We start from the raw sequence: 491979 nt of genomic DNA on the forward strand, positions 1-491979 counted from the left end.
CTCCTTTTAGACAAAATTTATTCACAAATCGACTCATTATTCGGATCTGCCTTTCCCGCCATTTATGTTTACAAGCGACTTTGAGGTTAGTTTTTATAAAGATATCACTTTTTGTTAAAATTTTTTGACATGATGAGCAAAAAGGTAAATAAAAAAAACTTTTTAAGTTAAATTTTGACAAAATTTGATAAAAAAGAGGTCTAATTAATGAAAATATTTATTTCGAAAAAAATTTGAGGTTAGTTTTTTTGTAAATATCTTTTTTAAAACTTTAAAAATTGAATTTTGTTTAAGAAAATTTTCATATTTTACTTAAAATTTCATAATTAATTGACGTTTCACGACCTTTCTCTCCTTTCAGACAAAATTATCTCACAAATTGACCAACAAAGGCAGTTAAACTCCTTTCCTCTTGATTGTTTATGATTATATCATTGTCATCCGACACCGCAAACATACTCTCGGATATCAATTGCAGTAATCTTGCTGAAAGCTCATTATACGACGGTAAGTGTCCTTTGCAATAAATATCCAATTTCACTCTATATCTTATTATTGAATTCCTGACCAGCAGCATGAAAATTTAATTGAATCACTTTCGGAGAATCTCTCCATCTTCTCGCTAAAATGTCATTTGCATATAATTATCGTCATCGCACCCCGAAACATCTTGATTTCGATCGACATGAAATAATTATTGCAGTTTAGGCCATAAATTTTGCAAAATTCATCACATGCACGAGATTTGACGCATCACTGAAGACTTAACAAACAATCCGCCGTCATTTACCGCAACGTTCAGTCGCACGGAGTTGTCGTCAAAACTTTACGCCGCACATACCGAGCTGCATGTGCCATTTTATTATTAATGCTTCAAATTAGTTTTGTAAAGTCAATAGGGAAATTCATACATATTGTGAAATTTAATATTAGAAGTGTGTGTGTGTGTTCGGCGGTTGGATACCGAACAGCATTCCGAGCAAGGATGTAAAAAGAGGAAACTTTATAAAAGGCAATTCGATGGTGAGTTATTTGCATATTTAATTTAATTAATTTTTTTTTCAGGAGAAATTTCAAAAAATTCCAATTAATCCAAACCAAGCAATTTTTTTTTAATTTTTAAAAAAGTACATTATTTTTTAAATTTTTAAAATATAAAAAATTCTCATTAATTTTCAAAAAAAAATTTTTTTTTCTAATTTTTGATATTAAAAAAAATTTTATTAATTAAACAAAAATTATTAAAGAATAAATTTTTTTAATTTTTTTAAAAAATTTTTATTTGTTTAAAAATTTTCGAAATTCAAAAAATTTTGATCATTTCAAGCCAAGCGAAATTTATGAATTTTCAAAAAATAAAAAGAAATAAATTTTTTAAAATTTTATTAATTCAAATTAAGCAATATTATTATTGAATTTCCAAAGAAAATTTTTTTTTGATTTTCGAAAATAAATTTTTTTTTAAAGTAGAATTTTTTTTAAATTTTTTTTTTTATTAATTCAAATTAAGCAAAATTTATAAATTTTCATAAAAGTCGATTTTTTTTTATTTTTTAAATTTAATTTTTTTTTAAATTACAAAAAAAATATTTAAACTAATTATTTAATAAATTTTCATAATTTTTTAAATTTTTTTTATATTTTTTTTAATCCAAATCAAGCTAAATTAAAAAAAAAAATTAAATTTTTAAATAAAAATTTTTAAAATAATTTTTAAAAAATTTTTTTTTAATTTTTAAAATTTAAAAAAAAATTATTTTTTTTTAATTTCAATTAATTCAAAAATTATTTTTTTTGTCACAAAAATTTCAAAATCGCCCTTCAATGGTACATTCCTGTTACTTTTTCATCGCAATAGAGAGCTCAGTCGCTTGCACCAACGATACAGTTGTTGATTTAATTAGTTTTAGCTGATTTCACGTACACCGATCGCGCAGCAAGTACATTTTATTGAGGTGTTAATTCCATCCTCGAACTGCCTCGAAAAAGGTATAAATCCGAAAATTATATTTATTTTAATGCGAAATGCACAAAAGAAATACACACACAGCAGCAGCATAAAATATTATTATCGAAAATCTATTTTATTTGATTTGGTGCGCCTCACACACTCGCACACACAAATTTTTGAAAAGGAGCAACTTTCGTCTCTATATTTAGTTTACTAATACAGAAATTTTTGGTGTTTTTCATTGAATTTTCGCAAAAATAATTTCATTTTATCGCACAAACGTACGCCGAAAGATGCGAAATGCAAAACATAATGAAACAAAAATAAACCTTTTTTGCATGCGAAACTTTTGTTATACGACGAATTGCGAGAGAAATTGAAAATTTATACAATTTCAGAGTTTTATAATGCCTCAAAATCATTTTATTTGATTCGGAATTTGTCTACAGGGCACAAATATAGTTAAAACCATAAACTACTTTTTGTTGAAATAAATATATATAAATTTCATCATCAGCATGACGACTCGGTGCAGTTGATGCGAGCGACGGCAGTATAAAAGGTAATAAAATAATAATGATGACTGAATAAATAAATAAGTAAATTCAATTGGGAAAAATAAGTTCAATTCTATTGTGCTTCAATGTTATTTTTTGTAGTTTTAGAGAGTACCAAATTTCGATATTTATTGCAATATTTTAAGTTTTGACGCCTCGAAGCGTTAATTCGATCATTAAAATGTGAGAGAAATTAGGTCAGATATTTTTTTAAATGATAAAAGAAGTTTTTGGGTGAAGTGAAGAAAAAAATATATTTTTATTAAGGAAATTTTGAAGTTTAAATTTTTTTTTAATAAATTTCATTGGGAGTTTTCAATTCACTTAAAAATTTATTAAAAAAGAAAAAAAAAATTAAATTCAAGTAAAATTTATTTTTTTTACTTTAGAAAGAAAATTTAAATGTTTGACCCTCTAAAAATATTTGCAAGTTTTATTTATTAAATATTATTTTTTTTTTGTTTATCTTAATTTTTTTTTTGAATTTTCAATCAAATTATTAATTAAATATTAAATTAATTATTTTTACCAACTGCCATCGATATTTTGTTTTTTTTTAATTTTAATTTTTTTTATTTTTTTAAACAAAATTTTTTAAAAATATTTTTAATTTTTTTTTAAATAATATTAAGCCTTTTTTTCATCTCTAAATTTAAAAAAAAAAATAAATAAAGAAGTAAAATTTTTCTACTTTTAAAATTTGTATTTTTTTATTTATTATTATTAAATTTATTAAAATCATTTATTTATCAAGGTCAAAATGGGATTTTTTTTGATATTTTATAAAAAAATAATTTTTTTTTGTCATTTTGTTCATTTATTTTTTTTTTAATTTTTATTTATAAATCAATGGTTTTTATCAATTATTATCAATTTTTTGTTTTTTATTTCAAAAAATTATTTTTTTTTTAAATATTTATTTTTAATTTTTTTTAATATTATTTTTAATGTTTATTATTTTTTTATTTTCGACTTTCCAAATAGTTTAAAAAAGAATTTTTTATTTCAATGAAAATTATTATTCATTCATATTTTCTATTGAACTTGAATTAATTGGAATTAATTCTACCATCGCACAAGTTTTTCCACAAAAATCATTAACAAAAGATTTTTTTAAATAATTTCACAGATTTCTCGGAATTCTAAACAAAAAACTGTCTGAGCGCCATTCAAATTCCCATGAACTCCAATGACTTTCAATATTTTTTTAAAAAATAATATCGACTGAATTCCCTCATTAATCGGATCTCCCTTCCCCGTCATTTCAATCAATTGCTGATTGACAATTGTGCCGGGTATTTATTTTACATTTAAAATAAAAAAAAAAATAGAAAAGTTGTCATCGCGGGTGAATCGAAACATCGCGACATACCGCATCACACAATGGAATGGCAGCAAAAATGTTCATAAAAATTAAACACAAACTACATGCAATCTCTGATGTTTTGTTATGACAGACGGATTTACAGGTTGCAAAGAGAGTGCAGTTAATGGACATGGATTGTCATGTACAGCCGACGACGAAATGAACGAAAAAGGACTTGCATGAACTCGAAACAGGGGAAATTTCGTGTGCAACATGTGTACTCGGGTCGGAACTTGCGAAACACCCTTCGACGTTCATTTACGAGGACGAAAGTCGAACGAATCACAACTGGAAACGAGTCTGCGCCCCTTTTGCACTCGCATCTTTTATTATTATTATTTTTGGAGGTTCGCGTACCGAGAGATCCGATGTTGATGTACACATTTTGATAACCGGGACTTTAATGTGAAATGATTTTCAGTTATTATTTAACTATAAACGTGACAGGTCGTGTCGTTTTTACGTGTGTATTTGTTCTATATGTACTGCACATTTGGAGAATTTGATAAAAATTAAAAAAAAAATATTCCGAAAAATGCAGGAAAAAAATATTTAACGAAAAAAAATTAAAAAAAAAATAATTCAAGAAAGTGAAAAAAAAAAAATAAAAACAAAAAATTCGTGGAAAAAAATAATTTTTTTTGGCACTAAAAAAGTCATTTGACCTCGTTTGACTGCGAAAAAAATAAATAAAGAAAAAGGAAAACAATTGAAAGAAAATGCTAATCGTTCTGTGTAGAAACAAAATTAAAAAAAAAAATAAATTAAAATAACAACAACGAAGAAAAAAATTATAAAAAAAAACAAAAGAAACGTTTCGCATAGAAACCAAAAAGAAAAAGGAGTCACAAATAATTTAAAATAATTATCAAGCAATTAAAAAAAAGTATTGCAGCTTATGTTACAACTTGCTGCCGTTATTCTTGCACGTCCAACGTGCATTTTTAATGATAAAAAATTAACTATCACAACATCACGGATCTGTGCGGTTTTGAGTTCGGAGTGAAAAAAATAAAAAAAAATGATAAATGAGTAGAGACTAGAAATATCTGTTCACTCATTCATAAAAAAAATAAAAAAAAAATTCCGAGAAAAAAAAATCAGTGCTCAATAGCGAAAAAAAAATAAAAAAATAAAACGTGAAGAAGGAAGAAGAGCGAAAAAAAAATAAATGAAAGAAGTTTACTAACATAATAAAGTGCTTATTAATTGAAATTAAATTGCGTGAAAAAAAACCTAACGCTCTTTTTTATTTCATAAAATTATATTTAAAAAGAAAAAAAATATAAATTTAATAAACTTGAAGCAAAAAAGGATATAACCGGCGAGACAAGGTAACAAAAAAATTTACAAAAGAAAATATTTTTTGAGAGATAGCGAACGTGTGTTTAAAAGGCTTACAAAGGGATTTGCATGAACATAACTTGCCGTTTTTTTTTTTGTTGAAGGAATATTTACGGAACAAATGTTGTTTATTATATGAAAAAATGCAGTGCGTTTATGGAATTTATGAGATTTTTCACATATTATAGTGAATCAGTTGTTATCTTGCATTTATTTATGAATGCAAGAATTTTATGAAGAGAAATTGCTCATAAATATTTTTGTATAACATTTTTTTTGCGTTTTTCGAGGAATTATTTTATTTTTTAAAGGGTAATTGTTGGAAATCGAAAAATAAAAATAATTCGTGAAAAAGATAAATAAATAAATTAAAAAAAATTTTTGACTTTTCTTAAAAATTTTAAAAAAATAATAATAAAAATAAAATAATAAAAATAATTTTTTTATAACAAAAATTAAATAAAATTTTAAACTAAATTCAAACAATTAAAAAAAATTAAATGGAATAAAATTTTATTATTAAAAAATAATAAATAAAAAATTTTAAAATAATAGAAATTAATAAAATTAATTTTTTTTTTGATAAAAATGATTTTGATTAAAATATTTATTATGAAGCACTAATATTTAAAGATCAGAAATTTATTTTAATTATTTTAATAGGAAAATTTTTCTTAAAAATGTCACAAAAAAAATTTTTACTTTTTTTACTATAAATTTATATCAAATAATTTAAAAAATCATATAAAAATTGAAAAAATAATTTTTATTATAAAAAAATAATTTTTTATTAAATAAAATTTAAAATTAAAATTAATTTTGAATTAAATAAAATTTTATTATTGGAAAATTATTTAAAAAAATTTTTATTTTATATTTTATTATAAAAAATTATCATAAAAAAATTTATGAAATATTTGAAGTTAAAAAAATTAAAAATTTAATTTTTGATAATTAAATATTTAATAATAAAATTTTATTTAATTTTTTAAATTAAAATTAATTTTAATTAAAAATTTTATTTAATTTGAAATTTTATAACAAATTTTTATTTTTTATAACAAAAATTATTTTTATTATTTTTTTAAATTTTATATGATTTTTGTTTTCAATAATTTTATTAACATTTTCAAAAATATTTTTTTTTCCTTATTTATAAAAATTATATTGGCAAAAATTTATCATATTGGAGAAAAAATCTCTTAAAAAAATTCACAAAATTTAAATTTTTGTATGAAAAATTCTATAAAACGAAAATAATTTCTTTTAAACTAAAACTTTCATTAAATTAACTCCCAAAATAATCCAATATCTCAAATATGCAAGATACAATTCCATCTCATTTATGGCAAAAATGCACCTAAAAATATCTCTGAAATGCACACAACGAAAATTTAAACGTAAAATTTCCTCCATTCAATCGAAATATTCAAATTATTCTAAAACTCCCCCATTAAAGCGGCTTAGCTTTCATATCAATTTCCAATAAAATAAAAATTTTCCATAAAATAACTGCACGAAGTAATCATCTCCATTTCCGATAATCCCTCAAAATTGCCGTTTTTGTGATTTTACTACCTCGAGTTAACTCGTCTCGACAATAAATGGGTCAAGTTCTCACCATTACGGAGTAATTTTGCAAAAAAAAAATGTCTCCTACAACGAGATACGAAAATTGGCATCTTATTACGAGCGCAACAACAGAAAACTACTTTCTTGCATCCTTCTTCATAACTCGTTCTCGAGAAAAATAAAAAAAAAAAATAAGGAGAAGAATTAAATACGAATATAATATCAAGAAGACTTGCACAGAGAAAGGCAAATTACATTTGTAAAGTACTTTTACTGTTTATTTGCTTCTCTTTTTATTTTTTTCTTCTCTCAAATGCAAGCGAAATGATAAACTTTTGTTATTCTGTTTTATTACTGCACGAAGAGAATTTTCAACTTCGTTTTTTAATGCAATACAATTGCGGATCAACTTATTTCTTTCACTTCTTTCATATTATTTTAATATATAAAGCGAAGTAGAGAAGCGATTTGTATCGAGGATAAAAGAGGAAACAATTGCATATCGTCTCGTTTTCGTTCAGATAAACTGTATTTATTTCGCAAAAAAACGACGAAAAAAACTGCAAAAGATGATTGAAAATTGCTCCGTTCGTATTTTGCCTCATGTAACCAACAAGATTTTTATTTTATTCATTTTATTGGAAATTGAGCTCAGATCCGAGATATGGTCTATGGCACGATTTGGTGCATGCATATTTAGCTCTTATTTATTTTTTCGATTTTTCCTCATTGCAAAAAGGCAGGAAACGAATAATCATCTAAAAGCATAAAATAAAAAAAAGGAATTGCTTATCAAGCAAATTGTACGAGGAATTCAGGAAGAAACTGGACATGGAAAGACAATTTACTTTACATTTTTTTGTTGGTTCTAAATAAAAGTACCATTAATTTTAAGGATGGAGCGATGAAGAAAAATGTTTCATGTTTAAAAAAAAATTCTAAATTAAATTTTTTAAGAGATTTTTAATGAACTTAAAAAAATTTTTTAACCTTAAAAAAATTTTAATTTTATTAACTTTAATAAAAATTTATTTATTAAATTAAATTTATTTATTTTAATAAAAATTTATTAATTTTATTTTATTTTTTTTAAATTTTAATTAAATTAATTCATTAATTTAATTAAATATTTTTTTTTCAATTTTAAATTTAATTAAAAATTAATTAACATTAATTAACAAATTAAAAAAAATAATTTTCAAATTAAAATTTTTAAGAAACTTTTTATTTTTTATGCATTAAAAATCTCAAAGTCAAGTAAAAATCGTAAATTTTTCGATTTTGAATCAATTTTTAAAAAAAATGGAAATTTTCGATCAAAAGATTAATTTTATTAATAAAAACTTATTATTTTTATTTTTTTTTAAAATTAATTTCAATTTTAATTTAATTCAATAATTTTTAAAAAATTATTTAAATTTAAAAAAAAAATATTTTTTTTTTATTTTGTTAAAAAATAATTTTTAAATTTTACTAAAATTAAAAAAAAAAATTATTTAATTCAAAAATTTTTTTAATGATAATTTTGATTAAAAATTAATTTATTTCTTATATTGATAAAAAAAATTGAAATAATTTTTGTATTGAATTAAAATAAAAATAAAAATTAAATTAATTTTTTAAAAATAATTAAAATCAGTGAGAAAATTTAAAACTATAAAAATTTTAAAATAAAAATTCTAATTAAATAAAATTAACTTAAAAATTTTTTTAAATTTAAAATTTTTAAATGAAAAAAAATTAAATTTTCATAAAAACTAAAACATCTTCATTAATCGCTCTGTCCATTTTTCATTCATGTCGATTTTGATTTACGAATCCATTTCCAGCCATTACGTGATGGAAAGTAACGAGTAAGAGCGAAGCAACAAAAGCTCACAAAATCCGTTTAGCCTTTGTCAGCATTTTTGAGCTGAACTTTTGTCATCATCATCGTCGTCGTCGTCGCACGAGAGACGAACGAGAGAAGCAAACGCTTGACGAACTTTCAATCACTCTCTGTCATGCTTGTCATCCCTTGTCGACTGCGAGCACAAAAGCATTACTTTAACTACTCCGCTTTTGATATTTTCCCCAAATTCAGTGCCATTCAATGCTATTGATGTTGCCAATTTTTTATTTTTATTTCGGAAAAAAGCAACGTTTTTCTATCAATTTTTTTTTATTCCTCGTCTAAAAATTTTATCCATTCAATCAAAGTTTTTTTATTTTGTGTTATTTAAAAGTTAGAAATTTTTTTTTGATTGATTGTGTTCGTCAAAGCTGGATATAGAGAGATAGAAAAAATATTGAATTTATGACCAGTCGATTATAATTTTTATTTTTTTTTTTTTTTTGTAAGTGAATCCAATTGAGACGAGATTTTTATTGGTTTCTTTTTTTCCTTAACATGCTTCATTAATTTTTTTTAAGTTCTTTAAAAAATTTTTCATCACTTAATTAATCATTTTTTTTTTCTTTAAATTACAAAAAAAAATGTTACATGGGCACCTGATTCCCTTCTTTTTCTGGCAGGTTTCCTCAAAAATTTTCGTTAAAAAAATCCATTAAAAATTAAGAAATTCGTGCCAAGGTTGTGCGGATAATTTTTAATTAAAACGGAGAATTAAACGCCTCGAAATTTATGGTTTTTATTGATTTTTCTCACGCCCTCTTCTTCGCCAAAAAATTCCTTTGCACACATTTTTCGGCGCTCTAATTGAACTGAAGGGCATTTACATGGACAATGAATTGCGATTCTTGTCGAAAGCAAAAAAAAAAAAATAAAGTAAAATCATCGGATATTATAAATAAATTCAAAAATGAGGAAATTAACGAATTTATTTCACTTAACGAGGAAATTCGAGTAACGTTAATGATGAAAGCACGAAGCAACGAGGTAATGACGCGATAATTTATGGCTGAGTTGTTGCGCATTATTCGAGTTTATGGAAAAATTTTACTCATTTGATGTTTTTTTTTTTCGTGAATTCGACGGAATTTGAGAAAATGGCGAATTGAAAAAAATTAATAAAAAATTAATTTAAGAAAAATTTTAGACATTAACTAAATTTTAAATCAAATAATGCAATATTGAAGTTTTTTTTTAAATTTGGGGAAAAAATTAATTTTAATTATTTTTATGAATTCGACTGAAAACAAATTTTGAGTCGAATTCAATTTTATTAATTTTTCATAATTTTAATTTTTTTTTGTTCATGTTAATTTTTGAAAAATGATTTTTTTTTCTTTTTTTTGTAATTTTAAGTTTTTTTTTATTAAAAAAATAAATTTTAATTATTTTTATGAATTCGACTGAAAACAAATTTTGAGTCGAATTCAATTTTATTAGTTTTTCATAATTTTTAAAAAAAAATTTGTTCATTTAATTCAAAAAATTATTTTTTTAATTTTTTTTTTTTCTAATTAAAAACACAAATTTTAATTATTTTTATGAATTCGACTGAAAACAAATTTTGCGTCGAATTCAATTTTATTAATTTTTAATAATTTTTTAAAACTTTTTCTATTAAATTTTATTCAAATTATGAAAATTTTTCACAAAATTTTTTGAATTTCAAAGCTTTTATTGTCAAAAAAATTTTTAAAAAATTTAACTGAATTCGCCTCAACCTTAAATTTGCGTCGAATTCACTTTAAAACTTTAAATTTTTTATCAATTCCTTCCATTTTCAAAGAAAACAATACCTGTCTTTATCAACATTTGCAATTTCCATCAAATCGAGCAAGAAAATTGACGTCCTTTTATCAATCAGGATCAAAATCAGGTAAAAGGACCCAAGAAAGAGAAAAAAAAGGGACAAGCACATTATAATTGTCAAAACAACGCAAATTGAAGGTATCAAATAAATCCGGTGATTGTCAAAATTCAATCAAATCAAAGCACTTCGAGTCGAGAAAAGGAGATGGAGAAAACGAAAAAATTTGTCTGATTAATTCAATTCCCTTTTTTTTTGCTGTTTCAAACTCCTTTTTTTTACCCAAGGCAAGACAAAAATGGGACGAGAATGTTTTTGTTACAAAGTTGATGAGAGAGAGAAAAAAACCAAAATCTGTTAACGGAACGAAAGACAATGGACATCAGCTGCGTGAAATGCTCTTACGTTATTGGCATTGTTATTGATAAACGGTCCAGACTCGATTTTCCGATGAATTTGCACAAAAAAGTGCTATCTCTTCCCTTTTCCTGTTCACTTTTCGACACATATTTGCCTCAAAACTGACGTGATAATATCTCTTATCTCTGTCCAATCCTCTTTCGTCGCTCCGCTCTTCTTCGTTTTCTTTGTTCTTTTATCATTCCAAGCTTTTTTGTCGTTTATTTCGATGCCAACAGAGACAAAAAGAGCCACTCAAATCTATCATAGCAGACATTCACCGAAAAACCAACAAAAGTTAAATAATACTCAATTCTCGTACGAGTTACAGCCGAACAATGAACTGCCGGAAAATCCAACAAAAATCATCATAGTCCTAATAACGAACTTTTCTCGTTTTTTTTTACTCGATTTCTATGGGGAATTGAACTATCGACCACAAAAAAACACACAGAGACATGTTCATAAAAAAACTGCTGAATTTTTATTATTTTTTGGTCAAGAACGAGGTTTCGAGTGGATTTTTTTTTCTTCGAGATTTTTTTATAAATTTATCGACAAGACACGATTTCCGATGATTGAATGTTCGCGGGCGATTTTAATTTTAAACTGTTTTTGTTTTTCGGAAAAATGTTCTGCTGCAAGGGTTTTCTGACTAACCGAACAAAAATATATTTTGTTACAAGTTGTTATTTGTTATTATTTTGCAACGAACAAAACAATGTTTTGATGGAAAATTGATTTCCATGAAAAAAATTTTTTTTTTTTAGGAAAAAATGAGAAAATTGAGTCCTTATGTAAAATAATAACAATCTATGTTAAATTTAATAATACAGACACGCGTTTCCCTTTCTATTTTTTTCCTTTTTTCTTGTCGAGCGTCGCTGCGACGAGACATGAAATGGTTCAGGGATGTATTTGAAATTTTTTTGTTTAAAGTTTGCTGAATTAATTAAAATTTCTTAAAAGATTTTTGGATTGAATTAGCTGAATAATAAGTTGCTGAATCAATTTCTGAAAAATTTGCTGAATATAAAGTTGCTGAATAAAAATTTGTTAAACGATTTTTTTTTTGCTGAATGAAATGCTTAAAAACAAATTTCAGAAAAATTTATTTTAAAAAAAATTTCTGAAGAATTATTAAAAATTTGCTAATTTTTTTCTGAACAAATTTGCTGAATAAAAAAAATTAAAAAGTTTGCTGAATAAAAATTTCAATATAAATTTTTGAAAATTTTTTTGAAGAATTTTTGACAAATTTGCTAAATAAAAAGTTCTTGAACGACTTTCAAATGAAATTTGCTTGAACGATTTTCTAAACAAACTTGCTGAACAAATTTGCTGAGTAAATAACTAAAAAATTTGCTGAATGAAAATTTGTTAAACAATTTTTTGCTTAAAAAAATGCTGAATAAAAATTTGTTAAAAAATTGCAAAATAAAAAGCTTAAAACAAATTTTAGAAAACTTTATTGAAAAAAAATTTCTGAAAAATTCTTAAGGAATTCTTAAAGATTTGCTAAATTCAAAAGTTTTCAGGTAATTGTTAAAAAATTATTCAATAATAAAATTTCTTCAAAGATTTTCTAAATAAACTTACTGAATAAAAAAATGAAAAGTTTGCTGAATAAAATGTTTTTGAAAAAATTTCTCACAAATTTGCTGAATAAAAAGTCCTTGAACGACCTTTTGATGATATTTGCTTGAAAAGAATTTTTTTCAATTAAAAGTTTACTGAATAAAAAAAAATTAAAATAAATTTTTAAAAAATTTTCTGAAAAACTTTTGACAAACTTGCTGAATACATTTTTTTTTATTTTAAAAAAATTGCTAAATGAAATTTAACAAATAAATTACTTTGAAAAATATTAAACTTCAGAAAAAAATTCAAATAAAAAAAATCATTTTCTCCCCTTCAACGCCGCACTTCTGTCGGCATGAAAACAACAACCAGAAGCCTCCATCTGATCAATAATGCATAAAATGTTCCCCACATACTTGAAATTTTATTCAATTATTTAGGTCATTAGTACCTGAAACATCATCGGCAACGCGATGAATATTGATAAAAAAAATGTGTGTAAAGCAAAAAAGAAAAAAAAAGTTTGAGTACGAAGCAATAAAAAGTCGTTATCATACATCACGACTTTTTTTCTTCTTCTTCCTCGCTTTATGCGAAATACGGAAAAAAATGAGAAAAGACGGAAGAAGCAACTGAACTCCAACTCAAGAAATTCAGTATTTATTATTATTATGGAATGGCATAAAATTTATTTTAATGATTATTCAATTTTTGCCTTCGTTCTGTACGAAAAAACGACGTATTGAGTCTAAGCCAGCAAAAATGTATAGAAAGTCACTTATTTCTTTATTTATATTCAAATTTGTGCGACTCGAGAGTAAAAATTTTCTCTCTGTTTGTGTGTCATGTCGCACCGTGACTCAACTTGTGCTGCTGCGGTAATGCGGGAAATTACGTGAGTGTCATAAAAGACTTTTATTTTTCTGATATTTATATAATTTTTCTTGTCTAATATTGAATTTGTGTCTTTTTCGTCTTTTTTTTTCGTTTTTCTCGTGAAATCATGAAGTAAAGAAGCAATAAAAAAGAGAGAAAAAGAACCAAATGTCAATGAAAAATAAATAAAAATAAAAAATGAAGGTTGAAAAAAATTGATAAAAATATTTCAATAAATATTTGTTTAGGAGTGAGAGATCAATACATGTTTTTTTTATTTTACTGAAAATGACATTTTTAGCTTCCTGCAAAAAAATGTTCTTTTTTCGGAGGAAAAAGGAAAAATTTTAATGTTTTAAGCAAATTGTCGGGCAAATTATTTGTTTAGCTGTCTGAGTGCTCTCTCGGTATATGGAAATTAAGGTCGTGACAGGGAAAATTTATTACGGGGACAGTTATGATTGTTATCGAAGACCAATTTAAAGTCGTTAATGGATGTTGGACATTTGTGATAAGAGGAGAAAATTGTATTTAATGGTCATTAAGAGTTCATTAAAAACGCAAATTTGGTATATTAGCAAAATTAATGAGAGAAAATGGGTTTGATTTTCGATTTTTAGCCTTATGAAAATGAAATTTGAATACATTTTGATGAAAAATTTTTGGTTTAAGTAAAATTTGATTTTTAAAGTTCATAAAAATGCTCACAAAATATTTTTTTAAAGAAATTTTTTTTTTTTTTTGTTTGAAATTTAAAAAAAAAATTATGGAAAAAGCTTAAATGAAATAATTATTTCTTAAAAAAAAATTAAAAAAATCGAAAAAAATTAAAAATAAATTAATTAAAATTTATACAAAAATTTAATTTAAAATTAAAAAAAATTAAATAAATAAAATTTTCTAAAAAAACAAATTTTCGACTATTTTTTTTTAATTTGTTAAATTTTTATTAACAAAAAATTTTGTTTAAATAGAAAAATTTCAAAGAAATAAATTTTCCTTATTAAAAAAAAATGTGTGAAAATTTCGATTTTTTAAAGTTCATAAAAATGGTCATAAATTAAATTTTTTTAAATATTTTTTTTTTATTTTAATTTAAATTTATTTAAAAAAATTTTTGTTAAAAAAAAAATTATTTAAAATTTTTTTATTTAATTTTTTTTTTATTTTAAAAAATTTTATTTTAATAAATTGTTAATTTTTTATTAATAAAAAAAATTTTAACATAAAATTTTAAAAGAAAATATTTTTTTTTATAAAAAAAAATAATTATTTATGTGAAAAAAAAAAATTTACGAAAATTCGAACAAAAACTTCATTAACGAGCACAAGAAAAAATTTTCTTTTAAGCTTTTTTCATCAATTTTTTTTTCAAGTTCAAAACTTCCATCTTTAAAGATTTTCACGCGTCATCAACTCCATGACCTTTGAAAAAATCGACAGGTGATGATTTTTTTTTTGCGTCTTTTATCTCCTATCTCGGTTTATATTCCGCTTATATGAATAAAATTTGAATAAATTTCCTTCGATTTTTCTCCCTTCAATGCTCTTTCGACGTTTTTTCTTAAAAAATTTTCGCTCGCACGCATCGTCATCGATTCACAGACAATTAATTTTGTTTTGAAAGAGATCTTTAATGAAAGACATAGATAATCCTTTTATTTTACGATTTTTTTGTCCATTTTGTCCCTTGAAAGATTTTCGATGCGCGATGAAATTCTGATGATTAAAAAAAAATGAAAATTGTCGAGAAAAAAGAGTGAGAGTTACATTCAAATAACAAACAAGAAAATTTATTTTCCTCGTTTCTCGTGCATAAATATTGGATTAGCAAAGTTAATCCGCTTAAATCCATTCGAGATTAAAATTTATATTTTTCCGAGAGTGCTCGAGTCGTTCTCTATCACTTACTTACGGGTTTTTATGCTTTTTTGAATTAAATTGAATTGAGTTCTCATCTACTACTTATAAAATATTAAAAACTCCGATTTTGACTGTGATTGGTCGAAAAAAATCACACAAAAAAATTGTTTATTCATCGTCGCCATTTAACATTTTTAATGAAATAATTCGAGCATGACAAATTTTATTCAACAACTTTGCCATTATTTTTATTGCGATTTATTAAATACAAAAAAAATTCATAAAAAAATAAATTTCTAAGTGAATGACAAACAATAAGGACAAAAAAAAACTTCTAAGAGGACTCTTGTTTCCTGTTTACAAATATTTACATCTTGTTTTTTGCCTTTTTTGCATTGTTTTGAAAAATCCTTTTATTTCATAATTTTTATGAAAAGAAAAAAAAATCGTTAACAAGACGTAATATGATCGAATCGCAACTGACCGAGGCAGTAGACAAAACAAAAAAAAAATACAAAAGAAGTAAGTGCTATTAAAAGAAGGAACGAAGGACACGGAGGAAAAAAAGAGAAGTTTTAACAAGCAAACTACTTGATGAATTCTTGAGAAAATAAGAAAAAATGTATGAAAAAGTCTCTCATGATACACCTTTTAGATGTGAAACTAGACGAAATGAGAGACATACGAAGTTTTTGTGAAAAATTTGCTTCTCTCATTAGAACAAATTTGCGATGTTTAAAAAAAAGTTGAAAAAAAATTTTTAAAATCTTATTTTTTAAAAATTATTTCTAATTTGTATAAATTTTAGATAATTCATAATTTTCTTTAAATTAAAAAATTATTTTTAAAAAAAGCGAAAACTATGGTCAAATTATTTTTTTAAAATATTTTTAAAATTATTAATTTTTTAATTATTAAAAATTTATTAAATTTTTATTTATTTTTTTATTTTTATTTATTTTTTAATTTAATTTATTTTTTTTATTTGATTTAAAATTATTAATTCTTTAAAATTTTTTCAAAATTATTTTTTTTCTTAAAATTTAATTAACATTAATAATTTAAAAAAAAAAAATCGTCAAAAAATTATTGTAATTTTTTTTTTCTAAATAAATTAATTTTGTAAAATTTTCAAGTACCAAAACATGCTTGAAATTTAAAAAAAATAAAATTAATTAAAAAAAAAAAAAATAATTTTATTAAAGTTTTATTTTTTTTTTAAATAATTTAAAAAAAATTTAACTATGAATAATTTTTATGAATTGTCTAAATTTTTACAAATCAAAAATAATTTCGTAAAAATATTTTTGTAAAAATTTTTTTTCTTACAAAAAACATTTTTTTTTATTATCAAACATTACTTGAAAATGTTTAAGAAAAATTGAAAAAAAAAATTTATGGAAAATTTAAAAAAAAAACTTGCAAATCGCAAATTTCTCACAACACAAGTTAACAGTTTAACATCAACAGACAGAAACACAGACACAAGAAAAAAAACGTAAGAACATGAAAGAATCTCGCCATTGTCCTCTCCTTGTTAAGCCTTTATTATTATATTTTTTTTACATTTCTTACCAACTTCTTTCAAGCAAAAAAAAAAAACTGAAGGGAATTGCTCCGTTCCTTCATACTTCTTTCTTTATGTGTTTGTTGTCTATCCAATAGTGCTCTTGTAAAATAAAAAATAAACAACTTTTTTTCTCTTCACGAGAAGAAGACACAAGTATGTAGGACAAGTGTTTGTGTTTGTGTCAAAAGCGCTCTTTTAAAGAGATAAAGTTGCTTCATTCTTCATGATGATGAGCAGCAGCAACAACGAAAAAAGAGCAATAAGACATTCTTTCAAAGGAACGTCGTCGTCGTCGTTGATCAACAGATAATATTTTCCAATAGAGCACCGGAGAGAGAGAGACAAGACAAGACAAGCAACAGAACAAGGACAAGACTTTGCATGTTGTTCTCTTGTCAGCCAACTTAACATGAATCGTCGACGCTATTTCGTTTGGTTCTTTATTGAACAAAAAAAAAATAACGAAAATTATTTGTAAAAAGTTTCGTTGAAAGAACGAATAAGTCGCATTTATGAATTTAAAGCATTGGGCCCAATGCACATTTCAAAATTTCTGCCTTAAGAAAAAGTTAAATTTTTTGCCCATTGCACATTCAGAGTTGATGTTAGAAGACAAATTTGAACTTTTCATCCCAATGCACAAAGAATTTTTGTCGCAATTCACATTTTTAATTTTTGACCCAATGCACATTTTAAGTTTTTCCCAAAAAATATTTTAAAATGTTTGACCCATTGTACATTTCAATTTTTTTTTTCAATAGATTTTTAAAAAAATAAGAATTGCATATTTGTATTGAAGTTTTCATATAAAAATTTCGCCCCAATGCACAATTTAAAATGTCTACCTAATGCATATTTCGAGTTTTTGTTGAATTTCACATTTAAAATTTCCTTCTTAATGCATATTTTGACTTTTCAACCCATTAAGCTTTTACTTTTTGTCCCAATTTACATTTGAAAATTTCAACCCAATGCACATTTGATACCTTTTTAACCAAAAAACGCCAAATTTTTCAATTTTCTTTGAAATGCCTTAACAAACAAAGAAAAAGAAGGAAAATTTTTGCTATAAATAATGAAATGAAAGGAAACAACTTTCAGTTTATTTAAATTTTTATACAATTTTCCGATATCTCGACGAATCTATACACGAAAAAAATGTTTTTTTTTCTGTCTTTCAAGGGTCTTATCCTTTCTTGTTCTATTTTGTTGTTGTTTTTATGTGTTTGTATAAATACCGAAGTGCAATGCAGAAAAGTGACATCTCTTAGATATAATCAAGACAAAACTTTCTTGTTCTTGATAATATTTAACAATCCTTCTATTATTTTGAATCGTAGGTACGTAAAGTAGACATAATAAAATGTTTTTTTTTTGTTCAACTGAAAATTCAAGTGAAAAACAAGAAATAACTAAAATAAAGTACATGACAAAAGTATTTGTTCAAATATTGATGCAGTTGTACTTTTATGCTCCTTCTGCTGTTTCGACTACGATTTTTATTTTTTTTAAGAAATTTCCTCATGGGAGATTGTCGAAGGAAAATTTATGTAAAAGTAAGGCGAAGTTGCAAGGAGTGTGTCAATAAGAGAGACGACCTTCAACATTTCAAACGCAATAAAAAATAAAGAATTTAACATTTTTCTTTAAATTTTTCGTATGAAATTTGTATGAAAAATTGATTTTTTTTTAAATTTAAAAAAAAAATTAATGAAAAAAAAATTAAAAATTTTACTGAATATATTTTTCGGAATTTTTCAGATGATTTAAAATTTTACAAAAATAATTTTTTTACAATTATTTTTAATTTGTAAAAATTTAGACAATTTATAATTTTTTTTATCAAAAAAAATTTTTTAAATTTATTTAATTTAAAAATTTTCAAAAAAATTTAAAAATTAATTTTTTTTTAAAATTAATAATTTTTTTTTTAAATAAATTTTAATTTTTTTTTAAATTTAATTAACATTAAAAATAATTTCTTAAAAAAATTATTTTAATTTTTTTTTTCTAAAAAAATAATTTTTGTATTAAAAATTTATTTAATTTGATAAATTATTGAAAATCCGAAAGTTATGGTAGAATCAATTAATTTTTTAAAAATTGAATTAACATTTTTTTAAAATTTAATTAACATTAAAAGTTACAAAAAAAAAGTTAAAATTTAATTTCTTGTAATAATATTTTGAAATAAAAATTATGATTTAAATTCAAATTTTTTATTTTAATTTTTTTTTAAATTTTGTTTTTAAATTTGCTTTTAAGCTAATAAATTTTTTTAAAAAATTTTACTAAATATATTTTTCAGTAAATTTAAAAAAAAATCTTTAATTATCTTAAAAGAAAATTAAAAAAATTTTTTTTTACATTTTTAATCATCTTCATCAAACAAAATCATCAAAAATCTTAAAATTTTCCGGAATCTTCTTCCTTAAAAAATTAATCTGACATAAAAAAGTTCCTCATTTTCTCCGAATTCAACATTTTAACTCTTCAACACGTTTTCTCGATCTTAATTCATTGTTATTTCTCACACTTTTCCTTCAGCTTTTCGCCTTTAATCACTTACGCAAACAAAAACAATCCTCAGTTAACGTTTAGGTAAGAAATCTATTGTCTCATTATCCTGTCGCGTCGCTTGTTCACACTTTGTCCTTTCTTTTCATCGCAAAAAACAATGTTTTACAAGGGTTCCAAAGTAATTAACCAGAATAAGTAATTCATTAATGCGAAATTTTCTGCCGAATCAATTTTTAATACGCACTTGAATATTTAATTTCTCCCTCATTCACTCGAAAATTGTAGAAAAAAAATTAAAAACATTGAAAAGTAATCAAAAATTCCAACTTGAGAGTTAATCAAGGTTAAAATTACAATTTTCTCTCTTTTATTTTGTTTTTTTTTATCCAAAAAATGCGAAAATCTGAGGTAAAAAGGTAAAATAAATGCAAATAACCGAGAAACCTGTTGATATTGTCTGTCTGTAAACACGAGTGTTTGTTTTAACTCGCCGACCTTCGGCACCTTTAAAAAAACAAAAACCATGCCAAAAAATTTCCGCAAAACACGAAAACACACAAAAAAAGCGTACTTGATATCGATTTCCGCCTTTTTAATTTAAAAGCAATCACTTTTTTTCTGTTTTCGCAGCATTTTCTCCCTTTTTTCGCATTCGAGTGATGTCTGTTCGTCAAAATCGCGCGTGTCAATGATCCAAGATACGACAGGAGCTCCGAAACACTCGAAATAGTGTCAAAACGATGACACTTTCCTCATGAAGAATTTTTTTTATCTTTAATCTTCTTGACCTTCTTTTTTTTCATTCCTCAAACGATCACTTGACGAGTTGAAAAACGAGTGGCGGTCAAGAATTTGATTCAATTTGAAAAAAAAGTGTTCCGGTTTTTCTTTCCAGATAGCGTCAAATTAATAACAAAGGTCATGATTCCATTTTTTATGCTTTTCCTTTTTTTTTTGAATGAAATCCATACGAAGCACGTCAAAGTTGTTTTTGTTTAGGTTTTCAATTTTTCCGTTTAAATCGTAATAAATAACGTTGAACGTGCAGACCAGTGTCAAACCTACCTCAAAAAAAAAGGAGAGAAATAAAGCAAAAAAGGGATCAAGAACGTGTGTGTCTGTATGTCATCATAAAAAACTTTGCTGAGCTTCAACTTTTTTTTTCGTTTTTACTTTTTTTTTTTTTGAAGGAAAATAATTTTCTTCTCTTCGTTTTCTACTTTCATGAGGTGAAATTTAATCCCTTTGTTCCAGTTTTGCTTGTTTTTGATTTAAATCCTTCGGGTTGAAGATATAAAAGAAAATTTTTTGACAGCTCTTAAGATGAGAAAAGTCTTTAATTTTTTTTTCTTTTTATTTAAATTTTTCTTTTATTTTTTCAATTTTTATTTTTTATTAATTTTTTAAAATTTTAATTTAATTTTTTTTAATTTTTTAATTTTTTTATAATTTTTTTTTTAATTTTAATAATTATTTAAAATTTATTCATTTAATTTTTTTAATTATTTAAAATTTTATTTTTTTAAATTTTTTTTTTATTAATTTTTTAAAATTAAATTTATTATTATTTTTTTTAATTTTATTTTTTTTTTTTTTTTTAAATTAATTTTTTTAATTATTCAAATTTAATTTTTTTTTTTAAATTTTATTTTCTCTCAAAAATTATATTCGAATGAAAAATATTAAATGTAAGATTTCAAAGACTTGCAAAAAAAAAAATTTATAGGCTTGTTCGTTTAAAATCTCATCAAATTTTTTATACAATTTATCGCCATGACAAAAAATACGCAAAAATTCCATTTTATAAAAATGTAATTGATTTCAATATTTCTAAAAATAATTTTTTTCCTTATTTCTCTTTCATTACAGACGCCATCAACATCAACAATCCGCAGAAAAAAATTTAATAAAAAAAGAAAACAAGAAGCGATTTCATCAATTTCGACGATTCTCGACTTTCTTTATTAATAAGAGTGAAAAAGAAAGGAAACAAAAAATTACAAAGTAAATAAACAAATATAAACAAAATAATAAAAAAAAGTAGAAATAAATAGATTTGAAAGTCTCGTTGCTGAGTTCGTAAAGCCTGCATGTCGTAAAAGAAGCACGAATATACGAAAAAAAACTGAGTCAAAATGAGTTGCTTGAAAAAATTCAATTTTAAAAGTTATTTATTTATAACTTCACTTGTTTATTTAATAAATTATACTTCAACAACAGAAGCTGCTATAGCATCTAATCGAGGTAAGTTTTTTTTCTCTCGTTTTTTTTTTTTTTGCCTTCATCGACAAACTGACGTAAGATTTTAATACAATTTGAAGCGAAAGTAACTTTTTTCTTTTTTGCAATTTGTATAATCTGAGAATAGTGAGGATTACGAAGTGCAACGGAATGGAGGTTAATGCACTTTGATAGTTGGAAATTTTTCAAGACTTAAGGAAATTTTAAAAAATAAATATAAATATAAAAAAAATATTAACAAATAATTTAAAAAATCTGGCATGAAAAATATTAAGAAATATTATTTTTTTATTAAGAATTAAAAAAGTCAATTTATTTATATTTTTTTTAAATAATTAAAAATTTAAATAAATTATAATATAATTAAATTTATTTTAATTGAATTTTTATAAAAATATTTTTACAAAAAAAAAAAACAATATAAAAAATTTAAAATCATAGAAATTTAAAAAAAAAAATTAACAAAATTTCGCTTGAAAATAGTTACAAATTTAAAAATATCTTTAACTAAAAATAAAATAAATAAATTAATTTTTAAAATTTTTTAAATTAATTATACCTAAATAATTAATTTTATTAATTTAATTCAATAAATAATTAAATGATTTAAATTTAATTTTTATGAAAAATATTTTTTTAATACATATAAAAAAATTAAATAATGAAAAAATATTTAAAAAAATATAATTATGGAAATTTCGCTTGAAAATTATTTTTTGACGAATTAAATTATTTAAATATTTTAGATAACCTCAATCAATTCAAAAAAAAAAAAAAATAAAATAAAAAAAATTCCCAATTGAAAAATCAATTTCATTAAAAAATTTTTAAAAAAATTAATTAATAAATAAAAATAAATTTTAATTCAAAAAATTAAATTGAATTTTTATAAAAAATAAATTTCTCTTAATTTATATTTTTTTTTTTCAAAATATTAAAAAAATATCTATTTAAATATAAAATTAAAAAAAAATCGAATTTCATAATTAAAAAAAAAAATAGATTTTCTCTTAAAATTTTATAAAATTGAAAAAAATCAACTAAAAATCAATTCACTTTAGAAACTACCATCCTCATGATGTCAAGTGCAGTTTTTCCCGCGCAACAAAAGAATCGACAGACAGCTTGTCGAACAACTTCTCAAACGATTTGAAATCACGCCAGAAAAGGGCCGACAGCTAAACGCTCTTTTTGAAATATCCTCGTAACTGACGTAACAATAACTTGCGTCAGAGTAAAAAAAAAAAAACGTCGAATGTAGGTCGATCTGAACCACAAAATCCGTGAGTGTGTGTGTGGGAAGGTTGCTCGAATAACACGACGACGCAATGCCAAGGGAGAACAAAACATGTCGTTTTCCTTAAATTATGTTCGAAACTCTTATTATTTTAATGACTTCGATAAGGCGCATTGTTTCTCCAAAAATACAAAAAAAAAATGTTTTTCGTTCTCCGGATGATGAGGATGACGATGAAAGAAATATATAAGCAAGGAGGAAAAACTTTTTAAACGATTATTGTCATGTTGTGGTTTATGTATGGATAATGCACAGTTCATTTAAGTTTTACTGACTTCTTTAATACTTTTAGTTCTTAAAAAAAAAAGTTTGTGCTTGTCTTCGTTCGCGTCGCTCGTCATCGAATGAGTTATGGAGTTGTATAAACATAATCAGGATGAGATTGACGGCGCACGCTGTCAATTTTGAACGGCAAATGTGCGGTTGGTTAAAGAAAGATAAATTGCTGATCGTTTAAAGTTTTGAAATTTCGAAGGATTTTTTTTTTGTTTTTGATGAGTTTTTGAAGATTTGACAGTGACAGGTTTTTTTTTTCGGGCCTTTTTGAATTTTTGCTTGGTTTGAATTAATTGGAATATTTTTTTAAATGCTTGGTTTGGAATTAATTTATAACATCCATTGAAATAATTTTTAAAGTTAAATTTTTCATACTTACACTTTTTGGGCCCATTTTGAAGATTTTTCGCCATTAAATAAATTTTCAGTAAATCAAAATGCCATTAAAGGATACGAGACGAGATCTCTTGATAATTAAATTTTAAATTGTTGTAAAAGAAAGGCGCGTGTTTATTTCATTGTTGTTCGCGTTCATTAAATTGTCCTCCCATAAATATTGCAAAAACACAACAAAAACCTTCCTCTCCACGGTACATTAAACAGCTTTTACTCATCATAAAGGAAAAATTTGTGATTTTTGTCGAAAAACCGTCAAATATTTGTCTTTCTTTCATGTTATTTCAATTTATTTCGCGCTCTTGCTATTAATATCTCTCTCCTTTTTTATTAAATTATTTGATTTATTTACAAAAGAAAGTGATAATTATGCTTTTATCGTGCAGAATAAATTTTTCTCGTGTAAAAATCGTTCGAAAGCTATTTTAATTTAAATATTTGTCAGAAAATAGTCTTTGATGGTCGCTTTGATGATTGATGATGTTGAAGTTGCGATAAGCAACAGCAAATATTGGTTTTTCATATCTCGGGGAAAATTTTAAATATAACTTGGTTGGAATGCGAGATTTGGATTGCGATTCGCGGAACTATTAATAAATCAACAAAATTATGGAAAATTATAAATTTTTGGATTTCTTGTGAAATTTTTTTTTCTTTTTGTTAAAAAAATTATTTTACCAAAAATTTTAACTTGAATAAAATTTTAAGTTTTGTAACTTTTTTTTTTAAATAAAATTTTGGTTCAAGAATTTTAAGCAAAATTTAGAAGTTTTAACGAGTTTTAATATTTTTTTTTTAACTTTTATATAAAAAAAATTATTCAAAGTTTAGACCTTTAAAAAAAATTTAAAAATTTGAAAAAATAAAAAAAATATAAATTTTTTATTTAAAATAAAATAATAAAATAAAATAATTAAATTAAATTTAAAATAAAAAATCTTTAAAAATATGAAAATTTTTTAAAAATAATTTGAAACAGTTTTTAATTAATTAAAAAAGGATTTTAAAAATATTTTAATTAAAAAATCTAATATTTAAAAATAAATTAAAATAAAGTAATTAATTTTCTTTTAAAACTTAATTTTTATTAAATAAAAATTCATTCGTTTCTTACTAAAATTAATTATTTCTATCTCAAATAGCAAAATTTTGCTTAAAATATGATCAAATTTGGAAATTTTTAGCAAAATTTCAGAAATTTTAGTAAAAATTTCTTAATTTTTATACGAAAAAATTCAATTTAAAGAATTTTAAGTTCTTTGAAAATCCAAAATTAACTTTTTTTATGAAAAATTACAAAAATTAAAAAAATTGAGTTCTTCGAAGTTAAAGTTTATTTATTTTTTTTAACAAATTTCATTATCTTCGATCATCTAAAGTCCCAAAAAATGTCTCTAAAAGCAAAACTTTGGTTAAAAAATGAAAAATTAGAAAAATTTCATAAAAGAAAAAAATTAAATTTAAGAAATTCAAGTTCTTTGAAGATCCAAAATTGAAAATTTCATTAAAAAAATTAAATTTTTATTAAAAAAGTTAAATATTTTGTGTTGAAAAAAGATCGAATTAGGAAAATTTTGTAAGAAAAAAATTCAAATTAACAAATTTTAAGTTTACCGAATATCAAAAATTGAGAATTTTTATTCAAAAAAAACAAAAATTGAAAATTTTTAATTTCTTGGAAACTAAAAGAAATTCATTTCTTAACAAAAATGAGAATCTCCAATCATCAAACGCCTCAAATGATGTCAATTTCCATTCCTCACAATCAAACGACACTAAAATCACTGCTTTTTTAACGACCTCTTTGCCACTTTATTTCCCATCCACACGCCGATCAACGACTATGGCAGAAAATCTGTTATGATTTACGTTTTTCTTCTTCTCTCCTCATACAATTTTTTTTTCCTCTCTGTTCATTCCTTTTTATGATGATTATTCTTATTTATATTTCGTTTCTATTGTTTGCGTTGTCAAGACAAGTAAGAAAAAAAACTAAAATCCGCAGAATCGTAAAAACGAAGCAGGGCAACGAGAAACAACAACATAAAGATTAGGCACGTAAAAGTCGTATGTGTGGCCAAGAACACACATTTCATTGTGATGTGACGGCAATAAGTGCCAGATTGACTTCTTTTTTTTCTGTTCGTACTTTTTGCGAGGAGAAAGGACCATTTGTATGCTTCGCCATGCTACAACGAGCTCTCGTTCTCGCACAAAATGATTTCTAATGTGGATGTTTGCACGCAATAAATTATATTGTGGATCGTGTACGCATCAAGGCATCAAACGAAAAAAAAAGCGAAAAGAAGAACAAACATTTCTTTTTATTTTATTATATAAATATATATTTTTTTTAAGAGCATAAAAAGGTAGCCTCTGCATATCATGAAAATTTTGTGTTTCGAACTTTAGGAAAATTTTTTTTCGAAAAATTGAAAATTTCATAAAAATAAATTATTTAATATGATAAAAAAAAAAATAATTATAAAAATAATAAAATATTTAAAAAATAATAAAAATAAAATAAAAAGCTAAATTTTTTGACAAAAAAAAATTATAAAAATAAATTAATTAGGTAAATTACATAAAATTAAAAAATAATAAATTAAATAATAAAAATAATACAAAATAATAGAAAAAAAATAAATTTTAAAATTATTTATAAGATTAATATTAATTAAATTAAATTTTTCTCACTTTTTTTTTATTATAAAAGTAAACATTTCAGTAATTTTTCACTTTTTTAAATTTTAAGATTTTTTACATAAAAAAAATTTTTTTCTTCGATTTAAAATTTTTAATTATAAAAATAATACTCAATTAAAATAATTTTGAAATATATTTGAAAATTTTATTAAATAATTAAAAAATAATTTCTTTTTAAATAGAAGATAAAATAATTGAAAATTTAAAAAAAAAATTTAAATCGAAAAAATTCAAAAATTAAATTAAATTAATTAAATAATTATTTATAATTAAAAATAATAAATTAAAATAAAATTTGAAAAATAAAAATTATTTTAGTACATTTTTTTATTGAAATTTTTAAATGAATTATTTTATGTTAAAAATAATTTCTGCTTAATTTTTTTTTTGTACTATTTTGTTAGATAAGAAATTATAAAATTAAAATTTTTTAATTTATAAATACCTAATAAAAAAATTAAGAAAAATAATTTAAAAATAAATTAATTAAATTTCAAATAAGAAAATTAAAAAAATAAAGTAATTAAATTTTAAAAAAAAATTTATGAATTTTTAAATAATTTTTTTTGCCCTGTGCAAGTTTGCGAAACGAAAATTTCTCACAGCCAAAAAAAAAAAACGAAGGAAAGCCCAAACGGACACTTTTATGTTTGATTTTTTTTTGTTCGTCAGTCATGTGTGACTTATTGTATTATGGCGTATTTTCGTTCGTCGTTATTATTAGAAAGAACAGTCTTCTAATAGCCTGCAGTAAAGTTCGTGATGTGCAAAGGTAAATAAATAAGGAAATATTACGTGTGTGTGTGTGTGTTTCCTTCGCTGCTCACTGGGCAAAAAATAAAACATATATCATAAATTTTTTGATAGAGTCTCGCTCTTTTATTCCTTTGTGCTTGCCTAATAATATTAGACCGCATAAAAAAAAGCACAACGACGCCGTTCGCTGGTCGGCTTTGTGAAATGATGTAACTAATGCCGCCTTTGGGAATTTTATTTGACTTGCTTCAAGGGATTACTTATTAACGTTGCTGCCGCTGCTGTGCCTTGATAATGGAAAATTTTCGGATTACCGCAGAAAAATTACTGCAATAAGTAAAGATAAACGTTCCTTTAAACGAGAGCGACATCTTATCCCTTTCTCCTCCTTTCATTTTCGCACAAAGACAAAAGCCGAGAACCATAAATTATTTTTCGGGGGACAAATATTACAACAAATTTTCATCATTAAAATTCCATTCGTTTTCCATGCGGAAGACGAGAGACGAAATATGTCATTAAAAATACAGTTCAACTATAATGACTTAACTTTTCCTCTCTCTTCGTCTCATTCGTGTCGATTTTGCGAAATAAGACGTGAGTTGGTACGAAAAAAAAATAAATCAAAAAGTTCGTTTGAATAGAAAAATGTGTGAGAAAACCCTTTTTTTAATTCCACGATACGGAGCGGAGGCGAGACACATAACTTTTAATGTAAAAATGAGGCAAGATGTGAAAAAAAAGAGAGCAAGCAAGAAATTCACATATCTAAAGGCATGTCATTAAAAATATGCCACACAAAAGTAATTCAAGTGCGCTCTACTGAAGTTCTTATTGAATGAGCGCTTTTAACTTTTTAATTAAAAAAAGGAAAAAAGTGTTCTTGAACACCTAACTTAATCGTATTTGTTCAGTTTTTCAATAAAATTTAAAAAAAAATTTTTTTTCGAACAACTTTATGATTTTTTTATTTTTAAAAAATTTAAATATTTTTTATTTGTCACGATTTTTTAATTAATTTTTATTTTTATATTATTTTAAAAAAAATTCCTTATTTTTTCTTGATAATTTTTTTTTATTTTTTTTAAGATTTTTCCAAGTAAATAAATTCAAAAATAATAAAATTATAAATAATTTTTTTTAATTAATAAAAAAAATAATTTTATTTTTTTAAATGATATTTTTTTATTTTTAAATTTAATCATAAAAATTTTAAGAAAAAAATTCCAAATGAATAAATTTAAAAATAATTTTAAAATAATAAAGAATTTTAATTTTCTTTTAAATTTTTAAAAATTTAATTTTTAATTTAAATATAAAAATTTTTTTCTTGATTTTACCTTGAGAAATTTTCAAAAACTGTCTAAAAATTTTTTAAAATAAATTTTAATTAAAAAAACTAAAGAATTTATTTTTCTTTTTAATTTCAAAATAATTTTTTTTTTTTTTGAAAATTAATTTGAATTAAATTATTTTAATTTATTTAACTATTAAATTTTTTTTCTTGAGATTAAAATTTTTTAAGAAATTTTTTTTTGTAATACAATTAAATTACAAAATAAATTCTAAATAAAAAAAATTAAAAAAAATTAATTTTTTTCTCTACTGACTTTTTTTTAAAAATTTTTAAATTTAATAATTAAAAATATTAATTTTTAAATTTTTGATTTTAAAATAATTTTTTTTATAAATTTGATTTTTAAAAATTTTTCTTTTTTTTTAATTTTTAAGAAAATTCATTTAATTTTTAAATGATTTTTTTTTTTGAAATTTATTTTTCATGGCATAACTTAAGAAGACGTCATTTTTGCTAAAAATGATATTTTCAAAAAATAATTCAAAATGCAGAACAAAACAAGTCCTTTACAATTCACTCATGCAAAAACAAAGAAAAAACAACAACAACAACTGCCGAGAATAATCAGACAACAATTTCAACGATTTTTTCATGGAAATTGTCAATTTTCTACTTTCGTCTGATGCCTTCAGTCCATTCATTGTTAACGAAAACAATAAAAATGATAAATAAATAACAGAATTTTACGACGATGAACATCAAAATGACATCATAATGTTGCTAATAGGAGTGAGAATCGCTCTCAGCTGCTCTCAGCAAATCAAAGTTTATAATTTTCTTCTTGTTAAAATTTATTGCTCTGAGCTACGTTGCTTTATATTTCCAACAAAACAGCTTGATGATGGCTACTTTCGCCATATTCTACACTTTATTTACCTATTTTGCTTTTAAATTTTTGTGTCTGAATGAAAAAGTGCTAAAGTATCTATTTAATCACAATTCAACACAACCCGAGTCAGTCACAGAATTCGAGAGTGAGAAAGAGAAAAACTTTTATTTCTTCAGGGAATATCTTTTCTTTCTACACTCCGCTCTTCGGTACGTCTCCAAAAGTAATTCCGTTTCATTTTTTTTTGTTCTGAAAAAGAAAAATCATTAACAACACTCCTTAAAACTTTTTCCATCCATACACGACAGTTGCACGATAATGACGAAATTCGACTTTTTTTTCGATGTCTGTCATAAAATTGAATGGCTTGAAGTGAAGGCTTTTAAAAGTAATGGTCGAGCTTCAATCAGTTAAGATCCAAGAAAAAAAGCGATGGACAGAAAATGTCACTGAAGGCAAGAAAAGCAAAAAAAAGGAGTATAAAATAACGGAAACGGTGAAATATGTTTCAAGTACTATTACTTTTTTTTCTGCTCTTTGATGGCTTTTTGTTTTTCTTTCGAACTCTTCAGGAACACGAGAAGAGCAAGGAAAAAAAGTTTGTCATAAAAGTCGATGTGCTGTCAATAATGTGCAAATGGATTTTCTGTGTCTGCAGGAAAAATCGGAAGAAGAAAAGAATTCTAGTTAATTTTGCTTGGTTTGGAAAAATTGGAAAAAATGCTCTTTTTTACCGCATTTCAATGAAAAAATGCGATAAATTGCAGTAATTGACGTCTGTCAATTTGTTAAATGGTTTAATTTGAAAATGTTCATTAAGATAAAAATTTAGAATATGTTTGACGTAAAAAATTAGGTCAAAAGTTCACATTTTAAATGAAAAAAAAAATTTAATTAATTTAAAATGTGCATTGGGTCAAAAAATTTAAAATTATTTTAAATTATGATAAAAAAATTAAAATGTGTATTGGGTCAAAAAATTTGAAATTATTTTAAATTATGATAAAAAAAAATTAAAATGTGCATTGGGTCAAAAAATTTGAAGTTATTTTAAATTATGATTTAAAAAAAATAAAATGTGCATTGGGTTAAAAGTTTAAAATTATTTTAAATTATGATAAAAAAAAATTAAAATGTGCATTGGGTCAAAAAATTTGAAATTATTTTAAATTATGATAAAAAAAAAATTAAAATGTGCATTGGGTCAAAAAATTTGAAATTATTTTAAATTATGATAAAAAAAAATTAAAATGTGCATTGGGTCAAAAAATTTGAAATTATTTTAAATTATGATAAAAAAAATTAAAATGTGCATTGGGTCAAAAAATTTGAAATTATTTTAAATTATGATTTAAAAAAAATTAAAATGTGCATTGGGTCAAAAAATTTGAAATTATTTTAAATTATTAAAAAAATAAAAAAAAAAAAATTAAAATGTGCATTGGGTTAAAAAATTTGCAAAAATTTTAAATTATTTTAAATTGCATTGGGGCAAAAATTTTAAAAAAAATTTAAAATATGCATTGGGATTCACTCAAAAGCTTGAAATTTAATAATTTTAACGACAACTTTCAACATTTTCGCTCTGGGCAGGGAATTTCACAGAAAAGTTAATAGTCACAGAAAATTGTCATCATAAAAGGAAGTTTTGATAAAATAATTGCTCATTTATCTTGTCTTCTTGGTCTTCCTCGGTTTCCGTGACTGTTGATGTAGGTTCACATAAATTCACGAGGAGGGCCAGCAGCAACTGCGAACAACAACAGATATCTGCTTAAATTAATGTCGATCATAAAATATTTTTATTGCTGCCATTTATGAAGTGAGAAGGTATCATTAAAAGAATATTGGCGTGATAGGCGTGGATGATCGATATCGATATGGAGCATCGTGTGTGTTAGAAAATTATTATTTTATTTACTTTCACGCAGTCTCTTTTTGTGATAAACGAGGAATTTTTTCGTATCTTGTTATTATTTATTGACGTTTCAATGGATGGACATCATAAATTACCGCGCCAAAGGAATGCTCGTGTGTGTGCGAAATTATTGATTGCCGTAACTAATTGATGTGCAAGGAACGACGACGACGAAAAAAGGCATGAGACACAAAAATAATCCTCGTGTAAACAAGGAAGACACGAAAAAAATATTCCGAAGCAGACAAGAGCATGTGTAAGCTCATTTGATTAATCTATTTGGCATTCTTTCTGCTGTGTTGACGCTACGTGGTTGTTGTTGACATTTATGTCCTTGAACAACACACAAATATGCTTTTCATCTTAATTCCCGTATCTTTTTTTTTGCGAAAAAATTTTTGTTTTTTTTCGACTCGTGAGGATAACTCAAGCATCGCCATGCATGAAACATTGACGAAAAAAGAGAAAAAAATTGTTGTAAACAAAATTTGTCAACTTCAACCTCGTCTTCAGCGACAAAATTCGGGAAAAACTCCTAAAAGCATCCTAATGAAAAATGTATGTGAAATGTGTGTGATCACCTAAAAAAATGTCTTGTTGTGACAAAAAGATTGTTTAATAATGCGTATCAAAGCTAGACTTGGGCGACCTATTTCCGTACGTTCCTTCAGCATACAGGCGAAATAGCTACTTATCATTTATCTCTCGACGGTTGGATGTCGTCTCGTTCTCTCTGGGGTATAATACAGTTATAATATAATATTGCCATGAGAAGAGTATAGGATCGTTTAATAACGAAGGAAAAGTAACGACAAGTAGGTTTTTGGGAAAATTTTGCGTTTTGAAGGATAGAATATGTATGAGAAAGTTGCGAGATTTGATAAAATATTTTATTTTTTTGTCAAATTTGATCGAAAAAGTTAAAAATAATATTAAAAATTGAATTTTTTTTAATAAAAATTTCTTTTAAAATTTTAATAAAAAAATTAAAAAGTTCTAAATTAGAACTAAAACAGAAAAGAAAATTAAAAAATATCAAAAAATTATGTAAAAATTGAAATTCTTTTATTTTTCTAATGTCTTAAATCTTCAAATTAAAAAAAAAAAATTTTAAAATTTATTTAAATTTTTTAAGTATTTTTTTTTTAATTATTTAAAAAAGATTAAAATATTGAATTTGACAATAAACAAAAATAGATTTAATTTTTATGATTTTATTTTATGAAAAATTTTAATTATTCATAAAAAGCTATATTTTGATGTAAAAAAAATAAAATAAATTTAAATTAAAAATAATTTTTTTTTAAACTTGTATCAGCTTTAAATTAAAATAAAAATAAAATTAATTAAAAAAATTAAATTAAAATTCATATTTTTTAAAAATTTTTTTAGCTTTAAAAATTCAAAAAAAAAAAAATAAAAATAATCAAAGAAAATAATTTGTTTCAAAAAGTAATTTTATTTTTTTTTAATTTTTCTTAATATTAAAAAAAAAATAAAAATTATGCAAAATTGGAAATTCTGAGGATTTAACTATTTATTTTTCATGACCAACTTTTAATCTTTAAATAAAAAAAAAATATTTTAAAATTAATTTTTAATTATTTTAAGTAGGTTAGGTTAGGTTCGAGTATTATTTTAAGTATTTTTTAAAATCCTTTTTACAAAAAAAAAATAAATAAATAAAAAAATTATTTTAAGTATTTTTTTATTTATTTTTGTAAAAAGGATTAGAATTGATATCAAAATTTAAAAGAAATAGATTTAATTTTAATTCATTTAATTTGATGAAAAATTTAAGAAAAATTAAAGAAAGAAATTTTATAACATAAATTAATTAAAATTAATTCAATTAATTAAAAAATTAAATAAATTTAAAAAGTAAAATTAAAATTTAAAAAATTAAATTAAATTAAAAAATATAATTTTTTAAAGATTTTTTCTATTAGTTTTTAAATGAAAAATTTTCAATTTTAACAATTTTTAATTTTTTTTTAATTGTTTTAAAATCATTTAAAAATTAAAAAAAAAAATTTTTTTAAATTGAAAAGAAAAATTTAATTAAAAATGATGAAAATCTCGCAAAATTAAATTTTTTAAAAAAACTTTCAATCTCCACACTTCAGGAAACGTCGTTCCTTTTCCTCGAATTTCTTATATGAATACTCATCAGTCATCAGTTCTTCATATAAGCAAACGCTCTTCTGTATGTTCCGGCGTTGGAAACTCTTTTGTAATGAACCATGAAAAAATTCATATATTTCTATAAACCTTAATACACGCACGCAGCACGGGATAAAAACCTAAAATATTAATAACACAGAGAAAAAAATGATTAATTGAATGTCATAATTTTTGTTCAACATCATATGTTTTTTTTTGTTCATTCACTCACTCTGTATGTTGTCTATTTTTTTTACGGGATATGTTAGGGTAGGATTCAAGTCGACGAAATTTCATAAAAATTCAAGTTTCATCGATCATCGAAAATTCTCCCTTCCTAATCTGGGTTCAAAGTAGAAGAGGAGGAGGAACGACAGGCAGTGTAATGTTGAGTACTTTTAATGTATCATGTTTTATTTCTTACTTCCTTTCTCGTTTTTTCATCATTTTTTTCCCGTATTTCGAACATTTTTCGCATTTCAACGAGACTCCCTGTCGAGCGAAATGAGAAAAAAAACGAAAATTTCGATCGAACGAAGAAAAGACTCCCGAAAGAAGAAGAAATCGGCACCAAATAGCGCAAAAAGCATTTTTAATATATTGTTTTTACCTTTTATTATTTTGAAAGCTTTGCTAATAAATCAAATTATGTGAATATTTTTTGTGTGTGTGAAAGAGAAAAAATTTTTTGTTGTTATTTTTTGTCGGTTTTGTGACCCGAACGAAGTTTAATGGCGGTACATGCAGCGAAATGACAACTTTTTGACTGACTTGAGGCGGAAAATATTCGGTGATGAATGTTGCTTTGATGTTTGTTACAGCGGCGACCGAAAAAATTGAGTTTTTGCGAACTTTTAACGATGTGAGTTGGTTTTGTGAATGAAAATGCAGAAAAAAATGATAGCGGAAATTCGGAAATTACTATTTCGACATGAATTTATTGAAAGTTTTTGTTAATATTTAGTTTTAAAGCTATTTTGAGACAAACTTTGCACAAAATAATGAGAATTGCTGCAGATTTTCAGGTCAAATTGGAAAAAGTTTTGGTCATTAAAGTCAACTTTTGTAGTTAAAAGTTCCCTTTTATGAGAAAATTCTTAAGAAATTCATGAAATTTTCTTTAAATTTGCATCAAAACTGCATTTTTGCATTTCTTAAAGGAGTAATTTGAACTTTGAAGCTCATCAAAGCACTTAAACTTCAAAAACATGCCTTTTGTGACATACCCGTCAGCAACATTCGTCATCAAAAATAAGAACAAAGCAAATTAATTGCAAATTATTCAACTCACTAACGAGCTACGAGGTAAAAAACAAAACAATTGAAACACAAACGAACGTCATTTAGCAAATTTTTCATAACAATTTTTCCTCACATGCATTTCCAATTATAATAAGGATTTAATAGGATTATAAATGTTTTTTTTTCTGCGTCGACATAACTAACACACTTTGAAGCAATTTTAAAAGCGCGCGCAAAAAATATTCACAAATTAGAAATACATTGTTTCGTGAGAGCTTCACTTCCGAATCGTGACATCGGTTAGAAGGTCGCTCTCGATGTCGACGTCATGCATGTAAATATGCCACAAAATAAATATTAAAATATTTTTTCTGTTCTAATATTTGAGGATGTTACAAATTTCAATTTTTATCATGTTTTTAATAAAATTTATAAAAATTCATTTAAAAAAAAAATAAAAATTTTTAAAATAAAATTTAAAATCGATCAAAAATTAAAAAAATCACAGAAATAAAAAAAATAATTTAAATTTAAAAAATTTAAAAAAACATATTTCAATTCATCAATTTTAAATAAAAAAAAAATTAATTTTTAAATAATATTATTTTTTAAATATTTTTTAATTATATTTTTTTTTAATTATTAAAAAATTTAATTTAATTTTAAAAAAATTTTAAAAAATCATCTTTTTTAAAAAAAAATAATTTTATTTTTTAAAATTAAAAAAAAAATATTTAAAAAATATTCAAAAAAGAATATTTTTCTAAATGTCAATTAAAATTTTGACATTTAAAAAATTTGAAAATTACTACTCTGCTAAATCAAACTAACATTTAATAAATCTGAGAATTTTTTTTAAATTTTTGAAACAAAATTCAAAAATAATTTTTGACAAAAATTGAGAAGTTTTCATACGAAATTTTTAAGAAAAAATTTAATATTGATTTTTGAAATGTTTAAATGTTTTGAAAAATTAATCAAAAAAATAAAAAAAGAAAATCAAAATTAAATTATTTCTTTAAAGTTTCATAAAAAAAACTTTTCAAATATTAGTTAAGTTCATAAAATTTTGGATTGAATTAGCAAATAAGCGATTTCCAAATTTCAAACTGTCAAAATTTGAAATGACAAAAAATATAATTTTTAAGGAAATTTTTTAACTTTTTGTAAAAATATAAACTGATTTTCTGAAAAATATTTTAAAATATTAAAAAATTTTGATATTCAACTTAAAATTTCGAAATAATTTTTTTTTAATTTTAATTCTAATGAAAATTGAAACATTTTTCCTCATTGTACGTTCCTCATAATTACAAATCGTAACAAAAACAAAACTTACGCAAACATTGTTTTCATCGCGAAGTCAAGGTCGTTTCGCGATGAAATCAGTTGTTGTGTAAAAAGGAGTGTTTCTGTCGTTCTGAAATTACCGAAAAAATTTTCACAAATCAAAAGTTTTGCATAATTTATGTTTTTGTGTTACGAATGACATATTTTATCATCGTACTTGAAAATGATGATGATGATGATTACTTTTATCGTTAAAACAATTTATAATACGCTCAACGAGGATATTATTTTTTTTGCCTGTCTCGTTGCACGATAATGTGAAAAGGGCTTATAAAAAATATTTTTCCCCTGTGGTAATGCTCCTCATGACAACGACGACGCACGACGACGATGTTAAATGTTTTCAAATTTATTTTATTTTTACTTTTCATCACATTTGTTTTTGTTTTTCTCTCCGGTTTTTTTTTGTGTTTCTCTCAAGTAGGTCGACGACGTCACAATTGTTGTTGTTTTTCGGGTAGTTTTCGTTGCGAGGTGCTTATTCTCCATGGAAACTTTTTTTTTTTACTTCAGGTGAAAACATGCATGCGGTGCAAATCTCCTCGTTTGTTGATGTTTTTTTGCACCGCATTTTTGATACACTCGAAAACTTTTGCTCGAAAAATTTGTTTTTTAATGAAGTACTTTTTTTGTCGGCTTTTAACATATTGTTTTATTTCGGGACTTTTCAGAAATCCATTTTTACACCGGAAATGTCACTTTTTTTGTCTTAAAATTCGTAACATTAATCATGCCGAGTATTTTATGAGGGCGACGACGACGACGGATATCATGCTATAAGGTCATTAACACACGCTTTTTTAAACAAAATGTGTGTCGAACCCCGCTAATTAGCACACATTTTACTCGCCATATTAAAGATTAATTACTCCGGCATGTTTCACTTAAAAGTAGCTTAAAAGTTTTCAAGTGTTTTTTGCGTGAAACGAAGGGATTGGCGTCGTTTGACGAATGGCTAATCATTTTATGGGCGAATATTACAGGGAAATTATCGTTGAATTGGATTTTCTTTAAGTAATGGAACATTTTTATGACTTGTTGTAACGATTTTTCATAATTTTCTTAACAATTTTTATGAAATGTTTCGTATTTTTAAGAATTTTTACTCAAAATTAAAAGAAAAATAAAATTTTTAATTTTAAAAAATTATAAAAAAAAATTATTTCAATTTTAAAAATTTTATTTTTTTAAAAAATATTTTTCAATTATAAAAATTTTCTGTAAAAATATTTTTTTTTTATAAATGTCAATTCAAATTTTGACAGTTAAAAAATTTGAAAATTGCTACTTTGCTAATTCAAACTAACATTTTATTAATCTCAATTTTTTTTTTAAATTATTAAAATAAAATTTTAAAATGATTTCGAGAAGTTTTTATACGAAATTTTTAATTTTTACTTTAAATTGAATAAAAAAATAAAATTTTGCTTAAAAAATAATATTTTACATTTTAAAATTCACTTTTTGTTCATTTTTGTACTCAAAAAACTTCAAAACTTAAAATTTTTAACTTAAAATTATATTTTTTTTTTATTTTTAAAGAATTTATTTTTTTTAATTTTTAAAATTTATTTTAATTTTTTTTTTTTTTTGATAAAAATTATACTTTTTGTGGTTGATAAAGAAAATTTAATTTTAGAAGAATATTTTTTTAAAAACTTTTTGATAGCTAACAATAGCTGAATTTTTTATTAAAATTTTTAATTTCTTCAAACTTGAAACAAATTCAAGGAAATTAAAAATATTAATAAAAATTAAGATCTTAATATTTTTTTTAAGTTAAAAATTGAACATTTTTTGCTTTTTAAAGAAAAAAAAATTTTTTTGAAAAAAAAATATTCTAAAAAAGAATTTGTTTTGAGAATAATTTTCTTTATCAACCACAAAAATTATAATTTATAAATAAATTATTCATAAACTAAAAAAAAAAATTAAAAATAAAAATTAAAAAAAAAAAATAAAAAAATATAAAAAAAAATTAAAATTTCGTCTTTCTTTAAAATAAAGAAAAAATGTAATAAAAATAGTTTCTTTGTTAAATTTCTTCCTGATAAAAAAAATCGAGACAGTCATTAATCAAAAAATTTTCCCTTTTTACAAATAATTTCATAACAATAATTATCACTAATTTATCTCCGGTTCGTTAAGGACTTCTCTCTCTCTCGTTCTTTGTTGAAAACACAAAAATATGACGTTCCAAACAAATGTAATGCGATTAGTCATAGCAATAAATTTCATTCAACGCACGCCAACTTCGAGTCTTCCGTTGTTCCAAAAAAAAAAGCAAAATGAGATGCGGTCAGTTTAATTAATTATAAGTTTTACGGATTTGTTCCGAAAATTGTTTTTGTGTGACAGAAAATTTTTTTTTTTTCATTTTATTTTGTATTTTATGAATAAATATACGAAATTTTTTTTCAGGGAGGAGCTTTCTCGGCATGAAAATCCATTAATTATTTTTTTAACGACTTACGAATGTTAATTGAAGGGTGTCGACGACAACGACGAGGAAGTTTCGAGAATGCATTACCGGTTTCTTTGTTTGGCTTTTGAGATGTCGAGAAAAAGATAAACAAAAAAAAAAAAGAAAAATATGCAAAAGGACGAACGTGACGTCGTGTTGAAAGGTCAGATGAAGTGAAAGGATTTGCGGAGATGGCACGCGTTTCGCATCTCAAGTGTTCTATTTTTCTTTCCCTTCGGATAGATTAAGATTTGTTGAATGCGCTTTGCTTACATGATTAATGGATTTGTGTGACACGAGTGATCAAAACACGGATTTTTCCCCTTTTCAAGTGATTTTTCTCTCGATTCAAGAGCGGCAACGAAAAAAAAAATTTTGTAAGGACTCTTGAATTAATTTTAATTAAAATTTTACACAAAAAAAAAACGGCAAACAAACGGCTTCTTCCTGTTGATTGTCAACAAAAACCTGGACAAGTGACAGTTTGCACGCCTTTGTATGGAATGAGGAAAAAAAATTAACGCGCTCGTAAACATTTAAAATGTATAAATAAATATTTTTGTGCATAAACATTTAGCGGGAATACACCTTTTCGTCGTAATGTAATTATAAAGTTTTTTGTTTTTGTTTTGCGAAATGATGTTGAATGCAAAAATATGTCGAGTTTGTAGTTTGAAAAGCAAGGGTAGTCCATTAACGGTTGAATATTTTAATTAAAATTGGTTTATTTTTGGACGAAAATTCTATTTCTTAATTTTTTTTTGAATTCAAACATTTTTATTAAAATAATTTTTGAAAATTAAAAAATAAATTATTATAAAAATTATTTATAAAATAATTTTTAAAAATTAAAAAAATATTTAAAAAATAATTTTTAAAAATTAAAAAAAAATTATTTATAAAATAATTTTTAAAAATTAAAAAAAAAATATTTATAAAATAATTTTTTTAAACTTTTAAAATTAAATGAAAAAATTTTCATAAAAATTTAAAAATAAATTTTAATTTAAAAATAAATTTTTCAAAAATTTTTGTCGAATATGAAATTCGAAAATGAACTAAAAAAAAATTTTTATTAAATATTCGTAAGTTGAAAATTTTCTCAAATATTATTTTGAAATAAAAAAAAAATTTAAAAAGGATTTGTATCAATTTTTTTTATTTTTTAAATTTTTCTTAAAAATTTTTAAATAAAAAACAAAAAAATTAATTTTATTCAATATAAAATAAAACAAATAAATAAAAAAAAAATAAAATAAAAAAAAATATTTTATTAATTAAAATTAAATAGAAAAGGATTTAATAAAAAATTATTTAAATAAAAAATTTTCATTAAAATTTTAAGAAATATTTTTTTTTAATTTATTTTAATTAAATTCAATTTTAATTATTATATTTTTTTTTAATTTAAAGACAAAAAATTTGAAAAAAAATTTTAAAAAAAATTAAAAAAAACTAAAAAATTAAATTAATTATTTAATCAAAAAATTAATATAAATTATTTTTGAATTTAACTTTAACAATTTTTGGTAATTTTTTTATCAAATCAATTTAACAAAAAAAAAAATTAAATTTCTCCTAAAAAATTGTAACTTTTAACAAGAACTACCCTTTTGGATGCAAAAAACCATCTCAAAAAAGCCTTTTGTACGTTTTTCCTCCTTTACACGTTTTTATTCAAAATTAATTTGTGCCCTTGTGCAAACAAAACCGCACGAATTTCGAGGAAATATTCAATTTTTGTGACATTTCCATTACATGACTCAACGTACGACGACGACAAAAAGCAAGAAAACAAAACATTGAGGTGACTGTGGTAATGTTCAAACAAATAGAAATTCATCATTTATGCATGTAAAATGTGTCGAGATGTCGTGCACATTACGTTTTATTTATTTAAAAGTTTTATGTCTTGTGTTTGTTCGCAAAATTTGTTCGTTCGTTCCTGTGAAATGTGAGCCGAAATGCACTTTAGAAACCAAGTCATGTGTCGTCGTTCAATAAATGACTTTGCGTCTCATTTCAGAAGTGTCATCATTCAACGCCGCGCGAGACACGAAAAATTCAATTTTCCCAAAGTCATGCTTTTCAAATTAATTTCTCTCGTCGTGCGAGAGAGGAAAACGAGAACAGTTAATAAAAGACTTTGTTTATTTTTCAAGCGAATTTTTCGTCAACAAAAGGTGAATTGTGAAAAACGAAGGATTTTTTGGATGGATGGCTCGCAATGAGTTGAAGAAAAAATTTAATTGAACGTCCTTGTGTGTGTGTGTCTTGTCATCAAAAAATAAAAAAAAATAGAAAAAAAAAATTTAAAGAAGGAGAAAAATCTGAAACACAATCGAGACCGACCGAAAATTCAATTTAAATATTTTTTTTTTCGTGAATGAACGTCATTAATCTTGTTGTGTTGTCTCCTTTTTCGTGTTTCCTATTTTTTTTTCGTACGCAGTCCGAAATTTAAGCAAAAACTGCTGACGTCCCTATCTCGTGCTATTTGAATAGAAAATGAAAAAAAAAGTTGCTTCCGGAGTCTATCCAAAATGGATAAACTCTTTCTCCGGCGGGCGCAGTTCATGAAGCGGAGAATGTCATTTTTTTTGTACTTTTCATGCAAAGTCATTGTCAGATAAATAATACGTGATTTTCTTCGCATGTTTTTCAATATTGTTAGTTGATATTAAATTCTTGCTGGATCACTTTGATGTTAAGTATGTAGTTTGGGACGATGATGGGAGGAAATTTTTTTAATTTTGAATTTTTAAATAATATATTTTTTAATAAATGTATCAATATGGGAGTTATTTATTAATATTTTCTTTTTTTTTTGTGTCTTTTTAGGTGAGTCTCGAGCATTTTTCAAGAAAAAATCATCAGGAGGTAAATTTTTATTTATTTTTTTATGAGTGAAAATTTTGTTTGAAGATGAATTTTGTAATTTTTGGTCTATGAAAAGTTATTTTTTTTTTAATTTTTAAAAATTTTATTCAATTTTATATTATAATTATTAAAACTAATTTTTTAAATAAAAAAGCAAAAAATTATTTCTTTTTGATTTTTACTAAAATTTAAAAAAAAACTAATTAATTAATTTTTTGTTAATTATTTTTTATTTTAATTTTAATGAATTTTAAATTTAATTTTTTAAATTTTAAGTTTTAAAAATTGCTTAAAAATTAAATATTGTCAAATAATTAATTTAAAAAATTTTAAGATTTTTTTAAATTAAAATTTAAATTAAAAATTAAATTGAAAATTAAAATTAAAACTTTGCTAACTGAAGGATTTTCAAAAAATGAAAAATTAAATTTAATATTTTTTTAAAAATTAAAAATTAAATTTAATATTTTTTTAAAAATTAAAAAAAGAAAATATTTGTTTTTATTAATTTTTTATAAAATTTTATCAAATTTGATTTCATTTATTCAATAAAGTTTTTTTTTAAATTGATGAAAAGTTTTAAAAGTTGATAAATTTCACTTTACAGCGAAAAAAATTGTTTTATAAAAAAAATTATTTATTTAAAATAAAATTTTCTAATTATATTTCAAAAATTTAATTCAAAAAAATGCTAAAAATTAGTTTTTTTTAACTCAAATTTTCAATTAAAAAAAAAAAAATTGAAAAAATCAAAATTTTCTATAAAAAAACATGAAATTGAGATCTTTCTGAAAATTTTCTATTACAGCAATCTCATAAAATATAATTTTAATACTTTTCACATTCACCTTTATCCAAAAGAAAAATTGTCTTTCGAACAAAAGTTGCCCTTTTATCCAACTCAGAGGCACCAATTAAAAGCGATATCCCTTTTTTTCATCCGTTTATAATGATGTTCATGCCGATAAATACAGCAAAAAATAATAATAATAAAGAAATTGGACACTATATCGCACATTAATTGCCCTAATTAAGTTGATTTCCTTTGTCATGCCTTTGCTTGAGTGCTTTAACGAACAAAAAAAATAGACAGTTTTTTTTTCATGTTATTATCAGAACATTCGAGAACGTTATTATTATATTTTTTCGCAAATTTTTTTTTATTATTTTTTCATCCGCCCCCTTTTTTCGACGTTTTTATTTTTTCATTCATTTATTATCTTTTCTCGATTCATTTTCATCAGCAGGAGCACCCGACGAGATCTGTACGAACGGGAGAAAAAATCTAATTTTAATTCTAGGTAATTCAATTTGACTGTTCAATTTAGAGTTGTTCGTTTTTGCGTTCGTATCAATAGATATAGGCATAGAGACGCAAAAGGCTCGACAAGGTATATGACATTTTTTTATTATCATCGTCCTCCTGCTGTCATTTAGCACATAAAACGTACAACACACACATGACAAGCTCTATTTAATATTATATATCTATTGAACATATCATTGCATTGGCATTCATGGAAGAAGGCAAAAAAAGAAAATTTGAACGATTTGCGAGGCGACAAGTGACTAAAGCGTATTTTTTTCAAATCTTTTGAAGATCTTTAAACAAACCACGTGGTTTGATCTCTTAAAGATCTTTAAACAAACCACGTGGTTTGATCTCTTAAAGATCTTTAAACAAACCACGTGGTTTGATCTCTTAAAGATCTTTAAACAAACCACGTGGTTTGATCTCTTAAAGATCTTTAAACAAAATCACGTGGTTTGATCTCTTAAAGATCTTTAAACAAACCACGTGGTTTAATCTTTTAAAGATCTTTAAACAAACCACGTGGTTTGATCTTTTAAAGATCTTTAAACAAAACCACGTGGTTTGATCTCTTTTAAAGATCTTTAATTTTACAGACAGACAAAAAATTTTCGAAAAAAAGCATTCCTAACCTAAAAATCGAATGCACAGAAAAAATAACGCAGAGATAAAAACGGAACATATTGAAGTGACAGTATGAGGGTGTCTCGCCATCGACAAAAAAAAACCCTGAAATGGGCATTTTTCCAATATTTCCAACCATCTACCAACGACAAATGTTCACTCAATCCAATATTTATCCACACACACAGCCTACAGCTGAAACTTAATTACATTCTTTTATTAAGCTAAATTTGCGACAAATGAACAGAAAAATGTGCGAATGAGCTTTGACTAATTGATGACATCCATATGTCATGTTACCAACTTTTTTTCATCCTCCCGAGCTTTTTCTATGAATTTTCCGGAAATTCTGACGTAAAAAAGTGTCTTGAGATAAAATATGTCGCACTGCAATGATATTTTATTGTTTCGCATCCATAAATATTGGATTCAATTTTACGAAACCTCCTTCTTTTCCGACGTCGTGTTCTATTTTTCTCTCGTTCAGAAAAAAAAACAATAACAAGAAAATTTGTGAGAAAAATTGAAGGATTTCAAGAGAAACCGAAAACACGTGGAACATCAATTTTGCGACGAGAGACCTTGAAAGTTGAATATTTAATTATTAACGTAATCTTTTTGAGTTGTTAATAAATCATTTTTGTCACCTTGATATTTGTTACGAACAAGTTGAATTGACACATTAATAGCTTCCCACATCAAAGAAAAGTTTTTCTTCAAACACGTAAGAGGATTAAAAATTATTTTGAAAGATTTGATCGGATTTTAATTTTTATTTATTTTTTTATAATGAAAAAATTTGTTTAATGAATTTTTGAGCAAAAAATAAATAAAAAAAAAATTAAATTAGAAAAAAATTAAAATTAAATAAATAAAAAGATTCTAACAATAAAAAAATTATTTTTAGGCAAACATTTAATACAAATTTAATTTCAAAAAATTATAAAATTTAATTAAAAATTTAAATTAAATAAAAAAATAATTTTAAAAATTATTAAACTAAATAAAAAAAAATTAAATAAATAATAAATTCTTAAAATGAAAAAAAAATTTTTTTAGCAAAAATTTAAAAAAAAATATATTTTTAAAAATTATTTTGGTTCGAGTTTTGGTTGGAATTTTAATTCGAGTCACAAAATGTATCAAAAAGACTTAAGCCAAAAAAACAAAAAAAATATTTTTTCTTATAAGAAATTTCATAAAACCATCAAAAAACTTCTCAAACAGACACCAATCAACACTCCAACTCACAAAAAAACGTCTCTACATAAACTTTTTAATGCCTTAAGTGACTTTATTTATTACATTATCAATATCACGTTGTTTCCGATCATAATCATTTTGACAGTTATCCATTCTTTTCCCATAAAACAGCGACATATAATGTCTAATCAAAATTTCCACGCGTTTCATTGTCGAAAAACAAACAGAAAAATATGTTTTTCTTCAACTTTTCTTCGTGTATGGCATCCTTGGCACAGAAAAAAAACACAAACAAACCGACAAAAAAGAAACAGCTATCAAACAATATCAAAATAATATTATCATTTATTATTATCACCCGTTTTAAGTGTGTTTTGTGTGTGTGCGAAGCGTTTTCAACGAAGTTGTTATTCTCACTCAAGCTCCGTTTCAGTCACACACTCGGGAAAAGTTGTGTTTGTTGGTTTATTTTGTTCAAAAGTTCATGTAGAGCCACGAAAATACGACTTTCAGTGCTGGATTTTAAATTTTTGGGCAATTTTTTTGCTTAAATTAGTTTAAAATAATTTTTTGAATGCTTGGTTTGAATTAATTGGAAAAATTTTTAAACTTTTTTTAACAAATTTTTTCAAAAATTTTGAATTTAGCTCATTTAGCTCATGCCTCCGCCCCTGAAAAACGACAAGTGATGATTATTATATTATGTGTTTGATGACTACTGAACAGTGATATGAATGAATGACATGACACTCTAATAGTGTGTTTACGTTTCTCATCTTCTCTTCCCTCAACAACACGCATCAAAAACACGAAACGAACGAACGAACAAGTTGCTAAGTTGTTGTTTGTGTGTGATAAGAATGATAACACGATGGAATTTCATCCGAAAAATTTTTCTCGAGTCAAGTAGGAAAATTAAGCAATTCAGATCAAGTCAAGTCCATTGAAAAAAAGTTGAAAATTGATTTAAAGAGAAATATAAAAGGGACAACTTTTTGACCCATCCAAATGTTGTCGTCATAATATTTTAATTAAGCGTCTCTTTCTTCATCACGCCCAAAGCTCCGGAGAACGAAAATTAAAAGGCAAACACACAACAAAGCAAAAAAAGCGTTGTAAAAATTGCATTTTGTCGGGTAAACTCGATTTGAATCGTAGTTACATGCGATCCTTTAAATTTCGGGGATTCTAAATTAATGGAAATTTTTAATTCTCGAATATTTTTCAATATTTAAAAAATTAATTAAAAAAAATTTTTTTTTTAAGTTTTTTAAAAAATTTTCTAAAACCTTAAATTTATATTTTTTACTAAAAAAAATATTGTTTTAATTTTTAAAAATAAAAAATAAAATATTTTAATGAATTTTTACTCAAAAAATTTTTAAAACTACTTTTGATTTTTTTAATTATTTAAATATTGAATTTAAAAAAATTAAATTAAAATTAAAATATTTAGTAAAAATATTGACTGAAAAAAAAAATTTAAATTTATTTGAATTTTTTGAATAATTTTAATGATTTATGAAATTTGGTTAAAAATTAAAGTTTTTATGAAAAAAAAAGAATTTTTATGAATTTTCATATATTTTTACAAACATTTTAAATTCAAATTTTGGTAAAATTAAAAGATTTTTAGGAAGAAAATGACAAAAATGTCAAATTTCATTCTTTGATCAGAAAATCAGAAAATAAAATAAATTAAAAATGTAAATAAAATAAACAAAAATTAAATTTTTCTCGAATTTGATTTATCAAATATTTTTAAAAAAAATTAATTTTCTTCGTTTAAAATAATTTTTATACTCAAAAAATTAATTCTTAAAATATCAAATTAAAAAAATTAAAAAAAAAAAATTTAATGAATTTTACTCAAAAAAAAAAAAAATAATTTTTTAAATACTAATATAAAAATATTTCTAAATTAAAAAATAAGGAAAATAAAAAAATTCAAAAGTCTCAAGAAATTAATTATAAAAATATTGAATTAAAAATAAAATAATATTCAAAAAAATTAAAATAAAAAAAATTAATAAATTTTTCTTGAATTAAATTTGTCGAAATATTTTTAAATTTTTGAATTTCTTACGGAACTTAAAAAAAATTTAATATTAAATGAAAAAAATAATTTAAAAATATAAAAAAAATTATTAAATTTCTTATGAAACCTAAAATAAATATTTTTTAAAATAATAAATTTAAAAAAAATGTAAAAAAATTGAAATTAAAAAAAAAATTAAAAAAATTGAAATTAAAAAAAAATAAAAATTTTAATGAATTTTTACCCAATAAAATTAATTTTGACAAAAAATTTCTTTCAAAAGAAAAAAAAATTAAAATTTTTACAAATTTTAAAATCCCGAGCTTCAACCGAGCAAATAATGACATGAAACCCCCGTATCTGCCTTAACACCCACAGCTCCAAATGAAATTGTCTACTAACTCGCCTTTGCCGTGTGCAACAAAATGTTTATTTTTCCTCTTTCGCACGTTGCTTTGCTTTGGCGAGGTAGGCAACAAAAATTGTTCACCGTGACCGTTTTACTTTTAAAAATTGGATTCATTGCCGACAGTGCAATGTGCCGCTGCAACAGTACATAAAAAGTAAAAATGATAGTGAAATGTAATTGGGTTTAAAACCAAAAAAAAAAACGTTGGAAAAAAGTGAGCAGGCTAAATTTTTCTAAATGAATTCAAGCATGAAAATGCTTTTTTTCGTTTTCTGGATGTGCATGCGTTGTCATTATTACATTAAAAAGGCAACGTCGGTCTATCGTGCTACTTAGTGTGTATTTTTTTTTTGTTCTGTATCTGGAAGCGTTCGTCCTCGCCATCGTCGTCGTCGTCGTCGTGTTGCACACAAAATGGCTTTTACTTGATTTTTTACGCTTTCTGAATTCTAATTAAAAGATGTTGTTGTTGTTTTCGCCATTTTTTGTTTCGTTCTCATCTCACGAGATCTTTCAAGCTCATCCTTTTTTCATTTCTTTCGTTTAATTTTATTTACAATTTCAGTTTTTCTTCGTTTTTTCTCTCTGGTTGTGACTTTTCTCAACGTTAATGGCGTCTTCAGTGCTTTGTTTTTGATTTGAGCAAACAAACGGAGCAAAATGGTAAGACAATATTTAATTTGCGAAAAATGCATTTGGATTGCATGGCACGTAAACGCACGACAACGACGACGAGCGGAAGACTAATCCAACGTAAACAATAAAGACGACATGATTGCATGCGACAACAAGGACATTTTGGGTGCAAAAGAAAAAAAATCCGATTAAGATGACAACTAAACTGATTTTCACAGAAATTGTTCGAATTTCGTGTTTTTGTGGAATTTAATTTCGTTTTAAAGCTAGAAAACCAAAAACGAGAATTAAAAACCAGAATCACTCATTTAAAATGATTTCATTACTTTTTATTTATTCATTTACAAAAACACAGGAAAAAAATAGAAAAACGTACATCGAAATGAAAAAAATCATCCATGTGAGAGAAAAAGAGAATTTCGTAACAAAACATTCCTTTTGTAAATTGCTGAAAGTAACGCGCATGGCCTACATTCACTTTGGGAGGCAAAAAAAGTAACAACAACAGTTATTATTTCAGTAAAATGTGCAATTTTATTGTTGGCAACAATCACTGAAGTGAAGTGATGTCGATAAAAAAATTAATGTGATACATAAACAAAGCTCTAAAAAAAGGGAGATTTTAAGTGTTATGAACTTTTTTATAACAAAAAAAAATATGTCGAAAGTGTCGAAAAAAAAATTTTTTTTAATTAAAAATTTAATTTTTTTAACAAAATTTATTTTTTTTAGAAAAAATTATTTTTTAAAGTATAAAATATTTTAAAAAATTAAAAAAAAATAAATTTTGTAATTTTATAAATTTTAAAAAATAAGTTTGAAAAAAAATAAACAAGTTAATAAACACTAATATTTAAAAAAAAAATTGACTATTAATTATAAATTAAAAAAATTTAATTAAATTTTAAACTAATAATTTTTTATATTTTTTTTTTTTGTCATAACAACAAAATTTAAAAAAAAAATATATTTCAAACAAAATTTTTTAAAATTTGTCAAATGCCAAATTGAAAAACTTTAATTTTATTTTTTTTTTAACATAAAAAACATTTTTCAGTAAAAAAAAAATATTTAATTTTTTTTTTGCTTTCATTAAAATTTAAAACAAAAAAATAGAAATAATAAATAAATTTAATTATATTTTAACTGAAAAAATCCAATTAATTTTAAAATTTAATTAAAGAATTTTAATTTAATTAACAATTTTAATTAAAAAAATAATTTAATTTAAATTATTTAATAAAAAATTAGTTCAATTTTTACCAAATAAAATGAAAATTTTCAGAAAAAAAATTAATTTAAATTAATTTACGACTTAATTTTTTTTTCTTTTTATTAAAATTCTTGAAATCCTAAAAACTTCTTTCTTTAACAAAAAAAAAAATAATTTTTTCTAAATACTTAAGTCCAATACTTAATTTCATTTTTAAATAATTTTATGAATGCTTTAAAAAAATAATCATAAAATTGTTCAAAAATAAAATTTTAAACAAAATAATTGACATTTGCCAAATGTTAACTTTGAAAAAAACTTTTTTTTTACTTTTAAAATAAAAAATCATTCTTTTATTCAAAAAATTTACTGAAAATTATTTAAATTAATAAATTTTAAACATTTTTTACTTTTTTCAGTTGTCAAAACCCAAAATTTTTACAAATTAATCCGTAAATAATTCAATTCATTCCAACATTTCAATAAAATTGCATTTTTTCTCTGCAAAAATTGAATACAATTGGGTCAATCAATGCAATTGATATATTGCTTCTGTATGGAAATAAAAAGCACGCAGATTTTTTTTTTTTTTTTTTTTTTTGATATTGATATTTTGATACATGACCAATATTCTAGTTATTTCGAATTGACCATACAATCATGAGTTTGAATTTTTTTTCTACTTTTTTTTTGTAAATGGGGTAAAAATCCATCAATATTGTCTGGTTTGTATTACAAAAATGTTAGAAATGTTATTTTTTACTCGAATTGTTGATTGATTCGTGGAATTTGTTGCAATTCGAGAGAAATTCCTTGAATTTGTTGTTTGAATGAGAGTTTTAACTACTTTGAAGGATTAAAAAAAATTTCGTGTGAATTTTTTTTTTTTTTTATGGAAATTCGTCATAAAAACGGATTTTTCGCAAATTTAGATTTTTTTTTAATAAAATTTAATTTAAAAAATTAAACAAATACGAAATTAGGTCATATTTTGTCTCAAAAGCTTAAAAATTTAATCAAAAAGTGTTTAAAATTGCATTAAAACAATTCCGAGATCTTTTCTCGTCTTCCCAATCGATTGAACACGTCAAAAAATATCTATCCTAACAAGATGCTGCTTACTCCCAGACATGCAAACACTCTCTCTCTAAATCCCAGACATCGTACAGAATTCAATTTTATCATCTACAATGACGAGACATGATTTTCTTGCATCCAACTTATTTCAATAAAGATACTCGATTTACTCTAATATCACAACAACGAGGAAAATTCTTGTGAAAATTGTTTATTTTTCTATCAACTCTCTCGCACACATGTTTACTTTATTTTTCCTTATCCTTCATCCGTGCATGGCAAATCTTTATAAACTCAGATCTCAGATAGGCCATTTACGGAGTGCTCGTTAGACACTGTACCCATTCCCATCAATTTGTGTAATGATTTACAGTCAATAAATACGCAAGACTCCGGGTTTCATTAAGAAATTTCATCATTTTATTGAATTTCTGCCTGTCTGACGATGCATTCTTAGAATAAATATCATCGTTTTTTGCCTTACTTTGCAATGATCTTAAATAAATATCGATACAATTGAGCGAAACTCGACTTACTTTGGCAGGATTTTTTTTAAAGAGTGCGGGAAGTCATAAAATTGAAAAAGAAATTTAAAAATTAATATTTTTCAAAAAAATGAAAATAAAATTAAAGAAATTAAATTTTTAAATAAATTTTTCATTTAAATATTTTAAAATCTTATTTTATTATTTTATTAAATAAAAATTTTAAATAAAAAAATAATAAAATTAAATATTTATTTTAAAATAATTTTTTATTAAATTTTTAATTTTTTTAAATTTTTAATAATTTTTAAAATAAATATTTTAATTTAAATTTAATAATAAATTTTTAAAAATTTAATTTTTTAAATAATTTAAAATAATAATTAATTAAATTTAAATATTTTTTTTAAAAATTTAAAAATTAAAAAAAAATTAAAATTTAATAAAAATTTATTTAAAAAATTAAAAATTTAATAAAAAATTATTTTTAAATAAATATTTAATTTTATTATTTTTTTTTATATAAAATATTTATTTAATAAAATAAAATTTTAAAATATTTTTAAAAAATAATTTAAAAAAAATTAAATTTCCCGCACTTTTTGCATTAAACGAGAATCAAGTGAAAGAGGAAATTTCTTATTTCCAATCGATTCATTTCAATTTTCATTCATTGTGAAGCTACTAGCAGCAACAATGGAGGATTTGATAAATAAATAAAAATAAAGAAGATATATATTCAATAAACTCATGATTTGCTTCCTGCCTGCCTTGTCTGTCTATTCATTGTTTCAATGTGTTATTTTTTGCTGAGCGAAAGGATGAGAGTGCACTTAAAATATTATCTCTGATGGTTTCATGCAAACTTTTTTCTTTTTTTTTTTTTTGCCATTTGTTCATTCTCGTTATAAATATATTTTTTTCTCGATGTAAATCGAGGACGAACGACTCCCATTTGACGCTTCAGTGATTCGAATATATTTACCTTTATCAAGATTTTTTATTGCTTCCTGTATCAATATACTTTACTGTCGTCATCTTTTCGTCAAAAAAAAAAAAAAAAAAAAGATTTCATTTACGCCCTACTTTAAAAATTTTGTCGCAATATTTCCTTTTATTGTTTCACCTTTTTATTATTTTTTAATGCATTTTTAGAAATTTTTTGAAAAAAATTGTTATTTTTGCACAGTTTGAAGTCTGTTTGAGAATTTCGAAAATTTAAAAAAAATTCAAAATGATTTTCGAAAATTTTTAAATTAATTTTCGAAGTTTTTAAAAATTTTTCAAATTTTCGAAAATTCATTTAAACTTTCGAAAATTTGCAAAAAAAAAACTTCTTCAGATCTTCGAAAAAAAATTAAAAAAAAATTCGAAGTTCGTTAAAAAAATATGTTCGAATTTCGAAAATTTTCAAAAAAAAACTTAAAATTTTCGAAAATCGAATTTATTATTACCCAAAACTTCAAAAATTAATTTCGAAAGACTAATTTCGAAAATTTTTTTGATTGATTTTCGAAAATTTTACGAATTTGAATGAAAATTTTTCTAAAAATTATTCAATTTCAAAAAAAAATCAAAATGTCAACGAAAAGCGCTTCAAATAATCTCACGACAACTCTAATCTCCTGTTTCTGAGCAACGAGGACGACAATCATGATATAATACAAATCACTTTCACACCTCTTTCATACAGCGCGCCGCACTGAATTATTCCCATATGACACCCCTTTTATATTTTTTGTGTCCCAAAACTCATAAACTCGCGTTTTTTTTCGTTTGTCGCGACTCTCAATGATGCTTAGGCGATTGTCAAGCGATTGTTGAGCACAACAACAACAAACACAAAGAATAAAAAAGGTGTGAAATACCTTTTTTTCGCCTAAACCTCGTCGTATGAGCATTCGTCATCCGTTCATTTTTTTCTTCCTTGTCCGGAAGTTGGATTGTCACACGACGAGGAAAAAAAATCGAGACAACGAAACGTGCCGCAGGTGTTTTCCCCTGATTTGAATGACAACCGAGGAAGAGTTATAAGCTTTTTTTGTGTGTTTGTCGAAATTTTTTATTGAATTTTTGTGATATCGATTGAATGAGCCGGCGAGGATTTTGTGAATGGCGAACGAAAAAAGGGAGATTTCGCTGTAAGTCAAGTGAAAAAGTTCATAGAACGATAAAAAAAAAAGTGAAAGTACGCTGTCAAGCGAGACATGACAAGGAATTTTCCGCAAAAACGAAAAAAAAAAATTTTTTTTTGAGAGATGAGCAACGCGGCACTTCAAAAACAACAATAAAACTGAAATAAAATTAGAATTTGTCGCGGAAATCGTGAGTACCGTTCGCCTGAAAGCACAGAAAAAACGTGATTGATTTTTTTTTTCTGTGTTTTTCGCTTCAGTAGTTCAAGACTGCCATCAGGAAAAACAACTTGCGACAATATCTTTTTGTAAAAAAAAAAAACAAAAAAAAAATCATTCAATTATTCAATTTTTCCCCAAATTCACCTGTGAATGAAATTTTTCGGGCAATCCTTTGTTTTGGCGCGCGCCTTTGATCAAATCGCTGATGAAATAATTGAATTTGGAGCCAATTTGACGACAACGACGACGACGCGACACACAATCAAGACAAAAAAAAATTGTTTCCCGAGCTGTGACGAAAAGGCGACATTTGACAATAAAAAACGCATAAGGAGACAATCAAGAGAATTTTCATAAAAAGGAAAAAAAAAGAAATCCGAAATTGATACAATTGTCCCTATTTATAAAATGCGTAAATAAAAGTTTGTTCTCCAAAAGGATTTCCGGCCTTTTTTTTCACAAAAGTACAAAATAATAATGGAATTTTCGTCTTTTGTCTGATGATATTGTCTTATATGGAGTTGCGGGAAAATTGAAAATTTACATTTTTTTTAAATTCTTTTGAAAAGAAAAAAAAATTTTTAAGGAAAAATTAAAAATTTTCATCAATTTTTGTTTTTTTTTTATTTTTTACTTTTTTTACAAAAAATTAAAATTATTAAAATTTTTATTTATTTTTTAAATAAATAATTTTTTTACATTTTTTAAATTAAAAAAAAAATTAAAAAATTTTTAAAATATTTTTTTACATTTTTAATTTCAATTTTTATTTTTTTTTTAATTCTTCAAAAAATTTTAAATTTAAAAATTTTTTAAAATTTAAAGGAAAAAAAAAATTTTAAATTAAATTTTTTTGCAAAGAAAAAAATTTTTAAAGGAAAATTAAAAAATTTTTCATCAAATTTTCAGATTTTTTTTTTAAAAAAATTTTAACTTTTACATTTTTTTTTAAAAAATTAATTTAATTTTTTTTTTAAATTAAAATGTCATTTTTTTTTTAATTTTAAAACTTTCATTTTTATGAAAAAAAAAATAAGAAAATATTTTTTTCCATTTTTAAAAAATTAAAAAAAAAATCAAAAATTTAATTTTTAAAAATTTTTTATTTTTTTTCCTTTAAAACATTTTTTCTTTACAAATTAAAAGTGTTTAAAATTAATTTTAAAAAATTATTTTTTATCAAATTTATATTTTTTGTAATGTTTTTAATTTTTATTTTTTATAAATTTTTCATTAAAATTTATGAATTTTTAAAAAATTTAATAAATTATTTTTTTTTTGGTATTTTTAGAAATTTTTTTTCGAATTTTTTATATTTTTGAAAAATTTTCAAATTCCCGCAATTTTTGCATGTTATACATATTTGCACAAGAACACAAAAAAATCACAATTTTGGTTTTTCTCCTTTTTTTATTGTTTTATGTTTCATTCCTTTGTTAGTAGTCAATATTATTTGTTTATTTATTTTTCGGAGAGTATTTTATGTGAAGACGTGCGTTCTCCAGCATGCGTGTCATACACTCGAAAAAAAATTATTTGTGACAAACAATAAAAATTCCTGATCGTCAACATCATTTTTTTGCCATGCATGCATGAGCATCAGACAATTTTATTTAGAGGAAGGAATTTTTCGCATGAAATTACCGAGAAAGGGTTGTTTTTGCTTCAAATCACTCAAATCGAGATCCGATCATTTCACGAATTGAATCCAGAGTGAGAGTTTTTTAATCAAATTCTCCTAAAAAAAAACTTTTCCAATAAAATTCTAACCCGTTCTCTCCTTTTTTCTCGTTTTAGGTAAGTGTCATGCCACGTGGATCATCAAAAACAATAAAATCAACACAAAAGTCATTAAAAGTCGACTCGAAAAAAAGGGGTACCTCGTCATAAAGCGAATCATCATAAAAAACTATCAAAATTTAATTCGAGGAAATCTTTTTCCTCTCTCCGTAAATCATGAAATTATTATCATGGATAAATTGAGTCGTAAAAATAATCGTCCCAAAATTCGAATACGAGATACGTTTCGGCCTGAAATGTGAAGGACCATTGATATTTTAGCTGTCAGAGCAAAAAGAAACATGTAACAGACATGTGAGTCATAAATAATTTCATATACACTCAAATTTTCTCGGAGCTGCCAGTTTTTGTGTGTTTAACCACTGTTTAATGCAAAATATCATAAAATTTTCGGTGTACGTGTGACATGTAGCAGAGTATTGCTATCGGGTTTGTTAGTCAATCTGCTAACAGTTTGCAGAGATGTGATCTGAAATGTTATCAATGTGGCTCTTTTGAGTCGTTTTTTATGTTTGAAATTCAAATTTTGAATAATTTAATATTTTTTAAGCCAAATTTCGATGATTTTAAATTCTAAAAAGATAATTTTTTGTCATTTAAATGTATAAAAGTCAATATTTGATTAAAAAAATCTTTAAAAAAATTTTTTAAAAATATTTTTAAAGAAAATTTTATATTAATTCAAACTCTACAAAAAAAATTTTCATTGTTGAAGTCAAATTTTTATGATTCGAAAGCTACCAAAGTCAATTTTCGATAAATTGAAAGTCTCGAAAGACAATTTTAGAATTATTTTTGTTTAAAAAATTAAAATTTTAATCTCAAAGCCAATTTTTATTAAATTTTCAACCAAGAAGTCAAATTTTAATTAATTAAGAGCAAAAAAAATATTTTTTTTAACAGTTGAAAGTCTCCAAAGTCAAAATTTGAACATTTAAGTGCCTCAAAAAATAAATTTTAATTATTTAATAAAATTAATTTCAATTTTTAATTATATTAATTTCAACTTTTAATTTAAAAAAAATTGAATTTTTAATATTTAATTGTCTAAAAAAAATTTTAATCTATAAAATGTCTTCAAATTTAATTAAAAATTTATGCTGAAAATAAAAATTATTTTTTTTTTAAATTTTTTAAAAATTTCTTATAATTTTAAAGCCTTCAAAAAAATTTTTTTAGTAAAAAAATTTAAATTCTAACAGAAAATGATTTTTACCTATAGAGGAAAAAAAATCTTTTTTTAAATTTTAATAATTTAATTCAATTAATTAACTTTAATTTTTAAATAAATTTATTTCAATTATGAATTTAATTAATTAAATTTTAAATGTTTAAAAAAATGTCTAAAAATATTTTTTTTATCCGTTCAAATTAAATTAAAAAGAAAAAGTTAAAAATATTTATTTTAAAAATCAAAATTAAATTTTTTTAAATAAAAGTTTTCAAAAAATTATATTGAATTAAAAAAAAATTTTTTTTGAAATAAAAAATTTTAAATTTCAACAAAAAATTATTTTCAAAGGAAAAGAACATTTTTAAATAATTCAAAAGCCTTAAAAAAATTTTTTTTTTAATTTAAAAAAATAAATTTCAGCAAAAAAAAATTTTTTGAGGAAAAAAAATTTATTTTAAAAATTATTCTCAAAACCATCCCTGCACAAATCTCATCAAATATTTAATCGTCTCAACGTTGATGCCTTTTTTGCGTTCATGTGCTCGCATCATTTATGATTTTCGGATATTATAATCTCCAAAAACTGAATGGTTTGCGGCGAAGAAAAGCGTGGTTTTTGCATTCACTCATAATATTTTGCAGTTATATTTACCGTAAATATTTTACACACAGTCCGACATTCCGACAAGGCAGGCGACTATAAATTGAATGCATCTCTCCGCATCACTCGAACTTTCTCGTAAATAACGTTCGAGACACCTTAGCTCGAGCATTTCACTCTTGAACACAGGAAAAAACCACAGAATACGCTTTTATCCTAACAGGATGCGGTGAAATGCCTCCTCGTTCTCCCTTTCTCTCGCATTTTATTTATTTAAAAGTGCAACAGCAGCAATGATGTAACACACACACATAAATATTTTAAAGTTGATTAAACAGGAAGGCAAGGCAGGCGGATGCACAACCTTCTCTTACATAGACGACGACGACGATGATGATGATGATGAAATTTTCTCCATGTAGCGAAATTTGTAACACGAGAACCTGATTTAAGTATCTAAGCCACATACTATTAACATACACAGGAGCAACAGTAAAGCGGCATCAGATATAGCCAGCGGTTTCATTATTATTGCATTTGTTCCTGTTTGGCTTTTGATAACAACGTTTGTTAAATTTTCTTACATTTTCATCAAAATTATTTTTTTAACACATTTTTTTGCTTGATTTAGATTAATTGGAAAAGATTTTTTAAAAATTCGAAGATTTTCCTTCAAAATGAGTTCAATTTATAAAAAACCAACCGCCTCCATTTATTTCTATGACTGCCAACCAACCATTCGAGGTAGATAATGTGGGTCAAAATGAAAAATAAATGTGTATAATCTCCAAATTGATGTCATTCAACCAGAAAAAATACCAACATACACACATAATAACAATCCATCCAAACAAAACAACAAATATTATGATACAAGATAACGTAAAAAACGAACAAAAAATATGTCAGTGGTTATAAAATAAATATGCGAGCCATAATCAGACAAAAAAAAATTTTTTTTTGAGTTGATGAAAATTTCGTTGCTACATTATTTGGGTACTCATTCGCCGATAGCAAATTCGAGTTAACTTGATGTGATGTTATGGGACAAACACACATGAAAAAAAGGGATCTATTGAAAAATTTTCGGAATATGTATTGAAAATATAACATTTATTTAAATGACAGTCTTGATATGAAAAATATACAAAAAAAAAATTGCATGAGAGAGATAGAAAAAAAGAGGACTGTTTGAATAATAAAACATGAAAAAATTGTCGTCAATTTTATAATCCGGTCACAAATGGATTTCCGTTTGTCTCATTCGAAATTGTGAATAATTTGTGTTTTGCAAGAATTTTAAATGATATCGTGTGAAAAAAAAATTTTTTGAAAAAATTTGATATTTAGGATCTTTACCTATGTACTTGAAAATTTAAAAATAAAATTTTGAAATTGAAAAAGAAAATTAAAAAAACGTAAAAAAAAAAAAATACGTAAAAAATACGGAATTTATTTCGAATGTCTATTTGATGATTTTTTAAAGCTTGAATCTGAAATTAAAATTTAATTTTTTTTTTCGCAAAAATTATTTTAAAAAATTATTAATTTTGAATTTTTTAAATCATAAAAAAAATCTGAAATTAAAATTCAAAAATATTATTTCTTAAAATTATTTCATAAAAATTTTCTTTCAAATTATTCTGAATTTCATAATTATTTTTGTTTCATAAATTTGGTTCGAAATGACTTCCATTTTTTAATAATTTTTTTTTCATTTTTTCAAGAAAAAAATTCATTTAACTTATTTTCAGTTTTTTAAAACTAAAAAACTTTGAAAACTAAAATTTTTAAATTTTATTCCTAAAAATTTTATTGTAAAATTTTTCTTTAAAATTATTTTGAATTTTTTTAATATTATTTTTTTGCATAAATTTGGTTTAAAATGATTTCAAAAATTTAAAAAAAATTCTCAAAAATTAAAAAAAAAAAAAAATAATTTTTCTTAAAGAAAATTTTTACGAATTTATGTTTGACTTTAATCACAAATTAACAACTGAAATTTTTAATAAAAAAATTAATATTTAAAATTAATAAAAATTTTTTTGAATAAATTTGAATTTTTTTAATAAGTTTTTTAATAGTTTTTTTTTTTTTTAATTTAATTTATTATAACATTTTTTCAATCGTTTTTTAATAGTATTTTTACAGAAGAAAAGAAAAAAAAATTAAAAATTTAAAATTTTTTTATCTAAAAATTTTTAACAACTGAAATCTTAATTTTTTTCTCAAAAATAAATAACAAATTTTTTTTTTAAATTAATTTGAATTTTTATTAAATTTAAATCTTTAAATTCGCGAAACACAATTTTTTCACAAATCTCATGCACAGACTATTTCATTTTCTGCTTTGGTAATCCAGACAATTTTTTCTATCTCTCTGATTTAATTCCATAGCGCGCCCCGATTTGAATACCAACATAAAAAAAAACCTTCATACATATTTAAATTATACATACCCGACGAAAAACAAACAAATTTAATGGCCATTTTTACATCATCATACAACAATTTTCTATCAATTCTAACGTTATTTCCTCTGCCAGTCACTTCCATTACCCATCCTGCACGTTTTTAAAAGTCAAATAATAATAACAAATGAATAGTTAACCATAAATTTTCCTCCTCCTTCGTCTGATTTGGACTTTTTTATGGGCACAATGATGCGAAGAAGAGAGAAGGAGCCCAAACGGAAAACCATTAAACCTCATGACTCACATCCTCATCTATCATTCCTTCGCTTACACTCGTGTGTCATCCGAACGCACGTACATAAATTAAACGATGATCTCAAATGGACGGTAACGAGAATATGTTTTTTCGTCGTCGTCAGCGTCGTCGTGCATAATCCTCATGAGAAAAATCATTTAACATATTTACCGGAACTCTCGGAGAATTTTTCGTAACGTCATGCTATGTGTTTGTTTTCACATTATTTACATAAGTTGCGATCCATAAGATGCGGCAAATGCAAACAAATATGGAAAATGATAATGATTGTAATCCCCCTTGTCGTTATACCTCGACGGCAATATGCATATATGGAGTCGAGATGTGAGCAGAATATGAACTTCTTCGCAAGATAACCATCAGACTGTGACAATTTCCCAACCGCAAAAAGAAGAAGAAACCAAGGAAAAAGTTGTGCATGTATAAAATATCTTTGTTTATCTTACGACGACAATCCTGCCAAGTATCTCACACAAAAAAGTTGTAAAATCAGTAAATTTAAATGCATTCCATGGAGAAATTCGAGAGAAAGGTAAAATTTCCATATGCGACAGACAAAAAAATTATTCTTGTAAAAAGTTCGAAAAAAAGTTTAATTGAATCAGCCAACCATGATTGATCAATTATTCTATAGTACGAATAGCACGTGCAACGTGTCGCGTTTAATTAATTATGTTTACAACAAATTAAATTAAATTATCTTGTTTATCAAAAAATTTCTTCTGCTTTTGTGTTTTTTGGAAAGCCACATCAAACTTTTTGACGAACGATTTCGTGGAAAAAGCGAGCGGTTGAACGGAAAATTATGTTAATTAATCATTTGAACGTAATAAAATTGATAAATTAGATAGAAAATTGTTCTTTTTGAAAAGAACCTTACTTGATCTGAGCTAAAACGCACTTTTCATGCCCTAAAAAACTATCTAACAAAAAAAATTGTGCTCTATAGCAGAATCCCTTACAAACTATTGAGGATCACAAATCCCGTTACAGAAAAAATTGAAGCTTTCCCTTTTTTGAGGTTATGTTAAAAGTAAAAACTTTCCCTGTTGAGCGACATTTGCTCAAAAAACTTAATTCTAGCTGAAAAAAACTTAAAACTAACCTAAAAATCGAAAAGTGCGGGAAATTTCTCTCTTATGAACTAAAGATTTAAGAACTTACGGAAATCCTGACGTCGCTGCTTCAGCTACTTCTGCATGCCTTGTCAACCTTGGGGAGAAACGAAGCTCTCGACAACCCACAAAAAGTCGTAAAGAGCTTCAAATTAGTAAGTTTCTTTGATTTTTGGGTACTTACCTCGGAGATCCGCTTCATGATTGTTTTTTTCTTCTCATTGATCGATCATCCTGTCAAACCTTCTTCATTTCCTGAATTTGATGCTCCTTTTTGTTCATTCTGTAATAAAAAAAAATATTAAAAATGAGATTTAAAGCTAAATTTTAAGAAATTTTTACCTTCCATGTGCTTTGTGACAACTAACTTTCCCTCCAATATGGCTGATCAGCTGATTTTTTGTTAGTTCAAATTTTTGTCCGTTAGGCGTCTTTTGAATTTGCTTTTTGTTAATTCAAGTCTTGTTTTAATCAAAAATTAACCTCAAAATTTAAAAAATAAAAAAATCTTACATCTGTTTCTCTTCAAAATTCACAAAAATATTCTGTAAAAGAAAGAAAATGAAAAAAAATTTAAAAAAAAATCGTAAATGCATTCCAGATCCAAATAAAAACGAAACCTTGACTCACTTTAGATATCTTTCGTATTACATTACAAAAACAACAAATAATAGCTTTCCTCCGCCACATAAATCCCAAATAAATTTTATAAATTATCTGACATGAATTCAATCGAATTCTCAAATCTCTAACAACACCCATATTTTCCTCCTTTAAGCACCTACCGCGTCGTGTACTTTGGCATAAAATAATATTCCTGCATTCCAAATTTATTGCATCATGTCCGACTTGTGCATGTTTGCAGCAAGCAACTTCAACTCCGTTAAAACATCGCAAAACAAAGCAACAAAAGATAATATTTCAAAAATTTTATTACCAATTTTATTGCAGACAAATAATCCTTTGTACAATATAATTTACAGTCATCGTCGTTGCTGCTGTTCGTTGTTGTTGTTGCTGTAATAATAATAATGTAATATCGTATACGAGCTGCCACATGATTGTTATATCATTGATTCAAGCGGCGTAAACGAAGAAAAAGTCGAAGGAAGGATAGAAAAATAAAAATTTTCTCTCGTACAAGGAAAATTGAGAAAAAAATGTAGAAAGTTATCATCGATAAGAAGGAATTTAGCTCATTTTCATGTTTTTAACCACGTGACTTAACCCAATGCGTATTTTGAAAAATTTACCCAATGCAAATTCTGAAATCTATTAATTTTAGAATAAAAATTTGCATTGGGCAAACATTTCAAATTATACATTGGGGTTTGTCATGAAGTTTAAAATTTTGAACCCAATGCACATTTTAATTTTTTTTCAAACCACGTGACTTAACCCAATGCATATTTTGTAAAGTTAACCCAATGCAAATTTTGAATTCGATTTTCCCAATGCAAATTCTAAATTCTATTAATTTTGGAATCAAAATTTGCATCGGGAAAATATTTCAAATTATGCATTGGGATTTTTCATAAAGTTTAAAATTTTAGACCCAATGCATATTTTCAAAATTTTTCAACCACGTGACTAAAACAACAATTTTTTTCGATCGAAATGCGGTAAAAAACAAACAATGATGGTATTTAGTGATCATTGTGTTAATGTTGAGCTATTATTTTATGACCAGCAGTTAGTTACCAGTTGTAGAAGCATCGAGCGTGTGAGCTGCGAGCAAATTGTTATGATGATGGAGGTCGTAAAAATTAAATAAAATCCATAAAAACTACGTGTAACAACTGTTTTGAACGTCTTTTTCGTGCAGCAACGACGCCCTTTACGACATACGTATCCCCGAAGAAAGGAGGATTTAATTACATGCCAAAAACTGCAAGACAGTGTTCTTTCTCTTTCTTACTCTCACGCAGACGACGGCGAAGGATTTTTATTGTAAATTACAGTTGTAACAGCCGTCTTTTATGGATTCAATTCATTGTTTTGTTTTGATTCGAGAGCGAGAGAGTCGAAAAGAGTTTCACGTCGACGACGCGCCGTCGTCATCACAATTATCTTTTGCGGTTTATGTCTTATTGTTACTACATGGCATTGTCATAGTTGCGGTTAAATGATTGTTGATTGCCAAGATATTAGCTCGACAGGTGGTACGCCAATTACTTGAGGAGCGACGAAGTAACCGAATGAAGATGAAATTTCGAGCGAAAAGTTGTAATTTGAAGTTTTTGCGGCGAATTTATGTGTTGCTTAAAGCGAGGTTCGCCGAATATGATGGAGAGAGATATTACATTTTCATGGAAAAATGTCGGTTTCCATTACAAGAGTGTTTGATATCAGTCCATTTTGTAATAGAAAATTGTGTAATAGGAAGAGATGTGAAAGAGAAATTTTTGTTAAGGGGCTTAAAATGAATAATTTCATGAAATGAACAAATTTTCAAAGAAAAAATTTAAATGGAGCTTGAAATGAACAAAATTTAAAAAAAAAATTTATATAAGCTTGAAATGAACAAAATTTCAAAAAAAAATTAAATTAAGCTTGAAATGAACAAAATTAAAAAAAAATTATATAAGTTTGAAATGAACAAAATTTTAAAAAAAAATTAAATGAAGCTTGAAATGAACAAAATTTCAAAAAATTCAAATGAAGCTTAAAATGAACAAAATTTCAAAAAAAAAATTTAATGAAGCTTAAAATGAACAAATTTTTAAAAAAATTTTTAAATGAAGCTTGAAATGAACAAAATTAAAAAAAAAATAAATGAAGCTTAAAATGAATAAAATTTTTAAAATAAAGTTTGAAATGAATAAAGTTAAAATAATTTGAGTTCAAAGTGAAAATTTTTGTTCAAAAAAGGAACAAAATTGTCAAAGAAAAAAATCTCATACCATCCCTGAAATCAACACAAATGAGGAACATGATACGCACTTGTCCATTCTACTCTCCGTGTTCATCGTTCATTCCGCTCATCACATGAAATTTATGACGCAATATATTTCTCATGTTGTCCTCGGGCTACGAAATCGCTATTAATGATATTATTACACATCTTTTCTTGTTCACGGGATCACATCTAATCAAGAGTAGGAGATTTTACTCATCAACGCGCATCCTGTCTCTCTTTGTACGTACGTTCGTGTGTGATGGGAAAAAAGGATGTAAAATTAAAGTGCTTCAAGGCAAAAACTCTACCAACAAACTAATGAAGAAATGTTCCGGGTTGCCTACGCAGAAAATTTTTGGCATGCAATGTGACACACATTTATGAATCGCAATTTAATTTCCCAATAGTCAGCATTTAATCTTGTGATCGATGTTGCCTGCCTGCCATACAAAAGCCACTCTGCATAACTCAATGAAGCGGAACAAAATCAATTACATGCCGTTCTCGTCGTCGTCGTCGTCGATTCTCGTCCTCATGCGAAATTCAGTTAACCATAAAATAATTTTAATGCTTCACAAATGCAAGCATGACCTCATATCCGCAGACAGATCAAGTAATAAAATTATATTCTACGAGTTTTTTTTTATTATGTGCTTCCAAGCTGCGTGCTTGTTTTGTGTGTTAAGCCACACACACCATCAATAAATTTGCCATTTTTCCTGCATGCATTTATTTATTGTTGTATATATTTATTTTATTGTTGATTTTTTTTTTGTGTGTGAAACAATTTCCAAAAGTGAAGAAAAAGCATCGTTCGAGTTTTTTTTATTGCTGTGATGCTCGATGCATCATTCAGAACGTTCAAAGCGAACAGGATGAATTTAAATTTTCATCTTTCGTACACGATGTGATCGAATTTGAAGCCCTGTGAGAAGGCAGTGAATGGATTTTATCCTTGAAAGGGCATAAATTTGTCTTCTAAAGAGAAAATTTTAACTTTAAGATCTCAAAATTGCTTTTCGAGAAAAAAATTAATTAATTTAATTTAATTTTTAATTAATTTTATTTAATTAAATTATTTTTAAAGAAATATTCTGATCTTTAAAGTCATTTGTAAAAAGTCATTTATAAAGAATTTGCTTTTCAAGAAAAAAAATAATTTTTGAAGCTTCAAATTAATTTTGAAAAACATATTTTGACCTTTAAAGTCATAAAATTTGATTTTAATAATAAATAAATTAAATTTCAGATCGAGAAAAATTCTCTTAAATACAAAAGTTGATCTCTAAAGGTCTTAAAATTGTCTAAAACGGATAAAAATTAAATATTTAAAACTAAAAAATACTTTTGAAGGCAACATTTTTTATGCCTCAGATCATTGTCAGTATTTGTTTCAGTTTTGATTTGAGAAGAAGAAGGTTCGTCGAAGTTCTGAAAGGAGGTTGTTGAAGAAGTTTATCCCTTCATGAAAAACACTGTTTCGTGAGTAGTTTGTTCGAGACAATGGGATTTGTAATCTGGACCTTCTTCTTGTGTCGTGATCATGTCGATCCTGAACGAGAGGAATTGACAGATTTGTCCTCAATAGCCCTTTTGTCATTTTGTATATCATCATTGCTTGTTCGTATTTAATCATGTCATTTGATCAAAAAATAAAATTTTTGAGGCTATGATGAAAAGTTTTTTTTGCTTGGTTTGGATTAATTGAAGTAGATTTTAAGCTTAAAAAGTTACAAAACTCACCCGATTTCCAACCACAGAGCTTGTTTGTTGATCTGATGCGCCGTCGTTCATCCACGTTCTTTGTATCTTCATCATTATTATTATTTTTTCATATAAAATAATATCATTTTTTGTGTTCTTTATTATTTATCCATATTCCGAAAGGCATTAAGAGCGAACTACACAGAGCTCTACTAAAGGCATGTTTTTTTTTCTGTGCCAGGATGTTCAATATTGCCAATAAATAATAAATTCAATAATATAATGTCGGAAAATGGATGGAAAGTCGTGTATATGTGACATGAGAACATTTTTGCATGGCTTAAAATGCATTTTAACGATCAAAAGTTTGTTGAATCGTCAGACAAACCGGGATAATGTTCCATTGTTCCCGGAGAATGAATGGAAATTCATCAGATTTAATCTCTTGTAAGAGGATTTCCTTTTGTTCTTCCCTCGTTAATTTTGGGTTTTTTCGTGAATAAGCCTTTAACGCACGTTGAATCAACATTTCCAACAAAATCGTTTCATTAAAAAAAAACAAAATGCCCGAACAAAGGTCAACATCGATCAAAATTAAGTTCATGTCAGGTTTGAACTCATTAAGAGACCACTTTTGGAAACTTTTACTTTTTTTTTACGACGCAACTCGACTCGACATCGTCAGACATCTGTTTGGTGTTTTTGGCATGCAATTCGATCATTAATGTGTTCTGTGTGTCGGAGAAGCAATAACAACAACGACGACAATAATTTGCCAATCAACACAAACACACAGTTGTTGTTTGATTATTATATAGGACATCGAGAGCTACGTGTGACACAGTTAAATATTTGAACCATGACACTCACAGTGGGAGACATATCGATTTTTCCTCACACAAGTCCATGAATATCCATGAATTTTTTTTTTCGGGCGCTCACTTCAGGTGCATGCTAGTTAGTTGCCCGCTGTTTAATTTATTTTTAAAGGATATTGCTCTGTTGTTGTTGCTGCGAGGAGATCGATAAAAAAATGTAGCTTTTTTCTGATGATGAATGTTGAAGGTTTTCGACGAGTTCTGAAATGGAAAAGAAGAATAATGTTAGGTTTTTGTAGTATGGAAAAGAGACAACAAAGGAAACGAAATTTGCATAGATGGGAGGCTCTGTTATTATCTAACCGATGTTTGTTCATGTTTGGTTTAGATTTAAAATGTTCTTTAGAGTTGAAAATACTCGAATTTAAGTAAAAAAAAATGATAGTGGAAATTTTTTTTGAAAATTTGGAAAAAAAAAAATTTCTCTTCGTCAAACGCCTTCCTATGAAACTTGTCCTGAACAAGTTTTTTAAAAAAAAAAAAAAAAATTTTTTTTTTTTGAAAATTTGGAAAAAAAAAATTTTTTTCTCTTCGTCAAACGCCTTCCCATGAAACTTGTCCTGAACAAGTTTTTTAATCAAAAAAAAAAAAAAAATTTTTTGAAAATTTGGAAAAAAAAATTTCTCTTCGTCAAACGCCTCCTCATGAAACTTGTCCTGAACAAGTTTTTTAATCAAAAAAAAAAAAAAAATTTTTTTGAAAATTTGAAAAAAAAAAATTTTTCTCTTCGTCAAACGCCTTCCTATGAAACTTGTCCTGAACAAGTTTTTTAATCAAAAAAAAAAAAAATTTTTTTGAAAATTTGGAAAAAAAAAATTTTTCTCTTCGTCAAACGCCTTCCTATGAAACTTGTCCTGAACAAGTTTTTTAATCAAAAAAAAAAAAAAAAATTTTTTTTGAAAATTTGGAAAAAAAAAATTTTTCTCTTCGTCAAACGCCTTCCTATGAAACTTGTCCTGAACAAGTTTTTTAATCAAAAAAAAAAAAAAAAAAAATTTTTTGAAAATTTGGAAAAAAAAATTTTTTTTCTCTTTGTCAAACGTGAAATTAAAATTTTTGCAATTAAAAAATGTCAAGAAAAATTTTCGAACATCAAATCATGAATAAAAATATTAAATTAATTTTATTCAAATAATTTCGAATTCAAAAAATTATCAAGAAAAATTTTCGAAAATAAAATTTCATTCGAAAAATTTTTTATAAAATTTTCGAAATTAAAATTTTTATTCGAAATTGTCAAAAAAAAAAATTGATAAATCGAATTTTTAATTTGAAATTCGAACAATTTTTTTAAAATTTTAATTTGCAATTTCGAAGAAAAACTTTTGAACTTAGAATAAAATTAAAACAAAATTTTTCGAAGATCAAATTTTAACCTCAAAATTTCCCCATTAACGAAATCCAAAAACATCTGTGGCTTGTTTACACAAAACAACTCAACCAGATAGTAAATACTTCACTTTTTATGATTTAATGGACATGAATTTTCTTCAAAAGCAACAAAAACTATGCGAGACAAAGTTTTTTTTTGCGAAACATTTTCAAACAAAAGAAACTATTTTGCCCGAAAGAACAAAGAAACGCATACTTTTCACTCGAGTTGCAAAATACGAAGCAGAAAGTAGACATAAACATGCCAGGATGTAAAAATTCTTTCAAAACTATTAATTATAATAAATCAGAAAAGACGTCGTATACGAAGAACTCTTTGAGTTGTTTTAATATACAGAAAAGTAAATTTCAGTTATCACGTGACTTAACAAATTATTTATTACATTTTCCATATTTTTACGTGTTTTTTCGTGTTTACTTGTTATTATTGTTTCTGCCCGCGTTTTTTTTTTTTTTTTTTTTTTTTTTTGAAGTACATCTCTCTGCTTGATACTGCATGAATTATTGCTCGAAGAGTTGCATGCGAGACGACGAAGCAATAAAAAACGGAAAAAAGTAGGTGCCAAACAATTTATGTTTTATGATTCCTCGAGTCTGTTATTATAATTTTCTCCAAAGTGAGTGTTTCATGAAAAAAAATAAAAAAAATTCAAAAATCTCACAATTATTCATGAATAACTAACAGAAAAAAATTGCTCGAAGCAACATTACTCGCACGTATTTCATAATTTTTTATACTTCCACGCGTTTTAAAATGCATCATCATCACTAAAACTCCTATCTCGCCGGACTAAAATGTTGATTTATGCGAAAAATAAATCAATTTTTGGTACGGCGCAAATTTTCTGCATCATAAAAAAAGTTTAGCTCTACTAAAAATGCGGAAACGCGTTAAATTGAAGGTTCTTCAAAAGCAACTTTCGTAATTTCATTCTATTAAACTCTATTACAAAGTTTTCCCTTTGTTTGTGTTTTGTCTCAAGTCACATGCAAATTTAATAAATTTTTTCGACTTACCCGAAGACGTCGACGTCCTTGTTGTCGCTAAGTAAATAAACGTGCTCGCCGCTGTTTTTTGGTTCCAAAACTGTGGCTTGTTGAAAAGTAAAAGAAGAAGAAGAAGACAATGAACGATTAAGCTGAAAAAAATGAAAGAGTACAAAAAAGGATAGAAAAAGAAATAAATTTTCATCTCAGTGGCTTGTCCTTGCCCTTTTTTGTGCGGTATGGTTATTTTCTTTCATTTTGGTTATCTTGTACAAAGTCTTCTCGTTATCGGAATTTTTTTTTCTGAAAGTAACCGAGAAGAAAAGAAAGAAAAAAGTTATTTTTATTTTCTTCCAATATCATCTTTGTAGTCTCTTTGCACAAACAAATATTTAAGACAAGAAGCCTGCCATATTTAAAGTAATAATATTAAGATAAGAGAAAGAGAGTTGTTGGTAGAAGGGGAATTTCTTTCTATTATTTGTTACACTGTGGGAAAATTTTTTTGGTTTTTAATAGAAAATTAAAAAAAAAATAATTTTACGAGAAAATTTATAATTTAAAATTATTTTGTTTTCTTCAAAATTTTTATCACAAATTTAAAATTTTATTTTTTAATTTTTTTTAAAATTAATAATAATTTAATTTAAAATTAATTAAATTTAATAATTTAAAAAATATTAATTAATTAAAATTTTATTTTTTAATTTTAAAATTAATTTTTTTAATTAAATTTTAATAAATTTAATTGATATTTTAATTTTTTAATTTAAAAAAAAATTTAATTTTTAAAAAAATTATAATTTATTTAATAATAATTAATTTTATTTGTTTAAACTTAAATTAATTAAATTAAATTAATTAATTAAAAAAATAATTTGATTTAAAAAAATAATTAATTTGAAAAGAAATTAAAATTTATTTATTTTTTTAATTAAAAAATTATTATTAAATTAAAAATTAAATTATTTTTAAAAATTATTAAAATCTCAATATTTTTTATTCAAAATCCATTAGTAATTTTTAAAATATTAGCTTAAAATAGCAAAAAATTTCATAAATATTAAAATTAATTTTTTATGAAAAAAAAAAATAAATTTAAAATATAATTAATTTTAAAAAATTATTTGTAAAAAATAATTGTAAAAATTAATTATTTTAAAATTAAAATTAATTAAATTAAATAAAACTAAATAAAATCAAAATTAACAGTGTACTTTCCGATAATAAATTAAAACGTTGAATTTGCCTCTGAAATTGTAACCCGAACGAAACTTTCTCCGCTTGTTTTATTCTCAGGCCGAGAATTTATGTGAGAAATATTGCTTTTAGATAAATTAAACAACAGCGTGAGGAATTTCCGCAGAACGAGACTTTTTATGTGAAAATTATTGAGATGCCTTGCGATTAATTTTGAATCATTAGGCGTCTCCATCTTCGCTCGTTTCGTCTCCCGCTCAAGTTGCAAAGTAATTAGTGAATCACAACTTTTTAATCAAATTTAAATAATTCCCAACTTCGCCTGATGATGCGACTTACTTTGTGCTTTGTACGTCGATGTTGATGGGAAAACCTCACACTTGTTCAAATACTCCTTAAATTACTTGTGCATCGTTAATGGCGTCACACCATTATCGTCATCATAATCATCATTATTTTCTCGTTGCCGGTGTTTCGAATTTACTGACAATTTCATTGAATTACGAAATGTATTAAAGTAATGCTCATATATGAAATTTTCTTCTAATAGAAAAAGTTGTCGTTAAGAGAAAAATTCAAATTTCAAACCACGTGACCTTTTAAACGATCTTTCATAAGAAACTTGAAACAAAATTTGAGATTTTCTCGCGAAACAGAATTTAAATTTTAATTTTAAAGCAAAATTTTCATTTTTATTCCAATACACATTTAAAAATTTCATCCCAATGCAAATTTTCAAAAAATTTAACCACGTGACTTTTTGGCGCCTTTTTTAATTCAAAAAGTAATAAATAAAAACCTTTAAAGACATACGAGAGATTAAGGAAAAGTTATTACAGGAAAATAAATAATCAATTAAAAGTTTAATCAGATTTTCAATTTCATCGAGAATAACAATCATTATCGGGTTTATTTATCGCTCCTCGTTTTTCTATATCTCGACATGATTAGAAAATGATACGAGTGAAAAACTTTGCAACGAGCAACGACGATAAAAATGATTGGTAAACATTTTAAACAATAACAAGCGGTAATAGTTGTTGTTGTTGTCTCGATACGTTTTTGGTGTGAAGACGAGTCTCGAAGAAGGAAGAGAAACGGAACGGAATAATATTATAATATAATGGAAAACTAACTCAATATTTTTTTCTTCTTCTTCTTCTCTCTATCTCTTGCTGCGGAAAGTACATGTCGTCTTGTATAAATGGAGTAAAGTAGAGCAAGTGGTCTGATTAACGAGTCGTTTTAATGAATGAGGACAAGCGGTTGGTAGTTGGAAAGAGAGATTGAAAAGTGATTGGTAATGACTCGGTAATTAAATATTTATGATGGAAGACGATATTTTATGAAGATTAATGATTATTGTTGATTGGTTCGATGAAATTGAGGAAGAGGCGACGACAAATTTCGAATGGAAGGATGAAAAATGAGCTTTAAAGCTCTTTTTCAAGGATTTTTCGTTAAAAATTTTTGCTTGGTTTGAATTAATTGGAATAGTTTTTTGCACTTCGACGTCAAATGGATCTTTTGTGCTCCCAAAGGGGCTTTTTTCATTCTTCTATCAAATCATCGAGACTGTTAAAGAATTCGATAACCTTCGTTCGGGGTTTTTGGAGGATTTTTCGTTAAAATTTTTGCTTGGTTTGAATTAATTGGAATAGTTTTTTGCACTTCGACGTCAAATGGATCTTTTGTGCTCCCAACGGGGCTTTTTTCATTCTTCTATCAAATCATCGAGACTGTTAAAGAATTCGATAACCTTCGTTCGGACTTTTTGGAGGATTTTTTAATAATTTTTTTGCTTGGTTTGAATTGATTGGAATTGAATTTTTGCACTTCGACGTCAAATGGATCTTTTGTGCTCTTAACGGGTCTTTTTTCATTCTTCTATCAAATCATCGAGACTGTTAAAGAATTCGATAACCTTCTTTCGGATTTTTTGGAGGTTTTTCGTTAAAAATTTTTGCTTGGTTTGAATTAATTGGAAAAATAAATGCTTTGAAGAATTTCAAAGTCAAATCCATCCTTTAGATTTTTTCCTGAAAAAAATTATAAATTTAGTTAAAAATTGACGTCAACAGGTCTCATACTATCTAAATTGAGAGATATTTACACTAAAAATCTGCCATAACATTCCATCAAACGAGTCGTTGTCGTCCTATCTCAACACTCTCCATTGACTTCCGCATTAAAGTTTACAACCAGAAAAGAAACTAATTACACGCACATATATTTTGATCACCTCCTTAACTTTCATCGCTTATTCTTTTCGTTTTTTTTAATGTTTCCTTTGCTCTTTTCCTTAACTACCTTTCTCGATGTTCGTTTTCCTTATCAATATCCTTGTATTATCTGAAAAAGAGAAGAAAAAAAAACAAATAAATGGTCATTGATTTTTCTTTCACAGTCCATTTAACTTTCAAATAATCGGAAAACTGCCGAGAAAATGCATTATTATTCTCATTTCCGAGAGCAATATCGAAAGAAAATGATACAACCGCTGTTAAGCCATTTATCTAAAGTAGTTCACACACCCCCTGAAAACAAACAGAGGGAATCCCCTGCGACAGCATGTGAGGTAACATGAGTGAGAACAACGCCTGTGTGTTGGCAGGAAGCAATTTTTCATGTCTGACTGACGTAAAAATAATCCAAAGTACATAAATTTTTATGCACCAACGTGCTACCTGTCTAAATTTACAAAACAATACAAGCTGTCGAATCCAATTATTTCGTTCCTCGTGCATTTTTACGCTGAAACGCGGGCGGCAAATGTCTGTAAAAAAGAGGAAAATTGAATAAATTGTGCAATATTGTGGCAGTTAATGATTATAAATGACCGGCAAGTAACTTTCCTTCATTTTTTCCTCCTTCACTTGTCATTCGCTTTTCTTGTTATGTTATGACTAAGCACTCGCTGAATTGGATTTCACATAAATAATGAACGTTAATTGTTTTTTTGCTTATAATTTTACAGGTTTTTTCCTTTGTCGCAGTAATTGACGTTCCTAAAGAAAAAAGTGAATTTCGTAATAATAATAAAAATAATGATAAACGTATGGAATGACTCCTGAGGGAGTGAAAAGTCGATTTGACGCTTTGTTTTTCCATAATGAGCAATTTGCTTTGGTAGTTTTAGCATAAAAAGCAAGGGGAAATGATGATTCACGTTATAAAAGACTTCAAAAAGGGAGTTTCAAGTACTTTGACGGCTCATTATAAGTCTCATGTGTTCTATTTTTCATTGAAAATGGGTTAGAATGGAATTTTTTTAGATAAATAAAATAATTTTTTTTAAATAAAAATTAATAATTTAAAAAAAAATTGAAAAAAAAATTTTCGTTAAAAATAATTTTCAAACTCTTTTAAAAATTTTCATATTTTAATAATTAATTTAAAAAAAATAATAAAAAAAAAAAAATAAAAAGATTTAAAAAAAAATTATTAATTTTTAAAATAAAATTTAAAAAAAAATAAAAAAAAAATTTAAAAAATTTAAAAAAAAAAATTAATTCTTGTCAACAAAAAAAATCTTCAAATTCACTTACAATTTTAAATTTTCTATCAAAATTTTCCATAAAAACTTACCAAAACGCTTGAAATCTGCTCTTTTGTTAATTTTCTCACTTTTTCCCATCAACAATTCATTCCGCAACTCCTGAAAATAAAAAAACAAAAAAAAAGTTAAATCATCATCATGTACCACATTTTGTTCAAAAATTATTTTTTAAGTACCCTTTTGCTCTGCATAATTTTTCTCCACACATTTTCTCGTATCGTCGACATCATACACAGACAATTTAAGGCAGAAACAGCAAATAACTTACTCATCACAGCAGAAGCACAGTCATCATCCTCTATTTATACACAAATAATAATTACAAGAGATATTCCATTAAAAAGTTTTTTTTTGTCAAGTGCGAGCATACTCTTTTTCTCTCCCGACGAGCTGAAATTCGTGAAGGAGTGAAAATGAGTAGAGTGTCAATTTGTGAGATTTTATTTAAAAAAAAATCTTAATTATGAAAGAAAATTTATTAAAATAATAGAAAAATTCTTTGTAATATGACAAAAATATAAAAAATTACTTCTTATGAAAATTATAAAAAAAAAATAAAAAAAAATATTTATTATAAAAATTTATATAAAAAATTATTTCTGATAAAAATTAAAAAAAAATTATTTCTCATAAAAATTTAAATAAAAAATTATTTCTTATAAAAATTTAAAAAAAAAAAATATTTCTCATGAAAATTAAAAAAAAAATTATTTCTCATAAAAATTTAAATAAAAAATTATTTCTCATAAAAATTAAAAAAAAAATTCTTATAAAAAATTTAAAAAAATTATTTCTTATAGAAATTAAAAAAATGATTTTTTATAAAAATTAAAAAAAAATATTTCTTATGAAAATTGACAAAAAAAATATTTTTTTATAAAAAAAAAAAAAAAATTCCATGGAAAATTCCATAAAAGAAAAATTTTGTCTCTCTATTCCTTTTATAAATACATTACAACAACAACAACAAGGCAAATATTATAATAATCAGTGAAAGACAAAGTTTTTCGAGTGTACACGCGCGCATCAAAAATTATTGTAAAAAGCAACAATCCGTGACTACGTTGGAGTTTAGAATTTTTTAGGCACACAGTCACCCTCGTATACGATACGGAGGAGGGAAAATGCGGAAATAACAAAAAAAAAACTCGAAAAAGGGACATGTATGAAAATTTTATGTACACTTTGTATGACAATATGTAATAAAATAATTTATTTTTATGTTTATATAATTAGGGTATAACTTATCTCTTTATGAGTTGAATGTGTGTATGTGCGCTTAATATATGACTTATTTCTGTTGTGTGTTCATGTTATTAAGTACATGATATTTAAATGCGAAAGTTACACCTAGAATTTTGTTGTCAGACATTGTTCATGATCATAAATAAAACGAGCGGCAAAAAAGTGTAGTAGACACCCTGTTTTGCCTATTGTCTTCGTTTTTTGGCAATGTTTAGCTTTTGTTTAGAAAGTTTGACTTTTTTTGTGCATAATAAACGATCAAGAACGCTGACATGTTGAGAGACAATTTACGAGACGACGACGTTTAATAAATTTTGAAGTTAAGGAAAAAATTTGATTTAAAAAAAATAATGAAAAAAAAAAAATTATTTTGACATGAAATTGAAGAAAAATGACAGATTTTGATTGAAAATTATTGAAATTTTGCCAAAAAAAAATTTTTGTTAGTTTTTTGTGCTTGGTTTGGATTAATTAGTTTGTTGAAGTTAATTTAAAAAATTTTGTTTGTCAAAAAAATCTTACCTGATAATTTTTGGGCCTCAATTTGACGTCAAAATTTGCATAATTGCTCTTCCTTAATCCAAATTCCGTCGAAAATTCCAACTTGAGTGCCTAAAAAAAACAAAATGAATAAAAAATAAAAGCCAAAAACCCTAACCTTGTTACGGAAATGCATATTAATGATATCTAAAACACACAAAATCTTCCTGGAAGATAATTTAATTCATATTGCAAATCAAACATTTGAATATCCCCATATACGCCTACATGCCATTGGAGAGAAAAGACTAAAGTTGGTAGCCAAAAGTTTATTCGATTTTCTGATAAAATTTACTGTGTTTGATCAGCAATATATTATGCATTGCATTTGGTCTTCTCAGTCGATCTCTCTCGTTCCCCCTTTTGGGTCACCCATAACACTTCAATGAGAAACACTTGACGGAAATCCCATTAGGAAACCGCACGACACATTATCTTCCCTTCTCGTCTGTATTTCGTGTGTTGGCATGAGGAAAAAATCGAACAACATGCAAAAATATTCCAAACTCCGAAACAGTACTTGGTGCACTAAATGTAAATTTTATCTTATTGAATTGTGCATAAATTTGCATACGAGTACGAGTACTACCATGAAATGCGTAAAATTATATAAGAGAGATATGAAAATGATTGCTTATGCACATATTTAAACTTTTTCATGCTCGAATTGTTTGTATTGAATACATTTTTCGAATTTACTCAAAACATTTCCATGTTCCTCCCAAATATGATGATGATTTGCTCGATTTCTGGTCAATTTTGTATTCATACGACAAAATAACAGGTCGAAATTGTTAAATATTGTCTTTTTTATGGGCTTGGTTTGGATTGATTGGAATGATTTTATTAAAAAAAAGTTTTAAAAAAATTTTAATAAATTAGCATTTAATTAAATTAAATTTTTTTTTAAAAATTTTTAAAATTTTTTTAAAAAATATTATAAATTTTATTAAAAATTTATTTAAAATTTAATTAAAAATTTATTTAAATTTTATTTAAAATTTATTTAAAATTTTATTAAAAATTTATTTAAAATTTTATTAAAAATTTATTTAAAATTTTTTATTTAATATAAAAAATTTATGAAAAATTTTCTTCTAAAATTTTATTCAAAAATTTATTTAAAATTTTAAAATTTATTTAAAATTTTTTTAAAATTTTAATTTTAAAATTTTATTAAAAATTTTATTAAAATTTTATTAAAAATTAATTATTTAAAAATTTATTTAAAATTTTTATTTAAAAATTTATTTAAAAATTTTATTTATTAAAAAGAAAAATTTAATTTAAAATTTAATTTTTTTAAAATTTATTTAAAAAATTATTTAAAATTTTATTTTTTATTTAAAAATTTTTAAAATTTATTTAAATTTTATTTTATTTTATTAATTTAAAAAAAATATTTTATTTAATATTTCTTAAAAAAAAAATATTAAAAATTTATCTCAATTTTTATTAAAAATTTCTTTACCTTGTAACAAATCACAATTTTTATGTAATTCATTCTTTTTTTTCTTCTTTCTTTTTAGGTAAGTCCAATTTCTTCAATGGCGAATTTCAATCAAAAATCTTTCATCCATTTTGGAGAAGATGCTCAAAAAAAAGTTGTAAGTGATGAACGATCTTAAATTTTCAATCAGAAAAGATTAAACGACAGAAAATTGTCTTGTCTCTGAAATAAAAGTTGTTCGATATTTATTTTTCAATTTCAAATTTTTCCTTTTAGTTTATGTGCAGCTGCTGCAAAAATATCTTACACTTTATTGCTAAAACGAGAAAAAAGAGACATATTAGAGCAAAAAAAAATGCAGTAAATGAACTGAAAATATTGTAAATATAAAAAAAAAGTTTGAGTGTTTATTTTAAACGAAAAATTTTTTCTTCAATATTTTTTTTCACAAGACAATTTTTTAAAAGTGATGAAAATTCACGTTCAGTCGGTTCTTCATTAAAAAATATGTGCGCTACATAATTAACGACTCGAGTGCTACTCAGGGAATTCCACAAGTTATCATGATGCTGTGAAGAATATTTTTCGCACAGCAGGTGCAGAATTCAAAATTATTTCAAGTTTTGAGACTTACCGCAAAATGAGATTCCTGTCCAACAACGTCGTCGTCGTCGTCGTCGCTGCCCTTTTCATTATTATTATGTCATGTTCATATTTTTTTCTTTTTCTATGAAGTTGCGGATGAGAACAGTAAATTATGTGCCTTTTTTTCGAACGCATGACTCTCCATGAGCAACATTTAATTTTATACCGGAGAAGCTTTTTTCGTGTTATAATCGTTCTATGCAAGAGTGAGTCGCACACGAAAAAAAAAACGATAAAAATTCTGCACGTACCTCAAAAAGTCTACGAAGGATGAAGAACGGAAAACGGCGAGCAACAAGAAAATTTAATTAAAACCGTCAAAGTAAATGTGTACTAATCTAGGTATCTTCCTGCCACAATGTCCTTTTTTCCGTTTCATTCTTTCTCTCTTTTTACACGTTTACATTTTTTTTTTGCTTCTTTAAAAAATAATTTTCATGCAAAGCATACGTGATTCTATGGAAACTCCATTCTAACATTATTTTATTATTAAAAAAAAAAAAGAATTTCTCTAAAGAGAGATGATCATAATAATAATCATTATGACGACGACGATGATGATGACATGACACCAACATAGGACAACACAGATAAAGAATTTTTTATTATTATTTATTTTGAGTCCTATCCTGTTGGTCGTTCTTAATTAAACAACACAAGAAAAAGGTTTATTATTAAAAAAAAAAAGTCGTCGTATAATGAAGAGATTCGGAATGCGGAGTTGCGGCGAGGCACAAAGTGTGAAAGCATGTTAGAAATGTTTTGAAAGTCATTAAAAAGTGACCATAAATCATTTATTCTAATAGACTTCCGTTATCTTTTCTCAAAGGAAAAACAGGGAGTTTTGCCGTTTTTGGGTTGCTCGTAAAATTTGGAGATCTATGAAGTTTAAAAAAAATTTGCTTTGGAAGAAGATTTTGAATGAAATTTTGCATGAAAATTAGTTTGCAAAATAATAAAGAGTAAAATTTTGATTTTTTAGAACAACTTTTAGTACAAATTTTAACTTTGAGAAGGACTTTTAGTACAAATTTTAACTTTGAGAAAGATTTTTAGTACAAATTTTAACTTTGAGAAGGATTTTTAGTACAAATTTTAACTTTGAGAAAGATTTTTAGTACAAATTTTAACTTTGAGAAGGACTTTTAGTACAAATTTCAACTTTGAAAAAGCTTTTAGAACAAATCCTGATTAATTTGAAAGAAATTTTGACTCTTAAAACAATTTTTAGTACAAACTTCGACTTTGCGAAAATTTTTAATACAAATTTTAACTTTGAAAAAAACTTTTAGTACAAATTTCATGTTCAAAAAAAACTTTTAGTACACATTTGAAAATTTTTTTAGTACAAATTTCAAATAAAACTGAAAAAATAAGAAAATAACTCATTCTGTCGTAAAATAACAGCAAAACTCTCTCGAGCTCAATTCATTTGCAAAAAACAAAAACTTTCCCGAAAAAAAAAATAAATAAACGTTTTTTATGCATGTTTCTTCCTCGTTCGCTCCCAAAACTGTAAACGACATATGCAAATTTTATATTTTTAAGATAATTCGAACGAAGAATGCAAAAAGAAAAAAAAAGTTGAAATTGATGTGAGCAAAAAGGAAGAAATGCACAATTCCAAACACATTTTACACACTTGAGAATAACTTTTTTTTATTTTTTTTTTTTGTTTAACGCGGCGCACTCACCCAGAGAGGAAAATCAAACCGGAAATGGCAATGGAGTGATGTGAGGTTAATGCATGTTTTCTCACTTGAAACGCATCTCGAGTGTTGTGACTTTTTTTCAAAAGTGTGAGAAGACTTTTCCTTTTGCAAAACTATTGGAATTGGGCCAACTGAGCTGCCAAAACATGCTGACGGTTGTGGATTGTTTATAATATATTTTTTTTGTGAGCTTCTTGTTGTTATTATTTACATGCTACGAAGTCGAATTGAGTCGACGACTGTGAAATATAATAAAAGCGAATGTTATGTTGTGCAAATGGGATGAATGTGCGAATGAATGTCGTCTTCGCTACCAACATTAAATTAAATGGATTTTGAAAAGTCGGCGTAATGGGCTGTTGTTTTATATGTTATGACTTTATTTTGGAGTGAAACTCGTACACGAGTCGAGTAATCGTAAAATCGAGACGGGCAGCAGGTTTGTTTTATGGCATGTGTCAATATTTTTCGTCGTTCGATAAGGAGACACGAGATTTGAAGATGATTTTGCTTTAAAAAGGGTTAAATTTGAAAAAATCTTTTTTTAAAAAGGAAAATTTTGATAAAAGAAATAAAATTTAATTCTCAAAACGAAAAATTTTAATTTAAAATAATTTTTAAAAATTTTAAAGATCCAAAATTTTTCATTAAAAGACATGAATAATAAAAATAAAATAATTTTTCATTATAAAATTAATTGAAAAATGTTCCAATTTCCATAGTTTGTTAAACAAAAACATCGCTGCAAGGCGAAAATCGATCAAAATTGATTTTTTGAAAGGTAAATGAACCTTTTTGTAATGAATTTTTGTTATATAAATGTTTTCTAAAGTCACAATTTTATCAATTTTTATTTTCATCTTCAATGTCTCGTAAAATTATTTAAAAAAAATTAAAAAAAAAATATTTAAAAAAAAATATTTAAAAAAATATTTTTAAAAAAATATTTAAAAAAAATATTTTTAAAAAAATATTTTAAAAAAATAAAAAAAAAAAAATTTTTTTTTTTCAAATTTTTTTCGCGAAAACATCGGGCACGTCATAACTAACATTTTTCTCCATGAAACATATGCTCTGAGACGTATAGTTTTCGAGATTACCTCTCAGGAACAAATTTTGTAAGGCAAATGCAATATAAAAATTTTAAAAATAGAAATTTTAAATCTCAATAATTTTTTGAAGAAATTTTCACTTTTTAATGTTGAATTTTAAAATTTCATATACAAAAAAAATCTCGTTTTAATTCCTTTTTGCAAAAACTCAGTTTACGTTAAAAAAAATAATCCTTAATTTAATATTTTGATTGTTTACAACATCTCTACTTTTCCGTAATAATCGTTTATGTTTATAATATTTTTAATATCAACAATTTAATTTTCGTCTTTTATTCGCAATTTTTTCGCTGTTTTTTGTGTCTTGTCGAGTTGTTATTATTATTGTTTCACTTCCTTTCATCTGCGCGCAGAAATTTTATTATTATTGTACATAAAACATCATAACAGCGTTTTTAACTCAAAAAACCTCATATGTATGTTTTTCCATGTTGCACATACACACTTCACTGTGGTTTTTATCTACGTTTAATTTTATTTTATTGTTTGTTGTGCTCTCTTACTCGCGTTGCTGCAAAGACACATATTTATAGTCGCGCACAACACAAGACTGGAGGCCACAGATTAAATATTATATATTTTTCATTCATTCAACAAAAAAAAATTTAATATAATTTTTTGGCTTGTTTTTCGGATTTTGTGCGGATAATAATGTTGTTCGTTTAAAAATGCGGGTAAAATATGATTTTGTTGCAGTGACGGCTGAATTTGACGGCTTTGAAAGAATTTAAAATAAAAAAATTAATAACAGATAATTACTTTGTGAATATTATTATTTTTTTGAGGAATGGACTGAATTCACACAAATCTGATTAAATTTGTGGTTTTTCCGTTAATTTTTCGGAAATTTTCACATCCCTGTTGTCGATTGCGGCTTTCGAACAAACTCGATAGTTAGCGGATAACCCGCACATTATTTTGTGTCGATTTGATTGCTTTGCTTTAATAATGACGGAAATAATGAGAGTTTTTGCATTTAAATGATGAGCATTAATGTCATTAGCAGAATTTGTGTGTAATTTTTTTTTGCAATAATTGAACGTGCATCAGTTCAAAAAGTGCGGAAATGAAAGCAGAGCAAACAGAAAATCCGACACAGATCTCGACACTTGCTTTTCCTTTTGCTCGTTCGTTTAATTCATTTCAATCTAATAAATTTTCTATTTAAACATCTGTTCTGCTCTTGAACCAGAAATTCAAACGCAAATACGACACATGAGATGTTAGAATATAAAGCATGAATTAGCGTGAAATTATTTTGAATGGTTACTCGTCGAGGTTGATTTGATGAAAGTTCATGATGATTCTGAAGATTTTTCTAAAAAAAAAAAAGAAAAACTCGTTACGACTCTCAATAAGAGTCGTAAAGAGTTAAAGATTAGAATTTGTGAAAGTTACCAATTTTTTAAGTAAAATTTCCAATTTTTTCAAAAGTCTCATCTTAAGCTTAGCAAAAAATTTTTTATCTGAAATTAAAAAAAAAAAAAAAATATTAAAAATTTATTCAAAAATAAATTTTAAAAAATAAAAAAAAAATTTTTCAATTAAATTAAATTAAATTTTAAATTAAAATTTAAAAAAAAATATAATTAAAATTTTAAATAATAATTTATATTTTTTTAAATTAATTTTTATTTAACTTTTAAAAGTTTTTTTTAAAATTTTAATTAAATTTTTTTTATTATTCAATGATTTTTTATAATTTATGAATTTAATAAAAATTTATATATAAAAATAAATTAAAAATTTAAAAAAAATTAAAATTTATAATAATTAATTTAAATTAAAATTTATTAATTTTTAAAAGTTAAATAAAAAATTAATTAATTAAAAATTAATAAAAAAAAATATAAATTATTAAAAAATTTTTTAGAAAATATTAATTTTTTAAAAAATATAAAAAAAAATTTCGAAAAATTTTGATTTTCTAAATCAAAACTTCAAGCTTACGTTTTTCGAAAATCAATAAGCAACAAAAAATGAGTCTCATACCGCAAAGACACACATCACACATTCTACTAAATTAAATAAATAAATGAATGATATCACAAGAAAGCTCTTCGTGTCGTTCGAAATCTGGGCCATACAAGTGTTGCCAAAACATCATCTGAGCGCCTTGACAACATATCCAAACGACACGACACACAAAAAGTGCAAAAACGAGCATGACATTCGACAAAAAAGGAGGAAAATGGGAGGCAGAAGAAGAAGAAGGTGTCGCTCGAGTGTGTCTGCTGAACTAATAATAATAATTACAATAATAGTAAAACATGTGAAGTGCGTCGCTCGTCGGGAAAATATGAAGCAGGCATTATAATAATCATAAATAACAAGAAAATATTTAATAATATCGCAAAATTGGCAGAATTCCAGAGTCCTTTGAGCGATCGTGGTCGTTGCGATGCGACAAACTCTATTTCTCTCTTATGTAAATACCCCGTGTATCATGTCATGAATATATTGTCGGAAGGTAACTACCATTATTATTAAGATATTTAGAAAAAGGGGGAGAAAGTGTGAGACACATCTACTAATTAATTTCATTACACACACACATGCTAATGATTGTCGCTTTTTTTGTCTCCTTTTTCTCCATTCGACAGTACGGATGAATTAACATTCATTACTCTTTATGTGCAATTTTCGCACACACGCGTTTTTTATAGCGAAATAAATCGACATAGGCAGACCACAAAAGTTGTGGGTGAGTCTCAAATGGGCTTCTTTAACCAGGGTCGAAAAAACTTTCAGTCAAAAAAAAAAACTTGAAGCTTTTGCTTAAGTAAAAGTTACAATTAAGTTGAATTTTGACTTTAAAGTCAAAAAAGAAGCTTCTTAAGTTAATTTAATTTTGCTTAAGTAAAAGTTTAAGTCAATTAAGTAAAAATTAAAACTTTATTTTTTTCCAATAATTAATTTGGAAAAATTAATTATGACTTTTAATTTTGACTTAATTGACTTAAACTTTTACTTAAGTAAACGTAAATAAACTTAAGAGGCTTTTAATTTTGACTTTAAAGTCAAAAGTCAACTTAAGACTTTTACTTAAGCAAAAGTTTTAAGTTTTTTTTTTTTGACTGAAAGTTTTTTCGACCCTGTCAGAAACGACGAAGGTCATGCCCGTTAATTACATTATGGGCTGCAAATTATGATCAAACACACAGAATTTCATTAATTACACGCTTCTGTATTCCTTTGGCTAACCTTGATGTGTGAAATGATACATTATTATTGACACACACGAGGAAATCCTGCGAGAGCAATTTTGTTTTTCTTGATCAAAAGATTTTCAAGGACGACTTACCTTAACGACGGATTTGGGTTGTCATGTATCTCATATCCTCGCCTTCAGCAAAATTTTTACATTTTCATACTCCTCCGTTAAGCACGTGGTAGACTTAACCTCCAAAATTCTAAAAATAAACAACCAAACGCCTCCATATCTCCCCGCCATATTTGTAATCAAAACTCCCCATCCAGCAACATCATTATGCATTCCATTTAAAAAGCGATTGCCGAAGCAGCAAATTGATCTCTTGAGAGTCATTCGGGAATCTCTTCGATCACATTTGCACTAAATTTATAACACAGGAACAGGAAATGCTCTTTTCGTGCACTGACTAACGTAATAAATAAGGATTTCTCGAAATAAATCGATGGCAAGTCGATTTTTCCCTTCTCTTTCGCTGCATACTTTGACTGGATTGCTTGTGAGCTGCTAAAAATATTAACTCTAAAATAAACAAAGTAATAGTGCCGCAAACAATGACCCATTATTTTATTATAATAAATATAAAGCAATTTTTACCGTATTGTTGCTGCTGCTGCTCTAAACTCGTCGTCGTCGTTACCTTTTTTCTCTATTTTTCTGTTATCATCTTGAACGTCGAACATGTGAAAAAGAAAAAAAAGGGAAAAAATGAAAAAGATTTACATTTTTTTTAATTAAATTGACTTGAGCGCATTTTAAGCTACAATTTAAAAAAAAATTCAAATAATTCAAATTTTTTCAAATAATTTTAATTTTTCTGAAATTTTATTTTTTTTAAGTTAAAAAAAATTATTTAAAATTTTTTTCGGTTTAAAAAATTAAGAAATTTTATTTATTTTTTCATTATTTTTTTTAATTTTAAAATTTTTATTTTCTGAAATTTTAATAAAAAAATTAACTTTAAAATCTTAAATACAATTTTTTTTCAAATTAAACAAATTAATTTAAATTGAATATTTTTGTTAGAAAATAAAACTGAATGAATTGAGAATTTTTAGCTAAATAAAAAATAAATAAAAATTAAAAAAAAATAAAATTTTCCTTTAATATTTTTTTATATTTTTTTTTTAATTTTAAATTTTCTAAAAATATTAATTTTTTTAACTTAAAAATTTAGAACTTTTATTTACATATTAAATATTTTTCAAAAATTTATTTATTTTATTTTATTGATTGAATTGAGCATTTAAGCTAAATAAAGAAAAAAAAATTTTTATTATTTTTTTTTAATTTTAAATTTTCTAAAATTATTTTTTTTAACTTAAAAAAAAATTATTTAAAAATTTTTTTTACTTAAAAAAATTATTTAATTTTTTTTTAATTTAAAAAATTCTGAAGTTGGAAGTTCAAAATTGAATTTTAAAAATATTAAATTAAAAAAAATCTTTGTTTTTTTCAAATATTTTTAAAAAAATTTTTGAAATATATCATTTTCATACTCCTCAAATTTTCAAGACAGACATCAATACTTACAAAATCCCGTTTTTCCCATAAAAATTTTTCATAACGCATTAAAACTGGAAACTACTCTCGACAAAATGAGGCTTTAGGGCTTCATAGCGTTCCGTATGCTATTTTTCAACAAAGTAACTGATGCTGTTAAACCATTTTTCTCCATTCTCCATTGTACTGAAAATAGCAAGAAAAATTCTTCGTTTAAAAAAATTTTTATGGGATGCAATTTTTATGATAGTATTAAATAGTGCCCGAGGGCAGGCAGGCAGCAACGTAAAGCGTCTCAACGTGCACTATAGATTTTTATTAGACTGCAAATGAAAGCTTTTACGTCACATTTTTCGCCCACGTGACCAAAAGATTAAATTTTTTCATATCCACGTGTTTTAATTATGCAATGCGTTTTACATGCAAAAAAGAAAAAAAATTGTCAAAATAACGAATTCATGAATGAAGAAAGAAGTCTATTAAAAGTTACAAAACAACTCTTCAAGAGAGAGAGAAATTTTTTGAATTGAAACAAAACTTTTGAATAGACGAAAGTTTTTTTTTACGATTGCTTGAATTTGACTTCCGTGCATCATTATGAATGAAAGTCATGATATAATCAGAGTTTTTGTGTCACCATTAAGTAAATTATTATTATGCAACTTTGTGTGTCAAAAAAGTTTTCCGAGTTGAAAATTTTATTTATTTAATGTGATTGAAAATTGGAAGAAATTTGAGCTCAAAGAGATTTTTTTTGTCATTTAAACGAAATTCAATTTTTTTTCCTCTTCGAATTTCATACGGAAAAATTATCCTAAAAGCACCTTTTATTTCCATTTTTTGTAGCGATGCATTTTTCTCTTGGACTACTTAAAAAAAATTGTCAGAAGAAAAAAAAATTGAGAAAAAAATACACAATTGCCTGTTTAAAATGACGTTGCTTGACGGTACTTGTTGGCTTTTAAATAAATTGAATCTTTTATATTTTCTCGTTCTGTGTCCAAAAAGTACGACGAGTCACTAATAATGCACGAGACAAGATAAAATCAAGCAGAGTGACTTCATTCCTCCTCATCTCGCTCGACTTTCATTCAAATCGGGGAAAATAATAATAATAATAATTTTTTGCACTAAAATAGAAAAGAAGAAGAAAAAAAAAGTTTATTTAGAGACGAGAACGAGGTAGGTAGGCAAAATATTGCATGAATAAATGAGAAAATATGTCGCGCTACTTTATCATAATTTTTATTTTTATTTCTATTTAAATAAGAGATGAAGACGGAGGTTTTTTTTTCAATTTGTTTGAACGAAACGAAAGAAGAAAAAAATATAACATCAAATTTGTTATGGTTTTGTACAAGAGAAAATATTTTTTTGCAGGAGTGAAGAGAACAGACAACTTTGTCATGTCGAGTGACAGACAGGAATAATTTTTTTGAAGCGTTCGAAAAAAAATTCAATTAAGAAAATTTTTGCGACAAACTTTTTTTTTTATCAAGTGAACTTCACAAAATTGAACTCCTCAAACTAACCTCAAAATTTAAAAATTTTTGGTTATAACCTAACCTCAAATAATACGCGGATCAAAAACATAAAAAAAATATTATTAAAAAAAAATGTGATCCAAAATAATAATAAAAGAATATTGGAATTTATGTTTTTGTTTTGGCGCGACGACGATTTCGTGCAGATATAGAGGGATGCGGGATTTTTATTGATTTTCGCTTTTTTTCAACGTTGAACTTTGGCGCAATAAATTGTCTGGACAAGTAAGAGATAAAAGTGAGAAAGGTTATAATTTTAAAAGTTTTATCAAGATTTAAGTTGATTTGAGAAATTTGAATGGAAAATATATGAAAAAAAAAGTCGATTTCAGTTTTAATGGCGAAATCGAAATTTGTAAGGCAAATTCATGAAATTTTTTAATTTTTTTTTTTTTTTTTTTATTTTATTAAATTATGAACTCGCCTATTTAAATTCATGAAAATTATTTTAATTTTTGATTATGAAGTTGAAAAAAATTCGAATTCGACACAAAATTTTATCGATGTCGAAATGGAAATTTTTTTTTGGCGAATTCATGAATTTTTTTTATTTTTTTAAAATTTATGAATTCGCCTCAAACTTTAAAAAAGATTTAAAAAATTCATCGAAATTCGATTGATTTTTTAAAATTCTTTTGTTTGAAAAAAATTTCGAATTCGACGCAAATTTTAATTGAATTCGCGAATTAATTGAATTAAGGCGAATTCACAAATTTGCGTCGAATTCAAATTTTTTTCTTATTGAACATGTTAAAAGTTTTTGATGAAATTTTTTACCTTTTTTTTTGACAATTTTGAAGCGAATTCATATATTTTATAAAAATTTATGAATTCGACTCAAACTTTAATAGAACGTAAGAAATTTCATCAAAATCTTTAAACATTCTTAACGAATTCGACGCAAATTTTAATTGAATTCGCCTTAAACTTAAAATTTTTAATCAAATTTAAGGCGAATTCATAAATTTGCGTCGAATTCGTAATTTTTTTCATATTTTAAAATTTTTTGCTTACCTGAACTTTCAACAAAGAATGGCTTTCCTGAAAAGGACATCGATGATATCAACAATCAAGTGTCCTCCGCTCGAGTAACATAAAAACAGAAAAAATAAAGGCAATGATCCCTGTTATGTTATGAATATAACCCAAAACATTTCGTTGATTACTTTCCATTATCTTAGTACTCTTTTTTTACTGAAGCCATTTAAACGAAATAGGAAGCATTTTACCTTTTTTTTTTTGCTGAACTTTCTTTCATCTTAACAAGTTGAGATTGTCTCAGTTCTTTTATCTCGCATTTTATTCTAAACTGTGGCTACGTTGTCGCACCTTTTGTAGGGAAATGTCACATCACAAAGGAAACTCAATTATTTCTTGTGCGCTTCGTTTTATTTCATTTTTTGCCTTTTCTCTGTGAAAAAATAAGAAATTTGAATGTAAATAGATAAGGGTTTGATGTCGTCGTCTCTCGTTCGACATAAATGTTGGTTGGTTGGATGGAAATTAAATTTCAAAGTTACTTTTTTTTTGTGTGTGCGTTAAATTGACGCCCATTATGTCGAGTATCGTCTCTCGTTTGAAGGTCATGCTGAAACGAAACTCTTCAGAAAAGTGTTAAATAAATTTCATGAAAAGTATTTACATTTTTCTTGCGTGTTTGGGAGACTTTCATCTTCTTCCTTTCGATGGCGTCTTTTTACAAAAAAAAAACGTAAAAAACTTTTGTAAAAGTTTGAATAGAGATGAAAGAAAACCGGGTAAAAAAGGTCAGAAAATGTCTTTTATGTGTTCGTCTCCGATATAAATCATTTAACTAAAGCATAAAATTTCATTGAATCCAATTTTTTTTTTCGAGCGTCGCCAAAAAGGTTTTTAAAGTTGCTTTTTTCCGTTCAATTAAATCCGTAAGCAACTCGATATCGATCACTTTTTATCTGGAAAAGATAATTTTTTTCAATCCCACATAATTATTCCCGATTACTGTCATCATCATCATCATCTCGTTCTTTTCCTCTTCACCAACTACGACGACGACGACGGCGAAACCACTTACAGTTAATGCCCATTTCATTTCCGAATCAAATCATTTCACACACAAATGAGACGAAAAAAAACCAACGGAGGATGAGAGGGAAATGTCCCCTGCAAAGAACGAGAAAATTGGAGATGTAATGAAATTCAGTACAAATTATCATAAAAACAGTTTTTCGAATCAATTTGACATTGCGATGTCATGATGATGCTTTGACCAAAGCCATGGGAAAAAATGGGAAATTATACAAGGATAATATTAGCTCAGAACGTCACACATTTCAGCAAAAAAAAAAACGTAAATATTATTTATCTTGGAAACAAATGATGATGATGAGGGAACCCGAAAAATGTTGAAACAAAACAAACAAAAGAAACATCATAATAATAACAGTTCCTTCGTCTATTGGAGGATATCTGGTTTGGTCAAACAAAAAATTATTCACCCTTTTGTGAAGAAATGGGATGAATTTTACTCTCTTGATGTTTGAAATTTTTCAATGCTTGGTTTGAATTAATTGAAATTGTCGTTTGAAATTTCTCATAATCGATTTCAATTTGAACTTAAGAAGTTTTAAATTGAACTGTACAGATGTCAAATTTAGTCTCTGATGCTTCAAATTTAACTCTATGGATTTCAAATTGAGCCTCAGAGTTCTAAAATTGATCCTTGTAGATCTTAAATCTAACCTCAAAGGTATTAAAGTTGAACATTTGAGATCTAAAGTTCTTAAATTAAAATTTAGAGGTATAAAAATGAACTTTGATTGAAATGTCAAATGTTCAACTTTGATACCTTTGAGGTTAGATTTAAGATCAACAAAGTTTAATTTAAGAACTCTGAAGCTTTATTTCAAATCCATAGAGTTAAATTTGAGGCATTAAAGACTAATTTGGAGGACTATTAAAGTTCTTAAATTACAAAGGTTTCAAATTCAACTTTAGATCTCAAATGATCAATATTTTACTTTTGAGGTTAGATTTAAGATCAATAAGGTTCAACTTTAGAGCTTCAAAGCTCAATTTGAAATCAATAAAGTTAAATTTTGAAGTTTTGAAGTTCTTACATTTGACATCAGAGGTTTCAAATTCAACATTGCAGATCTCAAATTCAGTCTCTGATGCTTCCGATTAATCTGTATGGATTTCAAATTGAGCTTCAAAGCTCTTAAATTGAACTTTGTAGATCTAAAATCTAACCTCAAAAGTTTCAAACTGATCTATAGATCAGTAGTTGAGATCTGTAGATCAGTAGTTAAGATCTATAGATCCCAAATATGAACGAGAATGTATGAAATTTGACATTTTGAGGCATTGAGATTGTTCAAAGGTTTCAAAAAGATCTTCAGATCTGTAGTTAAGATCTGTAGATCCCAAATTCAACCTAAAAGGTTTAAAATTTGTATCTAAAGATCTCAAACTTAACCTTATAAATCTCAAATTCAACTCTTGAAACTTTTCAAACCATCTCAATGCCTCATAAACGTCAAATTCCATCCATCCTCTAACAATCGGGCTACGAAAAAAAAAATCTTTTCACAAACATTATCATCATCATCATTATCATATTGAAACCATCTGTTGTCATTCATTCAATTTTTTTTCCTGCTACTGTTTGCTGCTTGACCAGCAACTCTCGTCTATTATTGTTATTGGAATCAACATTCAAAGCGATGCGATGGTCAGATCTAACATTTTAATACGATGTGGTTATGTGTGAACTATATTTGCTCTCTTTATCGAGAATGGACATTATCTTGGATTTCACTGAATCATTTTTGCTCGTGTAACCCGATATGTAGGTATTGTATTGTTAGGTTGCAGCGAAGCACAAATTGTCTGTTTGTGTGGTTTTTCTTGCGAAAATTAAATGGGCCAAGTGATGTGAAAGTGACATAATTGAGTTTGGGCGATGGGAAAATTCGGCAAGTGCTTTGGAATGTTGGTTTTTGGTGACATTAAATTTTGGAAAACAATATGAGGAAATTTGAAGTTTTTCTATGAAGCATTTGAAATGTTTTTGAGAATGCTTAAATGTCTCTTTGAGGCTAAAAAAAATCGAAAAATATGAATAATTTTCTTCAAAAGTATCAAAAAATGAAGCTCAAAAAATTTTTGGAACAATTTTAATTGAAAATTTTAACAAAAAAATTTAGATAATTTTTTTTTTCCAAAAATGTACTTTAAAATTAAAGAAAACTTTAAATTTAAACATCAGAGACAAAATTTCCATCTAAAATTTCCTTCGCCGCAAATCAACTTTGCACTGAAACTTAACTTCCATAATTATCGCATGATAATTCGTAATCTAATTCCAATCTAATCATGACAAGTTGTTCAATCTACCCTCATTAACACACGGAAACCAAGATGAAACTCCCGCTTTTATGCACTCGCATGTTCCAAACAAATAAATTCCCATGTACTCCATCGTCGTCGTCGTCGTTTCTCTCACTATCTATGGCTTAATGGATACTATTATTATCCAAAATATAATTTAGCGACGAGAATTTGTGTGCGACAACGTAAAATAATGATATCTGTTTTCATTAAATTGGATGTTGTTAGAAAACATCTGTGTTTATTGGCGCGCGCGCTCGCTTTGAATATTTAGAGCGATGTGGGTTTATTCGGTTTTTGCGGTGACTCGTGTTGGAAAAGCGGGAATCGACAACTAATTGGAATTGATACGCGGAGGTGTATTAAAAACAAATTATGGTCAATGGCGATTTAGAATGGCGTGGCTTGCGGAGATTGAGACTTGTTTGACTTTTACAAACACGGAAAAAATCCACAGCACACCTTTTCTGTTATTATCTCACATTACATCGATATCCCTTTCTCTCTCTCTCTATCTTTCTGCCTGTGTCATTGTGTATCTTTAATTAAGTGCTAAAGACTTACATTCTCGTCCTTTCTGGCGTGTGTGTGGGTGTAACATTTGATTATCTGCCTCTTACATGTGAGTTCACATGCATAACATGATTAGAGCATCAATGATAACAATGGAGTCGAGCAAAAAAGGATGTTATTATATGATGAATGGCAACTCTTCTGCTTCGTAGGCTGTGAAAAGTTGACATATCGTGAGTTTTTGAGTAACATGCGAAACGTATTTCATGAAATGATGGAAATTTTGATCATTTAATTCAAAAAAATGACGAAATTTTAATATTTTTGTGCTTGGTTTGGATTAATTATTTAAGAAATTTTTGAATTTTAAGTAGTTTTGTTCTTCGAAACTTCATTTGTTCGTTTTTTGATAAATTTTTTTCCTGAAAAATATAAAAAATTAATAACCTTTTCTAATAAAAATAAATTTTAAATAAAAATATTTAAAAATTTAAAATAAAAAATAATTAAATTTAAAATAAAAAAAAAATAATAATAAAAAAAAAAAAATAAAATTATAAAAAAAAAAATGTTGTTTATGACTAAAAAGTGATCAGAAATATTAAAAATAAATATAAAAAAATAAAAAAAAAAAAAATAAAAAAAAATTAAAAAAAAAAATTTTATTTTAAAAATTTAAAAAAAAAAAATTTTTAATAAAAATTAAAAACTTAAAATAAAAATTTTAAAAAAAAAAAAAATTTTTAATTGAAAAAAAAAATATTTTTTATTTTAAAAATTAAAAAAAAAATAACTTTTATTTTAAAAATAAGAAAAAATATATTTTATAAAAAAAAAATATTAAAAAAAAAAAAATTTAAAATAAAAAAAAAATTTTAAAAAAAAAATTAACAATTAAAATAGAAAAAAATTAAAAAATTAAAAAAAAAAAAATTAATTTAAATTTTAAAAATTAAAAAAAAATATAATTTTTATTTTAAAAATTAAAAAAAAATAAAATTTTAAAAATTTAAAAAAAATAAATTTTTATTTTAAAAATTAAAAAAAAAATTTTTTTTCAAAATTAAAATTGAAAAAAAAAAATTTTAAAAAAAAAAAAAATATTATTATTTAAAAATTAAAAAGTCTTAAAATAAAAAAATAATATTTAAAAAAAAAAAATTATGAAACTCGTTCTTCTCAAATTTTTTAACAATAAAAATTCATGCAAACTTTAAATTCTTTACAATCTCAGGTAAAAACGCACACTTAACTTGAATATGTGTCAAGATAAATCTGATTGATTCATAATGACGAAAAAAAACCTTTTCTTGTCATCAACACAAAAAAAGGGAAAAAATATTTTCTACTTCCTTCAAAAACTCGAACAAAAAATTTAAAGAAACGAAATTTCTTCACTAAAATTAAAGCTGTTAGGTAACACTGTTAGGAGCATATGTTTGAACAAACATTTTAATGGAAACTGTAACAAAAATAACGAGAGAGAAAAAGCTCATTTACATTGCGATCATCGGGAGCGCAAACTGCATTCATTTACTTTTCTAATTATGAATTCCAGACTTGTAGTAACTTTTTTTTTGTGTTAATTTTCTTCATTTCGCAAACTTTTACTTGATTGGAGCAATATAGAGTTCGTGTAGCTAATTCAAAGTGTTTTCTCATTAAAGTTTAAAATTTCTACGGTTCGCTAATTATTGTGAGCACACTTTCCTTAAAAGCTTTTGTTTCGTGAGTTTTTTTCTTTCAAATATTTAGATATCGATTTTTCTGCTTTTGCTCAATAAAATCCGGAGATTTAGTGCCGAGAAAAGCAATAAAATTAAAAATTTAAAGAAGAAATAAAATAAAAAGCAGACCTTGAAGCTCATCTCGGCGTGCGTCATTCCGGAGAACTATTAAAAGCATTATTATGCAAAAACAAACAAACAAACGGAGCAGAAGCAACAACAACAAGAAAGGTGTTTCTACTCCATTTATTATTCAAATCAACACAATAAATTACTGCTCTCTGTTACTCTTTTGATGTTCGAACATGTTGTATATTTAATCAAACATGCACTTCAAGCCCGTACGCTTCTTGTCCCATATTTTGTTGGATTAAAATTTATTCCGGATCTTTCGAGTAATTATTTCATCGCACCGCAAAAAGAGCTGTGTCAAGTGTCCTCGAAGTACTCCTCTGCTCGAAATAAAATGAAATATATGCATTAATTAATTATAAATCAATTAAGTGAAATCACAATATTGATAAATTGCATTATGATCACACACTTCGACTATTATGTGAGGCAAATAAATAAATTCAATGCGAAAATTTATGAAGTGATTAGAGAGAATTGAGGCGAAAATGAGTTTGCAGTGAGAGAATTGTGCTTTTTAGCTGTAAATAAAAATTAAAATTAATTAAAAAATTATAAAATTTTATTTTTGAAAGGATTTTTAAAGAAAATTTAAACATAAAATTTTTAAAAAAATTCTTGAACAAAATTTTTAATGTCAAGTTTGAAAAAAATTTAAAAAAAAAATTTTGAAAGCCTTACTTTGAAAAAGAAATTCATTTTTTAATAAAAATTTTGCTAAAAATGATAAAATTAAATAATTAAAATTAAATTTTATCATTTTTAGCAAAATTTTTATTTAAAAATGAATTTCTTTTTCATAGTAAGGCTTTCAAAATACCTAATTATTTTTAAATTTTTTTTCAAACTTTAGGTACATTAAAATTTTTTTTCAAGAATTTTTTTTAGAAGTTTTTTTTTTTATTTTTAATTATAATTATCCTTTCAGAGCATTTCAAATTAAAAAAAAAATTAAATTTTGATAAAATTTTTTACCGAAATTATTAAAATTGTCTCTTGATGAAATTGTTAGTACAGAAAAAAAATTAAAATTTTCCATAAAATGAAAAAAAAAATCCCTCTGAAGTAATTTTGACAAAAAAAATCTAAAGCTAAAATTTGAAAATTTTAAATTAAACTTGAAAATCGAACATCAATAGACTTAAACATGAAATTTTCAAAAAGGTCAATTTTTCATAAAATTCTCGCCCCATTAGTTGTCCATTTTTCAACTGCATAAACACCAAAGTTCAATATTATCATTAAACTACCCCCAATTATTATTTTATTATAACAGCTGACACACACTTCTCCTCGTTACTGCTGCTGTTTTTCTGCAATTCGCCATTCGCTTTGTCAAACAACCTCGTGGTATGCAAACAACAACGGAAAATTGCCTTCGTACGAAAACTGCCTCTCAACGTGCAATAATTATTTTATTATTATTATAACAATAATAACGACTGTGTGTTCCGGGCACTTGATGAATGTGTGTGTGTCCTGCTGCGGCGACGAAGTTGTTGGAAAAATTGTTTTGCCAAAACTTTGTGCAGCAATAATAAAATAATATCTCTCTGTTTCTCTAACACAAATGACTCGCAGTTCATTTAGAGAAGCAATAATAATATTTGAATAATATAACAAGTAAAACAGACGGCGTGTTGATGACACTTTGCCGCTTCATTCTAAAGGACAACAAACGATCATTACAGAAATTTACATTTTTTGCAGACACCTATTCGCAAATTTGCACCTTTTTACGACGTTCGTTCGTCGATTTTGGAAATTATGAAAAAAAAAATTAAAAAGTTTTCATAAGAAAAATTACTTTGTGGCATTTTGATTTTGCCAAAGCGAAAATTTATCCAAAAATTAAAATTTAAAAAAAAAATATTTTTAATTTTTGCCCAATGCACATTTTGAACTTTCGATTAAATAAAATTTTTAATTTTCATTCCAATTAAAACTTTTAATTTTCATTCCAATTAAAACTTGAAATTTTTGCAAATTTAAAACTTTGAACCCAATGCATTTTTAAAAAAATCCTAATGCACATTTTAATTGTTAATTTCAGTAAAAATTTCATATCTGTTCATTTGTAAAAGTTTTCATTCAAAACGCAGTAAAAAAAAATAAACCAAATTATTGTAAAATATTTTGGTTTTGCAAATGAAATTTTAATTTATCGCAGTTACGACACGCTCGAGAGTAGGTAAACTCTCATAGAAGCGCAAAAATAGCCGGCAAATAATAATTTAATGATATTGCAACAGACAAATTTATGTGCGAAACAACGAGACATGAACTATAAATTTTAATTAACATTTTGAATGGTTTGGATTTTGCACGCTACCAACGACGCGACGCACGAAGAACGTTGCGACGACGAACGGAAAAAGCATGCTTTTAATTAATTTTCGTGTTAATAATAACATTTAGCGTGTGTGCAATTTGTAACAACATTTTTAGCGATATGAGCTTTTTGCCTTGTATGAACTTGTATGTATATAGCACGTGCAAGTTGCATCAAACATTATTTATAATTAGACGAAATCAGTTGATTTGTGCTCGACTTGATGTGAAATCCGCCATATTTTTTGTTGAAAAATGTAACATTACTTCTGGATTTGACATGGAAATCGATATTAACGAAAATCTCTTTTTTTTTCTCGTTGCAGGTAAGAACGGATGAACAGCAGCAGCAACAAAAGTACCTGAAATGAAAAAAAAATAAAAGAAATGAGAAGCCAGAATTTCTTTTAAAATTTATTTGCAAAGTTTGTTTTAAAAAAAAGCTTTGTCATTCTTTTCCCTCAAAAAACTATAAATTCTACTTGCCTCGCCATTTCTGTGTGATGATGGTTCTGTCTATTTAGCATTCATTCACGAATTCAGAGACGAAAAAAAAAACAAACGAAGAATGTTTGAAAAGAAAGTTTTTAATTTAAATTCAAGTCTTACTTCGTTTTAACCGCATTTTAAGGGATTTTAGGGCAAAGTATTTTGTATTGCTGCACAATTTGACGTCTCTCCTGAAATGATAAAATTTAAAAATAAAATAAAAAACTTTAAAAACAATTTTTAAAAAATTAAAAAAAAATTAAATAAAATTTAAAAAATTTTTTTTTTATTAATTTTTAAAAAATTTAAAAACAATTTTTAAAAAATTTAAAAAAAAAATTAAAAAAATTTAAAAAAATTTAAAAAAAAAATTAAAAATAATTAAAAAAATTTTTTAAAAAATTAAAAAACAAAAAAAAATAAAATAAAATTTAAAAAAAATTAAAAACAATTTTAAAAAAAAAAAAAAAAATTAAATAAAATTTAAAAATTGAAAAAAATTAAAAATTTAATTATTTAAAAAATTAAAAATTTAAAAAATTAAAAAAATTAAATTAAAAAAAAAAATTAAAATTATATTGATAAAAAAATCGAAAATAATGTAAATTAAAATACGCTCAAGTCAACTATTTTTATGGAAAAAAAAAAAATTCTAAAAAAAATGTTGTCTGTCTGAGTTGCAGCCTTTGTACACCTTTTCTCCCATACTCACACACAAATTTCCCCATAAATTGAACTAAAAAACTTTTCTAAATGAGAATTTGTATAATAAATAGAGGAACAAAAAAAAATGAAATGATATGAAGCGAATGGCATTAACTATTCTCTTGCATTTTGCATGCAAAAAAAAACTTAAAAACAATATATTCTCATTTCATTTTTTTTAGAGTTTCATTTTTTAGCAGCAGTCAGGTTTCCTCTATTCATTTTTTTCCCGTCGTTTGTTAAAAACTTTGCATCCTACAGAATAAGAATTCGCAAAATTCGCACAACAAAATGTGTGCGGATCAACTTTGTTGAATGAATGGCACGAGATATAACAAAAAAAAAACGAGACCGACGACAAATGATGATGATGAGGAGATGCAGCACAGCTCATGGCGTTGGAAGTGACAACACACCTGCTTGCTTTTTCCTGTGTGTGTGTCTCTCTGTTTGCTGCGTTTTTTCCTATTCATCCGCTATTTCCTTTGCACATAATTCGTCTCGACTCTGCATTTTTTGTTTTTCATCCGGTTCTTTATGTTCGAGATTCGGAAAAAAAATGTTGATGATGAGAAAAAATTCTCAAATGAATTAACAGCTCTTTCACATTTTTTTTAGTTTGTTGCCTTTTTTGTGTGAAAAGTGGTTCATAAACGAGTTATGCGAAAAAAATTCTATTAAAAAACTTTAATTTGCCAAACATTTTAACTTGTGTTCCTTTCTTTTGCCAAATTGTCACTTTTAATAAAATTAAAACGAGATTTTAAATAAATAAAATAAAATTAAATTTTGAAAATTGGATTTGTGGATCGACTTATCAGTGTAAATCTGAAAAACGAAAACAAATCAACAATTTAATAAAAAATAAATAAATAATTTATGTTAAAAAAGAAAGAAATTGATAAGGATAAGCGTCTGAGATTTTCATTGTCAACAACAAGACGAGAAAAGGAGATAAAAAACAGATGCAAATCAAATCACTTTCATAAATAATTCAATTGTTCCTTCAAATAAAAATGTTCATTGATCATTTTTTGTCACATTGACGTCTTTCTTGTCGCTTTTTTATCATTTTTTCCCATTTTCTGATATTTAAAGTGTTTGTTTTTGTGCGTCATGATTGTCTGACGATGAGTTAAGTAGGATTTTGGGGATGAGATTTAATCGTTTTTGTGACGTAAAGTAACATTTTTGTTTCAAAATAGGAAAAAAAATGATGAAAACTGATAAAAAATGAATAAATGGAAGAAAATTTAATTTAAAAATTTAGAAAAAAATATTTTTTTAAGAAAAAAATTTAAATTTTAAATAAAAAAAAAAAAATAAAAAAATATTTTAAATTTTTTAAAAAAATAATTAAATAAATTTAATTTTAATTAAATAAATTAAATAAATTTTTAATTAAAAATGATTTTATTTTAATTTTTTTTTAATTTATTTTTTAATTATTTTAATTTTTTTGTCACATTTTGTTATTTTAAAAAATATTAAAAATTAAATTAAAAAAAATTAATTTTTTTTAAAAAAAATTTTTTATAATTAAAAATTAAAAAAAAAAATAAAAATAATTTTAAATTTATTAAAAATTTTAATATTAATTGATTTTAATTTAATTTTTTAATAATTTAAATTTTATTTTTTTTAAATAATTTTAATGTGATTTTTCCTTTAATTTTTTATAAAAAGAGAAAAATACTTAAAAAATTATTTTTACAAAAATTTTATAAAAATATAAATTTTCATTCCTTTAAAATATTCATTAAAGCATATTGAAATTTTTTTCCAATTTTCACTCAAAAATAAAAAAATATTTAACAGGAAATTTGATTACAGATTTTTTTATTTTATCGTCATCAATCTGTCTGGCATCTCAATTACTTTTAATTAAATTGATGAAAATTTTTTTTTTCATTTCAATATTAAAATCAAATTAACGAAAAATTTTCCCTCATTTTTTTTCCGAAAAATTCATTACGAAAAAAAATCTGTAACATCCGTTAATTTTAATTTTGTCACTAATTAAAGATCAAATAACACGCGAGAAATCTTATCTCATGTTTTCATTTGTTTTTCGGTTTTTGTGTTTTTTTTAAACATATTTATTCATTTATTTATACACACAAAAAAAAAAGCCGCAGACGAGAAAAAAATAAAAACATTTTAATTTTTTTGAATGACATGCCCGGAGCGACTGTTTTTGACACACGCATATTAAACTCAAATTTGTAGAATCGCATGTTGTTGAACTTACATGAGTTTTAAATGGCAGTGAATACGAAAATAATGATCCCCTTGTTTATCTCGAGGTACGTGCAAAAAAAAAACACGCATGAAAGCCCTCGTTCATCTAAATCCTGATTATGACTTTTAAATTTCGTCGTCGTTGTCGTTAAAAGTCAAAATAAAGTCAAACGAGAAGAATGGAAAATCAAGGAAACAACACCTTTATTGTTCATCCACGCCCCACGCGAGCTTCAAGCATATTCAAACATGAATAGAGATAATTTGTTTTTCATTTATTTTTTTCTTCGTGCGACATTCGTAAATGTCCCTTGTGTATTATTTTGATGACTTATCAGACAAAGATGACTTTTGTCTTTTTTTTCTTCTTTTGTAATTTTTTTCGCTACTTGCTATGTCATTATTATTATCTTGCGCTCGTAGCGCTCTGCATGAATATAAACAACAAAGCAGGAACAGGTGAACTAAGCTATAATGAGATTTTTTTATTATGAAGAAAGAAGACGATGGAACGCTGGGGAAGAAGTAAATAAATATAAAATATGGTAACACAAGTGACACGCTGTAAAAATAACGTCATCAGCTTTGTTGTTGTTTTCTTTTATATATTGCCATGGTTCACTTTTATGGCATTAAGAAAGAAAAAACTGAGGTTTAAGCAATTTTTTCGATTAAAATACGCTCAAGTCTTGAATTTAGAATTTTTCCTTTGAAGAATGGAAAAATAAATTTTTCTAACGTCGTAAAATAAATATCTTCAAAAGAAAAACAACAACGTAATATTAGACGATAAATAATAAAAAAAGAAGAAAAAGAAAAGAAAAAATTGGACAAGTACTGTCAATCAAAAGTTTATTTACCGTTTAAGCGAAACACTCGTGTTAAGGTCAATTCTCTTTCCTTTCGAGATCTTTCACACCTCAACACACAAAAGTTTTAATTGTAAATTACTTGTTTGTTTATCTTACTGAAAGCCCTCATCATGTCAAGACAAAGTTTGTTTACCATCGCACTTCATGTTCAAGACAAGAAGGTGTTTCAGAGTATAAGTAACATGATTCCCGTTAAAGTTCTTCAATTATCCAAGTCACGATAGAAATAAGGCGAAATATCTTTAATCAATTTATCAATGCTTCGTGCGACGTTTTGTCTATTACTCACTTTGCGCGAAATTTGTCTGCTTCTTCGATTATTATCGACGAATATACGATGGGAATTTCATTGAAAATTGGATAATTTATATATTTGAAAACACATTAGGAATAACAAAATAAATGACAAGATAAGGAGTCATTTATATTATTTTGGAGAGAAGACGGCTTTTTATCATTTTAATTCGCGGGCGTTTTACGCGTGACTGCCAAAATGATAAAAAAGTGTGAGAAAAATAATATTAATGGCAGATTATTCGATGTGATATTGATTTGATTTTTTCTCGTTTGTTATTGTCGCAAAGTCGATGATATTGAAATATTTTGTTTTAATGAGATACGGAATACGAGACGTCTCCATATTTGGCTTGAAGGTTTTTTGAAGTTGTATCGACTCTTAATTTTTTTTTAATTTGCTTGGTTTGGGTTAATTGGAAGAATTTTTTCCTGAAAAGTTAAATTTTGCTTGGTTTGGATTAAATGGAAGGATTTTTTCTTTAAAAAGTAATTTTTTTCTTTATTCGGAAAAATTGAAAAGTTGAAGAAAATTAAAAATAATTAATTCAAAAAAAAAATAAAAGAAAAATATAGAAAGGATTAAAAAAATAAAATTAAAAGAAAAATTAAGAAAAACAATGAAAAAAAAATTAAAGGAAAAAATTAAAAAAAAGAAAATTTAAGAAAAATTTAAAAAATATGAAAAAAAATTAAAAATAAAATTTTAAAAAAAAAAATAAAAAAGGATAAAAAAAAAAAAAATTAAACAAAAAAAAAACTAAAAATAAATTTTCAACTAAATACCAAAATTACTTACCAGACGTCTCCATTATGGCTTACCTCAAAGCTATTTCGATTCCAATTTCAATGTATTTTGATACCTAAATTAAGAACGATACAAATCACTTTTTCCAAGGTTACCACGAAACCCAATCCGCAACATTTTCCCCCTGAACGCCGAAAATTCACTTGAACTAATTTATAAATATTTACAAAATAACGACAAAACGTATCACGAAACACACACAAAATAGTTGTAAAATGTAATTTTGAGCGTAATTGAGGCACACAGTAATCATTTCAAATAGCGAAATGAGAAAATAATAATTTAACAAGAAATTTATTTTTGTATGAAAGTTTTCTCCTGCTTTTTTGTGTCTGGCAAGCAAGGCAAGTTATTAAAATGTGTTTTATATCAATTTTATGTTATTTTTCGGTAAAATGACAACAATAACAACAAAACAACAAGTTTTGTATAATTTCGAGATATAAATGGAAAATAGTCGAGTAACGTTGAAAAAAACTTGAAAAACAAGAAAAATTAAATTTTTCTTGCTATTTTCCTTACAAATATGAAAAAAAATTTTTTTTTACGGAAATCGTCGGTTTGTTTGTTTACATTTCAATAATTTTAACTTTGTTTTGAGAAATTCTATGACCCGTAAAGTTTCCTTCGTGGTTTCATTTTTTTTAAATGAAATTCAAGTAAAAAAGTTACTTACCATCAATTTAGCTCTCTATGACGACGCAAGTAACTTATATGGTAGAGACTTCAGTTACTAATATCCTCTTTTTGCATTGCTCGAGAGCATCATCATCATCATGAAAATGATTGCAAAAATGTGTAAGAACTATCTTTATGGTCTTTTCATCTCGTTTTATTTCAACGAAATGTCTGTAGACAGAGTGAAGTATGTTGTAAGTGTTTTTTTACTGCAATTCTGAATCTGAAACATTTCAGCTAAATTACGTTTTTTTTTTCACTTGCCGAGAAAAAATTGTATGCAATAAAACCAGATGCTTCAATCATGTTTGCCACTCTCCAAAAAGCAACAAAAAAACACTTGAAAAGTTACAGACTGGGTTTCGCAAGAAATGAAACAATAATTAGACATAAAATTGGTCAGTCACGTACGAATTGCACTTCACTTCCAGTTTGCTTGGATTTCGTCTTTTTACTCCTTTTCGGCTTGATACTTCGGCTCGAAAAACGTAAGAAGGCAATTTAAATGATGATTGTCTTCGAAATTAAACTTCCCCCAATTTTCTTCTTCGTCTCTCATTAAGTAACTACGTGTAATTGGTTCTCGTAAAAACTTTGGGTTTCCGGATGTAATATTTTTGAGTGAAAAAAATTTTTTTTTCCTAAATGGAACGATCAATATGTTTGCCAAATTAAAATTTATTCTTCTTTATCAACGACGTTTTTCTTTTTTTTTTTGTCTTGTCTCGTTGTCCAAAAATTTTGTGAAATATATGTGCGAGCCAAGTCTATTAAAGTCAACGAGAAAGAAAAATGGGCACTAAATGTACGTAAAGTGAGATAAGGACTGAATAGTTTCAGTTACAAATATACAAGTTATGTAATGTCTCTCGCTCTTTCTGTGTGTTTTGCCATGAAAACGATGTTGATATGAAATTCCATGCCACTTGAATTGAGTGCTTAAGGCTTGTTGTCGTTTATATTCTGGAACAAGATATTTAAAAAATTGTTTCATATTTTTTCGACTTAAGCGCATTTGAAAATTAAAAAAAAAAAACTTAAAAAAGAAAATTTCTTAAAAAAAATTTTTTTTTTGAAAATTTTTCCGAAATAAAAAATTTGAAAGCTTAAATTCTTATTTTTGCCTTAAAAAGTTTTTATAAAAATACGGAATGACGACAAGAACTCGCCATTTTTTTCAAAAATCCCGAAACTGATGTAAAAAATATCACTGTTAATACAGAAAAATGAGTTCAGGCACAGAAGCAGCCATAAACTAAACGATGGAAAAATAACGGGAAAACAAATGGCATGGCGCAAGTAATTGTTATTGCGATATAAATATTTTTTTTGTAAGTTGTTGCATTTTATCTCACATTTTTTATTGTCTTTTAGTTGAAAACTAAAGCTAAATAATGTACGAGAACAAAACGAGAAACCTCAACGGAAATCGAGACGTCATTTTAATTTAATTATTATTCCTTTTGTCGTCATTTTTGTTCGTTTTTCTCTCGCCGCCGCAGTTGCACTTTACACACACACAATAAACTGGAAAATTAATTAAAATTTTCTTCTTTATCAACTCTATAAACGACATTTCTCAATTGCACAAGGAATTGGAATTCAATGAAAATTAATTAGCAGTTAGAGTTTTTGAAATTTGATGCGGATTCATTTGCAAAACGATTTTATTATTAAAAAACCGAATGGAGACGCCTGTATCTTACTCTCAGATCGCAGCGGATTTAGTGGATATTCAAAGGATTTACGGAAGACGACACCCAATTAAAAAAGAAAACTTCGGCACAAAAGCAAAATTTTCATAATTAATCCCGTATGGCATCGCATTCAGACGAAGCAACTAACGCGGAAAAGCATAAGGACAAAATTAATATAAAATCCCTCTTGGTTGTTGCAGAAGGCATTTAGCATTGCAAACAAGGGAAAAGTCAAGCAGAAAATCTGCAAAAAAAAAGATGAAACTGTTTCAATAATAGGCGGATAATTGATTTTCTTTTCCGTGCCATATATAAGAACGAAACTTAAACAGGATGATTTAAGATTAATTATTTCCTTATGACTCAAGTACTTTTCTTCTTCTTATCTTGCTGCCTGCCATGACGTTTTATCGACAATCACACTTTTTAATAATGACCATGGATGGAAGAAAAAACGGATTATCCATCCTTCGTATCGTCTCGTATCGTGAACTCGAGACAAAAGACACTTAATTATTATTTTTATCTTGCAAAGTATCGCTTCTCTCTTTATCTCTCTCGTTTATGAAGATATATGGAGAGATTCGTTGGATGAGATGGGGGGATGGACATTATCAAACAGTATCAAAAATCAATATTAATGTCATCTTAGGTGGTTGTTAGCCTACTACGATACAACATGATACTTAGACATTGGACAAACATAATAATATCGGGTTACAGAGAAATGTCAATGCTGTTCTCTGCTCCAATTGTGTTGTTCAGGAGTCGATATGATGTCTTGCTTATATGAGATTTAACTGAACTTTAAAACATTTTTGTCTCAATTTCAGTTGTTGTTGTATTTCTTTCCATCATTTACGATGATATTACGACGGTTTAGTTCGTTTAATATCACTTTTTCATATACTTATTTCGTTTATCACATATTGCTTTGCCTTAATTTTAAAAGTATTTAAACTATCATAGTCTTCAATATCACAGTCATTTTGTTAAAATAATTCAATCCTTTATGCCACACAGAGTTTTTGCTTGGTTTGTATTAATTGAAATATTTGTCATTTTAAAGAAATATAACTTACCGATATAAAAATTGCCGATATGAGAGACATCCTTCGAAAACTGCTTCATCCAGTTCACACAAATTGCCAGTTCATTTTCATAAAAGCATCTTTGTTGAAAATTGGAAAATTTTCTGTGTGACCCATTTTGAGCAGTCTACAAAGAAATTTGATAACGCATGATTTTCCAAAACTACACAAAATTTATACTCACCAAGAGAGAGATTCGAAGAGAACTACAGACGACTGCAAACTAATGAAAAGAAACAAATAATTGATTGCTCGTGAAACCCAATATTATCAGCAGCACATGTTGCTCTCTTGCTTCGATACTTGTTTGTTTGTTTATTTTCGAAAGTTACACTCGAGGGACACAATATTATCTTTTATTTAGTGAATGACCAAACCAACGTCGTCGCACGTGAGAATAACAATTTATCTCTATTGCTGATGAAATGTTTTTTTCTGATCATGATTTAAAGAATTCTCGGAATCGAGACGAAATAAAAAGAAAAAAATTCAAGAAAATCGTTAATATTGATTACTTACCTGACGAAAGTGAAAAAAAAAGTTGCTACGTCATTATTTACCGACGGAAGGAATAAACCAACGACAGAAAAACAATAAAGCGAAAGGGAAAAATCACGGTCTGCGTGAAGTCAAGTGAAGTACATTCGACTATTATACTTGCTAATTAAATTACTTTTGTTTTTATAGTTCAGGTTCTTTTCTTGTTTGTAAATGTTCCGGCAATGTTATCATCAGAAAGGATCAATCTCGTTCTGTTATACTACTTAACTCACATGTTATAAACAAAACGGAACTTACATTTATTTTATGATATTCTCGATTTAATTACCTTTTTTCTGTGTGTAAATGTGTGTAAGAACCCTGTGATTCGAAAAGAGGTTAATTTTAACAATTAATTAATAATTAATTTTATAAAATTATAAAATATAAGTTTTATCTTCTTGACGTCTCTTAAAAATTTTAAAAAAATATTTAAAAATAAAATTAAAAAAAAAAAAAAATTAAAATAAAATTAAAAAAAAAATTTTTATATGTAAAAAAATAAATAAAAAATAAATAAATAAAATAAAAATTAATCAAAAAAAAAAAAAAAATAAAAAAATAAATAAATAAAAAAAAATTTTTAAAAAAAATTAAAAAAAAAAAAAAAAAAATAAAAATAAATAAAAATAAAAAAAAAAAAAAAAAAAAAAAATTAAAAAAAAATAAAAATAAAATAAAAATAAAAAAATAAAAAAAATAAAATTAATTTAATTATTTATAAGATTAATTAACTTTAAGTTTCAAGGTTTCATTTTTGATCAATTTTCTTTTGAAATGGTAAATTTATATAATTGTTGTTAATTTAACACTTTGAAAAGAAGTAAACCAAATCCTTCAAAATGTTAAAATTACCTTTCAAAAGACTTAATTTTTCCATTTTAGAACAATTTTTTAAATTTTCAAAAATTATTTAACATCTTGAGATATTAATTTAATCACGTTTCTTGAGGTGTTAAAATAACACCTAAAACCTTAAAATTAATCCCTTTTCGAACCACAGAGGCTCGTATAATGTCGGAACACTTTAATGCGATTTATATAATAAAATATTAAAGAGAACAGAAATTCGTTCCGGTTCATACACGTGAAGTCGTTGCTACACGAACAAAAAGGAATTTGTGGCATTTTTCTGTCTGTACAAACATATGTGACTTGAAATAAAAAAGCTCTTAATCAAAATGTTTCATTTGATATTTTTATTTCTCTGTCACATGTGAAAAATTTTAGGAATGTAAAAATTTTTGTCTCACCCCATTTTTCCTCCTTTCTTTCTCTTTTGCAGGTGATGCCAAAGGTCTATCGTCACAATTGTCCGCAAGTGACGTTCCAAGATTCTTATCGCGCGGGCACACATACCGAGCAGTAGTTGCCGATACGTTAATCTTGCCATGCGAAGTCGAGAATTTGGGTAAGTTTTAAAAAAAATCTTTTTAAAAATATACAATTGCGGAAATATGATAGAAATGGAAAAAAAGTTGATAATTTTATTTCTCTTCGTATCTTGCCGTTATTAGATTAGAAAGTTTTAATAGTTTTTCTAACTCCTTTTTCTCCGTCTTGTCTGTCAGCTCAGATTTTGTTTTTCGCGCGAAAATTTCATTAAGGAAAACTTTTTTTCTCCTAATTTTCCTTCTTCTTCATAAGGATGTGCGAAAAATTGCTAATTTGCATAAAAAAATTGAAACCAACAACAAATGAAATAAAATAGAAAAAAATTATAAACCAACTTTTTCTCTCTGATTTCTTTTTGTTACAACTTGTCAACGACGACAACCGTGTGCATTCTTGCAAAAAGTTTCTTTTCACATCTTTTTTTTCTTCTCGTGCTGAGTTTCGTTGTTTCTTCGTATCAATTCAATAATATTCTTGACATTTTACTTCAAATTCCTTCTTTCAATATTAACAATAATAAAAAAAAAAGAAGAAAATAATAAGTAGCACAAATATTGTTTTTTTCTTTCTTTCCATGGAAAGACAATCCAATTTTGTCAATTTTCTTGCGAAATGCATTTTTTGCTCCCTCGCACAAAAAAAAAATTATAAAAAACTGAAAGGGAAGAAAAAAGCATTAAAACTTTTGCATTATGCAAGAAATTTGAAAGAAAGGAGAATGCAAAATAAATGATAATAACAATCATTTTTTGTGTGACTTGAATAGAAATCCTTCAAATGGGATAGAAAAATGTATTTCTTATGAAATGATAAGTTTCGATAATGACAATTGATGTAAGAAGAAAAAAAATTGTCAAGTACCTACGGGAAACGGAACAGTTGGTTTCCTTGTCTGTCTCTGCGTTAAAAGTTGATATAAATAATAATTGGGTTCAATATTCAATTTATAACCTTTTACTCTCTCTCTCCTTGAATTAACATATTTTTACAGTTTTTTTTATGTTCATGGCCCAATTTTCGGCAACATCATCATCGACATCCGATCCAAACCTCATGAAAAAATGATAAATTATACATGAGCAAATAAAACACGTTTGTTCAATTTTTTCCGATGTACGAACATAAAATATTATAATAAAATGATGAATGAACGATAAAACAAAAGGAAAAAAAAACAAGTAATTTACTCAACATAAAAAAATTTGTCCGTGCTGTGTGTAACATATTGCGAATTATTCAGTTCAATGAGTCATGTAAATAAATAAATAAAATATTTTTTGACCGAAAAATCATGCAAACTCTCCGCCGAGTTGATTCGCTATGAACAAATAAAAATTTACGACAGAAAAAAAAACTAATTCAATAATAAAATAATTTAAACTTTACTAATTACTTTAAACTTAATTATTTTATATTTCTTCATGATGATGGAATGAACGACGTTCAGTTGTTACACGATGATCATATGGAACATAAAGTAAAAGTAATACAATATAATAATAATTATCTCGGTGAATGTGTGTCTATACGAGGGAAATTTCAAGTTGGTATAAAGGTGCGTTCTTGTTTAAAGGGGTTTCCAAAGTTACGGTAAGTTCGAGAATCTCGAGATATGGAATTTGATTAATTTATGTACTCCTCGTTATTTAACAAATATTTTCAACTTATTTAAATAATTTTATACTTTAAATAATTTTATTATACTTAATACTTTAAGTTTTAGTTTCAGAAGGTTCGATGGAAAAATTATGAAAAAAATCATTGATATTCATCGATAAGCGTTCATAAATGCACTCAATAAAATTTTGAAATAAACGATTGAAATCGATTTGAAAATATAAGTTATAAGCATTTAAAAAATATATTTTAGAAAATTGCTAAAAACGATCGCATTTTATAAGAAATCAAGGAAGCAGAAGAAATTCTATACAAAACTTTGTTGCTTCACAATCCTGTACGTTTAACTGAGCTACGTTTAGCAGTTGAACAATTATTTATCCACAAAATGTCAGAACCAACACCCTCAGATAAGGTCAAAGCAATTAATGAAATTGTCAAAAATGAAAAGTTTTGGCAGATAATAAACTTACATCTCTGATGTGTTTGATTTAATTAATAAAATGAACATATTAATGCAAGGAACTACCAACGTATTTGAGTTGAGCAAAACATTTTTAAGTAAGCTCGTTGAAAAGCTGATAAAAAAATGAGCATCATATCGAATTATTATATTATCGAAATAGCTCGTGCCGAGTATTTCTGATGAGTTTATATTTTCTGCTAATGAAACTATTATAAAAAAAAGTTTAAAACGAGAATTTAAATCATTTTATAAGAAAAAAAATTTTACTTACCAAAAACTTTGATTTCATTAGTTTTTCCTTTCTCAGAACACTTTTTATAAATCTCTTGTCACAATGTAACAAAATAATTTAAAATATATTTAAAAAAAATATATTTAAATTTTCAGAAAAATTTCGAGATTCATAACAATCCCTTTAAACTACAAACCCTTGCCACACACAAAAATTCACAAACAATAATAAATATCTCTTCAACATACGATGCGATGTGTAATGAAATAAAGTAACTTCATGAAATTAAATATTGTTGTCTGTTATTCGTAAATACAACAGAAAAACACAACAATTCGTACAACATCGAGAAAAAGAGAGAGAATTTTCCATGGTTATTGTTTTATTTTAATAATTTTATAAAATTTTTGCATATACTCCTTTTTGTTGTTGTAGTAGTATATCTGTCGCTATGCTCAACATAACATATTCTGTAAATATTTTAATAAACAGTTTTAATGAACATTGTTGCTCCTCTTGACGTTTTGTTTCCATGCTCATCAACAGTTTTGTATTTGTTCTTTTTTGCTCTGTGCGCGCCATACCTTTTTCTTTGCATAACCAATTTAAATAAATGAATAAAGTTGTATGTTAGACATTTTAGCTACGCAGCATCAGAGCAGAGAACTAATTAATTGAAATTGGATATAAAATAAATTGAAATAAAATAACAAGTGTATTTGGGCATCAAAATGAAGAAAATGATGGCGACGAGGAAAAACTTTTTCCATTTATTAATTTTGTTGTTCGGTTAGTTTCGCAAATTGAAAATTTATTAAACACCTTTTGTAATTACGAAAAATTTACAGCAATCTAAACAGCAAGAAAATGAGCGTATTGATGAGCACCAATGGCAAAATCAAGCTATTGCTCGAGTTACAAAGGTCTGTTTCGCATTCGAAGCAATCGGGATTATCTTGGCAGTAACCTTTTACGTAACATCCGCGATGAATGACCTTTCCGCCGCTCATTTGTTTGATACACATGGGACTCTGGGGCGAAAAATTGCAATTTGTATCGATCCCTTTGAAGTCATCCGTGCAATTTTGCATGCCAAATGGCGTCGCAGTTCCGCACAAATAGCATTGAAGGGCATCAGCTTCTGTTTTTACAGAAAAAAAAACTATAAAATCAATCAAAAATTTAAAAAAAATCATTTACCAAAAGCGAAGGTAAAAACAAGAATGCCTGCAATGGCAAAAAAGTATTTGGGCGTCATTCTAATTAAATTCACAAAGCGAAAAAAGTTGTTTCACGTTTGATTTTTATTACTCAACTAATATAAGGTACCAATTCACGCTACAAAACGTGTTTATCTTATCTGTACTTGCGCGATTAGATAAAAAACCGACTATCGACGGAAATTTAAAAAAAACATGACGATTGGTAATGAGTAATAGATATGTGTGTCATATACGAAAAAAGTGAATGAATATCAAAGTAAATATTTATTTGAGAAATCGTCGGTTTGTCGAAAAGTCGTTCGTCATCATTATCGAAATCGTTCATTAATCTGAAATTGGATTTAAAAATAAATATTTATTTGCATTTCAGTGTATTGAATTCAATTTTAATTAAATTTTCCATTAAAAATTCATTTAATTTGATTTATTTAGTTTGATAAAATATATTCAAAAGAGAGTGCAATTTTAAAATTTTTCTTTTGAATTTTCAGTTTTTACTAAAAAGCTCCAAAGTCCGAAAAAAAATAAAAGTTGAAATTTGAAAATCGCCTCATTGTTAATTCAAACTTTATTAAAAGATTAAAATTTTATTTTTTTTTCAGAAAATTTTTGTAAAGGAAGTTAAATTTTATTTTCAAAAAGTTGAATTAGCGAAATGCGATTTACAAATTTCATTTTGAATTGGCATTTTCAAAAATTTTTAATAATATTGATTATCAAAAGTAATTTTTGATCAATTTCAAGCTTAAAAATCATCAAATATGCTTCCAAAGACAAAATTACGTATTTTTTTACGTAAAAATTACGTATTTTTTACGTAATTTTTACTTTTCAAATGTTAAGCTTGTAAACCATCAAAAAGACTTCCAAAGTAGTTTTCCATACTATTTGATAAATTTCAAGCTTAAAAATCATGAAATATGCTTCCAAAGGCAAAATTACGTATTTTTTTACGTAATTTTTATTTTTCAAATTTTAACCTTATGAACTATCAAAAAGACATCCAAAGACACTTTCTGTAATTTTTGATCAATTTTTAGAAAAAAAAACCACAATAGTTGAATTTTTCATGAATTAACATTGAAATCTTCATTTTTCAATGTCTCTGTAACTTTTTCAGGAAGCACAAAAGGAGACTTTTGAAAAATGAATTTATTCATATTTGGGTCGAGTCACGATCGTTGACATTTTCACATACGCGCAAAGTCAGCGACTAAAGAAGGAAGAAAATGAAAAACGATGAAAGACAAAAAAAAATGATGAAAAAGAACCACATTTGTTATCATTATATCGTGTATCTCATGAATGATAATGCGAATATGAAGCGATATGGACAGCGTGTCGACAGAGCTCAGCGCTAAATTCACATCACGTAACGTGCAGCGAGAGAGAGATGAAAAAATGAAGAGTCACTTGTGAGCATGTGTGCGACTCCGACGACGCTACACTGATGATGATGAAGACAAAGACAAAGCGGTAATGAAAAAATATGGGGAGGTCATGTTGATGTTTCAATTTGTACGAGAAGTGAAAAAAAATGAGGGAATCAAGCTTAAGTAGGTCATAGAGAAAAATCTTGACTTCGAGGTGACTCACAATATTTAGCGTTGTCTGGCAGTCAAGGGTTTCACACGCACAACAACTTTTGAATTGTTAATGCAATTCAAAGGACGACGACACCCCGAGACAATGACTACTGTTGCTCATTTATTATAGAAATTTACGTTTGACGCTCTCCCTCGTTTAATTCGTAGAAAAAAAAAACCTTGAAAAAAGCGACTGTTTCAACATTGTTGTCTACAACGATTTTTTTTTTTTGCTAAAAGAAAAAAATTACAAAAAACATTGCGTTTTCCTTTTTTGTTGAGGAAAAACCTTTTTTTTCGTCACGTCAATTTTTTAAATGTAAATCGTCTTTTTTTCACAATTGTTCAATTTTAAATGAGGAAGGATTTCTTCAAAAGGCACGTATTTTGGAATGGGATGCATGTCCACAGAAATTACTTTCAAGACGTCTGTTTTCCTTTTTAACGTGTCAGAATTAAAGTTAGTATAAAAATTTTCTTTCGAAATAATGAGTGAAATAAATTTTGAAAAAAATAAAAATGAAGAAAAAAAGAGAAAATTTAATTCAAAACTAATTTAATAAAAATTTCATAAAAAAAATAAATAAAATAATTAATAATAATAAAAAAAAAAATATAAAATTATATTAAAAAAATTCATTTAATTTTTATTATTTTTTTTTAATTAAAAATTTTAAAATTAAAAAAAAATAAATATAATTAAATTAAATTAAATAAAAATTTAAAAAATATTTTTTTAAAAATTATGAGAATAAAAATTATTAAATTTAAAAATAAAATATTAAAAATTTAATTTAATTTAATTTTTTTTTTTTAATTTAACAACAAGTTTAACAAAAAAATAAATTGACAAAATATTTAAAAATTATAAAATTATGGAAAAAAAATTAATTTTAAAATTTTTATTTCAAATTATTTTTTTTAATAAAATAAAAAAAAAATAAAAATTAAAATTTTTTTTTTAAATCCTTAAAAATTATAAAATTATGAATTTTTGTTTTTGTTATTTTTTTAAAAATTAAACAATAAATCAAACAAAAAAATTATTTCACAAAATTTATTAATAAAAAAAATTATTTAAAATTATTTTTTTAAATTAAAAAGCAAGTTAAATTAAAAGAAAATAAAATTAAATTAATTTATTTCAATTTTAAATTAAAATAAAAAATATTTTTTTTATTAATTTTAAATTTTTTTAAACGAAAAAAATAAAATAAATAAAAAATTTTTTGAAAATAATAGGGAAGATGCGCTCAAGCTTATTTTTGGTTAAAAAAACAATTTTTTTCTCTCATAATATTTTCCCTAAAATTTTGTCATTTTTCATTACTTTAATGACAAACCAAAAACAAAAAAAGACAACTTTTGACAAAATTTCACTTTAATCTCAATTCTTTAAAAAATAATTTTTTCAAAGTTTCTGTTTGTGTTCTCGTTCTCCCAATTTTCATAAAACAAACTCCCTCTTAAATCAAAAAATAAATTATTATTGATTCTCTTTCTCATTCTCACAGACAGCTAAGAGCAAAAAGGAAAAACTCCATAATTAAAAGTCGCATTGCCTTTTAATGGCATTATAAATTAAACGACAGCTGTAGACTCGAGATATCGCAAAACTTTTCTCTTGTAGGTTAAAACATTAATTGAAACTTTTTTTTACGTACAACAAAAAAAAAACCTGAAAAGATACTTTCTTCTCTATAGCGACACAAAAAAACGCAGAATGGAGATGGAGACAAATCAATTTCGTGATTTAATTGCAGATTGCTCATCACAACTTTTTTGATTGGATTTGTATTTTTTATGTTGAAAAAAAAAATTATTTTCAATGGAAATTTGATTTTCCGCCGGAACGCACATAAATAATGAAAGAATATAATTTTAATTAATGTCCGCGCCCATTGTCTTTTCACGTTGCGACAAATTTATGCCGTATCTGATAACGCATAATTACCTTCTCCCGCCGAAATTAACATTCTTAAACATTTAACGTGTGTGAGTCCAATTTCGTTACAAATAATCTCTCGCATGCTAAATACCGAAAATGTTGCATAATTAATACTCATGTCACATGTTAATGAAAGTGGGTTAACAATATCAACAGCGAGGAGCAACATGGAGCAACAACAAATCATTATTATTTACATTAAACATGCGGTTTAAATTAATGACAAATCAATATACCAACAATTTACTCCCTCGTGTGTACATTTTGGATTTACACCGGAGGAGGAAAAGTTTCGCTGTAAGACAGCAAATTGCATATTTTGCGGTTATTGGTGAGAAAATACGGCGTGCACGAATAAATAATGACAGAGCGAAAGAGAGAGAGACATGACTCTTGACACCTTAATTATCGGTTTGCACGTAATGTCAAGAAAATATCACCTCATAAAAGTGCCAAAAAAAATGTAATAAATTAATAATCAGTTTTTTGTGGCTTTTGTGTTATCGCAGAGGCGGTTGGTAATGATCAAATAAGGAAAATGATGCAATAGGATGAACATTTTTGAAAAGAGAAAATTTTTCAAGGAAAATTTTTAACTTTTTTAAGAATTTTTTTATTCAAAAAAAAAATATGAATTTTAAAAATTAATCAAAATAAAATCCTTAAATTTTCCTTTTTAAACATTTTTAAATTTTTCTCATTGAAATTAATTTTTAAAAAATATATCAAAAATATTTCTTAAAAATAATCTTTACTCAAAAACAATTGAAAATTATTTGCTCATTAAATTTTTATTAAATTTTTTAATTAATAAAAATTTTTAATAAATTAAATTAAATAAATATAATAATAAAATGTTACAAAATTATTAAAAATGATAAATTAGAGCCCTCTGACAAATTTTTATCCATTTGGAGCAAGATTTGACAAAAATTGCTTTGACACAGTTTTTGACATAGTTTTTGATTTAGTTTTTCTCTTGATTTAGTTTTCAAAACAAAACTATGTCAAAGAAAAATTTTTTTTTCAGTTTCAATTTTTTGGCAGTTTTAAGTTAAAAAATGATTAAAAATGATAAATTAGCCCTCTGACAAATTTTTATCCATTTGGAGCAAGATTTGACAAAAATTGCTTTGACACAGTTTTTGACATAGTTTTTCTCTTGATTTAGTTTTCAAAACAAAACTATGTCAAAGAAAAAATTTTTTTTCAGTTTCAATTTTTTGGCAGTTTTGAGTTATAAAATGATTAAAAATGATAAATTAGAGTCCTCTGACAAATTTTTATCCATTTGGAGCAAGATTTGACAAAAATTGCTTTGACACAGTTTTTGACACAGTTTTTGACATAGTTTTTCTCTTGATTTAGTTTTCAAAACAAAACTATGTCAAAGAAAAATTTTTTTTTCAGTTTCAATTTTTTGGCAGTTTTGAGTTATAAAATGATTAAAAATGATAAATTAGAGTCCTCTGACAAATTTTTATCCATTTGGAGCAAAATTTGACAAAAATTGCTTTGACACAGTTTTTGACACAGTTTTTGACATAGTTTTTGTCTTGATTTAGTTTTTAAAATAAAACTATGTCAAAGGGAAAACATTTTTTCAGTTTCAATTTTTTGGCAGTTTTGAATTATAAAATGATTAAAAATGATAAATTAGAGTTCTCTGACAAATTTTTATCCATTTGGAGCAAAATTTGACAAAAATTGCTTTGACACAGTTTTTGACACAGTTTTTGACATAGTTTTTGTCTTGATTTAGTTTTTAAAATAAAACTATGTCAAAGGGAAAAAATTTTTTCAGTTTCAATTTTTTGGCAGTTTTGAGTTATAAAATGATTAAAAATGATAAATTAGAGTCCTCTGACAAATTTTTATCCATTTGGAGCAAAATTTGACAAAAATTGCTTTGACACAGTTTTTGACACAGTTTTTTTGCTCTTGATTTAGTTTTTAAAATAAAACTATGTCAAAGAAAAATTTTTTTTCAGTTTCAATTTTTTGGCAGTTTTGAGTTATAAAATGATTAAAAATGATAAATTAGAGCCCTCTGACAAATTTTTATCCATTTGGAGCAAGATTTGACAAAAATTGCTTTGACACAGTTTTTGACATAGTTTTTCTCTTGATTTAGTTTTCAAAACAAAACTATGTCAAAGAAAAAATTTTTTTTCAGTTTCAATTTTTTGGCAGTTTTGAGTTATAAAATGATTAAAAATGATAAATTAGAGTCCTCTGACAAGTTTTTATCCATTTGGAGCAAAATTTGACAAAAATTGCTTTGACACAGTTTTTGACACAGTTTTTGACATAGTTTTTCTCTTGATTTAGTTTTTAAAACAAAACTATGTCAAAGAAAAATTTTTTTTTTTCAGTTTCAATTTTTTGGCAGTTTTGAGTTGTAAAATGATTAAAAATGATAAATTAGAGCCCTCTGACAAATTTTTATCCATTTGGAGCAAGATTTGACAAAAATTGCTTTGACACAGTTTTTGACACTTGATTTAGTTTTTAAAACAAAACTTGTCAAAGAAAAAATTTTTTTTCAGACAATTTTTTGGCAGTTTTGAGTTATAAAATGATTAAAAATGATAAATTAGAGTCCTCTGACAAATTTTTATCCATTCGGATCAAGATTTGACAAAAATTGCTTTGACACAGTTTTTGACACAGTTCTTTTGCTCTTGATTTAGTTTTTAAAACAAAACTATGTCAAAGAAAAATTTTTTTTCAGTTTCTATTTTTTGGCAGTTTTAAGTTGTAAAATGATTAAAAATGATAAATTAGAGCCCTCTGACAAATTTTTATCCATTTGGAGCAAGATTTGACAAAAATTGGTTTTGACACAGTTTTTGACATAGTTTTTCTCTTGATTTAGTTTTTAAAACAAAACTATGTCAAAGAAAAAATTTTTTTCAGTTTCAATTTTTTGGCAGTTTTGAGTTGTAAAATGATTAAAAATGATAAATTAGAGCCCTCTGACAAATTTTTATCCATTTGGAGCAAGATTTGAAATTTTCGCAATTTTTTTTTGAATTTATTTTTTTTTAATTTTAAAGAAAAAAATCATTGATGAAATTTGAAAGTAGTTTTTTTCAAATTTATTTATAAAAATTTATAAATTTATAAATTTTATAAATTTTTTTATACCTTTAAAAATTTTTATTTCTGAAAAAATTTATTAGGTAAAGATTTTTTTTTTACTTTTTTGAAAAAAAAAATTTTTAGGTAATTAAATAAAATAATTTTTGATAGGTATTTAAAAATAAAAAATGCCGTAAAATTTTTGATATTTTAAAGAAAAAAATTTTTTTTTCTGAAATTTTTTTTTTGAAAAAAAAAGCTGTTCACCCTTATTGGTTTCATTTGTTCCCGTTTAATGGTTGCACTAAATAATCTGTAATTTACGACACAATGCCACACTTTCCGACATAATTTGTAATTAATACGCGGATCTCTTTCGCTTTCATCGATACCAAAAAAAAAAAAGAAAAACGTGAAAAGAGCCCCTCTGATAAATTTTTATCCATATTTGAAATTTTTGTAAATTTTTTTTTAAATTTTTTTTTTAATTTTAAAGAAAAAAATCCTTGATTAAATTTGTAAGTAGTTTTATTTTATAAAAATTTTGAGCAAAACGATAATTAAAATATTTCTTTTACGAGGTCGGCGATTGTTGTTCCTCGTCGGCAAGATAATGGAAATAAATAGGCTCATTATATAAATCAATATTGGTAAATAGAGAGATTCTGCCACACGTTCACAGCATTTCCGTTAATTTTCTCATTTCCTCGACAATTTCTGCCCATATTTCCGCCTTTGTGTCAATTTTTTAATTAAATTTATATACGGCTAATTTATTCTTCTCTTTTTCTTCTTTTTCTCTTATTTTCTTTTTGATATTTGCACATCATCCAGGTAAATTAGTGCTGTTATGGAGACGCGGACAGAATATATTAACAGCGTCGAAATTAATGGTCACAACTGATGAACGCATTCGGCTCGTTGATGGGTACAACTTGGAGATACGCGACTTGGAGCCACAAGATGCGGGAGATTATGTGTGTCAAATTGCCGATAAACAGACGAAAGATCAAGTGCACACAGTCGAAATTTTGGGTAAGTTTTATTTGTTGATTATTTTATTTGTGCGTCGCAGACAAACAAACAAAAAAAGCGAATCATAAATATTTATGAAACGCGATAACGTCACAGTTTGGCTGCTTGATGAATTGGTCCGACGTTTTTTTTGTGTTTGTGTGAATTTATATTAAAAGTTATTTACACTAATAAAAAGGAATAACGAGCAAACATGAAAGAACATGAAAAAAGTCAAGAATATCGTGGCGTGGTGCTGAAAAGCATACAATCAAACATTTGTTATTGTTGTTGATAAAGCAACTTGTACATTTTTTTTTTCATTATAATTTCAGTTTTTTCTCTACCCTTTTTCCCCCGACACTTGCTTGATAAACTGTAAAAAAAACGAACATGAATGTTCTCAAGTTCTTTCATTCTCCGCTTTTTTTTCGAATTGTATTTCTATTTATTCAAACGACTTATTCAGGAAATGCTTGCTGGAGGCGCCCCGTTTACTGTTTTTTTTTCTCTCGTACGCTCCTTAATCCATAATAAATTATTTTTTGTGGCTATTTTGTGTTGAACATGTTTGAATATTAGATGCGATGATGACGGAAGCGAAAGAAAATATACAAAACTCTCTTTTCTTTCTTTTTTTTTGTTTCTGACTAAATATAGAAAACGAAGTGAAAATAGTGAAAGAAAAAAATTAATGCACGAGATATTGTGTCAAGCACGCAATCATGTTCATTCAGATGTTTACAAAAGTTAAGTAATAATGACACGATAAGACGCGAGTCGAACAAAAAATGTGTTGTCGCGTAATCCATGTGGGATCTTGTTACTCGATTTTTTTCATTGAATTCTCTCTACTCGAATTACTTTTATGGAAAATTGAAATGTTTTTTCCATAATGATTTTTTAAGCTTTGAGAAATCCTTTAAATTGTCTCTGAAAAAGAATTTTGGTTTGTTTGCTTGGTTTGGATTAAAAGGATTTTTAAGATCCTTCCTTTGGTTGAACTTCTTCAAAAATTTCCTATTATTTAAAATAAAGCAAAAAAAAAATTAATAACATTTTAAAAAAATCTTACAAAAATATCCCTTATTTTATACTTTTTAGTTAGTTTTTACAACCCTTATTTTATATTTTTTAGTTCGTTTTTAAATGTTTTATTTTTAATGTTAGTAAGTATTCTTAAAAGTTTAATTTTTTTTAGCTGGTATCCTTATATTTATATTTATATTTATATTTATATTTATATTTATATTTATATTTATATTTATATTTATATTTATATTTATATTTATATTTATATTTATATTTATATTTATATTTATATTTATATTTATATTTATATTTATATTTATATTTATATTTATATTTATATTTATATTTATATTTATATTTATATTTATATTTATATTTATATTTATATTTATATTTATATTTATATTTATATTTATATTTATATTTATATTTATATTTATATTTATATTTATATTTATATTTATATTTATATTTATATTTATATTTATATTTATATTTATATTTATATTTATATTTATATTTATATTTATATTTATATTTATATTTATATTTATATTTATATTTATATTTATATTTATATTTATATTTATATTTATATTTATATTTATATTTATATTTATATTTATATTTATATTTATATTTATATTTATATTTATATTTATATTTATATTTATATTTATATTTATATTTATATTTATATTTATATTTATATTTATATTTATATTTATATTTATATTTATATTTATATTTATATTTATATTTATATTTATATTTATATTTATATTTATATTTATATTTATATTTATATTTATATTTATATTTATATTTATATTTATATTTATATTTATATTTATATTTATATTTATATTTATATTTATATTTATATTTATATTTATATTTATATTTATATTTATATTTATATTTATATTTATATTTTATTTTTTTTTAAAATTTAAAAAAAACTTACCAAAAATTTCCGTTGAATTTCGAATTCTCGCGAAATCCTCTAAAATCAGCTTCATAAAAAATCATTCAACATCAATCTGTCAACCAAAATGATGTGACATAACAATTTTAATATAAATATCATCTTGAATATGACAACCAAGTGATAAGATGATCCATGTTCCATTCACTCAAAAAATAGTATCAGCTCGTCTTTTCTATCTTCTTCTAAAAAAAAAATTGTTGAAAAAATCGACACACAACTTTTTGATATGGATAAAAGCCTTTTCTTGTATCCGTTTGACTTTTTGGCATTCGATGATACCTTTTTTTTGTCTTTTTTCTTCCACACTCTATGTATTGATAGATTGCCCGACTAAAAGAAAAAAAAGAGCAAGGAAAGTCCGGGATATGCGATATGATATGTGTGATAAGTCAATGTGTTAGAAATTTTTATTACCATAAATTTATGTGATATGTTGAAGGGTTGTCAAAAAATTTTTGCTTTCTTTTTTAACCAGAAATATATTTTTTTTTTATTTTGTGTAAATTTTATTATTAGGTACTATTTAGGAATTCCCATGATACTACTTTTATGTCTTCCTTTCTTTTATATTAGATTCATATTTGTCTCGTTTTTGACATTTTACTAAAAAAACGAAAAAGAAGAAACAAAACTTTCCTATTTCTTCAGGAGGCAAAAAAAAAACTAAATGAATTCCCTTTTTTGTCAGTTTTGTCAACAAAATGACTTTTTTGAACTGTCAAAGGGACAGAAGCAAAGTGTTTCTCTGACACAAAGGAAATTAAAATCATATTTTTTTGCAAAGCTTTGTTTTTCAACAAATCACAGTAAGAGAAAGAGAATTGTTCTAACCGGAGGGAATTTAAACCCTTTTTATTTTGTTAGGCTTTGCTCTACAAGTTTATTACTATTTAGCTACAGCAAATCGACAAGCTCGTTTATTTATTTTTTTTCTGCTCTCCCATTTAAATGCAAAACGAACAAATGTTACTTTTCACACCACTCTCATTTCATTTCCGTTCTCCTCGCGGCGGAATGTAACCTTGTAAATATGTACAGATTGCAAAAAAAATTTGTTCCAGATTTAAGTATGACGGTTTATCATTAAAACTTAATTTTATATTCTCTTCGCATTGTTCGCGCCGCGAAAAAAGTAAACATTGGCTATTATTGTTATGCTATTATTATGATAAATATATTATAAATGAAGCGAGCAAATAAACTTGATGATGGGGCGAGAAACCACCGCCATATTATATTGCCATTTATGTAAATTTAATCTACGAGCCCTCTTCGTTTTTTTCTGTGGAAGTTTTTTTTTACAACTTTGTGTGAATTTTATGTTCACATACTTCTTTCTCGTGTTGCTTTGTTAACTTCATTTCCGTGTGATAATAAAAATCTATTATTCATGGAACTCGTGCGTGGATCGACAGATAAATAATGGGAAGGTCTTTTAATTAAACCTATTTTCATTTTCTGAATTCTGAATTAAATAACAAAACAACAATTCCTGAAAAAAAAAATTAAAAAAAAAGAAAAAAATACTTACATGAAAAAAAATTCGTCGTAAAATGTCGCTCGTATAAAATTTAGAGCCCAATTTCGCTGAAAAAATTTTTTTTTGTTAGTACTAAAAAAAAATACATAATATTTTAATGTTACTTACCTCGCAAACACCCAATTTCTCCGCAAACATTTCACATTGAATTACTTCACGCTTCGTTGACTTTAACCGCGTGTGCAACTTAACACAATTGTTTGCACTACAATTAAAACAAAACAAACCGTATCTCCAAATGTCTCGATGCCCTGTCCAGATAACGAAAGTAGAAAAAACGCAAGGCACAGGAAATCGATCAATTTTAGTCAAAAGTCATTTGTTTCAAACCCTGCATCACGCAAATTGTTGAATTGACTTCCTTCGACTTTTCAATTGAGATGTTGTCGTCGTTGAACGAAATGAAAGCAGAAGCAACATTTTACCGCATCATCATCATCATCAAAGTTTCATTCAAAAACGAAACTTTTTAAAGACTTTCCACTCTAATGATGAAAGATTATCGGTTTCCCATTAAAACTTTTTATTTGCGTCGGCATTAACTTTTGCTCCTTTTTTTGCTTGCATTAACACTGCTGCTGCTGTTGCTCTTGCAGCGAAAGAAATTCGTCGTTGTTATGAAGAAAAAGAAGAAGAAGATGGCAAGGAAAAAAGGAAAAGAAAATTATTATAAAATCAAACAATAAACGACACTTGATACCATATTTTCATCAGTTTTCTTGCTGAACCGACAATGTTCCTTTTTCTTCGTCGACTCATATTTTTTCGTCGGTATATAACACATAAAATTATTATTATAAAGTTTCCAGCCTTCTTTTTTAATACCAGAGGATTAATGTCGGCATCTTTTCTCTCGCCTTCGATACTTCTGTGTCCCAAACACACATACCCACAGAAAAAAATGAAAATGTTTATTATATAAATTTTCTGGTAACACAACTTGTTCTCCTCTCATATATGGCTCCATCTGTTGTATTGTGAGCAAGCCATAGAAACGATGCAGCAATATTATTATAAAAGATTGAAAAATTGGTGAATCTATTTTAATCTAAACTTGTTCATTCGTCGTTTTGGAACACCCTGAAGTTAGAAAATTATTTCATTTCAGGATTTTGAAGATTTTGCTTGGTTTGGATTAATTGAAATATTTTTTTAAAAAAAATGCTTGGTTTGGATTAATTGAAATATTTTTAAAAATGCTTGGTTTGGATTAATTGAAATATTTTTAAAAATGCTTGGTTTGGATTAATTGAAATATTTTTAAAAATGCTTGGTTTGGATTAATTGAAATATTTTTTTTAAAAATATGCTTGGTTTGGATTAATTGAAATATTTTTAAAAATGCTTGGTTTGGATTAATTAAATTATTTTAAGAAGCTGTAAAATTAAAATTTAAATTTAGTTCAAAGTTTCATTATAAAACTTACCTGTTTTCCATTCGCAGAGCTTATGTGTCGTTGTAAGAAAAATGGTCTTAAATTCTCATCTCACTCTCCCTCTGTTCATGTCCCGTTCATGTTCATGTGAGTTTGTTTGCCTTTGTGTCCGATTTGTGTCTTCTACACACAAAAAAAAACTACAAAACAAATTACCTTCGAACGAAGAGAGAGGTATAAATGGTTTCGTCCCTCATTCCCATCCGAAGAACTTTTTTTCCCTGTAAAGTTTTCATAACATTTTCAATATTTTGTTTATCTTACACCTGCATTAGTTAAATGAAAATATGTATGTAATCCTATCTAGCTACTTTTTTTTTTAAGTAAGAGAAAATTTTTCGTACCGAATTACCTTCACAGAGAAGCTTAAAAGTGAAAGAATAATAGGCAAAAGTTTGGATTCTTTTTTGCTGTTGTGTAGAAGAACTCTACATAGTTTGTACAACCATTACTTTATTACCTCTTCCATATTTTATAAAGTTATGTTCAAACATTGTAGAGAGCAAAAGTACTACACATGATAGACAAAACAAGGGCAGAAGCTGAATTTATTACCTCAGCTATGTGTTCGTTTCATGTTTACCTTCGATGATAAAGATACAGAAAAAGCATAAGAATATACATAAATAGATAACAAATCTCTTGTAAAGTTTTGCTATTTCATCTTTATTAGAACGAGTCAAGGAAAAATTTTTTAAGGAGGAAGTTAAAATGAATTGTGATGAAATATGAGATGAAAATTCTGTTCAGGAAAATATTTTTTGAGTTTAAATGAATTATTTTTGATACTTGATTGAAAATATTTTAAAATAATTGAATCGAATTTGAGAAGTTTTACATTTTTGTACTCCTCAATTTTGAGGTTAGAAAACTTTTGAACGTTGAAGTTTGAATTTTCATCAGAAGTTAAATCAATTTTGAGTTATTTTAGATTTTTGTACTCCTCATTTTTTTAAGTTAGAAAACTTTAACATAAAAAAATCTTAATTTTTATTAAAAAAAAGAAGCAAAATAGTTTCAAATCAAATTTTATGTAAAGACTTACCATTTTTGTTGAATTTTCACATTTTCATACTCCTCAAAATCAGGTTATGGGAATTTTGTTAATTTTTTTACATTTTCATACTCCTCAAAATCAGGTTATGGGAATTTTGTTAATTTTTTTACATTTCCATACTCCTCAAAATCAGGTTATGGACCTAAAAATAAAAAAATAGAAATTCCTCAGATATGTGGTTAAAAAAGATTAAACGAAAGGCTTTATCGTATAAATTCCGAGTAAAGCATAAAAAAATGTCTCGGATTATAAATTAAGATTAAGAGATTACCGAACGTTTCATGCAACAAATTCTCTCTGTTTTTTTTTCAGTACCTCCGAGTGTTCGTCCCGTGCCAACTTCTGGTCAAATAACCGCAAGGAAAGGCGGTTCAGTGACACTTGAATGCAAGGGCGCTGGCAATCCTGTTCCGTCAATTCATTGGTCTAAAAAGGTAAATAGAAAAATAATTTCCTTTCATATGCAGCACATTTTTATATTTTATTTATTTTTCTCTATTTGCTGCTTGTCTACCTCGTCATTTTCATTTCAGGTTTTTCATTCATTCGGCGAAACCATTCATGTTATAATTTAAACTTTTTTTTTTAATTTTACAGACAAATGGCAAAGCACTTACGCGAGTCGGTGAAGGACCTGTACTTACGCTCGAACGAGTTGAGCGACAACAAGCTGGCATTTATCAGTGTTCCGCAGATAACGGCGTCGGAAACCCATATACCGTTGACATGAAGCTCGATGTTTTATGTAAGTACATTATTTATTCATTCGTGAGAGAGCATTTGCATTTCAAACTTTGTTTGCATTGAAATCATAAATTTTTCTCATTTACAAGAGTACTTTCCATTTTTCAATGGAAAAACATTTTAAAACTCACAAATTACGGAATTTTAGCACAAGTGAATTTTTCTTCACATTTTTGTAAAAGCCATGTAAAAAAAATTAATCGCTTGTAATTCCTCATAATTATCCAACTATTCTAAAACCCGAAATGAAAAGTTAAAAGTATTTTCACAGTTGATCAAAAATTCATGGAAAAAACTTTTTTTTCGTGCTTCTGTCGATAATCATACTTTTTCATCCTCTTAATTTTAATGTAATTTAAATAAAATATGCAGAACCTTTTAACAACCAATTTTTCATATATCGACATAATTTACCACATTTACATGTTTTATACGTGAACCATATGTTGAGAGTTTGCAAAAAAAGCGACGATCTGTTGGAATTTGTCACAAAAATTAGGTACAAACTCGTTGACCAACCCTTTGGAGTAAAAAAAATATAAATGTGTCTCGATAAAAATTGTTACAAGAGTGTTCCGATTTTTATACAGCAACATTTTTTTCTCTGAAAATGGAAAAATGTATGTCAGATTAGCTTGGGCAGAAAAATTTTAAAAGTATTTTTAAAAATATACATTTTTCCGTTTGAATAAAGCAGTTTTTGTACTAAAAATTTTAAATATCAATTTTAGTACTAAAAATTTCGTTATAAAATTCAAAACTATTTTTCATTAAAAATAACTATATAATTATTTTTAGTACTAAAAAAAATAATTTTTATATTAAAAATTAAAAAAGATAATTCTTGTACTAAATTTGGTAAAAAATAAATTTTGTACTTAAAAAGACTAATTTAAAAAAAATTAAAAAAGAATAAGTTTTGAATTAAAACTGTACTAAAAAAATTTTCTGTACTAAAAATTTAATCTCAAAAAATATTTTTAGTACTAAAACTTTTTTTAAAAGTAAAAAATAAATCTTGTACTAAAAAAATTCAAAAAAACTAATTTTTGTAAAAACAAAAATTAAAATTAAAAAAAAAATTTAATAATTAAAAAAATATAAAAAGTTAATATTTGAATTAAAAGTTCTAAAAAAGATAATTTTTTAATAAAAGACAAGTTTTGTTCTAAAAATTAAAAAAAAAATCTGTACTAAAAATTACTTAAAATTCTGTTCAGATAATTTTCGTTTATAAATTAAAAAAAAAAATTTTGTACTAAAAAAATTTCACGAAAAGTTAATTTTTGTACAAAAAAAATACAATAAAAAATAATTTCTGTACTAAAAATTTCATAAAAAATTAATTTTGGTACAAAAGTTACCATAAAAAGCAAATTTTTGTTCTAAAATTTTCAATAAAAAAATTCTATAAAATATATTCTTATAACTAAAAATTTTAAAACAGATAATTTTAAACAATTTTAAAAAAAATATTTTTTGTACTAAAAAATTTCATGAAAATTTATTTTTTGTACTAAAAAATTTTATGAAAATTAATTAAAATAAAAAGTTAAAATTTTAATTAAAAATTAAAAAAAAAAATAATAATTTTAGTTCTAAAAATTATAAAAAAAAATTTTAAAATGAAAAAAAAATCTGAACCAACCTAAAATAAAAATATTTCCCCAATAAAAAAATGTATCAGTAAAAAAAGTGCAGATGCATGCAAAAAACACGGACATATGTTTGCGTTGAATAATTAAAACTGCGAGAAAAAAAAGGAAATTAATTTAAAGAGAACAGGGCTTTTATATAAAATGCATTTTTTTGCGTTCCTCCTTTTAACATTGCGAAAAAAAAAATTCGAGTTAGTTTGTAATGCATACTAAAACCCATCATATTAATCTTCGTTATTTTGTAACATTTTCATTTAAATTTTTAAATTTTTTACTCACAACATGCATTTTAATTTCATTGAGCCCTCTCGGCGAACGCAATTCACAAAACGGACTTAGATACGAGCAAAAAAAAATCTAAATAGTCAGACAATAAAACAAACTCGGAATCAGACGACAGAGAGACGAAGTGTGTGTTGTGTTCATAAATAACAATGCAAACCACTTTTTCAATTGGACAATCTCTCAACTCAACTCAGTGACAATAGAAAAAAAAGAGAGATATGGACCAACAACAATTTTTCGCTTTGATTTATTAAACTCAGTTTTTCCGTTTTTTATCTCCTGTTGGAGATTTTTCCTCATGGAAAACCTTTTTGATGTCATTTTGACAGACATAAGTCTAACAAATGAATTTTTCCTTCCTCAATTAATGAAGTTGCTCGAAATCATCAGAGAGAGATCATTTCTTGGCGTGATAAGATCTTTTATAGGTCAAAGTTATTGAGAGATTTTCTCTCCGAAGTAATAAGTGAAACTTTAGTCGCATCCAGTTTGCATATCGCCAATAAACGAAGCGAGAAGATGAACTATATTTACATGACATCGTCTTGGCACATGATGATGACACTCGTGTACATAATATTAAAGCATTCCGCATTTTATGAGCCCCTGAATGGTATTTTCATTGTTATATTGCATTTTATATGACGCAGATACAGATTTCTCTTGCACCGAGCTCACAATACGAGCTGCAAAGTCATATAATAATAATATTTCTGAAATGGAACGAGCAAATTTTGCTCATATCGTGTTCAATCTCGTCCTTTTTATGTACAATTTCTGACATAACAGAGAGAGAAATACAATTTTAGCAGAAAGGTCTCTTTACAGCTCATGAGTTTTCGCAGACAAAAAATAGAAACTAAACTCTTGCGAGAGAAGAAAAAGAACTATTTGTGTGTTGATGATATGCACAGCGATATGAGGGGTTGTAAAAAGAAAAGGTGCCATAAATCAAAACGATTTATATTCATTTTCTTGCTTTTTGTGTTGTTTTTGCTACTTTTTTTCTGTTGATCAAAAGTTCTTTGTTCGCACAAAAAGTCGTACAAAGTGATAATAATAACAAAACAACATGGAAAGATGCCAAAAAGAGGAAGATGGAACACCTGTGTGATAAGGTATTACTCTACTTTCACTTCAGTTTGTTGTAATAATTGAAGGTTTTGTACTAAAAAGTGAATTTTTTAAATTTGAAAGCAATTTTCTGTACTAAAAATTTACAAATTTAAAAGTAAAAGATATTTTTAGTACTAAAAATGATTTTTTTTCTAAAAAATAATTTCTTGTACTAAAAATTTTTTATTTTATTTAAAAAATACATCTTTTGTACTAAAAATTTAAAATTTGTTCTAAAAATGTACTAAAACTGAAATTTTCATTTCTAAAAAGTGATTTTTTGTACTAAAATTATTGAATTATTTTCGAAAAATATATCTTTAGTACTAAAAAGTTTAAAATTTGTACTAAAAATGTACTAAAACTGAAATTTTTAGTTCTGAAATACATCTTTGACATAAAATTTTAAAGTTTTATATTAAAATATGTAAGGTTTGTTCTAAAAATGTACTAAAAATTATACATCAAAAAAAATTTAGTACTAAAAATTAAAAATTTTATTTTCAAAAACATACTTTGTATTAAAAGTTGTAAATGTAGCTCTAAAATGGCAAATTTTGTTCTAAAAGCTTTTAAAATTTCTTTAAAAGCATATTTAAATGCATATTAAATTTTGTAAAAAATATCTTGTTCTAAAAAAATTTATTTAGTACTAAAATTTTTAAGTTGAAAAACATTTTCTTTAATTCATTTAAATTTTCATTTAAAATTTAAATTTAAAATTTTTATTAATTTAAATTTTAACTAATTTTGTAAGAAGTTTTTTTTTCTTTTGAAATATTAAAATTAAAGAATTGGTCGATTTAATTAATTTTAATTTTAAAAAATTGAAAATACTAATTTTTAAAAAAAAATCTTGTACTAAAAAAATTCATCAAAAAAAACTGAAGGTAAATGCAAAAAGAGTAAAAATAAATATTTTGCAGACACAAACTCATAAATAATGCATGCCCCAAAAACATAGAAATAACCAAAAATATCTTGACCATTTATTAATAAAATTGAGTGAAAAAATGCCAACCATGTCTGAGGTTGATGGCACAAAAATTGAGATATCTCGGTAAACGTAAAAAAGGTGTTCCCGCAAACTGTAATGTATGAAACGTTATAAATTTACATTGAAATGGGTCGTGTCTTGATTTATTCGGATAAACATATTTTTGAGGTGCAAATAAATTTTGATATCCAAGAGAAATCCAGCCAGGTTGGTAATTTATTTTTAATGTTTGCCTATTTTTCGATTTTAGATCCTCCGGAAGTTGCTGTAGAGAAAAGTTGGGTACATACGGGCGAAGGATATGAGGCACAGTTGGTTTGTAATGTACATGCTGATCCGCAACCTACGGTAAGTTTTTACACATTTCAGAGCTATTTGACTAACAAGACTGACCTTAATTTAAAGAGAGCTTAAATTGTTATTTTTCTGTGATTTTTATCGGAAAAGTTTTTCATTTTGATTATTAAATTAAATATTTCGTCGCTCATAGTCATTAAAAGCAATCAGGTATCGGATTATCTTGTCAGTCACGCGAACAAACACTTTGTTTATGTTCAACATGATTAGAAAGGCGTTCAATCTGTTACTCATTCCATGCTCCTTGAGTTGATACAAGTCGACAATTCATACATGGTTTTCACGCATTTCTTAATTTAATGGAAAATTTTGATGAATTGTCTATCCGCCATTCAAAATATCTTCATAAGGAAACTTGAAGACGAAATCTGAAAACTAACTTAAAGAAGTTTAAGAAAGAAAATCTAAAAACTAACTTAAAGAAGCTTAAGGAAGAAAATCTAAAAACTAACTTAAAGAAGCTTAAGGAAGAAAATCTAAAAACTAACTTAAAGAAGCTTAAGGAAGAAAATCTAAAAACTAACTTAAAGAAGCTTAAGGAAGAAAATCTGAAAACTAACTTAAAGAAGCTTGAGGAAGAAAATCTAAAAACTAACTTGAAGAAAATCTAGCTTAAGGAAGAAAATCTAAAAACTAACTTAAAAAAGCTTAAAGAAGAAAATCTAAAAACTAACTTAAAAAAGCTTAAGGAAGAAAATCTAAAAACTAACTTAAAAAAGCTTAAAGAAGAAAATCTAAAAACTAACTTAAAGAAACTTAAGGAAGAAAATCTAAAAACTAACTTAAAGAAGTTTAAGAAAGAAAATCTAAAAACTAACTTAAAGAAGCTGAAGGAAGAAAATCTAAAAACTAACTTAAAAAAGCTTAAAGAAGAAAATCTAAAAACTAACTTAAAGAAGAAATTTGAAAAGTAACTTAAAGAAGCTTAGGAAGAAAATCTGAAAACTAACTTAAATAAGCTTAAAGAAGAAAATTTGAAAACTAACTTAAAGAAGCTTCAAGAGAAAATTCTTAAACAAATCGAACATAAAAACGCTCACGTCAATTTCGTCCATAAAAAGCCTTTTCCCTACATGTTTTATTTGCTTAATGTTTGAAAAGGGATCTAAAATACATGACACGGTCTATCAATTTAACACCTTTACCTTCCAACTCGTCACACTACTTCCTACACTAAAATCGCTCGTCACAAAAAAAGGGGATCGAACTTAGATACCTGTCTTATTGTAAAAGTGTCTTGTAAGTGCCATCTCTGTGTCTCTCCCATTCTCTCCCATCTTTCGCTTGTTCAGAAAGAAAAACATGAACACAACAACAACTCGGATAAAGAGGAAAAAATAACAGAAAACGGATGGATGAGTGAATAACGAAGTCTATCAAAGCAATTCAATCAAGTACCATATCGTGAATTCCAATCACATTGATATCGCTCCAACCATACACAAAAATAACGTGAAAACACGAAAGGAAGTTCCCGGCATGATTTTGATCAAATTAAATAGTCACGTTCAACCTATTTAATACCAGAAAATTGTGTGAGTGTGTTGTTTTTGTCTCGTTTCACGCTCGTGCTGTGTCGTCGTCGTCGTCTTTGAAGAAAGATTTTTGTTTTTTTTTTTTGGAGCGAAGTGAATTCAGGTATGAATGACAAAATTGGTGAAATCGTAAAGGGATGAAGGACTGACTTAACGTCTTAAATGTCTTTTTTGAGCGTTAAGTATTCATACGATTACTCCATCTGATTCGTGGAAAACAAGCAGTAAGAGATAAAGTGAGATAAGAAGTCACGTTTCAAGTAGATGAGTTTGTGTTGCCGAAAATTATAATTTTCAACAGAAACGACATCGATGTTCAGGCAAATTTATCAAAATTAATGCATTTTTTGCGCAGAACGACGCATTATTTTAATGCATTTTTCTGAAAAATTTGTTTTTAGGCTGTTTTCGGTATTTTAAAGATGCTTGAAATTCAAATTTGATTTTCTAAAAGAATTAAAAAAAAATTAAAAATTTTCAAAAAGAAATAATAATTTTTTTAATAAAATTAAATAATTATTTTTGAAAAAAATTAAAAATTATTAAAAAAAAAAAAAAATATTTAAAAAAAAAATTAAAAAATTATTTAAAAAAAAAAAAAAATTATTTAAAAAAAAAAAAAATTATAAAAAAAATTAAAAATTATTTTTTAAAAAAAAATTAAAAATTATTTTAAAAAAAAATTAAAAATTATTTTTAAAAAAATTAAAATTTTTTTAGAAAATTAAAATATATTTAAATTTTTTTGTTAAAAAAACACTTAAGTTAATTTTTAATCAAAAAATAAAACAAAACATTATTTTACCTGAAACACAAATTATTTTTTGTGCAGCATTAATTCATTTGTGACTTTATTGCGGTTTGCCTACAGCTGGATTGGAAATTAATATCATTTTATTTATTTTGTGTCTCTGCATATTTACGTTAAAAATCTAATTTTGGTTTTAATTTTGATTTATTTTCATTTGTTTTACATTCCAATACAGAAAAAAAGAGAAACAAATTGAACACATTTTCAATCAAATTAAAATGGATTGAATCAAAAATGTAGAAAAAAAAGAGACAAGTTGGCACAAAAAGACGACCAAAGTGCTTTATAAGTGTCAACTAAATTATTCAAAAGGATCTATTTTCTACATAAAATCAACATAATTGATATTCCCTCTTCTCTGTGGTTCTCGTTTTTGCTCGTCGTCTCTCTCTCAAATAAAAAAAAAATATATAAAATTTCTAACATTTTTGCTCGAGCATGGACAAGAGAAGAAACAGGAGCAGCGGCAAAAAAAAACAAGGAAAAGATTTCCTCCCTTGATAGTATTTAGTTTAGATTATGTGTTCTTGTCTTGTTCAAGTGTGTGCAAAAGAGGTAAAAAGGGGCCTTAAATCATCATCAAGGCACGACGTTACACGTGAATCGGAGAAGAGACATGAAACCATTAGACGGTCATTGTCTTTTTTAGCGATTTCGCCTGCCAACGGTAGCAGGTAGTAGTAGTCAAGTGACAGGAAACAAAACTTTGCCTGAACATTTCTATAAATCATAATATAAAAAGAGAGTGTCGCGTGGAAAGAGGAAGTTGCATTCGAGACACGATGAATGAAGTAGGAGGCATTCGAAGAGAGCAGCATATTGTTCAATTATGCGGAAATGTCTGGCAATGTCGCGTAATTTACCTTTCTATTGACTCGCGTTGCATATGACTTCAGCTGAAATACGTGCATATGAAATATGTTTAATAATAAAATTTATTTTATTGAGTCGCGTCGTTCATTGGGGAATGCATGAAAAAATTAAACAGAAACGTAGTTAAAGGAAATTTTCCTTTGAAAGGCAAAAATGTTTTCTGAAAGCAAAAATATTAAAATTTTCTTTTGTAAAATTAAAATTTGAATTTTATGGATACTTATGGAGATGGGCAAGGAATGGGCAAAAAAAGGGAAAAATCTTAAAAAATTCTCTTGAACTTATATTTTTTTAAAGCTCGAGATAAATTTTAATGATTAATAAGCTAAATTCTATTAAAGTTTAAAATTTTATGAACATGGGCAAGAAATACCCAATTATTGCCCCTCAAAATGGGCAAACTTCTCAAAAAAATTTTTTAAAAGATATAGACTTTGTAATCAAAGGAGATAATTGAGATAAACTTTTAACATCAAAATTTCTAAAAATGGGCAGAAGAGGGCAAAATACTTAAAAATTTAAAGAAATGGGCAAAAAAGGGCAAATTTGTTCAAACATTGCCCTTTTAATTGAAATTTCGTTAGAAAATTGCCCTTTTTTGCCCAAATTGAAACCACATACCTGCCCTTTAATAATTGGATCGCATTTGACTTTCCTCGAGAGTTCTTTGTTATAATTTGACAAGCAAAAAAACTTTTTTCTATGCCTCATGTGACTCTTTTTCCGTTTACAACAAACACACATGTCGCACTCGCTGCAAGAAAACGAGGAAGCCAAAGTGAAGTAAAAAGTGTGGTTATAGGAAGTAATAAAAGTTATATACCGTAATAATGAAGTAGATATATATTCGACATTAAAACATGCGAGTCCCCGACATATGTTACTCCGCTCTCTCTCGCTTGCCTTCATTTATGTTGTTAAGGACGCATAAAGAATTAAATTGATTTCGAACTTTTACCTTTCCTTCGTCGTCGTTACCTTGCTTGAGAAATTACAAAGTATCCGTCGGCGTGTATAAATTTTTCACAATAATAATAAACCGGAAAGTATTTCGCTTATTTTGCCATATTATGAACAACAAACGCTGGTTTGTTTTGTTGCGAAGCGGGAGGGAGGGAGGGAGAAACGAAGTACTTTTCCTAATTGAACGTTACCCGAAAAAAAAAGTGCACAAGCTCGCACATATTTTTTCGCATGTCTGCAACATATTTTTCAATTAAACTAAAAGAATTTTATGAGAGAACATAAATAAATATACAATTTTTTCGTGTGTTTCATTACTTGAGTCGATGAACTAACGCGGAGTCGATTACCACCTGTGTGCAAAATGCGACAAAAGAAAGTTTAGTACTTGAGGAGAGTAATTTGCGGGATTGGAAAGAATTTTCTTATGGAGTTAAGAATATGAAAAAACATAAAATTATCTGAATTTAAAAAAAATTAAAAATCCTGAATTTCAATAAGAGGAAAAAATTGAAATTTGAAATTCGCTTTTTGCTAATTCAAAAAAATTATTTATTTGAAAAAACTTAATAAATTATAAAAATTCGATATTTTTCAATAAATTTTTTTTCCAAAAAAAACTTAAAAAAAAAATTTTTACAAAAAAAATAAAAATTGGAAATAATTCAAGAAATAATAATTCAAGAAATTAGTTTAATTGAAAAAAGTTTATAATTAAAAAATATTTCATATTTTAATTTAATAAAAATTATAAAAAATATTTACCGTCAAAAATTTGAAATTCGCTTTTTGCTAATTCAAAAAAATTATTTATTTGAAAAAAATTTGATGTTGTTCTATAAAAAAAAATTTAAATATTTTTTAGTGAATTTAATTTTGTTAAAATTAAATTAAAAGCTTAAATTCAAACAAAAATCAAACATTAAAATTTTGAAAATTGCTTTTTTGCTAATTCAAAAATTTTTTTGAAATAAATTTTCATATTTTAATAAAAATCAATATAAATTTGGTAAAAACTTAATAAAATTTTAGAAAAAATTTTTCATTCAGTAAAAATTAAAAAAAAAATTATTAAAAATTTGAAAATCGCTTTCTTGTTAATTCAAACAGAAAAAAATTGGCATCCTATTTTTATTCATCGTTAAATTAAACGTGTTTTTGACACACATATGTGAAAGAATTCGTAATGATTAATTTTCCTAAAAGGATTGATTTACGACTCGAGTCTTATAAAAACCCAAAAAATAAAAAAAAAACTTGTTGATTGCTAAAAAAAAGTCATAATTACGATCAATTTTAAATCTGAAATTGCACTGCAATTATCTGTCGAACTCTAATTATTACAATAATCATCATCACTATTTTTTCCTCATTATACGTTAGCGGTTGATTCGACATAATAATCACACAAACACGCAGTGTATTGATTGCCAGCAATCATCAGGTAAACCGCTTGTTTAATTTTTTGGTGCATAATAATAATCCGCAGCCACACACACGAACGATTTTTTATTTCTTTTCAACTGCGGCGCGCAGTTTCAATGCTACAAACTATGGGAAAATCATCAATTTGAATAATTAACCCAGCATTTTTATGCCAGAAGTTGTCCGTTGCGGCGTTGGCATGATCAGTGCTTCGTGATGAGTTTTTGTACAAATATATTTGTTTTATTATCAAAACATTAAATTAATGTGTGTGAGGCTAATATCGCAGGTGAGCGGCTTTCGGTTTGGGTTTTTGCGGAAACTTTGTCAGATGATGATGACAACAACGACAACGACGACGGAAAAACTTTTTAAGTAATAATAATGAAAATGGATGATCGGATTAAAAGTTGTGTGTGATGTGGTGACGATGACAAAGTTGACGATTAAGTGAATTTACTGACAAAATAAAAGTTTATCGCTAATTACGCGCATGGGTTTTTAAACGAATTACGTGTTTCCTTGTTCCTCATTTTTTGTCGACTTGTGCGTTGAAAAATGAAAAATTTTAGTCTTGAAAGTCTCGAAAAAACTCTTAAGAAATTATTTTAAGCCCTTCGATTTGAAGTTAACTCTCAAGAGCTTAAAAAAAATTTCATGAAAATTTTTTCGACATTTTTGGAACTAAAATTGATCAATTCTGAAACTCTTGAAAGATTTTTTAAGCAAAAAATAAAATAAAATTCTCAAAATTTAAGAATTTCAATAAAAACAAATCCAAAATTTGTAAATCGCTTTTTTGCTAATTCAAAAATTTTTAAAAATTATTTTAAAATATCACTCAAGAGTTCAGAAATTGATCAAATTAAATTCCAAACAAGTAAAATTAAAATTTTTTAGAGATTAATTTAAGCCCTTGAGATTTTAAATCAATTCTCAAGGGCTTAAAAAATTCTCAAAATTGTTTTTCTTAATTTTTTTAACAAATTGATCAATTTTGAAACTCTTGAGAGATATTTTATAATAATTATTAAAATTTTTGAAATTTTAACAAATTTTAGATTTGTTTTTATTGAAATTCTTAAATTTCTTAAGAATTTTAAAATTGATCAAATTTAATTCCAAAAATGTTAACTTTAAGCTCTTCAGAGATTATTTGGAGCCCTTGATACCTAAAACTAACTATCAAGGACTTCAAATAATCTCTCAAGACCTTAAATTTAACTCCCTTAAGACTAAAATTCTTCATTTTTCCCGCCAGAGGGCAGTTTATCACACAAGTCACACAACTTTTAAATAAATTATTTATTTATCACACTCCGCTTTTCCAAATCGATACATGGCTCAGTTCCCCATTCGCTTGTAACACGTGATGAAAGGCAGCACATGAATTTTAACAATACTTTTCTCTTCTCTCCTTCTATCGATAACAAGCTTACAACATATACTACTTTTTTTTTCCTCAGCTATTATGTTATCATATCATTTTAAAGGTTCACGTACAAAAATGTGGTATCTTTCTTTCTTTATTTGCAACCAAAGTTTCAAAAAGAAATGGAAAATCGCTCCTTTGTGATGCAACTTCGATTTGTATTCTTCGAGAAAGCGCTGATGTGTGACTTTTGACATGGAATTTCATATGGGGGAAGAAGAAAACTTTAAATATAATAAAAAGTTGTAACAACAAGAAAAAGGAACACGAAGGCGTTCATATCTATCGATTATATAAACATTGAAGAAGAAGAAAAAAAAAGGTTTTTATGAAAATTTTCATGTTCTATTATTCATACCAGTTGAACAAAGTAGATGCAAGGTATCTTGCACAATTTTACAAATCTCCTCTTTCTTAACAGTTTTTCCGATAAAAACGATGGATTGTTTGTTGTTTACCTTTCGATAAAAGGATGCATAAAGACTATCATTGTCAAGACTCTTCTTCGTTTGAGACACAGATAATAAAATGGTAAACTTCTTGTCATTGAAATGAATTCAATTGAATTGTTACACAAAAACACTTTTCAAGATTTTCTCCTTTTCTTCTCTGTTTGTGCTACTTCTACTGAGACAATCACAACAGTTTATCTTTTAATTTGCTTTATTGCCTTGAGAAGGAACAAGAGGACAGTTGACGTTCGATACATTGAAGTACCTTGACAAAAGGAAGAAGTATCAAAATGGCAACTAAAACTAAGAATCTTGACAATATGACATGATGAGAAGTTGGATGGATTCAAAGAAATTCAGAAAACAACTATTGTTCTCGATATCGATTCATCAATCTATTGAGTTAAAATATCATCTTCTAAAATACCGAAAATAGCCTATTTATAATTGAAATTACTTTTAATCCTTTTCTCAGGATGGATTTGGATTTGAGATGTTTAACTTCCGAGAATACAAAAAGTGATTGAAAATAAATTCTCTTGTTCATATTTTGAAAATTCTGTGAAATAAGTGATCCGTTACAAAATCATGTCTTCATTGATCAGAACTTTGATGCAAATAATCTTTATGGGAATGAGAAAAAAAATATATTTGAAATTGAACCATCGATGGAAGAAAATTTTATCAGAAAAATGTTTCATAATGAAACTATGGAAGGATTTTTTGAGCATTTAACTAACTTAAACATATCACTCGACTTCAGCATTTCATCGAAAAATAAATAGCATGAGATTTTTAGAGGGTTTTGTGTTAATTAAATCTAAAGTAGTGAAAAAAAACTAAATTTAAATTTAAATTAAGTAGAATTTTAAATTTAGGTTTTTTGGACTACTTTAGGTTTAACTAACTTAAAACCATCAAAAAATCTCATGTTATGTATTTTTCGATGAAATACTAAAATCGAGTGATGTGTAAAGGATATCAGATTCAATAGATTTGTGAAGTATATTTATATTGAAAATAGAACTCAAAAGTTTTCAAGAATTTTAAATGAAAAGGATCATGAAAAGCTCAAATGTATGTTGTCACTCACATCGACAGCTTTTAAAGAAACTTTTGAAAGAAATTTTATCTGATACATCAACAGTTCAGACATTTTTGAATCAAACTATCACGTTTCAAATTTAAGGATCATAAATTCAATTCTATTGATCTACAATGAAGGATAAGAAGCCATAATAAAGACTTTAAAATTGAAATTTTGAGCTTATGATATGAAAAAATTTAATCGATTGGAAAATCCAAATTGAGAATCTCACCTGTACCTTAAGTAGTTACAAGAATTCCATAATCGCTCCTGTTTAAGAGCTCTTCATTGCGAGTTAAACACACAAATCTTACCTAATTCAATTACAAACAACAACATATTTCTCATCCTTCGTACAAATTACAACAACTAAAACTAACCGAAAAAAAAACTTAATGGCAAATAAAATATAATTTATTTACGTAATTTCATTACCTTTCAGTCCTTTCTTCTCTCTCGCATTTATTTGTCAAAACTTTCATAACTGAGTTAAAATAAAACTAATTTCATGTCACATGTTCCTTGAGAAAAACATTTTGCTTCGAAGTTTTTTGTTGTTATTTATATCACCTTTGTAACATTTACGTTATTGGCATCCAAAAACTTTCCAATAAAAGTGACATTTTCAATCAATTAAGCTCCAATTGACAAAGTTTCCGATACCTGTGAGGCAAAACTTTTGTTTGGACAAAGACCTGATTTTCCTCTCTCTCTTACATAAAATGGGTTTTGACATGTTTCATTTTCTTTTGGTAGGTTTCATGGTTCCAAAATTCGTTCCCGTTACAACCGACAGATCGACGAACAATGACATCCAGAGGTATTCGACACACGTTGGAGATAAGACATGTACAGCCCGAGGATTTTGGAAATTATAGGTAAGAAAAAAATTTCCATTAAAAGAAATTAATTAATTAATGAATTAAAATTAAAAAAAATAAAATAATAATTAAAAATAGGCAATAAAAAAATAAAATAAAAATAATTAAATTTAAAATAAAAAAAAAATAATTTAGTTTTTTTATTATTTTTTTAAATTGTTTAAATAAAAAATTAAATTAAAATATTTAAAAATAAAAAAAAAATAAATTTAAATTTTTTACTATTTTTTTAAATTATTCAAATAAAAAATAAAATAAAAAAAATTAATTTAAATTTGTAAATAAAAAAAAAATAAAATTTTAAATTAAATTAAATTGAAATTTTTTGAATTATTTAAATAAAAAATTAAATTAAAAAATTTAAAAATTAAATTATAAAAAAAATAAATAAATAAAAAATTTCATTTTTTTTTTATCAAAAGCTGCGTTGCCGACAACTCCTTGGGACGTCAAAAGAAATTTATGGAAGTATCAGGTCGCCCGGGTCCCGCAGAGTTTCATTCCGCGCCATGGAGTCGTTCGCCCGACACTTATAACTTGACATGGAAAGTAGATAGTTACCCCCCGTTGCAAGAAGTGCGATTGCTCTACAGAAAATTGATGGTAAGTTTTTTTTTCTTTCTTTCTTTTTACTCGTCAGAAGGCAAGATGATTTATTGAAGTACGTTGCAATTACCCGCTACACTTGCAATTAATTGCTTCCTTTAAAAAGTGCATCGCCGTCAATACTTTCTAATTTAATAATAATAACGATAAGGCGTCACGTTACTTCGTTCGTTGCGCACTGACACGACGTTAAGACAAGACAAGCAATTTTATGGCAAAATGACGTCGACGAGGGAAGTTCAGGTTTCATATAACATCAGCGACGACGTAGAGATGAAGACAGCGAGTAATAATGAACTAAATGAAGTATTAAATTGACTTTATGATTTTTAATTATTTATGTTTCCGGACTGTGCCTTCGACATGAAACGATAGAAAAATTACTTAATGGACATTTTTAGCGCAGAAATTATAAATAAATTAACGAAAAAGTTTTCCTTAATAATATAAAAATTCGAGTTACTTCATCAATTTTTTTTTTGGTTCTAAAGTAATAAAAGACTGTAGGAGATTTTTTTTTTTTTTTTTTTTGAAAAAAAAATATTTTTTTTAAAATATTTAATTTTAAATTTTTTTAAAATTATTTTAAAATGTTTTAAAAATTATTTAAATTTTTTTTATTTTAAAATTTTCTTTAAAAATTATTTTAAAAATTATTTTATTTTAAATTTTTCTTTAAAGTTATATTAAAAATCAAAATTAAAATTATTAAAAATTTAAATATTTTTTGAATTATTTTTTTAAATTATATTAAAATTATCAAAATTATAATTAAATAATTATATTTTATTTAAAAAAAATAAATTTTTGATAATTCAAAAATAATTCAAATTTTAAAATATTTTTTTTATTTTTCATAAAAAGTCAATCAAAAAATTTTTTTTCAAATTATTTATTGAAATTTTTTAAAAATTAAATAAACATAAAATTTTAATGAACAATATTTTTAACTCTAAAAATTTTCCAAAAATAAATAAAAAAAATACTTTAATTTAAATTGAAATAAAAATAAATTTAAAATTTTTAAAAATTAAATGAAAAAAAATTTAAATAAAAAGTAAAAAAAAATTAAAAAAAATCTAAAATTTCTGAAAACTTTTTTGAAATTTTTTTTAAAATAATTAAAATATTTTTTTTACTAAAATTGTATTTTATAAAAGAGAATTAAAATAATTTTTAATACAAAATTCATCAAAAACATATTTTTTTCAACTCTTTCTTGAAAAAGCAATAAACATGACTTTATGACAGCCCGACATTGCACACACGACAAATTTCCGAAAATGCACTCAGCTTACCAATTATCGTTCTTTCGAGCAGTTTGCACACATGACGTGTGCACAAAAGCAAAAGGCATGCCAAATTAATTCCAATTATTTATATGACAAAGCCAGTCTTTGAAAATTGTTCACTCATGTTTATTTCTCTTTCCTTTCGCTCTCGTAGATGAACGAGACATTCCAACAGCCTGGCAGATGGCACGACGTCATTCTTACGCCGACACCGAGAGCTTCGAGTGAACCTCTGACACACTTTATGTTTTACACGCTCAAAGGACTCCAACCGAGTGCCGTCTACGAAGCAATTGTGCAAGCGAAAAATCGTTACGGATGGAATGAGGTAAAAATTTTTTTCCATTTTTTCTTGAATTTTTTTTATTAAATCGCAAAAAATCGCAGGTTAGCGACATTTTCCAATTCTATACGCAACGAAGCGCGTCAGATCCACGCGTCGAAGACATGGAATTAGTTGCCAGTTCGACATCGCGCAACAAAAGTTCGAGTCTCGCGACTCCCAATGTCGCCACATTAGTCCTTCTATCAATTGTGCATGCGTGTTATGCGGCGCTATGTAGCACCCGACGACGATTAATTGCGTCCCGTTCATTCGTAGACACTTAATTTCCGCACTTTTAGGATTATTATTAATGAATATTGCATAACAACCACATGATATGATGTAACATTAATTGTAATAATCAACATATTGTTGTATAAAATAGTGAGTATAGGTAGGATCGTAATCGAGTAACAGTAATCTTTAATCTAAAACTATAGTCATAAATATTTAATAATAACGATAAAAAACCGATAGAGCTGCATTCAAAGAGACATCTAACCTTTTGTAGCAGCTACGGGCGGCGTGAGATCGATTAAAACGATAATTATGATTGGATTTTTAATGGAAATCCAAAAAACGGATCGATTTTTTCTTCTGAAACGTTCATTGCTGATGACATATTTGAACTTTTTGTAAGTTTTAGATGACATAGGTTGTAATTTTCACATTTCTCAACTTTTCTTAAGAGATTTTGTGATAAAAGGACAAAATTTAAAGTTTTAAAGAACTTTAGTTGTCCAAAAATAACAAATTTAATGAAAAAAATCTCCTGATAAGTTAAAAAGTTTCATTGAGGAACAAAAGTCAAAAATTTTCATACGATAGATGGCGCTTTTAATTAAATTTTGAAATATTTATTAAAGTTTAAAATTTTCAGAAACTTAAATTTATCGAAAAAAGTAAAAATTTGACAAAAAGTACTCTTGATGGGCAAAAAATTTCAAGTTAAGATCTAAAAAGCTTGAAACTTTAAGTTTTTATACAATAGATGGCGCTATATAAAAAATTTTGAGTGAATTTTCAAAGTTCAAACTTTCAAATTGAATTATTAAAAAAGGTAAATTTTGACAAAAAGTACTCTTAATGATCAAAAAATGTCAAATTAAGACCTTGAAACTTAATTTTTTTATACGATAGATGGCGCTGTAAATCAAATTTTATGTGTTTTTTTGTCAAAACTTTAAGTTATTCGTACTTAAATTTTTTCAAAAAGGTAAAAATTTTACAAAAAGTATTTTGTATAAGCGAAAAATTTCAAATTAAGATCTACAAAGCTTGAAACTTGAAATTTTTATACGATAGATGGCGCTGTAAAACTGATTTTAACAGTTTTTACCATGAAATTTATGTTTGTTTGCCAAAAGCAAGTAATATTAGATTCAAAAAAACATATTTTAATATATTCAGATGAAATTTTATAAATTTTTGACTTAAATTGGAAAATTTCTTCACGAAGCTCTTAAAGTATGCAATGAACATCACATTGCAAATTCTTAAATTTTTATTAGTTTTTATACACTTTTTTATAATTTTTCAACGCAACATAACATAAAATTAATTGAAAGCTCAAAAAATTATTTAAAAAATAAATTTTGAGTCAAATCAAAAGCTCACGTGGAGTAAAAATTTATATCGAAAGCTCTCGAAAGCCTTTGAACTGATTCTCAAACAAACAAACAAATAAAAAAGGAAGCGCCCGGTTAATAAACCAAAAAATTATTTTAACAAGGAAACCCTTTTAAAAATATTTGTTATGTGCCCCCTTTTTTCTACTTCATAAAGTTTCCATTGTATTCTCATTACAAATTTATACAACTAACTATATTTTTCATTTATTATTATCAACATTTTCTCTCTCTCTCTCGTTTCCTGAAACGCTGATGATGATACCAATATTAAACAAAACAAATTTTAACGCCCAACCATATGCCCTCACTCTTTGCCTGGGCTTCGAGTAGAAAACAAAATAATAATAAAACACAAAAGCATACAAAAATAAATAAATAAACACTCTATGGAGGACTCAAAAACAATACCTAATAATAATGATGATGATAATAATGATCTAAATCAAATAATACACATACACTGTTTTGTTCTCATTTCAACCAGAAAAACTATTCTGAAGCACACAACATCATCATAAAAGTGGCAAAACATAATAATTTTCCCATATACGTGTATCTAGTCTCTCGAGAGAAATGTAAACTATTTTTTTTTTGTTTTGTTTATTTTCCATAAAAACATGTTGAAACAAAAAAAATCGAATGAAACGACTTTTGAGCTTTGAGACTTTTTGTTGAGATTTTTTTTTAGGAGAAAAGTTGAGAAACTTGTAATATATTTTCTAATAATCATAACAAAAAAAAAGATCAATAAATAAATTAAATAGAAATTAAATACAATGATGATGAAAAAAGTCCCTGATATGTCGTAAAAGCAACAAAAATAAAAAGTTAGGTAGTAATAAGTGAATGTTCATATAGAAGAAATTATTTCCTGAACTTTTTAATAAAAAAAAATATATATGATAAATAAAGGACCTGCTCAAAACTTTTGTAATGTAAATATATTTAAACAAAGCTCTTTTTAAGGCCCTAAATATTTTTTGAAAAATGACAAGTGTTAAAAAAAATTATTTTTTCTTAAATTTTAATTAATTTTTATTAAAATTAATTAATTTTTAATAAATATTAAATTAATTTCAAATTAATTAAATTTAATTGAATAAAGTTAATTATAAACTAATTTTAATTTATAATTATTTTAAAATAAATTTTAGTTAAATTTTATTTTATTTTATTATTTATTTAAAATAAAAAAAAATATTTTTTTATATTATTATATTTTTAAAAAATTTAATTAAAATAAATATTAAAATTTAATTTTTTTTTATATTTTAAATTTTTAAAAATAAAATAAATATAAAAATTTATTTTTTTTTATTTTAATTTAAAATAAAATTTAGGTAATTAAAAAAAATTAATAAAAATTTAATTAATTAATTAATTTAAAAATTTAAAATTTTTTTTTTAAAAAAAAATTTCTAAAATATTAATTATTGAACATTTTTATATATTTTAATTATTTAATTTTATTTTAATTTTTAAAAATTATAATAAAAATTAATTAATTTTTTTTAAAATTTTAAATAAAAAAAAATAAAATTGAAATATTTATTTTATTTTAATTATTTATTGATTAATTTTAATTTAATTTTTATTTAAATAAATAAATTAAATTTAAACATTAATAATTATTATTTTTTAATTTTAACTAAAATTTATAATTAAAATAAAATAATTATTTTAGTTTAATTTTCATTTTATTTAAAATAATTTTTATCTTAAAATGAAAAAAATTAAAATAAAATTTAAAAAAATGAAATTTGATATTTTAGAAAAAAAAATTTTTTTAACAATTTTCATCTTTCAAAAATAAATTTAATATTAAAATAACTATAAATAAGTGATAATTCTCTATTCTTGCACCAAACAAAAAATAATGAAAAAATATATTAAGAACTGGATGTTTGTAATAATAGATAAAATATACCACCAAATAAATTGAAAAAAAAAAAATATTTTGATGAAATTTATTTTAAAAAAAATTATTATTAAGCTGCTTTTTTAAGTAATATAAAGTGCTTCCCCGCAACAAAAAAATTATTTCTTGTATTTTTTAATTATTTTTTATTTTATTCCTTGTCGTCCTTGTTACAAAAGTAGAAATAGTATTATAAAAAAAATTGTAAATATATAAATAAAAATAAATTAATATTAAAAATAATTATTAATTAAATAAAAATTGGAGAAATAATTGCACAAACATATAAGAAAATGGAAGAAAAAATCGTCATGGTTGTGTCACTTTTCTTTAGTTAGTCCGAAAAATTGATTAACTAAAGTTTTTAAAGCTTTTTATTTTTTTTTTCTTCAAATTATAAAAAAAACAGCTTGTAAATAAATATACGTAATAAAAAAAAGCATCATAGAGCATAATAAAAATTAACGGTAGAAAGAACATAATAATTGCTAAACAACAAAACAAACAAAAAAAAATATTATCATAAAAAACGAGACTTTTTATATATTATATTAAAATAAATATATAAATTAAAAGAAAAAAATTATAATTATATTCATCAACATCGCATCCCGTATATAAATGTACCTTAGCAAAAGTATGTAATAAAAAAAAAAAATCATAAAGGAAGTTCATTATTATTTTATTTTTATTACTGTCATGTCATCCAATTATTATTATTACGTTGTCAACGATGGAAAAAAAATTTGTAAAAAAAATAATTTTTTTATTATGATAAATGTATATGATGGATATGACACTTTATTATTAAAAATTCATCATATATATCCAATAGAGTATTTTTAGAGGTAAATAAAATTTAAAACAAAAAAAATCATTCAAAAAACACGCTGTAAGTATAAATAATTAAATAAAAAAAATTAATATTTAAAATCAACCTGTAATTAAAATATAAGGATGAAGCTAAATGTAATTTGAGAAAAAAATAATGTCTTTTTCCTTTCTACACATTTAAGGAAATGAAATAAAATTAAATAAATAATAAATAAAAAAAAATATATTTTTTTTAAATGAAATTTGAATAAAAGCTCGAAGGTAAGTAAAATTAATTAAACAAATGTTCACAAATTATTTGGTTAAAATTTATCATGCGGCGATTTTGTTGCTGCTTCGCCCAATTCAATTATTAACTATTATAATTATAGTTCATGCGTTAAATTTTTGTCCTCTTGACCAACATATTTTGTATTATAAATGCACACATCTGATTATCGTTGGCGCGCACCATAAGCTGCCAGTCACTATCATCAAATAAATGTGCCCCAGAGGTAAAATTTTAATTTAATTTTCGCGAAACAAAAGGCAGGAGGACATATTTTTGAAGTGCGGAATCACGTTGTAGCGAGTGCATTCATTCAATTTTGTCGCTATTGTGTAGTTGTTGGAGGTTGACATTTTTCGTTGAATTAATCATCTCTCAAAATTATTTTTTATTTGGTTTTCCTAAAATGAAAATTAAAAAAAAAATAATTAAGAAAATTTGCAATTAAAAAAAAAAATTATAAAATTTATACAAAATAATTTTAAAAAATTTTAGTTGATGAAAAAATGTATAAAAAGTTTTTAAAGGGATTTTAATTAATTTTTTTTTGCTAATTCAGACAAAAATAAATTTTTTATCATTTTTTTTATAAAATAATTTTTCTTTCAAATTTTTTTAATTTTTGAGAGATTATAAAAATAAAATTTGTAAATGTCAATTTGAAAAATATCCGTTAAAAATTTGAAAATTGCTTTCTTGCTAATTCAAACAAAAAAAAATTAAATGTCAATTCAAAAAAATATCCGTTAAAAATTTGAAAATTGCTTTTTCTCTAATTCAGACAAAATATAATTTAATTTGTTTTCATTTTTTTTCATTAAACTATTATTTTGTTCAAAATTTATTAACTTTTTCAAAAATTTAAAAATATGAAAATATTCAAAAATTTAAAAAATGACAGTTACAAATTTTAAAATTGTTTTTTTTAGCTAATTCAGGTTAAAAAAAATAAAAAAAAATTATTTTGTTAATTTAATTAATTATTTAAAAAATAAAAAAATATTTATTTAAAATTAAATTATTAATTATTTAAAAAAATTAATTAATAAAAAATCGATATATCTCAATTCAAATAATATTTGTAAAAAATTTGAAATTTGCTTCTTTGCTAATTCAAAAAATATTTTGGAAAAAATTAAAGTCGATTTAAAAAAAAATCCGTTAAAAATTTAAAAATCATTTTTTTTTGCTTTTTAAACTTAAAAATTCATGAAAAATTGCCTCAAGAAAAAAATTAAATTTTAATTTAAAAAATAATAAAAATTTGAAAATCAATTTTTTTTGCTCATTTAAACTTAAAAAATTCATGAAAAATTGCCTCCGTATGCATTTTTTAAAAACAGCATTCAATGAACTACGAGAAAAAAATTCACCCAGTGGTCTAATTTCAAACATGCCGTCGGTCGATAAACAACACAAAAGTGTCCAATGTGTTCGGTTTCGTTTCAATTTTGACCAAAAACTTCAAAAACTGAAAGCAGAAAAAAAGAGGAATAAAATGAAAAAGCGTCACACAAAATAAACTACACTCACCGAAATTTGTGTCTGGACTTTGGTATTTATTTGAAAAACAAAACAAAACAAAAGCCGAAATGATTTTCTGTGTTTCTCTCCGTTGTCGTTGTCGTTGCTGCTGCTGATATGTGAACCACAAAAGCGATACAATGACAAAAGTTTTCAGCAAAAATTTTCCTCTGTGCAATTTGTTTGAAAATTTATTTTTGTTTCCGATAAATTTATTTTTGCAAATCAAGAGGGATTTAATGCCATGACAACTCTTGCTGTTGACCTCTCTCCGGCACAAAGATTTCGTTCATAACTCATAAAATTAAATCTGAAACAAAAGTACGACGATCTAATGCATAAATATTTACAGATGACGTTACGTAAAATGTTGTTGTGACAAATGTTGGGAGATATTTCATTTTGATTTGTAAAATATGGGAAATATTGGCATCATTCACTCATTCTCTCGTTCTCGTTCGTCTCGTATCAATCGACAACAATCCTCTTATTTGCATACAACGCCAGGTACCTGCGTGGGAAATCTGGATGAATTTTCGTTAGTTTAGAAAAGTTTCGATAAATTTATGACGAATGACGGATCATATGTTTGTTTGCCATGTCGTGACTTATGGCATCATTAACAATCACCAACATGTGTCGGGAAAGAATTTACATTTATTATCTATGATTGATTTTGGAGCCTAAATGGAAAACTTTTTGCAATGACATTTTTAGTGAGACACGTTCGAAGCATCAAAAAAGCTTGATTTGAGATGAAATTTGATCGGTTTAATGGAAAAAAGAGCAAATTTTGAAGAATTGAAGGATTTTAGATTAAAATGAGCTTAAATCTTAAATTGGAATTGAAATTTTTGGTAAGTTATTGAACTTTTAATCTCTTACAAATTATTTTTTATGATATTTTATCGATTTTAAGCAAAAAACGAGATTTAAAATTAAAAAAAAATAATTAAATTAATTTGATTAAAATTTTAAAATGATTTAATTAAAATTGAGTTTAAAAATTAAAAAAAAATAATTAAATTAATTTGATTAAAATTTAAAAATAATTTAAATAATTTAAAATTAATAATTAAAATTTAATTCATGTATCTAATTAGAAAAAATTAATTAAATTAATTAAATTTAAATTTAAAAAAAAATTTAATTTAAAAAAATTTAATTAAAATTAAAAAAAATAAATTAATTTAATTAAAATTAAAATTTAGAAAAAATAATTGAATTAATTTGATTAAAATTTAAAAAAAAAATAATTAAATTAATTCAAAATTATTTTTAAACATTTTTTTGTCGAATTCTGATCAAAAATTCTGATCAAAGCTATAAATTTCACCTAAAACACAAAAAGTCAAGTTCTTCCTTTAAAATTAAAAATTTATGAAAATTCTCCAATTTCAAGGCAAAAATAAACTTTGTCTCCATTGTCAATCAATATTTTAATGGAATAAAATTCCCCAATCGTTGTAATGCAATAATCAAGTTTCTCCGACAAATTTCGTCGGGCATCACACAAAAACTTAATATTTAATAACTTAACTAAATTGTTTTACAAGTAACAAGCCGAACGATGGACATTCCTCTCACACATCGTCGCTGCATTATTTAATGGAGAAGAAGATGTCCATCATGTAGGAAGCAAAAACCACACATATCGCTCCATCGAAAGCATCATAAACTTAAATGTTCCGTGTACTTCAATATGTTTTTGTTTTCCTTGGAGATACAAGTTGTCTGTGTGGCAAACATGATGAGTTGTTCGGAGCGATGTACAATCTCCAAAACAACAAAAGTCTTGCTGAAACATGCATCTCAGCAGCAATCCATAACATGTTTGTTTTCTTCCGAAAATGTGCATTTCTCTCTCTCTCGAACGGCTGCCATGCGAATGCGAACACAAATTTAACAATAACAACAAATTTATGTCTGTTTATAAACATTTTAGGTGAATCTGTTTTTGTTGTGTGTCTTTGGGTGAATTGGGAGTAATTCCAAATGTTTGAATGCATGCTGAATGGCGACACACATGACAATCAGGTTAGAACAGAAATTTACGAACGAGTTTGGGGAAGCTTCTGTTGTTAACTGCTCATTGATTGAAATGATAATATTTACAAGTCATCCGAGGGCATTGAGTTCATGTGACAATGATGCCTGAAAAGAAAACAAATAAAAAAAAGTTAGAAAGTTTTCGTTAAAAAAAGAATTAATTATCGGATTTTGAAAAAAATTACCCCAATGAACATTTTGAAATTTCCCCAATGCAAAAGCAAACTTTTGCATTTAAATTTTTTCTGTGAAAATTATCCCATTTAATCATTTTCTGCTTTTTTCAGCCAAAGGGATAATCGTTAAATTTTTTGGAATCGCCCAATTTCGTTTTGACCCAATTCACATTTTCGAAATTTCCCAATCATTAAGGATGACATGAAATTTACAATTCGAGAAATTTTTTTTTTAGAAAATTCATACAAAAATGCCATTTTCCAATAACGGTTTCAACCCAATGTCACAATGAATTCAATTTTTTTCGTATTGCTGTGTGTAAAAATTTTGACCCAATGCATATTTGATGACAGTAACAATTTATATTAATTTTTTTATTGAAAAATTTAAGAAAAATGTACATTTTTGATTACTTTTGCCTTGGCAAATTCATTTCTGATAATTTTATTTTTTTCCCAAAGCACATTTAGATTTTTAGTTTTTTTTCAAATGTTTGCCCAATGCATAATTGAAATTTTTATCCCATTGAACAATTATGAAATTTCAACCCAAAACGCATTTTAACTTTTCTTTCTCAATAAACATTTCAAATTGTCAACCCAATGCACATTTGAAAAATTAATTCACATTCGAAATGCGTTTTAAATTGGGATTAAACCTGATTTTGTTGACAAACGACTTCCAAAGTAATTTAAATTAAAATCCTTACAATTACTTTCAATTCATTCGCATTTTTTTTTTGTAGCATTTACCAAAACAGACAAACACACATGGAGCCCCAATACACACAAATAACATTCAATTAAGTAAATGAATGCTGATGATGCAGATAAATTGTGACAGTTTTCATTTATTTCTCGTTCGTTTGCCATTTTATTCTCGTTTCGCTCTGATTTTTCCTCCATTTTTTTTTTTTTTATTTTTCTTGCTTCTTCCTCAGCAATTGATTTACTATTCTTTTAATGTTATTTCAATGTCCCCATTGCTTGATCACTATTATCGTCGTCATCATCATCAACGTTGTCGTCTTTTACATCTTTCTCCCATATTGAACGAGCTGCTGAAAAATAAAATTCTGCATAAATATTCGCTCGCACATAAACGTCGAACACCGAGATATTCGCATAAAGATACGATCACCAAATACAAATTGTTTTTAATTCAATGCAACAGAAGAAAAATAAAAAGATAAAAAAAAATTTTTGTTGTGCGGTGCGGTAGTTTTTTCGTTTTTTTTATTCGCATGGAGAAAAAAACTGCTGCTTGTAATATCAAATCATCGTTTTTCTTTACTTTTCTAATTCGTTCATAAGAATTTTAAAATTTGTCCTGAAATTTGAAAAAAAAATTTTTTGATTAATTTTTTTTATTTTTTTACAATTTTATTTAAAAGTTCAATTTTGATTTAAAAAAATCAATTTCATTAAAAATTTGGTTCTTCAAGAAAAAAAAAATAGTGAGTGAGTAATTTTATTTTGTAAAGAAAATTTCATTAAAAAACTTAAAATAATTAAATTAAAAAAAATAATTAAAAATTAAATTTTAATTCAATTTAAATTTAAAAAAATTATAAAGAAAATTTCAATAATTAATTTAAAATATTTTTTTTATTTATTTATTTTTTGAAAAAAAAATTTTTTAATTTTATTTTTTTTAATTAATTTTTTTAAATTTTATTAAATTTATTAAATTTTATTTTTTTTAATTAACTTTTTTAAATTTTTTAATTATTCTAAAAGTTAAATAAATTTTTAATTAATTAATTTAAAAATAAATTAAATTAAATTTAGAAAAAAATTAAATTTAATTTTAAAAGTAATTTTTTAGTAAAAATATAAAAAAAATTACTTAAAAATAATTCTCGAAAATTTTAATATTTTTATTTAATTTTTTTTATCAATATTCGACAAATGCAAATTCAGTCAAAAAAAAAATTTTTTTTATCTTTTTATTTTTCTTCTGTTGCATTGAATTAAAAACAATTTGTATTTGGTGATCGTCAAATTTTCAATTTCTTATGAACGAATTAGAAAAGTAAAGAAAAACGATGATTTGATATTACAAGCAGCAGTTTTTTTCTCCATGCGAATAAAAAAAACGAAAAAACTACCGCACCGCACAACAAAAATGTCTATCGTTGTTCCCTCGGAGAGATAAAGGGAGAAAATTTGCATACAAATATTTTCGCATTGCCTTTTGCCGAATGGGAGTCGAATGTGTGCAAAAGATAATCTGCTGTATCCCATAAAATAACACAAAAGAAAAATCGACATCTATTGTTGATGTGTGCGCCTGAAATGAGGAAAAGAGGAGGAAAAACACAGTTTGCAACAAGCAAGCTTCGCTTTTTAAGGGAACAAGCACACATTCACACTCACACAATAATAATAATAGAAATGACAGGAAACAAATTTTTCTCATCCTTGTTGAACTTTGGGATTTTTTTCCGTGTCTGTCAGTCTTTTGTTCCCTTTTTTTGCATTTTTATTGCATAATTCTGACTTTCTCTCGTTTTATCTCTCTTTTCAGATCCATTCACCGGGAATATAAATGGACACCGAACAAAAATGACTTTGAAATATGCAGAAAATACCGCATTTACGTGTTTTCCTTGTGCCTTTTGTACCGTTGGCTGCCTGAAAAGAATGAAATAATATTATAAATGGATTTCATTTTCGATTTTTACATGTTCACTTTCTTCCAAGGAGAGCCAAGCAGTGACGGAATCACCTTCAAACCACGGATCTGGAAGAAAATTCATCAAAATTTGTCTTTAAAAGACTAAAAAAAAATTTTTTTTTCAAATCTGAGTTAAAAAATTCAAAATAAGGCCCGAAAAATGCAAATCCATCACTGAAGCCAAGGCAAAAGTAATCATAAAATACATTTTTCTTCCGTTTTTCTTTCGCAGAGGACGACTTGCATTGTTACTGTCATCAAACTGCATCGCAAAAGCACACACAGGTACGAAAATTTATTGAATTCATTGGACTTTGCATTGAAACCGTTATTGGAAAAGGCATCTTTTGTACCTCTGCCTTTGGAAAAATGAAAAATTATCTCGATATTGGAAATTTCATGTCATCCTTAATGATTGCAAAATACCTCGAAGAACGGAAAATGCTGAGTCACGAACGAAATTGGGCGATTCCAACTAGTTGCGCGAATCCCTTTGTGCCTGAAATCAAAGCAGAAGCTGATTAACATAAACCTAATTTAAGCACAGATAAAAATTTAAATGCATTTTCTTTGCTTCTTGTTAAATTTTTTTTTTTTTGAGAAAATTGCATTTTCTGCACTCCCGTCACTCGAGCAAAACCTGTTATAATTTTAAATGAAAGCACTTTCCTCTGTTTTCCTTCCTTTTCGAAGCACATACGTAATAATTCAAGCAGGCAACAAAAAAATGTATATTGAATTCATGAATTTTTAATGCACCTTCTTCAAAGCAGATAAAAATCTTTCCTTTCTGCGTTATATCTTGTCATTATTCTTCTTCTTGTTTGATATGAAAATATGTTGTAAATTTTAAGATTTTTTTTTTTTGCAATTTCAGTCAAATGTGAAAAAATATCGCATATTAAGAGCGTAATGAATCCATAAAGAAGGAAAAGGTAAAGTACATCGAGATGCGGTGTCGTTAAAGATGATGAGAAAGATTTTTTTTGACAAGGAATGAAAAAAACTGCGGATGAGAAGTAATAAATTTGAGTCGCGAAATGGAAATTTTTGAAGGCAAGTTGTAAAATCTGAATTTTTTAAAATTAATTTTAATTAAATTTTTCTTAATTTTTAAGTTTTTTGATGATTTTTGGGAGTTTTACTTACCAAAAATTTAAATTTTGAGAAAAATTTTGTAAATTTTGTCCTGAAGTCGATCTAAAGTCATCAACATATTTCTTCACGAGCCCAAAAATTTCAATGTTGAGTAAAATTTTAATATTTCGTGCGTAAATTTTATCAAAAAAAAATTTTTTTTTAAATCTGAAAGATCATAATTGAAAAAAAGTCATTAAAAAATTTTTCATGGAATTAAAAACATTCAAAATTGAAGAAAAAATTATTTAAAAAATTTTATTTATCATGAAAAATTATTTATTTTTTTTTCAAAAATTTTAATTTTAAAAGTAAAAAAATAATAATCAGCTTATTTAAGTTAAAATTGTTCAATTAAATTAAAGTCTCACAAAAACTCAAAAAAATATTTTTTTAAATTTTAAATTAAATTTTAATTAAATTAATTTAATTATTTTTTTTAAATTATTTTAATTATGTTTCAAATTAAATTTTAAATAAATTTTCTTTAATAAAAATTATTTTAATTAATTTTTAATTTAATTTTAATTCAAATTATTTTATTTATTTTTTTTTTAATTTATTAAATTAAATTTTTATTATTTTAATTAAATTAATTTATTTAATTTTTTATTTCATTTTTAAATTAAATTTATTCAAAAATTTTTTATCATTTTTGATCTTAAATCAATAAAAAATAACAGAAATTTGCAAAAGAAAAATTTTGAATTAAAAATTATTTATTTTTTGTCTTATAGAAAATCAAAAATTATTAAAAATGTTCTTTCAAATACGAAAAAACTCAAATTTCTTCAATTCTCGATAAAATTTCAATCCCTTTCAGTCCCAAATTGATCATAACTCGTCGAAAACTATCAATTTTCAACATGAAAATTCCAAAATTATCACGAAATATGATAAGCCAAACATTTTAGCTCGCCGCCGCCCCAAAAATATGCATTGACGAACTCAATCAAGCTCCGCATTACCTCGAAATCAGCGCGTGGTATCATGTCCAAACATAAATTTAAATCCGCATCAAATATGACATGAAATGGTAAATATAATCTCTGCTTGGCTGCGAAATTTATTTGTTACTGCATCCCACTCGGAAATCTCCCATCGAGACGAAATGCGGTGCGAAATGCACATTTCTCATAAATTGCGTTGCTCGAGTGCTCGCAGTTATTTGATATAAATTTGTAGTTCCTCAAAATATATTTTGCGCACTCCATTTACTTGTGCATCTCTTTCGTGCGAGTGAAACGTAACTAAACGTGAAATAGATTGAAAACAAAAGATTTAATCGATTATAATCAAACCAATGAGTTCATCATCATCCGTTGTGTGTGTCCGTTGTTGTTTGTTTCTACGCGTTCGCTCCAACAACATTATTATTAGCCTCCCTTCGCGATATCATTGCGCGCGTGAAAACATGACATGATTGAAAATAAACACACACTGAAAATGTGTGCGGTGTGCGATTGAAACAAGTTTTTCGGGAAACAAACAGCGACAACGACAGATATTTGATACAATATTCTCATTATGTGTGTCGTCGTGGTCGAGGTTTTAGCTTCAGGCTGATGCTGATGATGACGACGATACGAGGCAATATGACGTGAAAGATATCGAGTGTGTCTTTCTGCACATCTGCTACCAAAAATTATATCATTAAATTCTTTAATTTCCAATTTAAAATCCAATTTTGGACATGGAATGCGGAAGATTATTTTGCTATTTTGTATGAAAATGTCAAACGAACGGCAGAAATTGAACATTTTTCGCGGAAAAGTGTTACTTCAGTCCGAAATTTTACAATTTTGTTCCTCATTATTTGGAAATTGGTTAAAATGACACGATTTGGAGGCTGAAAAAAAGAGTTTTTGCTTGGTTTGAATTAATTGGAATAATTTTTGATATTTTTTTTTTGTGTTGATCCTTCATTTTCTTTGGAGCTGAAAATAAATAAAAAAAATATTAGTATTTATTTTTTTTTAGTTTTTAATTTTTTTATTTTATTTTATTAATTTTATTTTTTATTGATTTATTTTTAAAAATATTTTTTAATTTGAATGTTTAAAAGTTTTTAAATATATTTTTTAATTATTTATTTAACGTCGATAAATAAATAGTTTTTTATTAAAAAAAAAAAAATACTTACCTGTAGGGTTAATTTCCATTAGGGTTGGCTTAGATCTCTAAATTCGCGCCAAAATAACATAACCTTAAAAAAAATTAAAAAACAAAAAAAAAATAAAGTTAACTTTTAACGTTTAACTTTTAATTTTTAACTTTTAACTTTAGAGTTTTAATTATTTTTTAAATAAATTTGAAATAAAAATAAATTAATTCATTATTTTTTCTTACAGCTAAAAAAATTTTGTTCATCAAATTGACTTACTTGACTTTTCAATAGAAAATTTCCGAACAAAAAAACTTCATTTTCTAATTTATCTCGTGCCATAAATAAAAATATGTCGCTGAGCAATAATCACGTCCTGCACGTTAATCAATTGATTCCATTTTCTACGTCAACGATGATAAATGCAAATCTTTCCAGGTCACATGACAGCAATGACGACCCTTTCTCCAACTTTTTTTGTTCATTTTTTCCTTTTAATGGACCAAAAAGCGACTAAAACAAGTGCAAAACACGTGCAAACATGCCTTGAGGCACGCAAATTAAAAATTAATGAATTGAATTAAGGTAAATTTGGGAATTTATGGCATTAACACTATTCTTTCTCTCGCTTTTAATCTGATTTTTGGGATTTTAGAGGAAAATTCATAATTTAACGTTTTTCTTCTTGAGTCAACAGAAGTGTGTGAGTTGTGACGAAGAGAAATTAAAAGAGAAAATAAACAAAGTAAAAATTTTGTAGCGAAAAAAGTTTTTTAGTGAAAATCTACGAAAAAAAAAATCTTTTAAAAAAGAGAAACAAAAGAATATTTAAGTAGAACGGTAATTACCGTCTCATTTATGAAAAATTTAAAGTAAATTTAAACACTGAGAAAAGAAAATAGTTGCAAAGTGTCCCGAGAGAGATTAATTTAATTATGAAGGAAATTTTTTCAGGTAAGTTTTTAATATTTTTAGGCATTTATTTATTTATTTCATTAATAAAAAAAATAAATTTCAATTCAATAAAAATAATTTTAAAAAATAATAAAATAAAATAAAGATAATATAAAATAAAAATTTTTAATTGAAAAATTAATTATTTTTAATTAGTTAATTAATTAAATTTATTTAATTTTTTTAAATTTTTTATTTTATTTTATTTTTTTATTTCATTTTTATTATGGGTTGAATTATCAAAAATGAAAAAAAAAATTTTTAAATATGATTTTTTTTCTAATTATTTTAATTATTTATTTTAACGTCGATAATAAATAATTTTTTAATTTAAATAAATTTACTGACCTGTAGGGTAATTTCCGTTAGGGTATCTGTTGATCTCTGATTCGCGCCAAAAAAATACATAACCTAAAAAAATTAAAAAATAAAAATTTAATTTAAATTAAATGAAAATCAAAATTAAATTAAATTAAAAATAAATTATAATTAAATTAAAAAAAATAATTAATTAAATTAAATTAAATTTTAAATGTAAAAAAAAATATTTCATAAAGATACTCTACAAATTTTCTACTTTCTGTGAAAATATTCACTTTTTTTCAGACACAACTTACAGTAAATTAATTAGCAAGCCCACTAATTTACCAAACTATTATGAGAATTTCTCTGTCTACTGCACTTTTTGCACATCTTCAACGAAAAATCTTCAAAAGGTAAGAAATATTAACAAATTTTGGTTATCTTTAATCTTTGTATCCTTTGACTAATTACTTCCAATCAGGCATCCAATAAAGCAATGATCCAAATTAGGAAGATTCAGATCTTGGTTTCAATAATTAAAGAGAAAATTTTCATAAATTAGATTTTCTCGAAGCCACAAATTCGCACAAGGACGTCGTCGTCGTCTTTGTTGTCAAGTAACGGAAAATATAATCAAATTGTTACGTGATACGGTCAAATTTTATTGCTTCAAAACCCTTTTTGTTCCCTTTTATTTGGCAAACAACAAAATTGCCGTATATTGGATTACCGACATGGAAATTCACATGCGTATGATTTGATTTTTGATTCATTTGTCAATGTGATTCGCATAACAATAAAGACACACACATCTTTTGTGTCATCTATCAATCATCATCGTAGTAGTCAGCATTTTTCCTTCTTTTTCTGTAAAATTGACTTGTTTCGATTTTTTCCTTTGACATGCCACAAGCACATCGACCTCCCGTGATTCCAGTTAGAAGGAAAAAACCTCCGAATTGGCGAGTGTTTGACTTTCCTGAACGCCAACAGAAATTCATTCATCATCAATGGGGGCAGCATTACCAAAGACACGGAGAATTCGAAGCAGCAATCGAAAATTATGAAAAATCGAAAGAAATTCGGGATGAAAGGGAATTTTGTGAGACTCTTCATGATTTGGGAAGAACATTTTTGCAAAAAACAGAAGTTGAAAAAGCTAAAAAGACTTTGAAAGGAACAAAATGTAAAGAAAATCATCGAAATAACCTCTTGGAATGCGACATTTTGTTCGATGGAAACGAATTTGAGAAGAATTTAATCTGTACGAACAACAAAAAACGTGAAGTTAAAGATCCGAGTTACAAAAGTTACGATTTTCAAGAGAGAATTGATGTTGTAAGTATATTTGACCTTGAAATGACCTTAACCTCAAAACTTCAACTTTTTCATAGACTGAAGAGATTTTTCGTCACACGATCGACGACAAAGCAGGCGATTGTCTCTTGGAACATCGAAAAATTATCCCAAAACTCATTTTTGACTCCGATATCGATCCTCGACCTCTTTGGAAGCAACGTCGAGATCAAAATCAATGCGATGTAATGAGCGTTCTTGATCTACAAGAGAAAATTCCGCATCTCAAAGACTTACAAAGAAAAGAACAGAACACAAGATTCGTTTCTCAAGTTTGTCTCGGACCCGCATGGGAAGATTTATTCTTTTTACGAGACTTGCCAAAGCACAAAGCCTTCATTTTGCCTCAAGCAAAGGGAAGTGAAACCCCTTTGAAAGAAATAATCAACGAAAGTTACTCAAAAGCGCAGAAAAACTTGAAAATGCTTCATGCGAGGAACCCAATTTATACTTATAAGAAAATAATGTTCCGCAGTCCCGAGTTAGGAGCGAAAACTAAAGAGAAAAATCTCTTCAGAGACATGTACCAAAATCGAAGAGATGCATTTACGCAACTTGCGAGGGTTAGAAGACTCAGAAAGGAGAAAAATGTCGAAAAATTGGTCAATTATACGGAAAAAGTTCTTTCGGAGTTTTATCAAACCAAAAGTATTAAAAGATTTCCGAGAAAATTCGAGTTTGTAACGGAATTATGTAACATTGTTGCGTTGGCATTCGTCGAGCAATTAAGAATTCCGCCGAATTTGATGGTTGTTCCTTTGAGAGAACGGATGCATTTGTTGTTTGATGTCCAAATGGTGCAGGAAAAATTTGACGAAATCGAATATGAGTTTGGAAATCGGAGCACTTATCGAGATCCGTTGAAAGTTGATACTTCGTTCATGAGTTATAAGTAAGTTTTGTTCATTAAAATTTGATTTTTTTAAATTTTTTGTCCCAATGCACATTTTTATATTTTTTCCCAATGCAAATTTTGAATTTTTTACTTAAAACAATTTTTTTTTTTTACCCAATGCAAATTTTAATTTTTTTTACCCAATGCAAATTTTAATTTTTTTTTACCCAATGCAAATTTTATTTTTTTTTTACCCAATGCAAATTTTGAATTTTTGACCCAAAGAAAATTTTTGTACTCTTGACCCAATGCAAATTTTGAATTTTTTTACCCAATGCAAATTTTAATTTTTTTCACCCAATGCAAATTTTTAATTTTTTTAACCCAATGCAAATTTTAAAATTTTTGACCCCATGCCAATTTTAAAATTTTTTAACCCAATGCAAATTTTAATTTTTTTTACCCAATGCAAATTTTAATTTTTTTCACCCAATGCAAATTTTAATTTTTTTTTTTCGTGAATGCAAATTTGTTAATTTTTTAAAATCTTTTAATTTTTTTTTACAGAAAAAAGAAAACTCACCTCGAACAACGTCTCGCTTGTGTCGAATACGGCATCGAAGAAATCTACCTTTTGCACGAAATCGCCCGAAATGACTTCCTCAACGACAAATTAGACGACAGCAAACTTTTCGCGGGACGTTGCGAACAACGTGCGGAAGAAATTGGCAGCTTCATCTACAAATTCCTCGCCATCTTGATGCAACTCAAAGCGGATATCACAGCAACGAACGTAGAAAAACAATCGGATCAATTAAAAAAATTAAAATCCGCTGTCGTGCCATTAAAGAGCGAGAAACTGGAACACATGATCCAAGTTGGCATGCGAGTAAATAAACAAAAAACATCAATCTTGCTTTACGTTTTTTTTTTAATCCGCGCTTAATTAATCTCTCAATGTGTATTTTTAGCTAAACGAGCTGCAACTCCAATCGAAGCACGAGGAACGGGAAATCGAAAACGAAAATGAAACCAACGACGACGCAGAAATCGAAGACGAACAAACAAATTAATTGATCTAATCTCCGCTCCGTTCGTTCAGTGATGTTATTTGTTGTCCTAATTGACCCTTAAACTTTCGTTATCAACTGTAATCAAATATTGATGGAGGTTAATCCATGGGACCGAGTTGAATTTGTACCGAAAATAATGATTTTCCATCAAAATTGCTACTTTCGTAACGAAATTCCAGTTATTTAAATCAATTGATGATAAATATACTTCGAAACCGGAATTTCTAATCACACAACCGCACACTCGTATGTTGAAATATCGATGCGAGTCCATTACTTGCGCCACACAATGATATCGAAATAATTTGTGTGTTTTGTACAAATAAATAAATCAGAAGCTTAAATATTTACGAAACTGTATCGTTTAGGAATTTATGCGGATGTTTGTGAAACGATTATTAGTGTTTTGTGTCATCATTAATTTGTCCTTTAAATACTTCTTGAAAAATTACTTTGATTGACAGGAAAGGAAAATTTGTTGAAATTATATGTTACAAAAATATTTAAAGTTATTTTTAGGACAAAAATCTATTTTTAATAAGGAAAATAATATTTTTAGCTCAGTAATAAAAAAAATAAATAGTTTAAAAATTTTATAAAAAAAATAATATATTTTAATTAAAGAAAAAAATTTTAAAAAAATTTTAAACAATTTTTTAAAATTTAATTTTTAATAAATAGTTTTTAATTATTTTTTTTTAAATTTCTAAAAATATTAAAAATTAATTTTTTTTATTCCAATTTTTTTTTCTAAATTAAAAAATATTTTATTTATTTTTAATTTTTTTAAATTGATTTATTAAAAGTCAATTTTTTATTCCGAAAAATTTTTTATTATAAAATTTAAATTAAATTAAAGGAAAGGAATTAAAATAAATTTTTTTCCTTTAAAAAATTTTATATAAATTAAAAAATATTTTTTTTATTTATTTTTTTTTACAAACTTTTTTATTGTATATTTTCATTTGTCATTTATTTTTCTAATTAATTTTTAATTTTTTTTTTTTAATATCAAATCTTAACACATTTTAATCAATATTTTTTCTACCATAAAAATAATTTTTACGTCTCAATAAATCCAAATCTAAAAATGCAAGAAAACTCACTTTTCCCTTTAAAAAATCGCCTTTAAAGCTTCTTTCTCCCCACGCATCATTCGTATCTCAATTAAATTTCGATTTATGTTTATTTGAGTTACACATTGACCGAGTTATTAATAGCCGAGTCAGGTTCCTTCACCCATCAAAGCAACATTTATTTCAATCTTGCACGTTCATCTTTCCTGATATTTCGCGGAATTCACTTAAAACTTTCTCCCCTTTTCGCATTTTGTCTTAAATTTTTCCGATATCTTCCAAAAAGGCAGCAGAACGTATGTTTATATTTATTTCCTTCGACATTGACATAAATATAACAAAACATGATATAATTTACACATTAGATGAATTTTTATCTTTTTTTTCCTTCTTTTCCTTTTCGTTCACAATGCAAATCTATGAAATTCGCACCAATTGCCCTTATTTCGAATTTGGATCCCGTTTCGCAGAGAAAAAAAAAATAAAACACATTCAAAAGATAACCAATTCCAAATTTATAGCTTGGATCCGAAATACATGGACACAAAAATAGATATATCGTGGTTTGGTGCGAAATGAACGAAACACAGCGAGAAGGGATCAAAATACAATTTCGCTTCGTTTTTAAATTCGACTCAATCCACTTTCTCTATTTAATATCAATTTTCCGTATTTTTCGAAGGTGATTTATGATTTCGCGCGAAAAATTAAATTTATTGGCGGAAGATTTTCGAAAAAAAATTCAATAAAATTTTTTCAATTAATTCAAATCAAGCAAATAAAAATATAAAAAAAAATTAAAAAAAAAAAAATTAAATAAAAATATTTAAAAAAATTAAATAAAAAAATATTAAAAAAAAATATTTAAAAAAAATAAAAAAAAAATATTGTAAAAAATATAAAAAAAATATTTAAAATGTAAAAATGTAAATTAAAAAATATTAATAAAAAATAAATAAAAAAAGAAAAGTTTTAAATCAAAAAAAAATCTAAGCTAATAAAAAATTAGGTCATCATCGTCACTTTTTTTTTCGTTGCTATTCATTATTTTTATCATTATTCTGTTGTTTTTTCCTTCTTTTTTCTACAATTATGACTTTGTTAATGGGAATCATTAGCTTTTGCCGCAAAAAAAAATATTTTTTTCTTTCTAATTGTCTTCGATGTTAGCTTCAGAAGCAGAAATGCGAAAAAAAATCCACGAAGGCAGACATAAACAATGGTTTTTGTCGACGCTGATGCGACAAAGGAAAACACGGAAACACACATAAGCTGCCTAATAAATGATTTTTTCATCTTTTCTCTTTTGATTATTTTTTTTCTTCTGCAAAAAAAAAATAATTTAAAGAGGCAGCAATTATCATGAGCAACCGACATTCAAGCGGGAATGAAATGGATATGGAAATGAAAAAAAAATGAGAAAAGAATGGAACAGAAAGAAAGACAAATAGGTTCAAAGCGTTAGATTTACAACAATTTTTTATAATCCTTTGCTTCTTCTTTTGTCTGATGTCATTCTTTATTATTATTATCATTGCTGTTTTTATTAAAAATGACGGCTTTTTATTTTTTTTTTTTATTGAGACGTAAAAATTATTTTTATGTTTGAAAAAATATTGATTAAAATGTGTAAAGATTAAAAATTAAAAAAAAAAATTAAAAAAAAAATTTCTGAATTTTTAATTAAAAAAAAAATTAATAACAAAAAAACATAAAAAAATAAAATAAAATAAATTTATTTTATTAAATTTATTAAATTAAATTTTATTTATTAAATTTTATTAAATTTTTATTTTATTAAAATTATTTTTTTTTAATTAAAAATTCTTTAATTTAAATTTTTATAATTAAAAAAAATAAAATATAAAAATACATAAAATTTTTATATATTTTTTGGATTAAAACTTGACTTCTTAAATAAATTTTATTTTATTAATTAATTAAATAATTTTTTTTAAATTTATTCTTTAAAAAAAAAATAAATTTTAAATTTAATTAAAATTAAAAAAAAAAATTGAAATTATTTAAATTTAATTGATTAATTTTAATTAAATTTATTTTATTTTAATTTGATTAAAAAACTAACTTTTAAAATTTAAAATATTTAGAAAAAAAAATAATTTAAATTTAAATAAAAACATTTGCCTTCAGAAACCATTAAACGACAATTTCTCCTCCAAACCTTGAATAATAATTAACATTATTTGTCCTTTTTCCGTGCCTTGTCCTTTCATTTAGTGTAACGCCCTCAAATAAACAATGTTCAACGATATTTACCCGATATTTACAAGAAACAAAAACACAACTCGCTCTAATGACTTTCTAATTGCTGCATTAAAAGAGATTTACATGCCTTGATTATTATTCATCATAACGACGACAGCAGACACACGTGTGACAAATTTAATTGATTTGTTTGTGGTTCAAGTTAAATTAATAAGTTGTGATGCGTCGAAGACAAGAAAAAAATGTTTTTGTTACGAAAAAATTTCACCTCAAGTGGGCTATCGTGCCCCGCATTAGACAACATATAATCATAATATTAAAACTTTTCAAATAAACAATAATTATGGTAATAACGAATGAATGTAAGTACTCTGCCAGCTCGTATCTTGTATTTGGGTGTGAAGCAGAGAAGGGGAGTTAGGGGGTGAAATTCATTTTTGAGAATTTTTTTTAAATTTCATTGAAAAAATTTCTTTGAAATGAATTTTTTGAATTTTTTTTTTTAAATGAATTTTTCAAATTCGAAATGAATTTCGTGATGTTCATTTCGAGAATCAAGAAGTTCATTTCGAGCATCAAGAAGTTCATTTCGTAAACTGAAAATTTTATTCGAGCATCAGGAAGATGATTGATGCTCGAAATGAACTTTTCGATCCTCGAAATGAACTCTTGAAGCTTTTAAAATGAATTCTTAAAGTCTTGAAATGAACTTCTCGATGCTTTAAAAATGAAATGAAGTTTTTTAAGTTTTTTCGAAAATTTCGAGAATTTTTAGTTTTTTGAGGGTCGAAATGAACTTTTTGAAACATTAAATCTCAAAATGAACTCTTGAAAAACTTTTCTCGAAATAAAAATTTTCGTTCTCGAAATGAATTGCCTCTTTGTAAATTTTCATCAAATTCCATCCCTGTTTCATTGTGAGCTACTATTGCTGCGTCGACGAATGCACTATAAAAGGAAGAAACTTTTTAAAAAGGTTTTTATGTTCTGCTCTGTACTTTCGGCGAAGGGAAAACGATGGAAAAGAAAAAGTAACTCGCCTCGTGTGTCTGTGTGCGAAATCTACCGAATATCCTTTGGGAACTATTTTAAGGTCTATTTAATGATTATTTTAGAAAGTTTTCTGTGTGTGTAGATATTAGCAATAAATTTAATTTAATACAAGACAAAATAAATATGCTTGTTTGTCGACACACTGCAACCCGAACGCCCTCTTTTACTGAATGAAAAACGAAAAATTTTGAGAAAATTCGGAAAATTTTCGTTTTTCACTGTGCAGAATTTTACTTTGTGAAAAGTAGAAAGAAGAAGTCAACAAACCTAATCCGTAACAATATAAGAAAACAAATTTCTATGTAAATATAAATAACATTAGCTGTGTGTGTGTGTTTGCCATTCAGAAGTTAGCCCCTTCTACATATTTCGACTTTTTCTTCGGCAATACCTTTATGCCATCATCTTGTTATCGTATCCCACTTCCTTGCGAGTTTTTGTACGACGACGGAGGTATTAAGTCAAAAGTTTTCCTATTTTATTATTTGTCTAATGCCACAAATTCTGGTCAAATATTTTCTGGTATGTTGTTGTGCCTTTGCTCTATTCATTATTTTAAAGTTCGTCTATTTTTAGCTCGAGACCGTAAGACGGATAAAAAAGTCCTTATCATAACAATGCTTGGTTTGGAGTAAATGGAAATTGTGCTCTAATGGCTCCTCTTCGTTGGTTTAAACTCCGAATTCTGATGAAAAAAAAGGAAAATTTATAATTCGAACGGTAGGATTTGCGTAATGGAAAATATTGAACAAGGATTTTGATTTATTTGGAATGTAAATCTCTTTAAAAATGATGGAAAAATTGAGTTTTTGTTGCTTAAATAATTTTTTATAAAAAAAAATAAATGAAATTTTTTTTTTCAATCAAATCTAAAAATATTAATGAGTTAAAAAATTAATAATTTTTATATTATATAATTTTTTTATTTTAAATATTTTTTATAAAATTTAAGAATTAGATAAAAAAAATTATGACATTAAAAATAATTAAAATTAAATTAATAAAATAATATTCAAATCATAAAATTTTTATTTTTTTTAATTTTTATTTATATCAGACCTGAATATATTTTTAAAAAATTTAAGAGTTAAAAATTTTTATAAAAATTTTTTTTTTTTTTTTAATTTTTTATGATTTATTTTTTTTTTTCTAAAAATTAGATAAATAAAAATTATAAAATTTAATATAAAAAAATAATTCTTAAGGAAATTTTTATTAAAAACTCACCAATTTCTCATCTTGAATCAATAAATTCTTATCTTCACATAAGAAAAAGTTATTAAACAAAAAACTTCTTTCATACATTTTCCTACAAAATATCTTCTACATCCTCTTTGAATTCTTTGAAATCATTTACTTGGAATTAATGTTCGTTTTATTAATAAAAAAAATGTTTTATTACATAACCAACGTTCCTTTTGGTTTGTTCGGTCTGACCATAATTTTTCATTTATTTTTCGATTAATCTCCATTTCTTCGTCGTTCTTCGGACCAAAAATTGATTTCAGCTAATTTAAGGGACTTTTTGCTCGATTTTTTTAAAAAAGAAAACAAGGAAATCAAAAATTCTTTTTATGAAAACGCTTCTCTTTGTTGTTGTCGTACAAAATGTAAACACCGGAATTAAACAAGAAAAATTTATTATTTATGATGTCTGACTTGCACCCGGATAAACACTTTTATTTTTAGCTTTAGCGAGGAACAAACAAACTCGCCAAAAAAAAGGAATGAGAAGCTCTTCTTTGAAAGAATTGCTGAAAGAAAAAATCCGCCCAAAACATGAAATTCAATAAAATTTATGATATTTTTTCCTATTTAGCTACAAAGAGAAAGAAAGAAGGAGAGAACTTTATTCATTCATGTTTCCTTTCTCCTCGTTTTACAAATTTTTTTCAATGCGTTTGAAAGAGTTTTTAAAAAATTGAAATTTTGTCTTTTAATTTGTCTTAAAATTCTTATTTTTTTCAAAATTTTATGAAAATTAAAAAAAAATAAAAAAAATTCTTTAGAAAAATTTGTTAATAAAATCATTAAAATATCAAAGTAAATAAAAAAATTAAAAAAAAAATTGTAAAAATAAATTTTAAAAATAAATCAAAAAATGAATAAAAAAAATTAAAGATAAATATTAAAATTAATTAATTTAAAAAATTAAAATTAAATTAAAAATTTATTAAAAAAATAAAAATTTTGTAAAAAAAAAAAAAATTAAAAATTAAAATTCAGAAAACCTTAACAAATTTTTAAAATATAATTTTTAAAATTAAAAAAAAAAAATAAATAAAAAAATAGATAAAAAATAAAAATTCAGAAAACCTTAACAAATTCGAAAAATTTGAAAAATATTATTTTAAATAAAAAAAAAATAAAATAAAATTTTTTTTCTTTAAAATAAAAAAAAAAAATATTTAAAAAAATTTGAAAAATTTAAAAAAAATAATGAAAAAAATTTTTAAAAATTTAGGAAAATAATAAAATTTTTATGAAAATTCTTCTTAAAAAAATTCAAAGAAAATAAAAAAATAATTAAAAATTTTTAAATTTATAAAAATAAAAAAAATAATTGAATTTAAATACAATTAATTAAAAAAGAATTAAAAAATGAAAAAAAAAATTAGAAAAACCTTTAAAAAAAAGTTAAAAATTTGGGGAAACTTATCAAATTTTTAGAATTTTAATTTTGAAATTCGAAAATTTGAAAAAATAAAAAAAAATTTAATAAGTAAATTTAAATAAAATTTAAAATATTCAATGAAAATTGTAAAATTTTAAATAATTATGAAAAATATTTTTAAAAAGTCAGAAAATAATTAATTCAAATCAAAAAAAATCTTTAAAATTTAAATTAAAAAAAATTAATTTAAAAAATTTTTGAAAAATTTAAAAAATCTGTTAAAAAAAGCGCTCAAGTCATTAATTTCACTCCAACTTTCTCACTGCATTTCTTCTCTATTTTTTCAGCTATTTTCTTCATGGTATTTCAATTTCCTTTTGGCAATCCTTTGGCACGGAGCTTTCTTTGTTGCACACACGACTTCTGGATGATTTTTGGGTGCGAAGAAAAAATTAATAATGCACAATGTCGGAGAGAGAACGGAGAACAAAACACGAGCAGAAATCATACATCGCTTATTCTCTCAGGCCATTAAGTTCTTTTTATTGTGTTTTGCAGCAGCAACAACTCTCGTGCATGGAAGTACCGAAGCAAGAAAGGATATTGACGCTGCTCTACGTAAGAAAACGGAGGAAGGCAATGCAATTTTTCCTCTTTTTTTCTTTCTTGTTTCTTGTTGTGTGAACAATTGCCTCATTCTCGGAATCCAATACAGAGAAAAAAGTGTAAGCAAGAAGCAAGCAAAGCAGGAAAAGGATTTTTTTCATCTTTTTTACAAAGAAAAATGTTTCTTTGGTGCTGCATTTCGTTCGATCTCGTTGAAAAGTACATCTGCAGTAATAATGAAAAATTTACTCATGCAAAAATCCTGAACTCATCGTCGTTTTACGAGTGGTTGAAGCCTTGCACACATCATAAATAACGAAAAAATTCCCGTTTTTAGCACTAAAAGTAAGAAAATTTGTTCTGAGATTATTTTTTTCATGCAATTTCTCTTTCAGATCCTTTTTGAAGGAATTTCGGGGCTAATCTCAACATCAGAATTGCTCCTAAAGGCGCCGTAAAGATTATTGCGAGGACAGAAATGATCAAAACTGCATTCGCGTACTCGTAATTCTCCTCAGAATTGAGTTTTCTTGCCATATCGAGAGCAAGAGGACCTAAAGCTGCTTGAACAGTTGCTTTTGGGAAGCCCGAAATGGTCACATATGCCTTTTCTTTCCAATTTAACTGCGCTCCATACGCTGAGAAGTAAGAAACTATCAATCGAAACTACAAAAAAAAAATTTTTTTAAATAACTTTTGTTAAAATTTAGAAATTTCAACTCACAATGACTCCAACGAGCAACGTAATAGCGCCATACAAGACAGTATTGCCATCCAAAACTGCAAAATTGACTTCTTTTCCGATGAGTGAAAAGGAAATTGGTTTCAAAAACTTCCATAAGAGGTCGAGATACATTCCAACTTCGTTCTAAAAAATTTTTTCAGGTAAGAAAAAAAATAAATTTTAAGGAAAAAAATGATTTTTTTACATTTTGATAGGAATCTTTCTGTCGTTTCCATCCCTCGGTAGCGATAAATGCCGTCGTGATACATCCCAAAGCACCTGCTGAAGGATACTTGATTGCTTTGCTGCCGAAAACACTCAAGGATCCCATTAACGTTATCATGGTGAACTTCAAGCCATTTACGTATTTTGCCGAATTCGTTGGAAGAACGAGCATGAGGAGTCCCGTGACAACGCCATATGCTAAACCAATGCAAATTCCGATGGGTCCTTGTAGGATTTGACTTGTTAAGTCGCCTGTTGAGGAAAAAATAAATTATTATTTTTTTTTAATTTGAATTCAAAGAAAAAAGAAAATTTTTTTTTTTTATTTTTAATTAAAAGAAAAAAATTCAAAAATTTTTTAAAAAAAAAATTTTAAACAAAAAATTAAGAAAATTCATGAAAATTAAATACAAAAAAAATTAAATTTTGAGAAAATTCATTTTTTTTTTGAGAAATCATGAAAATTCATTAAAAAATATAAAAATAAAAAAAAAAAAATTAAAAAAAAAAATAAAATAAAAATTTCATAAAAAATTATCGGTTTCGGTTTTTATAAAAAAAATATATAAAAATTTAAAAAAATTAAAATTCGATAAAAATTTAAAAAAAAAAATAAAAATTTAAAAAAAAATTAAAATTCGATAAAAATTTAAAAAAAATAAAATTCGATAATTTTTTTTTTTTTTAAATTAAATTTTAAGGACGTTACTCATACGTTTGGAAAATTTAAAAAAAATTAAATTTTAAATTAATTAAATTGGAAAATAATTGAAATTAGCCGAAAATTAAATTGAATTATTGTTCAGAAAATTTCTAAAAAAAATTAAAAAATTATGAGAATTTTATTGTAAAATTTTTAAAGTTATAAAAATGTAAAGAAAATTCAAGAAAAATTAAAAAAAATCATCGAACATTCTCAAGAACATGAAAAAAAAACTAAAAATGTCAAAATCAACACATTTTTTTCACATTTTACAGACCTGTCGAAAAAATCACGCCCAAAATGACGCCAAAGAGAAAAATCGCAAGAACATCATTACAGCTTGTCATGGCGATGATAACGGTGTGAATGCCCTTATTCATGCCCAATTTCTCCTCCTTTAACCTTAACAGCACCGTCACGACGACATTTGGCGAGATTGCTGTCACAACAAGTCTGTAACGACAAAAAAATCGAAAAAATGTTAATTTCTCGGAAATTTCTCGTCTCTCTTGCGATTTCGCACGATTGACCATTCAATAAAAAAAAATCGTTTTTGAATATTTTTTAATTTAATGAAAATTTATTCAAATCAGATGTCAACAAAAATTTAATTATTACGATTCCAATGGGGGGCTTCGTCGTTGTGCAAAAAGTCTCGAGAAACGAAAATTATTTAATTTAATTGAAAAACACTCCAGTTTTCACACACATTTTATTATTTTGTCTTGTGGGATTAAAAATTTCCAAGCTTCGTTTTTCATTAAAATGAAAGTTTTTTTCCTCGAAGCACAACAGAGAAGAAACGAAGAAGAAATATTCAAATGCAATATTAATAAAACTTAAAACATAAAAGTTGAAGACGAAACTTGATTCATTTCCTTGATATAGAGGCAAAACTTTGTCTTTTTCTTCCCTTATTAGGTGCATAGACAATAAGAATAATATGAAATAAAATTAAAAATGAACAAAAGTTGCAACCCTATCCACTGTGCGAACTGCATTTCAGACGCTTTTTTATCATTTTCTCGTTTTTTTTACAATAAATTGCATATTTTTCTTGCAAAAAAGAGCGGAGATGAATGGAGAAATGCAACCATCAACTTATTATTATTATTATTGTTATTTTCTTCTTGCTTTTTGCGTCTTTGTTTGCATTTCTGGGAATAATTTATGTACATTTTTTAAACAATTTCACGCTATTTTTTCTATTTTCCTTTTGCAAAAGAAGCTTTTTTGACACTTGAGTTTTTTTAAAAGGATTACAAAGAAAATTTAAAAGTACCTGACGTCATCACGAGTCAAATAAAAATCTTGAATACGAAAATTTCTTCATTTTTGCTTACTCAGACATTTACAAATAATGAAAATTCTGATAATTTTTTAAATTTTTAGAAATATTTTGTGATAAAATTGAACAATTTTTGACATAATTTATTCAGGGTTGAGAAAAAAATTTAATTTACGGTTGCCAATTATTTAAATTTTTGAAATATTTTTAAAAAATATTTTTTGAAAGAAAAAATTTTTGAAAAAAAATAATTAAAGATTATAGAACTTTACTTTAAAAACCAAATTTTATTTAAAATCAGTTAATTTGAATAAAATTGGCAACCCTGCATGTAAACAATATTTCCCGCCATTTTATTTGTTTACAAAAATTTTGAGCTTAAATTAATTTTTTTTAGTTGAAAATCTTAAATTTTTGAAATTTTCTAACAAAATCATAGAGTAAATGAATGAAAATGAAAATTATTCATTAAATTAATTATTTTGCAACTCAAAACTGCCAAAAAATTGAAACTGAAAAAAAATTTTTTCTTTGACATAGTTTTGTTTTAAAAACTAAATCAAGAGCAAAAAACTGTGTCAAAAACTGTGTCAAAGCTATTTTTGTCAAATCTTGCTCCAAATGGATTGAAATTTGTCAGGAGGCTCTAATTTATCATTTTTAATCATTTTATAACTCAAAACTGCCAAAAAATTGAAACTGAAAAAAATTTTTTTCTTTGACATAGTTTTGTTTTAAAAACTAAATCAAGAGCAAAAAAACTGTGTCAAAGCCATTTTTGTCAAATCTTGCTCCAAATGGATTGAAATTTGTCAGGAGGCTCTAATTTATCATTTTTAATCATTTTATAACTCAAAACTGCCAATAAATTGAAACTGAAAAAAAATCTTTTCTTTGACATAGTTTTGTTTTAAAAACTAAATCAAGAGCAAAAAAAACTGTGTCAAAAACTGTGTCAAAGCTATTTTTGTCAAATCTTGCTCCAAATGGATTGAAATTTGTCAGGAGGCTCTAATTTATCATTTTTAATCATTTTATAACTCAAAACTGCCAAAAAATTGAAACTGAAAAAAAAAATTTTTTTCTTTGACATAGTTTTGTTTTAAAAACTAAATCAAGAGCAAAAAAACTGTGTCAAAAACTGTGTCAAAGCCATTTTTGTCAAATCTTGCTCCAAATGGATTGAAATTTGTCAGGAGGCTCTAATTTATCATTTTTAATCATTTTATAACTCAAAACTGCCAAAAAATTGAAACTGAAAAAAAATTTTTTCTTTGACATAGTTTTGTTTTAAAAACTAAATCAAGAGCAAAAAAACTGTGTCAAAAACTGTGTCAAAGCCATTTTTGTCAAATCTTGCTCCAAATGGATTGAAATTTGTCAGGAGGCTCTAATTTATCATTTTTAATCATTTTATAACTCAAAACTGCCAAAAAATTGAAACTGAAAAAAATTTTTTTCTTTGACATAGTTTTGTTTTAAAAACTAAGTTTTGTTTTAAAAACTAAATCAAGAGCAAAAAAACTGTGTCAAAAACTGTGTCAAAGCCATTTTTGTCAAATCTTGCTCCAAATGGATTGAAATTTGTCAGGAGGCTCTAATTTATCATTTTTAATCATTTTATAACTCAAAACTGCCAAAAAATTTGAAACTGAAAAAAAATTTTTTCTTTGACATAGTTTTGTTTTAAAAACTAAATCAAGAGCAAAAAAACTGTGTCAAAGCCATTTTTGTCAAATCTTGCTCCAAATGGATTGAAATTTGTCAGGAGGCTCTAATTTATCATTTTTAATCATTTTATAACTCAAAACTGCCAAAAAATTGAAACTGAAAAAAATTTTTTTCTTTGACATAGTTTTGTTTTAAAAACTAAATCAAGAGCAAAAAAACTGTGTCAAAAACTGTGTCAAAGCCATTTTTGTCAAATCTTGCTCCAAATGGATTGAAATTTGTCAGGAGGCTCTAATTTATCATTTTTAATCATTTTATAACTCAAAACTGCCAAAAAATTGAAACTGAAAAAAAATTTTTTCTTTGACATAGTTTTTTTTTAAAAACTAAATCAAGATAAAAAAAACTGTGTCAAAAACTGTGTCATTTTTTTCTTTGACATAGTTTTGTTTTAAAAACTTTTTGTCAAAGCCATTTTTGTCAAATCTTGCTCCAAATGGATTGAAATTTGTCAGGAGGCTCTAATTTATCATTTTTAATCATTTTATAACTCAAAACTGCCAAAAAATTGAAACTGAAAAAAATTTTTTTCTTTGACATAGTTTTGTTTTAAAAACTAAATCAAGAGCAAAAAAACTGTGTCAAAAACTGTGTCAAAGCCATTTTTGTCAAATCTTGCTCCAAATGGATTGAAATTTGTCAGGAGGCTCTAATTTATCATTTTTAATCATTTTATAACTCAAAACTGCCAAAAAATTGAAACTGAAAAAAATTTTTTTCTTTGACATAGTTTTGTTTTAAAAACTAAATCAAAAGCAAAAAAACTGTGTCAAAGCTATTTTTGTCAAATCTTGCTCCAAATGGATTGAAATTTGTTAGGAGGCTCTAATTTATCATTTTTAATCATTTTATAACTCAAAACTGCCAAAAAATTGAAACTGAAAAAAATTTTTTTCTTTGACATAGTTTTGTTTTAAAAACTAAATCAAGACAAAAACTAAATCACAAACTATGTCAAAGCAATTTTAATGAATTTTTAATTTTTTTCTTCAATCTTTTTTACATTTTTTGAAAGAAAATAATTTAAAAATTTTGCTTCTCTAAAAGTAATTTCTATTAAAATTCAGTTAATTTGAATAAAATCGGCAACCCTGCATGTAAACAACATTTCCCGCCTTTTTATTTGTTTACAAATATTTTGAGGTTATGTCATATTTTTTTATTTGAAATGCTTAAATTTGTCAAATTTTCTCACAAAATCGTAAAGTTAATGAATGAAAATGAGAACGAAACGAAAGGAGACACATGACAAAGCTATAAAAATAGTCAAAGACACACAAAAAGAATGATCTTTTATGCATGAACCTTAGATATCTTTCATTTTCAAAACTATAAACAAATTTTTTTTTCTCCTTTTTAGAAGCGTCTTTTTCTTCCATGGTCTCAAAAACGCATGTGTGTAAAAAAAACTATTGCATAAGAAGATGTCGGAGAAAAACTTTTCACATAAACTTTTCTTCAATATCCCATTTAAATGTGGTTCGTATACTTCGCTTCACATTTTTGTCTGATCTTTTTTCTTCATATTCTTAAAAACAAACGCAAATGAGTAGTTTCCATCATTTAAATAAAGAACTTGTTCATCTCCATCAAAATTTATGCAAACTTTTGATACCGAAGAATTCTTTTTTTGTAATTTTCTTCATAAATGTCCTTGAACGACCTTGCTGATATCGCTTCGAGCATTTTTTACAATAAAAAATGGAAATTTCGTAACTTACCCTAACAAAACGCCCCAAATCCATGGCAGGCCGAGAAGAAAATGGCTCAAAACTGTCAAAGCAGCAACTTCGGCGATCGTTGGCAAGAGAGTTAATTGCATGATGATTCGAAAAAGTTTCTTTAATGGCTGCAAATCGACTCCTAATCCCGCCAAAAGCATGATATTGATCAAAGCCATGTCTCGTAAACAAGCTTCCAACGATTGAATCGCACTAAAATCTCCTAATCCGACATTTGTGTAAAGAACGCCGAAGAAAAGCATTCCCAGCATGTCAGGAAGTTTGATGAAAGTGATCATGACGCCACAAATTTGCGCGCCAACAAAGAGAAATGCCATTCGCATGAACGGCGCGCTGGGAGCTGTCATCGAAGCGGGAAGTAATGCGAACATTATCATCCAAATCATGCAGAAAATGAGCAAGAGAGCCAATAATGAAGACCACTCATTATAAATTCGACGAAGTTTGGTGACATGTTCGGATTTTTTCTCGGTTTCCGCGTAATTTACATCGATAATTTGCATTTCCTCCTTTGCCGCTGTCATCGTCGTCGTCGGTGTGGCGTTAATAACTCCGTTGTCGTCGATGCGGGATGTTAAATCGATTGTGGGAATTTGCTGCTGATGCGAATTGCGGTTTGGGACGACGACACGACCTGCACGTAAAATGAAAGCAATAATCAGCGATGATTGCATATTTTTATGTAAATAATAATTACAAATGATATAATAAAATAATAATGATGTCCATCTGTTTGTTGAAACGAAATGAAAATAAAATAAATATAAAAACGTTAAATGAAGCAAAAGAGGTTGCGAGAGATGAGGTTTCGTTGATAAAACAATCAAAAAAATGCTAATTAAAATACTCAAAAGAGCAAATTAACATCGCAGAGGATTCGTTTTCGTTTTCGAAATGATTTTTTGAACTTATTGAGAGCATTGGCGAAGCCTTTGAACAGCCACGTCGGAAATGAATCGAAATAAAAACCATCAATAAAATTGTGCTGTTCATTTAATAATAATCAACATCATTCAACAATTCGATCGTGAACGTTACTAAAGTTTTCAACGAACTTCAATATTCAAAAGTGAGTAATTTTTTTTTTATTTTTAATTTTTTTTTACTTTAGAGCTTAATATTTTCAAACAATAAATAAAACAACAAAAGTGAAATTTCAGTATTTATTTTTTTTATTTTTTATTATTTTTATTTTTTATTATTCTTATTAAAAACATTTTTAAAAATTTTTATTTTGTTAAAAACCTTTTCAAATCTAATAAAAATTTGAAAATTAAATTTTTTGTTTTGTTTTTCAATTTTTTTTTAATTTTGAAATATTTCATATGAAAAATGAAAAAAAGTTAAAAAAATAAAAAATTCACGGGCTTTTTTAAACAAAAATTTTTAACAAATTAAAGTCAAAAAATTTTTTTTTCAAATTTGAGGCAAAAAACTTCTGTTTGAAAAATTTTTTGAAAAAAAATAAATTTTTTGACATTTATCTACAAAAATTATGAGTGAAAAAATTAAAAAAACACATTTTATTACACCTCTTAAAATTTTATAAATTTTAAACAAATTAATACTCCTCATTTAAAAAAAAATGAAAAAAAAAAATAAATTCTAAAATTACTTTTAAAAAGAATTAATTTTAAAATTAATTTTTTTTTAAATATTTTTTTAATTAAAAAATTTTTTCAAGCATCTGAGTTTTAATCAAATTTTATTTTATTTTTTTTTTTACATTTTATTAAAATTTTTTTATTTAATTTTTCAAGCATTTGAGCTTAAAATTAAACTTTTTTTTTTACATTTTTTTCTTTTATTTTATTTTTTAAAAAAGATAATTTTATAATTCTATTTGACCTTAAAAACTTTTCTTTAAAAATATAAATTAAATAGAGAATTAATTTAAAAAATTATTATTTTTTAATGGTTTTTAAACTGAGGAGTATTAATTTGTAAAAATTTGAAGAGGAGTACTAAAATGTGTTTTATAATTTTTTTACTCATAATTTTTGTAGATAAATGTCTAAAAAAAATTTTTTTTTTTCACAATATTTTAAAATAATTTTTTTTCCTTCAAATTTGAAAAAAAAATTGTTTGACTTTAATTTATTAAAAATTTTATTTTGAATGCTCATGAATTATTTGATTTTTTTTAAACTTTTCGGCTTCTCATATGTAATTTTTTTTATAATTTTTTTTTATAAAATTATCACTTTTTTCATTAAAACTCATTATTAACTTCGTTGCTTCTTTCAGTAGAAAAAACCCCTTTTTTCCATTATCATTACTATTCACGTTCGTTCGCTTTTTTTTATTATTCTGACCAGTAATAAATTTCTCGTATATTTGTTTTATTACCATCAGTAGATATTATTCGGCGAAATTGAATTCCGAATGATGGTGTTGAATTTATTCTCATTTTTTTGTGTGCTCAAATAAAGATATGAAAAAAATGCATTTGATTGAATTACTTTTCGCGGAACACGAAAAAAAAGAGTAAATAAAAGCACTTTTCACAATTAAATATCTCGTTACTTCTCGTGTTTCGGTTTGTTTTCTTTTTCATTGCAAACAAAAAAAAAAATTGCGGCCCATCAATTGTGAGTTTTTAACCCATTTTGTTGACATTTTTCGTACTTTTCTTTCATTTTCATATTAAAAACATAATTTAATTATATTTTTTGTACGTGCTTTGGCTTTGATGCCAACAACACATCATCATCATCATCAACAATCAACAGAAAAAACTTTTGCGCTTGCATAATTTTTGCAACATATTATTATTTTTTTTTGTTCTTCTCTCTCTGGAGGACCGCTTATGAAAAAATTTTATTGTTATTAAATTAATTTTCTGAACAATTTTTTGTCCGGCGTGTGTGCGAAAATTTATTATTATTATTAAAATGGATGCGAATGTACCACAAAGTGACATTCGGCAACAAAAAAACGTAATAAATATGTGTAACAACCGGAAAACCAGTTGGAATTTAATTTTTATTGTTTATTAAATTTTGCTTGTTAATAATTTTTTTTTGCTGTTTTGTATTTTCAGATGACCCAAATTCAATAAATTGTACCTTCGATCGAGATGGAACGACGCCAAAACGTTAAAAATCTGGGAAACTTCATTTTTTTTTAATTAAAATTTTGCCAAAAACTCAAGTTCAAGTTCGCGACGCGATTAAAATGCGACTGAAATGTTTTATTTAAACAACGACGCGATAACACATGTGAGACAATTTACTATCTGGAGTATCTTGAAATTGGAGATTCTTTTGTTTACACAATCAATTAGACGGTAAGTGATAATGAACTGAATTGACGTTTTTCAGAAGCGATGTGAGGCGTTTAAAAAAAGTGTTGAGTTTCATCATGAAACGATCATTTAAGAGCTAATTAACATTTCAGTAGGAAATAATTAGAAGGGATACTCACGTGTTGTCTTTCCAATGACTTTAATTTAAGAAAATTTTTCGATGTTTGACCTTTTTGGAACAATTTCTGAAATGAACTGAATGAAAAAAGTTAATTTTAATATTTTTCGCTCATTATTTCGACCGCAAATGTTTAAACGGATAAAATTATCTTTGTAATATTAGGAAAAAAATGTATTGGATCAGGGTTGGAACGTTAGAAAAGCAAGAAAATTGCATTTTTAAAGAGAATTTTAAGCTCGCGGGACGATACTGATAATTAAATAGATAATATTTGGTTATAAAAAACATGTATTCATGATTATTTTCTAATAAAAACATTTTTTTAGGTATTTTGAACATAAATTCTGATATTGGTTTGAAAAATAAAATCAATAAAGATCATAACGGAGGAATTTTAAAACTATAGGAGCGCTCCAAGTGTCAAAAATTTGAACCAAATTCGTTTTAGCTGGGTAAAATTGTCATTTCACACGTGGATTTGTTTTGACAAGACACGAGATAGGTAAGAAATTTCTTAAATTTTAACTTTTCATGTAATTTTCAATACATTTTCCTTAATAGAATAACTTAAAAAGAAGCAAATAGATCAACGAAGGACGAGAAATAAAAAATTTGACAGAAAGATCAATTTGGAGCCATATAGGAAGAAAATTTATTTTGACAAAGCACATGGAAAGTAAAAATTTCTTAAAATTTAGCTTTAAGTCTAATTTTTTAATAATTTTTTTGCATTTCAGCACGAACGGAAAAAGAATCATATTCAGAAAATGAAGAAGGCGTAACAGGATGAGCGATCAAAATGAAGAAAAAAAAACAATCATGAAGCGGATCTCCGAGGTAAGTACCCAAAAATCAAAGAAACTTACTAATTTGAAGCTCTTTACGACTTTTTGTGGGTTGTCGAGAGCTTCGTTTCTCCCCAAGGTTGACAAGGAATGCAGAAGTAGCTGAAGCAGCGACGTCAGGATTTCCGTAAGTTCTTAAATCTTTAGTTCATAAGAGAAAATTTTCCCGCACTTTTCGATTTTTAGGTTAGTTTTAAGTTTTTTTCAGCTAGAATTAAGTTTTTTGAGCAAATGTCGCTCAACAGGGAAAGTTTTTACTTTTGACATAACCTCAAAAAAATTTTTTTAGGGAAAGCTTCAATTTTTTCTGTAACGGGATTTGTGATCCTCAATAGTTTGTAAGGGATTCTGCTATAGAGCACAATTTTTTTTTTTTTGGTTAGAAAGTTTGTTAGGGCATGAAAAGTGCGTTTTAGCTCAGTTCAAGTAAGGTTCTTTTCAAAAGAAGAACATTTCTCAAATAACTTTTTTTCTAATTCAAAACCACACAAGCTGCCTTTTTAATTGCATTACGCAATTATTGCTCACTTCCTAATGCTTTTTATTATCTCGTTCATGCGAGTAACCGTATTAAGTGGCTGTAATAAACGCTCTCGTTTCGCAATTCGCATCTTTGTGCCTTAAACATTTTTTTATAGAGAAAAAAAAGCAAATACGAACGTACGAGACATAAAATAATAATTGGCAAAAGTGCCTGCATCATTAAATAATCCGAGCATTTATTATGCAGCAAACAATGAATTGTAGCGTACGTTGGGATAAATACTCACTGAATTAATAATACGGAACATTTTTGGGCTTCCAAAGGAAAAGTTAACAAAAGACAGGTAAAGGTAGTCAAGTGCGTACAAATTATTTTATTAATTAAATACCCGGAATGTCAATGCTATGTACCTACCTACAACACGATGTGTGATGATCGCATAATAAAAACCAAAGAATAGAAAGGCAGGATTAAATTAACAAACATTTACGAAAGTTTTTGTCAGTGCCCGACAATTTCAAGCTCGAAAATCTTTTAGAGAAAAAATTTTTCAATTAATCCAAACCAAGCAAAAACTCGAAATTTTCTTTAGGTCCGTCACTGCTTGCTAAATGAGTATCTACGTCGCGTGTATGTAGTAATAACGACATTATGTCGACATTTCAAGTAATTGGAGCAAATATTTGGTTAATTAAAATATCACAAGAAAGAGGAAAAAGAAAAGCTCACACACAGAGCATGTTTGTTTGCCTTTTTTCTTCATTCACATTGAAATTCACTCTTTTTATTTGCATGACTTAAGCTCGGCAGTCTCGGAATGTTAACTCGACATTTCAAGCAGAAAAATTCTTGTGTGAACAAGAAAAATCGTGTGGGTTTAAAAATATTTGCAAAACGCAAATAAAACAATGAAGAAAATTTTTCTATCAACATTTGCTTTTCTCGCACAAATCTCTCCGTATCACACGCTTGAACAAACAAAACTAATTGACGCATATCTCGAAACATTAATTTAATTAAGCAAGTTCTGAATTTTTCAGGTGAACTCTTTCCAAAAAATTTTTTTTTGTTGGTTTGAAACCTGCAACCAAAAATTCCCTTTCCTCGTCGAGAGGCAGAGAAAAGCAACAAATTTTAAACTTTTTAATAATATGCAAATAATATGATACTTAATTAAATTCGCCGCGATACTGAGGAAGTAGAAAATGTAATAATTCAAAGATGATGCTTTTAATTTAAAAAGTTTCAAAGTAAAAAATTTTAATTGATACCAAAAGTTAATTATTTTATTTATTACAATTGAGGTAATGTTTGGCTTCTTTTCTGTTCTCGGAAAAATGGCAGGAAAATTACATTGCTTTTTGAATTTTTAATGATTTGCGATGCAAGCATGACGCGTTTTTGTTAGAAAATTATGTTTCGCTTGAATTTTTTTGGTTTGCAATGTTATGCAACTTTTGGTTTTTAAATGAATTTTATATAAATTTCGCTCAAAAATAATTTTCAAAAAAAAGTTAAAAAATTTTTGTTTGAGAAATCAAAAAATATTTTTTTTAGAATTTAATTTTTTTTTAATTTAATTTAGGCCGCTCCAAATTTTTTTCTATGTTTTTGCCCCTGCCCCATTTCAAAAGCCGAAAATCCAATAAAGCAAAAAAAAAATTAAAAATTTCATCAAAATTAATTTTTTTTTTTTAATTCAAAAAAAAATTTTTAGTTTAAAAAAAATTATTAAAAAATGTCAAAATCTTATTTTTTTAGCGTAAAAAAATTTAAAAAAAAAATAAATTAAATTAACTTTAAAATTTTAAATTTTTTTAATAAAATATTTAAAGAAAAAATTTAAAAAAAAAATAAATTTAAAAATTTTTATATTTTTAAAAATAAACTATAAAAATTATCATGAAAAAAATTTCATTTTAAATCAATAAATAGTCAAAAATTCAATAATTTAAAAAAAAAAATTTTTTAAATATAAATTTTTTGTCCCTAATTGAACATCCCTTTAATTCAAACTTCGCATAATTGATGTATGTGTATGAAAGAAAATGTGACATGCCAAAAAAAAAAAGAAATTCTTGTTCAAACAGATGTTATCTGTTCTTTTCCCCTGCATATGAGTCGAGCAGAACAGCAAACAACCAAAAATTATGAACTTTGTGAATTTTTAATGATTGACATGAAAAGTGTGTGCTCGTCGTTCTATCACTTAAGAATAATAATCTTTAAATTTTTGAACAAATGAAAAAATTCAAAGAAAGAAGACCTTTAAGCTTCGTTAGTTTCCATTTCTTTCATAAATAAAAGATTTTCCTCGACAAATTTATATGAACAATGATGATGATAAAATAAATGAAAAGATTTCGAAACGCAAAAAATAAATATAAACATAAAAAAATTACAACAACAAATAGCTGCGAGGCACAAATGAAACAACAATCAACATAATGTGCGGTTTAAATTAAATACGAGCGTATCTTTTCTCATGATAGCGAAAAAAAAATGTAAATAACAACAAAATTGAACGCCTCCTAAAAAAACTTTTCTTTTTTGTGAGACACGAAAAAAAGTTCATAAGGTTACAAAATATAATTTCTGTTGACGTTTTTATGCTTTTTTTTTTGCCTCACATTCTCATTACACGCGTTCCATCAACGCAAAAAATAAATAGATCCAACGGACCAAATTTTTATTTATTGTTATTTTTTTTCGCGTTTCTTCGTTCGGGAAGACATAAATTATTTAATAGCTACATTTTTCGGGGCATTTTGATTCACTTGTTTATTTTTACGCAAAATTTTTTTTTTATGGCTTGCCTATAAAATATGCAAATACGGGAATTCAAGGAATTGGAGCAATGAAAATTAAAGGGCCTGGTTTTCTCGGAACTACTCACAGAATTGATGGATTTGGAAAGTTTTCATCGAGTAAGAGAAGGAATTTTAACGAGAAATTCTGTCTGTTACGGGAATTTTCCATTATTTTTGAGGTTATAAGGCACTTGTGATGTAAAAAAGTGTTTCAAATTACAAACAAAGCCAAAAAACTTTTTAATTTTATCATAATTTGAAATTTGCTTGGTTTGAATTAATCAGAAGGCGATTTTCAAATTTTTTAACTGTCATTTTTTGAATTGACATTTACGATAAAATTTATTTTTTTTAATTTTTAAAGTTTTTTTTAAGTAAATTAAGGAAATTTTATCCTCTAAAATAGAAAATTTCACTTTGAAAGTTCAATATTTGCACAAAATTTCAGTTAAATGAACAAAAAGCTACTTTTCGCTGAATTATTCATCACTTTATGTGTCATAGACTCCATTCAACGCGTCTTAATAAATCTCCATACAGCAGAAACAGCTTCGAATAATCTCTGTTTGTGCGGCTTACCGATGCTGCATCAAAAGCTGCATCATCCGCCAAAGCAGGCATTTATTATTTTAATAATTTCCTTCTTAAATTCGGTAGAAAGTAGTGTTCACATGCACAAAAAGCAAAAAAAAATTAATAATAAGCCGCTTCATCATCCTCAGCATCGCAGAGATACTTTTTCGTATAATTCACATGCGAAAAAAAATAATTTTCCTGCAATTTACGTACTTTAGCTTTGTGCAAAAAGCAAGACGATGTCGACCGACGAACCAACAAATACCAAACCTAATCATAAATTAGCTTGTCTCGCTTCTCCGTTCGTTCGTTCGTGTTGCTTTGTTGTTAACTAAATCCTGTGTGTGCCAAAAAAGTGATTGCACATCTGCATGCCCCTTTTAAGTATACCACCTACCATTAACAACAACAATAAATAGCCTGCTTGCATGAAGGCGAGAGCTTTTCATCCAAAAAACGTTCCTCGTCGACGTTAGACACAAATATCACATAATTTTCCGAAACAACAACTGGGCCTCTTAATATGCTTTTTCGTCTATTTATAAGCAAATATGCTGTTTGTGTGTCTGTGCATTAAGCCTATAAATTGGATTTTCTGTAGCAATGGAGCAAAAATCCATGCGAGAGGTGTGCAGCAGCTGCACATGTGTGGCAAACGAAACATTTGCAAAATGGGTCAAAATTTATATTTATAAGTGTTAGATAATTAGATTCCTTAAATTTTATTGCAATTTAATTTTCAAATAACTTGCAGCAAGTGCTCGCTTTTGTACGAAAACACTCGGCGCAACGCATGAACATGAACGAATGAGTAATGAGAACATTAAAACAGATGATGCTGTTAATGGACTAAAAAACTTTTCTGAAGTTCAAATGTTCATTTTTTTTTTGTTTTTAAAATACCTTCCGAAGGAAGAAAAAAAATTTCTTCTTCAATTTTAATTTTTTTTTTGCCTAAATTCAAGAAAATTTTATTTTTTTTTAAATTAAAATTTATTTACTTTCTTATTAATTACAAATTTTATTTTTTTTTTATATTTTTTTTATTATTTTTATTTATATTTTAATATAAAAATTATTAAAGAAGTTAAAAACTTCAAAAATAATTTTTTTTCTATTTTTTTTAAATTTCTTTAATATATTTTTTTATAATTTAAATAAAAAAACATGAAAAATATTTTTTTTCATTAAAATTATTCAAAAATTCATGAAATTATCCCTTGAATAAGTTACAAAAATTTTTCGATTACAAAACAAAAATGTTTCTCGGAACAATTTTCTAACAAACATTTTCATTATATCCCAATTTTTGATGGAATAACATGCAACATCCTTAATGAAAATGTAACAAGTTCATCAAAATTTCCAATAAATTTGTTTCATTCTGATCAATTTTTTGAAAAATCGCTTCTGAGGCTCAGATTAAAATTTCTAAAAAAAAAAAAAATTGCTTATTTTAAGTATAAAAAATGAAAAAAATTGAAAGGTAAAAAAAAATAATAATTTTTTAAAAGAATTAATAAATTTAAATTTTTTTTGTTTTGATAAAATTAAATATTTTAAATTGAAAAAAAAAATTATAATTTAATTTAAATAATTTTTTTTAAATTAAGAAAAATAATTGAATAATTAATAATAATAAATTTACTAAATAATAATTTAAATATTTTTCAAAAAAATAGTTTTTTATCAAATTATGAATTTTTAGCCATCAAAATCCGTAGCTTGTAGAATAATTTTTATTTTAAATTTACAAAAAAAATAAAAATTTAAAAAATATTTTATTAAATTTAAAAAAATATAAAATAATTTAATTTTTAAATTTTGAAATAAATATACATATATATAATATATGTATATGTATAAATATATACATAAATTGAAAAAAAAAATTTAAAAAATTATTTTAAATTTTTAAAATTAAATAATTTAAAAAAATTTTTAAAATTTTATTTTAATTAATTAATTTTAGTAGAATAATTTTAATTTTACAATTTCACATTTTAGTCGAAACGCACTTTTAAATCTTGAAAAGTGAGAAATTTTTTGAAATTTGTTCAAATTCTATCTCTTCATTACTCTTCGATGTTCTTTTCGCAATAAACTCGACACGTTATCATCGCCTTCTAAACGACGAACAAGACAACAAAATAACATCTACCTCTCAAATATATTAGAAACTATCATCAATTTGTCAGAAAATGATGATCATGTAATTTTTTCTCGTGTTATTTGCGGGTGTCGAGCACAACTTTCACAATAAAAAATTTTCTTTGTTGTTGTCATTCCATTCGTTAATATATTAGATAGGAGCGACACTATCTCGTTCAGCCCCAATACGCACATCAACACGCGATATAATAAAAAGTTTAGTTGTCTCTTCTACTTCTCCTCTTTTTCTGTCTTTCTTTCTCAGTTGAAATGATATTTATTTGTGTCCTGTTATAATATTATTATGATTGACTTTTTATGTTCCCTCGTTTCTTGCTTTTTTTTATCAAATGTGTAAGTGACTGAGTGTTTGGTGATAAAAATATGATAAAATAAAAAAAGAGAAGAAGAGAAAATTCTGACAGAAAATTTATTTTTATTTTATTCGGTTTGTTATTATTGGAAAGAAAACGTTTGATGAGCGTCATATCTTTAAATGCAGATGAAAAATATGTCAAATTAGGACCAATTTCGTTCGTTTTGAAAAGGGGTTCGACATAAAGTCCATCGAACAAAGGTTAAGACCCCCTCCGCCCAATAATAAAGGAAATATTGACAAGAAGGACGAATGAAGAGAAAAAAAAACAAAATGAACAAGCGGTTAAATTCGTAAGTGGCAGAATTTTATGAGAAGTTTATTATTGTTTGTGTGATGATGGGGATGTTGAGATGATGAGAACATGACAATAGTCGGTAAGGATAAAGTTTTTAACCTCAATTTATGAAAAGCATTTTCGCCGCAAACATACAACAAAACAAAAGCTGTGGAAAGTTTTTATTTGCATTCTGGGAAAGATCAAGATAATTTTTTAAACAATTTTTTTAATGGAAGATTTCGAAAATTCATGATTTTGAAAGGTTTTGAGGTTAGATCTTTTTGATCTAAAATTAAAAGCTTTTAAAATTTATATTTTTATTTAAAAATTTATTTATTATTTTTATGAGTTTTTCAATATTTCGTTTAAAAAATCATTCAAGTTTAATTTTTCATAAAAAACTTGTCAAAAAAAATTTTTTTAAAAAGTAAATTTGAGATAAAAAAAACTTTTTTTATAAAAATTTTATTATAAAATATAATTTAAAAAAAAAAATTATATTCAAAAATTGTTATTATCAATTAAAAAACTTTTAATCAAGAAGTAATTTCTTAATTTTTTCAAACAGTGGCTCCCTCTATGTTTTTATGAACAAAATTCAAATCTCATGATCAAAAAAAAAAATTAACCTCAATATTATCTCAAAATTGTTGAAAAAAATATTTATTATAAAATCGGAAGAAAATTAAAAAAAAATATTAAAATTTTTGAAAAATAATCTATCATGAAAAAAACAAAATTAAGAAAAAATCCAAAACAAAAGTTGTTTCTAAATCAAAACCTTCATTTTGAGACGGAGAACGGTAATATATTTTGAAAAAATTTTGGCTTAAATTTTTTTTCATCAATTTTTTTCTAGAAAAAAATTTTTCAAAAGTTGAAAAAATTTTGAAAAAAATTAATTTTGAATCAAAATTTTCCGTAAACATCATTTTTTTACTAAAAATTTAGCCCTCATAATAAGAGGATTTTGACTTAAATTTTTTTCATCAATTTTTTTCGCTAACATCTTTAAATGGCTCCTGTACATCGAAAACGCAAAATTAAGAAAAAATCCAAAACAAAAGTTGTTTCTAACATCAAAACCTTCATTTTGAGACGGAGAACGGTAATATAGCTCAATTTTGAAAAATCAGTATGTGAGCCCTCATAATAAGAGGATTTTGACTTAAATTTTTTTTCATCAATTTTTTTCGCTAACATCTTTAAATGGCTCCTGTACATCGAAAACGCAAAATTAAGAAAAAATCCAAAACAAAAGTTGTTTCTAACATCAAAACCTTCATTTTGAGACGGAGAACGGTAATATAGCTCAATTTTGAAAAATCAGTATGTGAGCCCTCATAATAAGAGGATTTTGGCAGAAATTTTTTTTCATCAATTTTTTTCGCTAACATCTTTAAATGGCTCCTGTACATCGAAAACGCAAAATTAAGAAAAAATCCAAAACAAAAGTTGTTTCTAACATCAAAACCTTCAATTTGAGACGGAGAACCGTGATCTAGCTTAATTTTGAAAAATTGGTATGTGAGCCCTCATAATAAGAGGATTTTGGCAGAAATTTTTTTTCATCAATTTTTTTCGCTAACATCTTTAAATGGCTCCTGTACATCGAAAACGCAAAATTAAGAAAAAATCCAAAACAAAAGTTGTTTCTAACATCAAAACCTTCATTTTGAGACGGAGAACGGTAATATAGCTCAATTTTGAAAAATCAGTATGTGAGCCCTCATAATAAGAGGATTTTGAGCCCTCATAATAAGAGGAGAAATTTTTTTTCATCAATTTTTTTCGCTAACATCTTTAAATGGCTCCTGTACATCGAAAACGCAAAATTAAGAAAAAATCCAAAACAAAAGTTGTTTCTAACATCAAAACCTTCATTTTGAGACGGAGAACGGTAATATAGCTCAATTTTGAAAAATCGGTATGTGAGCCCTCATAATAAGAGGATTTTGGCAGAAATTTTTTTTCATCAATTTTTTTCGCTAACATCTTTAAATGGCTCCTGTACATCGAAAACGCAAAATTAAGAAAAAATCCAAAACAAAAGTTGTTTCTAACATCAAAACCTTCATTTTGAGACGGAGAACGGTAAATAACTCAATTTTGAAAAATCATGTGATTTAAGAGGACAAAATTTTTGTGAGCCCTCATAATAAGAGGATTTTGACTTAAAATTTTTTTCCCTAACATCTTTAAATGACTCCTGTACATCGAAAACGCAAAATTAAGAAAAAATCCAAAACAAAAGTTGTTTCTAACATCAAAACCTTCATTTTGAGACGGAGAACGGTAATATAGCTCAATTTTGAAAAATCGGTATGTGAGCCCTCATAATAAGAGGATTTTGGCAGAAATTTTTTTTCATCAATTTTTTTCGCTAACATCTTTAAATGGCTCCTGTACATCGAAAACGCAAAATTAAGAAAAAATCCAAAACAAAAGTTGTTTCTAACATCAAAACCTTCATTTTGAGACGGAGAACGGTAATATAGCTCAATTTTGAAAAATCAGTATGTGAGCCCTCATAATAAGAGGATTTTGGCAGAAATTTTTTTTCATCAATTTTTTTCGCTAACATCTTTAAATGGCTCCTGTACATCGAAAACGCAAAATTAAGAAAAAATCCAAAACAAAAGTTGTTTCTAACATCAAAACCTTCATTTTGAGACGGAGAACGGTAATATAGCTCAATTTTGAAAAATCAGTATGTGAGCCCTCATAATAAGAGGATTTTGGCAGAAATTTTTTTTCATCAATTTTTTTCGCTAACATCTTTAAATGGCTCCTGTACATCGAAAACGCAAAATTAAGAAAAAGTCCAAAACAAAAGTTGTTTCTAATGCCAAAACCTTCAATTTGAGACGGAGAACCGTGATCTAGCTTAATTTTGAAAAATTGGTATGTGAGCCCTCATAATAAGAGGATTTTGGCAGAAATTTTTTTTCATCAATTTTTTTCGCTAACATCTTTAAATGGCTCCTGTACATCAAAAACGCCAAATTTAGAAAAAGTCCAAAACAAAAGTTGTTTCTAACGTCAAAACCTTCATTTTGAGACGGAGAACGGTAATATAGCTCAATTTTGAAAAATCGGTATGTGAGCCCTCATAATAAGAGGATTTTGGCAGAAATTTTTTTTCATCAATTTTTTTCGCTAACATCTTTAAATGGCTCCTGTACATCGAAAACGCAAAATTAAGAAAAAATCCAAAACAAAAGTTGTTTCTAACATCAAAACCTTCATTTTGAGACGGAGAACGGTAATATAGCTCAATTTTGAAAAAATCTGTACATGATCCCTCATAATAAGAGGATTTTGACTTAAATTTTTTTTCATCAATTTTTTTCGCTAACATCTTTAAATGGCTCCTGTACATCGAAAACGCAAAATTAAGAAAAAATCCAAAACAAAAGTTGTTTCTAACATCAAAACCTTCATTTTGAGACGGAGAACGGTAATATAACTCAATTTTGAAAAATCAGTATGTGAGCCCTCATAATAAGAGGATTTTGACTTAAATTTTTTTTCATCAATTTTTTTCGCTAACATCTTTAAATGGCTCCTGTACATCGAAAACGCAAAATTAAGAAAAAGTCCAAAACAAATTTTGAGACGGAGAACGGTAATATAACACAATTTTGAACAATCAGTATGTGAGCCCTCATAATAAGAGGATTTTGGCAGAAATTTTTTTTCATCAATTTTTTTCGCTAACATCTTTAAATGGCTCCTGTACATCGAAAACGCAAAAATTTTGAGACGGAATATAGCTCAATTTTGAAAAATCGCTCTGTGAGCCCTCATAATAAGAGGATTTTGAAATTTTTTTTCATCAAAAAATGGCTCCTGTACATCGAAAACGTCCAAAACAAAAGTTGTTTCTAACATCAAAACCTTCATTTTGAGACGGAGAACGGTAATATAACTCAATTTTGAAAAATCAGTAGAGGATTTTGGCAGAAATTTTTTTTCATCAATTTTTTTCGCTAACATCTTTAAATGGCTCCTGTACATCGAAAACGCAAAATTTAGAAAAAGTCCAAAAACATCTTTATTTTTTTTCATTAAATGGCTCCTGTACATCGAAAACGCAAAATTTAGAAAAAATCCAAAACAAAAGTTGTTTCTAACATCAAAACCTTCATTTTGAGACGGAGAACCGTGATCTACAAAAATTGAAAAAATTTTGAAAATTTTTTTTCATCAATTTTTTTTGCTAACATCTTTAAATGGCTCCTGTACATCGAAAACGCAAAATTTAGAAAAAGTCCAAAACAAAAGTTGTTTCTAACATCAAAAAATGAAAAAATGTGAGCCCTCATAATAAGAGGATTTTGGCAGAAATTTTTTTTCATCAATTTTTTTCGCTAACATCTTTAAATGGCTCCTGTACATCGAAAACGCAAAATTAAGAAAAAGTCCAAAACAAAACTTTCATAATGAAAAAGATGTGAGATTTTGGCAGAAATTTTTTTTCATCAATTTTTTTCGCTAACATCTTTAAATGGCTCCTGTACATCGAAAACGCAAAATTAAGAAAAAATCCAAAACAAAAGTTGTTTCTAACATCAAAACCTTCATTTTGAGACGGAGAACGGTAATATAGCTCAATTTTGAAAAATCAGTATGTGAGCCCTCATAATAAGAGGATTTTGGCAGAAATTTTTTTTCATCAATTTTTTTCGCTAACATCTTTAAATGGCTCCTGTACATCGAAAACGCAAAATTAAGAAAAAATCCAAAACAAAAGTTGTTTCTAACATCAAAACCTTCATTTTGAGACGGAGAACGGTAATATAACTCAATTTTGAAAAATCAGTATGTGAGCCCTCATAATAAGAGGATTTTGGCAGAAATTTTTTTTCATCAATTTTTTTCGCTAACATCTTTAAATGGCTCCTGTACATCGAAAACGCAAAATTAAGAAAAAATCCAAAACAAAAGTTGTTTCTAACATCAAAACCTTCATTTTGAGACGGAGAACGGTAATATAACTCAATTTTGAAAAATCAGTATGTGAGCCCTCATAATAAGAGGATTTTGGCAGAAATTTTTTTTCATCAATTTTTTTCGCTAACATCTTTAAATGGCTCCTGTACATCGAAAACGCAAAACAAAAGTTGTTTCTAACATCAAAACCTTCATTTTGAGACGGAGAACGGTAATATAGCTCAATTTTGAAAAATGCCCTCATAATAAGAGGATTTTGGCAAAATTTTTTTTTAATTTTTTTCGCTAAAAAATGGCTCCTGTCATCGAAAACAAAATTAAGAAAAAAAAGTTGTTTCTAACATCAAAACCTTCATTTTGAGACGGAGAACGGTAATAATCCAAAACAAAAGTTGTTTCTAACATCAAAACCTTCATTTTGAGACGGAGAACGGTAAATACTCAATTTTAGAGCCCTCTCGCTAACATCTTTAAAATTTTGAAAAATTTTGGTATGTGAGCCCTCATAATAAGGGGATTTTGACTTAAATTTTTTTTCATCAATTTTTTTCGCTAACATCTTTAAATGGCTCCTGTACATCGAAAACGCAAAATTAAGAAAAAATCCAAAACAAAAGTTGTTTCTAACATCAAAACCTTCATTTTGAGACGGAGAACGGTAATATAACTCAATTTTGAAAAATCGGTATGTGAGCCCTCATAATAAGAGGATTTTGGCAGAAATTTTTTTTCATCAATTTTTTTCGCTAACATCTTTAAATGGCTCCTGTACATCGAAAACGCAAAATTAAGAAAAAATCCAAAACAAAAGTTGTTTCTAACATCAAAACCTTCATTTTGAGACGGAGAACGGTAATATAACTCAATTTCAGTTTTTCATAATAAAGGATTTTGAGCAGAAATTTTTCAGTTTGAGCCCTCATAATAAGAGGATCATTTTTTTTCATCAATTTTTTTCGCTAACATCTTTAAATGGCTCCTGTACATCGAAAACGCAAAATTAAGAAAAAGTCCAAAACAAAAGTTGTTTCTAACATCAAAACCTTCATTTTGAGACGGAGAACGGTAATATAACTCAATTTTGAAAAATCAGTATGTGAGCCCTCATAATAAGAGGATTTTGGCAGAAATTTTTTTTCATCAATTTTTTTCGCTAACATCTTTAAATGGCTCCTGTACATCGAAAACGCAAAATTAAGAAAAAATCCAAAACAAAAGTTGTTTCTAACATCAAAACCTTCATTTTGAGATGGAGAACCGTGATCTAGCTTAATTTTGAAAAATCGGTATGTGAGCCCTCATAATAAGAGGATTTTGACTTAAATTTTTTTTTCATCAATTTTTTTCGCTAACATCTTTAAATGGCTCCTGTACATCGAAAACGCAAAATTAAGAAAAAATCCAAAACAAAAGTTGTTTCTAACATCAAAACCTTCATTTTGAGACGGAGAACGGTAATATAACTCAATTTTGAAAAATCAGTATGTGAGCCCTCATAATAAGAGGATTTTGGCTTAAATTTTTTTTTCATCAATTTTTTTCGCTAACATCTTTAAATGGCTCCTGTACATCGAAAACGCAAAATTAAGAAAAAATCCAAAACAAAAGTTGTTTCTAACATCAAAACCTTCATTTTGAGACGGAGAACGGTAATATAACTCAATTTTGAAAAATCATAAGCCCTCAATTTTGAAAAATCTTTAAATGGCTCCTGTATCGAAAACGTGAAAAAGTCCAAAACTCATCAAAAATTTTAAGAGAGATTTTGGCAGAAATTTTTTTTCATCAATTTTTTTCGCTAACATCTTTAAATGGCTCCTGTACATCGAAAACGCAAAATTTCCAAAACAAAAGTTGTTTCTAACATCAAAACCTTCATTTTGAGACGGAGAACGGTAATATATCTCAATTTTCAAAAATCAGTATGAGAGCCCTCATAATAAGAGGATTTTGGCAGAAATTTTTTTTCATCAATTTTTTTCGCTAACATCTTTAAATGGCTCCTGTACATCGAAAACGCAAAATTAAGAAAAAATCCAAAACAAAAGTTGTTTCTAACATCAAAACCTTCATTTTGAGACGGAGAACGGTAATATAACTCAATTTTGAAAAATCGGTATGTGAGCCCTCATAATAAGAGGATTTTGGCAGAAATTTTTTTTCATCAATTTTTTTCGCTAACATCTTTAAATGGCTCCTGTACATCGAAAACGCAAAATTAAGAAAAAATCCAAAACAAAAGTTGTTTCTAACATCAAAACCTTCATTTTGAGACGGAGAACGGTAATATAACTCAATTTTGAAAAATCAGTATGTGAGCCCTCATAATAAGAGGATTTTGGCAGAAATTTTTTTTCATCAATTTTTTTCGCTAACATCTTTAAATGGCTCCTGTACATCGAAAACGCAAAATTAAGAAAAAATCCAAAACAAAAGTTGTTTCTAACATCAAAACCTTCATTTTGAGACGGAGAACGGTAATATAACTCAATTTTCAAAAATCGGTACATGAGCCCTCATAATAAGAGGATTTTGACTTAAATTTTTTTTCATCAATTTTTTTCGCTAACATCTTTAAATGGCTCCTGTACATCGAAAACGCAAAATTAAGAAAAAATCCAAAACAAAAGTTGTTTCTAACATCAAAACCTTCATTTTGAGACGGAGAACGGTAATATAACTCAATTTTGAAAAATCGGTATGTGAACCCTCATAATAAGAGGATTTTGGCAGAAATTTTTTTTCATCAATTTTTTTCGCTAACATCTTTAAATGGCTCCTGTACATCGAAAACGCAAAATTTAGAAAAAGTCCAAAACAAAAGTTATTTCTAACGTCAAAAAATAAAAATTTAAAAAATAATTTTTTATACAAAAAGAAATTTTTTATACAAAACTTCTAAAAAAAAAACATATTTAAAATAAAAATTCACAAAAACTTCAAAATTTTTAAACCGCAGCTCTCTCTGTATTTAATAAAACAAAATTTTGATCTCATGATCGAATAATTCTAACATCAAAAAATCCAAATTAATAAATTTTCATAAACTTTCTTAATAAATTCACTCAATATTGTAAAAAAAATATTTTTTGATAAAATCCGATAAAAATTTAAAAAAATATCAAACTACTTGAAAAAAAATCTATTATAAAATCTTAAATTCTCTTGAAATTCAATACTACTCGAATCAAAATAGATAAAAAAATATTTATCTTTAATATCATGAAATATTATTTTTTAAAAAACGAGAGGGGGAGAAAAAATTTGTAAAAAAAAAATATTTTTTCAATCACCTTTTCACATAAATAACAATTCAATAAGTGTTTTAGACATAAATTCATCGAAAACGGGCAATTTTGTGGGGTAACTTCCCGTTCACGTACATCAAAAGTGACAACAAACTGCATACAAAATACACACTTAACAACATTATTTGCCGTGTTTTTTATTCGATTCCAATGTTATTATCGTCATTTTTTACGAGAAAATTGCAAAGCACACCCCTGACAATACTTTTCACTCGAAATTGACACAAACAAAAAACATGTGTGAATGAATATGTGATGAGACCATCATCATCTTCAAAGGCGGAGAACAAAGAAAGTCGCTTTTTTTATAATGTCATCTTTTTTAGCACTCATCGAGGAATTAAGATACTCAAGGACTTTGTTTGGCGTGGGAATTGAAAGAAAATAGGAGAATTTTTAAAAATATTTCCAAAGCGCGTTAAAAGCTTTTCGCGGCAAGAGGAAGTACTTTACACGACGAAAACGAATGAAATTTATCGGAAATGCGTTAAGCAATTTTCTTTGTATAAATATTTCCTGCATTTCGTGTGTCTTCCTGTGTAAACGCAAACATGTGTAATTTTTTTTCGGTTTTTTTTTCATCATCACCATGATGATCTCTTTTATTCATTCACTTTGCGTTACTTTACGGTTAATACCTGTAATATTTTCTTTACATTATTTTTATGCGATTATTTTTTCTTTGGCTTGAGCCTTGATGTGAGTGTGTTTGTTTGTTACTTTGAGAGTATTATCACTTAAAATGGGGGGTTTTCATAGAAAAATTTTTTTTTAAGAAAAAATTTGAAAGTTAAAATCTTTTTCAATTAATCCAAACCAAGCATATCAAAGAAATTTAAATATAAAAATTTATTTAAAAATTAATTTTTTTATTAAAATTTAATTAAAAATTCATTTATTTATAAAAATTTTATTTTTTTCCATTTAAAAATTTTTTAAATTATTTAATAAATTTTTTTATGATTTTTTTGAATTTTTACTCCGATTTAATAATTTTAATTTTTTTCAATAATTTTTGTTCGTTGCTTTTTTATATTATTATTTTTAATAAAAATATTTTAATTAAAATTTAATTTTTTTTTTCAATTAAAAAATTATTAAAATTAATTTTAAATTAGGTATTTAATAATTTTTTTTATGAATTTTTATTTCGATTTAATAATTTTTTTATTTTTATCGTTGCTTTTTTATTTTTTTTTTTTTAAATTAAAAGTTTTTTTTTTAAATTCGTTTTTTTTTATAATTTTTTTTTTAAATTTTATTAAAATTTTTTTTTTTAATTTTTTTTTTTTATTTTTATTAAAAAAAAAAATTTTTTTTTTTAAATTTTAATTTTTTTCTCTTCCAAAAAATAAACAAATATTAAAAAAAAATTCACGGAAGGACATTTTTTTATCAATAAAAAAGATAAAAAATTTTTCTCACAAACGCTTCGAATTTCACAAAGAGATAATCGTAACAATATTATTATGTGACTAAAGTAGAAAATTCGCTGTGCGTGTTGAAATTGCTCTATTGTGTGTTTTTTCTCGTTGTTTGTTTGTGCGAGATCAAACAAATACAAAATTTCCGTCGATACGACGTCGATTATGAGGATGTTGATGAAGATAAAAAAAATGAATAATTCAATAAAAACGAGAATATTATCGATAAATGTAAAGAAAGCCAATTTCAATTTTCTCGTTTATTTTTTTTTTGTCGATTGTTCAATAAAAAAAGGGGAGAAAAATTCCAACTGACATGAAAATAAGTGAGAAGACATAAAAAAAAAATATTATTACTCCGACTTGACGACAGATCGAATGACATCCAATTTTCGTCTAAACTCTTCCGAAAAAAAAATTTGTCAATGTGCCCACAGAAAGTCAACAATTTTCGAGCTTAATTGATGTGATGCTATCCTGATTATTTATTTACTTGACTCAAACTCGGGTCTGGCTTGCATAAATTTGCAACAAATATTATCGATTCATGCCATCGCTCTTGCACAAACAACAACAAAATTCCTGTGCCGAAGTGCATCACAGAGCAGTGTTACGAGGCATCTGTTCATACAATGATAAGTGTTATATCGGTATTTACGTATTTACACATAATTTACATATTTAATTTTGTTGCACATTGCACACAATATGGAGGATGGACGATGTCAGAGATGGATTTTGAAGTCATTAACAATGGGTTTTAATGAGAAAATTATCTAAAATTTAGATTTTTTGAAAATTTTGCATTAATTTTCACTTTTTTATGAATTTTAAGGAAAATTTGAATTGTTAAAGATTCAAAATTGATTAAAATTTTATTTTAAAAAAATTTTTAAAGAAAATTTTTTTGAAATTTTGACTTTTAAGAAATTTTGAAACAAATTTATAAATTAAGTTTAAATTTTTATTCAAAATTTATTTTTTTGAAATTTTTGTTTTAAAATTTCTTTAAAAATCTTCCTAAACTTTCATTTTAAGCGCATTTTTATAAAATTTAATTCAATATGTTTAAAAAAAATAATTTTATTTAAATTTTTTTATAAAAATTTTTTGAAAATTTTGTAAAACTTTCATTTTGAGGGCATTTTTTATGAATTTTCATTCAATCTGTGTAAAAAAAATTTTTTTAAGAAAATTATTTAAAATTCTTATTGAAGCGAATTTTGTTAATATGCCCAAAAATTATTCTTTTTTATTAAAAAAAAAAAAATATTTTTTAATTTTTTTTCCTTCAAAAGATACAAAATTTCTCAAAAATTTTATTGTTGATATTCAAAAAATCATCAAATGAAGAAATTAAAATAATTAAAAAATTAATAATTGAACGGAAAAATTATCATTTTCAATTTAAATTTGTATTTTGAGGAAAAAAAAATAACCAATTAATTAATTAATTAATTTTATAAAAAATTATAATTTACCTCTAAAAAAAAAAACAAAAATTTTATATAAAAATTTAAAAAAAAAATAATTATTTTAATAAAAAAAAATTAAAATAAATTTTTAAATTAAATAATTTAAATATTTAATAATTTTTTTACGAATTTATTAATTTTTATTCCAATTTAAAAATTTTTTAATTTTTTTTTATGATTTTTATCATTATTTGTTTTAATTAGAAATATTTTGATTCAAATTTTATTTACAATTTTCGCTTCAAAATATTCAATATTTAAGAACATCTTGAATAAAAAATTTTCTTTGTAATTTCTGTACCTATGAAGAAAAAAATCTAAAAAATATTTGAAAAAAAATTTAAAAACATATCATTATCTCAAATTTTTTTTATCTCAAATTTACTTCGAAAATTATTTTAAGGAGATTTTTTTAAGAAATTTTAAATTACAAAAAAAAATTCGATTTCTATAAAAATTTCATAAAAATTAAATTTTTTCTCAAAAAAACGAAATTTTAGAAAATTTTTTTCCAAAAATAATTTCAAGAGCTTTTAATACTCTTCCCTGCCTCACGCATCACACACTAAAAACCATTATCATTTTAATTCTGACGATGAAAGGAACATATTAAAGCTCTATTTGAGTTCGTCTACAACCTGCACGACACAGAACACCGGATGCTCCCAAAAACATTACATTGCTTCAGTTTCGGAGTGTGTGCTAGATTTTATGTATTTTATTATATTAGTTACTGTTCCTACTCCTGCATCATCACGAAATTTTCGTACGGGCGGCATCAGGATATCAAATTTAAAATATTTCTCTTGTTTGTCGAGTCTTCCTACCTTTTGCACGAGACGAGCACTAAATAATGCATCAGGTTGCCATTCGCATAATTTAAAATGAATTTAATGGCGTTTCACACTGAATGACGATTTTTTTTTTTTTTTGTAAATTTCAAGTCTTTCCAATTAGTCCAAACCAAGCAAAATCATCAAATTTGGCACAAAATCAATTTAATTCTCAATTAAACTCAATTAACGCAAAACAATCGACGAATGGCGGGCGCTTCACAGCTGATTTCGTGACGTAAAAAATTTTTGACATTGACTCTCATTTTGCGTGTTTGTCTCTCGCGATCGACGAAGTTTACCTTTTTCTGCGATAATGAACTTAACTCAAATTAAACAATGCTTACCTGTCGTTTTGTCACAGCGACACTCTATTTGTTGTCTAATTTGATAAACAAACTAATTCACACGACGACGAGACTTTTTTTATTTGTTTATCTTTACATTTGGAATTTTTTAGGTACACAAGGAACTTTGTACTGCGAGTTTTTTGTGTAGAGAGAGAGTAATTAAAAGAGAATTTTTCGACGAGAGACAATTTTAATAAATTTATGAATGAATTTTGTTCTTCAGAAATTCGTTAAAAAAATTATTATTTTTTTTTTGTTTTTTTTCGATTTGAAACAAAAAATTACGAAGAAATAAATTAATTTTTTTAATAAATTCATAAAAATGGACAATTGTTGGTTAATGAAAACCATTGGGGTTCATCTGAATTTTCTTGTTGCGGCGTTTTTTGTGAAAATTTTAATTATTCTTGATGTTAATTATCGTTTGACAATGTAGTTTTTGTCTTTTAATGCAATTAACGCAACAATTGAGGCGGTTAAGGTGCAATTTTTGGTTCAACGGAAATCATAAAAGAGTTGAAAATTGGTTAAAATATGTTTTTTAATTACATTTATTGTTTAATTAAAATAAATTTATTCATTTTTTTAATGAAATAATAATTTTTTCTTTAGAATTGAGCTAAAAGTTTACTTGAAATAAAAAAAATTAAAAAATCTAAAATCTCACATTTTTTGTCAAAAAAAGTTATAAATAAATAATTTAAAAATTTTTTATGAAATTCAAATTATTTTTTATTATTTTATTTATTTTATTATGTTAAATTTTTTATTTGTGATTAAAAATTAATTTTTGAAATTTATTTTTGTTTTAGAATTTATAAAGAAAGTTTAATTAAAAAATTAAAAAATAAATTAAAATTTTTTTTTTTAATTTTCAAAAAAATTTTTTAAATAAAAAAATAAATTAAAAATTTTTTTTTTTTAAATTTTTTTTATTATTTTATTATGTTAAACTTTTGATTTGTGATTAAAAATTAATTTCAAAGAAATTTATTATTATTTTTTTTTAATAATTAAAATTTATAAAAGAAAAAGTTATAATAAAAAATAAAAAAAAATAAATTAAAATTTATTTTTTTTAATTTAAAAAAAATTTAAATTTTTTTATTCATAAAAATTATCAAATCAAATTATTTAAATAATTTTATTTTTTTCAAAATTTTATTTTTTTTTTTTAAATTTGTTCAATTTTAATTGAAAAAAAATTATTAAAAAGGAAAATTTTTAAAAATTTTTTAGAAATTTTTTTTTTTTAAATTTTTATTTATTTATTTTTTTTTTAATTTTGCGATAAAATCTAAAATTTTTTTTTTTAATTTTTGATAAAAAAAAAAATGCGGTAAAAAATATTAATTTTTTTTAAATTAACAACAAGCTTCAAATATCATCAAAAAAGAAAAATTTGAAAATTTTTTAAAAATTTCCCTCATCTGCCGACTCCGCGATAGTCAAAAACAAATAAAATGCTAATTAATTTTTTGTGTGCACTTACCTCTTTTTTTATTTTCCAAACAATAATTGAATTTCACACACAAACAAACGTCGAAACGAACTTTATTAAAAAAATTGTTCGCCGCATGACAATTTATCGCGCTCGTCGCTCATTCTTCATCGTCACTCTATATTTGTGAACAATTGACTTTTCATTTATTTTTCATCCAATATTTACGTAACAAATATGTTTATATCATTTCATTATCACCAATTCTCTCTCAATTCTTTCATTTTTCGTGCATTTGATCGAATTTCGAGCTGACAAATAAAATTTTATGTAAATTTGTGACGAGTTGCGGCAATCAACCGCAAATTATCCACTTTACTGAAAGTTTTGCGGTGAATTTGTGTAAAAAAAAAGAATTTTTTCCTTAATAATTTATTTTATTTTTAAATGTTTCAACGATAAGTCCGAGTAATTTTTCGGCGACGAGACATCGGGAAGTGTTGCTTTCGAGAGACACTCGACAAACGGGACATTGTTGCGTTTTGTTGCGACATCCAGAGCACAAGAGATGCCCGTTGATGCATTGAACGATGGGACGACGAACGGTATCGAGGCAAATTGGGCATTCGAGCAATTGGGCGACACGTTGCATGCATCCCGCGAAACGAGGAACGGAATTTTGATTCCAATGCTGAAAAAAAATAATTAAAACAAGTAAAGTACCTGTCGTTAACACATGAAATCGCTAAATTTGGTAATTCAAATAAAAATTTAGTTCAAGATTTGACGGATAGATGGCTTGAATGAAAAGTAGGGTGAATTTTCAATTTTGAGAGTTTCGATGAAATTTAATTTGTTTTAATTTAAATTGATAAAAATATTAAATTTTAGCTTATTTTTGTCCTAAAAGTAGAATTTTTAACAAAATAATAAATTTTATTAAAAATTTGTTCAATAGGTGAAAATTTAAAAAAAATTAATTTTAGTACTCAAAGTTAATTTTTCGCAAAAGTCGAAATTTTTCCGAAAATTTTTCTAAAAAATCTTCAAAATTTAAAAAAGTAAATCGAAATTAAAATTTTTTTCGAAAATAATTTGTTTTAAAATTACCTAAAGTAAAATTGAATTCAATATTTGAAGTACTAAAAAGTTTTTAAAGACTTAATTGTTGTACTAAAAAATATCTTAAAGTTAAAATTTTGAAAAATTTTAAGATTTTTTGAACTAAAAGCGAATTTTTTTTTCTAAAAACTTTTCAAAAAGTTAAAATTCATACAAAATGCTATTATAAAATAATTCTAAAAATTGAAAAGTCACCCTATTCTTCATTCTCTCCTCTCCTCGTGCACTATAGAACTCCATACACGTACGAAACTATCCCTTCCATGCGATTGTATGCCTACACATTGTATGTGTACGTAACGCGAATTTCCCCTCTCGATGCCCGCCATTTCAAGACGGTAGTTAAGCGCGGTGTATAGTAGATGCCCCACTAGCTCAGTCGGTTAGAGCGCCGTACTTATAATCAGTAATAGGCGATGCGGAGGCCAGCAGTTCGAACCTGCTGTGGGGCACATATTTTTTTTATCGAAAATTTTTTTTTGTTCACCCGAAAACTTGATTTTTTTATTTTTAGAACATTTTGTCTTTTTTTTTAGGAGAGAAAAAAATATTGACGAGAGTTTTTGTGTGTTTAGAAATGCACGCATGATAGAAGAGAGACAAAAAATCCCCTCCAATCGATGAATTTTTATCAGTTGATGCACTTTTATCAATGAGTGACAAAAAGAACTCACGTTATGTTCGGCGCCGGAATTCCACAAAAGTAATGTGACTTCATTTCGATGCGATTTTTTGATTTTTTGAGCGACTTCTGATACGTTTTGGCCTAAAATATCTTCGCCGTTTACCTAAAAAAATAATTTTTGTAAAATTTTTTATAAAAATTTATTAAAAAATTCAAAAAAAATTACCTCAAGTAACAAATCTCCAACTTTAATGCCCGCTTTTGATGCTGAACTGTCAACTGTGACGTCACTAACCCACGGATAAGGATCCCAAACTGCTCGACTTAGATGCAATCCCAACAAATTTCCTCCTGCCAAATGACAAAAACGCATCGACGAGTTCCCGCTGTCTAAATTTCTTGCAAAATTCATTTTTTTTTTTTTTAATTTTTATAAAAAAAAATTTTTTCGTGTTGTTTTGTCAAACGTTTATCTTGCACTGAACAACAAAAGTAACGATTTGTTGCAAAATTAATAAGAGCAGAACTTCAAGTTCATTCACGTTGATCGCTCAGAAGCGAAATTCCCATCGAAAAATTGTCATTTTCGAGAAAAGTGAAGTTCACTTTCAATTTTTACACAAAAATATAGTCTCACAAGTTTAAAAGACGAGAGTTAACTAACCTTTTAACGTCTTCGTTTAACTAATCCGGCACGATTCGTTGCTCTCGGAGTCGCTGTGCGTGAAGAATCTTCAGTTTTGCGTGTAAAATGTGTCAAGCAACGTCATTTTTGCACTAACGCGTCGCAAATTGAATTCCAAGATGTTATCGGGATTGATTTTTGAGTCAATTCAAGGCGGATTGAATGACCTATATGCGTTATATGTAAATTTTTTAAGAAAAAAATTTAAAAAAAATTAAAATTCTAAAAATTTTTCTTTAAAAAGTTATTTTTTGTACTAAAAGTTGTTCTAAAAAATTTTTGAAAATCCAAATTTGTTCTAAAAAAGATAAAATTTTGGTAAAAATGATGTTCTAACGTTTAAAATTATTACAAAATATTGTTTAAAAAGTCATAATTTGTTCTGAAAGTTGCTCTAAGAATATTTTTCTTAACAAAAGTTGTTCTAAAAATCGAAATTTGTACTAAAAATGTACTAAAAACTCATAATTCTAACAAAAAAAATATTTTTTTAATGTAACGTTACATATTTTTATTGAAAAAAAATTTTTTTTAAACAAATTCATGTCAACTTCTGTTGAAAATCCTTGTCATTCATCAAAAAACAAAATTTTTAGCCAAAATATCCTCCTCTTCCATATCCGCCAAAGCCTCCATATCCTCCGTATCCGCCATATCCTCCATAGCCTCCATATCCTATAAAAAAATTCAACAAAAATTATTAAAAATTAAAATTTCAATAAAATTCACTTACCATAGGGACTTGGATAGGCATAAGCGACGGGAGATGGCAACGGTTCAGGAGCTGGAAGAGCAAATGCCATGGCAAACAATGCCAAAAGTACAACAACGATCAACTTTTGATTCATTTTGCGAATTATTTTGCTTATTTTGATGCGAATTGTTTGAAAGTTCTTACTTGACTTGCCTTTCGTTGCAAATTTGGTCTCCTTTTATAGCAAAAAAGTTCGAATTTTGTAAACAAAAGAGACGTCCCGAAGATTCTTTGGGAAATCCCGTAACCGCAAATTAATAAAAAATAACAATTCTAACAAAATTCGACTTAAAATCCAGCCAGAACTGGTTTGATGTGCACTTGAAGGTGTTACGAAGATGCGATAAAAACAAAAACGCAATAAAAAATTCCTCTTTAAGCGAATTTTTCCATCTTTTTGATGATTCATTAAAAAAAAAATATTTTGGTTAAAAAATTATTTTATTTAAAAAATTTGTCTTTTATTTCCTTAAAAAATCTAAAAAATTAAAACTAAAATATAAAATTTGTTCAAAAATAAACTTAAAAATTAAACTTAAACTCGTAGAATGAAGAGCGAAGAATGTCTGTGAGTTGCTGATCACTAAAATTTACTACTTACTCAAAGAAAACTTGAACAATGAAAAAACTTTGAAATGCAAAAAAAACAGTTTGAGCTTCTAAAAATTACTTAAAGAGCTCAATTTCGAACTTTATCACAATAATTTTGAATGTATCGCAAAATATCTACAATTTTCGGTCAGTTTTACGAATGTTTGACAAAAATTTCACACACAAACCAAAGAAAAAAAATAAAAAATTATGAAAAATTTTAAGAGATCACTTGAGAAAGCAATTTTTGGTCTAATTAAGTACTAAAAAAATTAACGGTTAGTTTGAAAAATTACTTTTGACAGATTTGACAGTTATCATTTTTACTGAAAATTTGTTTTTTTAAGATTTTGTGGTTAGTTTTCAAAATTTTAAGATAAAATTGTTAATTTTGAATTTAAAAAATGTTGAAAAATTTATTTTTTTTTTAAATTTGACAGCTGTCATTTTATAAAATTTAATTTTTTTCAACTTTTCAAGACTCGAAGTTCAAACTTTATTTAAAAACGTATTAAAACTAACCTCAAAATTTGAAGTTTGAACATTTTGAGGTTAGTTTTTGAAATTTTTAAATAAAATTATTATGAAAAAAAATGTTCAAAAATTTAATTTTTATTAAAAATTTGACATCTGTCATTTTATAAAATTCAATTTTTGAACATTGTTAAGACTTGAATTACAAATTTTGTTTAAAAATGTAACAAACATAACCTCAAAACTTAAAAAAATCAAATTTTTAATAAATTTTTGACATTTGTCATCTGTCAAAAGTAATTTTTTCAACTTCTTGCCTTAACTTACTTAAAATTTAACTAAAATAACGATCATATTACAGTCCTTGCTCTGCCTTGAAGAGAGTTTTAACGAATTTTTGCAACTTTAGTACGTTTTTCATGAAGATTCTCAACTAATATTTACAAAATTTAAAATCTAACCTCAAAATTTAACGATAAATTGCTTAAAAATACTGCTCACAATTGTTCAAATCACTCGAATCGATGAATTTCTTCAGGTAATCGTACGAAATAAACTCGTTGTCGTCATAAAAGCCAACGTTATTGGCAAAAGTCTCGTCTGCGTGTTCGATAAAGTCAAAACCAACGTCTTGCGGCTTCGGTTGAACATCTGTTGGCGCGTTATTTGGCACAAATACGTCATCCACGAAGGTATCTGAGGTCGATGGAACGGGACTAAAGACATCCGATTCCGAAAAATGACGTTTTGGGTGCTTTTTGGGCTTTGCAACGTTCGAACTGAAGTCCCGATGAGACTTTCGACGCCCCGTGATGCTTTTTAAGGCGTGATTTTTCACGTGTTTTCGCAAACTCGAAGGGTCTGTGTAACGTTTCGTGCATCCAGGCAGTTGACAGGCATAAGGTTTCTATAAAAAAAATAAAAAAATTAAGATTTGAAGGAAAATTTTTCGAAAATCAAGACTTACTGTGTCAAAATGTGTCCTTTGATGCTTCGCCCGATCCGAACTATTGCTAAAAGCCTTGAGACATCCTGAATATTGACACGCATAAGGTCGTTCCCCTGTGTGAGATCTCGTGTGTATCTTCAAATTCTCCAAACGTGAAAAGGCTTTATCGCATCCAGGGTGCTGAAAGAGTAAAAAAATATTTTTTTTATTATTTTTTTATGTTTGTACAGGTGCATGTCAAGTTCATGATCGACTCGTAAAAAAAAATGTTAAATTTTTGATTGATTCTACGAAATCTCGTAAAAAAAATTAAGATATTAAATTTCTCGGGGGGAAATTTTCTGTCATAAAATTTTACAATTTTTCAATATTTACGACTTGACACACTCGAAAACACGAAAAAGCGTAAAAATCAACATAAAAAAGTTGAATTACTCGAGAATTCGGGAGAAAAACTCAGAACAAATGACGTTCGTTGTCGTCGTTTGTGTTTTCTTTCACTTTCATCAAGCAGCAAACAAGTAAAAAATGAATAAAAAATTAAATTGTAAACTGTTACTTGCGTTATGTTTGTGTTATGATGATTGTAAAAGACACAAAATGTAACAACATGTGGTTCATTTAGGTCAACAACCGTACAGCGTAACAGCGTATCGTCTTAATTTATGCTTTAATGTGCACTTGTTCGGTAGAAATGTGAGGAAAAAAGGATTTTAAGTGAATTTTTATGGGATTTTAGTTCTTGCGAGCGGTTTTTGAGCTCAATTTTTACGAAAAATCAAAAATTTTGATATTTAGATGGCAAAAAATTTATATTTTAGATTTTTTTTATGCATTAAATATTGAAAATTTTAACTTTTTAGGTTCCTTCTTTTCATATCTTTTAAAAGAATAGTAATAAAAATTTAATTAAAAATATTCAAAATTTTTTAGATTTTATTTTGCTAAAATTCTGACAAATTTTATTTTTATTTATTTTTTGTTTTTGAGAAATTAGATGAAAATTTAAAATTTTCAGAAAATTTTTGCATGAAAAAAATTTAAAAAAAATATTAAAAAATATTTAAATTAAATTAGATACCTACTTATGATTAAAATTTAAATTAAAAAAATTTTTAATTATTTTTGAAAATTTTTTTTTCGAAAAAAAATTTTCAAATTAAAAATTTATTTTTTTTAAAATTATTTTTGGAAATTTTTAAATATTTATTTTTTTAAAAAAAAAAAAAAAATTTCAATTATAAAATGATTCCAAATTTTTTAAATAATTCTTTTAAACAGTTTTTTCTTGAAATTTTAAAATATTTTTTTTTAATTTAAAAAATAAATTTTTAAAAAAATTTAATAAAAAAAAAAATAATTTTAAAAAAATTAAAAAATAATTTAATAATTTAGTTTATAAAAAATTTAATGAATTAAATTAATTTTAAAATATTTTTTTTAATTTGAATTTTTAATTGCATAATTTTTTATTTTTTATTTTATTTTTTTTTAAATTTTATATAAATTAAATTAATGAACGTTTTCAAGATCATCAAAAGTCACTTTTTACTCTGAAACCCGTTAATTTAATCATCAACTCTTCCAAAAATTTCCCTAATTTCACACCCAATTAACCATTTTGCCCTCTTCGATCATCGCCGCATTAGCGAAAATCATAAATATCTGTTACCCTCAATTAACTCATCATTTTTTCTTCATTTATTTATTTGTCGTGCGCGTCGCGCTTCTGCATTAAATAACAGAAGTGACAAAAAAAATCCATAAATATCCCGAAAAAAAAATTCTTATCATTTATTTTTAAACGCACTTTGTTGTTTTTATTTTAAAACACAATTTCGATCATAAATTTAAAATAAAAGTCCTCTTCTAAATTTTTTTTCTCTTTTTTTTATCCCGATGTGTTTAGAAAACATTTTTTTTTCAAAAGTATCATATTCTCATATGGTTTAAATAATCTCGTTTCATGTTAGTTTGGCTTGATATTGCACGGCAACGATAGATCATCATCGTAATAAATGCAAAAATATGTCCTTCTTTTTAACACTTGTGGCAATCTTCTTCGCCAACATCTGTTGTTGTTGTTAAGGGTTTAGAGCGTATTTTTTTTTTTAATAAATAAAATTATAAAAATTTATAAAAAAAAGTCTGTCTGAAAAATTTCTTTAAAAAAAAAAAATAATTTTTTATCATTTTTTTAAATTTTTATATTAATTTTTTTTTTATTTTAATTCGACTTTTTAATAATTTTTTTAACAAGTTTTTAAAATTTTAAAATGAATGAAATTTAATTAAAATAATTATTTAAAAATTAAAATAAAAAAAAATTATTTAAATTAAATTTGATACTTTTTATTAAAATTTAAATTAAAAAATTTCAATAAAATTAATATTTTTTATTTTTTATTGAAAATTTAATTTTTTAATTATTTAATTATTTTTACGTTTTAAAATTTAATATTTTTTTTTTTTTCAAAATTTTTTAAAATATTTTTGGATAAAAAAAAAATTTTTTAAATTTAATTTTTTCAAATATAAAAAGACTCCAAATTTTTTTTAATAATTTTTTTAAACAGTTTTTACTTGAAATTTTTAAATATTTTTTTAACCTAAAAAAATAAACTTTTTATTAAAAAAAATAAGATTTTAAATAAATAATTTTTTTTAATTTAAAAATTTTATTTTAAATATTTTTGGATAATTTTAAAAAATTAAAAAAAAATAATTTTATAAATTTTTAGATTTTTTAAAAATAATTTTATGAATTAATTTTAATAAATTTTTAAAAATTTTTTTAAAGAAAAATTAAATTTTTATTTTAATACAAATTTCAAAAATAATTTATTTTTAAATTTTTTTTTTATTATTTTTTTAAATAAAAATTTAAATTAAAATTTTAAATAAATTTTAAAAAAAGTAATTCAATTTGATTTTTATAAAAATGCGCTCAAGTAAATAATTTCACGAAAACTTTTAAAAAATTTTCACTTTTAATGAATCTCTCAGAATCTCAAACAAACTAACAACACAAAAAAAACTTTAGAAATGAAAAATTATTGCGATAGGATTTTTTTCTGTTGTTGTTTGTTATCGTGTTGTTTGTCAACATCTTGAAATAAGATGCAACCAAATGTGTTTTAAATTACGAGGATATTTCAAGATTTTTTTGTTTTGATTAAAATTTATCATTAATAATATGAAAATGTTAAAAAAAAAGCAGGACACATGTTTCAACTTTTTTACGATTTTTTACGCGTCGTGCGATTTTTTTCGGGATTTTTTTTAATTCTATCGAAGTGTGTCAAGCAAAAAAAAACTAAAAATCCTTTCCAGATGATAAATTTAAAAAAAAAATCAAACTTACCGGACATTTATTTGGTTTCTCGCCCGTATGAACTCGCATGTGAATGAGCAACTTGTAGCGCGCATTAAAGGGACTCTGTTTCCGTTCGCAATCATGCCAGTAACACGTGTATTCGCCACTTTTCCTATTACCTTCGACGTGTTTTCGATCAATATGAGCGACATAAGTGCTTAAAGTGTTGAAAAATAGCCCGCAGTTTTGCCATTTGCATTGATAATCGTTAATTTCGGGCGTTTCGGGTTCAAGTTCTTCGATTTTCGGAGCAATTTGTGTCATTTTGACGCGTTTTGAGCACTTGTTACGAACAGCTTGTTGCACGGAAGGCGAAATACTTTGTTGCGGGACTGTTTGTGTAGCGGGAGATTCGGCATTGAGGTAAGTTACGTCAAAATTTTCGATAATTGAGTTGTAATCGGGCACGGAAAATGTCTCCGCAGGACTTTGAACGGCTTGTTGTCGCTTCGTTGTGAGTTCTTGCAACGTATTAAAGCGTGGCAAAGGCGTTTCGGGACTTTGGGGTGACTCGAGAGGCGATGCTGACGTGTTAAATTTGAAAGTTGACACCCATGGGTCTTCGATCGAGTCGTTGTAGTTGTTGTAAAAGTCTCCAAACTCGCAAAAATTGGCAGTTTCGTACGAAGTTTCTTGCTGCTGCGTGAATTTGGCGATCGCTTCGGGCTCAAAACGGAAATAATTGTTGTCAACGGGCTCCGCAGAGGCAGTTTGAGCGACATTTGAGGAGTAATCGAAGAGCGAATCTGGCGTATCGAGCAAAAAATCGCAATATAAACTCTCGGAATCGCTATTTTTGTAGTCGAGAGACGCGTATCCGTTCGAACTGTATGCCGGCGTTGCCATTTCATACGGCGAATAGGCAGGCGAGATAATTGAATTAGGCGTTAGCATCACACCTGGCTCACATTTTATGTTCTGCTGAACATTTTGCGCTACTATTGGCATCATCATTATCACTTTTTGTCTTTTTTCTGTTTTTTTTTGTTAATTTTCCTTTAATTTCATTAAAAATTTTTTTTTTCACTAAAAAAAAAATTTTCACTTTATAAAAAAATGCACACGATAATAATTATCAACAAAATCAACATTTTTCAACAAAAAAATTAAATTTAAAATTTTAAAAAGAAAGAAAAACGTCTTCTTTGAACGAGAGTTTGTCACAGAATGAATCCTCAAGAAATTAGATTTTATTTTAGAACATCTTGAAGATTTAATTTTTTTCTCAAGTTTTTTTTTTCTTCGAGACACATGTAAATATTTTCTCGCTCTCTCTTGCGTACGACGATCCTTGCACACGTTCTACACACGAGCGAGATCGCTGCTACTGGATCGAACCATTTTCACTCCGTTGATCGTGTTCGGGTTCTATTTTTATCAGGACCAATCGTGGCGGCGATCGTGCTCTCTCGAGTGTTATTTATGGACTTTTGAATGAAGTTGAATTAAAGTGACAAGTACTTTGGAGTAAATTAAAAAAAAGATTTTGAATGAGGAAAATTTTTGAAAAAGTGGGAATGTCCCGTGACAAGTGATTTTTTTGTTTTGTTTTGTTTTTGGAAAATTTTTGTCATTGGTTAATGGAAATTTAATAATTTTTATAATTTTTGAGGAATAAATGAAGAAAATTAATAAAATTTTTTTTAGATAAAAATTTTCGGTTTTTTAATTTTTTATATGAAAATATTGAATTTTTTTTGAATAACATTTTTTTACCGGTCAGAAATATAAAATTATATTGATTATTTTAAAAAATTTATTTTTTTTAAAAATTTAAATTTAATTCATTTTAAGAATAAATAAAAAAAAATTACTTTTTCAATCAAAAGAAAAAAAATAAGAAAATTATTAAAATTTTCATTTTTCATATGAAAGTTATTTAATTTTTTTGATATGAAAATTTAAAATTTTTAAACAAAAAAAAATTATTAAAATTTAATTAATTTTGTTTTAATCAAAATTTCAAAAATAGAATAGAATTTTATTTTTTTTTTAATTTTTAATTAATAATTCAAAAATCATAATTAAAAATCGATAAAAAAAAAATTAAAATTTTCATGAAAAGGAAAATATAGAAAGAAAAATGTTTTTTATGAATAAAAAATATTAAAACTAAGAATTTTCTTAATTAATTTTTATGTAAAAATTTATAAAAATGCTTTATTTGACAGTTTTAAAAGATTTTCTTCTCATATATTAAAAAATTAATCAATAGATGGCAATTTAAGAAACAAAATGATATGAAAATTTTTAGATTACGAAATAAAAATTAAAAAAAAAATAAAAAAAACTTTAAAAATTTATTTTTTTTAAATTAAAAACAAATTTAGCCATCAGATGGCGCTTTACCAAATAAAAAGTGAGAAATTAGTCAATAGATGGCGCTGATTTTTGGTTTGAATTAACTTTAAATTTAATATAAAGCTCAAAGTTATGCTATGATAATGAGTTTTATTAAAGCAAAAGTACTTTTTAAAAAAAAAATATTTAAAAATTTGGTTAATAGATGGCACTTTAAGAAACGAAATTTTATGAAAATTTACAATTACTGATACGAAAAATTAAAAATTTTACAAACAAAAGACTTAAAGAAGCGTTTTAAGAGATAAGAAATTAAATTTTAGCCATCAGATGGCGCTCTAATGAGCAAAAAGTTAAACTGAAGGATCAAAAACTGAAAATTTAGTCAAAAGATGGCGCTTTGTTTACCAAAAAATATGCTTTCGAGACAGAAATAATAAAAATTTATATTTAAAAATTATTTAAAAATTTTTATTTAAAGATTTAAAAAAAAAATTTTTCAAAACTTTTAGAGTTCTTTTTGGAATTAAAAATTTTCGTAAATCTTCTTTAAAAAAAAATCATAAAATTTCCTCAAAAAGAAGAAATCGTAAAACTTTTCCATTTAAAGAAAACTGACAATCCTGAGACAAAATCTTCTTCAAAATTATCCTTTTCCCACAAAACAAATCAAAATCCAATAAAACCTTTTATTTTTTTTAACAACTCCCCAATTCGAACTTTACGTGTTTTAAATGTTTATTTAACGAGAAATCAATGTGTGACACGACATTATTACTCATTAAAAACATATCTTGATCTCCCCCTCGTCACATCTCATCACAAAAAAGTGAACATCGTGTTAATCAATGTTTTTCAATGTCAACGTGATCAACAGATCATAAACGATGCCCTTTTGTCAAACACGCCGTGACATCATAAAAGATAATTGAAAATTTATGTTTGACTTTTTACGAGTTTCTTAATTCCAAAGGGGGTACAAGTGTGTCGTCGCTTTGAACTTTTTCGAGATGAAAAGATGATTCACGGGGAAGTTTCTCATAATTTCCGTATTGAATTTGTGGCAAAATGCCCAAAAAACGAAAAAGAAATGAGACAACCTGTCTGTGAATCGAATTAAAATGAACGTAATGAGTCATGCGTTGACGTAAAAAATGAAAAAAAAGTCGATCAATAGTTTGGAGACCAATGTTTGTTGGCAACGCAAACGACCAAAACAAACCTCTCGTGAGATTTTTAATTCGCAGTTCAATGTAAATAGTAAATACAACGACACGCAAAAAAAAGAAGTACGGAAGAAATACAAATACAGGCCACTCGTTACATGTAGAAGCGAAAAAGATACAAAATTTTGGTTACTCTTCGTATTTCATGTAACTTGAATTCAAGAGTTGATATGATCTCGTGCATAAAAACACAAAAATTTAATTTATTTTTTGTAAAATTGATACTTTTTGTTTAATAAAGCGCCATCTAACGTATAAATTTTCACTTTTTTTCTTTTGAATTGAAATTTTAGTTTCATAAAGCGCCATCTAACGTATAAATTTTCACTTTTTTCTTTTAAATTAATAATTTTCTTTAATAAAGCGCCATCTAACGTAAAAATTTTTACTTTTCGTTTTTTAAATTAATATTTTTGTTTAATAAAGCGCCATCTAACGTATAAATTTTCACTTTTTCTCTTTAAAATTGATATTTTTGTTCAATAAAGCGCCATCTAACGTATAAATTTTCACTTTTTCTCTTTTAAATTAATTTTTTGTTTAATAAAGCGCCATCTAACGTATAAATTTTCTTTTTTTGTCTTTCAAATTTTTATTTTTGTTCAATAAAGCGCCATCTAACGTATAAATTTTCAATTTTTCTCATTTAAATTAATTTTTTGTTTAATAAAGCGCCATCTAACGTATAAATTTTCACTTTTTCTCTTTTAAATTGATATTTTTCTTTAATAAAGCGCCATCTAACGTATAAATTTTCACTTTTTGTCTTTCAAATTAATTTTTTGTTTAATAAAGCGCCATCTAACGTATGAATTTTTACTTTTTATCTTTAAAATTTTTATTTTTCTTAAATAAAGCGCTACGTGTAAATTTTCACTTTTTAAATACCAAAAATGCAACTTTCAACCAAAAATTAATGAAAATCAATAAAAAAAATTAAACCTTCGTGCGATTTAACACATTACCTCATGAAATGTACTTACAACTACCAACAATCATCGTCTCTCTCTCGTACTTGCCTTCTTGCATTTGTATTAGTTACCGGCTTCAGCAGCTATAAAAGCTATTCTTTCGACGGAAACTCGTTTAGTTACTCTGTGACCGGCAAACGTGATTATTTGTGTCTAACAGTTCGTTTTTTGTGTATCCTGGTGAGTAATTTTGCATTTATTATTAAACAACAGATCATTCACCGACACAATTTGTGTTTTTTTGCACAAAATCTCGCACAAATGAGATAATTTTGCCGAGTACAAGTGTTGCGTAATCTTTGTTTTGTGATTTTTTGAAGCGTCGGTGTGCAAACAAAAATTATTATCGTTGATTTTATTGCTTCTCGAGGTCATTGTGTGTACCGTGCACGAGATAATGGCAAAATATTTAATAATTCCAGCATGAATCAGCGAATTTTGTCTTTATCGAAGCTGGCTTCTAGATTTTTCATGGTTTGAAGACCTGAATTTCGTTCTAAATACAACTTTTTTGCATGAAACTTCAAATTCTAATTAAATGTTGAAGTAATTTTTTACACTTGAGGAATTTTATTTGAACAATAGGCCCGAAAATAAGGTTTCAGTTCAGAAAACATTCGTCAGGCAGGTGTTTTGTTTGCAAATTAAACCGAAATTAAACAAAACAAACGTCTTTGTACGCAAAAAAGTCGTCGCCATGCAACCTGTTAGCAATTTTTTCATGCAAATTTTTATTTTTTCATGTGTCATGATGATTCGGATGCCAAAACATGACAAAGCAAATGTTTGTTTCATCTTTTTTGTGATAAGATCCGAGAGTTAATTCAATTTTTATGATGCACATGCGAAAAATAACGCACAAAACTTGATTAAATTTCATTTTTTGACAAAATCCGGCAAACACGTGTTACGAATGGCGCATTTTTTGATGAATTTCTGACCTAAAAGCCCTTTGAAGCATGAAATTTTTGAATTTTCTAACCAAATATCCGAAATGTAGGAAGTCAAGTTGCTTTTTTCGATCAACATTAATCATCGTTCAATGAGAAAAGAGCAAAAAAACAGTTAAAACCGGTTTGAACCACGAAATTTTGTTACAATTGTCGAGTAACTCAACGCGGTGAAAGGAACTTTCTTTGGCAAGTCATGAAATATGGCGAGAAATTTACTTTTTTTACCCACACAGAATTTCAATTGTCATTGCATTAGATGCATGCAAGCCCGATATTAATTATTTATACTAAAATGCCGTTATTTGACGAGCGTTCATAGAATTTATCGAGAATTTCATAGAAACATGATTCATTTTTGTCGTTGGTTGGTCCGTCGTGCTGCCTTGACAGATAAACGAGGCTTGATAAACATTAATTATAATAATATGTTGTTCTTGCTGAGGCACGATTTGACATTTGAATTGTTAAGTAATTGGAATTTAGGACATGCAATTCGCTTGGAATGCTGTTTGCCGGGTAAAGTTGTTGTTGGAGGTGTAAAAAGCCGGTTTTGTGAATGGAAATTAATACAAAGTTGTTCTTCGGAGCAAGATTTTCTAAAAGAAATCAATTTTTTTTATTAAAAATAATTATTTTGAGATTTTTTTAAGAAATTTTCTTAATGAAATAATTTTTTTTATTAAAAATGAAAAAAATTCTCTAAAAATTTTCACATTATAAAAATATTTAAAAAAAAATTAAATTATTTTACATTATAAGAAAATTTTAAATTATGAAATTTTGGAAATTTTTTATCAATTTTCATGAATAAAAATTTTTAATCCAAAAATTAAAATTAAAAAAAATTCAAAAAATAATTTTCAAACAAAAAAAAATTAGAAAGTTAATAATTTTCATCAATAAAAATTTTCAAAAAAATATTTTGCGAAAAACAATTATTTTTTTAATTTAATTAATTTTTTTTTTTAATTAAAATTTTCTCTAAAAATTTTTATCCAAAAATGAAAGTTAAAAATTTTAGAAAAAATTTTAATTAAATTTTTTTTTTAATTTTCATCAGAAAAATTTTCAATAATAATATTTAAAATATTTTTTTAATAAATTAATTTTTTTTTTAAATAAAGTTTTCTCTTAAAATTTTTATCCAAAATTAAAAGTTAAAAATTTTAGAAAAAATTTTAATTAAAATTTTTTTATTAATTTTCATCAGAAAAATTTTCAAAAATAATATTTTGCCAAAAAAAATATTTTTTTAATTTAATTAATTTTTTTTTTTAAATAAAGTTTTCTCCAAAAATTTTTATACAAAAATGAAAGTTAAAAATTTTTAATCCAAAAATTAAAATTAAAAAATTTTATAAAAAAAAAATTAAAAAATAATTTAAAAAGAAATTAATTAAAAATTTTTTTATTAAATTTCATCAAAAAAAAATTTCAAAAATAATATTTTTAATCTAAAAAAAATTAAAATTAAAAAATATTTTTCATACAAAAAAAAATTAAAAAATTTTTAATCAATTTTCATCAATAAAAATTTTCAAAAATAATATTTTGCTTAAAAATTAAGCTGAAATTTAATTAGTTTTTTTTTTCATTTTGAAATTTTTTTTTTTTATTTTGTGTATAAAATATTAATTTTTAATTAAAAATTGAATTAAAAAGTTCAAATTTGATTGAAAATCACACAAAACGACAAGAAAATTGTTCAAAAATTGACTTACCATGAAGTTTCTTGCACATTTCGCTCCCATTTAACGCACTATTGAACATTTCAGTAACCAATTGTGCATTAATTAGAGTAACAAGGAGTCCCACACATTCGTGCATTACCTGAAACTATCGCTAAAAATTGCGTAGACGTCATTCGTGGGCACAATTGATTAATAATTTCCTGTTTTCTCTCTCATTGCAGCTAAAAAATCATCAACAATGGGTATTGATTTCTACTATTTGCCTGGATCTGCGCCATGCCGTGCCGTTCAAATGACCGCAGCTGCTGTCGGCGTCGATCTCAATCTCAAACTCACCAATCTCATGGCGGGCGAGCACATGAAACCCGAATTCTTGAAGTTGAATCCGCAACACACGATCCCAACCATCAACGATAATGGCTTTTCGCTGTGGGAATCTCGCGCCATTCAACTCTATTTGGTCGAAAAGTACGGCAAAGACGAGTCTTTGTACCCGAAGGATCCGCAAAAGCGCGCAATGGTCCATCAACGCTTGTACTTTGACATGGGCACATTATATTCGCGCTTTGCCGACTATTGGTATCCGCAATTGTTCGCGAAGGCACCTGCGAATCCCGATAACTTGAAGAAAATGGAGGAAGCCATGGAATTCTTCAACACCTTTTTGGATGGTCACAAATGGGCCGTTGGAGATTCGATGACAATTGCCGATATTTCGTTGGCAGCCACCGTTTCGACGTACGAAGTTGCCAGTTTCGACTTTTCCAAGTACCCGAATGTGCAAAAATGGTTTGCACAATGCAAATCGAGCATGCCCGGTTATGAACTCAACCAAAAGGGATGCGATGAGTTCAAGAAATTCTTTGCTTAAAGCACTCGGATAAATGCCCGGAGCAATTCCATCATCTAATTTTTTTCATTTTTAATGTTTCATGTTCAATCGTAATAAAAAAATTGTCTTGAAAAAAATTTTTTGGTTTGAAATTTTCAATTTTTTGTCCTTAAAAATGTATTTTTGTTTGATAAAGCGCCATCTGTTGTTAAATTTTGAAGTTTTTGGCTCTCAAAATGAAATTTTTGTAAGATAAAGCGCCATCTGTTGCTAATTTTTTAAATTTTTGACTCAAAAATGAATTTTTGTTAGATAAAGCGCAATCTGTTGTTAATTTTTGAAGATTTTGACTCTAAAAATGATTTTTTTAGATAAAGCGCCATCTGTTGCTAATTTTTGAAGTTTTTGACTCCCAAAATGAATATTTGTTAGATAAAGCGCCATCTGTTGCTAATTTTTGAAGCTTTTGATTCTCAAAATGAAATTTTTGTCAGATAAAGCGCCATCTATTGACTAAAATTTTCAAAAAAATCATCTTTAAAAGAAAAAAATATGCAAAATTACCTTATAAACGTATATTTGATGCCAAAATGTCTCCTCGCCGCGTCAAAAAGGTGAATAACTCCCATATTTCATGAAACGCCATCCAAGAAAACCCATTAAGATAAGTGAATATTTTATGTTGTGACGAGAATCCTTCTCTCAAAACGTTAATTGTGATCAACATCTGTTTCCAAAATAAATCAGTTTTCATTAAATTCAATAAAAATCATCATCGCGAGACGTTGACACTCACGTGCATTAATGTATTTTTCCAACTAAACGAACTTTCTCACGCTTTTCCAAATGTATCATTTGTTTTTTTATTTGTTACTTAACTATTTTTTTTTTTTTCAATTTTTCGATTTTTTATGTGACACACACATATCTCCTTTAACAACATGTTCTAATTAACAGAAGTCAGGTATCGATTTTTTAAAAATATTTTTTTTTAATTTATGTGTGGTTTTTTATTTTTATTTATGAAACACATAATATCGTTATTAATGACTTGATTGGATACAGTGCTAATGATTGTTTCTCCTTTTTCCATTGAAATTTGACCCAAAAATGAGATTTATGAAATTTTAAACTTAAATCCTTAAATTGAGGAATGTTGAATGGATGACAAATCGGAGTTTTGAGACGGAGGTTATTCAACTTTTTAAAGGAATTTTTATGAGTTGTCCTTTTTTGAAAAAAAAAAAAAAAAAATATTAAAGAATTTTCATAAAGATATTTTTTTATGAATTTTTGTTAATTTTTTATCAAAAATATTTTTTTTTAATTTTTAAAAATTTTAATAAAAATATTTTTTTTATTTTTCAAAAATTTATTTTTTTAATTTTTTGATAATTTTATCATACAGCCTCCGAGAAAATTTTTCTAATTTACTTTTAATTAATTATTAAATTTATTTTTTTTTAATTTTCAATAAAATATTTTTTTAAATTTAATTTAATTTACCTAAATATAAAATAATTTTTTTTAATTAGCTCAATAATATTAAAATAAATTAATTAATTTAATGAATTTTAAAAAAATCCAACTTTAATTTTTATTCTTTAAAATTTAATTGAATTTAAAAAATTTTAATGTCTGTAAAAAAAATTAATTAAAAAATTATATTTATTTAATTAAAAAAAAATATTTTTTGTCCTAATTTTTTTTTTAATTTTCAACATAATATTTTTTATCATATTTCTTTCTCTTTATTTTTCTTTTATTTATTTTTATTTTTTTTTTTATTTTAATTTTCTTAAAACTTTAAAATTAAAAAAAAAATAATTAAAATAATTTATTTCATTTTTTTGAAAAAAAAAATTTTTAATTTGAAATAAAATCTGAAATTTTAATTTTTTTTCTCTTTATTTTTTTATTTCATTTTTTATTTATTTTAAATATTTTTTTTTATTTTGGTTTTCTTAAAACTTTTTAAATAAATAAAAATTAATTTAAATAATTTAATTTAATTAATTTTTTTTTTAATTTTGTAAAATTTTAATTTTTTTTTCTCTCAAAATTATCAATTTCATTCCTCGAACGAGTAAAACCCAAGCCAATAAGTATCCATAAACGTTTTTTCTTTAAATTTTTTTCTCCCGTTACTTTAAATCAAAATGCCACAAAAAAAATCAGAGACGGCACAAGTGTTCCAAGATAAAGTTACCATTCGAGAAGAAGAAAAAAATAAAAATTTTAAAATAACAAAAAAAAATTGTTTAAATGTCTTTTTAAATGTCTCTTTAAATTGATAATCATTTTTTACGCTCAGCTCACTAAATACAATACTCGTAATAATAATAATTCTAACGATAAGTGCCATGCTTGATTTGAACACTTGCACGTTGCCCAACAAAAAAAAACGTATTTATTTTTAATCGTACTCCCATTTTTTTTTGTTTCATAAATTTTCCATATTTATGACAATTTTCTATTCATTTTTTTTATTATTTATTATTTTTCTGTCCAAGTGTTTCAAAACTCTTTTTTTTTGCTTGTCTCTTCTTCAGTCAAGTCACAGCTGCAAATAGCGTAGAAAAAAATCTACTTTTTGACCCCATACGATGCCACGTCGTTTATCGAGAGAGAAGCAGTTTATTGTTGTAATCTTTGACACGTGAGTCAAGTGTAATGAAAATTGTTTACATTTCGGTTCGATTTTCATTCAATTTCGAAATTTGCCAAGTTCATTGTCTCATTGGCGTGACATGACACAAGATTAATTGCTTTACGATGCAACTGCCAACAATTATGTTGATGAAGTGCAAAAAAAAAGTAGTGAACTGAGGAATTTTATGAGAAACAATAAACATAAAAATTATAATTACACACATGACGATTATTTTCTATGTTGGGTTAATGTGCGTTTTTTTGTCGTTGTAATGTTACAAAGTTAGAGATGTTAAGAAGAAAAATTTTTTTTCGGTATAAAATTTAAATTTTTAATTTTATTTGTTGAATTTTGGTTGAAATTCAGAAAAAAAAATTCATTTTTAATTATTTTTTAAGAAATTGAATTTTTTATGAATAAATTTAAGCAAAAAAATTATTTAAAAAATTTTTGTTAATTTTTTAATTTTTAATTTATTTTTTGTTAATTTTTTATTTAATTTAATTTTTGTTAAAATTTTTATTAAAATATTTTTTTTTGTTTATTTTTACTATAAAAAATAATTTTTTAATTTAATTTTTATGAAAATTAATTTTTGATCATTCTTTATTAAAATTCAATTTTGGTTAATTTTTTAATAGAATTAATTTTTGTTAATTTTTTATAAAAATTAATTTTTGTTAATTTTTTATAAAAAATAATTTTTGATAATTTTTTATTAAAATTAATTTTTGTTAATTTTTTATTAAAATAAATTTTTGTTAATTTTTTATTAAAATTAATTTTTGTTAATTTTTTTAAAAAAATAATTTTTTTATTAAAATTAATTTTTGTATAATTTTTTATTAAAATTAATTTTTTATAATTTTTTATTAAAATTCATTTTTGTTAATTTAAAAAAAAATTTTTTTTCTTAATTTTTTATTAAAATTAATTTTTGTTAATTTTTTTATTAAAATTAATTTTTGCTAATTTTTTATTAACCCAAATTTGTTAAATCTCATCAAAAATTTCCTCCGGTTCATGAAAATCCGTCTTTGCAACTTCACAAATTGCACCATATTCTAACATTAAATGACGTTAAAAAACAAACAAAACTCATGGATGGAATTCCATGTTCATAGTTTACGCATCCAAGAGTGTAAAATATGCTCGTTGATATAAATATTGCAATTTTTATGGCAATTCATGCATTCAAAACATTCACAAAGTGACAATTTTTGATCCTCTCGTGAAAATTTTTGTTTACTTTGTAATCATAATTTAAATAATGAGCGATCCACAAAAAAAGAGCATGCTCCGAAATGCACTTGACAGCATGCGCTTCTGTTTTTGAAACATTTTTTCGGTGTCTGGCTTCATTTCTTCTCATCATCAACACTACAAAAAAAAATTGTTATGATAAAAATTAAATTGAATTATGTTGTGAAGAAAAAAAAAATTGTTTTTATATAAACATTGTTAATGATTTACGACGATAAAAGTATATCCAGCGCGTCGTTGGAGCGTGTCGTCTGCACAAAACAGACTTAATTCAATTTTTTTCATCCTTTCAAGACGATATAAAACAGGAGATTTTTTCGCTGTCCTTCATTTTCTTCTTCTTCTTCTTCGATGACCTGATTTTGAATCTCACGACAAATTCTGAGGCAGGAACGAATTTCGGTGCGATTGACAAATCGACAGCTGTTGAAAAAGTTGATTGATTGGCGCTCATGAGAGATCGTGAGACTTTTTTGAGGCATTTTCTCGTCAAAAAGTTCGTTTCTGTAAAGAGAAAAAATAAAATTTTATTGTTTCCTTCCGATTTTTTCGAGTGAGATTTACCTGAATTTGAGGTTTTTATGAAAATATCGTTAAAGAAACTTTAAATAAACTTGCATTTCCCTCCTACGATGAATGTTTTAAAATAACATCTTGCAATATTTTTACTATTTTTTATCATAAACGTTACTATGAGGCAGATACAATGTAGTTGAAAGTCTCTTGAGTTTCTTCATAAATTAAATTTTTTATTTAATTTTTTTATTATTTAATTTTTTTATTTTATTTATTATTTAAAATTAATAAAAAAAAACTATTATTAATTTTAATTAATTTAAATAAATAAAAAGTTAATTAAAAAAAAAATTGAAAAAAAAGTATTTTGTCAAAAAAATTTTGTCAAACATAATTTACTTTTTATTAATTAAATTTAATTCATTTTAATTATTTTAAATTGAATAAATTTATTAAAATTATTAAATATTTATTAATTAAAATAATAATTATTTATTTATTTAAATATTATTTTATTTATTTTTATAAAAAACTAAATCAAAAACTGTGTCAAAGCCATTTATGTCAAATCTTGCTCCGAATGGATAAAAATTTGTCAGAGGGCTCTAATTTATCATTTTTAATCATTTTCTAACTCAAAACTGCCAAAAAATTGAAACTGAAAAAAAAATTTTTTCTTTGACATAGTTTTGTTTTGAAAACTAAATCAAGAGAAAAACTGTGTCAAAAAATGTGTCAAAGCAATTTTTGTCAAATCTTGCTCCAAATGGATAAAAATTTGTCAGAGGGCTCTAATTTATCATTTTTAATCATTTTTCTAACTCAAAACTGCCAAAAAATTGAAACTGAAAAAAATTTTTTTCTTTGACATAGTTTTGTTTTGAAAACTAAATCAAGAGAAAAACTATGTCAAAAACTGTGTCAAAGCAATTTTTGTCAAATCTTGCTCCAAATGGATAAAAATTTGTCAGAGGGCTCTAATTTATCATTTTTAATCATTTTCTAACTCAAAACTGCCAAAAAATTGAAACTGAAAAAAAAAATTTTTTTGACATGGTTTTGTTTTAAAATGCGGTAGGTCAAAAATGTCAAGGCAATTTTTGTTCTTTAGATAAAAACGCTCTAATTTATCATTTTTAACTTGCCAAATTATTTTTGTCAAATCTTGCTCCATTTTTAATCATTTTCTAACTCAAAACTGCCAAAAAATTGAAACTGAAAAAAAAATTTCTTTGACATAGTTTTTTTTTTTAATATTATTTGTTTTTGGACTTTTTGTCGAATTTAATTCAAATTTTGAAAAATTCTCATATTTTATTTTTTTAAATATATTTTACCGCAAACTCTTGAAATTAAAGTTCTATAAAAATTTCAAATTATATTTATTCTAAAATATTTTAAAATATGATTTTTTTTTAAATTTCTTAAATAATTTTGAAATTTGTAAAGTCCTAAAAATTAATTTCTCTTTAAAAATTATCATGACATGTGACTTTTCTCCGCTCAAGAAAATATTTATTGTGCTATTACTTTGCCATTAGTTCGATTATTCGGTTAATTTATGGGCGGTTAACGAAATATTGAGCGATATTGAGACGTTTTACAAGACATTTGTAACAAACGAGGGGGAAAGAATGTTTTGACAATTGTCCTCCCTCAGTGAGTAAATATACTTGTGAACGTTGAATTATGACCTTGTTTTGACTGCACTTCGATCCGCGTGATATTTATTGGTGTTAAATGTTCCCACAAGTCACACAAAAGTTCCCCCAAAAGATTTTCTCTCGTCTAAAACGAAAAAAAAAAGAGAAAAATATCTTGTGAACATGACTACAAATTACACAGATGATCACTTAATAAAAATACGTGATGGCAGTTAATCATCGACAAAAGTTGCAGCGATCAATTTTAATCGCGCGCCGCGAATGATGAATGTTTAATTGGGGAGAAAATTATTTGTTGTTATTTCGTGAGTAAACAAATGGCTCCGAAAAGGAAAACATTGCATGCTTTTGACGCGGATTGCATTAATTTTCCGATGCATATTTATGATTTGTTGCAATGGGTGTCTCAAGTAGGGAAATTATCATTAATTACGTAAAAGTTGATTGTTATCGCGCGCGACAGCAGCAATTTATGGGCGGAAAGTAGGAGTTGGCGACATTAATTGTTGTTTTTGCGGATTTAGTGTGATGATGACATCAATAATTCTTATCTTCATGATGACTCAATTTATCCAAATTTTTGGCTTTTTGAAGAAATTTGTTGAAATTTATCCTTTTTTAGACGTTTCACCTTCTCCTAAAACGATAAAAAAAAAATTAAAATTAAAATCCAATTTTTGTCGCCAACATCTTTTTGTCCCGCGAGATTTCTACAATTAATCAAAACAAATTGATGAAATTTTGTAAATAAACAGTTCACCCCTTTCAATATTCTCAAATTTCGACCCTTGAATAAAATTTATGTCACCCGAAAATTTTTAGGGTATGGGAAAAATTATGAAATTAAATCGATACATTGAGAAGATCTCACTAATTTATGTTTTAACAAAAAAAATAAAGGACACATGTTTCTATCATGTCAAATTTCTTTTAAAAACGAGACAAGATGAGAATTTGACAATTTTTGAAAAAATAAAAGGAATTTAAATGTTTTAAATTGATTGAAGAAATAAACAATTTAATGACATTTTTTTAATTCAAGAAAAAATTTTATATAAAATATCTAAAAAGTAAGAAAATTTAACAAATTATTATTATTATTTTTTTTTGAATCAAAATTTCCATTAAAATAAGTACAAAATATTTTCTCATTTTTTATAATTTTTTTTTAAATTAATTTTAAAATGTTTATTTCTAATTTAAAATATTTATTGAAAAATAAAAAAAAAATTTAATCAAAAAAATTTTTTTTTAAATTTAAAATTTTTAATTTTTTTTAAATTTTTTATAAAATATAAATTTGAAAGTATATTTTTTTAATTTCCAAAAATTTAAATGAAATTAATTAATTAATTAAAATATTTAAAAATTAAAAAAATTAAAATAAATTAAATAAAATAAATTTAATAAATTAAATTTTTATAAAATTTGATTTTTAAAATTAAATTGAATTTAATTAGTTCATTTATAAATTTAATTTAATAATATAATTTAATTAATTTATTTTTATTTTTTTTAATTTAATTTAATTAATAATTAATTTTAAATTTATAAATCAAATATTAATTAAATAAAAAAAATAAAATTAATTTAATTAAATTATTTAATAAAATCAAAAAATTCGATGAAATGAAAGAAAATACTAAAATCTGTAAATTTTATTGTCACAAATTCACAACTGTCAAATAAATTTAAATTAACGAGGCGTATTAAAACGTAAAAATCAACGTCAATAGATGTCGCTCGCATCAAGTATTGAATTAGCACGAAGGCAAATCCAATTCATCAATTTCATGCAACTCACGAGCTCCATATCAACGACTCATTCAAGCACCCGTCGTCAACCAGTTCACACGGAAATCGTGTGTGTAAAAAAAGAAAAAATCCAAGAAAATACTCAAAAGATATTTTCAAGTGAAAAAAGTGTGAAAAACTATCAATTAAGGTAAGCGCAACATTTTGCACGCAAAAAACCCGCACAAAATATGTTAGTTTTCGCGAAAAAGTGTTAAGAAAAAGGCACCGCTGCGAAAAAAAAAATGGCGTCGTTTGAGCGTCAGTTCTCGAAAAACGACTTTTTACCCGAAAAATTACGCCGCAAATGTTTTAAAATTACTAAAATGGACGAAAAATGAAAAATTTTTAAATAAAAAAAGGAAATTTCGGTTTTGGGAAAATATTTTAAAGAAAAATTCGGGGAAAAAATTTTGCGCGTGCCCTATTAGCGTTGGTTTATTGATTTTCGACGCGAGTGTAGGTCTATAGATGCAGAAAAAGTTTTTTTTTTAATTAAAATTTAAAAGAATTTTTTGAAAGCGTATTTTTGAAGTAGCGTCTTTTTTTGTAAAAGCCACGCCCGATATTTTTAACGAATTTTTTTTTTGTTTTTTTTCTTGTTTAGACTTAAAGAAACACAGAAAACTCCCCAAAAATGGCGGAGGACGAGCAATTTTCATTGTCATGGAACAATTTCAACAGTAATCTGTCGGCGGGCTTCCATGAGTCGCTCTGCCGCGGAGATCTCGTCGACGTGACGCTAGCTGCTGACGGGCAACTCGTAAAAGCTCACCGTTTAGTATTATCCGTGTGTTCGCCGTATTTCCGCAAGATGTTCACACAAATGCCGGCGAACCAGCACGCCTTCGTTTTCCTCAAAGACGTAAGTCACGCCGCCCTCAAGGACCTCATTCAGTTCATGTATTGCGGCGAAGTGAATGTGAAACAAGACGCATTGCCCGCCTTCATTAGCACGGCAGAGGCGCTGCAAATCAAAGGACTGACCGAAACCGGAGAAAGTGTGCCTCAGACGCAGCCCCAGACAACGACGACAGTGTTGACGGCGGCGCCCGTCACTGTTGCGAAAGAAAGCACGCGAATTACCACAGTACCTGTGCACCAAACGATCGCGACGACAAGCAGAACCTTCAAATCGCCGCGCGTGAGTGCAACGACCGCTTACAAACTTGCCGCAGCGGCTGGCGATTCGGAAGACAGTGCCGACGACAAAGTTGTGCAAGCAATGACGATGCAGGCACAGGCAACCTCGACTCCCGCAACGGTTCATACGACGGTAAAACGCACGCAGAAGAGTATCACGCCCCAAAGTGCGCCCGCAAGTAAACGCATGAAGGTACAAACGAGTACGGCGGATCCGCTTGAGGCTGTCGAACCCACGCAAATTACGATGCACGGCGACAAGGATGACGAATTTATCAATATTCCGATTGAGCAATTGCAAAACCCAAAGACGGAGCCGCATGACACGCAATATGCGGAACAGGCGAGTGCGGCACAAGTTACGGAAGTTGAGGGACACGAACAGGATACGACTTATGTTGAGGATGATGGCACTTATGGCGAAATCGCAAAGTACGACGACAGTTACTTTACGGAAGGCGATGAAACGGCAAAGGCAGGACAATCTTCGTTTGGCGAATCGTACACGGCGACAACGGATCAAGGACAGGAAGCACAAGGTTAGTCTCGCATTTCACGTTTTACATGGGCTTGTTTTTGTTTGGAGATAGAAAGTTTAACGTATTCATTTTTGAGAATTTTTTTTCAAAAAAAAAAATTCGAAAAAAAATTTTAAAATCTTTAAAAATTATTTTTTTTTATGAAAATATCTTTGAAAATTATTTTTTTTTTATTCAAAAAAAATTTAAAAATATTTTTTTTCATAAAAAAATTTAAAAATTATTTTTTTTTTATTAAAAAAAATTTAAAATTTTTTTTTTGTAAAAAAAAAATTAAAAAAATAATTTTTTTTTATTAAAAAAAAAATTTTAAAATTATATTTTTTAAAAAAAAAAAAATTAAAAAAATTATTTTTTTACGAAAAAATTTAAAAAAATATTTTTTGAATTTTTTGTCAAAAAAAAATCTTTATAAAAAAATGTTAAAAATGCCTCAATTCGTAAAATACATTCAACTTTCTATCATCCGACAACACCCATTTACCATTTTTTTCTATACTGTATATTATAATTAAGTTAAGAAATTTAAAATTTAAATCGCGTTCCCCTTCGATTTTATCATAAAAAAATGTCAGTATCGCATAAACTGACATGAAAAAAAAATATCTGAGAATTTTTTTATCCCCGAACATTGCCCTCTTTAATTTTTTTTAGAAAAATTTTTTCCCCGAAAAATAAAAAAAAATAAATCTGAGTTAAAAATCAATAGTTTTATAATAGGAATCGATCGCGTCCCCAATTTTTTTTTATTAAATTAAAAATTCAGTGAAAAGTGAAAAAAAAGTGCAAAAAAAAATCAAATTTGAGCAAAAATTGGTAAGTTTTGGAGAAGTTTGCAACACAAAAGGAGTCAAGGAGCTAAATTTCCATTTTGCAGGAGGCAAAAATCAGGCGAGACAACAACGAAAGAGGTTACCGACCATCGCAACACGTAACTAAGTATAACTTTTTTAATGTATCGTTCTGTTAATACATTTCTTTAAATATGTCCCTAACTGGTTTTCAGTTGTGCGCACGTCGCAAACTGTTCGATTCCCCTTTTTTTCGTTGCTTGCGTTCCCATGGAATGTCGTCGATAGCGGTATTTTATGGGAAAACAAGGGTCTTGATGCGGCATTTTCGCTTCGTTTTTATTGAATTCTGCTTGAAAAAGTGGAAAAAGTGTAAAAAACGTTCTTTCATTCGAGGAAAATTGATGGAAGGAGACATTTTTTGAATATTTTTAATGCAAAAATGTCTGCTTTTATTGATTGAATTGAAATGAAAGAACATTAAAAAGTGATAAAATTATATAGCACGTGAAAGAACCATCAAACCTGAGCTCAATGGTTCATGTTTCGGATAAAAAGTTGTAGCGGAGTCATGAACCGATACAAGTTTTTTTATAATATCCGAGACATGTACCATGAACTTTATTATTTTTTAACTTTGAAAAAAATCAACTTCAAATGCGAATTTCAACTTGAAAAAATATTTTTTTAATTTTTTTGTATGAGTTAAAGTTAAAAAAATCTAAAAAATTACTTGAAATGTTCATTTTTGAAAAAAAATGTCGTAAATTCAAAAATATTTTTTAAAATTTTCGAAAAAATAAATTAAAATTTTTTAACTCATTTGAGAATTAAAATATAAAAATTTCTCAAAAAAATTTTTAATTTTAATTATTTCGTCAATTTTAATAGAAAATGTCACAAAATAATAAAAAATCTTTCAAAATATAAAATTTTTTAATTAAAATTTATTTTTTTGAGATCTAAAATTAAAAAATAATTAATTTTTCAAAATGTCATTAATTGATTTTTTTTTTTTTTTTTTTTTTTGATAAAAATTTTGCTCTTTTGAGATCTAAAATTATTTAATAAAAAATTCAACAATTTAATTGATAAAAACATTTTTTTTTTAATTTTTACAAGATTTAAATGCAAAAAATATCATAAAATAAAATTGAAATTATGATTTTTGAGTCATTTTGAAAGAAAATTGTCTTGAATTGATAAAAAAAAATTTAAAAAAAAATATTTTTGAGTCAATTTTTTATTTTTTTTATTTCTCAAGTTGAAAAGTCAACCGAAAACTTACATCTTTGTGATAAATTTTTACATTTTTAAGAAATTTTATACTAAAATCTTCAAAAAAATTATTTTCGGACTAAATTTTTGACTTTTTTAGGCAATAACGGTAACAATAATCGATGTTAACAGTAAGTTACTAACATTTTACCTCACTAACATTCCTAACAAATGCATAACAATCGAAATTTTGAAGCTAAAAGACACTTTCAAGGTAATGTATGAACAATTTTTTATCAAAATTTTACCTAAAAATTTATTCAAAAAAAAATTAATTGATGAAAATAAAGAAATAAATAAAATAAAAAATCAAATTTTGTGTTATTATTCCTCAAAAAATTGAAAAAAATTACCTAAAACGACACTTCCATACAAAAAAGTCCTTCAGCAATTTTTTCTTTACCCTTCTTCAGCATCATCGAAGAAACATCAAACAGCAGATCGCGTCTTTTTCATCCGCAGTCAAAAGAAAAACCCGCAATTGGTGTACAAGGGGTTCATTTACAACAAAAAAGTGACGCAAGTGAACAAAAACACCTTTTGGCGGTGCGCCGACACGATCAGATTTCGCTGCAAAGCAACTGTAACAACGCGAAATGGCGTCTTGTTACGAGCCCGCGAAACGCATTCGCATTCCGATCACGTCGAAAAATTGTACAAGAAAACGATGTACGACACGGAAGAGGAGCTGGATGAGTTCATCGAGATCAAGACTGACACAAAAGACGACAAATTGTGCAATTTTGTGGATGTCGTCGATGCCGGGAGCAATTTTAAGTTGATTGTGACGACAACCAATGATAGCTTAACTTAAAAAAATTTGTCTGAAAATAAAAGAAAAAAATTAAAAAAAATATTTTTTTAAGATTTTGAATGAATTTTTACGAAAATTAATGAAAAAAATGGAAATTTAGAAGAAAAAATATTTCTTTGCAGCCAAAAAGGAACAAAATATGCATCCGTGCATCGTGAGTCGAAAAGGAGGTACTCATCTCGTGCATGAAAATTACATTTATCGCAGCAACATGAAACGCATGGGACGCCAACATGAAATTCTGTATTGGGAATGCATCCATAATCGCAACCAAAAGTGTCGAGGAAGGGTCAAAACTATGGGAAATACTGTGATTCAAACAAATGTTTCAGGTAATTTTCTAAAAAAATATTAAAAAAGAATTAAAATAAAAAAAATAATTTTTAATAAAAAAAAATATTTTTTAAAAAAAATTAAAATTTAATTTAATTAAAAAAATATTTTTTTTTTAATTAAAAAAATTTTTTTTTATTAAAAAAAAATTTTAAAAAAATTTAAAAAATATTTTTTATTAAATATTTTTAATTTTTTTTTAAAAAATAATTTTTTTTAATAAAAATTATTTTTTTAATTAAAAAAAAATTAAAATAATTAAATTAAATTAAAATTTATAAAAAAAAATAATTTTTTAAATATTTTTTTACAGCGGGTCACAACCACAAACCCGAAACCGATCGCATCAGTGTCGCCAAAAAATCCGGAAACTACATTTTAAAAGATCTTTCTGCACTCGGAACTAATCAACATTCAATCAGCATGATAAATGTAGACTTAAAAAATGAATAAATTTTATAATAAAAAATAAAATAAAAAAATTTTTCATTAAAAAAAAATTATTTAAAAATAATTTTCAAAAAAATTAAATTTTTTTCATAAATTTTTTAGGAATGGTTATTCAAATTTTCAGCAATCCATGGAGCACCGACACCCTCGCCATCAATAATTTCATGTACAGTTGCCATATAAAGAACAGCGATAAAGTTTATTGGCGATGTCACAACTACAGCAAACGAAACCCGGAAGAAAGATGTCGAGCTCGTTGTATCATGATCGGAAATCGCATTCACGCAATGACGGGCGAGCATCATCATGCAGATCATTCTGAAAAAATACGAAATTTGAGTAGGAGGCAGAATAATAAAAAAAATTCGACTGAAATTAAATAAATTTAAAAAAAAAATATTTAAAATAAAAAAAAATACTCAAAAAAATTTTCTTTTAATTTTTTTTCATTAAATTTTTTTTTTAATTTTTAAAAAATTTTAATAATTTTTTTTTAATTATTTAGCAGGAAAATACGACATTGAAAATGACGAAGAGCTCCAAGAATTATACGGAACCTTCAAATTCGAGCGAAGTCAACGAGGAAAGCCAATTTTGTTATATGACAATTTCCGTTTTCGCAAGGAACGATCGTTGCAGAACATAATTCGATGGCGTTGTGTAGCGAAAAATTGCAAAGGTCGATTAACTTTAAAAAATGGACAAGTTGAGAAATATGTTCAACACGATGTGTGTCCTTTAAAAAAACGAATGAACGCAAAAACGGATTTTGTATGCTTCGATTAGAATTAAAAAAAATTGTAAGTCACAATTTTTGTTGAATAAATTTTTAAAAATTTGTTTTTTTGTGATTTTTAATTAAATTAAATATTTAAATATTTTTTAAAATTTTTTATTAATTAAAAATTTTTTTTTCAGACCAAAACTTCGAATTTATATACTCGCAACGAGGACATCCGTTACTCATCGATGCCGATAACTTTCTATATCGCAAAAATCGGGGAGTTTATTGGCGTTGTATTCGTTGCACAAAGTACCAATGCAAAAGTCGCCTCATTTTACGCAAAAATATGCCTCCTGTACGGATCGAAAGTCACTCGCATGGCCCGGAAACGGAAAAAATCGCTCATGGAAGACAATTTATGAAAAATTTGGAACTCTCTTCGGGACTTGTGGATCAACCGATCTTGCTACAGAGGCAGAAACATTGCAATGTTGACTTTATCTTTCCTAAAAAACCCAAAAAATCGTAAATTTACAAAGAAAATATATATTAATTGTTTAAAAAAATACAAAAATCTGTTAAAAATTATTAAATTTAAATTTTTTAAAAAAAATTTTATTAAAAAAAAATTAATAAAAATTATTTTTTAATATTTTTCAGCAAAAAAAGACGAAACAACATTCAAACTGATACGAAACAAGCGCGGAAATGTCAACTTATTCTACAACGGATACGAATATCGCAAGAAAACAGCATTTAAAAGCACAATTAATTGGTGTTGCGTTCAAGCTTATCGCTATAAAGATGGAAAAAGGTCTTGCAATGTAAGAAATTTCACTTAAATTAAAAAAAAAATTTAAAAAATTATTAAAAAAAATATTTTTTTAGGCTCGAGTCATCACAAAAGATAACATCCTGAAGAAATCTGGAGGTCCTCATAATCATCCAAAGCGAGAAATTGAAAATAACGATGAATTTTTCGTCATTCAAGAATATTCGAACAATAAAAATTTGTAGAAAAAAATAAAAATTTAAATTTTTTTGTATGTTTTTCTTGAAAAATTTAAAAAATTATTCAAAAAAATTAATAAATTTTTAATTTTTACAGAAAATCATGACGACATCAAAAACTATCCGTTGGGCGTTTGGATCGAAGGAGCAAATTTTGAAATAGTAGCTAACCAGAAAAAGGGACAAAATCTCTTATTTGCGGGATATTCATATCGTAAAGAAGCCTCTTTCAAATCTTCGATTAACTGGATATGTACAAAATCAGGAATTCATGGATGCAAAGGAAGAATGGTACAAACTACTGCGGGATTGATTAAATTAGGGAAGAATCAACATTGTCATCCGCCATCGCCTGTGAGTTTTTTTTTTAATTTAAAAAAAATATTTTAAAAATTAATTTTTATTTTTTTATTTTTTTTAGGTCAAAAATTAAAAGTTTTTAAGAGACTTCGAAGAAACTGATCTCAAAACTGTAATTTTAAGAAAAAAAAATAAAACTAAAAAATAAAAAGAAAATTAAATTTTTTTTACTAACAAATTTTATTTTTTTATGAGCTTTTTTACTAAAATTTTAATTTAAAAAAAAAATAAAAATTAATTTTTTTTAAATTTTTCAGACATTTACACAGAGGAAAGTGTAGCAGTCTTCGCTCATACCATGCGTGGCAAATTACAGCTCATCTATCAAGGTCAACCCTTCGTTTTCGAGAAAATCATCAAGCAAGGCGACCAAGAAAAGAAAGTTTGGCGTTGTAACCAATGGTGGAATGAAAAATGTCGATCGCGAGTATACACAATTAATAATATCGTCACTCCGCTTAACAGATTTCACACGCATGAAGACATTATCAAGCGAAAAAAGCGAACAAAAAAGATTAAAATTGACATTAACACTCTCGAATAGAATTTTAAAAAAATAAAAATTAAAAAAAAAATTAAAAATCGTGTTGCTGCTTAAAAAAAAATTTAAAAATCAAAAAAATTGTAAAAAAAAATATTAATAATTTTTTTTTAAATTTTATTTTTCAGCTTCTTCAAAGAAATCACAGAAAAATCAACCGAAAATCCTGAGTGTGACATCTTACATGCCTCCAACGAGTGAAATTAGTATCGTTCTGCCATCAAATACGCAAGAAAAAACTCCTCCAAAGTCAGTTGAGAAGAAAAATCGACCGAAAAAGTCAGATTCAGACCTTATCGCGTTGCACAAAGGATGCAAAATTAAAGTTTCAAGGTCGAAATTGCTTCAAATCTATACCGAGCATCCAGCTTTGTACACAACAAGACTCGCGGAGATGGTTTTTGGCAAAGAAACGTTATTGGCAGTGTCAAAACAGCAAAAAGATGGTAACGCGATTGACTTGTTGGATCAAAATACATTAAATTCCATCATTGGTGAGTATATTTTTAAATATTTTTTAATAAAAAATTATTTTTTTAATTTAATTTAATTATTTTTTTTAAATTTAATTTAATTATTTATTAAATTTTTTTAATTTAAATTAAATTTAACAAAATATTTTTTTAATAAATTTAAAAAATAATTTATTTAAAAAAAAATAATTAAAAATATTTTTTTGTTAAAAATTATTTTTTTTTTTATTAAAAAAAATAAAATTAATTTAATTATTTTTTTTATTTAATTTAATTAATTAAGAAATTCAATTAATTTTTTTAATTTTTTTTTAGTTCATGTACTACAAGTTTTCAAATCACAGCCTGTCAAAATCACGGAAAAGCTTGTGCGGAGTTATTTAATTAGTAAATTGAACACTCTTCATTCGGTCATCACAAAATAATTTAAGAAAAGTAAGATTTTTTATTAATTTTTAAAAATTTTATTAATAATTTTTAATTTTTTTTCAGGTTTTTCATTGTTGTTACGAAATTTCAAGCCCAAAATAAATTTTTTAAAATTAAAAAATGTTTTTTTCTTTTAAAATTTAATTTAAAAAAATATTAAAAAAAAATATTAATTAAAATTTTTGATTTTTTTCAGCTTTGATGGTCAACCCGCAACCCGGAGGCGTCTTCATGGGTTTCCAAAACAGAATTTACAAAAAAATCAAAGGTCGTGCTTATCGCAGCTACTGGTTATGTGTCGGCGAAGAGGGTTGTTCGGGTCAAATTATGGTCAATGACTTGAAAGGAGGCGAAATTGTTACAATTTGTGGTCATGTCGACCATTGTAGTGTTAAGAAATAAATGTCAAATCATGAAATTTTGTGAAAATTGTTTTTTTTATGTTAATTTTTTTATTTTTTAAGAAAAAAATTTTCAAAAATTTATTTTAATAATTTTTTTTTCTTCACAGATAATGGTTGCAGTTACACTTTACACAAAATCAACGAAGAAACATATGAAATTTTCAAGCGCACTACTGGATTGCACGAACATGACGGTTATTCGTACAAATTAGAAAAGACTCGGGGACAAGTTGGTTATTACAAATGTGCAAATTATACGAAAAGTCGATGTATGGCACGTTTATTGAAGCACGGCGATGGTCCGAGTGGTTTGTACAAGAAACAAGGACATCATAATCATGCTGCGGATATGGATAAAAGTAAAAGTAATTTATTTTTCGTGAAAAAATCTCGAAATTAATGAAATTTTTTAATTTTTTTTAGATAATTATCAATTATTGCACAAACAATTTATTTTTTATCGCCATTACGCAAAGGATTCTCGCATTTATTTCCGTTGCAAGGAAGTTTTGTGCCCGGCACGTGCCATTCGGACAAGTAACAACATCATGACTATCAGCAATCATAACCACGATCCCGATATGAAGTTCGCGGATGTGGTTTAAATTTTTTTTTTATTTTTTTATTACAAAATATCATTTAATAATCAAGAAATCGAAGAAAATCTTCGTAAAAAATATTTTTTAATTTTTTTTCAACTATTTTTAGCTTAAGATTTCAAATAAAAATTAAAAATAAATAAAAAAAAATTTTCAATAATTTTTTTTACTCAAAAAATGTAAAAAATAATTTTAAATTTTTTTTAAAAAATATTTTTTTGTATTTTCAGATTTTCTGTACGAGCAAAAATGCAATTTTGAGATGGTTCGCAGCAAAGTAAACACATGGCAGCTCAAATACAAAGGACATATCTTCAATCAACACGTGAGACGAGACAACATAATTTACTATCGTTGTGCCCAATATTCGGCTCTGAGATGCAGAGCCCGGGTTACTCTCAAAAATAACGTTTTAGTTGAAACGGAACAGGAACACAACCATTTCATCATTAGTCAGGCACGGAAATATGGGTCTCTTAAACGCCTGAAAATGAAAAGAAAAAGAAATAAATAAATTTAATTTTAATAAAAATAAGAAAAGCAATAAATTAAATTCGTCTTTAAGTAGTTTTGAAAAAAAAAATTTTTTTTGAGTGATTTTTTTTTTAATTTTTTATAAAAAAATATTTTTTTACTAATTTTTTATTTTAAAATTTTTTTCAGGCGAATACGTGAAATACATTACCGGATTTCGTGGAAGTCGAAAATTAAAAGTTGGAGATTTTTCGTTTACGAAAAATAAAACGAGTGGTAGCAAAAATTATTGGAGTTGTGCGAGAGCGGGATTGCATAAGTGTAAGTTTTTTTTTTTGAAAATAAAAAATATTTTTAAATTTAAAAAAAAAAATATTTTTTACTTTTTGAAAAAAAAAATATTTTTTATTTTTTGAAAAAAAAATTATTTTTTACTTTTTGAAAAAAAAAAAATATTTTTTTTAATAATTTTAAATTTTTTTTTTAGGTAAAGCGAGAGTCGTTACAATCGAAGAAGGATCCGAATCGCATCTCATCATAAAAAATCCAAAGCACAATCATGAGCCATTCTAGATAAATTAAATTTAAATTAATTTAAATGAAATTCCAACGAAATTTTTTTTTCTAAAATTAAAAAAAAAAATATTTAAAAAAATTTTTTTGAATAAAAATAAAATTATTCCAATTTTTTTCTGTGAGTTTTTTTTTTGAAAAATAAAAAAAAATTAGTTCATAAGAATTTTTTAAAATTATTTTTATTAACAAAATATTTTTTTTTTACAGAAATCGAAAAACCAGTCATCGAAATTAACAATTTTGAATTCATAGCAGGACGACGAGGTGCGCGAATTTTAAGCGTCAATGGATGTCGTTACTCGAAAAATCGTGTTAACAACGCCGGGACAAAAACTTATTGGATTTGCTCTGGAAAGGTAATTATTTTGAATTTTTTTAATAATTTTTATTTATTTTTTAATATTTTTTAGCACATTCATAACTGCAACGCTCGTGTCGTAAGTTACGAAGCAAATGGCGTTGCGCGAATTATTCACATGTCGGGCGATCATACGCATCCCATAGGCGTCGCTTCTACATCGAACTATCGCATCAAAGTTGATGGAGAGCAAACTTAAAGAAAAAATAATTTAAAAAAAAATTAAAAAAAAATATTTAAAAATTAATTTATAGTAATTGTAGTGCACAATGTTTGTTCAATGTTTAGGTTTAAGGGGAAAAAATTACTAATTTAATGCTAGAATTTTTCAATTTTTGTTCACACAATCAATAAAATCTAAAAAAAAAATGTGTAAATTTTATTATTATTTTTTTTTTAATTTTAAGAGTTTTTAGATTTTTTGTATTTTTTTTTATTTTATTAACATTTTTTATTTATTTTTTTTATAGGATGTCATTTTATCACGGGACAACGAGGATCGATCATTTTAGTTGACGAATCGGGTCAAAAGTGAGTAAAAAATTATTTTTTAATAAAATTTTTATTAATTTTTTTATATTTTTTGTAGATACGTTCGAAATCGTGTAAGCAAAAATCAGACTAAAAGATATTGGATTTGTGCGAAGAAGGTAAGTAAGAAATTTGTTTTTGAATGAATTTAACTGAAGTTTATGAAAAATGAAGAATTTTTGCGTTTTTGGAGAATTTTTTATTAATTTTGATAATTTTTAGGCAATATTTTTGCCTTTAGTTGGTTTTTATGTCAACATTGGAGCCTGAAAAAAATTTTTTTGTTCAATTTTGAACAATATTTTGTCTTTAAATTAATTTTTAATTCGTAATTAGCAGATAATTAAGTTTTCATTTAATTTTTTTCATGAAAATCATGAAAAGACTTTTTAAAAAAATAATTTTAATTATCTCATCCTATTTTCTTTTAAAATTAATTTTTTTTTTTATAAAAATTATGAAAAAATTTAGTTTTAAGTAACATTTTTTTTTATTAATAATTCATTTAAAAATTAATTTATTTATTTAAAAAACAAAATTATTTATTTTAATTTGAATTTTATTTAAATACAAAAAAAATGATTTTTTTTTCGAAAATAAAATTAAAGAAAAAATTATTAATTTTAAAAATAAAAAAAAATTATTTAAATTATTTTTTTAATTTTACAATTCTTTTTTTAAATAAAAGAAAATGTTTCAATTTTTTAAACTATTTTGATTTTCTGAATAACAATTAAAAAAATAAAATTTTAAATTGAAAAAATATTTAAAATTTTTTTAATTTTTATCTTACTCACTTTTTTAATTCGTAAAATTTTGTTTGTTCGAAAAGTAACTTTTTCAACCAAAAATTTAACAAAACTTTCAAAAGTCAATTAAAAAAATTATTTTTTTTTATTAATATATCAGTTTATTATTTCAAAACTTTAAAAAAAGGACAAATAACATTAAAAAAATATTTTTTTTAAAAACTTTAACTAACAAAAAATAATTTTTCTTCTCTTAGGGTTCCTATTTCTGCAACGCTCGAGCAGTTACCATGATGACAAACGACGTCGAACGCGTTCTTCAGATCACGGGAACGCACGATCACAGCATCAAAAAGTCCGAAAATCGCATAAAAGTTGAAATCAAAGATGAGAAGGACGAGACGGGATCAATTCAATAATTTACATAGTTTTCTTCATAGTTTAGTTTTGTACAAGTTTTTTTTTTGTCGTCAATAAAGAAAAAAATGTTTTGAGAGAGTAAAAAAAAAATTGTAAAAAAAATTTAAAAAATTATTCGCTTGAAAAAAATTTTTTTAAATAAAATTCTAACATTTTTTTTTATTTTTTTTACAACTTTCAGGAACTCTGTATGTCATTCGACAAGTTCAACACGCTAAAATTCAACAAAAAATCCGTACTACGCTGAGCAACATCAAATTCGAATACGACGAAGATGTTAGTTACAAAACATCGGGACGATCGAACAACAACCTGCTGGAGCACAAGGGACATCGTTACGTGAAGAACAACTTTTACGGCGGCAATATTTATTGGAAATGCACGAAATGGCACACAAAATGTAAAGCACGTGCCATTACGTCGGGCATTGATCCGAAATCGATCATTTTGAAAAATGCTCACAATCACGAATAATTTTTTTTTAAGAAATGCCAAATAAAAAATTTATTTTATAAGAAATTTTACGAAATAGTTATTTTTCGATAATTTTTAAGATTTTTTTAAGGAAATTTTTATTAATTTAATTTTTTTTTATTTATTTTTTAATTTAGTTGACATGAAAGTTGAGTACAGTACATCGAAAAGAAATGGACAGAAGCTGCTTGTGATCGACGATGTCAGATTTTTCAGAAATCGAAGCAGGTATGTTGAGATTTTTTTTTATTAAAATTTTAATTTAATTATTTTTTTAATTTTAATTAATTAATTAAATTAAATTAATTTTTAAAAATAACTAAATTTTTAAAAATTTATTTAAAAAAAAAATTAAATTTTTTTCAACTTTTAAAAATTTTTTAAATTTTAATCAGAAAATTGTAAAAAATATTTAAAAAAAATAGTCTAAAAATTTAAAAAAATATTACAAAAAAAAATTTTTTAAATTTTTGAATTTTTATATCAGAAAATTGCTTCAAAAGATTCATTTTACGAACATTTATGCTCATTTCGAAACAAAAAGAACTAAACAAAAATCTCTTAAAATCTATTTTTGAACTCGAAACAGATGACTTTTTATACAATTTAATACCAATATTTTTTTTATTTTTATTTTTTTTTTAATTTTAAATTCCTTTGCTACAATTTAGTACTTTGGGTTTAAAATTTTATCAATTTGAACCTCGAAATAAATTTATAATTAAAAATTTCATTCAAAAAAAATTTTTTTTTATACATTTTGAATATTTTTGCTTCTTAACATGAAGAAAAATATCCTTGAATACGAAAAAATCTAAATTTTCATAAATTTTACACAAAAATTATTTTTTTCTTATTAAAAATTTAAAATTTTTAATTTAAAAAATAAAAAAAAAATAATTCACGAGACAATTTTTATCTAATCTACTCTTTTTTTTATTTTTTTCAGAAATGGTCGTCAATATTGGAAATGCAGTTGGTACTACAAAAATAAATGTCCCGCAATTTGCATCATCGACGAACAAACGAATAAATTGCAACTAATCCATGCACATTATCATGAACCTGAGCCTGCCTTCAAATTTGAAAAAATGGAACTTAATCCAACTTAATTTTTAGCTTTAAATCTAAAATTAAATAAATTGAAAAAAATATTAAATTAAATTTTTTGATAATTTTTTTTGTTAAATTTAAAAGAAATTCCTTAAAAAAAATGAAAAAATGTAAAATTTTCTAATAATTTTTCTCTTTTTTTCAGCAATAATGAACGTAAATTTCTCCCGAACATCACGCGGAAAATTAGCTCTCATCGCAAATGGCAACAGATTCACAAAATTATCCGAAACTGACGAGAAAATTCTTTGGAGATGTGCTTCTCAAGCGAGTAACACAAAGAAAAAGTGTCCCGCACGCATCACGCAATACAACAAAAGAGGCTCGGAGCCTGTTTTTGTCTTCAGCAGCGGAAAACACATTCATGCGACGCTCAAACGGGGTCCTTATAACACCTCGAAAGTCAATGTGAATTTAATTAGCGCGGATTTTATTAAACAAGAAATTGAATAAAATTAATTTTAATGAATTTTGATATTTTTTTCTAAATTTTTGTAAAAAAAAAATTATTTAAAAATATTTTCTAATTAAATTTTTAATTTTTTTTAACAGGAAATTCACAATTTGAGATGGTAATGTCACAAAAAGGCAAGAATCAACTAAAATATAAAGGACACTTTTATGTCGAAGAAAAGAAAACTGCTCTAAAAACTTATTGGGTAAGAATTTTATTAAAAAAAAAATTTTTTTTCATAAAAATTAACAAATTTTAATTATTTTTTGTAGCGATGTCGTCAATATACCTCTTACAACAAATGCCCCGGACGACTTCATATGCTAAATAACCAAATATTCATCAAAAGTCCTCACAATCACGAACCAGGAAACATCACACGACGCGCTCGGCACGTCATCGTGAAGCAAGAAGAGGGCGACGAGCTCAAAGACGATCCAAATACCGAAATTTTTGAGATTTTCCAAATACAAGAAAACAATTAAAATAAATTTGAATTAATTTTAACCGGATTTTGTTAATTTTTGGATTAATTTTAGAATATTTTTAATGAATTTTTATTAATTTTTGTTTAAATTTTTTTCACAGATCGGTATTTGATCAAAATTGAAGGCAAGGAATCGTTGCAAGGAATGATCGCAAGCACAATTTCTTTTACAAAAACGCAACGAGGGAGAGTAATGTTGTGCTACAAAGGATATAAATATGTGGAAAATCGTCAAAGTTCGAGACATATTTTTTGGAGGTGTTCACGTTATGTTAAATATAAATGTCGAGCAACGCTTGTAACGACCAAAGATTCAAGTAAGTAATTTTTTAATAAATTTAATTTAAAAAAATATTAAATTTTTTTTAATTTAATTCATTTAATTTTTTAAATTTAAATTTTTAAATTTATTATTTTTTTTAATTTTTAATTAATTTTTTTAATTTATTTAAATTCAATTAAAAATTTATTTTTTATTTTATTTAATTAAATTATTAAATTTATTAAATTATTTTTAAATTAATTTTTTTTTAAATTAATTATATTTAAAATTTTATTATATTTTTTTTAATGAATATTTTTTTTCATTCAATTTTTTTATTTTTTTTTTATTTTTATTATATTTTTTTTAAAAATATTTTTTTAAATTTTTTTAAAAATTAATAAAATTTTATTTTATTTTATTAAAAATTTATTTCTTTTATAACTTTTTTTTTAATTTAATTTTATTAATTTATTGTTTTTATTTAATTAATTTATTTTTTTTTTTTTAATTAAATTAATTTATTTTTCATTTTTCAATAAAATTAACAAAAAAAAATTTTTTTTTAGACCAACCAATAATTCGAGAGACAGGCATCGAACACACACATATCGAAGAAAGCTCAACCGATATTGACACAAAAACCCTATGGGAATATTCAGATTTACAATATGCCACTGTCAATTCTGTCCTTTAAAAAAAAACTTAATTTTATAAGATTTTTTAATGTGTAAAAAAAATTCGAACAAAAATAAATGTTTTTAAAAAAATTTTTAAATATTTTTTTTTAATTTTTTATGTCAAAAAATTTTTTTTTTATATTTTTATTAATTATTTTTTTTAATTTTTTTAAGGTTTCCTTCCTGCACCAAATGTAAGATTGACAACATCCCGTCGAGGAACGAGAGTTCTCGCAATTAACGGATACCAATTTTACGTCGCTTCCATCAATAAAAATAGCATAAATTGGCGTTGCACGAAATTCCGCAAGTTTAATTGTTTGGTGAAAGCTTACACAACTGTCTCGGCAGACGGATTGCTGCAATATAAGCAGAACGGAGCGTTACATACTCATGCTCCATCGAATTTATTCTATCGATAAGATATTTTTTAATGCGTGTTGAATAGGAATTAGGCATTATTTAATCAAATAAATAACAAAAAAAAATTTTTTTTTGTTTTGAAAATTAATTTTTTAAGAAATTTTTTATAAAAATTGTAATTTTTTAGAAAATTAATGAAAATTTTTAATTTTTTAGAGCCTGAAACAGTTTTTGGAGTTTCGGAGAGAGGAAAATGCGTTTTAATCCACAAGGGCTTCCGTTTCACCAAACATCGAGATTTCAAGCAATCCATTTATTGGAAATGTGCCGCGTTTTCGTAAGTTTAAAAATTTTTTTTAGCATTTTGAGTGTTTTTGACTAATTTTTGACTTTTTTTTTGCAGTCGTTTCAAATGTAAAGCACGAGCAATTACTTCAAGAGATTTCGACGGATATGTGAAAGAAACTTGTGGTCATAATCATATACTGGAGTCCTAAAGAAAAAAAAAAGAATTAATAAAATTAGCAATAATTTTTTTTTACAAGAATTTAATATTAAATTAATTTTAATTTTTAAACATAAAAAAAAAAGTTTTTTTTTTGTAAAATATTTTTGTATAAATTTTTAATTTTTTTTCAAAAAAAAAATTAATAAAAAAATTTTTTACAGTACCTGAAGCAGTTTTTGGGACCTCACAACGCGGCAAATGCGTTCTCATCTGTAACGGCTTTCGCTTTACCAAAGATCGCGAGTTCAAAGGGTCAATTAATTGGAAATGTGCCTTGTTTCGGTAAGAAAAAAAATATTTTTTAATAAATTTTGTCTTTGAATTAATTTTTTACTTCATTTGTAGTCGTCTGAAATGTAAAGGAAGAGCAATTTCAACAAAAAATCGCGATGGAGAGTTAATTGTGAGAGTTCCTCATGGTCATAATCATTCAGCGGAAGCCTATAGAAAATAAAATTGGATAAAAGAATAAATTTTTGTTAAAAATTTAATGATTTTTAATATTTTTATTTGATTTTTTAAAGAAAAATATTTTTTTTAGTACTTCACTAATAGAAGTTTTTGTATATTTTGCAGAAATTTTCTCAATGGATGATTTTGAGCCGGCATATTTTGAAGAAACGAGACGAGGATTTCAAAAGTTAATTTATGATGGGTGAGTTTTTAATCAAAAAATTTTTATAAAATTAATTTTAAAGATTTTAGACTAAATTTTTATTAAATTTCAACCGATAAAGTCAAAAGTTTAAACAAAAAAAAAATTTTTTTTTTTAATATTTAATTACCTAAAAAATTAAATTTTATTTTTTTAAATATAAAAACAATTTTTTTTTGTTTAAAAATTTAAAAAAAAATTATTTTGAGTTAAAATCCTAAAAAGAATTCTTTAAAAAAAATAAAAATATTTTTTTTAGTTTTTTGTATTTAAAATTGTAATAATTAATTAAAAAATTACTTAATAAAAATTAATTAAGATGAATTAAAAAATTAATTTATTGAATTTTAATTTATTAAATTAATTTATAAAAAATCAAAAATTAATTATTAAAAATTTAAAAACATAATTAATTAAAATTTAATTAATAAAAATTATATTATTTAAAAAATAATTATTTTTTTTCAAATTTCAACAAAAATTAATTAAAATATTTAAAATTTTTACATCAAAAAATTTTTTTTTATTCATAAATTTTATTTAAAATTCACTTCTAATGTTTTAATTTATATAAAAAAAATTTCTATTGATAAAATTTTCACTCCATTAATTATTTTTATATATTTTTTCAGTTACGCTTATACCATGGATCGCAAAAGCATGAAAACAAGTAATTGGAAATGTGCTGTCTTTACACGGTAAGTCTCAATTTCCCTGAAAAACTTCAATTTCTGACATTTTCTGTCATTTTAGGTACCGCTGCAAAGCTCGAGCTGTTGTTAAAACGATAAATGGCGTCGATTGCGTGAAAATCAAGTGTCCCGTACATTTCCACGAACGTTACATTACAAAATAATTTAAATAAATTTTCAAAAAAAAACTAACATTTTTCATTTTATTTTAGTTTAACACAAAAATTTTTGTCATTTCATTCATTTAACGCAAATTTTTTGTTCATTTTTTAAGCAATAACGTTCGTGAAATCTCGTCGAGGAACACGCTGCTTGAGCTATTTGGGCTACATTTACACGCCAAACCAGAAAGAAGTTGCCGGAATGACGAAACAGGACTTCAAGTGTGCCATGTATCATCGATTCAAGTGCAAGGCACGTGCTTTGTATAACCCCATGGCTCGAACGATTCGCGTGAAGAACGATCACAATCATAGATAACGAAAAAAATTACAAAAAATGATCTCAATAAAGATTTTTTTACAAAGAAATTGAAATTTTTTGGAATTTCTTATAATTTTAAGATTAAATTTAATTATTTTTTTAATTTTTGACTAACATTTTTGATTTTTTTCAGATCGAAAGATGCGAAAACTCCCAGTTGCCATAAATATCAAAGTCATTAACGGCAGTAAAGGAAAGCCAAAAGTAAGTTTTCACACAAAAAATTAAATTTTCAAAAATTTTAACAAATTTTTAAATTTTTTTCAACAGTTAGTTCACAACGGCTTCTCATATTTCCAAAATAACTCATATCTGGGCAACACATATTGGCTTTGCTCCAAAAATCGTAGCTTAAAATGCAAAGCTCGCATCATCCAGAACCAACAAAATATGTTTTTTGTCAAAAATTCGCAGCATTGTCACGATCGCGATAGTCTCTTGGTGAAATGCGATCCGCCCGAAGTCGAAGGAACCTATGAAGTGATGTTATAAATGTTAACTTTTAATTGTCGAACGTGTCACAAAATGTTTTAATGTTAAGATTATCACAATAAATGTAGAAATTTGACGAAAAAAAAAATTATTTGTAAAAAAAATAGATTTTAAGAATTTAAAATATTTTTTTTTGTGTAAATTTTAATAATTTTTAATTATTTTAGATATTAAACATGCCATTTCATCGTCAACGGGAGATCTGAAATTGACTTATGTAACGGGACAGAGAGGAATGCCGAAGTTGGTGATCGACGGATATAGTTTTGTGAGGAATAAAGGTAAGTTTTTATTAAATTTTTATTTTTTTAAGTTTTAAGTGAAAAAATTACTTTTTTATAGTTTAAAATTTTATTTAATTTTTTTATGAAAAATTTGTCAAAGAAAATTTTTTAAAATCGATTTAAGGCAATTTTTTGTTAAAAATCATAAAAATTTGTCAAAAAAATTTTTTAAATTAATTTAAGGCAATTTTTTTTATTTAATTTCTGATGAAAATTTAATTTTTACTTTAAAGAAAATCGAAATTGTCAATATTTTATTCACAATAAATGTACAAAAAAATGAGCAAAAAACATTTTTTATCATTTTTAATCAAAATTTCGAAAAGTTTTTTACTTGAAGTAAAAAATTGTAACATAAATTTAATTTTTAATTTTTTTAAAAATTTTAAAAGATTTTTATAAAAAAATTAAAATTGGTTGAAAATTTTTGGTTCAAAGTTTTTGTTTTCTTAAATTTTTTGTTTAAAGTGCAAAATTTACCAAAAGAAAAGTAAACTTAAAAAATTTAAAATAAAATTTAAACAAATTATTTTTTGTAAAAAAAAAATAATTTTAAGATTTTTTTTTGATTTTAAGACAAAAAATCAACAAATTTATTTTTTTTAGTTTTTTTTTTTAAATTTTTGAACAATTTTAATTTTTTAAATTTAATTTTTTTTATTATAAAACTTTTTTTTCAAATGATCGAAATTGGCAAAATTTTTAAAAAATAAAAAAAATTTTTTTTCAATTTTTTCAAACTTTTCAAATTTCAAAGTTCTGAAGTAAAAAAAATTACAACAAAAATATTTTAAAAATTTTCAATTTCGAAATTTTTTTTTAAAATTGTCAAAATTTTTAATAAAATTATTTTTTTTTTTTTTTTAAAAAATTTCTCAAAAAAATATTTTTAACTTAAAAAAATTATTTTTGATAAATTTTCTAACAAATTTCTTTAATTTTTTTTAGGAAACTTCAACACCGTGTATTGGAGATGCTCCAAAATGCGTCTTGCCAACTGCAAAGCAAAAGTTGTCTTGAACAAACTTTACAACAAAATCTACATTACTCAACCGCATCATACACACTTCCCGGATTATGCACAATTTGCCGGTAGTGCAAGTGAACCAAAGGAAGAAATTGATCAAAATCTATGAAATTAAAAAAAATGCATTTAAAAAAAATAAAAAATTAAGCAAAACAAAAATAAATTAAAAAAAAAAAATAAAAAAAATAAAAAAAAATAAAAAATTAAATTAAAAAATTAAAAAAAAAATATTTTTGTTAAAAAATGTTAATTTTAAGATTTTTCAAAAATTTTAAAGACAAAATATTAACAAATTTTTTCATATTTTTTTTTTTCAGAAAAACTGTTCGAGCTGATAAAAAATTTAACGTTTGACGGATCACCTCTCGACATAACCTTCGGTTTACGAGGAAAACCTCAAATAGTGCATGAGGGATACACATTTATTTGCAAGAAGATCGTTAAGAAGAAGGGATATTGGGTTTGTAGCAAATACCGATATCGGGAATGCCATGCTCGATTAATTAGTGACTCAAATACGGGATTAATTCGAGTGAAATTTGCTAAACACACACACAGACCCATTTTTAAAAATGATATTGCTTGAAAAAAAAACTATTATTAAAATTAAAATAAAAAAAAAATTAAAAATAAAATTTAAAAAAAATATTTTTTATAAAAAAAAATTTAAAATTAAGATTTTTTTTCAAAATTTTAAAGTAAAAAATTAACAAATTATTTTTTAAATTTTTTTTTTTAGACAAAATTCTGTTCAAAATGATCCAAAATTTAACATTTGATGGAACACCGATCAAAATAACCTTCAGTCAACGAGGAAATCCGCAAATTATGCATCACGGATTCACGTATTGCTGTGCGAAAGTCATTCGGGAAAAGGGTTATTGGGTTTGTAACAAAGAAAGAAGTCGCAAATGTCGTGCCCGATTAATCAGCGATTCGAATACGGGACTTGTTAGAGTCAAACAACCTGATCACACGCACAAACCTGAACTAAAATTGTGAAATTTTTTTAATAAAGATTTTTAATTTGAGAAAATTTTCTAATTTTTTGATTTTTTTCGATAAAAAATCAATTTTTATTTTAAAAAAAATATTAACAAAAATTATTTTTTTTTATTTTTCAGTGAATTTCATCGTAAAACCAGTTGAACCAAAGACGCCTCGCAAAGCTGACATCGTCTTGGATGATCAAAAACTCGATATCGTAATCGGACAACGTGGCAAAGAACTTTTACTCTTCGATGGATTCACATTTTCGAAAAATAACGCTGTTGGCACGAAACAATATTGGGCATGTAGAACGCGAAATAGCGCAACGGGAGCATGTAAAGCTCGAATAACGACAATTCCGAAGCCAAATGGCTTGCATTACATCGTCGTCACGAAAGTGCATCACAATCATGACAAAACGCGTCGTATGATTAAAAAATTAGAACGCAACAAGAAACTTTAGGAAATTTAATTTTAAGAAATAAATTTGAAAAATAGCAGAAATTACGACTTGAATTATTTTTTTTAATTAAATTTAATTTTTTTTTAAAAAAATTTAAAAAATTTTTACTAATTTTTATTTTTTTTTAGTTTTAGCGAACCAACCGAAGAAAAGAGGGCGCAAACCAAAGGAATTTAAGAAACCCAAAAAAGAAAGACTCAATTTCGATGAAATTCTGAGCAAGACAAGTTATCCGGCGCAATATGTTGAGTCATCGGAAGCTGGTCCAATGAAACTTTTCTTCGATAATCATCATTTTTTGTTTCATTTCAACAAAAATTCAATCGCTCATTGGTAAGAAATTCAAAGAAAAAATTTTTTTTGAAGGAAAATTTATAAAAAAATTAATTTTTAGGCGATGTGCACGTCATACGTCAACTGGTTGCTCATCCAAAGTGCTTGTAAAGTCAAAAAGAGTTTATCCTACCAACGTTGGGCATAACCATCCGGATATAGATTTAGATCAAATTTATATTTTGTGATAGTTTTAAGTTTTTTTTTTTCAATTTTTTGCATTTTTACCTCGTTTTTACCTGATTTTTTTTATTTATTTATTTAATTATTAATTTTTTTTAATTAATTAATTTTAATTTTAAAAATTTAATTTATTTTTAAAAAATTTAAAATTAAAAAAAAAATAAAAAAAATATAATTTCAATTTTATTAAATTAAAAAACATTTTTAAAAAATATTATTTAATTTTATTATAACTTTTTTTAATTTTTTAAAAATTATTTAAAATTTTTTTTCTTATTATTTATTATTATTTTTTTAATTTTTTTCAGAAAAACGATCAAAATCAGCAAAGCCAGTTAAAGGAAAGCCCCTTCCTCGACTCCCGAAAGACTTTACAAAAACACTTGACGTCAATGAAGTCCTAAAACAGGAAAATTTTCCCATCGAATATATTCCGACAAAATTAGGAGCTCTCAAAATCTCATTGAAAAATGAAATTTACGAATATTTCATCACGAAAAAGAAATTTAAATTTTATTGTTGTGCAAAAAAGAATGACGAAGGCAATTGGTGTCCTTCGTACATTGGCGTTTATAATCAAAGAATTTACGAGTTTGAGACAACTCATAAGCATTAAGTTTAAAAAATAATTTTTTTAGTAATAAAATATCGTTAAAAATGGTGAAAGGGAAAAATTTAAAGTTAAAATTGAATAAAAAATTTATAAAAAAAAAATTAAAATTTTTGTAAAAAAAATAATTTTAAGAATTTTTTAAAATTTTTTTTAAGTTTTGAACTAATATTTTTTTTCTTTTTTCACAGCTCCTTCAAAACCCAAAAAACCTGTCAAAATGTACACGCCATGTCGAAAAGTAAAGTATCATTATCCAACGGAAAGTGCAATTCGTGAGATCATCAGGGAAGTTGAGCCTAAAACAGTGATGTACGTCGCGAGTGTCAAGGGCGGCGTTCAAGTTGAGTACGAAGGACATCTTTTCAATCATCGTTGCAGCAAAACAGTTGATGGCAAGAAGGCGTTCATTTATCGGTGCAATCAGGCAGATGCGAAAAATTGCATGACGACTGTCATTGTGTATGATAAGGCATTGTACACGTTGCTGAATCACGAATGTCACAACCATCCAACGACAAATTTTGCTCCCGTTAAACTTAAGGTTGCTAAAAAGTAGAAAAGAAGTTTTTTTGTGTTTGAGTAAGAGTTTTGGCTGAAAATTAAATTTAGTTTTGGCATAGGAAATTTTTTTTGTGAAAAATTATTTTTTTTTTATAAAATCTTACAATAGTTTCAATATTGAATCATTTTTTTTATTGAGAAAAAATTTTTTTTTTCTTTTTGATTAAAAACATTGTTCAGGTCATGTTTAATGATAAGGCGTTTTACTTTGAAAATAATTTTTTTTTTTAGAAAATTTAACAAAAAAATTAAATTTTGGAATTTTAATTTTTTAAAAATTAATTCAAAAATATTTTTAAAAAAATTAAGAATTTTTCGATAATTTTAAATTTTTATAAAAAAAATGATTTTTATTTTATTAAATTTTATAAAAGTTCAAATATTTAAAAAAAAAAATTTTTTCCAAAATTTTAATTTTTTATTTTTAAATAATAATATTTTATGAAGAAAAACAATTTTTTCTATAGTAAAATTTTTTATTTTTCTATAAATTTTTTTTTAGAATATTTTTTTTTTTGTAAAAAAATAAAAATTAAATTTAAAATATAGATTAAAATTAATTTAAGAAAAATATGAAAAAATGAATGTTGTTAGACGTAAAAATTAATTTCAAATATTTTTTTATTTTAATAATAAAATTTTTTAATTGTTTGTAGATTTTTGTGCATTTGTAATTAATTTTTATTTTTTCAGAAATTTGTCAAATATTTAATTTTTTTAAAAGTATTTTTATTAACAAATTTTATTAATTTTTTATTTTAGTGCCCCTTATTATCAGAAACAATCAAATTAGAAGAAGAAGCCAAAAAAATTGAACGAAGAAAATCATTTTTGGAAAATTTACGAAAAGCTTATTTGAAAGCTGAAGCCAGGTTTGTAAAAGTGTGAAAATTAGAAAAAAAAATATTTTTTTTATTTTTGTAAATTTTTTATTTGAAATAAATTTATTTTTATAATTTTTTTTTGTGTGTTTAATTTTTTTAAAAATTTAATTTAAAAAATTTTTACTAACATTTTTTTTATTTTTTTCAGAAAAATCGTCAAAAAAGAAAGAATCTAAATCCGTAACTCGCCCAACACGTCAAACACGAGCCAAAAGTAACGCCCCGCCAACGTCTCTCAACTACGAGGAAATCTACAAGCAACCACACGCAAAGAAAATTTTGATCCCGACTCGAGTTCAGGGCTCCATGAGTTTATGGTACAAAAATTTCCTGTTTGTTTCGCATTTCAAGAAATTCGGCATCGCTCATTGGCGTTGCGAAAATCATCTGAAAACAGGATGCGGCGCTCGGGTAATTGTCGTCGACAACGAACGCGTTTATGGCGTCGACGAGGAGCATAATCATCAAATTTACGAGAATTTGGAGGATTTGCGGAAGAGACATGCATCCGTTGTTGATCATTATATCGCGAAATTGTTAGAAGAAGAAAAAAATTAAGATGTAGAAAATTTTTTATGAATAAATTTAAGAGAAAAAAATAGGTTTTGGGCAAAAAAGTGTCTTTTTGTGAAAAATTGAAACGAAAAAACACTTTTTTGAATATTTTTTAATGAAAAATTATTTTTTAGAAACAGATCCGCTGCAACAAACGGGAAATATGAGTGTCGAGTACCAATATTCGCAGAAAGGAACGATGCAACTTGTCGTAAATGGCTTTCCCTTCACTCGTCATGCCGTGGATCGAAATATTTTGTATTGGAGATGCGTGCAATTTCGACCTCTTGGGTAAAAAAATTAATTTTTTACAAAAATTTTGAATTTTTATTAATTTTTTTGTCTTTTAGATGCAAAGCTCGTGTTCGAAGTGTCGAAAATAGCAACCAAATTGAGACAATAAACACTCATAATCACAGTCACATCAAAGAACGACGAAAAAAAGGAGCTTTAAAGCACTTGTTGGAGGAGCAACGTCAATTGCGACTTCGAAAAAAATCCGATTCAACTTAGAATTAATTTTAAAAAAATTAGAAAAATAAAGAAAAATTGTTAAAAACTCTCTTCATCTGAAAAATTCATCTAAAAAACATAAAAAAAAATAATTTTTTTTATATTTTACTAACAAATTTCTCTTTTTCTCCCCGAAATTTAGGCAGCTCCGACGAACCAAAGTTCGAATACATCTTAAGTGCGAAAGGAAGTCTCCAACTTTGCATCGACGGCTTCCCATTTACACGTCAAAGAGTTCGTGGCGATGTCATTTATTGGCGTTGTGTTCAATACAACGCCCTAAAGTGAGTCGTTTTTGCCTTTTGAACCACAAAAATTGACAAAAATTAATTTTTTTAGGTGCACAGCGAAGTTAAAAAGCGATATTCACTCGAAAAATATTGGAATAGTTTATGCGAAGCACAATCACAAACTGATTAAAAACCGAAGGAAGAAAGGAACTCTCAGTGAAAAGGGAAAACGGAAGGCTATTGAGCCCGGAAGTCAAACTTCTCAATGAATTTTTGTATAATAAAGATTTTTTTAATGAAATAATTGTTAAAATGTGTTTCAATCTTAATTAGTTGCTTGATTTTTTTGCAGCAAAGAATTTTTTCTAACAATATTTTTTCGTTTTTTACAGAGTTTAGTTTTCAGATGCAAGGAAATCATCGCGTTGGATGGGATTTGACCTCGAGAAAGTAAGAAAATTATAATTTTTTGTTAATTTTATTTATAATTTTTTAAGAAATTTTTCAATATTTAATTTATTTTCATTCAAGAAATTTTAAAAGTGTACTTTGTGAGAATTTTTTTTTTAATATTTTTAATTAATTAATTTTTTTTATCGAAAATTGAACATACCTAATCTAATAAATTTTCGATTTTTTTCATCAAAGTCAATTAAATTTAAAAATATTTTCAAATTTTTTTTTTGTATAAAATTTTTAATTTTTTCAAAAAAAAATTTTTTTTGTATTAAACTTTAACAAATTTTAAGTTTTTCAAAAATTTTATTTTTTAATTTTTTTGTAGAATTTTTTACATTAAATTTTGCATTATTTCTTAAAGTTAAGTTAAATTTTGACTTATTTAATTTAATTAATTAATTTTATTCTTAAATATTTTTTAATTGCAATTTTTCGAAAACCATAAATAATTATATAAATCTTTCTAAAAATTAAAAAAATTAATTAAAGCTATTAAAAATACTTATTAAATATTTTTTTTTTTAAATATTCAATTTTTAACATTTATTTTAGGGATAAGAATATTTTTATTTGTTTAATTTTTTTATATATATCATGTATATATTTAATTTTTTATTTTTCAAAAAAAAAAAAAAATTTTATAAAAAATGATAATTTAATGTAGAAAAAAAATATTATGTACACAAAATTCTACAATATTTAAAAAATTCAATTTTTTAATTTAATTTTCGGGAAAAAATTTTTTTTTGAAATAATTTAATATTTTTGAAATTTAATACAATTTTTCGAGAAACATTAATAAATTTTACAATTATTTCTTAAAATTAAAAATTAATTAAAACTTTTTAAATTATTTATTAATTTTTTTTAATGTCATTCAATTTTTATATTTATATTTGAGACAAAAAATTTTTTTTATTGTAAAAAAATTAGCTTGATTTATGAAATTCTTTATTCAAAAAAAAAAAAAATAAATAAATAAATAAAATTTTAAAGACGAAAAATTTAAGAATAATTTGAAAAAATTTTTAAATTTCTCACAAAATGAAATTTTTACAATAAAAATTTAAATACATCATTTTACTTACCAAAAAAACCTTTTTTACAGGCATCCATTACTCTTGGTTGACGGTTACGCATTTTTCCGCAGCGGAAATTACAATCGAACTGTTTATTGGTGTTGTGTGAACGTAAAAAAGACACGGTAAGAAATTTTTTCTCTTCAAATCCACAAAAATTTAATATCTCCAAAATTTTCACAGTTGTTCCATCCGTTGCAAAACCACAATGGACAGCAATTGGGTACACGGCTTAACTGGCAAATTCCACAATCATCGCCCCTACTCGAAACGTGCAGGCGCCAAAGCAAATCCCTTCGTTGGTCGTCCCTCAACCTCGTCTCGTCTCGCCGCAATTGAACGCCCAATTCGCCCATTTGCTCCGCCTGCCGCGCCGCAAGCAATCCCGCCCTTGCCGCAACTCACAATCCGCAAAAATGTCGGCAGACCAAAACCGAAAAAATTACTCTCGACATCCTTGCCATTGCCGCTCCCCGCACCGACACAAATTACCGCAACAAATGACGAAATTACGACAGAGCCCGAACAAATCATCACCGGAGATAATCACGAGCATCTCGACGACTCGTTGTCGAATCAACTTATGAATTTCCTGAATCCCGACATTGAGATCAAATCTGAACCGAATTCCGAGATTGACGAGGACTATCTCGACTAAAACGGTTTCTTTTAATATTAAAAAGCAAAAAAAATATTGGAAAAATATTCCGTAGAGATTTAGAATTTTTTTTAGTTAGAAATTTTTTTGTCAGCAATTTCCTTTTTTTTTAATTAAACGGTAGTTAGTGACTAAATTATTCTTGTCAATCCATAAAAATGTAAAATTAAATAACTAATGGACAACATTCTAAGACATTATGACATTTATTAAGTTAGAGGCGTAACTGATATGATAAAAATGTGACATAAACTCTAAATATTCGTATGAAAAATAAATAAATTAATAGAAAAAAAAATCAAAAAAATATTATTTTAGGAAAAAATTCTTCAAAATAATTAAAATTTTATTAAAAAAATAATTTTAAAAATTTTTACTAATCTTTTAAAATTTTTTTTAGGGCATCCAAATCATAAGAAGGCGGATTTAGGAAGAAATTTTCATCAAAAAAAATTTTTTTTTAATTAAATTTTTTTTAAAAAAATAAATTTTCATAATAAAACGATTGATTTTTAATTTTTTTTTTAATTTAAATTTTTTTAAAAAATATTTTTTTTTACTAATTTTAATTTTTTTTCCATTTTCAGCAGGAGTTCATACGATGCAATTTGTCATAAATCGCCTTGGAAACAAACAATTGATGCTCGACGGATACAAATACAAGTTCAATCGTAAAACGAAAGACTACATTTTATGGCTTTGTAACCGTGAGAAGCTCTATAAGTGCAAAGCGCGTGCCAAAACTGACATCGAATACAAAGAACTCAAGGAAATTATTGGAGATCATCGAGGACATCCCCCCAACAAGCAAACGGGAAAAGAACTCGAAGTCGGCAGTTTTTCCGTCGTCATGAAACCAAGTCATAGCGACTTTCATAAAGGTAGATTTTTTGTTTTTTCTTCAAAAAAAATTTTTTAATTTTTTTTTTTATAAAATTTTCTGTAGGAATTCAACAAGTTCAATTTTTCACGACGAAAGAAGGCAGAAAAGTACTCCTTATTGACGGTTTTGAGTTTGATTTTGCTCATCGTGCCAAGGAATATGTGGATTGGTGTTGTCCATTTAGTGAATCTCTCAATTGCGGAGCCCATGCGCGAACGGATTTGAACTTTTCGAACGTCTTGCAGTACAATAATGAGCATTGTCATGATCCGGAACACAGAGAAGATCCATTAAAATAGTATTTTTGCGACATTTCTAAGATTATGGAAAAGTTTTAAGATTAAATATTGAAGAAAATATAAATAAAAAGTTAATTTTAGTTAAAATTTTTAATAAAAATTATGAAATTTGGACCAATTTTGGTTATTTTTTAAGAATTTTTTGTAAATTTTAATGTTTTTCAGAAATTTTAATGTTAAATTTTTAATTATTTTTAATTTTTTTTAACATTTTTAAATTTTTATTTTAGGAACTGCCAATAAACGCTATATTAAAGCTCAATACGTGGAAAATATTATCGGAAATCCGTAAGTTGAAGCTCATTTCAATAATTTTTAATTAAAAATTAATTTTAAAAAAATTTTTTTTAGGCAATTGATCGTTCGTGGATATGTTTTTCACAAAAAAGTAAGTTTTTCCATTAAAAAATTTAAAATTTTTACAATAATGGGCTTCAATTTTAACAAAATTTGAATTTTCTTTTGAAAAATTGATAATTATTTAAAATTTTTAAGTTTTTTTTTCAAATTTCTATTTTTTAATATTTTTCACTCAAATTTTATTAAAAATTTAAAATTGTTTATCAAAAATTGAAAAGTTTTCATCAAAAATTGAAAATTTTTCATCAAAATTAGTAAATTTTGAATAATTTTCATCAAAAATTGAAAAAAATTTAAAAAAATTGAAAAATTTCATTAAAAATTAAAAATTTTCATCAAATATTGTAAAGTATTTATCAAAACTTGAAAAATTTGCTTCAAAAATTTAAATTTTTAAAAATTTCTTTTCAATTTTTTCATTTCTTACAATTTCCCGCTTTTTCAGGAGACCAAAAAAGGCATGTACACGTATTGGCGATGCGCGTATCACAAAGAATTCAATTGCAAGGCCCGCATGAAGACGAATTTCAAGGATGACATTTGCGAAATCTTCGTTGGGCAACATACGCACCCCATAAAAACGAAAGATGCGGGCAAGAAAAAGATGGCACGCCCAATACAAGATGTCGTTCCGCGCACATCGTACGCTCCATCGACTGTGAAGGAAGAAGACACGAGCCAAGATGACTTTTACAGTCACTTTCTCGTGCCTGAAGTTCAATTAGACGCGAATTTACCCGAAAATTCAATCGCCGACGATGCGGAAGAAATTTTCGGAGACATGTGAAAATAATTTTGTCTTTCAAAAAATTAAATTATGTTACAAATTTTTCAAATTTTACGAATTTTATCATCTAATTGTTACAAAATAAAATTTAAAAAAAATTATAAATTTAAAAAAATCTTCAAAAAAAATTTAATTTAATTTTTTTTTAATTTAAAATTTTTTAAAAATTAATTTTTAATTTTTTTTTTTTTTTTATTTAAATAATTTCAGAAAAAAATTCAAAAACAACTCATTATGAATATTCATATAATGACAAAGGATGGTTAATTTTCAACGATCATATCGTAAGTTTTTAAATTTTCAAAAAAAAAAATTAAATTTTTAATAAATTTTTAAATTTTAGTACAGCAATCGAAGTTACACGTCAGGAAATGTGGTTAATTGGCGTTGTAAGAATCGTCGGAAGGGATGTAAAGCATCGATTAAAGCTGAGGGAAAGACTCTTGCGGTCATCAATGACGAACATAACCATGAAAAGCCCGGAAAAACGACGAAAGTTGATCCAATTGTCTTCAAAGATGCTTGATTTGGATTAATTTGAATAATTTTTTTACAAATTTTCAATAAAGAATATTTTTTTAGTCTCAGTTTCGTTCATTTTTTGTATAATTTTGTAGATTTTTTACTAATTTTTAATTTTTTTTAACTTTCAATAACATTTTTTAATTTTTTTTGTAGGAATTGATGCTTTTATGACGTTAGATGACCAAAGCAACGCTCAATTTATGATGAAAGATCCGATGTTTACGCCTCCTGATGCGAGAAATGATGATGATGACGTTCGAGTTCGTGTTGTACCGCCAAATTTGGATGCCATCATCGGTTTGAAGGAACATGGAAAGGAAGCTGGTGTTGAAAATGTCATCAAACAACTTTCCAATGGGCATGGTATGGGATTTTTTGGAATTTTTTATGAACGTTTTAAGAATTTTTTGCATTTTTAGCACTTTTGGCTGTCAAACGAGTTCGAGTAAGAGGCTTTTGTGTGTGTTGCATCAAAACTCTCGGTCAACCAAACTTCAAAAAAGTCCTTTCCAAAGTTGTGACGCATTGCCCTGCATGTCCCGGAGGCATTTGGATCTGCGAAGCATGTTTCGACAAAGAACATTTCGTTACCTCATAATTTTTTTTCAATTTTTTTTTCTTTTTTTTTTTTGATACTTAATTTTTAAATAAATAAACCAAAAAACGTACATCGCATTTTTTCACCTAAAATTAAATTTAAAAAAAAATTTTAAATAAATTTTTAATAATTTTTTTTAATTTTTTGTAGATTTGGCGATGGATTTCTGTGACGTCGATATCAAGGAAGAATACGATTCGAATGATGGCGATTTGTTCAGGGAAATTCAGCCGCCGCAGCAATTTTCGGATGAAAGGTACTACAATCCGTTCAGTCATTACGGCGTCAAAAAGGAGAAACATGGCAAACTTGAGAACGTTTTTCTTGGCGAAGAGGTTGTCGTTCAAACAATTAATACGCAGGGCAAGCAAAAACCAATGTATATTTATTACGATGGATATCGATTTACAAAAGATAGTTCGCGGTTCTCCAAAGGCTTGAATACGGAACAGATTTATTGGAGGTGTTCGATGTATAAACATACGAAGTAAGTTTTAATTTTTTTATTTTTTAATTATTTTTAGCAAAATTTTTGTCTCAAAAAAATTTTGAATTTTTTCTAAAAATAATATTTTTTTAATTTAAATTAATTTATTTATGAAATTTCTTAAAAATTTAATTCTAAATATTTTTTTTATTTCTTTTAAAATTAATTTTGTAATTAAATTTAAATAAATTTTACTTAAATTCAAATTAATAATTTTAATAAAAAAAAATAATTTTAATAAAATTATATAAATAATTATTTTTTAAAATTATTTTTAAGATTAAGAAATAAATTTTAAAAAAATAATTAATAAATTAAATAAAATTTTCAAAAATTATTTAACTAAATTAATAAATTTTAATTGAATTTAATTAAATTAATTTCTTTAAATATTAATTTATTAAAAATATAAAAAAAAATAATTTAATTTGTGAGAAACATTAAATTTAAATTAAATAATTTAATAATTTTTTTAATTTTAATTTAATTAAATATCCAAATAAAAATTTAATTTAAACATTTTTTTTTTAATTAATTATTTTTAAAATTTGTTTTAAAAAATTAATTAAAAAAATAATTTTAATAAAATTAAGAAATAAATTATAAAAAATTAAATAAAATTTTTAAAAATTATTTAATTAAATTAATAATTTTAATTGAATTTTTAATAAAATTATTTCATTTAAATTAATTTAATTAAAATTATCAATGTAAAAATTTTTTTTTGTAAAAATATTAAAAATTTTAATTTTGATGAAAAAAATATAATTTCAAATTAATTAATTTCGTTTTAAAAGTTAATGAAATATAATTAATTAAAAAATAATTTTAATAAAATTTAAAATAATTAAAATAATTAATAATTAATAAATTTTTAAAAATTATTTCTTATAGTAAATTTTAATCAAATTTATTTTTATTTAATTAATTAAAATAACTAATGAAAAAAAATATTTTATTTTGTAAAAAAAATTAAATTAAATAAATTTTTAAAAAATTAAAATTAATTTTGAGACAAAAATTTTATTAAAAAAAATAAATTTAACTCAATTCTCACCTTTCAAATAATTTTTTTTTTCAGATGTCGTTCACGTCTCCATACAACAGTTGATTTCATGGTGCTCAAGTTAACGCATCCTCATAGTCCTTTATGTCAAACTTGTGAACCACAACGAGTTTAAAACTCATCTGAGCTTCATCACATTGTTTGAAATTAAAAAAAAAATATATAAAAATATTTTTTGTTACTAACAAATAAAATAATTCTTTGAGAAAAATCTGAATTTTTCCTCTGTAGAATATTTTTTTTAACAAAAACTAACAACCGTAGTTTAGTCGTTACTAACAAAATCCTAACAAAAAAAAACTTTTTTTCAGCAAAACCCGCAATAAAAGAAGAATCGCCCGACTCTGACAGCGAAACTTCAACTCAGGAATCTCTTCTTCCAATTTCAACTTTTATGAATTTTCCGACGACTTCTTCTTCTTATGGAAGCAATGTCCCGCGACGCATCAACAGTTTCGGGATTCCGTTTGAATATGTGCCGTATGGGAGTCAACGAGCAACGCCCGATGGAAATAATTTACTTTACAAAGGTTATCGTTATTACAGAGACGGTAAAAAGTCAAATTTTTCGCTTTTTTCGAGGAAATTTTAACAAAAATTATCTTTTTAGGTGCCAACATTTACAAAAAATCCCGAGAAATCCGAATTTATTGGCGATGCATAAACATTCCGGGCAAATGCAGAGCCCGACTTCACACTTCCATCGACTATTTCGTCGTTAAAGTTGTTGGCGATCATCAAATTTCGTGTTTGTTAAAGATGGCAACTGCCAGTCGGTACAACGTTGATCGTTTGCCGACGTTCAAGTGAACTAAAATCTGAAAAAAAAAATGTAAAAAGTTGTTAAAAAAATCATAATCAATACAAAAGTTGGATAAATCAGAAAAAAAATTGTTTTTTCTAATATTTGATGTTAGAAAATTTTAGATTGATGTCTTTTTAGATGTGATCGAGAGATCGTTTCAGTTAAAAAATGTCAAAAAATTCTTTTTCAGACAACAAATCTGATGACGAAAAGTCCTTTCCATCGCCATTGGCGCAACTTTCAGCATATCATAGACTTAGTTACCTCCGATATTTGCCACAAATTTTGGATTTTCAGAACAATATGAGAAATATTCCGACGTCATCAGCTACGTTCGGGCAGAGCAATAAACCGCAATTTAGTGATACGAAGTTGGTCTTCAAGGGATACAATTTTTATAAGAGTTGGGAGAATTTTTCCAAGAGAATGGGCGGCGTTAAAGGTGAGTTCTTATTTTTTTTATTAAAAAAAATTTAAAAAATTAAATATTTATTAAAATTTAAAAAATATTAAAACTTTACTTGAAATGAAATTAAAATTTTAAATTATTTTTTTTTTACTTTTTTTTGAACTATATTAAAAAAATAAATTTTTTATAAAAATAATTAAAAAAAAAAAAAAATAAATAAAAATTTAAAAAATTTTCATAATTAAATTTTTAATTTTATTTTATTTTAGATTTTGATTTAAATTTTTTTTATTATTTTTATTTTGAAAAAAAATAATTTTTTTATAAAAAAAAAATTCTGAAAAAAGATTTCATAAATTAATTTTTTAATTATTTTTATTTAATTCAATATTTTTTTTTAAATTTTAATTTATTTTTACTTTGAACTATAAAAAAAGTTAAATTTTTTATAAAAAAAAAATAAATTTTTTATAAAGAAAAAAATTATTTTTTTTTATAAAAAAAAAATAAATTTGAAAAAAAAAATTATAATTTAAATTAATAATTAAAATTTTTTTTTATTCTATATTTAATTTTATTAAAGTTGACTATCGCGAAAATATTTATTTTTTTTAATATAAAATATTTTTTAAATATTTAATTTTTTTTTCTATTTTACTTTTTTTTAGTTCATTGGCGTTGCAGAAATAAAGTATGCAGGTAATTAATTTTCACTTTTCAAATAATTTTTTTTTTAATAAAAATCTTTGTTTTTTTTTTTCTTCACAGAAAACGCCTTCACACCGACGAACGAGGAAATTTGTTACTTGAGGCTGGCGATCATACCGATAACTGTGTTAAAAATGAACGTTTTGTAAATTAAATTGAATTATTTATCAAAAAATTTCGTGATAATGCATTTAAAAAATGTAGAAAAAAATTGTTTTTGTTGATAGAAAAAAAAAACATTTATTGATGTTAACCAAAAAATAATAAAAAAAAATATTTTAGAAGAAATTTCTTTATTTTACAATTTTTTATTTTTTTTTAATTTTTTTTATTATTTAATTTTTTCTAATATTTATTTTTTTTATTTTTAGCAATCCCAAAATTACCAAAAAACATTCAGTACAAAGGATATGAGTTCGTTCGCACAAAGTCAATCAACAACAAAACCATCTACTGTTGCTCGAATTACGTGAAATTCAATTGTGAAGCTCGTCTAACAATTTTTGGAGACTTTGATTCGTCAAATTTTTCCAATTTTCATACTTCGAAATGCAAATGTAAACGCATTCACGGCGTTCGGCACGTTAAAAAATAAAATTTTTCTCAAATAAAATTATTTTTTGTCGTTTTTTAATTTTTTAAACTTTTTTTCAACAAAATTCTTTAAAAAATTGATTTTTCTTTGCAGAAATCGACCGAAAACCGCTTCGTTTCGGATTTTTATACCCAAAAAGTGGCCTTCAAACGTATGCAGGAAAGAAAAATGCCCAAAAGCCTCCCGCGGAGCACGTGACCTTGGATGGCGTTCATGTCATTGATGCGGATCAAAGTCGTTACATTTGGTGTTGGATGAACACGTCGGAGACAATTCGTTTGGCAAAGTGCGCAAATCAGTTTACGACAAAGTGTCAAGCGAGCATGCAAGTTTCCAAGGATTTGGCGGTCATGAAACGATCCGCGGAGAAACATAATGCCGAGTGTTTGGCGAAACGGGCGGAAGGGAATTAATTTCGTGACAAATCAAAGATTTTTTTTATTAAATTTTATATTTTTTTTCCTACTTTTTATGATTATTAGAGACATATCTGTTAGCAAAGAAGCCTTTTTCATAGAAAATTTTTTGAATAAATAGAAAATCAAAGTAGTTTATTAAAAAAAAAAATTAAGTCAAAATTTTAGATGAGATAAATAAAATTTTTTTCAGAGAGAAAAAAATTCTTTAAAAGGTAGGTTTAATAAAATTTTTAAGAAATTTCATGAAAAATCTTCATAAATTAAATTTTTTAGATCTCAAAAAGTCATTTTTCGATCAAAAATTTAAAAAAATGATAAATTTATAGAAGACTTTATGACAAATTCTCAACTAAAGTCATTTTCGAGTCCTCAAAATCAATTTTTCACTTCAATATTCATAAAATGATCAATTTTCATTCGATTTCTTGTCAAAATTTTCAATTTAAGTAGTTTTTTGTTTCTCAAAAGTAGTTTTTTTACGTCAAAACTTCAGAAAATTGACAATTTTGATTCAACTTTTTGTTAAAACCTTCTATTTGAGTCATTTTTGGATCCTAAAAAATTATTATATAATTAAAAATTTCAGAAATTGAACCAACTTTATTCGATTCTTTGTCAAAATCTTCAAATTAAACTTTTTCGAAGTCTTTAAGAGTAAAATTTCATTTGAATTTTTCAATAAATGAACAATTTTCAACAGAATTGATAAAAAATATTTCATTTTTTGTCATTTTCGAATCTTCAAAAATTATTTTTCACTTAAATATTTCAAAAAATAAAAGAATTCAATCAATTTTTTCTCAAAATTTTTAATTTAGATCATTTTCGGACCTTAAAACAGAAAGTTTTTACTTGAAAACTTCAAAAAATTAACATTTCTTATCTCGACTTGATGAAAATTTCACTAAAATATCAAAAAATTTAACTCTCAAAGTCATTAAATGAGCTCCAAACTGAACAAAATTCCTTTCAAAACTACGTCATCGTCTGCGAACGTCTCTAAATCCATTCATTTACTGTGAATCTGTTGACAATTTCCTGTAAATCCATATTATCTCTGCACTTGTGATTCATGCCAATTGTATTTTTTTCGAGATAACGCTAAATAACACTTCATTTCAACACAATTCCTTCTATAAATAGTTCATTTTTACGTTTCTTTCGAGAATCTCGTGCATTTTTATTTCGTTTTTACCAATTTTTGACCAAATCCCGCAATGGCAGTCGACGAATTCTTCCCTCGGATCCAAAATTTTCTCTGTTGCATCGATATGCGGAACGGAATTGTCTTTATCGCGATCATCAGTTTCCTCGCAAGTATCGCTGACATCGTTTACGGCTCATTTTCGTTGCACGAGATGTCTGTTAGCAAAACTTCCGTTGGCACAATCCTCATTTACACGATAATGTTGATGTCGCTGGGCTTTTTCGAGTTTCTTTTGTCACTTTTTCTGCTGTATGGCGTGTGCAAATACGAAACGGCGCATCTTTTTGTCTATCTCTGGTTGAAAGTCATCGGAAATATTCTGCTTTTTATCAGTATGGTGTTGGCGTTCATGGTTCACAAATGGATTGGAGTCGGGCTTGTCGTTGAATTGGGTGAGTTTTTCGATTTTTCCTAAAAAAAATTGAAAATTTTAATTTTTATGAAATTTTTCTTCAAAAGTTTGCAGTATTTACTTCTTTTTCTGCATTCATTCGTACTACAAGCGGATGCGAACGTATTACCGCAAGTCAATAAGTTACTAAAAAGCATCCAAGTTGCCTTCAACCAAGTCTACAAAGCGTAATTGAACACTTTCGAAACTGCTTTCTGCTGAAGTGACTTCCATCGTTGCGAAATCGTTGTTAATCCACCATTGTCCTAAAATCATTCTTATGTCGCGGAGCATTTTGGAAGTCCATGCTGTGAATTCGTAGAAGAGAATAACCTTGAAAGTCATCACGGGAGACATGAATGTGTCGAAGTAGATGCCGAGACTTTGGATTGGGGAGTTTGAAATAATTATCATCTGAAAAAAAAAAAAAATAATTTTAAATAAATTATGAGAAATTTTATTTCAATTGAAAAGTTAAATTAAAAAATAATTTTTAAAATTAAAAAAAAAATAATTTTGACTTTAAAAAATAATAAAACATTTAAATATGTTATTTAAAAAATTTATTTTTATTATTAATTGTTAAATAAATAATAAAAATAAAATAAAATGTCTAAATATTAATTTTAATTAATTTTTTTTTGACATTACCTATTGTTAAAATATTTAATTTTTATTTTAATATTTAATTGAATAAATTTAAAATTTTAATTTTAAAAATTATTTAAATATTAAATATTTTGGAAAAAAGTGTTATTTTTATTTTTAAAATGTTAAAAAAATTTTTTATTTTTTGATTAATTATTTTTTTTAATTTTTAAAAATTTAATTCAATTTTTAATTAATTTTAATTAAATAATTTAATTTTTTTCAATTTAAATTTTCAATTTTTTTTTTAAATTTTAAACGAAACTTCTTAAAATTTTATATTATATTTTTTTTAATAAAAAATTTTAATTTAAAAAAAAAAATTTCAAACCTCTTTTGTGTTCGAATAAACCAAAGGCACAATCAAAAGACTCGTAATAAGCTTCCTCAATATTGGAGAGAGATATGGACCTCGAAGAAGTGCCATTGTCATTTGACGATACTCCCTAAAAAATAAAATTTTCATCAAAATCTTCAAAAATTAACGAAAAACTAAAAGAAATTAAGCGACAAACCTCTTATGACAGTGATACCTCCCTTTACAAATTTCACAAATGTCAGTTCCTGTCATGCGAGTCCATTTTATCAAGCAATTGTTGTGTACAAATCCCTTTTTTACGATAAAAAAATACAATTGGAGTTACTTTGAAAGAATATTCAGAAAAAATATTTACCATTGTTCCTTGACAATTGCATTTCAGAGCAGTTAAAGAGCTATCGGCGCATCGACAGATCCGACAAACTACATGACTTGAGGATTGAGATGACAATTCGTCAGAAAAAGTAAAGTTTTTGGAAGATTTTGACGAGATTTGGTCCATTTAGTTACTGATAATTTAGAAAAATGTTCCGAAAAGTGTCAAAAATTGATAAACGATGAGCCTACTATGAAGATTTTTTTTTAATTAAAAAATTTTTCTTTTATTGTAACTTTTTAATTTTTTAAAAAATTAAGAAAAATTCGAATGAAATTTGATAAAAATTTAAAAATATAAAAATTAAAAAAAATTTTTTGAAATGTCAATTCAAAATTTGACAGTTAGAAAATTTGAAAATCGCATATTCGCTAATTCAAACATTTAATTTTTTATTTTTTTTCTAAAATTTTTTTTTTAAATTAAATTTCTTACCTTTTTGAGACTTTTTATAAATTTTATGAATCCTTTCGATAGTTTCTTCTTTCGATTTTCGCTTGACACACATCATTACATAAATAATTTTGCGCATTTCCAAATCATTTTCGTATAAATAATTCATAATTTTACGTCGAATTTCCATTAAAAAAGCATTTTTATCAAAAATTTGAACTTCAGACATTTTTTTAAAAGAAAAATTTAAAAAAATTTAAAAATTTAATAAAAAGACAATTTTTTCATGAGCTTCTCTTTTATTTTTTTCATGATTTTTTTTCATTTTTCTGTATGTTTAAGTAGTTTATAAGGATGATATTACTTAGATTTTCAAAATTAAGTAAATTGAAATTTACATTTCCTTTCTTGAGTTTTTTTTTGCTTGCGATGAGCTGCTTTTCGTATAATCATATTGCATCATGGTAATCTATTGAAGGACATTTATAGGTAATAATTGTTCGGTTATTTATTTATTTTTTTTGGGAAAAAAAGTGAATTTTTAGTCGATATTCGCTTGAACAGCCTTAATTTCGCCCCCGATCACGCCAAGTCCATGCGATCCATTCTTGTTCGTGTCATAGTAGATCGGATCTGAGTTCGAACCGAAATCAACGAGGGGATCGTCAGCACTTGGCGGCGTATTACTGCTACTCATACTCAACGACGACGAGAATTCCCCGAATAACGACGACGATGGGCTATCAGATGACTTTGATTTTGATCCCGGAGCACGATTTAAACCGATAACGCCTTTCATCGACGATGGCGGAGGCTTAATTGGTGCATCGTAAAAGTGATTGTTGAAGGGAGAGTCCGTTGTGCGAGACGAAAAGAGATTATCTAAAGAAAAAAATTTTTTTTTTAATTTAAATGAAAAATTTAAAAAAAAAATTATAAATTTACCTGAAAAATCCGTAGAATCAGCTGCCATATCGAGAAGTTGTTTGTTCTGATACAGCGAAGTATTTTTCAGTAACTCGTTTAGAGTGATGCGTTCCCCTGTGTGCGATGCATCTCCCGTAACATCCATGCCGGGTGTTTGAATTCGCGTTATTTCAATGCCATTTGAGTCTGCATGTTGATCGCGCAGGAACTTTGCTTCGTTGATGTTATGAATTGTGACCTGAAATGATAAAAAATTAAAATTAAATAATTAATTTTTTCTTAAAATTTTTTGAAATATTTTTAATTTCTTTCGAGTTTTCTCAAAATTTATTAAAAATTTTATAATTTTTCTTGAAATTTAAAAAAAAAACATTAAAATTTTCATATTTTTTTTTGTTTTGAAAATTTTCTTAAAAATTATTTTTGTTTTCAATGATTTTTTAAATTTATAAACTCGATTTTTTTTAAAATCATCTAAAATCTTCTTAAGTTTTTAAAATCATCAATTCTAAATAAATAAATTTAAAATTAAAATTAAATTAAATTAATTTTTCAAAAAAATTAAAAATTAAAAAAAAATAATATTTTTGAGTCGTTTAAAATTACCTTAAAAATTTTTATTTAAATTTTCCTTAATTTTTTTTTTTAATTTTCCTCGAAAAATTAAAGAATCTTAAAATTTTCGAAATTTTTCAAAATTATTAAATTTTAACAATTTTTAAAAAACTCTCCTCGTTTTTTTTATATTTTAATTTTTTTTTTCTTTTAATCATTTTAATGATTCAATTTGATTTTTCTCATTAAAAATTTCTTTTTTTTTATTTCAACTTAAAATCATTAATTTCATTATTTTTATTTTTTTTTAATTCATTCAAATTTTTTTAATTTTATGAATTTTTTCAATTAGGTAACTTAAAATTTAAAAAATTTTTCGAAATTTTCATGATTTTTATTTTTTTAATTTCACGAATACTTATTTTTTAATTTTTAAAATTAAATATAAGATTTTTCGAAATTATTTTTTTCCAAATTTTTAAAATGTGATTTAAAATTTTTACGATTTTTCAATTTTTTTAAATTAGGTATATATATTTTTTTTTTTAAATATTTATAATTTTTTTTTAAATATTTCGAATTTTCAAATTCAAACTTAAAAACTTTCGATTGAATTTTTTTTTTTGAAAATTGAAAATTTTTATGATTTTTTTTTTCAAAAAAAATTTTTTTTTTTTTATTTTTATTTTTTTTTTTAATTTTCACAAAATTTCAATTAACTCACCTCACTATTTAACCGCTGTCCCGGTTGCAAACTTTGCAAGAAACTCGTATCATCATATTTGGAATTTGCACCGTTATCATAATAATTACTGTGTCCCCCCAATTCGGGTGAAAAATTATTCCTCGGCGAGAAATGCGAGTTTGTGGCAAAATAATTTTGCTTCGGATAATCTCCCATCCTCCCAAAAAAGTCACTATTAAATCCGCCGGGCGACGTTCTCTGACAATTTGGCTCAAACGGTGAATAACATTTGTTCGAATTCCCCCCTGAAGCCGGAAACGCTGTCGAAAGTCCAAAAATTCCTGCATCTCCCCAATGCTGTTGCTCCTTTTGCTGCGCCTGCTTTATTTGATGCGCCGTTTTTATCTCACTCCCGATCACAGAATTGCATTTTCGCTCGGCATCGCCGTCAATTATCGCATCGGGAGCTGTATAAGGAACGTCATCTCCTGAGCAATGCCCGTTATTTAAACCTCCATTGTTCGCGCCGCTATAAGTGCTGTAATGCGGCAAGGTATTAACTTGCCCGTGAGAGATCGCTTGATGTAACGCAGGATTTCGAATCGTAAACATGCCGTTTTCGTTCTTAATTATCGCTGCGGGTTGATCGTACGACGGGATTGGAGCTCGATTTGACATCACTGAAGCAGCTTTTTTGCTGATTGTTTGACTAACGGAATCGAACATGGGATTTTTGAGGGTTACCATGTTGTTGTTCGACACATTTTCGTTGTTGACTCGTTTATTTTTCGGCTGCGAAGTGGTTTTTTGCTCTACTTGACCATTTTCGGCAGTTTTCTTCTTGCGACGACGTCGAGATTTCTTGCTTGGTTCATCGTTCGAGTGCCCATTTACGGATTTTGTCGCTAATTGAGGCGTTTCAACCATAATTATGTTGTCTTGTTTGGGCATTCCGTAAGCTGCAGTTGGATTCGCGACCAAATAATTCGATTCTGAGTAAGGATTCATCATGGGATGATGATCGGCGACGACTGTGGTCAAAGGTTGACTTATTTTGTTGATGGATTCCTTCTTTGCTTTGATATTTTCGCATGCGGCAGGATCAATTCGGGTCAATGTGATGCCCGGAGGCAATGTTAAGCCTTCAACTCGAACGCCGCGACTTAATTGCTCCATAATACTCACGCCATTTACTTTATCTTGCATGTTTTTGCTCATTACGTCGCTTTTTGGTGTCGATTTTCCCTGTATTCCGTTCTCTTTTGCATTTTTCCCTTGATTTTTCGTTCCATTTGTCAATTTTTCATTAATTTTATTACGCCCAGCCTTCACGGAAGTGCTTGAATCCGTACTTTGCTTTCTTTCGTTGGCATTTTTCTGCTTTTGCGGTTCGTTTGTTTTAGATTTTTGCGAATTTTGTGACTTTTCACTTCGAGTCTTTGTATTTTCAGGCTTTGGCGGCGGCGCAATTTGCTCAGAACTGACAGTTGAAGCCTCGGAAGATGACGGCAAGTCTCCATCTGACTCGGAATCGTCGATATTTAGAAGTTTAAAGGCGTTGTTGTCGAATTCCGGGTCAATGTACGTCGAGGCATGTCGTTTTGGCTTTTCCTTCTTCGGAATTTCTTCAGTCTTTTCCACACTCGATTGTCGTTTATCACTTTTTTGTTTGTTTTTCTTGTTGTTTTTCGTTTCGATTTTTTCTTGTTTACTTTCGACCTTTTTCGAGTCTTTTTTGTTCGACGATTTCGCAGCAGGAGGAGGAATTTTTGGGATTTCTTCGGGTTTTTCGACTTTTTTCTTTGATTTTGCTTCCTGTTGTTGCTGTTTGTTGTTCAGAGCTTTCTTTTCCATTTCGGCATTTTTTTGTTGTTGTTTTTGGATTTTTTGTTGGATTTTTTGCAGTTGAATCGCGTTGGGTTTTTTCACGTTTGACTTGATGACGACGGGGTATTTTTGCGGAGGATCTTGAGGCTCTTGCGTTGCTTGAGGCGGCGGCGGCGGAACATTTAACGTTGGATTTTGAGGCTTCAAGTAGTTTTGGGTATACTGACTTGCTTGACTCTTGATTTTTTGCAGAAGCTGTTGGTTTGCGGGAGAAGCTGAAAATTTAAAAAAAATAAAATTTTTTAAAAAATTTCAAATTTGTGAAAAATTAAAAAAATTAAAAAATTTATGAAAAATTAAAAATTTATGAAAAAATTTAAATTTGTGAGAAATTAAAAAATTTATGAAAAAATAAAAATTTGTGAAAAATTAAAAATTTGTTAAAAATTTAAAATTTATGAAAAATTAAAAATTTATGAAAAATAAAAAAATTTATGAAAAATTAAAAAATTTATAATTAAATAATTCATGAAAAAATTTAAAATTTGTGAGAAATTAAAAAATTTTTGAAAAAATAAAAATTTGTAAAAAATTAAAAAAAAATTATGAAAATTTATTAAAAATTGAAACTCAAAAATTTTATGAAAATTTAAAAAATAAAAAATTTAGGAAAAATCAAAATTTAATGAAAATATAAAAATTTGTAAAAAATTAAAAATTTTATGAAAAATTAAAATTGAATTGAATTGAATGAAAATTGAAATTCAAAAAATTTATGAAAATTAAAAAAAAATTTAAATTTATGAAAAATTAAAAATTTGTGAAAAATTCATAAAAAAATCAAAAATTTACGATAAATCAAAATTTTGTGAAAAATAAAAAATTTATGAAAAATAAAAAAAAATTATGAAAAATTGAAAGAGTAAAATTTTTGAGAAAATGAAAATTTAGGAGGAATTAAAAATTTGTGAAAATTTATTAAAAATTTAAATTTTAAAAATTTATGAAAAAATAAAATTTATAAATATTTAAAAATAATTTAAAGTTGAAAATTTTTGAAAAATTTAAAATTTTTAAAAATAAAAAAATCAAATTTTTGATGATATAATTCAAAATTAACACAAACCTGGAACAAGTTGCCCATTGATAAAAGTATAAAGCAGCTGATCCTTATCTGGCGACGCTCCTTTTGCCGTAACTGTCACTTGAGGTTCTGAATGCGGCAAATTTATGCGCCTAATCGTTACCATTCTCTTCGAGGGATCCACGGAAATTTCGCAATTTCGTTGTTCATTCATCACAGCTTGTTTTTGCGGCGTTTGCGGCTCTTCTTGCACCTGAATTTCCTCCTCATCTTCATCGTCTTCTACCTCTCCAAAGTCCCCGAAATGGAAATTCGGGTTTGTTTTGCGAATCGTTTGAATTATCTCGCTCGCTGCTGAGGCCAATTCACTCTTCAAACCACTCAATTCAACCAAACGTTCCTCAGCTTGCATCAAACGATTCTTATTTTTACGTTTTTTCAAGAGTTTCAAAGATTTCCTTATCTCATCCTCCTCCACAGAAAGTTCATCATGTTGACTTTTAAGGTCTTCCAGTTCTGAAATCTTCTTTTGCTCCATTTTTCGTTGTTTTTGTTTCTTTTTTTGCGCCTTTTTTGCTGCTAATGCTTCTTTTTCCTTCTTCGCGGCGTCACCTTCGATGAATTTCAGGATGTCATCGACCGGGGCACAGTTAATTGGAGTAATTTTCTGTACGGATTCCGTTTCAGGACAGGGCGTGGGAGGAACAACTGCTCTCGGAGGCATCGTACATGTCACAGATTTCGCTTGAACGGGCATTTTTGCGGGAATTTGGTTCGCATTTGGCGTCGTTTGTTGATAAACGATCCTTTTTCCCTTCGGCGGCTCGGGATTTTTCACATTTTTCGCGAGATTCGCATTGGCGCGTGCCATTTTGATGTCTTTGAGCGTCACAGGTTTGTGTTCTTTGCCATTTGCCGTAATTGGGGGTGTTGTAGCTTGCATTTTTCGCAACCGTTTTCTCAGTCTATCACGAGTTTCGTTGACGCGACTATTATGGGAGCAGTCATTTTGCCCGAAAATCGTGCAATAATAGCAAATGCATTGTCCTTCGGTGCGATGGGAGCTTTTACTTTCGCGCGAATCGCTGGATTCGTCTTCCGAATGGTTGCACTGATGCTTTTCCTCGTGAATGTGTTCCAAATCGCGCACCATATCCTTCAACATGCTATGTTCCTTTTGCAACGAACGTAATTCCGCTTCGAGTTTCTTGTTACTTGCCGCTAATTGCAACGCTTCGACCAAAGGTTTCTTGATTTCGCCGTCTTTTGTGCCTTTTTCGCATGGCGAACCGCAATCACGTCGCACAACTTTGTTCATTATCTTCAAATTGTTCATCCGGATGTTGATGTCTTCGAGTTGATCGCCGCCGCGTGATCTTACATTCGCCGAATTCACCTCTGACGTCACGAATTTCGAGTTGGGCTTCTTCATGTTATCAAGTAGATCGGCATTAAATTCGATATCTGACCCAACGATGCGAAAAAGCTTGAAAAAATACGTAAAAATTACATTTTTCTGCGGCATTGGGAAGTCAACGAGAAATCCTTCGGCCAGAGCGGAGGCTTTTCGCATCGGTTCATCGTCATTTTCGCTCAAATCCCCGTTCGAAGCCCATTTATTGTCGGTCACGTGAAGCGGATGAAGTTTTTTACTTGACGAAAAGATGTCACTTGTACGCGTTTCGAGATTTTTGATCGTTGAAGCGTCCATTTGAAGACTCATGATCTTTTTTCGTGTCGTTTCATCCAACTGGCGATAGTACTTGATGAGATATTTGGAAAAATTCAATGGATATGTTAGAGTAATGATGTTGGCAGCAACGCGACACGAATATCGCGTGCACGGAACATCCTGAAAGACGCAAAAAAGTGCCGGATCAATGGTTGAACTCGAATATTGGACTCGATCGGGGATATGTTTGAAGATTGCCCATGCAAGATGATACAATTTTCGGTCCTTTTCCGCTTCCGGATGACTTTCTGCGGGATAATCTTCGTTTGCAGCCCTTTTCACGACCACGCCATTCGTGAATTTCTCGAAAAAGATACATTTGGTACACAATGCCGCTTTTCCCTTGTCACTTTTGGCGCTTGTTATGGATGGCCCGCCCGCAATTACACAACTACGACACTCACAAGTCACAATGTGCGGCACAAAAGGCGAATTACACTTGACACACGTCACGGAAACGAGTTTCGCGGTGAGACGCGATTCGGCACACGAGCTCCAATTGGTCTTTATATTGTGCACGACATATTGCCATACGTCATTTCGCTTTTCAGACGTGATCCAATCAACCAATGGCTTATCCTCAAGTACGAAACCCTCGTCAAAGTCAAATTCCGAGTCCCGGATCACCTGAAAAATCGAATGAACGGTATTGATGCGTTTGCGACGCGCGATATCCTCTTTGGATTTGTGATAATTTTGGATTAACAGCCAGATATCGCGCCACGTTTGCGTTACACTTGTCATTGCGTCCTCAAATTTGATGAATTTTTGCACGAGAACCGTATAATTGTCGTCATAATCCAATTCTTTGAGCTTCAGGATGCACTCCGGCACGAGTTTTTGCAATTCCAGGTAGATCCAACGATGATACATGCGTTTGTAGACTTGACTTAGCGACAAATTGAATTGTAAGAGATGCCCGGCTTCCAAATCGAAGAAAATTGTCGACAAGGTTTTCTCACAATGACAAATTTTCGCATAACCATCAAAAATGTAATTTAACAAGTCAGATGGGCAATAGTCGACAACCTCTTTTTGCTCGTTGTATTTCAGGATGTTCTTCAGGCCTTCCGTATAGGCGAGGACAACGGCTTGCATTTGGATACAAATCAGTTCGAACAGTTGATGGGGGTCCCGATTACACAATCTACAAGAAAAAATTAATTTTTTTATGTTTTTTTCTCATTTCAGATCGGAAATACTCACAACGTGAAGATCATCTCGTCCGTCAATGGCAGATATGAACCCAAAGAGAGGCGAAAGTTGTTCTTCAAGTCGATCGATCCGTCGCTGAGCCATTTTGTGTGACTTTTTTCCATCAATTCCTTGTATTTTTTGAAGACAGCCGAGTCGGGAGATCTAAAAAAACAAAAAAAAAATAATTTCAAATCGTAAATTATCGAAAACAGTCTAACTTACTGCGGAATAATGTCGTAGAACGAGAGAAGATGCTTCTGCAGACGTTCCCATAACTCGTTATATTTCGCATCTTCCAAATATAACTGAATCACAGTTTCGCGATGCTTCGTACACTCCGCACACCGACATGACAAGTTGAAAATTTTCTCATCGTGATACTTCTTTGTTGGTTCCTGCTGCAAAAAAATTGCAAAAAAAAAATTAAATCACGGATCGCCATTGTTGTTATTGTCTGTGTATGCTGCTGCACACCGTGGTGTGCTTTTTATCAGAATTTATGCGAAATTTTCGCACTTTTGGCGAAAAAAGTGAAAACTTACCTCGCCATTCTGCGTTGAAGTTGCTTCCGAGTCGCCATTTGTGGTAATTGTCACGGAATTTTGTTGTTCCGCTGTCTCGCCGTCAAATTTACCCACAATCACGAATTGCCCGAGACTCGTAAGGGAACTTTTCAGCTCGTTCAGCGACAAATTGTGCATCTCCGTCGACAAACTATTCAGATTTAGCGTCTCGAAGATCTTTGACATTGTGCTGTCCATTTCTTCCTCCTTGGTAGACATTTTTTGTTAAAGAATTCACGGCAGATTCTTAATTGCGAGTTGAAAATGCTTGCGCTTCCTTCTCTTCTTGCTGATTTGTTGTTAGGCGAACGCGAGATGTACGTTACGAAAATTGTCCTGAAAATTTTTTTTTAAAAAAATAATTAAAAAAATTGAATTTTAATAAAATTTTAAAAAATAATAAAATTCTTACTTCAAAAAATTTTTTTAAAAATTAATTTTTTAAGAAAATTTAAAGAAAATTCAAGAAAAATCTTTAAAATTTTGAATTAAACTTTAGAAATCGTTCAGCTAATTCAAAATCGGGTTAGTTCAATTTCGAGCCGCATGTTTATGGCGCTGAATGTCTTTCAAATTTTCCGTTATTTCAAATTTTTAATTTTTTGAAGTATTTTTCTTAAGGAAAATTTTCAAAAATTTATTTAAAAAAGTTAAAATTTTATATTTTTCATGAAAATTTAAAAAAAAAAATAAATTAAAAAAAAAATAAATCAAAAATTTAATTTAATTTAAATTTAATTTTTAATTTTAATTTTAATTTAATTTAATTTAATTTAATTTAATTTAATTTAATTAATTATTAATATAAAATTAATTATTTTAATTAATTATTTTAATTATTATTATTTTTTTATTATTTTATTTTATGTTTTTTTTTATTAATATTAATTTTAATTTTTAATTTTTTGAAGCATTTTTCTTAACGAAATTTTTCATGAAAATTTTTAAAAAAATTAAATTAAAAAAATTAAAAAAAATTAAAATTTAATTTAATTTAATTAAATTTTAATTAAATTAATATTATTTTATTATTATTTTTTTTTATTATTTTATTTTTTTTATTAATATTATTTTTAATTTTTAATTTAATTAATTTCATTTAATTTATTTTAATTTATTTTTTTATTTAATTTTTAATTTTTTAATTAAAATTTAATTAAAATTAAATTAAATTAAAATTCATCTCGTTCGCACTTTAAAAATTCGCTTTTTAGTTAATTCAATAAAAATCGCCTTCATGCCAATTCAAAACAAGTTTCCATTGAATTTTCTATTTATCGTGAAATTTTCCGAGTTTTCAGCACAAAAGAGGCCCTCGAAGCCTATGACAATTACGGAAAAAGTGCAAATGCGCTCAACGTGCTAAAAATTGACGAGAAATAATGCAGAGGAGCGCCCTTTATTATGAATGTTGGTACGTGAGTGAATGAAAAATTTTTGTGTAATTTTTTTTTTCGCTTCAATTCTGCGAAAAAATGAAATTCAAAACAAAAAAATTTAATTTTCTCAAAAAAAAACTTTTCGCAGATGTTCCAAAAATTAAACTAAGGAAGAAGGAGAAGGATTTGAAACCATGGAAGATGATCAGGGAACGGGCGGAGGCGGAACAACAACTCACATCAAAGCAAATTCCAGCCAAAATTTGTACTACACGGGAAACAGTTTCGAACTTGCAGCGGGCGCTTCCCTAAGTGACGACTCGGGTTTCGTGCCGCACACAAATAGCTCGATTTCGAGTTGCGGTTCGTCGTCGAGAGGCATCGAGCTGTGTCGTTTCGAGTTTGAGATGGCAGAAAGTGATGCCGAGGTCTCCCAATTTGACTCTTTGGATAATTTTTCGGATGGCGGAATGAGCGCGGAGAATTATAACACGTTGAAAAAGGGACCTTTTGCGGGTGCGACAACCATTGAACCGCCTCCCGAGTTTCAGGATTCGCCGCAAACGACACTTATGCGATCGGTGTCGCTGCAAAATTATTCGGCGCGACTGACAAAAGCGATTATTTCGCATGCGATGGTCGATTTGAGGGAAATGACGAGTGTCGCGAGCAACGATGCGAGTTTAAAACGGAGCAGCATCATTTATTTCGACACGACATCGAGTTCAAATTCGGCGCATACGACAATTGCCAAGTGTCAGAGCAATGGGGGATGCAGGAAATTGGTGCAGCAGAAGAAATGTCGTCAACACATTTACGGAAGTGACTCGTTTTTGGATCAATATGACACGGGAAACATTTACGACGAGCCAAATAGCGAATTTTACGATAATCACTTGTTATATAGCAACGTTGCGGAAGCGAATTACTCCTCGACGACATCTTCGACGCGGAGTAATCGACATCATCAGGTATACGATTACGATTTGTACTATTATCGCAAACGAAATTTCACTCCAGTGATCAGTCATAAGCGACGCCGGACCCCAAGTGTGTTCATTAGTCCCTTGCATCATCATCATCATCATTATTATCACACAAATAGCAGCAATTCTACCGGAAATCGTCCAAATTCGCGAAATTCACTCACATCTCGTCTCTCCTCGTCGCACAATTCGTTACATGTGCCCGGCACGAACAAAGCGGACGACTCCATTTTCATTACGCAAGCAATGTCGCACGATGCGCTCGTTGGGCGCGGCGAAATTTCCGATCTGTACAACGTTCCTATCGACTCGGATATCTATGCGCTTCCAGTTGACAGTGTCACGAGCACTGTTGCCGCACACAACAATCGAGTACCAAAGCAAGACAGTTCCAAACATCGCAAAAAATGTCTAAATGGCGACGTAATTCGACTCACGAAGCCCAAAACGCGATATCAGCGCAACAAACGACGTCGCAAACACGCCAACCTTCAAACGTCCAAATCGAATACGAGCAATTTAACGACCACAGGTTCGATAAATTCGAACGACAAGCGTCACAGTGTCCCGGAAAATCGTTTTGAACCGATGCAAATGACCCTCGACGAGGTAAAACGCTATTACCATAATCTCTATTCAAGCTCGAGCGAAAGCGGGAACGAAATTATCGGAATTACGGCGAATATTGTCGCTTCAACATCCGCCATCGCGTCAAATAATGCAAAAATTAAATCAGATTCCGAACGAAAAAGTCATAAAATCGCCAAAACAATCGAACCGGAAGCCATTAAATCGCCCCAAGCTGTCAAGCAGTCGAAAAGTACGCCAACTGTTTCAAAAAGTTCACACAAAAACTCCGCCGCCAAAGATACGTTAAAAGCTAACATCAACAATAACACGATAAATAATTCGACTTCCAATGCAAGTACGGAGCCTTCGACGAAATACATGAACGGCAAAAAGTCACAATTTAGTATAACCTCGAATTTGAGGCAGAAATTCTGTAATATTTTTCGCTTCAAGAGTCGACATGCGAGTAAAAATGATGCGATTTATGAGCAAAAAGGCACCAAAAATGTCGCAAATGGCACGCAAAAAGTCTACAGTGAAGACAAAAGAATTCTTTTATCTAGTCGAGCATTGCCTCCCTTGCCAAAAGTTAAAGATTCCAATCCGGAAGACGAACCGAATGAAGAAAAGAGGCATAAGAAGCGGCAAAAGTCACGAACGACGACGGAATGCGAGACGGAAAGTGGCTGTGAAAAGTCGGAAGAGCAGGAAAGTGAAAAGGAAGAGGCAGCGAGAACGATGGATTTTGCCACGAATATCGAAAAAGTTAAAGAAGTAAGTTTTTTTTTTAATTTTTGAAAAAAAAATTTTTTTTTTTCATATTTTTTTTTATGGTTTTTAAGTTTGAATATTAAGAAATATAAAAAAAATACGTAAAAAATTACGAAAAAATACGTAAAAAATTAAAAAAAAAAAATATTTTGAATAAAATTAATTTTTTTTTTTTAAGAAAATTTTTTTTTTTTTAAATTTAAAAAAATAATTAATTATTTTTAATTTTAAAATTTATTAAATATTTATTTTTTTTTTTTTTTTTAAAAATTAAAAAAAAAAAAAATTAAATATTTTTAATTATTTTTAAATTATTAAATTTTTATTTATTTTTTTTTTATTTTCTATAAAAAAAAATAAATTTTTTTAGTCGAAATAAAATTTAAAAATTTTTTAAAAATCGATTTTTTAATGAGTTAAATATTTTATTTTTTTATTTTTAATTAAAACAAAAATTTTTCTTTGAAAAAAATAAAATTTTAACTCATTTTAAAATTAATTTTATTTTTAAAATCGATTCACAATAAGTTAACATTTTTTTTCAAAGAAAATTTTTCATCTCATTCAAAAATTAAAAAAAATAATTTTATTTTTTTTAATTTATTTATTTAAATTTATTTGAAAAATTTGAAAAAAAAAAAATATTGAATTTAATTTTTTTTTATTTAAATTTTAATTTTTTTTATTTAAAAAATTTTTTTTATTTAAAATAATTTTGTTCTTAATAATTTTTTTTAATTAAAAAAAAATTTTTTTTTCAGTATGGTTGGTATTGGGGACCCATATCATCAGAAGCTGCAGAAAAAATTTTATCTACAGAGCCCGATGGAAGTTTTATCGTTCGTGACAGTTCTGACGATCATTATATCTTTTCACTTACCTTCAAATTAGACGGCGTCGTTCGTCATGTGCGAATTGAACAGGATCAAGGTGCGATTTTTAACTAATTTTTTCTCTTTCATCAAAATTTATTCAAAAAAAATTTTTTAGGCTTATTTTCCTTTGGATTATGTGCAAAATTCACATCTCGTACAATAATGGAATTTATCGAGAATGCTGTTGAAACATCACGAAGCGGAAGGTTTGTTTTAAAAAAATATTTTTTTTTTAAGAATATTTTTTAAAAACTTTTAAAATCACGTTTTAGGTACTTATTTTTCCTTCATCGTCGTCCTGAACACGGTCCAATGCGAGTTCAACTCACGCATCCTGTTTCGCGTTTCAAGCACATCCAAAGTTTGCAACACATGTGTCGGTAAGTTTCATTCTGAACTTTAATTTTTTCATGAATTTTCATCACAAAATTAATTAAAATTATTTTTTTATTTTTTAGATTTGTAATATTAAAATCTCTCAATGGTCGAAAAGATTTAATACAAATGCTTCCATTGCCAAGACGAATACTCGATTACTTGTCCAACAAAAATCCCTTTTCGGAGCAGATTGAGAGTGATAGTTCATCACAATCACAGGTAAAGTTATTTTTTATTAACTGAAAATTTAATTTTTATTTATTTTTAATTTTTAAATAAAAAATTTGGATAAAAATGTGTAAAAAATATAAAATAAATACATTTTAATTTAATTTAAAAAAAAATTTATATAAAATAATTTTTTTTAATTTTTAATTTTTTTAAAAAATTATTTTTATTAAAAAAAAATTAATTAATTTTTTTTTTATTAAATATATTTTTTAAAAAAAAAATAATTATCTAATTTATTTAATAAAAAAATATATTTAAATTTAATTTTTTCTTTAAAAATTATTTTTGTTAAAAAAAATAATTTAAATAATTTTTTTCAAATAAAAAAAATATATTTTATTAATAAATAAAAATTTATTTTTTAAATAATAAAAATAAAAAAAATATTTCTCGAATTATTTAAAATTATTTTTTTTTATTTAAAAAAATTAATTTAAATTATTTTTTATTTATTTTCATAAAAATTTAATATTTTTTTTTTAATTTTTAGGTTTATGGTGAAAACAACGATACCAATTGATAAATTTAACACGTCAAAGACGATAATCAACCCTTTCTTAAGAAAAAAGTTAAAAAAATAAAATATTAGTGAGCAAGAAAAAAAAATTATTGCAATAAAAAAGTAAGAAAAAAAAACTGATATTGATGAATGAATGTAATGTGCGTTTTTTATAATCAAATTGTGACTGTGTAACATGAGAGGAGTCTCTTACATTTAAAGAAAACACAAGAATATTGATAAATATTGTCTTTCAATATTTGAAAAAGTAAAAAAAAAGTATTAATCAATAATTATAAATAAATAAACTTGCAATATTTGATATTGTATCGCTACTTTTATATATTTGGACGACTCCATAACGAGCAGCGAGAGCTTTGAATGTGCGTTTTTGTTTCGACATTTTTTCTTTCTCCGTAGTTCCCCATAAAATAATCCTTTTAAACTAACAAGAAACGCAGAACAATGAATAATCAAGCCACGTACACTATTAAAATGATAAAAAAAAGTCAAAAAATTAATTAAATGTAAAGAACAATAAAAAGGAAAGAAATGAAAATTGTACCGTAGTCAATCAAATTAGTGTCTATTTAATTAAAAAAACAAAAAAAAAACATATTTAATAGATTTCTCTAAAAAATTTCCTCTTTCTTGAAGAATCCTTTATTGTTCAAAGACACAATGAACTTGAACTAGTCAACTTTTGTTTAAAATATTTTTAATTTTATTTAATTTTATTAATTTTAAGCTTTCTGCAATAAAATAAAAATAATAAAAAAAAAACTTTCAATAAAAAAAAATAAAAACCAGGGAATCAAAATTTAATGTTTCGGCAAAAAATAAAAAAAAAGAATTTTAAAAAGTAAGAAAGTAACATGTGTTGTGAAACGAGCTCTAGATGTTTAATTTAAATGAAAAACAAAAAATATAAAAAAATATTATTTTATACAGAAAAAGACTTTTTAAGCGGTTTTTAATGCGGAGCACACATGGATGTAAAATTGACTGGAATACATGATGATAAGAAAAATTCTAAATTAATGTTTGGCATAAAAGAAAGAAAATAAGAAAAAACATGAAAACTAATAGTGATAAAAAAATTAAATAAAAAAAATGAAAATATTTAATAAATATTAATAATTAATATATAACTTAATTAATTAATTGATGAAAGCTGTGTAAAAAAGAAAACCACAAAAATCATTGAAGTAAAATTTTTGAACAATCGAAAAATTTAATTTAATAAAAAATATTATGTATTTTGTGACTTCATTGAAAAATTTTTAAAATTAAAAAAAAAAATAATTTTTAATAAACAAAAAATTGAATTTTTGGAAAGTAAAAATATTTATTAATTTAAATTAATTAATTAATTAAATTTTTAATTAATTATTTATTTAATTAAAATTAATTTATTAACTTTTTAACATTAATAAATTTTCAAAATAAAAATAAATTTCAAATTTTTTCAAAAAAAAAATTTTTTTAATAAAATTGGATTTTAAATTTAAACCAAAAATATTGTCAAATAATTCAAAATATTAAAAAATATTTTTTTACAAAATTTTTTAAAAATTTTAATTTTTTTTTAATATAAAATAAAATATAGTTTAATAATTTTGATACAAAAATTGTTTATAAAAAAATTAAAATTTATTTCAAAAAAAAAAAAAAATAATAATAATAATAAAATTTATTTCAAAAAAAAAAATAAATAAAATTTTCGAAATAATTTTTTTTATTAAATTAAAATTTTTCAAAAAAAAAAAAATAAAAAAAACACTCAAAAGTCAAATATACTTTACTTCAAAACAATCTTTTTAATTTATTTTCGAAATTTTTTTGAGCAATTCATTTTTTGATAATTTTCATTTAAAAAAATTAAAAAAGCAACTACAACAACTCTTTAAAAAAATAAAATAACTATTTCTATCAATTAAATAAAAAAAAAATAAAATTAAACATACATAAAACATATGGAAGATTTAGAATTATTTTCATATTAAAGTAACAAAAAATAATAATAATAACGATAAAAATGAATTATAAGGCAACTACTGTGGTTTTACATTTTGTATAGAAATATTTCAAGTTTCAAAAAAAAAACAGTAAGATATGATCATCAATGGTAATAATCTCATAAAAAATACCACGAAAACTTAGAACATTATAATAATAATAAATTATAATAATTAATTAATAATAATAAACTATAAACGATAAAAATTAATATATTATTATATTTAGTAATTGTAATAAATAATAAATCATAAAAAATAAAATGAATGAAAATAGATGAAAAATCGAGCCTTCATTTTTTTTAATTTTTTTTTTTTTTTGAAAAAAAATATTTTTTTTTTAATTATTTTTTTTTTATTAAAAGATCTTAACATTAATTAATAATTGTTTTTTTTTCTAACATTGGGAATCTTCTGCATGTCTATAAAGTTTAAAACTTTTTTTTCCTAATGAAGGCTTATTTTCATAAAAAGGCATTGATTCACATTCAATGGAATTCTGAAATTCAGCAATTTTTTTCTGCGGTGGTAAGATTTAAAAAGTTTTTATGATATTTAGTTTTAAGCTTGATTGTGTGTAAAAATTCTTTTAAGCCAGAAGTTTTTCTGCTGGTTCAATTTGTTGTTCTAATTCTTCGCGGGATTGTTGTCGCCTTCTTATGACGGGCAAACAACATCCGAGAGACGATCCAAAGATGAGGAAAAATCCAAGAATATTGAAAAGAGGTCCGTATACATTCATTGCTTCGAAAATGACGCCGCACAAGGGAGGCCCGATGAGTTGAAGGATGCCGTTGACCTGAAATTTAAGGAAAAATTTGATTTTTCTGAATTTTTTTGAGAATTATGAAGAACTTACAAATAAGGAAATTCCATAAGTTGATGTTAGGCGTTCAGTTCCGAGCATATCTGCCATGATAACTGCTGTGATGCCAACGTAAGTTCCTTTAAAAATTAAAAATATTGAGAAAATAATTAATTTTAATTTTTTTTTATTATTTCAAGTTTTAATTTTTAAAATTTAATTAAATTATAATTTTAATTTTTATTTAAAATTATTTTCTTATATTTTTTATTTATTTATTTTAAATAATTTTCCAATCAAGTTTAATATTAATTATTAAAAATATTTTTTTTTAATAAAATTCAATTTAAAAATTTTTTTCAATTGATTTTTTTTTAAATAAAAAATGAATTTGATTAAAAAAAAAAATTAAGTAAAAAAATAAATAAATTTTTAGATTTTAATTTAAATATTTTTTTCTTCAGAAAATGTTAAGAAAATGAATAATTTTGAAATATAAATTATTTGAAATTTTTTTAATTTTAAATTTTTAATTATTTTCATTTTTTTAAATTTTAATTTAAATAATTCTGTAACTCAAATATTTAAATATTTTTTTTTTAAATTTAATTAAAAAAATTTTTAATTTAATGTTAAAAAATTGTTTAAAAAATTTTAATAAATTTTCAATTAAACATTAATTAAATTTAAATAATTTTTCAAATAAAAAATATATTTTTTAATTATCATTTTAAATTAAAAATAAAATAAGATTAAATAAAAAAGATTTTCAAAAAAAAATTTAAATTAAAAATTTCAAATAAAATTTTAAAATAATTCTTTTTAAATAATTTTTATCTTTTAAATTTAATTTTAAAAAATTTTTAAATTGATTAAATTTTTTCAAATTTAATAAAAAAAAAATTATTTTTTTTTTTTTTTTTAAAAAAAAAATTAAAAAAATTAAAATTTTAATGAATTTTTTTTTAGAAAATTTTCACATAAAAAAGCGAAAAATAAATACCTGAGCTCAACCCGAAAACGGCACAGCAAAAACTAATCATTGAGTATGTCGTGAAAAATGGTAGCAGGGCGAGTGAAATGCCACTAATAAGCAAACCGCCGAAGTAATAGTACGTTTTCGGCATGAGATTTGTGTCGGAGAGAGCACTTCCCCCAATGCGCCCGATTAGATCTAATGCAGACACGATCGAGAGAAGGTACGCTGCCCGACCCTTGTCGAAGCCCATCGTGATAGCGTATGACGGAAGCAAAATAATAAAATTTGTGTAGCTAATGGCGTTCGTCGAGTTGGAAATGAGAATAACGAGATATGTCGGGTCTGTGAGCAACGACAAGTCGATAAATTTGAACTTTTTCTCCGGTTTCGCAGCATCGCCGCCATCGCCTTGTTCTCTCTGAGGTTGTCTCTTAACGCAAGACGACACGGGATTAAGAGAATTTAACGACAGGTACGAGGAAAACTCATTTGGCTGCATTGTCGTGAAAGATCCTCCGTGAAAAGGGGTACTGATGTACTGAAAACTGCTTGTAGATGGCGAACGTTTGGGCGGGCGAGTCACTGAAAGTCGTTGGAAACGCGACAAACGATTGCTGGAGAAAGATTGAACCATGTTGACGGAGTCATTTGAACTCAAACCACTCATAAAAGTGATATTTCGATTTTCTTGCCTGATGGGCGTGCTAATTTTCCTCTGACGATGCGATTCTTCGTGATTCGGTTTGATGAAATTTTGCACAGCAGCTGCCGAAACACTTCGCGCAAAGTCATTTTTCAACGGAAAACGGAAAATATCCGAAGTTTTGTGTTCCAAAGTTGGCGTTCCCGCGGGCGTATCATCTCCTGTAATCACAAATTTCGCCTTCAAAGGCGTACGTTGCTTCTCATCCTCCGATTCGGTCTCTTCTATAATGCGATCGTCACTAAACTCGAAATCATCCTCATTTTCGGGGTCTTTTTTCAACACTTTCTTCATGTGACGTTCGACAGGCTCGTAAAATAACGCTGCGATCCACGTATTTAACGTTATTCCGCCCATTATCATGCACGCGCCGCGATATCCGTAATTCTCGAGGAGATATCGCAACAAGGGAGGCAAGAAAATCGATCCGAGGGCGCTTCCGGAAATGCAGAGCCCGTTCGCGAGACCCCGTAACTTGACAAAATACGAAGTTACGATATAAACTGTCGGAGGAAAGCTCAAACCGGCTCCCGTTCCGACAAAAACGCCGTAACTAACGTACAAGTAGCCAATCGAAGTCGCCCAATATGTGATTATCATGCCAACAGCAGCGAATGTTCCGCCAATGAAGACGACAGTTCTGTAGGAATATTTCACGGAAAGGATTGACGATAACGGACCAAGAGAACTGTAAAGGAAATAACCTAAAAACGAAATTTTTTTGTGAGTAAAAATTTTTTAAATTAAAAAAAAACTTACATAAAGCAGGGATCCATGCACTTTCTGCTGGCGACGATTGAAATGCTTCTTGAAACTCGACAAATAACACGCCAAAACTCTTGATTGTTCCTGGCACGAGAATATTAATCAACATCGATCCGAATAGCACGAACCATCCCCATCCGCCGTCTGGCGGAACCATTTCATATTTGTCCTTATTTCCATTTTTATTGCGTTTTTCGAGTGCGCCAATGTTGGTTGTTGTGTGATTTTTCTCATCTGTTACTGATATTGAGACTGAAAAAAAATATTAAAAATTAGTTTCAATTCTTCATTACATCAAAGCGCATTTTTATTTTTTTTTTAAAGAAAATTTTATATTTTCAACAGAAACCAATTTTTAAATTTTTCATCCCAAAGCAAATTTTTAAATTTTTCATCCCAAAGCAAATTTTTAAATTTTTCATCCCAAAGCAAATTTTAAATTTTTTTTATCCCAAAGCAAATTTTTAAATTTTTTATCCCAAAGCAAATTTTTAATTTTTTATCCCAAAGCAAATTTTTAAATTTTTTATCCCAAAGCAAATTCTTAAATTTTTTATCCCAAAGCAAATTCTTAAATTTTTTTTTATCCCAAAGCAAATTCTTAAATTTTTTATCCCAAAGCAAATTCTTTAATTTTTTATCCCAAAGCAAATTCTTATTTTTTTTTTATCCCAAAGCAAATTCTTAAATTTTTATCCCAAAGCAAATTTTTAAATTTTTCATCCCAAAGCAAATTTTTAATTTTTTTCATCCCAAAGCAAATTTTTAAATTTTTTTATCCCAAAGCAAATTTTTAAATTTTTCATCCCAAAGCAAATTTTTAAATTTTTCATCCAAAAGCAAATTTTCATCCCAAAGCAAATTTTTAAATTTTTCATCCCAATGCAAATTTCAAATTTTTCAATGACGTCAATTTTTACAAAAATTTTTTTTTTCTTGAAACGCGATAAAATTTTCAATGAAATCTTTTATCACAATCGATTCATGAACAACGTCACTCTCTCTCAACGGGAGCTTGATGCAAATATTTGCCGCTGACAGAAATTTAGTGCATTGATTAAAACAAAAAAAAATTTTTCTTGGCACAAGACATGATAACCTTGTATCATTCTAATTAATTTCGAGAGTAAACTAAATATTTTTCGTCACTTATCACAAGTAAGTGTTTTCATTCATTTCGTCTCGCGGGTTGGTCAAACAAACCAAAGATTAGATTAAAATTACACGTTTGACACAAAAGTCTCAAGTTCAAGGTTTCGCATTTACCTCCTTTTCCATTTGGAATGTGAACTGCCTTTTTGTCGCCATTTTCCAGAGGAACTCGTTCTTCGTCGTGATCTGTGGCTTCGCGTACGGGACTGTGATCCGATTGATTGGAGAGTTTATTCTCATTTAGTTCTGCCTTTTCTTTTCCCATTGTGTGTTTTTGTTTTAATTTAAAAGCTGAAATGACAAATGGAGAATTTATAGAATTAATATGAGTCAAAAGTGTTCAAAATTTTGAAAAAAAAAATAATAATTTTTTATTGTCTGTCTGTCGATATTTTTTTTAATTCTAAAAATTAAAAATTTTACGTAAAAAAATTTTTTTCATTCAATTTTTTTTTATAAAAATTTTTAAATTTTTCTTGAAAATTTTTCTTTTTTTAGCTTGAAAAATTGTAAAAATAAACTTTTAATGGGTGACTTTGCCTTTAAATATTTTACAACAATTTTACCGCAAAACAATAAATTTTTAATCTATTCTTTATAGTAAAGTTGCAATGTTTTATCGATTGTCATAGAATGACTTGTGTTTACTTAATTACAAATAAAACAATAAATGGTTGCATTTATTGTCTTCAGTTTTTATATTTTTTACGTTCGTAAGTACTAAAAAAAGTGATTTTAAACTTTATATTTTTTTTTTAATTTAATTTTTATTTATTTTTATTTTATTTTATTTTTTCTTTTATTTTATTTAATTTTTATTTTTATTTTATTTAATTTTTATTTTTTTTTTTAACAATTTTTTTTAAAACAAATTTGAGAAAAAAAATTCTTTAATTAATTATTAAAAATTAATTAATTAATTTCTTTAAGAAAAATAAAGAAATAATTTTTTTGTTCTTTAAAGGATTTTTTAAAATTTTAAAAATTTTAAACAAAAAAAAATATTATTGAAATAATTAATATTTATTTTCAAAATTATTTATTCAAAAATAAAAATTCTTAAAAAATCAAAATGCGCTCAAATAAAAATTTTCACAAAAACTCGTCTTTTTTTCGCAAATTCATCAACTAATCAATACAATTAGAAATTGCGCGAATTGAAATGGATACAAAGTAACAATTGACGAGCATGATCGAATGTAAACAAACAAATAATAATAAAAACAACGTTAGCAATTGAAGGTTGATACAAAAAAAAAAAAGTTTGCAATTCAATTGAGTTGTTCTCACTCACTTAATAATCACTCAATCGAGGAAGTCGTCCATAAATTTTTAACTGTACCGCGAATCTATCATGTGATCCGCACCAATATTCTTCAGAAATTCGAATTAATAACGTAATAACGAATGTTTGTCAACACTTCCATAAATATTAATTTTAAGTAAAATTTCACGCGTAACCTTGAATTTTATAAATATTTGTAGTTTCGACTGCATCGCGAGAACGTGCTTTCGCAGATAGCGTTTATTACTGTTTGTTTCGTTAATTCACAATTTCTATAACGACGCGACATGATTTATTTATTGATGATGCGAGAAAAAATTTTTTGTATTGAAAAAAAATGTGTTGATCGTGATTTTGTCATGAAAGTTTTAACCTTAAAAAAAATCGATATAGTAATCTTATCACTTATTCAGTAGAATTCCAAATGAGTAATGATAAGCAAGTAGTTAGTAATACGTGCGATTTGTACTTGCAAAAATCAGTGATACAGATTTCCGGAGAATTACGCCCAAACAAGACAAGAAAAAATGCTTTCCCGGTAAATAAATAAATAATTTTTTTTTTGTTTGAATAATCATCATAAATATTAATAGTATAGTCGACGTTCTTTTCCATGTGTTTCACCCAAATACAGAAAATTGCCAAAATATCTATTAATAAGCGCATAATGTTCAGTCGTTTGGCTCGTGGACAAATTTTTTACTATACTTCGGATTTGAGGTGAATAATTTTTCGACTTAAAAACAGTTTTTTGTACTTTTGTCATTTTTTGTAGGTTTTTGAAAATGAAAAAGAATAAAGAGAAACCATTAAAGGGAAGAGTTTTGGAATGTCAATTACTCATCATTGGTTTCATTTTAAAAAAATTATCAAAAATTTTATTGAGATAACTTGAGCGCATTTCTGTTGGATGTTGGATGAAATATACAAAGGTAAGAGTTTGTATCTTTCTTAATTTTCTTTATGTTAATTAAGTAATTAAATTATTGATGGAAAATTTTAACATTTCGAACATCGAAAAAGAAATGCTGAGAGAGGCTCAAATACTGTGATTTTCAAAACAAATCTAAAGTTTCAATTAATTCAAACCAAGCATAAAATTTCAAATCTATATAAAATTGAAACTTAACCATGGAAGATCATGTTATATGAAAATATGTATCTCGTAAAATATCCGTAATTTTTATATTATCAATTTTCGACCTAAAGACAGAAATCATTATTGGTATGTCTCCTTCTCGTTGGATCATTATTCCGATAAGCATCTTTTCTGTCGAGACTCTTCAAATCGTTTTATCTGCTCAACGTCAAATTTGTACTTTCCATTAATCTTATAGAGCGTAATGTAGAAATTTTTAGAGACTTGTTGATCGCCAAAATAGGTGTTAGGGTCTTTGACAGTATTTTTCAAAGTATTTTGCCTTTCATAGTCCGCTAATATGAGAAATGATATGAATCGCCTTGGCAATTTCGTGTCCATCTGTGTGAAAATTTGGGTCCATTTGTATGAAATTCTTGTCTAAGAGAAAATTTTCGTAATTTTTCCGTATTTTCATTTGAATAATTTTTTTACTCTTCAGTTGTAATTTTTATTCCAAAGTAACCTCTATTCGGATTAAAAAATTGGAAAAAAATAAAATTATTAATTGAAAAAAATTTCAAAAATTATTTGAAAATTATATTTTTTATACAATATAAAATATAAATCTATTTTTATAAAAAATTAACTCAAAATTGAAAAATTTTTTAAAATCTAAAAATTTCCTTCTTACAGACAGACATGAAAAAACCCTCCAAAACCAATTTTCTCAAAGAAACGCCTTTAAAATACTTTTCAGACATCAAGTCGACTCACAAATAATAATAATTAATTAACTTCCTTTCACGATCAAAACATAAAAAAATTCATTAAAAATACCAAGAATTCCTCAAGAATTCAAGTTTCATACTGAGTTATTAACTTTTTTACGCAACGTTTCGTGCAAATTTATAAATATTTATACACTTACATGACATTTTAATTGCATAAGTTGATAATTTATTTCAATATTTTGACTGAATGACGAGAAAACTGTTGTTCTCTCAAAAAATAATTCATTCAAGGAATTTTTTTATTGAATTCATTTATCGGGACATTATTTATTCATGTCATGAGCATCATCATCATCATCAAAGAAAGCAATTAATTCTCCATTAACGTCATTTTTTAGTTGTTTACGAAATCCGACTCGTTTGGGAAGTTGAGTTGGGGGTCAATGAATCACTTCACTTCATAAATGTGTTTGTTATGCATTTAGAACACAGCAACCAAGTTTGTTGGAATTTCGTATGAAGCGACCTTTGTGAAGTCGCGTGACTCACATGTTTTTCTCGTCGCTTATATTTATGTTTGTATGAATAAATAAATCGCGTTAGCGACATAAATATGTGACAAAAGTGAACTAAACTGGTAATTTTGAACCAAAAAAAAAATTATAAAAAAATTGATTTGCGTTCAAATGTAAATTCTTTAAATATCGAATCAATAACCGCGTTCATTAAATTATAATCTATTTTTTTTTGTCAGCTGTCTGACGTAATTACACATACTGGCACGGTAATTTGTGTTAGATTTAACGAGAGAGACTTTTGTTTATCTTACCTTGTTTTTAGGATTTTATCAGTATTTATTTTGTACTTTTTTTTTAATTAATTAACTTTTTGTAGTAATTTTTTGCCTTTTTTTCAGAAGATTCACTTTTTTTTAATTTTTTTAAATTTTTTTTTTTTTTTGAAAATCAATAAAATCGTTTCACATCACAGTTCGTTCCAAAATAAAAAAAAAATTTTTTTCAAAAAAAAAAAAATTATTGAATTTTATCAAACAAACAAACAAACTTAAAAAAATCGCACTATTGCGGTAACTTTATTTTTAACATGTTTTTATTGTTATTTTTATTATTTTCTCTTTGTTTCCTGCTGAATTGTCAGATGAAAGTAGTAGTCGCTGCGAAGATGTCGATGATGATGAGTTCCGAGCCACAACTGGAATCATCATCACTCGTTTTTTGTTCGCGTTCACTGCTTAAAGAAGCCTTTTTGCTCTCTTTCTGTCGTTCGCGACGCTTTTCTCAGAAGTAAATTATTGTTCTTGCCTTTTTTTCTTGTTCAATTCATTTTTTTTTCTCTTTCCACGCAAGCAAATTTTATTTATTTATCGACTCATTCCGACCAACTCAAAATACGAACTAATTCAAACGAGCAGCTACATTTGCCGTTCAAGTCCTTCGTCGTTGTCGTCGCTCGTTTCGCGTACAACAACAGATGATTATATGTGTGTTTTTCCAAATGGTCGTGTCGGAAAGTAAGTCAGCGTACAAAGCGTGAATTGCATGTGTGATAATTAATTTTATGTGTTCAAAAATTACGATTCGAAGCGAGTTTTGACGAAATTTTCGTGGCGCATGTGAAGTGCGAGAGAACAGATGATTTGCCTTCGAAATCAGATGTTTTTTTGTTTAGAATTTAAATTTTTTGAAAGTTGATTTGCGAGTATTTTTTTGCTGCTGATTGATTTTTTTTTGCATGTGAAAGTTGTTGAGTTGACACTCCCGCATTGAAATTGTGACGTGATCTGGATTGATGGATTGACTTTTTGACATATTTTTGTGAATTAACTCTAAAAATTTTGTTTTTTAAAAATAATTTAAATTTTGTTAATTGAAGAAAAACAGATTGTTTTTTGTTGATTAAAAGATTTTTTTTTGTATTGAAATTAAAAACTAAAAAAAATTAACTTTTTAAAATTTATAAATAATTATTTAAACTCGAATTAGCTAAAAGCAATTTTCAAATTTTAAATTTTTTGAACTGAAATTTACGATCTTTGTTTAATTTTCAAATTTTTCTAAATAACTTCGAAGAAAAAAATATAAATTTTTTGATAAATTAAGAAATATTTTTTTTTAATTTTTGATTAAAGTAAAAAATATTAAAGGTTTCTAAATAATTTATAAACCTAAAAATTATTGCTCAAAATTTTGAATTAAATTTGAAAAAAAAAAAATTAAATTATTTTAAAAATTATTTAACTAAAATAATTAATTTTTATAATTTTTTACAAATTTTTGTAATTTCTTTAAAAAAATTCATTAAAAAAAATTTCCAACTTTCAAAAAAAAATCCAAAATTTGAAAAAAAATTATTTGTTTATAATTTTTTTTACCAATTTTAAAAAAATTTCTTTTAAAAATTTTAATTAAAAAAAAAATCCAACTTTAAATAAAAAAAAAAAGGTTCCAAAAAATTTAAAATTTGAAAAAAAAAATTATAATTTTGTTTAAAATAAATTTAAATAATTTAATAAAAAAAAATAATTTCTTAAAATTTTTAATTAAAAATTAAATTATAAAACATTTTATGACAATTTATTGTGAAATTTTTATTTAAAAAACCTTCGTAAGTTTCAGCTCAAAAAATTTAAAATTTGAAAATCGCTTTTTAGCTAATTCAATTTTAAATAATTATTTTTAAATTATTAATATGTATTTACAAAATATTTTAAAAAATTAAATTAATATAGATTTTAATTTTAATTCAATAAATTATCATAAGCGACATTTAAAAAAAAAATTTTGCTTTTAACTTTTTCTCAAGCAAAAGCAAATTTTAATTTGAAATTTAAAAAATTAAAGCAAAATTTTAAAACATTTTATGATAGCAAATATCGAAATTTATTGTGAAATTTTTATTTAAAAAACATAAATTATATTTTATAAGTTAACTCAACGGATAATTCAAAATAATGTTAAAAATACTGAAATAATAAAAAAAAATTTAAAAATTAGTAAATTCAAAATTTCAATAAAAAATTCATTTTGAAAATTTTAGAAACTTTTATTAAACTTTTTTCCAAAATAGGGGGACAAAAAAATGTTTTTTGAAACAAGGGAAGAAAATTTAAAATTCATTTATACAAAAATTAAATAATTTTAAAAAAATTTTGAAAAATTTGAAAAACTGTCAATCTAATTTTATTGGAATTGTTGAACAAAAAGTTTAAAAAAAATTTAAGTGGCTTAGAAAATTTATATTAACAAAATTAAGTTCATTTTAATTAAATAAAAAGTTTTTAATAATTTGCTTTTTTGCTTTTTTAAAGAATTTTTTTCACTAAGAAATTGCTTTAAAAGCAAAAGCAAATAATTTGCTTTTTGCTATTGCTTGCAAGCAAAAGCAATATATTTTCAAAAACTTTTGCTTAAGTCAAAGCAATAGCAATAAAGCAAAAGCAAAAGTCGAAAGCAGTTTAAGCCCTGATTAAAAATTTTTAAATTTAAAGTTCGAAAAAATTTTTATCAAACTAAAATGTATTTTTGAATTTTTTAAATCTTCTCGATTGAAAAAAAAATAATTTTTACTTAACACGAAAATGTAAAAATGATTTAACAAAATTTTTTTTTTGGTTGATGAAAAAATTTAGTTCCCCTATTCAAGTTTCAAGTCTTTCATCCAAGCAATTTGCTCTCTTTGAACCGCCTCGTTCGTGACTTTGACACTTTGATACGCCTTACGACATTGGCAACTCAGTGAAGTTCGTGGAAATCAGTGAATTTCGTGAAAAAAGGACAATATAAAATAAAAAATAAGCCGAGTGTTTGGCTAAAAAAAACGCTAAAATAGCACATAAGACCCAATAGACATTGAAAAAGCTAAAAAGCAATTTGTGAAACGTACAACTAAGCAAGAAAAGCGATAAATTGAATAAAATTCTTTATGTCTGAGGTAGTGTATATGATACGTGTAACACAATTAAAATCCCAAAATTATCTCGAAATAATCACTCAAAATCGCCGCAATTCCAAGTTTTATTAATACAAAAGTGTTGTTTTACCTTTTCAGCGAATGAAAGGACAAGGAAATCAAGGTAAGAATCTCGAAATTATCACAAAAATTCTCGTTTTTCATTAATTTTTTTTGCGATGATGACTCGCGTATGTGTAAAAATATCATTTTTTTTGTGTTAATGGAGTCCGTTTAGCGAAGAACGCGACGGGCGGCGTTATTTTGATTTTTTTCGCTCCCACAACTTTTCTTTCTCGCATGCTCTTGTGTTGTTTTTCCAGTTTTGCGTGCTAATTTTGTGTCTTTTCACCGAAAGAATCCGGAATTTTTTCCGCTTCTGCCATTTTCTTTCTCATTTCACTTGCTGTACGGCGCCGTGCACGTACGCGACACACTCCCTCGTACAGCGACTTCGAGCGATATCAGAAATCGAGTCGCAGTAAGCCTCGACGACGGATGATAAAGGCGAGAAATTTTCGCGTGAGAACAAAGAATCTGATGAGGCATCATTTTTTTTTGCAGTTTCTTGACCTCTTTCGCGAGTATTACACAAATTTTTTGTTTGTTATCTTCTTCCTTCTTTCTTTCTTTCGAATTGCTCGCTCGTGTAGAATTTTTTGCGTTCTATGTGTTTCGTTCTTTCTTTCTTTCATTTTTTTCTAATAAGAAGACGAAGAAGATCATTTTTCTTTTTCTCTTTTTCGTCGCTCATGATGATGTCACATCGCAGGTAATAACAATGGGTCGAGTAACTTACAGTATCCATTTAGTGTAAAAGTTGGTCAATGGTCGAATAATCATGCAGGTTCCAATTCCTCTTCCGTGTCCTATAACCAAAAAGATAGATCGTTCAACAATCATCGCGCTGATGGTAAATACTAACATTCCTTTGCGAAAATGGAAAATTTTAATTTTTTTCACGGGAAGTTTTATTTTCTGAAATTAAATTTAAAAAAAAAAAATAAATAAAATGCTCCAAATTTATTTTAAAAAATTTTGTGAAATTCTTTAAAAATTAAATTAAATTTTAAATATTGGCTTTTTTTTAATTATTTAATTTTTTTATATTAATTAATAAAATTTTAAATTAAATTTAAATTTAAAAAATTAATATTAAAAATTTAACTTAATTTAAAAAAATTTTCAAAAAATTAAAGTTAAATAAAATAAAAAAATTTTTTTTAATTTAAAAAAAAATAAATAAAACGAAATTATTATTTTTTTTAATTTTTTCTACAAAATAAAATTTAAATTTTTTTAGTAGAATTTACAAATAAACATTTCAAAATTTATTCTTAAAAAAATTAATTAATTTATCCATAAATTTGAAACAAATTTGAATTTTAAATCAGTGAAAAATATTTAATGAAAAATTAAAATTTTTTTTAATTAAAAAAAAAATAAAAATAAATAAATAAATAAAACGAAATTAAATTTTTATTAAAATTAAAAAATAAATTTTATTAAATTTCGTGCAATCAAAATATCATCAAATGAAATTAAATTTTAAAAATTTCGTAAATAAATTCAAAAAAGAATTAAAACTTAAAAAAAATCAATTATTTTTTTGAAAAATTTTAAACACATTTTTTTTAAATAATTTTCAAAAATAAAATTTTTATAAATATTTCTTAAATCAAAAAAAAGATACAAATTTTTTTTTTCTTTTTTTCAACTCATATATTTTTTAATTTCATAATTTAATTCAAGTTGAAAGTAAGAAAAAAAAATTAATTTCTTGAAAAATTTTAAATATTTGTTTTTGAATAAAATTTAACCATTTTTTCGATTTTAAGAAATTTCTAATATAAAAAGAAACAAAAAAAATTTTTTTAAAAATGAGAAGTCTTTAAATTAAAATTAAAAAAATTAAAATTAAATTTTAAAAAGTAAAAATCAAAATTTCAAAAATAAAATTTTAAATCAAATAATGTGAAAAATTTTTTCTCAAAAATTTATTTTTACAAAATTTTTTTCTTAAAAATATTTTTTTAAAAATTCATTGAAATAATAAATATTATTAAATAAATAATACCTAATTTTTTTCAAGAGTTTTTTTAAAAAAATATTTTCTATTAACGAAAAAAAAAATTATTTTTCATATGATTTAAAAAAAAAAAAAAAAAAAAAAAAAAAAAATTTTATATGATTTTTTCTCAAAAAAAAAAATTGAATATTTGTGTGAAATTTTTCCATTTTCGCAATTTTTGGTTGCTTGCGTGCTTTTGTACTAACACAAAAATCAAAATTTTTCAACGTGAAACTAATTTTTCTGTTGCCATTTTTAGGAAACAATGGAAATTACAATGCCTGGGGTGGATCACAACAAGTGAACAGCAATCAGTATCATTCGCGTGGAGGAAAGCAGGGACACAATTACGATGATTACAATAGTTACAGCAAAGGAGGCGGCGGCTACGATGGCGGCGTAAGAGACATTGAACGCGGAATCTCGAGTCTCAATCGACCCTTTAACGACAGAAATGCCTCGTCGGGCACCAATTCTCACAGCAACTCGCGCCAACAGGACCAAGCACAGAAGGATGCCGCCCGCAAGATGACATGGGCTTCGATTGCGTCGCAGCCGCCCAAACCGACTGTGAGCACAACGAGCTCGTTAGGCATTAAGAAGAAACCCGGAATGCCGCCTCCGCCAATGGTGCCTGGAAGACATAACATGGATATCGGAACGTGGGATTCGCCCGCAAAATCTGGCGCGCCGCTCGTTCCTCCCCCAATTATTCAAGCGGCGCCCCCCAAAACGGATTTTCCCGCGGCAAACGACTCGCATGCCAACGGAAGTCGCGCAAACGGGCAAAATCCGGCATGGCCGACACCCGATCAAGCTGTCGAAGCAGCTTCGCAGCAAGTTCAGCAACAAAATCAGCAAAATCAACAACAAAACCAATATTCGGGACGCGAAAATGCGACACGTGACACCAATCGGGACAATTATCGCGGCGGCAACAACGACGATCGTCAACGGGAGCGATATCAAAATAGCGGAGGTTATGCTCAACGCGGAGAAGGGCGTTACAATAATCATCAACCGTCCTCGCATCATGCGAATAACCATTCGTCAATGAATCAAAACTATCAAAATAACGCACGTTATCCGCGTTACGACGACTATTCGTCGCAAAATTACAATTCGGCGCAAGAATCACGTCCCCCAATGACGCGTGCCGCTCCTCCGGCGTCATCTCAACAAAATTCCGCAGCTGCAACTGACGCCGCTCCCGTCACTCTTGACACCCTGCTTGACATGTCGAAGTACAATCCGGCGCATTTCGAGATCGAAAACATCGAAGTTGCCCGTTTCTTCGTCATCAAGTCGTATTCCGAGGACGACATTCATCGCAGCATCAAATACAACATTTGGTGTTCGACGGAGCACGGCAACAAGCGTTTGGATCAGGCGTTTCATGAACGCGAAAAGGAAGGCGGTGCCGTTTATCTCTTCTACTCCGTCAACGGGAGCGGGCATTTTTGCGGCATGGCTCAGATGATTTCGAGCGTCGATTATTCCTCGAATTCGAGCGTTTGGGCGCAAAACAAATGGAAAGGTTCGTTCAAGGTACGTTGGATTTACGTAAAAGACGTCCCCAATCCTCAGTTGCGTGCGATTCGCTTGGAAAATAACGAAAATAAACCCGTTACGAATTCCCGCGATACGCAAGAAGTCCCCAATGCGAAGGGAGAACAAGTTTGGCGCATCATTCATTCTTACAAACATTCGACTTCGTTGTTCGATGACTTTGTTCATTACGAGCAACGTCAACGGGAGGAAGATTCGCGTCGCGTCGATGGCGGACCCGGATCATCGGGCGCAAGAACTCCTCCTCCGCCGCATCAATATCGCAGCGGGGGATATCAAGAGTCGAATAACAATCCGCGTGATAGTTTCAATGGAAGCGGAGGGCGAAACTATAATAATGATAGAGGTAAGAAAATTAATTAAAATTTAAACATGATATTTACAAAAAGTTTCGAAAAATTTTAAATTTTCAGTTTGAATTAGCAAGAAGCGATTTTCAAATTTTTTAACTGTCAATTTTTTTAAAATGACATTTAAATTTTTTTTTTTAAAAAATTTTTTTTTTTTTTTTGATAATTTTTTTTTATAATTTTTTTAACATTCGAAAATTTATTATTAACAAAATTTTGTGGAAAAAATAATTTTTTAAATTTGTAACTGAAGATTTTAAATTTTTTATTTTCATTTTTAAAAATTTTTCAAAAAATTTTTTTAAAAATTTTCTGATACCTAATTTTTTTTTCAAATGAACATTCGAATATTATAAAAATTTTCTAATTAAAAAAATTTATGGAAAAAAAAATTTAACTATTTTAACTGTAATTTTTTTTTGAATTGACATTTTAATTAAATATTTATTTTTTAATTATAGGTAATAATTTTTTTAATTTAATTTTTTTTTTTGAACATTTAAAAATTTAAAAATTTTTATCAAAAAAAATTTTCATGAATTAAAATATTTTTTTAAATTATAATTTTTTTTTTTCAATAAACATTCGAAAATTTTTATTATTATCAAATTTTATATGAAAAAAAATGAATTTTTATTTTATTTTTTAAAATTTGTAAATTTTAAATATTTTGATTTTCTTTTAAACTTTTGAATATTTGTCATCTTTTTTATTTTATTTTTTTTATTAATTTTTTAAATTAAATTTATTTATTAAACTTAAAATTCATAATTTTATTTTTAAAAATTTATTTTAATATTTTTTTTTTATTTTAAATTAAATTTTTTTATTTTTTTAAGCTTAAATTTGAAACATTTTTGATAATTTCATCAACTTTATCATAACAAATTTTTCAAAAAAAAAATTATATTTACAGGCAACTCAGGCTTCGATCGCAACTATCACGGAAACGGCGGAGGATACGAAAACAAATCCGCTGGAGGAGGCTACAATCGTAACAATTACGGTTTGTCTCATTTTTCATCTTAAAAATTTCAAAAATCTAATTTTTTAATACATTTTTTCAGGTTATCGCCGTGACGAAAACTCTGATCGCGATCGCGAAGGCGGATACTCATCTGGAGGATATTCTCGCGGAGGATATCGCAACAATCGCGGAGGTTTCAACAATGACTATTACAATCGTCGTCAAGAAGGAAGAGTAAGTCCTCAATTTTCCCCAAAATTTCAACAAAAAAATAATTTTTAAAAATTTTCCTTTTTTAGCAGGAACGCGGAGGCGGCTATCGTCCTCAATACAACTCTGTTGATCCCGAGAACGAGTAAAAAGTGATTCATTTATCGAAAAAGTGAATAAAAGTGAAAAGTATTCCATTAAAAAAAAATTAAAAAAGTGGAAATACTGAAAAAAAAATTAAAAATAAAAAACAATTCAATATAAAATATTCAAAACTATCTAAAAACTTATTAATTATAAATAAAAATAACATGAACAAAAAAAAAATTAAAAAAAAAATATAAAAAAATAAACAATATTACATACAAACTTTAGTATAGTGATCCAATTAAACATAAAAAAAATACAAAAAAAAACTTTATGCAACAAATCAATGTCAAAACAAACAAAAACATTTCATTTTTTACTTTTAATATCGTTAATTTGGCAAACAAAGACAGAATATATGGTGTTCTTACAAAGTACATGCAAAAAAATACTAAAAAAAAGTAATTCAGTGCAACTTTAGTAAATAAAAATTAAAAATAAATCGTAGTTTTAGTGTGATTATAAAAAAAAGTAACAATTGAAGCGATCGATTAAAAGTATTAAACAGACAAAGTCTAAGGTAATAATAAAAAACGCAAAAAAAAACTAATTATAGAGCACTTTCTTAATAAAAAATAAACAATATGACGACAACTGCAAACTCTAATAAAAAAAAATAAATAATAATCAAACAACTCACTGTGTAGACTTAAAAAATAGTAAAATTTCTCAAAAACTCTATAAACTGTTTTCTGTTTAACATTGTTGCTGTAAAGACTGGAGTCGCATAAGAATAACTCATCTATAAAAAAAAATACAAAAATATTTACCTACAAGATGTACTCAATCGTTCAGCTTCTGATAGTCTGAATAAATAAATATTTAAACGTAACTTTGATGATGATGCAAAAAAGAAAACTGATGATGAAACATAAAAAGTGTGGTAAAAAAAGTAAATTATTTGTCACATTATTTGTGTTTATATTAAAATGAATATTAATAATAATTATAATTATAATAATAATATAATAAAGAAACTTATTTTAATCGTCTTTTTTTCTCAGTACAAAAAAATTTGTGGGTTTTTATTTGAAATTTTTAGAAAAATAAATGATGGCTTCATTTGAGAATAAATTATTTTTTTAAAATAATTATTTTTTAAATGATTTAATTTAAAAATTGAAATTTTGATAATTTTAATGATAAAAAAAAATAATTTTCAAATTTTTTTTTGGATTGACATTTCTTTTAAAAAAGTTTAAAATAAATTTTCTTTGATAAATATTAAAATTTGAATATTTCTTAAAAAGGGTAAGTCATTATCTTATTTTATAAAATTTTTTAAATGTCAATTCAAAAATATTACCGTTAAATTCAAAAATTATTTTTTTATTATTCATATTATCAATAATTCTAAAATATTTTAAAATTTTATTTTTAAGAAAAAAAAATTTTTTTTCTTTGACATAGTTTTGTTTTAAAAACTAAATCAAGAGCAAAACTATGTCAAAAACTGTGTCAGAGCTTTTTTTGTCAAATCTTGCTACAAACGGATAAAAATTTGTCAGAGGACTCTAATTTATCATTTTTAATCATTTTATAACTCAAAACTGCTAAAAAATTGAAACTGAAAAAAAATTTTTTCTTTGACATAGTTTTGTTTTGAAAACTAAATCAAGAGCAAAACTGTGTCAAAAACTGTGTCAAAAACTGTGTCAAAGCCTTTTTTGTCAAATCTTGCTCCAAATGGATAAAAATTTGTCAGAGGACTCTAATTTATCATTTTTAATCATTTTTTAACTCAAAACTGCTAAAAAATTGAAACTGAAAAAAAATTTTTTCTTTGACATAGTTTTGTTTTAAAAACTAAATCAAGAGCAAAAACTGTGTCAAAAACTGTGTCAAAAACTGTGTCAAAGCCATTTTTGTCAAATCTTGCTCTAAATGGATAAAAATTTGTCAGAGGACTCTAATTTATCATTTTTAATCATTTTATAACTCAAAACTGCTAAAAAATTGAAACTGAAAAAAATTTTTTTCTTTGACATAGTTTTGTTTTAAAAACTAAATCAAGAGCAAAACTATGTCAAAAACTGTGTCAAAGCAATTTTTGTCAAATCTTGCTCCAAATGGATAAAAATTTGTCAGAGAGCTTTAATTTATCATTTTTAATCATTTTTTAACTCAAAACTGCTAAAAAATTGAAACTGAAAAAAATTTTTTTCTTTGACATAGTTTTGTTTTAAAAACTAAATCAAGAGCAAAACTACTGTGTCAAAAACTGTGTCAAAGCAATTTTTGTCAAATCTTGCTCCAAATGGATAAAAATTTATCAGAGGGCTCTAATTTATCATTTTTAATCATTTTTTAACTCAAAACTGCTAAAAAATTGAAACTGAAAAAAATTTTTTTCTTTGACATAGTTTTGTTTTAAAAACTAAATCAAGAGCAAAACTGTGTCAAAAACTGTGTCAAAAACTGTGTCAAAGCAATTTTTTGTCAAATCTTGCTCCAAATGGATAAAAATTTGTCAGAGGACTCTAATTTATCATTTTTAATCATTTTTTAACTCAAAACTGCTAAAAAATTGAAACTGAAAAAAATTTTTTTCTTTGACATAGTTTTGTTTTAAAAACTAAATCAAGAGCAAAACTGTGTCAAAAACTGTGTCAAAAACTGTGTCAAAGCAATTTTTGTCAAATCTTGCTCCAAATGGATAAAAATTTGTCAGAGGACTCTAATTTATCATTTTTAATCATTTTGCAACTCAAAACTGCCAAAAAATTGAAACTGGATAAAAATTTGTCAGAGGACTCTAATTTATCATTTTTAATCATTTTTTAAAAAATTGAAACTCAAAAAAAAATTTTCTTTGACATAGTTTTGTTTTGAAAACTAAATCAAGAGCAAAACTATGTCAAAAACTGTGTCAAAGCAATTTTTGTCAAATATTGTTCCAAATGGATAAAAATTTGTCAGAGGGATCTAATTAATCATTTTTAATCATTTTTTAACTCAAAACTGCTAAAAAATTGAAACTGAAAAAAATTTTTTTCTTTGACATAGTTTTGTTTTAAAAACTAAATCAAGAGCAAAACTATGTCAAAAACTGTGTCAAAGCAATTTTTGTCAAATCTTGCTCCAAATGGATAAAAATTTATTAGAGGGCTTTAATTTATCATTTTTAATCATTTTTTAACTCAAAACTGCTAAAAAATTGAAACTGAAAAAAAATTTTTTCTTTGACATAGTTTTGTTTTAAAAACTAAATCAAGAGCAAAACTGTGTCAAAAACTATGTCAAAAACTGTGTCAAAGCAATTTTTGTCAAATCTTGCTCCAAATGGATAAAAATTTGTCAGAGGACTCTAATTTATCATTTTTAATCATTTTTTAACTCAAAACTGCTAAAAAATTGAAACTGAAAAAATTTTTTTCTTTGACATAGTTTTGTTTTAAAAACTAAATCAAGAGCAAAACTATGTCAAAAACTGTGTCAAAGCAATTTTTGTAAAATCTTGCTCCAAATGGATAAAAATTTATCAGAGGGCTCTAATTTATAATTTTTTAACTCAAAACTGCTAAAAAATTGAAACTGAAAAAAATTTTTTTCTTTGACATAGTTTTGTTTTAAAAACTAAATCAAGAGCAAAACTGTGTCAAAAACTATGTCAAAAACTGTGTCAAAGCAATTTTTGTCAAATCTTGCTCCAAATGGATAAAAATTTATCAGAGGGCTCTAATTTATCGTTTTTAATCATTTTATAACTCAAAACTGCCGAAAAATTGAAACTGAAAAAAAAAATTTTTTTTTGACACGAAAAATAAAATTAATTTTACTTAAAATTCCAAATGTCAATTCAAAAAATTTACCGTTAAAAATTTGTAAATCGCTTTTCGCTAATTCAAGTAAACAAAATATCAAAAATTTTAAAAAATATAAAAAAAAAATTACGAATCATTTAAATTTATTTCCTATCATTCACTTAAAACCTAAAATTTTATACAAGACTATCCAGTAGGCGTTTCTTAAACTTGTCAGACTTTTCGACTTTTTGTCGTTTATTCTGCGTTTCTTCCGTTCCCGCAGCATCCGAGGGTCTCTTATTGCCTTGTTTCGAAGCTGGCGGCGGCGTCACAACCGAAAATACGAAATTTTTCGCTTTTCCCAATGCCGTTGAAATTGCATCGCCATCCTTTTCCTTTACCATGCCCGCGAGTTTTGTCAGTGTTTCTTCATCTCTCGCCAAAAACGAGGCTCGCGATTCTTTGTGAACCTTATCGAAGGAAATCAGGAATGGACTGTCACTATTTTTGGTCGTCAGAGAGTTGTCGGTAGAGTTATTTAGCGTTTTTTTGATGATCGTGAGGCGTTTTTTGACGATTTGTGTCTCAGCTGCGACTGATTTTTGTATCAAAGTTGTCTCGTTTGTTGCTTCCATCGTGAGTTGCAGCGAATTTTCCTTTTCTTCGTTGTTTTTCGCGAGAAGTGCTTCACGTTCATGTCGCATTTTACGATATTCTTCTTCGTTTTCGTCGTCGCTGTGATGCAAACCGGCATTTTCATCGTCATTGGCGACGCCTTCCATTAAGTTGATAGCGCCATCTACATTTTTCCACAGGAATTTCCGTGTTCGACCAACGCCATCTTTCTCCTCGTCTTCGAAGAACATCTCTTGAAGCAGTTTGACTTCGCGATTGTCTTCATCTAAAACGCGACGCCTGAAAAATAAAAAAAATTAATAAAAAATAATGAAAATTTAACAAAAAATTTTTTTACATGTGAATTTTGCCTAATTCAGCTTGAAGTTGATCCTGATCGAACTGATCTTCGTCCCCGAGTTCGATATCGAAGCGATCGAGATCTTTTTCGTCTTCATCTGCACTTCCAACCTCATCTCCGCTCAACTCGGCTTCCGCTTCAAAGTAATTGGTAGCTACTTTTTGACGATCCTGCTTCGTTAATTTAACTTCAATCTCATTTTCTTCCGAATCGTAGTCCAAAAATACTTCCGCTTCTTCAGGATCTTCAATTTCTTGCTCGATTTCTCCTTCACTTTCGTCAAATTCTTCTTCTTCGCTCTCGTCATCTAAAAAAAAAAGAAAAAATTAGTTCCCTCTATTTTAACTACGCCCCTGAACGAGCAGCTGATTCGTTTTTTATGTCAAAAAAAGACGTAATCGACCAAAAATAAACAAATTTGCCGGAAAAAATGAAAAATATTGAATAAAAAAATGTTTTCCATCACAAAATGTTTAAAAAAATCCCCAAATTCGGTTCAAACTCGTCAATTTTGGGGATGGGTCACAATGATGTTCAATCGGGTAAGTAAAAAATTCAAAAATTTCCCAAAAAATCTTCATAAAATTCGATTTTCAGGTCGATTCTTCACGAATTAGGAAGCACGGAGCAGATCGCGTTTGTGCAGAATGGCTTTTACGGAATGGAGCTTGTGTCAAATTTGTCGGCGAACAAAATTTGTTCTGTGATTACAACTTTTTGCCTCCGGATACGATCCCGTTTACACGAAAAATCAAAGAAATTTACGCCAAAGAAGCTGGAATCAACTCTAATGGGTTCAACCATTTGCGCGGATTGACTTCTGTTGACTCAGTTCACATCGAAAATTGCGTTTATGTCGATAATGGAGTCTTTTCGAACCTCATGCATGTCAAAGAAACACTGAAAACCCTTGAAGTCATCGATTGTCAAAACATTTCCGACGCAGGATTGCTCGATGTGAAGAATTTGGTCAACTTGAGGAAGTTTGTTGCTCATAATTTGGCTTATGTGAAGGATGAAAAGAAGGTTAAAGAAGAACTGGCGAAGGCTTTACCGCATTGCGAGTTGGATATTAAAGTAAAATAAATTTTTTACCTGAAATTTCGAGGGCTGCACGACGTTTTTTCTTCTTTTTCAGCTTTTTAATCTTCTTTGGCGAGAGATTTTCTTCGATTTTTTCGTCATTTTCGTCATCAGATGAGAGAATTACGTTCCTTTTACCCAAAATTGTTTTTTCAGGAGATGATTTTTTGGATTTTTCAACACTTTCTGCCTCATTTTCTAACATTTTTTCCTCATTTTCAGCATTTAAAGGGATTTGTGTGACAAAAGTACCCGAACAAAGGTCAGTTAAATCATCTTCGTTCACGTCTTTATCATCGCATAAGGCTTTGATGTCATCATTTTCCGTTTCTACAATTTCTGAAGGGGCCTGTGTCGCTCCAAATTGTCCCGAACAGAGAGCTGACAAGTCTTCTTCGTCTTTTTCCGCATCCCAGAGCGTTTCTGTTGGAGTTTCGGGCACTTTGAAGGATGTTTCTGACGTAATTGACGCATCGTGGAACGTTTCCGGCGGCAAAACTTGCCCCAGAGGCATCGAATCTGACAGGGAAATATCATTTGTGGAGACTTCCGAGGGTTTTTCGGTCGTTTCGTCGTCAGAATCTTCAAAAGCTTTGATGATTCGGTTCTTTTTAGCGTTTCCTTGAGTTGCTTCGGGCAGTTCTTCGTCGTCGGAGGAGGAAGAATCATCATCCGAGCTCTCAGATTCGTTTTCAACGTCATTTTCTTCTGTTTCTGGCACGTCATCGACTTCCATTTCTTCATTTTCAGCATTTTTATCGTCATTTTCTTCATCAACTTGTTCATTTTCTTCCTCAAAATCTTCATTTTCTTCCTCTTCTTCGCCCGAATATTGCGCTTTTTCATCTTCCAATTTTTTTGTGTAGCATTCTCGCTCTTGAACGACCTTCAAACGACTTTCGGTGATCTTTTTCTGCAATTCTTCCTTTAATTTCATGTAAGCAGCTCCCGGTTTCACGTCTTTTTTCACTTTTAACGTGTCAATTTGCGGTTTTACCGTTACATGTTCGACATGCATCCCATTTTCCAACGAGACAATTTGTAAATCTTGGTCATGCGGGACTTGAGATTTGACTATCGCGTTCTTCAAATACTTTTCTTTGAGTAATTCGGGACCTGAAAGCTCTTTTTTGACAACGTCGCCCGTTTCTAAGTCAATTACGAGTGTTGGATCGGCAACAATTGGCTTGATTTCCGGCAAATCTCCCAAAAGAGAACGAAGTTTGTTGCGTTTTGCTTCGATTTTTGCGGCGATTTGTTGTTCTGGCGACTTTGGAAGGTCTTTTTCAGGCGAAATTTCGGTTTCAGGAACGACTTTTGGTTCAATTTCGGGAGTTTCTTCAATTTTTTCGACAATTTCTTCTTGAATTTCAGATTTTTCGTTAACTTCCGCTGCAGAATCCTCCGTTTTTTCAATGTTTTGTTTGTCAATCATCGATAAAATGTCGTCTTGTTGCCCAACGGCGTTCGAAAGTGCTTCATCCATCTCTTTTAACAACTCAGCGTTCGATTTTTCGACAATTTCTTCCGTTTTTGGCTCTTCTTCCTTCTTTTCCTCTGTCTCGGGTGTCGTTTCTTCCTCCTCTTCGGGCTCGGATTCGCTTTTAAAGAATTCCGCAGCTTCTTTTTCGCGCTCTTTCAATAATTTTTCATATTCTTCCAACTCTTCTTGCGACATTTTAATCGAAGCTGCAGTCGTTTTGACACAAACTTTCGGAATTTCCTTCCTCGAAACGCTTTTTCGGCTTAAAAACTCCTTCAAGGAATGTTGTTTCGGTTTGTGATACGGAATATCGACATAAGCTTCTCTTGCCATGCGTTGAGATTCGCTCTGAATTATTTTCATGTTTTCCATTGCTTCCTTTGCTGACATCTAAAGTACAAAAAATTAATAAAAATTTAAGAAAAATAAAAAAAAAATTCTCACTCGTTGTTTTTTTGGTTCATCTGAATGTAAATTTGCTTCTCCGGCTTGTCTAATGAACTCATCTCCCGATAATTCTCCATCTGAGTCGCTATTTTTTGACGAAGACTTTTCCGAACCAGCGATAGAATTGTCACTGTCGCTTCCGAAATCGAGATTTAAACCTGCTAAAATGTCATTCGATTTGGTTTTTTCCTTTTTCTTGCGTTTTTGTTTCGATTTTTTCTTCGGAGAGGCAGAAAATTTCGTTTTTCCATCAGAATTCTCGTTATCTGAAGTATTTTTTGTCTCGTAAGGCGCTTCAGGTTCAGAATCTGAGTCAATTAATGCTGAAAATTTCTTTTTTTGTACAATTTCCTTTTGTTTTTCATCATTTTCTTGTTCATCTTCGCTATCGCTCAACAATTTTTTATCTTTTTGCTTCGAAAAATTTGATTTTTCTTCGGAACTTTCGTCATCAGAACTTTTTTCAGCCTCTTTCGGGTCTTCCTGAACTTCATTTTCCGAATCTGAATCTATCAAAGCTGAGAATTTCTTCTTTTTTGCAACTTCTGGTTCTGTTTCCGCTTGTTTTTCATCCTTTTCTTGCTCTTCTTCACTGTCGCTGAGTAATTTTTTCATATTTTTCTTTGTGACTTTCGGTGCTTCGTCCTCGTTGTCGCTATTTTCGTCGATTTCATTATCGCACAGCATTAAACTCTCCATTTCATCATCGGAATTAGCCTCGGTGAAGGCTTGGCTCGTATCGGGATCCATTTTTAGCTTTTTTGAGGCACTTTTTGTATTAAATTTTTAAAATTAAGACCTGACGAGATGAATTTCTTGAATAAAAACAAATATTTCGCGGGTTTTTCTCATGAAAAGTTGTACAAGTAGCTTGGGACTTTGATAAAAAGCTTGTATGAATTTTTTTTCTTTTCAAAATTTGAGAAGTTAATTATATTTTACATTTTTTTTATTATTTTTAGCCCCATAAAAATTAATATTAATATTAAAATTAATTTTTAATAAATTTATTAAATAAATTTTTTAATAAAAAATATTAATTTTAATATTTTAAAATTAATTTTATTTAAAATTTAATATTAAAATTAATTTTTTTAATAAAAAATATTAATTTTAATATTTTAAAATTAATTTTTTAATTATATTTTTTTAAAAATATTATTTAAATTAATATATAAAATTTAAAAAAAAAATAATATTAAAAATAATTAAAACAACAAATTTACATAATTAAATAGTATTTTTTATTTACTGATTCATCATAATATTCAGTTTAAAATATATATATATATTTATACTTTTGTCTTTTTTTTAATCATTCTTTTTATTTTCATGTCAGGATTATTTTTTTTTCTTTAATATTTATATATAATAATAATAATATGATATTTTTTTTAAACATTCTGCTTCCTTTTGCATATCAGCAAAATTAGACATATATCATCAAGTTTTTAATTTTTCTTTCATATATTTATATAATTATATATAATATTTTTTTTATAATAATAATAAACTTAACAAGGGAATTTATTTAATTAATTTTTATAAAATGGAAGAAATAATTTTAATTAATTATTTTTTTAATTCAAAAAAATATTTTAAAATTAAATTTTTATTAAAAAAATTTTTTTTCTTCAACAATGACTTTTTTTTAAATAACATGTGTTTTTTTTAAATCTATAACATTAATAGAAACATAAAATATTGTGCATATATTCATCATCTTTATATTCCCCGTATTTACTTTTTTTATATTATTTATTATTTTTATTTATACATCAATAAGGTTGTTTATAAATGTTTAATTTTTGTTGATATTAATTTGGTTTTTTGGATGTTATGTGTGGAGAGTTACAGAGGCTAATTAATATTTTTTTTACTAATAATAAAGATACTTGCATGTATATAATAATTTTTTTTAGCGAAAAATTAACAATTTTCATACAAAATTTTTTTTTTTTTGTATAAAAATGTTTGATTTTTCACTTTTTTATATATTTTTAATATATTTTTAATATTTATTAATAATAAAATATTTTTAAATATATATTAATTAATTAAATAAATTAATTTTTAATTATTTATTTAAAAATTAAAATATATATTTTATTATTTTATATTATAAACATTAAAAATATATTTTTTTTTATATTTTTGGATTAATAATATTTATGGAACGGCTGAATGTGCGTTAAAAATGTAGAAAAAAGATAATTATTTTAGAGGAAAATGATTGTTTTTATGTTAAATATATAATTTTTGGATCGAAAATCTACATTTTTAATGAAAGTTATACATTAGTGCAAAATGTATCGCTAAATACCAAGGATTTTTGTGTCTCTCACGACATTCATATATATTATTTTTGTTTGTAAAACATCACAAAGTACATTTTTTGTCTATTTTGTTGTTGTTTTCTGTGACCTAATGTCGTAATTGGCTTCGAAACATGTTGATTTTTCATTTTTTTTCTGTCATTGACTGAATTTGGTCTCATAATTTGTTTTTTTTTTTATAAATTTTAAATCATTAAATTAAATTTTAAGTGAAAAAATTAAATTTTTTTTTGAGAAATTTACATTTTATCTCGATCCTCATGAGCTTTCTTCACTATTGCTAACTTTGAATGAGGCGAAGCTGGCGACAATGTTCTGTACGGAGGATCTCGTGTGCCGTGAAGTACCAAAGACCATTCTTTTAGCCAGCCCGTTTGGGGTTCTTGTGAGTTGAATTTTACCTGAAATGTGAAAAATTTATTTTTTAGATTTTTTTTTAGGAAAAATGAAAAAAAACGTACTTCGAGTGTCCAAACGCCTTGCGGATATTCGCCCCATGTGTGTGTTGTCATGAAGGGCCATTTTGTGAAACCATCGCGATGATCGTCGTCATTTGCGCGTCGACTTAAAATCATTGATCTACAAAAAAATCAAAAATTTTTATTTTTTTCAAAAATTTTAAAGAAAAAAATTACCTCGTTCCCATCGGAGACGTCAAGAAAAATTCCAAATCGCCTCGTCGTGTCGCATTTGTGGTAATAACGGCTTGAACATGCTCCAAATATCGCAATTCGGTTTCTGTGCCGTGACATGCGTCAGTTTTTATCTTCAAAATGAGGGATTTTGACGACGGAATTGGATGAGTTTTGTAAATGCCTCCGGCTTCGCAATGATAACGTGCGGGAACATTTTGCCAGTTTTTAGCGAGAGTTACCATCGCTCCGGCATCTAAAACGCCAAATCCGAAAAGATGATTGAATTCTAAGCCAACTCCATTCATGGTCCAATGGAAACGATTTTTTGCGTCGAACAAGGAGTTGCGTTTGGATGTCAAGACTGTCAAATGTTGAACGTCGCGCCATGTAAGAGAAGGACTGAAAAAAGGAAAAAAAAAATTAAATTAGTCGAAAATTATGAAATTTTTATCAAATCAAATTTAATTTGAGAATTTTATGAGCTATTTGAAGTCTTTTTATAATTTTTCTGAACAAATTAATTTAAAAAATTTTAAAAATTTAAAAAAAATTTTAAAAATTTAAAAAAAATTTTAAAAATTTAAAAAAATTCTATAAATTTAAAAAAGTACTTTTTGAAATTTAAAAATTTAAAAAAAAAATTGGAATAATTAAAGAATAATTAAAAAATTTAATTAATTAATAATTATAATACAATTATTGGAATAAATAAAGAAATTTTGAAAAATTTTAAAAATCTTGAAAAATAAAAAATACTTTGAAAAATTTAAAAAATTTTGAAAAATTCAAAAAATTTTAAAAAATTTGAGTGTTTCAAGCCTTTTTCAAGTTTCGACAAAATTATTAGAATTTATTTATTTTAATTTTTTGAGTTTACTTCACTCTAAAATTACGTAAAAAAATACGTAAAAAAATACGTAAAAAATACGTAAAAAAATTCAAAATTTTTTACTGTTCGTTCTTAAGCTTGAAAATTGAAAAATATAAAAAAAAATTGAAAAAAAAAAAATTTTTTTTTTGAACTTTTGCAATTTTTGTGAGTCTTTCACAAACGTTTAAAGATTTTGAAAAAGTTTTATTTCGAATTTTCCTTATTTTTATAAATTTTAATAATTTTAACTAATTTTCAAATTTCTTTTTGAAAGCTTGACTATCTTATAGATTTTTTTTTTAAATTTCTCAAAATTTAAAAAAAATTTATGGATTTTTTTTTCAAATTTTCTAAATTTTTTCATGCTCATTAAATAAATTTTCTAAAAAAATTTAAAAACTCAAAAAAAGTTTTCATGAATTTTCTGAAATTTTTCAAAATTTTTTGACTTTCAAAAATTTTTTATGCTCAAAAAAATCAAATTTCGTAAAAAATTTAAAAAATTCAATTAAAATCTCAATAATTACTTTGCTTCCAACGCGAGAGCAAACACTCCCGCCGCTTCTGGAGCCGCTGCTGACGTTCCCGAATGCGTCGTTGTGCATTTTCCGTACAAATCTGTCGTCGCAACTCCCGTATTTGGATCCTTGGCGCCATTACTGAACGTACTCGCCAACGTCGAACTGCAACTTTCATCATAATGCGCATTTTGCCCGTCATTTATTGCACTATTGATCGAAATTGTCCACATCGAAGCCGCATACCCGTCACAATTACAGTCATCTTCTTCGCCTCCATCGCCCGATGCCCAAACATAAATATTTCCGCTCCCATTCCTTCCCTCATTCACGCCTTGAACAATTGCCCGCATCGTCGCATTACGAGGCCCATCGACAGTTTTGCCGTCATCTGTGGGTCCCCACGAAGCACTGTAGATGTGAATTTTGTGCGGTTCGTGCCCCATGCTATTCGCTTCGATCAAATCTGTCATGTACGGTTGATCCAACATCCGAATCCCGGCAATTTTCGAATCATAAGCAACGCCAACCCCACAAACTCCGTTATCGCGAGCAGCGGAAACTTCGCCGGCGCATCGAGTTCCGTGACTAAAAATTAAAAAAAAAATTATTTTTCATGAAAAAATGAAGAAAAATGAAAAACTTACCTGTTGAACCAATCATCCGTGTATCTTGGATATGGATAAGGATCGTTGCTACTGAAGTCATAACTTGCCTCGGCATTCTAGAAAATTCATCGGAAATCATGGAAAAGGAGAAAAATAGAAAAATTCTTGTGAAAAGCTGTAATTGGTATTGATAACAATGCGAAAAATGTGTTTGCTTTTCATTTTGTGATCGTTAACGTCGTCGCTTGAATTGGTTTTGTGTCCTTGTGAGGGACATATGACGTTGGATTTTATGGAATTTTTATCGTGTGTCGCTTGATATGTCAGAAAATTGTGAGATTTTAACGATTTGACGAGATTTTTATGCGTTCTCTGTGTGATATTTTGTACTAAAAGTTGATTTTTATTTAATTTTCGATAAGAATTTGACATTTTTTTATGTTGAATGACTTCAGAGGTCATTTTTTGGATACAAAAAGGAAAAATTTTAAATTGAATGATAAAAAAAATTAAGAAATTGAAAATTTTAAGAGCTTTTTAATCTTGAAAAAATTTTTATCAAATTTCGAAAATTTGTCAAATTTTTGGTCAAAATTTCAACTAAAACGTATCTGTATTTTCTTGACTAAAAATTTGCTCCATAAAAATATTTTTGAATTATGATACAAAAATTAGACAAATTTTCGAAAATTGGTAATTTTTTTTAATTTTTCGAAAATTGATTCAAAAGCTTCACAAATTTTCGAAAATCAATTAAAAAGCTCTTAAAATTCAGAAAATTCACCAATTTACGAAAAAAAAACTCAGAAAGCTTTAAAAATTTTTTAGATTTTTAGCCAGATTCGATCAAAATGTTTTTCAAATTTTCGAAAAATCCATGTTTCAATTTCAAAAAAAAAAAATTTCATTTTTAATGAAAAAAAAATTCAAATTAGGTATCAAAATTTTTTTTGAAAAGTTTTACAATGAAAACTTCAAATTTTGTTCTAAAAACGTTACAAATTTTCGAAAATCGATTAAAAAATTTTACAAATTTTCGAAATTAATTTTCGAACATCTTAAAAATCACTCATTAGAAGAATTTTGGATCATAAGTTCGATAAATTCTTCATAAAAGTCTCATTTTTAATGATTTTTATACAATTTTTGCCATTTTCATTGCCTTCCAATTATTTTTTAATTTTTGTGACGTTCAATGCAAGTGCAGGGATAATCTCTTGAGCAAACAATTTTCCGAGATTTCACACAAGGAACAACAAACACGACGTCGAAGAGGGATTACCACACATGCCAGAGATTGATTTCGTTCAATTTACTTACATAGTTGTACTTCAAGTCAGGATGCATGTAATCCACGCCTGTATCGCAGCAAGAAGAAATTAAACAAAAGAAGAGGAAAAAAATGTTAGTTTTTCATCCCGCAAAAAAAGAACTTGTGAAAAGCAATTACCGTCATCCATTATCGCCGTCGTGATGTTCTTGCCTGTGTAGCCTTGATCCCATGCCGCTTGCACGTTCAAATCCAAGCGCACTTTGCCGCCATTCTGTCCCGTATTTCGCAAATACCATTGCAGCGGGAAATACGGATCGGTTGGGGCTTTTCCGAAGGTAGCTGATGTCGTATCGGGATCCGGGAGACTCGGTTTTAACAAGGGCAAACGGAAACCACGCTTGACACGTTTGAAGCCAGGCTGCTGAACCGCTGTGTGAATCTACGGATAAGAGGAGAAATTTTGAAAATTATTTTGAGTTAAGAAAATGACCTAATATGAAATTTTTTTTCGAAAATCGAATTCAAAATTTCACAAATTTTCGAAAATTGATAAGAAACTTTGGGAGATCTTCGAAAATTGATATATGATTTTCGAAAATCAAATTTTTAAATTTTTCGAAAATCAATTTACAAATTTTCGAAAAAACTTCAAAACCTTTTTAAAATTTTTGAATTTTGAGTCAGAATCTTTAAAAATGCTCAAAAATTTCGAAAAAATTAATTTGATAATCTAATTTTCTAAATTTTCGAAAATCTAATTTAATTTTTTCGAAAATTTTCGAACTTTGAATTAGAATTCTCTTTAAACTTTCGAAAATCGATTAAAAAATTTTACAAATTTTCGAAATTAATTTTCGAACATCTTAAAACTTTCGAAAAAACATTTTAAATTTTCGAAAACCCTCAAACAGCTGTTCAAAATCTCGAAGAAAATAATTTTCATTCAAGTGCAGTCACGTGTTAAAATATTTGCAGAACATTTTTACGATAATAACTGTTGCGGTTCGTTATTATTATTATTTATTATTACTTTTATGGATTATCATGTCATAAGACGACTTGCTTGCCATGTTATTGACATTTATGTCGTTCTTCTATGCAAGCTTTTATTACGAAACCGAGATAGAGAGGGAAATAATTCTTTGACGTGGACATAATGTAGAAGGCTCTCTTGTTATGACAAAAAAAAAGAGGAAATCTTCTTTTTTTTTATTTACGTAAACAGTCATAAAAATAATGCGATTTCCTACCAATGGTTCCTTTTTCAGCACTCGTGTGTGTGGGATGCTCCGTCTTGATCTCACATGCGGCAATGATTTATGTCTAAAGTGATATTCCGTGCCTTCGCTTCCAGGTAACTGAAATGAGAAAGAAGAAAAAAAAGTCATGAATTTCAGGTAAAAATTAATTTTTTAAATAGATTTTCATAAAAATTTACTTTTTTTACTTTCAAATTTCAAAATTTTATTTTAAGTTCTTTAAAAAATTAAATTAAATTCAGAAATTTTACTTACAGAAAAATATCAGAAATTTTTATTTTCTTAATTTTTTAGATTAAAAAATTTAAAAAGAACGTCAAAAATGACATTTATTTGACAGATGTCAAAATTATTTTTTTTATACTTTTATTTAACTCAAAAATTAAATTTAAACTAAAAAAAATTAAACTTTAAAATTTAATTTAAAAAAAAAATTTTTTTTTAAATAATATTAAATTTTTATTAAAAATTTTATAAAATTAAATTTTTAATAAAAAAAATAAAATTAATTTGAAAAAAAAAATAAAATTAATTTAATTTTTAAAATTTTTTTTGAAAAAAAAATTTGAAAAAATATAAAAATTAAAATTTTTGACACCTGTCAATTTAATCTCACATTTGACAGATGTCAAATTTGACAATTTTTTATATTTTTTGTTAATTTTTTTTTTACAAATTTTTGATGTTTAAAAAAAATTAAAATTGCAAATATAAATTTTAAAAATTGACGTTTGTTAAATTTGACATTTCAATTAAAATGTCATGAAATGTCAAAATTTTTTATATTTTTCATTAAATTTTTTAAAGTTTCTTCCGTTATGTTAAAAAAATATTCTAAAAACTCACTTTTTATTCAACAAAAAAAAAAATTTTTTAATTCAAAAATTTTTAAGAAATTTAATTTTTTTTATCAAAAATTTTCTCACAAAAAATCTACAAATTTCTTCAAAAAATCACTTTTTTCCCTGTTCAAACATCAAATCCTTCCGCAATTACTCCCTAATTTGCTTAATTACTCCTTTTTTCCACGTAATTCTCGCATTTTTTCGTCACCCCGTGATTAACCGATTAATTACTCGTCCCGAGTTCACATGAAGGATAATCTAGATAAATGAATGAGTAATGATAATAAGTTGGATACTTCGAATCGCTCACTGGCTACTAAGTACGTGCCACAATTAATGTCACTTTGAATTATTTGTCGTGCATCGAAAAGTACCATGAGATGAGATCCCACGTTCGCTACGTGTCGTTCATTAATTTTTAAAACGAGAACACAAAAAATTAAAATGTCCCTAAAATTCAGTCAATTTTTCATTGTCACAAAGTAGCAGCTGTCTGTTTACGTATTTTTTTTTTTTTTTTTTTTTTTTTGAATAAAATTACGCGCCCACATTGTTTTTCTTTTCTCTCTCGCTGCTTCACTTCGGAATAAATTACAATATTTTTTCGCTATTGACGTCCCATTTTCGCTGCTTTCAGCAACAGGCAAAACTTCGCCGCTCGTTTGATGCTTAATGGTCCATATTGGATGGAGTTAACCAAGAAAAATGATGAAAATTCACCTTTTTAAACAGTTTTTAGGACACTCTTCTCTATTTTTTATATTTTTCGACGAACAAAAGGAGATCCAGCTGTTTAAATTTCTCCTTTTTCGCATGTAATCTTCTTATTTTTCGGTTTGCAGTGACCTCTATTTCTCGGTAAGGATCTCTTTATTTGCTTTGCGAATCCTTTCTGTGCGAATGTGAGAGAAAAAGCAAACAATAAAGACTTATAATTATGTGTGATGGCAGCAGTTATGAACAAAAAGTTGAAAAGAAAATTTCCTTTTATGTCTGAAATTTTTTGCTTTCAACGGAGAACATGAAGGCGTGGGTAGATTTACAAAAACATCTCTCTTACTCACTCTCTTTTTGATAAATATGAAAAAGTTATGAAAGTTTGCTCAATGTCTTTTGGGGGATTTTTTTTTGTGTAAATTTAATTTTTGACTTATGTTTGTTAAATTTTCGATATCGAAAAAATTTCAAATTTTCGAAAAAAAAAATTTTTTTTGATATTTTCGAACATTCATTGAATAATATTCGAACATGATTTATTTATTTTTTCGAAAATCATTCAAAAAAGTTCTACAAATTTTCGAAATTTTTTCGAATATCGAAAGACCTTCGAATAAAATCGAATCAACAGTATTTCGAACATTCAAAAATTAAATTTCACATTCCTTAATTTTTCGAAAATCTGAAGTACTTTTCAAATTTTCGAAAAAAAATTTCATATTCGAATATCAAAAGCATATCAAATTTTCAAAAAACTTTAACAAATTTCCGAAATTACTCATAATTATTTTCGAAAATAAAAAAAATAAAAGAAAATCAAAATATTTCGAAAGTCAATTCACAAGCTTTAAAAATTTTCGAAAATCAATTCAAAAGCTTTAAACATTTTCGAAAATCGAATTAAAATTTCTTAAATTTTCGAAAATGATTCTAAAAGCTTTAAAAATTTTCGAAAATAAAATTCGAAAGCTTCTTAAATTTTCGAAAATCTTTTTTTGAGCTTTACAAAAGAAAATTTTTAATAAAAATTCATAAGAAATTAAAATTTCCCCATTTCATCACATTCCAATAAAAAAATGAAGATAAAAATCCACATTTTTCAAAAGAAAAAATTTATTTCTCTCTTAATAAAATATTCTTTTATGTTTGCTCTGTCAATTCACGATAATGTTAACTCCTTGTTAACCAAGCGGAAAATCATGAATGATATTCGAGAATCATCTCTTTTGTTGCTGCGTACGTCACCGCACTCCGAAATTTTTCCAATACAATCGAAAAAAGGATAACCTGTAGTTAAACCTACGTACTTGTTGATTGTCTCTCGTTCATTCATTTATTCGACGTTTGTAACAATGGGCTTTTGTCTATGTATCTCTCCATTGCTCTCGAACAAGTGATCAATAATTTGACCTTCGCAACTTCGTTCGAGCATCTTTTGCATAAGTTAATTTGTTTTTCCGAGTTTCCGCATAAATTTCATCTCTCCGATAATGTCGAAGAGCAAAAATAGGAGAAAATCAAATCAAATTGGAACAAACATATCAACGCAACAGTTATTTATCAATAGAACGCATAGTTTGAGCCACAGGATATGAACAGCGAAAAAAAGGATTATACAGAGAAATTTAATAAAAATATAAAAGTAATATCGAGAGAAAATTCCTGTGTTTATTTATAAATAAAAGAGCAACACAGAAAATAATAAAAAATATGAAAAGTTGTCATTGGAAGAAAAAGGAAACAATTTCGTATTTCAATTTTGACGTGACGAATTTTCTACCAATGCAATTTTTTTAAAATTTTAACTTAATGCACATTTGAAAAAAGAATTTCCAATGCACATTTTATTTCTTTATCCCAATGCGTATTCTAAAAGTTTTTGAATAAAAAAAATAATTTAATAAAAAAATTTAAAAGTTTTGGCCCAATGCACATTTTAATTTTTTTTTAAATTTTTCATGAAAGTTTCGTAATTTTATAAAAATTAAAAAAAAAATTAAACAAATTTAAATTTTTTACCCAATGCAAATTTTAAAAAATTACATTTTTTAAAAATAAATTACTTTGATTTTTTTTTGCCCAATGCACATTTTAAAATTTTATTTTCTAAAAATTCATTTATTTGAAAAGTCAAATATTTAAATATATAATATAATAAAAATAAGGAAAAATCCTCAAAAATTATTAAATAAAAAAAATTTTGCCCCAAAACGAATTTTTGCCCCAATGCACAATTTGAAATTTTTGACCTAATGCACATTTTATTATTTTTTTTAGTCCAATTCATATTCTAATTTTTTTCATGAAAATTTCGTGATATTATTTAAAAATTTTGAAAATATAAAAAATTGTATTTGATACAAATTTTGTATTTTTTACCCAATGCAAAAATTCAAAATTTTTATTTCTTAAAAATTAATTAACTTAAATTTTTCCCATTGCATATTGTAAATTATTGCATCTAAGTTTAATATTTTACAATTTTTTTTTACCACAAGGCGAATTCTAATTTTCATCTCAAAGCGAATATATTTAAAAAAAAAAATTAATTTGAAATTTCTCGATGCACATTTTAAAATTTTTGCCCCAATGCATATTGTAATTTTTTTTCATAAAAAAATTTTGAAAAAAAAAATAAAAAAAATTGAATTTGATAAAATTTTTAATCTTTTTACCCAATGCCCAATGCATTTTAATTTTTTTTGATAAAATTTTTAAAGCAGATTTTAAATTTTGACCCAATGCAAATTTTAAAAATTTTTAATACAATTTTCATCAGAAAGACTTGAATCCTTGCAAAATATCAAATTTTTTTCCCATCGAATGAGGTAGAAAAAAATAATTTTATCAAGTCACATCGAGAGATTGTTACCGACACAATTTATTTATTTTCATATAATGAATCTGTTTTCGATATTAACTAGCACTCGCAGGGATATTAATTAAGACCGACATTTAGTTGAAGGATATTTTTTTTTTCGTGTGGAGGCGTGAGAAGGGAACAAATAGTAATGGAGTTAAGCAGCTGCTTCGCATTGATGAAGTAAGTAACGACGGCAAAATTGTGACTTTTAACCTCTTGCAAAAGTGTTTTCGTGTCAATATTGACAGGAAAATTTATTTGGTTACTTTGTATTTGTCAAAAAATGAAAATCTCCATTAAATAAAAAGAAGATTTGGTTAAAAAAAGGATCAAATTTCTTCTTCTATGGAAGATTTTAATCACGATAAAAGAGAAAACTTGTGTTTGTCATTAAAGATAAACATGAAAAACGAATAAATTTGTATATTTTTCGTGTTCAAAAGTTTTTTTTACATTTAATTTTTATCTTTTCAGAGACGAAAAGTACTCGTGAAAGGCGAATTTCAAACGACGAACTCCCAAAAGAGCACTTTTTACGTCAACATCTGGTAAGTTTTTGCTTTTCATGCTTCTGAATAGAATTTTTTGCAACATTTTTTTTGCGTTTTAGGAAAGTTGAGCTGAAAAATATTCGTTTTTTGACCTTTGAAGGAGTAATTAATGCCTGTCAAGCGTATTTTGAAGCACTTTAGGACAATTTGTGGGTGAAAATTTTTGATTTTATCGCCACGTAGCATCAGAAATGTCAAAAATTGGTCAAAAAATGATGAATTTTATAATTAGAAGTACTCGAAAGAGCAAATTTTTATCAAAAAAAGTTTAAATTAAAGGAGTTTCAGTCTCAAAATTGAAAAAATATAAAATTTAAGGAAACTTTCGGTAAGAAAATTAAAATTAAATTAATTAAATTTTGACTTTTTCAACAAAATTCAATAATTTCTTGTTTATTTTAGCTAAAAACATGCCTCAAAAGCACCTTTGAGCATAAATCTCTAACACGGATGTCCCCAAAGAGCACTTTTAATGTCAACATCTGGTAACTTTTTGCTTCAATAAATAAAAATAAAACTTTTTTCTCACAAAAAAAAGCAATCAACATTAAAAATCTCGGAAAAATCGACATTTCAAGGTACAAACAAGCCACAAAACCATCTTTCCATGCAAAAAATGAACTTTTTCAAAGCATCACGTACAAAAAAATTCAAAAAAATCACCTCGAGCTATCAATCCTTCAACCCATAAATCTTCTCAAACGAATTTTTTCTTTCTCATTTTTAGGTTTCAAGGCAAAAAACGCGCAATTACAAGTCTAAACGATGCAAAGTCAACTCATAAAATGTCGAAAGTGTCAAGCAGCTGCTCGAAAATTTTCCTATTTAGGTCACAAAAGTTCAGCTGAAGCGAAATTTAACGTGGCAACGTACATCCATCATCGTACCATATGGGATTCCGTGATGAAGCGAAATTTAATTCAAAATTCCAATCAATCCAAACCAAGCAAAAACTCATAAACAATTCATTTCCAATTAATTTTAATGACTTTTACCTCTCCAAGATTGACGAAGCCGTTCCGATGAGCGACGTCGTGCGCAATTTGACTATCCACAGATCGCCGGAATCGCACAAGGAACGAACTCGTGAACACATTGGAAGATTTTGTGGTGTGCAGGAAACAGCAAACGAACACTAAAAGCCTGACGAGGCTCAAACATGATATTTGCATTGCCTTTCTGTTGATTTTTTGTCTTTTTCTCGGGTTTTTCCTTCGTTAAAAATTATTTACATCGAGTTCACTGATAATTTCTTATCACAAAAAATGTTCAGCTGACTAAAGTATTGACGTAATAAACTTTTTTTTCGTGTGTAAGCTCGTTTAACTCGGGAAAATCAATAAAATTTTTCACTTTCTTTTTCTGCTTTGCTCCTTTTCGGCCTTTTTTCTTCACAATTTTCGACAAAAATTGAATTTTCCTTATTTTTCGTCAATTATTTTGATTGAAAATTAACTTTTTTATTTTTTTTAGAGGAGCTTTTCTTGCACGTTTCACATCGACTTCGATAAAATCTTGTCATAAACTTAAATTTTACTTTCTTTTTAATTAACTCGTTAAACAAAAGCAGTAAAAAAGTTGAACTTAATGTGATTTTTTACACTTTTTGCTATCTGCATATTTTTTACACTCTCAGAAGTTTTTCTATTTATGTAAAAAAAAATAAAAATTTAGAAATTTTTGTGCCTCTTCGTGATGTAGCTGAGTGGCGAATGGCTAATGAAACACACTTGTAAGTGTCTCGTCGTCGAAAAAGTTTGTGTTTTTCTGCGCATTGGAAGGTGCCTGTGGAAATGCGCGACGATGGCTTTTCGTGTATCGCATGTAATGTTTTTCTGAATGACGTCATACGCAAAAGTTGAGTTTTGTGAGGAAAGAGACGGCAATGGAAATGTTAGCACGGTGTACCAAGTTTGAAGGTTTTGAGATAAAAAACGTTCAATTTTTCTTGCAATACATTTTTTGATCAGTTTTAAGCCTAAAATTGAATAAATATTCATTCTAAAGATGATTTCTGTTCATATTGGGTCGATATTTGCCGTAACAAAAAAATCAGAGTTTGGAAGTACAAACTCTGATAAAACTCTGATAAATTTAACAAGTCATTTTTTGATCAGTTTTAAGCCTAAAATTGAATAAATATTCATTCTAAAGATGATTTCTGTGCATATTGGGTCGATATTTGACGTAACAAAAAAATCAGAGTTTGGAGGTTCAAACTCTGATTTTTTTGCAAGTCATTTTTTGATCAGTTTTAAGCCTAAAATTGAATAAATATTCATTCTAAAGATGATTTCTGTTCATATTGGGTCGATATTTGTAACAAAAAAATCGAGGTAACAAAAAAATCAGAGTTTGGAGATTTCTGTTCAAACTCTGATTTTCAAACTCTGATTTGCTGATAAATTTAACAAGTCACTTTTTGATCAATTTAAAGCCTAAAATTGAATAAATATTCATTCTAAAGTTCATTTCAGTGCATATTGGGTCGATATTTGACGTAACAAAAAAATCAGAGTTTGAAGGTTCAAACTCTGATTTTTTAGCAAGTCATTTTTTGATCAGTTTTAAGCCTAAAATTGAATAAATATTCATTCTAAAGATGATTTCTGTGCATATTGGGTCGATATTTGACGTAACAAAAAAATCAGAGTTTGGAGGTTCAAACTCTGATTTTTTTGCAAGTCATTTTTTGATCAGTTTTAAGCCTAAAATTGAATAAATATTCATTCTAAAGATGATTTCTGTTCATATTGGGTCGATATTTGACGTAACAAAAAAATCAGCGTTTTGAAGTACAAACTCTGATAAAACTCTGATAAATTTAACAAGTCATTTTTTGATCAGTTTTAAGCCTAAAATTGAATAAATATTCATTCTAAAGATGATTTCTGTTCATATTGGGTCGATATTTGACGTAACAAAAAAATCAGAGTTTGGAGGTTCAAACTGGAGAATATTGGGTCGATATTTGCCGTAACAAAAAAATCAGAGTTTGGAGGTTCAAACTCTGATTTTTTTGCAAGTCATTTTTTGATCAGTTTTAAGCCTAAAATTGAATAAATATTCATTCTAAAGATGATTTCTGTGCATATTGGGTCGATATTTGACGTAACAAAAAAATCAGAGTTTAGAGGTTCAAACTCTTTAAGTAAACTTTTGATGGATTTCAAAGCTAAAATTGAATAAATATTCATTCTAAAGATGATTTCTGTTCATATTTGGTCGATATTTGACGTAACAAAAAAATACTCTGTTTTGAAGTTAAGCCAAATTCTAAAGATGATTTCTGCATATTGGGTCGATATTTGATAACAAAAAAAAGCGTTTTACAAACTCTGATAAATTTAACAAGTCATTTTTTGATCAGTTTTAAGCCTAAAATTGAATAAATATTCATTCTAAAGATGATTTCTGTTCATATTGGGTCGATATTTGACGTAACAAAAAAATCAGCGTTTTGAAGTTCAAACGCTGATAAATTTAACAAGTCACTTTTTGATCAGTTTTAAGCCTAAAATTGAATAAATATTCATTCTAAAGATGATTTCTGTTCATATTGGGTCGATATTTGACGTAACAAAAAAATCAGCGTTTTGAAGTTCAAACGCTGATAAATTTAACAAGTCACTTTTTGATCAGTTTTAAGCCTAAAATTGAATAAATATTCATTCTAAAGATGATTTCTGTTCATATTGGGTCGATATTTGACGTAACAAAAAAATCAGCGTTTTGAAGTTCAAACGCTGATAAATTTAACAAGTCATTTTTTGATCAGTTTTAAGCCTAAAATTGAATAAATATTCATTCTAAAGATGATTTCTGTTCATATTGGGTCGATATTTGACGTAACAAAAAAATCAGCGTTTTGAAGTTCAAACGCTGATAAATTTAACAAGTCACTTTTTGATCAGTTTTAAGCCTAAAATTGAATAAATATTCATTCTAAAGATGATTTCTGTTCATATTGGGTCGATATTTGACGTAACAAAAAAATCAGCGTTTTGAAGTTCAAACGCTGATAAATTTAACAAGTCACTTTTTGATCAGTTTTAAGCCTAAAATTGAATAAATATTCATTCTAAAGATGATTTCTGTTCATATTGGGTCGATATTTGACGTAACAAAAAAATCAGCGTTTGGAAGTACAAACGCTGATAAATTTAACAAGTCATTTTTTGAGTCAAACTTGATAATTTTTGTGATAAAGCAAAATGCATCAACATTTTATGAAAAAAAAACTTTATTAGTAACAAAAGGTATGTATTTGTATAAAAATAGATGATCACTTGACCTTTTTACCCAAATAACAGCAACTAATACAAACTTCAGACTATATTTTTAACAGGAAAACAAAAGAAATCACTGGTTTGCGTTGAAAGAAGAGGAAAAATCTCGAAAAAGGTCTCGCACTATGTGAAGAAATTCCAAAAATGCTTCGCAATGGATGGCATAACGATGCCTGTGATGATGCTCGAAATCAAATTCACGCTATGATTATCCAAAATGCGTCGTCCTGCGATATTTCGTACGCCTTTGCCGGGTCTCTCGACAATATGTCCATTTTGATCGATGCCCGAATACTGCAACGTTGCTCCGAGCAACGAATCAACCAAAGATCCGAACAATCCGGCAATACCTCCGACGAAAATGAGAGGCCATTGGGGTACGTCACGCGAAATTGTGTTCATATCGGCAAAATAGCAGATGCTGAGGAAGAAAACGACGCCAATTAGCTGTCCGCCGAGGAAAGAAACAACCAATCCGGGCATCGAAACGCCTCCATTTGTGCCTCGAGGAACGCGTTTTCGTGTCGTAATCAAGTAAGGATCGCCGCGCGCCATCACAGTGCCCAATTCGCTGGCCCACGTATCGCCATTCGAGCACGCAAAGGCACTCATCACGGCAATTTGGAGCCACGAGCAGCGATAAAGCTCGTTAAAGTCAATGGGGCGTTCGCCAGATCCGCAATCCAGGAGATACAGCAAAGCCAGTTGCGTCGCCATGCCGGCATTGCACAACGCTTGAAGCCAATTTCGTTGTCCGCCTTCCTTGTGATCTTCCTCCAACTTTTCCTTGTGCTTGGATTTGTACTTTGTCGCGTATGTCGACGAAAAGAAGAACCCGGCAAGGCAAATCAGGAAGCCGAGATTGGCGATTGTGAGGATGACAGCCATAACGAAGCCCAAAAGAGCGCCGGATTTGTTGACACCTTTGCGCCGATAGCCGACAACCATGAGAGCCAAAGGCAACATGAACGAAATGAGCCAACGGAAGGGCGTGATGTGCGTTGGATCCTCGTCGTAGACATTCGTGAAGACTCCCAGTTTGTTGAGGGCGATATTTCCGATCCAGAAGAACGTCGATAAAGGCACTGAGAGACCCACGAAGACGAGCGGGAGGATTTTGAACAGAAACGACGAATTTTCTTGCTTTTGAGACATTTTTTTCTGTACTTTTTTTTTTTGCTTTTTCACTTTTTACATTGTTTGTTTATTCGCTCTTTGCTGTCATCGGCATGTCACAATGGGGCATTTCATCTAAAAATTCATCGAAAATGGTAAGTTTTGCATTTAGAATTGGAATAAAAAAAAAAAAATAAAATTATTTTATCAAAATCAAATGGTTAAAAAAAAATAATTAAAAAAAAAAAATTAAGAATTTTAAGAAATTAATTTTTCAAATTAAAATTTTAAAGAAAAAAAATTATAACTATTCTTCTAAAAAAATTAAAAAAAAAAATTTAAAAGAAAAATTAAAAAAAATTCTAAAAATTTTAAAGAAATTTATTTTTCAAATTAAAATTTTAAAGAAAAAAAAATTTAATGGTTAAAAAAATAATATAAAAAAAATAAAAAAAAAAAAAAATTAATTAAAATTAATTTTTAAAATAAAAAAATATCAAAAAAAATTAAAATTTTAAAGAAAAAAAAATTTAATGGTTAAAAAAAATAATATAAAAAAAAAATTTAAGAATTTTAAAGAAATTAATTTTTCAAATTAAAATTTGAAGGAAACAAAAATTTAATTTTTAAATTAAAATTTTAAAAAAAAAAAAATTAAAAAAAAAAATAAAAAAAATTCTAAAAATTTAAAGAAAAAAAATTAATGGTTAAAAAGAATAATAAAAAAAATTCTAAAAATTTTAAAGAAATTAATTTTTTAATTAAAATTTGAAAGAAAAAAAAATTGAATGGTTGAAAAAAATAATAAAAAAAAAAAATAAATTTAAAAAAAAAAATAATTTTTCAAATTAAAATTTTAAAGAAAAAAAAATTGATGGTTAAAAAAAAATATAAAAAAAATTAAAAAAATTTTAAAATTTTAAAGAAATTAATTTTTTAATTAAAATTTGAAGGAAAAAAATTGAATGATAAAAAAAATTAAATTAAGATTAAAAATAAATTTTAAAAGTTTAATTTTTTTATTTTTCAAAAAAATAATAATAAATAAATAAATAGAATTTCTTTTTTTAAATGATAAAATAATAGTTTTCAATAATTTTAATCAATTTTTGAATTTATTTATAAATTTCAAATTATTTAAAAAAAAAATTGTAAAAAAAATTGCACAGTAAAAAAAAAATAAAAGGAAAAATATTTATTTTAATTAAAAAAAGCTAAATTTTTTTTTAAATTTGAAAAAAAAATTATTACTGAAAATCAAAATAATTTTTCTAAAAGTAAAAAATTATAGATAGTAAAGAATTTATTGATTTAAAAATCAAAATTAAAATATTTTTCATGAAGTAAAATTTCAGTCATATTTTAAAAAATTTCGTAAAAATTATTTGAAAAAAAAAATTAATGTTGAAGTAAAATTCGTAAAAAATCATTTTTGAAAAAGTCTAAAATCTAAAAAAAAATTCTAAAAGATTTTCATTTCTTTTTAATACAAAATCGAGTTTATTATCACTAATCGTACGTAATTAATCCGAATTTCAGGTTTACATCAAATGAATATCAGACGAAGCAAGCTTCATCCGTTACAAAGAAAATTTGCTTATTATTTACGATCACATGTTGAGGAGTTTGGATTGCTTCGAATATCAGTTCCAAAATAAGCGATGCACACTCTTATTGTTCAATGGCTTCTTGCACATCGGGCACTTCTTGCTGACACGGATGCACTGCATAATACAGGCTTTGCAAAAGATATGACCGCAAGTTGTCGCTGTCGGTTCTCGTTTTGTGCAATTTTCCAAGCAAATCGGGCATTTGGGGGCCGCTACCATCGATTCATCGAGTACGGAGTTGTTCAATTGTGGCTTTGGCGGCGACTGAGGTAACGTTGGATGCGATGCTGAGTCGACAACTTCGACACTTGGCGGAGCTAACGACGGAATTTGTTCGATGCGACGTCGTCGACGCGGAATTTCAGGCGGTTCAGGCATGTCAGGCACAAGAATTGACCCGATTTCGTTGTGAGCACGACGTCGCGGATTGTTTGGCGTCGAGGCAATGGGACCAACGAACGAATCGCTGCACAAATCGATTGTGATGGGACCCGTGGCGACACTTTCTTGCACGAAAATTATGTCATCGTCGTCATCATCGGCGGGATTTGGACCTAAAAAGGTAATTTTAGTAAAAATTTTCATGAAAACCAAAAAAAAAGTCTTACCAGAATTTATTCCAACATCAATTGTCGCATCGAGCAAGTCAACAACGGGTATTTCTTGCACAATTTCTTCAATATCAGATCCATCATCGTCAGCTGTCGAATTGGTTTGAGCGCCATTGTTGCGAGAACTTGAGCTGCTCGACGCCTCGCTCGATGTGTTGGTACGGGAAGTGTTTCGGGACGCAGGTACGGGATGAAAATCGCCTAATAAATTCCGGGCTTCGTCTAAAATGCTCGAAAAACTCGTATTCAGGTCGGAAAATCCGGAATTAAACAAGTCTGACATTCTCGCGCGAGCTTTTATGACGAAAGTCATTCTTTTCTGTCGAATATTTTGCGAATTTTGTGTCTTTTTGGTGCTCAAGGACTTTATTTTTCAATTGCAAGTCAATTTTTCGATGAAATCTCGCAGAAAATTGAGAAAATTCGATTAATTTTTGCCTTTTTTGTTTCAGTTTTGACGGTTTCGTAACTATGGATTTCCTCGAGACATCCAGTAACGAGCCTAACTGTCTTCCGACGACTTACAACTCATATTTTACTCCACGCGGGTTTGTTTTGATTTGAAATTTCAACAAAAATTCGTAAAAATGAAGAATTTAAAGCCTGAAAATCATTCAGATGACGAAGAATCCGAAGAAGAAGTCGAAACTAAGGAACTTTTAGAGCCATTGGATGAAGAAAGTTCTTCGGATGAGGAAACAAAGGAAGAAGCAAAGACTGTTCCCTTAAAATTAGACAACAAAGTCCCCAAAAAAGAGAAGAAGAAGAAAGAAAATGACTCGAAAGAAGGTAATTTTAATGATTTTTCATGAAATTTTTATTATTTTATTTTTTTTTTTTAGAAAAAACTGAAGAAGAAAAGCCTTCAAAGCCCAAAACAGACCCGAATTGCACAATTTTCGTGGGAAACATTCCGACAAACACGAAACTCAAGGCCCTGAAGCAACATTATTCGCGCTTCGGTGAAATTCAGAGTTTACGTTTCCGTTCAGAAAACGGCAAAAAAGTCCTCAACAAGACAGATCGTAAAAAATACACGTCGCTCAATGCGTATATCGTCTTCAAAACTCCCGAAAGTGCTCGCGAAGCGACATCCACAAATGGCGAAGTCTTCCGCGATAATCATTTGCGTTGCAATCTCGTGGCATCGAAACAGGAACAATTCAGTCAAAAGTTGAACACAAAATCGACAGTTTTTGTTGGAAATATCACGTTTGAGGCGAACGACGAGGAACTTTACGCCTTCTTCGCGGAGAAATGTGGACCTATTGAGTACGTGCGACGCATCCCGAAGAAGGGATTTGCTTATGTCTGCTTCAAAGCGGGCGTTCCGTTGGTTCGAGCGATGAAACTCAATGGCGAACCGTTTCAGGGACGACCTTTGCGCGTGCAAAAATGGGAATCCAAGGAGCAGATGGCGAAAAAGGAGAAAAGATTGCAGAAAAAACTCAATGGAAAAGCATTGAAAGCGGGAAAAGTGACAGGAAATGCGGGAAAAAGTAACAAATTGAACACGACACGACCTTCGAAAAATCCTCTTTTGATGAAAATTAAGGAAAAGACAAAGACAGACGATACAATTTCTAAAGCGGAGCATAAGCAAAAGTATAAGAAGGGCAATCAAGAGGATCGGGAGAAGAAAATTGAAGAGAGGAAGAAGAAAAAGGCGGAATATTTGGGTGTCAGAACAGATCGGGCGAAGAAAGCAAAGGCATTGAAGAAGAAACAAACGAAAGATAAGAAATTGAAAAAGATTGTAAAAGTTTTAACAGCTCCCGGTAAAAAGGAAAAGCAATAAAAAAAATTTATTGAAGTTGAAAAAATTAATTTTTTATCGAATTTATTATTTTTTAAAATAATTTTTGTGTTGAAATGACTAAAAAAAAATAAAAAGTTTTAACGGTAATTTTTTGAATTGACATTTACGAATTTCGGATGAAAATTTGTCAAAAATAGTTTAAAAATATTTTTTTAAATAATTTTTTTTCTTTTTTTTTTTTCAATTTTTATCTACCTAATAATTATCGAATTTTTACCTTAAAAATTTTAAACATATTTTTTTTTTAATTTCTGAAATTTGAAATTATTTTTTTTTGTTATTTTCGAATAAATTTTAATTAAAAATTTGTTAAAAACATAGAATTATAAATTGTTAAAAAAAAATAAAGAAAAATATTTATAGAAATTATCAATTTTCTGAAAAATTAAAATTAAAAAATTATTTTAAGTTCAGTTTTTTAATTAAAATTAATTTTTTTTAAAAATTAAATTTTTTTTATTTAAAAAAAATGAATAATTTTATAAAATTATTTATGATTTTTTTTTTGTAAATTTAATTTTATTAATTTAATTTATTTTCATTGAATTTTTTAAGATAACTTATTTTTTTTTCTTATTTTCTTTTAAATTATTTTTTTATAATTTTTAAAATAAAATTTTATATTTTATGAATATTTTTTAAAATTTTAAATAAAAATAAAACTTTTAATTTTTTACAAATTTAAAAGAAATAACAAATTTAGATAAATATTTATTTTATAAATATTTTTTTTTATTTTAATACAATAACAAAAAAATAAATTGTAATAAGTATTAAACAAATAATTAAAATAATTAAAAAAAATAAAATAAAAAAATTAATAAAAAATAATTTTAAATTAAATTAATTATTTTTTTTAATTATTTTTTAATTTAAATTTTTAAAAATTTATTTTATTTAAAAATTAAAATTTTAAATTAAAATTAAATTAAATTAAAATTTTTATTAAAAATTAAAATTTTAATTTATAAAAATTTAAGAAAATTTATAATTTCTATAAATCTTTTTATTTTTGTCAATTTATCTATGTTCTTAAAAATTTTTTAACCAAAATAATTTATTTTTTTATTCAAAATTTATATTTTCCATGAAAAATCTGTTAAAATTTAAATTCTTACTCTCTATGGAAAATATAACAAATTTTCTTTTAAGAAATAATTTTTAAATAATTATTTGAAAAACATTTATCAATTTTTCATAAATTTTGAATTAAAATCAAATTTTTCGAAAATGTAAAATTAAAATTTCAAATTTTTTAATTAAAAATCCTTTTAAATTAAATGAAAATTTAAAATTTTTCCTCAATTTTATTGAAAAAATTAACGGTATTGATAAGAAAATCCCATTTCACAAATTGAAAATTTGTTCAAGACCCAAAGCACAAACGAAACAAATTTCCAATTGTGCCTTGAGCTGCGGTCCAATTAGCAGGATGGCGATTTTCTAACATAACTCAAGTTGCTTTTCCACACTCAACACACAAAAAAGCTGTTTTAGTGAATAATTTAAGGAAAATGTGTAATAAATAAATAGTGCAATAAGTGACAAAGGACCCGAGAGCAAGTGATAATGCGCGCAATGTGAAAATCGTGTGGGAAATGTAGCGAGAAAAACGGAAAACAGTCGATCCGAAGCAAAAAATTTCTTTTTCTCTATACGTGCTGCGTGTATTATCACGAAAAAAAAAATGTACAAGTTTTTACTTTATAGTCTGAGGAATTATCATTAGGTAAATTTTGTGAATTGTGTAATTTTCCACGCAGAAGACTTTTCGTGTGAGTTTTGGCGGTTGGGGGAAATTTGGGGATGGGAGTTTTTTGAAAAACCGACAACGGAGGGAAATTAGGCCAAATCATTTAACAGTTATGTTTTTAAAATATAATGCCCCAAATACCTCATTCGATGCGATGTATGCCACGAAGTATAACAATTTAATGTTTGACCTAAATTAAAATACCTGTTCATACATAGAGCTAAGCAGCAGCAGCAGCAGCAACAACACGACGACGAGAGATATATTGAATGCATTTTATGTTGTTTGCGGATGCATATATTTTTCTGTGTTTCTAATTTACCTGCTGCGAGCGAGCGAGACGAGGAAAAAATCCATCGCACCGAATTTCGACGTTTCTATGAAAAATCAATGATTTGTTTTGCAAAGGACATTCCTATACGCAGGATACGCACTTGCGTGGCGGTTGAGGATGGTCGTGTATGTCTGTGTGCGTGCGATGTGTATAGCGAACGATTCCATCCTCAAAAAAAAGGTCACTGACCTTCCTAAAGGATACCATTTAACCTTGTCCCGTTCATATACACACAAAAAAATTTATACGAAAAATTTTTTTTCCCTTTCATTTTCAGGAGAAATCAATTTTTTTTGTTGTGTTTTTTCCGTTTCGTCTCGATTTTTGGGCTAAAGTTAAAGAAGCAAAAAATAATTTTTCACCAAAAAAAAAAAAAAAAATCGAAAATCATGTCGGGCGAAAGTGAAACAGCGGGCTCATCCAAGGCAGCGGAATCCACGTCGGAGCCAGATTCGGAAAATATTTCGAGTGCAAATTACGTCGAACGTGCCTCTGCAGCGGCAACGGGAAGAGAATCGCCAATCGCTACATTCCAGGCCCTGAAGAACTCCGTAATTGAACGTGTTCCGGGCATCGTTGCGGCAGACGTGAATCTTCTTGCGGCGGCAGCAGCTGCAGCTAGCATTCCATTAATTAATAATAACAATAGTAGTAGTAATAATAATGATTCAAGTAAGATATCGAATAATAACAACAACAACAATAACAATGTGAATCCCAATAAGCGGTTGTTTGAGTGCGATGTGTGCAAAATGTCGTAAGTTTTTTCGAAAAATTTTATTTTTTTTTAAAGAAATTTTCTTAAAAATAATTTTTTTTTAGATTTTCTAATGGAGCGAATATGCGACGACATAAGATGAGGCACACAGGTGAGATTATTATTTAATTTTTTAAAAAAATAATAATTATTTTGACAGAAATTTTTTGATTTTCATATTAATTTTGGTTTAAATGAGAAATTTAACTTTGATTTTATTTTAAATAATTTTTTTTAAGAAATTTAATTTTAATTAAAATATTTATAAAAATTAAAAAAAATGTTTCATAAAAGTTTTGAGATTTTTTACGAAATTTTCTGAAATAATTTTTTTACGATATTTTTAACAATTTTTGCGATTTTTTTCTTACCTTACTATATATAAAGTATAAAAAAAAATTAAAAATAAATTTTTAAAATATAATTAAATATAAATTTATTAAATATAATATATAATGCTTTAATTTAATTTCTTTTAATTATTTTACTCGTTTTAATAAAATATTTTATTTATTATTTTTTTTATCTAAAAAAAATCTAATAAGAATTTTAAGTATTTTGAATAATTTTTTTTTGTTCAATTTAAATTTTTATTTGAAATTAAAAAATACTTTTATTTAAATTAAATTTTTTTTTTCAAAATTATTTTTTTTTTAAATTACGGGAAAAAATTGTAATAATAATAATTTTAAATTTAAATTAATTTAATTATTAAAACTTTTTCAATTTATTTTTTTTAAATAATTAAATTTTATATTTTGAATTGATTTTTTAGATATTTTTTTTATTATTTAAATTTATTTTTAGTAAAATATTTTCTTTATTTTATAAATTAAATTTTTGTTAAAAAAATAAATTTAAATCAATATTTAACAAAAAAAAAATAAATAAATAAATATTTAAATTAATAATAATGAGAAAAATGAATCTAATTAGAATTAAAAAATTTTGAATGAAAAGAAAACAAATTTTTAGTTTTAAATTTTTATTTAAAATTAAATTTATTATTTTAAATTAATTGATTAATTTTTATTTTTTTTTTTCAAAGTTAAATAATTTTGAATTATGAAAAAAAAAAATTTTGGATTATTTTTGAATTATTCATTAAAATAATTAAAATTTATTTTTTTTTTTAATTTTAAAAATTTTAATACGATCCAATAAATTTTTTAAAAATTTTTTTATATTTACAAAATTTCAATTAAAAAATGAAAAGACGAAAAACACGAAAATTAAACAAAAATTTTAAAATTTTCTAATTTGAATATTTTAATTAAAAAATTAAATTTTGATTAAAAAGAAAAAATATTTTCGAAAAATAAAATTTTTTAATTGAAAATTGAACATTTTACAATTTTTTTTTTAAGTCTTAAAAATTTTCCTTGAAAAATTTTTCGCAAATTAAAATTTCATCAAAAATTTCTTGTCAAAATAATTTAAAAATTTTTTTTTTTTTGATAAATTTTTAATAAAAAAAATTATTTTAATTCATTTCAGGTGTCAAGCCGTACGAGTGTCGCGTTTGCCAGAAGCGTTTTTTCCGCAAAGATCACTTATCCGAGCACTTTACGACGCACATAAAGACACTTCCATTCCATTGCCCCATCTGCAATCGTGGTTTCCAAAGACAAATTGCCATGCGAGCGCATTTCCAAAACGAGCATGTCGGGCAACATGATCTCGTGAAAACGTGCCCTCTGTGCAATTATCGCGCCGGCACAATGAAATCGCTGCGTGTGCATTTCTTCAATCGGCACGGCATCGATTTAGATAATCCCGGCTCCAATGCATCGTCTTCTCTCTTGCTCGCGTTGGAACAGCAACAACAACAACAAGCCGCCAATTTGCCCGTAAATCTCATTCAAGCAGCTAACATTGCAGCTTCGGTGGCGGCATTTAACGAAAGTGCGGCAATTGCCGCTGCTGCGAACGTTTCGGGCGGCGAAGGAGCTCGAAATCACGAAAATACGACGCCTCCGATGCACTATCTGACGCCGCACGTCGAAATTTCGATGGCAGACGCGGGAGATTGTCCGATGCGACTTGGATCGCCGAATAGTTCGGTGTCGTCGGGACTCGATATTCAAGCAATTGTTAGACCAAAAAGTAATCCGACGCCGCCGCATCACTCGGGAGGCGTCGAACGCGAACGAGAACGTGCGGAATCGGCATCGCGTGACAGACATGCCTTCGATGCGTCGATTACGCCGTCGATTAGTCTCATTCCGATCAAACAGGAGCCAAGTACGAATGACGAAATGAGTGAAGGAAGCGGCAGCGGAAGCAGTTTACACAAAACGGGACGTCAAAGTTCCTCAGATCGCGTTTCGCCGAACCCGGAACAAGTCACAGATGTCGCCGGAAGTGCTCCCAACAACTTTATCAAGGTTTCACCCCTCAAATCTCTGCTACGCGAAGACCTGAAACGAAGAATTTCGGCGCGTGCCGTGCGATCGAGTTCCCGCAATGCCAATAACAACAACAACAATAACACGACACGCGATAACAGCAACTCCAATACGCCGACAAACCTCTCGCTCGCGGGAACGGAGAGTCTCTTGAACTTATCAACGACAAACAACAGCTCAAACGGCATGATAACGTCGACGGGCGAAAGCGAACTCGTCATTACGGGACGAAAAGTGAACCTGAAGTGTTTATTTTGCAACATTGAGTTTCCGGATCAGACGCTGTATTTTTTGCACAAGGGATGTCACAGCGAATCGAATGCGTGGAAATGCAACATTTGCGGCGAGCAACTCAATAATGTCTACGAATTCAATTCGCACTTGCTGAGTAAGAGTCACCAATGATAAGAAGGGAAATTTCAATTTTTTTTTTGTTATTTGTTGAGAAGAAAAATATTATTTATCAAAAAAAAAAGAGGAACAAAGTTCAATATATAATATTATATGCAACAGAGATGTGATGAGAACGTTACAAAACAAGAGAAAGAATATATTTTTTTGAAAAGGATATCGGCATTGATTGCAACAAAAATAAACAAAAACAAACAAAAAAAAAACTAAAAAAATGCGTGAAAGTGCGTGAAAGTTAATTAATTTTTAAGAAAATAATGGTACAAACTTGCGAAGCTTACGTTACATAAAAGTTTAAAAAAAAAGTTTATAGAATTCCAAACAAATATTTTCTTATAGTAAACAAAAAAATTACAAAAATATATAAAACAAAAAAAAAATGAAACAAATAGAGTGTTCTGAAAAAAGTTTATTATAATTTATTTGAAGTTTTGAGTAAAAAAAAATTATATTTTTTTTTAATTAATAAAAAAAATATTTTTCATTTAATTAATTTTTTAAATTAAAAAAAATAATTTTTTTATTAAATTAAATTTAATTATTTTTTTAAATTAAATTTAATTAAATTTTTTAATTAATTAAATTAAATTTTAATGAAAAAAATTTTTTTTTATATTAATTAGTTAATTAATTAAATTAATTGTTTTTAAAAAAATATTTTAATTTTAATATTATCAAAAAAAAAATTATTAAAAATTTTGTTGAAAAAACTTTTGAAAAATAAAAAAAAATAATTACTGCCCTAATGCTCAATATCAAAAATTTGATATTAATATTTTTTTCAAAATTAATTTCTCAACAAAATTTTTAAATTTTATTCGGGAATCATTTATAATTTTTTTTATTAAAATTAATTAATTACTATTTTTTAATTAAAATTCAATAAATTAAAATTAATAAATTTAAAAAATTAAATTAAAAAAAATCAAAAATATTACAAAAAAAATATTTAAAAAAATTAAAAAAATAAATAAAAATTAATTAAAATTTAATTTAAAATAATTGACAAAAATATTATTTAATTAAAACAAAAAAAAAAAATTATCAATTTTTTTTTAAATAAATGTCAAAAAAGTAAAATTAAAATTAATTAAATTAATTAAAAAAAATTAAATTAAATTATGAAAAAATATTAAAATTATTTTTTTTTTACTCAAAACTTCAAATAAAATATAATGAACCTTTTTCGCAAGACTCTTTAAAAATATGAAGAAAGAAATTTTAACAAAAAGGCATTTTTTTCAACATATATATTAAATATGGAAATTAATGCGAGAAAGTGACAAATTATTCATTCAGACCTTGTACAAAATAAAAGAAGATGATAGATAAAAGAAAAAAAAACATTATTATTATAAAAAAGAAATAAAAAAATAACCGCCTTTTAATTAAAAATGATGAAAGAAATCAAAGATACACACAGGCATTGTCAGTGCTTTTAGTAGTAATATAAAGAAAAAAAAACTATTAATAGAAATTTGTTTAAATAAATAATAATAATAAATAAATGATGAAAAACAGGCTACACAAATAATAAAAAAACAACAAAAAATTTATCATTATGGCTTGAAGTTGATATTAAAATTGCTCCTAGACAGCAACAAAAAAAATAAAAATAGAATTAAACAAAAATACATAGAGTAAACGGATTACCTCCGGATACATGCCTTAAATAATAGTTCAAAGAAACAAAATACTGCACTCTTATACTTGACGTAAAATCTAAAAAAATACACTTAAAAAGCCACATTTTGGTCGTATATAAAAATAAAATACATAAAATTAAAAATTCATAAATTTCTTGAACAACAGAAAAAAATTAAATTTAATTTTAAAAAATGACTTCAACAGCTAAAAACTAATTTTTAATCTCTAATTTCGCTCAACTTCCGTCCTTATAAGTCTTTATCCTATCTATATGTATAATATGTAAATTATATTAAAAAAAGCAAAGTTTCCTTATCTAATTTGCTTAAAAAAAATTAAAATTTAAAAATTATGTGCAATTTTTCCTTCTTTATTAATTTAGACTTCTATCGGCTGTTGAATCGGGTTTCAATTTTTAATAAAAAATATATACAAAAAATATCACAAAAAAATATCTAAATTTAAACAAAAAAAATAGCTTTCAACATTAATATATTAATTAAAAAAAAATATAAATTCATTAGTAAAAAAAAATATAATTTATTTAAAAAAAATTATTATTATCTTGATTTTTTTTTGAAAAATATTTTTATATATTTATTATTATTATATAATTTTAATTATTAATATTAATATAATATAATAATAAATATATAAAAAATATTATTAAAAAAAAATTCAATAACAAAAAAAAAAGTAAATGAAAACCAAACAACAATTAAATTAATAGAATATGAAAAATAGAGTAAAGATATTATATATTAATATATTAATTAAAGAAAAAAAGAATGAAAAGATCCCAAATTCGTAATTAACTCGGTAAGCTGTATAACTTGCGAGAAAGACATACTTATTGATGAATTATGCATTATTAATTAAAATATATATTAAATTTATATAAGAGAATTGCAAAAAAAAAAACATTAATAGAAAAAGTTTAAATTACTATTTAATCTATAAGAAAAAAAACGGTATATGGTCTTGTTAAAAGAGAAATTTTAAAGATTGTTTATAATTTTTTATATATGATAATGATTAAATTATTATCATATATCAAAAATTAAATATTACAAAATATATATTTAGTTTAATATATTTAAATAGTAAAAAAAAGTTATAATAGTCAAAACTTCTATATGAAAGAAAAAATTAATATAAATAAAAACAAAAATATTTTCGTTGAATCTAGTTGAATTTTTCTATAATTTATAATATTTATTATATTTTTGTTTATTATTATTATATTAATTAATTAAATTTATAATTATTTAAAAAAATATATATGATTAATAAAAAATCGAGAAACACGAATATAATATATATATTTATTAATGTTAATAATGGTTAATTAGGTAAAATATTTTTTTTGTTTGTTAAATAATTAGTTAATTAAAAAAATATAGAAAAAAATTAAATAAATTTTTATAGTTGTTAAAATTCTTTTGTAGTTCAAAAAAATATAATAATAAAAAAATATCGTTGAATTGTTGGTAAGAGAGTGGGTAATGTTTATACATGAGGAAGGAGTTTAAACATTAAATATTTATATAATAAAAAACAAAAAATGAGAGAAAGATTAAAAAATTAACAAAAAATATATCGAAAAAAATTATAAAGTTAAAAAAATACATTGATTGTAAATTTATTTGTTACTGATGACAAAATTAAAGACAAAAAAATATATTAGAAAGTTATTTATTCTTTGCACTAAACATTAAAAAAATGTGTTTTATTACCTTAAAAAGGATTTTAATGAAAAATTTTTTTTTTTTATTTTTCAACAATAATTTTTATTTTTCTTAATATATTTTTTAATATAATTTTTAACTACTTTCCTTTTTTTATTCATATATTTTTAATCATTCATCATCATCGTCTTTTTTAACATCCATTCAAATAATGGTCAATAATAATATTTTTTTATATTTTTTCAAATCAATAAATATTTTGAAGAATTTTTTTTTACAATGCACGAAGAAGCACGAGTTGAGTTAGTTAGAAGCGGAATGTTAACAATTGCAACAAGCAAAGAAAGCTTCTAGATTTTTTTTATTTCTTAAATCGTATGCAATCACAGACGGCTAAATGTTTAATGTTTGCCCGTAAAATTGATTGGTGAGAATTTGAAACCAGATTTAGTTGGCAAACAGATTTTGTTGCGTTGAATCGTTCTCGAATTCGCTCCACGCGTTATTTAGTTCCATGAAAATTAGTTTTGCGATGTTTTCGTTTTCAGTTCCCGTGTGCTGAAATTTAGTTTTTGTGTTAAAAATGTTTTTTTGAAGGAATTTTGAGAAAAAATCTTACTTTATCTGGATGAACAGCGAGACATGCTTTGCGATAAGCCTTTTTCACGTCACTTGCTGTTACGAGTTGCGACATTTCACACTTGGTCCATTTAGCGCCAGGCCATAACACGGTGTGTGTTGTACAGAGTAAAGCTCGGATGTTGTTCTTTTTGCCTTCAGTCTAAAAAAATATGTTAAAAATTTATTTTAAAAATTTTTAATTTATTTTAAAAATTTTTAATTTTTTTAAAATTTTTAATTTTTTAAAAATTTTTATTTTTTTTTAAATTGTTAATTTTTTTTTTTAAATTGTTAAAATTTTATTTAAAAAATTTTCAAATTATTAATTATTTTAAAATTTAAAAAAATTATTTTAAAACAAAAAAAAATAATATTTTAAAGTAAAAAAACTAAAATAAAATAAATTATTGTTATTTTTTTTAATTTTCATAAAAATTTTATTTTGTTTTATTTTTTTTTTGTAAAATTTTTTTTTTTAAATTTAAATATGATTTTTCTGATTAAAATAATTTTAAAATTTTTGAAAAATTATTTTTTTAATTTTTAAATTTTTATTTTTTTTAGTTTTTGAATTAATTTTTTATTCAAAAATTATTTTTGAATTTCAAATTTTTTTAAACGAATGTTTAAATTTTTTAACAATTGAAATATTGTAAAAAAATATTTTTTATAATTTTAAATTTATTATTTAATTATTTTAAAAATAATAATTTTTTTTTATTTTTTAAAATAATATTTTTTTTTTGTTTAAATAAAATTTTAATTTTTTTAAAATTATTTTTATCTAATTTTCTGTCAGCAAAAAATTCTTATTATTTTTAAATTAAATAATTTTTTAATTTTTTTAAAATATTTTTTTTATTATTATTTAAAAAAAATATTTTATTTTTAAATGCATCTTTTATTTTTAATTTAAAATATTAAAAATGTTTATTTTGTTTGAAAAATTTAAAAATTTTAAAAAATTATTCAAAATTTATTTTAACATGTTAATTTTTTGTTAATTTTTTAAATTATTTTTTTTTATTTTTAATATTCAAATAATTTTTTTTAATTATTTTAAATTTTTTTAAACTATTTTGAATTTATTAATTTTAATTTTTAAAATTTTCCAAAGTAAATTTTAAAATTTGAATTATTTTTTTAAAATTTTTTAATAAATAAAAAATTTTTCTTACCCATTCCATAATTTTGAGTCTTTCAGGATCCATATCACGCGCAAGTTCTTCCTTCCGCATCTCATTAATACTTCGCGGTCCCTGACTCGTCTTACTGCCAAACGAATATCCCTGTTGCCCCAAAATGTCTCCGAAAATATCCATATTTTTGGGTTTTGCCGTGCCCTGTGGTTGTTTAGGCGCCTCAAAATGCGATCTGCTGTAATCGGGACGCGACGAAGCTTGTTGCTGCTGATGAATGGGCGTCGATGGAGGACGCGGCGATGCATTGCTCGAATTACTTGCGAACAACGGCGTGCTATTTGGATGCGTTGGACTAGAAAATTGCGTCGCATTCGGACTTGGCGTGTTGCCGGGCGTGGGTTTCATCGGCGAAGGACCTGCCCATGAAGTGTTCGCGTTACCCAAACCTGAAGCGAGATTTCCAAGGTCAGCAAATGGATCGGAATTTGTCGGTTGCGGAGGTTTTTGTTGCTGCTGCTGCGTATTTTGCGGCGGAAATTGCGGAAAATTTGTCGGAGTCGCAAATGCATTGAAATTCAAGCCATTCAAATCGGAGCTCGATGAACTTTGATGAAAATTTCCTTCGGTATTTGACGAAAATGCACCAAAAATGTCGTCAATTCCTGTTTTAGCGGATGTAGTTGTGCCTCCAAGCAAATCAGGGATGGGATTTTCCGTTTTAACGTCATTGGATGAGTCAAAAGAACCCAAAAGATCGAAACTGGGCTCTTTTTTGACGGGAATTTGCACTTCAGGAGGCTTAATTTCGGGTTTGTCGATGTTAATTAAGCCTTCAGATGATTTTTCTTCGACATTTTGTTTAACTACAGGCGGCGAAGGTCTCGGAGGCATGGGTCTCGGCGGAGGAACATGAACTTTTTGCTGCTGTTTCGCGTTCGAAGTCATTTTTGTGACAAAATTATCGACATTTTCCTCATATTCAAGTTGACTGGCGAACAAAATCTTCGCATCTCGCTTATCCGGCGACTGAATTCCCTGCCATGGAGGCTTTTTGGTAGGCGTTCGTTCCGAATCTCCGACAAAAACGGATAATCCCACGTGGAAATTCTGCGGAATGTGTTCGTCGTTCGGCAAATCATCCAAATCGTTCTTCGTCAAGTTGATGAGAGTCTCTTCTTCCGGAATATATCCCGTATTTAGTTGAAACTGACAGATTTTGATGCCTTGAGGTCTTCCCATTACTCCGCCGAGAGCATTTCTTGCATGATAAAGTGTTACTGTGACATCTCCTTGCACTTGAACATTCAGTTGAAGCGTGATTTTCCCTTCCATGACGTTATAAAGTCGCATTTGCTCATAACTTTGAAGCGTATTGAGGATCAACGAGTCATCGCACGTCACTTCAACGAAAATTCGACATCCATCACGAGCTTTTGTCATCCGCGGAATGGGAGCAATTGTCAAAGAAATTAAAGTTACGGAGTTATAATGCGGCAAATGAGGCGTCGATCGCACAATATCGCCCAAATAATACAAATATCGCAGTTCGGAGGCTTTCATGTTCGGCGGTTGACGTTTCACGGCAAACATTTGCATGCCATCTTCCGGTTCGGAGACCAAATGAGCGTAAATGAGCAATGCACAGAGCATTGTAGCAGCTGAACCTCTTCCGCCATCAGGACTTTGGATGACAATTGTGTTTTTGGGGTCGACAGCAAGGAAGCCGTACATGTCTTCCGCTAACGAATACATTCCTGTTAATGAAGGAGCTTTTGATCCGTGACCTCCGGGATGGTAAATTGCACTGCAATCAACTGTTCGAACGGGCGGAGGTAATCTCGGGCAATTTCGAGGACCTGAAAGGTAAATTTTAAAAAAAATTAATTTTTATATTTTAGAATTATAAAATTTTTTTTTTAATTTTTTTTTAAATTTTTCTTTGAAAAAAAATTATTTTTAAAAAAATTTAAAAAAATATTTAAAAAATTAAAAAAAAATATAAATTTAAAAAAAATATTTTTAAAAAATAATTTTTAATAAAAAAAATTAAATTAAATTAAAAATTTAAAAAAAAATTTTTAAAATTGAAATTGTTTTCAAAAAATTAAAATTGATTATTAAAATAATAAATTTATTTAATTTTTTAAGAAATTATATCTATAAATTTTATTTAATTTTGCGAACCTGTAGAGGTAAAGTTAAAAGAAATTTTAATTTTTTTTTATAAATTTTTAATTTTTTTATGATTTTTTTTTAATTTTAAAATTTTTTAATAAATTTTAGTTGATATCACAAATTTTCAATTTTTACAAAATTTTTGTTTTTTTTTAAACAAATTTTAAACAAATATTTATTTTAAAATTAGATTTTTTTTAATTATAATTTTTAATTTTCATACAATTCTTAAATTCATACAATTCATACAATTTTTAAAATATTTTGAATTTTTATATAAAAATAAAAAAAAAATAATAATTATATAAAAATTATAATTCGAAAAAAAAAATTATATCTTTTTAAAAATATTAATTTAATTAAAAAAATAAAAATTAAATTTAAAATAAAAGTAAATTAAAGACTCAAAAAAATCAATTTTGATACAAAATTTTTGAAAGTAAAAATTAAAAACAAATATCTCAAAATAATGAAAAATCTACAAAAATTAATATTGTTAAAAATTAAAAAAAAAATATTTTTTTTTATGTTTGAAAATTTAAAATATATCACAAAATATAAAATAATAAAAAAATTAAATTTAACTTTGAATTATTTTTTGATTCAATTTTTATTATTTTGACTCAATTCAATTCAAGTTCTAAAAAATAAATATTTATTTTTTTTTAGATTTTTTAAATTTTTTGAAAAAAAATAATTTTTTTTTTTAAATTTTTTAAAATTAAAGTAAAAATCATTCAAAAATAAATTTTAAGCAGTAAAATAATTAAAAAATTAAATAACTCACCTAAATTATAAATACTCAGCTTAGCTGGCATAAATCTCGATTCAAGGAAAATTTTTACGTCGTCAATGTGATTTGTTTTATATGCGGATTCAAGACCTTCTGACGGGCAAGGCATCACAAGAATACGTTGCGTGATGTAACTAATATCCAGATCGTTTCTCGCAATCGATTGTTGAACGGTTTGCATGACTTTCGACGACGTATCTTTAAGATTTTTCAAAAATCCCGATGCCCCGCCTTTGATCGACGAAAATAATCCGCTTCCGTTGTTCACGTGATGTTGTTGCTGCGTCCCATTGTTATGATGTACTTGCTGCGGAGGCTGTGAAGGTCTCATTGGAGCTTCTGCAGGACGAGGCGGTGCAGGTCTTGTTGGCGGAGCAGCTCCATTACTCTTGTTTTGATGCATGGGACTCGGCATGGAATTCGTATTTTGCGGCGAAATCAAAGGTTTGCCCTTTAAATCTAACGATCCCTTTAAACTCCATCCTTTGGTCTCGGCAATGGCGCCTAATCTCTCCATAACTTGGTTAATGTCGAAACGATCGACGGGATTCACGACAAAACATCCCTTGATAATCTCATGGAAACAAGCGTAACGCGCGTCGGAAGGAATTGTGTAATTTGCGTTTGTGATACGAAGCGTCGCGGAGTCTTCGTACGGATGTTTGTTGAAACACAAGCAGTAAAGAATGCATCCGAGAGCCCAAATATCAGCTTTGATGCCGATTGGATAGTTATTCCATGTTTCGAGTTGTTCGGGAGCACGATACATGGGCGTTGTGAACTTGTGAATGTGATCGATGAGCAAATCTCGTTGCTGAGCACTCCAATTGTAGTCGGGATTGTGTTGCGTTGCCGTTGATGAACCAAAATCACAGAGCTTTAGTTGACCATCGGAGGCGAGTAAGTAGTTTTCAATCTAAAAATTTAAAGAAAATTGTTAATTTTTATATTTTAGAATTTTTTAAAATTTTTGTCTTAAAGATTTTAATTAAAAAAATACTTTTTTATAGAAAATAAAATTAAAAAATAATAATTAAAAAAAAAATATTTGAAAATTATTGAAACTAAATTTTAAATAAAGAAATTAAATTAAAATAATTTTAAAAATTTAAAAAAAATAATTTTGAATAAAAATTTTGAAAATTATTAAAATTAAATTTTAAATAAAGAAAAAAATAATTTTGAATAATAATTAAAAAAAAATAATAAAATTAAGTTTTTATAGAGAAATAAAATTAAATTAATTTTAAAAATATTTTGAATTAAAAGTTTTTAAACTAATTTAAAAAAAATAATTTTCAAATTGTAAAAAAAAATTTTTTAAATTAATTAAAATTTTTAATGTGAATTTTTCAAAATAAAAAAATTGATTATTAAAATTTAATTTAATTTTATTGATTTTTTGAGAAGTCAAATTTTAAAATTTATTTTTTTACATATTATAAAAAAATAAATAAAAAATTTTAATGTTAAAACTAAGTTAAATTTTTAAAATTGGAAAATTAAATAAAATTGAACAAAAAAATAAAATTTTAAACAATAATATTGATAATAAATATTAATTAATTTAATTTACTAAATTTTTTAAGAACTTAAATTTTAAAATTATTAATTATATAAATTTATTAAAAAACAATAAATTTATTAAAAAATATGACAAATTAATTAATTTTTTTTTTAAATTTTGAAAATTTTTTTTTGTGCAAAAATTTCAAGTTCAACTTAATTTTTATCTTTTCAAATCTTTAGAAATAAAACAAAAAAATTAAATTAAATTTTCAATAAATTCCATATTTACCTTGATATCTCGATGATTTATGGGCGGTTGTTGCGAATGCAAATGCTGAACGGCACGACATGCCTGATAAAATACTCTCAAAACGACTTCAGGCTCCAACGGTTTATCCAAACAATCGCGCAACGAGCCTCCTTTGCATAATTCCGTCACAAGCAAGTACTCCGCTAATCGTTGCCCTTGCTGCGTTCTGTCGATAAATGATGCTGCCACGAATTTCACGATATTCGGATGCCCCGTCACTTGTTTGTGAACATTTATTTCCTGAATGATGTTATTGCACTCTTCCTTATCAGCGCCCAGCAGTCGTTTCAACGCATACTCTGTGTTTGTTTGGATATCTTGAGCAACATAAACGTAAGCGAATCCTCCTAAAAAAAAAACACACAGAAAAAATGTACACATACATTAAACGCCTACAAGATTTCCGAAGAATCGTGATTTTTTCCGAGAAATTCCCCGAACACGCATAAATTTTTGCACTTCAGACAGAAATGTGAGACATGAGGCGTGTCATGTTTCACTTTATTCCGTCGACAGTCGATGCACAAGTCATTAAAAAGGTTCTTTGTGAGGAATTTAGCACTTTTTCGACGATCTTCGATGGCTGACGACAACTCACCCTCTGCTATTAGACGCTTTATTCTTAATTTTAGTGATTGCACTTCGACGATGTTGCCGACGAAATCGTTCTCGGCGCCGCCCGCTGACACAGGAGTGAAGTAATTCATCGCAGACTTGAGGAATTCACCCATTTTTCTTTGTTTTTCACGCGAAAAACAAAACTTGACTTTATATTTGACAGGCGTTAGTGCCAAATGTCACAACAGAGGGCGATACAAGCACGTTGTCAATATCCTGGTTGGAGACACCAAAGCGGATGTGCGGCAAGAATTGGAACTTATTTTGAGACGAATGTAATTGATAAGGACGCCAGCGCCATCTGTCTCTCATTTATCACTTTCATTCGTCTCAAAATTAGTACCAAAATGACATGAAAATGAAACTCGATTTGAAATTCAGAACGAAATTCGTTAATGCTCTTCATTTAAAAAAAAAAAAAAATTTGTGAAGAAAAACAAAATAATTTTGATATTGAAAACAGTTAATTTTCTAATTATTTTAATTAAATTAAATTTTAAAAAATTAAAAAAAATTTTTTTAACAAAATATCGATTTTTGGTAAAAATCTAATACAATTTTTATTTAAAAAAAAAAAAATCAATTTTGTAAAGAAAAATAATTTAATATTTTTATTTTGAAATTTAATAAAAAATCTTAAGAAATTGTAATTTTTTAAAATTCAATATTAAAAATCCTTCCTTCTTAATATTTTTTTTAACTATTTCCATTTTTTGATAAGAAATTTTTATAATTTAATTTTTTTTCAAAATTAATGAAAAAATATTCAAACAAAAAATTGTTATCAAAAATCATGTCATAACTCAGAGAGTTCATTGAAGAAACTGACGATGATGAGTAATCATTTTATAATCAAAGTTAGATGTCATAAAAATAATATTATTGATAGTGAATGAGTGGCATCTCAATTTCATTTTGATAAAGTGTTTTCAGTTAATAACTTCCATATAGAGCCGTACCTCATTTAATCTATACTTACTGCACAACAGCATTAAAGAGTTGTGTAGAGCAAAAGTAAGCCGAATGGAAATAGTAGTTTCATTCATAAAATCAGAATGATTGTGCGACGTCTACTAACAAGGCATTTTGTGATAAAAGACGAACTGAAATTGGCTACAAAATGGTTTGGAGGTCTGTCTGTTTGGAGATATTGAAGATTCGCGAGATTTGGATTGTAAGTATATTTCTTAAAATTATCTTTTAAAATAAATTTTTAATTTTTTTTTTCTTTGTGAGTATTTCAAGGTATCAAGAAATTTTTAATTATGGAAAAATGGATAAACTATGCTGAAGGAGAAAACTTTAACAAAAGAAGAGTGCACTAAAATAGTTTAAGAAACCTTATGAGGAAAAGTACATGCTTCGAGGAACGACTGATATATGCAAAAGCTTCGCAATAACACAGAGGCGAAAAAATTTCAACTTGTCAACTACAGAGACAGAAAAGTATTGACAGAAGTAATATAGATGAACCTGCCTTTCGTTTTGATACTTATGTACATGTTCAGCGGCATAAAAAATCGTTTACTCATCAACATGCCGTGAAACAGAATCTTATAAAACTAATAGAGCTTCAGAGAAAAACACATTTTATTATGAGACATGTCTTATTAGACAAAAGTATAAAAGAGATATTGAGTAGTATAAAAGAAAATTTATTTAGAGATTTTTGAAAGTTCTTAAAAGTTAAATTCACTTAAAGAAAAATTATACTCTTTGTATTCTTTTTTCTAAATTATTAAATTTTTGATTTCAATTAATCTTTAAACGATCAAAGTAATCTTATTGATCAACTTTAAATTAGTTTTAATGATTTTTTCCTTAAATTTATAATTTTTTATATAAATGATGAAAAGCGCTTTCATCTTTCATAAAATTCCGACACATCCATTCGTTACAAATGCCATAACACTAATAATAATAATATAAATATACAACACATTTGTACTGAAAACAACTCGCCAACACACTCGTCTCACTAACACACTTAAAATTCATTCATAATTTTTCAGTTTGCTTTTAGATTCACTTAAATCCCGAAAAAAAAGCACACACAACTTTGCCTTTACATTACCCATACCACAACAAAGATCTGTTGTTTATTAGTTAACAACATATACAATAAATATATGTCTACAAGTATATGTTTAAATAAAAAAACACACAGAATATAACGAAAGAGAACATACCGATGAAAAATTTCTTGAACATCAGTTTTACTGATTGAGGTTGAACAGACTAGTCGCGTTATATTCTTGCGTTTATATTCGATTATTTTCAACGTTCTTTTCATACAATTTATTTTTTTTATTGTATGTTTAACTCTTGATTAACATTTGCAAAGTGCATATTGGGTGCCTTCAAACAAAAATAAATATATTTTACTAAAAATAAATAAAAATATTATTCAATATTAATGAAATAATATAAAAAAGTGATGAATTAAAAACATTATTATTATTTAAAATAAAAAAAGTAGTGAATGAATGAATGTTAGTGTATTAGTGTATATATGACAATGCATCGTCGGTCTTTAATTTTATGAATGAAATCGTATTTCTTCTATTTATAATAATAGATTGTACTTTTTTAACAACTAATGTGTTAGAATTCCAATTATAATAATAAAAACAAGTCAAACTCTTTATTCAAGTATTAAAAGTATTATCATAGAACGTTATACGATTTAGAAGAAAAATTAAAATTGGAACAAAACTGATTAAAACTGTTAGACTTGCATTCGAGTGTGTGGGCGAAAAAGCCTTTCATTAGTACAAAATTTAAAAAACAATCAGATTAAAGACATTTTTTGATAGTAATTATACAAGTTTTGTAATAACGGAGGAGGAGAAGAAGATCAAGAGAATTTTGGCTGATATTGTGGTAAGTTGTAAACGTTGGGGTTGTTAATGATAACCTCGTACTAATTGCTCAAGTTTTTTTTTTACAAAAATTTTTAAGTTCTTTGTTTCTTATGTTTAAAATAAATAAATAATAATATAGTCAAGTTGTCATTACATCGGGATTTAAAGTAAAGTGCAATTTAATTTATTTATCCAATTGCAAGTTGAACATTTGAAAATCATGTGTATCACATCTGTTACGATATTTCTTGTGTATTTCTTGTTCAAGTGAAATTTATTCCTTGAACATTTTTTTTGCTTCTTTTTTTTGCGCTAAAGAAGATCAAGATAAAATACGAATATTATTACATGTTTTTGTTCAACTTTGATCTTCTTCATCTCCAACGATCGAACGAAGGTTTGAATATGATAAACAAATACAGGGACCTCCCTGTGTGACCTTAAACTCTTTGAACGTTGCAAAAAAAAAAAGTTTGTTAAACAGATGCTTATTATTTGGAACGACGACGATTCAATATGGTGTCAAATCCTCCCACACACACAGACTCACACACGAAACACACGCGAATGCATTTTATTAATTTAACATTCATGCATTATAATTTCTAATGATATCAACGCGCTTAACAAGAGTCTCAGTCGCTTGCTTAGCGACATGTCGCGACACATACACTCAATAAATAATATCAACCCAAGTATTCGTTTCACATATATGTGTGAAGATAGAGAAGAGGGCAAGTACAGCAAATCACTTCAAATGTCAGTTGATAACAGCAAACAATTCGAAATAATAAAACAAAAAAAAAACTTATTAACAAGGGACAAAGAAATTGTTGTCGTTTCGCTTTAATTGATAAGCTTGATCGTTTTGTACGATTATTTCAATCAGCTTCATTATTACGCTACAAACCGGGCAAGAAAGCATTTAATCAACTCTTTTTTTATTTTTTAAACAATTTAATAATAATAAATAGACATCGTGTCTATCTCTCGCTACTTAACGCGATTTGTACAATATTATCACTTACACCGCGAACAAAAACCTTGATTCACAATTGCTTTAAATAACTTTTTTTTTTGTAACGTAGACATAATTTTTATATATTAGATTATATTTCATTCAAGCCCGAAAATTGTGTCTCAACTTGAATTTATTCCAAATGATCGGGTAGAGGAAAAAAACAAAGTTCAAAAAAAAAAAATTGAAATGCGCATCTCTCTCGATCCTCATTTGAACAATCAATTTATTCGCATTATTAGCATGTGAAGTGACGCAGTTGTATTTAACTGTGATGGAGAAGAGTAAAATTACATTTTTAAATTTGAAACCTTATATTTAGAGTAGTTTGTCTCGATTTCGTCGTTGCTGTTTTTTTTTGTCAATAAACTCGATAAAATGAAAAAAATTGAGAGAGAAAAAGTGAACAATGAAGGTTTTTTTCGTATGGGTTAAAATTTTTTGTGAATTTTAACAAAAGTGTATTTTTTATAAATTTTTAAAAAAATTTTAGTGAAATAAAATTTATGAAAGTGAAGTTCAGATAACATAAAATGGATCAACAAAAATTCTTTGAATATTTTAAAAAATCAAATTTTGGTCTAAAATTAATTTTTAAAATTAAAAATAAAATTTTTCTGATGAATTGAGGTTTTTTAAATTAAATTACTTTAGATTTTGGGATATACTCGAGATATACTTGTGAATAATGAAATTTTTTTTAAATATTTCAATAATTTTAATTTAAATTTAATTAATTATTTTTTTATTGTCAATTCCTTCAAAGACTATGATGAAAATTGCTTAAAAGAAATTTAATTAAAAAATAATATAGAATACAAAAATATCTAAATCTTAAACTATTAGAAGGACAATCCCGAAAATCAAAAATAAATTAACTGAATTAGAAAATTATCAACAATATAAAGAAAAATGAAACTATTGCCAAATCATGCCTCCATTACCCATTATCCTTGATACGTGTAATCTTAATGGAAATGAGAAAATATAAAATATTTGAAAAAAGTTCCAAAATCAACTGCTAAAATGAGCAAATTGCACAAAAAAGGAGACATCGAAATCGTCAGCGAATTCCTGAACCAACTGACACTCGTATTCGAACAAAGGTGCTACTTTGTTGACAATCCGGAAGTCAACAGCCTCTATGATCATGACGTCACTGCGACAATCAACAACCACTCCTCCTCATAATCCCAAACTCACTTTGAGTGTCAATCCTTTTGATTTTTTTTTATTAAGTTAGCTTTGAAATTTGAAGAAAATGGAGTTTTTTGAAGAGATTTTCCTCCGATTAATTAAAAATGTTAAAATTAACAAAAAATTCTTACAAAAAAAAATTATTAAAAATAATGAAGAATTTTTTGTTAATTTTTTTGAAGAATTTTCATTGTTTTGATTCAAAACTCGAAAACAATGAAAATTCTTCTAAAAAATTAACAAAAAATTAATTTTAATTTTTTTTAATTTTTTTTTTTGTAAGAATTTTTTTGTTAATTTTAATATTTTTTATTATAATTATTTTTAAAATTTCAAATTTTTAGTCAATTTTAAATTATTTGCATTTTATTATTTTAATTTTTATTTTTTTCTTCCATAATTAAAAAAAAAAATTTTTTTGGCTTAAAATTTTTAAAAATTCAAGTCACAGACAGACTCCTAAACTTTCAAAAACAATTAAAAAACTTTTAAAAAAATCGCTGTAAAAAACGGGTGGTCATCATTCAATGCGATTAGCTCACACATCATTTGGATTACAATAAATTACAGTTAAACTCCTTAATTTTTTTGTGAAACTAAATCCCGAAATGAGATCATTTAATTTCTTCTATTGAATTATATTGTTATCCTTTTTTTCCTCTGTCTCATTTTTTTTCTTTCGAACGAATTCAATAGAACTTGATCCTTTTGTTACCCTTTTTCGTCATACTTTGACACACGTAAAATGCACTTGTTATGTTTAAATTCCTTTAAAAGGATTTAATTTCTCTTTTTTTTAAGTTTTTTTTTCAATTCGTCTTGATCTACATTTATAATGATGTAACTTTGAACTTTGAACGATAAAATTTTTCATACAGCGCCAATAATCTCCATTTACATTCTTTTGAATAAATAAAGCTGTGTTGAAAAAAAAATGTTCACACACTTGAAAGCAAAATGCACCATAAAACCCCGAATTTGAGTAAATTTCTGTAAATTTGATACCTTACCCGTCTCTGTTGCCCGTCGTCGTACGAATTCCAGTGAAATTAAAGTCAGGCAATATTTTCCGTATGTGAAGTTTTTAAAGTTAAAATACAGAAAAAAAGAGAGATAGATAAAGAATTACATCTGTTATTTTCTGTTTTTATAAATAAATGCGAAGATCGATCCTGACTTGTTTGTACGAACAACGCACGAAAGATAATGATGTGATCCTTTTCAAGCAGTTTGTTTCCCATAAAGTGTTCTCTTATTTCGATCCTTCTGTTTTTTTTTATTTTTATTTTATTTTTGCCTTTTTTCTTTGTTTTCATGTTTTTTTAAAAGGACCTTTAGGTTTCTTTTGATAGATGATGCGTTTTTATAATTTCATTTGTTTCTTCACACATCATTAATAATTTTGAAATTAAAAAATTTTAATTTAACAATGTGAAGGAATATTATTGTCCTTCGTCCCCGATATTAAAATTCAATCCACGCAATTGATCACCCAAGTAGGAAGATGAGGGATTCGGGGAAACAGTATCTCTTCATGTATATGGGCTCAAGTGAAGTGAATAATAATGAGATTTAACAAAAGAGTGAAATTTGAATAAAGTCTCCATCGTCATGGCACGCAACTGATGATCTTCTAACCGGTTTTAGAATTTGCCTCATGATAAAATGGTTGCTAAAAAATCTAAAATAAATATAATTTTTCTATCTCTTAAAAAAAAAAGATAAAAAAATTAATAATATCATAACCTACAAAAACTTAAACATTTATAAATCGAATTTTTTTTGTTAGTGTGCGTCTTCTTCTTCTTTTTTTTCCTCAACCATCAACATCTTTTTTATAATATTAGTTTTTTTTTAGTTCTTTGCATAATATAATATAAAATAAAAATTTGATGTGTTTCTGGTTTTGTAAAGAAAGAAACACAAAAAAGAATAGAATAGAAAAAAGGACTAATAAAAAAAACGAATATAACGAAGAAAGACTGAATACGAAACAACGATGCACTTGCTTTATTGTTTATTATGATTTACTTAACCATCATCATCGTCTTCATCATAATATTTATCGTCTCCTTTTTTCTTCCAATGGATTTATTTAAAATAAAAAAAAAACTTTTTTTTTCATATTATTATTATTTTATGTGTGTTTTTATACATATATGTTCGAAAACGAGTACAGAGTAACATATTGAAATTTATATATATTAAACGCACACACACACATGTGTTTATTTTGTACAAATAGAAGACGATGTTTGATCTTAATATTTGATTGTTATATTATGTCGTCGTCCGTCGTGTGAATGTAAAACATGACTATAAACATAAAAAGCCTTTTTTTCTCTTTCTTAAATATACTTTTAATATATATGATAGTTTTTTTTAAACATAGTCTCGTCAAACAAACAAAGAAAGAAAACGGGACATGTTTAATGTATGTTAAATTTTAAATTGTGTGTATGTTAAAATGTTGTACGAAAAAAGGATGAAATTTAACAGATCATTATTAGTTTGGGATTTTAGCAAAAAAAGGAGGTTTTTGTATTGAAGATAAATTTATGTTTAAAAAAAACATGAAAATATTATTAAATATTTAATGAATTGTTAACATGACACTTTTATGTCTAAATTTATAAATTATGTTATATTAAAGATATTTTTGCAAAAAAAAATATTTTAATACATTATTTTTTAAAAATTATTAATTTTTGAAAGTAAAAATATTTTTTTTTAAGTTAAAAAAAAATTTATTATTATTTTTAATAATTTTTTATATGAATCAAGTTTTGAATGTTTTTAATAAAAATTATTAATTTATATAAAAATTTAATGTATTATTTTTTTTTTGATAATAATAATAGTTATTATTATTTTTTATAATAATATAATATTTTAATATGAAATAATAAAAATAATTTTTTTATTATTTTAAAATTTAATAATTTAATTAAAAAAATAATTTTTTTAATCAAAATTATTTTTTTGACTATTTTATATTAATATTAAACATATTTTTAAAAAAATTACTTTTAAGTAATATATTTTATAAAAATAATTAATAATTTTTATTAAAATAATAATTTAAGTTTGTTAAAAGTTAAAAAAAAATATTTTTTTTATTATTTTTAATAATTTTTTTTTTATGAATCAAAATTTTTTAATGTTTTAATTTTTTTAAGTTATTATTTTAATATTGAACAAATTTTATATAAAAATTTAATGTATTATTATTTTTTAACAATATTTTTTTTAAAATTAATATAATTTTTCAAAAAATAATAATTTTTTTATTGAATTAATATTTTAAATTTACAAATTTTAAATAATTATCAAATATTTTTGTATTAAAATTATTTTTTAAATAATTTTAAAATAATATAAAATTTAATTTTTTTTCTGAAATATTTATTTGAAAAATTATTAAATTTTTTTTTGTATGTATTTTATAAAAAAAAATAATTAATTTTTAAAAATTTCAGAAAAAAACACGAAAACAATATAAAATATTTAATGAATCTTTAAACATGTCACTTTTTTCCTCATAAATTATCTTTTATATTTCAAAAAAATATTTATTTATTTATTCTCAAAGAAAATAACAATTTTCAGTAATAAGTCATTCAATTTTTACGCTACAAAAATAAAAATATTAAAGAAAAAATAATATTTTTTACACGCGAGATGCAAAAAATAACACAAAATAATTTTTAAAAGGGGTCAAGAATTTTCCTTTAACATATATTTTATTATTAATTTATTAATAATATTGACCATTTATTGTCCAGATGCATTCGGAATGTCATTAATTTTATGAAAAATTTTACGTTTTCTTGTTTTTCATGAAAAACGATTATTTATTATTAAATATTTATTTTTGTTTGTTTATTTATTTAAAAAAAAAAATGAAAATATTTTAATTTGTATTTTTCCATTTTTTTTTTTTCGTTACAGCCATGGGATTAGAATATGATAGTTTAGCAGATTATTCGCTGCAGGAATCACCGTTTTATGAGTCAACTTTAGATATTTATGACATGTCAGCCACACAGCTGAGTGGAAAACTGGGATCAACGTTGAAACGAAAGAAAAATAAGAAAGTGACGTTTTTAACGAGTGTACAGGTGAGTTTTGTTCAATCAATCATTTTTCTCTCGAAGAAACATGAATTAAGAGGAAAAAACGATGAATGAATGAAATAGAAAAAAGAACATGTTCTGCAATACGGACAGATGTCGCGAAAACACGTACACGTCGTTTCACTCCTTAGAAGAGAGAAAAAAGAGTTAAAATGATTAAACGAAACAGGTTTTGCGCTTCATCATCAGCAGCAAGCTCTCGTGTAATACATCAAGTTCAAAAACTATTAATAAAGAATAAAAATAGAAAACGTTTTACAACTTCAACGTCAATGATGCATTTCTCGTTTATTTAACTCTTTTTTTTTTGTTTTACGTTAAACCGCAGCTCGTTCAAATTCCCGCAGCAGAAGAAAAGTACAAAAAATTATCTTGGCATCTTCATATGTCACAAATACACGAAAACGAGGAAAAAAATGCATTAATGCTAAAAATGTTTCAAATAAATATTAATGTGTATGAGAGATTCTTTCTTTCTTTGTATAAATAATAAATAATATAATAATAAATAAATAAATTAATGCGACAAGTATGATGCATGTCACACACTCATACGCGCGCTGTTTGCTGTAATAAATTTTAAAAATAGGATGATCGTCGTCGTGAATTGGATCAGATGTGCGCAAATGTCGCGTACAGAGCAGAGCACCAAAGTAATGTTTATGAAACACTTTTATTTTACGATTAAACCTACAAGCAATAAAGATTACTATTAACATTATTATTTATAAAGTTCGCTGAATTATCAGCTGCAGTAATATATCAAAAAAGGAGATAACTATTTTTTTTTGTGTTTTGCGAGATAAGTTAATGATATTGATGAGTTTCGTCATTGTTTTTCGGAGAGTCCCATAAATTGGTGATTTTTTGTTACTTTGTTGAAGTATTTGAAAAAAAGTTTAAATTTATAAAAAAATAAAATTTTAAATAATTTAAATAATATAATAATTAAATAATTAATTAAAAATAATTAAAATTAAAAAAAAAATAAATTATTTAAAATAATTAATATTAATAAATAATTGATTAATTAAATTATTAGATTTTTTTTCACATTATAAAAAAAAATATTTAAAAATATTGCAAAAAATATTTTAAACTTTATAATTTGAAAATTGAATAAAAATTAAATTTAACAATTAAAAATTTAAATTTCTTACTGTTAAAATATTTGCATTTTTTTAGGCTTCTTACTTCGATCAACAAATATTTTATTAAAAATTAAGATTAAAAAAAATCAAATTTATTATTTTATAAACTTTATTCATGAAAAAATTTCAATTTTAAATTAATTTTCAAATTATAAAGTTTAAAATAATTTTTTGAAATTTTTTAAAATATTTTTTTTAATATTTAAAAATTTAAATAATTTAATTTAATTTTTATTTTAATTTATTTTTATTTTATTTATTTATTTATTTTTTTTTTATTTTTATTTTTTAAACTAAAATTATTTTTTTTAATTTTTTCTAAAATAAAGTAATTGAAACTCCTTAACAATTGTAAAAATAAAAAAATATTTTATTTTTTTTTTTGAATATTTTTAAAATATTTTTGAATAAAATTTATATTTTTCATACTACATTTTATACGAAAATCAAATTTTATGATAAAAAGTTATTTGACTTGACTTTATAATATGCTTAAAATTCTTCATAGAAACAAAATTTACTCTGATGACATCCGTTGTCAACGGATGGAATTAACTTTCTAATGAAAAGAATTGAATTTATAGTAAAAAATTTTTTCGATAGATAAATTTAATGTTTAAAAAAAATTTCTGGAACACTTTTGTATAAAATAAGAAATAAATTTTAATCTTAATTTACACAAAAAAGTTTTTATTTTTTGATTCCTCAATTTTTTTGACGAATAAAAACATTTTTTTTTTATTTTCAATTAATAAAATAAAGATATTAGCAAAATAAAAATCAAAAATAAAATAAATTTTTTTTTTACTCGTGAAAAATTGAGGAATTCAAAAAAAATTTTTTTTGTGTTTAAAAATTATTTTAAATAATTTCTCCCTAATTTAAGATTTTTAAAAATTTAACTTAATTTTTTTTAATTTAAACGAAGCTTCAAACTTTTCATGGAATTTGATAGAATTAAAATTTAAAAAAAAAATCTAAAAAAATTTAAAGGATTTCTCCCGAAGAAAAATCTTAATAAAAAATTCTAAACATTACAATATTTATTTTTCTATTAAAAAAAAAATTTTAAATAAATTGTCACACACATCAAAATTCCTTATCGACAAAAAAGATTTGTTTATAAATAAATATCAGTTGCTCTTCGTTCAAAGACGCTGCTGACAAGTTCAAGTGAACACAAAAAAAAAGATAAAAGCTATGATGACTTGACTCTACTAAAACGAACGTTAATCTCGTCACACACTTGAAATAAATATTTTGATAAAGAATGCAAGCCATAAGCGCGATAAAAAAAAATGTTTCATGAAACAATTCTGATGCAATCAAATTTTGTTAGAAATATTTCTTGTTGTTAAAGATAAGATTCCGATTATTATCGTTCGTTATTTTGTATTCTCTCGTATTTGTAGTTGTGACATTGATTGTTGTAAGAAATTTGATTATTTTATCAGCGTTTTTTTTTCTTTATGTAACGTGTTACATATTAAATTTATTTTCCATTGTTTTTCGAGCCTTACAATAAAAAATAATTGACGGCAATAATTATTCAACAATGGTCGTAGCAAACTTCCTTTTTCGTATGAAATTCATCATTTATATTAATATTTCTAACACCATCGCACGATACTGATCTACGGCACAAAAATCTTCAAATATAGCACCTCATAGCGAAGCAACATGAAAACAAATGAAAGCTGAGAATTTTATGGGACATTTATATGTTAAGCACAATCTTTTTATATGACTTAAATATATTCTATGGAAGAGAGCGAGACACCTAAAATACATTTTACTTTTAACTCGACACGTTCACGGAATTTAAATTACATTCTTTTAATGACTTGATTAAGAAAAAAAAATATTTTTTTTTACAATGCACAGATTTTGAATAATTTTTTTTATCTACATAGAACGAAACGAAAGGGGGAAACAGCACTATTTCCGGTCAATTTCTGCTGATAACTTTATTAAAATTTACACACATCGCAATCATGATTATCCATTTATGTTGATTACTTGCCTCGAATCGCAAGTACTACAGAAAAAAATAGACAAACGAGTCTATTACAAAAAAAAATTTAAACGAGAGAAAAGAGAATAAATATTTTACGATGGAAATATTTGTGAATTCTTTGTCTAAGTAGTCTGCAATTTATTGTCGAGATTGTTTTGACTAACTTTCCTGCATTTATTAATATTTTATTTTGCGCGAATTTAATGTCATTCATTAATAAATAATTTATTGCCGTTGGAATAGTTGTGCGAGGATGCTATAAATTTTAGACCAATCATCGAATGTGATGAATTTCACACAATAGAAGTAGATTGATTCGAATTTGTGGGACAAATTTAACGGATTTCATTTAGATTTGGATTAAAAGTTTGTTCTTCTTGTCAAGTTTTGATCGTTTGTTCAGTAATGAGAAAGGCGAATAAATTTAATTTCTTCATTTTTTGTCCCTTGAGGATTTTTATGATAAAAACATTTTCAAAATAAATATTTTTTAATTATTTTTTTGTAATTTTTTAACGTTTTTGGATGTTAAACGTTACTTTTTAGCATTTTATAAATTTAACATATTATGTTTTTTTTAATTTAAACTCAAAATTAGAGAAAAATTAAACAAAATCTTACAAAATTAAAATTTTTGAAAAAAAAAATTATTTTGGTCACGTGACTTTAAAATTTTTTTTTTTTTCACCTGTATTTAATAGAAAACGTCATTTTTACCAAATTTACCTATTCTTTAGTATATTTAATTACACTTTTTGATTTTTTTATTCAAAAAATTCCCAAAAATGTCAAAAATATTCCAATTTTAATTAAATTTTTATTTTTTCCCTTGAATTTTTTCGACAAAATCGGAGGAAAGCGACAAAAAATGGAAAAATAAAATTTATTCGCCTAAAGGAGTTTGATTGCGAGATTTGTTTTGTCACTGAAGATCTTGATATATTGTTGAATTTCGAAGATACGAATTTAAATTGAAGAATTTTTGCTTGGTTTGGATTTCAGTTTTTGAAAATTTTATATTGCTTGGTTTGGATTAACTGGAAAAAGGATAATTAAAAAAATTAAAACTTACCTTTTAAGATTTTCCGATCCTTAAAAATTTCCATCTTCTAAATTGATTTTTTTTTCTTAAAAAGTAAAATAATTAAATTGAATTTTAAATTAAATTAATTAATTAAAATTAATTTTTTAATTAATTTTTTTTATATAAATGATCGAAAATATTTTTTAAAAAATTCAGAAAAAAAACATTAACTTAAATTTTTAATGAGAAAGGAATTTTTCTCCTTTTAAAAAAAATTAACGATCATATTTACCAAAAAAAAAACTTCAAGTGAAATCCCACAAAAACAACATTGTCGCTACCTTAACGGATGTTCACTCCAATTGAGTGAAATTATCCACAGGATAGCAGTTTTCAGGTATTTTGTCGTTACCCAACATTCTCGGATGATGTGGTTTCATGCTACTTACTTGTCACTTCCCTTTGACTTTTCCTCACTGTTACACGCAAATTCACTCATCTGTAAAGAAAAATTCTTAAATTACATGATTCATTCATAAAATTAATTTATGATTTTTTTTTTTGCAACGTTGTCTCTTCATTACTCATTTTACCTTGTTTGTATGTCGCTCACTCACACTTAATTAGGGCTAAAAATAAATTTTGCTTGAATTTTGAATTAATTACGTAAATGTCACCCAATTGACGACGTACTTATACTTTTTATTTACTTTTTTTTTGTTTGTTGAAAAAAAAAACGGAAAAAAACCAAAGAGATCAAAGCTAAATGGACCGCAAAATTAATAATTGCCTTTTATTGTTAGTTTTCGCACCATTTTGTTGTTTGTTTTCACATGTTTGTCACAGCTTTTCATCGCACGGGCAAATTAAAGAAAATTTAAAACGTCAAAATTAATTTATTTTTAAATTTATTAAAATCTCGTGACTTATTTTTTTTTGTTTATTTTCAGAGTTATGACATCCCGCCGATCGTCATCAAGGAAGAACCCGAAGATGCGCAATACATTCAAAAAGTGCCAAGTTTATCGGATCTCTCTGATCCTGAAGCATCCCTCGGAGGTAAGTCATTTTTTTTAAATTTGATTTTAATGTTTTTCTTCATTTAAAAAAAAAAATCCGAAAATTTAATTCAAGACCTGGATTTTTTTTCCTTCAATAAATACATAAATTTAAACCATACAGCACCTTGGTTGATGATACGAATAATAATAAACATAGTTTTATAACAGAAAATAAAACGAAAAAAAAAACGCGTTTTGGTGTTCGTTTAGCTCGCGTTTGTGTTTGTACCGAGAGGCATAACATGAATAAAATATGAATGAGTCTGGTTGTCGCGTTGCGATGCGCGTGTGTTGGTAAGTTTCATTCATAACTTTTTTCTTCGAGTTTTGTATCAACAACATACAGACGAGTTAAACGTAAATAAAGTATAATTCATCAGAAATATTTTATAAAAGACGACAGGCTTGAGTCTGTTTCAGGTCTGATAATAATTATGAATGAATATTTGTAAAAAAAAAAAATTTTGCTGATAAACCGATTTTTTTTTCGGTTTGTTATTTAATCCGAATTTTATTACATATTGACAGCACGTTAGTTTTTTACAAGGCTAAAGAATTGATTAAAAAGTATTTTTTTTATTTTTCGTATTTGTTCAGTAGTATTTTTGATTTGGAGACTTCAATGAATGAAATTTGAGATAAGAATTCAAAATCTTCGATCAAGTTCAGTCGTTGACATAAAAGAAAATCGCCAACCTGCTAATTCAACCGATTTTTACGTTAATTCAATTTTTATAATGAACTTTTAATAAAAATATATAGATGGCGCTCGTGATTTCTTATGCAATCCATGTCACGAGCCTACCAGATTCTAACGACTTGAGATAAAAATTTTTTTTTTTAAATAAAAAATGAAAAAAAAATAATTATTAAGTTGATTTAAGGGAACAATTATTTAAATTTTACTAAAATCAACTTAAAAAATTTTTTTTATTTAATTTTTTCAATTTTTTATTTAAAAAAATATTTTTTTATTTAAAAAAATTAGACCAAATTAATTTTTCTCATTAAAATATTTTTTTAAGTTCATTATTATTTATTTTGTTAATAAAAAATAAGAAAAAGTAATTTTTAAATCGATTTAAGGGAATTTTAAATAAAAATATTTTTAATAAGAATTATCAAAATCAATTTTTCTCATTAAAATATTTTTTTTTATGCTCATTAAAAATTTTTATTTATTTTATTTAAAAAAATAATAAAAACTTAATTTTTTTCTGTAAAAAAAAACTTAATAATAGGAACATTTAAAATCATGCAAAAAATCCTTTAAAAACCCTCAAGCTTTAAAATTTTAAAGCAATTTTCTAACTAAATCCAATTTTTCCATCATTAACTGAATTTCGCTCCTTCACATTTGCTATAAAAAAAAACTTTAAAACTAAGTCATAAAAAATCGCAAAAATAATTGAAAGGAAGGACAAAATTTCATTAAAACAGCTTTTATCGTCGTCGTCGTTTCTCTTCTCTTTCAATCATCTCGCAACTTCCATTATCTCAACCTATTATTAAATACACGTTCCTCCAACAACAACAACAACAAACGACATTAGAATCAATTAAAAACCACTCTTTTTTATTTTATTGGGGCAAGAGAACAACAACAATCGTGTTGTGATTGAATTTCGGGATCTGATGAAAAAAAATCTCTCTGCAAGTAAAATTAAAATATTTCTTTTGACCGGATATTCGCACGAGTACCTTTACATTTTTACAAGCAATCACAAGAGAGAGAAGACAATACAGAAAAAAATATACAAATATTGACCAAATTCTCGTTTTTTTTTTCAAAATTTAAATACCATTAAAATGTATTCTTTGTGCTTTATGACTGTTAGTTCGTATAACATTTAAAAAAAAATAATAAAAAAATTCAAACAATGAGCAAGAAAACAGCTAATTTATCATAAATTATCATATAAGCAAATAATAATTAATAAAAAAAAGTTGAAATTTTCATAAAAAGATTCAACTTTGCGATGAACGGCGATGAATATTCAAAGGAAGGGACAATTAATGCGTATAAAAATCAAATGTGGAACCAAAAATAGTATAAAAAAGTCTATAATTACTCCGTGAAACGACAAAGGGAACAACTTCAAACGATCCTCTAAAGTTGTTGAGGGTGCCTTTTGTTTCGGACGACGATGACAATTCCAACAGGTGTGTGTTTACTGTTCTGTATCGACATCGTCGTTTCATATGAGGGTCAATGCTTGACTGAAAATTAAGTTATTTTTTTTATGTATTTTGCATGTTTTCCATTAAAAACATGAAAAAAATTAGAAAGACGAACAATAGAATTTATCTAAAGAGTTTTTAAATGTTCTGTGTCATGATTAAAAACCCGCGTAAAACAATTAAATTGAATTTCTTTGTTCGTCGAGTGCGTAACTGTAATTTTTTTCGGACTCTCTCAAGACATTTTTTCTTTTTTTTCGATTATGTAAATTCACGTTAATTGACAATTTATAAAAAATTACCTTAATTAAAAATGTAATTCAGTTCGAAAAGATCATGTTGTGTAAAATTTTAATTTTTTCACACATTTAAAAATTTATATATATTGATCTCTTAATCTCGATATACACGCAACCGAACCGAGAGCCGATCAATATTGACATAAATCAATGTCACCCAACTGCCGGTGTTGAACATGATAACTGTATTTTAATCACAGTCAGTCATTTATATTTATTTAACGATTGAAAAAAAAAACTTCATTCATGTTTGAGATTCGAAATTCGTTCATTCATAATACACAACGACTTCCCAATCAATATTTTAACATCTCGCGAGCACTTCGCTACGCTGTCGTTGGACAAGTGTCAATATCCCATTAATGATATGCGCTAATATGCAGTGCTTCGGAGAAACAGGTTCATTTCATCATGTGCGTTTGTGTGTGAAGAAGCAAAAAAAATATTGCTTTTCATAATTAAGAGACGCCACTAATCTCATTGGCTTATTTGATGTTATATTAGCAAATTATGTTATACTTATCTCTTTTTTTTGTCTTTTTTTTTTGTTCGTTTCTGTTGAAAAGAGAGATTTTATGGATGTCTGTCTGTTTTTTTGATGGTTCATTGAATATATTGAGCTTTGCTTAATTCAAAAGCAAGTTTGTTGATGTAAAGTTGGTTTTTGTTAAAAATAACACTTTCGTTTTGTTCAAGATATCAAACCAAAGAGAGCGATACTTTACTTATATAGGTTAAGTGACATTCAAGACATAATTACGACTTGTCCTTATATACTTACCATTTTATTGTTTCAGATTATTTTCCCTAAAAGAAATTTAAAAAAAAATTAAAAATATTTCTTATTAAAAAAATTTTAAACAAATTAAAAAAAATTAAAAAAATTTAAAAAAAATTTAAAAAATTTTAAAAAATTAAAAAAAAAATAAAAGAATTTTAAAAAATAAGAAAAAAAAATTAAAAAATTTAAAATATTTTTTTTTTTAATCTGAAATAAATTTTTAGTCAGTTTATACTTAACTTGATTTTTTTTAAGTTAAAACGCGCTTTTGTTCCTTTTCTTCATGGCAAATTTTTTTCTTCATTTCTTCATCTCTTATTATCCGTCGCCTGTGAATTGGATTGGATTTCTGAAAGCATCACACACGAAAAAATATGTCAATACATATTTATGTAAATTAAAAAATTAAATTATTAAAATAAAAAAGATAAAACAACTTATTGATCAACATACATAATTCATATGCACAAAAAAATTTGCCTTTTAAAAATTTTTTTTGCGCTAATTTAAAAAAGTTTTCATTCATAAAAAAAATTATTTGTATTTTCTGTTTTTATGCAAATTTGCTTTCATTCATAAAAAAATCGCGCTACTTTTTTTTTTGTTCTGTTATCAAGTGAGAGATATTTACCTTCTTTGATGCGAAGCGACCTCGATTCTCCCGCCGTTTTTTTTTTCGCTTCCAAAGAGCTGTTGACGATTAAAAGGCAAATCACGACAAGAAATAAAAATTCCTCTTGGTGCTTCTGATAACTGACATCAAGGCTAAAGCTTCTGTAAAGCGATGAGCACGTGTAAATTCATAAACGAACTGCTGAAGTTGTGTGTTGCATTTAAATGTTTTTTTTTTGTTTTTTTGGGATTAAAGTAACAAAAAAAAAATAGTGAAAGAGATTTTGACAGACCAAGACGTGAAATTGTTATTTTTTCAATTAACCAATCGATTATGAAAATAAATATCGCGTTGAAAGCACAGTTTGAAACGGCGCCACTGTTTTATATCAGTCAATTTTTTGTTTAGATATTTTTAGTTTTTCAATCATGTTTTTGTTAAAATACGTTGAAGTATGGAAAAACGGACTACCTGTTGATTGGTTATTTTAGTTTTGAAGTTTTTAATGGATCAAGTGCCTTTATTTGTTTATTTTTTCCCAAAAAAAGATTCAAAATTGAAAATGTTTCGATCCAAACTTTTCTCATCAGTTCAAGTGAATGCTAATCACGTTAGAAGCAAAGCAAAAGCGTTTAACCTCGTTAAAAATCACTACAAAACGCTTTAATACACGCCATAAACATTCATTCAAGTTACTTTTATGTCGCTATACGAAACTCTATCAGGAGAGTTTCATTCAACATTTTTTTCTTGCGACGCACACCGAGATGCAAAAGACGTCGAGAAAACGATATAAAATGGAACAAAGAAAAATTAATAATAGCAAATCCAAAGCATGAACAGCCACGCGACTCTTTTCCCATCCATGCAAATATCCACGCAGAACGCGCGAGATGAATGCAATAAATTGCAAGAGTTTAGTTGCATTTTGCATTTATACCTGCGCGTAAAAACAAAAAAATAAGAGAAAAAGAGGAAGGATGTGAGTGCAAATCAGGTTCTTTACGCACACATGTTTTATTATTATTTTATCTTGCACTTACATCATCTTGCTGCAGTAACTCGAAGGCATATGCAAGAAAAATACTCTTTCGATGGATGTACAGAGCAATATTTACTTTTTGGCATCATGGTTTTTATATCGAAATATATCAGGGAGGCTGTTAAAGAAGTTTATCTCTTCATGAAAAACACTGTTTCGTGAGTAGTTTGTTCGAGACAATGGGATTTGTAATCTGGACCTTCTTCTTGTACCGTAATCATGTTGGTCTTGAACAAGAGAAATTGACAGATTTGTCCTCAATAGCCTTTTTGTCATTTTGTATATCGTCATTGCTTTTTCGTATTTAATCATGTCATTCACTTTTAGGATATTATTTGTAATTTTCCGAAAAATTGTTCCTTTTCCAATTTTTTAACCTCATAAACCTTCAGTTATCTTTTATGAACAATTTACAAAAGAAACTCAGGATGAACTGTAAAATAGAACTCAAGTTAAAGCGTTACAAAGGCATTATTTTAAGATTTTCATATTGTTCAAAAAATTGACTTTTCTACAAATATTTGAAAAATCTTATTTTTTTATAAATCAAAACATTTACATATTTACTTCATTTGTTCAATAGTTAAAATTTTATCCAAATTTTTGACATAACTAAAAATTTTTGATAAAATTTTAATTTTTGAGCAATTGTCTTTAAAATTTGTAAATGTTTTGATTATAAAAATTAAGAATTTTCAAAAATTTGTAGAAAAGTCAACTTTTTGAACAATGTGAAGACTTAAAATAATGCCTTTGTAACGCTTTAAATTAAGTTTTATTCCACAAATTATTCTGAAGCTCCTTTGTAAATTGTTCATAAAAACTATCTGAAGGTTTATGAGGTAAAAAAATTGGAAAACAAAATCTTGGAAGGAACTTACCTTTACACCCTGTACCTTTAAGCATCGTAAAGAGCCTTACTTTGTTCAAGCCTCATAATAATAACAATAATTGCTGTTGGTGTTGGATGCTGCGATTTTCTACTCAATGAATAGAGATGTGGTCAAACTAGTTCAATCACTTGCTCGATGTTCTCGTTTTGTTTCGTTTCTACTCTTTTATCATCATCATCATCATTTTTCTCTCCTGCTTTTTTCCAATCCATAAATAAAATACGATCCGGTTATTAAATGCAATTTCAATTGTACGTGTCGGAGATGCAGATACAACTGTGCAAAACTCAAACACACAGGTGAGGAACATGAAACAAGTCAATTATAATATTCTATCATTATTTTCCATTCATTCAATTTCATTCATTGATTTTACTTTGAATGAAACGAGAAAAAAAGTCGAACGTTTTTTAAACGATGTGACTTGTGGTTTAAATGCTAACTAACTATTTAATAGTAAAGGCGCCAGTTTTTTTTCCTTTTTTATTTATCCCTCAAGAGTAATAAAAATTAAACCACATTTCCTTTCATCTTTGGTTTTTTTTTGTGTCTCTTGATGAAATTCTCCTAAAATGAGCAAATATTGACATTTTCTTCGTACAACTTTTAATTAATTATACCTTGAAGCAGTTTTCATCGTTCTTCTTCAATTTTATTCAATTTTAACATTTTTTAAATTCCTTTTTTAATAAAAGTGTCGCATCTTGAGAAAAAATTTCATAATCGAACCGGAAATCGAAAAAAGTTAACCTTGAATTAAATTTTCGTTCAATCTTGATAAAAATAAATTAGATTTCAATCGAAATTGAATTCTAAAGAGGTTAACTGCCATTGTTTCAGATGTTTGTGTTTATTTGAAATTCATTAGAATTTCATTCAATTCAGTAGTAAAATCACATAATTTACGACTGATTTACGTTACGTCACAAAAGTGATGATTTTACTTTTACTTTACTACATTTACAACTCTTCGAAACATCAACTACTGTATTTTTTTCCTTTTCTTCTTATTCTTCGCGTTATTATATTACCGGAAATTTCTAATTCTAATTCTAGATGCATGTGTTTACAAATAATTGTAGATTAGTAATAATTTATGTTTTAGTAGGTGTTCGGCGTGTAAATGTTTCGTAGTTGTTGGTGTTTTGTGAATGGTTTGTGTTGTGTTGTGTGTGTGCGTTGACTTTTTTATGAATGAAAATGCTCGGTAGCAGTTTCTTGTCTATCACGACATGATTTGTGTGTTACATCATTTTTTAAAGGCGTTTTGCTAAAGGGAAATTATTGGTTTTGGATTTTGTCTGTCTGTGTTTAAAGATTATTTTAAGAGTTTTAATTAATTTTAAAAAGTTAAAAATTTTCTAATTGAATTTTAAAAAAAAAAATTTATAAATATTCAACAAATTTTTAATTTTTTTTTTAACTTTTTGAAAAACTTTTAAAGAAAGAATTTTTTATATGAAATTTTCTTTGAAAAATTTTTTTAGAAAGAAATATAAAATTTTTTTTGAATTAGCTAAAATGCGATTTTCAAATTTTTAACATTTTGTTTATTTTTAAACAAAAATTAAAAATTCTTGAAGGAAAATTATATTGAAAATATTTTAAGATATAATTTTAACTTAATTTGATTAAAAATGTTAAAAAATCTTCAAAAAAAAAAATTATCTTTATGAAAATTTAGATTAATGAATTTAATCTGAAGTAAAAATAAAAAAATGTTTGTTGAATTTATTTTTTCATAAAAAAATATTTTTCTTTACAATTTATTACTCCTCAAATTTCTCAAATAGAAATTTTATCTTTGAATTTTTTTTTTCAAATATTTTTTAAAAATTGTTAAGGATTAAATTTTGACTTTTTGTTTAAAAAAATTATTTTTCTTTACAATTTATTACTCCTCAAAATTTTCAAAGAGAAAATTTATATTTAAATTATTTTTTTAAGATTTTTTAAAATTTTTGATCAAAATTAGTTTAAAATTCTATAACAAAAAAATTTAAATCTTATTTTCCTTCATAAATTTTGAATTTTTGTTTAAAAAATAAACAAAAATATAAAAATTTGAAAATCGCCTTTTAGCTAATTCAAACAAAATTTCAAATTCCTTTTTAAAAAAATTTTTCAATGAAAGTTTAACAAAAAAAAACTTTTGAAAAAGCGCTCTTGTGAGTAATTAAACGTAAAAAATCTCGAATTATCTAATAAATAAAGTGTCTGTTGAAATAATATGTCACTCATATGTTATTGTTTATTTGTTATTACAACACGAGACCAAGTAGTAAATGTCATTTACACTACTTACGTTCTTTCACAAAAAAAAAAAAATATTTCCAAGAGTCAAATGACTGAAAAGTGTCAACTGTGTGGCATATTCCTTTTGAACAGAGCTCCCATATTGACTGACATCTGATATGACACAGAAGTAAATCTCTAAAAATAATAATAATTAACAATGACATTTGACTCTCATCATTTGTTTCGAAAATTATTTAGATCTCTCGAAAAGATCGTTAACACGCAATAAAAAGTTCAAAAGGTATTCGAGTGATATTTATTACCTTTTTTTTTGGTTCTCCTCTCATATTTAATAATCATCGCCTTGCCTGTGTGTGGTACGAATAGAGTCGGCAACAATTACCGGCATGTTTTGATTTTTCGGACCGAAAAGATCAAATTGCTATAATCAAATCGAGAGGCAAATTAAATAAAAATAAATCCAAAAGTTTTGAGTTGCTGTGTGAAGTAAAGCCGCTCGATGTAAAACAACGGCGTTGATGATGACAATAATGAGCGAATAATATCGAACGCATAATTATATGGCGCATCATTTTCCAAAAACAAATACATCATTATCGTCGTCATCATCACAGAATCAGAAAATGGCGTCGATAAAAGTACATTACGAGCCATTTCACGCGGCGCACTGTGATAGATGAGTAAATGAACATGAGCCCACACACTTTTGTTCGAGTTAACGAATCGTCTTGCCTCCGTCGTGCGAGTAGTGAGAGGAGAAATGAACAACTAGATATGATACGCGAGCAAGCATTAAATTGAAGATTAGACACAGATACAGCTGAATGGGTTACAATATCATATGCGGAGGCAGGGCCCATTCAATTCGCAGCATGGTCGAATCTTTGCAAACAAAGAAGAAGCGTGTTTGCAGTGAAAATTTGTAAGCGATGCTAAACTCTGATATTATTGTAATAATGTAGCCAAGTGTGACGACTTTTAACCTCAATTTCTAATAATATTCGTTTTATGTACGGCTAATTTGAAAAATAAATAAAATAGAAGGCTAAATTCAATAATAACTAAGCACACAGAGAGAATGGCTAAAGACAATGCAAATTATTAATTAAAGACGTAGACACACGGTGCGCATGCAAGCATGTTATAATAATGGCAAAAAAAAAAATTAAAAGTGAAGTTGTCCATCACATCACACAAGATAATGTTTTGTCGAAACTTGCAACGTAGCGAAAATCTTTAGATAAATCAATTCTCAAGGATGACATTGTTGCATTGTGTTTCGCATCGCGGCATTTTTCATGATCATTGTATTAAATTTTTATCGATATTTTTTTTTTATGAATATTCATAATTTTAAAATAATTATTTTTTTTACATTTTAAATATTATTTTACATTTCCTTGTTACATGTAAATATATTTTTAAAAAATCATTTTTATTAATTAAAAAAAAATTTATTGATTTATAATTTATCAGAATTATTTTTTTTTTGAACAATCATTTTAAAAATAAAACTTTTAAATATAAAAAAAAAATTAGAAAAATAAAATTATAATTAAAAGAAAAATATTGAAATTTTGACTTTATAAAAATATTTTGATTTACTATTTTTTATTTTAAAATTTATTTTTTTTATTAATAACTTTTTCACTCGTTTTTTATAAAATATACATTTTTTAACATTCATATAATTATAAAATATTTAATTTAAAATAAATCGTTTTTAAAACAATTTTCATGATGATTTATATCAAAAAATTATTAAAAATTTAAAAATTAATTTATATGTATTTTTTAAATTTAATGAAGTTTAATATATTTTTTTTATTAAAATTAATATTTTTTTTACTTTAATAAAATTAGTGCAAAATTGAAAAAATGTCAAAAAAAAAATTTTTTTTTATATTTTTTAATTTTCAAAGTATTTATTTATAATAATAAAAAATATAATTTAAACAAAAAACAAAACATCAATAATTTAACAAAAAATAAAATTATTTTTATTAATTTAAAAAATTAAATAAAAATTTATTATTTTGTCATAATAAATATTAAAAATAATAATTATTATTTTTTAATATTATTTGTATTTTGTTTTTTATTTTATATTTTAAAATTTTTATTTTAAAAACTTTAAAATTTATATATTTATAAAAATTTAAATATTTTAATTTTTTTGAAACAATTAAAAAATTCATTACAAAATTAGTTTTTTGAGACATTAAATATTTAATTAATTTAATTTATTTAAAAATTGAAAAAAAAAAATAAAATATTAAATTTTATTAATTTAATTTAATTTAAATTTAAAAAATATTTTTATAATGATGTGTATTACAAAAATTAAATATATTTTTTAAAAACATATTTAATAAAATATTTTTAATAAAATAATTGAAAAATGACCAATTAATTGTTAAAAAAATATTTTTTTTATATTAGAATTTAATAAACATAAATTTTATGTTTACGAAAATTAATTTAATAAATTATTAAAAATTTATATTAATTTTTAGAAATTAATTTATAAAAAGATTTATGTAACATAAATTATATGCTAACAATTTATAACATAAATCTATATATGTTTAATGTTAAATCAAACATATATTATTTATATAACATTTTTTGCCAGGATGTAACAAGAATATGTTTATCTAACAAAGATGTCGAAGATATTCTTGCATTTTATTGTTTAAAACGGTAAACTTATGTAATGTAATTACATTACAAGAAGAGTTAATTCAAAAGATTACAAAGTTTATGAAACAGTTACGCGCGCAATATTTACAAAAATGGTATGTATGTTTATAAAAGTATACAGGAAAGTTTTTTTATTTCCTCCCAGAAAAATCACAAAAAAAAACTTTAGATCATGCAGTTATGTTAGATAGCGAGGTAAAAATTATACGGAAAGGAAGTAAATATTTTATGATGTTTAGATTCGGTTTTTTTTATTAATTTTTTACAAGTTTCAAAGAAATCATATGCAAAAGTATACAATTTTTTTGTGTGTAAATTAAAGTTATTATTATTATTTTTCTTAATTATTATTGTTGGAGATGAGCGTTAGTTGATTGATAATAGCGGAAGTTTACTCAATATTATACTCTCTATAACTTTTTATTTAATAGAGATGTTAACATAATTCTTGAAGGCGAAATTTTACAATAATAATAAAAACAAATAGATCGTTCATCATAAATGAATAGATTTAATAACAGTTTACTATTTCACAATATTTTTTACTTTTTGACAGTTTAATAAGTGAGTAAGTGACTTCTAGCTATACGAAACTCGTTTAATCCAATTTCCTTCGCGATGCGATTTTTATTTTAAAATGCAACGTCCAAACATATTTTATGACTTTATTACAATACTAACATTATAATTTGCAGTTTTTTATGTTTTTTTTTTATGTGTGATTGTTTGTTGTACAAAGTTGTAAATAATGGCTCATCGGTAATTCAAGGAAAGTATTGACAATAACAGCGTCGAGACACATAAAGAAGTCACATTCATGGCAAACTTTTTTTTTGAGTGTCTCCTTACCCTCGGGTCTGTTTAACATCGTCTCTCTTTCTTCCCCCAATAAGTATTTGACACTTTGTAAAAAAAGAAGATGATGACATTTAAATTTAATTAAGGAATCGTGTCACTTGTGATTTTGTCGCATTTTCAAGTCGTCTCTGGAATAAATATTTCAATTATTTGCTCGTCGTGTGTTTGTCTTGTGCCACTTTTAAAGTGATGCATGCGAGCATAACTAACAGAGAAAATAAACAACAGCGGCAAAGGTTCGTCTTTATTAATTAATTTCTTCCTGTCTTTCGGTGTTTTATGTTGGGTAATGACGCTGCTGCATGGAGAAATGTTTTTCTGGAAGGCAAATTCAAATTTTCATCAATCTCACTCGTGCTTACGAGATCTTTTACACCCACACAGCGATATACAAGCGCGATGAAACAAGTGAAGTTAATAATAAATAATAAACATAAATGAACAAAACAATTAGACATGAAGAAGATTTTCAACATGCACAGGGCGTTTTGTTAGTTTTTCCGAATTTTTTGTGATTTTTGTATAATTTTGGGTTTTGTTAGGGTTTTGCGTTTTATAAGAGTTATTTTTGTACGTCTTTATTTCAAACATGAGGTTTAAGATGGTTGTGTTCTTTATTATCCGTATAGCTCGAAGTTTATCGCTTTAAGTGTGATCCTAAAATATAAAAATTTAATTAATTATTTATTTTATTTAATTAAAATTTTTTTTAATAATTAATTATTTATTTTATTTTTAATAATAAAAAAATAATTTTTAAAAAATTTTAATTTAAAATTATTTTTAATATTATTTAATTATAAATTTTTTAATTAAAATTTTTTTTTATTTAATGAAATTAAACTTACAAAAAATTAATTTTATTTAAAATAAAATTAAAAATTTTAAAACCTTTCTTTAAATTATTAAAAATAAATTTTTAAATAAAATTATTTAAATTAAATTATTTAAAATATTTTTATTATTATTATTAAAAAAAATTTATAATTTAAAAATAATTTTAAAAAAATTAATTATAAATTTTTAATTATTATTTTAAATATTTTTTTTTTATTTAATGAAACTAAAGTTTAAAAAAAATATATTTTTTTATTTTTATTAAAATAAATTAAAAAAAATATTTAATAATTTATAAATAATTTTTAAAAATTTTAGTTAAGTGTTTTATATAAAATTTATATAGCTTACCTTGACTCCAAAAAATTTATATGAAGTAAATTTCCAAAAAAGCCCTGTAAATAAAGAAATAAATAAATATAGTAAATCGCTTTATTAATATTATCGTAGGTTGTTACTCGAATTAAAGCATAATGACTTATCTCCGGTCGTTGTTGTTTCAACTCAAAACATGCATTAGAGAAAAGAAAAACGAAACTTTATCAACGACATCGGCGAAAAAAAACATATTTTGCCAAATTTATGCATCCAGCAATGAAATTATCATCAAATAATAATAATAAACATAAAAAAATATCTGAGCTACCTGCAAATATAAAGTGCATCGGCTCAAATTTATACTCAAAAACAGAGTTCCCACGGCCTTTTCATTATCATTATTATTATACTATATATAAGATATATATTATAATAATAAAAATCCGATACAGACACATGTATGTTGTGCACTTTATCGGACAAATACTTCATGAATGAAAAAAAAGAAGAAAAAAAAATAATAAAAGAAGGAATATAAAACACAATTTAGAACGAGCGTAAAGAAGGCGAGCAAGAACAAGTGAATGGAGAGTACTATACAACAATAATAATATTAATAATAATAAAAAGAGAGAAAAAAAATGAAAAAGAAGAAAAAAAATTGATACGATAATTTATGATATGAGTTTTTAAGGGTTTGTAAAAGTTGTAAATGTTTTATTATTATGTTCAATGTTTTTTATTCATTTTTATTTTTTTGCGAATAAATTTTGCTCGTTTTTATCTGGGAAAGGAAGATTTATTCAATTTTACCTCTTTTTGTACATGAAATTGAATTAAAATAATCCTTTCATTAATTTTTTTTTGTAGAATGAGTTTTAAAGGATTTGCCGATTAAATGGACTTGAAATTATTTTAATAATAATTTTTTGAGAAATAAATAGTAACTTCTGTTTTGAGGGTTTTGGTCGGTTTCTTTTGACAAAAAAAAATTATTTAAAAAAATAATTTGCTTGGTTTGGAGTAATTGGAAGGTTTTTGAGATTTTGCTTCAGAACTAAAAAAAAATAAAAAAAAATATTTAAAAAAAAAATATTTTTTTTTTGTTTTTTTTTCAACAACGGACTTAATTCCTTTTTTTTCTCAAAACATTAAAAAATTATTTTAAAAAAAATTATTAAAAAAAAAATATTTAAAAAATAATAATAAAAAAAATTTATTTAAAATTTAAAAAAAATATTTAAAAAAAATATTTAAAAAAATATTAAAAAAAAAATTTAAAAAAAAAATTATAAAAAAAAAAAATTATTAAAAAAAATAAAAAAAAATTATTTAAAAAAAAATTATTTAAAAAAAAAAATTTTATTTAAAAAAATTATTTAAAAAAAATTTATTTAAAAAAAAATAATTTAAAAAATTATTTTTAAAAAAATTATTTAAAAAAAAAATATTAAAAAAGTTTTTTAAATAGTTATTTAAAAAAAATTATTAAAATAAATTTTAAAAATAAATTTAAAAAATAATTCAAAATTTCATATAAAAAAAATCAATTTTTAACACTTTCATGTAAAATTTTAGGATATTCGAAACTTAATTCAAAAATCACTCAAATCTCCTTTTTCTTCAAGTGAAAACGAAGAAGCCTGAGAGACATTTAAGAGAATGCAAATTCCCTGTCACCTGATCTCGTTCCGTTTTTTTTTCGTTCTCTTACCTGCACTTTCATTCATGGCCCAGATAAATACGTTCATTGATGATCATCGGTTCGGATCAAGCAAGGTCCTGCTACGTGCTTCGTGCATTGTTCCTCTTCTGTACGAAATTCGGTATTGTGTAATTTAATACTTCCTGTGAGCCATAAGTAACATATTCCATACAGTAGGCAGGTATGAACGTGTACGAAATACTTGACTTTATCAAGTGTATTAAAATAAAAACTTCTCAAGCATTTTTTGTTTGCCCTTTCCATCAGCATCGTGTTGTGTGAATTTTGTTATATAAGGTTTTTATCTTGTTTGTTATTTGTTTACCATCAAAAGGGACAAATAATGTGTCCTTTTTTTCCAACCACTGTTTACATTTAAATTCTGTAAATGTAAAAAGACACGCATAAGTTTCGGGTTTTAGAGCAATTAAGATAGGAGGCGTCTAACTTTTTTTTTCTTCGGTGTGTTCTCAAGTGTGTGAGCGTGAGAAAATCAAAATAAAACCCTTTCTTCTCATTCGTCGAGGTGCGATTTCGTTTGATGACACGAAAAAACATCTAATTGCACTTTGCATCAAAGATAAGTTGTCTTGACACTAATTTTATTTTACTTCATTTACAGTTGATCTCAAATGATTATCCGGTTACTACACTCTTCACCTCCTTCCGGTTATCCGGATCAATTAATTTAATTATCATGCATTAATTTGAATTTCTTTTTCTTTAACTTGTCTTTAGAACACTTCTTCTCATCGCATACAAATCATTAACATAAATGAAAAAAAAAATTTTTTTTTTTAATATTTAATAAATAAATTATTGCAGTGAATGCGAAATCAAGCAAAAAAAGAATCCGTTGCAACTCCCATAAATGGTAGATTGGACTTTTCTTCCTCTTCGTCACTTCACTTCTCTTTTTTTTTGCACAGAGCTGAAATAAAAAAAAATAATTAAATAAATGTCAAAACGGAAATTAGTATAAAATGAATCAATATCATAAAAAAAGAGAAGTTGTCCGCAAAAAAAAAGAAACATCGCGTTCAAGAGAGAGACAAATCTTCTCGTTTAATTAACATGCAAAAAAATGCATGAAAAGAAAGAGGAACGGAAAAGTATAAAGGTTGCAATTTTTTGTTAGGATGTACTTATGATGTCCAATTATGAATTAAGTTGCAAAAAAAATTTGAGATTATTAATGGATTTAGGTTAATGCGAATTTGTTTTTATTTTTTAATTCTATTTAAAAAAAAATAATTTTTTTATTCATTAAAAAATAATTTTTTTTTCCTTAAAAAATTTTCTTTTATTTTATTTAAATTATTTTTTTTTATTTTTTTATTTTTTTAAAATAAAATAAAAAAAAAAATAATTTAAATATTAAAATTTAATAAAATTAAATAAATATTATTTAAAATAATAATTAAATTTAATATTCAAATAAAATTATTTTTTTTAAATTATTTATTCTAATAAAAAATTCTAAATTTATTTTAATAAAAAAATAAAAATTTTTAAGGAAGAAAAAATATTTATTTTTAAAATAGGTAAAATTTTACTTATTTAAAAAAAAATATTTTGTTAATTTTTTTCATTATTTGCTATCAAAAATTATTATAAAATTTAAAAATATTTTTTTTTATATCCAATAAAAGATAATTTTTTAAAGATTTTAAATAAAAATTTTCATAAAATTAAAAGAAAAATATTCAAAAGATGAAAATTTGAAAATCGCGTTTCGCTAATTCAAAAATAAAATTTTTATCTTTCAATAAAATTAAAAATAATAAAAGTTCACTTTTTTAAAAAATCTATTTTGTTAATTTTTTTTCTAAAAATTTTCATAAAATTAAAAAAAAAATTATTCAAAAGATGAAAATTTGAAAATCGCTTTTTGCTAATTCAAAAATAAAATTTTTATCTTTTAATAAAATTAAAAATAATAAAATTTCACTTCTTTAAAAAATCTATTTTGTTAAATTTTTTTTTTCTAAAAATTTTCATAAAATTAAAAAAAAATATTCAAAAGATGAAAATTTGAAAATCGCTTTTTGCTAATTCAAAAATAAAAAAAACTCACATTTTTATTTAATTTAAAAATTTTTTTCATCATCGCATCAGCCTAAAATTAATATTAACTCGCTTCTGACGTTTCATTTCAACACGAAGTTGTTTTTAATTTTTTTTTTTTGCAACCAGAAAAAAAGTTCAATATCTCAATATCAATCGTCAAACAAGACAAGAGATAAACTTTAATTCACACGGTCTGTCATTAACTCTTTATTTTTTTGTTCATCGTTGTGCGTTTTAATTAATTATTTACCTTTCTTACGACTTTGTCACTCATTCATTGCACTTTCTACTAAAATTTGAAAAAAAAGTGATCTGTTCGTTAATTAATTAATTAATTAAATTCAAAATAAAATAAAAAAAAAAAAAACATGCGATGGTCAATGAAACTTTTTCACGCGAACGAAAGAAAATCTGATCCAAAAAACAAAAAAAAAATTAAAGAAAAGGAAAAAAGTACATAAAAAAGATCAAAGAAGTCATGTCAGTTGTGGTCCCCTCTGCTCGCGAGATAATTGATGAACGATCTTGTTGATATATTCTGTAATTAAAATTATATTAACGAGCATCTTGTTCATTTTTCTTTCTTCTTTTTCGTTTTTTTATGATTTTTTTTTTGTTTTGAAAATAAATACAAAAAATAATGTTAGGGGTGCAAAATAGAGGTGTATTGATTTCACTCGCGGCTCGTTTTCTGTAAAAATAAAAAAAAAATCTTAAATAAACAAAATTTACAGCTGTTATGAATTAATCTATATATTTTTACAAATAATTAGTCCGCCGTTTAGTTTGCGCCGTATAAATGATGAAAAGAAAAAAAACATCATTTTACGATCCATGTTTGTTCAATTGCGCTTTTAGTTCGTTTTTTACATTTTTTTTTTATTTTCTTAAAGAATCGGAATAAAAAGACAAATATTTGAGGCCGCCTTTTGTTTATTGACGATGAATGGAGAACATTTATTAGCTCAAGATCTTTTCTTCGTTTCAATTTCTTTGTCGTCAAGGCATCTTTGTTTGCACTGAACAGCGACATTCCCACTAAAAATACTCCTCCTCTTGTTGTCGCTTCAAAAAAGGCTAAAAACTGATTAAAAAAAATAAATCAATAAATTTTACGATTAAACTGCTTTAGTTTAAATTAAGAGCACGTGTGAGGTTTGACATCTGAAACAATTATGATTACACGCTGCTGCAACTCTTCTTCTTTTCTCGTATTTTTTATGATTATTCATCACGCTCATGAATTGGATTTGTTGTTTCTTTGTGCGCTTAATGATGTCGGGATGAGATGGTTAAAAGTTGAAATTAGTGTGTAATATTTTGTGTTCTGTAAAAGGGTAATAAAGTAATTATTAATGAATAAAGTTTATTATTTATAACGAGCATTAGTCATTTGTGTTTAAGTTTAACCATAAAATGTTTCAGAACGAATTATGAGGTTGATTTTTTTTTGGTTTTTTGAAATTTATTTAAATAGATCCCTTAAAGAAATTTTTAAAAAATATTTTTTTTAATTTTTTTACATTTTTTTAAGGTCTCAAAAAGGTAAAAATTTAAAAAAAAAATATTTTTGCCTTTAAAATTTAATTTTTATTAATTTATTTTAAATTTTTAATTTTGATAGAAAAAAATTTATTAAAATTTAAAAAAAATTAAAATTATTAAAATTTTATTGTTTTATTTAAAATTAATTTTTTTTTGGAAAATTTTTGAAGTCTCAGAAAAGTAAAAAAAATCCAAAATTTATTTTTATTTTAATTTATTATTTTTTTAAATTTAATTTTAATTAATTTATTTAATTTTTTTAGTATCAAAAAATTAATTTTATTTTTTTTAATTATTTTTTAAATTAATTTAAATTTTATTATTTTTTTTTTATTTTTAATATTAATTTTTCAATGCTTTATGATTTTTTTATTATTATTTTTATACAATAATTAAAAGAAAATTATTTTTTTTAAATAAATTAAATTAAAAAAATTAAAATTAATTAAAATTTGGATTTTTGTAACATTTTAATAGTTTAAAATTTAATTAAATTTTTTCTTCATAAAATTATTTTTTTTATTTCATTAAATTATAAATAATTTTATTAAACTAATTAAATTTTTAATATTTAATTTATTTAAATTTTTTTTTCTTTAAAATTAATAATATTTTTTTTTTTAATAATAAATATTAAAAAATTCAATAAGAAGCTTAAATTTTATTTTTAATTTTTTTAATTAATTTATAATTAATTAATTTTCTAATGTTTTTGAAAAAATTTTAAATTTTAAAATTTTAATTATTTATTAAAAATATAATTTTTTTTATTTTATTATTTTAAAATTAAAAATTTTAAAATAATTTTTAAAAAAATGTTAAAAATTCAAAAAATATTTTAAAGATTTTTTTAAAAAATTTCAAAATTTCAAAAAAAAAATTTTTCAAAAAAAAAAAATTAAAAAAAATTAAAATTATATTTTGAATTATTTTAATAAATTATTATTTTTAATTTTTTTAAAATTAAATTAAATTTTGTTTTTTATTCAAATAAAAAAATACAAAATTTTTTAAAAAATTTTCAGAAAAGTTAAAACTTAATAAATAAAAAAAAAATTTCTCACAAAACCTTCAACTCAAAACTCAAATCTCTGTTAATGTCATGACATAACCACGCGACTAAATTCCATTCTTGATGTAAAAAAAAGTTACTTACCGAAAACAAAACAACGCTCGAGAGCTTTGTTACATCGTCATCAACAACAATATTCATTACATCCAATTAAATAGCCATTGCTTATTTTACTAGAAGCATAATTAGTTGCTTCCGTTTTTATTATCATCATCGTCGTCTCTTGATATTGCCACAAGATATACAGCAGGATCGATTGATGTCTCTAAACAGTAAAAAAAAAACAATAAACATAAATAAAAAAAAAGTGAAGACGGTTCGTCGTTCGAAACAATTTGCTGTCCATCTACTATTCATTATGTTGTTATTATATTGTTCTTCGATATTGATTTTTTTTTTTTTTTTGATCGATCTCTTCTACTTTTCTCGACGTAGCGATAGAACGGAAGATGCATAATTGTGGCATCGTTACGAGAAAAACCACTTTTAAAAATATATTATGATCATTAACAAGTAAAAAAAAAACTATGAGACTCGTACTTCTTCCATTTCTTTGATCTTCTTTTGCAGCGAATTGCACTGAAACGCAATAATAATAACATTATCTTTATGATTTTCATGCAAGTGCAACACACAGGTGCACCCGAGAAACCCGTTTGCACTGAGATAAAAATTATTTTCTTTTCATTCATAAAACTCACGCCGTAGAGTACGAGGCATGTATTTCCGTTTCAATATTTGTTTCTCTCGTTATTAACTTCATTTATACGCCAGTTTTGGTTTAAATGTAAGAAGTCGTGAGTATCGTAAGTTACTTTTTTTACTACTTGGATGCTGCTGTTTCATTCATAAAAATACTTTTTACGCTACATTAAGAGAACGTAATTTAATGCGTTTGAGTTATTTTTAGCTCTTGAGATTTTATTAATTATTTTTTTTCTTTTATTGAGGATTAATTTATTAATAAACGATTTTTTATTCAAAAGAAAAAAAAATTAAGGGATGTAACAACAGGTTTCAACACCTGTTTTGGACTCATAAATAAATTTTTTTAACATGAAATATGTTTTTTTCTTTCATTTTTTATTGAATTTTGGTTAAAAAAAGGTTCTTTTAGAAGTTTAAAAGTCTTTTTTTGAACAAGTTTGAGGCTTGCTGAATATCTTTTGAAATATGCTGAATATATTTTAATCTTGCTGAATAAAAATTTTTAAAATTGCTGAATAAAAATTTTAAAAGTTGCTGAATATAAATTTTAAAAGTTGCTGAATAAAAATTTTAAAATTTGCTGAATAAAAATTTTAAAAGTTGCTGAATAAAAATTTTAAAAGTTGCTGAATAAAAATTTTAAAAGTTGCTGAATAAAAATTTTAAAATTTGCTGAATAAAAATTTTAAAAGTTGCTGAATAAAAATTTTAAAAGTTGCTGAATAAAAATTTTAAAAGTTGCTGAATAAAAATTTTAAAAGTTGCTGAATAAAAATTTTAAAAGTTGCTGAAAATAATTTAAAATTTGCTGAATAAAAATTTTAAAAGTTGCTGAATAAAAATTTTAAAAGTTGCTGAATAAAAATTTTAAAAGTTGCTGAATAAAAATTTTAAAATTTGCTGAATAAAAATTTTAAAAGTTGCTGAATAAAAATTTTTAAAGTTGCTGAATAAAACTCAAAATTTATTTTTAAAAAATTCTTAAAGGCATCAAAAAGCACTCCTATAACTTTTCATGAAATTCTTCTTCAAATTCAATAAAAAAAAACATTTTTTAACATGCACAGGAAATCGTGGTAGCGACAACGCAATTAAACAAAAAGGGATGTTTCTTGTAACGAAACCGAACAAATTTATATGGAAATGTGGTGTTTTTTCTCCTTTAAAAAAAAATTAGTTTGTAATTTATTAATAAGTTCGAGTCGAGTGCGCTTGTTTGTCTATCCATTTATGAATGTCTTCTAATAATAATAATAATCTGTAAAGCAAACAACTGGCTGCAGTCAAAGATTACGAGATGATGAAGACGAAAAAACTCCGGATGCGGCAAAGTGCGTGATCTAATAATATTTTTCTCTTCTCAGTGTCTTGATTTTTTTTAGTAAGTTTGGAACAAAAAAGTGTAATGATGTTCCGTTTTCGTCGGTGTGGCATATCGAAACGTTAACCAGATCTGAAAAAAAAATTGAGAAGAAAAAAAGGATAAAGTATTTTTTGATGAGTCAAAACAAATGATTTAATCATAAATTTTTGAAATGTGTTAAAAAACGGGTTGAAAGGAAGGAATGATGATGAGTTAATCTGTTGCGCGTGATTGTTGGAGAAACAAATTTTTTTCTGTGATTTATTGTTATCAAATCTGTTGAAAGAGGAAATTTCATTAGTTTTAAGAACTTCTAACTTGAATAAAAAAAATTAAAATTTATTAAATAATTAAATTAATTGAAATTAAATTAAATTTAAAAAAATATAAAATAAATAATTTAAAATTAATTCAATTTTAATTAATTAATTTTTTAGTTTAAATTATTATTTCAAGAAATTTTTTTAAGAAAAAAATTTTAGAATTTTTCTAACAGTTTTTTTTTTATATAATTTTATTCTCAAAATTTATCTATGAATTATAAAAAAAAAATAAATTTTAATTTTTTTTAAATTTCTTTAATTTTTTACTTTTGATATTTCAAAATATTTTGTAAAATTAATTATTTATTAAATAATTTTCTTAAAATAATTTAAAAAAAAGTAAAAAATAATTTCAAAAAAAAATTTAATGAAAAAAATATTTATAAATTTACAATAATTAATTTAATTAAATTAAATTTAAATTTAATTTAATTTAATAAAATATTATTTAGATTATTTCAAAAAAAAAATGAATAAAAAAATTAATTTTGCAAAAATAAATAATAAATAAATAAATAAATTAATAAAAAAAATAAATTATATAAATTTAAAAATTTTAATTTTTTTCATAATTTTACTTTCAAAATTGACTTAAAATTAAAAAAAAATATATTTTACATTTAATTTTTTTTTTAAATGTTTTTTTTTATATTAAAATATTTATTTTTTTAATGTTTTTTGATCTTTCACAAATTTTTTTTCTTAAATTGAAATCAAAAATTAAATGTTATTCAATTAAATTTAAAAATTAAAATTTTTCAAAATATCCTGTTTTTAAATATTTTTCTTAAAAATTAATAAAAATATTAAATTAAATTTTAAAAAAATATTTTATAATTTTATATTTTTCATGTTAAAAAAAAAAAAAATTCTCAGAAAATTTCGTAAAAAAATAAATAAAAAATAATTAACTCAAGTTCAGCAAAAACCCTTCTGACAACGATCTACATCGAACAACATCCCAAAAAATTATCATTTAATGATATTCGCTAGACAAACAATCAAACTAAATGGAAAGGAAGTTACATAAAACGTATAATATTTATTTTTGTTTCAATTCAAACTCTCTCGTTACAAGACGATCGCTTAAGCTGAATGAAAACGTACAATTCATTCATAACTGCGCGAAAATTACTTGATCTTGATAAAAGTCAACAATTATCATTAATTGTCTCGGAGTTAAGTCACGAGGGAATCACAGACAGAAGCATCATTTTTTTTTCATTTTTCTCAACTGAATCCCGATAAAAGGAACAATATCCGGTGTCTGTTACAAAAAAAAATCGAACTACCAGCAGGTATAAAGAAAACCAGAATTTCATTCATGAAATAATTTTTTTACGTCGATCACACATGTGCAGTACGGGATGAAAAGGGATGTATACGAAGGACACTAATACAATTACAGCGTTGCACTTGCACGTCAATGAATTGAATGAAAGAAAAAAATTGAAAGAAAAATCGAAACAAATTATTCTCCAATTTTATTGTTGTTGGTGCTCAACAATAAAGGACTTGATCAGATCATGGGGTTCATTGTTCGTCGAATTTTACACATCAGACATCCTCATCATATTGTTAAGAACTCTCGCATGGAAGTGATTGGGAATTGACCTTTTTTTGCCAAGTTTCTATTTAAAGTTTTCTATTCACCCGAAAAAAATTTTTACCTACCTGCGATGATACCTGTCTTGTCTTGTCTTTTACTCAGATTTGAAAAAAATTTTTTTAACGAAATTCCTTCGTCGTCGTTGTAGACATTGGAGCGTCATTCAATGACACAACAAAAAAAGTCCCCTGAAGAGACATTCTTCAATTTTTACAATTTTTTTGCAAAATAAAAATTTTTAGTCAATGAATTTTTTTTTTTTTTTTTTTGAACAAAAATTTACTTCCTAATTCCCGCAAAAAAGGAACTTGATAAATAATTTTTTTTTCAAAAAAAAAAAAAAAATTAAGATAAAATTAGAGATGAGATTATAATCCCTTAAAAATAAACAAATAAACAATTGAAGCACTTTTTTAATCCTCTTTTATGGCGTACCTCAGAACATAACAATGCGTTTCTTTTGTCTCTCCAACTTTTCGAGAGTACGATAAGAAGCAAAAATAATAAATAAATACAATTTTTTTTATGAATGAAAAAAAGTGATCAATATTAAGCATGAATGAAATGAAAGGAAAAACCCAGTTTTAAGTAAAATTTTCTGTTTAAAAATGTTTACTTTATCACCTTTCTAAAAAAAAAGATAAAAATTAACAATAATATTGAACGAAAAAAAATTTACATAAAACTTGAAAAAATTATGTCGAAGAGGAAGACAAATAGTGAATTAGCATTTGAATTGTGCGCAAATGAGGCAAAAGGCGCCTCCTCTTAATTTATTCAGCGAAGCAAATAAAAGATTATTTGAGTCAATATTTGAGGTTTTTGTATTGGAAAAACCTGTAAAATATTTTTTTTTGTTTTTGGTGAATTTTATTTAAAAAGAACATTTTTTTATTAATTTTTGTTTAAAATAAAATAATAAAAAAATTTTCAAAAATTAAATAAAAAAAAAATAAAAATTTAAAAAAAATTTTTTTTATTAATTTTTGTTAAAAAATTTTTTTTTAGAAAAAAAAATATTATTTTTTTTTTAAATTTTTTATTATTTTTTTGCAAACAAAAATTAAAAAAAAATAATAAAAGTTGCAATTTTTTCAATTTTTTTAATTAATTTTTGTTTAAAAAAAATATTTTTTTTTTAAAAAAAAATTAAAAATAATAAAAGTTGCAATTTTTTAATTAATTTTTAATTAAAAAAAAATTTTTTTTAAAAAATAAATTAATAAAAAAAAAATTGAATTATTTTTTTATTACAAACAAAAATTAAAAAAAAATTTATTTAACAAAAAAATTTTTCAATTTTTTAAATTTTTTTTATTAAAAATTTTTTTAAATAAAAATTTAATAAATAATGAAAAACAATTTTTTAATTTTTTAATAATTTTTGTTTAAAAAAAAATATTAAAAATTTTTTAAACAAAAATTAATAAAAAAAAATTGAAAAAATTGCAATTGCATTAATAATACAAATATATGTTGTATAAAAAGCAATAAAACACAACATATATAAATATAAATAATAATAAATAAAAAACGAAAGAAATTACACTACAACTAAAAAAATACCAATACACACAAAATTCATTTCCGTTACAACCACAAATGCAACATTAAATTCATTCATGGATTTTTTCTGCTTCTTCTTCAATATACAACATATACAAACAGTTCATTCATATACATGTAGGTACGATCATTTATCGGAACTATACACACGGATGTACAACAACAAATAGTAAACTAAAAAATTAATGCTTTTGAAACTTCCATATGTGTAGCTTTGTTTGTATGCTCCGTGGATGGGTTCTCTGTATATTCGCATGAAACCTCTGACAAGTTAGTCTTCAAATTTGTTTTGAACCATATACACGCATTGAAAGCGGCGCACGGTGCTTCAAGAATAATTGTGGATCGATCGTTTTTCTGTACTCGATCAGAACTTTTTTGATAATTACCTAAAAAATATAATAATACAATAATATTATATATAATTAATAAAAATATAATATATAAAAGTATAAAAAAAGGTCAACATATATAATATATGAAAAAACAAAACATAATAAATATATTAAGTTGATAAACAACGAAACAAGTGTTCAAATGTTCCAAGAACTGATAAGAAAAGTAAAAAATTGTGAGAAAATTAAGTTATATATATGTTGATACATTGTGGTTTAATATAAAAAATAATATATATAATAAAACGTGAAACTTATTTTTTTTTATAAAATTAAAGAATTTAAACAATACAGGTTAATATTAATATTAATTAATAATAAAAAATATTCAAAAATATATGTTATTATTACAAAGTTTCTATAAAACATATAACATTATAAAATATATATTTTTTTATTATTTTTATAAAATAATTTATATTTTTATTTAAAATAATATTTATAAAATATAAAATTATAATTTTATATAAAATACAGATATATTAAAATATAAAATTATAAAAAATTATTATTTTTAAAAATTACATTATAATAATTTAATTATTTTTATTTTATTTATATTATAAAAATAAATAAATTATTATAATTGAATTTTTAAAATAATTTTTTAAAATTTTTATATTTTAAATTTTAGTATATAAATTTATTTTATATAAAATTATAATTATTAATTTTAAATAAAAAATATAAAATTTATTTTTAAATAAATAATAAAATTTATATAATTATTATTATTTAAAATAAGTTATGTTTTTTATTATTTATAATTTTAAAAGTTATATTTAAATATAAAAATTATTATTAAAATTATAATATATTTATTTTTAATAAATTTTTATAAATATTACTTTATTTTATAAAAAATTTTAAATAAAAAAAAATATAAATTATTTTATAATAAATAATAAAAAATATATAAAATAATTTATTTTAAAAATTATACAATATATAAATATTAAACATATACAAATATTAGTAATTCACTATTGATCTTCCGATTCGTAATAGTAAAACAAACTAATGAATAACTTAAATAAAAAGTCAAACAGACAAACATATATATTTTGTAACTTGAGTCATTCTTTGCCTGCCTTAATTTCGTATCCACAAAAACAATAAACACCAAATTTTATCTTTATACAACAAACATATGCAAAGAACAAGATTACAAAGGAATGCTTTTAATGTTTGGTTCCTTTTTCGTACTCCACGGGAGACAATTTTCTCCTATTTAAATTTTTTTTAAAAAAATTTTTTTTTACTCCTACATTCACTTAAAAACTATAAAAATCTTGAAAAAATATAAGAACAGAAAAAATATACAACGCTAGATCAGATCAACAATTGGAAAATTAGATGACAATTGAACTAAATTAATATTTAAATTTATGTTAATTAAAGATAAATGGGATAATAATGTTGTATCAGTCCTGTTTGTTTATTATTATCATATATTTTTGTATATTATATATTTTATTTATGTTTAACAAAAAAAAATATTTTTTTTTCGACAATAATGTCACCCTCATATCATATACATTTCATCATTTATCAGAGTTTAACGAAAAAAAAATGTCCAAAAAAGCATGAATATTCATTTTCTGGTCAATTTCTATTAATTTAAATAAATTAATGGACAATTCATGCTTTTGTATTGTTGTAAAAGGGACCTTGTACATGTGCCATACTTTTAAAGTTAACTTTTTTTTTGGGAGTCTCTTTTTTATGCATTCATTGTTTAACTATTGAATGTTGACAACAATGTATATAGGATTACCATTCGGAAAAAAGGCGTTGAAATTTGTGCCTGATTTGACATGCTTGAGTTTTTTTTTAAATTTTTTTACTTTAGAAGAACATAATTATACAAAAATTTGACATTGCGTGAGCAAACGACACCTGCAAAGAAGTCCGTCGGATATTTTTTCAGCTCGTGCGATAATTATCCTGAATTCCTAATAATTTAAAAAATGAATCAAAGGCAAATCGTGAATCGGAATGCCAAAGATCAACTAGTTGTGTGTTAAACAAAGGAGGCGAGAGTATTTAACCTTATAACACCACAAAATAAAACATGATACACTCAATTAATTTATCTCAGTTTGTAACAAGATTGTGTATCATTGTGGTTGCAAGTCGATTGCGAGGGGAGCGTGCCTATGTGCAACACGAGACCATCATGTTTGTCAGATTTTAACTTTTTTTTTGTATTAATAGATGTTTAAGTAACATTTTTAAATGTTTTCCCCTCGGAAAATTTCCTTTTATCTTTTTTTTCGACAATTATTATGATGAGGTACTTGTCAATATGTTTAGTTAATAAAAAGGGCAAGAACTCCCCAATATTTGAATGGAAATGAGAATTTTATGTACAGGGAGGTCAATTTGTTTTGAAAGTACTTTTTTAATATTTTGAAGAAAATTTTTAAATAATTAAATTAAAATTTTAAATTTCACATTTTTTAAAAAATTTTACATAAAAAATATTTTTTTTATTTTTTATTTATTTCAAATAATTTTCTATTTGACTTTTTTCTTTTATTTATTTTTATTAAATTTATTTTTTAATTAATTAATAATAATTTAATTTAATATCAAATATTAAAAAATAATTTAATATTTAATATTTTTAAAAAAATTTTTTAATTTTTTTTTTCGATTTTTTTATTTTTTTTTTCATTTTTAATTTTTATTAAATTTAATTTATTTTTTTTAATTAATTTTTTTTATTTTTTAATAATTTTAAAATAAAACAATTAATAAATATATATATTTTTTAATTAAACATTTATATATATTTTTTTAATTATTTTTATAAAATTAAATTAATTTTAATTAATTTAATTAATTAATTTTTAATATATTTTTATTTTAGAATTTTTTTTTATTAATATTATTAAAAATATAAAATTGCTTCAATTTATGTTTGATTAAAAATAAATCGAAAAATTAAGTAAATACAAATATAAATTATAATTTCTTCAAAAAAATAAGTAAAAATCTTAAAAAAATTTAAAAAAATTTTTTTTTTGTAAAAACTTCAAGAAATTGATACAAGCTGTACAAAAATATTAAATTTTTTTCATTAAAATTAATTTAATAATTTTTTTTTTATTTTTTAAAAAAAAAAATAATAAAAAAAATCTAAAAAATAATCCTTTAAAATTATTTTTGTATAGAATTGAAAAATTTAAAAATAGTTAAAAAGTTAAAAAAAAATATTCAAAAAATAATATGAATTTGATACAAATTGAGCAAGCAAATATTTTTTTTTGTCAAAAATTTAAAATTTTCTTTTTAATTTTTTTTTAATTTAAAATTTTTTTATTTAATTATAAATTTAAAAATATTTTAAAAACAAGTTTTTTTATTTTTGATTTTATAATTTTTTTTACTTTATTTTTAAATCTATCATAAAAACTAAAATTTCTTCGATATTTAAAAAATTATAATAAAAAATAAAAAGTTAAAAAATTTAAAAAAAAATAAAACCCCTGTACCTTAAAATTTTGTTACTCAATTGACAGCGATGACAAGACCCCAACTAAAGATCAAATACAAAATTTGATTAGATTACATTCATTCAATATAATAAAACGAAGTAAAATAAAATTTAAAATATAATAATAAAATAAACATATGTAAACCTTTTTCCTCTCCTACTCTTTTACTATCTTTTTACTTTTTTTTCGTATAAACCGAACATTATGAACAAAATTCAAAGAAAAATAAGATTTTTATGATGATTCCCCAAAATTTAACATTCATAAACAAACTGTGTGAGTGAGTAATACAGTAGTTCAACAACAATAATAATAAATTGAATGTAAACTAGTGAATTGTTTGAATACAAAATACAATAAAAAAAAAGTATATATGATGGTACTCGAGAACATCATATATGTTCCTTTTTATTTAAGATTTCGTGAGTTTTTATTATATTATATTATTTTTTTGAAGTGAAGACGGACCATCATCTATTCTTGTGTTATTGATATTAAAACATAATATTAAGTGAACTTACTTTTTTTTTTATTAAGAACCGCTATCACTTAATCTTCGAGTTTTTTATGTTATATTAAACATATATGATGATGTCTTAATTGAAAACGCAGCGATTAATGGTTTCATTAATTAAAGCTTTTAATCGCGTGGCACTTCAAGTTTTTCGAAAGGAAATCAGTGAATTACTGTTAAATATATATTTTTATATATGTTTAGAAACTTTGTAATAATAATGTTAAACTTGTACTTTTATTACAATTTTTTTTAAATTTTAACTTTTAAAATAAGAAAAAGTTAAAAAATAATAATAATTGTAATAAAGATAAGTTTTTTCGTAAAAAAAAGATGTCTGATAAGTAAATATTAAAATCGCATAAATATTTTTTTACAGTAACAACAACAAACAATAATTTAACAATAATAATTATGTGACAATGATTTTTCATTTATAATTGTGTGAACCTCATTATTTTATATTTATATTCATCAAAATACATGACAAGACCTACAATTATTATTACTACTTCAAACAACTTCGAAAAAAAAAAATAAATAAGTAATAATTACAGTAACATTTTTTTTTTGGGTAAAAAGTTACACAAAGTGACACAAAAAAAAAATAGTTAAAGACTTAATCGTGGAAGCAACAAGCAACACAACGGCGACCATAATGACAAACGAATGGATCGAATGGTCCGCCGATACTCGAATACGGGCTCCCACGATATTTCGCGGAAGTAATACGTGTAGCAGTAGTTTCCTCAATAACAATCAGCACAATTACAAATTCAATCCGGCGACAAATTTGGGATTGAAAAGTCCCGCAGCGTCGCCGCCTCATCATCAAAATCAAAATCAGCAGCAGCAGCAGCAACAATCTCCGTCACAGAATCATCAACAAACTCAGCAACAACAACAGAATCATCAGCAGCAGCTACAGAATTCGTTATTTAAGACTTTGTATCAGCATCAGAAAGCGAGAGGTAGTTGGGTTTTGCGAAATTTTTATAACAGTATAACAGTTTGAAATTTTTTTCATAATTTGGGGTCTTAATTGTTAGTTTTCTGAAATTTTTGTGCTGAAACTTAAAATTTAAGCCATTTTATATTGGAAAATGTGAAAATTTTTAATGTTATACAATTTTGAAATTTGTATAACAGTTATAACAGTTTTTGTTCTGAAGGATTTTCTTACAAATTTGGATAATTTTTTAATATTTGTGACTTAAACTTAACATTAACTGCTTCTTATAGTTAAATAGCTAAAAAATTTCAATCTTATAGAATCCTGAAATTCGTATAACAGTATAACAGTTTATGAAGGATGAAGGATTTACTTCTAAATTCTTATAAAATATTGAAATTTTTTACTTAAACATAGCTTTATATAGCTTTACTTCTTATAGTTAAAAAGCTTAAAAATTTCAATTTTCTGTAATTTTGAAATTTGTATAACAGTTATAACAGAAATTTATTTGAGTGAATTTGAATTCGATTTGAAGAATTTCATAAACTTAAATAGCAAAAGTCAACATTAATTCTTCATATTAGTTAAAATTTCAAAATTTTTTGATATTAAGCTTTTATAAAATTTGTATAACAGTTATAACAATTTTTGTTATGAAGGTTTTACTTCTAATTTTTGATAATTTTTTTGAACCTTTTGAGTTAAACTCAATATTTATTGCTTCTTATAATTAAAAACCTGAAAATTTTCAATATTCTGTAAAGTTGAAATTTGTATAACAGTATAACAGTTTACGAAAGATGAAGGATTTCTTGCTAAATTCTGACAATAAACTAAATTTTTTAACTTAAACTTAACATTTATTACTTTTTATATTTAAAAACTTCAAAAATTTTAATTTTCTGTAAGGTTCAAATTTGTATAACAGTTATAACAGTTTTCCATATCTATGGTTTTAAGTCAAATTTTTAAATTTTTTCGAATAATTAATTAAAAAATGTTAACTTCCATAAATTTTTCACACAAAAATATTCATTTAAAAATACATTCTCGTTCATCATTCGTAATGTTAGACATTATGACGATACATCTTTCACACATTAAAATCCTCTTCACATCATATCAATCATTCACAAATCGGTTCATTTATTGAGAGAGCGGAGAAAAAAAAATGTTTGTTACATATTACTTTCTTGCGCGTTAATAACGATCGTGATTGAGTGAAGAAGTCGAACATTTCATTCAACAAAACGATTACACAAATAATTGACAGATTGATAGATTTTAAACGAATATGTTAATTTATGTGCGTATTAATTGCATTTCATAACATTTTTTCGTGTGCCTTGTTAAAGTTTCGAACGAAAAAAAAATGATAAAATAAAAAAAACCACAATCCAGGTGTTTTTAAATCTGGCTATAAAATAAAATAAAAAAAATAAAAGCCTGAGGATTCGCCATCAATTTCAGTGTTTATTACTTGCAATATGAATAATTACCAGACAATGTATACGAATTGAAAAACGAATAAAAGGGAATGATGTCAGTTGAGTTCAATCTTTCGAAAAAAAAAATACAAAAAAAATTATATTGCAAAGTTAAAAATTATAACTTGAAAAAAAAATGAAACTTGAGTCTGTTGTATGAAAATTATATATATGTATATGTTAAAATATACAACATATATAAATATATGAAGAGACGCGTCTCTCTATTAAATTAAAAATTTCTCAACCGGAACGAATTGTATTCTGACTACATTCTTACTTTATTTTGTTTTCATTATTATTATTATTATTACTAAAAAAATAAAATAAACTTACGTGGCGATATATTTTTAACTTCATGTCTAGCATAAAAATATATATATAAAATACATTACGTCACACGAGTGATATTTATTATAATTATAATACATTGCAAAGTTAAAATAATATTTATTTTGTGAAAATCAAGGTCTTTTTAATTACAAACTCTTGCAAAATAATAAAGAAAAACATTAAAATTGAACTTTATATTATTTGTAAACATATTATTAACATATATTTTTTTGTTATTTTTATAGATGTTCCAACACAAATGCCCCCTTTGACTCCCGGTACAAACAAAAAATTGACAGAAGTCCTAAATGCCTCGTTCGCGTCATGGGAAAAAGAAGTTCAATCATTCAAAATAACCAAAGGTAAGTTTGACATGCGGATCATATATGTTAACAAGTTATATATGTATATGATACAAACAAATAATAATAATAAAGATAACTAATTTAAATAATAACAAAATAATAATAAAAATCAAAAGATCAATCGAATTCAATAAGAAGACGAAAGAAAACAAGAAACGAGATGAGAAACATAACAATAATAATAATGTAAAAATTTATACGAGAAATATACAAATACACAAATAAGTTGTATATTTACCAACAAAACATATAAATAATATTAAATTTGATTTTTCAACAATAAATAAATGGACATTTATTAGGACCTACTATTATAATATCAAAAGAGAACGATGAAAAATATTATTCATTCATTCTCGTCTCGTCAATGGATGATTATTTGTTCAGAAAACATTCGTATTAATGATGGCTTGAATTTATTTGTAAAATTGTAACGAATCTGTGTTTTGTTTTGTTCTCTTTTGTGTACTTAATTGAATATTCGTTCTTTTTGTGTGTAATAAACATACATTTTTATAGCTTTTTTTATATAACATTACTGATAAAAACTACAAAAAATGTAAGTTCACACTTGTCCGGATGTGATATGAACTTGAAAATTTATATAAAAATTTTTTTTTTGCGTATTTGTAATAAATTATACCTACTATATGATAAATTTTACATTTTTTAAAAAAATAAATTAATTAAGTTTTTATTAATTTTTCATGCTTTCACAAAAATAATATTTAACAAAGGAAAATTTTCTAAAATAATTTTTAAGAAAATTTTGGTAGGTTTAAAATATTTATAAAAATATAAATTTAAATCTATTTTTTTCGATTAAAATTTTTAATATTTAAATATTTTTTTTATATTAAGATTAAAAAATTAAAAAAAAAAATTTGATAAAATTTCATCAAAAATTTTATTTTTTATTTATTGATTTTTTGTTATTATATTAAAAATATTAAAAATTTATTTTATTAAAAAAAAATTTAAAATATTTTTAAAATTTATTTATTTATTATTTTAAAAATTTTGTAGGTTTTAAAATTTTTTTTTAACGATTTTCTGAAAAAAATTCAAAAATTTTATTTTTATTTAATTTTTTATATTTATTTTAATTTTAAAAATTTTTTATAAATGAAATTAATTTTATTAGGTAAATTTCTTTAAATATTTTATTTTATGTAATTTAAAAATTTTTGTTTGATAAAATTTCATTTAAAAATATTCAATTATTATTTTTTATTTTTAAATTAATTTATTAAAATAATTTTTTAAAATTATTTCTGATAATTTTTTTTAAAGTTTAATTTAATTTTTTTTTAAATTTTAATTAAATTTTTAAAATTAAAAAAATATATATTTTTAAATTATATTTTTATTTTTTTTTTATTTTTTTTTATTTTTTTTTTTTTTTTGATAAAATTTAATTTAAAATATAAACTATTAAATTTAATTCTTTTAAATCAATTTAATAAAATTAATTTTTTTAAATATTTTTTTATCATTTAAATTTTAATATTTTTTTTATATTTTAATCATATTTGTACAAAATATATAAAACTTCTGTGTGGGAGTTGTTTGCCTTCCAAATCTAAAAAAAAATAAATAAAAAAACAGTTAATGATAATAAAATTTTTATCAAAAATAAATAAATAATAATAAAATCCAATAAAATATCACCTCACCTTTGTGTTAATAATATGCATGGTTCTGTTCTTCTGTCTCGAACATGATTTTAATATTATTATTTAAGTTTATAATTAGCATTTCAATGTATATGTAGATTTTTTTTCGCTTTGGTAGCAATTAATCTATGCTTGCCTGCTTGTTCAGCTACCGAATGTGTGACAAAGTATACAATAATAATAAAAAAGTCTGGAACTTATTTAAATTTTCAACTTTTTAAAGATACTTCATTCATTTTTTTTTCGATTCTCGCACACATTCAGTAAAAAAATGTATAAAAAGCCATCACACACACGGGAGTTGTTTTTAATAATGCCTATAAATTTTATTGCCTTTTGTTTTTGTATTTACTTTACTTGAAACTTTTAACATCGCAGCTCTATGGACACAAGCAAAAGTTGAACTCTGTACATATTTGGACAGAACGAGAATAATTTCAACTACTTGATATTCATTAAATTTCGAAAAAAATAAAAAAAATTTTAAATAATAAATTTTTTTCCTTTCAGATCCACGACAATGGACTCCGGAACACGTCGTGATTTGGCTGAATTGGGCAAAACGGGAGTTTTCGTTAGAATTTGAGCCGTTCCTCAAAATGCACGGGCGTGATATTATTGGCTTGGGGCGAGAAGGCTTTCTTGCTGTTGCGCCTCCGTTCACGGGTGATATTCTTTGGGAGCATCTGGAAATATTGCAAAAAGGTAAGTTTTGTTGATTCTTTCGTGTCATTTTAAATAATTACTTGTGAGGTTGTTACAAGTTTTTGTTCTGTTTCATAAAAAAATAATTATTTAAAGTTTTTTAATGAAAAAAAATTATTTTTATTTTTTTTAACAAAATTTAATTCAAAAATTCATATTTTTTTTAATTAAAAAAAAAAAATAAATAAATTTTAAAATAATTAATTTTAATATATTTTTGTAAATTTAAATTAATTTTTAATTAAATTAATTTTTAAAAATTTATTTAATTATTTTTTTTTTAATTATTTTTTTTTAAAGCAAAAAAATTATTAATTTTTTTTTTAATTAATTCAAGAAAAATAATTGAATTTTAAAATTTTAATTAATTTAAATAAATAAATTTTTTAATAAATAAATAAAAAATCGTTAAAATCAATTAAAAAATAATTAAAAATTTATTTAATTTTTAAAATAATTTGAAAATTAATTTTTTTTAACAAAAAAAATTAAAAATAATAAATAAATAAAAAATCGTTAAAATATGAAATATCCCTCCCCAAAATTTAAAAGGGGGGAATTTTAATTTTTTTTAAAAAACAAAATTTTTTTAGAATTTATTTACAATTTTTTTAAAAATTATTTTTTTTACGAATATTATAAAAAAAAATTAAAAATAAAGATTAACAAATTTTAAAAATTAAAAAAAAACTTGTACCAACCTCAAAAAATAAATTTTGATGATTTGACTCGACTTCAAATGATATTATATTTTGTCTTTGCGGTTTTTCGATGCGGGTTGCTAAATTACACTTAATTGGTTTTTGTTCTTCTGTGATTTAACATTTCTCAAACGAAAACAATATTTTTTTATTTAATGGCTTGTCTGAAAAATAGATTGCTCTGCATCACCAATTCATTCATAAAACTCAACTTCATTGATCGTAACTGAATTGAATGCATCCAGCATCGATAAAAATCGCCCCATGAACGCATTCAAATGACCGAATGAATGAAACGAACAATAGACGAGAGATATTTAGTATTCAGATTCATAAAAAAAAAAAAAAAACTATTAAAGCCAATAAAAATGCACAAGTTTAAACAATCTCTCGAAATGGCTTCAAATGAATTGAAATTGTTTTTTTTTTGTTTTGTGTGGGATGTTAATGTTATTCGAGGCCATTTTCTAAAAAAAAAAAAATTTTTTAATTTTTTTTTTTTTTTTTTTTATTTTTTTTCAGAATGCGAAAAATTAGCTGATACAGTACCTTATGACAATAATTGCGGCGGGCAGGATTTCAGTGACTTCAATGCGAATGCAGGCTGCCAGAGACTGGGCAACAACCAATTAGGTCAAGATTATTCAACGATAAATTCAAGCGGTGAGTAGATTTTTTTTTTAAATTTCATGTCAATGCTGAAAAAAAAAGTTGTTCATGGGGAAAGTCAGTCGTTCACTCCCAACGCACACATTCATCATTCGAGAGCACAATATTTATCAGGGAACATGCATATCATTACAACTTCACGGTCGAGTTATTCTAAAACAAAGAGTTTCTGCGTAAAATGTCCAAAACGAATTTTTTATTCTGTATTTGTTACTTTTTAATGGATTTTTTTTTGTATCTACGTCGTACCTTCGTAACTGGTTCTTTTTTCAGATCTGATGGATTTTGTAACAATAAAATGTTGTTCATTAAAAAAGACAAGATTCGAGGGCAAGGACGTACAAAATTTACTTAAAAGTTAATTTTTTTTGAAAAAATCACTCAGATTGGAACGATTTCCATGAAAGGGGTCCTCTTGAATGCACTTGAACTCCGTGCATGAGTTGCTACAGTTATTTTGGGCTTGGTCCTCAATCAAAGTCATGCATGCATACTTTTCAAGCGAATGACTTTTAAAATAAAAAAAATTTCCATATAAAAATCTCGACCCTGATCACGGCTTTTTAGCTTGAATTTGCATCATTTTTTCAACAATGAATGATTTTTTCGGCAAATTAATTACCGTACTTACTAAATAACCTTGATTTCTATAAAATACATCGTCTATTTGGAAGGTTAATGAATTACTTGAAAAATATCCAAAAACATATGAGAAAAAATAATGTTGGTGGTCCATCCCAAATTCCCATATAAGTATAAAAAGAAGACATCAACATTAAAAGTAATTATCTTTAACAAAATATAGATAAGCAAAAATATCGTTCGTTCGTTATAATGATGATTAATCGCATTTTTCGTACTGAAAAGAAACCAAATTTTATTTAGTTTTTACACACTTGAGAAAACTCGTATCAAGGTTAAGATATTTTTGGTATATTGGTTTGAAAATGAAAATTTTTACAAAGTAATTATTACAATGTATGTTATATATGTTATATAATAATTTTTTTTTACATAATATGAACAAGAAAACTTAATAATATAAGTTAAAATGTAATTCTTCATGTATCATGATTTCAAAAGTAACATTGAACTAGATTCATTCATATTAATAACCTAATAAAGTATGTGTCTTATGGATAGTATAAAAATAGTACGTTGAGCATCTTTTTTTACTCAGTTGGAAATTTAATGGAAAATATTATATTTTTTTATTTATTTTTTTTAATAATTAATTATTATTAATAATAAAAAATATTAATATATTAAATTAAATATATTATTTTTTATATAATATATTATATTAATATTTATTACTTTTTTAATATTTTAATATAATATTTAGTTAAATATTAATAATAAATTTGATTAAAACGAGACAAATAGATGAAATATTTTCTCTAAAAATTTTTTCAGATTTAAAATTTTATAAAATTATTATAAAATATATATAACATAATATAAATAAATGTTATATAGTATAAATATGTCGTAATTTAATTCATAATATAAATAATGTATTCGAAAAAAAAATTTTTTTAATACAACGGGACTCCTAAAACTAATTATTAGAAAAATAACTTTATAAAAATTATTACAAAATATACTTTATAAATATATAAAATATAATTTCAATTGTAAAAATTTTAAAATTATAATAAAAATATATTTATATATTTATGTATTATATTTTATAATAATTTTTATAAAGTTTTATATCTAAAAAATTAGTTTTTAGAGCATCGTTGTATTTTTTAATAAAAAATTTCCGAATATATTAATTATATTATCAATCATATTATAATATATCATTATTATATTACATTTATTTAACTATTATATTATTTATGTTATATATAAAAAAATATTTTATAATAATTTTTTATCTGAAAAAGATTTTTAGAGAAAATATTTCATCTCTTTGTCTCGTTTTAATAAAATTTATTATTAATATTTAACTAAATATTATATTAAATAATAAATATTAATATAAATAATATATTTTAATTTAATATATTAATATTTTTTATTATTAATAATAATTTTTTATTAAAAAAAAATAAATAAAAAATTAGTATTTTATATAAAATTATTTAAAAAAAAAATTAAATATTTTTTAAAAAATATATTATATCATAAATTTTATAAAAAAAATATATTTTTTAAAAATTTTATAAATTTTTATTAAAAATTATAACAGAAAAAAAAATTTTAATTAAATATTTTTAACTGAGTTACTCATACAAAAATGAGTAATTTCTTTATATAAAAAATCAAAAGTAATTTTTTCATGTACTTTACAATATTTAACGAACTTCATGCTCGTTGCATCTACAACATGCACAATTATTATACTTACATATTATTATTACTAACGTATGATTATATGTTTAATTTCATGAAAAATGTCATTTATGTCCATTCTCGCTTGATCCAGAGATTGAAATTTTTTCATCATCATCATTTTTATACTTTAGCCTGAATGTGTATTCGACCATGCAAAGTTGTTGCGGTGACACATTCATCATCATCATATCGCAATTTCTTATCATTTTTGTTGGTTTTTTCTATTTTTTATTAAAAAATGTTTGATAAAATTGTGACGTAATAAAAAAAAATCAGTTTTAAGGATTATTATAAACAGCACGTGTTCACTAAACTTGTAAAATAATGAATAATAATCGGAATCAGGTATCGTTTTGATGTTATTAATAGAGGTTGCATCCTGTTTTTTTGTGTGTTAAGAAAAGTCCTTTCAAATTTTTGGTACGTTCCATACATCCGGCTTAAATGGAGCGTCTTCATCTTTTTTTTTTAAGAAACTATTTTTTTTTTAATTTTTGATCAAATTTCATTAAGAAGAGACATTTCGTCGTCTTCGAACCCTTTAACTGTTTTTATCACGTCTCGTCTTGAACTTATGCTAAATGCAATTCCGAGTGTCTATCAACAAGATACCTACATCCGGTCTAATAATGTTCTACAAATAGAAAAAAAAATGTTAAAAAATTGTGTACGCGTATTATATTGTCATCATCATATATATGATTATTATTAATATTCATGTTAACTACATGTTGTATGCGATGCATGTTAAGTGAATTCTTAATGAGTTTATCATTATAATGTCAGTGTCACATCTGATTTTTCTTCGTTTCTGTGGAAAAAAATTAGAAATTCTTAAAAAAATACATTTTTTGGTTCAAAATGTATTGAACCGAAACCGAGGACGACACCTTACAAATAAATGAAAAAAAAATTTACATTGCTCGACCGGATGTTAACGTGCATAAGCAACACATGTGCAAGAAATTCTAACATTGAATGCATTTTTTATGTTATTCAGCATCGGTCTTCTTCTTCTCCGTCTTCTAAATGAACTTAATGATGGAGAAAAATACACACAAAACAGGAAAGACACAGGAAATGAATGGAAACAGAAAGAGATAGAAAATATATACCTTTACAATTTATTTATAAATATATTATGGAAAGTAAAAAAGGACTTGTTGCTTCAAGTTTATTTTTTTATTTTCCTTTATTATTAAAGGGAAAGTTCTCAACATGAAGTACTTAAAGTTTATATTTTTGCATAATTTATAAAGGGAGGTAAATTGTAACTACTTAACAATGAATTATATATTAATTCGTTATAATGGAAAAGTGTTACAATTATTAGTTCTTTATTATTATTATTAAAAATTAACATATATTGAATGATTTAATTGAATTTTTGTAAGAAAAATAACTTACGGTGTGATTTCCGGGTTCTTTTTTATTTTCTTACAATTTTGTTAATTTTATCAATGTTATGATAATTGACTTTTATTTAAATTTAAAATTAAATATTAATTATTTAAAATATTTTATATTAAAAATATTTTAAAAATTATAATTTTTTTATTTTATTTTAATTAATATTATTTTAATAATTTTTTTATTAAAAATTAATAAATACAAATTTTAAAATTAATTTTTATTAAAAAAAATTATTAATTAAAAAATTATTATTTTTCAACATTCATGAATTTTTGAAATTTCAAATTAATAATGTTTTATTATTTTTATTTTCATATTTTAATTAATATTAATTATTAAAAAATAATTATTTTTTAAATATTTTATAATTTTATCATATATGTTTAATATTTTATATTTTTTTATATTATTAAAAATTGTTTTTTATTTTTTAGTTAAACATTATCATTTAATTTTAAATAAAATTAAACATAAGTTTAATAATTTTTAAGCTCATATTTATTTTTATACTTAAAATTATATAATAATATAAAACTAAAAAATAAATATATTTTTTTTAATAATATAAAAAAAATATAATTTTAATAATATAAAAATATTTATAATAAAATTAAATAATTTTTATCAAAATTTAAAAAAAAAAATTATTACATACATTATTATCAAAATTTTAATAATTTATATAATTATTTAAAATTTAAAAAAATTTTATAAAATTTAAGTTAAATTAATATTTAAAAATTATAAAATATTAAAAAAATTATTTGAAATAATTTATAAATTTAAAAAATATTTTTTTAAAATTTGTAAAATTTATTTTTAATTTTTTATAAAAAAAAATAAAAAAAATATAAAATATTAATTTTAAATGATATTTGTTTTTAAATAATATTTAAAAAAAAAACATAATTTTAAAATTTTTATTTATTAATTATTTATAAATAAATTTAAAAAAAATTATTTAATAATTATTTTATAATTATTTAATAATTTTTTTTAAATTAAAATTATATATTGAACAAAAAAAAACAATAATTAATATTTTAAAATTATAAATAAAAAAAATCAATATAATTTCAATTAAATTTATAGAAAAAACTTCTATTAACGGTATTATATCCGGATGTTTTTTCCAAGAATTTAATAAAAAAAAATATAATTGCTTCTTTATTCTTCTTCTTATTTTCAATAATAAGCAATAACCTAATAATAAGACAATTACAATAGAATCGCAAGAAATTATTCATTACAAAATGGCGTTTATCTTATTTGAGTCATTATTTGTGTTGCTTATCGTCGTTGTTCATACGAGAGAGACAGCAAAGTCTCTGCGAATTATATTTAAATATTATGATTGTATGTAAAGTATTAAAAACCCACATGTTCGCTGTGCTCTGGAAATATTTAATATTTGAAAATAAAGAAATAATAAATCATTTGGTCACGCCTTTTGTATCATTTCGCGAGCATCATTGCGATTTTATTGGGTTAAGCTGGAAAATGATGTAACGGAATTATTTTAGAAGTTGTTCAATGTTCGATTAACACTTGCCAAGTAATTATTCTCTCATCTCCTTTGCGACATTCTCGTCAGTTTTCGACGTCAAGTCGTCGTCGTCGTCATTTGTTAGTTATTGACATTATTCATACCTTTTTTAATATCAATATATATCCAATTCATCATACACGAGTGAGTGTATAATAACATCCGGTGACCATTTGATGGCACGTATTTAGCTTAAAGATTCATGATTATTAAAACAAAACAAAGTAAACAGAACAAAACATACATGATGATGATACAAAGGTACCTCGAACATATGTTCCCGTGTAGAGTTGTGATTTTTATGCCAGTTATACGCAGCACCGGATGCATGACCATTTTCATGATGATGATAAAAATAATAATGCTTCGGAATATACATATAATGATGATTAGCGGTCAACTACGAGAAATTATTATTATTTATTTTATCATTAAAAATGTGCGTAAGCAGAAAAAATCTAAATTTTCAGAATGGCAGCTGAGCACATTTTTCGCTTTTATCACAAAATATGTGACTCAGAAAGGTGTTTCAGGATGATTTCCGCTTTTTGTCGCATTGTTTGGCGAACAATTGAACTTACGTTCGGAGAAAAGAGATGGAAAGGAACTCAAAAGATCAATTACTTGGCATTTAACAATAAAACAACGATCGTTGCTCATTGACGTTAACCTTTACTTCTTTTGCATGCATGTTGAAGGATATTCAAGGCAGATGCAATTAAAGAAAATGTTTCACTTTAAATTTGAATTTCATAAAAATTTGTAAATGTCAATTCAAAAAATGACAGTTTGAAATTTGAAAATTACTTTTTGCTAATTCAAACTTTTAAATTTTAATTTTTTTTTCTAAATTTCTTGAAACAAAATATAAAATTTGATAAAAAAAATTAAATTGAATTAAAATTTTTGAAATATTTTTTGAATTGAATTAACAAAAGGCGAATTGCAAATTTTAAAGAAATTTTCAAAATTTTATTTTTTTTTGGATCTTAATTCGTCAAAATAAAAATTATGAAAAACTCAATAAGAAAATTTTTCATAATTTTAATATTTTTGAAAAGTTTCAATAAATAAATTCAAATTTTATTAAAATTTAAAAAAAAATGAATGTCGCTTTTATGCTAATTCAAACAAATTGAAACTTTAAAATTTTTTAAAGCTATGATAAAAAAAATTCGATTAAAAAAATTTTATTGAATTAACGAAAAGCGATTTACAAATTTCGAATTATCTTCAAAAATTATAAATTTTTGATCTAAATTCGTCAAAATGTAAATTATGAAAAATTAATTTAAAAAATATTTCATAATTTGAACATTTTTGACGAATTTTAGTATCAAAACTTCAATTTTCAATTAAAATTCGAAATTTGTAAATCGCTTTCATGCTAATTCAATTTTTTTTTGTATCAAAGAACTTTAAAAAATAAGAAACACTTTTCCATATTGCATCAACCTCAAACATTAGACATGTATGTTCTTTAGATCCTTTTTTGACGGTCGCTTATTAAATGCAGCAATTTCAGTTTAAAAAATTAGTGAATAAAATTCAAGTATCTGGTTTCATTTCCGTTCCTTCGAATTATTTTTTAAAAACTTACGACATGTTACTCGTACATTATCTTGTCTTTTCATTAAAAACAGCCCTCGATGGTGGCCCGGTGCTTGTTCTTGCTGCTGAATAATAAAATAAAATAAAAAAATTGTTTAAACGTTATAATGATGATGAAGATATAAACTTGATAGTTTTGTTCGAGAATAGCGAATGCGAGACCGGATATGAGACAATAGGTTAAGGGTGTGACCACGTGACGAAAAAAAGGAAAGAACATTTTTCGTACAAGAAAAAAAAAGAATTAAGGGAATGAAGAGAGGAGACCTTTTAAGAGTTGTCTCTTGTCATGTAAAATATGAAAATATAATGAAATTTTAAAGTAAAGCGAATTACTTAGGGTCTTGATCCCTTTTTTATTCTGTTTTCTTGTCAAGCAAGTAATAATAAATAAAAATACCAATCAAGGCATTTGTTGAAACTGGAAAGGTAATTTCCGCCATTTTACAATTACTTTGATTTTTTTTTATTATTTATAATATATTGAGTTATTATTGTAGAATTTTACCTTTCTTTGGAAACTTCTTGACATGAAAGCACAAAAAAACGGGAACACGTGCTCATTTTTATGATTTATTTGTATTTTACTGTTCGAAGAGAAAGAGTAAATGACAGATTATGTGAAGATTATCTTGATTTACGAGTGAAAATTGCACTTTTGTAACTTTTTAATATATTTTTAAACGATTATTTATAATAAAACATTTATTTTTTAAAGGATTTTTAACTTTTTTTGTATAAAAAGTTAAGATATATGTTTATTATTTGAAAAATATATAAACATATATATTATTTTTTTTTAATTTTTGATAAAAGTTATTTAAAAAAATTATTCAAAATATTTTTACATGAAAATTTAACTTAAATATTATTTTTTTTATAAAAATATTATTTAAACCTTTATTTTTTAATGAAAATTGAAAAATATCTATAAAAAATATTATTTTTTATAATATATTATTTTATAAAAAAATTAAATATTTTAAAATAATTTTTTTAAAAAAAGTTAAATTTTTATTTTTTTTTATTTTTTTTAACTGAAAAAATTTTTTATAAAAAAAAAAAATATAAATTAATTATATTTTTTTATAAAAAATTATTTTATAATATTTATATAATTTTTATATTATTAATAATATATTTTTTAAAAAAATATGAAAAAATTAAATTATTTTATTTATTTTTTTTTATAAAAATACAAAGTTCGATTTTTATTTTTTATAAAAATTTAAATTTATAAACATTTATTTAAAAATTTTAATAAATTTATAAAAAAAAATATTTTTAATAAAAAATAATTATTAAATTAATTATTATTATTTTTATATTATATTTATTATGTTTTTTAAAAAATTTTAATTTTTTTTTTTTAATAAAAATTAAAAAAAAATTTTTATAAATTTAAAATAAAAATGAAAATTTTTTAATTTTTAATTTTTTTAAAATTATTTATAATATTTTATAAATTAAAAATTTATAAAAAAATATTAAAATAACTTTTTAATAATGTAAATTTTCACACACAAAATAAAAACAAAAAAACACTCAAAAATAAAAAACAAATAAACGTGTTTACTCCAAATATTATTACACATCATAACATTCTCACCCCTTATAATATTTACCTGTTTTTCTCTGCTCTTTTTCATATTTATAACAATTATAGAGGCGACAACGTTTGTTTATCAAACATTCCCACGCATATTTTTGTAAACTGCACATAAGTCAATTTAATGTTTTAATATATTAAACATTTTTTTTTCGTACCCCCATCACAGCGGTTAACGTTAATATGTAGAACAAGTAAACATAAAAACGTCCCTTTTTCACAAAAAAAAAAAAATTATTTATTTTTAAAAAATATGTAAAAATTGCCTTCCTATAGTTTTATTTATTTTTTTCTGGTTCATTTCATTAAAAAAAAAACGAGAAAAAAAGATCATCAACTTTTTTGTGAGAAAAATTATGTATCGATAAATATTTGCTTTTTTTTGTGAGTTTTTTGTCCCTGACGAGTTTTTGAACTTGACACTGTGCAGTAATAATTAAAAATTCAATAAAATACAAGAAAAACAATAGAGTCGGAAATAAAAGTGTAACACAAATTTTTGTATGTGAGATAACTTACTTTGGAGGTAATGTTTCAGTTCCATGGTTAAGTGTTTTAATTTTTCACACAGTTGGCTTGCAATGTGAGGCCATTCCATTACCGAGGTCGAATATTGTTCATGCTTCGGTCAATGCCTCGTTGGGCTGGGAAACTTTTGTTGAACTATTAATTATTTATTCGTCTGTGCGAATTTTTTCATTTTTTGTTACATAAGTTGCTCTACTAAAATAAAAAAAAATGATAATTAATGTTAAATTTTTTTATAACAAGCGAAAGTAAGCTCCCAAAAGTGATTGATTAATAATGGATGACTGATTCGTACGAGAAACCGAACAGGTTCAATGAATTTTTTTTATAAGACAAAAAATGATACCTGACTCGAAAAAACACATCGCTTCCATCCCTTTTACGTAGTTAGTTAGCCATATGTGTAACAAATATCTTTTTAAATGCATGGGAAAATATTATATTTTATGCCCCGTACACATATCGGGCGATCTATAATTTTTAACATTTTTTTACACAAAATATACAAAAATATTTTCGGTACGGAGCTAATATCGTATAAAAAGGAAAATAATATCGGTTTACATGTAAATAAATGTTCTGTGTGAATATGTGAAATTTTTTCCGAGGATATGGACATATGTCGAGTAAATGCTGCTACTTGTACAGGTATTTTGTTTGAAATTCATATACGGGAGTGAATGAGCGTCAGACAGGTGGTTATCGCGTTTATTGTGTGAATTTCGTTTAAAAAAGGTGTCTCCGTGTTTGTTGACGTGTTTCGTTGTTCTGTAATGCGCACAAATTTTTATAAAAACAATGAGGGTGTGAGAAATTATAATTAGATGCAGTTTTCTCACAATAAATTTTTATACATGTAATTTATAAATTATTTTTTGATTTATACTTGTAATAAAATTGTTCTATATAATTATTTCAAGTTATAGAAAAAATATTAAAATATTAAAAAAAAATATTTTTTTAACTTTTTTTTATAAAAAATTAAAATTTTGTCAAACAAAAAATATTTTTAAATTTTAAAAGTATAAAAAAATAATTTTTTACAATATAAAAAAAAATATATTTTTTTTTTAAATTATTAAAATTAATATTTTTTATTTGAAAGAAATAATAAATATATTATATATTTTGATTTAATTTAAAAAAATATATTTTGTCAAACATTTCAAAAATTTTAAAATTATTTTAAGTAAAAAAAATAAATAAAATAAAATTTTTATTAATTTCTTTTTAAATATTTTTCAAAAAAAAAAGTAAAAAAAAATCATATTTTGTCAAATAATTAAAATTTATAATTTTTTTTTAAATTAGTTAAAAATTACAATAATTTTTATCTTTTTAAAATTAAAAAAAAAATATTAAAAGTATAAAAAAAAAAAAATTTTTACAATATTTTTCTCAAATATTAAAAAAAATATAAAATATTTTTTATATAAAATATAAAATATTTTTTTTTTATAAAAATTTAACTTATTTTAATATGTTTTTAAAAAAATTAAAAATATTTTTTTTTAAAAAATAAATAAAAATTATTTTTTAATAATTTAAAAAAATATTTTTTCTAAAGAATTATTAAAATTTTTTTTTTAAATATGTTTCAAAAATATAAAAAGTAAAAACGTCAAAAAAAAAATCCCGAATATTAAAATATTATTCTTTTCCATTAAACAAAAAAAAAATCTAGAAACACGTATATATTTATCATTTCCGGCGAATCGTATTACATCGCATCATCTCCATGCACACAGAAGCATCTCCTCGTCTTTTTTTCAACGTCTCCCGTGCACAATCTTTTTAATGCATCGTTATGTTTTGATATGACGACTATGAGAAAAAAATCATCATCATCATCCAACTTCACGTAATAATAAAAACAACAATCGTTGTCGTGCCATATGCTCGAAAATTTTACCTGGACAACGAATGGTTCACAAATAAAAAAAAAAGTTTCTGCGCGAATCTCTTCTATTCTTCCGATGAATGAAAGATCTCTTGAAACATTTTACGAGCAAGTAACACGACAATACCCGAAGTTGTGAACATATCTATCTGCGTCGTTCACTCTCGGGTAATTTTTTGTGTTTCTCTCTCGTTTTCTCCTTCGTTTTGTTTTTTTTTATAAAGCATGAACAAACGTAGATCATTTATTTTTTGTTGTATGTGACGAACATTTCCATTCTTCAACATAGTTTTAGTAGTCAGTCTTGAAGCGAACATCTGATGTGACGGTCGTGTAAAAATTATATTTTATTTGAAAAAATACTGAAAAAAAAATAAAAAAAATGTGTATATAAAAAAAAATATTTTTTAAGTGAAAAATAATTTTAAAAAATTATTTAAATAAAAAAATAACAATTAATTAATTAAAAAGGTGCCAAAAATAAATATAAAAAAAATTACCAAAGAAAATAATTTAAAATAAAAAAATTAAATTAAAAAAAAAATAATTTTGAAATAATAACATGCAAAAAAAATAAAAGGCATCAAGCTGTGTACCATATTCGAGCAAACCTCATATTTCGATCCATTGCTCCCCTCGTCCGCTGCGAAAGCCGCCAAATCCAAAGAAAAATCCGACAACGCGCCCTCCGTTAGTCCCTCATACCTCCAAAGTTCGTCGTCTTCGCACGGAAACCCGGGAGAAATGGTTCTCGAAACATGCAACATGAACATTGGCGCGAGTCACATTTTCGGGCATCATCCGTACCATCAAACGGCGTTGCACGGCGGCATTCACGAACACAATAACAACAATTTGTCACCTTATGCCGGCGATTATGCGCCCCAAAATCCTACCACAAATCCCAATAGTAGCAGTAGTAGTTATAATTACACAGATTTAGATAGCGCTGGATTACAATACGCGATAAATAGTAATAATAATTGGCAAGGTAAACTTTTGTACTAAAATTTTGGAAAAATTTTAAGCATTCAATGTCACCGGATGTTTTTTGTCTTTAATGATGATCATTTTTTTTGGTCATTTTTCGTGTTGAAATCCGATTTTTATCAAAAAATTACCCCTGACTGACGAGATAAACGCAAAATAATCGACGAAAAGTGATGAAAGTGAAATAAATCGCGACATCATCAACGAAACGGAAGTTAATCTTTGCGCCACGTCTTTTCGGAAGTCGAAAATTATCAAGATTATTATTTTTTTTATTTACGAAAAATCTAATTTTTGACAGAAATCGCGCTTTCTTATAAAAAAGGGGTTGGAAATCAATCAAATTTTCTTAAATAAAAACGGAAATTACGATTTTACTTTTTTTTTTCTTCTTCTTCTTAAAAAAAAATTTATAAGGACTCGAAAAAAAAATCATAAAAACTAAACTTTATTATTATTGTTTTAACTTTCGTGACCTTTTCCTAATCTCTTTCTCGTCTCCTTTTTTTTCTTAATTTTTTTTTTGCTCTGCATGACATCCGAAAGTTAAATGGAGGCACACTCACAAGACAAAAACACGCATTGACATATGCAGGATGCATTTAATAGTAATAATTTTTGCACCTGTTTAAATTTCCTGTGTGTCTCTTGTTTTTAGCTTTTATATTAGCTCAAATATTATTTAGAGAGATAGACAACAACGAAAAACAATGCACGCAAGATAAATACAGATGCATTAATAGGAAAAATAATTATATTGTTAGAATAATAATATTGGAGGAAACTGACCTGTCACTCATAAAATAATAATAATGCTCGAGTTTTTGACAAGTTTTTGATATTTTGCACCTTTACAAGTTAATTTTTTGATGATTGACTTTGTTTTTTTATAATTTTATATTTATAATTTTAAATATTTCTAATTATATGTATATATGTTAATTTTTTAATATAATTTGATATTTTATATGAATATGTCAATATATATTTTATAATGTATAAAGTTTATAAACATTTTTATAAGAATTTTCAACATTTATAATTATATATGTTAGTTTCATATACAATTAATATTTAAAAATTATATTTGCCAAATTTTTTTTTTAACTTTCATACCTTTTTCAACATAAATTATATATATTTTTTATATAAATTTTAAAATTTATATAATTTACATAATTTTATATAATTTATAAATATTATATAACATATATTTTGCGATTAAATTTTTTTTTAGATGAAATTTTCCATATTTGTAATTTTTTATTATAAATTATAGAAAATTTTAAACATTTATATTACTTTTTAACAACGTATAATATATATTATACATTTTTAACATAACTTTAATATTTTTAAAATAATATAAATAATTTTTTTGTATTATACATACATTTTTCTTTAAAACATTAAAATTTTGTATGAAATTTTATTATTTTGTAACTTTTTATAATTAATTATAAAATATATATTTTTATAAAAATTACTTTTTAACATTATATTTTGTAAAAAAAATATTAAATATTAATATATTGTAAAAATAAGGTTAAAATTATATATTGTAAAAAAAATATTAAAAAATATAATTTTTATACAAAATATATTTTATATATTATATATATTATATATGATGTAATAAAATCTATTTTTTTTTTTGCAAAATTTAAAAAATATACATTTTGTACCAAAATATAATTTTTAATACAACTTTGATAAAATATATAATTTGTAAAAAAAATGAATGGTCATGAATTTCATAGACAATGTCCGAAAAATTCTTATTCTTAAACTAATAAAAAAAAGCAAACGCACATATGGCATTCGTTCAACTATATTTCGAGTCTACCGAAGTTGAAGGTTACATGCACCTTTATTATAATTTCGAATAAAAGTTCAGAAATTGTGTATTAAAATTAGATGAAGCGTGAAAATGTGTACGATGACTCAACTCAAAAAATGTATAAATAAAAAAATTAAACATATTAAACGAAAAAGGAGACATATTGTACACATAGTATACATATTTATAAATAATATTATTTTACTGTTTTTTTTTTTTTCAAATATAAAATAATAATTTATGAACGAACGTTGAATTCGAGACTTGCATAATTAATTAATAATATAAAATAAAATTTTGTTCTTTCATGAATATTTATATGCGAAACTTTTTGCTTTGATGACATCGATTACTAAAGATTATCGAGCATCGAGCGTTCAAGAGTGACGACCCTAATTATGCAACACACTAACATGCGTATTAATAATAATAGTAATTATTTAGCGATCGTTAGCAACAACATATACAACTTAGTTACTTGAACAGTGCAATGAACGCTCTCAATCATTAGCAAGATTTTTTTTTATTATTATTTTATTAAATTAAATCGGTTGCGTGATTGCTGTGCGACATAAAAGGTTGTCTCGATCGCGTCTAAAAAAAATATTATAAAATTATTCATTGACGAGTTTGTGTGTAATTTGACCAAATATTAGGTTTTCGAGTGTATTGACATTCGGTAAATATTTATTTATAAATAATTTTCACGTTTTTTTTTTAAGTTGACACTTGAACAGTGATGGAATTGATTTTTTTTTTTTGAGGTTTATGTTCCCTGAAAAAATATTTATGCTTGGTTTGGATTAAATATTTTATTAAAAATTTAAAAAAAAAAAATAATTTAATTAAAAAATATTTTATTAAAATTATTTAAAAAAAAATATTTTTTAAATTATTTTATTTTTAATTAATTATTTAATTTGGATTTTTTCTAAAAAAAAAATATTTTAGTAAAAATTAAAAAAAATAAATAAATAAATTAAAATAATTAATTAATAAAATATTTTATTAAATTATTTGAAAAAAAATATTTTTTAAATTAATTTAATTTTTAATTAATTATTTAATTTAGATTTTTTATTTTTAAAAAATAAAAAATTTTTAAAATAAAATAAATAATTTTTAATTATTTTTTTAATAAAATAATTTAATTTAAAATAAATAAAAATAATTAATTAATAAAATATTTTTTAAATTATTTTATTTTTAATTAATTATTTGATTTTGATTTTTTTTTAAATTTAAATAATTATAATTACCTGAAAAATTAGAAAATTGAAGCTTTTTTCGATCCGTCACTGCTTAACTCGTTGAATATTCATATTTTCTGTAATAAATATTAAAAATGTTCAACAAAGCTTTTAAGAACAAATATTTATAAATAATAAATAAACATGTGAGGCGGCACACCTTGTGCTTTTGTTTGAAAGAAAAAAAATTACCGCAAACTTGTTGAACATCAATTGTTACAATTTTATCAGTTAAAAACAAGATCTTAATTTTTGTTTTGTTAATTTTTGGTCGAAAACGCGCATGTGCGATTTTTTTCAATACTAAAGGAGGAGCATATAATTTTTCTTCGTATGAATCATGAGATTCGATTTTGAGTTTAACCAATCGTGACGACGACTGTTCTCGTTGAATGAGTGAACATGCCGCGAGAAAATACGAACGTCGCGTTGCATGCATGACTATATTTGTCTCTTTTTTCGTGTTTCGTTGAAACTAATTTTTTTTTTCCTTGTTCCAATTTCAGGTTACTCATCGATTGCTGAACGAAGCAATGGATCGCCGTCTCCTTTAGCTCCCGCACAAATTTCCGGCGCTAATGTACAAAGTGGCAATAATAATGCTCAACAACAACAGTCTTACATGCAAATGGTTGCGAGTCAGCAGCAGCAGCAGCAGCAACGAAGCACGTCACAATATCTCTCAAATGGCCATCAAGTGAAGGAAGAAGCTGGCACGAATTCGTATCCGACGAGCGACGATCACAGCGTCAATTTTGGCGTCGTGTCGCATCAGTCGCATTACGGCGACGAACAATCCGAGTACACGTCAATTGGCGGCGGCGGCGAACAATCAAATTCCCAACCAAACTCCTACAGTCTCGACGGAAGTCCCGATTTTTATTCCGGCATGATGGATCAAAAGTATGCGGCGGCGCAACCTCCGCCCTCGCTGTACAACAAGAGATACGCGAATCGATCGTATCACGAATATCACGAGTACGGGAACATGTCAACGGGATCTTATGATACGCCGCCATTCCAAACGGTGCCGGGAAGCGGAGCGCCCAATGGAGGAGATCAATGGGGACCGTTACATGCGCATCCGGAATTTCAATCGCATCCTGCTTATATGGCGACAATGGGATTGGATAAGGGCATGTTGGGTACGTATGGCGCTCAAGGAGGCACGCCATGCTTTACGGGATCTGGCCCGATTCAGTTGTGGCAATTTTTACTTGAACTACTCACGGATAAGCAATGTCAGAGTTTCATCACGTGGACCGGAGATGGATGGGAATTCAAACTTGTTGATCCTGATGAGGTGAGTTGTTTTTTTCTAAAATTTAAAAAAAAATTAAATATGAAAATTTAAAAAAATATTATGAAAAAAAAAAATTATTTTAAAAAATAATTAATTTTAAAATTTCATTAAAAAAATAAAATTTTAAATGAAAAAAAAATTAATTATTATTTAACGAAAATTTAATTAAAAAATTTTTTGGTAAATTAAAAAAAAATTTCAATAAATTAAATTCAAATTAAAATTAAATTTAAATTAAAATAAATTAATTTCAATAGTTAAAAAAATAATTAAAATATAAATTTTATTAAAAAATTTAATTAAAAAAATTTGGTAAAAAAAGTTCATGAGAAAAAAAATTAAATTTCAAATTTTGTTAAGAACAACAATAAAAAAAACTATAAAAAATAATTAATGAATTTAAATATTTTAACAAAAATAGTTAAAAAAAATTAAAAATTTTTATGAAAAAATTTAAATTAAAAATTTTGATAAAAATATAATTTAAAAATTGTAATAAAAATAAAATTTGAAAAAAAAATAATGAAACTAAAAATTTGTAAAAAAATTGAAAAATTATTAAAATTTAATTATAATATTTTGTTTTAAATTAAATTAATTTAATAATTTAATTATTTAAAAAAAAATATTTTCTTAAATCTTGATAATTTTTTTTTTTTAAATTAAATTAATTATTCTTACTTTTTTAATAAAATATATAAAAATTTTAATAAAAATAAAAATTTAAAAAAAAAAAATAATGAAACTAAAAATTAAAAAAAAAATGAAATATTATTAAAATTCAATTAAAATAATTTTTTTTAATTTAATTAATTTAATATTATTATTAGAAAAAATATTATTTTAAATTTTGATAAAAAAAATTATTTAAATTTTAATAAGAAAAAAAAATTAAATTAATAAAACTAATAAAAATTTTCTTATTTTTTTTAGGTTGCTCGTCGTTGGGGAATCCGCAAAAACAAACCAAAAATGAATTATGAGAAACTTAGTCGAGGATTAAGATATTATTACGACAAAAATATCATTCACAAAACCACTGTAAGTTTCCTTTACTCTAAATTTCCTCAAAAAATTCAAAACTAACTTTTTTTTTAAATTTAATTTTTAGGGACGACGATATGTTTATCGATTCACCTGCGACATCCAATCCCTGCTGGGCTACACACCCGAAGAAGTACACGCAATGGTCGACTTTAAGCCAGAAAAGAAGGATGACGAGTAAACCCGTTGCTCTTCCTTTCAACCGCTTTATTGTGCTTCCTTCCTTCCTTCATTATGTGAAAATCCCCTTTGATGCCCCCACGATTTTATACCGTACATGCTCAATTGTTAATTTGGAGTTCGTTTCATCAAAAAAAATTATGTCGGCATTGTCCGATGGTGCCTTAAATCTCTAAAATTTGAAAAAATAAAAAGAAAATTGTATAAAAAAAACCATTTCCCCACTGAAAAACTGACGCAGAAAAAAATCGTAAAGCTTTGTGATAAGTTTAAAGATATAAAAAAATAATTTTAATTTTTTTCGCTTTTGTTATAAGTTAAATTTATATCAGAATCTACTTAAGAATTTTCGTCGACAAGCAATTGTTTATTATTAGACGTTAGATAAAATTTAGAAAAAAAATAATTGAAACTGAGTCAATATATAGAATGTACTATTATTTTAACATCGACCATTTTCACACAAACACATAAAAAAAATCATTTTTTTATTATTTTCAGATTTGATCTCTAATGTATGTCAAGCAAATGTTAATATTATTATTAAACAAAAAAAAAATCAATGTGAAAATTGTGTACCAAAAAATAAATCATTTGTATCATGATGTGTATTTCCAGGAGATATCGTAATAAATAAATGTAATAATCTAAAATATTTAAAAAAAAAATTGCAATCGGAATGATCAATTCGATCCGACGATCAAGAGAGATCCGCTTGAATTGATCATTTCGATTGGCGACGTGAATTTTTTTCGTCGTGCAAATTAGTTTTAAGCAAGATAAATATATAGAATATTATTAAATAAAGTAATAATATACTTAGCGTAATTTTAGTTTAACCCATATTGGAAAAAAATATTTAAATTTATGAATAAAAATATCCTGATTTTGTACATGTTTGTTGTTTTTTCTTTTTAAAATGGCGGAAAGTGAGGTTAGGTTTGTTAATTTTTTTATAAAAGCTTCAATTTTATTTTTTTTTTGTTTCTTTAGATTCATTTTTGATAAAACTTTGGGCTTCAATATTAATTTGAGATACAAATCTTTAAATTTTGGAAGAAAATTATTTTTTTAAGATGAAAAAGTTAATTTCAATCTCGACTTTGATCTTATCTAAATATCAATTTTTTGTTAATTTTTTCATATTTTTTAAATAGTATCAGTCTAAAATGATTAAAAATGATAAATTAGAGCCCTCTGATAAATTTTTATCCATTCGGAGCAAGATTTGACAAAAATTGCTTTGACACAGTTTTTGACACAGTTTTTTACATAGTTTTTCTCTTGATTTAGTTTTTAAAACAAAACTATGTCAAAGAAAAAAATTTTTTTCAGTTTCAATTTTTTGGCAGTTTTGAGTTATAAAATGATTAAAAATGATAAATTAGAGCCCTCTGATAAATTTTTATCCATTCGGAGCAAGATTTGACAAAAATGGCTTTGACACAGTTTTTGACACAGTTTTTTTGCTCTTGATTTAGTTTTTAAAACAAAACTATGTCAAAGGAAAATTTTTTTTTCAGTTTCAATTTTTTGGCAGTTTTGAGTTAGAAAATGATTAAAAATGATAAATTAGAGCCCTCTGATAAATTTTTATCCATTCGGAGCAAGATTTGACAAAAAATGGCTTTGACACAGTTTTTGACACAGTTTTTTTGCTCTTGATTTAGTTTTTAAAACAAAACTATGTCAAAGGAAAATTTTTTTTTCAGTTTCAATTTTTTGGCAGTTTTGAGTTAGAAAATGATTAAAAATGATAAATTAGAGCCCTCTGACAAATTTTTATCCATTCGGAGCAAGATTTGACAAAAAATGGCTTTGACACAGTTTTTGACACAGTTTTTTTGCTCTTGATTTAGTTTTTAAAACAAAACTATGTCAAAGGAAAATTTTTTTTTCAGTTTCAATTTTTTGGCAGTTTTGAGTTAGAAAATGATTAAAAATGATAAATTAGAGCCCTCTGATAAATTTTTATCCATTCGGAGCAAGATTTGACAAAAAATGGCTTTGACACAGTTTTTGACACAGTTTTTTTGCTCTTGATTTAGTTTTTAAAACAAAACTATGTCAAAGGAAAATTTTTTTTTCAGTTTCAATTTTTTGGCAGTTTTGAGTTAGAAAATGATTAAAAATGATAAATTAGAGCCCTCTGATAAATTTTTATCCATTCGGAGCAAGATTTGACAAAAAATGGCTTTGACACAGTTTTTGACACAGTTTTTTTGCTCTTGATTTAGTTTTTAAAACAAAACTATGTCAAAGGAAAATTTTTTTTTCAGTTTCAATTTTTTGGCAGTTTTGAGTTATAAAATGATTAAAAATGATAAATTAGAGCCCTCTGATAAATTTTTATCCATTCGGAGCAAGATTTGACAAAAAATGGCTTTGACACAGTTTTTGACACAGTTTTTTTGCTCTTGATTTAGTTTTTAAAACAAAACTATGTCAAAGGAAAATTTTTTTTTCAGTTTCAATTTTTTGGCAGTTTTGAGTTATAAAATGATTAAAAATGATAAATTAGAGCCCTCTGATAAATTTTTATCCATTCGGAGCAAGATTTGACAAAAAATGGCTTTGACACAGTTTTTGACACAGTTTTTTTGCTCTTGATTTAGTTTTTAAAACAAAACTATGTCAAAGGAAAATTTTTTTTTCAGTTTCAATTTTTTGGCAGTTTTGAGTTAGAAAATGATTAAAAATGATAAATTAGAGCCCTCTGATAAATTTTTATCCATTCGGAGCAAGATTTGACAAAAAATGGCTTTGACACAGTTTTTGACACAGTTTTTTTGCTCTTGATTTAGTTTTTAAAACAAAACTATGTCAAAGGAAAATTTTTTTTTCAGTTTCAATTTTTTGGCAGTTTTGAGTTAGAAAATGATTAAAAATGATAAATTAGAGCCCTCTGATAAATTTTTATCCATTCGGAGCAAGATTTGACAAAAAATGGCTTTGACACAGTTTTTGACACAGTTTTTTTGCTCTTGATTTAGTTTTTAAAACAAAACTATGTCAAAGGAAAATTTTTTTTCAGTTTCAATTTTTTGGCAGTTTTGAGTTAGAAAATGATTAAAAATGATAAATTAGAGCCCTCTGATAAATTTTTATCCATTCGGAGCAAGATTTGACAAAAAATGGCTTTGACACAGTTTTTGACACAGTTTTTTTGCTCTTGATTTAGTTTTTAAAACAAAACTATGTCAAAGAAAATTTTTTTTTTTCAGTTTCAATTTTTATCCATTTGGAGCAGACACAGTTTTTGACATAGTTTTTGATTTAGTTTTGCTCTTGATTTAGTTTTTATAACCAAAACTATGTCAAAGAAAAAATTTTTTTCAGTTTCAATTTTTCGGCAGTTTTGAGTAATTAAAATTATCAAAAAATTATTTTTTTTAGAAAAAAAAAATTAATAAAATTGATCGACTACCCTAAAAAATTTTTTGACAGAACTAAAACTTATCAATTTCATTCGTCTCAAAAAGTTGTCAGGAGACTTGGTAAACAAAATAAAAGAAATTCACAAAAATGCCCTCAAAAAAGAAGAAATATAACGCCAGATTCCCTGCTGTAAGTCTTTCTCTCTTCATTTTTATCGTTTTTCATCATCTCAAGCCCCAAAATCTTCTAAATCCCTAAAAACCCAAAAAATTCCACAAAAATAAAAAATTCCTTTCTCCATTTTTCCCCCGAAACAGGGTCGCATCAAGAAAATCATGCAAACGGACGAAGAAGTTGGAAAAGTCTCACAACACTGCCCCATCATGATATCGCGTTGCTTGGAGCTCTTTATCGAATCCCTGCTCTCCAAAACGGTGCGCGTCACAAATGCCCGCAACTCGAAAACGCTGTCGCCGTCACACATGAAAATGGTGATCGAATCCGAGAAAAATTTCGACTTTTTGCGCGATTTGGTGAAAGATGTGAAAGACGTCAAAGACATGCCGCCGGAAGAGGAAAATGGACAAAACCCAGAACCAGTTGCCGCGATAAATCTTCATGTGGCTTCAACGACGTCGTCGCAACAACAAATGCAGCCCGTGCAAACACAACCGCTCGCCTTGGTCGGGAAACGAAGTAGAAGTAACGGAAATACCGCGGCGCAAGAAGATGACGACGACGAAAGTGACGAGAGCGATTCCTCAGACTGATTTTTTTTCTAAAAAGAACCCCGTATTTTGTAAGAGCGACGCGTAAAAGGCATTTCTTAGGTGTCTTAAAATTTAAGGATTGTGTTTTGCCCCTTTTTAAATTTTTTTTTTCAATTTCTCAGACAAAAAATAGCAAATTAAGAAATAAAATTGATGAAAATTCACTCCGTTTGTTGCTGTTGCTGCACTTTTTCGATGGTTTGATTGACAATTTTCTTCAAGAGATGCGGTTTGCAGTGCTCCTCGACCCATGCCGTGCTCGAAGACGTCAATTCCGCGAACGTATCCATCGGTAACTTTTCAAAACTCAAAAACATCTCGTCCATCACGTTCTTCAGCACTTCAAATTTCATGTCTTCGCTCAACGTGCTCTCATTATTCGGCGTCTGATTCTGATTTTGCAACATCGTCTCGTAATTCTTCTGAATTATCCGCAATGCCATCACCTCCTTTTGTAACGTTTGCAAGTCATCTTCCTGCTTTTTCTTGTCTTTGTGCAAAAACGAGATATATTCGATGGATTTTTGCAAAACTGCCGCCTTGCTGATCTTGTAGCCGCTCGCGTCGTTCTGATTGCACTTTGGCACGATTTCTTGCAACTCTTCGTAGCCTTTTTTGATGTTGTCGCGACGTTTTTGCTCGGCCAGCGTATGGGCGTTGCGACGACGTTCCTTGTAGCTCATCGAACGAGTGCTGTCCTCGCCGACACTGTCATCCTCCTCGTCGGTGTTCTGCGTGCTCGAATTTGGCGTGTGCACGAGACTATTTTGCTCCGGGCTTCGTACGTCTTGCGGTTCAATCTTGAATTTTGAATCTAAAAAAAAAATTCGAGGAGAACAATGAGAGATAAGAAATTTTACTGATAAGAAATTGGAAAACTCACCAATAGCTTCTGCCATTTTTTTTTTGTACTTTTAATTATCACAATTTTCGTTTAAGGCGTGATTTCACGTAATTCAATTAGTTCGGGGAACAGGGAAAAAGAGACGAGTCAGCAGAAAGAATTTAAAAAAAAGTTTCGAATTTCTTTGATTTTAATAACAATAACAAGTTTGACAGTCAAAACAGGGATGGAAATAGAGTAAAATGGTAAGAGGGCAATTTTTCAAGTATAAGGGCTCATTTTTTACGTATTTTTTATTTTTCAAATTTTAAGCTTAAGAACAATCAAAAAGACATTCAAATTAATTTTCCGTAATTTTTGATGATTTTTAAGCTTGAAATTCATCAAATAGTATGGAAAACTACTTTGGATGTCTTTTGGATGGTTCATAAGGTTAAAATTTGAAAAATAAAAATTACGTAAAAAATACGTAATTTCTTTTTAGCGTAACGTTTGAAAAATAAAAAAAAATACGTATACGTAATTTTTACGTAAAAAATATGACTGGTTCACAAGCATGAAAAATTTGTAAAAAATACGTAATTTTGACTTTGCAAGCATATTTGATAATTTTTAAGCTTGAAATTCATCAAATAGTATGAAAAACTACTTTGGATGTCTTTTTGATGGTTCACAAGCTTAACGTTTGAAAAATAAAAATTACGTAAAAAATACGTAAATTTTACGTAAAAAAACGTAATTTTGACTTTGCTAGCATATTTGATAATTTTTAAGCTTGAAATTCATCAAATAGTATGGAAAACTACTTTGGATGTCTTTTTGATGGTTCACAAGCTTAACGTTTGAAAAATAAAAATTACGTAAAAAATACGTAAATTTTACGTAAAAAAACGTAATTTTGACTTTGCTAGCATATTTGATAATTTTTAAGCTTGAAATTCATCAAATAGTATGGAAAACTACTTTGGATGTCTTTTTGATGGTTCACAAGCTTAACGTTTGAAAAATAAAAATTACGTAAAAAAATACGTAATTTTTACGTAAAAAATACGTAATTTTGACTTTGCTAGCATATTTGATAATTTTTAAGCTTGAAATTCATCAAATAGTAAAAATTACGTAAAAAAATACGTAAAAAACACGCTTGAAAATCCCCCCGATTCTACGGACCTGAAATCTCATAAAATCAATTTCAAATCCAATTTCCGTTGATTTTTCATCCAAATTCGATCTGAACTTTGCCTTAAGTTCATTTTTTCCTCAAAATCGTACAAAAATGTTTCCTTGACGACATCCAAACAACATTCCTGTTAACTTTATTAACCGCCAACCCAAAAAAATTGATAAATGGAACTAACTTCGACACAAATTTCTTTGTTTAATCAATATTGCGTGCGATTTTTTTTCATGATTTTACGTTTATTGTTATTTATTGTTACATCTTTTTTCGCTTAAATATTATTTTTGACAAAAAGTGTGCATAAAAATCGATTATTTCTCATGCGGGGGAATTTTCTTGTTGATTATGTGACAATTTTGTGAGTTTTTCAAAATAAATATTTTTTTTTGCGTCTCTGACATTCAAAATTCGCTCGACAGATTTTCATGACTTAGTCATTTGCCCATTTCGGGTTGATCTGCCATGTTCGCTTGTTGCATCAAGTCTCCGATGGATTTTTCCAGCTCATCCAAACGGGTTCCTAAAATGAAAAATTCTCATAAAAAAATATTTTTTTTGTTAAAATTAAAAATTTTTTACCCATATCGTCGATTTTCGTGATTATCTGATCCGACATCGTTTGAAACTTGTCCTGAACGCCTTGCAAGAGCGTTTGCACCTGCAAAAAAATTAATTGTTGTTGTTATTGATGAGTCGCAGGATACGGGTTTGTCATTTTTCTCACATAAATCGACAATTCCTGCATATTTTTGGGATCTGCAGTACTGTTGAGCGAATAATTTTGCTCGATATCGCTATCAATTTCGGATTTTACGTCAGACATCGTTGAAGTTTCGTTAAAGATTGCAGGACAACAAAAAAATTTTTTCGGTTTCTTCCTTTCGGGCGATGGATTAATACTGAAAACGTCAAATTTGTCGATTTGAGACGTCAAGTCGTCGAGTTTTTGTTAGATTTGAATGAAAAACGTTAAATTTGAACAAATTTATTTAATTTTTCTTTATTTTTCAGGAACAGTTTTGCCAATCCAGTCCAAATACGGCGGATTTCCATTCTCAATGGGCATGGAGATGACTTCGGCAACGGAATATGGATGATTTGCTCTGATAAATTCCGATAAATCGTCAACGCGGGACTTTTTGGTCTTGATAACGAGCATTACTTCGGCATCTTCGTTGATTTTTCCTTCCCACGCGTAGACAGAAGTGATTTGCGGGACGATATTAACGCAGGCTGCAAGTTGTTTCGTGATGATTTCGTGCGAAAGCTTCTTCGCGATGGTCTCATCGGGTGCGGTAACGTAACAAACGGCATATGGAGTCATTTTTGAGGAGCTGCAAAGGGAACGTCGTGTTATTCGTGCAAAATTTGAACTGAAAGTGCTTTGAGCGAGACGGCGTATCATTAAATCGACAGTCTGGAAGACAATTGATAATGAATAATGCAAAAGAGGAAAGGTTATCAGTTGTTTGTTACCTTTTTACCTTTGATTTTTGACGAGAAACAGACAGGCGGCGAGTGATGTTACGAGAAAAATGCAAAAAATCGAGCTTTTCATCCAAAATTTTTGAATTTTCTTCAAAATTTTGTAATTTTCTTGTGAGAAAATTCAAGAAAATAGAAAAACCGGGCAGTTTATTGACTTTAAAGACAAATTCTTACCTGAACAACGCCCATCAACTGTCAAATTTGACAAATCCATTAAGGCGATTCCAATTTTTGAGGCTTTTAAACTCATCGCCGGCGATTTTTTACCAAATTTACCAAAAATAATCATCAGATTCATGTTCAAATCAGCAATTTGGATTCTGTGAAAGGACAAAAACGTTACCAAAAATGAGTGAGAAGCGAAAATTATCGGACGAGACGGAAAATGACAAAGAAGGTATGTTTGGCGTTCCTTAAAAAAACATTTTTTTATAAAAAATTTCTTGCTTCACGATTTTTTATGAGCTTTTCACACTCATATCGCATTTCTTTTGTCGTTTGTGCGTAAAAAGTCACTTTCTTTCGAATTTCCTTTTGAATTTCCTCAATTTCCTTGCCAAATGGATGCGTTTCGGGAAGATTTGCGGGTGAGTGGAAAACAAAAACATCGAAAAACCTCAAGTTTTTTGCTAATTTTGTAATTTTTTTCATTTCAGATGCTTTTAAAGCCTCAAAACAGTCGAAATTGTGCGAAGCTGGGTCATCTACGATCGATTACGATGCTCCAATTAAGGTTCAGATGAGTTCCAATTACTTGTCGAAGGAATTTCTTGCGAATTTTTCAAAATTTTGGAATGAAAATGAAAGTTTTTCCGATTCTTCCGTCGATTTGCTTGCATCGCCCTTCAAATTGGCTTGTCTCAAGGACTTTTTAACCGACAAAGACTCGTTATTGCAAAAACTTGTTCAAGAAATGACCGAAATTAGTTTCGATCGTCGCCAAATGGATCTTTACGAGTTTTATCAATCCACGGATTTGGTGAATTTCGAGAGTCAACCAGCAATGCGGATGTTTTACGCGCATTTACGCGACACCGTGATGCCGTGGATGGAAAAATTGACGGGAATTAAGCTTTCGCACATTTCGGCGTCGTGTAGCATGTACAATGCGGGCGATTATTTGCTCGTGCACGACGATTTGATGACAGATCGACGCGTTGCCTTCGTTTATTACATTTCGCCGTGGAAAGGAGCTGAAAAATGGACTTCGGAGATGGGCGGCGCTCTTGAATTGTTCGAAAATCGCGAAAAGGAGCCTTTGTTTCCGGTTAAAAAGCGAATTCCGCCGACGAATAATCAATTTGTCTTCTTTCGTGTGGGCTCGGATTCGTTTCATCAGGTTGGCGAAGTGACAAATTTCGATTTTCCACGTTTGACGATCAATGGATGGTTTCATGGACCCTCCGCGGATGACGAAACAGCAACAAAAATACCTCAAATTGATTTGCATTACACGACGCCGCATGAAAAAACAACCGACGATGCTTTATACGAGCTCGTGAACCCAATTTACCTCAAAACGGAGTACAAAGAAGACATTCACAAACAAATTGAGGAAAATTCCGAAGCTTCGCTCGAGGAATTTTTGGATGAAGACTTTTACGATCAAATTTTGACGCAAATTCAACAAATTCCGGCGGATTCGTGGCAACTTCAGGGTCCCGCCAACGTCAGAAATTACGAAGTTTTGACGCTGAACGAAAAAACGCCTTCAATTGTCGCCAAATTCATGGAAATTTTTCAATCCAAAGCATTTTTCAAGCTGCTGCACGAATACACGGAGCTGGATTTGCACGGAGCGAATGTCGCAGAGCCAAAATGTTCCGTTGAGCTTCAGAGATGGACACGAGGATGTTATACGGTGCTTGGAGATCCATCGCAGTATGCGGATTGCACGCTCGACTTAATTTTTTATATAAACGCATATCCGCAAGTTGGAGTCGTGACGTATTTGTCGCCTGAGGAGGACTCGTTGGATGACGAAGCAGGCGAGGAAGAGGAGGAAATTGATCCGATTTTGTTGACAATTCATCCGAAAGATAATGCGCTGAATTTGGTTTATCGCAATGAAGGAATAACAAAGTTTACGAAATATGTGTCGAAAAATTGCCTGAAAGAAGGCAAATATAGCTATATTTTAGTCTGTAGATACAAGGAATAATATTTTAAATACAGAAAATATTTTGAAAAATTGAATTTTTTACTTTTTAGCTTTCTTAAAGTGAAATATTGAATCTTTGATGCGAAATTCAAGGAAATTCGAGAGGATATTGACCAATTTTTTGATTTTTTCTTTAAAAAAAATCTTAATTTTTTTTTTTTTATTTTTTTTTTTTTTTTTATTTAATTTTATTTTAATTTTTTTTAAATTTTTTTTTTTTATTTTTTTTTTTAATTATTTAATTTTATTTCGGAAAAAAAAAATTATTGAATTTCTATTTAAAAATTTTCAATTTTTTTTTATTTAAAGATATTTAATTTTATTTTTTTTTTAATTTATATTTTTTTTATTTTTAATTTTTTTTTTAAATATTAAAAATTTACTTAAATTTGTTTTATTTAGACCACAAAAATACTGCATATTTAATTTTTTTTTTAAATTTTTTGAATTTTCAAATTTAAAATTTATAATAACGACTTGTCAAAAATTTAAAAAACATAATTTTGAAATTTCATTAAAAAAAAATTTTAAATTTTTTTAACTTTTTGAATTTTTTTTACATTTTGATAAAATTTTTTTTATTTAAAATTATTTAATTTTTTTTATTTTTTTTATTAATTTTTATTAAATTTTAATTTAGCTTGAATTTCATTTTAAAAATTTAAAAAAAAAAATATTAAATTTTTGTAAGAATTTTTTTATTTAAAATTATTTAATTTTTTTTTTTTTTTTTTTTTTTTAATTTTTATTAAATTTTAATTTAGCTTGAATTTTATTTTAAAAATTAAAAAAAAAATATTAAATTTTTGTAAAAATATTTAATTAAAAATTATTTAAATAAAATAAAAAAAAATAAATAAGCTTTAAAAAAATAAAAATTAAAAAAAAAATTTTATTTTTGTAAAATTTTTTTATTTAAAAATTATAAAAATTTTTGCTCTCAAAAAAATTTCGAAGATCTTCACTTTTTTTTTTATTTTTCTTAAAATCTAAAAAATCAATTTTTTACCTTTTTCTTTCAAAAAATTAAATTTTTCTTAAAAAAATTTTTTTTTTACTTTTCAGCAATTTTTCGTTTTTCCTCAACTCTGACCTTCATCATCGTAATTCTCGTCATCGGAGTGCCCATGTGGTGGAAAACAACCGAAGTTTATCGTGTTCCGCTGCCTTATACCGAGATCAGTGATCTTCTCAAGACGCCAATTAAGACAAAAGTCAACATTGGAATTTTCACTCATAACGAAGAACGCACAAAATCCTTAATTCACGACTTGATTTTGTACTTTAAAGAGCACGAAATTGTCGATTTGCACTTTTCGAGCATCAATTTGGACAAAAAACTCGCGGAAGAGGCTCATTCTCCTGCTGCTTTGGAAAATTTGGCACAAAAAAGTGTCGAAGTGCGGGATGGAGACTTTATGTTCATCGAATGGATGAAGTTGACGGAAGAAGTTTTGGTTAATTCGGGACGAGCTGCTTTTATTTCGAGCAATGCGAGTGAGTTTTTGTCGAAATTTTATGATTATTTTAAAATTTAGAAGATTTTTTTTAATTTTCAGTTTTTTAATTTTTTTAAACTTTTTCTTGTCAAAAAAATTATTTTTCTTCAAGATTTTTCGAATATTTTAATTTTTTCTAAATTTTCTTAAGATTTTTCTCGTCAATATTTTTTAAAATGTAAAGTACGAAGAAATATTTTTTTTTTAATTTAAAAAAAAAATTAAAATATTTTTAATATTTAAAAAAATATATATATTAAAAAAAAAAATAAAATACAAAATAAATGAAATACTTTTTAATTTTTTTTAAACATTTTTATTAATTTTTTTTTATTTTTTATATTTTTTTTAAATATTTTTTAAATATTTTTAATGTTTTTTTTTATTAAATTTTAGTAATTCTTTGAAAATTTAATTTTTTTGTATAAAAAAATTTTCAATTCAAAAAAATTTCTTCAAAATTATTAAAATTCTTAAAAAAATTTTATATTTTTACCAAATTTTTCATTTAAAAATTATTTTTTTCACAGCTGCAAGTAAAATCCAGCAAGTAATCCGCTCATGGCTCCTTCAAGAATACCGTCTCAAGTCAATTTTGGGTTCCATAACGACAGTTTCGGGTCAAAAGTTGCATCACAACACGCCTCCGCCTCAACCGCAATACGACGTCTTACTTTCCGTGCTCAACCCAAACCCCGAATTGCAAAAACTCAATTGGAACGTTCGTTTAGCTGCCGAACGTTACATCGAACCCTACTTGAAATCACTCAGTCCGCTATCAAACTTCACAATTAAATCGCAATGGAAGTATCAAGTCAAGTTCGATCACGTGGATCGCCAAATTCCCGACAATTCGAAGCTAAAACGACATTTTATGCTGCACGAAGACCATTTACCGCAAATTATCACGTCGCTGGAGAAACGTTTGGGCAACCAAGTGTCGAGTTATCCGTGCGTTCATCTGGTTTTCTACATGCCGCCATGCAAAAAAGGACCTTTGCACATTTACAAAAAGAACGGGGAACGTGCTTCGACGAACGATGTCGACTCATTTATTTCGGCAAAATGGGGCGGAATCGTAATTGTGAATCCCCCGGAAGCTGTTTGCGAGAAATTCATGGAAAATGAGGAAATTTTAACGGAAGTCGATGTCAATAGTCACGATGCCATGGAAAAAGCTCTTTTTTTGCTCCGGAAAATTTTCGATATGGAGTCAAATCAACCGATAAAAGGTGTTGGGATGACAGAACAAGAAACAATTTTGCCCCGAAATTGGGAAGTTGACACTTATTTACGAACGGGAGCCATTCATCTCATCCATTCGGCCCAATCCACGCTCAATTCGTTGATCCAACTCCTCGGAGGCATCAGTTATATCGTCATCAACGATCAAGTCGGCACGGAAATCAAAAATTCGTATGCGGAAGTTGTCGCTGCGAAAAAATGTCTTGCGGAAAGTGACTTAAAATGCGCTGTGATGCATGCAAGAAACGCTTTTATTGCAGCTGAAGCCGCATTTTTCGATCCAAGCTTGTTGGCGTTGCTTTATTTCCCCGATGAACAAAAGTAAGTTTAGAATTTCTAAAAAAAAAAAATTTAAAAAAAAAATTTTTTTTTTAAATTTTTTGTAGATACGCCATTTATATCCCGCTTTTCCTGCCAATAATGATCCCCGTGATACTCTCGCTGAGTTCAATAAAGAAGTTTTTCAGCAAAAATTCGGAAGAGACAAAGACTAAAGAGGAGTAAAAGTATTAAAAAAGCATCAAAGACACCAAAAAAGCATTTTTTAATTTAATTTTTTATTAAGTACATCCCTTGCTTCCATCATCATGGAAAAAAGTTGAATAAAGAATGACGAGATTCACTCTGCTTTTATAGATTATTTACAAGAAACCCATATTTTAAAGTGAAATCAGCTTTTAGCGTTGAAGCTTTTTGATTTTTTTAAGCAGCAGGTCGATTTGATGTCGTTGGTCTGTAGTTGATGTTCATCTCGCGACTTCTCGTGTAAAGAAAAAAAAAATTAAAAAGAGAAAGAAAGGTAATTTTTATCGTTTTCTGACACAATTTTCATTAAATTTTAATTTTTTTGCAAAAATTTTGAATTTCAATTTTTCAAAAATTTTAATTTAAAATTATTTTTTTTATAAGAAATTATTAAAAAAAAAAATTAAAAAAAATTAATTTTTTTTAAAAAAAATAAAATTAAAAATTTAAAAAAAAAAAAAAAAAAAAAAAAAAATTTTAAATTAAAAAATATTTTAGAAAAAATTAAAAACTAAAAAAAAAATAAAATACAAACATAAAAAAAAAATTAAAATGAAAATTTCAGAAATTTAAAAAATTATAAATGTAGAAAAAAAATTTTTTTTTTTTAAAAAAAAATTATTCAATATTTAAAAAAAAAGTTTGAAAAAAAATTTTTGGCAAAAAATAATTTTAAAAAAATAAATTTAATTTTTTTAACTTTTAAAATTATGAAATTATTTAAAATTTTTTTCAAAAAATTCTTACAATCGATTCGCTGCTGGAAGAGCCCAACTCAAAATCGCTCCCCTCTTCGGTGTTGTTCGCGGAAAATAAGATCGACTCATTTCTTTTTGAACATCTACAACTCCTCCTTCGCCTTCCATCATGTCCTTGTTAATCATCAAATCTGCAAAATTAATTCAAAAAAATTAATAACCAGCCTTCTCCATCTTTAATGCAAAAAAATTGCAAATCAACTTTCTCCCATAAATCATCGAGCAATTATCATGAATTTTTTTATTAGATTCGAAACTTTCACATACTTTTGAACTTATTCACGGTTCTCTTGCCAAACGGTTCTGCGAGATCGGCATAAGCTGACATTGGAGTTCTGTAAAAATCTGAAAAATGTAAAAGTTTTTAGAATTTTTTATGCAATTCGATGAGAAATAAAAATCTTACAAACACGATCGCTAATCCCGTCATCAGAAAACATTTCCATGAAGTCTTCGTCGTCGAATTTGGCACGAAGTGCATCTGAAATTTTTTTTTTTGTTTTTAATTTTATTAATATTTCTTAATTAAAAAATTTTAAAATAAATAATTAAGTTTTAAATTTTTTTTAAATTAATATTAAAAAGTTTAATATTTGATTAAATTTTAATTTTCGTTTTAAAAATAATTTTTTTATTTTTTATAAACAAAAATATTAATTTTTAACTTAAAATTTTAAAATATAGTAAAAAAAATTATTTAAATATTTACAAATTTTTTTTTTTATTTTTTTTAATTAATATTTAAAAAAATAATTAAATTTAAAAAAAAAATTTTTCGAGCAATTAAATAATTTATTTTTATTTTTTTTTTAAAATTTTTTTAAATAAAAATATTTAAAACTTTGTCAAATAATTTAACAAATTTTTAAAAACAAGATTTTTTGAAAAATTATTTTGTTAAAAAATGAAAATAATTAAAAATATTTAGAAATAAATAAATTAAAATTAAATGATATTTTTTTTTTTGCATTTCAATTTTTTTGTCCATTAAAAGTTTATCAAAAAAATTAAAATGCAAAAAAAATAATAAAAAAATGATTTATGTAAAAATTATTTTTTATTATTTATTTTAAATATTTATAAATGTTTTTAAAAAAATTTTTTATAAAATTAATTTTTTTTTAAATAAAAAAATATTTTTATTTTTTTTTTAGAATTTCTTAAAAATAAAATTAATTTATTTTTATTTAAAAAAAATCACTTTTTATGAAATTTTTAAATTTTTCTACCTTTATAAGAATGATATCCATAAGCATTTGCTGCTAAAAGCAAAACCAGAATGAGGCACAAACTTTGTTGGCCTTTCACCATTTTTATTTTTTTTCACTTTTTTCCTTTTTTCTTAAACTTCCTTCACAACTGATCAACTTAGACTGAATTTTCTTCTTCTCACAATTTTCCTTTTATACATTTTTCCCTCTAAAAATAGCGAAGAAGTCTGCAACGGATTGATGCCACGATTTCTATAGCTTAACAACAGGAAAGGGAAGGACATGTGACAAAGAAACAATGCAAAAAAAAAACGGAAAACTGTGCAGTGACGTAACAAAAAATGACTTGAAAAATGCAAAAGTTCAAAGTAAATAAAAAATTTCTGTCTTTTATTCGAAATAATTGACTAAAAATACGTCAAAACCATCAAAAATGGGCTTTAATGCAACGTCGGATCCCGAATTGTCGCCCAAAAAAGCACAAATTTCGTGTCTTCGTCTCGCAGCAACATGATATAAGGTCTGTCGATTTTAAAAGTCTTGTCAGCGGAATTATAATCGATCGTAGCCGACGACACGGAAGCAGCTCGGGTGCCTTTTTCATCAACTTCGAGCACCGTTTCCTGCGAAATATCATCAATATTCAACTTTTTGTCGCCCAATGTCAATCCTTGCACTTCGTAATTCAGCTCTTTGCCGTAAAATTCGCTCAGGAACGGCTTAAACTTGAATTTGCTCTTTAAACTGACTTTCGGGATTTGGTAAGTGACTTTTTTGTAATCGCCAAATTGCAGCATTTGATTGAAATTCAAATTACTGATGAGCGAAATTAAGTTTTCGATGTCGTTGCCTTCGTCAGGGAGGATGAAGTACATGTTGACGCGACTTTCGTCGGAGGAATTGTGCGTTTTGTAAGGTTTAGCGATGACTTTGCACTTTAAGTAATAAGTGTCTTCGGCGAAGAAGAGATCTTCGGAGAAACGCATGTAATCGACGTTGACAGTTTTGTTCGGAGACACGTTGAACGGGAGATTTGCCGTCATTCGAGCATCGAGAGGATCAAGCCATTCTGCTTCAAAGTAAATTGTGTTGGCTAAAAGCATTTCAGCGTTTTGAGGTAAAGGTAATTGTTGAATTAGTTTGTTTGTGCTTTGGCTGACCCATGCATCGACAGTTTGTTGGGCGATGGAACGATTTCTGTTGAAGAAATGAAAAGAAAAAATAAGTTTAAATTTGACAAAAAGTTAGTTTTTGTGGCCTAAAAAGTTTTTTTCAAAAAAATTTCAGGAGCTGAAAGTTAGATTTTGCCTTTTTTAGAGCTGAAAAGTTAGTTTTTAAGGCCTAAAAAAATTTTTTTAAGAAATTTGAAAAGCTGAAAGTTAGATTTTGATTTTTTAAGAGCTGAAAAGTTAGTTTTTAAGGCCTAAAAAATTTTTTCAAAGAAATTTCAAGAGCTGAAAGTTAGATTTTGATTTTTTAAGAGCTAAAAAGTTAGTTTTCAAGACCTAAAAAATTTTTTTGAAAAAATTTCAAGAGCTGAAAGTTAGATTTTGATTTTTTAAGAGCTAAAAAGTTAGTTTTCAAGACCTAAAAAATTTTTCTGAAAAAATTTCAAGAGCTGAAAGTTAGATTTTAAATTTTTTAAGAGCTAAAAAGTTAGTTTTCAAGACCTAAAAAATTTTTCTGAAAAAATTTCAAGAGCTGAAAGTTAGATTTTGACTTTTCAAGAGCTGAAAAGTTAGTTTTATTGACTTAAAAAATTTTTTTCAAAGAAATTTTAAGAGCTGACAGTTCGATTTTGATTTTTTAAGAGCTAAAGAGTTAGTTTAAATGGCCTAAAAAATTTTCTTTGAAGAAATTTTAAAAACTGAAAGATAGATTTTGACTTTTTTAAAGCTGAAAAGTTAGTTTTTATGGCCTGAAAATTTTTTTAAAGAAATTTCAAGAGCTGAAAGTTAGATTTTGACTTTTTTAGATCTAAAAAGTTAGTTTTTATGGCCTAAAAAATTTTTGTGAAGAAATTAAAAAAAACTGAAAGTTAGATTTTGATTTTTTAAGAGATAAAAAGTTAGATTTTGACTTTAAAATAGCTGAAAATCTTCTATAAACTCATAAAACGTACAATTTCTGACCCAAATAATTAATAAATGATATTTTTTTCCTGTTTTACTCAACAATTGGGAATTTCCCTCTACTACTCATTATTATTTACATTCCGATTATCACGTCGTTTCATTATCTCAAAACATTCAACTTCTCTTAAATGTAAAAAAACACACGATCCGCTATTCAACCGATTAACTCAACCAGTTCTCGGCTAATTAATTCACTTCTCGTTCTTTTCGTTTCCAATTCTCACCTCCAATCCAATTTGACGATATCCGATTTGTAATGATCTTTCAGCAAATCTTCCGCAATTTCGCTCACATTCACTTCCTTCGGCAGAAAAATCGCATTTTGACACTTCAGCTTAAAAACTTCGTCTTCACGTACTGCCAGCTTATCAAGTTCTCGTCGGAATTCCAAGTGAACTCTGTTACCTTTACAAAAATGACGTCAAAAAAAAACATAAATTTTTTCAAAAATTCTGCGCGTGTCAAAGTCGACCTTCACCTTTGCCCCAATTGAGGAGTGTGTTAATGGCATCTTTCAGCTGCGAATTGGCAAAAATCCGAATTTCAGCAAGCAGCACGGAAATTCCGAGGGGCGAGGAGAGAAAATTTTCATGAGCTTCGATTTCGTTGTGTTGTCGCAAGTGTCGTTGCCATTCGACGCTGAGGTCGAAAATTGATTCTTTGATGTTTGTGCTTGAGACTCCCGAGAAATACGTGAAAAGAGAGACGATGGCGACGAGTTTTAAAGAAATCTTCATTTTTTCACGTTTTTATAGATTATTTTTTTCGGGATGTAAATAAATATTTTTTTTTTAATTTTACATCGACGACGAGGAAAAAAATGATAACAAACCGATCGAAGTAAAGATGACGACTGAGACGATTTGTGTGAGAAATTCAAGAGAGAAGATCAAGATCAACACAACAGGTTCTTTACTTTACTTTACGTGATACGGAATGACTTTGCTTGTGTTGGTAAAGTAAACAAAAAGAAATATCAGTTGGTGACGTACTTGAATATTAACACAAATTTACATGAAGAAGTGTTTTGTAAGAAATGACGAAATGGTAATTTTTATTCTAAAAGGACTATTCATTGAGAGATTTTAAATTAAAATTTAATTAATTGAACTAAAAATTAATGAAAATTATAATTTATTTTTAAAATTTTGTTAAAATTAAAAAAAATAATTTTAAAAAAATATTAAAAATAATTTTAAAAAAATATTAAAAATAATTTTAAAAAAATATTAAAAATAATTTTAAAAAAATATTAAAAATAATTTTAAAAAATATTAAAAATAATTTAAAAAAAATATTAAAAATAATTTTAAAAAAAATATTAAAAATAATTTTTAAAAATATTAAAAATAATTTTTAAAAAATATTAAAATTAATTTTTAAAAAATATTTAAAATAATTTTAAAAAAATTATTAAAAATAATTTTTAAAAAAATATTAAAAATTATTTTATAAAATTTTTTATTAATTTAAAAAAATTCTGAGAAAAAAAACAATTTTTACGTCATCATTCATTAAAATTTTCAACTTACCGGTTAGTTTTTTCCCAACATTTATAAGTCACGTGCGTCACTTCACTTTTACTCCAAATTAATCTCTCTATCTAAAAATCCCTTTTTAATTTGCAATCACTAAAAAAAATGACAATCGAGTTCAATTGCACCAATTCACCAAATTGACTCGTAAATCCTCTAAATTCGTGATTACCTCACGAAGAAATTAAAAAAAAAGATAAAGTGCACAACAAAAACTTGCAAGACCGGCAAACTTAAAAAAATTAAAAACAAAACATAATACGAGAAAAATGGGCCAAAGATGAATGGACCAACAAAACTACGTAACAAACAATAAGTACGCTAAAAATGTAGTGCAACCTTTCCTTTCCTCTTTTTTTTCTCTCGGCAGCTGAAAAAATTGCAATTACTCAATACTTTTTTATGACGCGACGACGTTGCGATGCTGTGTGAGCGGTAAAAGTGTTGCGGGTCCTAAATTCTTTTTTTTTTGTTTTGTTGCTCAAATGTCAACGACTTTTGAAAATTCAATTAAAAATTTCAAGGAAAGATTTACTACATGAGATTTTTTTTTTTTTTTGAGATGCGAAATGATGAACTTAATTCATAATTCATGAATGAGCAACGCAAAGTAATTGTTTGAAAATGTGTTTCTAATATTTTATGGGTCAAAGTTTTAGACAAAAAAAAAGTCACACGTTTATGAGTAATGCAAAAATCGTTCACAAAAGCTTAGTTTCGTAAGGTAAGAAAATTAAAAAATGCATTTGAAGGTCAATTTTTTTGGCATTTTGTGAGAAAATTAAAAAAATTGAAATATTAAAAAATTTAAATTAAAAAAACTTTTTAAATTAAATTTAAAGTTAAATTAAATTTAATTAAATTTAATTAAAAATATTTTTTTTTTATTTTTTACTTTTAAAATCATTTTTTAAATGATTTTTTAAATCATTAAAAATTAAATTTTCATATAAAAAAAATATTTTAATAAATAATTTTTTTTTTATTAAAATTTTTTTTTTTTTTCAAATTTAATTTTCTTTTAATTTAAATTATTTTTAATTATTTTTTTATTTTTTAAAAATGTTGAAAAATATAATTAAAAATATTAAATTAAAAATTTTTTATAAAAAATGTTTAAAAAAATAAAAATAAATATTTTTTTCAAATTAAAAATATTAAAAAAAATAATAAAATTTTTTAAATAAGGAAGTTTTTAATAAAAAAAAATTATATGAGAAAAATGTTTAAAATAATTTTAAAAAATTAAATAATTTTTAAAAATATTTTATAAAAAATATTTTTTTATTATTAAAAAAAATATATTTAAAAAAAATTACAAATTATTAAAAATTATTTTTTTTTCTTTTTAGATACTTTTCTTCATAAAAATCATTAAAAAATTAATTACGCGCCGAAATTATCTCAAACCGAAATGTAAACAAAAAAAACAATCACAAAGGAAATTGCAGATTAAGTAATATCTCTACTTGCACCGAAACACAAAAAAAAATGAGAAATATTACCCTTTACTATTAAAAGCTTAACAAAAATTGCAAGTACCTGACGCTCGTGAGCGAAAATGTGTACGAGAGTGTGGTTCCTTAAAAAAACTGCGAAATATAAAAGCACGAGCATGACTGCAAATAGATACATTGTGAAAAGTGAAGTGCTTGAAGTTTGTTGTCTTAACTGAAAAAAAAAAATTTAAAAAATGAATCAATTTGTGAGTAAATTTTTAATAAAAAAATTAAATTAAAAAAAAATTATTAAAATAAAAATTAATAAAAAAAATTTTTTAAAATTAATAAATTCAAATAAAATTATTTTTTTTTTTGAATAAAAAAAATATTAAAAAAATTTAAAAAAAAATTAAAATTTTTTAAATAAATTTTTAAATAATTAAAAAAAAATTAATTAATTATTTTAAGACAAACATTAATTTTTTTTTAAATTAAAAAATAAAAAATTTTTGAATTTTAAAAAAATATTTTTTAAATAATTTTAAAAAATTATTAACAAATTTTTTAAAAAATTTTTTAAAAATAATTTTTTTTTTTAATTATTTTTAAAAAAAAAGAAAAAAAAAATAAAAACGAAAGTTATTGCACTTCTGGTGTAAAAAAAACAATAAATCAGATAAACAAACATAATTACCAATTTCATAGGCGCTGATGCGTTAAAAAAAATCATAAAAACTTATCCGCCTTCGTTCACTCAACTCGAAATTTTTTTTTCTTTCTTCCAGAAATGTCTTCTCATTTTTTCCTGCGTTCTCTTTACCTCTGCCGGGCATTTGGGAGGCGGACATGAATCCTACAGCTACGGCGCTTCAGCAGGCGGCGATGGCGGTCATGGAGGATACGAATCGAGCGGAGGTTACGAATCCGTCGGAGCATCAGGAGGCGATCATCATTCGAAAGACGTTCACATCCCAGTTCCTCATCCCGTCGCTGTTGCTGTTCCGCAATATTTAAAAGTCCCCGTACCCGCTCCATTCGCTCAACATGTGCCCGTTCAACACAAAATTCTCGTTCCCGTGTACAAAGTCGTGCCTCAAGTCATCGAGAAGCCCGTTCCGTACACCGTCGAGATCAAGGAACCCGTCGAAGTGAAGAAACCTTATCCCGTTGAAGTGAGTTTGAGTCCCTTTCTGTGAAATCCTTTCTCTGAAACTATTTTTAACTGTCCCAAATTTTTCATCTCTAACACGCCAGGTGATCAAAAAAATTGAAATTCCCGTCCCAAAACCGTATCATGTTCCAGTTACCATCTACAAGCACGTTTTGCATAAGGAAGAAGTTGTCAAGGGACATGGATGGAAGTAAATATGCCTTTCAATGTTTTGTCAAGAAGCTCCCGTTGTCGCAAGAACATCCGCAGCAGCAACAAGAAGAAGAACAAGAACATAAAAACTATCAAGTTAAAGAAGAAAATGTCGAAGAAATGACGCAAAATGAGCTTCAAGAGTATCCCGAATATGATGACTATGATTATCGTGAACCTTCAGATTACGATGAAAATTGTCATCGTCAAAATTGTGATAATTATTAGTTTTTAATAAAAAAAATATAATAAAAAATTTTAAAATGTATTTTTTTTTTAATTTTTCACTTTTTTTAAATTTTAAGATTTTATTATTTTTTTTTTAAATTTTCTTGTTGTTTAAATTAAATTATTTTCATTTATTATTTTCCTTCCTTTGGATTACTTTTAATTTTTTTTTAATTAATTTATTTAATTTTTTTATTTTGATTTTAAATTAAATTTTATTTCATTTTTATTTATAAAATGAAATTTCATATATTTTTTTTTATTAAGTATTTTTCATTTTATTAATTTTTAAAATTTTTTAGTTTTTATTTTTTTTTTAAATTAATTTAAATTAATTAATGCGTTTTATTTAATTAGTTATTTTTTTAAGTTTAAATAAAAATAATTTTTTATTAATTTTTATCAATTTAAATTTTTTTTGATTAATTTATATTTAAATTTAATTTTATTTATTTTAATTAATTTAATTTAATTTAATTAATTTAATTTTTATTATTAATAATAATTAATTAAATAATAATTTTATCTTAATAATTTAAATTAAATTTTTAATTAATTTTTAATTAAATTTTTAATTGATTTTCTAAATTTTTTTTTTTTTTTAATCAGAATATATTTTTTTTTAATTCAAATTAATAAATTTGTTTTAATTTTAATTAATATTAATTTATTTAATAAAATAATAATTTTAATTTAATTTTTTTTATTTTTTTATCGATAACGAATTTTTCAAAAAAATTTCCCATAGCGAATTTTCTGAAAAATGACATCTTACGTCAAAAAAAGTTACGTTTATCACTTTTACACGTCTCTGAAATCGCGAGTCTGAAAATTTCCGAGTGTTTTGCCAGTCTTTAAATCGCTTAAAACACAAGTTTCAAGGTAATTTCTCCCATAATTTTCATTTCTTTTCGAAATTCTCTTATCACAAAACCCTTTTTGACTCAAATTTCTTTCCTTCCTTCAGTAATTTCCCCAAAAAACCCCCAAAATATTTGTTACATAACTTCCAACTTGCTTAACATGATTTCTTCTTTGCAGATGCTCACATCGCAACTCTTCGCCGGAGCCCGTACTTTGGGTCTCGTTGCTCGTCGCAACATTGGCATCGCCGCTCCCGCCATGCAAAAGGTCTCCGATCCCATCCAACAATTGTTCTTGGACAAAATCAAGGAATACAAAGCGAAGAGCGCGTAAGTCAAGAGAAAATCTTAAATTTTCGAAGATTTTTCATTGAAATTTTTCTTTTTAGCGGCGGCAAATTGGTTGATCCTTCACCCGAAACCGAGAAGGAGTTGAAGAACGAATTGGAACGTATCGCCAAAACGTACGGAGGAACTGGCAAGGAAGACATGACCAAATTCCCCGAGTTCAAATTCGAAGAACCTAAATTGGATCCCATCAACCAAACCCAATAAAAAGTGTAATTATTGAAAATAAATTCTGGTAAAGCTGTTCTACTCCTAAATTCAATAGAGAAATGAGTGTTTTTATTATAAAATCTGTGCAAGTCGTCGAAAAAATCAATTCCTGAAAGTATGCAATGAACGTCGTATAAGGAAAAAATAATTTTATGCCCCTTGAGATATGCAATGAAGTTTAAACTACATTTTCTCAATTTTTCACGAATTTTCGAATAATTTTCAAAAATTTTTTGCACGAAAATGTTTTCAAAGCTCATTGAAATTAAAATTTTATTTCTACAAGGCTTTCAAGATAATTTTTAATAATTTTTGAAATTTTTAATTTGATGTTTAAAAATATGTTTTGTCTTAAAATCACAAAAATTTACTTCAAATCGCTTAAAACTCAGATATGTGAACAAAAATTTTTTTTTTTGCAAATATTAAAAATTTTAAATTGATAATTTTTTTAAAATAATTTTTACAAAGAAAAAAAAAATATAAATCTCTATAAAATCTAAATTTTTGTTAAAACTTTAAATAAATTAATTTCAAAAAATTAAAAAAAATAATTTTTAAAAATTAAAAAAAAAAAAAATTTTTAAAAATAAAAAAAAAATTCGTAAAAATAAAAAAAAAAATAATTTAAAAAATAACTAAAAAAAAAATTAAAAATAATTTTAATTGAAATTTACCTAATTATTTAAATTAATTTTAATTTTCTTTTAATGTGAAATTTAATTTTTTTTTTTACAAATTTTTTAGATTTTTTAATTTCATGATAATTTTCAAGAAAATTATTTAATTAAAAAAAATGTTCAAAATTTGTCTTAAATTGGTAAAATAATTCACAAAAAATTAAAAAAAAAATTAAGATGCCTTCAAAAAAAAATTTTTTTTTTAATTTAAAAAAAAATTAAAACTTTTAATCAATGAGAGTAAATTTTATTTTAAACATAAAAGAAGAAAATACAAAAAAAAGGCTTAAAGTTGTCTTGTTTCAACTTGAGACGACTGTGTATTGTTACTATCCTCGCTAATGCAAATCCATTGATTCTCGATATTTTGTTTCCACAAACTGACTTTGTTATCGCCGCCCGATACCGCGAGAATATCTCCCGTAATCGACCAACTGACATTCCACACGACATCCGTAAAAGTGTTCAAAACTGTCGGAGTCCATGTCACAAGGTCATCGCTATTCCAGATAATTACGCGACGATCTTGGGAGCAACTTGCGATTTGACTGCGAGGTAATCCGATACTTGGCGCCCATGCAACATCCCGAACCCAGTCGCTATGAACTTCCAAACGATTCTCTTCGACCCAACGATCGCCTTCTTCCTTCCAAATTTTGATTGTGTTGTCGCATCCGCCCGTGGCGAGACGTTTCGTTGCCAATCCGAGCTCGTTTTTCGCCTTTCCCGTGTCAAAAGTTGGCTCAAAAACGGTTGATGGACACCACGAAACCGCATTGCAACCAATTATGTGAGCATTCGGGATCTTTTTCGAGTCCCAAGTGCCCGTTTCCAAGTTGCAAGTCAAAACGGAGACAGATCCATCCGAAGATCCGCATGCCAAAACGAGCCCATATTCAGCCGGAGCCCACGCAACGGAATTTACCGAAGAATCGTGATTGCTGTATTCATGCCATTTTTGCCATTCGCCCATTTCCTTCCACACAATGACTTTTCTGTCGTAACTACATGACGCAAGAATGTTTCCAAATTTCGGATGTGCCCAATTCACTTGCCAAACAGGACCGCCGTGACGCAAATCAGCAGCTAAAAACGAAATTTCATGAAAAATTTGTTAATTTTACGTCAAATTTCAACTCACCTAAGGTATGAGCTCCATTTTTGATGTCAAAAATCTTCACGGAATTGTCCGAACTGCAAGTTGCTGCAAGAAAAAACACGAAATTCTGGTTAATTTAATCAATTTCCTGTAATGAGAATGGGCGAGACGTACCTAATCGCAAGCCATAATAGTCAACTTCGGCTCCATGAATCATGTCTTCATGCGCGGTGTCGATTGTGTTCAATACGGAGACCATTTTTGATCGATTTACGGCTTAATTCGACAATTATTAACAAAATTTTTGATGATTTTTCGGGTGTTTTCCTGCTGAATTGACGTGGCTTGATAGAGTTGAAATGTGAATTTGTTCATCAGGCGGAGTTATGAAAAATGCGCTTTTTTGGCTTCATTGTTTGTCTGTCTGTTTGAAAATTTGTTTTTTTTTTTATAAAAAAAATGTTTTAGAGAAAAAAATTATTTTTCAATCGAATTTTGAATCGAATTTTTTGTTAGAAAATTTTCAAAGATTTGTTCAAAAAGTAAAAATATCGCTTCAGAATTAAAAATTTTATTCAAAAAAGAAAAAATTTCTCTTCAGAATTCAAAAATTTGTTCGAAAAGTAAAAATTTTGCTTCAGAATTAAAAACTTTATTCAAAAAAGAAAAAATTTCTTTTCAGAATTCAAAAATTTGTTCGAAAAGTAAAAATTTCGCTTCAGAATTTAAAAATTGTTCAAAAAAGTAAAATTTTGCTTCAGAATTCAAAAATTCATTCAAAAAAATAAAAATTTCGCTTCAGAATTCAAAAATTTATTCAAAAAAATAAAAATTTCGCTTCAGAATTTAAAAATTGTTCAAAAAAGTAAAAATTTCGTTTTAGAAAAAAATCCTTTTAGAGCTTCATTTCTTTTAAAAATAAAAAAAAATTGATAAAATTTGTTTAAAAAAAAATTTTGAAAAATTTGTTCAAAAAAATTTAAAAATTTTTGATATAAAATTAAAAAATGATGAAAATTTCTTTTTGAATTTAAAATTTTTAAAAAATTATTGAAATTCGAAATTTTTTTCAAAATTTCATAATTTTAAGAATTTTTTCTAATTTTTTTTTTATTTTAAATTTCATTCAAAAAAAAAATAATATTTCAAAAATTTTCTTACTGAAAATGCGCTTTCATGATTTGACATTAACTCTCATGTGACTTTCAACCGCATTTGACACTTTTGACGTTTCAAAAACTCGGCTTTTTTGAGAAAATTCTACATCGAATCCGCATAAAACTTCACTTTTCACATTAAAATACAACTAAAAACCACTTTTCGGTGTTGAAATTCTCGAACTTGAACATCAAGGCAGGTTTGTATTGCTGAAAATCGACACAAAACGCACAAATTTCTTCAAAAAATGTAAAAACAAAAAGACGCCAAGTCAAAAAAAACTATGGCGGCGTCTCTGTTTACATCTGAAAAAGACAAAAATTAACTTTTTCATGTATTTTTAGGATGGCTCTTCCTCCGAATTACAAACAAATTGCGATGCAATCTCCGGGACCGTCTCGTAAGTAGAAAAATTCAACAAAAAGGATTTTTAAAAACGAAAATTTCTTCTCCAAGTTGTTTTTTGAGTCTAAAAAATTAACAAAAACTAATTTTTTATAAGAAAATTTACAAATTTCTACTCAGCATGAATGCATGAAACAATCTCTCGCTTTGTTAGTGTCCCTTGCTTACAAATTTCCCGAAATTTTTTATTAAATTTGATCAAAATTTTTATTATTTCACATTTTTTGTGCATCAAAATTATTCCCTTATTTGTTGTTTTTTATTTATTGTTATCTTATTAGATATGATGTCGCCTGGAATGAGTAATCCGCTTTCATTCAACATCCTCAAAGGTAAAAAAAATCCTTCCCAGCTAAAAAATTTAATCAAAAAATATTTTTTAATCGTAATTCGCATGAAATTCTAATAATCCAGCTTAATTTTCATCAATTTTCTTCGATTTTTCGCCCAAATTTCTTCAAAATTAATATTTTTTTGTTTAATTTTTAGAACGACTTCGTGCTTCGGGCGGCGGAGGAGATCGAAAAGACACAGCAAGTCCTTTTTCGCACTCAATTCATGGAAATCCGGCATTCACGCCGCAAAAAGTCGGCAAATCCAGTGTTAGTGTGAGTGTTAAAAGAGTCAGATCAATGAAAAAATCCAAAAATTTCTTTTTTGAATGAAATTTTTCAATAAAATTTTATTTTTTAGCTTGAAACTCGTGCTCCGAAACCTCCAAAGGCTCCCGAAAAGCCTCTGATGCCCTATTGGCGGTACTCTCGTAAGGTTTGGGATCAAGTAAAAGCCGACAATCCCGAAATGAAGTTGTGGGAAGTCTCAAAATTGATTGGGCAACAATGGCGTGACTTGAGCGACGAAGAAAAACAAGAATATATCAACGAATATGAAGTTGACAAGGTAAAAAAATTTAAAATTATGACAATTTTCTTTGATTTTAACGTTAAATCCTAAAGGCTCAATACATTGACGCACTAAAAACGTACCAAATGTCTCCTGAATTTGTCGTTTGGAGACGTCATCAGACGAAATATCGAGGTACAGAAAAAATTTCTTCTGTTTTTTGTGTGTCTCACGCCTTTCATGATCACTTTAACGATACAAAATTCACTTTTTCACGAGTTTTTAACAATTTTTTATGTTTTTTCTCACATTTCACTTGTTTTTGTGTGTGTTTTGGTAGGCTGACTATGAAAAGCAATTGAAAACGTATCACAGTTCACCCGCTTATTTGGCTTATTTGTCTGCTAAAAGCAAATCTAAATCTGGTATGTCGAGTTTTTTCATTTTTTTCATTGAATTTTCGAATTTTCGAAATTTTGGAATTTTTTGTTAATTTTTCTTTGAAATTTTAGATTCTGACATGCATCATGAGCCTCAGAGGAAACAAGCAGATCGCAGAATTGACATTCAACCAGCTGAAGATGACGATGATCCGGATCAAGATGGATTTTCTGTGAAGCATGTTGCTTATGCGCGTTATTTGCGCAATCATCGATTGATAAATGAGATTTTTAGCGATGCTGTTGTGCCGGATGTGCGTTCTGTTGTCACTGTGAGTAATGAATTTTATAAATTTTTTAAGATTTTTTATAGTTTTTTAATTTTTATCAAAAAATTAATTTTTTAAATCAGATATTGTAATTTTTTATAAGAAAAAAAAATTATTTTTCTTTCATACAAAATTTTTATTTAAAAAAAAATAATTTTTTGCCTTAAATTTTGAAATGAAAAAAATAATTAAATTATTTTGTTAAATAACATTTTTTTTATTTTAATTTTAATTTTTAATTTAATTTTTTTATTAAAAATTTTTAAAATTTTTAGATAGGTAAAATATATTTTTTAATTTTTTATATAAAAAAAATCAATTTTTCAATAAATTTTTTTCATTTCTAATTGAAAAATTTTCAAAATTATTGAATTTTTTATTCTAAATATTTTTTTTTAATTTTTTAAAAATAATTTTTTTACCAAATTGAACAAATTTTCAATAAAAATTTTCGATTTGAATTTTTAATTTTTTTTTAAGATATTTTTTTTAAATAAAAAAATTGATTTTTTAATTTTTTTATTTATTTTGTTAATTTTTTTGTAAAAAATTTAAAATTTTAACTAATTTTTTTTTAATTATTATTAAAAATTATTAATTATTAAAAATTTTTATTTTTTTTTATGAAATTTGTCAATTAATTAATTAATTTTTTATTATAATTTTCTTTAATATTAAGTTTAATTATTTTTTGTTAATTTTTTTTTCTAAATAATTTTTTTTTAAATTTTTTAAATTAATTTTCTTACCAATTTGAAAAAAATTTTAATAAAAATTTTCGAATTTTATTACAGACTCAACGCATGCACGTCTTAAAACGTCAAGTCCAATCATTGGCAATGCATCAAATGAAGCTCCAAGCCGAATTGCAGCAAATTGAGGAGAAATTCGAATCCAAAAAACGTAAATTCGTCGAATCCAGTGACGTTTTTCAAGAAGAATTGAAACGAGTAAGTCTTATTTTTACCAATTTTTTACCAAAAACTGTTCAAAATTAACTAAAAATTCAAAATTTTAGCACTGCAAACCCGCTGTCGACGACGAAAAGTTCAAACAAATGGTCGAACGTCAATACGAGATCCTCAAACGTGAACGAATGCGTGCGATGGAACAACAACAGCAACAAACGGCGCAAGTTAATCAACCTCCCGCTCCGGGCCCTGAGAGTGTTGGCGCTACCGAAGCAACTCCCGCTTCGGAAAATGCTCCGCCAACGGGAAGTGTTACGGAAATGAAGACTCCTGACAAGGCAGAAGAGCCCGAGACGATTGGAAGTGATCCGCAACAACCTGCGGCGACATCAGCTCCCGTTTCGGAAACGGAAAAACCTGAAGAAGCATCTTCTGAGGTAAGAAATTGAACGATTTTAGTCGATAAAATGGTAGAAAATGTCCCGAAACGCACATTAAAGACCTTTTAGATTCGATTTTTAGAGAAATTTAGATGATGATCGCCTTTTTTCGTTTCATTTTTTCTCCTTTTATATATTCACCCTCGCAAATTACACAAAATTTATGTAAAAATCCGTAGATGAGCGTATTGCATTACATTCAGGTAATCGTCGTTTGTCGTGTTTGTGTGATTTTTCTTGTTTGCGATGCATTTTAAGCTTTTTTTGCCTTTGATTTTTGCTTTGATGTTCATTTTTTTACCATTTTCCGAACAAATTTTAATATTTTTCTCATTTTTTAGCCGATGGAAGTTGAACCCCCGGCGAAACAAACGGAAGAAGTTCAAAAACCTTCAGAATCTGAGACAGAAACGACTGTTTTACAGCCCGCAGCTCCCGCAGCAACGCAAGAAACAGCTCCGCCTGTCGTTCCTGAAGCCCCAAAAGCTCCTGCTGAAACTCCTGTTGCCGAAAAAGAAGCTCCCAAAGCAGCGACAGAACAAAAACCATCAACTCCTGCGACAAAAGAACCCGCAGCTGCTAAAGTTATGCCTCCGCCGCAAATTCCGCAGCAGCAACAACAAGCGCCCGTAACTCCGGGAAATCCTCCCGTAATGCCGCCGCAAAATCAACAAGGACCTCCGCATATGCCGCCGTATCATCAGGGATATGGGCCTCAAGGATATGCGCCATCAGCTTATGGTCCGGGCCCGTATCAACATTATCCGCAGCATTATCCGCAACATCCGCCGTACGGATATCACAATCAATTCCCGCAAGGACCTGGATACGCTCCGACTCCGTATCATTATGCGCCGCAGCAAACTCCTCCCGCAGGTCCGCCGCCAACTGCGATGACGCCTGAACATGCGCCGCCGACAATTCCTCCGGCAATTCCGCCGCCTGCTCAAGCGCCTGTCGCGGAAAATGCTCCTCCTCCAGCTGCTGCTGCTGTTCCTGTTTCAGAGCCCGAGAAAAAATCTGAATAAGCGATTTTGTGTTTTTTTTTTAAATTTTTTTCGTAAATGCTTCTTTGTCTCTTCATGAAATTTAAAATTATCTAAAATAAAAGTAGACGTAAAGAAATTTTAAAAAATTCAAAATTATTTGTCTTAAAAAGTCATTTAAAAAAAATGAAGGCGATATTTTTTCTTTTTTGAAAATTATGGAAAAAAAATTATCCTCTTTTAATTTTATATTCTTCAAAAAAAAAATTTTTTTGTAAATTTTATTCTTTTTAAATTTTTACGAATTTTCACTTTTTTCTTAAATTTTTTTATAAAATTAAAAAATTTCAGAAATTCATTTTTTCTTAAAATTTTTTAATATTTTTCAACTTTCAAAGGTTGTTTATCGATTTTTTTTTAAATTTTACAAAAGATGAATCAAAAACATTTTTTAAAATTTTTAATTTAATTTAAAATTTTAATTTTAAAATTTTTTTTTTTTAATGAACTTATTTTGGAGCGACTTAAAAATATTTTTTTGAGCATGAATGTTCAAAAAGTGATTTTTAAAACATATCTTTAATTTTTATTTTATAAAAAACACATTTTCAAAATTTTAATTTTCTTTAAAATAAATTGAAATTTTTTTTCAAAAAATATTAAAAAAAAAAAATTAATTTTTTATGAAATTATAAAATTTAATTTTTTTAATTTTTTTTTTTGTTGAAAAAATGAACTTTTGAAAAATCTTTTTTTGTTTTTCAAAAAAAATTTTTAGTTTTTGAAAAAAAAGATTTGGCGATGATTTAAGAAATTAAATTTTTGCGAATCTCAACAATTTTTTCATATAATTTTTTGTAACTGAAAATTTTGGAAGAATTTTATTACTTTGAATTAAATAAATTGAAAAAAATTTTTTTTTTTAAATTAATTTAAAAATTTGAAAATTTTTTTGGAAAATATAAAAAATTCAAAAAAATTAATTTTTTTTTTAACGAAATTTCAAATTTAAATTTTTAGTTTTTAAAAACTTTTTTTAAATTAAAATTTTGACTATTTTTTTTATAAAAATATTATTTTGAAAGAAATTTAAATTTTTTTTAGATTAATTTTTTTCAAAAAAAATGAAACTTTTGAAAAATCAAAAAGTTCAAAATATTTTTTTTTTTATTTTTTACATTTTTCGTCTGTTGTCTCTTTATAATCCTTCAAATTTCAAATTTGTATCAGAATCATGAAAAAAACTCAATATTTCATATATATTTTTTTTTATTTGTTTCATAAATGCTTCTTTGTCTCTTCTTCAATAATAAAAATAAAATTCTCTAAAAATAAAAAAAAAAATGATAAAAATAAAAACATGGCAAAAATCACGCCTTTTTCGCGGTATCAGGCTTCGGAATGTACACATATTCCGTTCTCTCATCCAATTTCGTGGCAATTCGCGACAACATCAGCAAAAAGTCTCCCAATCGATTCAAATAAGCCGTCACATCTGTACTCAAAACTTTTTCATCGACCAACGCAACTGCCGATCGCTCAACTCTTCGACAAACTGCTCGTGCAATCATCAACGTTGCACTTGCTTCACTTCCGCCCGGCACAATGAAATTATTGTCGATCGGCGTAACTTGCGGCGAATACGCGTCAAGCCATTCTTCCATTTCTTTCGTGTGAATTGCGAGATCTGAGTCAGCTTCCGTGGGGGATTTGGAAAGATGATTCGCCAAATCGATCAAAACTGTTTGGATTCGTTTCAAGTGCTCGACATACGGATGATTTGCTTCGCGAGCTTGAATTCGAGACAGTCCGAGGAAGGCGTTGAGTTCTTCTGTGGCTCCAATGCAAGCAATTATCGGATCAGATTTCTTGAGACGTTGCCCCGAAAGCATTTTCGACAAGCCCAAATCGCCATCGTGATTAATTACGAAGCTTGAGCGGCTTTCTGTTGGTTTGCTACGAGAGAAAATCAAAGATTTTAATGGAAAAAAGTACTTTTTTGATGAGAAAATGTGTTTTACCAATAAAATCTTCGTTGAAAACTGTTCAAGGCAACTCCAAATGTCCTTCTGAGCATTTCCTTTCGAGCAAATTATTTTTAAAAAAATTATTAAAAATTAAAAAAAATATTTTTGTTTTTTTTTTAGATGAAAACAGATGATGAAACGTCAAAATTTGACCCAATATGAAAAACACATGTCATCACACATTATTTCAATACGCTACAGAACACATACAGGATCCTTTTTGAGGCTTTTTTGAAGAATTTCCTTCAAATTTTTCGAAATCTGTAAGTAAAAATTAAAAAAAAAAATTAAAAAAAATTTTAAATATTTTTTATACATTTTTTAAAAAATTTTTTCATTAAAAAAATGTAAAACTAAAATTTCATTCAACTAAAAAAACCGCCAATGAACGGTATTTGAAACACCTAACAACTCGTTCGTTGCTAAAACACTTTTGAAACTCGAGCGAGGAAGAGGTCTTTTAATATTGTGCGTGTTACTTCGCGAACGGCGTCGTTTTGTGCTTGAGAAAAAAATATAAAAAAATTAAAAAATAAATTAATTTAATTATTAAAAAAAAAATTAAAATAATTAAAAATTTATTTAAATTTAAATAAATAAAAAAAAATCAAAATATAATTTAAAAAAATAAAAATAAATTTAAATTGAAAAAAAAAATAAAAATTAAATTAATTAAAAATTTATTTGAATAAATAAATTAAATTAAATAATTATAAAAATAAAATAAATAAAAAATTAATTTATCAAAAAACTAAATTAAATAAAAAAATAATTTAATAAAAATTTAAATTAAATAAAAAAATAAAGAAATAAATTTAAAATTAAAAAATCTAAAAATAGAAAAAAAAAATAGACAAGTTATAATAAATTGTGCACAAAAGAAGGAAAACACAAAAAACAGTGAAGGTCAAATATTCGCAAATTTATTATTATAAAAGGCTTACTCGTGTCATTTTTTATAAATACTTACGAAGCATATTATTTAATGTTCTTCGGTGAATGACCAGCAAAAAAAAATCATATAAAAAAAACTGTAAAAAAAATAAATTACAAAAAAAAAATCTTAAAGAGGAGTTGAGAGTTGGAGTAATACAAAAAAAAAAGTGAATACCAAAATAGTTTTTGTGTGTCATCTCTTTAATAGTTCAAATATTTAGAAACAAGTACACGAACATGACAAAGCAATCTAACTGAAAGTGAATAAAATAAGCAACTCAATATTCGAAAAAATCTCTGAGGTAAACCGGACTATATCATTACAAAATTATTTATTGCTCATTATCATTCAAATTTATCCATAAAATGCGTTTATGATCGCCATTAACACACAAAAATACTTACTGAAAATAATTACATGTCGTCCAACAACTAAACTTGATTCCCACACCACAGAATTGCGAGGCTTGATTTCCTTCGAAGCTTCGAAAAGTAGCTTTAGAGCCCATGCGTAATGTAACAATGAAACTCAAACGAGATCTATATCGAGAATTTTTTTGTTCTTGCTCACATTAAACTGTACGCTTCAACTCAATTGAACGCATACATGAGCCTAATTCAATGCTCAAAAAAAAAAAAAAAAAAAAAAAATAGAAAAAAATTGTTCGTGTAAAAAAGAATTGATTAGCATTTTAATGAATCTAATAAAGTTTTAATTTGTGCCTTTGGCGTACTACATGATGAATTATTTGCAAATTTTATTTGCGAAATCATGAAACATGGGAAAATTCCCTTTTTTTCTATTGTTCACACCTCTCACTTTGTTGCAGAAAATTTATGCATTTATCAAAAGTTATCTGATGCAGATTTCCCTCCTCATTTTTTTTTTATTAATCAAAAGTTTTGATCGTTTCTCTTTCACTTCTTTTCATATATTATGCTTCTTTTGAGTTATGCAAAAATACGGGAGTGTAAAGGCCAAGTTCAAGTCAATTAACAAAATTTCGAAGTCAACCCAATTAACGCTGTTCTATTTATAAGAAAGTTAGAACTTGACCCATACTATCGATGTGAAGTTGACAAGAGCGCATTTTCAAAGAGAGAAAAAAATTGACAAGAGAAAAGTACGGTAATTTTTTTTATAAAATAAATTTTTATTTAACATTTTATTCTTTCAGAAACAAAAAAAACACATTTATAGAAGCAAATCCTTTATATGGAAATCTTTCGACAGAATTATAAAAGCTATGAAAATCTTATCTGAACTTATTTTATGTTTATCAAGAAGCATCTGAAAAAACTTATTATGTTACTCTTACCAGATACCAAAAAATTGGCACAGCATCGTAACACAAGAAAAGGTGGTTAAAAGAAGCGGATTGCAATAGAAGTCATAATATGCTCGAAACCTTGAACATTTTCTTATACACAATTTTAGAACCAACTCATTGTTTTGTACAAGCGGAACAATCGAGGAACGTATTTAACCATCTCTGAAAGGAAAACATCATCAACCAATTTGAAATATTTCCAAAGCTAAAACTTTTGTATGAAAATTTATATATTGCTCATGGACCTACTTCAAAAATCTGAATCATTTTAACTTTTTGTATTGACAAAATTGCTGATTTTTTTTTAACTTTTCAATGAAATATTAAACATATCGATTTACGAAATTTTTACCTCATGGATTATATCATCTCTAACTATATAAAGAATTCGTATATTTTATGTTTGCATGATGAACTAAACTTAAATCAAATACTCGGTCAATAATTCTCAAGTTCTTCAAGCTAAAAAAAGAATATAAATTACTTAATTTTCGTATAATGTATCAATTTAAAAGCAATTTCAAAACTTACCAAATCTGTCTTAAACCCATGTAGATAAAAATCTGTTAACCGTTAACTGAACTTTTTTGTCAATACAGACAGACATACAAAAAGAGCGCCAAAATTTTTTTCAAACGCAATTTTGGATGCCGGCAAATATCGATTGACTCATTGCATATATTTATTTATATGTGTAAAGAACACACTGTGAGCGTATCCCCGTCAAGTTAACTATGATTAATGAAGTGTGTCGCGTTTTCCTATTGCCGGTTGTTGTTTTGTTTATTATCGCCCATTGTCGTTCAATATATATAGAGAAACGATCAAAAAATTCACCTATATATCAATTTAACGATAATTGTTATATTTGGTGTTTAGTGAGCCACATCATAGGCGCATTACCGATAACGAAAATTTATTTAAAACAAAAAAAAACGTTGTTCAACTATTAAAACAGATGAACAACGAATAAACACATAAAAGAGGTAGGTCTACGCACTTTTAAAGCGTTTTTACATATTCAATGACTTTATGGTTTGATGGTTCAATAGAAAAGGGAGGAATTTACGAAAGGAAACAATTTTCGTAGAAAAACTCAGTTGTCGTATAATTATGCAATTAGCGTTTGTTGCTTCTTGATGAGGGTCTAAATCACGATATCTCCGGTATTCTTCTCTTTGACGAACGATGATTATTGTCATTATTGAATAACATGCAATGACAATTTTTTTTCTTCTCATATTTATGACAAATTTGAGATAAGCGAATTTCGTTTGAACGGAATCATAGGTCTTGCGGGGTCATGTTTTATGTTGACATGGATGACATGTGAAAACACACGAAATTCTAATTCTGATTAATTGTATTAATTACAGAGCGCACGAGTTAATGATGACACTTCTTTAGATACCTATCAAAAAAAATTAAATAGAGCAAAAAAAAAAAATGGCGAACGTATTTTGGCAAAGTACCGCGACATTTTTGCTGATACTGATCGTCGCTGTGTTGGCGCAATATGAATGGCATCCGCGGGATGCTTTTGATGAAATAAGCGCAATTTACGGGCGTGTTTCAGGCGATAATTGTCCGTTACTGCATTTGGGCGAGCTATTTATGCCTGAGGACACTGTCTCGCATTTGCCTGATATCAAAGAAGTCAATATCAATCCTGTCTTTCCAAATCGAACAAATTTACTGCATTTACACAATATGGCATTGAGTCGTGCCTTCTATTGGAGTTACATCTTGCAAAGTCGTTTCATCAGACCTGCCATTAACGACACCTATGATCCCGGAATGATGTATTATTTCTTGTCAACAGTCGCGGATGTCGCTGCAAATCCCTATATTAACGCTTCAGCAATTTATTTTGCTCCGAATTCGTCGTTTTCGTCGTCTTACAGAGGATTTTTCAATAAAACTTTTCCGAGATTCGCTCCGAGAACGTTCAGAGAAGATGATTTTAATGATCCAATTCATTTGGCGAAGATTTCTACAATGAACACTTTTGATGTGAGAGATTTGGGCGCAATTTCTGAAGATTCCTTATCATCAGATTATACGACAGATTTTTACAGAATTAATGAATGGTATAAAATGTGGCTTCCGGATGATGTTTTCAATAGACACGATACGAAAACGACGTATCAAGTTGAAATTCGATATGCCAATAATACGAATGAAACATTCACTTTTCATGGTAAATTTTTTTTTCGAATGAATTTTCCTTGAATACGAAAATTCGAGAGATTCGACTGAAAATTTTTAATTTAATTTTTTTTTAATTCTTATTTTTGAAGAAATAATTTTTTATTATTTTAATAATTTTTTTTTTACAATTACAATTATAAAAAAAATTATTAAAATTAATAAAAAAGTTATATTTTTAGAATTAAATTTTAAAATAAAAAAAAAAATTAATTAATTATTTAGTTAAAAAATTTACAAAAAAAAAAAAAAAAAAATTAATAATAAAAATTTGTTAATTAATGAAATTTGATAAATAATTCAAAAAAATAATATTTTCAAATTTAATTTACAAAATAAAATAAAAATTAAAAAGTTAAAGAAAATTAAATTTAATTAAAAATTAATAAAAATAATTAATAAGTTTAAATTAGGTAATAAAATATTTTAAATTTATTTTTTTTCTAATTAAATTTTATTTTTTTTAATTTTATAAAATAAATTAATAAAGTAAAGAAGAATAATTTCAATCAAATATTTTTTTAATTTCATTTCATTTATTTTTTTTTTATTCATAATTTTTTTTTATTTATTTTTTTAAAAAATTTATATTCAAATTTTTTTGAAAAAATTTTTAATTTAATTTAAAATTAATTGTTATTTGATTTTAATTAATTAATTTTTATTTTTTTTTTCAAACTAAATTAATTTAAAATGGAAAAAAAAATAAAAATAACACGAAAAAATTTTTTTTAACAGAGCAAAAAATAAAATTTTCAGTCGATTCTCTCGATTTTGTAAGAAATAATTCATTTTATGTCATTTTCTTCGTAATTTTTTTTTAAAGGTCCTCCGGGAGCTGATGAAAATCCGGGTCCTGTAAAATTCACACGCCCCTATTTCGACTGTGGGCGCTCTGATAAATGGTTAGTTGCTGCTGTTGTTCCCATCGCCGACATTTATCCTCGTCACACGCAATTCCGACACATCGAGTATCCCAAATATACCGCAGTTTCTGTCGTTGAAATGGATTGGGATACAATTGATATCAACCAATGTCCTCGCGGAGAAGGAAATCGCGGCCCAAATCGATTTGCTGACACAGCGCGATGCAAAAAAGAAACAACCGAATGTGAACCAATCGACGGATGGGGCTTTCGAAGAGGCGGATATCAATGTCGATGTAAGCCTCAATATCGCCTTCCGAGCAATGTAAGAACTCCGTATTTGGGGGAAATTGTCGAAAGAGCGACAGCTGAACAATATTACAATAATTTTGATTGTTCTCGAATTGGATGGGTGCAAAAATTACCGATTCAGTATGAAAAGGCGCCCGATTATGTGAGGAAAAAATATTTAGATATGAATCCAGAGTACAAAAATGTCTCGCAAGGACCCAAAGCCATGCATACGCCAACTTTGAACATTCACGAGGCTCTGAATTTCATCTGGGGCGTCAATGAAGTCACTTGTAAGAATTACCATCCGCAAGATTTGATGTTACAGGGCGATATCAGTTATGGGGTTCGAAGCCAATTTGAAAATGAAGCAAAAATGGCGTTACGTTTAGCGAATTTCATTTCGGCATTTTTGCAAATTTCCGATCCGAACGAAGTTTATTCGGGAAAAAGGATTGCTGACAAACCCTTGACTGAAGATCAGATGATTGGCGAGACTTTGGCTTTGGTTTTGGGCGATACGAAGATTTGGAGTGCCGGGACGTATTGGGAACGCAATAAATTCACGAATCGAACGTTATTTGCTCCGTTTGCTTACAAAAAAGAACTTAACACGCGAAAATTCAAAGTCGAGGATCTCGCAAGACTCAACAAAACAGGCGAAGATTACACAAGCAAGCCATTTTTCCGTCTTTTGAAACAACGATGGGCCTCAAATCACGACGCCTTGGAAAAATATTGGATGAAAATGCGTTTCCGTCACAATGAGCAAGGAGAATATGCGCAAAAATACGAACATTTTCCAAATTATTACCACGCAGCGAATCTCGATCAAGGTCAATGGTCTGAACCGGTATTCGATTGCAATGGTTTCGTGAAAAAATGGCTCGTGACGTATTCGGCGCCCTTTTTCGGATGGGATAGTCTTCGGGTGAAACTCGAATTCAAGGGAGTTGTTGCCGTTTCGATGGATATTCAGCAACTCGACATCAATCAGTGCCCTGACGACTATTTTGTGCCGAATGCCTTCAAAAATACGCACAAATGCGACAAGAAAACGTCGTATTGCGTGCCAATTTTGGGCCGGGGCTTCGATTCGGGCGGCTACAAATGCGAATGTTTGCAAGGATACGAATATCCCTTCGAGGATTTGATCACGTATTACGACGGGCAAGTTGTCGAAGCGGAATTCTTGAATGTTGTAGAGGATAAACCGACGAAATATGACATGTACAAGTGTAGATTAGCTGGAGCGATGGCAAATCGAGGAACAGTTGGCGTGATTTTGAGTTTTCTGGGACTGACGTTCGTTGCGATGTACAGATTTCGACGGTAGAAGTGTAAGAATTTAATTTTAGGTAACAAATTTTTTAATGTATAATACTGAGTTTTTGTAAGAATTTACAAAATTGAGTCATTTTTTAATTGAAAAAATTTTAAACATCACAAATAGGTTTCAATTGAACATTTTCAATACATATTTCTCTCGAAAATTACAAAAAAAAAAAATTTTTTTTTTTTGGAAAATAATTGAAACAAAAAAAAAATACTTTTAAAAATTAATGCAGATAACATTTAAATTATTTTATTAATTTTTGAAAAATTATTTAAATTTTTTTTACTTATAAAAAAAAATTATAATAAAAATTTAAATAAATTTAATTAAATAATTAATAAATAAATTTATTTATTTTTTTATAAATATTTAAAAAAATTATAAGTGAAAAAAAATTGAAAAAACACTTTTTCAAAAAAATAAAAAATAATAATTTAAAATAGAATTTTTTAAAATCTTCTTTAAAAGAAAATGCAAATTATTTACGAAATTTTTTAAATAAAATATATTGATTTTTTTAATTAAATTATCAAAATAAAAATTTTTATTAAAAAAATTAATATTCTGAAATAAAAAAAAATTTATTAAAAAAAAAAACATAAAAAATTATTTTAATTTTTTAAAAATATTTTAATTTTTTTTTTAAATTAAATTAAATTTTTTATTCATACAAATTAATTTAATTAAAAAATCAATATATTTCAATTAAAAAAAATTATAAAATAAGTTTAATTTTCTTTTAAAAAGATTTAAAAAAAAATCTGTTTGAAATTTTTTTTTTAAATATTGAACTTTATATTTTAGTTAAAAAAAAACAAAAGTTCTGATTAAATTTAAAAAAAATAAATAAATTAATTAATTAAAATTCTGTCAAATTTTAAAACTTAAAAATGAAAAAAAAAAATAAAATTAACAAAAAATAAAATTTAAAAAAAAAATTATTTTGACAATTTTGTAAATTCTTACAAAAACTCATTTTAATTAAATATTAAGTAAAAAATTAAAAACTGTGAATCTCTAAGTATACGTTTAAGCATATAGATTTAAATAGCTCGAAATTAATTTTTTAAAAAATACTCAAAAATGTAAAGTAAATTTTTCACATGAATTGCTTCAAATGCCAACAAGTTCTAATCGACAAATTTTGAACAATTGACAAAAACCAAGCAACAATAACGTACAATGTTGCATGATGTCATTCCCCAAAAAAAAAAAATTAAACTATTAATTATAAAAATGAATTTTTCCATAAAAAAAACTGTAAAACCGAGCAATTGTATGTTAGAGGATCATACTATGCTATAATTAGAGAGAGACATGACATTTGTTAGAGCCACAAAAGAACAATTTATTAAAAAATTGTGGTTTTACTTTCTTTTGTGTCCCCCGGAAACATTTTTTTTGACATAATTCGTGAAAGAAAGGAACAAAAAACCGAGAACTTGGTTCAAAAGTCGGTTAATTGAATGTTTATTGAACTCTCCGTGATGCCAAGCCATCGATAATTGATTTAAAAACAATTAAAGAAGTCAATTCATCATTATGTCACGTGAATTTGGAATAAATTTAACGTATGCCAAATTCAAATGTGACGCATGACGTACGTTCTGGCCCACGAATCATTTCTCGTGCGAGAGCAGGACACATTTTGGGGATGTCGAGACAAAAACTTGTTGATTTCAAGGCGTTGTCAAAACATTCTGCAGACAATTAGACATCGTTAGTCTCGTTTTTGTTCAAAATCTTAATTTTTACATTCCGTCCCTTGAATAAAATGCGAAAAAATTAGTGCAAGTGTCGCAAAAGATGAGAATTACCGATATTTTTTGGCGAAGTGTCGCCCTTTTCACGCTAATTTTGGTAGTTACGGTGCTCGGGCAGTACGAATGGCAAGCTCGCGATGCCTTCGACGAAATAAAGATAAAATTCGATCGTGTGACGCCCGACAATTGCCCAATTATGCATTTGGGCGACTTGTACCTGCCGGAAGACGTGATTTCGCACAAACCTGACATCAAGGAGGTCAATATCAATCCCGTGTTTCCGAATCGTACCGCTTTGTTGCATTTGCATAACATGGCGTTGAGTCGTGCCTTCTATTGGAGTTACATCTTGCAAAGTCGTTTCATCAGACCTGCCATTAACGACACTTATGATCCCGGAATGATGTATTATTTCTTGTCAACAGTCGCGGATGTAGCTGCAAATCCCTATATTAACGCCTCAGCAATTTATTTTGCTCCGAATTCGTCGTTTTCGTCGTCTTACAGAGGATTTTTCAATAAAACTTTTCCGAGATTCGCTCCGAGAACGTTCAGAGAAGATGATTTTAATGATCCAATTCATTTGGCGAAGATTTCTACAATGAACACTTTTGATGTGAGAGATTTGGGTGCGATTCCAGCAGGTGCTTCGTCGTCGGATTATACAACAGACTTTTATAAAATCAATGAATGGTATAAATTGTGGTTGCCGGATGATGTTTTTAATAGGCATGACACGAAAACGACGTATCAAGTGGAAATTCGATATGCAAACAACACTAATGAGACCTTTACATTCCATGGTAAGTCGAAATTTTGTCTTTATTAACATTTTTTTTTTTATTTTTAGATGAAAAATTATGATGATTTGAAATTATGATGATGATTTGAAGACAAAATTCAAGCATTTTCTTGTCAAAAATGAACTTTTGGGCATCGAAAATTTCAATTTTGAAGACAAGTTGATCAAAAAGTTTAAAAAATTTTCTTTTAGAGAATCAAAAGTTTAATTTTTGAAGACAAGTTTAACAAAAAATTTAAGAAATTTTATTTTTTAAGAATCAAAAGTTTAATTTTTGAAGACAAGTTGTACAAAAAATTTAAGAAATTTTCTTTTAGAGAATCAAAAATTTAATTTTTGAAGACAAGTTTAACAAAAAATTTAAGAAATTTTCTTTTAAAGAATCAAAAATTTAATTTTTGAAGACAAGTTGAACAAAAAATTTAAGAAATTTGCTTTTAGAGAATCAAAAATTTAATTTTTGAAGACAAGTTTAACAAAAAGTTTAAGAAATTTTCTTTTAGAGAATCAAAAATTTAATTTTTGAAGACAAGTTTAACAAAAAGTTTAAGAAATTTTCTTTTAGAGAATCAAAAATTTAATTTTTGAAGACAAGTTGAATTAAAAAATTAAGAAAGTTTCGTTTAGAGACTCAAAATTTTAATTTTTGAAGACAAAATTGATTTTCAACTCAAATTTTTATCATAAAAAATAAATTTTCATCAATTTCTTACCTCAAAAAGTCTCAAAATCAATTCTAATCCCTTTTTCTCTCTCTTTCAGGACCTCCGGGAGCCGACGAAGATCCAGGTCCAGTTAAATTCACTCGTCCTTACTTCGATTGCGGTCGTTCCAACAAATGGTTAGTTGCTGCTGTTGTCCCCATCGCCGATATTTATCCTCGTCACACGCAATTCCGTCACATCGAGTACCCCAAATACACCGCCGTGTCAGTTATCGAAATGGATTTCGAGCGTATCGACATAAATCAGTGTCCCAAAGGGCAGGGAAATCGCGGCCCGAATCGCTTTGCCGACACAGCGCGATGCAAAAAGGAAACTACTGAATGCGAACCAATTCACGGATGGGGCTTCCGAAGAGGCGGTTACCAATGTCGATGTAAACCGCAATATCGACTGCCGAGCATCGTTCGAACGCCATTTTTAGGTGAAATTATCGAACGAGCGACTGATGAGCAATATTACAACAATTTCGACTGTCAACGAATCGGATGGGTGCAAAAGCTGCCAATTCAGTATGAAGAAGCACCGCATTACATTCGTCAAAAATATTTAGATCTGAATCCGCAGTACAGAAATTTCACGACGGGACCCAAGGCACTTCACACGTCGCGAATTAACATCGATGCCGTCTTGCGATTCATCTGGAGTGTCAACGCCGATACTTGCAAAAACTACCATCCGCAAGATTTGATGTTGGATGGCGATGTTTCGTACGGAGCGAAGGAACAATTCCAAAATGAGGCAAAAATGGCGCTTCGTTTAGCGAATTTCATTTCGGCATTTTTGCAAATTTCCGATCCGAACGAAGTTTATTCGGGAAAAAGGATTGCTGACAAACCCTTGACTGAAGATCAGATGATTGGCGAGACTTTGGCTTTGGTTTTGGGCGATACGAAGATTTGGAGTGCCGGGACGTATTGGGAGCGGAATAAATTCACGAATCGAACGTTATTTGCTCCGTTTGCTTACAAAAAAGAACTTAACACGCGAAAATTCAAAGTCGAGGATCTCGCAAGACTCAACAAAACAGGCGAAGATTACACGAGCAAGCCATTTTTCCGTCTTTTGAAACAACGATGGGCTACAAACTTCGATGCTCTCGAGAAAAATTGGCTAAAAATGCGAATTCGTCATAACGAAACCGGAGAATATCCTCAAAAGTACGAACATTTCCCGAATTTCTATCATTCGGCGAAACTCGAGCACGGACATTGGTCTGAACCAGTCTTCGATTGCAATGGCTTTGTGAAAAAATGGCTTGTGACGTATTCGGCGCCCTTTTTCGGATGGGATAGTCTTCGGGTGAAACTCGAATTCAAGGGAGTTGTTGCCGTTTCGATGGATATTCAGCAACTCGACATCAATCAGTGCCCCGATGACTATTTTGTGCCGAATGCGTTCAAAAATACGCACAAATGTGACAAGAAAACGTCGTATTGCGTGCCAATTTTGGGCCGGGGCTTCGATTCGGGCGGTTATAAATGCGAATGTTTGCAAGGATACGAATATCCCTTCGAGGATTTGATCACGTATTACGACGGGCAAGTTGTCGAAGCGGAATTCTTGAATGTTGTTATGGATAAACCGACGAAATATGACATGTACAAGTGTAGATTGGCAGGCGCCGCGTCAATTCGCGCAACGTTGAGTGTAATTTTCGGACTTGTAGGATTTGTAGTCTTTGCGATTTACAAAAAGTTTTAACCAACTTTGCCTTAAAATGAAAAAAAAAATAATTTTTAGGAAACCATTTGAACCTTCTCATAAGTAATTTTTAAGAAAAAAATGCACATATGAAGCAATTTATATAAATACATAGTCGAATAGTAAAAAAAAAATATTAAATTAGGATTAAGCTCGAATCTCTTGACATTCCGAAAAAGTATATTAAAGAACTAATTCCGTCCAAAGGATTTTCCATTTTAATTTTTTTATGTAGATTTTGTGCCTTTTGTACTACTTTTAAGTATAAAAACGAATAAAAAAATTTTTAAAATAATTTTTTTTGAGTTTTTTTATTTTTGAGGCTTCAATTTCGAATTTTCTGAAAATAATAAGTATTCCCTTTTTTTATAATTTTTTTTGTAAAATTTTTGTTATCAGAAAAAAAATCAGAAATAGTTTTTTTTTAAATTGACATTTAATTTTAAAACCTATTTTTTTTAATTTTTTGATAAATATTTTTAATACAAAATTTAAATATTTTTATTATTATTTTAATTATCATTTTAATTATTTTTTATTCATTTTAATTTTTTTAAATTTTATTTAGATTATTAGGTATTTATTTTAAATTTTTGTTTTCGATTTTATTCACTTTTTACAAGGTTTTCTTATTTATAATAAATTTTAATTTTTTTTAATTAATTAATTATTTTTTAATGTAATTTATTGTTTAATTTTTTTTAATTTGACTTTTGTTTTCTTTTGTATGAAAAATTATTTTTTTTCTCATTTTAATATTTTTATTATAATTGTTCTTTATTTTTTAAAATAATAATTAAATTTTTAATAAATAAATAATTTTTTAATAAAATATTTTTTTTTAATATTTCTTTTTATTTTTTTTAAATTTTTTATTCAATTTTAAATTATTTATAATTTATTTATTTATTATTTTATTTTTTATTTTAATAAACATTTTTTAGTTTTATTTATATTTATTTTTTAATTATTTTCTATTAATTTTTTTTTATTAAATATTTTGTACATTAAAAAATTTTTAAAAATATAATTTTTTTAAATTTTAATTAATTTTTTAATTTAATTTTAATTCAATTCAATTTAATTTAATTTATTTTTTTTATTACCTAGTTTTAAATTTAAAACTTTTTATTTAATATTTTTTGATTTGAAAATTTTTTAATTTTTATTCATGATATTTTTTTATATCGATTAATTTTTTTACTATTTTATTTTTAGCATAATTAATTAATAACTTTTCAAAAATTATTTTAAGTTAAATTTTATTTTGTCACATTTTAATTTTTTTTTCTATTTTTAAATTAATTTATTTTTTTATTTGTTTTTAATTAAATTTTAATTTTTTAAAATTATTTTTCAATTATTTTTATTTTAATTTTTAATATTTTTTGACTTCTTAAAAAATTTTTTTCATATTTTTTTTTATTAAATTTTTCCCTTTTTCTCTCAAATTTTATGTTTTTTTTCCCCAAAAATTTTTAACGTAATTCCATTTTTCTTCACATTTTTCAAAAATTTTGTCTCATTTCTCGTCTGTCTTTCGTTTGACATTTTTGTCACCTTATCAACAAGTCTCAAAAAAGGCAGGTCGTGTGTTGGCAAATTTGTTATTTTAATTTGCTTCTCGTGTTTTCTTTAAACTTTGCACCATTTTTTAACCCAAAATGTCACGAATCTTGGTTGGAGTAAAGCGAGTCGTTGACTATGCTGTCAAGGTAAGAAATTCTTCCAAAATTCGTAATTTTTCTTCCGAAAGACACACGAATCAGACTTTGAACCCTCTCCTCACGTCAAATTAATCCGGCAACGACCTTGAAAACCTTTTCTAACTTTTTTTTTTTTTCAATTTTTTCGGATCAGATAAGAGTGAAGCCTGATAAGAGCGGCGTAGTTACGGAAGGCGTGAAACACTCGATGAACCCCTTTGACGAGATCGCCGTCGAGGAAGCCGTCAAAATGAAGGAAAACAAGTTGGCGAAAGAAGTGATCGCTCTCACAATTGGACCCGCTCAATCTGTCGAAACACTCCGTACGGCGCTTGCGATGGGCGCCGATCGCGGAATTCACGTCGAAATCAGCGGAAAGGAATGGGAATTGTTGCAACCGTTGCACGTCTCGAAGATTTTCGCCAAAGTTGCGGAAAAGGAAAAAGTCGATTTTGTCGTTGTAGGCAAACAAGCGATCGATGACGACTCAAATCAAACAGCACAAATGACAGCGGCGTTGTTGGATTGGCCACAAGCGACGTTCGCATCGAAAATCGAGAAGAAAGGAGACAAAATTGAAGTCACACGTGAGATTGATGGAGGCTTGGAGACTGTTACGTGCAAAATTCCCGCTGTCATTAGTGCGGATTTGCGTTTGAACACGCCGAGATATGCCACATTGCCTAATATTATGGTAAGAAATTCATTTTTTTTTTTTTTGATAAGATTTGAGAGAAAAGTGCATTTTTTTTTTTTATAAAAATGTGTCTTGAAAAAATTTATGAATCAAGTTTACTTTAAAATTTAATTTTTTTCTCACAAATTTTCAAAATTTTATTTTTTTAAATTAATTTTTTATTTAATTAAATTAAATTTTTATTTAATTAATTAATTTTAATTTTTTTTAAAAATATTTTTTAAAAATTATTAAAATTAAAAAATAATTAAAAATTAAAATTTATTAGAAAAAAATTATTTTTTTGCCTCAGTTTGAGATTTTTTATATTGAAAAAAAAAAAACTAGGTATTATTTAATTAAAATTCAGTTTCTAAAGATAAAGCTTTAGAAATTAATTTCATAAAAATTCACAAAATTATCTATTTTTTTTTAATTTAAAAAAAATGAGATTTAGAACATTTTTCTTTTTTTTTTTTTGAAAAAAAAAATTTTTTTTTGGAAAAATATTATTTTAAAAATTCATTTCATACTTGTATTTTCTTAAAATTTTTAAAATATTTGAAAAATTTTTTTTCTTAAAATAATTTTTGGTTCATTCAAATGAATTTTAAAATTTTCATAAAAAATATTTTTCTTATTTTTGAAAGAAAAAATTTTTTTTTTTTCTTTCTTAAAATAATTTTTGGGGGTTTTTACAAATTTCATAAAAATTCTACCTTTTCATAAATTCGATAAAAATAATTTTAAATTTTTAGCAAAATTTAATTTAAAACTTTATGAATTTATTTCAAAAAAAAAAAAAAATTAACTTTTTTCTAATAATTTTTTTAAATTGAATTTTAGAACTTGAATTTTACTTTAGAAATGCTTTTCGAATCGAATTTTTGGCTTTGTAAAAATTATTTTAATTTTTTTTTCCAAAATTTTACAAATTTTACACTTTTTTCATCAAATTTCTTTCAAAAATTTTTCAAATGAATTTTTAATTATTTTTTTTTTTACAGAAAGCCAAAAAGAAGCCCGTCGAAAAGCTCGCAGCAAAAGACTTGGGCGTTGATACCGCAGCAAGAATCGAAGTAGTTTCCGTCGAAGACCCCCCAACACGTCAAGCTGGCTCTGTTTTGCCCGATGTCGATACTTTAGTTGCCAAACTCAAAGAGAGCGGCTTCGTCAAGTAACTCGGTGCATTTTCCAAAAAACAAAAAAAATCACACAAATTTAGTGTCAACAATAAACTTTTTTGCAATTTTTATTATATCACCTATTTACTGCGTAAAATATGAGTCAATTTCAATGGTATCTGTGTTCACAACACTCAACAATTTCGGCATATGCAAAAAAGTGCCGCCAATCATGTAAGGAAATGCGATTTTTTTGCTATTTTCCTGCCGGAAATTGAATAAAGTCCTTTTGCTGATGTAATTTCCGAAATATCTGATGTTCGCAACGGTCACAAATTCATTCGTGTATGCGGATTCGACTTCGACATCGATGCGCAATGCCTCCGAAGGTGTCAGATCTTTCGCTGGGGCGTAATTAAAACGGAAACTTTGCCCGTAAGTTGAGTAATAATTCTTGTAAATGTCACAAAGGGCGTCAATTCGGTCCAAAGAGTCATTTTCCGTCTTGTTTGCTTCGAAAATTGACACTGTTTGAGCTTGACTTGGCATTCGACCTGCTTGAGGATCATCAAAAGCGCCATATTCGCGTCCCATAGTCACTAATTTCAAGGGCAAAGCTGAGGAAAAGAGCGATAATTTTGTGATGTATGGCAAAAATGAGGCGAAAGATCCTCCGCCGACGAGTTTCAGGAATTGATCTTCGACGTGCAAGTCTTCTTCGTACACGGCGCAATTTTCTTCGGCGAAATTCCTCCTGCGCGTGTCACAAAATTCCTTAAAAAGTCCGGATTTGATGTTTGAACGAAATTTTCTTGCGTCAAAAGTTCGACAGCTTTCATCGGGAGAATTAAATCGAGCCACGCGTCTTTTTCCGTACTAAAAGTGCAATTTGGGAAGGAATTTCGCTGCGTTTCTGTCGTTCCTTGTTTCATAAAAGTCCCGGGTTGCTCGTAAAAAATGTCTTTTTCATCGCCCAACGGCACTTTTTCATGCAAAAAATTCGGTAATTTTTGCGAAATTAAATTTACTTCTTCCCGCAGCGAAACGAGAACTTCTTTCAAGCTTCGGATGTCTTCACGGATCAATTTTCCCTCGTACTGACACTTTTCCAGAATTTCCTTCGTCTCAGCTTCGTTGAATTTTTTGTTGACTTCCTTCTTGGCAGCTTCCAAATTCGCCATAATGCGTTCGATGTCGAGCAATAAGTCGTGCTGCATTTTTATCTGGTCGAAATCGAATTTGCTGCAGCGATGTTTCAGGCTGTGACGAAGCGCCGTTTGGTACGAGGCCTTTTCCAAGTCGAAAAGCGGGATGTGCGAGATGAATTTGTGAGGCGCTTTTGTCGAGGCATCGTCTTTTAGCTTGTTTTTAATTGCTGTGCAAAAATTACGGCGAAAATGCAGCATTTTGTTGCCGTGCTGTGAAGTTAAGTACGAGAATGGGTGACAGCTCGATGGAATGATGTCAGGTGAGAAATCTGAAAAATGAATGAAAAATGGAATTAAAAAAGGTTTGAAATTTTTATTCGTTAAAAATTTATTGAAGAAATTTTTATTTGATGATTCCTTCAAAAAAATTTAAAAAATAATTTTTGTTTAAAAAAAAAAAAAAAAAAAATTTTAAAAATTTAAAAAAAAATTACATTTTTAATTTTTTTTTTGAAACTGACTCTACAATAAGTTTTTGAAAATAAAAATTATTTTTTTTTAGAAAATATTTTCAAAAAAATAATTTTCGAAGTTTTAAAAATTCTAAAAAAAAATTTCAAAAATTTTTCCAATACTTTAAAATTCCTTAAAAATTGTTCAGAAAACATTTTTTAATTAAAATTTAAAAATTCTAAAAATGGAAATTCAAAAATTTTTAGAAATTCTTCAAAAATATAATGAATAAGTTCAAAAAGTTTTTTTTAAACTTTCAAAATTAAAATTAAATTTTAAAAAGTTAATAAAAAAAAAATAAATAAAAAATTTAATAAAATAAAATTTTTAGAAAATATAAAAATATATAAAAAATTACAAAAAAAATTTGAAAAGTTTAACATTCAAAAATTAATTTTAAATAATAAAAAAACAAAAAAAAAAAATAAAAATTAATTTTTTTAGAAAAAATTTAAAGTTTAATTTTCAAAAGTCTTATAAAAATCAAAAATTTTAAAAATAAAAAAAAAAATTTTTTTTGAATTACAATAAATTGAATTGTAATTGTAAAAATAACTTCTAAAATTTTTCAAAAATTATTTTACAAAATTCTAAAAATATTTCTGAAGAATTAAAAAAAATGAGAAGTTCTATTGATAATTTTCTAAAAGTTTAAAATTTCTTAAAAATTGTTTAAATTTTTTTTATTCAACTTCCTTAGAAATTGTACAAAATTTAGTTTTGAAATTCTAAAAAATGTTTCTGAAGACTCAACAATTCTAAGAAAGCGTTAAATTTTATTTAAAATTTTTCAAAAATTGAACAAAAAATTTTAAAATTCTGAATTCATTTCTAAAAGTAAAAAACTTACATATTTTCAAAATTTTATATTTAGTTCAAAAAAATTTTTTTTCTTTCCAAAAATTTTTTTAAAATTTTTTCTAAAAATTTTTTTTAAAGAATATTTTAAGAGCTTGTGAATTTTTTAGAATAATTTGAAATAATTAAACAAAAATTTATAATTAAAAAAAAAAAAAATATTTTTTTAAGGAATTTGAAATTGTCAGAAGCAAATTTTGAAATTCAAAAAAAAAATTTTTTTGGTTAATTTTTAAACTTTTTGAATTTTTAAACTTTGCTTTAAGACTTTCTTATAAACATTTTCTAAAAATTTTATTATATTTAAAAAAATTTTATTATTAATTTTTTTTTAATTTTTTAAAATTTAATTTTTTTAAATAAAAAACTCAGCTCAAAAATAATATATCGTTAAAAATAATTTCAAACTTTTAAAATCATTTAAAAAATTATTCAAAAAAAATTATTTCTTCAACGAAAAATTTTTCTTCACACAAAATCTTAATGAAAAATTTTCATATTCCTCATTTTATCTCTCGATCAACGTTTTTCTCTTTTTCCGCGACTTTTCTCTCTGTTGATCACTGATAACGCTTATCACTTCGCATACATTGCTACACAAAATTTTGTAAACAAACAATTTTTCGAGAGTTTTAAAATTTCCGCTCTGAGCTTTGAAAAACTTTTTTCTCTTGACTCTCGAAATTTTCCTCTACATTTTCAGAATTTTCACAGTTTTCCGAGAATCGTTCGATCTGTTGGACGTGTCGTCGTTGTTTCCGTTCACACATTTAACTTTTTTATACATTTTAATTTGTGTGCTAACCCTTTTCCATTAAAGTTAAAAATTTAATGTTTAAATAATTATTTATTGCTTAGTTGTAAAGAAAATTTAGTTTTAGTGCAAAAAAATAAGAATTCCATACGAAAAATTAAGAAAAAAGAAGAAAAGAAAAAAAAAATTGAAAAATTAATCAAAAACCATTTAATTCGTGTACGAGAAGAGTGTACGATCGCAGAAGAAATGAAAGTTCCTAAAAATAAGTATGATGTAGGAATGTAGGAAGAAGACGCGAGTAGCAGCGCGAGAAGCAGGCGAAAGAGAAAATCTTCTATAGTTAGACTATAAAATAAAACAGTTCGACCGTTACGTGTTATGGGAAAAAATAATACAAAATTTTTCACGAGAACGAGTTGCATCTATAACCTACATCGCGTCGTCGTCGTCGTCACGTGCGTATGTGTGTCGAAACTCGCCGCCGTGGAAAAGCAACATCAGCAGTGAAGTGAAATAATAATAAATATCGCGCGCACAAGAAAAATAATTCGAAAAGAATTTCGAACGAAAAGAGCATGAAAACAGACGAAAATTAGCGTCTCGATCACTTTTTTTTGAGAGATTACTCACACGGGTCAATTATTTTTTTTTTGCGAGGCGAGAATATTGTGCGCCGTAAATTGTTGTTTTTCTCACCGCATTGGAATTTCACGAAATAATTCAAAATAATTCATTGTTCTCGTTTTCTTGAATTTTTTTTTATTTTTCAAAATATTTCCAAAAAGTGATTTTTTCTGAAAAAAAAAAAAAATAAAAATTATTTATTATTATAAACATTTTGCGGCTCGGCTCGAGTGATGATGTAAAACTGTTTAATGTAATTGCCGCAGTAAAATATTTTTTTTTTGTACGGAAAATATTACAAATTATTCGATCGATATACGTGAAATAGCGAAAAAAAAATTATTTAAAAAAGCAAACATTGAAAATTTTTTCTTCCAAATATAAATAAACAGATGTCAAGAATGGAAAACGTACGAGGAATCGACGCGTTGAATAAGTGATTGTCTGTAATGCTAAAAAAATGTGAAAAATTTTTAATGATGAGGAGGAAAAAAATATCGACTTGAGCGCATTTTAAAAAGTTATGAAGAAAAAAGTGAAAAATATTAAAAAAATTTAATTTTTATACAAAAAAAAAAAAAAAATAAAAAATAAAATAAAATAAAAAATAAGAAAATTAATAAAATTTTATTAAAATTAATAAAAATAAATAAATAATAACTTTGTTTTGAAAAAATTTTTTAAATTTAAAAAATTAAAAGTTTTAAAAGTTAAAAAAGTTAAATTAAAAGTTAAAAATTTTTGATAAAAAAAAACGAAAAATATTAAAATTGGTTAAAAAAAAAATTTAAAAAATAATTTTAAAACAATCTAAAATGATGAAATTTGAAAAAAACTAAAATGACAAAAATAACTAAAAATGTTCAATTTTTATCTAATTAAAATAGTGAAAGTATGAAGTTCTTTAAAAATTATTAAATAACAATTTAAAAAATCTAAAAATTTCATCATTTTAAAAATTTTCTTAAAATCAATTAATTTAATCAATTAATAAGTTCTAAATTGAATTATAAAGAAAGTGCGGAAAATATAAAATAAGACAAAATAAATTTTTAAAAAAATTTCTTTTAAAAAAAAATTTTAATTTTTTTAAATAAATAAAATAAAAGTAAAAATTTTGAAAAATTATTAAATAAAAATATGAAACTTTAAAAAATTAAAATCAAAAAAATATTTTTTTGAATAAAAAGAAATTTAAAATTATAAAAAATAAAAAAAAATTAAAAAATTTAATAGTTTTTAAATTTTTTTATTCCTAAATTAATTTAAAAAATTTAATTTTTTTCAAATAATTATTAGTTTAAAAAATTAAATTAAAATTAAAATCAAATAATGTTTTTTAGTTTGAAAAGAAAATTAATTTATTAATAATTTTAAAATTTTTTCAACATTTTTTTTAAATTTTTTGATAAAAAATAATAAAATAAATAAAAATCAAAATAATAAATTAAAAGATTTTTTATTATTTTTATTTTTGGTTTTATTTTAAATTTTCTGCATTTCCAAAATAATTAAAATTAAAAAAATCGTAAATTTGATCAAAAAGTGAAAAATATTTTTAAAAGAAAAAATATGAAAATTAATTGCAATTTTTTTTAAACGAATAAAAATTAAAAATTTTTAAATAAAAAAATTTAACAGACAGACATCGATAAAAGCGCATTTTTCTCGTCGAAACGCTTCAAAATCAATTTTCTTCGCTGTATTTCATGAGAATATTATGACTCGCGTAATGTTTTTCTTGTGCGTGTGTATATTATTGGAAATAAATAAGAATGGTTTAATATTTGTCGATTGATAGAAGTAATATTTAATTTGATGTATACCAGAGGAGCTCTGTAACGAAGAAGAAAATTATGAGTTAAGACGTAAACATTCAAGAAAAAACCAATAAAAAAGTGAAAAATGGATAAAACTCGCACAAAATCTTTGGATCGTGGCAAAACGTTGCCTGAAGCGCCGCCCGATCCAAAACCCTCAAATCCCACAATTGTCATCGAGGCGCAAGAAGATCCCTTCACGCACATTTCCCTCTATCACGAACGCGAAAAAAATTTCCTCTCTGATCTCAGCGAAGCGGTTCAACGATCATCAGCCCGGAATCAGCAACCGTCGCCCGCTTCGACACGCGAAAGCATTTACAACGACGACAGCGGCTTGGGCAACAAGGGCAGCGACTTTTGGGATTCGGATGAGGGAGCGGCAACGCAGGAAAATATCACGCCCGACATGCTTGCGAAGGAATGCGATGAATTTATTGCGCCGCTAATCAATCGCACGGGCCCGAGTGTGAGTGTTGCGTTATCGACAAAAGGCGCCTTGGATCAACTCGATTCGCTGCATAAACTCGTGGGGCAATTTTTGAACTTGCAAGAGCAGAATTTGCGGATGACGCGTGCTGCGAAGACGGCAAACACGTTGTTCGGCCTGAAAATGATACAAAATCAGGTAAAAAATTTGAATTTCTCGGAAAAACATGTTGAACTACTTAAATGAGGTTAACGTATTGTTTACATTTTTTTTTTCGCTGAGTCTCTCTATTTTTACGCGTCGCGAGAAAAAAAACTATTAACGAGGAAATAAACACAATTTGTTTCACATTATCTCGTTTATTTTCTTTTTTTCTCGTGTCTCTCGGTGAAAATAGTCAACATTTTTCATTTTGCGTCGCTATTGTCTCTCGTTTAATTTAATTTTCGTTTTTTGTTGCAGATTAAAGAAGATCCCGAGAAGTTTGTGGCGAATAATGTCAATGATGAGACCTCAGAGCAAGATTTTGATGCAGAAATCGAACAAAATATGGCGTTGTTGGAGCAGATTCTTGCTTCAGGAGATAACGCGAGTAAAAAGCGGGAAAGTGTTAAACGGTAAATTTTGTTTTTTGAGGTTAGAAATTGATGAATTTTGGAAAACAAATGTTTTTGGAGCTCTAAAGTGTTAAAAAGTGTTGAAGTTGACCTTAATTAAAGATTAAAAATTGAAAAATGTATGAAACTAAGATCTTAAAAGATCAAACTAACCTCAAATTTAGATGAAGAGTTGAAAAATTTGCAAAAATAAGATCTTGAAAGAACAAACTAACCTCAAATTTAGATAAAAAGTTGAAAAATTTACAAAAACAAGATCTTGAAAGATCAAGTTAACTTCAAATTTCGATAAAAAGTTGAAAAATTTACAAAAACAAGATCTTGAAAGATCAAGTTAACTTCAAATTTGGATTAAAAGTTGAAAAATTTACAAAAACAAGATCTTGAAAGATCAAGTTAACTTCAAATTTGGATTAAAAGTTGAAAAATTTACAAAAACAAGATCTTGAAAGATCAAGTTAACCTCAAATTTAGATGAAAAGATGAAAAATTTACAAAAACAAGATCTTGAAAGATCAAGTTAACCTCAAATTTAGATGAAAAGATGAAAAATTTACAAAAACAAGATCTTGAAAGATTAAACTAACCTCAAATTTAGATGGAAAGTTGAAAAATTTACAAAAATAAGATCTTAAAAGATCAAGTTAACCTCAAATTTAGATGAAAAGTTAAAAAATATTAAAAAATAAGATCCTGAAAGATCAAACTAACCTCAAAAAGTTGAAAAATTTACGAAATTAAGATCTTGAAAAATTAATCTAACCTCAAATTCAGATGAAAAGTTGAAAATTTTACTAAATTAAGAAATTGAAAGATCAAACTAACCACAAATTTAGATGAAAAGTTGAAAAATTTAGATCTTCTTATAATTTTTTTAACAATTTGGATTTCTAAAAACAAAAAAAAAAAAAAATTTATCAATTTCTAACTTTCATAACCTCAAAAAACTAAAAATTTTCTCTTACCTTTTTAGTGAACGAAGCAAAAGCGCCATCGCCGAAGACATTTCCATCGACTCCCCGCGCAATTATCCTCTTCGTCGTCAATCTGCCATCGTCGACTTCAAACCAAAAGTCTCCAAATGGACCAAAGTCAAAGCGGCATTTAAATGGGAAAAGGCAAACGCTTTACCCGACAACGATGAAATGCATCAAACCTCGTCAAAACCTCCATCGACGCTCGTTGGAAAAACCAAAGAAATTTCTCCCGTGAATACTGAAGTTGCTCGTTATTTGCGTGTTCCTTCAATTCCTTGCACCGCAGCGAGTTCCGGAGACTCCGTCATTAGTTCATCGTCACGCGACATCGGGCAATCCCCTGACTATTTGAGCTCCGACAGCTCTGGCGATGAAATGGAAAGTAAAAAAGGTAAAAAAATAAAAGTTCATTCATTGAAAAAAATTCGTTTTAGAAAAAAATCTGCGCGATATTTTTAGCAACAAGGTCTAATTATAAACTTTTTCGCGCTGCGATTGAGGCACACGCAGGTAGTTTAATTGCAATTATCTTACTATTATTGTAGGGCATTGCGCCAGTCCGCGGAATGAAAGAAGAAAAGTGTACAGTGGCAATGTGTTGTTTATTTTCGGATTTGCCGTATTTTTAGACTTTTTTTTTTAATTTTTCGTGAATAGACATCCACAGAGACGAGTCGCGTTCGTAGGTGTTTCTGTAGTAAATTCAGTAGTATTTTTATTATTGATGATAAACATGACAGAGTTTACTCTTTTTTTTTTGCATATGTAAAATTTTATTTATGCCTACAACTACAAGGTTTCCCCTTACGTCAGAGATTATTGCGTGAAAAAAACGACGAGCAATCAAAATATTTTTTTAAATGAATTTTTTTCACATTTCAAAGCGAAATTTTGATTTTTAGATGATTTGAAATTAAATGAACTGATGTTAGGAACGAACTTAGCAACGAACTCGAAGAGATTTTTACCGTTAGAGGGCGTTAAATTTTATAAAAATCTAAAATAATCTCCAAATTTGGAAATTTTTTAAAGATTTGTTTTTTTTTATTATTTCTTTAATTAATAATTTAATTTAATTAATTAATTTAATAAAATTTTTATTAATAAATTTAATTTCTTAAAAATATTATTTTTTTTTCAATTGAGACTTTTAATAAGAAATTTCATCGATTTAATAGAAATTAATTTTGACTTCAAAATTTTCAAAAATTTTATAATTTTTCATTTAGAAGATTTTCTTTTCATTTTTTTTTTCAAAGTTTGAACATCTTCTAATATAAAATAAATTTTAAGAAATTTTTGACGATAGAGGTCGCTTTATTTTTCTTTAATCATGAAAATTCTTTACTTTTAGAATTTTTAATAAATTATTTTAATGTTTTTGCCATTTGAGAGCAAAAACTGATCAAAATTTTACATTTTTCGAAATTTTCTATGAAAAAACTTTAATTTTGTTAATCAATAATGGCATTAAAATTCATAAAATATAAAAAAGTTGCTCTTATAAAAGTCTTTTAAAATTTTTGTCGACAATTTTTTTAGAAAATTAAAATTTTTCATATTTTTGTCATATAAAGTCGATAAATAATCAAAAAAGTACAAAAAAAAAATAGTTTCAATACTTTTGAGAAATTTTTCTTTTTTTGACGATAGATGGCGTTAAAATTCATAAAATATGAAAATTGCTTTAAAAAAAGTCTCTTTAAATTTTTTTCGACTATTTTCTTAAAAAATTAAAATTTTAATATATTCGATAAATAAGCAAAAAAGTAGAAAAATTATCATAATCTCGGTTCTTTTAAGAAATTTTCAATTTTTGACGATAGATGGCGTTATTTATTATTTGACAAAAATATAATTTTTAGAATTTTTTTTGAAAATTTAAAAAGAAATTTGTTTGACGAAGTACTTTAGAATTAAATCATCTTGATAAATTCAAAATTTTAGATAATTTTTCCTCAAAATCGTTGCTAAGTTCGTTGAAAACTTCAGAAAAAAACTAAAAAAATGATTCAGTGCGTAAAAAACCGAACATTTCTCTCATCTTTAATGGATGACACGCGTTTTTGTCATAAATTTCCCAATAAAAAGTTCATTCCTCTGACATTTTCTCCTCATTTTTTCAGATCCCGCAAAAACATTGCAAAAGCGAAACAGTCAGGAAGACAAGCGAAGTCGTTCATTAGACAGCGATCAAACTTTAAACGTCTCAAAAACGCAACAAAAACCAAAATCAGCTTGGAGCAAAGTCAAAGGCATCGTAAAAACGCATCGATCTTCCATGAAAACCGTTTCTCGATCATCAACTTCGAACCAAATAAGTCTCGAAGGAAGTCGTGATGTGAGTCCTTGCGAATCTTTGGATTTGGGAAGTACTGCTTATGAGGTAATTTTCATCGAATTTAAAAAAAAGTATTTTTTTTTAAAGATTTTTTTTCGTAGATGGATCGAAACGACTCCTTTTCATCGAGTCAAACATCGCCCGGAGTGAGAAATCCAACGCCAACGTTCACTTTAACGAATCCCGGCATCGATTCAGGTCGTTTTTCGCCTTCTGTCGCGGGTTTTTCGTTTCAAGATGACTTGCCACGCCCTCCGATGAGACCAATTCGGAAAAATAAGCACATCCCGGAGATCCAAAGTCTTCCCGAAGGCGAAACATTGAAGGAATTATTGACAAATATCACTCCAAATAATCGTAAAATGGGTCCTCCATCGCCGTTGGAGCTGAAAACAGACACAAGCGATGCTGAATTATTCGAAAATTTTCAATCGCCGTCGAAAGAATTCGTTCAGAGACCAACGACGCTCTCGATGCCCAACAGCCCGATGAAATCTTTTGAATTTTTCATGGATATCGGTAAGAAAATTTAATTTTTTAACAAAATTTTACTCAAAAATTCAATTTTTAGAAAGCGGCGAAGCCTCAAGTGTCGATTATTCGGAATCAAGTACGCCCCAAAGACGTCTTTCGGATAAATCTCGGAGTTTATTGAAGCAACGCGAAGAAATTCAGAACAAATATGCGGAATTGAAGAAAAAACTTCAGTGTGAATTTGAGGCGAAACAATCAGAATGGGATCGTTTGAGGCCCGTTTTGAGTACGAGTCCCGTTCATAATTTGTTTAAAGATGATATTAAGGCGACAGCAGTGAGGCCTGTGGTTGAAGATGATTTGCCGGCGGATTTTAAGAAGAAACTCGATGAATGGCGCACGAAAAAGGGACAACAAGGAAGCTTTAAGGAGGCAAGTCCTGCTGTTTCGCCCGTTAAAGAGCCCGAAAAGAAAGGAAAACCCGATTGGGAAGGATGGAAAACGGGACAAACAAAGTTACAAGGACAAGGATTGGCGATTTTACCGAATGCGAAGGATTTGCCGGAAGAATTCCAAAAGAAATTAAGTGAGTTTTTATCGAAATTTTTAATTTTTTGAAGAAAAAAAATTTTTTTTTGGTAAAAATTTTAAATTTTTGAACTGAAAAAAATATTTTTTATTTAAAAATTTTAAATTTTTGAACCAAAAAAAAAATTTTTATTTAAAAATTTTGAATTTTTGAACCAAAAAATTTTTTTTTTGTTAAAAATTTTGAATTTTTGAACCAAAAAATTTTTTTCTAAAAAATTTTGAATTTTTAAACTAAACAAAAATTTTTTGGTAAAAATTTTAAATTTTTGAACCAAAAAAAAATTTTTTTATTTATTTTTTTTTGAATTTTTAAACCAAAAAAAAAATATATTTTTGTAACTTTTTTAATGAAATTTCATTCAATTTTTTTTTTTAATTTTAATTTTAATTTTTTAGGTGAATGGAAGCAACTAAAAGCCACAAACAAAGTCCCTTCGTATTCGACACAATCATCAACTTCAGGCGATAGTCTCAAACGCAACAGTTTAAAGAAGCAAATCGTGAAAACAACAGGAAGTGTCTATGGAGCTGTCAAAAAATCACGCACCGTCGACGATATCGAGCGTCACAAGAACGAAGGCTTATCAAAACTTAAAGCTTTGGTCACAACAGAGACGCCAAAGAAGGAAATTGTCGTTCAAACCACAAAAGGCGTCTTGAAATTCGAAGGCATTTCACGGAAATTCACGCGAAAATTGTACGAATGGGAAAAAGCGAGAGGAATTGGTCCGGAATCGTCAACTTTTGCACTTTTACATCCCGGATATCAACCTGTTGTCGTCGAATCAGGAGCTGATGTTGCTAAGGAGATTAAAAGTAAGAAAAAATTTGAAGATTTTTTGATGAAAATTTAAAAAAATATTTTTTTAGGAGAAAAATCGCCTACAATTCAACGATCATTCTCATGTGATAGCATTTCACCGAACGTTTCGCATCCATCGATTTCGCATCAACCGTCGAGTTTGTCGCTGAACGACATGGATGATCTGAAGGAACAAATTCCAAGAGCAGAGAGGAAGGTAAGACTTTAAATTCTATCGAATTTTAATTTAAACGTGCCAAAAATTCTCAAAATTAAATATTTATAAAAAAAAAATCAGAAAAATAAATAAAAAAAAATTATAACAATTTAAAAAAATTAAAAAAGTTTAAGAAAAATATTAAAATTATTTAAAAAAAATAAATTCTATAAGTCAAGTAAAGTCAATAATTTTTTTAATTTAATTTTTTTATTCCAAAAAATTATTAAAAAAAAAAATAGAGAAAGTAGTCGTCTAAAGAACCGCGTTTCGATGTTATATACCTACGCTTTTTTGTCAAATCTTGCTCCAAATGGATAAAAATTTATCAGAAGGCTCTAATTTATCATTTTTAATCATTTTACAACTTAAAACTGCCAAAAAATTGAAACTGAAAAAATTTTTTTTCTTTGACATAGTTTTGTTTTAAAAACTAAATCAAGAGAAAAACTATGTCAAAAACTACTGTGTCAAAAACTGTGTCAAAGCAATTTTTGTCAAATCTTGCTCCAAATGGATAAAAATTTGTCAGAGGGCTCTAATTTATCATTTTTAATCATTTTACAACTTAAAACTGCCAAAAAATTGAAACTGAAAAAATTTTTTTTCTTTGACATAGTTTTGTTTTAAAAACTAAATCAAGAGAAAAACTGTCAAAATGTGTGTCAAAAACTGTGTCAAAAACTGTGTCTTTGTCAAAGCAATTTTTGTCAAATCTTGCTCCAAATGGATAAAAATTTTCAGAGGGCTCTAATTTATCATTTTTAATCATTTTATTCAAAACTGCCAAAAAATTGAGAAAAACTATGTCAAAAACTGTGTCAAAAATTTTTGTCAAATCTTGCTCCAAATTAAAAATTTGTCAGAGGGCTCTAATTTATCTGACATAGTTTTGTGTCAAAAACTGTGTCAAAAACTGTGTCAAAGCAATTTTTGTCAAATCTTGCTCCGAATGGATAAAAATTTGTCAGAGGGCTCTAATTTATCATTTTTAATCATTTTATAACTCAAAACTGCCAAAAAATTGAAACTGAAAAAAATTTTTTTCTTTGACATAGTTTTGTTTTAAAAACTAAATCAAGAGAAAAACTATGTCAAAAACTGTGTCAAAAACTGTGTCAAAAACTGTGTCAAAGCAATTTTTGTCAAATCTTGCTCCAAATGGATAAAAATTTGTCAGAAGGCTCTAATTTATCATTTTTAATCATTTTATAACTTAAAACTGCCAAAAAATTGAAACTGAAAAAATTTTTTTTCTTTGACATAGTTTTGTTTTAAAAACTAAATCAAGAGCAAAAAAACTGTGTCAAAAACTGTGTCAAAAACTGTGTCAAAAACTGTGTCAAAGCAATTTTTGTCAAATCTTGCTCCAAATGGATAAAAATTTGTCAGAGGGCTCTAATTTATCATTTTTAATCATTTTATAACTCAAAATGCCAAAAAATTGAAACTGAAAAAAAAATAGTTTTGTTTTAAAAACTAAATCAGAAGAAAAACTGTGTCAAAAACTGTGTCAAAAACTGTGTCAAAGCAATTTTTGTCAAATCTTGCTCCAAATGGATAAAAATTTGTCAGAAGGCTCTAATTTATCATTTTTAATCATTTTATAACTTAAAACTGCCAAAAAATTGAAACTGAAAAAAAATTTTTTCTTTGACATAGTTTTGTTTTAAAAACTAAATCAAGAGAAAAACTGTGTCAAAAACTGTGTCAAAAACTGTGTCAAAGCAATTTTTGTCAAATCTTGCTCCGAATGGATAAAAATTTATCAGAGGGCTCTAATTTATCATTTTTAATCATTTTATAACTTAAAACTGCCAAAAAATTGAAACTGAAAAAATTTTTTTTCTTTGACATAGTTTTGTTTTGAAAACTAAATCAAGAGAAAAACTGTGTCAAAAACTCAAAAACTGTGTCAAAGCCATTTTTGTCAAATCTTGCTCCAAATGGATAAAAATTTATCAGAAGGCTCTAATTTATCATTTTTAATCATTTTACAACTTAAAACTGCCAAAAAATTGAAACTGAAAAATTTTTTTTCTTTGACATAGTTTTGTTTTAAAAACTAAATCAAGAGAAAAACTATGTCAAAAACTGTGTCAAAAACTGTGTCAAAGCAATTTTTGTCAAATCTTGCTCCGAATGGATAAAAATTTGTCAGAGGGCTCTAATTTATCATTTTTAATCATTTTATAACTTAAAACTGCCAAAAAATTGAAACTGAAAAAAAATTTTTCCTTTGACATAGTTTTGTTTTGAAAACTAAATCAAGAGAAAAACTGTGTCAAAAACTGTGTCAAAAACTGTGTCAAAGCAATTTTTGTCAAATCTTGCTCCAAATGGATAAAAATTTGTCAGAAGGCTCTAATTTATCATTTTTAATCATTTTATAACTTAAAACTGCCAAAAAATTGAAACTGAAAAAAATTTTTTTCTATGACATAGTTTTGTTTTAAAAACTAAATCAAGAGAAAAACTGTGTCAAAAACTGTGTCAAAAACTGTGTCAAAGCAATTTTTGTCAAATCTTGCTCCAAATGGATAAAAATTTATCAGAGGGCTCTAATTTATCATTTTTAATCATTTTTCAACTTAAAACTGCCAAAAAATTGAAACTGAAAAAAATTTTTTTCTTTGACATAGTTTTGTTTTAAAAACTAAATCAAGAGAAAAACTGTGTCAAAAACTATGTCAAAAACTGTGTCAAAGCAATTTTTGTCAAATCTTGCTCCGAATGGATAAAAATTTATCAGAAGGCTCTAATTTATCATTTTTAATCATTTTACAACTTAAAACTGCCAAAAAATTGAAACTGAAAAAAATTTTTTTCTTTGACATAGTTTTGTTTTAAAAACTAAATCAAGAGAAAAACTGTGTCAAAAACTATGTCAAAAACTGTGTCAAAGCAATTTTTGTCAAATCTTGCTCCGAATGGATAAAAATTTATCAGAAGGCTCTAATTTATCATTTTTAATCATTTTATAACTTAAAACTGCCAAAAAATTGAAACTGAAAAAATATAGTTTTGTTTTAAAAACTAAATCAAGAGAAAAACTGTGTCAAAAACTATGTCAAAAACTGTGTCAAAGCAATTTTTGTCAAATCTTGCTCCGAATGGATAAAAATTTATCAGAAGGCTCTAATTTATCATTTTTAATCATTTTATAACTTAAAACTGCCAAAAAATTGAAACTGAAAAATTTTTTTTTCTTTGACATAGTTTTGTTTTAAAAACTAAATCAAGAGAAAAACTGTGTCAAAAACTGTGTCAAAAACTGTGTCAAAGCAATTTTTGTCAAATCTTGCTCCGAATGGATAAAAATTTATCAGAAGGCTCTAATTTATCATTTTTAATCATTTTATAACTTAAAACTGCCAAAAAACATAGTTTTGAAACTTCAAGAGAAAAAAAAAAATTTAAAAAATTTTTCAAAACGACAAGTCGAGTTTAATTTAAATTAATTTTTTTTTTTTAAAAATAATTATGAAAAATATATTAAAAAAATTAAAAATTTTACAAATTTTCTTAAAAAAAAAATAATAAAAAATAAAGCAAAATAAATAAATTTATTTAAATAAAAATTGTATTAATTTTTTAAAATTATTTTTCTATAAATTAATAAAATTTATTTAATCAAAATTTTATTTGAAAAATATTTTTTTCTAATTTAAATGTAAATTATTTAATTTTTTTTTATTTTATTAAATTGTTTTTTTTTTTATAAATTTTACAAAAATTTATTTAAAAAAATTTTCTTTCAAAAAATTTTTTTTATAAAGAAAAATAAATTTTTTGAAAAATTAATTTTAAAAATTCATACCAAAATCTTAAAAATATATTTTTTTTATTTTAGAGCTCACACGTTGCCGATGACGAAGAACCCGAAGCAGTAATTGTCGAAGTCGAAGAAGAAATGGAATATCTCTCAAGCCCCTTGAAGTCAGCGGGCGTTTCAAGTGACGAAGCCTACATCGGGTTTGTTCTTTTTCCCTCCAAATTCAACTCAAAACTAAAATTTTTACATTTTCAGACAAGACGAAGACTTTTTCAGCATCCAGTTAACAATCGAAGCGGTAAAATCAGTTAGTTTTTTGAGTGTCAAATGCAACGAAATAGTAATCAAACTTGATATCAAACAGATGAGACAAAGTTTACAAGCGCTAATCGACTGTTTGCCCAAGATGAGCGTCTTCATGGCACAACGGACAGTTCCCTTGCCTCTCATTAAGCAGCTTTCGTACGAGATTATTCGTTTGGTGAGTGCGTGACTAACGGATTTTTCGCGCTTTTCTAACGAAAATTGCATGTTTTCGTCGATTTTTTGTGTTTGTTTGATGCCTTGTGTGACATGTCGAATTTTTTTTGTGCATTTTTCGTTGCAGCTGAACGATTTGATGGAAAATATCGATGAGCGGAGGGAAGTTGAACCGAAAATTAATGCGATTAACGAACGTTTCAACTCTTTGCGGGAGATTTTGGATAAAGTTTACTTACAAAAAGGTAAAAAAATTGATTTTTTTTTTAAATTTTTAATTTAAAAAAATTTTTTTTTTTCATTTTAGAACGAAAATCATCTCCTCCCAAAGCCGCTTTCGAGCTAAAACGTCAAAAACGCATCCCCCAATTGAGCGTAACGCCCGTTTATGGCGCCCATGCCATCAGTACAGTCGAGTTAGATGCCAAAAGTAAAGCTTTGGTCTCCGTAACGCCAACTTACGTCTGTACCGAGATCAAATTCAGCGAGCAACGAAAGAGTTCGGATCGAGATTTGGATTCGGGCACGTCTCAACCGCAAAGTTCCTCGTTGGAAAGCGAAACGAAGGACAATCGTCACAAATTAGAACGGAATTTAAGCACGGGATCACGTCGCAAAGTTCGTTTACGACGCATGGGCTCGCGTCAAAACAGCAAAACGGAGGAAAGTGCAAGCAGCGAAGACGAAGCCATGAACATTGTACTCGAAGCACCGCGAAAAGTCAAGCGAAAAACGAGCAAATGCAACAAAAAAGCTGATGAAGCAACAATTTCGAGTCCTGTTGATGCCCAAAACGACGATGTTGTGTACGTTGTGAAGCTGAAACCGACTTTGGCGAACGAAACGGAAGTTCGTTACGATTTTACGACGACCCCGTCGAAGGAAGGACATGTCGAACTAATTCCAGATTCGAAGGAAGATGTAATTTCAGCTCCGTTAACGGCTTCTGTGTTGATCAAAACGAAGAGAAAAATATTTTCTCCCGTGAAAAGTGACTCAACGGGCGAAATAACGGAAGTTAAGGGCATCGAAGTTGAAGAAAATGTGAAAAAACCTCCGTTACCGCAATCGCCGCGAGAACAACGACGCGTTAGCACGAAGGAAATGGCTCCAAACATTCGTCTCATGATCTCAAAATACAACAATTCGTTAAATTCAGACACAAGCAAGTCTCCTGAAACGAAAAACTCGCCATGGCAATCGCCCGTTTTCGATCGAAGAGTTCAAAAACAAGCTGCGGTGTTCCAAGAAGGCACGTTAAGCAAGTCAAATAGTGCGGGAAGTGTCAAAAAACAAATTTCATCGCCCGTGCCGAGTCTTCGTTCGATCAAAAAGTCCCAAAGTTCGAAGGAAATCGATGAAGAAGCGACGGGAAAAAAGTTGGAGAACAGTTCAAGCAGCAAAGAGCTGTCAAGTGAAGCGTTTTTCGATGCCAAAGAGACTTTTGATGATTATTACGACACCGTGCTGTCCTACGATACGTTAAAAAAGAAGCTAATTAAAGATCTGGAAGCACAGAAGACCGTTTGTGATGACATTTGCAAGTTAGCTGACGACGTTGAGAAAAGTTGGCTTGAACAACGTCAAAAAGATGCATCCACAAAAGGCGCCGTTCGAAAAATCCCCAAAGAAACGTACGCTCGAAGCATTTCTTTGTTCGAAGATCCCAACTCGGCGCCCAAAATCACGAGAAAAGCCCATCACGAGCAACGTCCCGCATTTCAAACGAGCATTTCTGTGTCGCCGGACATTGTTTCGGACAAACCTCCGAAATCCCCGTTGACTCAACGTGCGGAAAAACTCAGAAAAGCCAAAGAAGAGTTCCTTCAAATGTCAATTTTGCTCCCAAATGTCTCTTCAACAACTGACGACGAGCCAATTGACAAAGCCCTGAACCGTTTAAGTCAAATAAGCACCGCGACTTGTAGCAGTATTGACGAATCTTTCATCCGAAAGAGCAAAAGTCACGAAATGCCGAGCGAAACAACGTCAGTCGATCGTCATAGTAGCCCGTTGCAAAGTTCCTCGTTCGCTGGGACGTCAAGCAATGCCGGAAGTCGATTCAATTTGTCGGGACTTGCTTCGAAATTTCGTCAAATCAAGTTGCGGAAGAATAGTAAGGAGCTGCCTGTGAGAGAAGGAGCCATAACGGCGCTGTGTCGACAAAGCTTGAAAGCAGATATTACGGGAGAAAGCACAAAAGCGGAAGTTACGAGCACAAGTAGTCGAAGTAGCTTGAACGAAGGAAGTAATGTCACGAAATCCGTTAGTTCGCACATTTTGAGCAGGATTTTCAGACCGAATAGAGAAAAGTTGAAGAAATCGAGGAGTTTGGGACTGCTCGTTAATATAGATGATAAACGAAAGAACTCTAAATAGTTGTTAAGTGTCTCTTTTTTGTAACTTTTTTTTTTATTGAAGCAAGAAGTTGGTAAAATTATTTTGACAGTTATTGATTGAAATTTTACTTAAAAATATTTTTTTGAAAAAATAATTTTTTATTAAAAAAATATTTTTTAACAAGAATTAAAAAAAAATTATTTTAATTATTTTTTTATTTATTTTAAAAAATTTTAATTCTAATTTTTAAAACTTTATTTATTTTTTTTAAATATAATTTTACGAAAATTTTTGACAGCAATTTTTTTTTTAAATTATCAAATTTTATTTTTTTTAATTCAAAGTTTAAACGAGAAATTTATTCAAAAAAATGAAAGAAAATAATCAAAAGCTCGTTTTAAATACAAAACTTCAGAAAAAAAAATTGAAATCTGTCAAACGTTAAAATTTTTTTTTTATTTTTTCTTGAAATTTTATATTTTTTTTTTAACTTTAAAGAAGTATTCAAAAATACTAAATTTAACAAAAACCAAAAAAAAATTTTTTTTTCAAAATTTTCAAAAAATAAAAAAAATTGATTTAAAAAAAAGTTATTTAAAAAATTTCATAAAAAAATAAAAAAAAAAAAATTACGTATGACAGCTGTCAAATATATTTTTTTTTATTTTGGAAATTTAAAAGAGATTTTTTTTGTACCTATTTTTATTTTTTTTAAATTAAGTATTTCTTAAATACATCTTTAAAGTTAAAATTTAAAAAAAAATTATTTATAAAATTTCATGAAAAATTAAAAAATTATTTTTACCTTACCTTACATTTGTTTTTAAAAAAAAACAAAAATAAAAAAAAAATTTCCAAATATAAAAAAAAATAAAAAAATGACAGCTGTCATATGTCAAAATTATTTTTTTTTATTTTTTCATGAAATTTTATAATTATTTTTTTTTTTTCAAAAAATTTTAACTTTAAAGAAAAAAAAAATTTTCAAAATTTTTTTTTCAATATTTCGAAAAAACAAAAAAAATTGACAGCTGTCATACGTCAAAATGATTTTTTTTCTATTTTTTGATTAAATTTTATAATTATTTTTTTTTTAATTTTAACTTTAAAGAAGTATTTAAGATATATTTAATTTTTTAAAATAAAAAAAAATTTTTTTTTAAATTTCCAAAAAAATAAAAATAAAAAAATTTGACAGCTTTCATTTTGAAGTCTTATTTTAAATAAAAAATATTGTTTTATTTTTTGAGAAATTTTGAAAAAAAAATTTTTTTTCATATTTTTTTAATTTAAAAATAATTTTAATTTATTTTTAATAATTTTAATACCAATTAGCAAATTTTCTAAAAAAATATTTTTAATGAAAAAAAAAAAAATTATTTAAAAGAAAAAATATTTTTAAGAAAATTTTCTTTTAAAAAACTGTCAATAATTTTATGAACTTATTCAAATATGAAGCTTCAAACTGATATTTTGTGAAAAAAAAATTAAATGAAAATTTCTTTAAAATTTAATAAAATTAAAAAATTAATTTTTTCACAAAATATCAGTTAAAAAGCCAAAAATTGAACGTTTCTAGTCAAGAATCGCCATAAAAATCGATCACTTCCCTGTACTTTGTAATAAAATGCCTTCTTATTGTTGTATGTAAGTGTAAATTTATCAAATATTTATAAAAAAAAGTAATAATTTAATATGTTATTTACAAGAATTTCTTAATTTCTTCACAGAAACCTCGTCAAAGAAAGCTCTTTATTATTAAACGAAACCGATTATCAATTAGCTTTGACTGCATTAAGGCACGCGATCAGACGATTTAAACGACATGCAATCTTTGTTCATTCAATTTTATTCTTGCTTTCTTCTTTCTCGTCGTCATCATCAATCAATTCCAGCAATTTTTTCGTTGTTGTTGCCGCAACTTCTGACACCTTTTCATCATCATCAAAGTCATCGTCAAAATCCATGCCTTCTGCGTGCTGCTGCGCCCGTATATCAATTACGGGAGCAATTGAATTGGCTTGCGCACATTCCCTGCCTACCGTTATGAGTGCATTCACATCTCTAATGGCTTCATGCGAAATTTGCGTCATGCAAACGGAGGCTCGTCGTACATTCACGGCAAAGCTTTCCGCCGTACTTGCTACTGTCGCACGAAAAACTGTAACAATGCGATGCAATATTTGACCTACTTTCCGTGTTTTGACGAGAAAACAATTTAACTTCTCACCGATGCCAGGTTCGCGCCAACAAAATTTCGAAATCCTCTTCAACTGCAAAATTTTCCGCGCAATTTCTTCAATATTCGCAAGAACTTTTTTCAGCTGTTTGTTCATCTGGTTATTTGCGATCCTCGCACATTCGCGAATTTGATCTCGAGCATCGCTAATTACCCCGAGAATTTGCACGTGACTTCTCGATTCAAGGCAATCGCTCATTTTTGCTGTTCTTGCTTCATCTTCAATTTGCGCGCGAAATTCTTGCAAAGCGCGTTCCGTATCGTGAACCAATTGATTCATAACGACGCCCGTTACATTCAAACTTTCGCGCGCGCGGATCTCGAGATCGTTCATGGATTTTTCCGCGCAATTTATTTGATGAGCGACGAAATCTTGAGCATTTGCGAGTAACGCGAAGAAATCCGATTCACCGAATAAGGGACGACGAGTTGTCGTTGAAATGGGAGGTTTAACGGTGAAATTTCCCGTGTCGTTGAAAAAAATGTCGTTAATTTTTTGGATAATGTGATCTTCGTTGATGGGATGTGAAGAGCTTGAAGGATGGCAATTCACGAAGGTAAGTAAAACGGCAATTGCCGAAAATAATAAAAATTTTAAAAGAACCATTTTTGGTCTTAACTATTAAAAGGTTGACTTTACAATGAATAGAATACGATTTCTAAAATAAAATTTGATGTTAAAACAAAATTTTATGTAATGAACGAGTTTTTAGATTGTTGTTTTTGTCAAAAAAAATTTGCTAAATTTCTCCAGAATTGTCGATAAGAAACGAGAATTTACATAAATTAACAATGAAAAAAAAATGGCATTGTATGGTAAGGAATTTTAATTTCACTTTTAATTAAATTTATAGAATATTGACTTTGTTTTATTGAAGAAATTAATAGGAAAAAAAATTTAAAAATTCTAATTAATTTAATTTAAAATTTTTGAATTTTTAATTTTAAAAATTTTTAAATTCTGTTTTAATTTAATGAAAAAAAAATAATTATTTATTAAATTAATTAATTTAATTTAAATTAAATTAATAAATTTTCAAAATTAAAAAAAAAAATTAAAAATTCTATAAAAATATTTTTATGAAAAAATTTGTTTTATTGAATTTTTAAAAATTATTTTTTTTTATTTTTAAAAATTTTATTAATTTAATTCAATTTTAATTCAATTAAAGTAATTAATTTAATAAATAATTATTTTTTTTATTAATTTTAATTCATTTCCTTTAATTTTTTTAAATGTTAAAAAAATTAAAAAATTGTAAAAAAATTATTTAAAATATTTTTTCATTTTATATTATTTTTTAAAAATTAAATTTAAAAAATTTATAAAAATAATTAAAAATATTTTTTAATTTTATATTATTTTTTAATTAAATTAAATTAAGACAAAAAAAATAAAAAAAATGTATAAAAATAATTTATAATATTTTTTTCTAAATTCTAATAATTCAAAAAAAAAACTTTTACTTATTTTTTTACAACTTTAGAATCCAACCAACTAATGATTTTTTAAACTTTCTCCCGCTGAAAGACAGGAAGTATTTTTTTCTTCCTTCATAATTTATTCATCACTTTTTTTTATCGTATCTCATTTTTATATGAATCCATAGAACACACTGCTCAACATTTCCTGAAACCCATGACTTTCAAGTATAATTTTTCAGTAGTCTTCACAGATTAGTTCGTCATCTCACGGTCGGAATTGATCTTTTTGATCGTATCGTAACAATGAAGCTTGAACAATGAAAAATAAACGATTTAATCTTCACTTCGATCTATTCTCGTCATCCGATCATTTATAATAAAATTAAAAAAAAGAAACGATCCTGATGAAAATATCACCCTTAATAAATATTTTTTTTTGTGTCATCATCATGCTACCTTCTTCACCTGTGGCGAGCTTCCTCGTAATATTAATAATAGATATCTCTCAAGATCTTCTCTCGGGACTTGAGTGTTGATTTAACACACTCCTATAAGCCACTTGACATTTTTTTCGTCGATGTCAAAAAGTGATAATTTTTAGCTCGTAATTTATATTTTTTTCAAGAATTTTTTTATTTTAACTCTCACTCAACGAGGACATTGATCAGGTAAGAAACGAAAAAAAAAAACAAAAAATTTCTCATCCATATCAGAGTAATGTACAAAAAGTTTCTCACTTACTTACATTTGCACTTACTCGATTTACAGCCAAAAATTACGATTTGATATGAAAAACATATACAATTAACCGAAAACGTTAATTTTTACTCTCAGGTCAATTAGAAACCACTTATTTATCGGTTTAAGTTCAAGTTTACGCAAACAACGAAGAAGAAGAAGAATCAAAAAAAAAAACGAACAAAAGAGTTTTGCTCCAAATATCAAGTATTACAAAAGATTTTCGATGTTGAGGTAAGTAGACGAGAAACCTTTAATTTTTTTTTGTTCTTCGTCGTCATTGTCGTTGCTTTGTTAAAAGAAGTGACTTGTTTGATAAAATCATGTCGAACATCGATTCTCAGGTTACATAATTCCCTTGTACATCATTCAAGAGGCTACAAAAAGTATAATTTTACATCTAAAATTTGGGTGGTTTGAAAGTCAAATGAAGCGTAATTAAACGTTTAAACCTCTTTTTTCTCAAAGTTACGCAAAAAAATAGATTTTTTTTCGCAAACCATAAATATTTTGAGGTTTTTTGACAGTTTTTATGGAAGTTATTTGTAGAAAAATTCATCATTTTAGGAAGGAAATTTGAGAGAGTCTGAGCTTCCGATTAAAATATCAGATTCTAAAACGGTTCTTCTACGAAATTCACACATTTATGCTCATAACTTTACACCCAAATTATTGTTTTGTCTTATTTTACAGCAACAACATTATAAATAGGTGTCATTTATAACATTTTTTTTTCTTCGATCAAAATCTTGCTACCTGAGTTTCGTAACTTCTTGACCAAAACTAAATAAAAGGGATTTTTTTACATGGGTTTCATGAGAAATTTAGAAGTGTTTGTAAAGTATTTAGTATAAGTGAAAGTGATTTGTTTTTGGATTTATGCCAATTAGCATTGAACTCATTGAAATAGTTGTTGATTGTATTCAAATGAAAGTAATTTGTTCGGAAATCAAGGCGATTTGAACACGCGATCGTAATTGCTTAGATAACTTGATTGGAAGTGACGATTAGTTTGTCTTTTGATACTTTTTACGATAGATTTGAAAGGAAATGAAGAAGATTTTGGTATGGTTTATGATGGAATTGTCACTAAAATTAAAGCTAAGTCTTTCAGATCTCAGAGGTTAGTTATATGCCCCTCACCCTTTCTGATGATGTTGGTTTCTGAGAGTGTGAAGCTTCGTCAGATGTTTTATGGGCGATATCTTCTGCGGCTTCTTTGTGAGTTATATACAAGAGCCCTGTTGCATACTTCCTCAGGATCTTTGCGAAGGTCATGTTCGATCCAACCGAATTTTCTCCTGTGTATTTCCATATTTATGTTCGTCATGTCGACTTAATGAACTTAGAATCGTTAAGTTGATGAAATGAAGCCTTCTTAAAAGTTAAAAATTTTCCCATATTGTCTAATGGATAGGATATCCAGTTAGTTTTTTTTATACTTACCAACATCCTGAATCCTCATCTTGATTTGATTTTCTTCTAAAATTGCTCCAATTTAAACCTAAAAATAAAAAAAATCATTATCAGTAGTTGCTCCTTAAGTTTCCAAAAATCATTCAAACTCATTACTTACATTCCAAAAAAACACGAAAATTCTAACTACATCGTTTGACGCGCACTTAAACGCACGAAAGGTCAATTTTTTTTCGGGTAGTAATCTCTCATTTCCTTTTACTCACGCTTTTTAATGTTCAACTTAACTTAAATGATAAAAATTTGCATTCCAATCGACAAATAAAGGGAGAAACTGAAACAAAATGACACATAATTGGTTAATTTTTGGATCCTTTTCTCTTAAAGTTCGTTGATTTTTTTGCACATAGTTCACATCGATTCGCATTTTATTTACGAAAAATAAAAACAAAAGTTTGCATGTGAAGTAATTTCGCTTTATATAGTGATTGATTTGTACTTCTCTTTTGCGCGATCACAATCGTGACTCAACTTGTAACTTTGAAGTTAAACGAAAACGAAGGTAAAATTAATCATTTTTAAATTCCGAATAATTTTAATTAAGGAATTTAATCAAAATGATATTCAAGAAGAAGATAAAAAAACGGCGCGGGAGTCATTTGAAATTCAATCACGTGTTACTGATTTACCTACCCGATTACAATTGTGTAATAAATTCGATTAATATCGTAACAATAGTCATAAAAAGGAGAAATAATGAGCTTCGGTGCACAATAGCAGGACCTTTGATTCAATCAACACAAAAGCCGTAACAGGAGTAAACTAAACAACAGGATCAAAGACCGACACACAAACGCAAACATTTAAGGATATTTATGACTTTATTTTTGTTTTTACCTCTGTTGGAAGTCCGTTCCATGGCAAACAATAGAAGAACACTTGATCTGTTCCTTTATTTTGAAAATTTTTTTCAAAAGAAGAAATTAGAGAAGTATCCTTTTTCGGACCAAATAATCATAAATTTCGGGTGTTTTTTAACAATAAAATGCGATGTTAATGATCTTCTTTTATGTTTGACGTGAATGCGAGGCAATCGGATCAAGTTGACTGATTCTTTAAAGAGAAGAATTTCAAAGGGATTGTATTACAGAGCAATCAATTTCCAATAAAAATAATAAATACAAATGTTTATTGAATTTGTGGGCGCCTTTACCACACACTTTGAAACTTTTTTTGCTTCTTCGGCAGGAACAAACAACAAAAAAGGGGTTTTCCTCCTTTTGTGGGAAAAAAGTTTTGTACTGTGGTCACTTTTTTTTACGTAACATCGAAAAAAATTAAAAAATTTTTTTTTGCAAAAAATCGGTCGAAATTATTGCAGGATTTCCAATTAATTTACTCAACAATGTTTAACTTCCGTTCAATTTATCTCATTTTTTGTATTTCTTATACGCAACTATATCATGTTGAAGAACAGAAAATTACCTTTTTTTCTTTAAAATAAATTAAGAAAAATGAAACAAAAAAGAGGGGAAATAAATGTTCATGATGAGGCTTCATCATCTCTGAAGAAAGACCACACATTAGGCTCTAATTTTCGCCTAAATAGCATTTTTGTCATTTTTTATTTGTTTTTTTTTTAAACAATTGATTTAAAATGTAACAATTGTTTTGAAATGTAAAGTAGTATGATATGAATAAGAGGACGGGTGCCGAACGTCATTTTTGTCAAAAAAGCTAATAAAATATTCTGAGTTATTGCTCACAGGTTGTCGGTTTCGCATAATTTCTTATTTTTTTGTATGTTTTTGTATTAAAGAAATATTATTTATTTGTATTATTTAACTTATTTAAATATTTATTATTGTTTTTTTTGTAGTGTTTCAAGAAAGTGAAGTAAAAAAGGAGAAGAAGTAGGAGTCTCGTTTACGGATTAATTGATCAATTTTACTGACAAGCAACTTGATAATGTCAACAATGGGAATGAACTTTTTGGATCGACATGAGGTCATAAGATATTGAGAGGAGTTTTAGACAAAATTATATATTTTTTGAATTTCATAGATCTTCAAAATTTTAGGAGGAAGAAAATCGGGCAGTAAGTATAGTTATAAAATTTTTGCTTGGTTTGAATTAATTGAAATATTTGTTTAAAACTTACCTTTGACAGTTACTGTTCTCTTCTCCGCTCGATTATCGAATATGCGAGCATTATCTGGAATTCTTCTACAAAACGAGACGCACAAAAGATCGAATCAATTCAACTACCATGCAAGGTTGGCCCTCATAAACTTGCCTTCTTTGGAAGATCGTAGGACACTCGCTGAAGTAATATTCGCTTTTAACTTGTTACGCGAGAACATTAAGTTTCCTGAGCTCCGAGCCAAAATGATACGCCATTAACCGACAAGAAATTTGAGACACGAGCGCTTCTTTGAACTGAGACATTGTGAAAGTGAGTTTGCTGGATCAGAGATTTTTTATAGATGTGTTTTGTTTTGAAGATGGTTTTTATGCCGGCAGTCATCTATCAATAGCTTTTTCACCCCAAATAATAAGACAAAATTTAAACGATTTCATGAGAAGCTAGATGTGCTTTGTTTTGAAGATGGGTTTTATTCAAAATCTTTTTCACCCCAAATTAAAAAAGAGTTCTGACTTACCTTTACGTTCCTTTTGCTTCCAATTTCATTCACTTTAAAGTCTGAAAAAAACTGCAATCTGCAAAAAATGCAAATTCACAGACTTTTGTTATGCATTTTTATGCTCATCGTTCTCTAAAGAAAAAAACTTACCTTACATAAAAAATGCAATATTTGTCTCTTTTTATGATTTTGTGTCCCTTTTTTCGGGTCATCCTTACAAAATATTATTTGAGTAAGACATTTATTCATATTGATTTGATAAATGACCTCAAACTGCTTCTTTTTAACAATTTTTTTTTCATCTTCGTTCTCTTTTTTTTCAATTTTTGCACCCAAACTCATAACTCAAAAAATTTTTTATGCTGCTTCTGCTACCAAAAAGTCTCTCAGCTACTGCAGATTTTTTTTTTCCCTTAAAAAAATTATTAATTGAGGGACTTCCTGCCCGATAAGTATCTCTTAATTTTTCTCATTTATTTTTGCATTAACGAGAATCTCGTTTGAGAATTTGACAAATGCCGAGGACACAAAAGCGACGACGGGAAATGGATTCGATTTTATTAAATAATACGATTATGAATGTCGATTGAGCGATTAATAAAAGCGCTCACACACAAAAAAAAATCGAAATTTATTATTATTTCAATATTTGTCTTGCGATGATGATACGAGGATGCAATGAAAAGATACGGCTTGGTCAGTGCAAATAACGAAAAATTTTCCCCGTGTGTAACAATTTTTAGTGTAAACAGTGCAGTGAGAGAGAGATATGACGATATGAGTGCAAACATCCAACTTCACATGTTTGATTTTCTCTTGATAATAGAAGTTAATTGCTCTTTAAATTTTTAATACTTCACGTGTGTTTGTTCACTCGTTCGTTCGTTCGTTTCTCTCTTATTTGCGTTTTTCTTTTTTTTTTGTGTGCGCAAAAAATGTTCAAATTTGATTTTAGACAGGCGATTAAAGGGTAATTACGAGAGCATCGCAAAAAAACTATTTTTAAGTGAATTTAAATTGAGTGCAAACGAATTAACGTTGAAAAAATTGGGAAAAATTATCGGCTTGGCATGCGAAATCATCGATGAGTCAATGCGTTTTGTTTCGTGCGATATGTGTGTGTGTCTTGTTCGTCTTTTTCACTTGTCTTTCAGTAAACCTTGATCTTCACGGAATTCACTACTTGAAGGGATTCGTTGAAATTGCTCCGTTTTGGATGTCTGTCTGTGAAATTTTCAAATCTAAAACGAAGGAAAGTAAATTTTATTAATTTTTTTACTAAAGTTCTAAAAATTCTTACAAAACTTTTAAAAATTTTCATAAAAATTTGAAGAGGAGTACGAAAATGTGCAAAATTTGTATTTTAAATTTTTTTTAACTATTTTAAAAATTAATTTTTAAAAAAATACATATTTAAAAATTTATTTTTTTAAAAATATTTAAAAATTTATTTTTAAAATTTTAATTTTTTTTTTAGAATTATTGTTGAAATTTCAAAATTCATATTTTAACTTAAAATTAAAAAAAAAAATAAAAAAATTAAATTTTTAAATTAATTTAAAATTTAATTAATGAAATTCATTAAAAATTCGTAAATGCGCTTTTGTTAAAAAATCATGAAAAATTTAAATAATTTTTGGTAGATTACACTCATTTACTCGGAAAAGAAAAATTAACAAGGGATCCGATCAATATTTGATCGACTGCTTCATCAGACGAGTTTTGCACCGTTTTTATGTCTTCGTAACGATCTTTTCATATCAAATTACTGAAATCCATCATCGTTCAAAAAAAAAAAAAAAAAAATTTTTTTTGATCGAGTGGTTGTCGTATGAACCTTATTAAATTAAACTTGAACTACAAAAAAAAATTCATACACTTGTCTTTCTTCTTTTTATTTCTACAAGAAAGTTTAAAAGTGCCTCAAGTTGTTTCAAAAAAAAAAAAGTAAATATTTGGCAGGTACCTAATTCAAGAGGTTTGTTATTTAAGATGTTACTGTTAAAGAAACATAATTCAGAAATAGAACAAATAACAAATAAAAATATTCTTTCAACAATTTCTCGAGTGCTTCTCTAACGAAAGAGACTAAAAGAGATCGAAAAACGCCCCTTGACCATCACGCATCAAATCTAAATCTCAAATTGAAGAAAGTTAAGACAATCAAAAAAAGTGCAATAATTTAAGGGAATTAGAAACTCCTTCGTCATTCGGGAGATCGTAAATAGTAAATATTTGGACTTGCACGATGACCATTGCACATATCAATTTCAGCATCTGGCGCCAATTTTTGAAAAGAGAAAAGATCCGCAAACGTATCTCGAGGGAAAGATCTTTGACGTCAGGTAAGTCGGATCTAATTCATCGGTGCGCAAAAAACGAAAAAGATGAATCAAAAACTTACACAAAATTATGTGTGGTCACTATATTTTGATATAAGCTGTCCTCTTTCATTTAGTTTAATTCCTGTTCCTTGTCTTCGTCGATGTTACTGTTTCTTTGCAAATCGTTTCTTTTGCATATTGGGAAAAATTTGTGTTTCGCAAGTTAAAAAACTGATGAGATATAAAAGAAAATTTTAAATAATTTACATTTTTACTTATTTTTCAGGTTTTTAGGATATTGAAAAAATAAATAATTAATACCTACATTGAAAAAAATAAATGAAAAATTTATTATTTAATTTAAATTAATTTTTAAATAATTAATTAATTAATAATTTTCTTTAATTATTTTTTTTTTAATTAATTTGAATTTTAAAAAAAAATTAATTTTAATTTTTTTATAATTTAAAAATTTAATTTTAATTATTTTTTAAATAAATTTTTTAAAATAATTCAATTAATAATTTTTTTAAATTTTTTAAATAATTATTTTTAATTAAAAAAAATAAAATAATTAATTAAATTTTAAAATTATTTATAAATAATTAATTAATAATTTTTTTTCATAAATATTTTTTTAAAAAAATTATTTAATAAAAAAATAAAATTAATAAAAAAAATAATTAAAAAATTTAATTAATTAATTTAAATTAAAAATTAATTTTAAAATAATTAATTAATATTTTTTTTATTAAATAAAATTAATTTATAAATTTTATTTAAAATTAATTTTTAAATTAAGCTTAAGTAAAAATTCTTTTACGAGAAACAACAAATCCTCACAATGACCTCTGAATGAAAATTGTTTACAATGTGTGGGCAACAAAATAATTGTGTGTGGCTTAAAAAAAACGATAAAATATAATAAAAATTAATCATGTGTAAATAATCAGCAACGTTTATGTCTCCTTTAGCGCCTTTCAAAAAGTCAAAAAAGTTGTCACGCGATTGACCAATTTATCGTGAACGACCTTAATTATCATGAAACTCAAAAAAAAAAAGTTTTTGATAAAATATTTTATGAGAAGATCATCGAAAAACAAACATTTTCTAACAATTTATTGAGCAAATTAAAGCAAATCGAGCACATCCTGATTTATTCCTTGCACGCAATCCCGTTAGACATCCTCATTAATTTATGAGGAACAGAAAAAAATCTGAGTTAGGTAAATATTTACAATTAAACCGTTAACTGATTGTATCAATTTCGTGAAGAGTTCATAAAAAAATTTTTTTTTTCAAGGTTACAATTTTTTGATGAAAGAATTTTATAATAATGCATTATTAGAAAGATTATGAAAAAAATTGATACAGTTACGTTATAATAATAAAGGATCCGTTTTTTCAAGAGAGATTGTTGTTGTCCTTAATAAGCGTGATTCCATTTTATCCGAAGTAAGCTTTTAACTTTTTTACCTAAAATTGATAGAAAACATTAAAATTAATGATGTTTTTAGGATAATTTTGAGGCAATTTTGTATTTTTGCCTTTTGATCATTTTTAAGGTTAATATTTTAGTTAATTTTATTGTTTTTCTCTAATATGTTATTAACTTTTATATAAAAAAAACCTTTTGTCTTTAAAGCTTATTTAACAAAAAAAAAAAAAAAATAATTAATAATTTAAAAAAAAATCTGTGAACAAAAAATTAAAAAAAAAAATTAATTGAATTAAAATAATTTAAAAATTTATTAAATTAAACTAAAAAAACAAATTTATTAATTTAAAATAAAATAAATAAATAATAAATAATTTAAATAAAAAAATTTAAAAAATATATTATAAAATTAAATTTTAATATGTTTTGTGAAAAAATTAAAATAATATTTAAAAAATTAAAAATAAAAATTAATTTATGAAAAAAAAAATCATTAAGATATTTTGTGAAAAAAAAATTATTTTTTTAAAAATAATTTAATTTAATTAAACTAAAAAAAATATTTATTAAAAAAAATAATTTTAATAAATTAAAAATTTTAATAAAAATTCAATTTTAAATTAAAAATAAAATTTTTCAAAAATTTATCATCAAAAGAAAGACTTTTTTTTATTAAAAATTAAATTCCTTAAAAGCATGAAATTTTAGAAAAACATAATATATTTTAAAAATTACAATTTTTCACAAAAAACGTCTCTAAACAACTTTTCAAGAAATAAACTGAGCATTTCATATTTTTCAGGAGATTGATGACTTAAAAAGAACATGAAGCATTTAAAAACTACTGAATTTTCAAAAATGCCTAATTACCGTAATGTTGGCGCTAATGTACCATAAGGCATATAACAACAAATGAGCATCTCTAAACTCCTGTCAAACATTTCTCAAAACATTAATTTGGCATAATCCGTAAATTAGCCAAAGATCATTTTTTTCGTCTTCTTTTATTTTTTTTCCTTTTTGATGAAAAGATAAAAAAAATAATATTTTGCAGTTTCTTGCACATCCCCTGAAAATTTGACCGATGATGCAAGGCGTTAAAAGTTCAAAGCGTTTTACGTATTTGTTTTACTAAAAACCTTTTAACAAGACCGAAATCCGAGATGTTGATGAAATGATTGACAACATGTTCTGCCCTGTTTTTTGCGCCGTTCTTGATTAACTTCATTTCTTGGTAACGTTCCGTTTTTTTTTGATGAAAAGGTCAGCGATCAGGTAAATAAAAATTATGCGACTTTTGATAATTTGATCTAACTAGAAAGTACGATCGATCGATGAATGCACGAAAAACAGACAAAAAAAATGTTATAATAACACGAAACAACAGCAGTAATAAAAATATCGAAGTGTCTCACCATCTGGCACACGTCAGTTGTTCGTTCGTTCAAGGCTCGAGCTCACTTCGTTCTACGGATATTATGTCCTGTTCCTCTCTCTCTCCATGTGTGTGTGTTTCCTCGATTTTTTTGTATTTTCAAAAAAAAAATACTAAACAGAACCACATCCATTATTTATAATCGATTATTTTTTGTTACATTTTAACAACGAGCAATCTAAATAAATGACGAAGACATGCAAAGTTACAAAAAAAAAAACAAAGAAAAATCACATTAGAATAATTCGAGCCTTGTTGCATGCAGAAAAAAAAGTTAAAATTAAAGACTTACGTAAAATGATGGATGAACTGTCAAATTTTGGTCAATTTTTTCATGGAGATGTCTTCCGTGAGGTCCTGTTTGTCATTTTTTTTTCATAATTGAAACCTACAATTTTTAAAATATAATTTAATATAATATTATAATTTAATTTGAAATAAAATCAAAAATTTAAAAATAAATAAATTTAATCATTTATTTTAAAAATTATTATTTATTTAATTGATTAATTAATTTAATTTAATAATTTTAATTAATTTTTCTTAATTTTATTATTTATTTTAAAAATTATTATTAATTATTTAAATTTTTTTAATAATTTATTAATATTTTTTATTCATTATAATAATTTTTAATTAATTTTTTACTTTATTTATTTTTATTTCTGAAGGCATTCAAAAAATTAAGAAAATTTAATTAAATCAAAAATTAAACAAATTAATTAAATTTATGAATAAAGTTAAAATTAAAAATAAATTTAAAAAATTAATAAAAATTAAAAAATAAAATTTTCTCTTCCTTCAAGTAATTAGAAATTCATACAAAAAATAATGGCGAAAAATTCGAAATAAAAAAAAATCCGAAAATAGAAATTTTTAATAAAATTCAATAATAAAAATTTACATGAAAATTTTGAACCACGTGCCATCCACACTTCTCTCCATATTTTATGAATTATAATAAATTAATAGGCATCGGGCATTAATTTTATTGGTCAGTCACTCAAGTGCATCAACACTGTCTTCGTATTTTCTTTGTCATGCATCGGAGCCATATGTTGAAAAAAAGTAAAGTGTGTCGTCTTTTAACGATCTATCATCAATTTTTGGATATTTTGTTGTCTTCTAGGAATCAACTTCACTTGTTGTAAAAATTGTTTCTTCAGAACTTTTAATCTTTTTTTTTCGAAACATGAAAAAATGACCCTTTTCTGTTCAATTACGCTCGAAATATAAAAAAAGAAATAAATAAAGGGGTTAAACATAATACAAATAATACTTGCAACAAGTTCATGTTCATTCAAACAATTTGCTCCGTATGATGTTACAAGTCTTTATTTACGGCATTTGGTTAATATGGATCAGTCGTCTTCTTGAAAATTGTTTAAAACTTACTTGAAACTCAATTTCGATTTGCTTTTTTGGCAACACGCTATTAATAATTTACTTATTCGAGATAATAAGTAGCAAATTTGTTGCATTTACGATGGATTTTTTTTATTGGGAAATTAAGGAATTAATTGGGTGTGTTTAATTAACGCCTTATTTTTAGATTTTTTTGTGGATTTCATTTTTTTTTATAATTTATAAATAATGTCAATGAACGAGGACATGACTTTAATGAACTTTTGACTTTCAGGAAGAGAAAAATTTTTTTTCTTCAATTTTAATTAAATTATTAATTTATTTCAATTAATTATTTAATTAATTATTAATTTTTTTTTTTTTAATTTTTTATTATTTTAATTTAATTAAATTTCAAATTTTATTTAAATTTTTTTTTACAAAATTTCTAATTGATATTTATTTAAAAAAAAATTTATTGACTTTCATTTTTTGTTCATCTGTTTTAAGATTTTTCGCCATTATTTTCTTTTGTATAAATATTGAATTGATTAATTTTTTATTCAGAAAAAAAAATAAAGTAAAAAATTAATTAAAAGATAATTTTAAATATTTAAAAAAAAAATACGAAAATTAAATAATTTTAAAAATATAAAATTAAATAAAAGAAAAATAAAAAATAAAATTAATAAAAAATTTTAAAAAATCTTAAAATAATAAATAATAAAAAAAAAATGAATTCAAAAAATAATTTTTAAATAAAATAAAAAAAATTTAATAATAAAATTAAATAAATAAAAATGAAAATTTAAATAATTTTTCAATATTATAATTAAATTAATTAAAAAATAAATAAAATAAAATAAAAAATAAAAAAAAATAAAATATTAAAATAAATAAAAAAAAAAAATAAATAAAAGTAAAAATAAAAAAAATTAAATAAAATAAAATAAATAATATTTTTTTTAAATAAATAATTTTTCAAAATAATTCTATTTACTTACCAAATTCAATCCAAATTTACCTTTAAATTAATCTCGCACGTGACTAACTTCAAACTTACCAATTAATCCAAACCAAACTCGATACTTTCTCGTCATATGTCGTCGTTTCCTCTTCAATTTCTTTGTTAGAACGCAAAAAATAGATCTTTCTCTAAAAAAATTGTTGTTGTTGGTAAATGATATGATTCAGCACATGAATTCATCTACTTTTGCATCAAAAGTTCAATCATAAATATGGCCCATACCATCTGGCACACGCCAAAGGTTCGTTTTTAATTTTTATTGTTATTAATCTAAAACTACAGCAACTTATGTTACTTTTTTTTTCTTCAAACAGGACCAACCAAATTATACTAATCCAACAAATGAACACGCTTTTGATATAAAAATGGAGTTTTTTTCTCTACATGGGGGTTAAAAGCCTTCAAACCATCTCTAATTCGCCACATCCGAACTTTTTTGTTAATTGAAATAAATGGGATTCGGATTAAAATTCTGCGATTTTGAGATTTTTGTTTGAAAGTGAAGGTAATTTTTCTCATTATCCGTAATTTGATGCATTTCGGTAAATATTGGCAGAAACGTTGCTTCAGGCTGTGATTCTAAAAAGAAAAAAGTTAATTTCTGTAATTGCAAAATTTGAAGTTGCGCCTTTAAAAACATTGTAACTCAAACACGCACTTGTGTCTCTCTTCTCCTATTTAGCACCATTCAACGTTGTTCTCAGATGATGTCAAATTTTTGTTTTTCGTCGGCTGCTGCTTGCCTCGTAGGAGCAATTACGTCAAAAAACGATACCGCATAATTGCACAGAGTTTAGGCTTCAAATTTATGCATTTTTTGTTGGTAGCTAACGAAAAAAAACAAAAATATGAATGAACTTGGCACGCGAACTAATTTGAGACACACGAAATTTATGATAATGAGACTTCGGCAGCATCTTCGTGGAAATTATCGAGCTACCTTGTTGCATATTTTTGGAGTACATTTGACAAGAAGTGACTTCTGGCGATGATTTTCGGTGTCTGGATAATGTCTACTTGCATTTTCGTCAGATTTTGTAACGATTTTTTTTTATTTTCTCAGAAACGG

General features: G+C 25.8%; 40 protein-coding genes, 1 long non-coding RNA gene and 1 other non-coding gene across 93 annotated transcripts; 22 read left to right on the forward strand and 20 right to left on the reverse strand.

The window, feature by feature from the left end:
- Positions 1 to 4668: 4668 nt before the first annotated feature.
- LOC134835871 (protein amalgam) lies at positions 4669 to 139892 on the forward strand. The gene is made up of 11 exons (XM_063850861.1): positions 4669 to 5208; positions 21167 to 21541; positions 105302 to 105427; positions 116402 to 116602; positions 122950 to 123071; positions 123235 to 123382; positions 127688 to 127785; positions 137129 to 137250; positions 137676 to 137856; positions 139306 to 139479; positions 139539 to 139892. The coding sequence occupies exons 2-11, from the start codon at positions 21433 to 21435 to the stop codon at positions 139758 to 139760; spliced, it is 1503 nt and encodes a 500-aa protein (XP_063706931.1). The 5' UTR covers positions 4669 to 5208; positions 21167 to 21432; the 3' UTR covers positions 139761 to 139892.
- LOC134834403 (uncharacterized) lies at positions 108443 to 109064 on the reverse strand. The gene is made up of 2 exons (XM_063849049.1): positions 108927 to 109064; positions 108443 to 108867 (listed from the first exon to the last, which is right to left on the reverse strand). Exons 1-2 carry the CDS (start codon positions 108982 to 108984, stop codon positions 108569 to 108571), a joined length of 357 nt encoding a protein of 118 aa, XP_063705119.1. The 5' UTR covers positions 108985 to 109064; the 3' UTR covers positions 108443 to 108568.
- Positions 139893 to 155957: 16065 nt separating the features above from the next.
- Positions 155958 to 158318, forward strand: LOC134833581 (uncharacterized). Its single transcript, XM_063847946.1, has 4 exons — positions 155958 to 156392; positions 156449 to 157302; positions 157813 to 158134; positions 158217 to 158318. Exons 1-4 carry the CDS (start codon positions 155958 to 155960, stop codon positions 158316 to 158318), a joined length of 1713 nt encoding a protein of 570 aa, XP_063704016.1.
- A 7916-nt stretch (positions 158319 to 166234) lies between these two features.
- Positions 166235 to 195732, reverse strand: LOC134834493 (sodium/hydrogen exchanger 9B2). 4 transcript variants are annotated; one of them, XM_063849195.1, is made up of 7 exons: positions 195600 to 195732; positions 175733 to 175808; positions 172286 to 172940; positions 167823 to 167998; positions 166823 to 167094; positions 166618 to 166761; positions 166235 to 166559 (listed from the first exon to the last, which is right to left on the reverse strand). In XM_063849195.1, exons 3-7 carry the CDS (start codon positions 172828 to 172830, stop codon positions 166269 to 166271), a joined length of 1428 nt encoding a protein of 475 aa, XP_063705265.1. In that variant the 5' UTR covers positions 172831 to 172940; positions 175733 to 175808; positions 195600 to 195732; the 3' UTR covers positions 166235 to 166268. The 4 variants fall into 4 exon arrangements, with proteins under 4 accessions (XP_063705265.1, XP_063705267.1, XP_063705266.1 ...); XM_063849197.1 differs by lacking the exon at positions 195600 to 195732 and adding an exon at positions 195247 to 195407; XM_063849196.1 differs by lacking the exon at positions 195600 to 195732 and adding an exon at positions 176601 to 176633.
- Positions 195733 to 197467: 1735 nt separating this feature from the next.
- On the reverse strand, positions 197468 to 199202 carry LOC134833585 (zinc finger TRAF-type-containing protein 1-B-like). The gene is made up of 3 exons (XM_063847950.1): positions 199017 to 199202; positions 198840 to 198953; positions 197468 to 197734 (listed from the first exon to the last, which is right to left on the reverse strand). The coding sequence occupies exons 1-3, from the start codon at positions 199200 to 199202 to the stop codon at positions 197468 to 197470; spliced, it is 567 nt and encodes a 188-aa protein (XP_063704020.1).
- On the forward strand, positions 198530 to 198617 carry Trnai-uau (transfer RNA isoleucine (anticodon UAU)). The gene is given in 2 exon segments: positions 198530 to 198567; positions 198582 to 198617. It is a non-coding gene; the product is annotated as a tRNA-Ile (tRNA).
- Positions 199203 to 201778: 2576 nt separating the features above from the next.
- LOC134833587 (transcriptional activator GLI3-like) lies at positions 201779 to 206573 on the reverse strand. Its single transcript, XM_063847951.1, has 3 exons — positions 205608 to 206573; positions 202262 to 202423; positions 201779 to 202201 (listed from the first exon to the last, which is right to left on the reverse strand). Exons 1-3 carry the CDS (start codon positions 206571 to 206573, stop codon positions 201779 to 201781), a joined length of 1551 nt encoding a protein of 516 aa, XP_063704021.1.
- A 3597-nt stretch (positions 206574 to 210170) lies between these two features.
- LOC134833116 (glutathione S-transferase 1-like) lies at positions 210171 to 213694 on the forward strand. Its single transcript, XM_063847325.1, has 2 exons — positions 210171 to 210297; positions 212983 to 213694. The coding sequence occupies exon 2, from the start codon at positions 213000 to 213002 to the stop codon at positions 213630 to 213632; it is 633 nt and encodes a 210-aa protein (XP_063703395.1). The 5' UTR covers positions 210171 to 210297; positions 212983 to 212999; the 3' UTR covers positions 213633 to 213694.
- A 7810-nt stretch (positions 213695 to 221504) lies between these two features.
- On the forward strand, positions 221505 to 258047 carry LOC134834451 (modifier of mdg4-like). 39 transcript variants are annotated; one of them, XM_063849138.1, is made up of 6 exons: positions 221505 to 221634; positions 222091 to 223165; positions 239398 to 239476; positions 240109 to 240174; positions 240230 to 240299; positions 240443 to 240463. In XM_063849138.1, the coding sequence occupies exons 2-6, from the start codon at positions 222121 to 222123 to the stop codon at positions 240446 to 240448; spliced, it is 1266 nt and encodes a 421-aa protein (XP_063705208.1). In that variant the 5' UTR covers positions 221505 to 221634; positions 222091 to 222120; the 3' UTR covers positions 240449 to 240463. The 39 variants fall into 39 exon arrangements, with proteins under 39 accessions (XP_063705208.1, XP_063705184.1, XP_063705179.1 ...); XM_063849114.1 differs by lacking the exons at positions 239398 to 239476; positions 240109 to 240174; positions 240230 to 240299; positions 240443 to 240463 and adding exons at positions 255976 to 256227; positions 256863 to 256893; positions 256963 to 257091; XM_063849109.1 differs by lacking the exons at positions 239398 to 239476; positions 240109 to 240174; positions 240230 to 240299; positions 240443 to 240463 and adding exons at positions 251388 to 251445; positions 251509 to 251545; positions 251963 to 252367.
- A 1012-nt stretch (positions 258048 to 259059) lies between these two features.
- LOC134835033 (uncharacterized) lies at positions 259060 to 260162 on the forward strand. Its single transcript, XM_063849883.1, has 2 exons — positions 259060 to 259515; positions 259583 to 260162. Exons 1-2 carry the CDS (start codon positions 259134 to 259136, stop codon positions 259663 to 259665), a joined length of 465 nt encoding a protein of 154 aa, XP_063705953.1. The 5' UTR covers positions 259060 to 259133; the 3' UTR covers positions 259666 to 260162.
- Positions 260163 to 261549: 1387 nt separating this feature from the next.
- Positions 261550 to 270095, reverse strand: LOC134835830 (uncharacterized). The gene is made up of 7 exons (XM_063850811.1): positions 269800 to 270095; positions 269480 to 269655; positions 269267 to 269419; positions 266371 to 269207; positions 263457 to 265519; positions 262196 to 262415; positions 261550 to 262132 (listed from the first exon to the last, which is right to left on the reverse strand). Exons 1-7 carry the CDS (start codon positions 270037 to 270039, stop codon positions 261792 to 261794), a joined length of 6030 nt encoding a protein of 2009 aa, XP_063706881.1. The 5' UTR covers positions 270040 to 270095; the 3' UTR covers positions 261550 to 261791.
- A 989-nt stretch (positions 270096 to 271084) lies between these two features.
- LOC134835831 (uncharacterized) lies at positions 271085 to 276032 on the forward strand. Its single transcript, XM_063850812.1, has 7 exons — positions 271085 to 271234; positions 271348 to 273529; positions 274288 to 274456; positions 274517 to 274607; positions 274674 to 274781; positions 274860 to 274998; positions 275501 to 276032. The coding sequence occupies exons 2-7, from the start codon at positions 271394 to 271396 to the stop codon at positions 275528 to 275530; spliced, it is 2673 nt and encodes an 890-aa protein (XP_063706882.1). The 5' UTR covers positions 271085 to 271234; positions 271348 to 271393; the 3' UTR covers positions 275531 to 276032.
- A 1905-nt stretch (positions 276033 to 277937) lies between these two features.
- On the reverse strand, positions 277938 to 286526 carry LOC134835832 (monocarboxylate transporter 12). Of its 2 annotated transcripts, none has more exons than XM_063850813.1 (6): positions 285858 to 286526; positions 282046 to 282222; positions 280774 to 281031; positions 279336 to 280718; positions 278387 to 278472; positions 277938 to 278326 (listed from the first exon to the last, which is right to left on the reverse strand). In XM_063850813.1, exons 2-6 carry the CDS (start codon positions 282194 to 282196, stop codon positions 278117 to 278119), a joined length of 2088 nt encoding a protein of 695 aa, XP_063706883.1. In that variant the 5' UTR covers positions 282197 to 282222; positions 285858 to 286526; the 3' UTR covers positions 277938 to 278116. The 2 variants fall into 2 exon arrangements, with proteins under 2 accessions (XP_063706883.1, XP_063706884.1); XM_063850814.1 differs by lacking the exon at positions 285858 to 286526 and adding an exon at positions 283226 to 283292.
- On the forward strand, positions 283617 to 284115 carry LOC134835776 (uncharacterized). The gene is made up of 3 exons (XR_010162227.1): positions 283617 to 283754; positions 283851 to 283936; positions 283992 to 284115. It is a non-coding gene; the product is annotated as an uncharacterized LOC134835776 (long non-coding RNA).
- Positions 286527 to 288784: 2258 nt separating the features above from the next.
- Positions 288785 to 295158, forward strand: LOC134834983 (YTH domain-containing family protein). 4 transcript variants are annotated; one of them, XR_010162190.1, is made up of 8 exons: positions 288785 to 288979; positions 289097 to 289121; positions 289770 to 289910; positions 291328 to 292983; positions 293904 to 293993; positions 294055 to 294188; positions 294254 to 294831; positions 295089 to 295158. XR_010162190.1 is itself a non-coding variant. In XM_063849819.1 (7 exons), exons 1-7 carry the CDS (start codon positions 288971 to 288973, stop codon positions 294311 to 294313), a joined length of 2115 nt encoding a protein of 704 aa, XP_063705889.1. In that variant the 5' UTR covers positions 288785 to 288970; the 3' UTR covers positions 294314 to 294896. The 4 variants fall into 4 exon arrangements, 3 of the variants coding, with proteins under 3 accessions (XP_063705889.1, XP_063705890.1, XP_063705891.1); XM_063849819.1 differs by lacking the exon at positions 295089 to 295158 and having other exon boundaries at positions 294254 to 294896; XM_063849820.1 differs by lacking the exon at positions 295089 to 295158 and having other exon boundaries at positions 294257 to 294896.
- A 3026-nt stretch (positions 295159 to 298184) lies between these two features.
- LOC134835130 (claspin) lies at positions 298185 to 301989 on the reverse strand. Its single transcript, XM_063849997.1, has 3 exons — positions 300129 to 301989; positions 299031 to 299340; positions 298185 to 298972 (listed from the first exon to the last, which is right to left on the reverse strand). The coding sequence occupies exons 1-3, from the start codon at positions 301987 to 301989 to the stop codon at positions 298252 to 298254; spliced, it is 2892 nt and encodes a 963-aa protein (XP_063706067.1). The 3' UTR covers positions 298185 to 298251.
- LOC134835129 (ATP synthase subunit s, mitochondrial) lies at positions 299421 to 300161 on the forward strand. The gene is made up of 2 exons (XM_063849996.1): positions 299421 to 299575; positions 299631 to 300161. The coding sequence occupies exons 1-2, from the start codon at positions 299486 to 299488 to the stop codon at positions 300117 to 300119; spliced, it is 579 nt and encodes a 192-aa protein (XP_063706066.1). The 5' UTR covers positions 299421 to 299485; the 3' UTR covers positions 300120 to 300161.
- Positions 301990 to 302004: 15 nt separating the features above from the next.
- Positions 302005 to 302796, reverse strand: LOC134833589 (RNA polymerase-associated protein LEO1-like). Its single transcript, XM_063847953.1, has one exon. It carries the CDS (start codon positions 302794 to 302796, stop codon positions 302005 to 302007), a length of 792 nt encoding a protein of 263 aa, XP_063704023.1.
- Positions 302797 to 304206: 1410 nt separating this feature from the next.
- On the reverse strand, positions 304207 to 316213 carry LOC134833440 (neuroendocrine convertase 2). The gene is made up of 9 exons (XM_063847755.1): positions 315518 to 316213; positions 309538 to 309645; positions 308465 to 308726; positions 308335 to 308372; positions 307054 to 307130; positions 306416 to 306994; positions 305018 to 305416; positions 304844 to 304961; positions 304207 to 304783 (listed from the first exon to the last, which is right to left on the reverse strand). Exons 1-9 carry the CDS (start codon positions 315692 to 315694, stop codon positions 304622 to 304624), a joined length of 1920 nt encoding a protein of 639 aa, XP_063703825.1. The 5' UTR covers positions 315695 to 316213; the 3' UTR covers positions 304207 to 304621.
- A 2542-nt stretch (positions 316214 to 318755) lies between these two features.
- Positions 318756 to 320031, reverse strand: LOC134834181 (transmembrane protein 19). Its single transcript, XM_063848756.1, has one exon. It carries the CDS (start codon positions 319964 to 319966, stop codon positions 318935 to 318937), a length of 1032 nt encoding a protein of 343 aa, XP_063704826.1. The 5' UTR covers positions 319967 to 320031; the 3' UTR covers positions 318756 to 318934.
- A 1372-nt stretch (positions 320032 to 321403) lies between these two features.
- Positions 321404 to 322631, reverse strand: LOC134834213 (uncharacterized). The gene is made up of 2 exons (XM_063848797.1): positions 322146 to 322631; positions 321404 to 322091 (listed from the first exon to the last, which is right to left on the reverse strand). The coding sequence occupies exons 1-2, from the start codon at positions 322459 to 322461 to the stop codon at positions 321571 to 321573; spliced, it is 837 nt and encodes a 278-aa protein (XP_063704867.1). The 5' UTR covers positions 322462 to 322631; the 3' UTR covers positions 321404 to 321570.
- A 57-nt stretch (positions 322632 to 322688) lies between these two features.
- LOC134834422 (uncharacterized) lies at positions 322689 to 324047 on the forward strand. Its single transcript, XM_063849070.1, has 2 exons — positions 322689 to 322937; positions 322991 to 324047. Exons 1-2 carry the CDS (start codon positions 322736 to 322738, stop codon positions 323944 to 323946), a joined length of 1158 nt encoding a protein of 385 aa, XP_063705140.1. The 5' UTR covers positions 322689 to 322735; the 3' UTR covers positions 323947 to 324047.
- Positions 324048 to 325441: 1394 nt separating this feature from the next.
- LOC134834221 (DNA-binding protein Ikaros) lies at positions 325442 to 329887 on the forward strand. The gene is made up of 4 exons (XM_063848806.1): positions 325442 to 325696; positions 326332 to 326811; positions 326877 to 326923; positions 328309 to 329887. The coding sequence occupies exons 2-4, from the start codon at positions 326444 to 326446 to the stop codon at positions 329622 to 329624; spliced, it is 1731 nt and encodes a 576-aa protein (XP_063704876.1). The 5' UTR covers positions 325442 to 325696; positions 326332 to 326443; the 3' UTR covers positions 329625 to 329887.
- A 3222-nt stretch (positions 329888 to 333109) lies between these two features.
- Positions 333110 to 340284, reverse strand: LOC134834907 (cyclin-G-associated kinase). Its single transcript, XM_063849714.1, has 6 exons — positions 340114 to 340284; positions 339495 to 339862; positions 337691 to 338612; positions 334765 to 336584; positions 333585 to 333746; positions 333110 to 333523 (listed from the first exon to the last, which is right to left on the reverse strand). The coding sequence occupies exons 1-6, from the start codon at positions 340244 to 340246 to the stop codon at positions 333413 to 333415; spliced, it is 3516 nt and encodes a 1171-aa protein (XP_063705784.1). The 5' UTR covers positions 340247 to 340284; the 3' UTR covers positions 333110 to 333412.
- Positions 340285 to 342799: 2515 nt separating this feature from the next.
- Positions 342800 to 409086, forward strand: LOC134833445 (ETS-like protein pointed). Its single transcript, XM_063847760.1, has 9 exons — positions 342800 to 343016; positions 349164 to 349333; positions 354491 to 354599; positions 386779 to 386895; positions 389085 to 389279; positions 390503 to 390643; positions 406189 to 406985; positions 407919 to 408026; positions 408097 to 409086. Exons 2-9 carry the CDS (start codon positions 349166 to 349168, stop codon positions 408208 to 408210), a joined length of 1749 nt encoding a protein of 582 aa, XP_063703830.1. The 5' UTR covers positions 342800 to 343016; positions 349164 to 349165; the 3' UTR covers positions 408211 to 409086.
- A 2585-nt stretch (positions 409087 to 411671) lies between these two features.
- Positions 411672 to 412521, forward strand: LOC134833447 (dr1-associated corepressor). Its single transcript, XM_063847763.1, has 2 exons — positions 411672 to 411776; positions 411905 to 412521. The coding sequence occupies exons 1-2, from the start codon at positions 411735 to 411737 to the stop codon at positions 412355 to 412357; spliced, it is 495 nt and encodes a 164-aa protein (XP_063703833.1). The 5' UTR covers positions 411672 to 411734; the 3' UTR covers positions 412358 to 412521.
- Positions 412383 to 413409, reverse strand: LOC134833446 (max-like protein X). The gene is made up of 2 exons (XM_063847761.1): positions 413241 to 413409; positions 412383 to 413171 (listed from the first exon to the last, which is right to left on the reverse strand). Exons 1-2 carry the CDS (start codon positions 413254 to 413256, stop codon positions 412519 to 412521), a joined length of 669 nt encoding a protein of 222 aa, XP_063703831.1. The 5' UTR covers positions 413257 to 413409; the 3' UTR covers positions 412383 to 412518.
- A 1190-nt stretch (positions 413410 to 414599) lies between these two features.
- Positions 414600 to 415289, reverse strand: LOC134836060 (heat shock factor-binding protein 1). Its single transcript, XM_063851208.1, has 3 exons — positions 415106 to 415289; positions 414961 to 415039; positions 414600 to 414901 (listed from the first exon to the last, which is right to left on the reverse strand). The coding sequence occupies exons 1-3, from the start codon at positions 415202 to 415204 to the stop codon at positions 414816 to 414818; spliced, it is 264 nt and encodes an 87-aa protein (XP_063707278.1). The 5' UTR covers positions 415205 to 415289; the 3' UTR covers positions 414600 to 414815.
- LOC134836059 (protein CutA homolog) lies at positions 415268 to 416047 on the reverse strand. Of its 3 annotated transcripts, none has more exons than XM_063851204.1 (2): positions 415866 to 416047; positions 415268 to 415715 (listed from the first exon to the last, which is right to left on the reverse strand). In XM_063851204.1, the coding sequence occupies exons 1-2, from the start codon at positions 415937 to 415939 to the stop codon at positions 415382 to 415384; spliced, it is 408 nt and encodes a 135-aa protein (XP_063707274.1). In that variant the 5' UTR covers positions 415940 to 416047; the 3' UTR covers positions 415268 to 415381. The 3 variants fall into 3 exon arrangements, with proteins under 3 accessions (XP_063707274.1, XP_063707275.1, XP_063707276.1); XM_063851205.1 differs by having other exon boundaries at positions 415268 to 415798; positions 415858 to 415995; XM_063851206.1 differs by having other exon boundaries at positions 415858 to 415989.
- A 15-nt stretch (positions 416048 to 416062) lies between these two features.
- Positions 416063 to 421345, forward strand: LOC134836056 (prolyl 3-hydroxylase sudestada1-like). 2 transcript variants are annotated; one of them, XM_063851200.1, is made up of 4 exons: positions 416063 to 416266; positions 419096 to 419527; positions 420060 to 421095; positions 421161 to 421345. In XM_063851200.1, the coding sequence occupies exons 1-4, from the start codon at positions 416218 to 416220 to the stop codon at positions 421276 to 421278; spliced, it is 1635 nt and encodes a 544-aa protein (XP_063707270.1). In that variant the 5' UTR covers positions 416063 to 416217; the 3' UTR covers positions 421279 to 421345. The 2 variants fall into 2 exon arrangements, with proteins under 2 accessions (XP_063707270.1, XP_063707271.1); XM_063851201.1 differs by lacking the exons at positions 419096 to 419527; positions 420060 to 421095; positions 421161 to 421345 and adding an exon at positions 416526 to 418039 and having other exon boundaries at positions 416071 to 416266.
- A 45-nt stretch (positions 421346 to 421390) lies between these two features.
- LOC134836057 (uncharacterized) lies at positions 421391 to 423420 on the reverse strand. 2 transcript variants are annotated; one of them, XM_063851203.1, is made up of 5 exons: positions 423287 to 423420; positions 422464 to 422538; positions 422325 to 422402; positions 422047 to 422188; positions 421391 to 421531 (listed from the first exon to the last, which is right to left on the reverse strand). In XM_063851203.1, the coding sequence occupies exons 1-5, from the start codon at positions 423366 to 423368 to the stop codon at positions 421477 to 421479; spliced, it is 432 nt and encodes a 143-aa protein (XP_063707273.1). In that variant the 5' UTR covers positions 423369 to 423420; the 3' UTR covers positions 421391 to 421476. The 2 variants fall into 2 exon arrangements, with proteins under 2 accessions (XP_063707273.1, XP_063707272.1); XM_063851202.1 differs by having other exon boundaries at positions 421401 to 421534.
- A 210-nt stretch (positions 423421 to 423630) lies between these two features.
- Positions 423631 to 426243, reverse strand: LOC134833627 (serine protease inhibitor-like). Its single transcript, XM_063848007.1, has 3 exons — positions 425882 to 426243; positions 425628 to 425808; positions 423631 to 424465 (listed from the first exon to the last, which is right to left on the reverse strand). Exons 1-3 carry the CDS (start codon positions 426138 to 426140, stop codon positions 423709 to 423711), a joined length of 1197 nt encoding a protein of 398 aa, XP_063704077.1. The 5' UTR covers positions 426141 to 426243; the 3' UTR covers positions 423631 to 423708.
- Positions 426244 to 428553: 2310 nt separating this feature from the next.
- LOC134833592 (uncharacterized) lies at positions 428554 to 429745 on the forward strand. Its single transcript, XM_063847957.1, has 3 exons — positions 428554 to 428595; positions 429166 to 429552; positions 429635 to 429745. The coding sequence occupies exons 1-3, from the start codon at positions 428554 to 428556 to the stop codon at positions 429743 to 429745; spliced, it is 540 nt and encodes a 179-aa protein (XP_063704027.1).
- A 1005-nt stretch (positions 429746 to 430750) lies between these two features.
- LOC134834426 (ATP synthase-coupling factor 6, mitochondrial) lies at positions 430751 to 431452 on the forward strand. The gene is made up of 3 exons (XM_063849075.1): positions 430751 to 430853; positions 431013 to 431164; positions 431224 to 431452. The coding sequence occupies exons 2-3, from the start codon at positions 431013 to 431015 to the stop codon at positions 431387 to 431389; spliced, it is 318 nt and encodes a 105-aa protein (XP_063705145.1). The 5' UTR covers positions 430751 to 430853; the 3' UTR covers positions 431390 to 431452.
- Positions 431453 to 432289: 837 nt separating this feature from the next.
- LOC134833477 (protein SEC13 homolog) lies at positions 432290 to 433538 on the reverse strand. The gene is made up of 3 exons (XM_063847795.1): positions 433346 to 433538; positions 433214 to 433276; positions 432290 to 433158 (listed from the first exon to the last, which is right to left on the reverse strand). The coding sequence occupies exons 1-3, from the start codon at positions 433428 to 433430 to the stop codon at positions 432359 to 432361; spliced, it is 948 nt and encodes a 315-aa protein (XP_063703865.1). The 5' UTR covers positions 433431 to 433538; the 3' UTR covers positions 432290 to 432358.
- An 869-nt stretch (positions 433539 to 434407) lies between these two features.
- LOC134833746 (SWI/SNF-related matrix-associated actin-dependent regulator of chromatin subfamily E member 1) lies at positions 434408 to 438753 on the forward strand. 3 transcript variants are annotated; one of them, XM_063848178.1, is made up of 10 exons: positions 434408 to 434528; positions 434674 to 434729; positions 435016 to 435066; positions 435224 to 435342; positions 435428 to 435634; positions 435918 to 436002; positions 436090 to 436289; positions 437081 to 437236; positions 437305 to 437634; positions 437979 to 438753. In XM_063848178.1, the coding sequence occupies exons 2-10, from the start codon at positions 434675 to 434677 to the stop codon at positions 438663 to 438665; spliced, it is 1890 nt and encodes a 629-aa protein (XP_063704248.1). In that variant the 5' UTR covers positions 434408 to 434528; position 434674; the 3' UTR covers positions 438666 to 438753. The 3 variants fall into 3 exon arrangements, with proteins under 3 accessions (XP_063704248.1, XP_063704249.1, XP_063704247.1); XM_063848179.1 differs by lacking the exon at positions 435918 to 436002 and adding an exon at positions 435691 to 435772 and having other exon boundaries at positions 434431 to 434578; XM_063848177.1 differs by having other exon boundaries at positions 434431 to 434578.
- A 1138-nt stretch (positions 438754 to 439891) lies between these two features.
- On the reverse strand, positions 439892 to 440783 carry LOC134834591 (corrinoid adenosyltransferase MMAB-like). Its single transcript, XM_063849321.1, has 2 exons — positions 440645 to 440783; positions 439892 to 440579 (listed from the first exon to the last, which is right to left on the reverse strand). Exons 1-2 carry the CDS (start codon positions 440698 to 440700, stop codon positions 439994 to 439996), a joined length of 642 nt encoding a protein of 213 aa, XP_063705391.1. The 5' UTR covers positions 440701 to 440783; the 3' UTR covers positions 439892 to 439993.
- Positions 440784 to 444363: 3580 nt separating this feature from the next.
- LOC134833594 (uncharacterized) lies at positions 444364 to 447618 on the forward strand. The gene is made up of 2 exons (XM_063847959.1): positions 444364 to 445117; positions 445952 to 447618. Exons 1-2 carry the CDS (start codon positions 444364 to 444366, stop codon positions 447616 to 447618), a joined length of 2421 nt encoding a protein of 806 aa, XP_063704029.1.
- Positions 447619 to 449317: 1699 nt separating this feature from the next.
- Positions 449318 to 452879, forward strand: LOC134834659 (uncharacterized). Its single transcript, XM_063849398.1, has 2 exons — positions 449318 to 450184; positions 450946 to 452879. The coding sequence occupies exons 1-2, from the start codon at positions 449425 to 449427 to the stop codon at positions 452607 to 452609; spliced, it is 2424 nt and encodes an 807-aa protein (XP_063705468.1). The 5' UTR covers positions 449318 to 449424; the 3' UTR covers positions 452610 to 452879.
- A 1284-nt stretch (positions 452880 to 454163) lies between these two features.
- On the forward strand, positions 454164 to 456258 carry LOC134833040 (electron transfer flavoprotein subunit beta). The gene is made up of 3 exons (XM_063847196.1): positions 454164 to 454324; positions 454470 to 455009; positions 455999 to 456258. Exons 1-3 carry the CDS (start codon positions 454274 to 454276, stop codon positions 456170 to 456172), a joined length of 765 nt encoding a protein of 254 aa, XP_063703266.1. The 5' UTR covers positions 454164 to 454273; the 3' UTR covers positions 456173 to 456258.
- LOC134833042 (serine--tRNA synthetase-like protein Slimp) lies at positions 456212 to 457561 on the reverse strand. The gene is given in 2 exon segments (XM_063847197.1): positions 456212 to 456955; positions 456958 to 457561. Coding segments are annotated over 2 exon segments (1260 nt in total). The 5' UTR covers positions 457522 to 457561; the 3' UTR covers positions 456212 to 456259.
- A 4664-nt stretch (positions 457562 to 462225) lies between these two features.
- Positions 462226 to 474918, forward strand: LOC134833597 (uncharacterized). Its single transcript, XM_063847962.1, has 12 exons — positions 462226 to 462463; positions 462728 to 462882; positions 463856 to 464250; positions 465986 to 466245; positions 466302 to 466719; positions 466772 to 467260; positions 467662 to 468081; positions 468136 to 468284; positions 472138 to 472259; positions 472315 to 472540; positions 472667 to 472784; positions 472847 to 474918. The coding sequence occupies exons 1-12, from the start codon at positions 462245 to 462247 to the stop codon at positions 474916 to 474918; spliced, it is 5043 nt and encodes a 1680-aa protein (XP_063704032.1). The 5' UTR covers positions 462226 to 462244.
- Positions 474919 to 491979: the final 17061 nt, after the last annotated feature.

Source organism: Culicoides brevitarsis, chromosome 3 (assembly GCF_036172545.1).
Source record: "Culicoides brevitarsis isolate CSIRO-B50_1 chromosome 3, AGI_CSIRO_Cbre_v1, whole genome shotgun sequence".
Lineage (NCBI taxonomy): Eukaryota > Metazoa > Arthropoda > Insecta > Diptera > Ceratopogonidae > Culicoides > Culicoides brevitarsis.

Excerpts from the sequence above, each read along its gene's own strand:
- LOC134835871 (XM_063850861.1), top strand. The coding sequence starts at position 21,433 with ATGAGTTGCTTGAAAAAATTCAATTTTAAAAGTTATTTATTTATAACT. Across the intron at positions 21,542-105,301 it reads TGCTATAGCATCTAATCGAG|GTGATGCCAAAGGTCTATCG; the intron begins GTAAGTTTTTTT and ends TCTCTTTTGCAG. Across the intron at positions 127,786-137,128 it reads ATGCTGATCCGCAACCTACG|GTTTCATGGTTCCAAAATTC; the intron begins GTAAGTTTTTAC and ends TTCTTTTGGTAG.
- LOC134834403 (XM_063849049.1), bottom strand. The coding sequence starts at position 108,984 with ATGACGCCCAAATACTTTTTTGCCATTGCAGGCATTCTTGTTTTTACC. Across the intron at positions 108,868-108,926 it reads TGTTTTTACCTTCGCTTTTG|AAGCTGATGCCCTTCAATGC; the intron begins GTAAATGATTTT and ends CTGTAAAAACAG.
- LOC134833581 (XM_063847946.1), top strand. The coding sequence starts at position 155,958 with ATGCCACAAGCACATCGACCTCCCGTGATTCCAGTTAGAAGGAAAAAA. Across the intron at positions 156,393-156,448 it reads TTCAAGAGAGAATTGATGTT|ACTGAAGAGATTTTTCGTCA; the intron begins GTAAGTATATTT and ends ACTTTTTCATAG. Across the intron at positions 158,135-158,216 it reads TGATCCAAGTTGGCATGCGA|CTAAACGAGCTGCAACTCCA; the intron begins GTAAATAAACAA and ends GTGTATTTTTAG.
- LOC134834493 (XM_063849194.1), bottom strand. The coding sequence starts at position 175,426 with ATGAAGTTTCCCAGATTTTTAACGTTTTGGCGTCGTTCCATCTCGATC. Across the intron at positions 167,095-167,822 it reads GGGCGTGATTTTTTCGACAG|GCGACTTAACAAGTCAAATC; the intron begins GTCTGTAAAATG and ends TTTCCTCAACAG. Across the intron at positions 166,762-166,822 it reads AGAAAGATTCCTATCAAAAT|AACGAAGTTGGAATGTATCT; the intron begins GTAAAAAAATCA and ends AAAATTTTTTAG.
- LOC134833585 (XM_063847950.1), bottom strand. The coding sequence starts at position 199,202 with ATGAATTTTGCAAGAAATTTAGACAGCGGGAACTCGTCGATGCGTTTT. Across the intron at positions 198,954-199,016 it reads TTGGAGATTTGTTACTTGAG|GTAAACGGCGAAGATATTTT; the intron begins GTAATTTTTTTT and ends TTATTTTTTTAG. Across the intron at positions 197,735-198,839 it reads ATTCCGGCGCCGAACATAAC|CATTGGAATCAAAATTCCGT; the intron begins GTGAGTTCTTTT and ends ATTTTTTTTCAG.
- LOC134833587 (XM_063847951.1), bottom strand. The coding sequence starts at position 206,573 with ATGATGATGCCAATAGTAGCGCAAAATGTTCAGCAGAACATAAAATGT. Across the intron at positions 202,424-205,607 it reads AGAAACCAAATAAATGTCCG|CACCCTGGATGCGATAAAGC; the intron begins GTAAGTTTGATT and ends TTACTCTTTCAG. Across the intron at positions 202,202-202,261 it reads AAAGGACACATTTTGACACA|AAACCTTATGCCTGTCAACT; the intron begins GTAAGTCTTGAT and ends TTTTTTTTATAG.
- LOC134833116 (XM_063847325.1), top strand. The coding sequence starts at position 213,000 with ATGGGTATTGATTTCTACTATTTGCCTGGATCTGCGCCATGCCGTGCC.
- LOC134834451 (XM_063849102.1), top strand. The coding sequence starts at position 222,121 with ATGGCGGAGGACGAGCAATTTTCATTGTCATGGAACAATTTCAACAGT. Across the intron at positions 248,230-249,346 it reads TGGGATTTGACCTCGAGAAA|GCATCCATTACTCTTGGTTG; the intron begins GTAAGAAAATTA and ends CCTTTTTTACAG. Across the intron at positions 249,443-249,500 it reads GTGAACGTAAAAAAGACACG|TTGTTCCATCCGTTGCAAAA; the intron begins GTAAGAAATTTT and ends AAATTTTCACAG.
- LOC134835033 (XM_063849883.1), top strand. The coding sequence starts at position 259,134 with ATGGCAGTCGACGAATTCTTCCCTCGGATCCAAAATTTTCTCTGTTGC. Across the intron at positions 259,516-259,582 it reads CGGGCTTGTCGTTGAATTGG|TTTGCAGTATTTACTTCTTT; the intron begins GTGAGTTTTTCG and ends TTTCTTCAAAAG.
- LOC134835830 (XM_063850811.1), bottom strand. The coding sequence starts at position 270,039 with ATGTCTACCAAGGAGGAAGAAATGGACAGCACAATGTCAAAGATCTTC. Across the intron at positions 269,656-269,799 it reads CTTCAACGCAGAATGGCGAG|CAGGAACCAACAAAGAAGTA; the intron begins GTAAGTTTTCAC and ends ATTTTTTTGCAG. Across the intron at positions 269,208-269,266 it reads GACGAGATGATCTTCACGTT|ATTGTGTAATCGGGACCCCC; the intron begins GTGAGTATTTCC and ends TTTTTCTTGTAG.
- LOC134835831 (XM_063850812.1), top strand. The coding sequence starts at position 271,394 with ATGGAAGATGATCAGGGAACGGGCGGAGGCGGAACAACAACTCACATC. Across the intron at positions 273,530-274,287 it reads ATATCGAAAAAGTTAAAGAA|TATGGTTGGTATTGGGGACC; the intron begins GTAAGTTTTTTT and ends TTTTTTTTTCAG. Across the intron at positions 274,999-275,500 it reads ATAGTTCATCACAATCACAG|GTTTATGGTGAAAACAACGA; the intron begins GTAAAGTTATTT and ends TTTAATTTTTAG.
- LOC134835832 (XM_063850813.1), bottom strand. The coding sequence starts at position 282,196 with ATGGGAAAAGAAAAGGCAGAACTAAATGAGAATAAACTCTCCAATCAA. Across the intron at positions 281,032-282,045 it reads CATTCCAAATGGAAAAGGAG|TCTCAATATCAGTAACAGAT; the intron begins GTAAATGCGAAA and ends ATTTTTTTTCAG. Across the intron at positions 280,719-280,773 it reads TGCATGGATCCCTGCTTTAT|GTTATTTCCTTTACAGTTCT; the intron begins GTAAGTTTTTTT and ends TTTCGTTTTTAG.
- LOC134834983 (XM_063849819.1), top strand. Across the intron at positions 289,911-291,327 it reads CAACAATCATCGCGCTGATG|GAAACAATGGAAATTACAAT; the intron begins GTAAATACTAAC and ends TGCCATTTTTAG. Across the intron at positions 293,994-294,054 it reads CTACAATCGTAACAATTACG|GTTATCGCCGTGACGAAAAC; the intron begins GTTTGTCTCATT and ends ACATTTTTTCAG.
- LOC134835129 (XM_063849996.1), top strand. The coding sequence starts at position 299,486 with ATGTTTTCCATCACAAAATGTTTAAAAAAATCCCCAAATTCGGTTCAA. Across the intron at positions 299,576-299,630 it reads TCACAATGATGTTCAATCGG|GTCGATTCTTCACGAATTAG; the intron begins GTAAGTAAAAAA and ends TTCGATTTTCAG.
- LOC134835130 (XM_063849997.1), bottom strand. The coding sequence starts at position 301,989 with ATGTCAGCAAAGGAAGCAATGGAAAACATGAAAATAATTCAGAGCGAA. Across the intron at positions 299,341-300,128 it reads TGCAGCCCTCGAAATTTCAG|ATGACGAGAGCGAAGAAGAA; the intron begins GTAAAAAATTTA and ends TTTTTTTTTTAG. Across the intron at positions 298,973-299,030 it reads GAATTAGGCAAAATTCACAT|GCGTCGCGTTTTAGATGAAG; the intron begins GTAAAAAAATTT and ends TTTATTTTTCAG.
- LOC134833589 (XM_063847953.1), bottom strand. The coding sequence starts at position 302,796 with ATGGATCCCGATACGAGCCAAGCCTTCACCGAGGCTAATTCCGATGAT.
- LOC134833440 (XM_063847755.1), bottom strand. The coding sequence starts at position 315,694 with ATGCAAATATCATGTTTGAGCCTCGTCAGGCTTTTAGTGTTCGTTTGC. Across the intron at positions 306,995-307,053 it reads ACGGATGATTGGTTCAACAG|TCACGGAACTCGATGCGCCG; the intron begins GTAAGTTTTTCA and ends TTTAATTTTTAG. Across the intron at positions 304,784-304,843 it reads AAGGCGTTTGGACACTCGAA|GTAAAATTCAACTCACAAGA; the intron begins GTACGTTTTTTT and ends TTCACATTTCAG.
- LOC134834181 (XM_063848756.1), bottom strand. The coding sequence starts at position 319,966 with ATGTCTCAAAAGCAAGAAAATTCGTCGTTTCTGTTCAAAATCCTCCCG.
- LOC134834213 (XM_063848797.1), bottom strand. The coding sequence starts at position 322,461 with ATGACTTTCGTCATAAAAGCTCGCGCGAGAATGTCAGACTTGTTTAAT. Across the intron at positions 322,092-322,145 it reads TGATGTTGGAATAAATTCTG|GTCCAAATCCCGCCGATGAT; the intron begins GTAAGACTTTTT and ends TTACCTTTTTAG.
- LOC134834422 (XM_063849070.1), top strand. The coding sequence starts at position 322,736 with ATGAAGAATTTAAAGCCTGAAAATCATTCAGATGACGAAGAATCCGAA. Across the intron at positions 322,938-322,990 it reads AGAAAATGACTCGAAAGAAG|AAAAAACTGAAGAAGAAAAG; the intron begins GTAATTTTAATG and ends TTTTTTTTTTAG.
- LOC134834221 (XM_063848806.1), top strand. The coding sequence starts at position 326,444 with ATGTCGGGCGAAAGTGAAACAGCGGGCTCATCCAAGGCAGCGGAATCC. Across the intron at positions 326,812-326,876 it reads TGCGATGTGTGCAAAATGTC|ATTTTCTAATGGAGCGAATA; the intron begins GTAAGTTTTTTC and ends ATTTTTTTTTAG. Across the intron at positions 326,924-328,308 it reads ACATAAGATGAGGCACACAG|GTGTCAAGCCGTACGAGTGT; the intron begins GTGAGATTATTA and ends AATTCATTTCAG.
- LOC134834907 (XM_063849714.1), bottom strand. The coding sequence starts at position 340,246 with ATGGGTGAATTCCTCAAGTCTGCGATGAATTACTTCACTCCTGTGTCA. Across the intron at positions 338,613-339,494 it reads TAAATCATCGAGATATCAAG|ATTGAAAACTACTTACTCGC; the intron begins GTAAATATGGAA and ends TTAAATTTTTAG. Across the intron at positions 336,585-337,690 it reads GCTGAGTATTTATAATTTAG|GTCCTCGAAATTGCCCGAGA; the intron begins GTGAGTTATTTA and ends TTTACCTTTCAG.
- LOC134833445 (XM_063847760.1), top strand. The coding sequence starts at position 349,166 with ATGGGATTAGAATATGATAGTTTAGCAGATTATTCGCTGCAGGAATCA. Across the intron at positions 390,644-406,188 it reads TTCAACGATAAATTCAAGCG|GTTACTCATCGATTGCTGAA; the intron begins GTGAGTAGATTT and ends TTCCAATTTCAG. Across the intron at positions 408,027-408,096 it reads ATATCATTCACAAAACCACT|GGACGACGATATGTTTATCG; the intron begins GTAAGTTTCCTT and ends TTTAATTTTTAG.
- LOC134833447 (XM_063847763.1), top strand. The coding sequence starts at position 411,735 with ATGCCCTCAAAAAAGAAGAAATATAACGCCAGATTCCCTGCT. Across the intron at positions 411,777-411,904 it reads ATAACGCCAGATTCCCTGCT|GGTCGCATCAAGAAAATCAT; the intron begins GTAAGTCTTTCT and ends CCCCCGAAACAG.
- LOC134836060 (XM_063851208.1), bottom strand. The coding sequence starts at position 415,204 with ATGTCTGACGTAAAATCCGAAATTGATAGCGATATCGAGCAAAATTAT. Across the intron at positions 415,040-415,105 it reads TGCAGGAATTGTCGATTTAT|GTGCAAACGCTCTTGCAAGG; the intron begins GTGAGAAAAATG and ends ATTTTTTTGCAG. Across the intron at positions 414,902-414,960 it reads CACGAAAATCGACGATATGG|GAACCCGTTTGGATGAGCTG; the intron begins GTAAAAAATTTT and ends TTTTCATTTTAG.
- LOC134836059 (XM_063851204.1), bottom strand. The coding sequence starts at position 415,939 with ATGAAAAGCTCGATTTTTTGCATTTTTCTCGTAACATCACTCGCCGCC. Across the intron at positions 415,716-415,865 it reads TTTCTCGTCAAAAATCAAAG|CTCCTCAAAAATGACTCCAT; the intron begins GTAAAAAGGTAA and ends TTCCCTTTGCAG.
- LOC134836056 (XM_063851200.1), top strand. The coding sequence starts at position 416,218 with ATGAGTGAGAAGCGAAAATTATCGGACGAGACGGAAAATGACAAAGAA. Across the intron at positions 416,267-419,095 it reads GACGGAAAATGACAAAGAAG|CAATTTTTCGTTTTTCCTCA; the intron begins GTATGTTTGGCG and ends TTTACTTTTCAG. Across the intron at positions 419,528-420,059 it reads TTTTATTTCGAGCAATGCGA|CTGCAAGTAAAATCCAGCAA; the intron begins GTGAGTTTTTGT and ends TTTTTTTCACAG.
- LOC134836057 (XM_063851202.1), bottom strand. The coding sequence starts at position 423,368 with ATGGTGAAAGGCCAACAAAGTTTGTGCCTCATTCTGGTTTTGCTTTTA. Across the intron at positions 422,539-423,286 it reads TGGATATCATTCTTATAAAG|ATGCACTTCGTGCCAAATTC; the intron begins GTAGAAAAATTT and ends AAAAAATTTCAG. Across the intron at positions 421,535-422,046 it reads CTTCCAGCAGCGAATCGATT|AAGTCGCGAGATGAACATCA; the intron begins GTAAGAATTTTT and ends TCTTTACACGAG.
- LOC134833627 (XM_063848007.1), bottom strand. The coding sequence starts at position 426,140 with ATGAAGATTTCTTTAAAACTCGTCGCCATCGTCTCTCTTTTCACGTAT. Across the intron at positions 425,809-425,881 it reads ACTCCTCAATTGGGGCAAAG|GTAACAGAGTTCACTTGGAA; the intron begins GTGAAGGTCGAC and ends ATTTTTGTAAAG. Across the intron at positions 424,466-425,627 it reads ATCGTCAAATTGGATTGGAG|AAATCGTTCCATCGCCCAAC; the intron begins GTGAGAATTGGA and ends TTTCTTCAACAG.
- LOC134833592 (XM_063847957.1), top strand. The coding sequence starts at position 428,554 with ATGACTGCAAATAGATACATTGTGAAAAGTGAAGTGCTTGAA. Across the intron at positions 428,596-429,165 it reads TGAAAAGTGAAGTGCTTGAA|AAATGTCTTCTCATTTTTTC; the intron begins GTTTGTTGTCTT and ends TCTTTCTTCCAG. Across the intron at positions 429,553-429,634 it reads AGAAACCTTATCCCGTTGAA|GTGATCAAAAAAATTGAAAT; the intron begins GTGAGTTTGAGT and ends CTAACACGCCAG.
- LOC134834426 (XM_063849075.1), top strand. The coding sequence starts at position 431,013 with ATGCTCACATCGCAACTCTTCGCCGGAGCCCGTACTTTGGGTCTCGTT. Across the intron at positions 431,165-431,223 it reads GAATACAAAGCGAAGAGCGC|CGGCGGCAAATTGGTTGATC; the intron begins GTAAGTCAAGAG and ends TTTTCTTTTTAG.
- LOC134833477 (XM_063847795.1), bottom strand. The coding sequence starts at position 433,430 with ATGGTCTCCGTATTGAACACAATCGACACCGCGCATGAAGACATGATT. Across the intron at positions 433,277-433,345 it reads CTATTATGGCTTGCGATTAG|CAACTTGCAGTTCGGACAAT; the intron begins GTACGTCTCGCC and ends TTTTTCTTGCAG. Across the intron at positions 433,159-433,213 it reads AAATGGAGCTCATACCTTAG|CTGCTGATTTGCGTCACGGC; the intron begins GTGAGTTGAAAT and ends TTTCGTTTTTAG.
- LOC134833746 (XM_063848177.1), top strand. Across the intron at positions 437,237-437,304 it reads TTCAAGAAGAATTGAAACGA|CACTGCAAACCCGCTGTCGA; the intron begins GTAAGTCTTATT and ends TCAAAATTTTAG. Across the intron at positions 437,635-437,978 it reads CTGAAGAAGCATCTTCTGAG|CCGATGGAAGTTGAACCCCC; the intron begins GTAAGAAATTGA and ends CTCATTTTTTAG.
- LOC134834591 (XM_063849321.1), bottom strand. The coding sequence starts at position 440,700 with ATGCTCAGAAGGACATTTGGAGTTGCCTTGAACAGTTTTCAACGAAGA. Across the intron at positions 440,580-440,644 it reads TTTCAACGAAGATTTTATTG|CAAACCAACAGAAAGCCGCT; the intron begins GTAAAACACATT and ends TTTCTCTCGTAG.
- LOC134833594 (XM_063847959.1), top strand. The coding sequence starts at position 444,364 with ATGGCGAACGTATTTTGGCAAAGTACCGCGACATTTTTGCTGATACTG. Across the intron at positions 445,118-445,951 it reads TGAAACATTCACTTTTCATG|GTCCTCCGGGAGCTGATGAA; the intron begins GTAAATTTTTTT and ends TTTTTTTTAAAG.
- LOC134834659 (XM_063849398.1), top strand. The coding sequence starts at position 449,425 with ATGAGAATTACCGATATTTTTTGGCGAAGTGTCGCCCTTTTCACGCTA. Across the intron at positions 450,185-450,945 it reads TGAGACCTTTACATTCCATG|GACCTCCGGGAGCCGACGAA; the intron begins GTAAGTCGAAAT and ends TCTCTCTTTCAG.
- LOC134833040 (XM_063847196.1), top strand. The coding sequence starts at position 454,274 with ATGTCACGAATCTTGGTTGGAGTAAAGCGAGTCGTTGACTATGCTGTC. Across the intron at positions 454,325-454,469 it reads TCGTTGACTATGCTGTCAAG|ATAAGAGTGAAGCCTGATAA; the intron begins GTAAGAAATTCT and ends TTTTCGGATCAG. Across the intron at positions 455,010-455,998 it reads CCACATTGCCTAATATTATG|AAAGCCAAAAAGAAGCCCGT; the intron begins GTAAGAAATTCA and ends TTTTTTTTACAG.
- LOC134833597 (XM_063847962.1), top strand. The coding sequence starts at position 462,245 with ATGCTTGCGAAGGAATGCGATGAATTTATTGCGCCGCTAATCAATCGC. Across the intron at positions 462,883-463,855 it reads AAGCGGGAAAGTGTTAAACG|TGAACGAAGCAAAAGCGCCA; the intron begins GTAAATTTTGTT and ends TTACCTTTTTAG. Across the intron at positions 464,251-465,985 it reads TGAAATGGAAAGTAAAAAAG|ATCCCGCAAAAACATTGCAA; the intron begins GTAAAAAAATAA and ends TCATTTTTTCAG.